The sequence below is a fragment of the Papio anubis genome, chromosome 17 (genome assembly GCF_008728515.1).
Source record: "Papio anubis isolate 15944 chromosome 17, Panubis1.0, whole genome shotgun sequence".
Taxonomy (NCBI): domain Eukaryota; kingdom Metazoa; phylum Chordata; class Mammalia; order Primates; family Cercopithecidae; genus Papio; species Papio anubis.
Genome location: NC_044992.1, coordinates 55,972,219 through 56,484,175, shown reverse-complemented (window position 1 = coordinate 56,484,175; position 511,957 = coordinate 55,972,219). Strand labels below are relative to the sequence as shown.

Genomic DNA, 511,957 nt, shown 5'->3' with positions numbered 1-511,957 from the left:
GTATTTCCAAGGAGGAAACTTCATGCACAGGGATCTTTCTTAGTGGATTTAATGGCTAAAAGGTCTGTCTGAACCCAGGACGCTGGCTTCAGCCTTGCTATGCAGCTGCGGTAACCCCAGTGTCTAAGCCTGAGGCATCCCAGGAGCACCCACTCCACTTTTCTCGGCCGCGGAACTCATTAGTTAGAGCGCCCTCTTGTGTCCTCAGGTGGTAATCGGTCATTAAAGGACTTAAAACGGTCCTTAGCCAACACACAGAACTTTCCCTTTTCTGACCCCAAGAGGTCAGCCACCCATTTCATGAGCATATACTGGTGGCCCCATCAGCGTTCTCTGATTGGCTAACTGAACTCACTCCCCAACCTAGACTCAAGAGAGGCCAAGTGACGCTAAGATCAACATTCACTCACTAAAGCAATGACTCTCGGGCGATTTTGTGTCCCGTTGGTTTTGGAATGGTGTCTGGAGACAAATTTTGGTTGTCACAGCTGGGTGGGTATGCTCCTGGCATCTGGTGGGTAAAAACCAAGGATGGTCCTAAACATCCTACGGGCACAGAACCGTCTCCCATGACCAAGCATGATCAAGTCCCAAATGCCAATAATGGCCAGGTTGAGAAACTTTGCATAGAAGCATCCAGCTATTTGTCTGTTTGCTCAACAAGCTTGTGCTCATCGTGCTCTGTGTTCCTGACACTGTGCTGAGTGTTGGGGGTGGGACGATTACAAGAGTTACATGGCAGCTGTCCTCCTGGAAGGTACAACCCAGTAGAGATGCAGACGAACAGAGAGTCAATTACAAAGCAGTGTGACAAGCGTCATGCTGGAAAATTAAAAGCTCAAACAAGGGCACATGGGAGGGGCTTCCAACACAGACTTTGGGGAATCCAGGAAGGTCTAAGAGAAAGGTGAGTCTCACCAAAGCCTTGACCACAGGCAGAGGGTACCAGGTAGAAAAGGTGGGGTGAAGAGCATTGAGGACAAAAGGAGAAAGTGCAGGAAGGCCCTGAAGCAAGGGAGTGGGGGGTGCCCTAGAGGGATGGCAGCAGGGCAGTCTGTCAGACCGAAGTGGCCTCCAGCCCTAGAAGCCAATTAGTCTTCCTCAAAACGCTGCCACTGTCCCCTAAGAATTGCTGCCATGCTCCCAATGGCCTGACTCAGTCTTAGAGAGTCTTATGGAGAAGGTCTCTGAAAGGTACACAGCAAGAACTCTCCCCAGTACAGCTGTTTTTAAGACTCTCCACCAGCGTCATTAGCGTGTTGGGAAGAAACCCTCTGCCACAGAGGCTAGCTTCAGCCTTTGTCTAACACCGCAGGGGCAAATGGAAAGATAAACGGGAAGGAGATGTCTCCCCAGCAGGTTATTTGCGAACAGTCTCCCCTGCAGAGGATCTCAATCTGGGGTCCACAGAGTGGACATGTTAGAGTAGAGAGCTAGGCAAACATGAGCAGGACAGGAGAGAGCCCCCACCAGAACGTCAGGCGACCATCAGGTGATGGTCTCTGTAAAACTGTCTCTGTAAAATAATAATTGGTTGCAGCTAGTTCCAAGCAAGGACAGTCTCTCAATAGATACAAAACACCCGGATCTGGTGATCAGCCGCTTCCCGATAAGATGTCAGGAGCTAGGCAAGCAGGCTGGAGCATGCGCACCAAGAGGCAAAATGGCGGAATTTAACCAGTATATGACCTCGCTCCGGGAACGCACGACTGGTAAGGGGAAAATGCCTCAGGTGAGCATGCGCTCAACTTCAGTACTCAGACTGTGCTTGCGACCCCTCCCAAGTGCTGGCGGGTCACCATATACGCGGACAGCCTGCTCCAAGGGAAGAATCAGGGGAGATGAGACGTAAATCCCAGAACCATGCCAAATATATAAAACCCCAAGTTAAGGGTCAGGCAGGGCACTCAGATCTCTTAAGTTGCCTGCCTGACCCAAGCGTACTGTACTTCCTTTTGTTCCTGCTCTAAAACCTTTTAATAAACTCTCACTGCTGCTCTAAAACTTGCCTTAGTCTCTCCCTGTGCCTTAAAAAATCACTTAAAACCACCTCTTCCCCTCAGCTGAGTTCTGTCTTTGAGAAGGCAAGCACTGAGTTAGCTACAGACCCGTTGGATTTACCGCTGGTAACAGAAGTTGGGGTAAGGTGTGGGGCCTGACAATTCTCTAAGCGTGGGTGCAAAAGGTTATGAGGGTGTGCAGTTTTCTATGGGAGAGAATCCATAGCTTTTATCCATGTCTTTGTTTGTTTTGAGATAGAGTCTTGCTCTGTCACGCAGGCTGGAGTGCTCTGGTGTGAACATGACTCACTGCAGCCTTGACCTCCGGGGCTCAAGCAATCCTCCTGTCTCAGCTTCCCAAAGCTGAGACCACAGGCACCCACAACCATGCCCAGCTAATTTTTAATTTTTTTGTAGAGATGAGGGTGTTGCTATGTTGCCCAGGCTGATCACAAACTCCTGGGCTCAAGTGATAGAACTCCTGCCTCAGCCTCCCAAAGTTCTGGGATCATAGGTGTGAGCCACCACGCCTGGCCTTTTATCAGTTTCTTAAAGGGAGATAGGGTCCAAAAAAGGGTTAGGAACTTCTAAATAATTAAAAACTCACATATGCTTCATATTATTTGATGTCAGTTAAAACCCCAAAATAGTGATCAATACATTTCTTACCAAAGGATCTACTTTAAAGACAGTTTTACATCCAATATCCTCAGCAAGACTTGGCTTGCCTTCAGAAAATTGCTCAGAATAAGGAAACAAATGGTGATTTCAACATTTGAAGGGGGTAGCCCTCATCTCTCAAAAGTAATAAGCTATTAGAATGTTTTGGAATACCAGACCAGATGCAGTGACTCATGCCTGTAATCCCAGCACTTAGGGAGGCAGAGGCAGAAGGATTGCTTGAGCCCAGGAGTTTAAGTCCTGCCTGGACAATATAGCGAGACCCCATTCTCCACAAAAAGAAAAAAAAAAGAAAAAAAAAGAAAAAAAAAAGAATGTTTTGGAATATCAAGGAACTAGCAGTAAATCTATTGAAAAACTTCATAGTCCAAAGTGTTTCTAAAGCCTAAATTGTCCCTTCATCTATATTTCATAATTCAATAAGAAGTGAACTCTTACTTCAAAATGAACTTTGACGATAGAAAAGAAACGTTATTTCCACATTCAGAAACGATGATGATGCTGGAAAGCAAATACACTTTTTTGTTTGTTTGTTTGTTTGTTTTTGAGTTTCACTCTTGTTGCCCAGGCTGGAGTGCAATGGCACCATCTTGGCTCACTGCAACCTCTGCCTCCTGGGTTCAAGCAATTCTCCTGCCTCAGCCTCCCAAGTAGCTAGGATTACAGGCATGTGCCACTACACCTGGCTAATTTTGTATTTTTTTAGTGGTGATGGAGTTTCACCATATTGGTCAGGCTGGTCAAACTCCTAACCTCAAGTGATCCACCCACACTGGCCTCCCAAAGTGTTGGGATTATAGGCATGAGCCACCACGCCTGGCCGCAAATACAATTCTTAAAGAAAAATAAAAACTAAATTGGAATAGGGGATTGGCCACCAGTCAACTACATGACCTTGGATGTGTCACACATCCTAGGGTTCCTCTCCTGCAAAAGAAAATGTATTCATCATCTCCCAGGGATGCAATAACAAATTACCACAAACCAGGTGGCTAAAAACAACGGAAATCTATTCTTGCACAGTTCTGGAATCCAGAAGTCCAAAATCAAGGTGTCAGCAAAGCCATGATCCTCCAAAGCTCTAGGAAAGACTCCTTCTCTGCCTCTCCTGGCCTCTGATGGTTCCTGGCATTCCTTGGGATTTTCTGGGTTGCAGCTGCACTGGGATTTTCTGGGTTACAGTGACTCCAGTCACTGCCTCTGTCATCACAGGGCATTCTTTCACATGCGTGTCTGTGCCTTCACATGGCCTTCTGAGAAGGACACTAGAGCTGGGTGTGGTGGCTCACACCTGTAATCCTAGCACTTTGGGAGGCTGAGGCACGTGGATCACCTGCGGTCAGGAGTTCGAGACGAGTCTGGCCAACATGGTGAAATCCCGTCTCTACTAAAAATACAAAAATTTAGTCCAGCGTGTTAGCACCCACCTGTAATCCCAGCTACTCAGGAGGCTGAGGCAGGAGAATCGCTTGAACCCAGGAAGTGGAGGTTGCAGTGAGCCAAGATTGCACCACTGTGCTCCAGCCTGGGGGATAGAGCAAGACTCTGTCTCAAAAAAAAAAAAAAAGGAACACTAGTTATCGAATTTAGGGCCCACCCGAATCCAATACAACCCCATCTTCACTAACGTTATTTACAAAGACCCTGTCTCCAAATAAACTCACATTCTGAAGTTCCAAGCAGACATGATTTTGGGATTTTGGGGTGACGCTATTCAACCCAGTACAGAAAGGATTGGACTAGATGAGCTCAGGTCCTTGTAGCTCTGACTTTCCAGGTTTCTAAGATGCTCATGTAAATCGGAAGGCAGAAAGATGGTGATTTGCCTTCAGATAACATCATCTTCTCAGCATCATCTTTTGAGCCTTCTCAGGCCAATATTCTCTCACTGTGTCTGTTCTCTTGTGCTTTGTGTCTCTGTATCTCTGAAATATTATTGTTTTCTTTTCTATTTTATTTATTTATTATATAGAAATGAGGTCTCACTATGTTGCCCAGGCTGGTATCAAGCTCCTGAGCTCAAGCAATCCTACTGCCTCGGCCTCCCAAAGTTCTGGGATTACAGGCATGAGCCACCATGCCCGGCCTTTTTTAAAACTTTTTTGGAGACAGAGTCTTGCTCTGTCTCCCAGGCTGGAGTGCAGTGGTGCGATCTCGGTTCACTGCAACCCCGCCTCCCAGGTTCAAGTGGTTTTCGTGCCTCAGCCTCCCAAGTAGCTGGGATTACAGGCGTGTGCTACCATGCCGGCTAATTTTTGTATTTTTGGTAGAGATGGGGTTTCGCCATGTTGGCCAGGTTGGTCTTGAACTCCTGACCTCAGGTGATCCTCTGGCCTCAGCCTCGCAAAGTGCTGAGATTACAGGCGTGAGCCACCAGGGCACCCGGCCTATTGTTTTCTTTCTCTGATCTTCTTCAAAGTTCTCCCTCCCTCTCCTCTCTCATTCTTTCTCTGCATCCTCCTTTCCCTTCCTTTTTCTCCATTTCAGCTTTTCTCTGTGTCTCCCTCCCATTCATTGGCCAGAATACGTAACTGAAGTTTATAAACGGCTCTTTTAAAATTTAGTTGTATTTATTTTAGAGACGAGGTCTCCCTTTGCTGCCCAGGCTGGAGTGCAGTAGCTGTTCATTGGTGTGTGTGTGATCGTAGCACACCACAGCCTCAAACTCCTGGGCTCAAATGATCCTCCTGAGTAGCTGGGACTACACGTGCGTGTCATAGCACCTGGCCTGAAGTTTATATATTTCTTGTATATCCTGAAGAATTTTATATTCTCAGGGTTGTTCTTGTTGTGTTTTGTTTTTTTTTGTTTGTTTTTGAAAGCCAATGCCTGGAATATTTTTTACTTTTCTCTTTTTAGGGGAAAAAAGGCTCCAAAAGCCTTCAAAGTTGTTTTCTACATATATTTGACCCTTGGTGGATTATTTTTCCAAGGATTTATTGGACTCATTAGGAAAAAGTCCCCAGTTGCTGCCTTACTTCCTCCCAATCCTGGGATGTGCTCGTTTTCCTGGAACCTCTTGGCACAGGAGGGTCTGGCGTGATGCCGGGCACTGTTCCATCAGTTTCTGGTACACCAACACACCCTCCTCAGGGACTGGGTTGTTTGGGCCAGAATTTGTAGCATGAGGAAATCTCCCACTCTCCTCCCAAGACTTCTACAGAGTCTGGGACTGGATTCTAGGAAAGGAAAAAGAGTGGATTTCAGTGCCTTCCAATGACAGACCCTAAAGCAGAACCTAACACTGTCTCTGGAAGCCCATCACACCACCAGCCATTGATTAAAAGTGTGTATCCCTGGGCCAAGACAAGCTCAGTTTGCAGATGGTGTCTCTGGCAGGGTTAGTTTAAGATGAAATAGATAGCAAATTTTAAAGTTCTTTTCGGCTGGGCACAGTAGCTCACACCTGTAATCCAGCACTTTGGGAGGCTGAGGCGGGCAGTTCATTTGGAGTCAGGAGTTTGAGACCAGCCTGACCAACATGGCGAAACCCCGTCTCTACTAAAAATACCAAAAAAAAAAAAAAAAAAAAAAAAAGAATTAGCTGGGGTGTGGTAGCGCACGCCTGTAATCTCAGCTACTTGGGAGGCTGAGGCAGGAGAATCGCTTGAACCCAGGAGGTGGAGGTTGCAGTGAGTTGAGATGGCACCACTGCATTCCAGCCTGGGCAATGGAGTGAGACTCTGTCTCAAAAAGATAAAAATAAAAAATAGGCCGGGCACGGTGGCTCATGCCTGTAATCTTAGCACTTTGATAGGCTAAGGCGGGCGGATCATGAGGTCAGGAGTTTGAGACCAGCCTGACCAACATGGTAAAACCCTGTCTCTACTAAAAATACAAAAATTAGCCAGGCGTGGTGGTGCGCACCCGTAATCCCAGCTACTCAGGAGGCTGAGGCAGGAGAAATGCTTCAACCCAGGAGGCGGAGGTTGCAGTGAGCCAAGATCGCGCCACTGCACTCCAGCCTTGGTGACAGAGCGAGACTCTGTCTCAAAAAAAATAAAAATAAAAATAAAAAAATAAAAAGTTCTTTTCATCAGGAAGCTCTTGACTACAGTCATTTCAATAGACCCTTTGGCATGTGCAGATTAAACATTTGAGGTTTTGATTATTTAGAGAATGACTACAATGATTTAGATTTGAGGCAGGCTGTCCTTCCATTGGGCCCTTGTGGCAGGGTCATTTGCAGAATTAATTTGTTGTTAATCTCCCTGGGCTCCTTCCTGTCCCTGCTGCCACACACACCTCTAGAAATCCCAATTTGTGTGCTTCTCACCCCAAGAGAGGTTGTAGAGCAGAAAGGGGCAGAGGTGGGGCAGCAGATAATAAACTGTCCCCAAAACTAGAAAGAGAAAGCTGCAGGGATCCACTCTCTGCCTCCAGGTGATGGAGAGTCTCTCAGGGAAATGGCTGATGCCCAGAGCACCCAGGAAGGCTAGACTACAGGCCCTGGGGTACCCAGGTAAGCTGGACCCCAGGCCCTGGGTCTTACAGCCTTGGCAGAGATCCCATGCACCTCATGTGGCCGGGAGCCAGTGGACCACCTGCCTTCTGTGGACCTTGGAAGCCTGGACTTCAAGGAGCCTGAGCAGTGACCATAACCAGAGTCCCTTCCCCTTCCTCTGTTTTCTAGGAACCACAGGAGCCTTCCAGATTCCTGAGCCACCCTAGAGGGAAGAAGGGATTTTCCAGTTGAGACAAACATTAACTTTCCCAACAGTCTGACAGAATGGGAGCTCAGAGGCAGATTCTCTTTCATTTAATGACAATGAAGTAATGTGATGTTTGTTGCAAAACCAAGTTTGGGGTTGATAAGTCATGCCCTCTATATAAAACTTTCAATCATGTTCTTTGAGGCTGGCAAGCAGGAATGGATAGCATAGCTGATGAGTGAGCCTAACCAGCCACTCAGTGGCCTCCTCTTATTGAGTATATTTGCAATAATTTTTTTTTTTTTTTGACAGAATCTCGCTCTGTCGCCCAGGCTGGAGTGCAGCAGTTCAATCTCAGCTTACTGCAACCTCCGCCTCTCAGGTTCAAGCGATTCTCCTGCCTCAGCCTCCCAAGTAGCTGGGATTACAGGCGTGCACCACCATACCCAGCTAATTTTTGTATTTTTGGTAGAGACAGGGTTTCACCATGTTGGCCAGGCTGGTCTCAAACTCCTGACCTCATGATCCACCTGCTTCAGCCTCCCAAAGTGCTGGGATTACGGACATGAGCCATCAGACCTGGCCCGTTTGCAAGAAATTCTTAAGTGCTTACTAAGGGTCTCGATCCTATGCTATGTACAGGGGATACATCAGAGAACCAGACAGACGTGGTCCCTGGAGCTTGCAAGGCTTTACTCAGAGAAGTCAGGTTTTCCGGTCATGCCTCTCGAGGGGAAAGTTGCTAGATTGTGAGACGTTTGTAGGAGTCTTCCCTTTCCGGTGTTACAGATCTACTCAGGAAGTGGATGCGACATCTAGAAGACCCCGTAGTCATCGCAAAAGGTCCTCAAGGGCATGAGGGCATATTCTTTACCAACTTACAGTGCTAAAAGGACACTTTTGTCCTTTTGCGAGGGTCTTTGCAATCTTTTTTTGTTTGTTTTTTGAGATGGAGTCTCACTCTGTCACCCAGGCTAGAGTGCAGGGGCACAATCTTGGCTCACTGCAACCTCCACCTCCTGGGTTCAAGTGATTCTCCTGCCTCGGCCTCCTGAGTAGCTGAGATTACAGGTGCACACCACCATGCCCAGCTAATTTTTGTATTTTTAGTAGAGATGGGGTTTTATCATGTTAGCCAGGCTGGTCTTGAACTCCTGACCTCGTGATCCGCCCGCCTCGCCCTCCCAAAGTGCTGGGATTATAGGCATGAGCCACCACGCCCAGCCTCGCAGCACCATCTCAAGGTTATGTGACTGTGAAGACCTCAGTCGCCGAGTATACACAAGTAGACATGTGCATAAATACACATGTCCATGCACTCAGACACATGCACACACGCATGTGCACAGCACACTGGAGAACAAGGATGCCCCCATCCTGCCCTCGCAGCAGATCTTGTGCCAAGACTAACACAGGTGCTTCTCTCTGTTTTGTGGAGGTGTTGGCATATGGTCTGTGATAGCTGAATCAAAAAGTGAAAATTAAGACAGCATGACTCCACATAGTTGAACACGCCGCCTTTGCTTATCAGAGTTTATTCAACAAACAGCAAGCGTCTGGTTTGTGCTAAGCTCCACAATTCCATGGCTGTGGAAGATGCCAGGCAAGCAGATACCCCAAAGAACTGATACAGACTAAAAGCTCTTCTGCAAAGCCTACCATAGGCCTACCCAGGCCCTTCCCACAGTGCTTTGCACACAGCAAGATCATGGCAGCCCCCGACCAGTCCCTTTTTTCAAGATGGAACCAACTGATCCATGTGGTTGAAACAGACTAATCCAGGCCATTCAGGCAAAAGCCTGGGGTTTGATTGGAGCAGAACCCAGCCTGGGATTACAGGCATGCACCATCATGCCCAGCAAATTTTTGTATTTTTAGTAGAGACAGGGTTTCGCCATGTTGGCCAGGCTGGTCTTGAACTCCTGACTTCAAGTGATCCTCCTGCATCAGTCTCCCAAAGTGCTGGGATCACAGACATGAGCCACTGCACCTGGCCTGTTTGCAAGAAATTCTTAAGTGCCTATGAAGGGTCTAGATCCTAGGCTAAATACAGGGGATACATCAGAGAACCAGACAGACATGGTCCCTGGAGTGTGTGAGGCTTTGCCCAGAGAAGTCAGGTTTTCCAGTCATGCCTGGCAAGGGGAAAGTTGCTCAGTTGGTAGCTGAGGCCACTTGGTATGTTGCAGATTCAAGCCCCTGGGCCCTCTCACTGCCAAGGATTGTCAAAATGGAAAACCAATGCCAGGTGGAGAAAAAATATTTCATGTGTGTGCCACATCTGTGACACAGAGAGGCAGAACTTGGCAGAGTGAGGTGGGGTGGAGGGGTTGGTGGGGAGTGACAGTTGAAGATGACCATGGTGACCTCTACTTGTAACAAGTGTACCAGACAGAAAAACATGCCCTAGAAAATCTTCAAATTGAAAAAATAATAAAAGATGAGGGGTCTAAAAGAAAAATTGCATTCACGTTTATTAAAATATATTAGTTAATATTCATAGGATGTCCTGAGGCTCTGTAAAAGAACTAGGTTTTTGGAAAGGCATCAGCAGAAGTCAGTAACTGTCCCTGCTGTGTAGTGGAGGACAACGTCCTAGTGGCCAGAAAAGGTGAATTTGCTGGATGTGCAGGCAGAGTTTAATGATAAACTCTGGTAAAGGCTTTATGCAACTTGGCCAGGCATGGTGGCTCACACCTGTAATCCCAGCACTTTGGGAGGCCGAGGTGGGCAGATCACTTGAGGTCAGGAGTTTGAGACCAGCTTGGCCAACATGGCAAAACCCAGTCTCTATGAAAAATACAAAAATTAGCCGGGCATGATGGTGCATGCCTGTAATCCCAGCTACTCAGGAGGCTGAGCGGGGAGAATCACTTGAACCCGGGAAGCAGAGTTTGCAGTGAGCCGAGATGACAACTACTGCACTCCAGCCTGGGTGACAGAGTGAGACTCTATCTCAGAAACACAAAAAAGACTTTAGGTAACTTGAAGAAACAGAGCTGGCTTTCCCTCTCGTCTCTGTGCTCTTCCTCTCTGCCTTAGAGATAGCCGGGCCTGGGGAGTCCCACGCAGAGAGTCGGCAAAGGAAAGAGAAGAAGGTTTGTAGTAGAAACTCAATAAACATTTGTTGATATATTCATCAAATCCAAACCATGAGTTCCCTGTGGTTTAATGTTTATCAAAGATTTGAGATATTGGTGGATAATAATAGAAGATATTCCTAGACAGGTTTATTCTAGATTCTTTAGTTTTCATCTTCATTTTCAGCTGGATCATCACAATATAATTCACCTGAACCACAAGAACTATGATGTGTTTTGTTTGTTTGTTTGTTTGTTTGTTTGAGATAGGGTCTCGTTCCGTCGCTCAGGCTGGAGTTCGGTGGTGTAATCTTGGCTCATTGCAATGTCCGCCTCCTGGGTTCAAGCGATTCTCATGCCTCAGCTTTCCAGGTAGCTGGGATCACAGGCTCATGCTACCAGGCCTGGCTAGGTGTCCTCCTCCTGGGTTCAAGCGATTCTCCTGCCTCAGCCTCTCGAGTGGCTGGTACTACAGGTGCCCGCCACTACACCTGGCTATTTTTTTTTTTTTTTTGTATTTTTAGTAGAGACAGGGTTTCACTGTGTTAGCCAGGATGGTCTCGATCTCCCAACCTTGTGATCCGCCCATCTCGGCCTCCCAAAGTGCTGGGATTACAGGCGTGAGCCACCGCACCCGGCCAGCCCTGGCTAATTTTTGTAATTTTAGCAGAGACGGGGTTTCACCATGTTGGCCAGGCTGGTCTTGAATTCCTGGCCTCAAATGATCCGCCTTCCTTGGCCTCCTAAAGTGCTGAGATTACAGGCATGAGCCACCATGCCCAGCCTATAATGTGATTTAATATTACACTCTTAGTCTTTGCAGATGAAACGACTATATTCTTCAACCGTGACTTTGGGTTTTTTTGGTAAACATTGTCCAATGTGGGGCCAAAGGGATATTACACAGGATTCTCCAGGACCAGGTTCCTTCTGGACGTGAGTCTCTGTGGAGTACTCAGTCTTCCTTAGCTCAGACAAGGAACGTTATGGAGTCCCACGTGCTTCCCGTTTAACCTCAGCTGCCAGACGACTCAGAGCCAAATTCTGCCCCCCTTAGAGTAATTAACTACGATCTAGTGCCTGTTAGGCTGACTCCCTCTTCCTTTAGATGATATCTCTTCCATTTGGACTCCTAACTGTTCCATTCTATATTGCTTCTCATCTTGTCCACTGCTTCAGATCCCTTGGGGAAAATACCTAACACAAATTAAAAAATAAAATAAAATTAGAGCTTAGAAAATTAACTGATAGAAACAAGTCCGGCTTTTAGATTATATTCATTTAGAAGAATAAGAATATTCCCACAGTCTATATGACCCTGGGCAAATCTTCGTCTTGCCCAAAGACCTAGGGCTCCTTTCTTCATCAATTAAATGAGGGGATTGGATTCTGTTATCTTGAAGGTCCTATTAAGCTTCATTCATTCAGCAAATAGTTCTTGTGCACCTACTATGTGCAGACACTGTTCTAGGTGCTCAGAATGTATCAGTGAAGACAACAGACAGACAAAGATCCCTTCCCTCGTGGAACTTAGATTCTAAAAGGGGGAGACAGAAATAAACAATAAACACGGGAGGTAGATTATATGGTATGTGAGAAGGTGGAGAAGGCTGGAGGAAACAAAGAATCAGGCAAGTTAAGGGAGGGTGTGAGGGGATGGGGGAGGCAGCAGTGTTTAATAAGGAGGTCTGGGTGAGCCTCATCAAGAAAGTGAAGTTTCACTTTGGGAGGCCAAGGTGGGCGGATCGCTTAAGCTCAGGAGTTCGAAACCAGCCTCGGCAACATGGCGAAACCCCGTCTCTACAAAAAATACAAAAATTAGCTGGGCGTGGTGATGCATGCCTGTAGTCCCAGCTACTGTGGAGACTTGGGAGGATCAATTGAGCCCAGGAGGTCGAGGCTACAGTGAGCCATGATCACGCCACTGCATGCCAGCCTGGGCGACAGAGCAAGACCCTGTCTCAAAAACAAAAAAAAAAAAAAAAAAAGAGAGAGAGAGAGAAAGGTTTGAGCTAAGAACTCGCCGGAGACAAGGAAATTAGTCAAGCAGGAGGATATCTGGGGGAATGGCATGCAAGACAGAGGAGAAAGCTAGGGTCGAGGCCCTTTGGGAAAGAAGCAAGGCCAAGGGGCTGGAGTAGAGGGAGGAAGAGGGAAGTAGTGGAAAATGAGACTAGCTTTACTGCTGATTATGATATAAGAATAGTGGCCAGTTTCCTTTCCAACGTGGGCCCAGCAGAATGGCTCCTGCAAAGAAGGGTGATGAGAAGAAGAAGGGCCATTCTGCCATCAATGAGATGGTGACCCGAGAATACCCCATCACATTCACAAGTGCATTCATGGAGTGGGCTTCAAGAAGCATGCTCCTCAGGCACTCAAAGAGCTCCGGAAACTTGCCACGAAAGAGATGGGAACTCCAGATGCGCACTTTGATACCAGGCTCAACAAAGCTGTCTGGGCCAAAGGAATAAGGAATGTCTCATACTGCATCCACGTTCGGTTGTCCAGAAAATGTAATGAAGATAAAGATTTACCAAACAAGCTCTATACTTCGGTTGCCTATGTACCTGTTACCACTTTTAAAAAATCTACAGTCGGTGTGAATGAGAACTAACTGCTAATCATCGAAAATCCCAAATAAAGTTATCAAATTTTTTTTTTTTTTTTTTTTTTTTTTTAGAGATGGAATCTTGCTCTGACACCCAGGCTGGACCACAGTGGCGTGATTTCGGCTCACTGCAACCTCCACCTCCCGGGTTCAAGCAATTCTCCTACCTCAGCCTCCCTGGTAGCTGGGACTACAGGCATGCACCAGCACACCCGGCTAATTTTTGTATTTTTAGTACAGATGGGGTTTCGCCATGTTGTCCAGGCTGGCCTCAAACTCCTGACCTCAAGTGATCTCTCTGCCTCAGCCTCCCAAAGCACTGGGATTACAAAGCATGAACCATTGTGGGGGCCAACATTGTTTAAATATAGATGGATGGATGGATGGATGGATGGATGGATGGATGGATGGATGGATGGATGGATGGATGGATGGATAGACAGATAGATAGATAGATAGATAGATAGATAGATAGATAGATAGATAGATAGATAGATAGATAGATAGATAGATAGAGTAGCCAGGCATGATGGCTCATACCTTAATCCTAGCACTTTGGGAGGGCAAGATGGGAGGATCCCTTGAGCCCAGGAGTTCGAGACCAGCCAGGGGAAGATACAGAGACCCTGTCTCCAAAATATATATATATATATTTTTTTTTTTTTGAGACGGAGTCTCGCGCTGTGTCACCCAGGCTGGAGTGCAGTGGCGCGATCTCGGCTCACTGCAAGCTCCGCCTCCCAGGTTCACGCCATTCTCCTGCCTCAGCCTCCGAGTAGCTGGGACTACAGGCGCCCGCCACCACGCCTGGCTAGTTTTTTGTATTTTTAGTAGAGACAGGGTTTCACCATGTTAGCCAGGATGGTCTCGATCTCCTGACCTCGTGATCCACCTGCCTCGGCCTCCCAAAATGCTGGATTACAGGCTTGAGCCACCGTGCCCGGCCCAAAATATTTTTTTAAATTAGTAGTGGTGCATGCTTGTGGTCCCAGCTACTCAGGAGGCTGAAGCAGGAGGATCACCTGAGCCTCAGGGGTCAAAGCTGCAGTGAGCCGTGATGGCTCCACTGCACTCCAGCCTGGGCAACAGAGTGAGACTTTGTCTCAAGAATAGAAGCCACTAATTGTAAATAGATTATAATTCTTCATAGGCTTGTTCTAAACCCCTGCTACTCAAAGCGTGGTCTTCAAATCAGCAGCATCACAATCACTTGGCCATTGTTAGAAATGCAGAACCTTGGCCAGGACAATGGCTCATGCCTGTAATCCCAGCACTTTGAGAGGCTGAGGTGGGAGGATCGCTTGAACCCAGGAGTTTGAGGCTGCAGTCAGCCGTGATCATGCCACAGCACTTCAGCCTGGGCAGCAGAGTGAGACCCTGTCTCCAAAAAAAAAAAAAAAGGTAGAATCTTGAGACCCATTACAGGTCTACCAAACTATAATCCTAATTAGCAAGATCCCCAGGTTATGGAAAAGACACCACATGCCTTTATAAACATGGGCACTGCCAACATCATATGCTTTACCAGATAACAGCGTTAGTTGATTGAAACAAGTTTGCTTGCCTTAAATTGACTGCCCTTTCACAAGGGTTTCTGAGGACCAGGACCTACCGAGTGCGCCACCTGGTGGCAGCATAGATAAAATTTACATCTCTAGGAACAAGATCACGTGTAGAATTCAAATAGCATAAAGTAATTGTAGTTTTAACACAATTGGCTTGGACTTTTCAAAAATGTCCGTGTCAGAAAAGATCAAAATGGTCTGGAAAACAGCTCTAGATTAAAAGATACCAAAGGGTCTGAACCACTAAATGCAATCTGCGATCCTGGATTGGACCTTAACAACAACAAAAAGCTATTCAAGGGCAGGCGGGGTGGCTCACGTCTGTAATCCCCGCACTTCCGGCGGCCGAGGTGGGTGGATCACCTGAGGTCAGGAGTTCGAGACCAGCCTGGCCAACATGGTGACACCCCATCTCTACTAAAAATACAAAAATTAGCCGGGCATGGTGGCAGGTGCCTGTAATCTCAGCTACTTGGGAGTCTGAGGCAGGAGAAGCTCTTGAACCTGGAAGGCAGAGGTTATCGTGAGCCGAGATCTTACCACTGCAATCCAGCCTGGGTGACACAGCGAGACTCTGTCTCAAAAAAAAAAAAAAAAAAAAAAAAAAAAAAAAAAAAGGCCAGGTGTGGTGGCTCACACCGGTCACACCTGTAATCCCAGCACTTTGGGAGGCCAAGGTGGGTGGATCACCTGAGGTCAGGAGTTTGAGACCAGTCTGACCAACATGATGAAACCCCGTCTCTACTAAAAATATAAAAATTAGCCAGGCGTGGTGACAGGTGCCTATAATCCCAGCTACTCAGGAGGCTGAGGCAGGAGAATTGCTTGAACCCGGGAGGCAGAGGTTGCAGTGAGCCAAGATCACACTGTTGCATTCTAGCCTGGGTGACAGAGCAAGACTCCATCTCAAGAAAAAGCTAGTCAAGTACATAATTGGGCCAATTGGGAAAATTGAATATGGAATATATATATCACAATATAGTATTAATGTTAAATTTCTTTCTTTTTTTTTTTTTTTTTTGAAACAGTGTTTTGCTCTGTCACCCAGGCTGGAGTGCAGTGGCATGCTCATGGCTCACTGCAGCCTCAACCTTCTGGGCTCAAGCAATCTTTCCACCTCAGCCTCCGCGTAGCCGGGACCACAGGTGTGCATCACCATGTCTGGCTGATTTTTTGTGATTTTTGTAGAGACTAAATTTTGTCATATTGCCCAGGCTGGTCTCAAACTCCTGCGTTCAAGTGATCCACCTGCCTCAGCCTCCCAAAGTGCTGGGATTACAGGCATGAGCCACTGTGCTCAGCCTAACGTTAAATTTCTCAAGTATGACAATATACTGTGGTTATATAGAATGTCCTCATTCTTAGGGGATACATGCTGAAGTAATATTAGAAATAAAATATCAATGATGCCTGCAACTAACTTTCAAAATGTTTAGCAAACGTTGAAATAATTTTTCTTTTTTTTTTTTTAATTGAGACAGAGTCTCTGTCGCACAGGCTGCGGTGCAGTGGTGTGTTCTCGGTTCACTGCAATCTCCGCCTCCTGGGTTCAAGCAATTCTCCTGCCTCAGCCTCCCGAGTAGCTGGGATTACAGGTGTACACCACCACACCTGGCTAAATTTGTACTTTTAGTAAAGATGGGGTTTCACTGTGTTGGTCAGGCTGATCTTGAACTCCTGACCTCAAGTGATCCACATGCCTCGGCCTCCCAAAGTGCTGGGATTATAGGCGTGAGCCATCGTGGCTGGCCAGAATAATTTTTTTGAGACAGGATCTCACTCTGTTGCCCAGGCTGGAGCACAGTGGTGAGATCTTGGCTCACTGCAATTTCAACTTCCCAGGCTCAGGTGATCCTCCCACCTCAGCCTCCTGAGTAGCTGGGACCACAGGCACATACCACCACGCCCGGCTAATTTTTGTATTTTTTATAGAGATAAGGTTTCGCCCAGGCTGCCCAGGCTGGTCTCGAACTTCTGGCCTCAAGTGATCTGCCTACCTCGGGCTCCCAAAGTGTTGGAATTATAACCATGAGCCACCACACCCGGCCAAAAATTAAAATAATTTTTAAAAAATGTGTGTGTGTGTGTATACAAACACAGAGGGGGAGAGATAAAGCAAATGAGCAAAATGCTAGCAACAAATGAATCCAGGTGAAGAATATACAAGTGTTCATTGTCCTATTTCTTGTAATTTTTCTGAAAGCTTGAAATTTTCAAAATTAAAAAAAGGAGGCGGGCACAGTGGCTCACGCCTGTCATCCCAACACTTTGGGAGGCTGAGGTGGGTGGATTACCTAAGGTCAGGAGTTGGAGACCAGCCTGGCCAACATGGTGAAACCCCCATCTCTACTAAAAATACAAAAATTAGCAGAGTGTGGTGGTGGGCACCTGTAATCCCAGCTACTCGAGAGGCTGAGGCGTGAGAATCACTTGAATCCAGGAGGTGGAGGTTGCAGTGAGCCGAGATCACGCCACTGCACTCCAGCCTGGGTGACAGAGAGAGACTCAGTCTCAAAAAAAAAAAAAAAAAAAAAAAAAAAGGAGTATCACTTTTGGATACACTTTAAGTTGCAAGGAACTACTTAAGAAGGAGCCCTGGGATGTGCGGATCAGGCAGCAACAGCTGAAGCAAACTTGAATCCCAACTCAACGCTTATCTCTGTTTCTCTGGCTTACTGTTCTTGAGAGGTTAAAGATCAAACCTGTGAGTAGATAGAAAACTGAAGAGATGACGTCCTACCTCTCTGGGCTGTGGAAGGAATGGAGGTGGGAAATCAGACACCTGTTTAAAAAAAGAAAGGGCCAGGTGTGGTGGCATTTGCCTGCAATCCCAGATGCTTAGGAGGCTGAGGGAGGACAATCACTGAGCTCAGGAGTTCAAGACCCTGTCTCAAAAAAAAGATAATTTTTTTTCTTTTTTCTTTTTTTTTTTTTTTGAGAAGGAGTCTCACACTGTCACACGGGCTGGAGTACAGTGGCGTGATTTTTGTCTCACTGCAACCGGGTTCAAATGATTCCCCTGCCTCAGCCTCCCGAGTAGCTAGGATTACAGGCATGAGCCACCACACCTGGCTAATTTTTGTATTTTTAGTAGAGACCATGTTGGCCAGGCTGGTCTCGAACTCCCGACTTCAGGTCATTCGCCTGCCTTGGCCGCCCAAAGTGCTGGGATTACAGGCGTGAGCCACCATGCCAGGCAAAAGATAATTTTTTTTAAGAAAAAAAAAAAAGATGGCTTACACCTGTAATCCCAGCACTTTGGAAGGCCGAGGTGGGTGGGTTGCTTGAGCTCAGCAGTTTGAGACTAGCCTGGGCAACATGGCAAAACTTTGTCTCTACAAACAATACAAAAATTAGCTGGGCATGGTGGTGCGCACCTGTGGTCCCAGCTACTTGGGAGGCTGAGGTAGGAGGATCACTTGAGCCTGGGAGGTGGAGGTTGCAGTGAGCTGAGATCATGTCACTGCACTCCAACCTGGGTGACAGAGTGAGACCCTGTCTCAAAAAAAAAAACCTGTCATCATGAAATGTCAAGATCTATCAGCGAATGGAGCTCATTGCAAGTTAGGACTTTCTCAGTCACTTAACATGCATTACTGAGCACACTAAGGAAGGACGAAGGTTGGTGGGTTGAAAGGGAAAGTCTGAGTAGAAGAGTTGAGGGCACTCGGCTGGAGGTAGACTGAGTCAGACAGAAGCATTTCCACTCTGCTCGCTGCTGCACAGTTGTGTGTTGACCTCCTTACTCTAAGGGTGGGGGGGCGATGGTCTTTGTCAAGGAAGGGCAGGAAAAGTCCAGGCTCACAGCCCCCTTGGCCTCCTACCCCTTGGCCTCCTGACCAGGGCAGGCTCAGCCCCTCACAAAGTCTCCAGGGCCAGCAGCCTGGTCTGACGGGCCCATGTGTACAAGCCCAGGAGAATTTCTCACTCTTTAAGTTGCTGGTGAGGGTGACTCCAGGGAAGGGACCCTGTCTGGCTGAAAGCTTCCCAGCAGAGCCTGAAGAACCCCTTCAGCTCCTTCCCATCTGGTCATCAGACCTCTCACCCAGACAGTTGCCATCTCTGGCTCTTCATACTGGCAGTACCCAGTGAGAAAATAACAGAGCTTGGCCGGGCTTAATGGCTCACGTCTGTAATCTCAGCACTTTGGGAGGCCAAGACAGGTGGATCACTTGAGGCCAGGAGTTCAAGACCAGCCTGGCCAACATGGTGAAACCCTGTCTCTACCAAAATTACAGAAATTAGTTGAGCATGGTGGTGCACACCTCTAATTCCAGCGACTCAGAAGGCTGAGGCACAAGAATAGCTTGAACCCAGGAGGCGGAGATTGGAGCAAGCTAAGACTGCACCACTACACTCCAGCCTGGGCAACAGAGCGAGACTCTGTCTCAAAAAAAAGACAGAAAATAACAGAGCTTTAGGAATAAGATGAAGACGTAACTTCGGGCCTTAGCATCACCCTGGAATCCTGAGATCCCGCCTTAGTGCAAATGGTTTAGGGGACCCTTTGACCTTCTCTCTGCCCTTCCTATTCCAGTCAATCAGCTTCTTTTCTCTCTGTTAACCATTAACTCAACATTGCTCTGCCTGACCCCCAGCTCCACCTATTACTTCTTTCTGAGCTGATAACCAAGTCAGAAAATAAAATATCATCTTATATTTATATCATTCTTTACAATTGACTGAGCTCTTTCAGATAATGTTCTCAATAAGCCTCATTCTATCATGTGAAGAAGGTATGATCCCACTTTAGAGCAGGGAAAATAAAGTTCAGAGAGGTCAAGCAACTTGCCCATGATCACACAGCTGCTTGACAGAGGTTTCACAACTAGCCCACTTCCCCCTATTATCCAACCACTTAGAGCAGAGGTTTACAAATTTCAGCTGCATATTAGAATCACCTGGAGATCGTTAAAAAGCTGATGCCTGGGTCCCACCCCCAAAGATTCTCTTTAATTGGTCTGGGGTGAATTTGGACACTGGGAGGTTTTTAAAGCTGCCCAGGTGATTCTAATGTTTAGCCAGGGCCAAGAACCACTACTAAGTGTGGTCCCTCCAAGACTGTCCAGACCTTTCATGGGAAACTGTTTAATACCAAGGCTCTTCAGGAATCAAAGGAACATTGAATAGTGAGTTTCCGTGTGCGTGTGTGTGTGTGTGTGTATGTGTGTGTTTGTGTCCTTTCTTTCTTTTCTTTTCTTTTTTTTTTTAGATGGAGTTTCACTATTGTTGCCCAGGCTGGAGTGCAACAGCATGGTCTCAGCTCACTGCAATCTCCACCTCCCGGATTCAAGCTGTTCGCCTGCCTCAGCCTCCTGACTAGCTGGGATTACAGGCGCCCACCACCACGCCCGGCTAATTTTTTGTATTTATAGTAGTGACAGGGGTTTCACCATGTTGGCCAGGCTGGTCTCGAACTCCTGACCTCATGTGATCCACCCGCCTTGGCCTCCCAAAATGATGGGATTACAGGGGTGAGCCACTGTGCCCAGCCTCAGTCTTTTTTCTATTTATTTATCCACCCTGGCTATGTGTGTTCCACGAGGGCAGGGGCTCTGTGTGGTTTGCCTTTTTATCCACAGTACCTGGCATGTAGTAGGTCCTCATTGAATATTGATTGAATAAATTATTTCCTTTTACAGAAACAGGATTGTTTTGTACAGGGATATTTTTTCTCCACTTGCTATTCTCATTTAACAGCAGATATTTACCTACTGTCTATACAGGTCTGTCTTATTGTTTTGTGTGTTTTGCCTCATTATTTTTAACTGCCTGGTATCCCACTGTATGGAAGGACCCTCAGTTACTTAACCAGTTGCCTGTTAGTAGGTGTTTGTTTGTTGTCTAACAGTAGGGAAAGTCCTTGCAAATAGCATTATGCACATGTGTAAGCATTCTCTGGGATCGATTTCCAGAATGGTAGCTGTGGGTCAGAAGACGAGCATATTGAACAATTGAATGAACATTGTCCTCCTTTGGACTTGGTCATGGCACTCTTCCCTCCTGGAAACTTCTCTTTCCCAGCTACACTGTAGATCCTGGAGCACAGGGGAGGGAATAATGGCCTTTTCCATTCTAAGGCAGGAATGAGCTGTCTAGGCAAACTTCAAGAAACTCTGCCAGGGGTGCCCTTGCTTGCCACAGATGGATGGAGGAGGAAAGGGTGAAAACATGAAATATGACAGCTAAGAACATTGAGCTTTGGGCAACATTCTGCGCGGTGGGCGGCCAGTCCCCTGCCCACACTGTAGGTGTAAGTATCTCGGGTGAGATGCTGTCAGCTGAGTGGACCTGCCCGTTAGCTGAGTGTCTGGGGAGGATGAAATGCACAGGCTTCATCCTTCACACATAGAGAGAGCAAAGCTTTTCTAGGAAAATGAAGTGATGGGTGTTTACAGCGTTGGCAAAATTGCCAACCATGCATTGCAATTCTCAGTGTCTGCAAAAAGAAAATAATGAGCCTGTGTGTTCATAGGCTGATTAAACAGTAATTAGGCTTCAAAAGCTTGCTAAATGCCCCTCTTTAAAAACCACCCAGCCAGGCAATTTTTCTTTCACATTTAATAGCAACTATTCTCGTATTCTTTCTTGTCAAAAGTGGCCATAATTGTGGGGGTTTGATGAGACAAGCACCCTCGGAGGCGCCGGTGGGAGAGGGAAGTGGTGCAATCTTTCTGCAGAGTAATTGATGATCTGTCCTGCGAGCCTTAAAAACCTGCTTGCCCTTTGGCTCAGTAACTCCACTTGTAGGAATCTGTTCTAAGGCAATAAATAGACCCAGAGACAAAGAATTATATACAAAGATATTTATCACAACTTTGTTTATAGTACAAAAATATTTGAATCACCAGACCCTTAATGATGGATGATGTTGTACTAAAAGTAAGTACAGGGATGGATGAGTTTTAGAATCAGCTGGAATTTCATTAAACACATGTATACACAGACGTATACACACACACACACACACACTCTGAGATAGCAGCTGGGTGGCCTAGGTGCAGTGTGAGCATCTCTATTTTTAATAAGCTCACCCAGGTAATTATTATTATTATTATTTTTTAAGACAGGGTCTCGTTCTGTTGCCCAGGCTGGAGAGCGGTGGAGTGATCTTAGCTGACTGCAACCTCTGCCTCCTGGGTTCAAATGATTCTCATGCCTCAGCCTCCCAAGTAGCTGGGATTACAGGCATGCACCACCACACCTTGTTAATTTTTGTATATTTTAGTACAGACTGGGTTTTGCCATGCTGCCCAGGCTGGTCTTGAACTCCTGGCTTCAAGTGATCCTCCCGGCTCGGCCTCCCAAAGTGCTGGGATTACAGGCACGTAACACAGCACCTGGCCAGTTCTTGTGTTAACACCAGGTGGAAAATCATTTGCCTGATCCCTCCAGGATTATGCGTTTTTCTTCTTTGAGTGTATTTTTTTTAACATCCCACAATGGGCATGAATTGCTTTTTTTTTTTTTCTTTTTCTTTTTTAGAGACAGGGTCTCCCTCTGTCACCCAGGCTGGAGTGCAGTGGCATAGCATTCGAGCCTGGGAGCTCATAGCTCACTGCAGCCTCAAACTCTTGAGCTCAAGTGATCCTCCTGCCTCAGCCTCCTGAGTAGCTGGGACTATAGACATGCACCACCACACCTGGCTAATTTAATTTTTTTATATATATACAGAGATGAGGTCTCACTATGTTACCCAGGCTAGTCTCAAATTCCTGGCCTCAAGTGATGGTCTGGCCTCAGACTCCCAAAGTGCTGGGATTATAGGTATAAGCCAATGCACCTGTCATGAATTTTATTTATCTATATATTAAGAAAATACACTGAAATACAATAGGAAGTTGAGCTGGCAAATACCTGTTGCATATCAGGCCGCTGTGCTTGGTGTTGAAGATTCTGAAATAAAGAAGACAGTCTGCCCTTTAAGAAGTTCACAGTCAGCCTGGCATGGTGGCTCATGCCCATAATCCCAGTACTTTGGGAGGTTGAGGTGGGCTAATTGCCTGAGGTGAGGAGTTCAAGACCAGCCTGGCCAATATGGCGAAACCCCATCTCTATTAAAAATAGAAGAAATTAGCTGGGCATGGTGGCGGGCGCCTGTAATCCCAGCTACTTGGGAGGCTGAGGCAAGGAGAATTGCTTGAACCCAGGTGTTGGAGGTTGCACTGAGCTGAGATTGTGCCTTTGCACTACAGCCTGGGCAACAGAGCGAGACTCTGTCTCAAAAAAAAAAAAAAAAAAAAAAGAAGTTCATGGTCTACAATAGAAGACAGCCACATAAAAATAAATATTATTCAATATACACAGAGAGACAAGCTGTACTAAAAGTAAGTGCTAGGTACAGAGATGATGCAATCATGGGGGAGGTGATTAGCTCTGGTTAGAAGGCTTGGGAAAATGCAGGCCAGGCACGGTGGCTCACGCCTGTAATCCCAGCACTTTGGGAGGCCAAGGCAGGAGTATCACTTGAGGCCAGGAGTTCAAGACCAGCCTGGCCAACATGGTGAAACCCCGTCACTACTATAATTACAAAAAAAAAAAAAAAAAGTAACCAGGTGTGGTGGAGTGTACTTGCAGTCCCAGCTACTTGGCGGGGCTGAAGAATGAGAATCACTTCAACCTGGGAGGCGGAGGTTGCAGTGAGCCGAGATTGCACGACTACACTCAAGCCTGGGCAACAGAGCAAGACTCTATCTCAAAAACAAAAGGTTTGGGAAAATGCTTCTGAGCAGGGGACATTCCAGCTAGTACATGCCTGAAAGCACATAGAGGAGGCAGGGAGGAAACAGAATGCCAGGCGGAGGGAGACCCCCATGGAGGCATGAACACCCCCTCTTGCTGGAGGAATTATGAGCAGTGAGCTGTGGCCAGAACAGAAGCTTGACCAGGGCACAAGAGGAAGTGAAACCAGAGAAGCAGCACAGGGGCCTGTGAACCAACTGGGCTAAGGGCTCGCAACTTGAGCCAGAAGCCCAGTGGTTCCCACACTGTGTGCCGAGGAACACCAGTCCTCCTTCAGACTGACAGATGCTCTGTGCGAAAGGGTTCCATGGCAAAGTGCCCTTGGCAAACTCTGGGTTAAAGGGTTTTGGTTTTGTTATTTAATTGCAGATGCATCAAAGCCTCTGCTATACTAATATGAGAGGAATTCTCCAAGAAGGGGCAGCACAGGGAGCTAGTCCCAAATGGATTTAACCACAGGCCTCCCATGCCCACCACCACACACTTTGTTGTTTAGGGAAAATTTATGGCCAGGTACAGTGGCTCATGCCTGTAATCCCAGCACTTTGGGAGGCTCAGGCAGGAGGATCACTTGAGCCCGAGAGTTTGAGACCAGCCTCAGCAACAAGCAAAACTCCATCTCTACAAAAGATAAAAATAAATTAGTCAGGTGTGGTGGTGCACTCCTGTAGTCCCAGTTACTCGGGAGGCTGAGGTGGGAGGATTGTTTGAGTCCAGGGGGTTGAGGCTGCAGTGAGCTGTGATCATGACACTGGACTCCAGCGTGGGCGACAGAGACCCTGTCTCCAAAAAAAAGAAAAAGAAAACTTATTAACATCTTATACAGTGATGTCCCCAGGGCACAAGTTTCAGAAACTCAGCTGTTGGGCAATGGGAAGCCAGTGAAGGAAACTAGTAAAGTGAGAAGAACACAGACTTTGGAGTCCCACGGTCCTGAGTTCAAATGCGTTTCACTGTTTACCAGCTCAGTGACCTCGACCAACCTTGGGCAAGTTGCCTCATCAGTCAAGTGGGACCCGCAGAAGCTACCCTGTAGGCTTTTGGAAATTAAATGAAAGAACCAAGCAATATGGTAGACACTCAATATGTTCTTGGTACATAACTGACAGTCACCTTTACAGTCTTTTCGCCCTCATGATCAGAAAGATCTCATGGCAGCTGGCTTGGGGGGTCGCTCTGCCCAGGTAAGGCCTGGACACAGCGAGACTAGAGAACCGGCTATGCAACCGCCCCAGGAGGGAGGCAAAGGGGAATATCCCACAGCTGTGAGAGGCATGAAATCCACAGGACTGGGAGGCTGGATGGAGTCAAGAGTGAGATCAATATTGAGGACACCTGTGGGGCTAGGGCCAGTGGGTCAGGGAGTTGGAGGGGCTTTTAACCAGCACGGGAAGTCCAGACTGAGCACCATTTCAGGGACAGAAACAAATTGTTGCATGTAGCCTCCTCTCTCTAACTCAGATCTTTCTGGCACGACTTAAGACTAGCTCTAAAAGCTACTCCTTGATTTGTTTACTTTTTTTTTAGAATTGTTGACACAATGATTACTTCCAATGTTAAATCGCATTTTATGTTGCTTTCTTTGCCAGACTCAAAGGGTTTTTATTATGTCCTTTCTCCAGACTATAATAACAAAAGAAGGAAGAATCAATTTTAGGTGGGAAAATTAGTCACTCAGCCCTCAGCATGAAAATTACCATGGATGCGGGAGTCTAGGTGCTATCTTAGAAGAAATATTCTATAGTTCCTCAGCAATGGGGCAGGGGTGGGGATGGTAGCGGTGCCCATTTCTTTTTTCTTTTTCTTTTTCTTTTTGAGACAGAGTCTCACTCTGTTGCCCGGGCTGGAATGCAGTGGTGCAATCTCGGCTCACTGTAACCTCCACCTCCTGGGTTCAAGTGATTCTCGTGCCTCAGTCTCCCAAATAACTGGGATTACAGGCACCTGCCACCATGCCTGGCTAATTTTTGTATTTTTAGTAGAGACGGGGTTTCACCATGTTGGCCAGGCTGGTCTTGAACTCCTAACCTCTAGTGATCCACCCACCTCAGCCTCCCATAGTGCTGGGATTACAGGTGTGAGCCACCACACCGGGCCTGTACTGTTACCCTTTGAATGGATGTGGTAGCACTTAGATGGTTTTCTACCGAGAGACAACAGCACACCCGCCTTTGTGAACAGCCCCCTTTGTGTGTTCAGGAATCCTAGTCACAAAGAACAGGTGGTAGCAAGAGAACTGTGCCAGGCATTTTGCTCAAGGTAAACCTGATCCTCACAACATCCCAGGAAGATAGGCAAAGACAGAACCATTTTGTAAGTGAGGCTTATGATGCCCAGAGAGGTTGAGTCACTTGTCCAAGGTCACACAGCTAAATGTGGCAGATCTGAGACTCCAACTCAGGTCTTACTGATTCCAAGTGCAAACTCCACTAGCCTATTTCCATGCTATCTCTGGAGAACATGGAAACTCTGGAGAACAAGTCAACTGCTTAACACAGCACCTGGCACGCAGTAAAGGTTAGCCACTCCTGTTATCATTCTTGTTATTCCAAAAACTCAGAGCCGGGCGGCTGTCAGGGGATTGAATCTAAGGGTCCCACAGCCCCAAAGGCAAGGATAGACCATGTTTGTGCAGCATTCCCTTTAAGCTTAACAGCATTTGCAGCAGGAGGGAAGCCTCCTCTTCTACCCCATGTGGGAGTTTCACAGCCAGGGAAACCAAAGGCCTAGGATCACTCAGTGAGGAAGGCAGAACGGGACTTGAACCCAAATCTCCTGATTCCCACATCAACACATTGATTCCTTGGCTGGGCTGCCCGCCCATTCCCGTGAAGCCTGCTTTGTGTTAAGGCAGAGGTACAGAAAGCCTCTTTAACCTAGCTCTGACCAGGCGCAGTGGCTCACGTCTGTAATTCCTACACTTTGGGAGGCTGAGGTGGGTGGATCACTTGAGGTCAGGAGTTCGAGATCAGCATGGCAAACATGGTGAAACCCCATCTCTACCAAAAAATACAAAAAAATTAGCCAGGCATGGTGGCATGAGCCCGTAGTCCCAATTACTTGGGAGGCTGAGGCACAAGAATCACTTGAACCTGGGAGGTAGAGGTTGCAGTGAGCCGAGATTGTGCCACTGTACACCAGCCTGGGTGACAGAGTGAGACCCTGTCTCAAAAAAAAAAAAAAAAAAAAAAAAACCACTAGCTCTGAAAGCAGTATGGGGGAAGGTCATTTGACTATTGATGATTGCAGATAATTACTGTAGATAATTACTCAATGACTGTATTAGCTTCCTAGTGCTACTGCAACAAATTAGCACAGAATAGGTGGCTTAAAGAAATACACATTTTTTTCTCTCAGTTCTAGAGACCAGCAGTCCAAAATCAGTATCACTGCGCTGAAGTCAAGGTGTAGTCAGGGACGTGCCCCCTCCAGAGGCTCTAGTGGAGAGTGGATTCCTTATCTCTTCCAACTTCTGGTGGCTGCTGGCATCCTTCACTCCAAGCATCAAGGCCAGCATCTTCAAACCATTCTCTGTTCTGTCTTCTTAAAAGAACACCTGTGATTGCATTGCGAGCCTACCTGGATAATCTAGCATACTCTCCCCAATGCAAGATTCTCTCTCTTTTTTTTTTTTTTTTTTTTTTTTTAAGACAGAGTTTTTGCTCTTGTTGCCCAGGCTGGAGTGCAATGATACGATCGCAGCTCACTGCAACCTCCGCCTCCCAGGTTCAAGCGATTCTCCTGTCTCAGCCTCCCGAGTAGCTGGGATTACAGGTGCATGCCACCACGCCCGGCTAATTTTTTTTGTATTTTTAGTAGAGATGGGATTTCATCATATTGGTCGGGCTGGTCTCGAACTCCTGACCTCAGGTGATTCGCCCACTTTGGCCTCCCAAAGTGCCCAATGCAAGATTCTTAATCACATCTGCAAAGATTCCTTCCTTCCTTCCTTCCTCCCTTCCTTCCTTCCTTCCTTCTTTCCTTCCTTCCTTCCTTCCTTCCTTCCTTCCTTCCTTCCTTCTTCCCTCCCTCCTTCCCTTCCTTCCTTTCCTCCTCCTCCTTCCTCTTCCTCTTCTCTCTTTCTCTCACACTCTCTTTTTCTTTATTCTTTCTTTTCTTTCTTGACAGGGTCTTACCATGTTGGCCTGGCTAATCTTTTTTTTTTTTGTAGAAGCAGGAACTCACTATGTTGCCTAGGCTGGTGTCAAACTCCTGGCCTCAAGCAATCCACCTGCCTCAGCCTCCCAAAGTACTGGGATTACAGATGTGAGCCACTGCTCCAAGCTCCTTTTTCCATATAAAGTAACAGCGAGTACGGTAGTTCATGCCTGTAATCCCAGCACTTTGGGAGGCCAAAGCAGGTAGATTACTTGAGCGCAGAAGTTCGAGACCAGCCTAGGCAACATGGCAAACCCCTGTCTCTACAAAAATACAAAAAGTTAGCCAGGGGTGATGGTGCATACCTGTAGTCCCAGCTACTTGGGAGACTGAGGTGGGAGGATCACTTGAGCCTTGGAGGTGGAGGCTGCAGTGAGCTGAAATCGCACCATTGCACTCCAACCTGAATGACAGAGTGAGACCCTGTCTCAAAAAAGAAAAAAAAAAAAAAGCCAGTCCAGTTTCCAGGGATTAAGATGTGAATATCTTTCTGGGGAACCATATTTTAGCATACCACAAGTGCTAAATAGATTCACTTATCTACTAACTAACCTTCAAGGCCCTGGGGGAATGAAATCTGGATGGAGAATGCCAGTTAAATGGAGAGAAGAGGAAGACAGGTCTGGGGCCTGGGGTGAGCTCTCATCTACCAGGCTTAGGTAGGCCCTCTGGGTTTTGGGGATGCTAAATAAGCACTCAGGGTACTCACTGGATGCTCTCGGGGAGAAACTGGCAAACAATAGACCACGGGTTGGCTGCCTGTTTTTATAAATAAAGTTTTACTGGAAGACAGTCATGCCCATTTGCTTATATATTGTCTATGATTGCTTCTGAGCAGAGTTAAATAGGCTGAGTTGAGAAGTTGCAATATAAACCATATGGCCCTGGCCAGGCGCGGTGACTCACGCCTATAATCCCAGCACTTTGGGAGGCCAAAGCAGGCAGATCACCTGAGGTTGGGAGTTCCAGACCACCCTGGAAAACATGGTGAAACCCTGTGGTGGTGAGCACCTGTAGTCCCAGCTACTCGCAAGGCTGAGGCAGGAGAATTGCTTGAACCCGGGAAGCGGAGGTTGCAGTGAGCCAAGATTGCGCCGCTGCACTCCAGCCCGGGCAACAGAGTGAGACTCCATCTCAAAAAAAGAAAAAAGAAAGGAACCATATGGCCCACAAGCCTAAAACCCCCACTATCTGTTCCTTTAAGTAAAAGTTTGCCTATCTCTACACTACAGAAATATGGGAACAGAAAGATAATGCTCTGTTTATTTCCCCCCTCCCCCACCAGGGACTATGTCCAAGTTCGTTTTTTTAGTCTTTTTTCCTTCATGTTTCATTTTGAATATTTGTAAAGGTTATGTCTTCAAGTTTGCTGGCATTTTCTTCTGTGATATCTAATCTGGAATTAGCCCATCCAGTGCATTTTCCCACCACAAGCATTATATTTTTCATTTCTAGAAGTTCAGTTTGGATCTTTTAAAAAATATTTTCAGCCGGGCATGATGGCTCACGCCTGTAATCCCAGCACTTTGGAAGGCCGAGATGGGCGGATCATGAGGTCAGGAGATCGAGACCATCCTGGCTAACACGGTAAAACCCCGTCTCTACTAAAAATACAAAAAAAAAATTAGGTGGACATGGTGGCGGGTGCTTGTAGTCCCAGTTACTTGGGAGGCTGAGGCAGGAGAATGGCGTGAACCCGGGAGACAGAGCTTGCAGCGAGCTGAGACCACACCACTGCCCTCTAGCCTGGGTGACAGAGTGAGACCCCATCTCAAAATAAATAAATAAATAATATTTTCCATATCTCAATTAAACATGCTCAATCCTTCTTCTACCTTCTTGAATATAGGATATGTAATAGCTGTTATAATAACTGTTTTGTTTTGTCTACTAATTCTATCATCTGTTTTGTTTTTTTAAGAGACAGGGTCTCACTCCATCACCCAAGCTGGAGTACAGTGGCACCAGCATCGCTCACTGCAACCTCGAACTTTTTAGCTGAAGCCATCCTCTCACCTCAGCTTCACAAGTAGCTGGAACTACAGGTACATACCACAATGTCCAGCTAATTTTTAAATTTTTAGTAGAGGCAATGTCTCATCATTGCCCAGGCTGGTCTCAAACTCCTGCCTCAAGCCGTCCTCCCACCTCAGCCTCCCAAAGTGTTGGGATTACAGGCATGGACCACTGTACCCAGCCTCATCTGTGTACCTTTAAAGGTTATTTCTATTGATTGATGTTTCTCCTCATTATGAGTCATGTTTTGTCTTCTTTGCATGACTGATCATTTTCTATTGAATGTCGAACTGTGTCTGTACCAGCTATCAATCTATTCTCTCTCAGCTTCAAATCTACCCTTCCTTGCCTGCCCTGTGATAACTGAGCTGGACCCTGTAAGAATTTCTCCCTTGCCGTGAGCACGATGCTAAACTTTGTCAGGAGAGGGAGCTGGAGGAGCACTGTAGGTAAAAAGTTGCTTGCTTCTGTTTATTGTTTTCGTGTAATTTTATGGGTTTCTTGCTTTTAGTTCATGGCTGCCAGGGGAGTATGAGGAACATCCAGTGGTACTCACCCTCACCAAATTTTAGAAGTATCCCCACTGACAGCTTGCCATCAGGTTTCAGCAGTCCCCATGGGCAGACTCTCAGTGAGTCCCACAGGTCCCATGGCAGTTCACTTTCCAGCTTTAGCCCATCTGCACCCTGGTGGGGAGATTTCTTGCTTGCCAGTCTTAGCCATGGATCTATGCCCCCCAGCCTCCACCTGCTTGCACCCCAGATGGGAGTTTCTGTTTGTCCAGCAACTGTGGACCAGCTGTGGCCTGGAACAACACAGTAAACTTCATTACCCAGTGGGCTGTAATTTCACTTTGCCCCATGAAGTCTGAATTCCAGCTGTGGGTCTTCTCCCTTAGCCGTAGGATATTCTTTATTTGTTTGTTTGTTTGTTTTTGAGATGGAGTCTTGCTCTGTTGCCCAGCTTGGAGTGCAGTGGCGCAATCTTGGTTCACTGCAACCTCTGTTGCCTCCCAGGTCAAGTGATTCTCCTGCCTCAGCTTCCCAGGTAGCTAGGATTACAGGTATGTACCACCATGCCTGCCTAATTTTTGTATTTTTAGTAGAGACGGAGTTTCACCATGTTGGCTAGGCTGATATTGAACTCTTGACCTCAGGTGATCGATCCTCCCACCTTGGCCTCCCAAAGTGCTGGGATTATAGGTGTGAGCCACCACACCCGGTCTATTTCTCTTCTCTCACGGATTGTTGTCCTTGAGATCCGTTGCCTGACATCCAATGTCTTGAAAACCATTGTTTTATATTTTGTCCAGCTTTTTTTTTTTTTTTTTTTTGATTCACTGAAATCTTTTGTCCAATTTTTTACTTGTTTCAGGCTGGTCCCTGTTATTCCATCTTCACCAGAGGTGGAAGTCAAGTCTAATTTTAGAATATTCATTTACTCAACATGTACACACAAAAAATTGTGGAACACCAGCCATGGGGATGCAGCAATGAAGAAAATAAACAGAAATCTCTGCCCTCCTGGAGCTCCCATTCTTATGACAACAGATTAAGAAAATGTCTAATGCTGTGTGTGCTCACCGCTCATGTCCTGGCCTGGACCAGCAGGCTGGGAATCCACAACCATATCCCCTTCCCCATCATCGCTACTGATCTGTCCTCTTTCCTTCCCTCCTTAACCCCCTCCACCATGCCCACCACTCTGGAGGTGCCCCCTCCTCCTCTTTTCCAAGGTAATTCATGGAATTATTCAAACCGCCTTGTCTGTGCAATGCCTCTGGAAAGCTACATGATAAATGTCTTCCAAGCCTGGAAAGTGTGATTTATATTTTTAATTATATCTGTCTGGCATCACAGGAGGAGTTTTCCTCTTCCCCATCTCCACAGCATCACAGTTGGCTCTTTAGTGAATAGATCGAGATCAAACTTTGCTCCTTGCAAGGTCACAGATAAGCAGCCCTCATCAGCACCTTGCATCTGACAACTACAAGCCAAGGTCTTATTTATAGGCCCTGTTACATACTCGCCCCACACTCCCAGCTCATCTTTTATTGTTCTATTTTAAATTGGGAAGACAGCCAACCCCACATCCATCTCTTTCTGCCTTATCACCCTGCAGCACAGGTTGGATAATGGATACATATATATATTTTTTTAAATAACAGCTTGATTGAGATATAATTCATATGCCATAAAATTCATGCCCAGGAGTTCAAGACCAGCCAAGACAACACAGCAAGAACCCATCTCTACTAAAATAAAAAATACAAAAATTAGCCAGGCATAGCAGGGTGCACCTGCAGTCCCAGCTATTCAGGAGGCTAACGTGTGAGGATTGCTTGAGCCCAGGAGGTCAAGGCTACAGTGAGCCATGATCACACCACCGCACTCCAGCCTGGGTGATAGAGCAAGACTCTGTCTTTCTCTAACTCTCATAGTCCTAGGAAACTATGTATCAGTCTTCTGCCTCTGTGGATTTGCCTCCACTGGACCTTCCATATAAATGCAATCATAATATGTGACCCTTCGTGACTGGCTTCTTCCACTTAGCATAATGTTTTTGAGGTTCAAACATGTTGCGGCATCCATCAGAACTTTGTTCCCTTTTATTGCCAAATATTTCGTTGTATGGATACACCACATTTTATCCATTCATCAGTTGGTGGACATTTGGGTTATATTACCTTTTTTGCTATAATGAATACTGCTGCTAAAAACATTCATCAATTAGCCAGGCGTGGTGGCGCATGCCTATAGGCCCGGCTACTCAGGAGGCTGAGGCAGAAGAATTGCTTGAACCCGGGAGGCAGAGGTTGCAGCGAGCCAAGATCACACCACTGCACTCCAGCCTGGGCAACAAAGTGAGACTCTGTACAAAAAAACAAAAACAAAAACAAAAATTCATGTACACATTTCTGCGTGGTGGGCATAAATATTTAGCCTCAATTTCCAACAGCACTTTGGCCGAGGGTGGGCCTGGGACACAGAAAATGAAGGCGGCCACAAAACCCAGCCTGTCTTCTGACTGACACTGATCGAGCCCTCAAGGAAAAGGAAGACAGGAGAGCTGGCTTCCTCCTAGAAAACTCAGCCTAGGCCGGGCGCACTGGCTCATGCCTGTAATCCCAACACTTTGGGAGGCTGAGGCAGGCAGATCACTTGCGGTCAGGAGTTCGAGACCAGCCTGGCCAACATGACAAAACCCTGTCTCTACTAAAAAGAAGATACAAAAATTAGCCAGGCATGGTGATGGATGCCTGTAATCCCATCTACACAGGAGGCAGAGGCACAAGAATTACTTGAACTCTGGAGGAGGAAGTTGTAGGGAGCCAAGATTGCACCACTGCACTCCAGCCTGGGTAACAGAGCAAGACTCCGTTTCAAAAAAGAAAAGAAAAGAAAATTCAGCCTAATAAACAAGAGTTGAGGACTTGCTGTGTGCCTGGTTCTGAGATGGGAGCTGGAGGCTGTAGCCTCCCTTCCTCCTCCCTCTTCCTCCTTCCTTCTTTCCAGCATTCCTGTATTAGCATCTACTCTCTGTCAGACTCTCTGGGGGTACCCCCAAGGGTCTTAACCTAATTAAAAACGCAGGCAGTTGAATTCAGAATTGTAAGTGCCCCGGTAACTGACGTCGGGCCAGGACAGGAACTAGGGTCGCCCATGAGAGGGACACCCAACCCAGTTCTCGGGAATCAGGGAACGTCCCTCAGAGGTGGTGACCTTTGTTCTTCCTACATTATATTATATAAATTTCCAAACATACAGAAAGCCTTACATGCTCACCACCCAGGCTTAAGAGTTATTAGCATCTTGCTAGATTTATTTCTAACTTCCTTCTGAAGGATTTTAAAGTAAACTTCAGACATTGCAGCAGTTCACTCCCAAATACCTCAGTGTTCCTTTTTTTTTTTTGATACAGAGTCTTACTCTGTCATCAGGCTGGAGTGCAGTGGCACAATCTTGGCTCACTGCAACCTCTGCCTCCGGAGTTCAAGGAATTCTCCTGCCTCAGCCTCCCAAGAACCTAGGATTACAGGAGTGCACCACCACGCCTGGCTAATTTTTGTATTTTTAGTAGAGACAGGGCTTCACCATGTTGGCCAGGATGGTCTCAGTCTCCTGATTTTGTGATCTGCCCGCCTCAGCCTCCCAAAGTGCTAGGATTATAGGCGTGAGCCACCACACCCGGCCTCCTTTTAAAAACAAAGATAGCTGGGCATGGTGGCTCATGCCTGTAATCCCAGCACTTTGGGAGGTGAAGGCAGGCAGATCACCTGAGGTCAGGAGTTTGAGGCCAGCCTGGCCCACATGGTGAAACCCAGTCTCTATTAAAAATACAAAAATTAGCCAGACATGGTGGCACACGCCTGTAATCCCAGCTACTCAGGAGGCTGAGGCAGGAGAATCGCTTGAACGCGGGAGGCGGAGGTTGGAACAAGCCGAGATCTCACCATTGCACTTTAGCCTGGGGGATAAGAGCGAGACTCCGTCTCAAAAAAAAAAAAACAAAAAACAAAGATAATTTCCTACGTAGGATACCTTTATCACACCAAACGTAGGTCATCATATTTCTTTGATAATCCAACGCCCAGTTCATATTCAAATTTCCCCAGTTATTTCAAAGATGTTATGTGTAGTTCCTTTGTTTGAAAAAGGATCTAATTACGGTGGAGGTGACCTCTAACCTGCAGCAAGAAGGCAGGGTGAGAAGGCTTTGTAGGCGAAGCAGCTCCTGGGCCAAGGCTCAGGGGGACAGTCAGGGCTAGGGGAAATCGACGAACTCAGAGCTTGAGGAAGATGGGCCCAGTCCGGAGGCCCTACTTGCCCTGCTGTGTTCCCGCTGGAGGAGAGAGAGGGAGCCCTCCTGGGCACAACTGTGACATGCCCAGAGAGTGGGGCTCTGATGAAAGGGCCTGCTGGTTCTTGCTATGATCCCCAAGGCCTGACTCAGGACACACCTCGGGCTTGAAGGCCTTCTTCGAACCTTCTTTCAGTCAGGGGAGCAGTCAGTCCAACAACCCACGGCTCCGGAAAGTTCCCCCTGAAGATTGGTTCCTTCCTGCTCACCCTGTGTTCCCTATGGGGACAGGCCCTGCCTTGGACTCCCAGGACAGTGTCTTTCTACTGTCTCTCAAGACAGGCAGGGTACTTGTATTAATCCATTTTCACACTGCTGATAAACACATACCCAAGGCCGGTCGTGGTGGCTCATGCCTGTAATCCCAGCATCTTGGGAGGTTGAGGCAGGCGGATCACCTGCAGTCAGGAGTTTGAGACCAGCCTGGCCAACATGGTGCAACCCCGTCTCTACTAAAAATGCAAAAATTAGCCAGGCGTGGTGGCGGGCGCCTGTAATCCCAGCTACTTGGGATGCTGAGGCAGGAAAATTGCTTGAACCAGGGAGACAGAGGCTGCAGTGAGGTAAAATAGCACCGCTGCACTCCAGCCCGGGCAATAGAGTGAGACTCTGTCTCAAAATAAATAAACAAATAAATAAAAATAAAAAACATACCAGACGTACCCGAGACTAGGAAATTTACAAAAGAAAGAGACTTAATGGACTCGCAGTTCCACGTGGCTGGGGAGGCCTCACAATCATAGCAGAAAGGGAAAGGCACGTCTCACGTGGCAGCAGACAAGGGAAGAGAGTTTGTTGAAGGAAACTGTCCTTTATAAAACCATCAGATCTCATGAGACTTATTCACTATCACATGAATAGCATGGGAAAGACCCGTTCAATTACCATGATTCAATTACCTCCCACTGGGTCACTCCCAACACGTGGGAACTGTGGGAGCTACAATTCAAGATGAGATCTGGGTGGGGACACAGCCACACCGTATCAGGACCCTTCCTCCAGCCACGCTAGGACATGTGGCAGATCCTGACTCTAACAGCCCAAGACGGTGCTGTCTCTCCCCCAGGGCCCCATCGTCCAGCCCTCTCAACTCCAGGATGGGCTGCCATGGTCCTCTGGGTGCCTTTGCCTGGTTCTAGTCATGGTGTTGAATGTCAGAGAAGGAAATAGCTGCAGTCTCTGTTTAAAGCCCTGTCCTTTGAGAACAGCAGGTACTCTCGATGTGGGCTGTAGATGACCTTTTGAAAGTCAGACCCTGCTTCCCAGGAGCCTTTCATCGTGTTTCTGAGATATTGCTCTTCTCTCTTTGATGGAACTTCAGACAGAAGCCACTCTGCAGCCTGAGCCTGGCTGGGCTTTGAGTCCACTTAACAACCTAGGAGCCCTGTCGGATGTGCCAGAGGAGTATTTATAATCTGGGAGCAGAGATAGAGGAGTTAGGCAGGGGCAGCTGGCCCTCTACGACCTCCTGGCACGGCACCATGAAGCCCAGGGGTCTGGTCCCTGACAATTTGCTCCATGCAGCAAGGGGCAGGGTTGGGAGCGGTCTTTCTTATTCATCAGCCAGTCAATAAAGCATCTTTCCAGGTGGGGCTTTAGTTCAGGCCTTACGTTTCCCAAAACTTCTTTTGTTTGTTTGTTTTGAGATGGAGTTTCGCTCTTGTTGCCCAGGCTGGAGTGCAATGGCGCAATCTCGGCTCACTGCAACCTCCACCTCACGGGTCCAAGTGATTCTCCTCCTCAGCCTCCCAAGGAGCTGGAACTACAAGTGTGCACCACCACGCCTGGCTAATTTTTGGTATTTTTAGTAGAGACTGGGTTTCACCATATTGGCCAGGATAGTTGAACTCCTGACCTCCAGTGATTCTCCCACCTTGGCCTCCCAAAGTGCTGAAATTACTGGTGTGAGCCACGGCCCTCAGCCTCTGGAACTTTTTTTTTTTTTTTTTTGAGACAAGTCTTGCTCTGTCGCCCAGGCTAGAGTGCAGTGCCACAATCTTGGCTCACTGCAAGCTCTGCCTCCCGGGTTCACGCCATTCTCCTGCCTCAGCCTCCCGAGTAGCTGGGACTACAGGCGCCCGCCACCGTGCCTGGCTAATTTTTATGTATTTTTAATACAGACGGTTTCACCGTGTTAGCCAGGATGGTCTCGATCTCCTGACCTTGTGATCCACCCGCCTCAGCCTCCCAAAGTGCTGGGATTACAGGGAAACTTCTTTATCAGCTTACTTCATTAATCAAGCTGTCAGGAGTTGGGTAAATAATTCAGGAGGCTGATTTCATTCAGTCATTCATTTATTCACTCATTCAATATGCATTTTTGAGCACACACTGTTTTCCAGGTACAATTCTAGGGGCTGGGCATACAATGGTGAAAAAGACAAAGTTCCCACCCTTGCAGGGCTGTAGTCTGGCAAATCCACCTGCGTTTAATTGGTTTCAGTGAGAAACTGAATGGCCAGACCACTGAGGGCTCAAGTCAGCTAACCCACCACAGATAGGATCAGCAGGAATGGTGTGGGCAGCAGACCTAACGACAGACTGATATAATTTGAATATATATCCTGGCCAAATCTCACGTTGAATTGTAAACCCCGGTGTTGGAGGTGGGGCCTGGTGGGAGATGTTTGGGTCATGGGGGGCGGATCCCTCATGGCTTGGTGCTGTCCTTGTGATAGTGAGTTCTCAAGAGATCTAGTTAGGTTTGTGGCACCCTTCACAACCACCACTCTCTCTCTTGCTCCTGCTCTGGCCACATGACATGCCTGCTCCCACTTCACCTTCAGCCAGGAATAAAAGCTCCCTGAGGCCTCCCCAGAAGCCAAGCAGGTGCTGGCACCACGCTTGGACAGCCTGCAAAACCATGACCCAATTAAACCTCTTTTGTAAATTACCCAGTCTCAGGTATTTATTTATAGCAATGCAAGAATGGCCTAATACACCAGCTTTGGTCCCTGGACTACTAGAAGCATCTGAGTACCACAGTGGTGCCCACTTTGGAAAACCCTATTCTATGTCATCACGTACTGGTCATAAACCTTGAGACATTGCCCTAGTCATTACAACCAGCCTTGGCTGTCCCTAAATCCCCCTCAGGCACCCACTACTCATCCTTCCCTAGACAGGTCACTTCTATAAATGACACAGATCATCCATGACATGGGGATTCCACCTGAATTTACTTAGGGGAACGGCTCAAACCCTGTATTTTAACTACACCAAGAGATTCTTCTTCAAGATTCCTTTAAGGCTTTGTCTTAGTCTGTTCCTGCTGCTATAACAAAATACCTTAGTCTGGGTGATTTATAAATAGTAGAAATTTATTCCTCACAGTTCTGGAGGCTGGAAAGTACAACATCAAGGGACTGGCAGATCCAGTGTCTGGTGAGGGCTCCGTCTCTGCTTTCGAGACGGTGCCTTGTTGCTACACCCTCCAGAAGAGACGAATGCTGTGTCCTCACATGGTGGAAAGGGAGAAAGGGATGAAAAGGACAGACTCCCGTAAGCCCATTTATAAGAACCCTAATCCCATTCATGAGGGCAGGGCTCTCTGACCTAGTCATCTCCTAAAAGCCCTACCTCATGCATTGGGAATGAAATTTCAACACACATTTAGAAGAGACACACACATTCAAACCATAGTAGGGTTGTTCCTTTTAAACATTATTTAAAGGCACCCACATGTACGTAATAATTATAAGGGGGGCTGGGCACAGTGGCTCAGGTCTGTAATCCCAGTACTTTGGGAGGCCGAGGTGAGCAGATCACTTGAGGTCAGGAGTTCGAGACCAGCCTGGCTAATATGGTGAAACCCCATCTCTATTAAAAATACAAAAATTAGTTGGGTGTGGTGGCACGTGTGCCTGTAGTCCCAGCTACTTGGGAGACTGAGGCAGGAGAATTGCTTGAAACCGGGAGGTGGAGGTTGCTGTGAGCAGAGATCACACCACTGCACTCCAGCTTGGGCAAGAGAGCGAGACTCTGTCTCAAAAATAATAATAAGGGCTTTGGGCTTTACCTATATTAAATAATTATGACTAAATGTAAATATAAATGTAATTAAATTATTACATTAAATAATCTTCACAACAAGCTTGAGAGGTGGGTATGAAGAGTACCATGTTCTTTTCACAGATGAAGAAGCTGTGGCTCAGCAGGGTTGGGGGCAGAGCCAGGAGGAAATCTGCCACCTGCCTCCAGAGACCTACTTCGATGACATGTGTCACTCTTGAAACATTGCCACACTCTGGAGGAAGTTTTCCAGACTCCTCCGGAAGAGACTGGCAATTCCGGAAATGTCATCATCTCGGAAGTCCCAGGTCCCCAAACCCACTGAGTCTTTGTCAATTACAGATCCCCAGGGCCCCCCACCCCCGACCACCTGCGTCAGGATTTCTGGGCAGACACAACAAAATTATGTCAAAGCGCCCCAAACACTTCAGAGCCAAGTGGCCCCACAGCTGGTTTAGGGTCCTTTAGGCCTCTGGTCCTTTAAGGCCAGAACAGTTGGCGCCGGGGGAATTCGATGTGGGTGGAGGATGCGGGTGTGGGTTCCTCTCGGACCACCCTCTTTCAGGTGGGCTTCCAGCGGGCAGGGGCCAGGTTTTCTCTGCACTGGTGGGTGGGCTTGCTCCTCTCTGTACATTGGACACAGTGGAGACAAATTTCAAGAAAGGCTCAGGCTGAACAGAGGATAGCCCTAAGGGTGGGCTAGATTCATGGAGAATGTATCACGGACTAGTCAGTCATATAAAATAGTTGAGCCTTATTTTTGTTCACCTGAGGTCAATTCCATGAGGCCCTTGGGATACCCACTGGGTCCATGAAAGCCCCGAGATAAAAGACCCAGCATAACATTTTTGCTACTTATGGAGCTATACCATTGCTCGTTTAATCCTTCCTTGGATTTTTTTTTTTTTTGTCTAAGAGTAGTTGCTTAGTTTGACCACGAGGTAGCGCTAACGGGCTTGGTAGCCAATGGGTGGGGGTGTGGTAAACCTTGTGGACTTAAAAGGAAAATCTCAACATTGCCCCCTTATTAATTAATCAAACCTTGGATTTTTTTCCCCCATTCTGCACTTTCCAAATTTTCTGTAATGAGTTTGCATTGTTTTTACAGAAGCAGAATAAGGGCAGGGGTGGGGGACGATAGGGAATCACTACGCAATGATAAACTGTTATTTTGACATATTAACTTTAGACACTGTCTTTATGTGGCTGTAGTTATAGGATATGTGTATTTGTTTTATTGGAGTGCAGTGGCATGATCACAGCTCACTGCAGCCTCGATCTCCTGTGCTCAAGTGATCCTCCCATCTTAGCCTCCCAAGCAGCTGGGACTACCGGTGAGTGCCACCATGCCCAGGTAATTTTTTTGTTTTTCATTTTTTGTTTGTTTGTTTTGAGACAGTCTTGCTCTGTCACCCAGGCAGGAGTTGCAGTGATGTAATCTTGGCTCACTGCAACTTCTGCCTCTCAGGTTCAAGCGATTCTCATACCTCAGCCTCCCGAGTAGCTGGGACTACAGCTGCATGCCACCATGCCCGGTTAATTTTTGCATTTTTAGTAGAGACAGGGTTTCGCCATGTTGGCCAAGCTGGTCTCGAACTCCTGACCTCAAGTGATCCACCTATCTCGGCCTCCCAAAGTGCTGGGATTACAGGCGTGAGTCACCGCGCCCAGCCTGTTTTTATTGTTTTGTAGAGGTCTCCCTTTGTTGCCCAGGTTGGTCTCCAACTCTTGGGCTCAAGCAATCCTCCAGCCTCAGCCTCCCAAAGTGCTAGGATTATAGGTGTGAGCCATCAGGACTGGCCTGTTTTATCATTTTTAAACTTGACGTTATAATAATTTTTTATGTTACTACAGGTTCTTCACGAACATTTGTTACTGCACATTTTATAGTGACCATATATTGAGGGCTCACTTGCAACCATGCAAACACTTTGCTGTCTCAGGTGCATTTTTGTGTAGTCCTCACAATGGTAAGGCCTAACCTGTGAGGTAGGTATTACCATCACCCATATTTTATCTGTAAAATGATGCTTCGAGAAGGCAGGTCACTTAATAGTAAATAAATGGTGGAGTAAGTCTTTCTAACGTCACTGCCTTTCTCTAACCACAGTGCTATTTCACTGGATATGACCGTGACTTAATTTACCTAGTGTGCCCATTTAATTTGGCCACATTTCATTATCAATAGCACTGCAGAAAACATCTCTATGTAGAAAGTTTATTCTGCATTCAGGAAATATTTATAGAAGTGGACTTGATAGCCTAAACATTTTGAAGACTCTTGATAAATACTCAATGCCAAATATGAAGGAAAAAAATCAGGAAAACTTAACTCTGGCTGGCTATTTTATGATATTAAGGAATTATTGTTACTTTTTCTAGGCATGCTAATGTTATTGTGGTCATGTATTTTTAAAGATACATAACGAAGTACTTACAAATGAAATAATATATTTGGAATTTGTTTGAAAACACAATTGAGAGAGGAGTAGGGGGTTGATGAAAAAAGATTAGGCATGTGTTGCTCATTGGGTTATGGGTACATAGGCGTTGATTCTGCTGCTATCCTCTCTGCTTTTGTATCTGTTTGAAATTTTCTTTCTCTTTCTCTTTTTTATTGTTTTATTTTTTTATTTTTGAGACAGAGTCTCGTTCTTTCACCGAGGCTGGAATGTAGTGACAGGATCTCTGCTCACGGCAATTTGCACATCCTGGGTTCAAGCGATTCTCGTGCCTCAGCCTCCCAAGTAGTTGGGATTACAGATGCATGCTACCATGCCCAGCTAATTTTTGTATTTTTAAGTAGAGACAGGATTTCGCCATGTTGGCCAGGCTGGTCTTGAACTCCTGACCTCAGGTGATCCACCACCTCGGCCTCCCAAAGTGCTAGGACTACAGGTGTGAGTGCCCAGCCTTTTTGTTTTGTTTTGTTTTGAGACAGAATCTTGCTCTGTTGCCCAGGCTAGCGTGCAGTGAAGTGATCTCAGTTACTGCAACCTCCACCTCCCAGATTCAAGCAATTCTCCTGTCTTGCCCTCCCGTGTTTGAAATTTTCTATGATTAAAAAGTTTAAAATATACAGATGAGGAAACTACTGAAAGAAAAAAAAGCTTAAAATATAGCTATAAAACAAAAGATCCGAGAGTCTACAGGACAAGCCAGCCCCATGATTCCTCTTCTGCCTAATTAGTGAGAAACACAGAAGAAAGGGGTAGCTTTCTAGAATAGTTTTGTTCAACCTCCTCTCCCATCAAACAAAAGTTAAGGTTTCCCTAAAACCAAAACACATCACTCTATTTTGTTTTTCAAAAACTTGTATTTATTTTATTTTATTTTATTTATTTCGAGACGAGTTTCACTCTTGTTGCCCAAGCTGGAGTACAGTGGTACAATCTTGGCTCACTGCAACCTCTGCCTCCTGGGTTAAAGTGATTCTCCTACCTCAGCCTCCCGAGTAGCTGGGATTACAGGCACCCGCCACCACACCCAACTAATTTTTGTATTTTCAATAGAGATGGGGTTTCACCATGTTGGCCAGGCTGGCCTCGAACTTCTGACCTCACATGATCCGCCCGCCTCAGTCTCCCAAAGTGGTGGGATTACAGGTGTGAGCCACTGTGCCCAGCCAAAAACTTGCATTTATTTTAAAATAGGATTATAAAGTTGGACAGAAATTTTAAAGGTCTGGTCCTTATTCTTTTAAACCTCTGTGTTTTTTTTTTTTTTTTTTTTTTTAATGGAGTCTTGCTCTGTCATCTAGGCTGGAGTGCAGTGGCACAACTTCGGCTCACTGCAGCCTCCACCTCCCTGGGTTCAAATGATCTTCTCACCTTAGTCTCCCAAGAAGCTGGGACTACAGGCATGCTACCAAGTCCAGCTGCTATTATTATTATTATTATTATTATTATTATTATTTTACTTTTTTTGTAGAGATGGAGTTTTACCATGTTGCCCAGGCTGGTCTTGAACTCCTGAGCTCAAGCAATCCACCTGCTTGCCCTCCCAAACTGCTGGGATTACAAGCATGAGCCATTGCGCCCAGCCATAATCAATAATCTTATGACAATTTTACACACACACTTCCCAACTGTAGTTTGATGCAGCCCTTGTTACATTTCTAGAAACGTCTAGTGTTCCCCTTTACAGTGAGGAAACTCACCAACCATTATTGGACAAAGTCCCTTGGGGGAGGTCACAGCATCAAAAGGAAAGAGAGTTACACCTCTTGTCAGTTTGTAAACACACAGACACACAGACACACACACACACACACACACACGTGCGTGCACATCCTTGGTTTTACTCACATCCCTATCCTTCCCCCTACTCTGTCTGGGCAGGCACTTCCTGTCCACCCTCCCACATTGTTTTCCCAGGACACTCATGCCTCACCTGGCCAACTCTGCCAGAATCAGCAGCCAGGCTTGGGCCTGTCACATAGCACTCATGTAGCTGGTTCCCAGTGGGCTAGACTCAAAACCACACCCCTCTTAATAGATCTTGGCTTTTCAGTCTTCAGGAGTCCTTAAGAGAAAGCAAAATTTAGCATACCCTTTTTTTGTCCTTTAGCATCACTCTTTTTTGTCCAGACTCAGCCACAGAATCAGGAATTTCCTCATGGAACTGCTCTGCTCCCTAGATGGGACTTGTCAGTTTGAAGCTTCTGGGGCCCAGGAAGAAGTGATGTCTGTCACACCTTGCGGAAGGAGAACAGAAACTCAGGGCCAGGCAGGTGGCTCACACATGTAATCCCAGCACTTTGGGGTCTGAGGTAGGAGGATCGCTTGAGCCCAGAAGTTGGAGACTAGCCTGGGCAACATAGTGAGACCCTATCTCTACAAAAAATGCAAAAATTAACTAGGTGTGGTGGTGCATGCCCGTAGTCCCAGCAACTCAGGAGGCTAAGGTGGGAGGATCACTTGAGCCCAGGAGGTGGAGGCTGCAGTGAGCCGTGATGGCACCACTGCACTCCAGCCTGGGTGGCAAAGCCAGACCCTGTCTCAAAAAAAAAAAAAAGAACAGAAACTCTGGTTCATCCCAGCAGCTGTTAGCCTAAAAATATCTCAACTCAGCACGCAGTAACTTTTTTCTCTCTCTCTTTCTGGCAGATGAGGCTGGAGCCAGACAGGACCTTTCCAAACGCTAGCTGGATAGAGTATGTTGTGTCTAGAAAAGCTGGGAGAAGGACAGAGAAGAACTGAGAAGTGTTTCCTTGAGTTCAACAGGCCCAGAGAGGGTCTTTCACGGGCCCCTAGTGGATTTCACTCTTTCAGCAACCAAGTGTTTCTAGAGAGCCTCTAAAGGGCCTGGTCTTGGGAAAGGAGGGAGGGGACAAGGTCCAGTTTCTGCATTCCTGGAGTCCACAGTTCAGGAGCAGAGATGCTAATAATTATGTGTATGGCTCTTTTGATGTGTCACATGGGACATATGCAAGGGGCCTCAGGAGAGGACCGGAGGGACCTAGGCCATTCTTGATTTACAACCCCGGGCCAAAGGAAATGTGTTTTCAGGACAACAAGGCTTTGATTCCATCTTTAGAGGAAGGAGAACTGAAGCTTCTGAGTCCAATAAAGGTGAAGAGGTCTGAGAAGGAGATCGGTATTGATACAAAAGATTGGGATTGAATATGGATTGATCTCCAGAAAGAGAGAAAAGGCAAAGTTTCAAGTGGTTCCCTGGTTCAACAGAGTATATAGCAGGTGCATGGATTCTATAGCCAAGTTCTTGAAAGGGTCACTGAGACACAATCCCTGCTGCACAGGAATCCTGAGTGATGCCAGCTAGGCTCCAGCCGTCACATCCTTCTGAGCTGCCGCTGCCGTGAGCAGGTCTCCATGAATTGCTGCCTGTGGTGGGGATTCTTCCCTGGTCACCGCCCATAGGCGGGATCGTGCAGATGAGGGCCAAATCTTCTTTATCAGGCATTGTAAATTTTGACACTCAACTTTTCTCTGTTGCCTAAACACCATTTTTTGTTTGTTTGTTTTGAGACGGAAGGAATCTCGCTCTTTCACCTAGGCTGGAGTACAGTGGCGCGATCTTGACTCACTACAACCTCTGTCTCCCGGGCTCAGGCAATCCTCCTGCCTCAGCCTCCCGAGTAGCTGGGACTACTGGCATGTGCCACCATGCCCAGCTAATTTTTTTGTGGTTTTGGTAGAGACAGGGTCTCACCATGTTGCCCAGGCTGGTCTTGAACTCCTGAGCTCAAGTGATCTGCCCACCTCAGCCTCCCAAAGTGCTGGGATTAGAGGCACAAGCCACCGTGCCCAGCCCCTAAACACCATTTTAAGAGCAATCATGGAAATTGAGAAGGGAAAAAGAAACACTAGTGATCCTGTCACTCCCTGTATCAACGTTTTATTTATGCATTTTTATTTTTATTTATTTAGATTGGTTGATTGACAGGATCTTACTCTGTTTGTCACCCAAGCTGGAGTGCAGTGGCACAATCATGGCACATTGCAGCCTTGACTTTCCAGGGTCAAATGATCCCCCTGCCTTAGCCTCCCGAGTAGCTAGAATTACAGGCACATGCCACCATGCCTGGCTAATTTTGTTATTTTTTTATTTTGTAGAAATGAGGTCTTACTATGTTGCCCAGGCTGGTCTCACACTCCTGGGTTCAAGCAATCCTCCTGCCTTGGCCTCCCAAAGTGCTGGAATTACAGGCATGAGCTGCTGTGCCTGGACTGTATCAATGTTTTACATTTTCTATTTTCAGCCCTGTGTAAAAGATAAAGAGAAAAGTTCACAGGGACATTGTCTGGTGATCCTAGTGGACATCTCATGGCCTACCCTGGCCAACATTCCACCCTTGCATTTTCCAGCACCAGTGGACGGATTGACGTCCTTTCTTAAGTCCGATCTGCTGGACCACCACAAATGTGTGACCTGAGTGCTTAGACTTGACATCTCTCCATCCCACCATGGCCTGGAGAGAACAGAAGAGCTCATTCTAAGTGAATCAGGCTTGGATAGACTGAGAGGTGGCCAATGGATGTTTTGATCTCTAATTTTTTTTTTTTTTCCTAGATGGAGTGCAGTGGTGTGATCTCGGCTCACTGCAACCTCCGCCTCCGGGGTTCAAGTGATTCTCCTGCCTCAGCCTCTCCAGTAGCTGGGATTGCAGGTATGCGCCAACACACCTGGCTAATTTTTGTATTTTTAGCAGAGACAAGGTTTCACCATGTTGGCCAGGCTAGTCTCGAACTCCTGACCTCAGGTAATCCACCTGCCTGGGCTTCCCAAAGTGCTGGGATTACAGGCGGGAGCCACTGCTCCCGGTCTCAATGGATGTTTTGAAAAGGATTGTATAAGGGCCAAGTAAGACAGAGACCCAGACGTGACCTCTGGATTTGGCAGAGTGGAGATCATCAGTGGTCTGACAAGAGCAGTTTTAGGGAGCAGAAGAGGCAGAAGCCACTTTGGAGCAGGTGAAAGAGGATGATAGGAGAGGAAGAGAACTGTTTGGAAAAGTTTTGCTGTAAAGGACAGCTGGGAATGGAGCAGCAGCGAGAGGGGTGATAGGCAAGAGGAAGGGAATTTTTCAGAAGGGAGATAGGAGAACATGTTTGGATGCTGATGGGAATAATCTGGTAGACAGGAAGAAACTGATTTTGCAGGAGAAAGGGGGAAATGGTTGCAATAGTAAAGTCTCAGGAAGCTAGAGAGGTTACGCCTTCTGTGGAAAGAGCGGTCACAGAGGTCTGAGAGTGGCAGAGTGAACTCACCCAGGTAATATAGGCTTGCCAGCCAGGGCCCAGTGCCCATTTGAGATTTGTGATGATTGTTTTGAAGTGGAATCATTGAGTAACAGCAGAGGCATGAGGTGAGAGAGGATGGTGGCTGTGGGGTTGGATTTGGGACAGAGTTTGGACATGCCCAGCCCAGGACTTGCTCATGGATTGATATGACCGGGAGAGGATGAAATCAAGGACAAGGATGAAACTGAGACAACTCATTGTTCTTGACTTGAGTAAGTGGATGGGTGGGTGCCATTGATGAAGAGAGGGTGGGCAGAGCCTAAGAGCTCTGTTTGATGCATGTTAACAGGAGATGATTTGAGATGATTATTAGCATCCAACAGGCGAGACCCAGCAGGCAGTTGGACAAGTCTGGGGTGTAAGGGGAAGGTTGCTGTTTTCTCTTCTGCTCTGCAATGTATGAAAACATCCCATGGGCTGGGCCAGGGTATGCGACATTCACCATCATAATGTGCACACAAGCAGAGGAAGCGCTTCTGAATTTCCCACTAGACTGCGAGCTCCTTGTGAGAAGGGCCTGGATTTTGTTCACTAACACCTTGTAGGGCACCCCAGAACCCAGCAGGCATTCAATCAGTATTTTCTGCTGGATAGATGAATAATGTTATAGTCCTCCCAGCCTCTGGAAACCAGGTGGCTTTCTAAAGTCTGGGACAGGTACCTTCTTAGTTTAATGAGGTCTTACTAATTATAATGGTGACAATGATGCTTTGGGGATGACTTATAGTCAGGAAGGGCCAACTGGTCTTCTGAATAATGATTTAAGTAGGTCGCACCGTGATGGCTCAGAGTGACACGGCAGGCCAGGTGAGTGTAGGAGGGTGGAGTGGGTGATTGGATATACAAAGAAGGCAGTTCCAATTCTGCCAGTAAGCTGGGTTTGTTTTGTGACCTTAGGCCAGAGACTTGGCTTCTCCAGGCCTCAGTTTCCTTTTTTTTTTTTTTGAGATGGAGTCTCGCTCTGTTGCCCAGTACACAGTGGCATGATCTCAGCTCACTGCAACCACTGCCTCCTAGGTTCAAACGATTCTTCTGTCTCAGCCTCCCGAGTAGCTGGGATTACAGGTGCCCACCACTATGCCCGGCTAATTTTTGTATTTTGAGTAGAGATGGGTTTCACCATGTCGGCCAGGCTGGTCTCGAACTCCTGACCTTGTGATATGCCCGCCTCGGCCTCCCAAAGTGCTGAGATTGCAGGCATGAACCGCCACATCTGGCCCCTCAGTTGCCTTTTTACTTATTTATTGTTTTAATGGGAATGATAGGGATCTATCCCCTGCCCCCAGATGGCCGTAGACACACTAGTAAAAGTGATCATCATCATGTTTCTTTCTTTTTTTTTTTTTTTTTTGAGATGGAGTCTTACTCTGTCACCCGGGCTGGAGTGCAGTGGCACTATCTTGGCTCACTGCAACCTCTGCCTCCCAGGTTCAGGTGATCCTGCCTCAGCCTCCTGAGTAGCTGGGATTAAACGTGCCTGGCACCACGCTAGGCTAATTTTTGTATTTTTAGTAGAGGCAGGGTTTCACCATGTTGCCCAGGCTGGTCTTGAACTCCTCAGGCGATCCACCCGCCCTGGCCTTCCAAAATGCTGGGATTACAGGCACGAGCCACCGGGCCCAGCCGATCCTGGTGTTTCTGTGGCAAATAAGGGAACCTAATAAACCCAAGGCTGAGTATTCATTCTCAGAAGCTGGCTTCTCATCTCTGCTCTAGGAAATGTAGCCCAGGCCCTGGACACTGTGAAAGAGGCCAGTCATGTTCTAGCAAAAAGACAACTCCAGGACTTGGCCTTGAGTAAGGGTAGATGGCAGACGGTCCGCATTTGTTCCTCTTGTCACCTGTGTGTCACAGGGCCCTGTTGGGAACGTTTGTAGTGTCCTCTAGCTGAACTGAGCAGGTGTAACCCAAAAGGCAGAGGGCCTGTACTGCTCTCCTCCTGCCAAATCGCACAGCCCCATGATCGAAACACCAGGAGAGTTTCAGGAGGAAGTGGGTGCCTGGGGTTTGTGAGCGCCTCAGAAAGAAGGGAGAAGGAACTAGCATGCGGCGGAGGACAGAGATGCCACAGATGCTGGAGTTCCTGCAAGAATAAAGTATGACCCTGCTAGGAGACATAACACCACAGAGAGATGGAGACTAGTAGAATGTGTGGCATGGAATAGCCCAACCTCTGCGATGTTATAGAAGAGGAAGCTGAGACTCAACAAGGGTCACCCATGTGTTCACCAGATCTTTTGTTTTCTTTTTTTTCTTTTTGGAGACAGAGTCTCACTCTGTCGCTCAGGCTGGAGTGCAATGGCGCAATCTCGGCTCACTGCAACCTCCACCTCCCGGATTCAAGCAATTCTCCTGCCTCAGCCTCCCAAGTAGCTGGGATTACAGGCACGCGCCACCACACCTGGCTAATTTTTTGTGTTTTAGTGGAGATGGAGTTTCACTGTGCTGCCCAGGCTGGTCTCAAACTCCTGAGCTCAGGCAATCTGCCCACCTTGGCCTCCCAAAATGCTAGGATTACAGGTGTGAGCCACCACGCCCATCCCACCAGATATTTTTCAAGAGTCAATTAGATGCCAGAAGCTCAGCCAGCTTATGATTAAATATTGCAGTACAACACATCACTCCAAAACTCGGGCTGAACACAACTGCCATTTTATTATGTCACATTTCTGTGGGTTGACTGAGCTCAGCTGTGTGTTTTGCTGTCTGTGGTGATAGCTAAGGTGTCTAGGGCATGACATGGCTGGAACCTCCAAGATGGTCCATGCACAGAGATGCCAACCAGTGCTAACTCTTGGCTATGAGGTTCAGTGAGGCTTTCACCTGGAGTGCCTCAGTTCTCTTCTATGTGGTTTCTCCATGTGCCCTGTGCTTCTTAAAGCATGGTGCCTGGATTCCTAAGGTCAAGAAGTGAAAGCTTCAGTTCTCTTAAAGCCTGAGCTTAGAAATCCCAGAATGTCACAGCTACTGCATTCTACTGCACAAAGCCAGTCATGGGGTGTTTTATTTATTGTTGCATAACAATCCCAAAATGTGGTTTAAAATGACGATAAACATTTATCTCTCACAGTTTCTGTGGGTCAGGAATTATGTAGCAGTTTTTCTGGGCAGTTCAGTTTGGGAGTGTCCATGAGATTGCAGGGAAAATGTTGGCCAAGGTTGTACTCATCTGAAGGCTTGACTGAGGCTGGAGGATCCATTTCCAAGGTGGCTTACTCATATAATTGACAAACTGGTGCTTGTCGTTAGTGGGTAGTCTCAGTTTTTCTGCACATCCAGCCTCTCCACAGGCTGCCTGAGTATCTTCACAACGTGATGACTACTTTTCCCCAAGCAAGTAATCCAGGAAACTAAGGCAGCAGCCCAAATGCCCTTTATAAGCTAGCCTGAGAAATCATTCATTCTCATTTCCACCATGCTCTATCTATCATGACTCCTGACTCATGGTGGAAGGAGAGATTATGAAAGAGCAGGAATGACCAGGAAGTGAGAATTGTGGGGGCCATTCTGGAAGTTGGCTACCTCACAAGGCCAGCCCAAGATTCCAAGGGATGGAGAAAAAATCTATAGCTGTGGATGGGAGAACAGTCACGACTAAGTGGCCATCTTTAACCAATCAGAGCCCAACTGTCAGGACGTAGCAGAGGACCAGTCAGAAGGGGCTCATTGCCCACAGAGCTCCCAGTCTAGAGGACCACACAGAAAACTAGCAGCAGAGAATGGATGTGTCTATAATCTTCATTATATAGATGAGAAACCTGAGTCTAAGAAAAGGTAAATCGTATGTCCAAAGTCTTACGGTAAGTGTCAGAGCTGGGATTCATACTCAGACCCTTGGACTTCAAGCCAAGCCATTTTCTGTCTTATGTTATATTGCTGCTTATTATGTGACCACATTGCATTTTAAATATAGAATATAAAATCATATATGTGTAGCGTAAAACAGCTACGAAAAACAAATTAAACAAACAAAAGAACAGGAGGAAACATAAAATGTTGACAGTTGTTATTAGGTTGTAAGAAAATGAGTTTTTAGCTGGGCACAGTGGCTTACGCCTGTAATCCCAACACTTTGGGAGTCTGAGGTGGGAGGATCACTTGAGGTCAGGAGTTCGAGACCAGCCTGGCCAACATGGTGAAACCCCTTTTCTACTAAAAATACAAAAATTAGTCGTGCATGGTGGTGCGCGTCTGTGTGATCCCAGCTACTCGGGAGGCTGAGGTGGGAGAATTGCTTGAGCCTGGGAGGCAGAAGTTGCAGTGAGCCGAGATCGTGCCACTGCACTCCAGCCTGGGTGACAGAGCCAGACTCTGTCTCAAAAAAAAAAAAAAAAAAAAGAGTCTTTTCTTACTTCTTCTATGTTTCTTTATTTTAAAAATATACTAAATGAGCTTCTATCATGTTCATAACAGAAAAAGCCAAACCATTTTCTTGCTGTGGTGGATCCCACAGGCTCAGCAGGGGAGGGCTGCGGGGACGGCACGGAGGTTAAAGGCGGGGTGTCCTCCACCTGTGGATTTTGGTTCCTCCTCTGCTGTGGGGTATCCATTGCAAGGCAAGTTTCTGGTTCTTCTGAAAGGCCCGTGGCTATTAATTAACTTACTTCTGCAAACAAAACTGCCTCTTCAGGCGAGGTGTTGGAGGAAGAATCTCAGAAAAGAAGGGTTATGCTTCTGACACTCCAGGAGTGGGTGGAATAAAGAAAACTAGAGGCTGATGTTTTCCCTCCTGGGTGGGATAGACCTATAATGCTGTTTTCTCGTTCAAGATCAAGGTGACTGCCTCTCAAATATGAGTTTATGTACTGGGACAACCAGAGAGAATATTTCAAATGGATGCTGTCTTGGAAATACCAGGATACGTAGTCATTGTAGATAGAAGCTGCTTGGTTGTTCGGAACATTTAGAAGTCTTTTTGGTTTCCTGCAACCATATGATATCTTCTTTCACTTCTATATTTGATTTTTGAGGCTTTAGCACCTCACCCCATTGTCTTCCTGCATGCCTTACATTCCATGGTCAGTAATTTTCTCTATAGTAAAATACATCAGCTTCCATTAGTTGGGCAACTATTATGTAAAGATGCTATACTAAGCAATTTACATACACAATCTTTACAAAAACGTACGATGTGGACATTGGCAATTTCTAGACGAGGGGCTCAGGGAAGTTCAATAACTTCTCCAAGGTCACACAACTCGGAAACAATAGAGGTGGACACTGAACCCAGGTCGAAATCTGAGCCCAGGTTGAAATGACCTCAAAGCCACTAGCCTAATGCTGCCTCCCTAAAAGAATACTGTAACATTAAAAGACATTTGATATCTTATATCCCTCCATCTTAACTTAAGATATCTTTTTTGGCTCCAAATTTATCCCTCTTTTTGAAAATAGTCTGTACCACACACCTCTTAAACACCCTCTGAGATCCTTCCAGCCACTGCTGTGGCAGTCAGACCTGTGAATGTCCCCAGCAGCTCTGGCAGGTGTAAACTGACAGTATCTTGCCTCAGGCCTGCAGCTGCCATCTCTCAGCCCCAGCCCAAGGCATCTCTTTTGACACTGCAGCTTAGAAAGCACTGGAACCCATTCAGTGCCAAGCCACTGCATTCTGGAAACTCGGCTCTGGCAGGTGTGCAGAGCCTTTTACCTTTGGAGAAGGGGCCAGTGGGTAAATGCCCTCCCCTTTACTCCAGGGGCGGGTCCTGAGACACTTCTTACAGTCCTCAGACAGTCCCTCCAAATCAAGCAGCCAGGAATGTGGCCACCCCAGTGACACACACTCAAGTGCTTCTGCCTCCCTCCCTATGTCAGTTCCTGGAGCCTCAGTTATGCTCCCTGGGCTCACACCCCCCAATAGTGTATTCACATGTAAGCTTTTGTCTCAAGCTCTGCTTTCTGGGCAACTCTCACAGATCCAAACATTTTCCTTGCCTAAACTCTCACCCAAATATCTTCGTTTTCTAAATCAGAACATGGGTGCTAAGTAACCATATGGAAATGATGAAAGCTAGCAATTCCACCATTTCCACTCACAATTCTGTTGAACAACCCAGGAAGGAGCCGGCATCTCCCGCTTATTCCTAGGTACTCTATATCTGGGTATATAAATCACCTTTTCAAGGTTATGAACCAAAAAACACCCAACCTTCCTCTGTGTTTGGGTGGATGTATATGTCGTTAAATGGCCAGTTGAGCCCTTCCACTTCTGCTATTTTAGGTGTGGTGTGTTCTGGTGGGGCTGAGAGGTGTCCCAGCTGCAGGGCTGGGGCTGTCATCCATTGGCTGTGCTGCTGACCCTCTGTCCCTGGAGTTAGAATCGTGTTCGGGGGTGATTCCAGGCAAGCTCAAGATTGGATTTCCCATGCTGGAATGGAGGCAGGAGGACAGTAGTCACGAGCAGGGGACCTTGTGGTTGGAAGGCAACAAAGATGGTGGGCAATGTCAAGGTCATCAAGAGAGCAAGGGAGTATGTGCTGAAAGGCATATTCCTTCTCTGTGGAGAGTGTTGGGAAGGCCCTGAGAGATAACGCGCGGAATCAGGGCAGAAAAGGAGGAAAATGTCAGTCTTTCTCTTTAGAAATTCCACCCTGGCACTGCTCCACATCAGTTAGAAGCTGCCATTCCCCAGCGGGCCTTGGAATGACAGAGCTTTGCGCCATTTATATTTAATAACCTCAGGCCTCACATGCTAACTAGCAAAGTAAATAATGAGCATCACCACTGTCTGCTGCCCCATTATGGCAGGGAATTATTCTTGTGAGTGCATCTACCACTTGAGGTATCTCTAAAGCCCCTGATGACGTCCCTCAAGGAGCCCTTTCCACAAATGCTTGTATCTCAAAGGTGGTGGGAGTCCTGATTATAAACAAGTTTTCATTTCAGAAGGAAAACCAGTCATGAATGAGCCTCTCCCCCTGCCCCCGATCTTGCAGAGCCTTCCCAGTGCTGGTTCAGAGTGGAAAGAAAGTGCTGGAGCCTTGCCCAGTCCTCAGATTGATTATTTCCCATAAAGGAACCAGGGGAAGAGAAAACCCAGGAGTTGAGCATCTTTAGAAACTCCAATTCTGTGGCCACACCTGACCCTATCATCACTTGGAATGGTTCACCAACGAACAAAGTCGGTTTCCTCTCACCTTTCCTGCCACCACATATTTCCTCCCATCTATCCCCTCTCCTTTGGATTTCCTATCCAGCATGGAACCCATGACCTATCTTTTCAACCACCCTGTTGTCAGTGTCCTCAACACTGTCCTGTCTGTCCATCCCTAACCCTGGGATTCTCCATACCTGGCTTCTGTGGCTAAGCCCCAGAGAGTCATCCACCCAACTCTGCAGACCTGGTGCCACCACAAATGCATGGGTTTCCCAGAATCCTCCCTCTCCATCGGGCACCTCCCACTTTCATTCCTCTTGGTGGCTTTTCCAGACCCTCACGGTACCCCTCAAAGCCCTTCGTCATCCCCTCCCCACCCATTCTGAGAGATGACTTTGCTTCCTACCTCGACCCAGGGCCATTCTCTTGTCCCCTTGGTCCTCCTTGAACCCTATCATGACAGTCTTCCACTGCACAGTCTCTTCATTCTTCTTTTTTTTTTTCTTTTTTTTTGAGATGGAGTCTCACTCTGTTGCCCAGGCTGGAGTGCAGTGGTGTGATCTCAGCTCACTGCAATCTCCACCTCCCAGTTTCAAGGGATTCTCCTGCTTCAGCCTCCCGAGTAGCTGGGATTACAGGCGTGCACCACCACATCTGGCTAATGTTTGTATTTTTAGTAGAGACAGGGTTTCACCATGTTGGCCATGCTGGTCTCGAACTCCTGACCTCAAGTAATCCACCCGCCTTGGCCTCCCAAAGTGTTGGGATTAAAGGCATGAGCCACTGCACCTGGCCAATTCTTCTTTTTCCTTAACTCTTCTCCTCAGCCCAGCTCTAGGGAGCCTCTACATTTCCAGCCACATCTATGCTGCATGTGTCAATGACCCTACTCTTCTAATTTTGAAATCCCAAAGCATACTTTCAGGCCTCTTCTAATTTGACCCTTCTGTGGCATCTGTTGCTGTTGCTGTAGCATCTGTTGCTCTCTCTTTCAATGTCTTCTCCCTTGGGTTTGGTGACTCTTACTTGGGTTTTTGTAAACTTTCTGGCTTCTCTTCATAATGACCTTCATCTGGCCACCCCTAAAAACATTATTGGGTTCCCCAGGGGTTCTAAGTGCCTATTCTGTGTCCCCACGGCTCCTGGGCTTCCCTCTAAGGAAGCCTATAATGGTCTATCAACATGTCAGTTTCTCTACTAGATCTAGCATCTACAAGTGCCTTGATCTCTATCCCCAGTACTGAGCCCACCACTTGGTACTGAGTGCACAGTGATTGCTCATTAATGGTGTGGCTTGTGGCATAATGATCCCTAATCTTTGCTAGATGTACATATGGATCAACGTTTTGGTTTTCTGTACTTCTTAACCATTTCTATCTCTAAGAGTGCAATGTCAAAAACAGAATTAAAAATCTTAGGCTGGGCATAGTGGCTCATGCCTAATCCCAGCACTTTGGGATACTGAGGCAGGAGGATCATTTGAGCCCAGGGGTTCATGACCAGCTTGGAACAAGACAGCAAGACCTCATCTCTAGAAAAAGTAGAAAAAAATTAGCCGGGTATAGTGGCACATGCCTGTAGTCCCAGCTACTCAGGAGGTTGAGGTGGGAAGATCACTGGAACCCAGGAGGTCAAGGCTGCAGTGAGCCATGAGTGTGCCACTGCACTCTAGCCTGGGCAACAGAGAAAGACCCTGTTTCAAAACAACAACAACAAAAATCTTAGAGCATTTTTTGGTTTGTTTAGAGATTGGTGAGAAAAATAGGGATTCTCCTGAAATGCAATAATTGGGAATCTTTCAAGTATATCAGAACCTATGTGGGCTTAACCTGATAGTTGAAACCTGGGTTTCAAGAGAGCCTGGCATGAGGGTTGAGGGGGTGGGGGTAGAGAAAGAGGGCAGAGTATTAGCTTGGGCTCGCATTCCTGTGACTTAAGATCCTACTCTAGGTGAAAAAATTTAGATCACTTTGTACATGCTATACATATAGAGTAGTTATTTGGGGGACAAAGTAAGGAATCTTGCTTGATATCTGAATTTAGCATCACAATCCCTAACCTTTTTCAGAGGTCACTACATTGAGTCACAGACGCCACGCTCTAAAATCACTCTTTTAAGCATGATTTGGGCCAGGCACAGTGGCTCACACCTGTAATCTCAGCACTTTGGGAGGTTGAGGCAGGAATATCACTTGAGCCCAGGAGTTTGAGACCAGTCTGGGCAACATGGCGAAACTCCATCTCAAACAGAACAAAACAAAGCAAAACAAAATGTGATTTATAAGTTCAAAGTTCATATGTATTCATACATATTTTTCATTTGATTTTATTTTCCTGTCAGTCCAAGCGGGCAGAATATGTTATTGTTCCCATTTTATAGATGAGTGATCTAAGACTCAAAGAGATTTAATTATTCAACCTGTTCAAGGTCAAACAGATGGTAAGTTAGAGCAATGGGACTTAAACTCCTAGTCAGTGCTCCTATATTATACTTCCTTTTGATGAAGATGAGTGATATTTGTTTCTTTTGCCTTTTGAAGTTATCCATCCTGTTTCTGGTAGCAAGACAGGGTGTCTTGGCAGGCACTGGAGAAGCCTGGTGGTTAGGGTCATGAATGCTGGCTATTTCTTCAACTAGCCCTGCTATCTTGGACACATCACTAATCTGTGAACTTCAGTTTCTGCATCTATAAAATGGGGAAAATAATGGTCATATCTACCCTAAAGAGTTACTGTAAGGTTTCAGTGAATTACTATGTGCAAGGGACTTGGCATAGTACCTGGCACATAGTAACCTCTTAAGTTAGAAAACAGGCCGGACGCAGCGGCTCATGCCTGTAATCCCAGCACTTTGGGAGGCCGAGGCGGGCAGATCACCTGAGGTCAAGAGTTCGAGACCAGCCAGGCCAACATGGTGAAACCTTGTCTCTACTGAAAATACAAAAACAAAATTAGCTGGGTGTGGTAGCACGTGCCTGTAGTCCCAGCTACTCGGGGAGGCTGAGGCAGGAGAATTACTTGAACTCAGGAGGCGGAGGTTACAAGTGAGCCAAGATCACGCCACTGCACTCCGGCCTGGGCGACATGACAGAGGCTGACTCCATCTTAAAAAAAAAAAAAAAAAAGGTAGGAAATGTTATTGTGTGATAACATGTTCACTTATTTTTCAATGCATCCAAATTCCTCACATTTCAAAAAGAAGGGATCCTTCTAAGTGTTCATGCTGGATCTTACTGGCTTCTAGCTTGAGATCTGGTTGGAATGTATTAATTAATTTAACACTTATGTGGAGCTTGGTAGGGAAAGGAGGTTGGTGGGCACTCTGAGAGGCACATTGCCAGCTTCCAAGGACCTTTGCAGGGGGCAGCTCCAGGGCTCCTACCCTTTCTCTCTCTCTCCCTGAGTTAGGGGGCTGAAGATGTGGCCAAGGAGAGTTTCAGGCTGTGTCTCCATTGATAATTGCCTTTGTTGCACATTTCCAGATAACCACAACTGGAAACCTCTCCTGTTGGGACATGAATTCCTCTTCCTTTGGGAACAGCAATAGAAACAAGTGGTGATCCCAGGCAGTAATGCCTGCAGCCCAGAGACTGCACTCTGATAAGGCTGATCAATCCTTGTGCAGAGTCGCCCCTGGCAACACAACACCCATCAGTAATCACAGCACAAACAGAGTTATTGTGTGGAGGCCATTCCAAGAGCCCGAGATCTGTGTGGCAGACGGCTGACCTGCAAGATCTAGTGGGCGGGGGCTGACCTCCAAGTCTGAGGACAATGACTTCTGGGTCAGGCGGGTGTCTAGACCTGCAAGATCTGACCTCCAAGTCTGAGGGCAGTGACTTCTGGGTCAGACAGGTGTCTGGGATAGTAGGGAGAGGAATGTTGCCAGAATGGTGAGCAGGGCTTGATGGCATTGGAATGAGGCACCAGAGTAGCAGGGCATTCTTCTGGGATTATGACTGGGCCTGGTGGTGAGCAGGAGTGTGTCTGCCATTAAGATATTTATGCACTGTCTCACGGGTCAGAGAACTAGCCTGGCTTCCCCTTGCTTGAGGCATCAAATCTTTTTCCTGCTTGAGGATTTCCAGCTTTCAGCTGTTGTTTATCTGGGGCCAGTGCCCTTCTACACTCAGTTCTTGGCATGACTTATTCTGTTCTGAGTGTCTTAGTAGGTCACCTCCACCCTTACTAGCAAGTCTCCCAACCATATTACTAATTCTGAGGATGAAAGGAGTTTGGCTTTCATTTTGCCAGTTGAATTTGAATTTCATGACTATGATAGACTCAAAATATGCACCTGAGTGTGGTCCTTGTACCACCTGCATTAGAATCACCTGGAGGGAGGGGTGTTGCAGGCCATCCCAGACTTAGTGAATTACAGGCTGTGGGGTGGGACTTAGAGATCTTCATGTTTAAACCCTCCAGGATGATCTGACGTTGAAGTTTGGGACCCACTAAGGCAGGAGACACACCGACAGGAAATGTGGATATGCAGAGGGAACTCTCCCTATATGCCAGTGCTTCTGCCAGCCAACCCAGGTTCACAGAAGATAAATGCACAATGGGCATTGCCATCCCAGGAAGCTCATTCTAAGTGAGAATTTACCTCTCTGAGCCTCAGCTGTTGCCTCTGTAAAAATGAGTAGTTAATACCAGGTAAGTTCTAAGCTCTAAGAACTCGTGGCCGGGCGCGGTGGCTCACGCCTGTAATCCCAGTACTTTGGGAGGCCGGGGCGGTGTATCACGAGGTCAAGAGATCGAGACCGTCCTGGCCAACATGGTGAAAGCCCGTCTCTACTAAAAATACAAAAAGTAGGCAGGCGTGGTGGCGTGCGCCTGTAGTCCCAGCTACTCGGCAGGCTGAGGCAGGAGAATCGCTTATAACCCGGGAGGCGGAGGTTGCAGTGGCGAGACAACGAACAAACAAAAAAACTAGTAACAGAGTTAGTTCAGGATAGGATGTGGTAGTGCGGTAGTTAGGTGGGGGAAGTACATAATGTTGAAAACTGGGAATTTGCCTTTTTAAATCAACTTCTGCAGTTGGACGGGGATAGATGTGTCTGATGGCCCTCTAAAATGCAAATCGAGTGAATCTGCCCAGGGGGATACCCCTGGTTCTCCGAGCCTCAGTCACCCCACCTCACCCCCTCAGCCCTAGTCTCAAGGGCACTTGTTGCTGCTGGACTGCACGAAGAGGAAATTAAGAAGTGTAAAGAGCTGGGGAGAGCCGTGCAGCCCCGTGTGGGGAGAGTGAAGCTCTTGTCCCTCTCACCTGGGGCTCTTCCAGGTAACCCTCCCCACCTCCTCTCCCTAGCTCCAAGGGCGGTGGCCCCTTTAACAGACCTGACAAATCGCTCGCCCATTTCCGCGGCCTCACCTCAGAGCGCGGTAGAACTGGATTGGTTGGGCCTGGCGTGCCGTTTGCTCCGCCCCCGCGCCCTCTGGTTGGCGGCGGCGGCCGCGAGCGCGGGGCGGGTCCGCCAGCGGGGCGGGGCGGCGTGCGCCCGGGGGCGGGCGGGCTGCAGGGCGGCAGGACCGCGGCCGGTGCCCCAGCCGAAGCCGGAGTCGCGGCGGCCGGGAGCACGGGCGCCGGCGCAGTACAATGAGGCAGCCAGCGGATCTGGGGTGAGCAGTCTCGGGGCCAGGCGGGGGCGGTGGAGGGAGCGCCCCGTGGAGAAGGCCCGGGCTGGGCGCGGATCGACACCGCGGGCTTCAGAGTACCGGCCGGGTCCGGTGGCCCTTGGCGTGGCGGGGCTCGGCCCCCCACCCCGCTGTCACGGTCCGGGTATTGACGGGGACGCCCACCCGCGACGCTCCTGGGCGATCCCTTCCTTCGGGGCCCCGCCGGATGGCTCGGGCTCGACTCCGGCCGGAGGAGCTGCCGGCCCGGTTCCCTCAGCTTGCGGTCCCCGGCGCCGGGCAGGGAGGCACTGTCACGCGCAAACTAGAGGAAAACGGCTTGCAATTTTATGAATGGGGCCCCGGATTCCTGCCGCCCCCCTCACCTGCGACGCGAAATGCTTGGAAGTCGAGAACCGCAGTTACTTTTACTCGAATCTGTCAAAGGTTGTCTGCACCCCGGTTGTTTTTCTCCAACTCCTGGAGAACGCGGGTGGCGGTGGGGTGGTTTGAGTGCTTTAGCAGGGAGGCGTCGGCGTGCCGAAATCCGGGGGATCGGAAGGTTAACAAGTGACATTGGGCTGAGGCCTAGCGCCAGGTGCCCTGCAGGGAGGCGGTGTGGCGGTGGACGCCGTAGCCGCTGGCTGCTGAGCACGGAAACCATACGGTGGGACCGGGGAAGGCGGGGAACGGCTAGCCACATTGCACCACACGCTGCCCAGAGCGCACGGCTGCCATGGGAGTTGGTGCAGGGGAGTCTTCCCCTTTTGAAAACGATTTTTGGAAAACTTAGCCCCACAGTGGGTTGATAGTTACTTAAACCATCGGTTGTTATGGTTACTGGGCATCAAATGTAAGGGCAAAGTCTGTTTCCACCCTCGCTCTGTCTCCAGAGCTATGAAGTACTTTGTCACTGTGTTTTACAGACACTGCCCAGGGAGCACAGCCTTTTTTAGAGCTGAGGGAAAATTGTGGGCTCCTTGAGGGCAGGGCTCGTGCCGTATTTACGTTTGAAGTGCCAGCGTCTTCACACCATCACCACTCTGCACATGCATTAAAAGGAATGAGTCTTTTACATGTTTTGAGGATTCTCAGAGGATTCAGAGGAGTCATTTCAGGAGCCAGGTATAAGCTGGAGAGGAAACAACGAGTGACTTTTATATGGAAAACAATAAGGAAAAATGGAGGGCAGGTTATCCTTGAACTCTGGAGTATGGGGAGTTTGAGGAGTCTAGGTTTGTGAGTTTTAGAGCTGGGTCACACAGAGACGCTTGTCTCATATTGGAAGAATGAAACTGCCATTTCTGTTAGCTTTTACCCAGACCATAAACAGTATTCTTTCAGAGACTCCCCAAACATGGTAGTTGGTCTAAAGTTATGGAAAACAAGCCTCCTGAGGTGATGTGGATAGAGTGGGATTTTGCCATAACATTTCTTCCTTTTTTTTCTGGGCCCCTTTGGGAGTGTGAAGGCTTGGAGGGAGAGGATGTGGAGGGCTCTGGGTGAACTGAACTTGCTTGCGTGTTTATCTCCAGTAAAAGGCACTGTGCCTGAGAGGAAGGAGATTAACAAATTGATTCACATCAGAAGATGGTGGTAATTGAGTCTACTGACAAGCAACCCAGGGGCTGGGATAGACGAGGAGGGAGGAAAAATTCAGGAGTTTGGTTTGGGCTGAGTGTTGGAGGTTTGAAGAGCGAGTTATGTCATTGTGTGAGAAGATTAGACACAGCATATACCAAACATAATGTTCATTACTGAGATTATGTTAGAGTGCTTCTGGAGAAGAAGCAGGAAAGATTAGACTTTTAGATAGAATAAATATGTAGCATGTTTTGGACAAAAAGCAGTTGCCTGGAGTCAGAAGAGAAATTATTTATTAATAATTTTGCTGTATGCCAGAAACTGCTAGCATTATAGATATGATGGAGGGTGTTTTTGTTTTTTGTTTTTTTTTAAAGGAGGAAGAGTTTGTTTCTGTATGCCATATTAGTTGCCTTTCCTTCAAGTCAAAAGCTCCTGTTTTCTGGAAGGTTTTCTGAATCCCTTGAGGAAAGAGAGGGGAGAACTGCACAGTTTATTACTTAATATGAGAACAGAGCAATGGGGAAATTCTCCTCACTGTAGATTACTTTCAGTATCAAACTGAATCTTCAAAGACCAGTTTTCTGTGTCAGGTTCAATATAAAATTATATTAATCCTCACGTCTGTTGACTGGTATCTTTTGATGGAAAATTCCTGTTCTTTCTTTTTTTCCATTTATCAATTCATTCATTCAGAGTTAGGAAGTTCGTTAAACACACACTGTCTCTTGTCCTCTAGGTGTTTCGAGTTCATTTTCTTTGCCTGAATATCCCTCAGGGTCTGCTTTCTTCTGTCTGATCCTTATCTCCTGAAGGTCTCCTTGGGAATCACTGAGGTCACAGGGAATGATTATTCTTTGATTCTGTCCCAAGGCAGAAGACTAGTATAGAAAAGAGAGCATTGTTGAGTTCCTACTCAGCCGGGTACTGTTTTCTGCCCCTTGTGTATATATCCTCTCCAGTCCTAGAGCAGCCCTCTAAGGGAGGTGTGATAGCCTCATTTTACAGAAGAGGAAACCGAGGCTCAGAGCAAATCAGTAACTTGCCTAAGGTGACAAGCTGGTTAGGTGGTGGAGCAAGAATGTCAGTCTAGGACATTGATTCAAAAAACATGCTTTTTTGGGCCAGGCACAGTGGCTCACATCTTGTAATCCCAGTACTTCGGGAGGCCAAGGCAAGAGGATTACTTGAGGCCAGGAGTTTGAGACCACCCTAGATGACAGAGTGAGACCCTGTGTCCAAGCAAACAAAACATGCTTTTTCCATTGTACCACGTTGTTTTTCCCTGGAGAGAAATTACATTTTATTAGAGATGTCTCTTGCAGTGCCCTCTTCAGTGGACATGTTCAGAGTGGTCAGGTTCAGAGAGAGTCAGAGAATTGCTGCACTAATGAGCTCCTGTGCTCCTGCTGGAGCCAGAGTTAGATGCCAGTGTCTGTCTCTCTGCCCACTGCAGTGTTGAGTAATTCAGGAGGCTGTTGGGAAATCTTTTACTGCCATGGAAAGGTGACTGGACTGACTGGGTCTGTATCCTTGTGCTCTGCTTACCAGCTCTGTGACCTTAAGGGTAAATTACTTTCTCTTTCTGTGTACCTCAGTTTCTTTGTCTGTAAAGTGGGAAAATATTCCCATTTCAACAATGCCAAGACAGTGTAATTTATGTAATCTTAACATTCCTGGGGAAAAAAAAGCATCTTGTAACGTATGGGGTCTTAGACTTGTAGTCGGCAGTGGCTTCCTTTTTTGGCACATAAAATAACAGTGTGTCTCATGGTCAATGTTCTCAGATGAACTAGGGGAGTATATTATGTATAGGTAGTTGTAAGAATTAAATGAGATCACTCATGTCCCTGGTTCTAGTGAGCACCCAATAACAGGTCATGCTGTCCACTGACAGGATGAAGGTTCACTGGGAAAAGCTGGGAAGCGTCTGGTAAGATTTGCCACTCAGTGCCCAGAATAATCCATGATTTGTGGATGGGGGAACATTTTCCAATTTGCCTAGAGCACTATCCTTTGGCTGACTCTTGTCCCTGTGAGAAGCATTAACTTTAGGAGCTAACGAGCCATGGACAGACAGCTCCCTTTGTCTTCCTATTCATTAAGGTCTTTGTCAACTTTAAATCCCAAGTTTAAAGTAAATATTGTTATAAGAAGACTGGAAGTCCATGCTGTTGTGAATATTCTTACATGTGAGTTTTAAAGCAACTCATAGGTTATACAAGATTTTGTGTTGCTCCTTTCCAAACTCCTTATAATGCTTAATTACACTGTGTGAAATGTCCATGAAGCACCATTAATGAGAGGGATGCTAGGAGGTCATAAAAGTTCAGAAGCCCTTGACTGGCATTGGTGGGGTGGAGAGAACACTGGACTTGGAGTTGGGAGGCTACAGTCCTGACAGTTTCACCTGTCATCCCCACTTCATCATCAGAGACATATTTCCCAGTGTTTGCGTGGATTACCCAAAATTGCAGTGCGTAGTGAGGCAGGTTACCAACTGCACGTCACTTCACTAATTTGGACTTTTAAAAGTCTCTCTTCCAGGACAGGACGCAGTGGCTCACGCTTGTAATCCCAGCACTTTGGGAGGCCGAGGCAGGCGGATCACCTGAGGTCAGGAGTTCAAGACCAGCCTGGCCAACATGGTAAAAACCTGTCTCTATTAAAAATACAAAAATTAGCTGGGTGTGGTGGCATATGCCTGTAGTCCCAGCTACTTGGGAAGCTGAAGCAGGAGAATCGCTTGAACCCAGGAGGTGGAGTTGCAGTGAGCCGAGATCGCACCACTGCACTCCAGCCTGGGTGACAGAGCGAGACTCTGTCTCAAAAAAAAAAAAAAAAGTCTCTCTTCAAAAAAGAAGAGTTGATTTCTTAGTGCCATCCCCCACTGCCAGCAGTCTCATAGATTATATGAGTTTATGAATCTAAGACTCTGAGAAATTAAATGATTGAAAGAAGATGATTGTATTCAGGACTTTTGAAGTCTCAGGTGTTTGTGATAGTGCTTTGAAAAACTAAAACAATAGGCAGGTGATAACAATATGAGTAACTATCATTTACGGGGAATTGTGTGCTAGGCACTGTTCTTACCTTGAAACCTTACACCACTCTATGAATAGTAGGTACTATTATGAATCTTATTTTAAGATGAGAAAACTGAGGCTCAGAAAGGTTAAATAACTTGTCCAAGATTACACAGCAAGGTCAAGGACTGGTAGCTGGGCCTAGGACGCTGACTTATGTTGCTCCCCAGTGGATGCCTGAAACCATTGATAGTACTGAACCCTATATACACCATGTTTTTTTCCTGTGCGTATATACCTATAATAAAGTTTAATTTATAAATTAGACCCAGTAAGAGATTAACAATAATAACTAATAAAATAGAACAGTTGGGCCGGGTGTGGTGGCTCACACCTGTAATCCCAGTACTTTGGGAGGTCAAGGTGGGTGGATTGCCTGAGCTCAGGAGTTCCAGACCAGCATGGGCAACACGGTGAAACCCCATCTCTACCAGCATACAAAAAATTAGCCAGGCAGGGCGGCGTGCACCTGTAGTTCCAGCTACTCAGGAGGCTGAGGCAGGAGAATCACTTGAACCTGGGAGGCGGAGGTTGCAGTGAGCCAAGATTGCGCCATTGCACTCCAGCCTGGGCGACAGAGCGGGACTCCATCTCAAAAAAAAAAAAAAAGGAAAGAACAGTTATAACAACCACATATTGTTCACAATTTTGGAGATAGAAGATTCGTCCTTAACATACATCTTAGCAACCTCAGTACAAGATTTTTTTCCTTTCCTAAGTTTTGAAGTTTGACCTTTTCACTTAAAGGAAGCACTTTATAGCTTCACTTTGGCATACCCAAATTGCCAGCATCATTAATCTTGTGCTTTGGGGCTATTAAGTAAAATAAGGGTTACTTGAACACAAGAGCTGTAATATCGTGACAGTGGATCTGATAACTGAGACAGCTAAAGGTGACTAACGAGTAGGTAGCACCTACAGTGTGGATCTGCTGGACAAAGGGAGGATTCGCATCCTGGGCAGGATGGGATTGGACAGTGAGAAATTTCATCACAGCTATTCCTGCACCCAGGATGGCATGCAGTTTAAAACTTATGAATTGTTGATTTCTGCAATTTTCCATTTGATATTTTCAGAACTTGGTTGGCTATGGGTGACTGAAACTGCAGATAAGTGGGGGAATACTTGTATTAGGAGAACTTTGTTAAATTTAAAGAATTAACTCTTACGGGAGTTGCAGAAGACTTAAGTCCTTGAAAGGAAAGGCTTTTCTTTGGTGAACAAAAGCCATATGCCAGGTCACTGTGAGCATAAATGGGACTATTGAGAGAAGAATCTAAACTTTCTGTGTGGAAGCTGGGAGAATGGGAAATGTGGGTGGGCTTTGAAACAACCAGGTAACCTTTGTCTGCTGGATTTGCCTGGAATATTGGTTCTAAGGGCTTTTCCGTAAGAAGATTATTGCGACAAACGCATTAAGTGCCTCCCCAGCTTATTCTAACAGTTGAAAGCGGCACTGGGCAAGAGGAGCTGGCTTCAATCATAAGCTTATTTAGGATTTGAGATTAAAACCCACCCGTTGGATTGCTCCTGCAGATAACCTTTCGGAATCCCAATATGCATTTTATAAGTTTCATTTCTCTTGCTCTTCAAAGCTGACATAAGCTGGCTTGTTTTCTTATTCAATTTTCAGTCCTTTCTTGGACCTAATGCTGTCTTTCAGGCTGTATCCTTATAGATGGTTATATTTATTATTTTAGGCTCGAAATAGAGAATTCAAAAATCTTTTTACTGAAAGGATTGACTGAACAATGATCATCATTCATCAAATATTTGAGCATCTACCAGGGCCAGTCATTGTGCATGGCATTGGAAATCTGATGGGGAGCAAAACAGATGTGGTTCCCTCCTGCACAAAGCGCATTATCTAGTCTAGACAACAAACAAGTCAGTAGACATATGCATCATATATATTGGATTGTAATATGTGTAAAATCTCCTTCCTCTGAAGGAAAAGAACAGGGCACCAAGAAAGAAAGAAAGAAAAAGAAGAAACCAGCAACTGGGGGTTTTGGGCAGAGCATTTCAAGAGAGGGAGCAACGTGGATGTCTGGCAGCTGTGAAGAGGGGCAGAGAGGGGAATACGGGAAGGGCAGGCTCAGAAGGTGCCAGGCTGCAGAGGACATGTCACAGGGCAGCATAGTGTAGCAGGGAGAGCAGGAGCTCGGGAACCAGACACTGCTCAAGGGGCCTCGGGAAGTTTCTTAACCTCTTTTGCCTCAGTTTCCCACCTCCAAGAAGCTATGAGGGTTGAATGAGCCTTGAAAGCCATACCTGGCATGTACAGAAAGGACTGTCGGTGGGGTTTGCTGACTCTCAGGGCCGTGGGGAACTTGACTTGGAGTGGATGAGCTCCTCTTCTTAGTCAGCATTTCCCATGATTCTATGTGTAGTGTAACCATAGGGCAGAAGGTAAAACTAAGACAGCTGAGGAGGTGTATCCATGGAGGCATTCTAAGGTAGCTTGTGTTGGGCTTTCTGTGGTGTGCTAAGCATTTGGTACCCATACCTGGAAGACTTGGCCCTACCTGTAGGCATCTCTGCAGTGGGTGCAGTGGTCAGTGTGGAGCAAGGTGGACCAGAAGCAGCTGTTCCTCTGCTCCTGCCTGCAGTTGTCTGCTTTAGTGTTTGGATGCGGGCAGGAGATCTTTAGCCTTTTTTCCTGATGAGAGGAGACAGATACTACTGGCCTTACAGCCAGGTGGTCAAACATGACAACTCGGAGTTGCTGTGTGCAAAACCTGCCTGAACTCCATCTCCAATGAGATTTGATGATGTTTCCCCATTCTAAGGAACAACCACACTTCAGGACCATACAAGGAGAGGACTTCATATAACAGGTCACTGGCTTGGGATAGTCAGTAAAGTGCTATGAACCCGGCCATGTTAAAGTTATAATTATCTTGTAAAGTATATGTGAGGCCTCATCAGATTTGTATATAATTGACTAAGTTTTTCAAAAAATCTTGGCCGGGCGCAGTGGCTCACGCCTGTAATCCCAGCACTTTAGGAGGCGGAGACGGGCGGATCACGAGGTCAGGAGATTGAGACCATCCTGGCTAACATGGTGAAACCCCGTCTCTACTAAAAATACAAAAAAAAAATTAGCTGGGCATGGTGGCAGGCGCCTGTAGTCCCAGCTACTGGGGAGGCTGAGGCAGGAGAATGGCCTGAACCCGGGAGACGGAGCTTGCAGTGAGCAGGGATGGCGCCACTGCACTCCAGCCTGAGCGACAGAGCAAGACTCCGTCTCAAAAAAAAAAGAAAAATCTTTTACTCTGGAACATTTTTAAAAAAAATACACAAAAGTAAAGAATAATATAATGGATCTCAGGCATCTGTTACTCAATTTTGATAATTATCAACTTTTGCTAATCTTGTTCCAAGATAGTTCCACAATGAAGCATTGTTGGTGGATTTTCTGTCACAGTATAAATGTGTCTTTGGACTATAAAATCATTTGCTAGATATTCTAGAGAAAAAAAATGCCTGTATACTGCATAATCATAGGACTGGTGTTAGGTAGTTGAAATTCAGAATCTGAAATGAACATTTAGTGGAAACCTCTTATAGACTTGTCTATGAGAAGTAGGCATATAAAATTAAGAGTGCTTTCAAGATGACCAGTTAGTCTATGTATTTACTAAATGGCGACTGTATTGGGCAGTGTGCAAGGTACATTAAAAAAAAGAAAAAAAGGCCAGGTGCTGTGGCTTATGCCTGTAATCCCAGCACTTTGGTAGACTGAAGTGGAGGATCACTTGAGGCCAGGAGTTTGAGACCAGCCTAGGCAACATAGTGAGACCCTGCCTCTACAAAAAAAAAAAAAAAAGAAAAAACAAAAGCCGGACACAGTGGCACACACCTATAGTCCTAGCTACTTGGCAGGCTGAGCTGGGAGGAGGATCGCTTGAGCCCGGGAATTCAAGGCTGTTGTGAGCCATGATGGCACCACTGCACCACAGCCTTGGTGACAGAGTGAGACTCTCTCTAGAAATCAAACAAACAAAAAAGGGCAGTCTTTGTCCACAGTGGCTTATAAAATTATGAGCCCATGATGAAGTCACAGATTATTTTCAAACATTCTTAGCAAATGAATTTTACACAAAGCCCAAACTGTGAAACTGATTAAGAAGCAGTATTTTAGTGGCGTATGTTACTTTAAGTTCAATTTATAGTATTCACTTGTAGCATGAAACAGGACACAAGTTAATATGTTGAAGGTTTCTATATGTTGAATTTCGTTTTTATTTTTTAAAGGGGAAATTCAAATCAAACATGCAAACAACCCTGTAGCAGTGCCTCTGTGCACCATGGTACGTACAACAGACCATTAAACATTTGAAAGGTGGTTAGTGCAACTGAGAGCTGGAAGCTTTCATTTTAATTAAGCTGAAACCGAAACTTTAATTTTAATTTAAATAGTTCTGTGTGCCCATATTGGACGGTATAGCTCCAGGGTTTATTAAACCACCATTCTCGGTCATGGGATAGAACCCAGCACAAACTAATCTGGGCTACAAATCAAAGGGCACAAGTCGCATGTAGGTTCCAAACTCAGTACATTTTACAGAAAAGGAGTTTGATTATGTAGTAGAAGGAAGAACTGCCTGGTGGGACTCGTGATCTTCCTTCAAGAGCAAGGCTCAAAGACCTGGGGAGTTTTGATTTGATGCTATGATGTCTCCTGGGGCTCAGAATATTATGAAATGAGGAGTGAATCTCTGAGTGAAAAGAACTCAAGCTGCTTGTTGCATTGCGGAATGTCTCTAAGAGGTAGAGAGGCGTCTGTTAAGTGGCTTGTATGAAGGTTTCAGAATGTAACTTGTATGAAGTTTCAGCTTTGGGAGTTGTGTTTGCTGCCAGGAGGGTTTAGAGGCCGCCTCTAGGCAACACCCAGGGGCTCAAAGAAGACAGATGCAGAGAGCATGAGCTGCTGGTCACCTCTCTATCCCCAGAGCATAGTAGATGCTTGATAAATGTGTTAAAAATGGATGACAGTTTCTGGAATAGATTTAGGAGTAAATAAGAGATGGGCTTGAACTTTTTCTAGAAATTCTGAAAAATAGGTGCTGAGGGAAGTGCAGTGCCAGTGAACTGCAGAGTTTGCTCAGCCTGTGCTTTCTGCCAGAGGTAACTGACATTTCTCCTCACTGCAAATGCAAGCTCGACCTTGCTCCACTCACCCTTATCCAGTCCTGCACCAAGTACTGCTGATTTTTATCTCATAAATGTCTCTTGGATGGTTCTTTTCTCTCAGGCTTCTCTGCCACTGTTCTAGTCTGGTCTAAACAACCATCTTTTTGCTTGGAATACTCTGGCAGCCCCTCACTGACCTGCCCTTATCTACTTCTACTCCTTTCTAATCTTGTCACCACCCGACAGTCAGAGTGGTCTTTTAAAAATTCCTAACTTGGCTGGGCATGGTGGCTCACACCTGTAATCTCAACACTTGGGGAAGCTGAGGTGGGAGGATTGCCTGAGCCCAGGAGCTCAACACCAGCCTGGGCAACATAGTGAGACCCTGTCTACAAAACAAAAAGAAAAGAAAAATTAACTGGGTGTGGTGGCCTGTGCCTGTAGTCCCAATTACTCAGGAGGCTAAGCTGGGAGGATTGTTCGAACCCAGGAGGTTGAGGCCGCTGTGATCTGTGATCACACCATTGCATCCAGCCTGGTTGACAGAGACCCTGTCTCAAATAAATAACAAATAGTTCTAACATGATCCTGTCACATCCTTGCTCAAATTCTCTGAAGGTTTCTTTGTTGCTTGTGGGATAAAATCTACATTCTGAACATGTTTAGGTGCTGTGTGATCTAGCCCCTCCTGCCTTCTCCAGCCTGGGCCTCTCTCTCTCTCCCGGTTTATTGTATTCCAGGCACGCTGGCCACTTTTCTCTTCCCAGTTGGAAGGGAGCTAGACTTTTTAGGAGCTGAACCCTCTGCAGGAAACAGCTCTACTCCCCACCTCACCCCCACCCCCATTTTCTCTCTTCCTTTGTGGCACTCATCACAGTTTGTTACTACATACTCTGTGGTAGATACCTGCTTTTCCCCTTCTTCCGGGAAGGCAGGGACCTTGTTGGTTTTGCTCCGCATTATCTACCCAGTACCTAGCTTCGTATCTGACCCACTAGACATGCTGCTTAAATATTTTCGGGGTGAATGAATGAAAGAGTGCAAACCACATTAGAAAACAAGGGAAACTCAACCTGAGGAATTCTTTTGAAAACTGGGTTATATGGCTAAGCACAGTGGGTCATGCCTGTAATCTCAGCACTTTGGGAGGCTAGGATGGGAGGATCACTTGAGCCCAGGATTCAAGACCAGCCTGGGCAACATAGGGAGACCTCCCCATCTTTAAATTATTTACAAAAAAATTTAAAAATTAGGCATGGTGGAGTGCAGCTGTAGTCCTACTCAGGGTGCTGAGGTGGGAGGATTGCTTGAGTCTGGGAGGTCCAGGCTGCAGTGAGCCATCATTGTACCACTGCACTCCAGCCTGGGTGACACCTCAGAAACAGACGAAAACACCTTGGGCTTATTGGAGAGGTTAAGTAGTTTTTAGAGAATAACCCAGGAAGGGAAATGCGGGGGAAAGAGTCCACAGGGATCTATCATAAAAACGGTACCGAGGGTTTAGAGCATCCTACAAAAACATGTTCTGAGAAAGCATATTCCATGCCCTTGTCCCAGACTTGAAAGGCATTTGCCCATCATGTTGCAAGGATGGGATTTGAGGCTGACCCTCTTGTCTGGATGGGTTTTCTGCTCCCAGCCTCAGGAGGCACTGACATGAGGCTCCATTTTGAGACCTTAAGGTTGGAGTCTTCCATATACAGCCCACAGCTAGGGGTGCAGCAGTCTTCCTGTCTTCCTGGAGGGTAGGGGTTCTGCCCTGCTCGTATTTGCACCTTTCTCCTCCCTCTGACCTCCTTCACTGCCATCGGCAAGCTAGAGTACTTTGCCTGTGGAGGGTATTTGCCAAGTGTTTCTGAGTAGGCCCCAGTACTACCTGGTGGACACTAAAAAGGGCTCTAGGCAGTAATAAGAGGGAATTCTGGTTGTGCCTTGCGCAGGGGAGGCTTCCTGCTGCTGCTAGATTCCCTGTTGGAAAGAAGCTGGACAGCTGTGTTTAGACCTGACCCTGCAGATGGGGAGACTTCCCTCTTCTCTCTCTTCCTGAGGGCTGCTTCCAGATGAGTGGGGGAGCCTGCCAGTGCCCATCAGGTGCACCTGACATGTCATAAGGAAAAAGGAGAAACCTAGGTCTTCCCCGGGAACTTTGAAGTTATGAATAGGAAATTGAAGGACTTGATGCCGAGATAATGTTCTTTTGGAAGGAAGGGACTGGTTCCCCAGACCAGCACCACCGGTAACCAGAGAGATGTTTTGTGAAGACTAAAGCGATGTGTTTTCTGGGAGACTGCAAGTTAAGAAGGCTTTAAGCTTTATATTAATTAGAAATTTGTATTAATGTATAGTAATTAGAGAAAAGTCTACAGGAAAATCACAGAATCGGATAATGAGGAGACCTATGTGACTTAGTAGCATTCTAGGTACCAAAGTGGTGCCTTGGAGCTCTCGAGTGGAAACTAGCACCAAAGCTGATTGGGAACACCATTAAGGAGGGGGCTCCGGTATCTGTAAGCTCATGCCTGAACGTGAGCAGCTCATGCCCCCATGTGCTGGAAACCTTAACAGCACAGGCAGGCAAATACGATCTGATGGTTGTTAGGATTGGAGTTAGCAAAGTACTATGGGGTACACCTAGCCCCAAAAGAAAATCCTGTAAGTGATTTACTCTGTGTGCCCTGATCATGGAAACCTGGTGGAAAGCATTTCCTTTTATGATGGAAAGGGGAAAGCTGGGCCTGGTGGCTCACGTCTGTAATCCCAACACTTTGGGAGGCTGAGGCAGGTGGATCCCTTGAGTTCAGGAGTTCAAGACCAGCCTGGGAAACATGGTGAAACCCTGTCTCTACAAAATAAAAAACAAAAACAAAAATTAGTGGGGCATGGTGACGTGCACCTGTGGTCCCTGCTACTTAGGAGGCTGAGGCGGGAGGATCGCTTGAGCCTGGGAGGCAGAGGTTGCAGTGAGCCGAGATGGTGCCACTGCATTCTATCTAGCCCAGGCAACAGAGCGAGACCCTGCCAAAAAAAAAAAAAAAAAAAAAAATAGTGAGAGGGGAGCAAGTTATGTTGTTGTAGGATGCTGCTTGCCAGACCGAAACGACAGTGTTATTTTCCATAGACAGATTTTAAAGTAGGCCTCCGGCAAGTGTAGTAGACCGTGCAGATGTTTGTATAAGGTGGAAGTCTATTACAAGTGGACTATGCGGTAAACTCTAACCCTACCTTGCTGATAATTTTACATCTGAGAGCAGGTAGAGGGAAGTGTGTGTATTGGACTTAATGATGACAAATGAGGAAAAGCCATCCAGAGGGCAAGGGACCTTGTGACTGAGGCAGGGAAGTAAGCACAGAGCTCTTGTTCAGGCAGGCCGGCTGGCACCTGCTCACTAAAGTTGCTCACTAACGGCTGAGCATTTCCTACCTTCTATTAATGTTTCCTTAAATGCTTCCACTTAACCTGGAGCAGGAGCCATCTTGGTATCCTCAGTGCCTGGATGGGTGTTAGAAGTGACTGCTTGACGGTTAGTCCCTGATAGTGGCTGATCTGATGTGGCCATCCCAGTTTCCCATCCCCCTCACCTACAGTTAGGAGCAGAAACTGCTGTAGGAAGCCTGGCAGGAGCTGCCCTCAGGGATTGAGCCTCTTTGCCCGGCTAAGTTCAGGGGCAAGATTGAAATGGAAAATAAGTCAGTAGCTGAAAACCCGTGGGAAAGGAATTGCTTTTGTTTTAATTTCCCAGGGTAGGCTAATGTCTGTGGGGATACAGTGAGTGGTATTCGATCCTGATGGGGTAGGTTAATAGTGAAGCAGGAACATTAATTTTTTTTTTAAGGCTAAAACTCCCAGCAGAAATGGCTATTGATCATGCTCTGAGCCAGAAACCAAACTCATTTGGTCAGCCTAGCTTTCGTCTTAAGGCTGGCCGTGATGGAGAGTGGTATTCAGAGGAGGCCTAATAGCCTGAAGTGAATTTTATTTCAGGAGGCCCTAAAATCTTAGGGAAGGGAAAAAACACATCCTGAGTTTAGTTTTCGAGTTAGGTGATAGAGTTCTTTTGGCAGCAAATGTAGCAAGTGCAGGGCCCAGAATTTTCTGGGGTGGATGGTTAAGAGGTCCTTCCAGAAGTCTGTATGATTTTTTTTGTGCCAAAGTGTTAATCTCAAAAAATAAAATTGAAAACAAATTATATATATATATATATATATATATTTGTTGACCCACAGCTCCGAAGAAGCCTTCCAGAAATTTCTAATTTCACTATTTCTAAAACCTAGCTTATTATGGTCTGTAAGAATTTTAGCCATTTTGTGAGCTCTGCCACAGAACTGAACCATTAGCCTCCGTTTTCCCTCTCAGAACTGCCTTCCAGCTCCTCCTGAGCTCCTTCCCACAGTGCTCCAGTGAAGTGTCCTAGCCTCTCACCCTACACACTGCTGAGTAAGCACAGAGCAGGCTGTACTGTCGATTGGTTAATGTTGAGTGAGATGGGTGCTTTATTCAAGCTAAGGAAAAAAGGAATTTTTTTAAAGGATGTTTTTCTGTTTTAGGAGCTGGTTTATACCAGTGCTTAAGTCGGTATTTAAAGTTGGAATGAGAGATTTTGGTTTCCTGTTCTTACAGCAGTAAACAGTAGGTAAGGGGGCAGGTGCCTGGGGTCAGCCCTTTAGATTTTTTCTTTTTTCTTTTTTCTTTTTTTTATTCGAGACAGAGTCTTGTTCTGTTGCCCAGTCTCAAGTGCAGTGGCGCGACGTCATCTGACTGCAACCTCTACCTCCCAGGTTCAAGTGATCCTCCTTCCTCAGCCTCCCAAGTAGCTGGGATTACAGGCATGCGCCACCATGCCCGGTTAATTTTTGTATTTTTAGTAGAGATGGGGTTTCACCATGTTGGCCAGGCTCATCTCGAACTCCTGATCTCTAGCAGTCCACCCTCTTTGGCCTCCTAAAGTGCTGGGATTACAGGGTTCGGCCCCGCCCGGCCAACCCTTTAGTTCTTATTTCTGTCTGTCAATGTGGGTACACAGGGGCATCTTTTCAAGTGTGATGCTATTGCTAAGAGAGGGAGGGTCCCTGACAGACAAGCAGGAAGCCTAGAATTTGGCGTGGCAACCCTCATCTAACCACTGGGATGAGTTCAAGCCAAATTCTTTGAGGCCTGATAAAGGGCTTATAAAATAGACTATACCTGCATTTAGTTAATATGGACTGGTTATCCAGTGATCCCTTCAGCATTCAGCAGATGACACTGCTTAGAAGGCAGTGGCTATGCTTGGGGACTGTCAGTGGGCAGTTCCAGACACTGGTGAGAGTCAGCCTCCTGTGAATCTTTAAAATGAGGTCGTTACCCATCTTGTGTTTCCTTTTAGGGAAGGTCTTTAAAGAATCTTAAAGCAAGTATTTTAACTCTTTAAGTAGCATTAACCATGGGAAATTCTTATAAAATAGATTATTTTCTCCCAAATTAATAGCTTATAAATTAGTGTACCAATTTTTCTTTTCTCTCTTTCTCTGTTGTTCTTTATTTCTAATTCTTTCTCTCACTAACATAAAGCACTTAGGTATGTTTTGCAATTATAATTTGTTTTTCTTTTTCTTTCTTTTTTTTTTTTTTTGAGATAGTGCCCAGGCTAGAGTGCAGTGGCGTGATCTCGGCTCACTACAAGCTCCGCCTCCCGGGTTCCTGCCATTCTCCTGCCTCAGCCTCCCCAGTAGCTGAGACTACAGGCGCCGCCACCACGTCCGGCTAATTTTTTGTATTTTTAGTAGAGACGGGGTTTCACTGTGTTAGCCAGGATGGTCTCGATCTCCTGACCTTGTGATCCATCCGCCTTGGCCTCCCAAAGTGCTGGGATTACAGGCGTGAGCCACCGTGCCCGGCCAATTTGTTTTTCAATAGATTGGTTATTTATTGTCTAGAAAGTAACCAGCTGTTTTCCCACTACAGTCTTGGTTCCAGGAGTAAAATTGCTGGCAAAGCTTTGGGAGGCACCAGAAGGCTGTCCTCTTCCTGGAGTGAGACTTCACGTGCTATCTTTGTCTTGCCCAAATGCCCTAGGACCATGCACTCACCATCCAAAGGGGTGTAGATTAAAACCCTACTCCTCCTATTCAAAACAGTGTAATGAATTCTGTACGTCTGGGTTTTTTAATCTTGGGGAGGGGGAAGAGAAATATCTGTGTCTCCTTGAAAATCGAGTGCAGAACTCTTGTGGATATTTGCGTATGTATATTTGTGTGGTGGGGAGGGATCTTTGATGTTCATCAGGCTTTCAAAAAGCCCTCAACTGAGAAAGGTTAAGGAGGAACTTCAGGTCTAAATCTCTCATACCTCTCATCTAAAAAGCTCTAAAGCCAACTTTTTAGAACGGAGAGACCAGTTCACAGTAGAAGAACCTGGAGCACAGACAACACTGGTGAGCGAACTGCAGGCTCCCTGCGCGGGGGTCCATGTGCAAGTCTGGCCGCCTCCTCACTGCTCAAATCAGATCATCCCTGGGGCCCCGAGATTCTCTTTCCTCACTGCTGCCTCTCCCTCAAATCCTAGGGAACCTTTGGTAATTCAGTACATGTCCTCCTAGCCAGGTACCCTGTGCCAGGATATTTTATCCTTCAGTTCTCTTAGCCAATTTGTTCTGACCAGTACCCTACTGAGTTTTCACAGGGAGTCTCTTTTTTGCCTTTTTTATTCCTCTTCTTCCTCCTCAGCCTTCTTCTTTCTTTCTTTCTTTCTTTCTTTTCTTTTCCTTTTTTTTTTTTTTTTTTTTTTTTTGAGACAGAGTCTCGCTCTGTCGCCCAGGCTAGAGTACAATGGCCTGATCTCAGCTCACTGCAACCTCCACCTCCTCGGTTTAAGCAGTTCTCCTGCCTCAGCCTCCCGAGTAGCTGGCGCCTGCCACCACGTCCAGCTGATTTTTGTAATTTTAGTAGAGATGGGGTTTCATCATATTGGTCAGGCTGGTCTCGAACTCCTGACCTCAGGTGATCTCCCCGCCTCGGCCTCCCAAAGTGCTGGGCTTACAGAATTACAGGCATGAGCCACCACGCCCGGCTGCCGCCTTCTTTCTTTTTCTGTATTCTGAATAGTCTGTTCCCTGTCATCAGCTTTTCTGTTAGGTCTCATGATTCTTATCTGCAGCAAGAAAAGGGGGTCCCTGAGGTAGACAGAGCACCAGGAGGCTGGTCCTCCCAGTACTGTGACTCTGGAAGGTGGATCCTGCCCTTCCCTGGAAGGCCTTAGGGCCTCAGCTCGCCCATTTTAGCCCAGAAGTCCAGCCTTCTCCTCGTGCAACCTCCAGCTGGCCGAAAACACACATCTGCTGTTGGCAGTTACTGACTCCTTCCTTTCCTCACGAACCTCATGCGTGTCTTGTGATGGTGGGCTCTGCTCATGAAAGTATGATTGTTTTATATACCTTTTTTTAAAGACAGAAGTTACTGCTTTCAGAAAGCATTCTTCCAGGGGGCGGCCCAATATTTAAGACAATGCTGGTAGGCCGGACGTGGTGGCTCATACCTGTAATCCCAGCACTTTGGGAGCCGAGGTGGGCAGATCACGAGGTCAGGAGTTCGATACCTGACTGGCCAATATGGTGAAACCCCATCTCTACTAAAAAATGCAAAAATTAGCCAGCTGTGGTGGCGCACACCTGTAATCCCAGCTATTCAGGAGGCTGAGGCAGGAGAATTGCTGGAGCCTGGGAGGCAGATGTTGCAGTGAGCCAAGATCATGCCTCTGCACTCCAGCCTAGGAGACAGAGCAAGACTCCGTCAAAAAAAAAAAACAGGACAACGCTGGTGACAAATATGCATGATTGCAGCAGATCCCTGTTAGCAGAAATTTAAATTAGAGTCAAGAATGGTCATCTTCTGCCTTTGGCCATTTAAGCTTCTTCCTTTCTCTGAATTTCAGCCTCTAGTGCTCAGGAGGAGGTCAGGGATCTGGCTCTTAAAGGGTGTTGGAGGAAGGCCTCCTTTCCGTATTGCTTCTGAGAACTCCTTAGACCATTGGCAGCACACATCTTCACATGAAGGTGGGCTTTTGATCTGGGAGACTCTGCTTAAGAAACCGGATCTCTTTATTGATAGAGCTGTCTCATGAGCAAGTAATGCAAGCTGTTGGTAATTACAGAAAACCTACTGTGGAATTTCATCTAAAATTAATGAAGAGTCAGCACTGTGGATTTTAAATACAGAGGCGGTGATGGCTTTAGCTCTCAGCTGTCTGCGGGCTTTCCTTTGCTGTCTGTTGTGCCTGGGGGCTCCCTTCCCTCTTGTCCGGTTGGTTTGTCTTCCTATGACACGGACCCATTTTAATGGAGCACCACCAAAATATGCAGTATATTCCAAAGTCAAAGGTTTAGGATCAGAAAAGTGAAAAAGGTTCATTGTATTAAAAAGAAAACAATAAAATATGTGGAGAACAAAAACTGGGCAGTGAAATCTAGCTAGATGACCATAATATAATATGTCTGCTTTTCTTGACTTTATTATTATTATCTTTAAAGGAGCATTGTTCAATCCTCGATTTTGTATCTATGGCAGCGGGCGAAGGTCTCTAGATGAGCATGCACATACACGATGATAAATGGTTAAGGAATTTTGAGGCTAAAATCTTTACTGCTTAGATGTCATGTACTTTATAGGCATAGCTTTTCTTGATTTAATAGGAAGGATCTCTGCTCTATATGTGCTTTTATGTGACTTGAAAAGGAACTAACTATTTCATTTAAGTAGATTTCAATTAGGATAATGGGTTTGAGACATTTTGCAATGATACATTTTCTAGACTCGTAAGATGAAATTGTCAAATTATAGCAAATAGAGTTGGATATTATTTTGCAGTTTTCTCAGCAGATTGTAATTTCTCCTTCCATACATGTAGTCATTATAAAAATAATAGTGTAAGGGTACCTTTTATAAAACTGATTATTTTCCAAATAGACTGGTACCTTTTGGTTTAGAAAAAAATGATGGAAGAAGATTGTAGTTTAGGACAGCAAGCAGAAAGCAGTCATTTTTCAGCCTTTCATTTTATTTTACCTTTGGCCACATTTTTTAAGAAAGGCCCAAAATTGCCATATGTCTGAAAGAATATTGGTAATGGGGTAGAGTTGTAATGAAAGTGAGATTTTTAGAGTAACAAGGTCACTTTCTTCTGTGGCTTGTAGAAACAGATATGTGATCACAACAGGTCCAGCAGGCGGGGTTGTGGGGAGTAGAGAGTTCATGTAATTTAGATCATGCTTAAATTTCCATATTTGAAAAAGCACTCAGAGAACAGGATTTTGTCAAAAGAAAAAAATAATTTTTTTAAACGGGAGGGGGAAATGTGCGTGTTATTCTTACAAGATGTTGAAAAATATTTAAATAGCTGCGATACAGTTTGTTGAGGGGGCAGGGGACAGTGGGAACAGTGACTAAAGGGTTACGTTTTAATGCAGAAATGCCCAGTTGAAGAAAAAAGCTTGCCTGGGAGGAAAGTTTCTGTGGAGATGTGCCCTGCATTTTGAGTGATGTACTGAAGCATCAAAGACTCAGCATTAATTTTGATCTTTCTTGGGAAACTGGAGAAAATAATGCATTTCTGAGAAAAAATAGTAGCTTATAAAATGTCAAAGCCTGCTCTGGACAATGTCAACATCCATGAGTGCGAGGCAAATTCAAGAATCCAAACCCTAAGTGAAGACCTTACTGACTTGCTGTCTAGATGTCAGGGGCTGTTTGAGCCATGAGGCCCAGCAGGTTGTTAGGCATTCCAGGGATATGAGAGGTCCACACCCACACGATTATGTGTTAGTTCTCAGGCTTCCTAGGATTTTTCTTGGGAAAAGGTTTTTGACCCCAAGTAGCTCCCAGCTTGACAGAATTCTTTAGAGGCAGCTCAGAAAAACTTTGGTTTCCCAAAATAATCCAAAGGCTAAAGTTCTGCCACCCTTTAAAAGAGTAGTGTTTTGGCTGGGTGCAGTGGCTCATGCTTGTAATTGCAGCATTTTGGGAAGCTGAGGTGGGCAGATCACGAGGTTCAGGAGTTCGAGACCAGCCTGGCCAACATATTGAGACCCCATCTCTATTAAAATACAAAAATTAGCCGAGCATGGTGGCACACGCCTGTAGTCCCAGCTACTTGGGAGGCTGAGGCAGGAGAATCGCTTGAACCTGGGAGATGGAGGTTGTGGTGAGCCAAGATCCCACCATTGCACTCCAGCCTGGGCAACAGAGTGAGATTCCATCTCAAAAAAAAAAAAAGAGTGGTGTTTTCTTTTGGGACATAGTCGCCATTAGGACTCTGAACACTATGAACTCTCTCCGCAGAAATCCACACATGTACACACAGACCGAAACTTGCATGCATGCATATGTTAAGAACCCTTCATTTAAAGTAAGATGCAAAGTTTTGAAGAGAAAGTTTGCTGCTGTTACAGACACCATTTTCCCTTGAGTGTTAAAGCGTTCGTCTGGGAATGTCCTTTGTTGGTTGTTCCTCAGTAAGATTAGCAGAATGGGAACCTGCCAGCCAGGCCTCATTTTGAAACTTGTACAGCCTAACAGTAGTGCTTCCAAAAGATGCACCTTCCCACTCACATCAGAAACTGAGGCCCAGTGTTTTCCCCAAGGGTCTTTTTGAAGAAAACGTTTTTGTCTAATAGCAGTTTTATTATTTTTATTGTTGAAAAAGCAGTACCAACTCTGTATTCATTTCCCTGGTTATTCATATGCTTTTTTCCCCTGAGAGTCAAAAGACTGGTTTAACCTTTGACCTTGTGGGTTTTTATAGCTTGAAATTAATTTTTTAGAGAAATTGCTTTATATTTAAAAAAATTTTTGGCCAGGCGTGGTGACTCACGCCTATAATCCAGCACTTTGGGAGGCTGAGGCAGGCAGATCACAAGGTCAGGAGTTCGAGACCAGCCTGGCCAATATGGTGAAATCCCGTCTCTACTAAAAATACAAAAATTAGCCGGGCGTGGTGGCATGTGCCTGTAGTCCCAGCTACTCAGGAGGCTGAGGCAGAAGAATCGCTTGAACCCGGAGGGCAGAGGTTGCAGTGAGCTGAGATCGTGCCACTGCACTCCAGCCTGGGTGACAGAGCAAGACTCTGTCTCAAAAAAAAAAAAAAAAAAAAAAATTTGGAGATGGGATCTTGCTGTGTTGCCCAGGCTAGTCTCAAACTCCTGGCCTCAAGTGATCCTCCCACCTTGGCTTCCCAACGTGTTGGGATTATAGGTATGAGCCAACGCACCTGGCCAAATTGTTTTTTACATTAGTTATGATGGAGGCATTGCATGCTTGTATTATGTGTCACACAATTTGAGAATACATGTTTTGAGAATACATGTTTTTAACAAAGTACCTTATGAAAACTGCATATGTTTGATGTGTCCTGCTTTTAAGTCCTTTGCTGTACTTTCCCACAGGCTAGAAGGAGGATGATTCTGGTTCAGAGGCAGGCCCTGGCACCACAGGTCTGAAACTGCAGTCCTCTTGGTGGCAACAGCCCTTTGATTTCTACTTCCAAACCCCTGGTAGATTGCATCCTGCAGAGGAGCCTTTATTTGTATGACCAAGATATGAGAAGTTACCACCACCCAGAAGTAGTATTCCTCCCTTTTCTGGAAGGATCCTTTTCTTTGATACAGCAACTGGATTGGATTTTCCCTTTCCTAAAATAAATGTATATTCCCAGCAGAAACAACGTCATACAAAGTGGTTCTATGGAAGAGAGAGTTACCATGTTACAGTCCTCAGTTAGAAAGGCTTTTGTTCCTGGAAAGGATACCATTGAGTAGTGACATCTGAGTTTTAAGTTAGATTTCACTTTCTCATAGCAACAGTGATGTAATGTTACATTATGGAAGCTAAAATCTGATGCTCAACTTGTAAAATATACTCAACTATAAATATTCCTCTCCTGAACTATATAGAATTTTCTAAAAAGGACACAAACAGGTTACTTAGGTATTATGTGCAGTGTTCATTCATTCATTCATTAAACTAATAAATATTTCAGTGCAAGCATTGGGACATAGCAGTGAATAAACCTAACTTTCTGCCACGTACAGCATATTTTCTTATGGGGCAACAAGTAACAGGTAGGCAATGTCAGGCAGTACTATTCTCAAAAACAAAGAGAGGGCCAGGTTCAGTGGCTTACACCTGTAATCCCAGCTCTTTGGGAGGCTGAGGCAGGAAGATTGCATGAGCTGAGGAGTTTGAGACCAGTTTGGGCAACAGTGAGACCCTGTCTCTATTTTAAAAATTTAAAAACTAACTGGGTGTAGTGGTGTGTGCCTGTAGTCCTAGTTACTCAGAAGGCTGAGTAGGAGGATCGCTTGAGCCCAGGAGTTTGAGGCTGCAGCGAGCTATGATTGCACCAGTGCACTCCAGCCTGGGTGATAGAGTGAGATCCTGCTTTTAAAAAATAATAATAATTTTAAAAAGATAATAAGGGGATGGGGAGGCCCCACTTTTAGGATGAGGTAGTCAGGAAGGTCTTTCTGAGGATGTGACACTTGAGCTGAGACCTGCTGTTATTTTTACTACAGTAAATTTTAGGAGTAACAATTATCTTTGGGATCTTGGAATTCAGTGAGGCCTCTTTGCAGAGATTTTGATAGATTTGTCTGAAGGACCTCTTGAGGAGTTAGGACTTTGGTGTCAGTGTCCCTTGGAGAGAGAGACCCAACCATATCTGTTTTTTCCTTATTGTCAGTTTTCCTGCGGCAAGAACTGGAGGAGAGATGAAGTTACCGCTTGGCCTCTTGGCCGCAGTTCAAAGCAGAACTGAGCATCTTCCTGCTCGCTGGGCAGCTTCTGAGCTCAGTGCTGAACCTGGCTGCCAGACATTAGACAGTAGTTCCCAACTGTTCCAGATGCACGAACCGACCCCTCAGCAGTCACTCCATGAGCTCTGACAACCCCGAATGCTTTCCCTGGAGTGGTCACTGCATCTGGAGGCCAGCTGGCTTCAGCTTGGCCCTGAATCCCAGACACGGGAGCCTGGGCATAGGGTGAAGGATTGCAGCTGTAGGCCTGAGGCGATTTTTCTTCTGAATGTCATTTTAAACACTGAATCACGAAATCCTAAGTCTTTTAAGCAGCAGTATAATACTGCCAATGATGCTGCTGCTGTTCAAACATTTTTTTGCATGTGACCTGCTCAGCCCTGCAGTTATTCCTATTACTCCAGAGTCCCAGAGTACATTAATAATCGGTATTTGGATAGGGCTGCAGTTGACAGATCCATTGCCATACATCTTCCTTTAATCCCCACAATACCCTATTGTTACTCTTGCCTTGCTTTTCCCTTCACCGACCAGGCAACTGACTCTAAACCGATCAAGGAAGGAGAGGGACTACCCATCCAATGAGACACCTGTGCCAGGAATTTTGTAGAATTCCTTTCATTCCCCATGCAAATGCTAGGAGGTAGACTTTATTTTTCTCATTTTAAGCTCAGAAAGATTGTGTAATTTGCCTGAGGTCACACAGCTGGTGAGGGGCAGAACTGGAGTTTGCAGTGGGTCAGTCTGAGTTGGAAGTGGATACTCTTTCTACTGCACCAGGCACCTATCTGACCTGCCTGAGGACAGCCCCGCTTGCTCCCTCCTCTTCATAACTCCACCTCCACCCTCTTCCTCTTCAGTGTCTCCTCAGTTACCTTGCCCGGTGTCTGAGCCAGGACAGGGTGTCGTGGGCTGGCCCGTGGGTGGGCAGTGACAAGTGCTGTTATCTTAGGTTCCTGGAGAATGAATAGGCTTTTAAACATTTATTAACAAAGAGCTTTACACACACACACACACACACCCCTATACACCTGTACATACTTACATACATCTGTATATATAAAAATCATAGAGGAAAGTTAAGCTTCATATGACCCTACCATAGCAGGCATTCATTTACATTTTTAAACATTGTATAGTCAGTGTACTTACTCGTTTGCATTTTCCCCCTCATTTATCATGATTTCATTTACACATTTCTAGGCAGTGCACATACTTATCATCTGTAAGGACTTGTAATATTTCCTGTTAGCACACATAGAGTCCTTATTTAACAATTCAAGTTGTTAACCTTTTGTGGCCTGGTAAGTTCCTTACCAGATAGCATCTCATCCTCTCCTCTCTCCTCTCCTCTCCTCTCCCCTCCCCTCCCCTCCCCTCCCCTCTCCTCCCCTCTCCTCCCCTCCTCTCTTTTTTTTTTTTGAGACAGAGTCTTACTCTGTTGCCCAGGCTGGAGTGCACTGGCATGATCTTGGCTCACTGCAACCTCTGCCTCCCAAGTTCAAGCAATTCTCCTGCCTCAGCCTCCCGAGTAGCTGGGATTACAGGCACCTGCCACCATGCCCGGCTAATTTTTGTATTTTTAGTGGAGACGGGGTTTCGCCATGTTGGCTAGCGTGGTCTTGAACTCCTGACCTCAGGTGATCTGCCTGCCTCTGCCTCCCAAAGTGCTGGGATTACAGGTGTGAGCCACCATACCTGGCCAGCATTATTTCCTTAGGAAAATAAGTTGCTTTTGAAAAATGTTTTGTAAGTTAGGGTTAGTTTATTCATCATTGTTTTAGTGGATTTGGTGGATTTGGTTTGGAAACATGCAGTAGTATTTGATAGAAAAAAACATTTGTATTTTCCAGGTTTCAGTTTACATTTTGATCTAAATTCTGCGAATAGTTATAACCAGACTTACAAAGCTTTTTGGGGTATGATTATATGTCTAGGTAAAACTCTTTTAAGAAGATGAAGCAGAGAGGATTGAATTGACAAACACAGTTCTTTAAAAATTAAGGTTATTTTGAGACTAAGAACATAATTGCTTAATTGCAGGTAATAACAGAAAAAACCTGGAAGTAAACATCCCATAATCTGACCTCCAAGGCAGAAGACTGGCACCAAGGAAATGGCAGCTTCGTTCCTTTCCTGTCTTGGGCATTGGTAAAAGGAGTTGCCTAGATCTGTTTGATTTCCATTTCAGCCCTTATTAGTAGTTATGCCTTAGGCAAATTATTCAATTTCTCTGACTCAGTTTCTTTATTCAGAAAATGGAGGCATAATTCTTGCCTCATAGGGCCATGAAGATTAAATGAGGGGTGAGGGGTGTCTTGAAGTGTTTGGGACATAAATCTTCAATAAAATCTAATTCTTTTTTTTTTTCTTTACAGTTAACTCAAACCTTTTAGTGAATTGGTGCACTTTTTAGGTGATGCTTTTTAGGTGATGCAAAGACCCTGCTTTGCTCATTTTAAGAAACAGTTATTTTTCTTTCTCCATTTTGAAGTTTCTTGTTTGCTGCCTAGTTGATATGATTTGGCTCTGTCCCCACCCAAATCTCATCTTGAATTGTAGTTCCCATAATCGCCACACGTCATGGGAGGGACCTGGTGGGAGGTAATTGAATCATGGGGTGGTTACCCTCATGCTGTTCTTGTGATCGTGAGTTCTCACAAGAGCTGATGGTTTCATAAGGGGCTTCCCCCTTTGCTTGGCACTCATTCTCTCTCCTGCTGCCCTGTGAAGAGGTGCCTCCTGCCGTGATTGTAAGTTTCCTGAGGCCTCCCCAGCCATGTGAAACTGTGAGTCAGTTAAACCTCTTCTCTTTATAAATTACCAAGTCTTGTGTATTCCTTCATAGCAGCATGAGAACGGACTAATACACTGGTTTAAATTAGAATGCCAAAATTTAAAGAATTTTTATCTTGAATAGTAGATGGAATTAACTTTCTCTTGAAAGATATATTTTAAAAAGTTGAACTTACACAGATAGTTTTGAAATGGTCTTCTTTTATTTTATTTTTATTTATTTATTTATTTATTTATTTATTTATTTATTTATTTTGAGACAGTCTCGCACTGTCACCCAGGCTGGAGTGCAGTGGCACAATCATGGCTCACTGCACCCTCCGCGTCCAGGGTCAAGCGATTCTTCTGCCTCAGCCTCCTGAGTAGCTGGGATTACAGGCACCTGCCACCATTCCCAGCTAATTTTTGTGTTTTTCGAAGAGACAGAGTTTCACCATGTTGACCAGGCTGGTCTTGAACTCCTGACGTCGTGATTCTCCCACCTCGGCCTCCCAAAGTGTTAGGATTACAGGCATGAACCACCGCGCCTGGCCGAAATTGTTTTATTATAGATGTTGCTTATGCAGTTTTATTAGAAATTCATGACTTCTAACAATGATGAAAATACTTCATCGTTCAACAAGTTCTTTTTCTGCTGGTTGTAGGTTATTTGTAAGGAACTGTTAGTCTCCTATCTGGGTGGACATGTAATAGTTTCAGTTACTGAACTAGAACTTTAAACACCTTTCTGATACTCACACTGGGAGGTCACCAAGTATCTCAGAATAAAATGTCCCAAACTGAACCTACCATGTTCTCTGAAACCCAGCCCTTCTCAAATTCCCAGACTTGGTGAATGGGAGCCTGTCCTCGCAGTCTTGTAGCCCAAAGCCTAGGGTTTAAGAACACCTTCCCTACTCCCATATGCAGCCTATCAAGTTCCATGCATTTCATCTCCTAATCTCAAATCCCTTCATCCATCTCCACAGCTACACCCCTAGTCCTTGCTACCATTGTCTCTCACTTAAAATGTTGTTAGAGTCTAACTGACCTTCCTGAACCCCTTCTTGCCTCTTTCCAGTTTATTTTCCACACTACAGCCAGAATAAGCGTTTCAAAATACACATCTGGTCACCTTCATACCTGTCTCCAGCCCACATACAATAAGCCTTCACTTGTTCCTCCTTGCCCTTAGGATAAAGACTAGATCTTCAATGTGGCCTTCAAGGCCCTGCATGACCCAGCCCTTGCCCCACTCCTGTCTCATACTGTGTGTGTCATATTCACTCCCCAGAAGCTGCTTCAGATTCCCCCACGAGGCTCTGCGCCTGCCTCAGGCCCTTGCTCTTACCTTTCTCTTTTCTGGAATGCCCACGCTGCCATTACTTAGCCAGCTCGACTCATCCTGGAGATGTCAGCCCAATGCCCACTTGCTCAAGGGTCCCTTCTGTGATTAATACTGAAAACAGATCAGATTTCCCTGCTGGCTGTGATCTCTTGATGCCCTTCACATCACTTCCTAGTTCTTGCATTGATTATATGATTTTCTTGCTCCTCACCCCTCTCTAAGCTCCCTGAGGTTAATCTGAGTACTGCACTACTTTGCAAATTATAAGACAGGAAACAAGTCCGGAATATTCAATCATTGCCTCCACTCTCAGAGCTCAAATTCCATGTGTCCAACTATCAAGATTTGGCTTACGTTAAAATGTTTGTGCAAACAGAGCTTTAACAGTGAATAAATTGTCAAATTAAGAGAGCCATAGATCTGTAGCTAACTCCAAATGTTTGTGTGCATAATAAATTGAGGGAAAAATAAGAGTTTATCTTTAGGTGTTATTTTAAAATTAATTCCTGTATTGTAGTGTAATTGTTCTTCGGTATCTATAGATTAGTTCTAGGATCCCCCATGGATACCAAAATCAGAGAATGCTCAAGTCTTTTGCATAAAATGGTGTTGTATTTGCATATAACCTATGCACATCCTCCCATATACTTTATTTATTTTTTTTTTTTTTGAGACGGAGTCTTGCTCTGTCACCCAGGCTGGAGTGCAGTGGCCGGATCTCAGCTCACTGCAAGCTCCTCCTCTCGGGTTCACGCCATTCTCCTGCCTCAGCCTCCTAAGTAGCTGGGACTACAGGCACCCGCCACTTCGCCCGGCTAGTTTTTTGTATTTTTTAGTAGAGACGGGGTTTCACCGTATTAGCCAGGATGGTCTCGATCTCCTGACCTCATGATCCGCCCGTCTCGGCCTCCCAAAGTGCTGGGATTACAGGCTTGAGCCACCGCGCCCGGCCCATATACTTTATTTTTAAGTTAATTAATTTTTTGAGACAGGGTCTTGCTCTGTCGCTCAGCCTGGAGTGCAGTGTCAACCTGGGCTCAGGTGATCCTTCCCACTCAGCCTCCAAGTAGCTGGGACTACAGGCGTGAGCCACCACACCCAGCTAATTTTTAAAACTTTTTGTAGAGACGGGGTCTCACCGTGTTGCTCAGGCTGGTCTCAAACTCCTGGAGTTTAAGCAATCCTCCTGCCTCAGCCTCCCAAAGTGCTGGGATTACACTGGGCCCAGCCCTCATATATACTTTAAATAATCTCTAGATTACCTGTAATATCTAATAGGACGTAAATACTGTGTAAATAGCTGTTATACTGTGTATTGTTTTTAAAATTTGTATTTTTTTTAGTTGTTTTTTTTTTTCCCTGAATATTTTTGATCTGTAGTTAGTTGAATCTGTGGATGTGGAACCTGTGGGTATGGAGGGCCAGCTGCACCTTGAGCCGTTTAGATTGCTATTTCAAGGAGGAGTTTGCATAGGGAAAAATCTGTGTAGCGGCTGCCTGAGGTGGCCAGTGTAAAGGGGAAGACAGAGTCATCAACAAAGTCCCCAGGTAACAGTAATGTGGATGAACATTTGCTACAGATGGAATTTCATAGGAAAGCTCATCTGATACAGCTTGTTTGTGTCTCGGTAAAGTCCTAGGCTAATGTAACCAACTTCCCTAAAGATGGAAATATGTTCCCATAGCACTCAAAAAGGGATGTGCAGAATTTGGGAGTTGTTACGATTTTATTACTTATAGTAGAACATTTACTTACATATAGCAATGAATTAGAGGAGCAGAATAGAATAGGTCGTACTCAGGGATGATCTAGGCCTGCTGGGTTTCTTTTTGCTATAAACTGTGGTTTACTATCTTGTAAGAAAGTCTTCACACTATGGAACATGTGTATCCCTAATGTTTTTTACCCCAAACAGGTTTCTTACCCCAAACAAGTTTTGAGGGGCCTATCACAGTAGACAAAAGTGCTTTATAGCCTGGTCTGTGAATTACTGTGATTTTTTAAAAGCACCTCTCAGTGCTTGCCTGAGTTGTCTTTAGACTCAAGGTCCCCCAGAATTGAGTTCCCCCCGGGTAGACAGGGCGAAGGTCTTTGTCTTTCCAGTGATGTGCTCAGTAAGTACTGAGTGGACGGAACACTTTCTTGGAGCACAGAGCACCTGCAGAAAGCTTCTGTTGGCTCCAGATTGGTTTGGCAATGGAAATATCCACATGAGGCAGTGCTGCCCAGTGGTTAAGAGGATGGCCTTGGAGCCTGAGTCCTAGCTTTGCTAGTTAGTAGCTTTGTTACCTTGGTGAGTTGCCTAAACCGCTTTCTTTTTGTGTATTAAATGTGGAAATGATGATAGTACCTACCTGGCAGAATTGTGAGGCTTAGGTGGGATAGTGTTAGGATGTTGGTAAAGTGCTTAGCTCGAGGGCTGGCAGTCAGAAACGTTGATGGTTGTTCTCATTGGTTCAGGGTCCCTCTGATACATCTTCACAGATCAGGACTGCGTTTGACTTGGATCTCTATGGCCCTTTTTTCCAAGAAGAATTCCTGCCGCTTTACTGAACTGGGTCATGCGCTGCCCAGTACCTAAAGGTGTTCTTTACCACAGGAATTAAAATGGCAATCATAATGTTTTTGGAGAAAAAAGAATACCTGTATTTTCTGAAGAAATAAATAACCATTATATCTTTGTATTTAAATCAAGTAACTGCCAAATCAATAGAATCTTTTGAGAACAAGTAGTAATATTTCTTGGTGTAATTTACTCCATCATAAAGATCCATGGGGAGAGAGCAGTGTGGTTAATTATGATGTTCCTGTGCTGCCACTGCCTAAATTGACAGTGTATGAAGTGCCGTCCCATTCATTCTTTCTCCCAACAAGCTGAGGGATGGAGTTTTACCATCATGGTCCTCGTTCAACAGATCCAGATCCAGACCCAGTGAGGCTGCTCCTGAGCTGGTGTTTTTTCCCATTAGCCTCAGCTGTCAGCTGCACCGTGGAGGATGATTTCGGATGTTGAGTTATCTGAGTGGTATTTAATGGGCTCCTAATTGCACATGGATGGCCACAAAGTTCTGCTCCTGTTTTGGCGTTTTGCTTTGGCAGACAGTGCTCTCTGAGACTCCCATAAGCTGGAAGAAAAAAACCCAACAACAAACTCAACACTAATCATCTGGAAAGGGCAGGATACTGCTCTTAGGCAGTTATTAGACCTGTGAACAGAAAAACATCAAGATCACAATTTTACAGCGTTTGTTTCTTTGAAATGTGAAATGGAACCCCAATGTAGCCATCAGGTTTATGGCACCTCCAGAATTAGATTACACAATTTGGTTCCATGCTGTGTACTTGTATTTCTGGTTATGAAATGCTCCTTGTGCTTATTTTCCCCAATCTGCCGAGAAACACTTTTTCTTGTTCCTTTATGCATTCATGTTTCTTTTTGATTCCACTTGCCTTTCTTCCTTACCCCTCATTTCTGCCTTGTGCTCTGCTTTTGGCCTTTAGACAGCAATGGAACAGACCTTCAGGAATGGGCATCCATGGAGGCCCTGGCGGGGGCCGGCTCTCTACCTAGGATCTGAGTTGGGGGGTTAGCACCAGGTCCCAGGAGGTAAGGCCACAACTCAAGGGCAAACAGTGCAGGCACATGCAGTGAAGATCGGGAGCAGGACACAGTCTGATTGTGCCCTGTGTCTGTGGAAGCAGCTGCCCATTTCTGATTCCTCATTTAAATATCTGAAGTAGTTGATTGACCTTGATAGAGACTTGCCCTTCTTTGATGTAGTTACATAGCAATAGCCTGTTAGAAAGCACTTGCCTCTAACATGGTGCCTTGTAAGGTAGGTGTAGACTATATTAACTAGTTATTGGTGCCAGGGAATAACTGATACTATATCTCCACCTGAGTTCCTCGTGATTCCATTGTCTCTTTCTGCATATGCACTTGTTTTTTGGTTGTTGTTGTTGTTTTGAGATGGAGTCTCACTCTGTCACCCAGGCTGGAGTGCAGTGGTGCAATCTCTGCTCACTGCAACCTCCACCCTCCGAGTTCAAGCGATTCTCCTGCCTCAGCCTCCCAAGTAGCTGGGATTACAGGCACCTGCCACCGCGCCCGGCTAATTTTTGTATTTTTAGTAGAGATGGGATTTTACCATCTTGGCCAGGCTGGTCTTGAACTCCTGACCTCGTGATCCCCCTGCCTCGGCCTCCCAAAGTGCTAGGATTACAGGCGTGAGCCACCGCGCCCAGCCGCATGTGTGTTTTTAAAGTAAGTGTGGGCCGGGCGCGGTGGCTCAAGCCTGTAATCCCAGCACTTTGGGAGGCCGAGGCGGGTGGATCACGAGGTCAGGAGATCGAGACCATCCTGGCTAACATGGTGAAACCCCGTCTCTACTAAAAATATAAAAAACTAGCCGGGCATGGTGGCGGGCGCCTGTAGTCCCAGCTACTCGGAGGCTGAGGCAGGAGAATGGCGTGAACCCGGGAGGCGGAGCTTGCAGTGAGCCGAGATCGCGCCACTGCACTCCAGCCTGGGTGACACAGCGCGAGACTCCGTCTCAAAAAAAAAAAAAAATAAAGTAAGTGTCATGCATTTCTAATGGTCCAAGTTGTTTTACACCAGTGAATCTCAGTTCCAGGATGGGCCCTAGGGCAGGGTGTCTGTGTGTGTTTGGGGGTGGGGGAGCTGTGGGTGTGGTTGTGCACATATAGGTTTATGATGACTGGGGAATTTAAAAAATGTCTTCCAATCCATCAGTTGTGAAACTCCTCAATCATGATAAGCCTGGAGATGGATGGGGTGGGCTGGGTCATTTGTGTGTTGAAGATGTTTCTAGGATTTTCTGGTACACTAACCCTTCCCTTAATCCCAAATGCCTCTGCCCTTTTAGAACTGTGATTAAGAAGGTAATGATTAGGGATGATCACTTGTCTCACCAGCAGTCTGCTAGGTGGAGCTGACCTGGGCTCCTGTCATCTGCAAAGGAACCCATGGGAGCCAGGGGCCATTTTCAGCGTTTGAAAAGGCTTAATAGAAACTATGCATTTACCCAGGATGAGAATACAAAAGCCACCCAAACCATCAAGTGTCCTTGCTTTTGTTTGGAATTGCAATTCTGTATGGAAGGTTTCATGCTGACTTAATATTCTGATTGGCTGTGGGTGACATAATAGGAGTTTCTGACACAGGATTGGTCTAACTGTAGACACTGTTACTAGAGCTGGTACCAGGTCTCACTTTCCACTACCTTTAGAATGAGGTTGACCTTGAATGTGAGTGCCTTTGACTATCGAAATTAAGCCACTGATTGTTTCTTGCTTGTCAGCTATGCTTATTATCACACCTGCGGCAGTGACTTGATTTTTATGATGTCATTATGAACCCCTTATAAATATGGATTGTTGATTAAAATTTGGATCAGTAATGAAATGGAAAAATAATACACAGAATTAATCAGTTTACTGGTAAACAGTGTAAGAATGTTCAAAAACATGTGGCCAACATGGGGAGGGGACAGAAAAAAAGGAGGTTGATGAAACTACAGATCTTATCCACAGCTCTCATTTAAAAACGATCCTTTTAATCAGCTTTTCACTGAAATCTAACAACAATAACTCTTTCACCACGAAACACCAACTATTAATACTTAGTCTTTATAAGCCTCCTAGGATCCTGTTGTGTTCATTTACCTAGGTGATGTACATCATCCTAAATTCTGCCTTTTCATTTTATATTACGATGTATATGTACAATACATATTTTTACATTGTCATTGTGTTTGTCATTCTTTTTTTTTTTTTTTTGAGACAGAGTCTGGCTCTGCCGCCCAGGCTGGAGTGCAGTGGCCGGATCTCAGCTCACTGCAAGCTCCGCCCCCCGGGTTCCCGCCATTCTCCTGCCTCAGCCTCCCCAGTAGTTGGGACTACAGGCGCCCGCCACCACGCCCGGCTAGTTTTTTGTATTTTTTAGTAGAGACGGGGTTTCACCGTGTCAGCCAGGATGGTCTCGATCTCCTGACCTCGTGATCCGCCCGTCTCGGCCTCCCAAAGTGCTGGGATTACAGGCTTGAGCCACCGCGCCCGGCCGTGTTTGTTATTCTTAATGGTCACAGCTGCCTGAACTAAACCTAAAGTCAGACAGTCAGGACAGTCTGGTGCTGGTGATTAGAGAAGGCTGGAAACAAGCTGTCTATTTGATCCCAGATAACGTGCTGGTGAGTCCACAGGCCAAGTCGGCACAGATAAAAAGTTGTGCACACACCTGCTGTGGATGCCGATAATAGTAACTTACATATGTTAAGTGTTATGTCTTAATTCTCCCAGCAGCCCCTATGAGATAGGCACTATTGTCTGCATTATATGTGAGGAAAAAGAGGCCTTTGTCGTAACTTGTCCAGGGTGACACACTGATAAGAGGCGGAACTGGAATCCAAAGCTGGGTCTGTTTAATTTCAGAGTTTGAGTTCTTAACCAGGTTTTCTATGCAATTGTGTTGCACCCCAGGACCTATTCAGTTCTCACCTCCCTTCAGAGATCTAACCACCTTCCACCTTAATAATGACAAATACATCTATTAATATGCATTAAAGTGACAGAAGCTTAATACTGAAACAAGATAGAGTGGATGCTGCCGGCGAACAGGAGCCCCAGAGACGGTCCTGTCCACATGGGGCTTTGTTAGTTTTCCTAGGGCAGAGTGGTGTGAAGGGCCAGCCTGCATTCAGTCTCTTCTTTGGTTCTGTCCTTTAGTCATCCTCAAAGTTTTTCAGACTTGAATGGGCACATCAGTGACCACACAGGGTCGCCTGAAGCACATATACGGTACTTGGTGGGAGACTCAAGATTCTCAGTGAGGCTGAGAGGTGGTGCTTGGAGTGATGTTTGTACAGAGTGAGAACTAATGAAGCACTGGGATAGAGAGCCCCATGGAGTTCAGCCCCTCACAGCCAGAGCAGGAGCAGCCTCGGAGTCACCTTCTGTACTGCTTGGCAGTAGGTGGGGGAAGGATAGGGGCTGCTGAGGAGGACGGGTTGATGCCTGTCCTCTGTTGCCCGAGCACAGGCAGGTGTGGCTGATCTGCAGCTCATTCTCGTAGGTTGGAAACTCTCCACCTAATGGCCAGCAAACGTAAGGGATGTTTCTACAGCTGGGCTAAGCAAGACAAGTCTGGAAAGTCTAGAAGTATTTGTTAATGGGAGATGAGCTGTTTCAATACTATTTGAAAAATATTTTGACTTAATTGCCTTAGGCACATTAGTCGGCTGACATGCACTCTGGTTTCCTTTGCTTGACTTTAACAGTTGCCAAGAATTTCTCTTGTTACAAAAGAGAAAAGTAGGACTCTAAGTATGTTCTGTTCCATGGAAATTGAGTCAGACTCATAGAATTTAGAGCCTTCTGGGAAATTCCTTGAAGACAATGGAGGAAGGTTCCCTCAGTTTACAGCAGAACCCCAGGCTCAGGGAGGTGAAGTGGGGAGCTCCGTCACTGTCATTTGAGGGCCATTTGAGGGCTGTGGTCCTCTGTGGAGCTCCTCCCTCTGCTGCCTTATGGCCTCACATGGTCTGTATTTTCAATGACTGATTAACTACTAACTGAACAATTGTCTGAATCCCAATCATCTTATCACTGTGCAATCCTTTCTTGACAGAGGTAGAGTTGAGTGGGAAATGTTCCCCCTCAGGGCCTATAGGCAAGTGGTTCTCCTCAGGGAACCATGGGGTGGCCAGCCCAGCCGGCCAGCTCAGGACCATGCCTGTGCCAGGATCTGGTATCTCTTAACCTTGCCAGTTTTGAACATGGCTCTGGGTTTCTTGCCTCTGTTCCTTTTCTTCTGCTCTCTCTTCCACTTAGAATGTACTCTCTACTTTGTCTTGGCAGGGCACCTCACGCGGGGCCCCTGGGAAACCTTCCACCATGCCTTCTCTTATTTCTCCCATCAATTCCTATTTTCCTCAGTCCCATTCTTTCCCCTGCACACACGTGTGCACACATACATGCACATATACACGTGCACACATGCATGCACACATCTTAAACCTGGTTTTTAAAAAATTATCTTCTTTGGGCCTCAGATGCCTTACCTATAAATAAAATTCTGATGTAAGATTACACTTGGCAAATTTACTGCCCTATATCAAGGTTAAGTCTGCTGATGCCTGTGTGAAAAGTAGTGTTTTTGGCTGGGGGAAATGGCTAATTTTTTTGAGTTCGCAAAGAGTTTTCTCAATTTTTGAAGAATTAATCTGAAATACCTTCCTCACATGGAGAAGCTGAATGGCCAGTGATCAACCTAGATGGAAGCTAGGTTGTCTAATTTACTAATATGATTTGAAAGGAATAAATTCAATGCTTTACAGTTTATTATAGCTAGAAAATACAGAGAAATGATTGTCCATATCAGTCAGTTTTTCCAAAGTTAAAATTTAGATCCTTGTATGGGAAACAGAGCAATATGTGTGTTATATACACTTTGGTCAGTGTTTTCTAAAAATATTTCAAAGACAAATGTTTTTATGCTGATGGAATGGGAAGGCTTCCTCAGGAAGCTATAAAACCCAGAATCCATAAAGAAAAAGATAGAGAGCTTCAACATCTCAAAATGTAAAACTTCGCATACTAAAAAAACCGAAAAACCCATACTATTAAAAGGCAAGTCAGTGATGGAAGGAAATATCTGGAACACACACAATGGACAAAGTATTAACTATCCTTGATAAAGAAGTGAATAACAAAAGTCCTTGGGCAAGAAATATGAATGACCAGTTAACAGGAGAAGCAAATGAAGGAAAAGTATGAAGTGACTATCAAAGCATTGAGATATCTTTTCCCTGCCCATTGAATGGGCAGAAATTTAAAATAATATTCATTCTTGACCAGGGTTCAAGACTGGTCATTCATTCTTGACTACAGGTGCCCACCACCATGCCCAGCCAACTTTTTGTACTTTTAGTAGAGACAGGGTTTCACCATGTTAGCCAGGATAGTCTCGATCTCCTGACCTCCTGATCGTCCGCCTCAGCCTTCCAAAGTACTGAGATTACAGATGTTAGTCACCGCGCCCGGCCCATTATTATGTTTTATAAACCTCCACAGGCCTTGTATGGTTGTGCTGAACGCATAACCTGGTTTTCAATGAGTTATTGTGAATTGAATTTGATTTTGTTATTTGAACCGTCTAGCAATCTATAAAGCAAAATTCTACTTGTATTGGTGCTTTCAAACCCTTTTCCTCTGGGATGTGGCACCCTTCCCAGAGTGGGCTTTCTTCATGGCAGGTAAAAGGTCTATGCGGTGGTGGAAGAGAGTGGACATGCTAGTTTCTTAGTCTAAACCCTGTGCTGTGTTGGTGGTGGTGCAGGACCCTGCTGGGTTGGAAGAGATGGTGAGTAGGGGCCTGGGAACCTAACAACTAATTGCAAAGGATTTCGAAGTTTCTTGCCGGTACTGAAGATAGAGTCTTGTCTTTTTCTTTTCTTTAAATGAAACTAAGGCTAGAGCTAGTTCATTATCTACAATATAATATTGATTTTTGTTTGTGAGGTGGAGTATTAACAGATTAAAATGGCTGCTGGCAATTCTCAGCTGCTTCATTGAATTTAAATGAATCAAGGGATAGCTATTAAGATGTACTTGAGATTTGTAGGCTAAATCAGACCTTCCTGCCCTGGTTGGTTTTGACCAGATTCACTGTTTGCTCTGTGGCATCAAGGCAGAAAAATACAGAATCTTGTAGCCTTTTCCCTCCTTTTTACAAAACCAACTCCTATTAAAAAACACACAGGTAAGAGGTATGAAGACATCCTCTGCAATAGAATGCAGCTTGCCTTTTTTCCTCTGCCAGGAGCTTTTGGATTGAAACTGTTGACTGACATAGCCCAAGCTAGCAGATGGTACTCATACATCAGATGTCCAAATGCAAGCTTGTTCAGAGGCAGCAAATGCCTAACAGGCTGAATTTTACAAAGACAAAGAATGTTAATAATGACCTTGAAGGATTAGGGATGGTCTCGAGAAAGGAAGCACACTCCACACCAGGCTTGCCCCTTCAGATGCTGTGTTACCTGCCTTGGCCTCCCAGCCAACATGGTGAAACCCCATCTCTACTAAAAATAGAAAACATTAGCCAGGTGTTGTGGCAGGTGCTTGTAATCCCGGCTACTCTGGAGGCTAAGGCAGGAGAATCGCTTCAACCTGGGAACTGGAGGTTGCAGTGAGCCGAGATCGCGCCATTGCCCTCCAGCCTGGGCAATAAGAGTGAAACTCCATCTAAAAACAAAAAAAAGATGCTGTGTTACCATGCTCACTGTATCTGGAGGCTAATTCCATTTTCAATGAAATTTGCTTTCTTCCCTCCTTGTCTTACCCTGTCTCTCATTCCTTCCTCCAGTACTTCCTCTAATCTAGTATATGAATTAGAAGTAAATAATATTAATGGCCACACTACTATTTGGCCTAGTGTGTTTGCTATGAACAAACAGGTGTTGTTGATAATTGAGTGGCCTGGGAGGAACCATCTTCTCTTTTTATGGCTCTGATTCTAGGACCCAAGGATTGAATTGTTTCAAGGACAGATAGAGCTAGGAAGGGCAGTTATTAGTAGAAAATGAGACCAAAGAAAAAAAGTAAAAAAAAAAGCCAGATTTGGTGAGATTATTATTATCTTGGAAGTAATAAATGCTAATATTGTATCTTGAAATGGCTCTTCATTTTTTATTATACAGTCTGATTTATTGTCGATTGGTTTTTCACGGCCTAATTAATGATGATGACCTTTTTGGGTGACTAGAAAGCAAATCAACTTCATTGCTGTTTTGTATGCTCGCTCTGACTCCACTGATACAGAGCACAGTTGGCTCCCGTTTGAGGCCTTTGTTTTGTATGAGTTAAGTTAGAAGGCAGCTACTCATTTGTAAACTAGGTAGAACAGAATCCTACATAAATTCTGGAGAGAGAAGCCCTTATTAGAGGCTTTCTCAGTCTTAGTGGGAGAGATGACCTTCTTCATAGGGATAGCAACCTTAAGGGAGGATTCTGGCAGAGTCCTTAGGAAGAACCCATCAGCAGAAGAGTTTGAGACATCCTGCTTTCTGGAAACATACCTGATCAAGGCTAAGGTTTAGAGAGCATTTGGCTCTAAATAGCCTCCCCCCCACCAGCTTCCTCCTCCCCACCAAATGTATGGGAGCATAAATACATTTACATCTATTATCTTAGAACTTAACCACACTGTAGTGTAAACTCTAAAGAACAATGTGAGGTTTTTGGATAGAATTGTTTTAGTTGGCATAAGTAGTTCGGAGTATTATTTCTTTGTAGTTTTGAAGAGTGAAATCTTTTAAAATTTTATATTATTTATTTTTTTAAAAATAGTGATGGGTCTCCTGTGTTGACCAGGCTGGTCTCGAACTCCTAGCCTTAAGCAGTCCTCCCATCTTGACCTCAATTTTTGCCTTTTTTTTTTTTTTTTTTTGAGTTGGAGTCTTGCTCTGTTGCCAGACTGGAGTGCAGTGGCGCGATCTCAGCTCACTGCAACCTGTGACTCCCAGGTTCAAGCGATTCTCCTGCCTCAGCCTCCCGAGTAGCTGGGATTACAGGCCCCCACCACCACGCCCAGCTAATTTTTGTATTTTTAGTAGAGATGGGTTTCCCCATGTTGGCCAGGATGGTCTCAATCTCTTGACCTCGTGATCTGCCCACCTCAGCCTCCCAAAGTGCTAGGATTACAGGCGTGAGCCACTGCGCCCAGCCAGTTTTTGCTTTTTTGAATGTAACTAACCTGCACATATACTGGCCTTCAAATTTTATTTTTAATTATGGTAAAATGCATATAGCAAAATTTTACCATTTTAACCATTTATAAGTTCAGTAGTGTTAAGTATATTCACATTGCTGTACAACCAATCTCCAGAACTTTTTCATCTTACAAAACTGAAATTCTGTATCCATTAAAAAATATCTCCCCATTTCCTCCTCTGCCAGCCCATGGTAATCTTCATTCCAGTTTCTGTTTCTATGAATTTGGCTACTTTAGATACCTCTTGTAAGTGGAATCATACAGTATTTGTCTTTATGTGACTAGTCAGCTTATTTCACTTAGCCTAATGTCCTCAAGGTTCATCCATGTAGTAGCATGTGACAGGATTTCCTTCCTTTTAAGGCTGAATAATACTCCCTTGTGTTTGTCCATTCATCTGTCAGTGGACACTTGGGTGGCTTCTACCTCTTGGCTATTGTCCAAAATGCCGCTGTGAACATGGGTGTGCAAATATCTTTTTGAGACCCTGCTTTCAATTCTTTTGGATATATAACAAACAACTTAACACCTTTAAATATACCCAGAAGTGGGATTGGAGGATTATATGGTAGTTCTATTTTTAACTTTTTGAGAAACTTCCATACTAGTTGTGCCATTTTACAGTCTTGTCAATAGTGCACAAATGCTCTAATCTCTGTACAACCTTGCCAACACTTCTTTTCTTCTTCTTTTTTAATTGTAGCCATCCTATTGGATGTGGGGTGATATCTCATTGTGGTTTTAATTGCATTTTCCTAATAACTAGTGATGTGGAGCATCTGTGCATGTGCTTGTTGGCCATTTGTATGTCTTTTTGGAGAATTGTCTCTTCAAGTCCTTTGCCCATTTATAAAAAAATGTAATTTAATTTTAAGTTCCAGGATACGTGTGCAGGACGTACCTATGTTAACAAACATAGATAAATGTGTGCCATGCTGGTTTGCCGCACCTGTCAACCTAGGTGTTAACCCCTACATGCATTAGCTATTTATCCTGATACTCTCTCCCTCTTCCTGCCCCCGTCTCCTGCCCCCTGACAGGCCCCAATATGTGTTATTCCTTTCTCTGTGTCCATGTGTTCTCATTGTTCAGGTCCTACTTATAAGTAAGAGCATGCGGTGTTTTGTTTTCTGTTCCTGTGTTTGCTGAGGATAATGGCTTCCAGCTCCATCCATGTCCCTGCAAAGGACATGATCTCATTTCCTTTTATGGCTGCATAGTATTCCGTGGTGTACATGTACCGCATTTTTTTTAGTCCAGTCTATCATTGATGGGCATTTGGGTTGATTCTATGTCTTTGCTATTGTGAATAATGCTGCAGTGAACATTTGTGTGCATGTATCTTTATAAGAGAATGATTTATATTCCTTTGGGTATATACCTAGTAATGGCATTGCTGGGTCAACTGGTATTTCTGGTTCTAGGTCTTTGAGAAATTGCCACACTGTCTTCCACAATGGTTGAACTAATTTATATTCCCACCAACAGTGTATAAGTGTTCCTAGTTCTCCACAGTCTCACCAGCATCTGTTTTCTCTCGACTTTTTAATAACTGCCATCTGACTGGTGTGAGATGTATCTCATTGTGGTTTTGATTTGCATTTCTCTAATGATCAATGGTGTTTAGCTTTTTTCATCTGTTTCATAGTTTTTTTGGCTGTATAAATGTCCTTTGAGAAGTGTCTCTTCATGTCCTTTGCCCATTTTTTAATGGTTTTTTTTTTTTCTTGTACATTTGTCTAAGTTCCTTGTAGATTCTGGATATTAGACCTTTGTCAGATGGATAGATTACAAAAATTTTCTCCCATTCTGTAGGTTGCCTATTCACTCTGATGATAGTTTCTTTTGCTGTGCAGAAGCTCTTTAGTTTAATTAGATTCCATTTGTCAGTTTTTGCTTTTGTTGCAATTGCTTTTGATGTTTTCATCATGAAATCTTTGTCTGTGCCTATGTCATGAATGGTATTGCCTAGATTTTCTTCTAGGGTTTTTATAGTTTTGGGGTTTTCCGTTTAAGTCTTTAATCCGTCTTGAGTTAGTTTTTGTATAAGGTGTCAAGTTGTTATTCGAGTTCTTTATATTTTTTGTATATTAACCCCTTATCAGATAAATGATTTGCAGATATTTTCTTCCCCTCCATAGGCCACCCGCATTCCTTGGCTCATGCTCCTTCCTCTCATTACTCTGATGTCTGCTTCTGTTTCACATCGCCTTCTCTGAGTTTCTGCCTTCCTTTTATCTTTTAAGGGCACTTGTGATTACTTTGGGCCCACCCAGGCAATCCAGGATAATCTTTCCATCTCAATCATATCTGCAAAATCTCTGTTGCCATGGGAAGTATCAGATTCACAGGTTTTAGGGACTAGGATGTGGACATCTCTGAGTGGGTGAGGGGAGGAGCATTACCTGCATACCACGTCCCTTATCTCCCCTGCCTGCCTTCACGGGAACTAGACTTATCTCTTTAGTGACTGAAGTCAATTTAGACTGTTCCTCATGTTTTCTTTTCCTTTCCAACCTTCCATCTGGTCCTGTTGTTTCGTTCTTTTCCTTCTCTTTCCATCTGCCTTTTCTTGCCAGCTCCACATCCACTCCTCTAGGTTAGGCATTTCTTACCTCCTGCTTAGGCTGCCAGAATAGCCTTAAAACTGGTCTGCTTGCCTGTGATTCTCCCTATAGATATTTTATGTTATGTTATGTTATGTTATGTTATGCTATGTTAGAGACAGAGTCTCACTGTTGCCCAGGCTGGAGTGCAGTGGCCCAATCTCAGTTTAACGCAACCTCCTTCTCCTGGTTTCAAGCGATTCTTGTGCCTCAGCCTCCTGAGTAGCTTGAATTACAGGCATGCGCCACCATGCCAAGCTAATTTTTGTATTTTTAGTAGAGATGAGGTTTTGCCATGTTGGCCAGGCTGGTCTCAAACTCCTGACCTCAAGGGATCCACCCACCTCAGCCTCCCAAAGTGCTGGGATTACAGACGTGAGCCACCATGCCTGGCCTCCCTGTAGATATTTTAAACTCATCTTGATGCATACTTGTAAAAACAAGTCTATGCCTGATAATTCCATTATCCGAAGTCCTTATTTTTCTGTCATGTTCCATTTCTGCTGGTCCTTATTCTTGTTTCCTCATCTGCTTGGTTACCTTTGGTTATGTTCTTACCATTCCTTGTATTTGAGAAAATATTTCTAGGAATAACTTGAGGCTTCAGATGAAAGTGTTTTGCTTTTGTGGGGAGATAATTTCTTCTGCCAGGTCCCTGGAGGTATTTCTGGTTCAAGATCACCTTGAAAGAAGCTCATGGTTGAGATTCCCTGGTTCTTTCAGAGGAGGCAAACCTAGGCCTCCAGTCTAAGTGAGGCCTGGTTTGCTCTGGTTCAGCTGTTACCAGGTAGTTGTAGTCCTTTGGAGTCCTGGCTCCTTGAGGAAGAGTCTCCAGTTGGTGTTCCACGCTGGCCAGCCCTGGATGTTGACTTCTGCTCAGGAGGCTGTTAAAGTGAAAGGCCGCCAGGTGTGGTGGCTCACACCTGTAATCCCAGCACTTTGGGAGGCCAAGATGGGTGGATCACAAGGTCAGGAGTTCAAGACCAGCCTGGCCAATACGGTGAAACCCCATTTCTACTAAAAATACAAAAATTAGCCAGGTGTGGTGGTGGGCACCTGTAGTCCCAGCTACTTGGGAGCCCGAGGCAGGAGAATCACTTGAACCCAGAAGGCGGAGGTTGCAATGAGCCGAGATTGTGCCACTGCACTCTAGCCTGGGTGACAGAGCCAGACTCTGTCTTTAAAAAAAAAAAAAAAAAAAGTGAAAGTGTCCTTTGCCAGGCTGGGCCGTGCTTGAGGGCAAGGTGGCTTCTCTAGAGCTCATCCCTTGGGGTTCCTGTTTTCTTTAGTTTCTGCACTGTTATTCCTTGCTCAGTTCTTGAAGCTTCAAAGCCTCACAGACATCTTTTTTTTTTCCTTGAGACAGAGTCTACTCTGTCACTCAAGCTGGGGTGCAGTGCCACAATCTCAGCTCACTGAAACCTCTGCTTCATAGGTTCAAGCAATTCTTGTGCCTCAGCCTCCCTAGTAGCTGGAATTACAGGTGTGAGCCACCGTGCCCAGCCGTTCAGAAATTTTTTTTTCAACGTATTCATTGTTAGTTGCGTTCAGCAGAATTGTGGGCCTGATAATGGAGCCTGCCTTCCCAGACACCAGACTCCAGACCTGTTTTTCCATGTTGCCTCCGCCACTCTCATCCAGTCTGGGACGGGACGGGATGTGATTAATTTTGCGTACCACTTTGATCATGTCAGACTTCTGCTTAAACACCTCTCCAGCAGGAAATGATACCTATGGGAGCCCGTCGACAACATGAGCTACAGCCCCCCTTCCCATCACAAGGCATGGGGGGTCAGTGTTAAAACCCGAGGGCTTTGTAGTCTGCTAGAACTATGGGAAAAAGAGACTGTTGAGAAGGAAGCTTTCTTTTTTGGCCTTTCAGTTCCTGAGGGCTGGAGAGAAGCTTGTCTCTTTTTTTGAGCCTGAGTATAATTGAGTTTCAGGAGTAGAGGGCAGGAGGCTAGCCATTTTATATGGTACCAGATTGTCAGATGGATAATGAGACCTTTCATTTCTCAATGCGACCAGTCACATGCTGCTGGTTGAGAACTGAGGTCTTAGCTTGTAAGCGAGCTGTCCATGATGGAGCACAGAGGGCAGGTACAAAGGCTGGGACAAAGCAGGAATAAAGAGCGTGTGTGACATGTTTGAGAAGGCACCCTGCCACAGCAGAAGGGCATCGGGCTTCAGTGTCAGGAAGCCCAAGTTGTCAGTGCTGTGCCTTTGGACAAACCATGTAGTCTTCCTGGGCTCAGTCAGGTCCTTCCTCTTGGCCTCGGCTGTCCTGCATGGCTGTGGCTGTGGGAGGGTCGGCTCAGTTGGCCTTAGCAGCCAGCCATTGGGAGGACAGAGAGAAAAGGAAGCTTGGAGTGGTCCCCAGAAGGAGGCAGAGGCAGTGACCACTTGATAGGTTGTGTAGAGTCCAAACCATGGCCTCTGGTTCTAGTACACTCAGTTACCCAGCAGTATGGGGCCTGGAAGCAGTCTTCGTTTATCTAGCCTAATCCCTTCATTTTGCAGATGAGCAAACAGAAGCCTGGACATTTTCTCGTCTTTAAAGAGCAGTAGTAATGCTCCGGCCTTGTGTGGCTTATTTTAGTAAAAATCTAGAGAAGTGGAGCCAGGCTTTGGTCAGTGTGGGTTTAGGGGCATTTACTATGAACCTCTGAGGCCACTATCTGAGTGAGCCCTGGAGGATAATAACAACAGTGAGCCAGAGCCTGCCCCCATCTGGCCACCTGACACCCAGCGTGGGTGTCACCTTTGGGCCCACCTTTGGCTCTGTCGGCCCAGTCTGATCAGAGGTCGCTTTACCTGGCCAGTCAGGGGGCCCAAATGTGTGGAGGATTAGGCAAGCAGGGCCCTGATGACCTCCACACAAAAAATAACTCTGCTTCCTGAGCTGGTGCCAGCTTTTTGTTCCCTGGGACCTGGCCTGACTGCTGAGACCGCAGGCTTCTGAACGCACTGCTGTTTTCACCCTTTGGCGCTAGACTGGGCCTGACTTTGCCCTTGGATTCCCAGGCCTTCTTACCCTCAACTGCAGACGGGCCTCTCCACTCTTGCCTTGATTCCTGAAGGACCAACTCACTCTGTTCAACCTCAGAATCATGCACTTTGTACTTGGGCTCGTGCCCGCAGTTACCTTCATTTACAGCCACCGCTGCGGGTGAAGCAGCCTCAGAACAGCAGAGCCTTACATACCATCCTTTTATGTTATGAAAGCAACTTAAATGAGTTTGTTTTTCAGCCCACCGAGAATTATCAAATACCAAACTTTCTTTTTAAATTATCTCTATAATTTTCTTTTTAAATTGCCCTTATAAAACTAGGTGATAGTTAAATGAAAAACATATGTTGCTTCTGGTATTTTTCTTCTTACTAAGCCTACAAACTCCTTAGCTTAAGATAACAGGGAAGGATTGTCCTGCACCCGAGACTGTGTTTTTCTGGCTGCTGCCAGTTCCTGGATTTAAATTGCTTTGTTGGTGGATAGAGTTCATTCCCTTTTCCTGGATTCAGGATAGGAAAGCCTGAGGGTCACAAATGAGCCTGGACAAAACTATGTATGGAAGTTTCTATGAGTAACTTCTCTCAAATATTTGATACTGAAAAATGTGTAGTTTCAGCTTGAGTCTATGTTGCACCTGGACCCTCGAATATAATTCTTGTCATCCTTGGAATATTTCCTCCTGCTAGTGATCCAGGATCACTGTTTCCCAAACCCTCCTATTCCCCTACCCGTTTTATGATTTCTCTTGTTGGTAGTATCTGTTGCCAGCATTTTGAACCTGAATATTTAGCAGAAGGCTTAAATTAGGAGCTCTTCAAATTAAAGAAATAAGCAAGCCACATAATGTTGATTGCGGTAGATTACCTGTAAGTGTGTTGTGTTGGGTTGGATACAGTCACCTGTAAACATAAACATGTAGGGTTTTAAATTTGGAAAGGACTGTAGATCTAGCTCCATTTTACAGACGAAGATACTGGGACATCGAGAGGCCCTGGCTTGTTCAACGTCCCACAGAGTCAGCTGTAGAAAGACAAGTACTGGAGATCCTATGTCCTGGGTCTAAGCTGGGTGCTCTTTCCACTGCCCCACGATGCCCCTCTTGTCTCAGTGGCCTCCCACTGCTGCCCACATCCACACTGTGTCCTGGAAACAGGATAAAGCCAGGTGGCTGCACACACCATGCCCTTTGCCATCTTCATGCCCTTGTCCCTTCCCTCTGCCTAATCATGCTCATCCCACTACAACTCACCCATCAGTTCCAAAGACCTGTTGGGTGTCTCACCTCCCACACAGGTGTCATCCTCCTCAGAACTCCTGAAGTGTGCTCTGTGTTTTGGCTCTTTTTACGTGGTCTCAGTCCAGGTGTGGTCTTAATTTTTACGTAATTAGGGCTCGCGCCCAGTAAATGGGCCATAAACGAATAAAGAGAGTTGGAATGTACCATGTCACAAGGTCGGCATGGCATCTCATTTTGCTGCCCAGCTTTTCAGGTGTCTGATTTTGTTCCAGCTAAGCTCCAAAAGGGCGGAAAGCATAGCTTCCATGTCTCTCACCAGGGTCCTTGGTAGAGTTCTTGGTTGGTGGTGGGTTATAGCAGTGATACTTCATTTTCCTGACATGGGAATCTTGCATTCAGTTTAAAATATGTTTGCTTTATCCTGAAGCCTCAGAATGTGGCCATGTCTTCATGGCTGCCTAAATACTCTGGTCTTATGGTACCTACCATTTGAGGAGGCCAACAGGTCATGGCAATTAGTTTACAGATTTCCACATTTGGATACTTTGCTACTTATTTGCCATAGCAGGAAGTTGGGAGATGCAAGCCAAATAATTGTTAGGATTGCTGTGAAAATTGCAGTGAAAGCAATACCCCTCCTGGGTTAGCTTGTTACTGCTAGAAGACTCCTAGTGAAATTTTTCTTCCAAGATCCTCAAACTCAACAGGATGCTACATTTTATCCTATTGGACTTCTGAAGCAATGCTGGTAACATCATATTGTTCAGGTATTTCAAGGCTTAAGATAGAGAATTGTTGGTAGGAATTAACCAGTTAAAAGGGAGGAAACGATTACTCAGGTATTGTGAAGTAAGACAGATTGTATGGCATTTATAACATTGGTTGTGTCGTTTGCTCGTAAAAGAGTGCCTAACTGGAATGTAGTGAAAATTAAACCATTAAACCCATTGAAGTGAAAACCAGTGGACATCTGCCAAGTAAAAGCATAATCACCACTTAAACAGCTTCATCTGGGCTCCTATCTGCACATGACAGTGTCTCCTGTGGAGAAACTGCTCTCTGACTTCTGGCTTTCTCACTGTTTTCACAGAGCCTGAGCCCATGTGAAGCCGGCAATGACAAGTCTGAATGGTCGCCATGCCGAGAAAACCACTGACATGCCAAAACCATCAGCCCCTAAAGTGCACGTGCAGAGGTCCGTGTCCCGAGATACCATCGCCATTCACTTCTCGGCATCCGGCGAGGAGGAGGAGGAAGAGGAGGAGGAGTTCAGGGAGTGGTTTGAGGAGGGGCTGGATGACCAAAGCATTGTAACAGGGCTGGAAGCCAAGGAAGACCTCTATCTTGAACCCCAGGTTGACCATGACCCCGCCGGCCCTGCTGCCTCGCCTATTCTGGCAGATGGACTGTCCGTGTCCCAGGCCCCTGCCATTTTGCCCGTCTCCAAGAACACTGTAAAGCTGTTGGAGTCCCCTCTTCCAGCAGCACAAGTATTAAGTACAGTGCCATTGGCTCTGTCCCCAGGGTCGTCTTTGTTGGGGCCCTTAGCTAGCTCTCCCAGTGTGTCATCCCTTTCTGAGCAGAAAACCAGTTCCTCCTCCCCACTGTCCTCTCCTTCTAAGTCTCCCATCCTCTCATCCAGTGCCTCAACCTCCACCCTTTCCAGTGCAAAACCCTTCATGAGCCTTGTGAAGTCCCTGTCGACCGAGGTGGAGCCAAAAGAATCCCCACACCCCCCAAGGCACAGGCACTTGATGAAGACATTAGTCAAGTCTCTGTCCACGGACACTTCCCGGCAGGAGTCGGATACAGTGTCCTATAAGCCACCTGATTCCAAACTAAACTTACACCTGTTCAAGCAGTTCACACAGCCCCGAAACACAGGTGGAGATTCCAAAACTGCACCTTCTTCCCCCCTGACTTCTCCCTCTGATACTCGTTCCTTTTTTAAAGTGCCCGAAATGGAGGCTAAAATTGAAGATACTAAACGACGCCTTTCAGAAGTCATCTATGAGCCTTTTCAGCTCCTTAGTAAAATTATAGGGGAAGAAAGTGGCAGCCATAGGCCCAAAGCCTTATCTTCAAGTGCTTCAGAACTCTCCAATCTGTCCAGCTTGAACGGGCACTTGGAAAGCAATAACAACTACAGCATCAAGGAGGAGGAGTGTGATTCTGAGGGGGATGGCTACGGAAGTGATTCCAGCATCCCCAAAAGTGACCGCCCAAAGTCCACTGATGAGCCTGCAAGAGAGATGGAACTGAAAAGTTCCCAGGGGAGCAGTCTGAAGGATTTAGGCCTGAAGACAAGTTCTCTAGTTCTGGAGAAATGTTCTTTGTCTGCCTTAGTGAGCAAAGAAGATGAAGAGTTTTGTGAACTGTACACCGAGGACTTCGATTTGGAAATGGAGGGGGAGAGTAAAGTCGATAAGCCCCCAGATGTTCCTCTCAAGCCGGAGGTGCTCGCGGAAGATGGTGTGGTCCTTGACAGTGAGGACGAGGCGGACTCGGCCGTGCAGCACCCGGAATTGCCAGTGAAGACGTTGGGCTTCTTTATAATGTGTGTCTATGTGTACCTCATCCTCCCCCTCCCCGACTATGTGAGTGGACTCTTTCTGGGAATTGGCCTTGGATTCATGACTGCGGTTTGCGTGATTTGGTTTTTTACACCACCAAGTGCTCATAAATATCACAAGTTACATAAAAATCTGCGACACTGGAACACAAGATCTCTGGATATCAAAGAACCTGAAATACTGAAGGTAAGCCCCTCCCCGGGAGCTGGCTAGTACACACACTTCTCACATACAGCCGTATTTTAGATCTGACTTGTTTTTTGGTTAGCTGTTAAAGATTTTTGCACAAGCCATGCTTTTTAAGACCTGGGGGCCACTTCAGTCTCCAGGCACCCAACCAACTGATCTGGTAAACCTCATTCTAACCGAAGCTTTGCAGATTCACAGAGTAGTTGCTGAAAGATCTCTATGACTCTGGAGAGTAGTGTTTACATCAGTTCCTGTTCTGGTCTGTTTCTAAACTTGCTTGGAATGTGCTACTTGCCGAGCATTTGTAATGGCTGAATCTGTTAGGGTTCACTATTCTTGAGACCTTGAAGAAGGGTTAAATACTCTCTGAATTGCAAGAGGAGGGAAGGAAGAAGAGAAGGCAAATTAATGTCAGCTGTCGGCCCTTGCTAGTGCTCCTTCCTCTGCACAGTGGGGAATGGGATGGAGAAAGAGATGTCACCTTTCACTGCATATCAGATGTCAGGCTTTTGGGCCTCCTAAGGGGTACCTGGGACAATTCAATGGAAAGCAGGGACAATTCAATGGAAAGCAGGAAGAAAGTATTAAAACATTCATCTAGCTGTCTAATCTATCGATTGAGACGGAGTCTCACTATGTTGCCCAGGCTGGTCTCAAACTTCTGGGCTCAAGTGATCCTCCTGCTTCAGCCCTCCAAAGTGCTGGGATTACAGGTATGAGCCACTGCGTCCAGCCTAGAACTTCTATTTATTATTATTATTATTATTTTGCATATTAAAATTTCTGGTTGTGTGTATACACACTATAAAAGTACACAATTAGAGCTTATATAGTTTGTAAGTTATATGCAGCCACACATTTATGTACAGTATCCAAGGGGGCATTGGTTTCAGGACCCCCCAAGGATACAAAACTCTATGAATGTATAAGTCCCTTATATAAAATGGCATAGTATTTGTATTAATATATAACCTATGTTCATTCTCCTGTATACTTTTAAATCATCTCTGGATTACTTATAATACCTAATATAATGTGAATGGTTATTATACTGTATTTTTAAATTTGTATCTTTTTTACTGTTGGATTATTATTATTATTTTTTTTTATTTCATTTTCAATGCAAGGTTGATTGAATCCATGGATACAGAGGGCTGACTCTATATGTTTTTAGAGATAAGGTAGAGAGCCAGAAAAGTTTAGAGATCACTGCTTTATAACAGTTATCTAATTCAACTTCACAACCATCTAGGGGTTTGATGCTTCCAATTTTACACATGAGGAGATTCAGGCTCTGAGAGAGGTGGTCATTGTCCAAGGTTTCTTGGTACTTAATAAGTAATACAGGCCAGGCACGGCGGCTCACGCCTGTAATTCCAGCACTTTTGGAGGCTGAGGCAGGCGGATCACTTGAGGTCAAGAGTTCAAGACCAGCCTGGCCATCATGGTGAAGCCATGTCTCTACTAAAAATACAAAAATTAGCTGGGCTTGGTGGCATGCACCTGTAATCCCAACTACTTGGGAGGCTGAGGCAGGAGAATTGCTTGAGCCTGGGGCTGAGGCTGCAGTGAGCTGAGATTTCGCCACTGCGCTCCAGCCTGGGTGACAGAGTGAGACTCTGTCTCAAAAATAATAATAATAACAACAATAATAAAAGTAATAGAGGTAGGATTTGGAGATTTTGTATGTGCTCTTCCTGCTTTTCCCATGACACCTCTGTGGAAAGTTCATGCCTAGACCTGCCTGGAGAATCCCTTGTATTATAGGAGATGTATGAAAAGGAGAACTTGGTTTCCCCGGAGCAATTTTGAACCTTAATTATTGGTTTTAATCTTTAGCTTTTCAAGTTCAAAGCTTGTTTGGCTTCTTGGTTAGATTAAAGGTATTATTCTCCCGTCTATTTAAGTGAGAATGCTCTAAAAATGGCAGCATGATCTCTCTTTATTGGAAAAAAAAAAAAAGCCAAGGGTTGGGGAGAACTCTTTTAGGATCCAAAATAATATTTGTTTTTAAATTTCATTGACTTTTTTCCTTGTTCAAAGGAAATACATGGTTAATGTTTTAAAAACACAGGAAACCCAAAGAAAAAAATATATATTTTTGATCACAGTAGTGGAAGGGAATTACAGTTAATGATTTGGTATATATCCTAGTTTTTTGGGTTTTTAAAATTTCTGCATATATGAAGATATACATCACATACGTGCATACTCACCCACTCTTTTTGTTTTGATTTAATAGGATCATATATTTTGCAGTCTGACCTTTTTTCTTTCTTTCACCTGGCAATATGTTATGACACTTTCTTCTTTGAGAGAAGCTGATGTTGAGTCTTGTGGATGTGACACCCTTAAGCTTAGCATTAATAAATGAAGTGTAGCAAAAATGACTCATGCGTGGTTACTAAGCTTTTTTTGATAGGGTGGTGCTGTGACTACCTGAAGTACATGCTCTCCGAGTAAGTTAGTGCTAACTTTAGCAAGGAAAAATTGCACTTATACTAAATTCCAGTACCTAATGACTGAGTGTGGCATTCAGTTTAAACTGATTTGAGCACTGACTTGTCTTAGGAAGACTTTAATTTTATTTTTTATTTTATTTTTTTTTTTGAGACAGAGTCTCGCTTAGTTGCCCAGGCTGGAGTGCAGTGGCGCGATCTCGGCTCACTCAAGCTCCGCCTCCCGGGTTCACGCCATTCTCCTGCCTCAGCCTCCCGAGTAGCTGGGACTACAGGCGCCCGCCGCCTCGCCCGGCTAATTTTTTGCATTTTTAGTAGAGACGGGGTTTCACCGTGTTAGCCAGGATGGTCTCGATCTCCTGATCTCGTGATCCACCCGCCTCGGCCTCCCAAAGTGCTGGGATTACAGGCGTGAGCCACCGCGCCCGGCCGGGAGACTTTAATTTTAATCCAGTCAATCTTTAGTGTTTTTTTTCCTACCCTCCTCTCACATGTAAATTCTTTAGTGTCAGTCCAATCACTGCAATATGTCAAGAGTTTACTAACTACACAGGGTGCTGATGGAATGGGATTTTAATGTTATGGCACAGCCTGGTTGCTTTGATCCAATCACTGGAAGAATAAAGGCAACACTATGATACTGAGTACTGCAGTGGGCTAAGTGTTGGGTATATTATCTTATTCAATCCTCATCACAGCCCTATTCAGTTAGCGTATGTATATGTACTCATGCAGATGGAGGCCCACGGAAGTTAAGTTATTGCCCAAGGTCACACAGCTAGTGAGTGGTGGAGCCATGTAGGACAGTGTTTTCTTTTAAGGAAGGTGTTTTGCCCACAGTGGCTGGGGTGAATGTATTTGCATTTTCCTTGTAGAGAACAAGTACTTTAATGCTTTCATAGACTGACACCCCTAATCCAAGCAAATTGTCGTAGACTGAGCATTTATTCTTCCTGATTGCTGTTTGATCAACTCTGATCACTTTGGTAATTCTTTTTTCATTCTTAGCCTTAACTTGTTTAGAATGGTTTCATTACTAAAGAGGAAAAGTATATTTTAGCCTGAAGTCTTGTTGGATATGCAGTGCTGTTTTTAGAAACTGGGCTGAATGCATTCTCTATTTAGAAAAGGGACACTACTCTGAATTAGAAGGGTATGCTGTCTGTTACAAGCTAATTTCAAATGCAAATGTTCTTCGGACTTAGTTAATTTTACTGAATGGGAGAATATGCTCTTGGGAACCATTTTTAAACTATGGCACTTTAAAATATTTATCAGCATTGACATTAACCTTAGGACCCAAGTTTATTGTTACCTGTCTTCCCTAGTATGCCATAAGCTTCATGAATGCATAGGCCGTGTCTATCTTGTTCATCTTGTATCCTCAGCACCTGCCATGTATTAGGTATGTGATAGGTAATTGTTGGCTGAATGAATGGGTAGATGAATGAAGGAGTGAGACTTTGTCAGAAAATGTAAGCAGTGAGTTGGTTTTGACCCTGTCATCTCCTGGTGACATTGTTTTTTAAAATAAATTCCTGGCTGGGCACGGTGGCCCACACCTGTAATCCCAGAGCTTTGGGAGGCTGAGGCAGAAGGATCACCTGAAACCAGGAGTTTGAGACCAGCCTAGGCAACATAGCAAGATCCCATCTCTACAAAAAATTTAAAATAATTAGTCAGGTATGGTGGTGCATGCATGTGGTCCCAGCTACTCAGGAGGCTGAGGTGGGAAGATCACTTGAGTCCAGGAGTTTGAAGCTGCAGTGAGCCATGATATCACCACTGCACTCCAGCCTGGGTGACAGAATGAGATTCTGTCTCTAAAAAAATAAAATAAATCCTTGATACTTGCTTTAAAAAAAAAATTAGGGTTTGATAGGAATGTGATCTTTTAAGAAAATGAAAATAATGACTAAAAAATAAAGCTTTTGACTGGGCATGGTGGCTCATCCCTATAATCCCAGCACTTTGGAAGGCCAAGGCAGGCGGATTGCTTGAAGCCAGGAGTTCAAGACCAGCCTGGGCAACATAGTGGGACTACCATCTCTATAAAAATTTTGTTTAAAAAGCAAAGTGTAGTGGTGCAGCCTGCAGTCCCAGCCACTTGAGAGGCTGAGGCAGGACAATCGCTTGAGCTCAGGGGGTCAAGGCTGCATTGAGCTGTGATCACGCCACTATACCCCAGCCTGGGCAATGGAGTGTGACCCTGTCTCAAAAAAAAAAAAAAAAGCCAGTAAAGCTTTTCCTAGGCCTTTTTTCTGAAAATGGACAAGCCAAGACAGTCCATCTTTAACAGGATTTGAAGCTTGACATTTGTTAGTTAGAAATCGACTGGTGACAAGTCTGCTCTCCTGTCACCAGTGCTCATGCAGTGCTGCCCACCTGAATGCAAAGGGAGTAGTAGAAAGGCAAATACTGGCCAGGCACGGTGGCTCACACCTGTAATCCCAGCACTTTGGGAGGCCGAAGCGGGCAGATCATGAGGTCAGGAGATCGAGACCATCCTGGCTAACACAGTGAAACCCTGTCTCCACTAAAAATACAAAAAAATTAGCTGGGCATGGTGGCGGATGCCTGTAGTCCCAGCTACTCGCTGAGACAGGAGAATGGCTTGAACTCAGGAGACAGAGCTTGCAGTGAGCTGCGATCGCGCCACTGCCCTCCAGCCTGGGCTATAGAGTGAGATTCCGTCTCAAAAAAAAAAAAAGGCAAATACTAAGTGGAGGATTGGAGAAATGGGCAGTGATGAGTTCTAGATTTCCACTCTGCCTCCAGGTTGATGGCTTTAAAGTGATGCAGGAGATAGGCCTTGGTTTCTTTATAAAACAGGCCTGTGAACCTGTTTCTAGGACAAGCCAAAAGAGCCACTTCTTGAAAATAGTTTGATTTCAGGGGATAAGTGAGCTGGTTTGAATTATTTTGTGTACATCTGATCCAATTTAGTTGGTATTTACAGAGGATGATGCAGTTCTTGAGGGAAGGTATAGAAGCCTTTTTAAAAAGCTCACTAAGGCCGGGTGCAGTGGCTCACTCCTGTAATCCCAGCACTTTGGGAGGCCGAGGCGGGCGGATCACGAGGTCAGGAGATCGAGACCATCCTGGCTAACATGGTGAAACCCCATCTCTACTAAAAATACAAAAAATTAGCCGGGCGTGGTGGCGGGCACCTGTAGTCCCAGCTACTTGGGAGGCTGAGGCAGGAGAGTGGCGTGATCCCAGGAGGCGGAACTTGCAGTGAGCCGAGATCATGCCACTGCACTCCAGCCTAGGCAACACAGCGAGGCTCCATCTCAAAAACGAAAACAAAAAACAGAAACAACAACAACAACAAAAAAAGCTCACCAATATGGGAGACTATAGTACCTTCCTGCGATCAAGATCTCTAAGACAGGCCCAGCCCAGGACTGAGATCCCACATACTTTATGCCCTAAGTGGACTCCATGTATGAGCCGTGAACCAGTCAGGCCAGGAACTGGGTGCTCAGGGACTGTTTTAGGAGACCATGTGGTTTTGAACCTCTGAGCCATGTAAGTTCTCACTGATGGGTCCAGGAACTGCTTGCAGCCAGACTGGACTAAGAGTCTTGCTCCTTTACTGGTTCCATGAACAGTTCAAGGAGCATTGCAGTTTTTCTTTTGTGTAACTTCACATGATAAGGAAAGACTGGAGAAAAGGAAAGCTTTTGTGTACTTTTTCAGTGCAATTTTTTATTCTATCCTCACTGCAGACATATGTATTTATATATGATGCTGCAGGAGTGATGCATTTATGGGATGATAAACCAAAAAGACCAATTTGCAGCCAAGTAGTAGCTAATCTCAAAGACTGTTGTGTTGTTGTCTAGGCCTTATGGTACTCCACCGTCTCCCCCTCTGAACCCAGCTGATCAGCAGCTGTACTGTCTGGAATATAAGTAAAAAAGAGGCTGGGTGTAGTGGCTCACACCTGTAATCTCAGCACTTTAGGAGGCCGAGGTGGGTGGATCACCTGAGGTCAGGAGTTCAAGACCAGCCTGGCCAACATGGTGGAACCCTCCCATCTGTACTAAAAATACAAAATTAGCCAAGCGTGGTGGCAGGCGCCTGTAATCCTAGCTACTTGGGAGGCTGAGGCAGGAGAATTGCTTGAACCTGGAAGGTGGAGGTTGCAGTGAGCTGAGATCACACCACTGCACTCTTATTGCCTGGGCAACAAGAGCGAAACTCCATCTGAAAAAAAAAAAAAAGTAAGACCTCTATGTGGCCAAAGAGCTGTCACAAAGTCCACAGAAGAACTCTTAGGACCTCCTCCAAAGCTGCTCTTAATATATTGGAGTTCATAGCTGATGAGATCATGAGAAGCAGCAACTAGGAGAAAGGTTGCCACAGGCATTCAACAGGAAGTGGCATGTGAATGTGTGAAACCAAAGGCCAATACCAAAATGTGAGAAGAAGCTCACAGGACTTAGAGCATGGTAGGCTGGGCAGGTTAACTCAAGGTAGAGAGCCTCATGTGTGCCACAGACCAAGAGCATCCCTGTAGTGACACCCCCTGTGTGGTAGCCTTCTGGAATTCTTATGTTGGGTGACTGGCTAGATGCCCTAAGCTGGGGACCTTGGGAAAGGGTGGGTTTGGGCATGGGGAAAATGAGGCATTTAGAGTCAGCATACTGCACTTGGCATGTTTGCTTAGCCAAATCAGATGGTCCCTTGCCCAGGAGTATTTTTAATTCAGAGCCATTCCTGCTGCACACTAACTTTCTACATGTTTATAACGAAAAGCTTCCTGAAGATTTCATAAAGGTCTTGGATTTATGTTTGAGTATATGGCTCAGATGCAATTTTGAATTATATTCTTGAGCAAATTCTTTATCTCAGATTTTTAAACCAGCAGCAGCATACTGGTTTCCAGAGTGATAATCCGTCTCTTTTTTAAAGATAGGGCCTGCAAGTTTGACTAAAATTATATTTAGGCCATTGCAGAGACTAATAGAAATGAATTTTGGAGAACATTTTTTTCTTTAGGTTGTGTCACATGTAGATAATTAATAAGAGGGATAGGTTTTAAAAATAATTAGGTTCCCTGAATGTAGGCTTTGGTTTTGATATATAAAAGAATAATTTTGGGGGGAGGACATGATCAATTTTGCGAAGAAATTCCAATTTGTAAAGTTAATCTCAATTTCATGAAATTCTTTCACGAAATTAGAGTAAGCAAGTCTTTAGGAGAAAACGGCCAGTACATGCAGCCTGCAGCCCAAAGAGGCTTGGATTGCTTTTTGTTGGTCTCTCATAACCCTCGGTAGAATAAGGACAAGAAATGTGAGTGCATTTCTTTCTACATTGTACTTTACTGAAAATATCCTGCCCCTATAATGAGTTACCTGAGTTTTTATGTATGGTTTTTATAAATATGGCTATTTCCCCAGTGCCCCTTGTTGTAGAATAGTTTTCAGGTGAGACGTTTGTTTGTATGTTTGTTTTGCCTCGCTCTGTCGCTCAGGCTAGAGTGCAGTGGCACGATCTTGGCTCACTGCAGCCTCTGCCTCCCGGGTTCAAGCGGTTCTCCTGCCTCAGCCTCCAGAGTAGCTGGGATTACATGTGCACACCACCATGCCTGGCTAGTCAGACGAGATGTTTTGATGCAGGCAGCCCTCACTTACTAGAAGGTACTCCTTGTGTTGAAGTTGGAGAGGCAGCTGTGTGGAACATGCTTCCTGAATCCCATAGGAACAATATGGTTAAGGATGTCAGGTAGTCCCAAAATGACTTTTTTGAACTTTCATTTTTAAACTTTTTATTGTAGAAAATATTAGATACAGACAAAAATAGAGGCAATAGTAAAATGAACTCCCCATGTGCCTGACACCCAATTTCAACTATTGTCAACATTTTGCCAGTTTTTCACTCAATTCATTAACTTCCGTAAGCATAGCTAAATTGTAATTCTGGTTACTCATATATAAGTACAGTTTCTAGCATCCTGAAAATGCCTCCGAACTCTGTAAGAAAAGTACCAAAAACATCGAAGACTCTTATTGTAATTATTGTTCAATAATCAACTGTTAAGAAGAGGTTTGCTGTACTCCAAAGATGAGTTTGCCAGCAAGATGATTCTAGGGCATGAGCATGTTTTTGTGTGGGTGCCCAGGCCATAGTTGTTGACTCACTGTTCTCATTCCGTCGCTTCTTTCAGTGGCATTCAAATGGGTTGCAGAAGACATTAATCAAGAAGAAAATAGTAAAGTTTCTATCTGTATGAGTCTTTGCTCTTTCTAGCTAAGAAAGTAAATAAGCCTTGCTGATATTTAACATACAGATGACCACATATTGACTTTTGGCCAAAAACCTTGGAAATTATTAGTAAGACTCTGAAATATGGATTTACACTCAGGATCATCAACAGTGATCCTCACCTTGAGTGTATGTGTTGTGCCTTAAGGTGTCAGCTGAAGGTAGTACATAGCTGTCATACTGGAAAAACTAAAAATTATCAGAAGGATAATTATCTCATCTTTTGCTCTTTATTTCTATTCTGTATACTTTTTATAAAAGCTGTATATATTGGAACATGTGTATAACGTATAAGTAAAGGTATATGTTTGTACATACCCAAAAAGTTGTTTGATAGAATGTGTGATCTGAAAAGTGGCAGAGGCTACTAATTTATTTGCTTGCTGATCTATTTATCTTACAATTTTAACCCTTGTTATTATGATTTAACGTTTATCATGTATTAACATAACTCAGACCTTGGTCATTTCAGTGGTTCATCTGAGATCATTTTACCTTTCTAATTTGAGTCCACCTTATCTCCTGTGCTGTTACTGTCTGCCAGTGCATTATAATTTCACAAATGTTCTGTGGCCACCTCAGTTTGGGAGATTCTGCACTGGAGGATAGGACAGCAGGATAAAGTGGCTTTAGCCCCGACTCCAGTGCTTCTAGTGTCACTGCTGGGAAGGTGACCTTGAGGCAGGCAGTTGGAGGATGTGGACTGTATTGATGGCACTTCCCTCCCCTACTGGGCTTCCTTCCTTCCTTCCTTCCTTTCCTTCCTTTCCTTCCTTTCCTTTCTTTCTTTTCTTTCTTTCTTTCTTTTCTCTTTCTTTTCTCTTTCTTTCTTTCTTTCTTTTTTTTTTTTGATGTTCTTTATAGTGTCTTTGAGCAGCATTTATTTTCAATGCTGGCTTTCTGCTTAAGGCTATCATTTATAGTATGAATTCTGGATGTCTGTGGGTCTGCTTGTCTTTCATGGGTAAAATCAAATTTGTATCTCAAGACTTATAAGGTTTATTAGACTGTGCTGCCCCTGCCATATTCTCAAACTCCATGATCTATGATACTGTGTTTATAATACTGATGATGCCAGTTCTCAACCATTAATACATCAAAAAAGGTTTAGGCCTCGTAAAGACAAAATCCTGCTTATGTTTTAGTTTTGGAGACAGAGAGTAATTACCTTTTTATGTGCTTCAGAGATGATTTTCAACAGGAGTGTCCTCAGGCCCTGGCTCTGTTCTTGTGTATAGGATTTGCTCCTTCCCTGATATACTTGATGAAGGAATGATACAGGGATCTGAATGACAGGTGGCCTGAAATGCCAGCACAGCCACATGTCAGCAGGGGTGAAAACATGCTGCATTGTTACTGCTGTCAGCCAGGCATGCGGCGCCTGAATTCTCATCACTTCCTCGGGCTATAGGGCTGGCACTTTTCTCTGGTGAGCTCAGCATCAAGCTGAGCAGTAGAGCATTGGCCTTGAACTTCTGATTGGCCCTGTAACTGAAACCACGGTAGTAGTTCTTCCAGACTTTATTATTTGCAAAAGGTTAATTGTAGCTTTTAATCTTCTAAAATATTAAATGGGCCCCTTTATAGATTGTGGTTTTGTACTTGCAGCCATACATGGCTTCTAAATCCAGCAGAGAATTGAGAGAAACCCCTGACCTTTTACAAATGCCATCACAGGACCAGTCTGTGGGCCAGACAGCTGCAGCCTGGCTGACTGGGTCATTGTCCCCAGCGGGGTGCACTGTGTCCATTTTAACAGCTCCAGCTTCAGAAAGAAACAAAGCTTGTCTGAGTCGCTTTGGTGTGGGTTGAGAGCATCTCTTAGTGTTTTTGGTTGAGCTGTTGAAAGGAAATGTTGCTAACTATATGCTGTATCTCTCTATACCCATTCCCATGTCTCATAACAAGGTGGGATAAATACTTTACTTGGGAAGAAATTCAGGGTTAAGAATTTTAGAACAGCTGAGCAGTGGAGAGCTGGGCACTATGTGGAGAACAGGGTGAAGACCTTGGAGTTGCTGTGCTGCTCTCAAGATTTGACAATTGCTGAAATCTGGAAATTTTATTTGCAGCTTAATCCAGGGGCTTGGTCAGATCCTGGGTGGGGGAAAATGGCTGATTAATGGTATCAAAAGGTGATTAGGTTTGCACTGGGAAATTGCTTTCTGCAAGAGCTACCTGGTTTCAGGTCCATAGGTGAGTGAGGGGGCAGAATTAGGGAGGCTGGGAGGAAAGTTGTGCCTCAGCCTCTTGTCCTAAACCTCCCTAAGGCCAGTCTGCAACCTGGTTTCTGACAATGGGGTCAAGTAGCAACTCCTGTGATCCTCTCAAGATTTCCTATCAAAGCCTGTAATGTTCTGGAAAGAGCCTTAGACAGGGGGCAGGAAACATGGGCTCCAGTCACAATACCCCTCTCTGCTCTAGATAAGACTTAGCTCATCCCATTTCTGTCCAGAAAATCTTTGGTTTCTGGGGTTATTTTCTTGTTCTGTGCTATTTTGTGCATTTTTACCTCGGTTTTTCTTTTTGAGAAGAATGACCAAGTCTTCTAAGTAACCTCTACAGCTCTTTGCACTTATTAGGGTGTCAGTTTCTTCCTTTGCTTGTTCGTCTCACGCAGCTAGCATGGTACTTACAGGCTCTGAGGGGCTCGCCAGTCTTCCTGCTTGCTCCTGCTTTCCATAGATTTCATTTAATCCTCACAGCCGTCCCTGAATTAGGCTTCCCTCATGTATTCAGTCAACAAACATTTGTTACAGTTGTGGTTGGCAGACATGATGATCCCTGCTCTTGTGGAGTTTGTAACTCAGTTTAGTAAACCAGGCAGTTAACAGATACAATGATGGGAGAGTACCAGAGAACTGAGCCTAGGTGAGGAGGGAGGCTTCCTAGGAGAAGTGTCGTCTTTGCCATGACCTGAGGGGTGACTAGGCACAAGCCAGACTGCTGCACGTGGGGCCGTGCTGTGGAGCTGAGATAGCATCCCACACCTTAGAGTCAGGAACACTTGGTTTGAGTCCCAGATTTGCCACTCTCTAGACGTTGGAAGGCAAATCACATCCCCTCTCTCACCACTTTTCTTACTTGTAAAATCGTAGGCAATTGACAGAAATAACAGGAGATAATGCACCTGGGGTACCTGGGCCATAAGATGAGCTTAAATGTCAGCCATTGTTATGAATAGTAATATTAGTGTTTAAAAAAACCATATGCTTACGATTTCTTTATAAACTGTAAATAAATTGTACCTTAATAAACTCTCAGTAGGGAAAAAATCATTATGGCTTGAGCAGAGGGTGAGGTGTAGGGGCCAGGGAGGCATGAAACTGGGCAGTAAGCCACCTGGACCCTTTTACAGGTGAGCAAAGCAAGTGTCTGAGGGATAAGCATCACCTACCCTGGCAGGAGGTAAGTGGTGCAGGCGTGCTTGGAACCCAGGTCTGTCAGATTCTTAGTACTTCTGCTAAGGTGGGTGAGTTGGTTTCAGTGCATGTGTTTTGACCCGCAGTCTTTTGTGCAATTGGATATGATCAGTGTAGGGTCTCATTTAGGCTAACAAATGATTGTTCACAATAAACATGTAAGTCAAATCCTGATTTGTGTGCTATGTTTATTTGTTTTTTAGTAGCTATGGACTTTAGCGTCTGATGAATCTTTAACACAAAGGCAGGAACATGGTAGTTCAGGAAGGAGGAAATTTGAAGATAAAAGGGAAGGAGAAACCACAGCAGCTGGTGATTCTGAAAAGAACAGGGTAGGGAGAAGAAGGGCCAAGCCAAGTCCAAGCAGAGTAAAGGAATCTGGGCCCCCTCCAGGCTTTCCCAAGAGAAGGAAAGCATCTCCTAGATTCTCTTTCTATGCCTACGTACTTCTTGCCTCTCACCTCTGCCTCCTGTAGTACAGCAGGTAAGGTTTTGTGCTTTTGAACTGTGTAGGTAGGACTTGAAACTCCCTTCTCTCTCACACATTCCTCTGAATCAGGTTGTTCTGGGATTCCTGAATTTGGCAAGTGGTAGAGGATGACCTTTATCTGTCAGAGCTGTCAGCAAAGAAGGTAATTGCATGCTCGTCTCAGAACTGTGCCCATGTGTGAGCACGCAGGCTGCAGCCAGCAAGAACTCCATAGTGGCTGTTCTTCAGCTGGGGTGGTAGCTCAGGCTTCTGGGTTGAATGCCTGGCTTTGTGGCTAAAAACCAAATCCCTGAAGCACTGCGGAAATGGTTGCTCTTGTTATCCAGGGACAGGAATTTTCCTAGGAATAATAATTAAGCGGCAGTTGGTTAGACTGGGGCAGAGTAGTGGCTCAGCACCTGAAACTGTCTGACCTGTGAACAGATGAGCTGATGTATTTGTATCTCAGCACACACGCCTGTATGTCTTGTTCTGTTTTCTAAATCTAAAAGTCAAAGGAGTAAGCTAAAAAAATTGATACATTTGTTTATAAATTGAGTATCTTAATTTTCATATAGAACTATGAGTTTTTCAAAAGCCTTTACGTAGAATACTCTTATTAATATTTCTGAGTTCTTAATACTGCAGGTTAGCTTTTAAAAGAGATTTTGAATTTCTACAATAGATGATTTCATTAGGTGATTACTTAGATTATCTTCTCTCATTTAATTATGCAAAGCATCTAATAAAATGGCAGAAAACTGCCATGTACTAAATGACTGTCTCTTATCACTAAGACTGCGTGTGTTGAAAACATGCACAAGAAGAGAAAGGAAGGCTTTGCCCATTTCTATTCATAGTCGAGCCAAAGGTCTAGGGCTAAAAAGCTTGAACCCAAGAACTGGCCCTGTACTGTCTCTGATACACTAGTCCTAAGCCCTGTGTAGCTGTTAATCCCTTGAAAAGTGTAGCTAGTTGGAACTGAGATGTGTTCTAAGCGTAAAGTACACACTGGATTCTGAAGACTTAGTATGAGACAGAATGTAAAATACCAGTAATAATTTTTAATATTGATTACATGTTGAAATCATAATTTTGATATGAATTTAAATAAAATACATTGTTTAAATTAATTTTACCTGTTTTTTCTTTTTTAATGTGGCTCCTGGACCATTTAAAATTACACATTTTTGGCAAGGCACGGTGGCTTATGCCTGTAATCCCAGCTATTCAGGAGGCTGAGGAAGGAGAATCACTTGAACCCAGGAGGTGCAGGTTGCAGTGAGCTGAGATCATGCCACTGCACTCCAGCCTGGGCAACAGAGCGAGACTCCATCTCAAAAAAATAAAATAAAAATAAAATTACATATTTTCATGACTCACATTTATGGCTCACATTATATTAATATTTCCATTGTACAGCACCTCCCTGGACAATTCTGCATTTTCTGACTTAGGAAAGACAAAATGAAAGCAGTTGGAGAGAAACAACCTTTTATCCCTAAGTTTGTCTTATTCATAAATCAGATAATTTATCTGTACAATCCCAGTAGTTTCAAATAGGAAAAATCCCCACAGCTTATATTACTCTATTTCTCAGGGACTATCCTTTTCTTGGAGAACAGTTACATATAATATAATACTTGTCTTTTTTTTCTCCTTTAGCCCTTTTAATCTGGTGGTGAGTGGTTGATAGACATAATGCAGAGATTTTTGTCCAAAATTCCAGTATCATGTTAATCCTTTTTTTCTCTTTTGGTGCCAGTATCATGTTAATTCTACTGGCTTTTTTTACATGTATCTGTAATTTTATGTACCTGGAAATAACGAAAAATATTTTATATGGAGATTTGCTGCAGTAATGTCTATCTTATATCAAATTGTGATTATCACAATTCAAAAACAGTCATTAAATAAATGTTGAGCATCTCAGCTTAGGTATTAGGATGGACGAAAGTATCACACATAATCTGTATTCTCAAGTAGCCTCTACTCTAGACAGGAGACGCATCCTCAGAGTGAAATGATTCAGGAAGAGCAATTGCATGCAGGGACTGTATGGCCAAATGGCTCATAAATGACACTGATAGCAAATGGCTGTTTTAATCTAACAGAGTTCTCATCAGCTCCGACTTCCCCCGCTTCATGGATTCTTCTTGGTTTTAATAGCTCTGCAAGCACAACCTCTGAAGTATCTTAGAAAAATGATTATATCTGCTTCAAGTTCTTTATTAATCTAGTTACCTTTAGAACTTTAGCCCTAGTAAACCTGTTATATATGTAAGACAGTATTTTCTGCAACCAAATTGGATAAGAAGAAAGCTGTGTATTCTGTGTCAGGAGATCTTTAGTGAAAATGGTTGTGCTTAAAAAGACAAATATATTTATAGAAAACCCCACTCAACAGCAGAATGCATTTTTTTTGACTGCACTTGGAACCAAGATAGACCATATAACAAGCTTGAAAGAATTGAAATTACACAGAGCCGATTCTCTTTTATGAAACTACACTAAAAAACAGTAAGAAAGATATCTGAAAATTTCTCAAATATTTGGAAATTAAGCAAAATACTTCTAAACAGCCTGTGGGCCCAAAGATAAAGTCATAAGGGAAAATAGAAAATATTTTTAACTGAAGGAAACTGAAAATACAACCTATCAGAAATTACAGGTAATGCAGTGCCTAGAGGGAAATTAATAGTATTAAGTTAAAGGATGGGTGTGGTAGTTCGTGCATGTAATCCCAGCACTTTGGGAGGCCAAGCTGGGAGAATTGCTTGAGACCAAGAGTTCAAGACCAGCCTGGGCAACATAGCAAGACTCCATTTCTACAAAGAATGTTTTTAAAAAATTAGCTTGGTGTAGTGGCACATACCTGTAACCCTTGCTGCTTGGGAGGCTGAGGTGGAAGGATTAATTGAGCCCAGGAGTTCGAGGTTACAGTAAGTTATGATTGTGCCACTGCACTCCAGCCAGGATGACAGAGAAAGACCCTGTCTCAAATACATAGATGATAGATAGATACATACATACATATATACATACATACGTACATACATACGAAAAGAAAGATTTGAGAGAAGGACAAATTACCAGTGTCAGGACTGAAAGAGGGCATCACTATAGACACTACAGATATTCACAGGATTATAGGGAAATATTGCAAACAGCATTATGCCCAGAAATTGGACAACATAGATAAAATAGATAAACTCTTTGAAAGATACAAACCAAAGCTCACTCAAGAAGAAACAGATAACCTAAATAGTCCAATAGCAAGTAAAGAAATTGAATTCATAGTTTGGAACCTTTCTACAAGGAAAACTCTAGGCTCAGACGGTTTCATGGGCAAATGTTATCAAACCTTTAAGGAAGAAATATTCATTCTACACAAACTTCCAGAAAATAGAGAAGAGGGAACACTTCCCAAATGCACTTACCTGCATTTTCTGAGGCTCATTAATACCAAAAAACACTGCAAGAAAACTATAGCCTATTTTCCCTCATGAACTTAGAGGGACAAATGAACAAAATATCAGCAAAGTGTTATGCTGGTAAACTGGCTCTCCAGAAAAAAGAAAAAAAAAAAAATCTTGATTTATACTATTCCCTGATTCCTGTGATATAGAAACTCCCACCATCGCCAGTTGCAAGCTACCAACGTAAAGTCACTGAACATGGAGTTGGGAAGAGATGTGTAGAATATGTTCCTGTGAGCTGATACAGCCCAATTTCAGCACCTCATGACTCATACATCCTTAATCCTGAGAATGCAAGACTGGTTCAACATTTGAAAGTCAATGAATGTAATTTGCCATAAGAACAGACTAAAGAAAAAGACAAACTGTGAGCCAAAGAAAGTACTTAGTTCTACATTTAGCAAAAATACACCCACCCAAACGGATGCTCTGACAATACAGTCCACTTCAGGGCCCACTGTGATCTGTAATTGTCATCTTTTTCTCTTCATTGTTCTGATTGTTGCTGTTTCCTCACAAACACCTCTTCCCATGGCCACTGCTTGCTCACTCAATATTGTTGAATAGATGCTGCTCCTGTCCAGTGATTCACTGGGAGGAGGGAGAGATCCTCCCAGCTCAGGCCAAAACATCTACTGAGGTCTATGCATCCATATAATTGGCTCACAAGTTTCACACTCTTTTCCCCCATGACAAAGAGAGACGTTTGTCCATTTTTCCTTGCACTTCACACTTAGGTACTCTTTTTGTGACAACTTTTCTCTATTATGTTTACTCCAGTGGGGTCCCAGGATAGGTAAATGAAGACCTAATTTTCTACTCTTTTGGAGGCACCTTTGGATCAAGAATCCCGTCCTTTTAAAAAATCTTTGTCCCAATTCCTAACCTGTTACTTTGCACATAGATTCAATGCGTGTTTTAATAAAAGGATGAATGAATAGAATTCTAAGGAGTCCTCATTTTCACAGGCTTTCAGTTCAAGACTTTAGTGTGAGACTCAAATACTTAGCATGGAAATGGCTATTGCTTGAAAAGAATGACAGTCCCAACTCCCATGTAGTGATCTTTAGCATCTCTCTGCTCATTACAAAGACATGTAGTTTTTAAAAGTTTGGGAGAGTAGGAACTTATCAATTAAAAATCCCCAGAGAACTTCTTTTGTGAGATCTGGGCTACTGATAACCTGAAAAAGTATTTGAGGCAGGAGAAGTGTTCAGTGATGAATGATGATGACAGCTGTGAGATTAGCTTTAACACAGTGTATAGTGTATTAGGCTTTTGTATATGTATTTTTTGTCTATACATTTGAATGTTTGCTCTTTTAAAAAATCAACATATGTAACAAAATGACTTATGTCAATGGCAGGGGACCCTGGGCACAAAATTTTACCATATAAGTTACTATGTATCGGCGGAAGTGGTGGCTCAAGCCACCAATCCCAGCACTTTGGGAGGCGAGGCAGGCTGGGATCTGAGGTCAGAGATCGAGACCATCCTGGCTAACATGGTGAAACCCGTCTCTACTAAAAATACAAAAAAAAAATTAGCCGGGCGAGGTGGCAGGCCTGTACTCCAGCTACTCGGGGAGGCTGAGGCAGGAGAATGGCGTGAACCCGGGAGGCGGAGCTTGCAGTGAGCTGAGATCCGGCCACTGCACTCCAGCCTGGGCGACAGAGCCAGACTCCGTCTCAAAAAAAAAAAAAAAAAAGTTACTATGTATCTTTGAATTTTGATATATTATTGATTATATTTACGATTTATTTAATGCCTAATTCTCAAATCATCTGCTTTACTGTATGGTTTCAATGAGGTACATGTTGTAGTGCGATATAAGTAGAGAGGTAGTTGTTCTCTGAGTCCTGTGGTAACATGAATTAATACCTGAAATTTCAAAGATTGCAGCTGGGCTGGGAAGGGCATGTGTTTGACTAATTAAGAAGGCCAGACGGCGGGGGGAATTAATCACCCCCAAAGGAGGTCAGGCAGAGAAGATTGTTCATGTGACATGAACAAATCTTTTAAGTTTCCTGATGTGCTTATAGGCTTTAAAAAAAGAAAGAACCTTTTATTTAGGATAATAAACATTGCCATTTTTCCTCCAAATCCAGATTTTTGGTTATCAAGAACCTCCTCAGTCCCAGTTATCCTCCCAGCTAAGCACTTCTCTTTGCAACCTGTAGTCATTGGTGAGCTGATATCTGCGTCATGGTCAAGTTTGGTTTCAGTGTCCCAGATACCACAGTGTTCATCATTTCACACTAAATCAGATTTGTGTTTATTCTGAGTTTACTAATGGAAGTTTTTCTTCATCAGGGATGGATGAATGAGATTTACAACTATGATCCGGAAACCTACCATGCGACTTTGACACATTCAGTCTTTGTTCGACTTGAGGGTGGAACCTTAAGACTTTCAAAGCCCAATAAAAATATATCCAGGAGGGCCAGCTACAATGAAACCAAGCCAGAGGTCACCTACATCAGCCAGAAAATCTATGACCTCTCAGACAGCAAGGTGAGCCTGAGCAATTTTGGAAGGATAGCTTAGATGAATGAAAAGCATATGGCATCTCAGATGCTTAACTGCATTTTTTTATTCCCTAAAAAGGTTAGTTGTCATTGAAGTATCAGTATTCCTTAGGACAGTACCTCTCACACTTTAATGTTTATGCACGTCACCTGGGCATCTTGTTAAATGCAGATTCTGATTCAGTAGCTCTGGGTAGGGCCAAGGGCCTGCATTGTTATGAGTTCCCAGATGATACTCAGGCTGCTGGTCCACAGACTAGAACTTGAGGAACAAGAGTGTTGTGCATTCAGAATTCTGACTGTAAAAGCTAATTATTTCAGTCAAACAAAAAGCCGTGTGGCTCTGTGTGGTGATTGTAGGGTACTTAACTATTGAAGACTTTGTACATGTGAAAATGATAGATATGCAAAATAGCTACATTTTGATTAAGTATTATATACTTCTATTTTTGTGAGAAATGTAAATTATTTCTTCCACAAAGCTATCGTTTCTCTGTTCTTACAGTTCATCTGAATGATCTTTAGATTTCTCCAAAGGGAGAGAAGTACTTAAAATAGTTTTTATATAAGTTTATTCTTAACTTGAGTTTGATACTCAAGGTTGACTTGAGCTGCCCATCTAGATTTTAACTATCTTTTTTTTTCTTCTAACTTAAGTTTGGCCCAAGGTCATTACATTTAGTTGACCGCCAAACGTAGTTGATGATAAGCAGCTAAACATTATTATTGAGCTACTGCCACCTGAAAATTACGGATATTTATAACTCTCGCAAAATTATTAAACATCTATTTTCTGGAATGATTTTGAAGGATAACAAGACACCTCTAAAAATTCCAGTTTCTGTAGTCATGTTACGAACAAGTGTTAAAAGTTATTTCATATTCATCATCTTAGTCAAAAAGTCTATAAGGTTTGCACTTGTGCTATGCATAATATTAATGCATAGTGTAGCCAATCTTTAGTATATAAATCATCATTTTTCTTTCTCTGTAGATTTATCTTGTACCTAAAACTTTGGCTCGAAAGCGAATCTGGAATAAAAAGTACCCCATTTGTATCGAGCTTGGTCAACAAGATGACTTTATGTCTAAAGCTCAGACTGATAAGGAGACTTCAGAAGAGAAGCCGCCGGCTGAGGGAAGCGAGGACCCTAAGAAGCCACCCCGCCCTCAGGAGGGAACAAGATCTACCCAGCGAGATCAGATACTCTATCTCTTTGGGAGAACTGGCCGAGAAAAAGAGGAATGGTTTAGGAGATTTATTCTGGCATCTAAGCTAAAGTCGGAAATCAAGAAGCCATCGGGTGTCTCTGGAAGTAAACCAGGTAATGATGTTTGTGCTAAATGCTTATGCATTTTTAAAGGGCCACTAGGGAGAATAGAGAAAGAATGCCAAGTAGGAAGGCAGGAAGGAAGCCCATCCTGACTTGATGGTTGTCTGCCACCTAATGTGCATTCTCATGACTCATTTACCGTCTAGGCTGATCACTGCAACCCTCTGTCCCAAATCATTTAACCAACAGTGGATCCATTTGCAGATGCTGTTTATTAGCCTTTGCTGGTTATGTTTTCTTTGTATATGATGTGACTCCCCTGAGAGAAGCAGCAACAGAAGAACCCTAGTTCTGAGATGGCAGGTGAGTCAGGGAGATCCTTCAGGCTGGTGCTTTCGAAGGCCTGACCCTCAATATGTCCTCCAAGCGTGAGCTTGCCATAGAATGCAGAATCCTTGCACTTGCTGAGCATTCGGGTCAGATCATGGTCATTCGGATTGATAACCATGCAGCACCTCTTTGCTCAGCTTTGACTGGGCTTGGAGCTGCAAGAGACACAAAACCAGTAAAAAGCAGCAGCTCCCCTGTCCTTCAGGTGTTGTGCCTATTATGCAAAACTGGCATGTATGAGTCAGGTGTTCACAAATTGCCGTGCTATAATGAGCATGGTGTAACCAATAATTGGGACAAGACCAGTGTGGGTGTTATTAGGGAAAGCTTTCTTACATGGATCTGGAACAAAGACTAGGATGGAGCCACTCTGGGGCTTTCTCTAACAAGGCGTTTGTGTTGATCCGGGAGTTATGCCGGTCACATGAGTGTCACACATTTGCTTCAGAGTGCTTTGGTTCCTTCCCCTGGAACTTAATCTGAGCCTTTGCCCTAACTCCCTTGCTAACCTTCCATTCTGTCAGCTTCAACACCAGATTCCATCCCAATCCCAGCACTGAGATCCAAGAAGTCCCTTTTAAGAATCACGATGAATGGGGAGATTACTAGATATATTTATTTCCTAGGGCTGCTGGGACAAAATACCACAAGCTGGGTGATTTACAACAGAAATGTATTCTCTCCCAGTACTGGAGGCTGGAAGTCTGAAATCAAGGTGTTAGCAGGGCCATGCTCCTTGTGAGAGACTGCATAGAATCCTTCCTTGCGTGTTTGCAGCTTCTGGTAGTGACCATCAATCCTTGGCCCGCAGCTGCATCACTCCACACTGGCCTATCATCACATGGCATTGTCTCTCAGTGGCTCTGTGTCTTCTTGGAAGGACACCAGTTATATGGGATTAAGAGCCCACCCTGTTTAATGAATGGCATCTACAATGACTCTATTTCCAAATAAGGTCACATTCTGAGATGCTGGGGTTAGGACTTTAACATATTTTTTGGAGAACACAATTCAACCCATAACACTGAGTAAAAGAAAATTCAAGTGGGTAAGAACTCCTCAGCACCAGGCACTGCCTAGCTGTCCTGGTAGGTCTAGACCTGTGCTGCTGCTTACGGTAGCCTCCCGCCCCATGTGGCTTTTGAACACTTGCAGTGTGGCCAGTCCAGATGGAGATGTGCTCTAAGTGTAAGATGCACATTGGATTTCAAAGTCTTAGTCCAATAAAAGAGCGTAAAATATCTCATTAATAACTTCTTATATTGGTTACATGTTGAAATAATATTTTAGATATATTAAGTTAAAATATATTCAAAAATGTATTCAAATTAATTTTGTTATTTCTTTTTACCTTTTTTTTTTTTTTTTTTTTTCCCTGAGATGGAGCCTAGCTTTGTCGCCCAGGCTGGAGTGCAGTGGCACGATCTTGGCTCACTGCAACCTCCGCCTCCCAGGTTCAAGCAATTCTCCTGCCTCAGCCTCCTGAGTAGCTGGGATTACAGGCACCCGCCACCACGCCCAGCTAATTTTTGTATTTTTGGTAGAGACGGGGTTTCACTGTTGGTCAGGCTGATCTCAAACTCCCAACCTGAAGTGATCTGCCCGCCTCAGCCTCCCAAAGTGCTGGGATTACAGGCGTGAGCCACCAGGCCCAGCCTCTTTTTACCTTTTTAAATGTGACTACTAGAAAATTTAAAATTGTTTATGTGGCTCAGATTATATTCCTACTGGAAATATAAAGGTCTACTGGTCTAGGTACTGCAGCTCAGAATCAGGTAACCCACAGGAGTTTATGGGGCCACCAGGAAACACCACTTTAGGTACTCAGGCCCCCCAGAGCACCTTCAAAAGAGGCACGTTATTCATGGACTTAAATAAAGCATTTGATTATTTTTAATGAGTTCACATTTTTGGAAATCCTGCCAAAAGTTCCACTCACCACACAACAAACATAATGGTAAGAGTCAGAGATGTGGGAAAACCTTCAGTGCACTCACTTGTACTAAAATCAAGCAAGGCTTACACACCACTAATGTCTTTTTGTACATCTGTAAGTCTGGGTTGCCTTTGAAAGCTATGAATTGAGATTTTTATGGTAAGTTTAACCCACCAAAAGTGGGATTAAACTAGTTAGCAAGGTAAATTGGTGAGGACTGTGCTGTTCTTCAAACCCATCTCTGAATCAGTGACTGCATAGGTGGTCAGCCATGAAGGTATGACTGGTCTGATTCTCTAAGGCCAGGTACATCTGTCAGTACTAAGAAGTTAGAAGTCTTCCTGCTCGACGACCTGCCCCTGTCCTCTCCCTCGGGGATGCTGTCACCAAAATCCTAGATTTCTCTAGCAACACGGATTGTGCTTCTCAGACTTGAATGTTTGAGGGGATCTTAAGATGCAGGTTCTGACTCGAGGTCATGGGTGGGGCTGAGAGTCTGCATCTCCAGCCAGCAGTGCCCAGGCTGCAGGTCAGGAAAGGCCTCCAGGAGAAACAAGAATCTGGAGACAGCAGGAAAGCCACATGGTCACTTGGCAGAATTCCAGTATGGTCTCTGCCCAGGAAGGTCTTTGACTTTATCAGGGGCTGTTGTCCATGAGACCCACAGTACAGTGACGACTTCTGTGCTTTGTCCCACTCAAGGGAAGGGTGAGGTGATGTGAAGAGGCTGTTCTGTGGGCAGTGAGCACCAGCCCAGCCTCGTAGGGGTCTCCTTTCTTCCTCCATACATGGAGTGTGGCTCAGTCACAATGGGACCAGTTTGGTTTGAAGTGTCGGGTTCATGCTGCCCTGTTTATTTCATCTTTTTTCTCTTTTTTACTATTAACTAAACTCTAAACTTTATTTGGATTTCACTGGTTTTTCTACTAATGTCCTTTTTCTTTTCCAGGATCCAATCCAGGATATTAAATGTAATATAAGTTTACATTTATTTTTTAATGTTTTTGGTGTAACTTTTAGCCTAGCATTTAAAAAAATAATGCTAAACATGAAAATGGTATAAGGATAATAGAAGTTACAAAAAATATATTTTTATAGTTATTCAGTGTAAAATACTAAATACTGAAGTGCTGGAAATTATCAGGCTAAAATTTAAATTAAGAAATGGCTTGTATGACCCTTTGTGAGGCTCTGGGGAATTATGGTTCCGATGGTTGGAGCCTCTCAAGAAGAAAATGGTTTGATTTGAGTTTTTGATTTTTTTTTTTTTTTTTTGAGACAGAGTCTTGCTCTGTTGCCAAAGCTAGAGTGCAGTGGTATGATCTTAACTCACTGCAACCTCCACCTCCCAGGTTCAAGCGATTCTCCTGCATCAGCCTCCCCAGTAACTGGGACTACAGGTACGGGCCAGCATGCCAGGCTAATGTTTTGTATTTTTAGTAGAGATGGGGTTTCACCATGTTGGCCAGGCTGGTCTCAAACTCCTGACCTCAAGTGATTCACCTGTCTTGGCCTCCCAACGTGCTGAGATTATAGGCTTGAGCCACTGTACCCAGCCTGGTTTGATTTTAACCACTCTACATTTCACCTGGCCATCAGAGTAAATCTAAATGAAATTGTTAGCATCAGGCACATCCCATGCTTAAAACCTCTCTGGTGCAACAAGGTCAATGTTAAATCCAAGGCTGGCTTTTGAGGCACTTTGCAGTCTGTTCCTGGCTAATCTCTCCATCCTTATTTCCTGTCCCCTGCCCGCTGTACTATGCTTAGAACTTCATTGAATCTCTCACTGGCCTCTAAATGTACTGTGCCCTGCCACTGCTTTTTGCATATGCTGTTTCCTCTACCTGGAATGCTCTTCCCCACCTGGGCCAGGAAAATGGCAACTATTCCCTCAAGATACAGCGTAGATGTCACTGCTATGAAAGTCAGCTAGGGTAAGCACCACTGCACTCTCTTGGGCAGAGGTAGTCACCCCCTTCTTTTTCCTAGAGAGTCCCTTAGTCATGTTGCAATTATGACACTTGTTACAGAAGATTGTGATTTATCTGCTTAGGTGCGTGAGTTCAAGGGCAGGGATTATGTCTTCTTTTTAGCATGGTTTGCTTGAAAGTGCTTGATGCATAATTTGTCAAATGAGAGGTGACATCTTTGGAAATTGCTGTGAGCTTGTGGATAAACAATTAATTAGGTCTCTGCCCACTTTCCATTTACCCCTGATAGCACTGACAAGTTCACCGCTCCTTGGGATGTGTTGGTCCTATATTTGATCTTTTCCTAAAAGATCATCAGGAGAAAAGAGAATAGTACCTACCAACTGTATTTCTTTACTCTCATTACTCTAATTATCTTGGAGACGAATAAAAATTGTTCTTAAAAATTACCTTAGAGAAAAAGGTACTTTTCAGGGTGGGAAATAACCTTATAAACGTTGTTTTTTTTGTTTGTTTGTTTGTTTTTTGAGACAGAATCTCGCTCTGTTGCCCAGGCTGGAGTGCAGTGGTATGATCTCGGCTCACTACAAGCTCTGCCTTCTGGGTTCACGCCATTCTTCTGCCTCAGCCTCCCGAGCAGCTGAGACTACAGGTGCCCGCCACCACGGCCGGCTAATTGTTTTGTATTTTTAGTAGAGACGGGGTTTCACCATGTTAGCCAGGATGGTCTTGATCTCCTGACCTTGCGATCCACCCACCTTGGACTCCCCAAGTGCTGGGATTACAGGCATTACAGGAGTGAGCCACTGCTACGGCCCCTTATAAATATTTTTAAACAGTCATTTGATAGCATTGTAGCTGTTTTCTTAGGAGTCCGCTTACTTTGCAGTGGTTTTCTTCATTGTGTGAATAGCCCCCTCTTCTTGGCTTCAGGGCTTTTGCCTGCACACAGCAGACACAACAGTCCCTCCGGGCACCTGACCCACAGCCGCAGCAGCAGCAAAGGCAGTGTGGAGGAGATCATGTCGCAGCCAAAGCAGAAGGAGTTGGTGGGCAGCGTGCGGCAGAAGATGCTTCTCGACTACAGCGTGTACATGGGCAGGTGTGTCCCCCAGGAAAGCCGAAGCCCCCAGAGGAGCCCCCTGCAGAGTGCAGAGAGCAGCCCCACAGCTGGAAAGAAGGTAAAGCTGGCTGCTGGGCCGGGCCTTTTTCACTTTTGGACTTAGACACATTTCTTCATGCCCCGAAGCCCTGTTCTGGGCACCGGGATAACAGTGGTACACAAGACAGAGAAGGACCCTGCCTTTGGGGAACTTGTAATCTACTCAGGAAGACAGCAAGAAACAAGCACCCGGTGGCGGGAAGAATGAAAATAAAGTCAGACAAGGGAGGAGGGAAAGTGGCTGGAACTGCTATTTTATTTATTTATGTATTTATTTTTAATTTTAAAAAGTTTATACTGTTTTTCTCTGCTATTTTGGATGGGTAGTCAGGAAGGGCTTCTTTGAGAAGGTGACTTTTGGGCACAGACCTGTTGGTCATGGGGGAGTGAGCTGCGGTGATGGGTGTGGGAGGAGCATTCCCGGTGGGAAAAGCAGTAACCCAAGGGCCCGTGGCAGGCATGTGCTTGGAATATTCGAGGAACAGCAAGGAGGCCTGGTCTGACAGTGAACAAGGGAAAGGGGGAGGTAGGGAGGCTGGAGGATCAACAGGGACCTTGGCTTTGTTCTGAGGTGGGGGAGGGATGGGAGGCCATGGGAGGGTTTTGAGCAGGGTATGGTGTTGACTGACCTACATATAAAAAGATAAGTGACTCTTGGTGGAGAACTGGCTGTAGAGGGAAAGAAGGAGTGGGAGGTGACTGTCATAGTGAAGCCTGGACCAACGTGAGGGTGGTGACAGTAGGTGGTGAGGAGAGGCTGGGCTGGGGTGTGCGTGGCAGGAGACACTGGCTGGATTTGCTGTCGGGAGAGAATGTGGAGGCCAAGATTTGCACTTTGACCTAAGCAACTGGATGATCACTAGGGGTTGTTACAGAATCACTGGTGATTCAGGTCTCATTCCTCCATAACCATTGCATTTTCAAATTCTCAGTCTCCTCGGCTATGCCCGGTGCTTTTGAAGATTTACCATGAACATTCTTTACAAAGTGTAATGGGACATGGACTTAGGATCATCTGTGGTAAGATAACTCCTGTAAGCTACCAGATGCCAGGCCCTGTTAGACACTTTAATAGAATTACTCTGCTCTCATGAACAGTCCTGCAAACTAGACAAGATTGTTTCCATTTTGTAAGTGAAGAAATGGAGGCTTGATGAAGTTAGGTAGCTTAGTCACACAGTTGCTGAGTGATGGAGTGTGCAAAACCTGACCAGAGACCCCAGGGCCCCTTGGCTCACGGAGACTCTTTTGCTGGGTTATTCTGAAAGCCTGCTTGGCCTGAGGCCTCCTGCCTCTACTTTGCACACTATTCAGAGGCACAGTCTCTGCCTGGGGGACATAGCCTCTCTTTCACATCCAGGTGTTTGACCTCCTTTTTTTTTTTTTTTTTTTGAGACAAGCTTTCGCTGTGTCACCCAGGCTGGAGTGCAGTGTCGTGAACACGGCTCACTGCAGTCTCGACCTCCTGGGCTCAAGTGATCTTCTCATCCTCCTGGGCTCACCCTCCCAAGTAGCTGGAACTACAAATGTGTGCCACCAGGTCCAGCTAATTTGTGTATTTTTGTAGAGTTGGGGTTTCACCATATTGCCCAGTCTGGTCTTGAACTCCTGAGCTCAAGAGATCCACCTGCCTTGGCCTCCCAAAGTGCTGAGATTACAGGTGTGAGCCACCACCTTTGGCTGTGTTTGACCTCTTACAATGACCATGTGTATTTCTGTTCTTAATGAGAAGCAAGCCATTGCTCTTTATCCGTTGATCCTCTTCAGTGTGGAAGAGGTCACTCACCTGATCTGTTTGAATTTGTCAGGGCAATAAAAGACCATATGCTTCAAGCCTCCTGAGTAGCCAAGACTACAGTCACACGCTACCACGCCTGGCTAATTTTGTATTTTTAGTAGAGACGGAGTTTCACAATGTTGGCCAGGCTGGTCTTGAACTCGTGACCTCTGGTGATCCACTCTCATCGGCCTCCCAAAGTGGTGGGATTACAGCGTGAGCCGCTGCGCCTGGCCTCTGCTGAAGTTTTTGGTTTTTTTAGATGAAGTCTCACTCTGTCTCCCAGACTGGAGTGCAGTGGCGTGATCTCGGCTCACTGCAAGCTTCGCCTCATGGGTTCACGCCATTCTCCTGCCTCAGCCTCAGGAGTAGCTGGGACCGCAGGCACCCGCCACCATGCCCGGCTAATTTTTTTTTTTTTAGTAGAGATGGAGTTTCACCGTGTTAGCCAGGATGATCTCGATCTCCTGACCTCGTGATCCGCCACCTCGGCCTCCCAAAGTGCTGGGATTACAGGCTTGAGCCGCTGCGCCTGGCCGAACATTTTTTAAAACCACATTGCACTTCCTGGCCCCCTGTGGCAGATTAGGAAGGAATAATTTCATCTTTTCTTGATACTTTAAAGACTCAATACAACAAACAGAAACTTAGGCCTGTCGTCATACAGGGAGTATAGAGGTCAAAAGGCCTGTCACCCCCAGTCTGAGACTCTGTGATACTTTCTCCCAGTTGTCAGTTGGCTGGTGTTGCTGTGTTAGCTTTTCCTTGAGCCCTTGTCCCCATCTTCTACCCCCAACCCTAATGTTAATTTAATGACTGATAGCTGCCATGGGCTAGGAAACTGAGAGCCAGAATTGTGTGAATTCTGGCTCTCAGTTTGAGAGAGCCAGAGAGAGAAATGTCTTCGAAAGGGCCTTTGAAGAAAGAAAGTACATGAGCTCTAGTGCTAGCCCCCCACAACCCCTTAGCCTTCCTGGAGCGTGTGTGAGCTGTATCCTGACTCTCCGGGATGGTCTGGCAGTGGAGACGGTCTTGACTTTTGTTCCAGTTACCTATTGGTGCAGAACAAGCAACCCCCAAAGTGGTGGCTTCAAGCAATAACAACTATTTATTTTCCTCCTGAATTTGTGATTCAGACAAGGCCTAGCGGACGGCTTCTGTCTGCTGCATGCAGACTCACCTGGGGAGGCGGGGCTGGAGGATCTGCTTCTGGGATGGCTCACCCCCATGGAGGGTATGTAGATGCTGGTTGTTGACTGGAGCTCATCTGGGGCTGAGTGCTAGGGGGGCCTCAGTTTTCCATTTAGCCTGGCCTTCTTCAGCACAGAAACTGGGTTCCCAGGGCAAGCACCCCAAGAAGGAGCTGGGCTGAAACTGTGTTACCTACTGTCATAAGTAAGGTGCCACTTCCATCACGCTCCATTAGTCAAGGCACCCACAGAGCCCTCCCAGGTTCAAGGAGAGGGGCATAGATTTTACTTCTTGCCATGGGAGTAGCAGATTCCCAGAAGAGCCTGTGGGATGGGAAATGTCATTGCACCATTTTGGGAAAGTGGGGTCTGCTCCAGTGTTCTTATACTACATTTATTCCTTCCTTTACAAGTCAGTGGAGATTATTCTTTGCCAGTTTCTTTATTTTGTGATTTGAGCTAATGAAGGCCCTCTTCCCAATCCCTGTTGGTTTTCTTTTCTGTGCATGTGAAACATTAACATGGTTCCAAAAATCAGAGCTGTACAACGGCATATTCAGAAAAAACTTACTTCCCGGCCTTATTCCTTCTGTCTCTCCAGGCCATTCCGACTCACCCCCTGTAATGAACCAGCCTCCTTAGTCTCTGGCTTATACTTTCTGTATTTCTTATTTCCCCTTCTGTCTTATTAAGAGGCTGGCATGCTATGGATATTCTTTTGTATGTTGTTTTTTTCACTTACCAATACATTCTGGAAATCACTCCCCATCGGCTCATAGGCACCCCCCCACCCCCTTTCTTTTTAAACAGCTGCAAAGTGCTTCACTGTGAGGATGTTCCATAGTTTATTCAGTCTCTCTCCTTTATGGGCATATAAGTTTACAATATTTTGCAATTATAAACAATGCGGCAGAATACCTTGGTGACTGTATTTTTGTGCTGTTTGGGGTATGTCTTCAGTGTGAAACCTTAGAAGTAGGATTGCTAGGTCAGATGGCGAGTGCACACATAGTTTTGTCAGATATTTCCAAATTCCATTCTATAAGGGTGGCAGCAATGTTTATTCCCAGCAGGAAGGTATGGCAGTGCCCATTTCCCCACAGTCTTGCCAAATGCGGACCATTTGGAAGTCATTAGCACTCATCTCCCTTGCCAAAGCCAAGTTATTTTTTAGGGTCCATATCGCCTCTGATATCATGAGTCCAGGAAGGACTCAGAGGGGTGAGGGATACACAGGGGCCTTTGGCATCTCTTCAAGTTGTACCATCACATCTTCAATGTCAGCCACCCACCACCCCCGAGACTCTTGCCTGAGTGGCCTATTCCCTTCTCTTTCAGAGGTGGGGCTTAGAATGCAGCTCTAGCCTTTGCCGCAACCTCTTTCTAACCCCCACCCTCACCCTACTTCTGCCTCTTATAGGTCATGGCTAAAGCATCTCTTACCCTGAGGACTCTAGGACCTGATGGCCACTTGTACATACTTGGTCTCCTTTTTCTCGTGTTGCTCAATGCTAAACGAGTTCGACCACTGTTCAGGAAGTGAATGGAGCATTGTGAGATCACTGGTACTCAGGATCCAAACCAATGTTAAACATACGCAGTGATAAAATTAGTAAATATAGACTAGATTTGTATTAAACGATGCTAAACATTATTGGCAATTACTCCTTTTTTTTGAGACAGGATTTCACTCTGTCACCCAGGCTGGAGTGAGTGCAGTGGCACAATCACAGCTCACTGCAGTCTTGACTTCCCACGCTCAAGCGATCTTCCCACTTCAGCGCCCCAAGTACCTGGGACTGCAGGTGCACCCCACTACCCTTGGCTAATTTTTGTATTTTTTGTAGAGATGAGGTTTCGCCATGTTGCTCAGGCTAGTCTCGAACTCCTGAGCTCAAACCTGCTTCAGCCTCCTAAAGTGCTAGGATTACAGACATGAGCCATTGCACCCAGCCTTTTGGCAGTTATTCTTACCTATGATAATTAAAAATGTTTAGGGGATTCTTCATATTGAAATAACAGCTTTGGAGCTATTAAGCTCAAAATTTGAATTAGAAAATATCACTATTTTGGGGGCCAAGGGCCTAGTTTTCTAAATGTTTAGTGCCTGGTTTGGGAGGGATTTAATTCAGGAAACAAGGAAACTCTCTTTTTAAAAACATCTACAAGTACAATAGTACTACTTCCAGCATGGGTACATCAGGAAGAGAGACCCCACAGGCCGGCTGCAGATTTGCTCAGGGGTGTGAGTCCAAGGAAGCTGCTGGTTCTGTGTGCCCTGTATTGCCTGCCTGGGAGAGAGGCCATGGTGCCTGTCCTCCAGTAGTGAGGCTCTGGTGTTCAGGTTGCATAAGGCACTTCCACTCTCCATTTCAACAGACGGCTTTAAAAAATGTTAGAGATAATATTAACATATGCCACCCGGTATGGAGAGTCCTGTCCTCATTACTACTAGTTGTGCTCATCATCTCATGTCTATAAACTGGATTACTCATGTTATCAGAAGATGAAAATGTTACAAAGCAAATAGGAGTCGATAGAAACCAGGAAGTCTGTAACTGGCAGAATAGTTTTGCAGGACTTCCCTTGCTGCCCCCACAAAGTAGGCTTTTTAAACACCTAGAAGTGGAATAGGAAAATGTTTATGGTGCACTAAGTAAAAAAATGAAGCTATATATCCAATTTAAAAATAAACTTTAAAAAGAATACAGACAAGAGTGCTAAAACAAATCAGTGGAAAGCAAGAATAGTCTCTTCAACAAATGGTGCGGGAACAACTGGATATCTACGGGCAAGAGAATGGAGTTGGCCCTCTACCTCACACCATACACAAAAATTAACTCAAAATGGATCATAGACCTCAATATAAGAGCTGAAACTATAAAACGCTCAAAACAGAAGTGAATCTTTGTGACTTTCAGTTCGGTAAACCTTCTTAGCTAAGATACTAAAAGCATAAGCAACCAAAGAAAAGATAGATAAATTGGACTTCATCAAAATTAAAAACTTTTGTGCTGCCAACAATACCATCAAGAAAGTGAAAAGATAACCCACAGGATGGGAGAAAATGTTTACAAGTCATTTATCTGATAAGGGTCTGGTACCTAGAAATATAAAGGACTGGTACCTAGAAATATAAAGGACTCTTATAACTAAATAACAAAGAGATAAATAACCAGATTAAGAAATGGGGCTGGGTGCAGTGGCTCACGCCTGTAATCTGAGCACTTTGGGAGGCCAAGGCAGGAGGATCACTTGAGCTTAGGAGTTCAAGACCAGTCTGGGCAACATCTTGAGACTGCATCTCTACAAAAAAGAAGAAAAAAAATCAGCCAGACATAATGGCATGTGCCTGCAATCTCAGCTACTCAGAAGGCTGAATCAGGAGAATTGCTTGAGTCAGGGAGGTCAGAGTGGCAGTGATTAGTGATTGCACCACTGCACTCCAACCTGAGCAACAGAGCAAGACCCTGTCCCAACAAAAAAGGGCAAAGGATCGGAATAGACATTTCTCCAAAGAAAATACACTAACGGCCAAATAAGCAGGCACATGAAAAGATGCTCAGTATCATTAGTCATCAAGGAAATGTGAATCAAAACCACAGTCAGATGTCACTTCACACCCACCCAGATGGCCACAATGAAAAAGACAGATGATGACCAGGCATGGTGGTGGCTCACACTTGTAATCCCAACACTTTGGGAGGCTGAGGCAAATGGACCACTTGAGGTCAGGAGTTCGAGACTAGCCTGAGCAAGGTGACAAAACTTCATCTCTACCAAATAAATAAATAAATAAATAATAAAATTTTTGAAAAGATAGATGATAACAAGTATTAGTGAGGATGTAGAGAAATTGGAGTCCTCGGCTGTGGGCGGTGGCTCACACCTATAATCCTAGCACTTTGGGAGACCGAGGTGGGTGGATTGCCTGAGCTCAGGAGTTCGAGACCAGCCTGGGCAACATGGCAAAATCCCATCTCTACTAATAATACAAAAAATTAGCCAGGCATGGTGGCGCATGCCTGTAATCCCAACTACTGGGGAGGCTGAGGCACAAGAATCACTTGAACCTGGGAGGCAGAGGTTGCAGAGAGCTGCAATCACGCCACTTCACTCCAGCCTGGGTGACAGAGTGAGACTCTACCTCAAAAAAAAAAAAAAAAAAAAAGAGGAAAGGAAAGGAAGGGAAGGAAGGAACTGGAGTCCTCATACGTTGCTGTCAGGAATGTAAAATGGTCCGGCCACTGTGGGAAATAGTTTGGTATTTCCTCAAAAAGTTAAAGAGAGTCACCGTATGAGCCAGCAGTTCCGCTCCTAAATATATATCCAGGAGAAATGAAAATACATGTTTACACAAACACTTGTACACAAATATTTATAGTAGCATTATTCACAATAGCCAAAAATGAAAAATGGTGGGGGCACAGTGGCTCACGCCTGTAATCCCAGCACTTTGGAAGGCTGCGTTGGGTGGATCCCTTGAGGCCAGGAGTTTGAGACCAGGAGGATGGCCAATATGGCAAAACCCCATCTCTCAGGCATAGTAGTGCATGCCTGTAGTCCCAGCTACTCAGGAGATTGAGGCACAAGAATGGCTTGAACTCAGGAGGCATAGATTGCAGTGAGCCAAGATCACGCCACTGCACTCCAGCCTGGATGACACAGCGAGACTCTGTTTAAAAAAACAAAACAAAAGTGGTAAACAACCCACATTTCCATTAACTGGTGAGTGGATAAAGTATGGTATAGCATAGACGATAATATTATTATGCAATAAAAATAAGTTTGTTATGCAATAAAAAGGAGGCACTGCTACAACATGGATACACCTTGCAAATGTTAGTGAAGGGAGTCAGTCACAAAAGAACACATTGTATGACTTCATTTACAGGAAATGTCTAGAATAGGCAAATTCATATAGACAAACTAGTTGTTTCCTAGACTGGTGGGCAGGGGGATGGGGAGGAGTTGGGGAGGAATAGGGAGTGACTGCTAATGGGTGCAGGGTTTCTTTGGGGGGTGATGAAAATGTTCTAAAATTGACTGTGGTGATAGCTATACAACTCTCAATATACGGAAAACTGCTGAATTGTACTCTATTTTTAAAAATTATTTTTGTGTTAAAATACATAAAGTTTGCCATCTTAATCATTTAAAAATGTATAGTTCAGTAGAATTAAATACATTCATAATGTTATGCATTGACCACCACCATTCTCTTCAACTTGTATAACTGAAACTCTATACTCATTAAACAGTAACTCCCCATGTTCCCCTCCTCCCAGCCCCTAGCAACCACCATTCCCTCCCTGTCTCTCGGATTTTGACTATCCTAAGTACCTCATATAAGTAGAATTATACAGTATTTGTCTTTTTGTGACTGACTTATTTCACTTAGCCTAATGCCCTCAAGATTCACCCATGTGGTAGCATAAGTCAGAATCGCCTTCCCTTTTGAGACTGAATCATGCTCCATGTGTGTACCCCATTTTGCTTATCCATTCCTCCGTCGGTGGGTGCTTGGCTTGCTTGCACATTTTAGCTATTGTGAATGATGCTGCTCTGAACATCAGTGTACACATATCTCGTCTTGAGACCCTGCATTCAGTTTGTTGGGGTATATAGCCAGAAGTGAAATTAGTGCATCTTAAGGGTAATTCTGTTTAAATTGTTTAAGGAACCATAATACTGTTTTCCACAGAAGCTATGGAAGGGTGCTCTTTAGATGGATGAATTGTATAATCTGTGAATTACATCTAAGTAAAACTGAAAAAAGAAAAAGAAAAAACCAGCCAGGCGCGGTGGCTCACGCCTGTAATCCCAGCACTTTGGGAGGTCAAGGCTGGCGGATCACATGAGGTTGGGAGTTTGAGACCAGCCTGACCACCATGGAGAAACCTGTCTCTACTAAAAATACGAAAAATTAGCCGGGTGTGGTGGTGAATGCCTGTAATACCAGCTACTTGGGAGGCTGAGGGAGGAGAATCCTTGAACCCGGGAGGTGGAGCTTGCAGTGAGCCAAAATTGCGCCACTGCACTCCAGCCTGGGCGACAGAGCAAGACTCCTTCTCAAAAAAAAAAAGAATACAAAACCATGTAGCTAGATCTAATTTTGCTTTTTTTTTTTTTTTTTTTTGAGACAGAGTCTTGCTCTGTCGCCAGGGTGGAGTGCAGTGGCACGGTCTTGGCTCACTGCAACCTCTACCTCCCGGGCTCAAGCGATTCTCCTGTCTCAGCCTACTGAGTAGCTGGGACTATAGGCATGCACCACCATGCCCAGCTAATTTTTGTATTTTTGGTAGAGACAAGATTTCACCATGTTGGCCAGGATGGTCTCAATCTCTTGCCTCCATGGTTTGCCCGCCTCGGCCTCCCAAAGTGCTGGGATTACAGGCATGAGCCACCATGCCCGGCCTAATTTTGCTTTTTAAAAGTTCTATATTCTTAAATGTTTATATACACTGAAAAGAAACTGAAAGAAAATATAGTAAAAATGTTTTAAATAATGTTTAAAATGTTTTAAATCTGAGTAGCGGGATTATGGATGTTTTCTACAGTACATATGCATTTTTTTTTAATCAAAGGAAACAAACAAACACAGGGGTAGGGTCCTCCGCTGTGTCATCTCCTGGACCACACTGTCCCTTATGCAACCCCCCCGGCAGTACACTGGGTGTGGCCAAAGAGGACTGGGGGCACTACACACTCTTTGTAACAGAAAAGCTGGGCTGGCCTCCTGGCCATTTTTAATAGGAAATGTTACACCACAGACTTCAGTAAATCTGTCCTACTTTAGTTTGAGAGGTTAGTTTTAAATAACATATATCCCAAGAGCTACGCAGTTTCGATGGGCTTGCTTCAGCTTCAAACCATTGAATTTTCTCTACACTTATTTGGAAGCCATTTTTGGAAAGTTACCATTTCATATACAGTTGAGATGGTGAAATGAATATCCTCCACACATTTCATCCTATAGCCAAATGGTGATATTAGGAAATGTATGCACATTGATTCTTTAAGCTCTTAAATTTTTATGACATTCGTTGAGACTTCCTAGCAGGCTGTTGAATCCAGGTTTCCCTCATGAAGCTTCTTTGATGCATTATCGATGTTCTGCTCTGGAATTTTTCTTTGTTCCCAGTGTGTCTGTGGAGAGAAGCTTGCATTGGAAAAAGGAACTGTTGAAAAAAAAACCTGCGTGTCGGTTATTTCAGAAATTTGTTTACCACATCATATGCCATTGGCTTGGACATACATTGTGAAATAGCCTTTGTTTCTTGCTATTTTGTGCTAAAACTGTTTCCCTGTGAGTAACTAGGGTTGTAAAGAAAGGCTAATAAAGGGTAGATGCTCCCTCTAGGGAAGGGAAAAGGTAACTTATTCTCTTGTGTAACCTACACATCTAAAGTAAGACATATGGTGTCTTACGTGGGCAGCAACTTAGTACTGTCTGAGGGGCCAGGTGGGCATTGCCCTTGGATGAGTGTTTATGCAGAAGTCTGTATAAATAATCGGATGGGATTCAAAGACAGTAACCTCAGAAAAGCTGAACGAGTTACCCTGGGGGCTGGGAAGGGACTGTTCAGTCAGAGAGAAAAGGGATTCAAAAAAACATGTACAAGTTGTGGCATGGCCAAGCATTCACCGCTGCAGACTCTTGCCCTTCCATCCAGGACGTAGTGATGGAAAATGTCTTGGTTAAAGACAGAAAACGTCACAGTACTAGAAAAGCCCAGATAGAATCCGTGTCCATTAAGAAGAGTGAGGCAGATCCATGTCTTCTGAAATGGGCTGACCAGCATGCCTTCTTTTTTAAACCTTTTTTTTTTTTTAAATGAGACTCACCAACGTTCATAAGGGAGACCTTTGAAAACTCAAATTTGAAGGACTCCTGTAGAATATAAAGTCCTGCAGTGACATGTGATTGAAAAATGTAAGCGAACCCTAGGCCCCCCAGAAAGAGAGGGCACAGGCTGTGGAAGTGTGTCCGGAGCTGTTTCCTGCCAGTGGGTTTGTGGTCTCGCTGACTTGAAGAATGAAGCCATGGACCTTAGTGGTAAGTGTTGCAGCTCTTAAAGGTGGCACAGACCCAAAGAGTGAGCAGTAGCAAGGTTTATTGTGAAGAATAAAAGGACAAAGCTTCCACAGCGTGGAAGGGGGCACAAGCGGGTTGCCATGGCTGCTGGCTGGGGTGGCCAGCTTTTATTCCCTTTTTGTCCCCACCTATGTTCCGTTTTTGTCCTATCAGAATGCCCTTTTTTCAATCCTCCCTGCGATTGGCTACTTTTAGGATCCTGCTGATTGGTGCGTTTTACACCAGAGTGCTGATTGGTGCATTTTACAGAGCACTGATTGGTGCGTTTTTACAGAGCGCTCATTGATGCATTTTACAATCCTCTTGCTAGCTACAGAGTGCTGATTGGTGCGTTTTTACAACCCTCTTGTAAGAAAATTCCTCCAAGTCCCCACTGGACCCAGGAAGTCCAGCTGGCCTCACCTCTTAGCAAGACTAGCAGAGAGCTGGGATGAGCAGTGTGCTGGCTCAGGCACAGCTCAGTGACTGGTGAGCACCAAGCTTCAAATGATTGCGTGGAGCTGTGTGCTGTAGGCCTTGGGAGTACTCACAATCAGATCTGCAGATTCAAATCCACGCACACCAAGCAACAACATGTGCACCATACCACTGACCCAGGCACACAGCTGCCCAGAATGGATAGCACTGGCATGAATACACAAGCACAAAGCGTGGAGGTGATGAGAGTGTCTAGTGTGTGTTATAGCTGCAGCCAGCCCGTGAGGGCAGAACAGATGCACTTATAGACGCCATAGAGGGAGGGGAAAGGGGGAATAATTCACAGATTCTGCATTTCTAAATCTTAATATTTGCTTTCCAAAGCTCATTGTTTCTGCAAGGCTACAGTCTAATTGGAGACCTCAGCACAGGAAAATGTCAGCTATATCAGGGGGCCAGCTACCCTTCCCCCACCCCCACCGCCACACACAGGACAGAGCAGATAGAGGACGGGAGAACAGGACTCTGTGTCAGGCGCTGCACTCATTTCTAAAATGGAAGTAAAGTTCCTGTCTTTCCAGGGTATTGTGAGACATGAGTGGACCTGAGACAGGAGTGTGCCCATAGGGCTGGCATGTGGTCAGTGGACAGCTGCTACATGACTGAGTTCTCAGCCCGTGCCTGCACCAACCGCATAAACCTTACAACACGGTCTGTGGGTGCTGCTCTTTACCCCTTCTTTATTTCCATCCCTGACCCCCTCCAGGCCAGAGTGCGTAGTCTAATGATTAGCCAAGGAAATCAGAGACTCAGATTCGCTCTCTCCCCCACCTCACACATGGGCCACAGCAGATGCTTCAGATGGATCGTATCAAATGGAAGTAAGGATCGGGGTATTTCACTGGGCCTAGATTGGTGAGAACAGCTGTAGATGTTTCATGGAAGCCCTGAGAGCAGCTCTCTCTAATCCAGATCTGTGATTCTTTGTCTTGCCTGTTGATTACATTACGAAGGGAGTGTCTGAAACTCCTGATGCTCACTGAAATCAGTGACTCTGGGGGTAGGATCCAGGCATCAGTATTTTTAAGCATCCCGGGAGTATTTTGACCTCACAGGGTTCAGGCTGAACTTGAGTCCTGACCGTTGGGAAACTGTGGTGTCTGCCTGGATGAGCACCAGCTTGACAATTACACATCCAAGCCTTAGCTTGAAGAAAGATGGGCAGGCATTTTATCAGATGTATCACTGATGCATAATGTTGATACCAAGCTGATTTGGAGGCAGAGCAGTTTGGCTAAGCTAATTGTATGAAATATTAACTGGTGTACAGGAAGACTGGTAGAAAAAGAAAACAGACAAAGAGAAGGTTTTAGCCGTGATGGCAGCTTTCATTTCTCCCCTTTTCTAGTCACCAATATAATGTGCGACTTGTAATTTATAGGGAAGGAGAATGACTCCTGTGATCTCCTGTTTCTATAAGGAGGGACCTTCAGTGACTTTATAAAAATAAGCACCTGTCTTATTCTGCAGTTGCTTTCTAGCTAATTTTGGTCCCTTTTCTTTTGCCAGTTGCCAGAGGCTCCACCCTCTGAGGAGGAAGAACAGGAAGCCTGGGTGAATGCCTTGCTTGGAAGAATATTTTGGGACTTCTTAGGAGAGAAATACTGGTCTGATCTGGTGTCTAAGAAGATCCAAATGAAACTCAGCAAAATAAAGGTATCACTTTCCACACAAGAGGCTCCTAATCCTCTATACTTCTTCATTTCTGGAAGTTTTGTGCCCTTATGTCCTAAGTGAAAAATAACTTGGTTCAAGCATATAACATATGAGGGTAGTAAGTTCTCAAACAGCACATCTGACCTTGACCACAGACTGACCTTATGATTAACTGGGGGCTTAGTGAACATTAATGTTTACTCATTTTCTTGTGGTGCCCTCATTGTTATCCACTCTAGGTGATAATCCAGAATTTGGTTTGGGAAAATGTGAGCTCTTGTAACCAATTTGTCTTATATAATTGTTATTTTTATGTTGGAAAAGAACTTAAATTGTACATCCAGAGCCCACCCAGCCCCACAGCAGTCTAGGCCACATGGTATATCCTCTGAGGAAAATACAGATTACTTAAGGCCTCTTAGTATACTCACTGAAGAAAACATGAGACTACTTAAGGCCTCTTAGTAAACTGAGGAAAATACCAGACTACTTAAGCCCTCTTTCCCAGGCTGTGCTCCCTCTCAAGCTGGGAAAGTTAGCACTGCACTTTAAGTGTGTCTGTGTTTGACCTTTACTTTTTGGCCAGATGGTACTTTATTTTGGGCTCTCTTTGCTGAAGAAACACTCTGGTGCTAATCCAGGCCCAGTTGGAAGTGAGTTTGAACTGTGTAAGTATGGCTGTCATTAAATGACTCATTTGCCAACCAGGAGACCTTATTGAGGATCTTGAGGTTCTTTTAAATTAAGTTTTTGACCCAATGAAGACCCAGCCAAGGAAGAGTCACTTTGGATCCCAAATCCTCACCAAACACTGTCAGTAGCTTAAGTCAGTAGCTCTGAAGTTGTATGGATCAGAGATATTTTTGAGAAGCAGAAACCTATGAGATCCTTTCACTAGAAAAACACGTTGACACAAAATTTTGCCCATTATCTCAGAAAGTTCAAGGACGCTAGACTAAGAAACAGTGAACTATGATAAACTAGATTAGAAGGAAAATATGGGCATAGAGGAGCTTCAGGTTGATTTCTGTCGTTCTTTTGAGTAAAGAACAGAGCTTTTCCTGCCTCGTCAAACTCTGGCTGCTGTCTGTGGGCCAGTGTCCCTTCTTCCCCAGCTCCTGAGAAAGAGGAAGGAGGGGCTGCCCTCTGAGCCAGAAGGGTGGATTTCAAGGCAGATTTTGGGGGAGGGCTCTGTTGACAAGTGTCAGCCTGTTTGTGTTCCTGAGGTAGTTTGAGGGTTGAACGTGCTTCTGCTAGCCAGTTCCATAGCAGGAGACAACAGGTAGCAGTAACCCTCTGTGTTGGGAGATGCAGTGTCAGTAGCCAATCTAGAGCTCACTCAGCCTCTCCGTGTTTTTGGAAATGATGGAGGGCTTGAGTTCCAGGTGAAGGCATATGGGTAGGGCTGGCCCTGCTCTTTTCCCAGAGTCTATCTCGAGCCCTTCCCTAAGCAAGAGGGGCCCTTCCCTGAGCAGGAGGGCTGCAGTTCCTGGCAGTGTGCAAAAAGAAAGGAGGACATACTTGAACTCCAGATGGGATGCTGCTCCCCTGCTACAAGCATTCCAAAACCAACCTGAGCCAGGAGTGCTGGTGCACACCTATAGTCCCAGAAACTTGGGTTGCTGAGGCGAGAGGATGACTTGAACCCAGGAGTTCTGAGCTATGATCGCACCACCAAACTCCAGCCTGGGTGACAGAGCAAGACTCCCATCTGTGAAAACAACAGCAGCAACAACAAAACCAAACTGGTTTGAGAGGTCCCACCCTTCTCTCTTGAGCTGGAAGTCCACAGAGCCTCTGCCCTGTTTGTGAAGGTGCCCCCCTCATCCTGGAGAAAGTTGAGGGAAAGACTGTTTTCATTTTCTCCTGTTGATTATCATGGAGGCGTTTGTAGTTCACAGACTTAAACTTCCTTTTGTTTTTTGAGGTCAGAAGTACTAAAAGGTTAGAGTGGAGAAGTGTGGCCTAGATGCAGCAGTGCCAGAGGCTAGAGGTGGGCAGTGAGTTCCATCCATGCCCTCCACCCCCTCCTGATCTGCTTCACTGTGAAGTGCCTGCAGACCAGAGGAGCCCCTGGTAACAGAAGAAACAGGAAAGCAGAAGGATATTACCAAATTCTGAAGCTGTCACCACCCCTACCAAAAGAACTGATTGCCACCAAATATCCAAGTACCCCTGGGAGGAACTAAGCCTTAAGCCTAGTAGTGAGTGGGTATTGGTTAATAGCCAGTCAAGAGCCAAAATGGGGATAGGGAAGTGGTGTCTAGAGGAGCGTGAGCTTTCCCCTGTGACACAGATCTCCCCGATCCCCTGGTTCCCTGGAAGGCCTGACATGGAGAACTCTTTGCTGGCCTTGCCCTCACTCCTGTGGCTCAGTGTCAGACTGACATTCCCATAGAAACACCGTTGGATGTCCAGGCATGGTAGCTCATGCCTGTAATCCAGCACTTCAGGAGGCCAAAGTGGAGGAAATCTTGAGCCCAGTAGTTTGAGACTAGACTAGGCAACATAGCGAGACCCTATCTCTACAAAAAATAAAAAAATTATCCAGGCGTGATAGTGGCATGTGCCTATAGTCCCAGCTACTCAGAAGGCTGAGGTGGGAGGATTGCTTCACCCCAAGAGGTTGTGGCTACAGTGAGCCATGATTGCACCACTGCACTCCAGCCCAAGTGACAGAGCAAAATCCTGTTTCAAAAAAAAAGAAAAGAAACACTGTTGGAGGTAACAGTATTCCCTGGCTCTCCCTTGGAAGTCTCTCTAACTTGGCATGCTCCCTGAAGCACGGCATTTGAATGACAACAGTGGACAAAAAGGACAGGGCAAGTGTGCAAGACTTTGGTTACATTCTTGGCCAAGTAGCATTTTGTAGGTTGATAGGCCAACACCACTTACAACATTAATGCTTTGGAAAAAGGTTTTCCAAATATAGCAAACACCAATTCAAAACTACGCCTTTGAACACTGTCTCTACTCACATTTTGTTCATCATAGACATTATAACCTCTTTAACGTAACCCTTTCCCCCAACAAAAAATCACAGATGACATTCTATCAGAGATTACATTCTATCAGAGATTACATTCTATCAGAGATGACATTCTATCAGAGATGACATTCTATCAGAGATTACATTCTATCAGAGATTACATTCTATCAGAGATTACATTCTATCAGAGATTACATTCTCTGATTGGTGAATCCTGAAAGTTTATGTTTCTCTGCAGAGAAACAGCTGAAGAGGTCCAGCCAAGTTAGGTATTAAATCCATGCCTGACGAGATGCTACCTCATTTTATGTGGAATATTTAGTTTACATTTAATTTTTAAAAACCTCTTAATTTTATTCTAAATTTTATAAAACTATTGTAACATTCAACTGGAAAAATACTTATGAAAATAACTAAGAGAATTCTGGGAGAAAAAAAAAGGAGAGGGACTTGCCAGATTTAAAAGTATATTGTAAAGCTGAAGTGTATTAGAAAGCTAAAGTAGTCAAGCAGTTTGATACTGGTGGAAATTCGGTACAGACTCCAGTGCAGTGGGAATTTAGTACTTCAAGGTGGCGGAACAGATTAGTAGGGCAAGTGTTCGTTGCTGAATAAATAGGTTGAGATTGCTGACCAACCATTTGGGGGAAAAATTAAGCTAGATCCCTAATTTACATCTTACACTAAAATTATGAATAGAATAAATATTTTTAAGAAATACATATACATCCACAAATGCAAGCAGAGAAAATATAGATGAATTAATTCTATAAGCTTGAGATGAAGTAGGAATTTTTAAGCATGATGCCAGTATTCTTACGTTATTTCCTGTAGAATAAATTCCTACGGATAGATTTGGGCGTATTAGTCAGGGTCCCAGCAGGAAGCAGATGGCACACTCAGATAAGTAACTCTGGGGCGAGTTTGCTGAAGGAAATATTTATAAAGGTGTGGGCAGATGGAGAAAAACCCATAGGGAGAGTGCTACACTCCAGAGCTAGCAGAAGTGGGAGCTGTTACTCTCCCTGGAGTGGCAAAGACAAGGAGCAGTTTCCAGAACTTGGGTAGGGCAGCTGTGTGGAGAGGCTGCCTGTGTTACAGGACTGTGGCCTTCGGTAGATCGGGGGGACAAATGCCCAACAACACTCTTCTCCGTGTGCCTCCCCATCCACTGCCCGTTGGTGTATCCCATGGCCATGCCCAACCAGAAGCTGGAGGGTAAGGGAGACCGTTGGCACAGTTCACACCGACCAACCACTGGGGGTAGTGTGTAGATCTGGCAGGGCAAACAGAAAATGTCCAGCATGAGGTCAAAGGACGTGCTATTTTTCTTTTTTTTTTTTTTTTGAGACAGAGTCTCGCTCTGTCACCCAGGCTGGAGTACAGTGGCACGATCTCAGCTCACTGCAACCTCCGCCTCTCGGGTTCAAGCAATTCTCCTGCCTTGGCCTCCTGAGTAGCTGGGACTGCAGGTGCGTGCCACCACACCCGGCTAATTTTTTGTATTTTTAGTAGAGATGGGGTTTCACCGTGTTAGCCAGGATGGTCTCAATCTCTTGACCTCATGATCCGCCTGCCTCGGCTTCCCAAAGTGCTGGGATTACAGGCATGAGCCACCACGCTCGGCCAGGATGTGCTGTTTTTCAAGGATTTTCATACAGGTGTAAGTTTGCCTATCGGAAATGTAGCAATTTCTTTTCTTTTTTTTTTTGGACACAGTCTCGCTCTGTTGTCCAGGCTAGAGTGCAGTGGTGCAACCTCCGCCCCCAGGTTCAAGTGATCCTCCCACCTGAGCCTCTCTGACTAGCTGGGACTACAAGTGCATGTCACCACGCCTGGCTGATTTTTGTATTTTTTGGTAGAGACAGGGTTTCACCATGTTGGCCAGGCTGGTCTTGAATTCCTGACCTCAACTGATCTGCCCACCTTGGCCTCTCAAAGTGCTGGGATTACAGACATGAGCCACTGTACCTGGCCTTGTGGTAGCAGTTTCTTACTCCCCACCGAGAATCTGAGAGAGGTCTGTTTTCCCTTACGTCAGCAAATGTAGGGTATTGTTAATGAGCATGACTGGCTTCTTCTCCATAGGTGGTCTCTGCTCAAATGCCACTCCTCAGGGAAGCTGTCCCTGACCTCCTCAGCCAAAACAGCCACCCCCATGTTCCCTCTGCCCATTACCTGCTTGATGTTCTTTGCAGCACTGATCACTCTCTGGAAGTATACTGTCTACATATTTACCTGTTTCTGCCTTTCTATTGTAAACCCGTGAGAGCCAGGCCCTGGCCTGACTTCTTCATGGCTCTGTCTGGACTATGAAGCCTAGTACATGATGTGTGCACATTATGTTTTTGTCACATAAATGGTATGTCCCAAAACCTTGGCCACCATCCTCTCCGGAAGCATGTTGACTTCTAACAGCATGTTTTATAGGTTGCTTATGGGTCTCACTCATTGTTTGCTTGTTTCCTCTAGCTCCCCTACTTTATGAATGAACTCACTCTGACGGAACTTGACATGGGCGTGGCTGTGCCAAAAATCCTCCAGGCCTTCAAGCCTTACGTTGATCACCAAGGTAACTCCGAACTGAGCATTCTATGAGTGTTAAAATATATCCTTTGCTGCAGATTCAGTACCATGATGGCTTTGTGTTTGGAGGGTGTTGAGGACTTTTTAAATCATCTGTTTCATGTTGAGTGTCTTTTTGTTCTTACCAATCATGGCCTTAAAACTGATTTGGGGCCGGGCATGATGGCTCATGCCTGTAATCCCAGCATTTTGGGAGGCCAAGGCAGGATGATCACCTGAGGTCAGGAATTCGAGGCCAGCCTGGCCAACATGGTGAAACACCATTTCTACTAAAAAAGAACAAAAATTAGCCGGGCGTGGTGGCAGGTGCCTGTAATCCCAGCTACCCAGGAGGCTGAGGCCGGAGAATCGCTTGAACCCAGGAGATGGAGGTTGCAGTGAGCCGAGATCGTGCCACTGGACTCCAGCCTGGGTGACTAAAGTGAGACTCTCTCAAAAAAAAAAAAAAAAAAAAAAAGATTTGGAATAGATCCAAGCTCCCGTCCTAAGTCTTCTAGTCTCTTGGTTATTATAGGGTCTCCTCCAGCCCAATGATGCCCACATGCCAGCTGATGGGGCCTGTGCTTTTGTGGGGGTTGCAGCCCTTGCCAGGGCATGAGGCAGTGGCTGGATTTCACTTCCGCTCACCTCTCATGGTCCTCACAGGCGCAGCTGCCCCAGCCCCAGCCCCTTGCCAGGAGCTGCCTCTCCTCACTTGTGTTCACATCCTTACCTCCCCTGACTTGTAGGTTCCAGATTTTTTGAGTTTCTTGTCTTCTGTCTTTACGTTCTTTGTTACTTCTAGTAGGTGCTCAGTACATGTTTGAGAAATGAAGACATACAGTATATTCAAAGGCAATATTTTGAGAGTAGGGCTCCCTGCTGGAGGAAAGGTCTCAGATTTGAGTTTTTAAACATGTCACTAACACATTATTTATGTCTGCTTTTGTGAGTGGGGGGTTAAAGAGCTGATCAGATTGTAGACAGTTTGCGTAAAATGATGATGATGATGATGTGAAGATTTGTATCTCTTATGTCACATAAACCATAAATATGGTTTTAAAAGGATCTTGACAGGGAAAATTTAGTACACAGGAGTTTGGTAAAAAAGGAATGAGCCAGGTAGGCCAGAATAGCCCATTAGCATGCAGAGAGAATTCTCACTGACGTTTTTACTGTAGCCTCCCTTGGCAAGTAAGCCTCTTTCCACTTCAACCATATTTACATTTTTCCTAAAATGGCTTAGGAACAAGGTAGGAGAAAAAATAATTATAGCTTTTCAAGAGAGTGATAGTTGTTTTGAAGTAAATGTTTTATAAAATTTGTAGAGTATGGAAGCTACTTTTCTCTCTGGCTGTATCAGATGGTTCTTGAATTGTGTTTAGTGAAATCAGTTTTTCTGCTGTTGTATTTGATGTAAATATGAAGAGATTTTTCTAGCACTATAGTTAGCAGCTCTAGCGTATCTCTCCAGCAGTATTTCAGCTGACAACCCATCCAGGTTTTTAGCATTATGTCAATTTCAGAAAGATAGACCAGGGTAGTATTTGCACATCCAGAGAAGTCCATCTAATTCTTGCATGTTGAGCTCACCTGTAACGCCTCAATTATGTCTACACCTTGATGAATCTGGGTGTGTCTAGGTTTGGGTTCACTGAAAGTAAAAGTAGAAAACATTTCAATTCTTGGCAAATGGCTTAACTAGAGTGTTTTTAACCCCATGCAAAATTGTAAAAGATGCATTGGCTGAGCGCGATGGCTCATGCCTGCAATCCTAGCACTTTGAAAGACCGAGGCAGGTGGATCACTTGAGGCCAGGAGTTCGAGACCAGCCTGGACAACATGGTGAAACCCCGTCTCTACTAAAAATACAAAAGTCAGCCGGGCATGGTGGTACATGCCTGTAATCCCAGCAACTTAGGAGGCTGAGGCACAAGAATAGCTTGAACCCAGGAGGCAGAGGTTGCAATGAGCCGAGATTGTGCCACTGCACTCCAGCCTGGGTAACAGAGCAAGACTCTGTCTTTAAAAAAAGAAAGAAAGAAAATAACAGAGCTTTAGAAATAAGATGAAGATGTAACCTTGGGCCCTAGTGTCATCCTGGTCTGTAATCCCAGCTACTCGGGAGTCTGAGGCCTGGGCACCAGAGCGAGACTGTCTCAAAAAAAAAAATCATGTATGTGTTCACTGCATAGCTAGCTAGCATCTTCACTCCATCAGTGTACAACTGCTACGTTTCTTCCTCTAACTCAGGTGGCCTCTCTATTCCGTTTTGCTCTTTGCCTCTTTAGAAATGTATAACAAGCTGGTGGATGATCAGCTAACACAAACCTCATGAGAGGCTTAAAGAAAGTGAATAATAAGTGTGCATGCTCTTTTTTCTAATGTGTTAGCAGCCTCTTATCTCAGGACTATCCTTTGCTGAATTTATAGAAATTTCCAAGGAGAGGGGAGCAGGGCCACAACCAGGCCCCTGTGGCTTTGAACTCTGCAGCCCCTCAGGGCAGCTTGGTCAGGCTTTGAGTAAAATTCACCAAACACCTAAGTGTCCAGCTTCTTAACTGTTCTTCTAGAGCAGGAGCTATGGTGAGACATTTCACTATATAGGTCAAAGCTTTGCCAGTTTTTAATCCATTTGAGGCTATTTAACTCCTTTCAGGGTATGTTTTTAGAGATTTGCCTGCTTGTGTAACAAGGGGGAAAATGGTATTAAAGAAACAATAAAGACATAAAGCCAGTAGGGTTTTCAAAGTCCACAAATGATACGTGTATGATGATAAAACAGAAATGACCATGAAAGAAATAAGCATTTTGGCCGGGCGTTGTGGCTCACGCCTGTAATCCCAGCACTTTGGGAGGCCGAGGCGGGCGGATCACGAGGTCAGGAGATCAAGACCATCCTGATTAACACAGTGAAACCCCGTCTCTACTAAAAATACAAAAAATTAGCCGGGCATGGTGGCAGGCGCCTGTAGTCCCAGCTCCTCGGGAGGCTGAGGCAGGAGAATGGCCTGAACCCAGGAGGTGGAGCTTGCAGTGAGCCGAGTTCACGCCACTGCACTCCAGCCTGGGCGATAGAGCAAGACTCTGTCTCAAAAAAAAAAAAAAAAAAAAAAAGAAAAAGAAATAAGCATTTTGGATTCCAGTGCTCTAAGGGGGAATCTTTCCTTTTAGTGAAATTTGAATCTGGGTGACAAGCAAACTGACTCTGAAAAGCAGAGCTCACCTTCCAGGGAAATGCGACCCAGGTGAAGGACGCCTTCACAGCTCTAAGGAGCACCACCTCCTATGGGATCCCCTCACGTTCTTTTTAAAAATATTTCCTGACTTGTGCTTGTTTGTTGGAGGCACATGCTCAGAAGGGATATTTTGGACCCAGCTGGTTGGATTATCCCGTCCTAGGGATGCTCTTCTTGAGGCAAGAGGTAGCACTGGTTTTGAGCACCAGCTCTGGACCCCTGACTGCCTGGTCCACAGCGCCATGGCCTCAAGCAAGCCCCTGAACCTCTTCACTTCCTCATCTGTCAAATAGGGATTCTTTTTTTTTTTTTTTTGAGATGGAGTTTCACTCTTGTCGTCCAGGCTGGAGTGCCATGGCACGATCTCAACTCACTGCAACCTCCATCTCCTGGGTTCAAGCGATTCTTCTGTCTCAGCCTCCCAAGTAGTGGGGATTACAGGCACCTACCACCATTACTGGCTAATTTTTATATTTTTTAGTAGAGAGGGGGTTTCTCCAGGTTGGCCAGGCTGGTCTTGAACTCCTGACCTCAGCTGATCCACCCACCTCAGCCTCTCAAAGTGCTGAGATTACAGGCATGAGCCACTGCGTCCGGTTCAAATAGGGATTCTTAAAGCACCTACTCCATAAGCTTGTCGTGAGGATTAAATGAGTCAATACAAAAAAGGCACTAGAACAGCATCTGGAGCAAGGAGGAGCTCTATGAATGCCAACTAAGAATTGTTATTATCATGGCTGCCTGGATGCTGCTGTTAGGGCGTTTAGCATGGAGGTGGCCATAGTGTCCAGTTGACCATCCTACAGATCAAAGCTGGCAGATCCTACTAGGATAAACAGGAAAAACAAAACAAAACAAAACACACAAAAAAACAGCATTCTTAGCTTTCATGGCCTTGCTGCTGTGAGAAGTAAAGTCTGTGGTTCTTCTGAATGAAATAGCACATGATGGCCATGTTGGCTTGTCCCTGTTCCAACACACACAACCTGTCTCAAGTGAAGTGAATGAGGTTAAATGACCACCTTTCCCAGAGCAGCCTCACTTCCCACCAAAGGCAGATGGCTGGATGATAGACAAGCTCTGTCCCTTAGAAACTGACTGTGCTCCTCCTACCTCAGCTCTGACGCCTCCTCACTCCACACACACCCTGGAACTAGCCCCTCTACCTGCGGGATATATATGGATTTCCTTTCTTTCCTTTAGGCCACACAGCAAAGTCCAGAAACCTGTGTATGTTACCCTTCCCCTACCAGACTGGCCTCCTCTACCCAGCCTTCATCCCTACCCTGGGCTGCCGCCTCCAGGGCCTGCCACTCAGCCAAACTCTTTCCAGTTATTTTATTAACTCCATTAGGGTAATGTTTGTTCATTCATTCAACAAATACTCATTGTGGGAAAATTGGAAATATTCAGGAAAGGTCAAAAGGAAAATATTACCCGTCATCCCGCCATTCAGAGAGAACCAGGGTTACCTTTTTAGTACATGTTTGGTGTATGCTCTCCAAATCTTTTTTCTTATGGCTAAACATTTAGAAAACATGGCTCTTTTTCAAAACCCTTGAAGAATTGGGCAGACTTGAAAGGGCAGTCAGCTTTGCCTTACTCCCCCCTGCCATGTTTGTATGAGCCAAAGCCCAGAGAGGGGTGACTTGCCCAGTTCAGCAGCAGCCTCACACTTCCAGCCTGTTCCATGGAGTCTAGGCCCGGTCAAAGGCTGCCCATGAGCACTGGCTGTACAGCCAGGTCACCTGTGTTTTGGGTCCTGCTCATACACCATTCAGCGGTACAACTGTGGGGAAGCCACTAACCACTCTATACCTCAGTTTCCCCATCTTTCAAGTGCTGGTGGCAGTGCTGCCCGCCTCGTTTGGGAGTGGTAGAGATGCAGTGTTACATGTAAAGCACTCGGAGCACGTGGCACATAGTAAGCATCAGCATTAGCTGCTGCCCTCCGGCCACTTTGTTAGTATTAATAAAATCATCCTGAAGAGGCTGGGTGGGGGCTGCTTCTGTCAGTAGGTTTTTATCTTCTGTGCCTGAGACCAGCGGTTTCAGAACAGGTGTCCACAGGTGTGTCAGCAGGGTCAGAATGAGCCAAGGATGCAGACCATAACCCCTCAGGCTTAGATGAATTCATTTCGTCTTCGGGATGTTTGCAGCATGAATCTAAAACTGAAAATAGCCACTGAGTGTCCACATAGACAGAGGACCCTATTGGGTTTTGCCTTGTTTCAGGATACCCAAATAACAGCCCAAATTTAGACTGAATACATAGATTCTATGGAAATATTACCATGTCCCACAGAAATAGAAACCTTGTCTGTCTCCAGAGTTGCCCTTAGTCATCTGGACTGATGTTGCAGACCTTAACCTCTGTGCCTGGTGCCTTCACGTCCAGTGTTCCAGACTGGATCCTACTGGGATCCACTACCTACGTGCCTGGTGCCTTCACATCCAGTGTTGGGACTGATGCTACTTTGCCACCTGAGTAATAACAGAAAACTGGAGCCAGAGCCAGTCATGACTTGCCCACTCCTCCTGCCACACCTGCTTCAAGAGCGACATTAGAGGGCAGCTACAGCCACTGGGGCTGCCTGGGCCTGAGCACCAAGGCAGGGCCATACTCTAGTGCACGAGGCTGATAGGAGTGGCTCCGACCAGATCGTGCTGCGGGACGAAAAACACTTAGTGTGGAAAGGGCTTAGTGTGGGAAGGGGAAATCATACCTCTTGTGGAACATGGGTTGGGTGGGGGACAGGGGACCCTGATTTGCAGCTTGTCAACCTTGAAGGGGTGGAGCTCTATTTCAGAGGACAGTTACAGGTAGATAAAGCTAAAAATGATGTCTGTCATCAAAGACACATCCACACACAAGGAACTGCTAATTTTCTGTAGTATCTGAATGAGCGATATGGCACTGGTCTCTTTGCCAGGAGCACAACAGTAACTGGTGTGTTTTTCCCAGAGCTGAATAACTCCAACATCTGTTCTTGATAATATGTTATCAAATGTTCCATTTTAAGAAGTTTTGTTCTTTGGATGCCAAATATTGACTTTCATAGTGAAATCAGCTATTAATAGTTACAGGTAGAAGGAAATGGAGGAGAAAATAATGTGAGGACCAAGCTCAGGTGTGCAGGGTTTTGGTTCCCTTAACTACTCCCAAGCAGCAGGTGCCCTGTCAAGCCTACTCCAGTGAGACAGATGCCTAAATAGTAATAAAACAGTGAACCGCTGTGTGAGATTATTAGATTCACCTGGCCATAGGAGGCCTGAGGCCATGGGGTCTGTTAACTAGAAAACCAGGCCGAAGGCAGAAGAGCATCTTGTAGTTGTGGCCACTCCTTGTCTGTGGGGACAAATGCAAAGGCATTTTATGATATCATCTGGCATCATGGTCTGAGCTGCACCAGCTGGCCTAGGCCACTTTGATTTTCCTTCAGACATACACTTCCTGAGGGCAGGGGTTCATCTCAGTGCTTTTGGCTGATATCGTACATTAAGAATGCATACACGCTTTTTGGTGGAATAAGCTGTAATTTTTGCCACAGTGTCTCTGCATAGTGGTGGTGGTGGTAATTGATCCTGCCCCCATGAAACTGAAGAGTGGAAAAACAGCATCTGAGCCCCTTCCAGGTCCTTGTACACATACTAAGTCTTATTTCATTGTCACTCGTGTTGTTGCATGAAGTGCCAGGGTTTTTGTTTTGTTTTGTTTTTCTTCTTATGAGACAGAGGCTAGAGTGCAGTACAGCGATTGTGGCTCACTGCACCTCCACCTCCCAGGCTCAAGCCATTCTCGTGCCTCAGCGTCCCTAGCAGCTGGGACTACAGGTGCGCACCACCATGCCTAGCTAATTTGTGTAGTTTTAGTAGAGACAAGGTTTCACCATGATGGCCAGGCTGGTCTTGAACTCCTGGCCTCAAGTGATCCGCCTGCCTCAGCCTCCCAAAGTGCTGGGATTACAGGCGCAAGCCACTGTACCCAGCCTGAAGTGCCAGTTTTATAGGGGCCCGTTAATAATTGGGTGCCACTGGTTACCACTGGATAACCTCTCAACATGATGTGGAAGAGACCTTTCGTATGCGTGCCTCCCGCCCCCTTTCCCAGAGAACCTCTCAGGACTGCCTGCCTTACTCCTGTTTAAAGGCATCAAAAATTGTCCCGCTCCTCAATTTCTGGTTTTGTTCTTGAGCACCAGCCAGGGCACATGGTTATAGAAAGTATTTTCAGTGAAATGCCTATAGCTAAGTCTTACCATTTGTCAAGAGTACAAAAGAAAGGGCCGTGTAACTGCATTCCTCTAGATTAAGTAGCATTTAGCTGGGTTACAGGGGAAGATGCTGCTCATGGGGTCGAGTGTGTCCCCGTGTGCTCATTGTTGCCACGTTAGTCCCCAGGGGGAGACGACCTTTCTAGTAACTGTTAATTTCATCTTGCAGTCTTGCAAGGCAGGGGCCTCCTGACTCACCCGCCACATAACCAGCTGGTCTTTGCTCCAAGTTTTGGGAGTTGCCCGCGTCTCCAGGTTTTCAGGTCAAGTTCTGCCTGCTGAGTCATTGTTACAAAAGCAAATTTTTCTTACACTTAATGCTAAAGTAGTCTTCTTACCCTCATCGGAATGCAAGCACCTCATATTGGAGTCATTTGTTGGAATATTTATTTACCATTCATGTCTGCTTTTAAAAGTTCTTAAACCATTCCCAGGCCAGGTGCGGTGGCTCACACCTCCCAAAGTAATCCCAGCACTTTGGGAGGCCAAGGCAGGCGGATCACTTGAGCTCAGGAGTTTGAAATCATCCTGGGCAACGTGGCAAAACCCCATCTCTACCAAAAATGAAATATATATATATATATTAGCTGGGCATGGTGGCGCATCCCTGTGGTCCCAGCTACTCGGGAGGCTGTGGTGGGAGGATCACTTGAGCCTGGGAGGCGGAGGTTGCAGTGAGCCAAGATCTTACCAGGTGGCACTCACCCAGCCTGGGTGGAGAGTGAGACCCCATCTCGGGGAAGAAAAAAGTTCTTAAAGCATTCTTGACTCCTTCATATTTTTATGAGTGCCAGGGCTGAGCAGGGCCCTGTGGGTGGGTCTCATGAGGCATATTCAGTGTTTAAAACAGACCACTCCCCCAGGCAGAGGCTCAGTCAGATGCCCAAGTCTCATCCTCAAATATCAGGCTCCGTGGCTTCCCAGTACAGTCTCTTCCCTGGCAACAGCAGCAAGGGAGACTGGAGCAAGAAGTAAGGGTGGGCTGGTGAAGGCAGAAAAAGGGAGGCTGCCTGGTCAGACTGTGCCAGGTGCCAGGGTGTACACAGCCCTCCCTGGAAGAGGCAGTATAGGTCTCCTTGGTGCAGACGAGGGGACTGATGCCACAGAAGTGAAGAAACTTCCAGTGAAACGTAAGCCCCAATCTATGTGACTGGGCTCCTTGCTCTTCCCTGGGCCTTCCTCCAGCCCCCCAGCTCCTGGCAGGGACACTGGACCACACATCATTGGGTGGAATGTCCCCGTGACTGGGGCGTGAGCCAGCAGTTTACCAAGCCTAAATCCATATCTCTTCATTTAAAAAACAGACTAGCAAAACTTTCCATTTTGTAAGAAGTATAATTCTGGTGCCTTTAATATGTCAGTTTGCAAAGGCAATGCATACTATTAATATTTATTGGAAACTTGACTAGAATTTTCAAAAGAAACTATTATGTTTGGATGTATATAGTAACTAGGTAGTTTGAATCTATTAATTCTCAAAGCTGGAAATACTATACAACAATAAATATCTTCTTGTTTTTTTACATTGAGTTTAAATCTATTAATATTAGCCTTTTGCTGTAATCCCCTTTCTCCTGAAGTGCTTAAAAACTAAATTCCTTTATTAAAGCAGATATACCCTTTATTTCCAGTAATAGTACCTTTGAAGAGCAAGCTAATTAATTCTTTTTAACTGCTTAATGTAAACAAGAAATACAGCAGTTTTGTGAGTGTTGCTACAAAGAAGATAATCACAGTTGATCTCCATATCACTTAATTAAACCAGGTCATTCATGGAAAATAATTACCTTCAATTATGGTAAAAAGAATTTGTTGAACACAGAATGGAAATCATCCTGCCTTTAGTGAGGAATGACGCTGTTAGTGCTGGTTGGGGCTAAGCAGTGCTTTTATCTGAGGTGGTGGCTGTGTAGGGGATGGGCTGTTTACTGTAATAGCTTGAAAACAACACTGTATGTGAACAGTGGTTTTAGATTAATTTCCTTTTAGATGTTGTCATTTGTCATGTGAGGATCTATAAAAGTTTATTAACATTTAAACACCCACTTAAAGGATCACATTTTGATAGAAAGTCCGTGAGGTCTTCTGGAGCCCTGAGTCTGAAAAATCACAGAAAAATACTTGACAAATCATAGAATCCTCAAGTAGAAGAGGGTCATGAGATAAACCCTGTTTGCATTTTAAACCGTTGGTCAGCGGCCATCCCAGTAAAATTCCATGAAGCTACAAACCTTTTAGATATGATCTCATTGGCGTAATATCTTTCCTAAGGAGCTGATTTTTAGCTTAAGGTACAAAGTAATTACCCAGTTGTATCTGGATAATCCTGGGAATTGAAAGTTAATTCTTTGGTTCCCATTTGTCACTCTTCCTGTTAAATCTGAGCCAATTTCTATGTCCCACTCCCAATACTGGAGAATTTTAAGAAAGAGTGGTTCTTATATGTGTCTTTAAAGAACAACCCAGCTTACAGTGAAGTCTTAGCACTTCCCTTCTGCCTCATAACTGGCTGGGCATCAGCATGCCTTGTCCTGGCTTTGCCCTAGGTCAAGCCATTTTCTTCTGCTGGGCATATATCTTCTTACTAAATACAAGGAGATTTTAGAAGCCAGAGCATGGGACCCTTCCAGTGCTGACTTGTGCACTGAATTCCCCAGGACTGTGTTAATGGGTCCTGAGATGCTGGCTGTTTACCAGGGGCTCGATCTATTCCATGACCTTTTCTCATGTGTGTCGATGACATAGTGCACGCTCAGTCCTCTTCTTACCTAGATTAGTAGACAGACGATACATGGACTTTCAATATGGTGCCTACTTAGATATTTTTAAATGTAAGTTTTTATACTGTCATTTATAGTCATGTGTTTTTTTGGGGGAAAAAAACCTTCTGTTTTTTCACCATTTCTCCAGGACTCTGGATTGATTTGGAAATGTCCTACAATGGGTCCTTTCTGATGACTCTCGAGACCAAAATGAATTTGACCAAACTAGGTAAAGAGCCTCTTGTTGAAGCCCTGAAGGTTGGAGAAATTGGCAAAGAAGGGTAAGGGGCTATATATGAATTTACTAAATCAATCCTGGGACACCAGCCTCTCCCTCCAGCCTTTGAGAAGCAGGTTTGATGTGTAGGGGCCCCTGGATGTTGAGTGAGCTTCTGTGTAAGTGCTCCTGGACCACAGCGTTACAGGGAATGGTTTCCTAGTCTCATCCCCAGCGGCCTGTGACTTCCCAACCCAGCTCAGCTGTGACAGTGCCTTTGACCTCAGTGCTGGTGGTGGTACACATGGAATTGGTTACCCAGAAAGCATCACTGACTCAGACAAGCAGGGCAGACTCATCCGAGCAATAAAATGATCCTCGAATGGAATCATTAAGATCCTTCCGGTCATAAACAGCAATATGTGGAGCAGGCTGAATCTACCTGCTTTAATCACAAAGTCAGAATTACTTATAATTAGATGATTGATTTTGTAGCACAGAGGGTGCTCCTAAAGTGTTTTGAGAAGCATTTTCCCTAAATAATACAAAGTTGACTTGCCTAGTAAATCCCTTTCTTTGTAGATAGCATATCTACTGCCTAGGGTTTGTCTGATTTAGTAAATATTCCAAAATTGTGAGGTAATTCATGAAGCTCAATTTTTTTTTCCTTCTTAAATGCGTAGACTAGATAAGCTGGAACTTTTACATCCTACTCTCCTTAAAAATGACTGCTCTGACTATAAATTTAAATTATATTGTTGTTTTTACCATATTAAAAATGTTGACTAGAGGCTGCTTCTCACATCTTTAGCCCTTTGCATAGAATCAACAGTATGATGACACGAAAATGTCACAAGGAGCTACCTCCTCGGGGTCTAAATATAAGATACTGGCTCTTAGACTTTTGCTTGGTTCTGGTACTGACCTAATGCTTATATTCATGCTTGTGGTAATAGCAGATTAGAGAGCTGGGTTATACATTTGAGAATATTCTTTTACTTAGATTATTCTGATTTATGCAAGTTACTTAATGAAATGTTTCTATTTTTAATAATTGGAGAATTTTACCAGCTATATGCAGTCTAACCTGTGTCTGTGCTATTTTCCTTTCATTTTTCTATTTGTTAAAATATGTTTGGATTCGGCAATCTGTGGATTTATATTTTCTGGTGAGTGTGGTATTTATCAACTCTCCACATAGCATTTCATACCCTGTAACTTCTGAGTCTTGTTTGATCCCATGTGAAACCATGAGGAAACCTGTCTTTTCATCACGTTCTTGGACATAAAGGCACAGTTCGTGAGCCTGAGAGAACCCAGACCAGGAGTAGTTAAGAGGCTTTCCTGACAGGGAAAGTCTTACAGACTTCCCCAATTTGAATTGCTGGAGTCCTGATCTAGTCAGACTCAATTCCTGGTCCTGCTGTCCCCACCCCACCCCCACGCATAGCCGAGCACAGTAAACCCAGCTCATGACTGTGGACAGAGTTGCAGTACCGGCTGCCTAGAACATGAAGCACCTGAGGCAGAAGCAGTCTTGAAAATGAGTTCTAATAAAAAGGGAGTGTGGCGGAGCAGCCTCGGGCAGATGTGTTTGTGCAAGGAGCCCTTTCTAGAAACAGCCCCATGTAGGCACAGAGGTGCAGGGACTCCATTGCAAAGGGGGTCTTGGGCACGAGGGGTGGCAACCAGGCCGGTCCCTGATGTGCGTGCCACATAGGCGTCCACATTCACTGCTATTCCTGCAGCCCTCATGGCCTAGTTTCAAGTTCATAAACTCTGGCCGATCAGAGGATGGACGTGTTTCTGGAAAGCTGTGCTTCTCTAGACTGAGTGAAAAAAAAATCCTCTGCTTTAGGAATGTGATGGTATTATATTTCACTTATATTTCTAAAGTACTTTTTTTTTTTCTTTGAGAGTCTGTTATAAAATGTTTTGCTTCTTCCTGTGAGGGTGTTAAATTATATGTTGATGTGTAATTGGCTGTCATTTGGTTTTAAAAGTAAGGAGGAGTACAATCCAAAAGCACTTCATTTGGGAGAAAAGGGTGGAAAAATGGACCCTTACCCCTTTTTTTCAGAAAGAATCCCTTCGGGAACCTGAGAGCACTGGGTGCTTCTTTCTGAAAATGCTTCCACATACACCATTTGGCTCACAGTTTCTAGGAGCATTGTGAACCTCTGAAAGCCCATCCGTGGTTAAGAACCTAATCCCAGAAGTGATTCCAGAATTCACTTCACTTCCTCAGTCGTGAGGTTTATGGAATCACCATGGGGCTTAGTAGCAGAGAAGGGACAGGAGTCAGCATATGTAGTAGGTGTTTGAAGCGCGTGATCTTTGGAACTGACATCTTCCTTAATATTAAACCTCCAAAGTGCAGAACGTCTGAAGAATTGGCCAGCAGCAGCCCTTTCCTCCAGGCCCTCCCTTCAGCCTGTGGCCGCCTGTCCAGGGCCTCACTCCACATCAGGGTCTGCTTCCTGGTGTCCTGCCTGGCAGGGCCTCGGCTTCGTCTCACTGCTTTTTTCAGTCCCTGTTCAAGTGTGCAAATGATTGTGCTCTTGCGGAGTCTCTGAGGAGATGCTGCTCAACCTGTGAGATGTCCTCCTTACTGGTAGGAAGTTTGTTCACCTTTAGTTAGCACCCTGAGGGTGAGACTGAGATTGAAACCTGTGTAGCTTTGCCCTAGCAAAGTCTCTTCCCTTTGAAATGTATGTCTGCTGTATTTTCATGGGCATTTTTCCTTTAGTCTTTTCATTTCCCAAATAGTCCTTTTGTCGCACACTGCAGGTAACATAACTTTTGGGCAGTACGGCATTCAGATGGCATTGAGATAGTGAGCTGAGCAGCATCTACTTTAGGAACTGCCCTGCAGAGGGCCAGAATGAGTTAGTAAAGGGAGCGCTCTGCCTCTTGGGTGGCCTTTAAATGAAAAGTGGCATGGGAATGAAGTGTTTCCTATAAGGCACTTGGCCTCTTACTGCTCCACCACTGCAGTCTGGGCCCTTTGTACAAGTCCCCAAGTCAGAAGTTGGCCCCATCTGACCCCTTTTGGGTCACTAGTCCACATCTACCCCAAACCACCCTTCTGCCCCCAGGCCCCTGGTGTTCTAGGCACTGAGTGCTTGCAGTTTACACTGTGACTGTCTAGTTTGTGGGTGTGTATGCACATGTGTGCCTGTGGCAGGTGTATGGAACTGATTTTCTCAAAAGAAAATTAGTACATTCTTGAGTGTGGTCCCCCTCAAAGCAAACATCTCACAGGCCTTCTTAATTTAATTATGCATCCTTCATTGAAAGCATTTTGGGGGCTGCTTTTTACAATTGCCTCCAGAGTCCGTGACATTCTTTTAGCTAACCTGAGTAACAGCAAATTGTCCTGCTTTGTAGATGGTTTGGACCTTTGAGAAATTGCTAGAAGTCCTCAGAGGTGATGGTGGTTATGAGACCAAGAAATAAAATATTTGGTCTAAGAGTATCAGTGATAAAATAATTCACTTTTTCTTATATATCTGACGTTTCCAAAAGATTTTTGGCAGAAGGAACATAACTGGAATAAGCCTTTTAAGGTGTCTCTTTGAAAGGATATCACACTCATCTGGAATTCTGAGGTGTGTTTAAAACAAGTAGGCTGATTACATTCCAGCACATCTTCTACAAGGAAGTGTGGTATATCTCTCTCTGAAGTTCATGCTGAGATCATAAAATGCATGTTCAGTTATAAAAGTGAATATCAGGCAAACACTGGGCTACACTTACAATACCTAAGTATTGGATGCCACATAATACCGCCCCCAGTGTGGAGAGCAGAGGTACCACTCGGTCAAAATCAGATTTCACATCATCTGATCTGCTTGAAGTGTACAGCGTTACCTAAAGTGTTCACTTCAAGCCACAAAATTTGTCCTGTTCTGTGACCTGCAGAGGATTAGCTTGGTAACCTGAGAGTTTGCCACAGCGCTCAGCCTCTGGCATCTTCTGCCCAGGGTTGGAGCTGCCAGATGATATGCCCCGGTGGGGACACAAGGAGCGGTGGCTCAGCAGATCTCACTGGGGTCCCAGAGCTTGCAGGCAGCCTTTTGTGCTTTGTGCGTGAGGAGCAGGCTCCTTGTGCTGTGGGGACAGATTCCACGCCTGGCAGCACGAGATCAGAGAGCCTCAGGCACTGCCATCCTGCTGATGGAGAACTCCGATGCTCTTCTGAGAGGGGTGTGTGATCTTTGGGGATTTACATCTCTGGCTTTCCCCACCCAAGACCCAGTTTAGGCTTTCATGGGAATCACATTTTGCTATATACATTTTAAATATAAGATTCCTGTGAGGGCTGCCTAACCACAGCACACTCTGATATGACTCTGCAACCAGCGGATACACATAAGCATTTCCTGGACCAGCCAGGCCTTTGGTGGAAGGAGGAAGAGCCAGTTAGGTGCTGTCCCGTGGTCAGGGACAAGAGGCTTTTGTTTCTGCAGAGGGAGTTTCCCTTTAATGTGGAAGTTCAGCCTGTTGGCTGGAGCGCTGGCTCTAATGTTTCAGAGTGCTGTTGACGAGGAGCTGTGTGTCCTGCCAGGGAGGACACAGTCCGGGTCCTCTTACAGCCGGCTCCTGTTTCCAGGGTGGAGGTTTCAGTCCTGCCCTCCCAGTGCATAGTGCTGGGGCCATTGCTGGGCCTTCAGTTCCACACTGGCATGTGTGCTGTGCCCTTGGGTGCCTTTGGCTCCTGTTGGTTAGGAGATAACTGTCCCAGTGGGCCTCTGGTGGCCCAAGGACAGCGTCAGGAAAACCAAAGGACTGCAGCTGCAGGGAGATAGGCCCTGAGCCCCACTGCCTTCCCTTGTCCATGTAATTGTGTCGTCAAAAATCCAATGAGCAGCCTCTGCTTGGTGACCATTTGGCTGTGTAATAGTGTTCAGAGACTACTCTGTCCCTAGTTCATTTTGTCCCATTTAAGTCTCTGGACTCAGACACAGCCCTGCCAGTACTTTCTGAAGCAGAGCCACAGTCCAGGGAGGAACCTGCTTTCTGTAGGCCCAAGGCTCAGCCCAGAAGCCCCCAGGTCCCCTCTGAGAGGAACTGGACCCCTCACCTCTGCGGGTAATCCAGCAACCCCACACCTCTGGAACTGAGCATCCGCCCTGGAGAGTTGAGTGAGGGACACAGCTCTCCCATGAGGCTTTCCCTTACTTCAGTCAAAGGAATGGTCTTTAGTTGTGTAATTTTCCAGAAAATTTCCTGGGTTCTCATGTCAGTTGCTTCCTAGAGCCTCCTGAGACTTGTGTGTGTGTGTGTGGTTGTTGGCTTTTTCTGTGACTTTCAGGAGATAGGGCAGGTGTGGAGTGAAATATGTAATTTCACTGGAAAGGACGCATGAGTCAAAACTAACTTGGAGGGGAACTAAGCCAGAAAGCATCAGAGTTGCTGAACTAAGCCAGAGCCAAGGGACTTGCCTCAACATCCCATCATCAGTGAGAAGTGGCCATGTCACCAGTATAAGCTGTCACCTCACCCTTGCAACCATCTGCTCTTTCTGTTCATCCTCCCACGTGGCTCCCGCTGCACTGCTGATTGAAATCACTGCATTTTATGTGTGCATCACACTCCCACCACCTGTCCTCTGACGCATGCTCAAAAGCAACCTCTTCTGGGCCCAAGTCCTCTGTGGTCCTGTCAGAGGCCTTGGCATTGAAGAGTGTCCTGAGCATCTGCGCTGATCCAAGGATTCTTGGATTGGACCTCTTCTGTTTTGGGTGGGTTGGAGAGAATGACGAGGTATAGTAAGTTACATCCCAACCCTGTTGTGGTTGAGTGTGTGTGCATGGGTGTGTGTATTCTCTTTCTAAGCAGAGCTTGGGTGAGGGCAGGCAGTGGTGGTGACTCTCTCTCTGTCCAGTTGCAGGCCCCGGGCATTCTGTCTGGCAGACAGCGATGAGGAATCCTCCAGCGCTGGCTCCTCCGAGGAAGACGATGCCCCAGAGCCCAGCGGGGGAGACAAACAGCTCCTCCCAGGGACTGAAGGGTGAGTGGATCAGTGCTTCTGTGCCTCTGAGTCTCCAGGGATCAGGACAGCAAGTTAGGAGTGAGCCTTGTTTCCCTTCCTTCCTCTGTGATCTTCCTTCCGCTTTCATGTTGAGTAGATGGTTTTGTAATATCCCGGGTCAGTGGTCTGTTTAAATTCCAGGCACCCACGTGAAAAGCTTTCCTTACTAAAATGGCTTTCTGGTGCTGTTTGATTAAATAATAGAGAAGTTGAGGGGCGTGCTGATGATGAAAAGCATCGCCCTGAGCCTTTAGAAGGAGGGAAGCACACGCCCCCTCCCCCTGGAGCCAGCGGAGAGCCTCCCTCCCCTCAGCTTCAGCTGGAGTGCATTTGCTTCTGTTGAGCTGCAAGTTCCTGCAAAGCAGAAACGTTCAGATGATTTTCTTTGGCGAATTTTGAAAGCGCTGATAACTAAGCTGATCTTTTGGATCATGAACTTCATTTGGAGGGGGACACTCTGCCTGTTATTTGGGCTGTGAAATGATCAAAGTGCTTAAACAGCCTATCCACAAGGATCTTTTAATTACGTAAAGTGACTTGAAGAAACTAAGATTATAAGGAACCAAATAATTCAGAAACTTTTATAAGGAAAAACCAACCTATTCACTTTTGAAATCCTACAGGGGATGAGAATTCAGATGTTTGAGGAGTTGGTGCCAACGTTTGTGTGTATTATTTAGTCGAGCTGCTTGACCTACTTAAGAATGATTGCTTTTCCCTGAACACATACTATTCCTCATATTCTGGAACTGTGGGGGATTTTAAAAAGCAAATATCCTTTCTTCTGAGGGCAGTCTCATGGTACATGTAACCTGATACCACAGCTTATTTTCTTGGCCTGTGAGCACGTCAGCTTGGTGTAGCATTTTGTTTTCTTGAGATGGCGTCTCACTTTGTCACCCAGGCCTGGAGTGCAGTGGCACGATCATAGCTTACTGCAGCCTCAACCTTCTTGGCTCAAGTGATCCTCCCACTTTAGCCTCCCGAGGAACTGGGACTACAGGTGCACACCAGCACTCCTGGCTAATTTTCTGGTTTTTTTTTTGTAGAGATGGGGGTCTCACTGTGTTGCCCAGGTTGCATTTTTCTTTAAGAAGTTCCAAGCCCTTTGAAAAGTAATTGTCACTCAGGGTAGCCATGTGATACCACCTAAAGACAGTCTGTTAATTACCGATTTGTTTCCTATTGATGCAGCATGATTTGTTACTTGCTGCATGGAGATTATGAGATTGATATGTCATTGGATTTCTGTCTGGTATTGGAGTAGTGTAAAAGAGGACAGGTGAGAAACCTCTGCATGAGGACTTTGTCCAGCTCTCCATTGTCAACATTTGGGCTGTTTCAGACATTTACACCTTCTCTAAAGTAGTAGTTCTCAACTGGGGGTGATTTGGCCCCCCCAGAGGACATTTGCCGATGTCTGGCGACATTTTTTATTGTCATAACTAGGGGAAGTGCTACTGGCATCTGCTAGGTAGAGACCAGGGATGCTGCTGAACACCCTGCAACGCACAGGATGCCCCCAACCCCAACACAGAATCACCCTATCCAAAACATCAAGTAAGGGGAACAAAGAGCCACAGGATTTTGTCTGTGAAAGAGTGAAGTTCATGCTAACCGCCCTTTGTGTTCCACATTTGAAGGTACGTTGGAGGTCATCGAACAAGTAAGATTATGAGGTTTGTTGATAAAATTACCAAGTCAAAATATTTCCAAAAAGCAACAGAAACAGAGTTTATTAAAAAGAAGATCGAAGAAGTCTCCAACACACCCCTGCTGCTCACTGTTGAAGTACAAGAATGTAGAGGAACCTTGGCGGTCAACATTCCACCACCCCCGACTGACCGAGTATGGTGCGTAGAGGGCCCTCAGGGACAACAAGTGATTCCTCTTATTGCATGGCCACAAAAGTCCCAGACTGCTTAACCTTGAGGTTATGGAAAGTACCACATCTCCCGGGCAGAAGCACTTCCAAACATTTTTCATGGGACCTTAATATTAGTTGCAAATCTGATGGTACTTTCTTCTGTGAGTGGTGAATTCACGTTCAAGAATTCATCTTCACATGGTAGGAAAAGTTAATACATGAAGTTTATGAGATAAGCTGTTTCTATTCTTGGTCTTCCTCCTCTGGAAAGCCAACTGTTCTGCCAGTAATAACAGCTGTCATTTGTAGATAGCGCCTTTATTCTCTGCCTGGCCCTGGTTGTAATTGCATTACCTGATTAGTCCTCATAGCATCCTGTTGAGGTCGATGCCATTATTATCCCTACTTTAAAGATGGGGATCACACGTCCAACAGAGTCTGGGAAGTTAGGGAGACTTCCTGAGTTAGGCCTCGATGCTGAGGAGTCAGGAGCATGTGCCTCTGGTGTCTGAGGACTTGATTATCAGCACCAGCTGCATGTTAAAATCACCTGGGGAAGTGCTAAAAATATAGATATGCCTGGCCCATTCCCCGGGATTTCAGGGGTGGGGGGTGATGAAGCCAGGGTTGAGAGTCACTGAAATAAATTACTGATGAGTTCAGCATCACTGTCTGTAAGTCTCAATTTAAAATTGACATGCTAAATCCTAAAAAATGGGCATAAGTGTAAACAGTGATTGCATTAAGAGATCTCATTGTACCATAAACTACACTTATAACAAAAATATAGCTCTGTTCTATCATTGAATGAAACCAACGTGCTAGTACATATCATTGGTATTCAGAAGGATTTCTAGGAATGATCAGACGAGGGTTTTTGAATTGACTAACCATTTAACGATAATGCTGGTATTTCCCAATAAAACTTTAAAATGCCTTTTCATACTTTTTTTTTAAAGTAATATTTTCATTGTAAAAAAAAAAAAGAGAGAGAGAGATTGGGAAAAGGTGACAAATAAATAAATAAATAAATGTCCATAATCTCACCATCCAGAAATAACCGCTGTTAATATATTGTATGGTCTTTCAAACCTTAAAAAAAAAAATGTAATAGTAAAAGTTGATACATTTCTTCTCCTCCCTGCCAGTTCTTTAGATTTATCAGTTTTAAATGCCTCTGCTCAGGGGGAGATAAAATGAAAGGGCTCTAGGATAGCGCTACCCAAGGCATGCTCAAATGCTGACCTATGTGTTATTGATCTATAAAGGTAAGTATAGATATTGAGAGTGTTTAGAAATATATTTATGGCAACCTGACATTTTTACTGTATTTCCAAAAGCACTGGTCCATGACAGATGTAAGGTTTTAGTTGATAGCACACATGGTCTTGTCTGGATACTTTGCCAACAGTTCTGATTGCCAGTCTGCTCCCTCAGGAAGTCATAAAGAGCATATTGTTGGGGTGTAGGGTGAAAAAATAGGTTTAGAACCTTACCGATCGACATATGCACAGGAGAATGTGGGGGAGTTGACCCCACTTCTGTCCGTGGTCCTCTCTTGGGGGTGACATTCAGAGAGAGGCAGTGTATCTTTCACTCTCTGCTTTATCTGCTTGAATGTATGTTTTGTTTTTGTAATGTACATATACTACTTTTGTAAAAATTGAAAGAAAAAAGGTTATTGCCATTTTAGAAAAAAACAAAAACCAGTGCCCAGGTCATGGGTTTTTCCAGTGTGCTTCCTGGCTTTCCATTTGTCAGAACTGTTCTAAATCCACCACAGCCCTAACACCATCTAGGGAACACAGGGGGTTCACAATTCATATTTTGTGTGTGGAATATTTTTAGAGGGCATTTTCAGAAGAAAATAACATTTTAAGTAGTGATAAAGCCCCATGTAAATGAGGAATGTGTGCTGTCAGTGCCTCATTCCTTGCTTTGCTTCTAAATGTGGTTATTACTTATCTTCAAAAAGGTATGGTTTCCGAAAGCCACCACATGTGGAGCTGAAAGCTCGGCCAAAACTTGGAGAGAGAGAAGTGACTTTAGTTCATGTGACAGACTGGATAGAGAAGAAACTGGAACAAGAGTTTCAGGTAAACCTCTGGTGTTATCTAGTATTTCACACCAAGTATAGAAGCTCTGGGTAGAACCGAGGTTCTGAACTTCAGCTGGGTCAGGATCCTCTCTTGAAAATCTGATGATGACCTTCATCCCGGAAGAGTATTACATTTGATCAAATATGGGAATAAAGTTTTAGGTACAGTGTCAAAGCCCTGAAACTTACCCACAGAACATTACTAAGTCATCTTCAGAGGAAACCCAAAAGATGTGAGTCAGAGCAAAATGATGATGTCTTTTCCCAGCAAGCCTGCTGGGACTCTCAAGCTTTGTTTTCTCTTATGCAAGGCCTGGCCTTGCCCAACTCTTAGCACCCCACCTGTGGGCAGGGAGGCTGCCCCCCTGTTCTTGTGTGCTATTCACCTTGCTCAGTTTGATCAGTTCAACAAACTTTCCTGGAAACCCTTCTGTGTGCCAGGTACCACCTGCCCTGGGAGTCCAAAGATGAATCAGGCCTCTCCCTCCCCTGGGTAGCTTCTAGTGTAGTCTGGGAGTTTAAGCCAGAGCTTACTCTCTCAGCTTGTTTTTCTGCATTTGGCCACCAAAGGTAATATCACTTTTTGCTGGATTACAAATCTTGCTTACTTTGTTCCGAAATTACCTTTTAAGTATACCTCTTTATAAGCATATAGCGTTTAGCCATTATTCTAAACTTTATTTAAAAAAAAAAAACCAGGAGATTAAAACATAACTGATAAACCAATTTCTGAAAAAGCTTAATGTCATCACCAAATAGAAAAGCACTTTGAACTGAAGTAGGGAAAAGAACATCGCCTTATATTTTTCCCCTTTTTCTTTTTTTTTTTGAGACAGAAAGTCCGCCTGTCGCCTAGGCTGGAGTGCAGCGGCCGATCTCACTCACTGCAAGCCTCGGGCCCCGGCTCCACGCCGCCCCATTCTCCTGCCTCAGCCTCCCCGAGAAGGCTGGGACTACAGGCGCCCGGCCACCACCCTCGCTAGTTTTTGTATTTTTAGTAGATAATGGGTTTCACCATATTAGCCAGGCTGGTCTCGATTTCCTGATCTTTGTGATCCTGCCTCGCCTCGGCCTCCCAAAGTGCTGGGATTACAGGCTTGAGCCACCGCTACCGCTTTTCTTTTCTTTTGACACAGAGTCTGCCAGTCACCCAGGCTGGAGTGCAGTGGCGCCATCTCAGCTCACTGCAAACTCTGCCCCACTGGATTCACACCATTCTCCTGCCTCAGCCTCCCGAGTAGGCCGGTCACAGGCGTCCGCACCACACCCAGCTAATTTTTGTATTTTTAGTAAAGATGGGGTTTCACTGTGTTAGCCAGGATGGTGGTCTCCATCTCCTAACCTGTGATCTGCCCACCTCAGCCTCCCAAAGTGCTGGGATTACAGGCATGAGCCACCACGCCCGGCCTAATTTTTTTGTATTTTTAGTTGAGACAGGGTTTCACCATGTTGGCCAGGCTGGTCTTGAACTCTGGACCTCAGGTGATCCGCCTGCCTTGGCCTCCCAAAGTACTGGGATTGCAGGCGTGAGCCATTGCGCCTGGCCATTAGCTTACATTTTATTGCTAGGATTTATTAATAAAAGGATAATCCACATGGAATATGTGTTCTAGACATAGTAGCTGGGAACTGCTGTGAACAGCTTAAGCCAATTCTTTTAAATTGTTGGATATATATCAGTGCATATGGGCAGTCTTATTAAATGTACACCAAATCAAAGGCCACGTCTGCCTCCAAGCTGATATATTAGATGATTCTCGTATCCACGCACTGGTATGATTCCTCAACTCTTTCTAAAGTATGTATGGTGGAAGAATTAGTTTGGAATGCGTAGAAAGTTTTTATATGTATTTTAAAAAATTTGTCTAAGGCCTAAAATTATCAGAACAAAGGAGGGTGACAGCCTGGCAAGGCATTCTTCCACATAGCTGTTCTTTAATATCTTCCTACAGAAAGTTTTTGTTATGCCAAACATGGATGATGTTTATATCACTATAATGCACTCAGCCATGGACCCTCGCTCCACTTCCTGCCTCCTGAAAGACCCACCTGTGGAGGCTGCTGATCAGCCATGATGGGTGATGTCAGATGTTCCCCGTATTGTGACATCCAGCTGGACGTGTGGGGTTCTTGGCCGCCATCTGTACTGTAGCACTGGCCTCTGTGCCACAGCTACTCTTTCTTAAAGGACTGCTTCTGCCCTCTGCCTGCCAGTGCCCATTCCACTGTGAGGTGTCACTCCCCGCATCCAGTGACAATTGTCTGGATTGCCTGCTGCAAAGCTTTGATTTGGCAAAGGAGACCATGGAAGAATCATGGTGGATCCAGAAGTTACAGGTGACCCACACTATGGCTTTTAAGTCTACCCAGTTTTGTGGCAGCAAATGAGCACAGTAAGAGCAAAGCTGAACAACTTGCCTCCTCTACTCCTCCAAAGCTTTTCTTCAGGCAGCCGGTGCACAGTGGGACTTTTTCACTTCTACACTTTGTATGCAGCCTTCCACACTTCCAGAGAATGTCAGTGTGCAACGTGTCTGGAGGGTGGGGAGAGGAATTCTGTGAGCCTTTTCATTTCGGTGACACAAGAGATGGGCAGAGCAACTTACTTTTTTTCACATTAAATTGTGCATTTGGGAAGCAAGTAGCCATAGAATATACACACACAATAACACGCTATCAGCTTGGGTAAGGACAGTGGAACTTATGTGAACATCTGGCAAAGCCATGAGATCAAACCATCCCAAGCCTTTTACCAATGAGGTACAACCACCTGGCTGCTAGCTAATCTTGAATGTTTTCCTGAGACAGGAGCGTATGTGAAAACATCAAACACTGCACAGAATGACAGGATGGTTCCTCTCATACAGATAGGTAGGGCCAGAAAGCCAGAACCACTTTTCCATCTGGTGTTTCCTGTGTCCTCCAGGTTTTTATATGGGAATCGAAAGTTTGTTAATCTGATGGGGAGAGTTCCACAGGCAGATTTCCCTTCCTGAAGGCCAAAACGGAGAACTGCTCTCTTAAATTATTTCAAGAGTCAAGACCAAAAGTTTGCTCAGCATCACACTACATCTCAAAATTAATGTTGCCAACTTAATTTTGTGCATTTGTGTCAGAATGCTTAGTTTACAAGGTTGGGGCTCTCTTATTGTATAATTTGCTTCAAGAAGTAAACCTAACACCATTTTTTATTGTTTAAAGTTGCATTCAACGTCAAAATTACCTAGGGTAACTTTTGATAACTTACATCTGTGGACAAAGCTAATACTGGTTTTTTAAACAGCACCTTGCCTGAACATGACTTTAAAGAAATTAATATATTGAAAACATGTTTGAATCCTTGATTATTTTAATTGCACCATTAAAACATTTGACTTAAATTGTTTGACCATTCCAGTTGGTGTACTGTTGATTTTTCATTGTGTAGGCCAATCTGCCTGTCACAGTCTGCGTGTCCTGGTCACTGGTCTTTATAATTGTTGTGCAATAACTAAAGGCTAAGGACTAGATGCACTATCGTGTAAAGAGATTACACATGACTGTACCATGTTGCACTTAATCAAATAGTATGTGGGGATTTAAAATCGCTTGCATTGTTTCACAAAATAAATATCTCATGTCAAATACTAGATAAGCATCTAAGTCATTTCTACTGAATCCTGTTCAGATAGGGGCACAAGTGAGTACCAAGCACCGGGGCCCTCACCTGGCAATGGCAGCTTTCACTTAACTGGTTTGGATCACTGCCCAGTCCTAAGGCTGCAAAGCCATCCTCACCACATCCCTTCAAATTATGTGCCATTATCTTCAGCCCACATTTAAAGAATCCAGTGAAAGTTCATAACTGAGGGGGTAGGGCAGTGGTGCTTCTGGGCTGCAGTTTATACCCTTCATCGTCTAGTTATCTTCATTCGGGACACGTTCATTCATCGAATGCCCATGTAGTGAGCGCATACGTGCATCCTTGCCCACCACTGCTGCCTCGTACTCAGAACTGATGCACATTTCACTGGAGCCCTTGTGTAAGATCTTTTACCAGCCATAGAATCTGGACTGTAACTAGGTGTCTATGTTGTCCCCAACTATATATAAAATCTAATTCATCTTCACAACCGCCCTATAATTTTTAACTGTTTAGGAGTGACAGATTAACCTACCCGAAGCTTTAGTCCCATGCTTGTCACACATACTCCTGCATGGTGGGTGGTTGTAAACAGGTCGATTACCCTTTTAGTCAGGAGTTAACTCATGCAGTTCCACACTGAATCCGTTTGTCAAGTACACAGCAGCCCTGCAGACGCCATTCCAAGCTGCCTTCAACTAAATCTGCGCGTCTGATGGCAGACACGACAGCTTGGGACTTATGTCGAACTCATGGCAAAGGCACAACGCGCGCGATGCACTCGGGGAGGGCTGGGGAACGCATGGGAGCACAGAGGGGCACTCACTACGCAGCAGTCCGCGTATCCCCGTCAGCCACCGTCCCCCTCACACGCCATTCCAGCCTTGGTATTACGGGTTGAGGCCTGTCGTGGCAAAATCCCTGGAAAATTGCCCAGCCTAGCAGCCGGACAGTCAGGTTACTAATTGTCGCTCGCGGTTAAAAGGGCCGCCCGCGGGGGGCCCAGCGGCCCCAGTTATGCGCAAGCACATGCTCTAGCGCTGCAGATTGACCCCCGGCGCCACGAGGAGGCTCGGCGGGGGCTCAAAGACAGCGCGCCGCGAACAACACACACCGACACCAGGGTTGGGTTCAAACCACTTTATTGAGAGGAATGGGGTGGCAAAACAGCAAGGACGGTAAGACCCGACGTCCTCGGCTGGGAACTACAAGAAAAGGAGAGTGATGGATGAGCCGGTGTGCGCTCGCCCGCCCGCCGGCCCCCTCCCTGTTTCGCTCGGGCCGGCTCAGACTCCAGTTCGCATCACCCGCGTCAGCAGTCTAACACGTGCTTTAATTGGAATGTCATCACAGCAGGCCGGCCTCCCCCGCCTCCCTGCTCCCGGGCCCCAAGGCCTGGTGCCCACCCAGCCACACGGCCCGCCTGGCAAACCACCTCACCTCCCGGAATCTGTAGGCGGTGAAAGGCTGAAGAACGGCGATGGCTTTCTCTTAAAGGAGCCGACCAGAGCTGGTGGGCGGGCTTTACTGCCACTAACCAATAGCAAGTTCAACTTGCGAGCACGTGCAGTAAAGTTGTCTGGTGATTGGTAGTCCTTGCTGAATCCTCCAGAGGATAGATGGATCACATACCAACCATAGAGATGGGAGCCGCTCAGTCTCAAATCCTTTGCGTTTCAGCGTCTCGATCGCCACTTGCTAATGAGCGCATTTCTCTGCAAGAGCAGGGGACAAGTGATGCCTAACTTGAATGACATGTTCTGTGCCAGGAGCTAGGATAGGAGTTGACAATGTAAAGTTGAAAACTGTCCCCGAGTGCAAAGTAACCTGTTGTGGTAGAAAGAGCTTGTATTGAAAGTGGACCGAAATGCACCACATCCTGACTTTGTGATGCGTTCGCTCTGTGACCTTGCTCAATTAACCTTTCTGAGCTTCAATTTCTGGAAATTAGGAATACCCGGCTACCCTCCCCCCGCCCCCGCACACACACCGCGGGGGGGGAAAAAAGTTGTAAGGATTAGGTGAATTAATTCCAATTGCCTGGCACGTTCTCAGTGGTAAACAAAGGTTTTCAAAGGGCAGGGTGATGTGGAAAACTTTCTGGGACTGCAAAACGTTAATAAATACTAAAATAGAGCTATGAACAGCCTACTGTAGAAGCCCAAAGGACAGAAAGGACAGAAACTTTGGGAAAGTTTCGCAGAGTTGATTGAGCCCATTCACTGGAAATACGGGTGGCTGAATGAGAGTTTGCTTAACTGGGTGGGGACACAGTACACCAGCAGTCACAGTCGCTGGTTATCTTTATTGCCTCCCTGTTTTCCTTGGAAATTCTTTTCCTTTTTTTCCTCTTGATACGGAACATTTATTGTTTTGTGTGTGTGTGTGTGATAGTGAAACCATTTCACCTTATGAGTTTGTAGTTGAATGGGCTCTTATTTTCCTTATTTTCTATATAGACTTTAAATTCAAACAATTCCTCTTTGGCGGGGAGTTGACTCACGCCTGTAATGCCAGCACTCTGGGAGACCAAGGCGGATGGATCACCTGGGGTCAGGAGTTCAAGAACAGCCTGGCCAACATGGCAAAACCCCGTCTCCACTAAAAATACAAAAATTAGCCGGACGAGGTGGTGGGCGACTGTAATCCCAGCTACTCGGGAGGCTGAGGCAGGAGAATCGCTTGAACCTGGGAGGCGGAGGTTGCAGTGAGCTGAGATCGCGCCATTGCACTCTAACCTGAGCAACAGAGCAAGACTCCGTCTCAAAAAAAATCCTCTTTAATCCAAAGCAATAATGACTTTGACAAGTGTTTAGTACCCTCTAGATTATTTATTTTTGTTGCTGTTTTAACTTTTGTTATTCAACATTTATTACATTATGGTACAGTTTCTGCGTTGGGCAGTGTATGAAAGTTTTCTTTGTGATCTAAAATATCAGTTTTTATAAGTGTTCCACAGATTGTTGAAATGAAGATGTTTTCACTATCAGGTACAAATATGGTATAAAATATTTATTTATTAATTCAACCTTAGTTGTGTTGTAATTACTTGGTCCACAGCTCTATTTTGTGTATTATGTACTTGCTTGGAAGTTGGCTGTTGGCTTTGATTGTGATGTGTTAAGATTATGCCTCAAATACCAAATGCCAGTGAGGATGTGGAGCAACAGAAGCTTTGCTCCATTACTTTTTTTGTTTTGTCTTGTTTTGTTTTTTGAGACAGTCTCACTCTGTCGCCCAGGCTGGAGTGCAGTGGCACAATCTTGGCTCACTGCAACTTCCGCCTCCCAACTTCAAGCGATTCTCCTGCCTCAGCCTCCCGAGTAGCTGGAATTACAGGTGTGCACAATCACGTCCAGCTAATTTTTGTATTTTTAGTAGAAACAGCGTTTCACTATATTAGCCAGGCTGGTCTCGAACTCCTGACCTCATAATTCTCCCACCTCAGCTTCCCAAAGTGCTGGGATTACAGGCATAAGCCACCGCGCCCGGCCTGCTTTCTTTTCTTTTCTTTTCTTTTCTTTTCTTTTCTTTTCTTTTCTTTTTTCTTTTTTTGAGACAGTCTGGCTCTGTCGCCCAGGCTGGAGTGTAGTGGCAGTATCTCAGCTCACTGCAACCTCTGCCACCTGGGTTCAAGCGATTCTCCTGCCTTGGCCTCCCTAGTAGCTGGGACTACAGGCACGGACCACCACGCCTGACTAATTTTTGTATTTTTAGTAGAGACGGCGTTTCACCATGTTGGCCAGGCTGGTCTTGAACTCCTGATCTCAAGTGATCCACCCGCCTCGGCCTCCCAAAGTGGGGATTACAGGCGTGAGCCACCGTGCCCAGACTGCTTTTTTGTTTTCTTGATAGTGTCTTTCAAAGAGGAGACGTTTTTAATTTTGATGAAAATCTAATTTATCAATTTTTTTATAGGTAGTGCTTCTGGTTTCATATCTAAGAAATCTTGGCCTAATATAGATTTTTCTTTTATATGGTTGCTTCTAGAAGTTTAATTTAATTTAATTTAATTTAATTTAATTTAATTTAATTTAATTTTTGAGACAAAGTCTCGCTCTGTCACCAGACTGGAGTGCAGTGGCGCGATCTCAGCTCACTACAACCTCCAACTCCTGGGTTCAAGTGATTCTCCTGCCTCAGCCTCCCAAGTAGCCGGGATTACAGGTGCATGCCACCATGCCCGGCTAATTTTTGTATTTTTGGTAGAGACAGGGTTTCACCATGTTAGCCAGGATGGTCTCAATCTCTCGACCTCATGTTACGCCCACCTCGGCCTCCCAAAGTGCTGGGATTACAGGCGTGTGCCACTGCGCCCACTCTTCTAGAAGTTTTATAGTGTTTGCTCTCACATTCAGGTCTATTATCTTTTTCAAGTTAATTTTTGTGTCCAGTGTGAGACAAGAGTTAGGTTCATTTGTTTGTGTATGGATATTCACTTGTTCCAGCACCATTTGTTGAAGAGAATATCCTTTCACTTAAATTACCTTGTCATGTTTGTCAAAAAAAAAAAAATTTCCCATATATGAGTTGGTTTGTTTCTAAAGAGTATCTTCTTTTGCACTGTTATCTATCTATCCTTATGCCAATACTATACCCTTAATTACTGTTGCTTTATAGTACGTCTTAAAATCAGATATACAAGATCTCTAACTTTGTCCTTTCTCAAAATTATTTTGGCTATTTTAGGTTGTTTGTATTTCCAGAAACAGTTTAGAATCCGCTTGTCAATTTCTACAAAAGACCTGTTGGAATTTTGCCTGAAATTGTATTGAATCTGTAGGTCAATTTGGGAATAATTGACGTCTTAGTAACACTCAGTCTTTCATCCCATGAATACAGTCTATTTCTGCACTGCATTTATTTTAAGTCTTATTCATTTCCCTCAGCAATGTCATAGTTTTCATTGTACAATCTTGCATATATTTTGTGAAATTTATCCCTCAGGATTTCATTTATAATGCTATTATGAATGACACTATTTTTATTCTTTTTTTTTAGTCAAGCTTCTGAGATGAGATATACTATTTTTAAATTTCAATTTCTAAGAGTTCATTGCTGGTATATAGAAATGCAATTTATATTAATTTAAATCTAATTTTACTAAAATTATTTTAATAAAATTTTGTTATTTTGTAAATTTTTGTAAATTGATTCCATCTTCTAATAGGGTGGGTACAACCAAGGGTGAACTTGAGAACTGGCTTCTATTTTTTGCCCCACCTCATCACAAGCTTTTTCTCAGGTGCCCTGGAAGCAGTTGAGGCAGAAAAGGCCCATGGATTATTTAGAAGAATTATGTTTAATTTCCAAATAGCAACCGGGCGTGGTGGCTCATGCCTGTCATCCCAGCACTTTGGGAGGCTGAGGTGGGTGGACCACAAGGTCAGGAGTTCGAGACGAGCCTGGCCAATATGGTGAAACCCCATCTCTACTAGAAATACAAAAAATTAGCAGAGCATGGTGACAGACACCTGTAATCCCAGCTACTCGGGAGGCTGAGACAGAAGAATCGCTTGAACCCAGGAAGCAGAGGTTGCAGTGAGCCCAGATCGTGCCACTGCACTCCAGCCTGGGTGACAAAGCGAGACTCTGTCTCAAACAAACAAACAAACAAAAATAGCCTGGGCTTGGTGGCTCACGCCTGTAATCTCAGCACTTTTGAGAGGCCTAGGCAAGTGAATCAGGAGGTTAGGAGTTCAAGACCTGCCTGGCCAAGATAGTGAAACCCATCTCTACTAAAAATACAAACATTAGCTGAGTGTGGTGGCGGGTGCCTGTAATTCCACTACTCAGGAGGCTGAAGCAGAGAATTGCTTGAACCCGGGAGGTAGAGGTTGCAGTGAGCTGAGATCACACCACTGCACTCCAGCCTGGTCAACAGAGCGAGACTCGGTCTCAAAAAATAAACAGAAATTGAAAATAGAATTTTGTAGTTCTAATGTTTTACTAGTATCAGTAGATATTAGAATTTTCTAGTTTCTAATGTTTTACTAATATTAATAGAATGTTTTACTAATATCTAGTTTAATTCTGTTGTGGTCAGAGAATATGCTCTGTACAATTTCAGTCCTTTTAATTATTTTGTGTATTAACTTCTTTATTACTGCATAACATTAATTACCCTGGAGCCTGGTGTGGTTTAAAACAACAGGCATTTATTATCTCACGGCTTCTGTGAGTCAGAAATTGGGGAGCACCTTAGTGCTGTGATTCTGGCTTAGGGTCTCTTATGAGGCTGTAATGAGGATGTCACCCAGGTCTGTAGGCTTGTCTGGAGCATTCCAGCTTCATTCAGATGCTGTTGGTAAGAGGCCCCCATCCCTCACCCTGCGGGCCTCGCCTTCACACCACTTGTGACATGGCAGTTGGCCGGTGTCCCTCAGGGTAAGTGCTCCTGCAAGATGGGGAGGATGGGGGAACACGATCTGTGATGTCTTTTATAATCCATCTTGGAAGGGGCATCATCACTTCCCACATTCTGTTGGTCACTTAGACCAACTCTGGTACCATGTGGGCAAGGACTACACCAGGGCATGACTACCAGGAGTTAGGGATTTGGGGGAGCCATCTCAGAGGCTGGCTATCATATTGAGACTTATTTTATTGCCCAGCATATGGTCTATCTTGACTTGAAAAGAAATTTTCATTTCAAATATATTTATTTATTTAAGACAGAGTCTTACTCCATTGCCCAGGCTGGAGTGCAATGAAGCAATCTCAGCTCACTGCAACCTCTGCCTCCTGGGTTCAAGCAATTCTCAAGCCTCAGCCTCCTAAGTAGCTGAGATTATTACAGGCATGCACCACCACTCCCAGCTAATTTTTTTTTTTTTTTATTTTCAGTAAAGACAGGATTTTACCATGTTGGCCAAGCTGGTCTTGAACTCCTGACCTCAAGTGATCCACCCACCTCGGACTCCCCAAGTGCTGGGATTACAGGCGTGAGCCACTGCACCTGGCCTATATTTTTAAAGATTTATTTATTTATTTTTATTTTATTTTTGAGACAGGGTCTCACTCTGTCACCCAGGCTGGAGTGGAGTGCAGTGGTGCAATCATGGCTCACTGCAGCCTCGACCTCCTGGACTCGAGAGATCCCTGGGCCTCAGCCTCCTGAGTAGCTGGGACTACAGGCGTGCACTACCATGCCTGGCTAAGTTTTTAAATTTTATTTTAGAGATAGAGTCTCATTATGCTGGTCACGCTGGTCTTGAACTCCCAGTCTCAGGCAATCCTTCCACCTCTGCCTTCCAAAGTGCTGGGATTACAGGTGGGAGCCACTGCGCCACCCTCTTTTGCTTTTCTTTTCTTTTTTTTTTTAATTGGGCAACACTTCATTCCATAAAATAGAATAAGTGTTTCCAGAATGTGTATTATTTTGTTGTTGGGTATAATGTTTTGTAAGTGTAAAGGAGATCAAGGTAGTTAATAGTGTTATTCGAATCTCAATGGAGCGTGGCGATTTTGCCATCCAGGGGACATTTGGCAATATCTGGAGACACTTTTGATTTTCACAACTAGGAGGGATGCCACTGACACCTATTAGGTGGTGTTATGGGTTGTGTCCTCCAAAAGGAAATGCTGAAGCTGGCCAGGCATGGTGGCTCATGCTTGTAATCTCAGCACTTTGGGAAGCCAAGGCAGGAGAATTGCTTGAAGCTAGGATTTCAAGACCAGCCTGAGCAACAAGCAAGACCCCGATCTCTACAAAAAAATTTAAAAAGTTAGCCAGCCACAGTGATTTGCGCCTCTAGTCCCAGCTACTCAGGAGGCTGAGGCAGGAGGATGGCTTGAACCCAGGAGATGGAGGCTGCAGTGAGCCATGATCGTGCCACTGCACTCAAGCCTGGGTGACAGAGTGAAACTGTGTGTCAAAAAAAAAAAAAAAAAAAAAGTTGTAACCCTAACCCCCATCACCTGTGAAAGTGACCTTATTTGGAAACAGGGTCTTCATAGATATAATCAAGGTGAGTTCATAGGATGGGCCCTAATCCAATTTGATTGGTGTTCTTATAAGAAGCGGGAAATTTGGACACAGAGACACCTGAGGAGAAAACAGTCATTTGAGGACAGAGGTAGAGATTGGAGTTAGTCTGCACAAGCCAAGGATACCTGGGGCTCCCAGAACCTGGAAGACGCATAGAAGGACCGTTCTCCAGAGGATTCGGAGACAGCGTGGCCCTGCCAACACTTTTATCTCAGACTTCTAGCCCAAAAACTGTGAAAGAATAAATTTCTGTTGTTTTGATCCACCCAGTTTGCAGTACTTTGATATGGCAGCCCTAGGTAACTCATACAGATAAAGACCAGGGATACTGCTAAACATTCATATATGCGTTTGTTTGTTTGTTTGTTTCTTTATTTTTGTAGAGACGAGGTTTCACCATGTTGCCTAGGCTGGTCTCAAACTCCTGGACTCAAGCGATTCCCTCTCCTTGGCCTCGCAAAGTGCTAGGATTACAGGCGTGAGGCACCACAACTGGCCTGTTGCTAAACATTCCACAATGCACAAGACAGCCCCCCACAACAAAGACTGAGCTGGGACAAGTACAAATAAAATTAAAAACTTGTCAGGCACGGTGGCTCATGCCTGTAATCCCAGCACTTTGGGAGGCTGAGGTAGGCGGATCCCCTGAGGTCAGGAGTTCAAGAACAGCCTGGTCAACATGGTGAAACCCCGTCTCTACTAAAAATACAAAAATTAGCTGGGCATGGTGGCGCACCTATAGTCCCAGCTACTCAGGAGGCTGAGGCAGAAAAATCACTTGAACCCAGGAGGCAGAGGTCGCAGTGAGCCGAGATCGCGCCACTGCACACCAGCCTGGGCGACAGAGTGAGACTCCATCTCAAATAAATAAATAAATAAATAAATAAAACTTAAATTATTTGGCCAAAAATGTCAGTAACACAGAGGCTGAAAATCTTGTCTTATAATTTAGTGTTTGCCTACTTATCCTATCAGTAAATGAGTGTTGAAATCTAATCTAATTGTGGGTTTATTTTTTTCACCCAGCAGTTGCTTCAATTTTTGCTTCATGTATTTTCAAACTGTTTTTAGGTGTTTACACGCTTAGGATCGCTATGTTTTGTTCATGAATAGACTCTTTTATCATTGTGAAATGCCGCTTTTTATCTCTGGTAACATTCTTTGTATTAAAGTCAGTTTGGCCAATGTCAGTATAACCTTTCCAACTTTCTTATCATTTCACAAGGTCTATCTTATTTTTCTCCATCTTTTCACTTTTAGCCGACCTATGCCTTTGTATCTGAAGCTTAATTTTTGTAGTCATCATATCATGGTCTTGATTTTTTTCAGCTTGGTCATTTTCAGCCTTTTACTTGGCCTGTATAGACCATTTACATTTTTATAATAGCTTTATTGAAGAATAATTTACGTACCGTACAATGAACTCATTCAGGTTAAAAATTCAGACTGGGCACCGTGGCTCATGGCTGTAATCCCAGCACTTTGAGAGGCCAAGGTGGGAGGATCGCTTGAGCCCAGGAGTTGGAAACCAACTGGGGCAACATAGCGAGACTCATCTCTACAAATAATAATAGAAAAAATTAGCCAGGCACGGTGGCGGGGCACCTGTAGTCCCAGCTACTCGGAAGGCTGAAGCAGGAGAATTGCTTGAGCCCAGGAGGGTGAGGCTGTAATGAGCCATGATCATTGTGTTCATAGAGAGCACCACTGCACTGTAGCCTGGGCAACAAAGTGAAACTTCGTCTCAAAGAAAATAAAGAAAGTACAAATTCAATGGCTTTGGTGTATTAACGGAGTTATGCAGCCATCACTGCAATCGACTTCAAAATATTTTCATTAACCCAAAAAGAAATCCACACTTCTTTATCATCACTCTCCAGTCCTCCCCATCTGCTTCCCCTACCCTAAGCAACCACTCGTCTACTTTCTGTCTTTCTAGATTTGGACATTTATATACACAGAATGGTACAACATGTGGTCTTTTGTGACTGGCTTCTTTCACTAAGCATAATGTCCTCAAGGTTCATCCCTATTAGAGCATGTATCAATACTCCATCGATTTTCAGTTGTCAAATATTCCACTAAATAGATAATGCCATATTTTGTTGTTCCATTTCGGTTGATGGACACTTGGGTTGGTTCCACTTTTTGACTATTATGAACCATGCTGCCATGAACATTTGTGCACAGGTTTTTGTATGGGTGTGTATTTTCATTTCTTTTGGGGAAGTATTTGCTTTTTAATTGGGAAGGTTCCCTCATTTTTTTTTTGTAATTTACTATGCTGACTATGTTTTGTTTCATTTTGTTTCATCTTCTGTAGTAATTTGTAATCAAGCCACCTTTTAAAATTTTCTAAGTTCTCTCTAGTGCTGTTAGTAAATAATATGTAAAATTACGTAATTTTACATATATATGTAAATTATATATCTAATTTCAGAATGCTTTTTATTTTAATAAAAAACATAAAGTAACTAACCAGCTCAAACAACTTGAAAACCCAGAGGAACCACAGCCAGGTGCAGTGACTCACACCTGTAATCCCAGCATTTTGGGAGACTGAAGTGGGCAGATCACTTGAGGTCAGGAGTTTGAGACCAGCCTGACCAACATGGTGGAATCCCATCTCTACTAAACACACAAATTAGCTGGGCATGGTGGCATACACCTGTAGTCCCAGCTACTTGGGAGGTTAAGGCACGAGAATCACTTGAACCCAGGAGGCAGAGGTTGCAGCGAGATGAGATTGTGTCATTCCACTCCAGCCATGGTGACAGAGCAAGACTCCATCTAAGAAAACAAACAAACAAAAAAACCAAGGAGCCAGACTCCAGGCAACACTTGCACCGTGGCCCCACTCAGCCACCGTGCTAACAGCATCATCCTAAGGGAAGACCCAGCAGCTCCTGGGCTCCCTGCTCCCTCACATGCATTCCCCCTGAAGGTTTTTCATGTCATGGGCTTACCCTGAACCGATTACTGTGGAAAGGGCCTTCATGAAGTTACTCAGCGCTTTCCTTTCTCCAGGCCTTTTGTCCCCCTAGAATGTCCTCTCCAGTCGGATCTGACAGATGGCACATTCCAGACATCACTTCTTCCATGAAGCCCTCCCTGCTCTATCCATTCACCACCTTCCTTCCTGATCTCTCTCAATGACCGAAGTTCTGTTTCTCTTTTTTTTTTTTTTTTTAGACGGAGTCTCGCTTTGCCGCCCAGGCTGGAGTGCAGTGGCCGGATCTCAGCTCCCTGCAAGCTCCGCCTCCCGGGTTCACGCCATTCTCCTGCCTCAGCCTCCCCAGTAGCTGGGACTACAGGCGCCCGCCACCTCGCCCGGCTAGTTTTTTGTATTTTTTAGTAGAGACGGGGTTTCACCGTGTCAGCCAGGATGGTCTCGATCTCCTGACCTCGTGATCCGCCCGTCTCGGCCTCCCAAAGTGCTGGGATTACAGGCTTGAGCCACCGCGCCCGGCCGAAGTTCTGTTTCTCTAAGTTTATTCCTTCCCTCTTGTGCTTTTCACAGTTAATCTTTATTATTATTATTATTTTTTAGATGAAGTTTTGCTCTTGTCGCCCAGGCTAGAGTGCAATGGCGCAATCTTGGCTCACTGCAACCTCCGCCTCCTGGGTTTCAAGTGATTCTCCTGCCTCAGTCTCCCAAGTAGCTGGGACTAAAGGCGTCTGCCACCATGCCTGGATAATTTTTGTATTTTTAACAGAGACAGGGTTTCACCATGTTGGCCAGGCTGATCTCAGACTCCTGACCTCAGGTGATCTGCCTGCGTTGGTCTACCAAAGTGCTGGGATCACAAGCGTGTGCCACTATGCCCGGCCTTCATGGTCAGTCTTGTACCTTGGTTATTTCTGTGCATGTCCTGTATCAACCTGCAAATTCTCTAATATTCCTTTACGGCGCTAATCCTTAGTACTTGGAAGCCTTCAGTGATTTTTGTTGAATGAATGAATGGTAGTTATCCATGCAGAGGTCAAAGATGAAGTCATCTGCAAAATGAAGCTGACTACATTATGGCTAAAGTCCCTTTCTGCTCTAAAATTTGATATATAAAATATGTTAAATGAGTCCTCCTAGTGAGAAAGGAAAGAGAGAATAGATAAGGTCTGCATATTAAGCCTCAGGCAACGTACTAGCTGGCCACAGGGCTTCATGCCTGTAATCCCAGCACTTTTTTTTTTCTTTTTGAGACACAGTCTCACTCTGTCACCCAGGCTGGAGTGCAGTGACAGGATCTTGGCTCACTCCAATCTCTGCCTCCGGGGTTCAAGTGATTCTCCTGCCTCAGCCTCCCAAGTAGCTGGGACTACAGGCACTGCCACCACGACTAGCTAATTTTTGTATTTTTAGTAGAGACAAGGTTTCACCATATTGTCCAGGCTGGTCTCAAACTCCTGACCTCGTGATCCACCCACGTTGGCCTCCCAAAGTGTTGGAATTACAGGCGTGAGCCACCGCACCGGGCCAAATCCCAGCACCCTGGGAGGCTGAGGCAGGCTGATTGCTTGAGCTCATGAGTTTGAGACCAGCCTGGGCAACAAAGTGAGACCCACTCCCCCGGCCTGTGCAAAAAATACAAAAATTAGCTGGGTGTGGTGGTGCGTGTCTGTGGTCCCAGCTACTTTGGAGGCTGAGATGAGAGGATGGTATGCCCCTGGGGGTTTTAGCCTGGGAGGTAGAGGTGGCAGTGAGCCTAGATCACGCCACTGCACTCTAGCCTGGGCAATAGACCCAGACCCTGACTCAAACCCTGTCCCCACCCCCGGCCCTCCCCCCGCCAAAAAAAACAAAACACAGAATCTGGAAGGAGGGAAAAAAAAGCAGAGACACAGGAGGAAAGCCAGAAGATGGTAATATCCAAGGAGGAAAAGTTCCAGAGGAAAGAACCCTTAATATACCTGAATTGAAAAGAAGCCCAGTGAGGGGGGTGGGGGGGGGGAACAAACCCAGGAATTAGGTCCAATGGGATTTTAAAAGAGGAAGAATGTTTACAAGGTGCTTGAGAGAAGTTTCCAGAGAGTTCTGTGGAATTAAGCCAGACCTCAGGGGATTAGGACGGCCTGGCCAGTGAGGAAGTGGAGGTACTGTGAGAGATGGCCATTTCCATCTTGGTGCTGCCTCGGCCCTTTGAGAATATTAATGTACTGTAAACTGGGGACACTGGAAAGTTTCTGTGGCCGCGTATAGACTTGGCACAAGTGGGTGTGAAATATAACACCCAGAGACAAGTGAACAAATAACCAGTCAGGATTAGCCTAAGCTACCCCACAGGGTAGAACCTGGGAGTGCAGTGGTGAGTGACGGGTGCCAGGTAGCGGGGGAGGGGCCTTGTCTCTTAAAATTAAATAACGTCCACTACATCAGGCAAAGGTCATGGTCTTAGAGTAAAGATAAGACAAGATAATACCATAAAGCACGTAGTTGCATATTTCCAAACAGCAAACAGCCAATAAAAAAAAAAAAAAGAAATAATCACTTTTTACTCCTTATGGTATAATGTGGAAAAAAAAAAATCAGTTTTGCAACCTAAGAAAGTGTGTAGTGAGTGAGATTCTGTGGTAAAGGGAAGTTCTTAGAATGAGTGTCACAATCTTTTCAAATCCAGTCATCCTAGAACAGGAAGAGCCAAAGTCCTATTTACCTAAAAACCAAAGTGCTCACAGTGAGAACAACTTTTAAAATGTCCCTTAAACTTGAGGGAAGGACGGAGATAAGAATTTAGCTTGCTATCAGAGACTCTTGATTCATTGTTGTTTGTTTGTTTTTGTTTGTTTGTTTGTTCATTTTGAGACAGGGTCTTGCTCTGCTGCCCAGGCTGGAGTGCAGTGGTGTGATCACAGCTCACTGCAGCCTCCACGTCTCAGACTCAAGTGATCCTCTCACCTCAGCTTCCAGAGTAGCTGGGACTACAGGTGTGCACCACCGCACAAGGTGTCACTATGTTGCCCAGACTGGTTTCAAACTCTTAGGCTCAAGATATCTGCCACCTCAGCCTTCCAAAGTGCTGGGATTATAGGTGTAAGTCACAGCGCCTGGCCCCTTTATTGTTGTATTAGTATTTATCCCATAACTACTCCACACACGTTGTAAGTTCAGTTCTAGAAGCAACAGCAGCGATATCACTTAAAAAAAAAAAAAAAAATCTGACTTGATTTATTCTGATAAAGATACCGTTCCTTTGAAATGTTACTGGAGTTTTCAACCATGACCTTTCTTTCTGGTTTTACTAGATTTTTCTTTCAAGTCTCCTCCTTCAAAGGTATCTATCCTCTCACTAGCTATCTGCAAATCAACCTCACAAGCATTTTAAAATGAGATTTTAAAGGGTTTTAAACACAAATGAGACAGGCACAAACTCCTTTTTGGGTCATAATTTATTCCACTAGAGGGCGACATTTGCTAAACTAAAAGGGATTCATGGCTGCCGGGATCAAGGCTGGACATCAAGATTGAACTGGAGCCCTGAATCTTGACTGCCTTCAGTGCACAGTGGAAACTGTAAAACGCACAGGTATCTGAGCTCTGCCCCTGGACACTGTGAATCAGTCAGGGAAAGGGGTACAAGAAATTATTGGAAATAGGTTTTTTATTTCTTTTTTTTTTTTTTTTGAGATGCAGTCTCACTCTGTCGCCCAGGCTGCAGTGCAGTGGTGCAGTCTCGGCTCACCTCTGCCTCCCGGGTTCAAGCGATTTTTCTGCCTCAGCCTCCCGAGCAGCTGGGACTACAGGCACACACCGCCACGCCTGGCTAATTTTTGTATTTTTAGTTGAGATGGGGTTTCACCATGTTGCTCAGGCTGGTCTTGATCTCCTGACCTCGTGATCCACCCACCTTGTCCTCCCAAAGTGCTGAGATTACAGGTGTGAGCCACCACGCCCAGCTTTTTATTTCTATTTTTTGGAGACAGGGTCTTGCTCTGTCGCCCAGGCTGGAGTGCCATGGCACGATCAAAGCTCACTGCAGCCTTGACCTCCCGGGCTCAAGCCATCCTCCCGCCTCAGCTTCCCAAGTCACTGGAACTACAGGTGTGAACCACCATGCCTGACTAATTTTTTGTTTTTTTTTTTCTTTACAGAAACAGTGTCTCACTATGTTCCCCAGGCTGGTCTTGCTCTCAAGCAATCCTCCTGCCTCGGCCTTCCAAAGTGCTGGGATTACAGGCATGAACCACCATGCCCTTGGCCCCAAATCTACTATTTTGTTTGTTTGTGTGTGGGGCTTGTTTGTTTTGTTTTGGTTTTTGTTTGCTCTCCAAGTTTGGGAACCAGTGGTTTAAAGAGAAGTGAAGTGAAAATAAGATTTTCTCCCACCTCCCCATAGTCAGGTCCTGCTGCAGTTCTTTGTTTTTGTTTTTTTTTTTGAGACGGAGTCTCGCTGTCGCCTAGGCTGAGTGCAGTGGCTTGGATCTCAGCTCACTGCAAGCTCCACCTCCCGGGTTCACGCCATTCTCCGGCCTCAGCCTCCCGAGTAGCTGGGACTACAGGCGCTGCCACCTCGCCCGGCTATTTTTTGTATTTCTTAGTAGAGACGGGGTTTCACCGTGTTAGCCAGGATGGTCTCGATCTCCTGACCTCGTGATCCGCCCATCTCGGCCTCCCAAAGTGCTGGGATTACAGGCTTGAGCCACCGCGCCCGGCCTGCAGTTCTTTGTTGAATCTGATGTATATATGTTTTTTACACTGATGGAAAAGGGGGCTTATCTTTACACTAAGACCATGACCTTTGCTTTATTCAGTGGATGTTATTTAATGTGACTTGCAAAAAGGTCATTTACTGCCCATTTTCAGGTCTTTTATATGGGCAGGTCTACTTCAAAGGCACCCTACAAAATATTCCATTTCCGTTTGTGTTTATCAGTGCTGCCAGCTTTTACTTTATCATAAGCAAAAAGCTGCCTAAAGAAGTACTTGACTGTGGAGCAAGATTATGGGCAATGCCACCATAAATAAAACCAGTGCTTATCAGTCTGGATTGCCAATCAAGTGGAGAAGTGCATGAAGTATGTGGACGATGCATAAGAAATTCAGAGAATGGGGCTGGGTGCGGTGGCTCACGCCTGTAATCCCAGCACTTTAGGAGGCAGGGGCAGGCAGATCATGAGGTCAGGAGTTCGAGACCAGGCTGGCCAACATGGTGAAACCCTGTCTCTACTAAAAATACAAAAATTAGCCGGGCGTGGTGGTGGGCGCCTGTAATCCAGCTACTTGGGAGTCTCAGGCAGGAGAATCGCTTGAAATCGAAAGGGCAGAGGTTGCAGTGAGCCAAGATCATGCCACTGCACTCCAGCCTGGGCAAAAGAGTGAAATTCCATCTCAAAAAAAAAAAGAAAAAAGGAAAAAAAAAGAAAAAAGAAATTCAGAGAACATGTAACAGTGCAATTAAGCCCTGGGGATTTAGTCCAACTGAGTGTAAGATAAATAATACCTACCTGGCCAGGCTTCTTGGAACAGATTTTTTTTTTTCTTTCTAAGATCTTTAAAACTGATTTATGAGTGAAATTGAGGTCAGCATTCCTCTTTGTGTTTCATCTGCTGATGTTACAGGGTCACAGTGACATTTTGAATTGTAAAAGGGCTGCCAGAGTTCCAGTACAGCGAATTTTTCCCTCGTAGACTTACTCTGAGAAAAAGCACCGGCGGGGGGATGTGAAAGTGACATTTTTCAGTCACGCTTCTCTTTTAAGTATACAGGGTCTAACAGATGCTGTTGTCAGCTGGCAAACTGGACAGGTAATCATTAAAGAGGTCCTCCCAAGCCAGGTGTCATGGGGCACACCTGTAGTCCCAGCTACTGGGGAGGATCTCCTGGGGAGGAGTTTGAGAGCAGCCTGGGCAACATAGTGAGACCTCATCTCTAAAAAGAAAAGATAAAAGGTCAAGAAATAGAGAGCTCCTCCCAGTTTCAGGGCTGTAGGCCTCTCTGGACACCCAGCTACACTGCTCAGGAGTGCTGGGTCTCTCAATACATCTCTCTGCCAATCCCAAACCTCTGTTTGAACTTAGACATGCAGGTAACACTTTTCAAAATGTTTCTACTGTTTTCACAGTTGCCAAGATTCTTCCCACTCTTACAGAGATGCGTTGGAGTCTCCAGCATGCGGTGAGGATTAGTCCCTTCATTGTAATCCAGGCCTAGGGGGTTAGGAATGGGGAGCTCTATTTGCAGGATTTGGACTTATTATCATTTTGGTCTGTTTTAGTTGGATAAGACTGACCACAATGCACACAGACTGGACATTTGGCCAGTCCCCCACTACTACTGTGTTGTTTGGTCTAGAATTGCTTATTCTTTTCCTTTAAATTCGAAAAATCTTAGGCTCTCATATGAGCAAGTCAGGAGAAATTAGAGAATGTCATAGCCCTGTTTTCTTTTTCCCCTAGGATAAGTTAGATAACTTTCCTTGGGCTCCAAATCTCAGTTTACTCTCTTTCCTTGCAAAAGACGTGTCCTCCCTCCCCATGTCCCTCTCAGTGGAGGCCAGTGCCAGTGACCAAAAAGCTGCCGAGCTCTTTAACTCTAATTAGTAGTCCACACCCTCACACAGACCTTGCAGGAGGCCTCAACCCACCCACTCCCTCCAACGAGTTGTGACGCAGGCCATCTCAAACTTCACATCCACACGTGTCACATCAACGCACGTGACACAAGTGGCCGAATTGGTTTCCTCCTCATAATTTTTGGTGAGTGACTTGGCCGTGGTTCATTCCAAACGGAACTGATGGCTGTTGGATGTGACTTGAGGGGAATTCCTGAGGGCAAGGAAAAGGAAGAAAGAGGCCCTGGAGGAGACGAGGCACAGCTGGAGAACCCTAGGTCTGTGAACACTGCGACTGCCCCGCGGGGCAGCTGCGCCGTGTTTGCTGGAAGCCTCCGGTAGCTGCTGAAACCTTCGCTCCAGAGGTCGCCTCAGTAAACCTCGCCGATGAGTCCACCACGGCGGAAAGACGAAAAGGGGGCTTCTAGGCACCCGGGACCGCCCGTGTCCCGCCCTTTTCCCCGATGAAGTCTGACGCGGCAGGTCCCTTGGCAGGGTTAATGGGACCACCTGGTGGGGCAACGCCGGTCTTTCCCAGCCACAGACAAGCTTCGCGCCTCGATCACCCAGCGCCCCCAGACGCTGGATGCCGAGGCCTGTTCCTTCATAGCCGCCGCCGCCTCCTCAGGAGCGAAGCCAGCCAGATGCCAGCACCGCCTTCGGCCCCGCCCCGAGCCAGCCCCTCCCACATCCCCTCCCGGGACACGCCCTCGGCCCGCCCTCATCCCCGCCCCCATCTCCGCCCCGATCAGGCCCCTGGGTTGGCCCCGCCCCGTCCCCGCCCCCAACCCCGCCCCGACCGGAAGAAGCCGAGGCACCCGGCGCTTATAGGGCCGGGAATGGGGGTGCCGCCGTCGCCTAGTCAGCTCTGCGTCCGCTGAGGCTAGGTCGCCGCCTCGCTGTCGTCGCGGCGCCCCCGCCCCGTCCTCTGTCCGTACCGCCCCCGGAGTCAGGGCCGAGTCCTCGCCATGCCGGCCCGGCGGCTGCTGCTGCTGCTGACGCTGCTGCTGCCCGGCCTCGGGGTGAGTGACCGGGGAGTGTGGGGTGGAGGACAGCTCGCTACGGCCGAGTCGGGGCCGGGGCAGCGTCGCGCCGGCCGTCAGGGCTGGAGTCCGAGCTGGGAGCGCGGCGGCGGCCAGAGGCCCCGTGCGCCCCGCGGAGGGAGGCTCGGGCCGGGCGTAGGAGGCGGCGCCGGGCCGGGAGAGCTTCCCTGACTGGAGTCGCGGCCCCACCGAGGTGTCGGCCGCCCGAAGAGCCTCCCAAGCCAGCGCGGCTGTCACGGGCAGCGGCTCCCCGGACCCCGCAGGCTCGGGCGCAACTTCGTGGCGCCCTGGACGGCACCTGGGGGTCCCAGAGGGCCCCGGCCTGGGGAGGCCGCCCACCTGCGGGACCCTCCTCCTCGCGGGTGGGCGCCGGCGCTGCCTGGCGGGAGCCGCGGGAGGAGCCGAAAGGGCGCTGGGATCCAGGGGAAGGGTCTGTCCTGCGCTTCGAATCTGTGTTTGAACTTTTTAAAAATTCGAAAACTTTGGGGAACGAATGCAACAGGGAGTAAGGACTCTCACCCGAGAGCTGGCTTCTGCCACTTGCCCTGCCGGTTTCTTGGTACTGGGAGGCTCCAGGCTTCCTTCTGTGCACCGAGACTTCCTTGAGCAAGTGGAGCTGTGGGAAGTGCACTCTTGGAAGATCCCGCATGGGTTCGAGGTGAGGCCGCTTCAGAAGCTCAAATGAAAGACTGTCTCCTCGTGGGAGAGCACCTGGGGTCATCAGAAATGTCTTTTCATCTTTTTCTGGAGGAGACGAATGATAGGGCCTGGTTTACATTCATTTAACTATTTATGACCTTCACTCAGCTGTGGATTTGGAGACATTTTGTGGGAGACTTGGCTTTTTTTTTTTCTGGTTGGAAGAACCTAAATTAGCGCGTTTTTCACAAAATGTATTGTTCAGGATGTGAGCGTGGCAAATGTGTCCGTGTTCTGTTTAATGACCTCTTTAAACGTACTGTGTACTCTTTAATAGGGATATCATGTACCAAGTGTTCCAGTAGAACACTGACATGTGTGTGCCTGCGTGCCAGCCACCGCGTGAACTCTTTGGAGGTTTTGCATTTTAGGTAAATAACTGTCTGTACTCTTGGAGTAACAAGAATTTGGAAACAGACGAAGTAAATAAATAAGGTCACCTTTTTCAAATTGGGGTTTTTGTTTTTGCTTTTTTTAAATAAAGGAAAATTTGTAGACACTTTCTTTATAATAGAACTTGTGGAAGTTAAGTTTTTCTTTAAAATAAAAACCCCACTTCTACAACTAAGGTCAGGTTTTGAACTTGAGCATCTCACTTTGGATTGGTAACTACTGCCTGGCATCTGTTCACAAATGAGGGTGTAAGTAGAATGACCAAATGTTAGACATGGAATTCGATCATTTCATATCGTCAAGGGATAAGTGTATATGGTTTCCTTTGCCACATCTTTCCTTTTGCTACTTTTTCACTGGATTCTAGTGTTTGGTTATTGAATAACTTAGGCTAAGGAGCCAAAAATAATGATTTAGCTTTAGTTGGAACTATAGTTTCAGTTCGTGTAAATATTTCCAATTTGTATTTAGAAATCCAAACTTCTCAGAGTTCATGATAAAATATTCTAGACCCTTATGAAAAGGTTATAGTTTAGTATAACTACTATTTAGGTGAAAGTTCAGGCCGGGTGCGTTGGCTCACGCCTGTAATTCCAGCACTTTGGAAGGCTGAGGTGGGTGGATCACTTGAGGTCAGGAGTTCGAGACCAGCCTGGCCAGCATGGTGAAACCTTGTCTCTACTAAAAATACAAAATAAATAAATAAATAAGTAAAATGAAAATTAGCCAGGCTAATGCGTGGGTAGCAGAGGCCAGTAATCCCAACTACTGGGGAGGCTAAGGTAGGAGAAGCACCCACACCCGGGAGATGGAGGTTGCAGAGATCGAGCCACTGTGCTCCAGCCTGGGAGACAGAGCAAGACTGTCTCAAAAAAAAAAAAAAAAAAAAGGTCAGAATTTCACTCCTAGAATTTTCTCCCGAGAGTTTTCATCCCCAAACATAGTAAGAATTATTATTTTAAAATTGTGAATGAAACTCATAGCAAAGTTTACAGTTAAACCAGGCAACAGTGATGTGCAGAATGCAGTGGGTATAAAATCAGACAAACCTGAGTTCTAACTGGTCACTTGCTAGCTGTGCCCTAGGCATATTCTTTTACTGCTACGTCTTCTTTTTCTTTCTTTTTTGATAATAGAGTTTCTTCGCTCTTGTTGCCCAGGCTGGAGTGCAATGGTGTGGTCTCGGCTCACTGCAACCTCTGCCTCCTGGGTTCAAGTGATTCTCCTGCCTCAGCCTCCCAAGTAGCTGAGATTACAGGTGCCTGCCACTGCACCCAGCTAATTTTTGTATTTTTAGTAGAGACGCGGTTTCACCCTGTTGGCCAGGCTGGTCTCGAACTCCTGACCTCAAGTGATACACCCACCTTGGCCTTCCAAAGTGCTGGGATTACAGGCGTGAGCCACCGTGCCCGGCCGTGATTTTACTTCTTAGAGACTCCTTCCTGATAGGTGAAATTGGGACAGCTAACATGTAAAGAAGGCACCACCTTCACACGTGCTTAATAGATAATAAATGTAAATTCTCTTTACCCTCCAAAGATGCTTTTTACTGTACGTCATCATTTTTCGAATGTTATACTATGCCTCTGCAAGAAATAGTTTTTGATGTTTCTTTTTGATTGATGGAGTAACTGTTGCATTGGAGGCAATACTGTGATTTTCTTTCAGTGTGTGTCTATTTGAGCCAGACATTGACTCATTATGAGTTGAGACTTTAGGCTACCAGATCCAAAACGCAATCACATTGGCATTATTAAGCACTTGAGGCTGTCTTTTGTTAATCCAGAATGTGCTTATTTAGTCAGTCAGTTTCTCCTTTCTTCCTAGACCTATATCTGCTCCTAGAGTTGGTTAGTGTTACATCATCACTGTCAGCAGTCCTCATTTTATGGTGTTTAGGTGCCACATCTCTCAGTTATCAAAGAGATCAGTACAATGTGAGGCAAAGTACCTTTTTATAAAAAGCTATAATATATCAAATTTCTTTCATTTAGCCAATATTTTGGTTTTAGAGGGAGGTTTTTAAAAAGTCACCGAGAACTGAGGATCATATGTGTACAGAAACACTGTAATCTGATAGATGAGTCTTAACTAGCAATGTCTTTGCTTATCATTTATTCTGACAGTGATCACCTGCATTCATTATCCTAATAGGCGATATCAAGTGTTTATATTGAGGCCACAAGTAGAATGTTTCACTGAGTTTGTTATCAGGGCTGCTGATCATGAAATTAAACTGTAGTTGTGCACATGTGTATTGTTTCATTAACTTGCCTGCCTACTCAGCCTTCTGCAGTAATGTAGCTTCTCAGAGCACGGGAGAAAAATGTATCTGAGAGCTATTCGAGAGAGAGTTCAACAATAGACCATGTTTCCGAGCATAAATCCAGTGAACCACATAAAAATTTCTTCGTGTCTGGATGGAATAGTGTCACTTGCATGGGTCTGAGGGTTTCATTATTTGCCTGCCCCAGATTTGGACTCCATTTTTCAGGTGAAAGAATCCTTGGATAACTGTTTCATTTTCATAGGAAACCTCTTTGGTTTCGGGATCCAAAGTAATATGTAGGTTTTATCATCAAATGTTCTCCCTAAAGAGATGACATAGGGGAGAAAAGCCTAATGTACCATCTTAATGGATTCAGTTTTTATTATGCACAAACTCTGGGCTTGTAACCTAGGAATATGATTAGAGTGTGATGCTGGCTTAAAAAATAGGACTGGTGAATCACAGTTTGTGAATAATAAACATACTGGTTGGAAATATTTCCCAGAAGCAGGTTTTTTTTTTTTTCTGTCTATCTTTACCTATATCCCATGTTTGGTTTCAAACTTCCCTGCCTTAGAGCAACACAGCTGGTTTTAGACAGTCTCTATATCACTATCTTATGATCTTTGCTCATGTACAAACATACAGCAAATACAACAGTATACAAATATGATGTGATCTATTTTTGTTCACTTTTTCCCCACAGAACGTCTTCTCTAACCCGATAGGAAATGTTCTGAGTACACCATCACATTTATGATTTTAGTAGCACCTCAGTAAACCATCATCCATGTGGAAAACATTGAGCTTCTCAGCTGGGCATGGTGGCTTGCACCTGTAATCCCGGCACTTTAGGAGGCCAAGGCTGGCGAATCATTTGAGGTCAGGCGTTGGAGACCAGCCTGGCCAACATGGCAAAACTCCATCTCTACTAAAAATACAAAAATTATCTGGGCACGGTGGCATGCACCTGTAATCCCAGCTACTCAGGAGGCCGAGGCAGGAGAATTGCTTGAACCTGGGAGGTAGAGGTTGCAGTGAGCTGAGATCGCACCATTGCACTGCAGCCTGGGCAACAGAGCAAGACTCTGTCTCAAAAAGAAAAAAAAAAACCTTGAGCTTCTGTGCTCAGCCATGGGTTGGGGACTGGGGTTGTAACTGATCAGGGTTGATGCAGTAATAAGCCGAGCTTTGCCTGCCAGTCATCTTGCTGTGGCCATAGGGATCATAAGGAAAGGGGTATTTTCATTTTTTCAATTATTTTGAGTTTGGTGCTTTCTGTATGATAACAGGGGAAGTTTTTTTTTTTTTTTTTTAGGCATTGTCTCAAAGTAATCATATTCATTGTAGAAAACTTAGAAAGGATAGATAAGCCTAAATTAAAAAATAAAAAACAAGCCTTCTATTATCTTATTTTCCAAATATTACGTCTATGTAGATTTTTAACAATTTTATTGAGATATAATTCACCTATCATCACAATTCACTCATTTAAAGTGTACAATTCAGTGGGTTTTAGTATATTCCCAGAATTCTGCAGTCATCACCACAGTCCATTTTAGAACATTTTCATCATCCCAGAAATAAATTTCATACCTATTAGCTGTTACACACCATTTCCCTGCAAACCTCCTAGTCCTTGGCAACCACAAATCTACTTTCTGTCTATAAATTTGCCTATTCTGGACATCTTTATATAAGATATAAATGGAATCATACATTATGTGGTCTTTTGTAACTGGCCTCTTTAACTTACCATCATGTTCTCAAGGTTCATCCATGTTGTATAGTAGCATGTGTCAGTACTTTGTTCCTTTTTATTGCTGAATAATATTCCATTATATGAATATACCACATTTTATTTATCCATTGTATTAGTCCATTTTCATGCTGCTGATAAAGACATACCCGAGACTGGGCAATTGACAAAAGAAATAGGTTTAATGGACTTACAGTCCCACGTGGCTGGGGAGGCCTCACAATCATGAAAGAAGGTAAGGAGGAGCAAGTCACATCTTACTGACATTGATGGCAGCAGGCAAAGAGAGAGCTTGTGCAGGGAGCCTCCCATTTTTATTTTTTTATTTTTTTAATTTTTAGTTTTTGAGACGGAGCCTCGCTCTGTCGCCCGGGCTGGAGTACAGTGGCCGGATCTCAGCTCACTGCAAGCTCCGCCTCCCGGGTTTACGCCATTCTCCTGCCTCAGCCTCCCAAGTAGCTGGGACTACAGGCGCCCGTCACCTCGCCCGGCTAGTTTTTTGTATTTTTTTAGTAGAGACGGGGTTTCACTGTGTTAACTAGGATGGTCTCGATCTCCTGACCTCGTGATCCGCCCGTCTCGGCCTCCCAAAGTGCTGGGATTACAGGCTTGAGCCACCGCGCCCGGCCGAGCCTCCCATTTTTAATACCATCAGATCTCGCGAGACTTATTCACTATCACAAGAACAGCACGGGAAAGACCCACCCCCATGATTCAGTTATCTCCCACTGGCTGCCTCCAACAGCACATGGGAATAATGGGAGCTACAAAATGAGATTTGGGTGGGGAAACAGAGCCAAACCATATCATCCATCCATTGAGGGACATTTAGATTGTTTCTGCTTTGGGACCATTAATAATTCTGCCATGAACATTCATGTACAAATTTTTGAGTGGGCATTTATTTTCACTCTTCATGGGCATGTATCTAGGAATGAGATTGCTGGGTCATATGGTAACTTTTTGTTTAACCTTTCAAGGAACTGCCTGTTTTCCAAGGCAGCTGCACTGTTTCATATTCCCACCTGCAATGTAGGAGGGTTACAACATCTCTTATTCCCTAACCGATGCTCGTTATTACCTGTCTTTTTAATTTTAGCCATCCTGGTGGATGTGAAGTGGTAACTCATTATAACTTTGATTTGCATTTCTCTAATGACTAACCTACTAATATCTTGACATATGTTCTTTCAGATGCTTTTTCTGTGCACATATTTACAGGTAATACTTTTCTTCCCCACACTGGACATATAGATCTATGTCAATACACTTAATTCTGCAACATTATTCTTAATTGACTGCATAGTGTTTCTCTGAATGGAATGGATGTACCATAAGTTGACCACTCAATCATTTAGATATTGTGGCTGTTTTTATTTTATTTTAAATTTTTTTTTCACTACACAGATGTTTTCATTTTCATTATAAAAATTGTAACAATGTAATGAACTTTCTCATTGCTAAACGCTTGAATGAGTTTTAACTACTTAGTTATTTCCTTGAATTCAAGGAAATTCCTAGAATTGAAATTTGCTGATTGTATGTAGTATTTTATAGCCCTCTCCCCCAGCCCCTAAGCAATATTGAATGTTTTAAAAACCACAAAACTAACCTTAAATTGTTTTATGACAGGCAGTTTAAAATATGCCATTTTCTTTTATCAGTGGCCACTTTCTTTTAGGAGTGTGGACTTTAAGTTGGATAAAAACAGAATGTTTACATTTTGTTTATATTTTAAAGATGTAAATAAACCAGGGCAGTTCTCTGGATGACACCTTTTGTACCTAAAAGCTGTTGAGAAAATGTTTTATTTGGATTTGTTAAATAACTCACTTGTGGGGTCCTTTGGTTTGCAGTGGTTTCAGATCAGCTTTCTAGCAGATGTGGCTCCCGTGAGCACCCTGAACTACCTGGGGATAATTCTCTGGTTTTGCCCGCCTCCTGCAGATAAGATTTTTTGTATGGTCAGTTGTGAGGCCATTTAAAATTTTTCCTCAAGACTGTTCGTAAATCAGTTATTGATTTCCTCAAGACTGTTCGTAAATCAGTTATTGATACATTGATTGTCCCTTTTGGAGGCGGCAGTTCTTAAAACATGTGGCTGTTCTTCTAGGAATATTAAAGTGCCACTTGATAATAAAGTAATAACTTGCTGAGATTATCTACCTGGAAAAAAAAATAAAAAAATAAAATGTAATATCTGGTGGTTTATTTTTTGTTTTGTTTTGCTTTTCCTACAAATGTACCTGAATTTATTCTTCCAAAACAATATGTCCCTTTCAAAATAATCACCCTTTGGCATGAGTTTGCAGGTTATGGAAATCAGTCTTTAAAAAAGAATTTCCAGTTAAATTTAATAACTTGTCTAACCCATTTAATAATTCAACTTTAAAACAAAAAGGAACCTTTAAAAACAAATATTTACTCTTAAGCCAGTTATCCTTATACAAGTTAAAACATTCTCCAGTTCCTTCCAGTCTTTGCTTAATAGGACTTTTACATGATTCACACTGCACTTTTGATCAAAATAGTTATTAACCAGTTTGATCACACGATTTATTGAGGACACTTGGATTTGATTTTCAACTATTTATTAAAATGAAATCCATCCTAAAGTGAGCAGGATTTTTACCATTTAGGGGATTCAAAAGTATATTCTTTGAAGGGAATTTCCAAAGAATTCCAGAAATATTTTGAGCCCTAGAAGCATGTATAAATAGATGTGTAGCCTCCCAAGAAAACTGGAATCAGAGTGCATTAGACTGCTTGATGGGCTCTCGGCAATGTAGTCCAATGAGTCTCAATTTTTTCCCCCTCCAGCTGCACATAAGAAATATGATGCACATCCCTCAGTAACAGTATGAGCACATCAGAACCTAGGAGGGTGGTGTTTGGGGCACCCTCTCTCAGGCATTACCCTCCTCTCCCAAGCTGAAAAAAATTACTACCCTCCTCTGTGTCTTCCAGAACAGACAGATGGGAAAAGCCAACCAGCAAGGGCTGGTGACCTGTCCAAGGTCATGTGTGAGTGGCAGAACCAAACCTTAAACTAGATCCTCCTACCTCCCTTTGAAGAGCGGCCCCTGCAGTGCTTATGTTCTGGTGTGTATGTTGGGACAAACCAGTCTGGCTGCCCTCAGTCATACCCTGAGGAGCTGACCAAGCTACGTGGCCATGAGAGAAGGATCTAGAGAAGGTCTAGGCCAGTAGGCTTTCTTGTAAGCTTCAGGAAAATACCCAGATAATGCTCTTTTTCCTCCGTCAAGAATCATGGCCTTCTGTTGCAGTTGTGCGAAGATGCCGTTTTGAGATGGGCTGCCTTCACCTGAGAGTCTCCGTAAGGAAAATTGACCATTTTCAACTGTAGAGTCAAATCCAGCAATCATGGAAAGAGTAGGGATTAAAAGCCTGCTAGATCGGGCATGGTGGCTCGCGCCTGTAATCCCAGCACTTTTGGAAGCTGAGGCAGGCAGATCACAAGGTCAGGAGTTCAAGACCAGCCTGGCCAACATGGTGAAACCCCATCTCTACAAAAATACAAAAATTAGCCGGGCATTGTGGCGGGCACCTGTAATCCCAGCTACTTGTGAGGCTGAGGCAGAAGAATTGCTTGAACCTGGGAGGTGGAGGTTGCAGTGAGCCAAGATCCTGCCGTTGCACTCCAGCCTGGGCGACACAGCAAGACTCCATCTCAAAAAAAAAAAAAAAAAAAAAAAAAGCCTGCTAAGCCTAATTCACAGTTTAAGCTCATTTCTTTGCTTGGAGTCTAATAATATCCAAGCAGGTGCATGTTTTCAGTAACATCTCGCCTAGTCATATGTCTGAAAGAACAAAACTGAAAGTTCTTTCCTTAGAGGGTTTTAACCAAAGCCTCTCTTGTCTGGCTCAGTCACAGCCTTCACTAAGAAATCCTGAAACTTTTGCATTACCATGCTGGTTCTGGGTGTTTGCCTTTGCAGAGGCCCCACCTGCCAAGCAGTTCTGGCACCAGGGAGCAGGTCTGTGATAACAGGAGAGAGACAGTGGCCGTGACTGTGGCTCTTAAACCACAATGGAGGGATTCAAGTTAGCTTAGGTAGCTCTCAGAAGAGACTCATGAGGGAAGGAAGGAGCAAGGGGGCCAGGAAGGTGACCCTGGGAGTGTGTCTCACTTCCCTTGCTGGTTCATCCTAGAAGGCAGGGACCCTGGCTTGCTGATGGTTGTATCCTCTGTGGCATTTAACATGGCATGCTGGTTATAACCACTGTAGTGGGCACTCAGCAGATATTTATTGAATTCCTTTTTGAGACTGATTAAGACCAATAAAACAAGGGACTGTATTATCATCAATCAAGTGGGTATGGATGGGGGTGGGAGGTGTTGCTTCAGCTGTATTTTATATTCTTGAATGGGATTGCACCAGTTGTGTGTCTTTCTACAGAATTAGAGGAGCTTTCAGGATATTTGCTTGGGTGGACATGACCCATGGTGTGTAGTGTTCTTTTGGTGGGCTCTTCTTATCAGTAGTGAGATTAATTTTTCCATTGCCAAACCCCATGAGGTAAATGGTTTGTGATTATTCCATGTCAGTTTCATTTTTCACTCAGCATGATGTTTCACTGTTAAAAAAATGAACCTTGGCCCAGAGTTGTCCTCTCATGTATTAAACATGACTTCCTTTGTTAGTAGACTAATTTATAATTATAATTCAAAACCATCCCATTCTCCAGTGGATCATTTCCCCCCTCTATGTCAGATCAGGGAATAATTGTTTGTCTGGACTGCAGGAGTGTCTGTCATGGAAACCGAATTTTTCTGTACATTCTCTGAACAAACAGTGCTGTCACCCCTAGAACCTGACATCGTCATTGATCTCCAGTTGAGTCAGAGGAGTTTTTTGACCAAGGTAAATCAGATCTCTCTTCTCTTAAAGCAAATGGCCCATGACTCCTGAGAGGCCACTAGGAGTGAGAATCATCTGTACCGGGAGCCACAGTTGTGGCTAGGAATGTGTTACTTGAGGCAGTGCTTCCCAGCCATGACTCCGTCACCTGGGGAGCTTTTTAAAAACCCTGTGCTGAGGCCCCGTCCTAGGTGAATGAAATTGGAATCTCTGGGAGTTGGGGCCAGCATCTTTTCTTTTTTTAAAAAAAAAAAAGTTTAAGGCCAGGTGCAGTGGCTCACACCTGTAATCCCAGCACTTTGGGAGGCCAAGACAGGAGGATCACTTGAAGTCAGGAGTTTGAGACCAGACTGGGCAACAATGAGAGACCCCATCTCTACCAAACAAACCAACAAAAAATGTTTTAAGGCCCAAGTGATTCCGATGTGCAGCCAGGATGAGGCCTTCAAGTAATTTTTGTAGCTTAATCCTGGAAGGAACAAATGCATCCCGAAATTCCCAGTCATGTCACAGAGCACGGGACCAGACTAGAGACAGCATTCGGCTCATTTACAGAGAGGTTAGGATTGATAGAGTCCACTAGTTAGTGTTAGAACTAGAAGAAAAGTGCCGGCACGGTGGCTCATGCATGTAATCCATGCACTTTGGGAGGCTGAGGCAGGCAATCATCTGAGGTCAGGAGTTAGAGATCAGCCTGTCCAACATGGTGAAACCCCGTCTCTACTAAAAAAAATACAAAAATTAGCCAGGCATGGTGGTGTGTGCCCATAGTCCCAACTACTTGGGAAGCTGAGGCAGGAGAATCACTTGAACCCAGGAGGCAGAGGTTGCAGTGAGCCAAGATCCCACCACTGCACTCTAGCCTGGGCAACAAGAGTGAAACTCTGTTTCAAAAAAAAAAAAAAAAAAGCCTAGAAAAAAAGGAACCTAATATTACATTTTCTTTACTGTACTATATCATTCAACTTTTAAAGAGCAGGTAATTTAAGACTAATGGATTTTTTTCTTTGCGTACAAACGGTTGAAATTGCTTTTATCAGCTTTAACTAATGGGCCTTATATTAAAACATATTTAGTTACTGAATTGTAAGATGTTTAAATGTTTATTTAAAGTTACCCGACTTATGCTTGTTTATTTATATATTTGTTTTTTTTTTTTTTTTTTTTTTTGAGACGGAGTCTCGCGCTGTGTCACCCAGGCTGGAGTGCAGTGGCGCGATCTCGGCTCACTGCAAGCTCCGCCTCCCAGGTTCACGCCATTCTCCTGCCTCAGCCTCCGAGTAGCTGGGACTACAGGTGCCCGCCACCACGCCCGGCTAGTTTTTTGTATTTTTAGTAGAGACGGGGTTTCACCATGTTAGCCAGGATGGTCTCGATCTCCTGACCTCGTGATCCACCCGCCTCGGCCTCCCAAAGTGCTGGGATTACAGGCTTGAGCCACCGCGCCCGGCCTTATTTATATATTTGTTTATTGCCTTTTCCATATATTACAAGGCTTAAGAAATCAAAACAATACTGTTTTCCAGGTTCCTTCACAGTACCCTGATGGGTAAAATCATCTTCATGGTTTTAAAAGAACCTTCTGTAACAAAAGTGAAGTAGCCAGTGGGAGTGAGGAGAAGGGATTTGTAGAAGGAGTGAGTTAGTTAAAGCACAAAAAGAAGCTTATGAGCAAACAGGAAGTTTCCTATCAGGGTGGGAACGTATGTTTTGGAAGCAAATGGTGGGAGGGTGCAGGCTGTGACACTCCCTTCCCCTTTTCGTGTGAGAACTGGCTATTAGCCTCATTGCCTGAGTCAGGCAGAGTTCCCTGGAAGGGTTTTTATAGCACGTGCCGAGTTGACAAGCCCAACTGTAGAACACAGGAGAGGACCAGTCAGTTGTCTCAGCCCATGGACCCATCTCAGTTGTTTCTCAGAGGATCCTTATTAGCTGGTTTAGAAACAGGACGACACTTGCTTCCAAGCATCACATTGAGTGGGCTGGACCAAATCCAGAGCTCTGCTGGAACCAGGTTGACAAATGTCAGTAGAATTGGGAGCCCGCTCTTTGAATACAACCTCGGAATGGGGCTTGGCACCTGGCCTGAAAGCACTATGTGGACTCCAGCACCAGGGTTGTTTCCTAATTTAACTTAATGCTTAAAGGAAATCCCAAGTGGCAGACCAGTTCTGCACTCCTTGAGCAGATAGGCAGAGTTTATCATTTTACTGTTTTTAAATGTAATCACAGGGTCAGTATCTTGTTTCTATATGTGTTTCTGCTCCATGTGATGACATTGTATGTATTCTTTCAATAAGGGAAAGTCCGGAGGTTCTGTACTAGCTAGCTGTGCAACTTTGGGCAAATGAGTTATTTCCCCCTCTGCTTCCTCATCTGTAAAACAAAGCAATGGAACCAGAAAATCTCTTTGGTGGGCCTGTTTCCAAATGTCTTCCCAAATTAGGATCACCATTTAGGTGAAAGCGACTAGTCCCCCAGCTGCCTCTTTTTCTGGTGCAGCCTCATACTCTCACCTGGGGAGGTAGAAGATTGGAGGGCTGCTTTGTTCTGAGCCTCCCAGCTTCCTAGCTCTTGAATGTAGTGAATTTCACCTGTTCATCTGTTCGTTTATTTATCAACTTTTTGAGTACATATTTTTTTTTTTTTTTTTTGAGACGGAGTCTGGCTCTGTCACCCAGGCTGGAGTGCAGTGGCCGGATCTCAGCTCACTGCAAGCTCCGCCTCCCGGGTTTACGCCATTCTCCTGCCTCAGCCTCCTGAGTAGCTGGGACTACAGGCGCCCGCCACCTCGCCCGGCTAGTTTTTTGTATTCTTTAGTAGAGACGATGTTTCACCATGTTAGCCAGGATGGTCTCGATCTCCTGACCTCGTGATCCGCCCGTCTCGGCCTCCCAAAGTGCTGGGATTACAGGCTTGAGCCACCGCGCCCGGCCTTGAGTACATATTTTATGCCAAGCACTGTTCGAGATGCTTGGGACACATGAACAAAACAAAGACCCTTGCCCTAAAGGAACTTCTACCTAGTTGGTTGGGATAGACAATAGCATGGTAAATGCATTATATAGAATGTGGCAAGGTGATAAAGTTCTGCAGGCGTTGTAGGGGAAAAACAGAGCAGAGCACGGGAAATGGAGGCCTCCTAAGTTGCCACACGCTGTGGTGTGGTTTCATTGGCTATTGCTCACCTGTCTTGTATAGGGCCTAGGGCCTTCCCTGACCACTGTACTCTCCTAGACTAGATCCCTTCCTGCACTCCAAATAGCACCACCTCACTTAGTGTTGGAGTAATGTACAGGTTGGTACTCTCATTTGTTTCTTGTCTAATCTTCTGGAGGACTGGTGTTGATAGTCCTTAGGTATGTCTGAAAATCCTGAGCAAATATGAGGGACTGAGTGTGAACATTGTTGACTTTACTTTCTTTTTCTTTTTTCTTTTGTTTTCTTTTTTTTTTTTTTTTTGAGATAGAGTCTTGCTATGTCGCCCACACTGGAGTGCAGTGGCATGATTTTGGCTCACTGCAACCTCCGCCTCCCGGGTTCAAGCGATTTTCGTGCTTCAGCCTCCCGAGTAGCTGGGATTACAGCCATTTGCCAACACGCCCAGCTAATTTTTGTATTTTTAGTAGAGATAGGGTTCGCCATGTTGCCCAGGCGGGTCTCAAACTCCTGGCGTCGAGTGATCTGTCTCCTTTGGCCTCCCAAAGTGCTGGGATTACAGGCGTGAGCCACTGCGCCTGGCCACATTGTTGTTGTTGTTAATTTTTATTTTTTATTTATTTTTTTTGAGATGGAGTCTCGCTCTGTTGCCCATGCTGGAGTGTGGTGGTGCGATCTCGGCTCACTGCAAGCTCCGCCTCCCGGGTTCACACCATTCTCCTGCCTCAGCCTGGTGAGTAGCTGGGACTACAGGCACCCGCCACCTCGCCTGGCTAATTTTTTTTGTATTTTTAGTAGAGACGGGATTTCACCATGTTAGCCAGGATGGTCTTGAATTCCTGACCTTGTGATCTACCCTCCTCAGCCTCCCAAAGTGCTGGGATTACAGGTGTGAGCCACCGTGCCTGGCCACATTGTTGATTTTTAAGGATGACATGATAAGACATTAAGTCCTTTCAGAGAAATCTCAGAAAGCCCCGACAACTCAGAGGGGTCAGAACCAGCCATTCTTTGATTTTTGTGATGGCTGTGCTCCCAGATACACAAATGGGTATGTGTGTGTATATATATTTTTTTACATTAAATAAGATTACATTGTTTTTGCCATTGTAGAAGTATTTGTAACATCTCCAGGTAAATTCAAATGCTGTAAGAAAGTTGTAAGAACAAATTTGGGGAATCTGTGACCTTTAAAGGTACTGCCTCATTATGAGCAATCCAGTGACCTTATTCTAGAATTCTGTTAGGGTTCGTTTTCCGCTTGCCATGAGCTGGTTTTGCAAAGAAGAAAACGGTTTCCTTTATATGTGGAGATTAAGAACAAGTTTATCTGTAGTTTTGGTGCTTAGCTAACTGGGAACCAAGCCACAGTTGCTTGTAAAACTGACCCTAAGTTATCTTGATCTTGATGGTTCAGTGCTTGGAAATCTCTGGGGCTTTCGGTGCCTGGTAAAAGTTCAATCACTTATCTGATTTGTGGTTGGGAGAAGAAAAGGCATTGCCCTTTCAGTTTAGGAGATGGTTGGTTTTAGAGTCTACAGTAGGTATATGTGCCTAGGAGTCAGCCACCTGGTCCCACGTAATATTAGTTGATTTTCATGGTATTTCTTCTCCCTATCCTGAACCTTAAAATGACTCAGATTATTACTAATTTCTAATGTTGCAATATTTTGAGGTAAGTGGAGACACTTAGATGTTGCAAGACCAGGATTGGAAATGACTATGTTCAAAGGCATCAAGACTTCTAAACTCTCAAATTTTTATGTGGATTTTGGGCATGTTTTGATTGGTTGGGGCTAGAAGAAGCTGCAGCAAAGCCTGAGGAGAGATGAGGGTCTGGTAAGTCATGGATCGTCATGCTTCAGAGCTGCAGCCACCATCCACACCTCAGGCTTCTTACTTTCTAAAATTGGAAACTCATGCCTAGAGAAATCTAATGACTTGCCCAGAGCTCAAACCAGAACATGCATCTGTGTGCCCACCTCATCTTCTGTCAGCTTCATTCACCCCAAAAGCATCTGTATGTTCCAGACTCATGAGGATACCTGAGGAACTTTTTTTTTTTTTTTTAAACCAAAGAGTTTTGAGAGGATAAAATAACAGGTTTTGGAGCTATATGGACACAGGTTAGGGCAAGGAGTAAGAAGACAGCCGAGCAGAGTAGAGTGGGCCCAGACTCTTGGAACTGCTGTGTGCAGGACCTGGGGATATGCCAAGTCAGCTTTCGGGAAGCTCGGCCATGGAACTTGCCGTCTTTTTTCCTGCATTACACGGCTCTCCTGCTAGACGGCAAACCCCTTGAAGGCAGGAGTTTTATAGACCTTGTGGTGGCATTGCCTTGTGTGTAACAGGACCCTTCTTTCTGTATATATGCAGGATAAGAGTCCAGCCTAGCGGCGGGGTTGGAGTAAGTGAACTAGCACATAGGAGTTGAAATAGAAGAGTCAGCCAACAGGAAGAAGTATGAGGCAGGGAGTGCCTGGAAGAGATTGGCAAATCCTGAAGTCCTTGCCAGCCTACTTGAGTAATGTGAGACCATGAGCCAATTATTTACCTTGTCCTGTAAGTTTAGTACCCCCGAGATTTCTGCCTCTTATAATGAAAAGAGTCCTGGCACTGACTGCAGGTACTGTGGAGATGGGGAGCCTGGAAGATTAAAAAGACAGGAAGGTACAGGTTTAACTCAGCCCTTCAGAGGGAGCTTTCTGATTCCATGCGTGATGGCTAGCCAGAGAAATGGCTCCGCCTCAAATAAGGAGTCTCAGGAAGCAAGAAAACCTGCATCGGGGTTTGTCCCGATGGCCACATTTCATCACAGAAACAGCCATATTTACTATACTCTCCTACGAAGTTCTGATGTGTTCTGCTAATATTCAGCTGTAAACCAACTAGGCAACATCAGTCTAATGTTAGTATAAATGAAAACACTGGAGGAGACTCACTGAGAGTGTGAACAGATTGTGGTTGGTGTATTACACATCTCACCTTAGGGGGAACGGGTTTTTTCCTTCCAGGTTGGCTTTACAACGACGTGAACAGCAACCTTCCTGTTCTTTCCTTCAGCTGCACAGATAACAAATAAGACGTGAAAAAAGATTCTGACCCTTGAGGCCCACTCCGTATGAGTGCATGCTGGGACTTCTCCCCTAACCCCACTGTGTCCCATATCCCCTCTACTTTCTCTGTCCAGCTACACTGGTCCACTGGGTCCTCAAACACAACAAATTCTCTGCAGTCTCAGAATTTTGCATAGGCTATTCCCTTTGCCCAGGAAATTCTTCTTTCCTTCTTCCGTTCCTATAGATCTTAACTCAAACATCACTTCTTCAGGAAAATCTCCTTTAACACTGTGCTTCCCCCACCATCACAAGACCAGATCCTCTTCTTCTGTTATGCTGTTGCAGTTTCCAGTATGTCCCTTTCATGGCACTTACTACAATTCGTCATTTAATGTTTGTGTCATTATCGATTCCTGGGGTCTCCTATTGGACTGTAAGCTCCATGAAGGCAGGAATCAGATCTCTTTTGTTGTGATTAGATCCTAGTGTCTCATACAGTTCTTAATGAATAATAATAACTGACACTTACATGATGCTGACTGTATATTAGGCCCATTCTAAGAGCTTTACTTACGTTGACTCAACTCTCCTTGCAATAGTTTTTCTTTTTTCTTTTTAAGCATTTACCTTCTTATTAAAAGCTCGTGGAATTATTCTAGGGACACAGAGGACTTTGTGGCATAGATTTAGGTAAAGGTCGCCGGGCGCGGTGGTTCATGGCTGTAATCCCAGCACTTTGGGAGGCCGAGACAGGCGGATCACGAGGTCAGGAGTTCAAGACCAGCCTGGCCAAGATGGTGAAACCCCATCTGTACTAAAAATAAAAAAATTACCCGGGTGGGGTGGTGGGCGCCTGTAATCCCAGCTACTCGGGAGGCTGAGGCAGAGAATTGCTTGAACCCAGGAGGCAGAGGTTGCAGTGGGCCAAGATCGCACCACTGCACTCCAGCCTGGATGACAGAATGAGACTCTGTCTCAAAAAAAAAAAAAAAAAAAACCAGTTAGCTCAGCATGGTGGCTCGTGCCTATAATCCCAGCTACTCCAGAGGCTGAGGCAGGAGAATTGCTGGAACCTGGGAGGCAGAGGTTGCAGTGAGCCGGGGTCACGCCACTGCATTCCAGCCTGGGCGACAGAGCAAGACTCTGTCTCAATAAAAAAAAAAAAAAAAAAAAGCAAAAGATTTACATAAAGGGCAAAATGCTCTGGAAAAATAAAGTGTTAGATACCAGGGAGATTTGGCTGTAGCTGGAAATGTTTAACTCTGCAACTACTTAGAGCCACTAATTATGTATACTTGTTTTATTTCATAATTTGTAATGTTCCAGGATAGCAAAAGTAATTCGAATGACGGTTGAATTTAATAAAATGTTTTTAACCTCATCCTAAAATATCCACTGATCCATCTCATTCAATGGCAATATGCAGTGGTTAAGGGAACATGAAAACAAACATCCACACAACTGCACAGTTTTCGTGAAAGTCTATCTCATTATTGGCGGGGGTAGCACATTTAACAGCTTAAACATATAGGTCACTGCATGATGCTGCACTGGTAGCTACATAGCCAGGGAACCAACTAACCAATAACTGTTTAAATATTTAAAATACAACTTTAGTTTAGATCATCCTTTGGATCACCTTCTTGGGAGAAAAGCCTGCTAGTCACAGTGGAAATATATTAAGGCCAGATCTTCTGATATCCATTCCCAGAGGTTTCTTTCAGCTAGATTAAGCCTCCACCTCCAGAGCACACCCAAGTTTGTGCTCTCCAGCACTCATGATCTCTTGTCTACCAGAGCAGACAGTGTGAGCTTCACACCAGGCCTCAGAGTCTGCGTGTAGCCCAATCCAATTAGACTAGAGTTGGTGACTTTTGCATTTACCGGTTTATTATCAAGGATACAGATGAAGAGACTCATAGGGCAAGGCGTGCAGGAAGGGGCATGGACAACTCATGCCCTTGGGGTATGCCCCACCCATCAGGAACCTCCATGTGTTCAGCTATCCAGAAGCTTTTCCCAACAACTTTTTAAAGTTAGTTAGCATTATCCCTATTTTATGGGTGAGAAACTCAAGGCCCAGAGAGGTAAGTGATTGCCTTAGGTGGTCTGGCTCCAGAATCTACCCTTTTAACAACCACATTATGCTGCTCAGGAACTACACTGAGCTTAACAAGTATCTATTGAATCGTTTAGTAGCAGCATCATAGGTGAGTTTCCAAATGATTGAAATACAATCCCATAACTTAAAATGTAGTAATGTTTACTGACAGTCTTCTCAGCAGTTACACTCTACTTCCTTCTTCTTCTTCTTTTTTTTTTTTTTTTTTTTTTGAGACAGAGTCTCGCTCTGTCACCCAAACTGGAGTCCAGTGGTGCGATCTCAACCCACGACACCGTCCATCTCCCGGGTTCAAGTAATTCTCCTGCCTCACCCTCTCAAGGAGCTGGGATTACAAGGATGTGCCACCGTGCCCAGCTAATTTTTGAGTATTTAGTAGAGATAGGGTTTCACCATGTTGGCCAGGCTGGTCTTGAACTCCTGACCTCAAGTGATCTGCCCACTTTGGCCTCCCAAAGTGCTGGGATTATATATAGGCGTGAGCTACTGTGCCTGGGCACTGCTTCCTTCTTGAACATCACAAACCAAACATATTTTAACTCTTCGTTAATTATTCCTGATTGTCTCCTAGCACCAGTTGTTACATTATTGCTGTCTGCCCATGAGGGTAAGAGATGAGAAGCAGTGGAGGTTTGAGACAGAGTGGATAGTCAGGTTTTTGAGTTTTGTTTACTTCCTGATGATTTCTGTGGCTGCCACAAATTTTTTCTGTATTAAATAATCTCCCTTAATATTTGTATAACTCTTTTGAAATTCTCAATATTTATTTTGCTTTCTTAGTGTTTAGAGGGATGTTGTTATTCCTCAGTTTTTAAAAGAAAAAACAAATGTGGAAACTTCGCCACCTTGTCCCACAGTCCAGATGCCCATGTCCACTTCTGGGACCTAGAGAAGTTGTCAATAAGATTGGATGACGTGGCCCGGCACGGTGGCTCATGCCTGTAATCCCAGCACTTTGGGAGGCTGAGGTGGACAGATCACCTGAGGTCAGCAGTTTGAGACCAGCCTGGCTAACATGGTGAAACCCTGTTTCTACTAAAAATACAAAAAAATTAGCTGGACATGGTGGCGCGTGCCTATAATCCCGGCTGCTTGGGAGGCTGAGGCAGGAGAATCGCTTGAACCCGGGAAGTGGAAGTTGCTGTGAGCCGAGATCGCGCCATTGTACTCCAGCTTGGGCAACAAGAATGTCTCAAAAAAAAAAAAAAAGATTGGATGACTTCCAGTCTAGGCAGAACGCTGACCAGGGTGATGACTTCAGAAAGAGAGATTCCTGGGAAAACTGAGAATGACAGCAGAGAATGTCCTTTATAGGACCATTGTACATTCCATAATGTATACATGTATAGGACATTGATAGGACCATTAGCCATTCCACAATGTATACATATATCAGAACATCATGTTGTATACCATAAGTATATATAAATTTTATATGTCAATGTAAAAAATAAAAACAAACTTTTAAAAAATATTTTGTAGTATGGTCCCTTGCCCATTCCTGCCTGGGACAGCCATTTTTCCCTTTTCACGAGGGAGTTCTTCCTTTAATGTCTGGAAAGTCCTCCTCTTTGAGCCCATAGGTTTGCTGTCTCCTCGTTGGTAATTTTTTCCTGCTTCTGTTTCCTGCCGACCACTTGATAAGCAGCAGAAAGCAGCGTTGTTCGCTCTTAGCCGGTTCCTCATGCTTTGCGCCTGTTTCTGCGTCCTGTTTTCAAGCCTCAACTTGGAAGGTTTGGTTGTGCCAACACAGTCTTCCCAGCAGTTTCTTGTGCTTTCCAATCTCTATTTAAACGTGTGAGGATGCATAAAGATCGCCTGTCAGAGAAGCCTAGAAAATAGAAAACCTATGCTGAAATTACAGAAATCTGATATAATATTGACAAGAAAAAGTCAATTATCAGAATATGCTTTCTTTTGTGTGAGCATCTTATTTCTACCAAGTGAAGCAGTCATAGCTTACTGTGTGAGGCCCATCAGTTTATGGTTGGTCATTAAAATGGGCCTTACAGTTCAAAGGAGTTGTGCTGTGCTGATCAGTAATGCGCGTTTCTTTGGCACTGACATTAAAAGAATGTTGGCTTCATCACAGGAGTTGGCAGTGGCCACATTATCATCGTCTTCATCAAAGGACATTTTTTAAAACCATTAGAACTAGGCTGTTCAGGAGATCTATTATATAACATAGTGACTATAGTTAATAACAACATATTATATACTTGAAAATTGCTAAGAGAGTAGATTTTAAATGTTCTCACCACAAAAACATGATAAGTATGTGAGGTAATGGATATGTTAATTAGCTTGATGTAGCCATTCCACAACGTATACATATATCAGAACATCATGTTGTACACCATAAGTATATATAATTATATGTCAATGTGAAAAATAAAAATTAACAAACTTTTTTTAAAAGACTGGTTTGGGTAAATGTGTATTGTAGGAATTTTTTTTATGGTGATTAAGACTGTGACCTTTGACTTTTTTGTGTGTTATTCCCACCCACTTAGATGTACAGTGGGATCTCGGGAATTTTCATGCTGAACATTTTTTAAGGACCCCTCCCTGTATAATTTGCAGTGCCAGCTGGTATATTGGGTTTCTATAGAGACTCTAAAAATTACATTTTGGTCTCATCCAAAAAATCCAACCCTCATATCAAAGTGGAGTGCCGATCTTCATCTACCCTAGCAGGATTCAAAGGGGGAGCTTCAGGCCTGAAGTAATTTAGGCGTTGGCTCTCAGTGAACCATGATTTAAAGCAGTGAAATTACAGTGTGGCATAGTGGGCAAAAGGACTAGACGGGGAGGCGGAGGCCTTGGTTCCAGTCCAGTGTCTACGGTTAACTGTCTGTGGTGCCCTGGGCAAGTCACTTCACCTCTCTGAGCCTTGATTTCCTTTCCTGTGAAATGAGAGGGTTGGGTAAGGTAATCTCTTCGGTCCTTTTCATCTCAAAAATTACACATCCCAGAAGCAGTAAACAGTCCCTACTGGTTGATCTGCGTTGTGTGGAGCCGCATGGACTTAAAGGATTATCCAGCTAATTGGAGAGAGGAAGGTGGTATGGTGGCCTGGGCCAGTAGAGAAGTGTGTGATCCTCAAATCAACTTCAAACAGTGGGAATCCTGGCTGGCAGAAGTCAGTCAAGCCAGATATCTCAACTCGGGGCGTATTTCATAGTACTTCTAGCCTAAAGTTTGGCAACATCTGGCCAGTGTGGGTAGCAATTATGTCATAAATACAGTTGTTTGTAGGTAATTTTAATTTAACTAGAGTATTTTTCCACTTTCTACTTGACTATCCTATCTACTCCTCTACTGTCCCCTGCAAGAAATTCCTAAATGTGAAGAGCAAAATTGATAGTTTCAGATTAGTTGCTATTACCAGGACTGAAAAACTTGGTATGTAATTAAATTCTTTTTTTTTTTCCCCCTTGGAGTTTCTCCATGAGGACTTCTTTTTTTTTTATTTTTTTTTTGTTTTTGAGATGGAGTTTCCCTCTTGTCACCCAGGCTGGAATGCAATGACGCAATCTCGATTCACTGCAACCTCTGCCTCCCGGGTTCAAGCAATTATTCGGCCTCAGCCTCCCAAATAATTGAGATTACAGGTGCCTGCTACAACGCCCAGCTAATTTTTTGTATTTTAGTAGACACGGGGTTTCACCATGTTGACCAGGCTGGTCCTGATCTCAGGTGATCCACCCGTGTCTGCCTCCCAAAGTGCTGGGATTACAGGCGTGAGCCACTGTGCCCGGCCGGGACTTCTTAATAATAGGTTTAACTACACATGAGTAGACATACTCAAATGGATAAAATTTGACGTTTTGTAAGGCTGATGGTGCACATACAAATTTATAATCTGTTGGGCCTGTATTAGTTTAGTTTGTTTAGGATGTTTCTCCACTAAAGTAAATTAGCCCAATATGTTTCTTGGTTGTTGCTGTTTCCCTTTAGCAAAGACAACAAAATAGAGTAGCGACACCTGCATTCTAAAGCTCAGCCACTAAATGATCATGTAACCTGGGGTTTCAGTTTTCATGTCTGTAAAATGTGGGATTTGGCTTAGCTCCCCAGGGATCCTCAGGGACCTTAGGGATTTGATACCACCCTGAGAAAAAGGGCTTGTTTTCCTGACCATGGCAGGGAAAATGATTTCATGTAGCACCTTTCATGCCCAGATATATTTCTTCTTCCAATGATGGCAATATAAGTGGATGGCAGAGCGACCATGAACATAAATAGAACTGCAAATGGTTGAACTCAGACACTCAGCCCAGGGCCCCAAAACCAGTGTGGGGGGAACTATATTCATCTATTGTGAAATTAGCATACCTTTGCATTCAGGACTACCGTGGATTTATGAGGTAATTTTTTTTTTTTTTTATCAGATCTATTAAAGGAGGATAGTAGCCTAAACTGAAGAAGAGTCCTAACTGTCTTGGGTGGTGGTTAATTACACCATATGCCAGACTTGCCACAAACACTGAAAGTTTAACTCTCTCAGCTGCTTAGTTTGGAAACCACACAGTGCCGTTCAGTTAGGCCTTGGCCTTTACTGCATCCCAGCTAGACACTTGACTCCCATCCAAAGCAAATGTCATGGTTGCCTTTATTGACTTAATATCAGGAAACATAACAGCCGATACACTGGTTAGAAGGAACTGTATGGTTGATGGATTATTGCTGACCTACACGCAGGTAAACGAAGTATAACAGAATTTGGAATGACTTAGTAGTGGACTGAAATCTTTAAAACAGTAAGACTTTTGTTTGTGTCTATGGCTGATGTTTTAATTCTGTTCTGAATGTCCTTCCATAGACAGGAGACTAAAAGTAGTGAAATTTCTGTTACTCACTGTTCAGGTGGCTGTATAGAAATCTTCATATTTGGGTATAAGTACTTTGCTGCTGTATGTGTAAATGAGATGAGGGTCAGGGAACAGGGTTTGATTTGAATAAAAATCTTTTGTGTAGGCTGGCCGCTCAAGTCTATAATCCCAGCACTTTGGGAGGTGAGGCGGGAAGATTGCTTGAGCCCAGGAGTTCAACACCAGCCTGGGCAACATACAAAAAAATGAAATAAAACGCCAGGTATGGTGGTGCATGCCTGTAGTCCCAGCTACTTAGGAGGCTGAGGAGGGAGAATGGCTTGAGCCCAGGAGGTCAAGGCTGCAGTGAGCTGTGCTTTGTGCTGCTGCATTCCAGCCTGGGTGACAGAGCAAGACCCTGTCTCAAACAAACAAAACAAAACAATTTTTTTTTAATCTGTCGTAATTAGGTCTTTACTTAACATAATTTCAAAGAGAGTCAGTCCTTTGTGAGCTGAGAGTTGAGCCCCTCCTGATCATTGTGAGACTTTTACTCTGAGGGCTTGCTTTAATCACTGAGAGAGCTTTGTGTTATGGGCCTTTGCACCTACTGGGCACTGATTTCAGCGTTCTACTGCTTTGGTGAATTTTCTTTTTGTCTTTTTGGCCATGATAGGACAGTCTCCTACCATGTGATAAAATAGTATTAGAAAGCGGTACTCTGCTGACTGCCTTTATAAAGCAGAGAATCACAAATGGCCAGGCTTTGAGTTTATAGTCTGAGATAGATAATATTGCTGCAAGTAGAAGAATTGTAGACACAGATGTCCTTGTTTTGAATATCCTTTAGTTCCTTTTCAAGGGTCTGTGTTGTAGAATACCATTTTGAGGTACTTCTTCCTGCTATATTGGTGTTACTGCACAGGTTGAGTGAGAGAGAGAGAGAGAGAGCTTGTGTGTGTGTGTAAGAAACCCTGTAGGACTGCTGTCCTGTTATGGCATGCCAGAAAGTGTCTCATTGGTATTTCTTAAAGTCAGCTGATCCATCTTGTGGCTTTCAGCCGGTTATAGCCAGCAGAATAATCCAGTCTATTTGTCATTACTCATTATTAGCCCCTACTTTCTTATCCATCTAGACAGCACCCCTCACCACATCCACATGTGTGTACAGGCAACCTTATCTTGCCTTTTTTGATAGGTACTTTGGCATAGGCACATTCCCCTGTGTAGCATGCCCTTCCCACCTCCAAGCATGATTGCCAAGGTTAATAATTATAAGCTCTAATTCCTTAGCACATTCTAATCCACTTGAAATCATTATTCTACATTTAGCGACATGTACTTTTAATTGTTCTCAAGATTTCATATGTCCTAACTGGGCAGTAAAACAAAATTTCTTTGAAATCTTTGTTATATAATCCTTCTCTCACTTGCATACCCGTTTCAAGTCTTACCTTTAATACTGTAGTGTGTATTCATTAGCCAACTAAAAGGAACACTTACGCCAATTTATTGTTTTACCTCTGTGCCAACCATCCAGTAGATTTGAGTCCTGGCAAGGAACCCTGCACTGCAAAAGGCAGCCTGGCTGTTGTTGGCAGGTTGCAGGTTCCAAGAACTGAGGAACACATGGTATTGTATGATATTCTATTGTCCTTGCTCAAATTATGTAAGTATTTTTAGTTTGGAGGAATGGTTTTCTTTCTTTCTTCCTTTTTTTTTTTGAGATGGAGTTTTGCTCTTGCCGCCCAGGCTGGACTAGAGTGCAGTGGCGCAATCTCAGCTCACTGCAACCTTCACCTCCCGAGTTCAAGCGATTCTCCTGCCTCAGCCTCCCAAGTAGCTGGGATTACAGGCACCTGCCACCATGCCCAACTAATTTTTGTATTTTTAGTAGAGACAGGGTTTCATCACATTGGCCAGACTGGTCTTGAACTCCTGACCTCAGGTGATACGCCCACCTCAGCCTCCCAAAGTACTGGGATTACAGGTGTGAGCCACTGTGCCCGGCAGCTTTCTTAACCTTAAATAAGTACAACTAATGTTGGGATTATGCAATATCACAGTAATCCAATGAACAGAGAGGACTATTAGCAAAACAAACAAAAACACCACACAGAAAAAAACCAGCCTCTGTTCTAGAGATTGGTGTGATATTCCTAAAAAAGTTTTTTTTTGTTATTAGCCAGATTATTGTATAAACTCTGTGGTCTGTTGGAGTGGAGGTGGGATGGGGAGAAGATTTATAGAAAAGATTTTTAAGTCTTTTTTTTTTTTAATTATCAGGTAAGTCAGCCAGATAACTATTTATTTTATTTTATTTTAAGCTTATGCCTGTAATCTCAGCAACTCAGAAGGCTGAGGTGGGAGGATTGCATGAGGTCAGGAGTTCAGGACTAGCCTGGTCAACGTAGTGAGGCTCTCATCTCTACAAAACATTTAAAAATTGGCCAGGCTGGTGTCACACACCTGTAATTCCAGCTACTTGGAAGACTGAGGGGAGAGGATTGCTTGAGTCTAGGAGGTCAAGGCTGCAGTGAGCTCTGATCGCTCAGCTGTGCTCCTACCTGGGTGACAAAGCAAGATCTTGTCTCAGAAAAAAGAAGAAAAAAGAGACAGGGATGTACAGTTGGGTTGGACTTGATCCATTTACATGCCATCTGAGAAGTGTGTGATTCTCTAGTTCACAATCGTAAGTTTTCTGTGTCTGTGTGTGTGTGTTTGTGTGTACACGCCTTTTTTCTTTTTTTTTTTGCAGGGGTAAGATGTTCCAGTTTTGTAAATGAAACAGAGATTTTAAACCTCGTTAAGTGTAGATCACTGGAAAACTGTGGGTATGGAACATGTGTGCATGACACTGTATCCTCCCACTGACTTAGAGGTGAAAAGTCTATGCCATTTTAATGATCTTATTTCTGACTCCTTTTTTTTTTTTGAGACAGAGTCTCTCTCTGTCACCCAGGCTGGAGTGCAGTGGCGTGATCTTGGCTCACTGCAACCTCTGCCTCCTGGATTCAAGCGATTCTCCTGACTCGGTCTCCTGAGTGGCTGGGATTACAGATGTGCACCACCACGCCTAGCTAATTTTTTATTTTTAGTAGAGATAGGGTTTCACTATGTTGGCCAGGCTGGTCTTGAACTCCTGACCTCAGGTGATCCACCTGCCTGGGCCTCCCAAAGTGCTGGGATTACAGGCATGAGCCACCACGCCTAGCCCTGACCCTTGTTATCAGGTTGTCAGTTAACCTGGGAATCAGTTCTTGAAATGTATGTCTGAAATTGACAAGCTGCGTTTCTTTGGCAAAAGCAGCATTTCTGAAACCCCTGATAAGGAACATTCGGCTTTCATATGTTCTGAACCTCAGAGGAGCTTGCAGGGTCTTCCGTGCTGTACTTATCATTGCAGGGGGCGACAGTGCAGTGGTAAGTGGAAACAAGCCAAAACTTCGGTGATAAGGCTGCTGAAATCAAGCCCTGGTGTTTTTTGTTTGTTTGTTTGTTTGTTTGTTTTGAGACAGGGTCTGGCTCTGTTGCTCAGGTTAGAGTGCAGTAGCACTGTCTTGGCTTACTGCAACCTTTGCCTCCTAGGCTCAAGCAGTCTTCCCTCCTTGGCCTCCTGAGTAGCTGGAACTGCATACACAAACCACCACACCTAGCAAATTAATTTTTTTTTTTTTTTGGTCAAGATGGGGTCTCCCTATATTGCACAGACTGGCCTGAAACTCCTGGGCTCAAGCAATCCTCCTGCCTGGGCCTCCCAAAGTATTGGAATTACAGGTATGAGCCACCATGTCCAGGAAGCTGTGGGGTTTTTGCTGGTTGTTCTCCAGCCACTGATGAGCTTGCCTCCCTGCCTGACCAGTCAGTCCCAAATGCTGGTTTAGAAACTGGCGGGTTTTTTGTTAGAGGCCATTTCATTTGTTTTTGTGCTGTTTGAACACCTATGTGCCCCGTGTCCATAATTCTCTTTACTGAAGACTTTTTCTAAATGAAGTTATTTCAGAAGGCATTTAAGAAAATATTTTTTTCTTACCTGAAATATATGTAAGTAGTTAATTAATGCAAGAGCATTAACAGCTGAATTCACAATACTAGGGAATGATTAAATTGTTGGTGATGTGCCTTTCAATCATCTCTGCATAAGCAGTTGATAGCCACTTCTACATCTTGTAGTAAATGCAGAGTGAGTGGTGGATTTTATGAATGGGGAAGCTGCTGGATTTTGTGTAACATTGCTTTTTTTTTTGGAGATGAGTCTAACTCTGTCACCCAGCCTGGAGTGCAGTGGCGTGATCTTGTCTCACTGCAGCCTCCTGGGTTCAAGCGATTCTCCTGCCTCAGCCTCCCGAGTAGCTGGGATTACAGGCATCCGCCACCACGCCCAGCTAATTTTTGTATTTTTAGTAGAGACAGGGTTTCACCATGTTGGCCAGGCTGGTCTCAAACTCCTGACCTCAAGTGATCCGCCCAGCTCGGCCTCTCCAAGTGCTGGGATTACAGGCGTGAGTCACCACGTCCAGCCATAACATTGCTTTATAATCAGAACATTGAACATCAGGATCTAGTGCTGGTCTTGTGTTGGCTTTCATGGGAGGGAGACTCTTGTTACACTCTTAGCTGAGTACGGCTGCAGTGAGGACCCTTATACCACTGAAGCCTGCTAAGTGACACATGCTTGACAGAGTCTGATGTCTGTGAGGACCAATTAGCTAATGGATGTTTAGTTTTAGGATAGACTAGATGCCTGCCATTACCCTTCCCACCCTCCACAGTTACTATTGGTTACTTTCTACAAGTCACCATCAAAGCCAGGAGTATATATTCCACTTTTTTTTTTTTAACCTCCCAACTACTAGTTTTAAAACTGAATCAAATTCCAAATAGTTGTTAACTTGACACAGATCTGCAGACTCGACATTTTCTTTCCATTTTCAGGCTTTCTGGAAACCAGTGCGTGTGCCATAGGGTATGTTGCTTGTAGAGAAAAGTGAGCACTGAGGACTGAAATGGCTGGGCAAAAACAAGGCGCAAGTTCATCTTTGTGAAGCAGCGTTTTTCATTGTTTAGGTACACATAGTTCTTAGCTGTGCTCAGTATCACACAAGGCATCTGGAAACATGTTTAATTCATGTTAGCTATAGCAACTACATTTGAACTCAGGCATGTTTATGCTTTTAAAAATGCCAGAGGGCAAAAAGCCAGAAAATTTGTAATTTTTAGTTGCCTTATGAGAGAATAACACTGTTCCAAGTGGCTCCCAGGAGTTTTGATTTGGTACCATTGAGAGCCTTAAGAAGAGAGCAACCTGCCAGTTGTAATAGTTTGTGACATTTCTGTAGACATTGTGATTGACGGAATTCTCAGTTACCAAATTCAGCTTCTTTCTAAACCTTGTATTTTTGAGATTTTTCCAAGACTAAATTAGTCATGTGATTAGTGTTGTTGTTTTTGTTTTTGAGACAGAGTCTTGCTCTGTCACCCAGACTGGAGTGCAATGGCGTGATCTTAGCTCACTGCAACCTCCGCCTCCCAGGTTCAGGCAATTCTCCTGCCTCAGCCTCCCAAGTAGCTGGGATTACAGGCATCTGCCACCAGGCCTGGCTAATGTTTTAGTATTTTTTTTAGTACAGACAGGGTTTCACCATGTTGACCAGGCTGGTCTCAAACTCCTGACCTCAGGTGATCTGCCCGCCTTGGCCTCCCAAAGTGCTGAGATTACAGGCATGAACTACCACTCCTGGCCGTGATTAGTGTTTTATTTTGATCCGTGAACCAACCGCAGACAGTTGCTCTTCCAGTGGCTTCCAAGATGCTCAGACAAGGCAGGTGGCTTTTGTTTCCACTAGTGCTCCCACTAGTAGCAAAGGAGCACTGATATCTTTTAGTAAATATTAACCCTTTTAAATATTAATACTGTGATAAGTATTAATATACTTGGGGCATTTAGTTCATTATGGTTGTACTGTTGGCTTTAATAACAGCAAACTCTTCTTATTCTTGGATGCATACAATCTTATTGGGAGACCCTTGTGTTTCTAAACTCTGATCCCTTGTTTGGTGGAGATTAATGATCAAAGGTGGTTGAGTTGCCTACTGTCCTGAGGTGGAAAGTGCTTCACATGGAACTAAGGCGCTTGCCGAAGCTGCTTTAAATTCAAGCTTCTCTGCTACCTGCTAGCTTGTCCATCTTCTTTCTACTTTGTGAAAAATTCACTACAGATTAGCAAATCATATTATTGGAAGTTTAAAAAATGAGAGAAGAAATATTGCTATAATTTTGCAGTGTTGTTTTCCCTTTCTCTCTCTCTCTCTTTTTTTTTTTTTTTGGAGACAGAGCCTCACTGTATCCCCCAGGCTGGAGTACAGTGGCGTGATCTAGGCTCACTGCAACCTCCACCTCCTGGGTTCAAGTGATTCTTCTGCCTCAGCCTCTCGGGTAACTAGGATTATTGGCACCCGCCACCACGCCTGGCTAATTTTTGTATTTTTAGTAGAGACAAAGTTTCACCATGTTGGCCAGGCTAGTCTCGAACCTCTGACCTCAAGTGATCTGCCTGCCTTGGCCTCCCACAGTGCTGGGATTACAGGCCTGGCCCTTTTTTTCCCTTTTTCTATCTGCATATTTCGTCATTGGGTGTGTGGTGGGGACTCTTTGGGTTGCAAGTGACAGAAACCTAATTCCAACAGGCTTGAGCAAAGAGGGGAATTTATTGTAAGGACTGGAGTGTCTCTGAGCACAAGGGCAAGAACTTAGCAAGGCCTGAGGAGCTGTGGAAACCAGGGTGGACTCTCCCAGTCTTTTCAACCATGTTTCTTCTCAGGCTGCTTTCTGTTTATGTGTCTTTCTCATTCAGCTTTTTCCATGTGGCAGAAAACACATTCACAGAGCTCTCTCAAGTCTTATTCCCACTTTATTCTTATTTATTTATTTATTTATTTATTTATTTATTCTTTGAGACGGGATCTCACTCTGTCACCCAGGTTAGAGTGCAGTGGCGCAGCCTAGGCTCAGTGTAATCTCCCTGCAAACTCCACCTCCCAGGTTCAAGCAATTCTCCTACCTCAGCCTTCTGAATAGCTGGGACTACAGGCACATGCCGCCACGCCTGGCTAATTTTTATGTGTTTAGTAGAGATGGGTTTTCACCATGCTGGCCAGGCTAGTCTCGAACTCCTGGTCTCAGGTGATCTGCCTGCCTTGACCTCCCAAAATGTTGGGATTACAGGGGTGAGACACCATGCCCAGCCTTATTTCCATTTTAGCCACCCAGAGTTTAACTCATTTTTTGTGTGGCCCCAACAAGACCTGTTGTACAGAGTGGTTATTCCTGTGGGAACTTTGAGGGGTGGACGAGGGCTCAGCAGGGATTTCTACTTCTTGGCCGGAGGAGGGCTCAGCAGGGATTTCTACTTCTTGGCCCCAGGTATGCATAATTTGCCCTCTCACTTATTCATCCTCCAGACTGGCACACCTAACATAATCCAGCCATCCCACACCAAGCTGCACACCCATTCCCCCTCCTCAGTGGCAGACAGCCCCAATTCACTTAGCCAGTTTACTCATGAACACCCGGTGACCTTGTCATAGGGCCACAGTTCTCCAGGCCCAGGTACCTTTGGTTCAGGTGGCTTGTCACCATCTGGACCCTCTGGGCTGAAATAATTCTAACCACTCCCAAACAGTGACCTTTGCATCCCCGGCTAGGGCAGATACCACCCTTGAGGCTTCCGTTTTCCTAGCCGATTCATACTCTGAGATTAATTTCCTAGTTCCAAAGGTAGAATTAAAAGCACTCTTCTTCCTCAGACTTGAGACTTTGCACAAAGTAGACTTGGTAGTTGGCAACACAGCTTGCTGGCTGTCCTGTCTCCCATTCCAGGGAGTGGGCCCTGGCCCTGGGCAAAGCGAAGAGGTAGCTTGTGCAAAGTTCTGGCAGCCGTTTCACTCCCTCCGCTGGTGGGTCTCCACCATGGAAAAGGGATACGGGACCCCGGAGTATTTGTCCTGCCACCTCAGGCTGCCCCGGAGAGAGCCTGTGGGGCCGTCCCTTTGAAGGATTAATTAGGCATCCTGGCTCTTACTGAGAGTAGCCGGGCCTTCTGGGAACAGGCTCCCATGCACAAATAACCCCAATCCTTTTACATTTAATGCTCCATACTTCTGTGTTTCAAAAATAGCATTTGTGCCAGAATTCAAACTGTTGCAGTATAGGCAAGTTGCATTGGCCTGTGTTTTTTTCAATTGAAGACCCTGGGGGAAAAGCTAATTTGCAGGATAGTATAGTGACAAAGGGAGAGAAAAGCTCATTACAAGGGTGGGGTTGCTGAAGGGACCCCTACCTCAAAAGGGAAATCTTATCCAGGAAACTTTACCAGCTGTCACCTGCAAATGTGTCCATGTGTGTACATGTGTGCACACACCTGCTCCCATGGAAACCCTGTGGAATGAGGCTATAATTCCTAGCAAAGCCAGAGGACAGGCAGGCCAAAAAAAAACTGTCCAGTATAATTGTAACCACAGTGGATATCAAATCTTGGATTCTATATTTACTTGATAATGTATATCAGCATTTTTCTATATTGTAGATTTTTCCAAGTGTTATTTTAGTGATAATTATTTCACTGAGCATATGTCTTCATTTATCTTAGCCGTTTAGATATTATTGGAAATTTGGTTCTTTCCAGTTTTTGTGTTTATAAATGGGATGTCATAAGTATCATTGTGCGCAGAACTTTTTCAGTCTCTGGAGTTATTTCTTTAGAGTATAGAAGTGGAATTACAGAATCAAAAACTATGAGCACTTTTATATTTTCCAGAAAGATGATCCTAGTAATTTTCAGTGCTACTAGCGATGGATGAGAAATTTCACAGCCTTTGGCTATTTCCTTTCAAATGTTTTTTGTTTTGTTTTAAGTTTGCTGAGAAAAAAGTTACATTTTAATTTAAATTTTATTTTTATTCTAAGTGAGGACCACTTTGGGGTTATGCTTTTTATTTGTTTACTTTTATAACATGTCTTTATTGGAATCTTGGTGTTTTATTTTATAAATTCTTTGTATAATGAAAGCTGTTTTTCCTATTTTGCTTTAAGCATTTTCCCCTAATTCTTTGCTTTTTAAAATTTCATAGTGTGTGTATGCATGGGTGTTGGCATTCTTTTTTATTATAACGTCTTATGAGATGATCAGGTTTTAGAGAATAGAATAGACCCAAGAGAAGGAAGTCAGAAAGCTGAGCATACTTTGCCCCTTTATTTCAGCGGAGGCTGCCCATGGATTATTTCAGAATTCCTGTCCTTGTCATGTGAGGTCATGAGCCTGCCTGTCTGCAGGCAGGATCACTGCTTAGAATGAGGTGACCTGGGTTCTAGTCCTGAGTGAGTGGGAATTTAGGCTCTCCACCTTCCATTTCTTCATCTGTAAAATGGAGGGTTTTAGCAGGATAACCTTGGGGGTGGGGGTTCTGTGATTGTACATGCCCAAGGTGAAGAATCATATCAACATAAAGATTCTTCTACATCTCCTTGCAGATTTTTGGAAGTACCAGCACGGTGACACTTCCTGAAACCTTGTTGTTTGTGTCAACGCTGGATGGAAGTTTACATGCTGTCAGCAAGAGGACAGGCTCAATCAAATGGACTTTAAAAGAAGGTAATTTGGATTTGGTCCTTGGGCGCCATGGACATTTGCTTAGCTGGTTCCACAGAAACATATTCGGAGAAAGAGAAAACATTACTCATTATCTAATAAAATAAATAAGAAATAAAGAAGAATGGGATCAAGAGAGGAAAAGGTGTTCTGCCCAAAGGATGTTCATAGCTTTGCTATGGTTATCCACTAAGTGCATCAGTTAAAGAAGCACGTTTTGTCTTCTTTTCTTTTTTGCTTCTGTTTAGACTTCATGTTAAAATGGCTCTAGGCTTTTCTATTAATAGCTCTGGCTGGTTGGTCTTTATGAAGACATGCTGCACTAAATTTGTTCTCATGATTAGAATCTTGTAATCATAATTACAAGAAGGTATCTTCTCAACACCTCAAATTACTCATTTGTTTTTATAGAGGCTGAAATAATAGAGGGCTGTAAGATTTGACATTCATCCAAGTTAACCATTTTATTGGGTTGTTATGGTGAAGGGAATAAAGACTGAGCTTGTTTCTTACTTAACATACCATGCGTCCATGTTATGATCTGATCTTACTGATGGTAACTAGCAGAGTCAAGCCCTATAGCTGGGAAATTGTATTTGATTTCCAAAGTAATTTTTCCAGATAAAGCCATGCAAATCCCAGGATTTGGGACTTTCAGAGTCACCTATATTATTTAATCTGTCTAGTAATAAATCTCATTTGGCCTGAGGTTCAGGTTTGAACAGCATCATTCTCTTTCGTCACTACTCTGTGACTCATTACTTTCATGAGCACAGCCAATGTTTTTCCTTCCTTAATAAAGTGTTCCAAAACAGTATGCTAGATGGAAAAATATTGGCATATGTCAGAAGGTCACACATTGTCTTGTGAATTCAGCAACAAACCTCGTTACCGTCCATAGATGATGGCAGCTGGGTTACCACAGGCCATCCTGCCCCACCTGCATGGGCCCTGCTTGGATCAGCAGGGACTTAAAGCAGCCCAAAGACGAGCTCTCTCAGGAGCGTGTGACCACGGGAGGACTGTAGAGTGTTTTATGACAGCTTCCAAGAACGTTATCTGTACTGTATCTCCATCACATTTAAGCCTTTTAATGTTTTTTAAATGAAACAGAGTCCTTGAAACTTCAGGATTTCCTATTTTGTCCAAAGATGAAAATCAGCAAATCACACAAGAATTGAGAGAAACACTTTGGCTATGGAATGTTAGGGCATGTTTTTCAGTGTTATTGTTCCCAGGCAGAGCATCTTCACCCTGAGCCACTTCATTCTGCTTTGTTTTGCCCTGCACATAATGCTTGAAGTTGTTTTTTTCCAAGTCTTCGTTTCTGCAAGTAACGTCATCTATATCCAACAAAACTGTGTCCTGTTGCTTAGTCAAACATAAGAGTTAACCTGTTTTCTCCTCTAACTTAGAGCTGAAAGAATTTGACTCTTTTTTTTTTTTTTTTTGAGTTGGAGTCTTGTGCTGTTGCCCAGCCTGGAGTGCAGTGGCACGATCTCGGCTCACTGCAAGTTCCGCCTCCCGGGTTCACGCCGTTCTCCTGCCTCAGCCTCCGGAGTAGCGGGGACTACAGGCGCCCGCCACCAGGCCCGGCTAATTTTTTTGTATTTTTAGTAGAGAAGGGGTTTCACCGCGTTAGCCAGCATGGTCTCGATCTCCTGACCTTGTGATCCGCCCGCCTCAGCCTCCCAAAGTGCTGGGATTACAGGCGTGAGCCACCGCGCCCGCCTGAATTTGACTCTTTTTAACTCAATTGAATGTGTATTTAGAGAACCTGGAATGTGAGAGATACTGTATTGCAGCAGTCCCCAACCTTTTTCACACCAAGGACCAGTTTCGTGGAAGACAGTTTTTCCATGGACTGGGGGAGCGGGGGCAGGGAATGTTTGGGGATGACTCAAGTGCATTACATTTATTGCGCACTTTATTTCTGTTGTTATTACTGCATTGTAATGTAGAACGAAATAATTATACAACTCACCATAATGTAGAATCAGTAGGAGCCCTGAGCTTGTTTTCCTGCAACTAGACGGTCCCATCTGGGCATGATGGGAAACAGTGACAGATCATCAGGCATTAGATTCTCATAAGAAACATGCCACACAGATTGCTTGCATGCGTAGTACACAATAGGGTTCACACTCCTATGAAAATCTAACGCCACCAATGATCTGACAGGGAGGTGGAGCTTAGGCAGTAATGCCAGTGATGAGGAGCAGCCGTAAATACAGATGAAGCTTTGCTTGCTCACCCACTGCTCACCTCTTGCTGTGTGGCCCGGTTCCTAACAGGTCACGGACCCGTCCGCAGACCAGTATGGGTCCACGGCCCGGGGGTTGGGGACCCCTGTTTTATAGGACATCAAAATGAAAAAGACAGACCTTGTCCTCAAGAACCCCATGGTCCAAACCCTTGGTGAAAATACAAGAACACAGGACTACAACACAGCCGAGTCCTGTAACCACTCATGAGAGGGACCAGTAATGTGCTGTGAGCCCACATCCATTTGGAGGACAGGAGGCTCTATGAAGTGGGGTGTCGGAGGTAAGCCCTGGTGGATGAATTGAGTTCAGTCGGGAGTGAGGCCTGGAGAAGAGCAAAGGAGGCAGCAGGTCTAGGGTGCAGAAGCTGGCCCCGTTTAGCAGGAGCTTAGCAACGTCTCCAGGTAGAGGGAGGGAGGGTTACAAGGGGACCTTGAGCCTTACGGGAGCACTTAGGCATTTGTATCTGACTGAACAGGAAATTGGGAGCTGTTAATGTGATTGAACAGGTGAGTGACTCAACAGGTGCTCGCTTTGCGATGAATCCAGCAGCTGTGTGTGGGATGACTAGAGACAGGAAGCAGACCTGGAAAGCGGGGAGGGATGGGAAGGGTGAGAGGCAAGCCAGAAATAGAATCAGTAGAATCCAGTGACTGATTAGGGAGGAGGAGTTACAAGACACTTAAAGGAAGAATTAGAGAAATCCAATTAAAGTCTAATAATTTATTTTCTTTTTTTTTTTTGAGACAGAGTTTCCCTCTGTTGCCCAGGCTGGAGTGCAGTGGTGTGATCTTGGCTCACTGTAAGCTTTGCCTCTCAGGTTGAGTGATTCTCGTGCCTCCACCTCCTGACTAGCTGGGATTACAGGCATGCGCCACTATGCTTGGCTAATTTTTGTATTTTCAGTAGAGACAGAGTTTCACCATGTTGGTCAGGGTGGACTCAAACTCCTGGCCTCAAGTGATCTGCCTCCCAAAGTGCTGGGATTACAGATGTGAGCCACCGTGCCCAGCCTAATAATTTCCAGTAGTATTCATGATGATCTAAGTCTGTTTTTCTAAGAATAAACTGGCTTGTTTTAGTTCAGCCCTGGATACCAGCGGCCTTAACTTATATTTCTATACAAAGATTAAAGATAGTAATGTGTAGATACCCTGAGTTTTCAGTTTAATTTTAATCTTGTGGTTATAACTAAAGATTTCAACATCTTTCTAAATTGTTAAATATAGATAAATGATAAAGGTATCCAGATGCTACTCTTAAGTCCTGAGGATACAGCAAGTGAGCAAAACACGCAAAAACCTTTTATCATAGAGCTTTCATTCTAGTGGGAAAACAGGAAATCAGTTACTTAGTAGTGATGAGAGATTTGGAGAAAAAATGAAGTGGGGACATGGAATGGGCAGTACCAGGTTGGGGTGGGAGTCTGCAGTTTTAAACAGGGAGGGCACCACTGAGGAGGTGTCATTTGAACAAGAGCTCAAGGAGGCAAGGGAGTCTTGTAGACAGCAGGCATAGTGGGTCAAAGGCAGAGTGTCCTTAAAAAAAAGGGTAGGAGTATCCCTGGCGTGGTAGAGGAGGAGCACAGAGTTGATGTAGCAGAAGGAGATCAACTCAGAGAGAGATGGGCCAGCCATACAGGGCAGGAGGGACCCAGCACTTCCTTTACTTAATATTTACTATAAAGATGCTTACTAAAACAAAATGTATAGTCAGTAAACTACATATACACAGTTTCAAAAAGAAATAAACATATTACCGAACAGGTAATCTAAAACAAATAATAGGAAAGTAATTTTTAATCACATAGATGTAACATGTAATTGCTCAGGCACACACTGACACTCCCCCCATGAGCAAATGCTGTGCCTGTTGATGCAGATGGAGACAAGGGCAGGACAGTTTACCACCATAGCCATGGCAACTGGATTTCCAAGATGGTGAACTGTTCTTGGTAGTGTTTCAAACAAAGGAAGTATAGCCTTACCTGCCTTACACAGTAGTTACATTCGGAGAAAATTCAGTATATTATGAAAAAGTACATTTGTGCTTATGTGTAAAACAGACTGTAGGCTCAGATAATTAGTAAAGGGTTTTGACCCGTGAGAATGTCTGGCAGGACATTAGAGTGGCGTGCAGATGCAGGGCAATCCTTGGTTGTGCAGGACCACTAGCATCCCTGGTCCCCCACACTTAGTGCCTGTAAAGTCCCCTAGTCTCTGTGACCACCAGAAAATACCTTTGTCGATTTCCCAAGCGTTCCCTAGGGACCTGTGCCCTCCCTATGGATACCACTGGTGTAGGGCCTAGCGGCTGGTATGAGGACATTGGCTTTTTCTCAGTCATTGGAGGAACCTGAGGCAAGGAGTGACATGCCCTGTTGTTCTGGACTGAATATTTTTGTCATCCTTCCACTGCCATTCATAAGCTGAAGCCCTAGCCCTCGGTGTGATGGTACTTGGAGATGGGGCCTTTGGGAGATAATCATGAAGGTGGGGCCCTTAGGATGGATGAGTGTCCTTATGAGAAGGGAGAGACCAGAGCTTGTTCATTCTCTCTCCACCATGTGAGGACATGGTGAGAATGTGGCTGTCTGCAAGCCAAGAAGAGAGCCCTCGCCACAAACCAATCTCAGGCTTCCAGCTTCCAGAACCATAAGAAATAAATGTCTGTTTTTCAAGCCCCCTAGTCTATGATATTTTGTTACAGTAGTCTGAGCCGAGTAAGGCACATGGCCTCCACTTTACAAGATCAACAAGTACTGTGTTGAAACTGAACAGATGGGGCCAGGAAGAAGCTGGGAGACCAGGCAGGGGTGCATTGCACTAGTCCACACAAGAGAGGATACTAGCCTGGGTCTGAGTCTCAAGGAGGGATTCAGAGTTGAATGGAATAAACTTGCTGATGCAAACACGTACCTTTAACTTACTACGCTGGGGTTCTTCAGGATAGAGGCCTGCGACTTCATTCGGCTGTTTACTTTTTTCAGGAGCCAACAAACTGGACATTTTTTTTTTTTTTCTTTCTGTGTTGGTTTGGCAGGTGCTTTTGTTCCTCAGTCAAATGTGTTGTGGTTCCCAGAAATGGAGATTTCTTACACCATAGTGGCAAATTATACCTAACAGAGAAAATGCGTTTTATTTTCTGGAACTCATTTGGGTTGTGACGTTTTGCTTTAGGGGCCATCCTTCTAAGCAGTGATTTTGTAACTGTAGTGTGTCTTTCTCTAAAACCTCACCAGTGAATATAGTTGAATACATTTCATCTGTGTACTTTTAGACCAAATGCAAACTGAGAATGTTGCCATCACGTTTTGTTTTAGATTAGCTTGCTTTGGCCTGATGGAGTTGAGAGGACTTTCTTTAGTATTTCCAGGGCTGGTGTAGGGCTTCTTGAGCTCACCTTGAAATACTAGTTAATGCTGATTTTTAACACTCAAATCCCCATCAAATTACAGGTTATTCTTTAGTAACCATGCTCCGTTATCTTCTGTCTCCTTTCCAATAATAGTAGGCATGAAGGGCTGGGTCAAATTAGAACCATTCTTTAATAATCATAAAAATCTGCTAAATATGCAGTATGACTCCTCTCCTAGCCAGCTGGGCCCAGACTCCTGAGATGTCCCTTGAGTGGACATTTAGATAAATGATAAAGCTATCCAGATACTACTCTAGGTTCTGAGTATACAGCAGGTGAACAAAACAGGACATAATACTGGAGATTTCTTTGGAGGGAAGAGTCAGAACAAAGTTATTTGAAATTTGAAGACAATTTGATTCTCACATGAGTGTCTCTTTCTAAACCTGTGCCTCTTGCCACAGTTCCTCCCTGTGCCGACAGAATCACGACCAAGCAGTCTAGAAACTAGATAAAATAGAATGATGCTGTGCTACTTCCCCCTTGATGCCCAGTGGTCACCAAGCCCTGTCATGTAAACTGGGAAGGACCCTGCAAACCTGACTCCTCCTATCTGGCCCCATTGCTGGTGCCTTAGCCAGGCTCTTGGCATTCATTTCCTAGGTGAATGCAACAGCTTCCTGACCACCATCCATGCCCCTTCCCCACCTTAGCCCTCTCGTTCACTCATCATACTGCCCTCAGATGTACCCTCCAAAAAGACCAATTGGACCTAGCTGTACCCTGCCTGCTGAAATGCTCTTGGTGTTGTCTATAGTGGTGGCATTGCGCCTGTGCCAGTGTGTGTGGTGTGTTACCTGTGAATGATGAGGAAAGGACAAATAGGGAGCATGAGCATCATCCATGATGGGTTGACCATTTCAACAGCTGGCCCTTCACCCCTGCTAGTTTGAGAAGTGCTGCTCCACAGGGTCAAGTCTAAGCTCCTTAGTGCATGTGTGAGGCCGTTCATGGTCTCTCACCGCCCCCTGCCCCAACTCCCTGGGCTCCCTCCCTTGCCCAGCAAGTGCCCTTCTTGCAGCCATGTAACTCCTTACCAGGCCTTGGAGACCTCTGGCCTTTGCTCATGCTCCCTTTCCCCCAGCAGCCTGCAATGTTAGACAAGCTCCTGTTCATCTGTGAAGACCCCTTCCCAGATTGCCTCCCTGGCTTCTCAAGCAGGGTGAGCCACTTTTTTGTCTGGGTTCTGGAGGTGCTTTTCTGCACCCTCTGTTGTGGCACTTCTGGCTTGTGTTGTAAATTTTTGTTCTCTTTTGCTTCCTAGTGGATTTCTACCTCCTTGCTGGGGCTTTGGGCAGCCAGGATGCTCAGTAAATGTCCGAGGCACTTGATGCTATCTTGGGTCCCAGAACTCTTCTGCCTGGACGTCTTTTGGGAGTCCTGAGAAACAGATGGGACTTGACTGCCTTCTCAGGATGAATCATTTGTTGCTTGTATCATAGTCATGACAGTTTCCGGTTGTGGTTTCTAATCTTGAGTTTTGCATGGCTTTTGGTGGTTGGTTTTTCTGTCCTGCGCTTTAGGCAGTGTGTGTGTGACTCTGGAAGAGTTGGAGATCCGTCCTCAGAAGTGCAATGGAAACATAAGAAAGGGAAATTGTGGAAAGTGATGATGTTTTGTTAACAGATCTAATCTGTTTTCTCTCAAGGACTTTTCTAGGCTTACAATATGCATCATCTACCTTTCTACCTCACTGCTTAAATATAAGAAAAGTGTTTGTTTCCTCTCCATTCTTGTGAAGGATTGAAAATTAAGTTTTATGAGAGGGACTGTGAGAGAAACCTGTTTTTGCTTTTGAGCATCTTGATAATGTGTTGGTTCTTTCTTTTTTTGTATTTTACTTTTAAACATAGAAAGTTTAAAACATACCCAAATGTAGAAGTATTATATAAAGAACCCCCATGTACTCATCACTCAGCTTCAACAGGGACTGGCTTGTAACTAGCCTTGTTCTCCTGCAGCCCCACTCACTTTCCTCCCTTATTTTTGGGACTTGCTTCAAAGTAATGCATTTCTCATTTCAGATGGCTCCTCTTAGCGGCTGCTACACACGTAGTAGTGTGGATCTCAGCTCTGATGAGTCATCTTTGCAGCATTGGTTGGTGTGTGTTGGAATATAGTTGTGATTGTTGAAGTACATGGATAAAGTGCCTTATTTTGTCTGTAACTTAGTTACCTGTCCCTTTGTTCACTTTTGAGCATCTGGTTCGATGGCACCCCATCACTCAGGAATGAATTCTGTGAAGTTATGACATCCTGAGAGGCACTTGGACACGGGCTGTACTGTTGAATTGTCTTCAGTGCCTTCATGATTGATTATAACGTTCAGTGTGTTTTTTGGCCTGAGTTACTTCTGCCAAGGTGGAGATGAATGAGAACGCAGTAGAATTCAGCTGCCTTTAGTATGGGCAGTTTTCTGAATTACTTGGTCATTTCTACGTGATCATCTTTGTCAAATGTGACATTTAATGACTTATGGAGGTTACCTCCAAAGAAAACTTGTTACATCCTTTTCCAGTTCTGCTGAGATGAGAATTTGGGTAGCTTTTGATTAGATGTCGTAAAAAAAAAATACTTTCCTCATGACAGCTGAACTGTAAAGAATGTCTGAGACTTTCTGTCTTACAATTTGGACCTAACAGCTTTAATGGGAGTTTATGGCTTAGGTTAATGAAGTGCTTTTTCTCTGGAGGGAAGGAATGAGCTGCCATTGGGGAGAAATACTCCCTAATTGGGCCACTCGAATGTATGAAACATATTTGGGAGACTGAAGGTTTGAGTTAAGGAAGGGTGAATGACTTTGTTTCTGCCAGTAATTTTTTTTTTTTTTAAATAAGGAAACAGTGTTAGAACCTGAAACACATTCTTGAGAAAATAGCTGTTGTTTACCTCATTCAGACTACGCCTTTCTAGTTTCACTGTTACCTGTCAGCCAGGGTTGAAATCTCCATGTCACCTTTAACTCATTCCTTTCTCCCACTGCATTTATCTAGACAGGGCTCCGTTTTGCTGACACTCTTATCCCTCCCGTCTGTTTCTGACTCCCCTCTTCACTCGTCCCTCCTCCCCGACTCGTGTCTGTCTGTTGTAGCACCTTTGTGATTCCTTCTCCCCTTTTTCCTTCATTTTGTGCCTTGATGCCCGCCTATCTAACTAGCCTTCAGAGGCTTGTATAGGTTGAGTATCCCTTACCTGAAATGCTTGGGACCTGAAGTGTTTCTGATTTTGGATTTTTTCAGGTTTGGAATATTTGCATTATAATTACCAGTTGAACATCTCAAATCTGAAAATCTGAAATCCAAAATGTTCCAATGAGCATTTCCTTTGTGCATCACGTTGGCGCTCAGGCTTCAGATTTTGGAACATTTCAGATTTTGGATTTTCGGATTTGGGATGCTCACCCTGTGTCACTTTTCTCTTTTTTCTTTTTCTTTTTTTTTTTTTTTTTTTGAGACTGAGTCTCACTCTGTCACCCAGGCAGGAGTGCAGTGGTGCAATCTCGGCTCACTGCAAGCTCTGCCTCCCGGGTTCACGCCATTCTCCTGCCTCAGCCTCCTGAGTAGCTGGGATTACAGGCGCCTGCCACCACGCCCAGCTAATTTTTTGTATTTTTAGTAGAGACGAGGTTTCACCGTGTTAGCCAGGATGGTTTCGATCTCCTGACCTCATGATCCGCCTGCCTCAGCCTCCCAAAGTTCTGGGATTACGGGCGTGAGCCACGCGCCCGGCCCACATTCTTCTTTTTCTCAGAGGCTTCCAGTTGGACTATTCCACATCACAAAGTTTTCAAGGCTTTCTTCCCCATGGTGTCACTGCCTACAGTCCAGCCTCATTTGTGTTGTTCCTCAGGAGGGACATGTCACATTTGCTGAGCCTGCATCCTCTGTCCCGTGAACACAGTGACAGTTTTTCACTCATGTTTTCTTGTCATCCCTGTGCTCGGGGCCAGCTGCCTTTATGAGAGTTTTCTGCTCGAGTATTCTGGTCCCCACCTAGGAAAGCCTGTGGTGCATGCCCCATGTTCTAGCAGTTCGTTATGTATGGTTCTTGTATATTAGCTTTGTAACTCAAACCGTAAGCTCCCTTCTTTATCCTGCATGGCACTTAACAGAGAACCGAGCTGAAGCAGATGTCTGACAATTGTTTCTGAGATGTGTTTGGCTCATCTCAACAGAAAGTTACTAGTAGCAGGATTGTCAGTCCTCTTCCTCCTGGGGTGGGGGGTAATGGGGGTGTGTGCGTGTAGAGGATTACACAGACTACAAAGCAGTTGAGACTTCATCTCTGCTCTTTGGGTCCTTAAATACCTTTCAAAGGGCCAACCCAGAACACTTAAAATCACTGCTACGGGTACACTTAGAAGGGACTGGTTTGGGGACTTCCTAACTGTGTGGTGATATCTTAGCTGTACAGGAGAGAGAGCTGATTTCCAATGCGGCGTTATGGGGGTCAGAAAGGTGGTCAGATGGGGTCAGAAAGAACAAGGTGGAAGAGGGCGATAAAGCCAGAGGTCATCTAGATTCTACCGGAAAAGCAAAAGCAGTATGTTCCAGAAATATCCGTGCTCATCTGGGAGAGAGAAGAGAAGGATCTTACAAGGCTCCTTGAGCTCCAGTCAAGTGAGCAACCTGTTCTTGTGGCTTCTGTAATCAAAGGGATCTTATTTCTTCCTACATGGAAGGAAGTGTGCCCAGAGCTACCTCCAGAGAGAGGCCATCAATCTTGAAGTCTGGTTTGAAACAATTATTTAAATTTTGGTTGATTTCATCAAAGATATTTTTCTGTTCAGCTGACTTACCACCCCATGTTTTCCCCATTCCCTCACGAATTCTGCCAACCCTGCGTTTAGGGAAGCCTGGGATGGTCCTGATGGGGTCCTTCATGCTCTTAACATGGGTTTCCCTTCAGTCTCTGTGCCCCGTGCAACTGGAAGAGCAGGCTTTCCAGAATTATGCCACAGGTGAGAGCAGGAGGAACAGGCCATTCTCTCCAACCTATTGCAGATGTTTGCCTTAAATAGCTTCTGTTTTTAACTTCTTTTTTTCTTTTAACTTTTCATTTTATAAAAACTTTATACATACCCCAAATTAAGGAGAGTAGTATCATGAAACCATGTACCCAGCGCCCAGCTTCAGTAATGATCAGCACGTGGTAATCCCCGTCCCTCTCCCTTAAATACTTTTCAAAAGGGCCAACCCAGGACATTTGCAATCACTGCTAGAGGTGCACTTAAAAGGGACTGGTTTGGGGACTTTCTAACTGAGTTTCTAGATTGTGCGACTGGGTGGAAGTGGAACCCACCAGCCAATCTGGGGAATGTGAACCGAGGAGCAGGTCCTGGGGATATGGCCTTGGGTTGAGACAGCCATAGCAGTTGCAAGTGGGACTGGGTCAGGAGTCCAAGGGAGAACATCGTCAGATGCCATGTGGAGGATTTGCAAGTGTTGGTTTTGGTCACGGGGACTTGACAGTAGTAGTTCTGATCTTATTCTGAGAGTAGGGGCCAGAGGGCAGTGAGTGGAGGAAGGTAAGAAGGCAGGAAAGTGGAACAGAGGATTCGGAGCAGTGTAGTTTCCCTGCATGGCTCAGTCACCCAACTTGGGTTATAGAGGCAAATTCCCTGTCTCTATCTACAAAGTCAGCTTCCTGGGGGAGGAACCTAGGAATCAACATTCTAAAAATTCCATAGGAATCTCTAATACATTGCTGGTAGAAATATAAAACAGTACTACCACTTTTGCAAACTGTTTGTCAGTTTCTTGCCAAATGTAAACAATATGATACAGCCAGTCCTCCTCCTTAAGTGTTTTAAGAAATGAAAATTGGGCGGGGCACGGTGGCTCACACCTGTAATCCCAGCACTCTGGGAGGCCAGGGCGGGTGAATCATGAGGTCACGAATTCAAGACGAGCCTGACCAATAGGTGAAACCCCGTCTCTACTAAAAATACAAAAATTAGCTGGGTGTGGTGGTGCACGCTGTAGTCCCAGCTACTCAGGAGGCTGAAGCAGGAGAATCACTTGAACCCAGGAGGTGGAGGTTGCGGTGAGCTGAGATTGTGCCACTGCACTCCAGCCTAGGCGACAGAGCTAGACTCCGTCTCAAAAGAAAAAAAAAAAAGAAAGAAAGAAAAAGAAAAGAAATGAAAATAGGTCCAAATAAAGACTCATACACAAATGTTCACAGCAGCTTTATTCACACCAGCCAAAAAAATAGAAGCAACTCAAATGTCCCTCAGCAGGTAAATAGGTAAACAGATTGTGGTAAATTCTTACAGTAGAATACTATTCAGCAATAAAAAAGAGCGAACTATGATACACACAACAATATGGATGGATATCTAAGATATTATGTGAAATAAAGAGGCCAGGCACAAATGAGTATCTATGACGTGGTCATTTGTGAAATTTTAGAACAAACAAAATGAACTGGTGCTTATCTGGAGCAGGATTCGGGAGTGTTGAATCCAAAGGGACATGAAAAAATGTTTTAGGGTGATGGGAATGTTCTGTATCTTGATGGTAAAGATAGTTACATGGGTGTGTGTGTTTTTCAAGATTCATTGAACTGTAAACTTAAAATGGATGCATTTTGGAGGAAAAGGAGAGTGTACAGAAGAGTGGGCAGAGCCAAGGGGTTTTTGTATTTACAGGCAAAGGAGGAGTTGAAGATCCTTGGAGACAGGATCTAGTATGAGTGTGAAATACCTATGAGTGAGAAGACAAAAGCATTGTCCCTTTATAGAGATGTGAAAGGAAGGGTGGAGCTGAGCAAATGTAGAATGCAAAGGGTAGAAAGTTTCAGCGAGCTCACTCAGTTTCCCTTAATTTCCCCTATAACACAGAAGGCAGAATCATTTGTGGAGAGACAGGGACCTTGAGGCAAGGATTAGTTTGAAATACCAGCTACAGGGGTGAGAACAGAAGTCAGCCAGGATCTCCTAGTGGCAGGGGCCTAGCTGGCCACACCATGGAGATACGGTGTATGATGGTATCTCCACAAATGATCGCAGTATTTTCTACAGCCTGCTCAGAAGTGCTCAGAAGCCTGGGTGGAGGAACAGGGACTGCTATGCAGATCCTGGGTTCAGGGTGAGTAGAGCTTATCTGCTGGATTATTAAAAGTGATCAACAATGGATTTCCAGGCTGGGCAAGAGTGGAAGTAGGAAAGAAACTGCTCTAGTTTGAATATTTGACCCTCCAAACCTCATGTTGAAATTTGATTCCCAGTGATGGAGGTGGAGCCTAATGGGAAGTGTTTGGGTCTTGGGGGTGGATCCCTCGTGAATGGCTTGGCGCTGTCCTCACTGTAGTGAGTGAGTCCTCACCCTGTTAGTTCCTGTGAGAGCTGCTTGTTAAAAAGAGCCTGGCACCTTCTCCCCTCTCTCTTGCTGCTTCTCTTGCCCTGCGATCTCTGTGCATGCCAGCTCCCCTTTGCCTTCTGCCACTAGTGGAAGCAGCCAGAAGCCTTCATCAGAGGCAGATGCTAGTGCCATGCTTCTTGCACAGCCTGCAGAACCGTGAGCCAAATAAACCTCTTTTCTTTATAAATTACCCAGCCTCAGGTATTCCTTTATAGGAACACAAACAGACTAAGACAGGAAATGACACCTAATTGCTCCATTCAACAAATACATTGGTTACCACCTGTGTGTCAGGTATTGTTTTGGATCCCTGGGAAGATGCAGATAACAAAAAAATAAATCCCAACCCTCAGTGGCCAGAGTCAGGCATTAAGTAAGCAATAAAATATACAGAACTACAGAGGTGGTGACATGGAGAAAAATTAAGCAGGGAAGAAGGGTAGGAAATCCTGGGCAGTAGGAGGTGATCATAGGAGACCTCTCCGAGATGCCAACAGTTGATCAAAGACCTAAGCAGAGGAACAGCCAGTGCAAAGGTCCCGAGGCAGGGGCAGGCCTGGCAGTGCTTGTTGAATACTTGCAGGCCGGCATGGCTGGAATGGAGTGTGTGGGAAATAGTGGGAGATTATTAGAGGGTGACAGGTTGAAAGGGAGGGACTGCTTGGGATTTATGAGCTGCTGTGTAAACACTGACCTTCACTGAGTGAGATGGGGAACCACCAAAGGATTTTGAGTGACAGAGAAGCTTAATCTGATTTATGCCTTTCAAAGGATCACTCTTCTCAGTGTCAAGGCATTGACTTACAGTCTTGACAAACATTTAATCCACATAGAGATGCCCCATGAGGATGATTTTATCTCTATTTTTTTTTCCTTACTGATGAGGAAATTGAGGCTCTGCGAGCTTAAGTAACTTTGCCAAGGTCACTCAGCTAGTGATTGGCAGAGCCAGGATTTACACCTTCGTTTGTCTGATTCCAAAGACCACACAGATAAGGAGAGGAGGGAAGACAAAGGGTTCCAATGGTGTTGAAGGGAATGGAAACAGGACACAGAACTATGATTGGCATCGAAATAGACCACAGAGTTTGGCAACCGATAGCATGTGTTAGGGAGAAATAGATGTCAACAGTGTCATCTGAATCATGGCTGTCTTCTAGGAGAATGATGGTACTGTCAATAAAATACGGTAGTCAGGAGTAGAAGCCAGCCTGGGTCAAAAGACAGAGGGTGTGACTTGGGCAAGCAGAGGCTGAGGTGTTGGTGGGAAGTAGTGGATGTGTCCAGTTGATCCAGAGAGAGGACCCGGGAGAGAGGACCCAGGAGAGGGGAGCCTAGAACCCCACTGTGGTTAGGGTGGAAGTTAAAGAGAGGCATGTGCTCTCTGAGTGAGAAGAAAGGCTGAAGGGAGAAGCTGGCAGTGTTCCTCCCTGTGTGGAGGAGGGAGTGGGGACAAAAATTCACTGCTTTTGGGGACAGAAATGTTTAAAACTTTACCCTTATGAACTTGGACAAAGGAAAGATGTGGACGTCTGTTTTGTCATTTGAGCTTAAAGAGGTGATTTAGATTAGCACAATAGCCTAGCAATGAGCATCTCCTGACCTCACCCAGGATGTCAGTTCCTGCAGGTGTAAAGCTTGTGCCATTCCAGGCCTCAGCTGGACACACAATGGGGGCCGGGGAATGGAGTTGAGGCCAGTGACTGCTCCCAGGGGATCAGTGAGCAGGTTTGTTTCTTTCCAGTGTTAATCCTGGGAGACCAAACCTTTATTTCAGCTACATTTTCCCATATCTGTACCTTTACCAGATAACCTTACCTTTACCTTACATAACAGCCACTTTTTATACTTGTGAAGTGACTCCCCCCAACTTTTTTTTTTTTTAAAGTAAAACAACTTGGTGACATTGGCTTTTATTCTTATCAGGCCCCATATAGATAGTGGCTTATTTTACAGCAGTATTTGTTTACATCCCTACAGGCAGGACAGTGTTTCTTTTCACATGGCTGAAAACTTTTTTTTTTAAAGCAAGAATCTTGCCTGATACCAGTTCTCATTATTAAATCAAAACCACTTTTTCATGTTGTTCTTTCATTGCACATTTTCAGATAATGCTCTTTGTTTTTATTTTTGCTGACTTTCCAAAGATTTTTCTCTTTAACCTTTTTTAATATGAAAAACTTTAAGCATATGTACAGAGAGTAGTAAAATAACACTCCAGGGTTCCCATTTCTCATCTTTAACTGTTATCAACAGCCTGCCACTTTTTGTTTTATCTGTCCTCCCCACCCCCATGTAATTATTTTCTGTAGTATTTTAAAGCAAATCTTGAATTCAGATGATTCTTAAAGAAAAACATTTACAGAATTAGGTCATTGTTACATTTCAGAAGCCAAGCAGCAGTGTGTCTGTCTCTGTCAGAACTGTCGTAATAATTGCGTCTTTACCTGGCCTGCAGCTTTGAAGAGGCTTATTCCAGGTACTTATTTTACTGAGTGGATGGGAAATACTAAGACAACCATAAGGTCCTCCTACTGGAGTTTATCTTCTCCTAAGCCTAGAAAAAAAAGATCACAGTTCTTAAACACCAATGTAGTTGTCCCAGGAATCTTCCCCTGTCTCCTGCCAACGTCCTGAATCTTAACTGGAACCTTCCTGGTACAGAGCACATCTTGGGACCTGAGGCCTCAGTGTCAGGTGACCAGTGGCTGAGCTATAGAAAACCTGGAAAATCTGCATCTGAAGACAGGTCTGTGAGACTGAGCAAACACTGTACAGCAAAGATCAGGTTATGAACAGGAATTTAAATCATATTGGTCTCCATGTCTTGTTTCTGGTGAATTGCTGGAATTTGGCTGCGTCCTCTTAATCTGCGTTTATCTGTGATACCTTTAAGTGGCTGAAACAAACAAAAAAGATGCCATTTACTGCCATGTTTTCTTCGGAATATGATATTCTTGCTCTTGACTTGCGTGGCTTCAGGCCCGTGTTAAGGTAACTGGGTTATTGCACCTTGACTAGCTCGTTTGAGTAGGATGAGTGTGGTGTGCCTTTATTTCCTGTCTCTTGCATCAGTCTGTTTGTGAGAGTGTACCGAGAGGTGATTAATGGGAAGATAAACATATGCTTACTGACTGAAAGTTCTTCCTGTTTCCTAAAGTGTTTTTGGTGTAGTGAATTGTTTTGTTTGCTGCCCACAGACCACATATGGTGTGTGTACCTGTTATTGTGAACACCATATGCCTTTGTATAGGAGCTGGGCTTTTAAGCAAAGTCAACATGCGATAAGGCTTAAAAGATTTTCCTTCATCCAATAATTGGATGGATTGGACAGCTGTCTGTCACCATAAGCAGAGCCTCCAGAGTCTGGAATTCTGCATACAAAATCATATAAGAATACTTGCTGTTCTTGCCCCCAGAGCTTAAGTTGTGAATAGCAAGGCTGTGGGGTTTTGGTTGCTGGAAATACCTCATCGCTGTGAATCTCCTGCCTGCGGACGTATAGATCTCTCACTACACAGTGCTGCTGTGCCAGTGTTCATGCTCTCTCACTGCCACCACCATCTGCCCCTGGAATCAGGAGCTTCCTCTTGCTTTGTGCCAAGGAAAATCTAGGGAGGGAAGAATTCTGCCATTAATTGCTGCAAATGTAAAATTGACTTAGAGAAAAAAACACGTTCTCAATTTAAAAAGTAATGCCTGCTCTTGCAGAAATTTTAAGCTATAGAAAAGGTTGGGGGGAGTTGCATTCCCAAAAAGGGTAATTTACAATTAGCATTTTTGATCTTTCCATCTAGTTAGGTACATTGAAGCCTTTCCCCATAGTTGCATTAATACTGTATGTACAATGTTATCTCTTCTCCTGAACATACTAGCGTAGGTTTGTTTATGTCTTAAAACTTTATTAGCCCTCTTAGAAGCCTTAATTTTTTGCCCAGGGGACATTCTGTAATTTAACCATATTATTGGGTAGGTCATTTGTAATGCTGCTACATACACATCTTTGTACAAAAAGCCATTTTCTATACTTTATATTATCTTTAAATTAGATTTTATAGAAATGCAATGGGTGGGCCAAAGGGAATGAACACTTGGAGGCTCTAGGATTGCCGCTCCAAAGAGGTGTATCCATTTGCTATCCAATCGATGTCAGTTCTTAAACCAGTTTTACTTTTCCTAATGGGAATATGTAGAGCTACTTCAGGCATCGGACAAGGTAATGATTTAGGTTTTAGAAGTCCTTGAGGTGTCAGATAGTGATGCTCTGACCCCTTGTCCACTGTGGGTGGTGGCTGGTTCTTCCTTCTGCATCCATCCCCCAAGTTATATGCAGGTTTCTTGAAAGCAGTTATGTTCTGGTCTCAGTTCTCTATCCAGCCTCGGTGACTATCCAGAGCTTACATTTGCATCACTGTGGATATGTTTTCTAAAAGATATGCATGATGATGCAAACGTGCATATAACCTTCACGTACACTAGACCACGTAGGTTAACATGGGGGAGAAAGTTATTACCGGTACAGCTTGACCTGGTCCTGGGAAGCCTCTGGGAATCTTGACATTTTGGGATGTTTCTGATGATGCCTTTGTTGTTCTTTTGCACAGATCCAGTCCTGCAGGTCCCAACGCATGTGGAAGAGTAAGTTTTCCAATTTGCTCAGTACTTCCCTTAAATTCAGTCTTCATTCAATCAGTGTTTATGAGGCCAATTGCTGGGAGTGCATATATGTGTAAGTTTGAGGAATAGCAGTGAGTGACATATAAAGTCTTACAGGTGCTATGATGAAAGCCTGTATTGAGGAGGAGGTCGTCAGTTTCCTGGGGGAGAAGGGTAGTGGTTTTAAAAAGGCTTATTTGAGATGAAACTCAAGTTGAGCTTTGAGCTTAAACTTCCAAAGTCCTCAGGGGGACTGGACCTCTTCCTCTTTGCTGTGTCATATCATGGAGAAAAAAGGTGAATGTGACCTGCTACTGCAGAGCGTGTGTTGGAGTAAAAGCTGGATAGCGCCTGTAAGAGCCTTAAATGATGGCGCAACCTAAGTAAAGGAACAATTCAGCCAAGAGTTTCTGAGGGACTGTAGTTACAGTTCAGTCTTTAGCAGATTAACTTGACAAAAGACCACTTCACATCTGCTTCGAGGGAAGCTACTGACGGAGAGACCTTGATCTGTCCCCTTGGCGGGTTCTCTCTGATGTCAAGCCATTAGTGTCTGCTTTTATTGCCTCCAGTTAAACAAAAAATATCTCTTGAAAACTAAAAGCAGATTTGTTCTACCTGTTTATGTACCATGCTATGCTATTAAATATTAATGGCTGAAGTTCTATATACAATTGATGTAGAAATTGAAAAGTGGACTTGCTGGGTCCTTTTCACATATTTTGCCTTCATCCAGAGTGCTTTGACCAAATGATGATTTGTCTTCTGTGGTTTTGTATGATTTCTCCTTTCAGGCCGCTTTTCTCCAGTCGAGGATAGTGTTTACCACCATAGGGGTATTTTATTTATCTGTGGTTGAATTGAGAGAGAATAGTGGATGGAATTGTCTTATATACTCACTTATACACCCACACACAACCACCCCCCACTCTCTATTACTCCATCATGGGTTCGCGTGGCTTTGATATGTTGTTCCATGCCCTGGACTGTAATTTATCTTTGATATTTATTATTTAATCTCTAGGCCTGCCTTTCTCCCAGATCCTAATGATGGCAGCCTGTATACGCTTGGAAGCAAGAATAATGAAGGCCTGACGGTGAGTATATTTAGCTTCTTTTTGTACTCCAGGGGTTCTAGACCAGCAGTCCTTAAGTGTGTCTGCACAGTGTCTTACTGTGTCTCCCGCCCAGAGCTTTTAAAAACAACCCCTGGGGATTCTGATTCAGGTGATCTAGAGGGGAGCCTGGGCATCAGTCTTTTCAGAGAGCTTCCTAAATGAGCTTTTAAATGTGGTGCCAGAGTTCAGAAACACGGATGCAGACCAGCAGGTTCTCATGGCCCAGCCCATACACTGGAGGATATAGTGTTAGGAACAGGGTTTGCTCTAACTGGTGACCCTCACCTTAGGAGGGAGGGATATAGGGAAATGCTGTCTCCACCTGCCCCACCTTCCAATTGCTCCTTAGGGGAGTCATGTGTTATTCCATCCTCATCTCCATTTGAGAATCTAAACCAGTGGTTTTCAGCCTTAGTTATACATTGTAATAACCTGGAATTCGAAAAAACAGCATTGGGACCTAGAACATAGAGCCCAATCCTAGAAGGTCCTGATTTAATTGATCTAAGTCATCAGGACTTTTTTTTTTTTTTTTTTTTTTTGAGACAGTCTCTCACTCTGTCGCCCAGGGTGGAGTGCAGTGGCACGATCTGGGCTCACTGGAAGCGCCGCCTCCCGGATTCACACCATTCTCCTGCCTCAGCCTCCCGAGTAGCTGGGACTACAGGCACCCGCCATCACACCCGGCTAATTTTTGTATTTTTAGTAGAGACAGGGTTTCACTGTGTTAGCCAGGATGGTCTCGATCTCCTGACCTCGTGATCCGCCCACCTCGGCCTCCCAAAGTGCTGGGATTACAGGCGTGAGCCACCACCACCCAGCTTACAGTGTTTTTGCAATAAATGGTGTAGGTCAATTGGGATATCCATATAGGAATGAAAGTCTTGACTCCTACCCCCCACAACACATATAAAATCAGTTCCAGATAGATCACACATCTAAATGTGAAATGCAAAATAATAAAGCTTTAAGAAAAAAAGTAATGGAACCATCTTCATGATCTCAGAGTGAGTAGAGATTTCTTAAATAGGATATTAAAGAACACTATAAATTTAGCAAAAAAATCAATATATTGACTATATTAAAATTAAGAACTTTTCCTTCTTAAGGGGTCACAAAGTATTTGTAGTATGCACATCCAACAAAAGTTCATATTCAGAATACATGAAGAAATCCTATGGTACATTAAAAAAGACAGCCCAGTGGAAGAATGACAGAAGAGAATATCCAAATGGTCATAAACATATGAAAAGATGTTCCATTTTATTAGTCATTAGTAAATGCAAATTAAAGTCACAGTGCCATACTGATACTCACCAGAATGGCCAAAACAAGGGAAGTAGAAAAAGAAAATGTGGTGATGATATGGAGCAACCAGGACTCTCACCTACTGCTGGTGGAAGTGCAGTGTGGCACAAGTGGTTTGGCAAACTGTTTGGCAGTAAGTCCTAAAGTCCTTAGGACCCAGAAATGCCTTCCTAGGTTACAGACCCAATAGAAATGCACGTTTGTGGTTGGGCGCGGTGGCTCACACCTGTAATCCCAGCATTTTGGGAGGCCAAGGCGGGCGGATCACGTGGCCAGGGATTGAGACCACGGTGAAACCCCGTCTCTACTAAAAATACAAAAAATTAGCCGGACGAGGTGGCAGACGCCTGTAGTCCCAGCTACTCGGAAGGCTGAGGCAGGAGAATGGCGTGAACCCAGGAGGTGGAGCTTGCAGTGAGTTGAGATCGTGCCACTGCCCTCCAGCCTGGGCAACAGAGCGAGACTCTGTCTCAAAAAACAAAAGAGAAATGCACGTTTGTTCACCAATGGACACGTGCCCAAATGTACAGCAGCACCATTTATAATAAGCAGAGTGGCCAAATAACATCCACGGTGGAGTGGAAAAATCAACTCTAGAAGAGGCATGCCCAGTGATGAGGACCAACAACAGTCTGACAACACACACCACAGATGACTCGCAAGCGCCATGTTGAACAAAACAAGACAGACCAAAAAGGCCACACACTGCCGTTCACTTATATAAAGCCAAAAACAGGAAAAACGAGTCTCTGCTGTTTTGAAGTTAGGATAATAGTTACCCTGGAGAGTTATGGCTAGGAAGGGGGGCAAGAGGGTGGGGGGGGCTTCTGTTTCTTCACCTGGATGCTGGTTCTGTGGGTATGTTCACTTTGTGAACATTGACTGAGCTGTGTGATGATGAGTGCTTTTCTGTTTGCATAATATGCATCAGTAGGAAGTTTTGAAAGCTTCCAATTAATTCTCATGTGCAACCGAGGATGAGAACCACTTGTCTAGGCTGTAAGTGGATTGTGGGCTTTAACTTGGGTATTTTAAAATTATTTTGTGAATGCCTGTGACCAAAACAGAGGGGAGGAGGGCAAGCTTGTGTAGAGCTGGGTGTATTTCACCTTCAACACTGCTCTCCATCGGTTTCTCTCCACAGCTCTGTAGTCCTCATTTCTTAAGCAATTTGTTTTCCAGAAACTGGGCTGAGTGAGTTGTATAAGTTATCTCATTTGAATCTCTCAGCAGCCCTGTGGGTGATATCCCCATTTTAGAGGTGTGGAAACTGAGCCTGGAGAAGTGAAGGAATATGTCCAGGGCCGAGTCTTCTCGTGTTGGAGTTGGTTCTTAAAGAGGATGCCCTTCATCGCTCCCTTGTGCTCCTTCCTGGGTTGTGGTTTAGCAGCTCCACAAACAGTGTTTCCCAAGCTTGGGCCTTGAAGCAGAGACCACAGGACTCCAGGAGACTGGACGATCTGCAGTGCCTTTCTGATTCTCAGAAACATGTGGCAAAACCCAGTCATTGCAGCCTCTCTGAAGCATTTTTCCTCCTCTGAGGCTTGGTTTGAATGTTGGGATGATGGGAAAATCCAAGTTATTTAGTATGCAAAGCTCTGCTTATTAAAGCTAGAGAGAAATCTTTTCTTTCTTGGAGAAAAAGGTGACCATGCAGTAGAGGCATTTCTATAAAAGCAGGTATCTATAGAACAATTTCAGGAACACAGAATGTTCTAAAAATAAAGTATACTGAAACGAGCACTAACCAAAAGAGCTCGTCAGATGACAGCTGTAGACTCAGAAGAATCAGTTTTATGATGAAATGCAGTTGAAACATTTGGATTCCTTCGAGTTTCTTTTCCTGGCACCTATCTTAACTTCCTCTTTAAAACCAAAAGTCTCCATTTTTCTTGTTTTTCAATAGTGAATTTTTTACTGAAGAAAACATCAGAACTCTTTTCCACCTCAGACTCTTGTGTTGCCCCTGTAATGGCAACTTCTCCTTTCCCTCGAAGCTTGAGCTTGGCACCAAGGTTGCATCCCTTCAGCATCAATGTCGTGGCTCCCTCCCCTGGGGGCTCTACAAAGGACTGTCATTCTACTCAGTCTAGCCAGCTGTAGCTCTGTATTCCAAGCCAGGACAATTCTTTCTCCCACTCTTAGAATTTCAAAGAATATATAACTTTCCATATTTGTGTAAATATTTTCAGAAAAGGTTTGTGTCACCCCTGGGAAGCACCCTGGACAGGAGACCTTGAGGGGCATCGGCACATGGTGTCAAGTGAAGGAGTGGATGTTTATGGAGCTCAGGGACCTAGGAGCTTGTCAAAATAGATGTGGAAAATTAGCTGGGTGTAGTGGCAACATGCCTGTAATCCCAGCTACTTGGGAGGCTGAGGTGGGAGAATCACTTGAACTCAGGAGGCAGAGGTTGCTGTGAGCCAAGATGGCACCACTGCACTCCAGCCTGGTCAACAGAGTGAGACCCTGTCTCAAAAAAATAAAAATGAAAACAAAGTAGATGTGGAAGCATAGGGTGCCCCCTTCTCCTTGGTATTCAGTTAGGAAAACTCCCATCTGCAAAGTGCTTCTCTCTTTTTAGCAGAATTAGGTAATAGAAACAGACTGCCTGGTAAAATTATAATAATTGCACAAGACTTGGTTAACTTTTTTCCCTTTTTTTTTTTTTTTTGAAGAAACTTCCTTTTACCATCCCAGAATTGGTGCAGGCATCCCCGTGCCGAAGTTCAGATGGAATCCTCTACATGGGTAAGAGTTCCTGTCTCCAACCCTGAAACTTGTGTCTCTTTGATGTAAGTCCCAGAATCTGGGAAAGTGGCATGTGGAGAGAGAGGGCGCAGGCACCGCCTTGCCAACCCTTTCTTTCCTGGGTTGTGCTTCAGGTGCTGTTCTCCCCAGGATCAGCTGACCAATTAAGAAAAGGTTCCCCCAACTTGGGAGAAGAATTGACATCATTAATATGGTTACTCATTTAACAAGCTTTTAGTTGCTGTGTTGACTTAGTCCTGAGATTCCAAGATTGCAACATACCCAGTGGCAAATGGATGAAATTTAAAGTGAATACAATCGTCTAAGCCAAGAAAGGAAAGCCAGGCTCTGCCTGTTAATTATAGGGCTTTCTTAGTATTTCCTGCTATCGGAATATTTGATAAAACAGCACTTAATAGCTTGCCTAGATAAACTGCCTTCATACCTATGGGGTCACAGCTTTCAAAGCATCAGATCACCTGCTTTTCTTTTACCGTGTTGCTGCCAAAATGTCAATAAAAAAGCATTTGCAACACAAAGGAGAGCTGTATTTATCTTGAAATCATAGTAGTAATAATAGCCCGTATTTATACAGCAGCTTTCTTTTTGAGGAACTGAAAGTGCTTATTGCCTATTCATGCCTCCAGAAGCTTTATGTGTATTTCTGGGTCTCAAGTGCAGGCCAGACTTTTAAGGTTTTGCTCAGGACACTGGGACGCTTGCTTCCTTCCACACCTTCAGAATGAGGGACTCCCAGCCTAGGAATATGGAGGAAACAATCAGCACAGATTTTTCTCTCTGTGGGCCATGCCCTGGGAACATCTGACAATCTTCTGACCATCCATGTCACTGTGTCCTATCTGGTCTTTCAGCTTTTGCCAGCGATTCACTTATAGTCTGCTTAGGGTATTGTCTTCTCATCATCTTTGTGCTGTGCCCTCTTAAGCGAGTTCATTAAACATATTTAAGAGCATGGTAGTTGCCCAGTCTATCCATTAAAGTAATAGCTGAGTTATGTAAACTCTAGTGGTCCTTGAAGTAACCAGTTATGTCATGCCAGATGGAAAAGGTTCGTGGTCTTAGCTCTGTTCCCCTCTACCTTCAGATCACATTCATACTATGATTTTGTCATTGAGAACAGAGTTGTGATCCACGGGTAAGTTGCACACATGTGGAGCAGGCATGTATGCAACATCTGTTAGAACTTTAGAAGTATAGCTTTAGCAAATTCTAGGCCGGGCACAGTGGCTTACAACTGTAATCCCAGTACTTTGAGAGGCTGAGGCAGGAGGTTTGCTTGAGGCCAGGAGTTTGAAACCAGCCTGGTCAACATAGTGAGACCCTGTCTTTACAGAAGAAACATTTTTTTAAAATTAGCCAGGTATAGCCCAGGAGCCTGGTGGCTCACACCTGTCATCCCAGCACTTTGGGAGGCTGAAGTGGGCAGATCACAAGGTCAGGAGATCGAGACCATCCTGGCCAACATGGTGAGACCCAGTCTCTACTAAAAATACAAAAACTAAGCCTCATGTGGTGGCGGGCGCATGTAGTCCCAGCTACTTGGGAGACTGAGGCAGAAGAATCGCTTGAACCCTGGAGGCAGAGTTACAGTGAGCCAAGATCGTGCCACTGCACTCCAACCTGGGTGACAGAGCAAGACTCCATCTCAAAAAAATAAAAAATAAATAAAAATTAGCCAGGTGGCCGGGCGTGGTGGCTCACACCTGTAATCCCAGCCCGAGTCAGGAGAATCATGAAGTCAGGAGATCGAAACCATCCTGGCTAACACGTTGAAACCCTGTCTCTACTAAAAATACAGAAAATTAGCTGGGTGTGGTAGCACGTGCCTGTAGTCCCAGCTACTTGAGAGGTTGAGGCAGGAGAATCATTTGAACCTGGGAGACAGAGGTTGCAGTGAGCCGAGATCGCGCCACTGCACTCCAGCCTGGGCGACAGAGTGAGACTCCATCTCAGAAAAAAAAAAAAAAGAGCCAGGCATAGTGGCACATGCCTGTAGTCTCAACTATGAGGAGGCTGAGGCAAAAGGATCACTTGAGTCCAGGAGTTCGAGGCTGCAGTGAGCCATGACCACACCTCTGTACCCTGTACTTGGGTGACAGAGCAAGATCCTGGTCTCAAAAAAAAAAAAAAAAATTCAAAGCCTCTGTGACCTTCCTCAGCATCTCAATATTCTGCTTCTAAGAGTCTCCAAAATAGGAGACTTTTCCAATAAGTTAGGAAGATACGAATGACCACCAGAGATCATGCTTTACAAAACAGAAATATACACATCACAGTGACTGTGTTGACCTTCACATTGGAGGCCGGTGCTACTGACTCTCCATTGCTAGGATGCTGTTGGGTGTATACCATTGATACATATGCTTTGGATTTTCTTAATAGTGTTGTTTACCGTGCTGTCTGCCTGTCATAATCAGCTGACCAAGATTAGGGGTATGGTCCGAGGCCAGGGAATAACTTACTGGCTGGGACCAGGGGCCGAGACAACTTTGACCTCCTTAGCATCAGATTGCAACCAACTCCACTGACCAGTCCCAGGTACTAGTTAATTATAGTCATAAACAGTAACTGTAGATCCTTCTCAGTGGGGGCTAGTTAGTAGGGATGTTGAGAAATGTGAATGATGGTTATTAGGGAGATAAACCCCTGGGCACATTTCTGTATTTCTGTAGATCCCAGTCCATGGGAAAAGGGTTACCCTTCACAGGCAAGACTTTTCATATTTAAAGCCACTCATCAAAGCAATAAAATCTAACTTGAAAGTTTGGGGAACTTTTTGAAACTATAATTATGTTATTAGGTTTGGAGGAATTTGTATACCATGATTAGGTTATTAAATTATTATAAGACCTATGGGCCTAGAAGTTTTATTGTCTCTGCATTACCATTTACATCATCACCTTAGAAATGACATCCTAAGAATTTCAGGTCTATGTCTCTCAATACAGAGCATCTTGGCTGCTAGTTTGGCAGTAATACTTTTTTCCATATGGTGTAAACGATGATGTGTTTTTGTGTCCTTTCAGGTAAAAAGCAGGACATCTGGTATGTTATTGACCTCCTGACTGGGGAGAAGCAGCAGACCTTGTCATCAGCCTTTGCAGATAGTCTCTGCCCATCAACCTCTCTTCTGTATCTTGGGCGAACAGGTAAGAAATGAACCTTTGTCTTCTACAACCTGCCTGTTTCCAGAAGGGATCAGAAGAAGCTCCCCAGCCTCTTTCCCTAGAAGGTGGCCAGAGCTTCCTTTTTCCAAACACAGGTCTGATCATGTCATTTTCCTTTATAAGACCCTTCAGTGTCCCCCACTGCTCAAGGGATACAGTCCAAACTGCACCACTGCCCAGAACAACCCCTGTGATGTGACTGCCACCTCTCTCGCCTCATTTCACTCATTTCAAAGTTTCCTAGCCGGGCGCGGTGGCTCACGCCTGTGATCCCAGTATTTTGGGAGGCTGAGGCAGGTGGATCACCTGAGGTCAAGAGTTCGAGACCAGCCTGGCCAACATGGCAAAATGCTGTCTCTACTAAAAAAAATACAAAATTAGCCGGGTGTGGTGGCGGGTGCCTGTAATCCCAGCTACTCAGGAGGCTGAGGCAGGAGAATCACCTGAACCTGGGAGGCGGAGGTTGCAGTGAGCCAAGATCAAGCCACTGCACTCCAGTCTGGGCAACAAGAGTAAGACTCCGTCCCCCCACCCCCCCCCAAAAAAAAGTTTCCCAATTAGGATGAACTGCCTGCAGCTCCCAGAATGGCAGTGCCATTTTTAAAGGCTTGTAGTGGTGTGGCCCTCTCCACCAGGTATGCCTGTTTTTGCCTATCTGGCAAATATCCTCTTTTCTTGCACAACTCTGCTCAAAAGTCACCTTCTCTGTGAAGCCTCTTCTCCAGCCTCTCGGCCTCCACCCTGCTCAGGAACACCTGGCTGTCCCGTTCTAGGGGCACACGTAGCAGTTAACAAGCCTGTTGTGACAGCCATCTCACCCCTTGTCATTGTCCCTTTACAGGCATGGCTTGCACCCTCTTTACCGTACCATTTTCTGTTTCCTCCTTTTTCAGCCTCTTTCTTCTTAACTCTTGGCACTGCATATTTATAAATTCTATGTGCCTACTTCCTGCCTCCCTCACTAGAATATCAGTTCCCTGAGGGTACGACTTTGTTTTGCTCACCTGCTGTCTCTCTACACCAGGCATATTGCCTGATGTGTAACAGGGGCTCAATGTTTGAGTGTATGAATGGGTGAGCCCCATTACTGCAGAGACCTGCCTTACTCATTATCATATGTGCAGCACCTCACACATGTCAGGGATGCCATGAAACTTGTTGAACGATACTTAAAGCTAAAAGGAGAAACAAAAAACATTTAGAAGGAAAAAATTATACCAAAAACCTAGGATGAATTCATTACAATTGAGCACTACATTTAGGTCTAAACTTTCAGACAGCCAAGGATTTGAAAAAAAGAGAACCTTCCTGAAAGTGTTGGGGGAAGCACTGCATTTCTAAAACTCAGTGAGACTAATCTTGGACCCTGCAGAAGCTGGCTGGGCTCTCCTGGGAATGGGTGGAAGGTCTTAGACTGTAAAAATCAGGTATTCCAGCTTCTAACTGTAGTGACTGCTTAGGATTTATGTGTTTACCTTTTCCATCAAGTAAATTCTTACAGTGGCCCCAGCTTCATCCAGATATAAAACTTGTGTCATTCTCAGGTGAAACTGTGGTGTTCAAAGGAGCTGGGATATGCATGAGGTGGAATGTGTGTGCATAGGTGTGTAAATCCATTGCCTCCATTGTCTATTGCTGCATGGCAAACCACCCCAACTTAGTGCCTTAAAACAAGCATTTTATTGTTAATGATTCTGTAGGGAATTCAGGAAGGACTCAGCAAGGACCCATCATCTTTACTCCACATGCTTGGTTGGCCTCACTCATGTATCTGAGATTTCGGTTCACTTCCATGTGACCTTTCTCCATATAGATAGCCTGGACTCTTGACATGGCAGCCGGGCTCCCTCTTGAGTAAAAATGGGTATTACAGTGCCTCCTAAGGTCTGGGCTCAAAAGTTCTAGAACCTTCCTTCCACTGCAGTCTGTTCGTTAAAGCAAGTCTCAAGGCCAACTGAGAATCAAGGGTAGAGATACAGACTCGGCCTCTTGATGGCAAGAGTAACATGCATATTACAGGAATGGGAAGAATTGGTGGTAGTGACCTTTAGAGATGTTCTACCGCAGTCCTCCCTCAGGCTGTAGTAGTTTACAACCCTCCCACTCCCTCCAAAGACCCCCAAAATCCAATCCCAGCATCAGTCCCAAAATCTCATGTCTCGTGATCTGCATCAGGTCTGGAGGTGGATGATGTTCTTCAGGTGTAGCTCCTCTTGATTGGAGACCTGTGAATTAAAGAGACAGGGTCTTTCTCCCCTTCCCATCCCCCACCCAACATACAGTGGTGAGATGGAGACAAGATAGCTGCAATAAACATGTTCACTCAAAAAAGGGCAGGAAAGAGAAACACATATCACACATTGGACCTTAGTAATTCTGAAATCTAGCCAGGCGCATGTTTTCAGGTTCCCCTCCTCCAGGGGTAGGGAATATTCCTTCATTAGGGCCCAGTTTTGCCCTCTGGGATTAGTTCCCTAATATAGTGCTCTCAGTGGCTCTTGGTTCTGCCCTCTGAGAAGTCCTTTCTTTTCCGTAACAAATGGCCAGTTTTGTATCTTTCTCAGTCTGTTCCTTGTCCATTGAAATGGGATCTAGAAACCCTTTTTTTCAATTTGACTGTCTCTGATCCTTTTAGTTTATGCTAATACCACTCCTTTAAAAACTATGTGAGCTTCCCATGTGTCAAATTATAGTCTATTCCATTAGATAAAAACCATACCCACAAGTCTCTAGACTTTGGAATGTGAGTTTAGAACTCCTTTGATGCAGAGGGTGTATGAGGAGCCACCTTAAACTCTTTTGGAAGTCTCAAAGAAGGATCTTACAGCTTAACCTTTGATTTTATTGATCTTTACCCTGAACCCATTTTTTGTTGCTGGCAGTACCCTGGATTTGATCTTTTCCCTAAAGTTATTTTTTATAATGAGAATCTTTTCCAGCAGTATTCAGTCCTGGACCCTTTATATTTCCTCTGTATTCTGCTGAATAATTTCTTCCTCAGCTCATTTGTCTCACAGTATATCATAGACAACTAAGAGAAACCAACATTCTCTGCTTTCTGTCTGGAAATCTCCTTAGTTGGATCCCTGAGTTGATTAGATATTTTTTCTGTCTTCCAAGTTACTGCAAGTAATAGTCATACTCATCATGGCACCCTCCACAAGCTGGGTCACCCCTTTTCCACTTTGAATAGCAGTGCCCCCTCTGCACTAGCAAGTCTCCACCAACCTTTTTGTCAGCCTCCCAGCCTCCACCTACCAGCTGGTCCCAAAGTCAATGCAACATGCTTTAGGTGTTTGTTATGGTGCCATCCTGCTTCAAGGTGCCAGTTTTTAACTATCAGCAATCCATTGCTATGTAATAAGGCTCCCCAAACCTTAATGGCTAACAATAACAACCATTCTATTGCTCACGATTCTGTGAGCCATGAGTCCAAGGGCATAGCAGGGGTGGCTCGTCTCTGCTTCCACATGCTGTCGGCCAGGCTCACTCGTGTGTCTGGGACTTCAGTTCTCCTCACATTGCCTTTCTGTATCAAAATGGATAGTCTGGACTTTTTGGCCTACAGTTTAGGGAGGAATTGTTTGTAATTAGATAAGGACCATACCTCAGTATGTACTGTGGCCCCTCTGTGGTAATGGGCTGGCTGGTCTGTGTTCTTTAGAATACACCATCACCATGTACGACACCAAAACGCGAGAGCTCCGGTGGAATGCCACCTACTTTGACTACGCAGCCTCGCTGCCCGAGGACGACATGGACTACAGTAAGTGCTCTCTGCTGGATTTCACAAGCTTGAGCCAGTACTTTTGACCTATGTGGAAACAGTTGCTCCAGAAAGTAGGATTTTCTTTTAAGATACTGTTTGTCACCAGGTTCTTTCTTTCCATGGACTTTTCATGGGCTTATCGTAAATACTTCCCACAGTCAATGTGCAGGGACCTTGGTGAAGTCTGAAGGCAAACCGAAGTAAAATGGTGACAAGCTTAGCCAGAGAGGAAGGAGGACACCCCTTGTTGAGTCTTTCTATGTCACAGAAGGAATTTACTGCAAGCCCATGGAAAGTAGAAGTAAAATCAGCATAGGATATTAGCAACCCTGTCAAGAAGGCCTCTCTGCAAATGTGACTCATCCCTAGTTATTTCTGCAGTTAACATTCACCTCGCTCAAATGAAAACTAAAAACCAATTCTGTCACCTTAACATTGGTGTCAAAGTTGGACTCTGCCTTTCCTGGTCAAGGACCTAGAATATTTTCGTTTTTCTCTGAGGACTCCTTTGTGAATCTCATGGGACAGTGTCAGTGGTTCAGGTATGTCTTTCAGGGTGTTTTTTTGTTTTTGGGGGGGTTTTCTTGAGGCAAGGTCTCCCTCTGTTGCCCAGGATGTGTGCAGGGGTGCAGTCATGGCTCACTGTAGCCTCAAACTCCTAGGCTCAAGCGATCTTCCCACCTCAGCCTCCTAAGTAGCTGGGACCACAGGCACGCACCACCACTCCCCTACCTCCGCTGGCTATTTTTTTTTTTTTTTTTTTTTTTTTTGTAGAGATGTGGGTCTAACTATGTTGCCCAGGCTTGTCTTGAACTCCTGGGCTCAAGTGATCTTCCCACCTCAGCCTCCCAAAGTCTTGGGCTTACAGACATGAGCCACCACAGCTGTCCCTGACTTTCAGTTTGATCGATGGGTTTCAAGTGACTGCTATGAAATGCCAGATTAATAGGCATCTCCATTGGCTCCTTTCTCCTCAATGTTTACTGTCACTTATTGAATAGAATGGTAAAGCACATCACCAAATAAATTGCCTTTGGGAGAGTGATCCTATCCTGTGTTTGTAAGCCAGCCAGCTCCCAGTGTCTTGATATTATAGAGACTAAGTGAGTTCATTGGAAACAAGTGAAATTGCTCAGAGGAGATCTGAGAATATTCCAGAAGTCTTGTTTCCTCTAACTGAGTGACTACAGCCTGCCACAAGAGTAGAGGATGTGGTTTCAAGATGGGGTGAGACTCAGCATGCTTTGTTTATTTGATCTGTACAGAGATGTCCCACTTTGTGTCCAATGGTGATGGGCTGGTGGTGACCGTGGACAGTGAATCTGGGGATGTCCTGTGGATCCAAAACTACGCCTCCCCTGTGGTGGCCTTTTATGTCTGGCAGCGGGAGGGTCTGAGGAAGGTGATGCACATCAATGTCGCCGTGGAGACCCTGCGCTATCTGACCTTCATGTCTGGGGAGGTGGGGCGCATCACCAAGTGGAAGTACCCGTTCCCCAAGGAGACAGAGGCCAAGAGCAAGCTGACGTGAGTTGGGAGCTCGGGGAAGGAGAGGGCGGCCGTGGCCTTTGTGTTCTGGTGCTGTTGCAATGTAGCAGGCCCTGCATGGGAGGCCAAAGACAGGACAGTCTCTGAAGCCATGAGGAATATCCAGAGCCACGTCTGCTTCGTTCGGAAACCTCAGAATAGAAGAACTGAGGGGCACCCATTAAAGCTTCAGAATTCTTAAATATTACATAAAAATCATGAGTGGGAGGTGCCGGGCACCATGGCATACACCTGTAATTCCAGCTACTTGGGAGGCTGAGGTGGGAGGATTGTTTGAGCACAGGAGTTTGAGGCCTACCTGGGCAACGGGGCAAGACCCTCCCCCTGCCGCCACACACACACAAATACAGGTGGGGATAGGAAAGAGACTGCCAGTGTAAGTATACTTTGGATCTATCTTAGGTGGTAGGGATGCAAGAGATTTTTTTTTTTAACTTTCTATATTTTCTAAATTTTTAGGTTATATTCATTTTAAAAATCAGAAAAAAATAGTTAACAGTGTGTGTCCAAGACTCAGCAGGCTTCTGTTCTCCATCCCCCTGTTATTAGCCTATCACTGAGTCACTTAAACTCACCTCAGAAAAGCCTCAGTTTCTTCATAGAGTTGTGTGGAAGATCAAATACGATAATGTGCCAGAGAGTATTTAGATTGTAAAACACCATTCAAATGTAAGATATTCGTTGAGAGAGGTTTAGATAATGTAGTGGATGACCGATCAGGTGGGCTCTTGACGGTAAGCAGAAGGGCCAGGGGGTGTAGCTCTCCTCATTTTCCATCTCCCTGATGTCCCACATGGGGACAGACTATACAGCTGAGGAACCAGAAGTCTCACCGAGTCTGGAATTTCTTATGCATCCCTTTTGCTCTCAGCATCCAGAGTAGAGCACCATTTCTCAGGAGTTCTGTAGGACCTCCAGGATCCTTAGAAAGCACGGGGCAGAATGGGGGTAGTTTTGGTGGTCGCTGGAGTGAAAGTGTGTTGTACAGGGTCGTCTGAGGGGCCTCGGTGGTGGTGGTGAGTATTCAGTCTCCTGGATGGCCATTGGACGTAGTCCTTTCTGCAGGCATCATGGGCATCGTCTAGTCCAGCCCTGCAATTTTGCTGAGGCTTGCCATTAAGTGGCTTGTCCATGTTTCTGCAGTGAGTGACAGCTGGGACTAAAGTCCTGTGGCCCTGTTCCCAGGGCAGTGCCCCACCTTCACACCCCTACTGCTTTCCTCCATGTCTGGGGGGTTAATGTGGTCATCCCTGTGGGTGGTATTTGGGGTTATGATTCCTCCTTTCTGTGGGATCTGGAAATTAAATGACTCTGGAATGCATGTATCTGTTTTTCTCCTAGGCCCACTCTGTATGTTGGGAAATACTCTACCAGCCTCTATGCCTCTCCCTCAATGGTACACGAGGGAGTTGCTGTCGTGGTAAGTCCACTATGGAGGGCTCACAGCTGCCTAACTGCTGCTGTTCCATTTTAGCAAAGAATGACTTTGCTATGCACAAGCATACTGCGGGTTAAGAATGCAAAATACAAATCTTAAATTCTCAAAAACAGTTTCCGCACATGCCACATTCTACTTTGAAAGAAAGATACATGACAGAAACAGCTTCTTAAAGCTGAGGAATCCCTGATTATTTCCTTTTGCTTTTGTGGTCAAATCTAAACTCCCCAGGCTGGTGTTCATGGCTCTCCTTAATCCAGCCCCACGATGCCATTCTGCCAACCTGTTAGTTTCTCTGTGTGAGTTACATGACCCAAGCAAGTGCACTTTCTCCCTGACTTCTACAAGCTTCCTGTTCATCTTTCCCCAGGGCATTTGTTCAGGCTGCTCCTCACCTCACGTTTCAAGTGCCCTTTCTTCTTCCTTTTCCCTACTCAAACCCTTTGCCTGCTGTTGCAATCTCTCCAAGCCTCCTTGGGCCTCACCAGCGTGCCTCGAACATTCTGTCTCTGAAAGTGCGAGGCATCATAATCCTAGCTGTTTGTCTTGATCCCTACAATGCTTGGACTGTGTGGTTGGCTCTCTTGTCTTCCCAGTGAGTTGGGCGACTGCTCCTGTGAGCAGACAGCGCCTGCCTCTGTCGTAGTTCCAGCAGCACCTGAGCCAGCACCGGGTGTGTGGGTGGACTTTATTCCACCCCGTTGGTTGCATCAGTTGTGACTAACAGATATCCATTCGTTCTCCTTCACTTATGTCTGCTTCTTGTAACAGCGTCTTGGAGTTCTACACACACACTTCTTGTTCCCTAGTACCCAGACATAAGAATCTGAAAAGTCATCCATAAAGACATCAGTGCAGCTTGTCACATCCTGAGAGAGGAGCTTCTTTGCCCAGAGTTGGGCCTTTGTGTCCTTGTCCTTTGGGCTCTGTCCTGGACTGGCCCTGCACTAGAAATCGCTCACCTTTCAGGACAGTGGCTGGGATGGTGTGCCACGGGACGTGCTCTCCCTTCAGGGCTCCTGACCCTCACTGCACCCTCTCCACAGCCCCGCGGCAGCACACTTCCTTTGCTGGAAGGGCCCCAGACTGATGGCGTCACCATTGGGGACAAGGGGGAGTGTGTGATCACGCCCAGCACAGAGCTCAAGTTTGACCCCGGACTCAAAAGCAAGAACAAGCTCAACTACTTGAGGAATTACTGGCTTCTGATAGGTAAGAGCGGGTCTCCCACAGTAGCCAGAGGTGACAGCATGCTGCCTCCTGGTGGTCAACCACCGGCCCTGGTAGTTACACTGTACTCAGCTGGGAAGGCCTTGTGCTCAGAGCCTTTCCCGGCTGGCCCCTGAGACCTTGGGACATTTTTACCCCCAAGGAAAATCAACAAGTTAACTGTGTTTCTGAGTCAGTTTTTGAAAACTGTTTAATGTTCCAAAACTCAGGTACTAAATCATGTAAACCTTGTGTGATTATCCGACATTAAGCCCTTCAGAATGCATTTCCTCATTCCTCACAGCCACCCTGTGTGAGGTAGGTACCCTTGTCATTTCCATTTTATAGTTAAGAAAACTGAGACTGTTTCTATGGAAGAATTAACTTGGGGTCCGTGTGGGCATGAGGGTGAGGGGTTTGAGAGGCAAGGGCTGAAGACCCAGGAGGGATGAATTCCCAGGATGGGTTGAGAGCAGCAGAGTCGGGCTGGTCATGGTTCTAGGGCAGTATTGTCCCAGGTGTGTGGGAAGGTCCCTTTTTTCCTCTCTCTCTTGTTTTTGCTGCCATCAGTAATGGCCAGGGGTTGAACTAGAGGCCCTGTCCCAAGAGAGGTAAGAAGTTGACATGACACCCAAAGGCAGCAAGTGTGACAAACGAAGGCAGAGATGAGAAGAGCTGTGTTCCTGGCGAGTGTGCCAAGTCATTAGAGCAGGAGGGAGTTTTCTTGAAATGCGCCTGCCCTTCCTGTGCCCCACCCCCCACTGTTCTGCCACCTTCTAGCCCCAGTAGGGGCAGAGCAGGGCAGGAGGTCAGTCGGGTGCTGGAGCACCGAGAGGCCGATGCAGTTTCTTCTCTCTGTGCTCTTCCTCTCGTGCTTGCTGCTGACAGGTACTAGGGGAGAAAGAGGTCAGGGCTGGGGCTCTGGAAAAGAGATGTGGGGCAGCCAGGAGCATGTGGGGACCAGGAAACAGTAGAATCTGCCAGGCAGTGAGGTGTAGGTGGGGATGTGTGTAACCAGGTGTTACGGGGGGAACCAGATATCCTTGAGCCTTGATCCCTTTCTTTATAGATTGTCAAGGTCCATTTCTTTTTTTATCCTGATTCCTTGTAGCCATTTTTATTTTATTTTTACCAAATAACAGGTAAAGGAGATGACAAAATAATAATATGTTTTTACTAACAGAAGTAATTGGAGGAGCATGTATGAATAGGCCCATGGTGAGAAAAAAATAGCTAATGAGCAGAGGCCATTGCAATTACAAGGCTGCTCAGCATTACGGGCCAGTTAAGGGGCTCACAGACTGCCCACCAGTGATTAAGAAGATGTGTATATATGAGAATAAGGAAATGTGTATATATGAGAATACAGAAAATATGGGGGCAGAGAGTCTTCATGGTTAACTTGTAAAATGAGATCCCTTTAAAATGGAAAGGTTGTCCAAGTAAGAAAACTGCGAAAACAGCAAAGTATAAGGAATCTATTAAGTATAAGGATCCCACAATTCAAAAGCCTCTTTGGAGGAGCTCCAAAGCTCATCATCTTAAAATATGGCACTGAGACTATGGCAGTGTCTCCTGTTGACGAGGACCCTTCTGTGTCCAAATGTGTCCTTTCATTTTCTCTTTGTGGAAAACATTAAAGATATTCCAGGTTGTCATTAATCTTGAAAATACAAGGATCCAATTAGCTTGAGAGGCATGGTCTATGGTTTGCCCCAGAGCCATGGCCCTGACCTTGGGTGCTTTCGGCATCAGAGCTTAGTTAACTAGGCATATATAAGCCCGAGAGAGCCTGATTCAGTAGGTCTGGGGCAGGGCCTAGCTATATGCTTTTTGCTCTAGAGTCTGGACCTAAGAGATAATGATAGATGAATACGTCAAGAAGACCAGGTAGTATTTGTACAAAATGTTTAGCGGTCTCATGAGTAAAGTTGTACAGTGGTTGATCCAGCATGTGCAGTGTGATATTAGTGAAGGTCCAGCTCCGGGAGAAGCCTGTTTACAAGAAGGTTGACAGGAGGACTAGGGGGATTCAGGCTAATGCCTTCCATAGCAGTCTCTTGGCAGGTGTCCTACCAGACAGATAGGACTCTGAGCACTGAGTGGGTATTGTGGGAAGGGCAGAACACTGCTGCACAGCGTGGCATGTGGAAGAACACCTCACTTTTCTTAGACCATAGGTCTCTTGTTAGTGAGCCTCAGAGTTACCCGCACACACTCACATTCAGATTCCTGGGCCCTACCAGCAAGTCTGATTCAGAGGTCTGAGATGGGCAGACCACACATGGAGAAATCCTGCTCCCAAGCAAAGCATGTCTCAGAGCTCCTTGGTACACAAGAGAAAGTAGTGGTGGCTCAAAACAAAAGTAGGTTTCCCTTAAAGAACGATATTATGTTGTAGATAGAGAACTGACCTAAAGATGGGGAATCAAAGAGGAATTTTCCAGATCAAGAAATGTACATTGCTTAGACTAGTTCCTGTTTGTTGTCATCCTGGCATGTATGTCATGAAATCTTTGATAGGTTTAGGGGAACAATGGAAAGATCATAAGGTGAAAGAGATGTGAGTCAGAGTGAGATCTGCTCACAGCGAGAGAACAGAGAGGAAAGTCAGCCAGGCTGCCGGCAGCCTAATCTGAAAAAGTGACCTGGCTCTTTGGGGCAGTATGTAGACTCATTTTTAGAGATGAATGGATTATCAAGCCCTATCAAATCCCAGTTCCTTATTCTAGTCAGCTTTGTATCTCTTACAGTAATTGCACACAATAGATGCTCAATAAATGCGTAATGAATGCTCACTCAGTAGCCATGCAATAGTTGTGTAGTGAACAACGAATGAATGTGGAGCGAGCTATGGCCCCATCCATCTAGCAGGTGTGTCCTACTGCTCTCTTGCAAGTAATGTACCACTTTCCCGGATGGAAGCTCACATTTACATAATAGTAGGAGTAGAACTCCACCTGAGCAATTTAAATACCAAGATGGGAATTCAGCAGCCATAGAAGAGTGACGTTATAGGGGAAAGCATTGAAAGGAGAACTCCTTGAACTTTTAATGAAGCCTCATAATACTTCACCTGTGGATTGGACCCATGCAGCCCCATGAGCCTTGTGTCTGGTGCATCCCAAATGTCCTGATCCCTGTCATGACAAGGACACTTCTTTGCTCCTCACTAGGAGACACGGAATACTGTATTCTGCCATCAAGTAGTAAAGGTCCTGCTTTGATGGAATTTTCTGGTAACTGCCACTCATTTTCTCTAACTCGCAGTCTTGCTGAGAGTTTGCACTGTGGGCCCCTCAGTGGGTAGCACCTGTTGCCTAAGTTTAGCGTTGAGTGCCACCACAGCTCGGGAAACTGTTCTCACTCAAGGTTTTGTTTCCTCTCATAGGCCACCATGAAACCCCACTGTCTGCGTCTACCAAGATGCTGGAGAGATTTCCCAACAATCTGCCCAAACATCGGGAAAATGTGATTCCTGCTGATTCAGAGAAAAAGAGCTTTGAGGAAGTGAGTCGGGGTTGTTGGTGTTAGGTGTTGGGAGGGTGAGGCATTAGACTTTGACTTTGCCTTCTGAGCATGCAGCCTTGTCTGGAAGGGAAGAGTAATGCGCCAGAATCCAAAGCAAACAACATAAATAGTTAAGGGCTAGTGGAGAGGAATAGGAAGCAACTCGTGAAGGAAGGTGCAGGAAAGGTAGCAGGACCAAGCTGGGCCTGGACCTGGATGAATGGGTAGGATTTGGCCGAGTGGAGGGAGCAAGGGGGCACAGGAGGGATGGTACAGCAAGGGCAAAGGCCTGGAGTGGGAAGAATGCTGGTGTGTCCAGCTCCCAGGCCAGACCCGAGGCTACTAAGCAGGGAGTAGTAGGAAATGGGCTCACACGGGTAAAAAGGAACCATGTTACAGGGCCTGGAACAAGCCCTGTGGAGGAGGAGCAAGCCCTGTTGAAGGCTGGGTTGGGTGGCTCACATCTGTAATCCCAGTGCTTTGGGAGGCCAAGGCAGGAGGATCGCTTGAGCACAGGAGTTTGAGAGCAGCCTGGGCAACATAGCAAGACCCTACTGCTTAAAAAAAAAAAAATGTTGAAGAAGTGATGAGACCTGAAGTTTTATGAAGCAGACAGAGAGTGGCCTGAGACTATTTGCGCAGTGTTCCAGGGGCTCTCTTAGCACACCTTGGCCTAAAGCCAGAGGAGAGGGAGTAGAAAGGACTGCAGACCTGGAGCTGAAAGCATCAGTTGAGGAATTCAGCAGCCCCATAGAAGTCAACCTCGTTCTCCTTCCTCTCTCTCATCTGCTGGCGCCCCCTGTTAGCTTTACCCAGTCAGAAACGACAGGGGGTTGGGGAGGCCATTGCTTTGGTCCATATAGGTCAGTGTTCTGGGGCACAGAGCCGGTGGAGGAGGTGGAAGGGTGGCTGTGCAGGAGGGAACTCAACATGGCCAGGGAAGGGGAAGAGGGGACGTCTGATGCTTAGCGAGCTATTCAGGCTTGGCGGCTTCGGCAGCCCTGCCATGGAGGGCCCAGGACCAGAGACACACCTGGGCTACATGAGCAGGGTCAGAAGAAGAAGAGAATGGCTGACTAATGCAGAGACCAAAAGCACAACAAATTCGGTTGAGAGATTTAGATTTTATCCAGAGACAAAGGAAATTGTGGACTTTCAAGATTCCAGGGCCCAGTATCTGTTTACCATCATCTATGGAGGTAGCCCAGTTGGAGAAATATGTTGATTCCTAAAACAGCAATCTCAAACAGCATTGTCCTATAATCTTATTAAAGTCCTGCATATTCATTATTGAACACTTAGAAAATAAACACATACAGAAGAAAATAAGACAGTGTCCTTAATTTTACACCCAGAGGTAGCCACAGGTCAGATCTTTACATTTAACCATCTAGTCTTGGATAACAGTCTTTGAAAAAGTAAGTATTAAAATACTCTGAGGTGCATCTGTATGGTGATGAGACATACAGATGTCCCTGGCCACATGCCCAGATGCCTTCTATACACTCTGCAGGCCACAAACCCCCCAAAATGTGGGAGGCACTGTGGGAGAGACGCGAACAAGAGGGGTACACCTGGAAGGGGAGAGAAGAACATTCTAGGCAGCCATCTGGGGGGAGGGGTGAAATGGTGTGAGTGTGTGGGAAATTTAGCATGTGGGAAATTCAGCACGTGCCATGGAGGCTGTGTTAGTTTTGTTGGGCAGATGATAACTGCATACCTGGAATACTAGATATTTGAGAATGAATCAATGCATTTTTCTAAATGCATGTTCCATGAAGTCTTGGAGATTCTGAGGAACTCTAGGGAAGCTCCATTTTTATCTGATTTAATTTTGGGCTTCTAAATTTTCTTTAACAAACGCTTCTGATGCTTCTTAAAAACTTTGAAGAAATAGTGGACTACTGGAATAAATTATATTTTTGGGATTACACTGACGGTTTACAGGCAACACAAAACTGCTTTATTACTTTCTAGCCATGCATCTCCGTATACGTGCGAATTTCCTTTTAATGAGAAATGGTATTATTAAATCAAATACCAATTTTTCACCAGACTTTGCTACAGATGACTTCAGAGTTTTCCCGGATACTGAACCTACCATCAAAGGAGGAAGTGTTTGCCTTTTTGAGGATTTTCAAAAAAAAAAATATGTAGGGTCTGAAGACACCTGCCAAAAGTATTGCTCCAAAAACTATTTTTGAATAATGATAACCTCACTGCAAAGATGCATGGTCTCTCAAAGCAATTGCTTTGAAGGAGGCAACAATTATCTGCCTACATGATCTTTGGTGAGCTTAAAACAAATACAACACCCTGCAGTACAGTCATATCCTTGTAAACAGTGATTGCCTCTCTTGATTGCTGGCCTCATCTGTATCTGGCTACAAATTTTGCAGTGATGTCGCAACTCTCTCCCATGCAAGGTTATCAACCTGGTTGACCAGACTTCAGAAAACGCACCTACCACCGTGTCTCGGGATGTGGAGGAGAAGCCCGCTCATGCCCCCGCCCGGCCCGAGGCCCCCGTGGACTCCATGCTCAAGGACGTGGCCACCATCATACTGAGCACCTTCCTGCTGATTGGCTGGGTGGCCTTCATCATCACCTACCCCCTGGTAAAGCTCAGCACTTCCCCTTTGCCCTCCACCTGTTTCTGGGGCTTCTCTGCCTGTCACCTCACGTCAGTGAGATCGAGACAAAAACAACCAGCACATTTCGTTCCCCATTAAAAAGTCAGTGTTTATCTTCAAAAACATAATTAAAGAGACACTAGCCTCCCAGAAAAGGACAATTCGGTACCTAAATCTTAGTGTTTTTCAAGTACGAGCTGATGTATAAGCCTTGCTCAAAGATGATTTTGAGTAGTTATCTGTATTTTTAAAGAATAAGGATAATAGATGAAGACCTTTCCTCTCTTAAAAACTGCCATTAGAACGTCTGCTGGGGAGAAGAACCAATCAAAGAAAAAAGAAGCTGCCCGTGAGATCAGCTTGTGTGAAAAAGGCAGCATGGCCATTCTGTTACTTCCTAGTTGGAAACGAGCAGGCTCCGTAGCAGAGCAGGCTGTGGCTGGGATGAAATATCTGAGGGGAGTGGTCCTTCAGCAGGTTGCTCAGAGCATCGAGATGCTGTTACCTGAGAGCTCAGGAAGCTAATGACCCGCCCAGGAATGGGAATGACAGACCCTTTACGGCACTCCCCATTGGCACGTCTGCACCTGATGGTTTCACTTTTTACCTCACTCAGTCCTATGAGGTCATTATTATTGACCTCATAGGTCAATAATGATTTTCTTTTGTCCACAAAGGAAGCAAGTAAATCCTGAGGAGCTAAGTAACTTTCCTTACGGGTACCCAGCTAGTCGGCAGCATTTCCAGGACTCCATCCCGTGGTGGAGGGAAGGAGAGATGACTCCTTGGTGGGTTGGTGGCTCACAGAAGTCCCTTCAGTCCACCTCCTGGACATGGGTAGGGATAATCACAGATCACTACTACTTCAGATAATTACAGAATGAATCCTCAGGTATTTGAGAGGCATGTGGCCACGGGGAAGGCAGTGGGATGAAAGGGGGAAGCAGGACCTTAGCCAGGCTCCCCATGTGTCAGCCCCACTGCCACCTCCTGGCAGTGTGTGTGCAGGGGAGCACAGCTTCCTCACCTGCCCCTCTGGACTACTGAGCATCTGTGCGCTAGCCTCTAGCCAACACACAGACATGGTAGATGGCAAACCTGGGGCTTGCCCCCACCCACCACTGGCTCAGCCATGCTACCTGTGCTTCCTGTTTGGTTTCACCTTTGCAACAACTCTCAGACTTTCATAAAAATCACAGAATTTTAGAACCGAATGAAACTGGCACAGCCCTCAGCCTAGGACACAGTCCTTCCCCTGGTGGCCATCCAGCCCCTCCTAGGGTTGGGGAGTGGGCTGTATGAGTCGGCAGAAAGACCTCCAGTCGTCAAAGCAATTCTGCCTCCAGGTGCCTTCTCACTGGTCTCTTTGTGCCCTGTGGGGTCACATAAAGTACACATGCTCCCTCCACCACTGGGACCTGTCCCTTCCCAGCTGTTTGTTTCCCTGTGGGAACAGCTGCCCTTGTCTGGATATGGGTTTCTCTTCCCAGAGCATGCATCAGCAGCAGCAGCTCCAGCACCAGCAGTTCCAGAAGGAACTGGAGAAGATTCAGCTCCTGCAGCAGCAGCAGCAGCAGCTGCCCTTCCACCCACCTGGAGACACGGCTCAGGACGGCGAGCTTCTGGACACATCTGGCCCATACTCAGAGAGCTCGGGCACCAGCAGCCCCAACACATCCCCCAGGGCCTCCAACCACTCGCTCTGCTCCGGCAGCTCTGCCTCCAAGGCTGGCAGCAGCCCCTCCCTGGAGCAAGACGACGGAGGTAAAGCCAATTGCCATCTTGATGCTATTTTGTGTTTTGTTCGAGCACCTCCTGAGAAGTCCAAGGAGTCTCCGTAAGATTGTAAAGTGCCATTCTCAGGGATGCATTGTGTTCTCCTCTAACTGGCACTCTGGGGGTCTCTGCGGGAAGGCTTCTGCCCCATCCCTTGGCATCTCCCCCTCAGAGGGCCTTCTGGGGACCACCCTGGCCATCCCCCTGTCTCTCCACAAGGGCTGGGTGTCGCGGCTGACCAGAGGTGAGCTGCCCACTGGGCTGGAGAGAATTCCCAGGGCCAGCCGGTGGCCAAGTGTGAAAGTGTCACAGTTGATCTGCTTTCCTCTGTGGAAGTTGGCTCAAGCCAGTTGTCAGAGCCCCAATTCTGAGGGAATTGGCACAGAGCTGGTGCAGGGACCTCAGAGCCCTCTGTCCCGGGCCGTCTCCTCATTTTTACGTGTCCACCACCGCCTCCTGAGTGTTTCAGTGCGGATCTTTACAGTGGACTTTCGGGTTGTTGTTAACCATTAAACCATTCTAACTATATCACAATAAATACGTATAAGTATATGAAACGCTATGGAGAATGCCTGCCTTCCAGAAGGTTTTAAGATATGCAATCACACAGTAAGGTAAAGGCAGAAACAGAATGCAGGGGCAGGGGGAAGAGGCAGCCCTGGGTGTACATGGGCAGCGAGCCCGGCAGGCTCTTCCTGAGCAGCAGTCTGGGGTGCAGTGCCTCTTAAATCGCATCTCTTAATCTGAGGTCAGGAAGCTTGCCACCACGTTAACCTCAAGGTTCTTTAGGTGATAATCTGTTTGAAACAATCTCTCTTTTTCCTGTTTTGTCCCAGATGAGGAAACCAGCATGGTGATAGTTGGGAAAATTTCCTTCTGTCCCAAGGACGTCCTGGGCCATGGAGCTGAGGGCACAATTGTGTACCGGTGAGTGGATTAGCCAGCCCCCTGCCCTCACCGCCTGGTGTCTAAGTTGTTGCCTGTCAGGTTGCGAGCCTGGTGCCAGGCTCAGAGCACAACAGGGTCAAAGCAGTGACCTAGGCACTTGGAGTCCCGCCTCCAGGGAGCTTGCACACTGAGAGAAGCAATGATTCCGGGGCCACCAGGCAGTCAGTCGGGACCCTCTAGGCTGGGAGGCAGTAGTTGAATGCTGTGGACCCAGGTTCTCACCTCATTTACACAGCCTGACTCGTGCTTACCAGACACGACTCCTGCTCCTCATCCCGCAGGGGCATGTTTGACAACCGTGATGTGGCCGTGAAGAGGATCCTCCCCGAGTGTTTTAGCTTCGCAGACCGTGAGGTCCAGCTGTTGCGAGAATCAGATGAGCACCCGAACGTGATCCGCTACTTCTGCACGGAGAAGGACCGGCAATTCCAGTACATTGCCATCGAGCTGTGTGCAGCCACCCTGCAAGAGGTGGATTGATTTTTTTTTATTATTTTGTTAACTTTATTAAAGTCATAGCACTTTGGGAGGCCGAGGTGAGCAGATCACTTGAGTTCAGGAGTTTGAGACCAGCCTGGACAACATGGTGAAACCCCATCTCTACAAAGAAACCAAAAATTAGCCAGGCCTAGTGCTGTGCTCCTATAGCCCCAGCTACTTGGAAGGCTGAGGTGGGAAGATTGCTTGAGCCTAGGAGATCGAGGCTGCAGTAAGCAGTGATTGTGCCACTGTACTCCAGCCTGGACAACAGAGTGAGAACCCATCAGAAAAAAGAAAAAAAAAAAAAAAAAAAAGTTACAGTGAATTGTATTCATTTTAAATGTACAGCTTGATGAATTTTGACAAATGTCTATACCCATTTAACCACATACACAGTCAAAATATGGAGCATTTTCATCCCTCTAGTTGTAACAGGGTGGTCCCCCCGCATGCCTGGGCAGTCTGCTTGCAGTTGGCATGTCTCTCCCTCTTTGCCTCCAGGAAACCTGGACAGTTGTTCTTCCCATCTTCAGTCACGGCTGGTGTGGGCTTGAAGGATGCCGGCTGGTAACTCCAGGCTTTAAGATCATCCAGCAAACTCCTTTTGTTCAGTTTCCAGGCTCACCTTGAAACTCTATCAGTATCATTTGGATTCCTTTGTAGGTTTACCTATATGAGGCAATGAACTTGAGTTTCTTGCCTTCTTATCTTTCTTATTGTAAATTAGTAGATTGGAGCTTTGCTCCTTGTTGGAAAATATAGATTTAGACAGAATGTTGTCAGTAAAACTTCCCGTTTCTTTCTTAAAATGGTATCAAAGAAAACGAGCTGAGGGGCCAAGTCCTGAGGACTGTGTGCCGTGACCTCGTTGTCATGTCTTTTGCAGTATGTGGAGCAGAAGGACTTTGCGCATCTCGGCCTGGAGCCCATCACCTTGCTGCAGCAGACCACCTCGGGCCTGGCCCACCTTCACTCCCTCAACATCGGTGAGAGGCCGCGCTTTACCAGGCCAACAGCCCGGGTAGGGGTAATCAGTGACCCAGGTGGGGCTAACCAGTAGCTTGGGTGGGCCTTGCTTCTGTTCAATCTCTTGGCTACATCACCAGTAGCAAAGACGAGTGGTGTAAGAATTTGAGGAGGAATCCTACATAGTTGAATACCAGAGCCAGGTGGCGGCAGGCATCCTGGGAGTCTAACGAGGACATACTCCCCATTGGAGGAGGAGGCCTGGGGTTGCTCCTGGTAAGCATTGGACTAATCTGGAGTTCTCTATTAGTTCACAGAGACCTAAAGCCCCACAACATTCTCATATCCATGCCCAATGCACATGGCAAGATCAAGGCCATGATCTCTGACTTTGGCCTGTGCAAGAAGCTGGCAGCGGGCAGGCACAGCTTCAGCCGCCGATCTGGGGTGCCTGGCACAGAAGGCTGGATCGCTCCAGAGATGCTGAGCGAAGACTGTAAGGAGAACCCTGTGAGTAATAGGCTATGGCCCTTTGAAAACTACAGAACCAGCCCATTGTATCTTCAGGAGTAGAACCTTTAAACTCCAGGTTTGGGGGCTGATGCCCGTGTAGCTGGAGAATGGCATTCCTTTCACCAAGAGCTTCTGTGTGAACTTTCTATGTCATCTCATGTTCAGATGATTAAAGGGGCAAATGTGGGCAATTATCTATTTTTTTCCCCTATTCTTCCAATTACTTGTTTTTTTGTTTGTTTGTTTTGTTGGTTGGTTGGTTTTTTGTTTGTTTTTGTTTGTTTTTGTTTTGAGACAGAGTCTTACTCTGTCACCCAGGCTGGAGTGTAGTGGCGTGATCTCAGCTCACTGCAACCTCCACCTCCCAGGTTCGAGCGATTCTCCTGCCTCAGCCTCCTGAGTAGCTGGGATTACTGGTACCTGCCACCACACCCAGCTAAATCAATCACTTTTTAACCCCTTTTTAATTTTGGTAAACTGGGAAGTCAGGACTTGCACAGCGTGAGCAAACTTCAAGTTTTCATTATTTTTAAATTTTTTTGTTTTCTCAACTTATTTTGATAATTTTTAGACATAGAGAAAATTGAAAGAAAAAAATTTTTTACAGGTGGAATCTCGCTATTTTCCCCAGGCTGGTCTTAAACTCCTGGGCTCAGGTTTAGCCTCCCAAAGTGCTGGGATTACAGACATGAGCCACAGCGTCTGGCTGAAAGAATGTTAACATGAATACCTGTATACCTCCACCTAGATTCAACGTTTGTTAAAACTTTTGCCACATTTGCTTTATCTTTGCCTATTACTGAACCATTTGAATATAAGTAGCAGGCATCCTGACCCTTCACCCCTGAAGACCTCAGCACGTGTCTCCTAAGGAATACATTGTGTTTCCAACCACAATACCATGATCCCACCTCAACAATTAATACTGTTTCTATCCATCATCTCATATTCAATCCATATTCAAATTTCCCCAATTAGTCCCCAAATGTCTTTTATAGAGCTGCGTATTTAGCTACCTACTGGGTTCGACACCTACTGGGTTTTGTATACCAGGATGGAATCAAGTGTCTTGCATTACATTTGATTCTGTCTCTTGGAATTTACACATCTTTCCACCTATATTTTGTTCCATGTTGAAGTTCCATTTTGAAGAGTCCAGGCAGTGGGTTATAAAATGCCCCATTCTGATTTGTTTACTTGTTTCCTCATGTCAACGTTGAACATTTCTCTGTATTCCTCGTATTTCCTGGAAACCAGAAGTTAGGTGTAGAGGCTTGATTAGGTTCAAGTTAAATGTTTTTGGCATGAATAGATCACAGGTCTCTGCATCAGAAAGCATGTGATGGCAGATTGTATCTGTAAGATTGTATCTGTAAGATTGTTATCACCTCCTCTTAGTGATGCTACAGCTGATCTCTCTATCATAAGGGTTCATTTCCTCCTCTGTTGTTAGTATTTGGGGTGATCCTTCAGCACAATGTGATATCCTGTTTACTGACAGTCACTCACACAGTGGTTTAGCATGTGTTGATCACCCTTGCCTGAAGTACTCAGTTCAGTAGAAATTCTTCTACGTTATTAGCTGACATTTTTCTGTAAAGCAGAGCTTTCTTTTCACTTTCTTCTCTCTCTCTCTCTTTTTTTTTTTCTTGATCACTATGGGTTCAAGGATTTTGAAACTAATGTTATAATCCATTTTCATCCTTTTTTTTGTTATTTACTTCTTTTGATACACAAATTGTTCCAAATTTGGTCAACCTGGAACCCCTTCAAGCTGGCTTCTGCATCCATTTGCTAGGAGTGCACTCACATTTGAGCACCTTATTCTAGCACAGGTCGCTGAGGCTCACCTTGGACACTGCCCGATGGAGACCTGGATGGGTCAGCCATCTTGAGTGGATTAGATATGGTCCTCTCTTACCCAGCTCACTGGGGACCAGCAGCTGGTCAGTTCATCAAAGAAGTCAGTTACAGTGAAGAATCATAAAAACACATACACACGCCGTAACACTTAATTTTAACTTAAAGCAAGTAATATAAGCCCTTAAGTCATAGAAATCTTGTACTGTAGGCTAAGGTCTTTTCAGATTTGGGTCTGACTGACTGGAGTCCTCATTTTCCACCTTGCATTAAGCACATTCCTGTACCACTTCTGCATGGAGGCTTGGACACTTCAAACACTTCCTAAGCGATTTGAGAGCAGAAGCCTGGTTTTTAACGCTTCATGACCCAGTCCCTTACAGTTGAGTCCACCACACCGAATGCCGCAACAGCTCTTGTAACCATTCCCTTTCCTTTGTGGAGTCTTTCTAAAGATTCAGCTTACCTCAAAATTCGTGGCATTCATGTTTGACAGCTTATGGAATATTCAAATTACAAGGACAAGTGGCAATAATAAGTTTGGGAAAGAACATAATTGGGGCCACGGAGGTTGGAAAGATGCCTCTTCACCTTAGTGTTGACTATGCTGGGACAGCAGGTGGCACAGAGTGTAGGGGGCATGGGAGACCCGGAGAGCTCTGGGAATCAGGGGCGAGCTCCAGCTGTGGTGGCCATGTTCCTCCTGTCCTGAATCCAGCGCCTTCCTAAGGGAAAATCTGGTGAGGTGGAATAAAGCATGGTAGGTTTGGAGATTGGAAGACCTGAATGCCATCCTGGTTTGTCACATCCAGCAGTGACCCTGAGCTTGTCATGCAACCTTTCTATCCACATTCTTATCTGGGGATGAAAGTATTTGCTCTGCTCACCTCACAATGTTGTTGTGAGGCTGAGAGTGCTGTGTTGTTCAAGATGTGTCTCCTCCAGCATGGAAGGCGATGAACCCCTGGTTCCTCTCACTAGACCCTCACTTCACCTGGTGGAGAATCTCAGAGGCGGGGCCTAGTAACAGGGACCTGAGCTGTGCTCAGGAACCACCCTGGTGTTACACCCCAGGTAGCATGAGCTAAAAACCACAAACGTACATTTCCCTCAAAGGAAGCTCATCTGTAGACACAGAATGGTTTCATGGCATAAGTGAGAGGCTCTCTCGGATTAACATCAAAAATGACCTCCTTGGTAACTTGTCAGATAGTTTGTTTCTGGGGCTGTTTTTGAATCATAAGCTGTTTTATTCACTTATTAGCAATTTTGCTACCTACTGTGTGCAGGCACCATTCTGGGCCCTGGGGGTACAGCAGGAAAGCAATGACGCAGAGACCCTGCCTGTGAGCACTTTCATGTTGGGGGTAAGGAATATGTAACAGCCAGGAGAGCTTTTGATGGGCCAAGCACTGTCGCAAGCAACCATTTTTGCATACTAATGCATCTCTCTTGACAACAACCCCATGAGGAGCATGCTGTCAGTGTCCGCATCTCACATGAGAGGGAACCAGGGGCTTCTAGGTGGCTCCAAGCCCAGCTTCTCCACTGTGACCTCTGACACCCGTGCAGTGCTGCAGGTTACCCCTCACTGCTCTGCGCAGTTCATGTATATCAGCTGATTCTCCCAGAACACCTTCCAGGTGGCGGAAGCAGCAGCAGTGCTCCTCCCTCCCTGGCTGTGAGTGAGGATGAAAACTCTGCTTCCACACCTCTCACGCCTTATGTCTCTTTTCAGACCTACACGGTGGACATCTTTTCTGCAGGCTGCGTCTTTTACTACGTGATCTCTGAGGGCAGCCACCCTTTTGGCAAGTCCCTGCAGCGGCAGGCCAACATCCTCCTGGGTGCCTGCAGCCTCGAGTGCTTGCACCCAGAGAAGCATGGTGAGCAGTCCAGGGGTCAGGGTTGGGAGCAGCTCCTCAGCTGCCTCAGGTGGCCCTGCGGAGCTGGGCTGGTGCCACCTCTGCACTTACAGAGGCCTTGGCGCCCCAGCTGCTCACCCCAGAGGCCTCAGGAACCTACAGACTTGTGCCAAATCTGGTAGAGGGTTGACAGGGTTATCCCTGGGGCACCACCTTCTAAAGCTGAGATGCTCCAAGATTCCTCCAGGTCACCAACTACTTGTGTGACCTAGACAAAGCCCCCTTTGGAGACCTTCTTTTTCTACCTGGTGACATGAGGGTTAAATAATCTGTGGTCCCTTCCTGCACTGGCATTTGGGAAGACAAATTGTCTTCTCTCTTGTGAGGGCCAGTGGTCAGCAGGTGCGGTCCATGCTGGGCTGGGGACAGACAAGCTTTATCCTCACCCTGCTGGTCTCCTGGTGTGGGTGTAACAAGTCTTTCTTTCAGACTTCAGGTTTTCCTGGCTGGTAATTGGCCCATGACACTCCAATGCTGCCTTTTGAAAAAATTAAAACTAAATTATTGTTTTGTTTATGGTTGATTTTCCTTATTGTAGAAAACACAGATTAGCATAAAGGCCCATGTAGTCCCATTATACAGGGATAAATGATAGCTGTTAATACCTTTGCATATATGTTATTCTAGTCATTTATACTAGACGTGTATGCATATTTTATAAAGATAAGGTTAAATCCTGCATCCTGTTTTGCAACATGCACGTTTTTCAACGTCACCTTGAATGTCTGTCCACATCAATCCATATTTAGCCACAGCCGCATTTTAACAGCTCATCGCCCAGCGTAGAGAGGCACAGTAACATATCCACTCGGGCCTCTGATGTTGGATGTTCACAGTCACTTCCTTCACAAACCATGCAGTGAGGACTCACCTCATTGGCTGAGGTTTTGTGTCTGTTCCTAATTATTTGATTGGAATAAATTCCTCTAAATAGAATCATAAATGAGAGGGTATGCAGCTTTTTAAAGTTTTGGTATTTCCCTGTGACTTTGGACTGGTAATCGTGAGTTGCTGATTTTCCTCCTTTATAGAAGACGTCATTGCACGTGAATTGATAGAGAAGATGATTGCGATGGATCCTCAGAAACGCCCCTCAGCGAAGCACGTGCTGAAACACCCGTTCTTCTGGAGCCTAGAGAAGCAGCTCCAGTTCTTCCAGGTAGAGACGTTTGTTCTCTTTATCCAGAGTCTTCATTTAATGTTTTTCAGATTTTGAAAATATAGAAAAGGACAAAGAATAAAACAAATTGCCTATTACCCTAAAACTGAGAGATAATCATGGCTGATGTTTTAATGTTTTCTTCATATATAAAAGTATACTTGGGATCTAACCATATATACAGTTTCAGAACCTGCTTTTTTTTTTCAATTGTATCTTTCATGTTAAAGTTCTAAAATTCCAATGACCATAGTATTCTTTCATATGGATGTGCCATAATTGTTAAGCTTTAGATTATGGAATTTCCAAACATATAATACATAAATGTTTAAACGCTATAACGAGCACTCCTTTATTCATCCCTCAGGTTCAACAAGTATTAACCTTCACCCTCTCCCCTCCCCAGGTTATTTCAAAGCAAATCTCAGGCATCATGTAATTTCATTCAAGTGTCTTAAGTTTATTTATTTATTTATTTATTTTTTGAGACAGCGTCTCACTCCGTTACCCAGGCTGGAGTACAGTGGTGCAATCTTGGGTCACTGCAACCTCTGCCTCCCAGGTTCAAGTGATTCTCCTGCCTCAGCTACCTGAGTAGCTGGGATTACAGATATGCACCACCAGGCCTGGCTAACATTTTTTGTATTTTTAGTAGATATGGGGTTTCACCATCTTGGCCAGTCTGGTCTCGAACTCCGGACCTCAGGTGATCTGCCCACTTCAGCCTCCCAAAGTGCTGGGATTACAGGCATGAACCACCACGCCCAGCCCAAGTGTCATAAATTTAAATGCTTTCTTATATTGTATTTGGTTCTATCATCTTTTACACAGTCTTTGCCCAGATCTCATTTTGCTTAAAATAGGTTCTGCAAAGTTAGAACTCCTTTGGCAATTTGACTATTTAAAAGCTTTGTGACAATGTCAGGTGACTTTTGAAGAGGTGATGTGTTTTTCAGAGTCTTCCATGTATGAATTGAACATAACTCACCGATCACCGCCTGCCCAGTGCGTGGCTCTGAAGAGCAGGCTTGTGGGGCAGTACTTTTCCCCTTGGGTGCAGGCAGAGTACATTTTAGTGAGCACCATACTCAGAAGTGACCGTCATGCTCTCCGGGGGTCGGACCGGGGCCTTGGCCAGAGGGAAGCCCCCAGAATGTAAGCTCCTCGAGGGCAGGAGTGCTTGACTGCTGCATTCACTACTATGTCCCTGCCTCCTGGCCCAAGGTGGGGGCTCAGAAACCATTCAGATGGATCGGGCTGGGGAGAGTTCAATGCTGTGTTCCATGTTATAGCCTAAGGATTGGTCACTGTGTCCATGGACATGATGTGAAAATTCTCAAGTCCATGTGTCTTCCAGGGACTCGTGAAAACCGGCCAGGTCATTTCGATCACAAAATACAGAACACGAATAAAACCCATGCAAAGGGACCTTCACCCACCATGGGACAGGATTTAAATGCTTAGTATCTCCAGGTATATGTCTGTCAAACACACCTGGCTTCCACCCAGGTCATTTAGCTGTAACAGCTTTGCAGCTCAGACACGTGTGTTCCCAGTGCACCCAAGCTGACGATCTGACCTCTCCACAGCTTTTCTCTGACAATTGTAAAGTAGGAATTCAGCCAGTCTGGCTTCATCTTCATCATAGAAAAGGCTGCTCTGAGAAAACGGTCTCCTAAGGCTACTTAACATTGATGTAGGCAGGGCTCACCACTCCCTGTGTCCTCAGCTGTCGACCTGTCTTACTGATGGGACTTCAAGAGGCCTGTACTTGGGTGCTTCCTGACCCTCTCCTTATTTCCAAAGCCAAATGCAGAGCAAGGTTTGAATCCCAACAGAAGCCCCTGGAGCCCATACTCTTGCCACCAAGTTTCCTCTTTGAGAAGAAGGCCCGGCTTCACTGGTCTTTTCTACTGTTGGAGGGAGGAGTGGCGACCCTCCACCAGTTATGGGCTTGAGCATACCATGTTTCAGTGAGTAGACAAAGCACAGGATGCACATCAAATCTGAGCTTTCCTTTTCTTTTTGGTTTTGGTTTGTTGGATATAGATTGCACTTGTGGCTTCATACACATGGCACGTGTGTGCACATGTGAAATTCAGGGTATGCGTTCATGGTCTATATACAGGTGTACTCTGTGAAGCTTCTCTGTCATGGAGAAGCTCTCTGTGGACCCGTCCTTCATGAGGAACAGACAGGGCACCTCACAGGGAAAGACACAGATGAGGGAGGCAGAGGGCAGGGTGCCTGCTGCCCAGCTCTGGGGCAGGCTGCAGTCTGGGCCTAGGGGCCGTCATCCCTTCATGGCTCATGTGCCAGTGACCGTCTGTTACTCAGAATCCCAATCGCACAGCTCTCAGTATCTCCGGCACTGTCCATCATCTGCTGCCCTTGTTTCTCTCACAGGACGTGAGCGACAGAATAGAAAAGGAATCCCTGGATGGCCCGATTGTGAAGCAGTTAGAGAGAGGCGGGAGAGCCGTGGTGAAGATGGACTGGCGGGAGAACATCACCGTTCCCCTCCAGACAGGTGAGCACACTGCGGCGTGTGAGAGGGCATGTTGCAAAAGCCGCTGCCGCCTTTCCAAGAAGTAAACGTGGAAATGGACGCTCCAGGCTGTTCAGGCCCCAGATCCCACCTGTCGGGTTTGAGACTTTCTTGGGTGTGTCCTCTGTGGTTTGGTTACACTGATGTGTGTTTCGTTTTTGTTCCCTAGAGTGACAGGTGAGTGATGGTGTCATGCTCTAGGTGGTCATTTCCGATCTGGGTGCGATCACCAGGTGGGGTTCAGGGGGACACCGCCCTTGGGTTGGATGGGAGGATCTGCTCCTGTGACTGGGTGTGGAGTGACCTCACCTTTCAGTACAACTCCGTAATCCCCAGAACCCGGGAATTGTTTTTAGAATGTATTAGTTTTAAATTTGATTACCCATTGCGTGCCTCAATGTTTTTCTAGACCTGCGTAAATTCAGGACCTATAAAGGTGGTTCTGTCAGAGATCTCCTCCGAGCCATGAGAAATAAGGTAAGCGGTGTGTAAATACTGGGGAGGAAGTTTATCCAGTAGACGGTTGGGGATGCTACTCACGCTGACACGGACACCTTCCTCCTTTCATCCATTCTTGATAAATCTTCTATCCGTGCTGGCATTCTCATCTCTCAGGAGCTAGGCAGCTTCAGCTGGACTTGACAAACTGCAGGCTATTGCTTCTTTTATGCTGGTTTTCCCTTCAGGGACGCAGGTGCAGATGAAGCTCTGGGAAGCAGTGCTCTGCGGCCCGTGTCCCTCATGGTCTCTGGTTACTGACTTTTGTGGGGCCTTCTCCCTGTCTGATGCAGCCACTGTATGTGAACATGTATAAACATGCCTCGAATGCGGGGACCCCGCTGGGACAGACACTCCAGTCTCAGGCGACTTTACTCCTCCTGAGGTGACCAGGAGTGTCTCCAGGTCCTGACTGTCACAGAAGGCTTGAGCCCCCGCTGGACCGGCTGGGCCTTGCTCGCTTCGAGGCCTCCTCCTGAGTGAGGGAAGCAAGGGAGATGATGGGGCTGGATTATTGGATACATAAGCCTTTTTTCCTTTTCTTTACCAAAAACCAACCCACACTCATATTCTTTCTCTTCCTTGCATGATGAAAGGGTGTTTTGCCAACACTTCCCAAGCTTTCTAACCCCTTTCTAACCTCCCAAGCTTTCCAACTCTCTTTGCAGAAGCACCACTACCGGGAACTGCCTGCGGAGGTGCGGGAGACGCTGGGGTCCCTCCCTGACGACTTCGTGTGCTACTTCACGTCTCGCTTCCCCCACCTCCTCGCACACACCTACCGGGCCATGGAGCTGTGCAGCCACGAGAGACTCTTCCAGCCCTACTACTTCCACAGGCCCCCAGAGCCCCAGCCCCCAGTGACTCCAGACGCCCTCTGAGCAAGGGCGGCCCCTCTGTTCTGGTGGCCCCAGGTGTAACTGAGGGCCTGGTCACCACAATTAGGGCCTGCCACCTCCCGGCTTTGCAGGGAGACCAGGCTTCCCAAACCAAGTGCCTTGAGCCGCCTGCTCTGCAGCCCACAGAGGACAGTGCTGACCCCAGGAAGTGGGAGAAGTGGCCCCTCGTGACCTACAGGGAGCTGGGAAGATGCTGGCCCTAAAAGCCTTACAGTCAGGATGTCTGCAAAGGAGAGCCTCAAAGACAGCGCGAGTAGCACCCCCAACCGTCTACTGGATAAACTTGCTTCAGACTTTTTTTTAAATTCCTGCTTAATGTCAAGTCTGTGGGCCTTTCAGGAAGGGGGAGGAGGGAATCCTGCATTTTGCTTGCGTGCTGGGGCAGCTAGGCTGAGACGCACCAAGTGCAGCCTTCGCTGGAGACCGGACTTGAGTGGTGGGGGATGCTGACAAGGAGGATGGAGTTCAGAGGGTGTCGTCCTGCGGTATGAGATGCCTCATTGATCACAGATGTGCCCAGAGTAGCCCAGGTCACTGTTAACTAGTGTTTCTACAGAGGCAGCAGGAGCTGTGAGCATGAGGCATGGCATTAGGGACCGGTCAGCTATGCATGCCAGCAGGTGGGGTCGTGTCTGCAGGTCTCAGAAATGAAGAGGCTGCTGTGTTCTGGAGGCAGTCGTGGCTCAGTGCCAGTGGCCAGAACAGTGGCCTTTGGTGGATGTGCCCTGGGCCATCTGGAGGTGGTGCTCAGGAGTGCTTAGGGCAAGAGGTAAAGATTCCCTGGCCTTCAAGGAGAGCAGCTAAGACCCAGACAGGGGCTAGCCTTCAGGACCAGAGGGAGGCTGCCGAATGGGACCCTCCTGGTCATCAGGAGAAAGCCCTGGGCCAGCAAGTAGTCAGTCAGCCTCCTTCGTCCCCAAGGCTGGTGGAACAAGAGGCTCGTGGTGAGTCAGGGCCAGGGTGGGGCCAAGGCCAGGGTCACTGTGTGCTTCATGGGCCAGCTGTTTTGTTTTTCTTGGCAAATTTTAATAACTATATTTTAATTATACTGTAGAATGCTGTGTCAGCATGAGTAAGCTAAACTTGAAGCTTACTTGTGAAGAAGAAATAGATAGAATACATCTTCTATATTTTTGTGGTACCAAAAATCACCATCCCCTCAAGAAAGAGTGTTCATGTATAGAACATTCTCTAATGCTGAAGAGTAAAACATTATAGCAACACTATGTAAATGTATTGAACAGTCTCTAGATTATGTTTGTGCCATACTGTTTTTTTCTAAACTTAACATAATTTTTAGCTTTAGTTTCCATCAAAACTTTTGTCTTTTCTCTCCCAAGAGCCTTAGAGGTTAAAATGCAATCAGCCTACCGTGTAAGGAGATGTTGTCCGTGTACTTTCTCCAGCCAGTTGGGGGATCATTGCGGCTCAGGCCTGGTGAACTCAGAGACTCCATTCAGTATTAAGAATGGGATTGTTGAATTTTACTCACTCACAGAGAAATCACTGTTTCTTCATGTTGTAAGATGTTTTCTGTTTGTGTATTTGTATCATGATTACTCATCTAAAGCTCTTACTCTGCCTTTATAGAATTCAGTTCCCCTCCTTTCATCATAGCTAAAGTGACTTTTGTGCCTACTATTAACATGATCCTACATCCTTAAATCTCATTGATTACCTCACTTAGGCCTTGGAACCTTGGCCCTTGGTCGGTGTCCTTGGCGTCTTCTAAGCAAGGCTGTGCACTTTTCAGAAACGTGGCCAGACTGCGTTTCCTGCTGCTCGTTGCTGTGTGCCAAGTGGTCTGAGACTGCTCCCCACACGGCTGCAAGGCACTTTACCTGTGGGCTTTGGCAGTAACCCAAGAGAGGATCAGAAGGTGGAGAAGCTGCCACGAGTGGTTTAGCAGGACTGCCACAGGGACTGCCCCCCACCTTGTTCTCAGCACAGATTTTCTCTTTGGGAGTACCCAGGTGATTTCTAGCGGCCCAATTTTGTGTCATCTCCCTGCTTTAGCCCTACTTGCCTAGAGACAACTGTTTCAAATGCCTTTTCTGCTTATACTAGTTTCTAACCACCCAGATTTCTCAAAATCATTTATTCAGTGTATTTTATTTGAGCACTTACTGTATTGAGCTAGGCAGGATATAGGGTGCTGGAGATACAGCGATGAACAAGACAGGCAAAACTGCTTTCCTGAAACTTGTGATGAGAGACAACAATAAAAAAGTGTTGCTGCCACAAAGAAACCGAAGTGTGTGGGGAAGGGCACGTGTTTGCGGTTTCATCTCTTCTGTCCCAGAATCACAGGGATCTGGTCCAATCACCTCTGGTCTCTCCTCTTAGTCACCTTTAGGAGCCCAGGTTCCCGTCCATCCTCTGGGGGGTTTGTTTGAAGAGATGTCGTGTGGGTACTTGTCATGAAAACACCTTGGGCATCATCTGGTGTATCCAGTTCTAGTCTCGAGAATTCTGGTTTCCCACTGTGCTCAGCGAGTGGAAAGTTCTTTTCAGGCCAGAACAGCTCTGCACCATCGCGTATCGTGTTGCATCTTAGCTGTTTGATCTGTAGTTCAGGTTATGGGACTTCTCCAATCCCGGAAGGCTGTTGAACTTTTTAGAAATACTGTACGCTATCTTCATCTTTAAGATGGAACTTGGTCACATCTGTTAGGAATCCAAAGGACACTATGACTTATTTAAATCTTGTCTTGAACCTTGTATTGAACCTCTGTTGGGCACATGTGCCAGAATTTCTCTTGTTGTTTCTCGAGTCTTTTTAATTTCAGTTTTTTTGTTTGTTTGAGACAGATTCTTGCTCTGTCGCCCAGGCTGGAGTTCAGTGGCACGATCTCTGCTCACTGCAACCTCCGCCTCCTGGGTTCAAGTGATTCTCCTGCCTCAGCCTCCCGAGTAGCTGTGATTACCAGTGCGTGCCACCATGCCCAGCTAATTTTTTGTATTTTTTTTAGTAGAGACAGGGTTTCACCGTGTTACCCAGGATAGTCTCGATCTCCTAACCTTGTGATCCGCCTGCCTCGGCCTCCCAAAGTGCTGGGATTACAGGCACGAGCCACCGTGCCCGGCCTAATTTCAGTTTTTGAAGTGTCCACAAGTCATGAGGCACCAAAGCATTTTCACTTGGGGAGCATTGGTATTCCCTAATTAGCCGCGAAGCAATCTAGCAGCTGAAGTGTGAAATCCTGGGTGCGCGGGTGTTCTGCCTCCCGCTGTGTTCTCGGTGCAGTGTTGGTCAGAGGCCCTTCCAAGGAGACATCACTCTGATCAGTTACAGATAGATGTTCTGGAAGATCTGCAGGTGAGAGATCCAGCAGTTTCTTCCCACCAACTCTAGAAGAAAGGGCCTTATCAGAGTTGGCCCTGAGCCTTTGGTAAGGTTTTGTGTGCATGTGATTCAGTTATCTTTGGCAATTCTTTCTCGCTGCAGTGAGAGAGATTAATTGGTTGCTGATCAAACCGCTCATGCAGATGGGGGGACCTTTGGATTGTACAACTTTCTCATCTTGGCTGCTTTCTTTTCAGGCAGTTGGACTTTGGCCAGGTTTGGCTTTCCCAGAGCCGTTTCTTTCTCTATCCTTTCCTTGGATCCTCGTAGTGTGCCCATTGGATCCTCGGCCTTGTGATCCTCTGGGAAGCGGGGCCAGTTCCACTTTTGCAGCCTTCTGTGTTGGAAGAGAAGTCCAGCGTCCTGGAAGGAGCCTCTTTAAGTTCCCTGTTTCGCTTTCTCTCTCTGCTCTTTTAGTGTCTGAGATTGCCTTTCTTTGAATTTCCCAGCGTTTCTTTTCCTTGTTCCTTCCCTCACCATCCTGAAGTCATTTTGTTTGACTGTGTCCTGGCTTTGGCTTCTCCTGGCAGGAAGTCATCAGGCATCCTCTCTAGGTGAGCCGAAATTCCACCCTCCCAGGTTGGACATCATCTTTTAAACCCAATGGTCTACTCCCCTCCTCTACTTTGTTATCTTTATGAAACAGTGATTTCCCATGAGTAACCCTGGTTCTTTTTGTACCAGCGCTTAAATCCTTTCTGTAGACATTGGAAAACCACAAAGAACGTGACTGCAATGAGCCTCCCACTGGAGCAGCCTTAACCAACACTTTGGCCAAAGCCCCCACCTCCCCTGTGTACTGTGTATGTGTTTGGTGGATACAGTATACCTTTTCAGTGTCCCTAAAGCTGTGACGGGGAGTCCCCACTTACCTAGAAAGCATTACCAGTCACCTACTCTGCATTCTCAGATGCAAACCTTGTGTAGTGTTCTTTTTGCAATGACCTATTTATTTAACCTATTTATATTTATTTAATTTTTACTCTGAAATGTATCCAGTTACAATTGTACTTGCTTAAAGCACATCAGATTTGTTTACCCCTGACCATTTTAAAACTGGAAAAGTGATACTGTATCCTTCCATGGGACGGATGCTTTACAGTAGTGTCATTAAAGGGTGATTAATTTGGTCGGGGTAAAATGTTAATTTTTAGGTGATTTTTAAGAATTCTGTGCCATTGCGTCTTCTGTGTGGATGGTTAATTGTTTAATTGGTATGTGTTAATTGTGTGATACAGTCTTCTTTGTGGAACGCAAAATCCTCTTTTTAGCTTTATATTTTATAAACTGCCAGATTGTACAAGTTTTATGTGTATTTTTAAAGCTTGAAGACACATGAGGGTCATTATCTAAGTTAAACAGCCTATTTTTGTACCTCCTGTACAGTTTTATAATTCTGCTGATTGATGGCGGCATCTTATGTTGAGCCAACCACAATAAAGGTAGTTTTAGATTTTGGAGTCAGTCTCATTTTCTTAAAGATTCAAATACCATTCTCAGGCAGGCTGTGCTCACTGTCCTCTTGGGTGGCCGGGGCTGGACTATGAGTCCTTTGCAGCTGGCTCGGCTGGTGGGGGATGGGTGTCCTCATGTCCACAGCAGGGTCCAGGGACTGGGACACCCTCCATGGTGGCTGTGTATCAGAAAAGCTTCTTTGAAACCTTGCAGGAAGTTCCCAAAAGTATTGATTTGGGCTGAATTCCAGGAAGGTGGCCAGCTGGGACAGACACGCCACGTGGTAAGAATTGGGCTTCAGAGCAGAGTTTGGGGCATGGGTACAGTAGGTAGGATACTGGACCAGGAAACCCAGGAGGGGAGAAATGCCATTGAGGCCAACAAGGGCGGGGAGTGCCCCAAAGAGCAGGTTAGCAGCATGTGGAATGAGCTCAGCTGACGTCTGCTTGGACTTTGCGATCCTCCCAACATACCTGCTCCTTCCCCTGCGCCCTCTCTATGGACAGGTGAGGCTCTACTTGCTCTTGCAGTGCCAGGCTGGGGGCAGCTTACAAAGGAGGATCCCAAGGGCCCACCCACCCCAGGACAGCTTATCAGAGGCTGCATCCAGCCTGGCTCCTGCTCTCCACAAGCTCCACCTGCCACTACCCCATCCTGCTCCCTTCATGCCTCACAGGGCACCAGGAGCAACCCTGAGACCTCTGGACACACACCTCCTCTGAGATGCAGTCTCGGACACAGCCAACTCCAAGGGCGAATGAAGGGCGGCGAGGTGTCATTGTGTCACTGGTAGAGGGTTGTGACTGCAAGTTGCCCAGGTTCTTGGCGTTTTGAACAGATAATTGGACAAAATGCCCAGAGAAGCACAGAAAGAATGAAGCAACAAAAAAACGAAAGGGATTTATTGAAAGCAAAAGTACACTCCACAGTGTGGGAGCGGACCTGAGCAGCGGCTCCAGGGCCCGGATACAGAATCTTCTTGGGTCCAAATACCCCCTTAGAAGTTTCCCATTGGCCACTTCATGCTCACCTCAGGTAAATGAAGTGGTAACCTGCAATCAGTGGGTTGCAGACAGCAGCCAACCAGAGGCTTAAGTGAAGTTACTAAGGTCACACCCCTGTGCAAACAGCTGATTGGTTGCCAAAAGCAACCAATTAGGGATGAATTTACAAAGTTATACTTCTGTGCAAATGAAGACTTAGTCTGCAATCAGTTGATTGGTTGTGGACAGAAAAGATCAAAGGGAGTAGCCTCTGGTCCTTTTGTTACTTAGGCTTGGAAAGTTAGGGTTTTCCTTTCAATTTAGTTCTAGGAAGTTAGTGTGCAACACCCTTAGGTTTCCTGCCTCCAGACCCTATTCTCCTGCCTCAGTTGGCTGCTTTGTCTCACTTCATGCAGCAGCAGAGACAGCTCTTGGATTCTCACCAGGGCTGGGACTGAGTCTTGAAATGGTCCAGGCCTAGGAGGAGGGCAGGCCCGACCTGGGTGTACTTCTGGGGCCTGGGGACAATTGTCAAAGATGGGGCATGGAGGTGGGGTCTGCAGCTTTGTATGCCAAGTCCGTACTGGACTGCAAAAATGTTCTTTTCCAGATGTTTGATCCATTTCATAAAATATAGCTGGATAGGTGTGCACACATCTGTATTCCGTCAGTGTCCTTATTCATACTACCTGGGTATCTGTTCCAGTAGTCACTTCCATGCGTCACTCCCAGATCCTCGTGACAGCTACCTCACCTGTCTGCCTTTCCACAGCGGGCCAGGAACCTGTGCTGGAGCGTCCTGTGCCTTGGGGAAATCCCCGATGACCTTATTCCTCTCTCCGCAGACCAGTGTTTCCTTCGCGATTGAAAACATTTAAGACCTTTCACTTTAGCAAGAGACTGACCAGACCCTGTGCCAAGGCCAAAAATCAAATCATGAGCCCACCTATCTCCAGGCCAGTTGCTGTGGGCCAAGGGTCAGGGCTGATGAGAACATGGCAGCCCTGGGAGACCTACCCTTGAAGGCTGAGGGAGCTGAAAGGCTGAAGAAAGAGGTTGACAAATCCAGTTTTCTCAGAAACATTTAATAGGGACATAGAGATAGAAGCCATGTCTCAGGCAGCCATCAGATGAGGGGTGGATCCCTGCACTGCTACCCTCTAGACTCGGGGCTTACATACCACTGGGGATTTGCCTAAGGACCAGGATTTAGGGTAAGTGTGCGTTTGCAATAACATCAACCTTTTTTGACCTAAGGGTAAGTACGTGAAAGTAGAAATCTTAGAAGTACTCCCAGAACTAGGGTTAATCGAGGTCAACATGTGGGATCAGCATCCAAGCTAGAGTAGCTTTAGCCCCCACAGTGGGGGTTGAGGGGCAGGACTGGCCAGACAGTAATTGAGTAGACTTGGCCTCTGAGAGGTTTGGCTGGTCAGTCCCGTAAGTGGCGACTGTTGTGTTCTTCCCTTTCCTCTCATCCCTATGCCTCTTGAAACTGCTTTTTCTCTTCCCAGCCCAGCTCCCCTACTGGTTAAAGTCACAGAGGTGGTCTTGGAGTTGCTTCCAGGTGACACAGAGCTGGAAAGAGTAATCACCACCAGGACTACGGCCCAGTGAAGTTTCTAGAGGATAAGCAGAAGCTGGAATGCTGAGCCAAGATGCGGAGGATGACAGGGAGGCCTGCTTCCATGTTAAAGAGAAAGTGATTGGGTGAGGGCGGGCTGGGGGAGCCTGTCACTGACCAACAGTGGCCAGGAGAGGCCTGGCACTCCAGTCCCATGTCCCTGCTGGACCTGATGCTTCCTAACGATGGGGCTGGAGACCGAGACGGGGCCATGAGAGGTGATGTGACAGTGGAGGAGAAGACGGTGACAGGGTCAGGGGTTGGAGGGATGTATGTTGATGGAAGAAAAGGCCATGGAACTGGAAAGGGCCAGGAAGCGGACTCTTTCCAAGACTCTGGGCTTAAGCAATCCTCCTGCTTCAGCCTCCTGAGCAGCTGGGACTATAGGTGAGTGCCACCATGCCCGGCTAATTAAAAAAATTTTTTTGTAGAGATGGGGGTCTCACTTACGTTGCCCAGGCTGGTCCTAAGCTCTGGAGCACAAGCGATCCTCCCATCTTGGCCTCCCAAAGTGCTGGAATTAGAGGCCTAAGCCACCTTGCCTGGCCAACATTTTCAAATACAGTATAAAAGAATTTAAAAAGATTACCACCCACAAACCCACAACAAAGGAATTACTGGCAGATACATAGTAACAAAAAGGAATTCAGGAGAAGGTAGTGGGATACTAAGACCCATGATGGTAAGTATAGAAGTTTGTTTATTTTAGAGAGGATCTCACTGTGTCATCCAGGCTAGAGTACAGTGACCCAATCATAGCTCACTGCAGCCTCGAACTCCTGGGCTCAAGTGATCCTCCTGCCTCAGCCTCCCAAGTAGTTGGGATTACAGACGTATGCAACCCACCTGGCTAATTTTTTCACTTTTATTGTTTGTGGAGATAGGGTCTAAAACTCCTGGGCTCAAGTGATCCTCCCACCTTGTCTCCTGAAAGTCTGAGATTGGAGGCGTGAGCCCCCGCGCCTAGTAAAATTATTTAAAATTAAGTATTTTCATTAATTTCTCTTTGAAACCTTCCCTCTCCCAAATTTGAGTCTAAAATTCCCAAATATGTAGGGAGAGGGGTGCTGAGGTTTGGCAGATGTCTGCAAAGGCTCTTGACCTGCTTGGTGGGAGGTTATAGATAATGGTCAACTGTAGACATGGTGAAACAATGAGCTTAAGTAGGCGGGTTCAGTGGGGGGTGACTGACTGCAGAACAGACAGAACCTTTCAAATTACTGGGGCCAGGTGAGGAATGGAACAACAAAATTCAACCCACTATGTGAAAGAGGAAAAACCTGGTAAACAAGAAAAGTACAAATGTAGGCTAAAGGAAAACTTCAAATGACAGAAGTCAATGGCATAAACTTACCTGTCAAAGTGCAGCAATTCTCAGGCTGGACTCTTTTTAAATTTAAACTTCTAAAAGTGTTTAAATGAGTAATTTATGCTTGGGATTCAAAAGTCCAAAATGGGGCCGGGCGTGGTGGCTCACGCCTGTAATCCCAGCACTTTGGGAGGCTGAGGCTGGGGGATCATGAAGTCAGGAGATCGAGACCATCCTGGCCAACACGGTGAAACCACATCTCTACTAAAAATACAAAAAATTAGCTGGGCGTGATGGCGGGCGCCTGCAGTCCCAGCTACTCGGGAGGCTGAGGCAGGAGAATGGTGTGAACCCATGAGGCGGAGCTTGCAGCGAGGTGAGATCGCGACACTGCACTCCAGCCTGGGCGACAGAGCAAGACTCCATCTCAAAAAAAAAAAAAAAGGTCCAAAATGATAAAAAGGTGAAATGCCTCCCTCTCCCCTCCCTGACCGCTTCTGGTAAATCCACCACTAAAGTAGACTGTCTCCTTTGGATTCTAGAGTATCCTTACAGTCGTTGTTTAAGCAAACATGACTTCATATTCTTTCCTCCCATTTTTTATGCACATACTATGCACACCAGTCTGAATCTTGCTTTTTTTTTTCTCTTTAGCAATATACCATTTTAAAAGTTAAGGTATAAAGCTGGGTACGGTGGCACACACCTGTAGTCCCAGGTACTTGAGAGGATGAGGCAGGAGTGTCACTTGAGCCCAGAAGTTCAAGGCCAGCATGGGCAACATAGTGAAACCCTGTCTCTTAAAAATAAATGAAAGGTTAGGAGGCTGAGCTGGGAGGATTACTTGAGCCCAGGAGTTCAAGACCAGTCTGGACAACATGAAAAAAACCCCACCTCTACCGATAATAATAATAATAATAATACAGAAATTAGCCAGGCATGGTACGCACACCTGCAGTCCCAGCTCCTCAGGACGCTGCAGTGGGAGGGTCACTTGAGCCTAGGTGAGCTGAGATTGCACCACTGCACTACAGCCTGGGCAACAAAGACAGACCCTGTCTCCAAAAAAAAGGAAAGAAAAATTAAGATATAATTTTTTTTTTTTTTTGAGACGGAGTCTCGCTCTGTCGCCCAGGCTGGAGTGCAGTGGCGCGATCTCGGCTCACTGCAAGCTCCGCCTGCCGGGCTTACGCCATTCTCCTGCCTCAGCCTCCCGAGTAGCTGGGACCACAGGCGCCCGCCACCTCGCCCGGCTAGTTTTTTGTATTTTTTAGTAGAGACGGGGTTTCACCGTGTTCGCCAGGATGGTCTCGATCTCCTGACCTCGTGATCCACCCGTCTCGGCCTCCCAAAGTGCTGGGATTACAGGCTTGAGCCACCGCGCCCGGCCAAGATATAATTTACATATAGTAAAATGCATAGATCTTAAATGTGCAACTTGGTGATTTTTACATACATTATAAGAACCAGTATAACCACCTCCCAGATCTAGACATTGAGCATTTCCACCTCCCCAGAAGGTCCTCTTTTGCCCCGTTCAGTCCAAACACACTCTCCATTCCCCAGGGGGTAACCACCCCTCTGGCTTCCATCACCATAGATTAGATCCATCTCTTACTCTTCATAGAAATGGAAGCAGGCAATATGTTCTCTTTGTGTCTGACTTCTTTGACTCAATATTGTTTGAGATCATCCATGTCGTTGGGTATATTAGTTATTTGTTCTTTGTTGTGTAGCATTTCATTGTATGAATACGCCATACTTTACCTGTTGGTGGACATTTGAATTATCGGTTTTAGCTATTATGAATAAGATTTTAGCTATTATGAATAAGGTAACTATGAACATTCTTGTACATACTTCTTTTTTTTTGAGACAGAGTCTTGCTCTGTCGCCCAGACTGGAGTACGGTGGCTCCATCTCAGCTCACTGCAACCCCCGCCTCCTAGGATTCAAGCGATTCTCCTGCCTAAACCTCCTAAGTAGCTTGGATTACAGGTGCATGCCACCACGCCTGGCTAATTTTTTGTATTTTTAGTAGAGACGGGATTTCACCATGTTGGTCAGTCTGGTCTCAAACGCCTGGCCTGGTGATCTTCCTGCCTTGCCTCCCAAAGTGCTGGTATTACAGGTGTGAGCCACCATGCCCGGCCGTATATATCTTTTTATTGTATACCTTAACAATATTCTTGAAGATCCTTCCATATCAGCACATAGGTGCTAAAATTTTTTCATTGTCTGGTATCCCTTTGTATGAATATATAATAATTTACTCATCCATCCTTTAGTGATAGAGGTTTAGGTTGTTTTCAGTCTTTGGATATTACAAATGATGGGCCAATAGGCTGGGTCCAGTGGATCATGCCTGTAATCCTAGCACTTTGGGAGGCTGAGGCAGGTGGATCGTTTGAGCCCAGGAGTTTGAGACCAGCCAGGGCAACATGGCAAAACCTTGTCTCTACAAAAAATAAAAAAATTAGCCAGGTTTGGTGGCAGGTGCCTATAGTCCCAACTACTCTGGAGGCTGAGGTGGGAGGATCACCTGAGTTCGGGAGGTCAAGGCTGTGGTGAGCCGTGATCATGCCACTGCACTCCAGCCTGGGTGACAGAGTGAGACCCTGTCTCAAAAAAAAAAAAAAAAAAAAGAAAGAAAGAAAGAAAGAAACAACGAAAACACACACACACAAAACACAGAAAGAGAGATGGGAAAACTCAACGCTGTAAAGATGTCATACATGACTTCAATAAAAATCTAAATAGGTTTCTTGTAGAACTGCATAAAGAACAATAACCAATGACTAGGAGAGCTCTGGAAAAGAATAATATTAGGGCATTATCCTTCCAAATGCTATAATATTATAATTAAGGCAGTGTGGACCGGACACAATGGTTCACACCTGTAATCCCAGCACTTTGGGAGGCCAAGGCGGATGGATTGCTTGAGCCCAGGAGTTCAAGACCAGCCTGGGCAACATAGGGAGACCTCGTCTCTACAAAAAAAATACAAAAATTAACCGGTGTGGTGGTTAAGGTGAAAGGATTACATGAGGCTGGGGAGGCCCAGGCTGCTGTGAACCATGATGGTACTACTGCATTCCAGCCTGGGCAACAGAGTGAGACCCTGTCTCAAAAAATATTTTAAAAAATAAATACATAGAAAAAGATATGTCAAGCAAATGTTAACAAAATGCTGGTTTAGCAATACCAATCAGATTCGATAGAACTCAGACAAGATCAGGCATGTTCAGAGTGCTATGGCTGTAGACAGAATTCAAAAAGAAAAGGATTGAATGGGACAGAAAAAGATATTTCAGTTTTATTTAAAAAAAAAACTGAATAGAACATACCAGGCATGAACCCTTACACATCTAACAACATAGCTTCAAAATATATAAGGCGGAAACTGAACTACAAGGAAAAATTTTCAACGATGGATATTTTAACCATCTTTGTCCCTTATCAAATAGACCCCCAAAAATTTAAGATGTGGAAGATTTGTACAGCACAATTAGCAAGACTGATGAAATAAATGGTAAAATCTTTTCATAATCAGTAAGTGGGGTCCAGAAAAACAACTGTATGACTTGCGGAGCTGCCTTATTTTGAGGTTAATGAGAGGCCTTGGAGAGCCTGCACAGCTGGGGTTCCCCATCAGCCCAGGCCCGCTAGGTTTGGTGCCACCTGGTGGCAGTTGTCTCCTCCAGCCTAAAATCACTTACCTTTACAAGGTGGAATACGTTTTTATTTATATTTATTTGTATTTATATATTTTTTGAGACAAGGTCTTGCTCTGTTGCCCCCCTAGGCTGGAGTGCAGTGATGGGATCACAGCTTCCTACAGCCTCAACCTCCTGGGTTCAAGGTGATCCTCCCACCTCCGCCTCCTGAGCATCTGGGACTACAGGCATGTGCCACCATGCCCAGCTAATTTTGAATTCTTTTTCAGAGATGAGGTCTCATTCTGTTGACCAGGCTGGTCTTAAACTTCTGTGCTCAAGCAGTCTACCTGTGTCAGCCTCCCAAAGTGCTGGAATTACAGGCAGGAACCATTGCACCTGACCAGAATCTGGTGGGTTTTTTTTTTTTTTAATCTTCTTTGTGCCTAGTTCAGATTGTCTTTCATGAATATGAATTGCTTTAAGAATAAAAAAGTACATTTTTCTAAGCCCCTACCCTTCTTGTCTACAACATGAAGAAAGCAGTTTGGATGATCCCTAAGATTCCTCTAGCTACACAGGCCTACAAGTTGGCACCAAAAGAGCCTCCCAGCTCTTGACATTGGCTGCACCGACTCTCCTGGTTTAGAGCTGCATCTGCTCCAGGGCCCTCAAGCTTGTGGCCTGGGCTGAATCACCCTCTGCTCTGGGCCTGTCATCGCTTCCCAGGCCTTTCCCATCTCAGGAAAATTTCCTCCTGTGTTATCCTCTCCCTCTCTCAGGCCCAGGTCTCTAATTCATTCCTTACTTTTTTTTTTTTGAGACAGAGTCTCCCTCTGTCGCCCAGGCTGGAGTGCAGTGGCATGATCTCTGCTCACTTCAACCTCCACCTCCTGGGTTCAAGTGATTCCCCTGCCTCATCCTCCCTCGTAGCTGGGATTCCAAGCACCCGCCACAACCCCTGGCTAATTATTGTATTTTTAGTAGAGACAGGGTTTCACTACGTTGGCCAGGCTGGTCTTGAACTCCTAACAGGTGATCTGCCCACCTCGGCCTCCCAAAGTGCTGGGATTACAGGCCTTAGCCACTGCACCTGAGCATCCCCTACTATTGTAGAACAAATTACTCATCTCTTTGCTCATCATTTTCCTCCCGAAGATTTGGACTCACCAGTTGACTCATTTAGGGCAATTTCCCAAAGTTTATGCCTCCAAATATTAGTTCCAAGAGCTATTTAATTATTTAAAAGGGCTCAATCACCAAATCTAGGAAATGCTGGATTTAAAAAAGTTTCATATTTACTGCAAGACTTTTCAGAGGCCTTTAACATGACAACAACATATTCTCCAAGAGGAGATATAACACTTCTATCTCCAATTATTGCCTTTGATTTTTAAAAAATCAACAAAGGAAGGATGTTTGTTATGTCAAAGATAATGCTATATTCTCACCAAATCTTTTTGCATTTTCGTTTTTCTGGGTACTCAGGAAGACAACACTCCCAGCCACCACTGCAGTTAGGTTGGGGCCGTGTGACTAATTCTGGCCAATGGGAGTGGAAGCGACATGCGTTGCTTCTGAGCCACAGTCTTGAGGAGCAGAACACGCTCCCCGAGCACCTTCTCCCTTGGACGCAGTGATGGGCGATTGTGGAGGCCTCCCAGCTACTCGGGAGGATGAGGAGCGAGAATCGCTTAAACCCGGGCAGCAGAGGTTACACTGAGCCAAGATCACGCCACTGCGCACCAGTCTGGGCTACCGAACCAGACTCTGTCTCAAAAAAAAAAAAAAAAAAAAAAAAAGAAAGAAAAGAAAAGAAAAAGAAAAAAAAAGTGTGTGGCACCTCCTGCTCCTCTTGCACCTGCTTTCGCGGTGTGATGCATCTGCTCCCCCTTTGCCTTCTGCCATGATCGGGAGCTTCCCGAGGCCTTCCCAGAAGCAGATGCTGCTATGCCTCCTGTACAGCCTGCAGAACTGTGAGCCAAAGAAACGTCTTTCTTTATAAATTACCCAGTCTGAGGTATTCCTTTACAGCAATGCAAGAACGGCCCACCTCCTTCCTCCGGGGCTGCAGAGGGAAGAAACTGAGGGATAAAGAAGGATGATGGTGAAAAGAAAAACATTTTAAAACCACAGTTACTGCTTAGAACACTTGCTCCTCCCCTCCCACGGGTGAACCATGCCGGACTCTCGACGTGGCAGAGTAGGAAAATATTTATTTATTTATTAGATGGAGTTCTGCTCTGTGGCCCAGGCTGGAGTGCAACGGGGCGATCTCGGCTCACTGCATCCTCTGCCTCCTGGGTTCAAGTGATTCTTCTGCCTCAGCCTCCCGAGTAACTGGGACTACAGGCCTGTGCCACCATGCCCGGCTAATTTTTGCATTTTTAGTAGAGACAGGGTTTCACCATATTGGCCAGGCTGATCTCGAACTCCAGACCTTGTGATCTGCCTGCCTCGGCCTCTCAAAGTGCTGGGATTACAGGCGTGAGCCACTGCGCCCGGCCCAAATTGATTAAAAACAAAAACAACAACAAAAAACAAAAAAACAAAAAAAACCTCATCTCTCTCTTGGATTTTGCCTCTGCTCGCTGCTCTGGCATCTTTCCTAAGGAAACCGTTTATTTTCCCACCTGAGTTCCTAGTAAAGCATCTCAGTTTTATTCTCGCGTTTGGAGAAAAGCTTAGAGCAAGAAAAATGGCAGCTGGCAGGTGCCTTCACGTCCAGGGTTTCCAGAGAGAAGACATCTCTCCTCCCCAGAGACCCTCCCACGCTCTCCCTCCCTCAAATTAGTGCATCTACATAGACCGCCCTCCTTATAAACAGTCTCTCAGGGGATCCTAGCCCATTGCAAATCTACATGTGATTGATTGCAGAATCCCAAGGAAAGCGCAGATTGCTGTGCGTCGTGTCTTTTAGGGGAGCTGCTCACTTTGGCCACTAGGTGGCGCGCGGTGCAGCCCCCTGCTCCTCCAGAGCCTGAGCGTTCAGCGTGTCTGCCGCCTCGGCCCCACTCCGCAGGGGGCGCTGATGAGATGAGGCTGAGGTCCGGGAAGACGGCAAGGACTTGGTTTTGTAAACAACTCCATTCCTCACTCGCTGATGAGTTTTCTAAGTGATGCATATTCACAACTTTGTCCCATCCAAGGACCCAAGAATTAACACATTACATAATATGGACAGCCCCTCCTGTCCAACGGGCATGATTTTGGGGTCTGATATTCTGTGGATCTGTGCAATAGTCAACACACGTGCTGGGGTGTCCTTGGACACAGCCTACAAGGACACAGATAGGTGCACGCCCAGGCACCAACTCACAATAACCACAAACTTTGTTGAGTGCTTCCGTGTACCAGGCCATCAGCCAGTGTTTTACAAATCATCACACTTTCCTCCCAGAAGCCCTCGGAGGGGGGGATCTGAAGGAGGCGAGAGGGTCTCTCCAGTATGAAAGCTCAGATGTTGAGTCCCAGCTGCCCGGATTTGAATCTCGGCGCAGCCTCTTGCTGGGTGTGTGCCAGCTACTGCCCGCCAGCTACTCTACCATGTCTCAGTTTCTTCATCTGCAAGAGGGATAAAAACAGTATCGACTCATAGGCTTGTTATGAGGATGAAATGTGATGAACAGCGTGTGGCATATGTAGTAAGCATGTCACAAACGTTGGCTATTATTATTACCCCATTTTGCAGATAAGCAAACTGAAGATCAGAGAGGTTACACAACTTGCTCAAGGTCACACAGCCTTATCATTCCACTCTGCCAGACTGAGCTCATCGTCTCTGTTAGTCAGTCTATAGTCTGGTGATACCTCTAGTTTGTACTTGTGGTTTTGATGAGCTGGTTGCTATGTAAATTGAAAACACTTTCTTATTCTGCTAAAACAGTGTGGTCCTCATTTCTAAGAAGTTCCCAGGTGATGCCGGTGCCAGCAGCAGCAGCATCACCTGGGAACTTCTTAGAAATGCAAAAAAAATCTCAGGCCTCCCTCCAGACCTACTACTCAGGTACTCTAGGGATGGGGCCCGGTGGGCTGTTGCAGCAAGCCCCCCAGTGATCCTGACACACGTTCAAGTTTGAAAACCCTTGCTATAAAATATGTGTCTCATAAAACTAAGCTGCTAGCTTACATTCAATAAACATTTACCTAGCATGATCTTGGCAGTTCAAAGAGGAATGTGCCAGAAACCAAGCAAAGAAGAAAAAGAAATAAATGGAAATGGAAAGCGATCTACTCAGAAGCCACAAAGTTGAGGGAGGAGGTTTACAGAGTGGAGTTTGGCCCAAATGATGCCTGAGTAAGTATGTAAAGGGGTCTCAACTCTGGCTACACAGCAGAACAGCAGGACTGTGTGTGCAGCTCTCAAAGTGGGTACACAGGGTAATCTGCAAGTTCTGGATGGATCTAGCACCTGGATTGTTAAAAGTTGCATAGACCACCAGCGTTCATACTTTCTGCTTGTTTGTACAAAGTCACTCTTCTAGAGTAATTGTAATATTGCTAGGCAAGGTGGCAGGTCTGATAAGATTTGAGGAAGTGATGGCTCGTAGTCGCTAATAAGAGGCTTTTGTGGAGTGGCATGTCACAGCCAGGGAAGGCTCAGCTCTGTGGTCTTCGCCTGCCTCACTTGGGGGACCAGAAGGCAGCTGGCCCTGGAACTGCCTCATTCACAGAAGGCCCCAGTGAGTACAGAAACTGCACATTAAAGGGAGGAGTAAGGAAGATAAGATGGCGAATCCTCAAAAATTAAACAAGATTACCTTTTTAAAAATTTATTTATTTTTGTAGAAATGGGGTCTCACTTTGTCACCCAGGCTGGTCTTGAAGTCCTAGGCTCAAGCAGTTCTCCCATCTCAGCCTCCCAAAGTGCTAGATTTACAGGTGTGAGCCACCCACCCCAGCCAGAATTACCACTAAAAAAAAGAAAAAAGGTTAAGATGGTAAATTTTGTTGTGTATATTTTACCATTGTGATCCAGCATTTCCACTTCTGGGTACACACCCTAGAGAATTGAAAGCAGAGTGTTGAGCAGGTATTTGTACAACCCTGTTGATAGCAGCACTATTCACAATAGCCAAAGGTGGAAGCAACACAGGTGTCCATCAGTCTACGAATGGATGAACAGAATGCGGCACACATGCCCAATAGGATATTACTCAGCCTTCAAAAGGAAGGCAGTTCTGGCCAAGCATGGTGGTTCATGCCTGTAATCCTAGCACTTTGGGAGGCCTAGGCGGGCGGATCCTTTGAGGTCAGGAGTTCGAGACCAGCCTGGCCAACATAATAAAATATGATAAAACCTCGTCTCCACTAAAAATACAAAAAGTAGCCAGGCAGCGTGTGCCTGTAATCCCAGCGACTCAAGAGGCTGAGGCAAGGCCGGGCACAGTGACTCATGACTGTAATTCTAGCACTCTGGGAGGCCGAGGTGGGCGAATTGCCTGAGCTCAAGAGTTTGAGACCAGCCTAGGCAACATGGTGAAACCCCGTCCCTGCTAAAATACAAAAGAAATTAGCTGGGCGTGGTGGTGTGCACCTGTAGTCCCAGCTACTCAGGAGGCTGAGGCAGGAGAATTGCTTGAACTCAGGAGGCAGAGGTTGCAGTGAGCCGAGATCATAACACTGCACTGCAGCACTCCAACACTCCAGCCTGGGTGACAGAGCGAGGCTCTGTCTCTACAGAAACAAAAAAACAAACAAACAAACAAAAAATGCTCAGGCAGGAGAATAGCTTGAACCTGGGAGGCAGAGGTTACAGTGAGCCAAGATCACACCACTGCACTCCAGCCTGGGCAACAGAGCAAAACTCTATCTCGAAAACAAAAGAAAGAAAAGAAATAGAGAGCGCTCCAGAGATGGATGGTGGTGATGGTTGCAGAACAATGTGAATGTACTTAGCACCCCTAACTGTACACTTAAAAATAATTAAAATGGGCCTAGCACGCTGGCTCATTCCCATCATTTGGGAGGCTGAGGTGGGAGGATCACTTGAGTTCAAGAGTTTGAGACCAGGCTGGGCAACATAAGAAAGACTCTGTCTCTACAAAAACTACAGAAATTAGCCAAGCCTGGTGGCTGCACACTTGTAGTCCCAGTCACTTGGGAGATTGAGGAGGGAGGGTCACTTGAGCTCAGGGGTCGGAGGCTGCCATGAACTGTGATTGTGCCACTGCATTCCAGCCTGGGGAACAAAAGCAAGACACTGTCTTAAAAACAACAACAACAAAATATTGGCTGGGCGTGGTGGCTCTTGCCCGTAATCCCAGAACTTTGGGAGGCCGAGGCAGGCAGATCACTTGAGGTCAGGAGTTCAACACCAGCCTGGCCAACATGGTGAAACCCCGTCTCTACTAAAAATACAAAAATTAGCCGGTCATGGTGGCGGGTGCCTGTGGTCCCAGCTACTCCGCGGGCTGAGGCACAAGAACCACGTGAACTCAGGAGGCGGAGGTTGCAGTGAGTCGAGATCACACCACTGTATTCCAGCCTGGGTGACTGAGACTCAGTCAAAAAAAAAAAAATTAAAACGGTAAATTCTGTTGTGTACGTTTTACCACAATTAAAAACAAAAAGGCAGTGTGGAAGTGGAGCTAAATGAGGCTAGTTTAGGGCGGGAACCTGGGCACAGGAAGCACGTCACTTCTGGTCGGGGGGAGGGAGAAAACTGAATAACAAGTTGTGAACTGGGCAGCTGTGACACGTGCATCTTGTCACCTTGTCACCAATTTCCTGCCCGGGATCCCAGAGCCACCCTTGTTGGAGCCCACAGGGGTAAGGTCGAGCTTCTCACTTTCCCTCCAGTGAAGCTTGGTGGCATGGGAAGAATTTTGGCACTGTCGAGGTCTGAGTTTTAGTGCGTTCCCCTCTCTGGGCATCAGTTTCTCCCTGGTAAGTACAGGGGCTGGAGAATCCCCAGCGCTCCTGTGGCTCGACATGCCGTCCTCCGTGAAGCTCCTGCCCTGCCGGGTCTCCGAGCTCACGCACTTGCCCTGGCGCTCCTTTCCTGATTTGTCTCCGCTCTCTCCTTCCTCTGCTCTGCCATATTGTTGGCCGATGTAGAAATGTGGGGCTGCCTCCTTATTTAGGGGCCCTCGTGGGCTATGATCTGAACCATCTGAGCTGAAGCAGAGGGGAAGGGACAGTCCCTGTTCTCCACGGCAGGCGCAGTGGGTTCATAATGAATCTCAGTTGCTCACATCCTACCTGCCTCGGTTTGAGGGGGTCTTTCCTAACCCATGGCTCACATTCCCATGAAGCCTCTTCTTTCTAGGCATGTAGAAAGGTCCTTTTTCCCTTTTATTATTTTTTGTAAAATTTACTAGGTAACACATAAAAAGCATATGTAACATACATATCATCATACTGCTCAGTAATATACCAAACACCCCCGAAGCTGCCACTCACTCAGCACAAGGATAGAATATCACCAGACTGCAAACACCACTTATCTGCCTTTTTTTTTTTAATTTTTTATTTTTTGAGACAGAGTTTTCATTCTTGTTGCCCAGGCTGCAGTGCAATGGCGCAATCTTAGCTCACCGCAACCTTCACCTGCTGGGTTCAAGCGATTCTCCTGTCTCGGCCTCCCAAGTAGCTGGGACTATAGGGGCGCATGCCACCATGCCCAGCTAATTTTTGTATTTTTAGTAGCGACAAGGTATCACCATGTTGGCCAGGATAGTCTCGATCTCTTGACCTCGTGATCCACCCGCCTCGGCCTCCCAAAATGCTGGGATTACAGGTGTCGAACACTGCGCCAGGCCACCACTTGTCCACTTTTATGCTACTTGCCTCCCACCCACAGCTATCCACCCTCTGGAATTTTGTGTTTATTGTTCTCTTGATTATTTTTAGGTGCTTTATTACATATGCATATCTATGTATTTATTTACTGAGATGGGGTCACACTATATTGTCCAGGCTGGAGTGCAGTGGCTATTCACAGGCATGATCATAGCACACTACCGCATCGAACTCCTGGGATCCAGTGATCTTCCCACCTCGGCCTCCTGATTAGTTGGGACTATAGTCTTGAACTGCTGTGCCCGGCTACCCTATTTATTTTAATTTGATGAAATAGTTATATAGCATTACTGTGTGCTAGGCACTGTTCTAAATGCTTTAAAATATTTACTTATTTTATTTGTTTAATCTGCACAAAAACCCTATGAGGAAGGTACTATTATTGATTCCATTCTGCAGATGAGAAAATTGAGGCACAGAAAGATTAAGTGATCTGCTCAAGGTCACACAGATAGTAAGAAGTAAGGCCAGGCACGTGTGGCTCACGCCTGTAATCCCAGCACTTTGGGAGGCCAAGGCGGGAGTATCACAAAGTCAAGAGATAGAGATAGAGACCATCCTAGCCAACACGGTGAAACCCCATCTCTACTAAAAATACAAAAATTAGCTGGATGTGGTGGCATGCGCCTCTAGTTTCAGCCATTCGGGAGGCTGAGGCAGGAGAATAACTTGAATCCAGGAGGTGGAAGTTGCAGTAAGCCAAGATCACGCCACTGCACTTCAGCCTGGGCGATAGGATGAAACCCCGTCTCAAAAAAATAAAAATAAAAATAAAAATAAAGAAGTAAACACAAGGACATGTCTGGTTCTTAGTGTGACAGTGTTTCTAGGGCATACATCTAAGAATGGAATTGTGAGTTACAGGGTATAAGAATGTTGAGTTTATAAGATAATGCCTAATTATCTCCGAGAGCACCAGTATACGCTCTCGTCAGCAATTAGAAGGGTGCCTATTAACCTGTGGCCTCTCCAACAATTGGTCTTGTCAGATTTTTTAACTTTTGCCAATCTAATGCATATAAAATAATATCTATCCCATTGTAATTTTAATTTTAATTTCCCTGGCTACTCTTGAGCTGAAGAATCTTTTCACTTCTTTAGACATGCCTCCTTTTCTTTGAAATGTTTCTTTGTGTCTTTTTTTTTTTTTTTTTTTTTTTTTTTGAGACAGAGTCTTGCTCTGTCACCCAGGCTGAAGTCCAGTGGCGCCATCACGGCTCACTGCAAGCTCCATCTCCTGGGTTCACACCATTCTCCTGCCTCAGACTCCCGAGTAGCAGGGACTACAGGCACCCGCCACCACGCCAGGCTAATTTTTTTGTATTTTTAGTAGTGACGGGGTTTCACAGTGTTAGCCAGGATAGTCTCAATCTCCTGACCTCATGCTTCACCCACCTCGGCCTCCCAAAGTGCTGGGGTCACAGGCGTGAGCTACCATGCCTGGCCTATTTATTTGTGTCCTAGTCAAAGTTACCAATTGTTGATTTTATTATTGACAATTTTGAGGTCTTGCCCCAAGGATATGGATATACTCTCCTATATTTTCTTATGAAGATTTTCTTTCACATATAAATCCTTAATCTAAATGGAATTGATTTCTATATTTGGTGTGAGATAGGGTTACATTTCGTCCCTTTTTTCTCCATATGGTTAATCAATTGATCCAGCATCATTTAATAGACCCTTCTTTTACCCAGTGATATTCTATGTTATCTTTGCATCAAAGTTTCAAACAAGCATAGGTGTATTTCTGGGCTCTTTATTCTGTTTCATCAGTTAATTTGCCTATACCTACACTAACACAATATTTTACAGAAAGTCCTAATATCTAGCAGAGCAAATCCCTCTCCTTATTCATTTCCTTTAGGAGTGTCTTGGTTCTTTTGTTCTTCCATATAAACCTTAAAATCAGCATTCAGTTTCCATGAGCAACCTTATTGGGGTTAATTGGAATTGCACTGACCCTGTAGATCAGTTACAGAATAATTCACATCTTTATAATATTGAATTCCTACCCATGAACATGTGTTATCTCTCTGTCTATTTAGATTGTCTTTCATATTTTTCAATAAAGTATTGTAATTTTCTTACTATAGGTCTTGTAGTTCTAGGTTTTGTTAGTTTTGTTGCTCTACTTTTTTGACTGTTGTAAATGATGTATTTTTTAAATTATGTTTTTGTATGTTACTGATATACACAAGAACAACCAATTTTTGAATATTGATCTTTTAGCTAGTTGCCTTGCTAAAATCTCTAATTACTTTGAATCATTTGCCTGATGATTCTTTTGGATTTTCTACCTAGGGAGTCATACCGTATACAAATATTGATGGTTTTGGTTGCCTTCCCTTCCTTCCTTTCTTCCTTTTCTCCTTCCTTTCCTTTTACTGCAATGTATAAGACCTTTGGTACAATATTAAATAGAGGCAGAAATCATAGGCATCTTTGTCTCTTCCTGATTTTAAAGGAAATTCTCCTAAGATTTACTCATTAAAAACAATATGTAAGTTTGTGTAAGTTTTCTTTATCAGGTTAAGAACATTTCCTTCTAATTTGCTAAGAGCTTGTATCATAAAATGGTGTTGAATGTTGTCAATTTTTTAAATCTGTTGATATTATCATATTTTTTCTTTTTAAATCTGTTAATGTAAGTTTTAGTTTGGGCTCCTTTTGCTCTAAAGCAAAATCCTTTGTTCCAAAGCACAGGCTGGAGCAAGGACTTAGATTCAGATAGGTTATTTGAGAGGTGATTCCAGGAAGCAGGAAGTGAAGGAGCAGGGAAAACAGATAGGAAGGAAGGAAAAGCCCATTTAAAGGAGGGTGACTGATGTTGCAGCTGTAGGCGACGGAAGCTTATCCTGCTGAGACCTCTGATAAAACTACAGGATGTCTCCAAGAGTTGCCCACTGGCAAGAAGGAGGCTGGAAAGTATATCCACTGGCTCCTGTTCCCCCATGGGGTGAGGATCACATTCTAGGGACCTTAACTCTCCCACACTCCTGGGAATCACTAGCTGGCAAGTAAATTGTTCCTAAAGCATCGAAGAAGACCCTGAGGCAAAAAGCAAAAAGAAGCTTGGTATAAGTTTGGGAGTAGGTGGAGGGGCACTGGCAGCTTAAAGGGAATCTAGGCTTGCACAAAATTATCCACTGTAGGGACAGCTGAAATCAGCAGAGGGCAGAAGTGGTATGACACAGAGCACCAAAGTCTACTATTACCAACATAATAAATAATGTTTATAGACATTTCGTCTGTTTTTAAACCATCTTTGCATACCTGAGACAAACCCAACTAGAACATGATGTCTTTTTTTTTTACACTGCCAGATTTGATTTACCAGTATTTTTCTTGTAACCGTTGCATTTATAGTCATGAGTGAAACGGGCCTCTAATGTTACTTTCTCTTCTTGCACTTGTCTTGTTTAGATATTAAGGTTACACTGGCCTCATGGAAAGGGTTAATGTTTTCATTTTTTCCATTCTCAGAAAGAGTTTTTATAAAATTAGAATTACTAATCAGGCACAGTGCTGTGTGCCTATAGTCACAGTTACTGGAGAGACTAAGGCAGGAAGATCTCTCGAGCCCAAGAGTTTGAGACTAGCCTGGGCAATATAGCAAAACTCCATTTCTAAAAAACTAAATAAATAATAATAATTTTTTTAAAAGAGTTACCCTTACTTGAACTTCTGCAAAAACCATCTAGACCTGGTATTTTCTTCATGGGAAGATCTTTAAATTGCTGATTCAAGTTTTTTTGTTTTATTTTATTTTTTTCTTGGAGACACGATCTCACTTTGTTACCTAGGCTAGAATACAGTGGCGTAATCTCAGTTTACTGCAGCCTCAACCTCCCAGGCTCAAGCTATCGTCCTAACTCCACCTCCCAAGTAGTTGTGACTACAGATGTGTGCCACCACGCCAGGCTAATTTTTGTGTTTTTTGTAGAGATGGGTTTTGTCGTGTTGCCCAGGATGGTCTCAAACTCTTGGGCTCAAGGCGTCTTCCCACCTCAGCCTTCCAAAATGCTGGGATTACCCGTGAGCCACCACACCCTGCCCTGATTCAATTTCTTTAATAGTTGTTAGAAGTGGCCGGGCGCGGTGGCTCAAGCCTGTAATCCCAGCACTTTGGGAGGCCGAGACGGGCGGATCACGAGGTCAGGAGATCTAGACCATCCTGGCTAACACGGTGAAACCCCGTCTCTACTAAAAATACAAAAAACTAGCCGGGCGAGGTGGCGGGCGCCTGTAGTCCCAGCTACTCGGGAGGCTGAGGCAGGAGAATGGCATAAACCTGGGAGACAGAGCTTGCAGTGAGCTGAGATCCGGCCACTGTACTCCAGCCTGGGTGACAGAGCGAGACTCCGTCTCAAAAAAAAAATAGTTGTTAGAAGCATTTAGGCTTTTTATTTCTTCTTAAATAAGTTTGGTAAGTTATATTTTTCTGAGACTTGATCTACTTTGATTCCTATGTTGTAGCCTAACGTCTTTATAGTCTTCTTTATTTTTCATTGTGGTAAAATACACATAACATAAAATGTACCAAATAACCATTTTTAAGTGTACACATCAGCAATTAATGTTAAGTACGTTCTCACTGTTTTGCAGTCCATCTTCAGAACTTTTTCCATCTGGCAAAACCAAAACTAAACCCATTTAAAGGATTCTCATTTCCTCTCTTCCACAGCCCCTGGCCACTACTGTTTCACTTTCTGTTTCCATACATTTGTATAGTTTTTTTTCTTCTCATGTTTATGTTTCCATTTACATTTCTAATTATGTTTACATGTGCCTTCTTTTTCTTTATATATCGATTTCACTGGAGACTTGCCTATCCTATTGAGTTTTGTAGGGAAAGGTTTTTTAAAAAACATTTTTTATTTTAATAGAGAGATAATATCTCACTATGTTGCCCAGGCTGGTCTCAAGCCCCTGAGCTCAGGTGATCCACCTGCCTTGGCCTCCCAGAGTGCTGGGATTATAGGCATGAGTCACCACGCCTGGCCATCAGACTTTTCTTTCTTTCCTTCCTTTCTTCCTCTCTCTCTCTCTCTCTCTCTCTCTCTCTCTCTCGCTTTCTCTCTTGCTCTCTTTCTTTCTTTCTTGATGTGATCTTACCATGTTGCCCAGGCCTGTCTCAAATTCCTGGGCGGGGGCAATCCTCCTGCCTTGGCCTCCCAAAGTGCTGGGATTACAGGCATGAGTCACTGCATCTGGCCCAGAGTTATTTTGTAATACAAGCATTCAAGGCTCTAGATTTCCCTCCAAGCACAACTTTTGCAGCCTCGCAGAAATTTTAACATGGTATTTTCATTATCATTCAATTTTAGGAATTTATAAATGTGTCATTATGATTTCTTCTTTGACTAATGCATTATTTAGAGTATGTTTTTAAACTGTCAAATATATAAGGGTTTTAAAACTCATCTTCCTGAAGAATTTGTATTCTCTACTTTATAGATGCAGTTCATTACTGCATATAACACTGATTTTTTTTTTCACTGTATCCAGAAGAGACATATGTTAAAATTTCCTGTTGTGATTGTGGTTTTACCTCTTTATAGTTCTTTCTAGCTAGGTGCTTAGAAATTTAGAACTATTGTAGCCTGGTGAATTGACCCTTTTTTTTTTTTTTTTTTTTTGAGACGGAGTCTGTTTCTGTTGCCCAGGCTGGAGTGCAGTGGCCGGATCTCAGCTCACTGCAAGCTCCACCTCCTGGGCTTTACTTCATTCCCTCCTGCCTCAGCCTCCCGAGTAGCTGGGACTACAGGGCGCACACCTCGGCCTGCCTAGTTTTTGTATTTTTAGAGATTTGGCTCTCACCTCTGTCAGCCATAGGATGGTCTCTGATCTCCTGACCTCGTGATCCACCCTTGCCCCGGCCTCCCAAAGTACAGATTACAGGCTCTGAGTTTCACCACCAAAGCACTGACCTTTGTCAGTACCACCTCTATCCCTAATATATGTTTTTGTCTTTAAATTCATCTTTGTCTGATATAAACATAGCTTCCCAAGCTTTCTTTTGATGTTTGCCTAGTATATCCTTTTCATCCTTTGACTTTCAACCAATTCCATATCCTTATGCATGAGGTATGTCTCTTGTAAACAACAAACAACATAGAGCTGAGCTTTGTGTTTTAGCGTTATTTTTTTCTTTTTTGAGATAGGAACTCACCTTATCACCCAGGTTGGAGTGCAGTGGCACGATCTTGGCTCACTGCAACCTCCACCTCCTGGGTTCAAGCAATCCTCCCACCTCAGCCTCCCAAGTAGCAGAGACTACAGACACACATCACCACACCTGGCTAATTTTTGTATTTGTGTTTGTATTTTTTTATTTCTTGAGACAGAGTGAGACTCTGTTGCCCAGGCTGGAGTGCAGTGGTGCGATCTCAACTCACTGCAATCTCCGCCTCCCATGTTCAGGCAATTCTTATGCCTCAGCCTCCTGAGTAGCTGAGACCACAGGCACATACCACCATGTCCAACAAATTTTTATATTTTTAGTGGAGAGTGGTTTCACCATGTTGGCCACACTGGCCTCGAACACTTGACCTCAGGTAATCCACTCGCCCCAGCCTCCCGAAGTACTGGGATTATCGGCACAAGCCGCCACACTCAGCTTTCTTCTTAATTTTTTTTAAGGGTTGTTTGGATTGTTTTTATACATTTTTAAGCCTCTCCAGTGGTTTAGAATTTATATACTTTATCTGTACTGGTTTTCCTTGAAATTTTACATGCTCTTTTAATATTTGACAAAAATTATAGAGTCACTATTCAGTATACATGAAGGGATCGATTTCAGAACCCTCCCAACAGATGCCAAAATTTGAGGATGCTCAAGTCCCTAATATAAAACTGCATAGAGTTTGCATATAACCTACACACATCCTCCTGTATACTTTAAACTATCTCTAGATTATTTAGAACACCTAAAACAGTGTTACACATCACTTCATTCATGTGGATTCAACAGTACTTGGTGTGCAGCAAACCCAAGTTTTGCTTTTTGTAAAATGTTGTGTAAACTTTTTAATGCTTTTTTTTTTTGGCAGAGCCTTGCTCTGTCACCCAGGCTGGAGTGCAATGGTGTGATCTCGGCTCACCACAACCTCTGCCTCCCTGGTTCAAGTGATTCACCTGCCTCAAGTAGCTGGAACTACAGGCATGTGCCACCACACCTGGCTAATTTTTATATTTTTAGTAGAGATGGGGTTTCACCATGCTGGCCAGGCTGGTCTTGAACTCCTGACCTCAGGTGATCTGCCCGCCTCAGCCTCCCAAAGTGCTGGAATTACAGCCGTGAGCCACTGCGCCCGGCCAATATTTTTTATTTTGGGCTGGTTAAATTCATAGATGTGAAACCCATGGATACGGAGGGTGATGGTATATATCTATATATACATGGTGTTGTGACATATGCATACATTGTGAAATGGCTAAGTCGAGCTAATTAACATATGAATTCTTTCACATAGTTACCACTGTGTGGTGAGAACACTTAAAAATCTACTCTCTTAACAATTTTTGGCCAGGCGCGGTGGCTCACGCCCGTAATCCCAGCACTTTGGGAGGCTGAGGTGGGTGGATCACCCGAGGTCAGGAGTTCGAGACCAGCCTGGCCAAAATGGTGACGCCCCATCTCTACTAAAAATACAAAAAAAAAAAAAATTAGCCATATGCGGTGGTGCACGCCTGTAATCCCAGCTACTTGGGAGGCAGAGGCTGGAGAATCGCTTGAACCTGGGAGGCAGAGGTTGCAGTGAGCCGAGATTGTGCCATTGCACTCTAGCCTGGGCAATAGAGCAAGAGTCCGTCTCAAAAAAAATAAATAAATAAAGAGTAAAAGAAAAAAAGAAAAGGAAAGGAAACAATTTTCAACTTCACAATACAATGTTATTATAGTCACCATGTTGTATAATGGATCTCTTAAACTTTTTCCTCCAGTCTAACTGAAATTTTTAACTATTTGACCAATATCTCTCACAATCCCTCCCCTTCTCTCACTCCCTAGTAGCTGTCATTCTACTTTCTGATTCTAGGAGTTTGATTTTTTAATTCAACCTGTAAGTAAGATCATAAAGTATTTGTCTTTCTTTTTTTTCTTTTTTAATTTTTATACTTCTTTTTCTTTTGATACAGAATTTTGCTCTGTCGCCCAAGCTGGAGTGCAGTGGCACAATCTCAGCTCACAGCAACCTCCGCCTCTTGGGTTCAAGCGATTCTCCTGCCTCTGCTTCCTGATCAGCTGGGATTACAGACATGCACCACTAGGCCCTGCTAATTTTTACATATTTAGTAGAGATGGGGTTTCACCATGTTGTCCAGCCTGATTTCGAACTCCTAACCTCAAGTGATCCACCCGCCTTGGCCTGCCAAAGTGCTAGGATTACAGGCATGAGCCACCTTGCCCAGTCAAAAATTTTTAAAATAATAGACACAGGGTCTCACTATGTTGCCCAGGCTGGTTTTGAACTCCTGGGCTCAATCAATCCTCCTGCCTCAACCTCCCAAAGTGCTGGGATTACAAGTGTGAGCCACTATACCCGGCCAGTATTTGTCTTTCTATGCCTGTCTTATTTCACTTACCATACTGTCCTCCAGGTTTGTTCATGTTGTCAAAAATGACAGGATTTCCTTCTTTTTAAGGCTGAATAGTATTCCACTGTGTATATGTATCAGATTTTCTTTATCCCTTCATCCACTGTTGGGCACTTAGTTTGATTCTATATCTTGTCTATTGTGAATAATGCTGCAGTGAACATGGGAGTGCAGATATCTCTTTGACATGCTGGTTTCATTTCATTTGGATATATGGCCAGTAGTGGGATTGCTAGATCCTCTGTAGTTGTACTTTCAATTTTTTGAGGAGCCTCCATTCTATTTTCCATAATAGCTGCACTAATTCACATTCTTCCTAACTGCATGTAAGCATTCCTTTTTCTCTACATTCTCATGAACACGTTTCTCTTTTTAAAAAGTATATATTTTTTCAAGACAGGGTCTCCCTATGTTGCCCAGGCTGGTCTCAAACTCCTGGGTTCAAGGGATCCTCCTGCCTCAGCCTCCCAAAGTATTAGGATTACAAACAGGAGCCATCATGCCCAGCTGTCATCAACACTTATCTCTTGTCTTTTTGAAAATAGCCATTCTAACAGGTGTGAAGTGATATCTCATTGTGGGTTTAATTTGCATTTCCTTGATAATTAGTGATGGTGGGCACTTCTTAATATACCTCTTGGCCATTTGTATGTCTTCTTTTTTTGAGACGGAGTCTCGCTCTGTCACCCAGGCTGAAGTGCAGTGGCGCGATCGGTTCACCGCAACCTCCGCCTCCCAGGTTCAAGCGATTCTCCTGCCTCCATCTCCCGAGTAGCTGGGACTACAGGTGCCCGAAACTACACCCGGCTAACTTTTTGTATTTTTAGTAGAGACGAGGTTTCACCGTGTTAGCCAGGATGATCTCCATCTCCTGACTTCGTGATCCGCCTGCCTTGGACTCTCAACGTGATCTGCCTGCCTTGGACTCTCAAAGTGCTGGGATTATGGGTGCAAGCCACTGTGCCCGGCCCATTTGTATGTCTTCTTTTGAGAAATGTCTACTCAGGTCCTTTGCCCATTTTTGTTTATTTTTTTCACTTTTCTCTTTATTCTGACAACATTATATGGCATTATATAAAGTCCAAGAGACATTGGGCTGGTCTGTGCCCATTTTAAAATTGTGGGGTTTTTTTCTTGCTATTGAGTTGAGTTTCTTATATATTTTGGATATTAGCCCCTTATTGCATGTATGATTTGCATATATTTTCTCCCATTCCTTATATAACTTAAAATGTGTCCTCCTCCTAAACATTCCAAGTTAGAATCTTAGAATGCTTTAACTCCAATCCTTCCTTATACATTCTTACCCAGTATTTTAGTTTTGAACTTCTAAAAACTTCTCAAAATAAACATTATAATTATTAATATTACCATTATTGTAAACAATATTTGTTTGGAGTTGTGTACTCATTTGCCATTTTATTTTCTTGCCCTTCTTTGCATAGCAAACTGTTCTGTAATCATTTTTTCTTCTTGTTGAAGCACATTTTTAAATGTTCATTTAGGTATTTGGGGGGATAAATAATCCTTTTGTTTATCTGTTTTTGTTAACTTTGGTTCTTGAAAGATGGTTTTGCTGGGTACACAATTCTACATTAATAGTTTTTTTTTTTTTTTTTTAATTTCAAACAAGAGAGGCAAGTCATTGGATTAGGACCCAGTCACAGTTTAATCCTTCCAAAGCTCTGTGGGAGAGCTTTGTGGCTCTCTGGGCATCGTGGCGGGCACCTGTAGTCCTAGCTACTCGGGAGACTGAGTCAGGAGAATCGCTTGAACCTGGGAGGCGGAGGTTGTGGTGAGCCAAGATCGTGCCACTGCACTTTCTAAACTGAGACTGTAATTTCCCCTCCCCTCAAAAATTCTCTCATGTTTTCCAGAACTATCTTAACTCCTCCCGTTTTATAGCCCCCTTCCTTGAGAAACTTAGGGATCCAGAGAGCAAAACAGGAGACATTTCATGGTGAAAACAATTTTCCAGGAAGGACCCCCAGTTTCTTCTCTCTTCTACATCATGGTTAGTTTCCTCTTATTCCTGTGTTACAGGACCAACAGGTGTGTATGGCCACTGCTGTGCAGCAACAGGCCAATTACACTGACACAGCAGGGTTTGCTGCAGAGAAAAAGGTTAATGATCCCAGGGTGCCAGGTGAGGAGATTGGGAAGACCATCAAATCCATCTCCCCAAAGAGTTCTGGGCTGGGATTTTAGAGGAGATTGTGGAGGGCAAGAGGCCGGTAAACTGGGGTCAATGACTGGTCAAGGTAAGGGGATAAAATCATCGGAATATGGAAACTGCATTCTTTTGTGAGTCAGCTCCTCGTGGGGTCCTTCAGGCCAGCTGGCATCAGTTGGGTCCCTCAGACTGGCTGGCACCAGTGGGGTCCTTCGGACCAGCTGGCATGAGTGCTTTCACTGGTATGCAGGCACTGAAAGAATATCTCAAAGAGAAAAGTTAACATTTTATAATGTTCAAGCTGTTACCTTTAGAGCAGTTAAGGGAACTCTAATCCTGTGACAGAGTCTGCATAATTCTGGGGCAATAGGCACTGAGCAACTATGAGGAAGCAGGTCAGAGAGCATGCTGACGTAATGATTAATGTTGAGTGTGCTGCAAGCTCTTTTCCTGTTCTGTCCTGGACATTTTGTAGGGCAAGCCTCACAGTAACTCTCTGTACACAAGGACCCATGTCCAGTCCTGACTCCCATGGTCAGATTTGAAGGGTCAGAACTTTCCACTGTGTTCAGCCTGGAAAGCTCTTTCACTTCTGCAACACGAGTCCTGAGTGAACACAGAGTCATCGCCTGGCACCTAACCCAGCCCACCACCCATCAGAGTCCACCCCTTACCCCCACAACCAGCACTTTCCCCGTAACAACTCTAGATCACCTTCCATCTTGGGTTAAGGGCACCTCCTACACTGAGTTGACTTTCCTTCCTTTCAACTTCTTCAGTTGTGGGGCATGAGCACGCACACTTGCTGGCTCACGTGCGTCTAGTGTTAGGACTAGAAAGGGAAGGGTGTGTTCCTACCGGCTCTGGTTCAGAAAGTCCCAGGAAAATCTCTGCTCAGAGGCGGGCAGATCACGAGGTCAGGAGTTCAAGACCAGCCTGGCCAGCACAGTGAAACCCTGTCTCTACTAAAAATACAAAAATTAGCTGGGCGTGGTGGTGGGCACCTGTAATACCAGTTATTCAGGAGGCTGAGGCAGGAGAATCCCTTGAACTCAGGAGGCAGAGCTTGCAGTGAGCCAAGATCACGCCACTGCACTCCAGCCTGGGCAACAGAGCGAGACTCTGTCTCAAAAAAAGAAAACCTCTGCTCAGGCCTAACTCAAAGTGCCCATCCTCGAGGAGTAAGGTACCATGATTGGCCTTATTTACATTATAAGGTCAGCCTTATGGCCTTGGGGAGCAGAGACTTTAGCAGTAGCAGGAGGAAGAAGCTGGGCAAACAAAAACAATAAATGCTTAGGACCTAAAAATAAAAACAGCCTTTGCCCAAGCTTGTTTAGGACAAACTCTCTCATTCATTCACTAATCCATGCATGCATGCATCCATCTACCAATTCAACAGTGATGAAGCACCTACTATGTGCCAGGCAGTGTCCTACACTGGGTGGATGTAGCAGTACATGAGATTCAGCTTCTGCCCTCATGGCTGATGGGCCAGTGAGGAGGCAGGGAGGTTGATGTGTTAACGGTTAGAAAGCAGTAAATATTTCTAACAAATAGATGGTCACATGCCCCGTGTGTCCCAGCCAAGCAAGGCCTGCCCAGGAAGGATGGGAGACATCACAGGAGGAGATGGGGGCTGGAAACTGGGACCTGTGCTTTCGGGGAGGATGTTGGACTGCAGAGGCCTTGCTTGAAGAGAGAATCAGGCTTGCCCTGCTGTGTGTGCCAGCGGGATTCCCAAGCACTGTCCCTTCCAGAAGCTGTTTGGAGCACTTCAGGTGTGGATCACCCCACCTTCCCCCAGTCCCTCACAGCGAGGAAGGCCCCAGAACCTTCCTCTGGCCTTCTGCTGTGTTGCTTTTCCCTCTTGAGGGTCTCCTGGGAACCTGGCTCCTAACAATCCTCTTCTTGCGCCTGCTAGGGCGGGTTTCAACAGTCACCATGGCAGGCTATCATTCATAGTGACTTCATTTTTTCTAGGTATGTGACCTTGAACAAGTCACCTAACCTTGCCGTGCCTCAGTTTTCCCATCTGTAAGATGGGGACAGTAACAGTACCTGCCTCACAGAGTTAGGGGATTAATTGGTTAATATTTATAGAATACTTGTGACAGTGCACGACTGAATGTTTACTATTATTATTATTATTGCTGGTAAGTAGTAAGTAAATGTTTACTATTATGATTATTGCTGTTGTTATTGTTATTATTATTATTCTGACTCAGTGGAGGACACAGAGTCTCCACTACAGCAATGTCCCCATCCCCACCCTTTTGTCCCAGTCCCTGGAACCACCTCCTCAGCCCCTGGTTTGGGTTTCAGGAGTGTTTCCTGCTCTCAGGACTTTGCTGGCCTCACATGAAATCAGATTCCTCCAGGCTGGGGGTGAAGCTCCACCCTGTTCTCCTTTTCTTTGCTGGCCCCAGGCCCCGCCCCTTCCTCCCTGCATCATTCCCAAGTCCAGCGACCGCGTCTGCGTCCAGGGACGTCCCTGGGTCCAGGCTAACAATGGCAGTGCTTGATGGTTGTGCACAGTAGTAACTGCCTTTGACCTCAGCGGTGAGGGAAGGCCAGGACCTCACCCTGCCCTCCCACCCCGGACTGGAGCTTGGCTGAAGCCCTGATGATTCTGGGGCACCCCTTTGGAAAGGCCCCATCGGGGGTTCCCCTGAGAAAGCAAGAAGACTTGTTCTTTCCCTGCCTGGTTGCAAAAGAGATCTTAGGCAGAACTGGGGGATGAGACTGTGTGGCGATCCCCCAGGAAGGTCCTCTCTTCCATTGAAATCCCTCCCTTATACCTGCTCACTGCTTCTGGGGATTCCTCCCTAGGATTAAACTGAAACACCTCAGGCCCCAATCCTCCCAGCCCAAGGCTCCCTCCTGGAGAGAGGGAAAGGGGAGGACATCAGGTAGGCCAGGAAATGGAGGCCATGGTTTGGGGGTGTGGCTGCCCCCAGACTGGACCTCATTCTCCGTCTGTGCCTGGGCTGCTGCAGACTACTATGGGATGCATTTCCTGAGGCTCTGGGCCTCAAGTTGGCCCTGAATCAGCTGAGTCAAGATCAAGTCTAGGTTGAAAACTGAGTGGGGGCCAGGCGTGGTGGCTCATGCCTGGAATCCTAGCACTTTGGGAGGTCGAGGCAGGCGGATCACCTGAGGTCAGGAGTTCAAGACCAACCTGGCCAACATGATGAAACCCGATCTCTACTAAAAATACAAAATTAGCTGGGCGTGGTGATGCGCTCCTGTAATGTCAGCTACTCTAGAGGCTGAGGCAGGAGAATTGCTTGAATCTGGGAGGCGCAGTTTGCAGTAAACCAAAAATCGTGCCACGGCACTACAGCCTGGGGGACAAGAGTGAGACTCCATCTCAAAAAAAAAAAGAAAGAAAAAAAAAGAAGAGAGAAAACTGAGTGGGATATTAAGGTTTATGCAGACTTGCGCCAGGCATTTAGCAGGAGAAGCTCAAATTCCCGTCCAGGCTTCCTTAGAAAAGCCCAAGTCACTGTCCCCTTTTGCTATGGTGACTGCATTTCCTGGACAGGTCCTGCCTTTGGATGGTTGCCTCATAGGCGTGACTCCAACAATGCATCCCATGGGATTTGGGGTTCCCCAGATCTGGGGCTTGTAGGCCTGACTCCCCTGTGCACACATCTCACACACACACACATGCGTGCACCCATTGCCTGCCCTGCCCCTTGCACAGGGAGCCAGCAGGGAGGACTGGGTTATGCCCTGCTTATCAGCGGCTTCCCAGCTTCCTCTGCCTGGATTCTTGGAGTCCTGGGGTCCTAGAACCAGCTGGTGCACGTGGCTTCCCAAAGATCTCTCAGATAATGAGAGGAAATGCAGTCATCAGTTTGCAGGAGGCTGGGGATTCTGGGCCGTGGTCAGACCTGCGCTCTGACCTGCGCCCTCCGTCTCCCTCCAGGCAGCCCTTCGCTGGTCCCTGCAAGCCCGTGGACACTGCTGGAGATGTCCTCTTTTGGTTTCGGGACCCTGACCGTGGCCCTCTTTGCCCTGGTCTGCTGTTCAGGTAAGCCGAGTTTCTGGGGTTCCTGATTTGGCACATGCCAGCCGAGAGGGTGGGGGTGCCCCGTTCCCTGTGGCTTCAGGTGGAAGAGAAGGCCCAAAAGTTACTAAAGTTGTTGGGTTTTTTTGTTTTGTTTTGTTTTAAGACAGGGTCTCGCTCTATCACCCAGGCTGGAGTACAGTAGCATGATCATGGCCCACTGCACCTCCCTGGGCTCATGTGATCCTTCCACGTCAGCCTCCTGAGTAGCAGGGATCACAGGTGATAGCCACCATGCCCAGCTAATTTTTGTATTTTTTGTAGAGACAGTGGGGGCTGGTCTCGAACTCCTGGACTCAAGTGATCCACCCGCCTTGGTCTCCCAAAGTGCTGGGATTACAGGCATGAGCCACCATGCCCAGCCTGCTGAGACTTTTTAAATTTTTTTATTTTTATTATAGACAGGTTCCTGCTCTGTTGCCCAGGCTGGAGTGCAGGGAGTGATCATAGCTTACTGCAGCCTCCAACTCCTGGGCTCAACAATCCTCCTGCCCTAGCCTTTGTACTGCTGGCCCCCTTCCCCTTGATCACTGCCCCTGAGTATCTGCAGGGCGTGGCATGCCCCTGCATGCCTTTGCCCAGGAGTCACTGTCTGGGTGAGGCCTTCATGGAGCACAATATCTAAAGTGGCCTCACCCTTAAAATGGCCTCACCCCCACTTTCTCGCGTTTTCCTTTCTCGGCGCCTTCCTGCCATGTGACCGGCTGGGTGCTCTGCCTGTCACTGTTTACTGGAGCTCCGCCAGGGCAGTGTTTGGTCTACTTTCATCACTGCTGTATCCCCAGAGCCTGCTGCTTTGGACATAGCAGGTGTTCAGAAAGTGTTCGTGGAAGAAAGGAGAGGAGGGAGGGCCACAGAGGGCCCTTTGTGGGAGGGCTTCGTGGGGGAGGGGACATTCGAGCTGACCTTAAAGAGTGAGTGGGATCCCGCTGCATGGAGATGGAGCACAGCCTGAGGAAGACTACTCTGGAGCTGATGGGCAGATGGGCTGGAGGAAGGAGAGCCAGAGGCAGGGAGTCAGCTGGGGGGCTGGAGGAAGGAGAGCAAGAGGCGGGGTATCAGCTGGGGGGCTGGAGGAAGGACAGCCAGAGGCGGGGAGTCAGCTGGGGGGCCGGAGGAAGGACAGCCAGAGGCGGGGAGTCAGCTGGGGGGTGGCCTGCTGGTCTAGCCGGGGCCATGACACCTGACAAGGGGAAAGTAGCAGCAGGGCCCCCAGTGACCTTTCCTCTTCAGCCCCTGACCCAGGAGCCAGACTGCCTCAATGGACAGCTCCACTGGAGGGCGGGGGGCGGCGGGTGACACCACTGCCCAGTGTTTCTGGTCTTGCAGGATCTGATGAGAAGACATTCGAGGTACATATGAGGTTAGAGAAGCTGATAGTAAAGCCCAAGGAGTCCTTCGAGGTCAACTGCAGCACCACCTGTAACCAGCCTGAAGTGGGTGGTCTGGAGACTTCTCTAAATAAGATTCTGCTGCTCGAACAGACTCAGTGGAAGCATTACTTGATCTCAAACATCTCCCATGACACGGTCCTCTGGTGCCACTTCACCTGCTCTGGGAAGCAGAAGTCAATGAGTTCCAACGTCAGCGTGTACCGTGAGTGGCTGTGCGGCGGGGCCCTGCTCTCCCCTGGGGCAGAGCCTATGTCTACTGAATGCACACAGAGCCCCTCTGTGCCGGCTCCTGGACACTGTCATCGTGGGCCCTGCCTCCCTAAGCTCCTGGGGTAACAAGGGGCAGGACCAGGCCTGCTGGCATCTCAGACACAGACAACCCACGTTTTGAGTCTTGCTTAGGGGAGGACAATCTAACCAAGGGTTAGCCATGTCCAGAAGTCATTCCCAACATAGCTGAGTCACCAGCGCACCCCATGTCCTATACCAAGTAGTGGGGTCACCACCCGGGGAGCTGGGCCCGTCCACCTCATGACAAGAAGGTTGAGGTGTTGCCCAGGGCTTTTATCTTCCCCTCAGGGCCCATGGCAAATGTGTGGCCATCACACTCCACCTGCACATGAGCCATGGAAACCTTCCAGATGGGCCAGGACAGGACATCTTGGTGCTAAGGGTATCACCTGGGTCCATTCCATCACCAGCTTCAGTGGATCAATGAACAGAAAAACGTCTTAAATCCAACATATTTTCCCGGGGTGGGAGGTGGGGTGAGTGGAGGTGAAGTATTCTAGTTCAAAAGAGAATCCAGGGCACCCTCTCAGGTGGTTGCACACGTGAGGAATCGTGCTGGCCATGGCCCTGACCCTGGAGAACCTGGGCAGGTCTGGCTCTGGCCCCCGCCTCCTAAGTGAGGAACTTCACAGCTCAGTTCCCCGAGTGCCCAGTTCCAGTGAGCACACCCACCTAAGTCTCTCTCAATGTGATCACCCGACTGTTTAATTTTTGAAATTTGTATTTCATTTCTGAAGGAGAGGAGACAGACCCAAACTTTTATATCTTTCCAGTTGGCCGTACAATTTCTGAACCTTGTCCTTGTAGATGCCTGGTCACCGGAAATCAACATGTCTGTAAAACTACCATGCAATCCAGCCTCCATCCTCAACCGCCGCCCTCTTCCTCTCTGCACTGGAGCTGGCCAGGCCACCTCCTCCCCGACCATGGAACACCATGGTGACAGGAGATGGCCCTGGCCAGGGGGAGGCTGCTGGGGCTGTACCCCCATCCTGACCAGACCTCCCTCCTTTGTCCCCTGCAGAGCCTCCAAGGCAGGTCTTCCTCACACTGCAGCCCACTTGGGTGGCCGTGGGCAAGTCCTTCACCATCGAGTGCAGGGTGCCCGCCGTGGAGCCCCTGGACAGCCTCACCCTCAGCCTGCTCCGTGGCAGTGAGACTCTGCACAGTCAGACCTTCGGGAAGGCAGCCCCTGCCCTGCAGGAGGCCACAGCCACATTCAGCAGCATGGCTCACAGAGAGGACGGCCACCACAACTTCTCCTGCCTGGCTGTGCTGGACTTGATGTCTCGCGGTGGCGAAGTCTTCTGCACACACTCAGCCCCGAAGATGCTGGAGATCTATGGTGAGGGGGGTCCACGGATGGAGTTGGGAGTGAGAAGCCACTTTCAGCCCCTTGGGGGAAGAAAAATCTCAAGCCCCACTTGGGAAGCAAACACCCAGGAGCCCACCCTTCACCCTGAGGCTTCCCTTTTACTCTCCCTCTTCCCTGAAGTTCTTTCCACGTCCCCAGCTTGAACCTCAACTGGTCCAGAGGTTGGGAGAGGTCAACTAGTTCCTCGGCCACCATCAAGTCCCATGACCTTGACTGCTCTCCCTGGCCTTGGCTCCCCTCCACAATGAGAAGCTTGGCCTGATCGCCTCCCCTGAGGTACCCGGAGCTCTGCTGCTCAGTGACTCTGGACGGCCGGCACATTCCCTGTCCTCAGGGAGCTTGGCATGAAGTTCATTCAGCTCTGCCCAAGAAGGGGTTTGGCTGGGACCATGCCACCCTCCAGGCCATGGTGTCCAGCAGCTACACACTGGTCCCAGGGCTGCTGACAAGGGACATCTGCCCTCACAGCCTCACAGGAATTCAGCTGGTAGCCTGAGCCTGGGCCACCTTTTTTCCAGATAATTTTAATTTAGACACCATTCACCACACATCTACAGCCTGGGGTGACTGCAGGATGGATGAGTGGGCGGCGGGGGCTGGAGGGGCTGGGTCGGGGGTAGACTTCCACTTCTTTTTGGTCCCTGGTAACTGGGATCACAGGATGTCTAAGACCCTTGCCCCCTTCCTGCCCAGAGCCCGTGCCGGACAGCCAGATGGTCATCATCGTCACAGTGGTGTCAGTGTTGCTGTTCCTGTTCGTGACATCTGTCCTGCTCTGCTTCATCTTCAGCCAGCACTGGCGCCAGCGGCGGATGGGCACCTACGGGGTGCGAGCGGCTTGGAGGAGGCTACCCCAGGCCTTCCGGCCATAGCACGCATAAGTGGCATGGCCGCCGCCATGGTGGTCACTGGAACTCAGTGTGACTCCTCAGGGTTGAGGTCCAGTGCTGGCCGAAGGACTGTGACAGGCAGCAGGGACTCGGGACATTGCCTTTTCTAGCCTGAATACAAACACCTGGACTTAGTGCTGTGCCCACAGTGTCTCCTCCTGGGATAAGAACGGCCACGGAGGGGAGCCACCATGGGGGACCCCTCTCCCCAGATGCCTCCCTTCCCACCCTCTCCTTCACAGGGGCCTCCCAGCCCAGGCGCCAGGCCCCCATCTGGCCTGAGTAGCTCACTCCTACTGAGGGAGGGTGGGGGAACACACCCTGGCCCAGGGGGCAGAGGACACAGTGTTCCCACCTGGCCCCAGGAGACCTCAGGCCACTCCTGGTCACAGCAGGACAAAGCTCTGACCTCTCCTTTCGGCCAACAGAGCTGCTTCCTGGGACGACGAGTGGGGGTCCCAGGGAACTGACTCTGCTCGGGGGCGCTGCCCAGCAAGGCCTCTCCCCCACCACTCTGGGCCCCTGCAGCCACCTCAAAGCGGCCTTCAAAGCTGTGGAAAGCAGAAGGAAGCCCCCACTCCCCTCTTGCTCCATTATTAGGCTGGAAGGAAACCTCATCATCCCAGAGAGAGGGGTGAGGGAGAGAGGGTGGAGGCTCTGTTCCCAGGCCTCCCCCTGCTCCAGGCAGGAAGCAGTGGGGCAGAGGCGGGCTGACGTGGCTTCAAGGGCCTGGGTGGTGCTCTAAGGAGAACTTACACCACAGCATAGATCCGACCTGTCCAGGGACTCATTGGGGTGGGGCAGGGACTGATTTCCCCAGGAGAAGAGGGCCTGGCTGAGGTTGAGGGAGTGAGAAGGACCGCCAGCCATGGGCACAGAGGAGCCGACAAGAGAGGTGCGGGAGGGGGCTCCGGGGCTGTATCCAGAGCACAAAGCTGGTGCAGGTCCCAGGGCCAGCGTCTGTCCTCATAGGAGGCTCTCGGCATCACAGTAGTCTGGGGAAGCAAGAACCTCATCTTGACTCCCTCCTGCCTCAGTGGACTCCAAAGAGGAAAAGGGAGGGGGACAGGCCAGTTGCCTGCAGCAGTGATGGTAGGAAACCCCCAAACCCCACCAGAGTGCACAGGGCGCTCCTGGCCTCCTCATTCACTCCCAGGCCTGGGCCCTGCTGCCGACCACCCCAGCCCTACCTGAAGCCGGGGGTACATTGGTGCCCACAGTCTCTGTGGCACTGGGGGGTGGGGGTGGAGGCACAGCTCTCCTGAGATGGGGGAGAGAAAAAGACCCCTATCAGAGGCCCAGAGGTGGCCTCTGGGGTTTCACCCACAAGTTATCTCCACCAACCACCCATCCCTGCACAGCTCTTCCAGCCCAGCCCCAGAGCAGAACCCTGGCAGCACCCAGCCTCACTTACGCCTCCCTTTCCCTGGAGGCAGGAGGACAGTGCTGAATCCTGGGTACATCCCGCAAGTGGGGCTGACAGGCGGGAGCGGGGAAGAAGGGGGCCCGCCAGGGCAGCCGGGTACCCGGGGAGGGCATCAAATAGGGCAAGTAGTGATGGTGAAGCACCAAAGGCCCTATCTCCTGCACGTCCATCTCCTCCTCTTCCTCCTCAGGCTCTTCCTGTGGAACCTCCAGGTAGATCTGGGGATTGTGCAAAACAGGGAGGGGAAATGAGAATCCACGATCAGGCTCTCCCCATCCCTACTCCTCCGTTCCCCTAAGTTATTTCCTCCAGATAGGCTTTGTAAGAATGGCTTGTGTAGGCCAGGCGCGGTGGCTTGCACCTGTAATCCCAGCACTTTGGGAGGCCAAGGTGGGCAGATAACAAGGTCAGGAGATTAAGACCATACTGGCTAACACGATGAAACCCCGTCTCTACTAAAAACACAAAAAAGTAGCCGGGTGTGGTGGCGGGCGCCTGTGGTCCCAGCTACTCGGGAGGCTGAAGAAGGAGAATCACTTGAACCCAGGAGGTGGAAGTTGCAGTGAGCCAAGTTCGTGCCACTGCACTCAGCCTAGGTGACAGAGTGAGACTCCATCTCAAAAAAAACAAAAAAAAAAAAAAAGAAAAGGATGGCTTGTGTTTATTGAGCATTTACTACATACGGACAAGGCATTGTGGAAACATTTACTCCTGTAGCTCAAGGAGGTTGAGCAACTTGGCCACCCAGCTGATTCCAGGTGTGAACCCAGAGCTGGGTCCAAGAGTCCACTGAGCTGTCCCCAGCCTCACCCCCAGCCCCTGGACCCACCTATGTGCCATCACTGGGGACCCAGGGGTGAAGGGTGGCAGTAGCTCCTTAGGGTCTCCCTCTATCTGGATTCCTTGAACCCCTCTCTGACTCCTCCGGGTTGACCAGCATTCTCTCTCCACCCAGTCCCTGCTTCTCCTGACCTCAGGATGCCCACTATTGGCTAAGGCTCAGCCTTAGAGCTATACGCACATGCATGCACATACACGCTTGCACACACACCCACTTGCACATGCACACACGATTGCACACACACGGACACACTCGCACACACATATGCATGCACACAGACACCCGCTTGCACACACATGCGCACATACACACATTTGCACACACACACTGCCGCACATGGTTTCCCCCATTCTGTCTCCTGACTCTGCCCCTGCCAGCCTGGATGAGGGACACAACCTTTGCCTCCTCCAAGGGTCAAAATCCTACCTGGCTTTCAAGGGCTGGTTCTAAGGTCCCCTGCACCTCCAAGGAGCCTGTCCCCATCCCCCAACCCTGTGTGCACTTGTGCTTTGTACCTCTCCATGTGCCATCACAGCCAACCTGGCCTTGTATCCCTAACCATTCATTTATTCATTCACTTGTTCAACAAATATCAGCTGAGCCCCTACACAGTGTCAGGCACCAGGCCAGACGCTCATGATGCATGGGGCAGGGTTACCAGGGTGCCTGCCTTCCTGGAGCCTGAAGTCCAGTGAGGAAGGCACTGCAGGGAAACATCCTTGAAAAGAAGACCTGGGTGGTCTGGACTTTGGGGGTGTCTCTTCCCCCCACCACCCACCTTTCATGGAGGCTGAAACAGGGCCTGATACATAACAGATGCCAAATAGCCCCAGCCAGAGAGACAGGCTGGCTTCCTGCTCCTCTCTCCCAGTTATTCCTGCACCACCCCCCCTCCCGCCAACAGGAATCCCAGGTGGATCCACATCCCTGAACCCACAGGTGAGCGACCCCACCCACACACACCTGAGGGCAGAGCGAGGCCGGCCTGGGCTGCAGCGCTCCAGCCACCAGGCGACTTAGCAGCAGCTGGTGCATCTGCGCGTTCTGCAGCATCATTAGTTCCAGCAGGTCTAGGAAGCGGGGTTCAGCAAGCCCACGCCGGGACTCCGGGTCCCCCTCCCCCTGACACCCCTGTCCTCAGGGGAGGGGGAAGAATGGGTGGGCAGATTGTGCTGCGGGGACTCCCAGACGATGTGCGAGGCAGAAGGGGGTGAGTGGTGGTGATGGTGGTAATGGGGTGGGGCGACCCGGGAGTCTCACCTTCCTTCACGCGGCCTGGCTGCGGGGGCGCAGGTGGTACGGCCCACCAGAGGGGCTGCAGGACAGTGACCCAGGGCTGGGGGTGTGCGCGGAGTCAGTCACGTGGGGTGGGGGGAATTGATGGGGACACGTCGCGAGCCCCAACCCCTCCCGGCCAGTGGACTCCCTAACCCCGCAGAGGCCGGGTTCTCCCCTCCCTGCCCCGCGGCCTCCCTGCTCCCTGCCACGCCTCTTCCTCTCGGTTTGGGGTTGTCTCTCCTCACCTCCCCACACCCGCTCCCCCGCTCCAGGGTCTAGCCCCTCCAAGGACCCCACCCACTCTGCCGTCCCCCAAGTTAAGGCAGGATCTGCTCCCGGGCTCAGCCCTCACCGTCGGAACTGCGCTCTGCGGTGGGGAGCGACCCCAGCTCCCGCCCGCCCCAGAGGCCATGGCTGGCGCGGGTTGCCTTGGCGACGCCGAGGACGCCAAGGTCTCCTCCCACGCATGCGCGGAGCCCGCCCGTGCTCCTGGGTCCTCCCTCTCCCTGCTCCCTCCTCTCTCCTCCTCCGCGGACTTGGGGTCCCCAGGAGCCCTCCCCTGCCACCAGGAGGCCGGTCTCCTCCCCGGCATGTCCACCTCCCGCCGCGCTGCTCCGGGCTCCCCTCCCCGCCCCTTGCTTGTCCCTAGAACTGCGCCTGGGTTAGTGCGGGCAAGAGGGGTGTGTTTGTTGAGTGAATAAGCGAGTGGTTAGGGAGGCTTGGTTTCGGGGTCCCAGAGCCCGATTGACTCATCTGAAAAGTTCAGGAGAAACAGAGACTTTTGTAGGAGCAGGCTGGGGGCCAGGGCAGGCGAGTGAGGAAGGCAGAGGGTCTGTTCCCTGTCACTCTAACAGAGAGAGGGGCTTCGTGATGACTTCAGCACCTGCGTCCCCAGTACTGCCTCCCATACTGGAAAAGTTACCAAAGCACGCATTCTTCTGACAGGAAGTTAGCAAGGTCTTCCTTGCTTAAGAACAGGTGAAGGGGGAGATCTATTTCTGCAGCTGTGACCATCCTAAGATAGGCCCCCGGCAGCAGTCAAGGAAAATCCAGACAGGAAGCTGGGCTTAGCACCCTGAGTATCCCTTCCCCCACTCTCCATGTCAGCTCCCCTTCCTGCCAGTCCTGGAGTAAGAACCAGAAAGACCATTCCCGCCTCTTCCTTTGCTCCATAGTCACTGTCTCTAGGGCAGTGGGCCTGTGAGCATTGCTTTACTGTCCCCATGGGTCTTATGGCTTCAGTAGCCATCAACAAGCTGAAATCCAGGCACTGGGGTCACAGCCCCCCAGTGAGTAGAACACAGAGGTGCCTCTCTCCATCTCCACTCTCATTCCAGGTAGAAAGAGAACCAACCATTTTGCTCATCGTCAGCAAACCTTGACCAAGGAAGTGTCTGCATGTGCAATGTGCCATCTGAACCCTGGAGGCATAAGCAGTATGGTCATTGGTCCCAGCATTGTTGGGAAGTGAAAATGTATCCATGAAAAGAGAGCAGAAAGGTAAGACTACGCCCCAGGGATAATGAAAAAGAGAGGACTTGACCACTGAGGGATGGAGTTCCAAGGAAGGCAGTCCTTGATGGGGCCAAGCAGAATGGGAAGACGGGTGCCATCAGGCTGGGGACAGAACCCAAGCCAAGACCCAGGTGTATGAACGGACAGGACCTGAGATGACGCCGTGGGTCAAACTGTCTGACTGTGGAAGAGGAGCTGGGCAGAGAGCAGAGGTCCAGGGACAGGTCAGACTTGAATGCCAAGGTTTGGAATTTAGGCTTGGCCCTGTGGGTAATGGAGAGATATTGGTGGGTTTCAAGCAAGAGGGAGATACTGAGTGATGTGGCCAGTCCTGTTTCAGGAAGATTCTTCTTGTCTACCTTTGTTTATGTCAACCACATTTAGAAATAACAAATGTCTAATAGGGGGTCAGGTGCAGTGGCTTGTGCCTATAGTCCCAGCTACTCAGGAGGCTGAGGCAGAAGGATCGCTCGAGCCCAGGGATTCAAGGATGCTGTGAGCTATGATCACGTCTCTGCACTCCAGCCTGGGCAACAGGGTGAGACCCAGTTTCTAAAACAAAAAAAACAAACAAATGTGTCATGGGGATGCATCCTCCCAATAGAATATTGTTCAACCATGGATAATGTGGGAATAGAATATTTCTGTTGATGTGGAAAGTTGTCCAAGAGAGTTGAGTCAAAAATATCAGTAAGCATAGTAAGATCTTATTTTTGTTTTAAAAATCATATGCATAAGGCCGGGCACGGTGGCTCACGCCTGTAATCCCAGCAGTTTGGGAGGCCAAGGCAGGCAGATCACTTGAGGTCAGGAGTTTGAGACCAGCCTGGCCAACATGTTGAAACCCTGTCTCTACTAAAAGTACAAATATTAGCCAGGCGTGGTGGCAGGTGCCTGCAATCCCAGATACCCAGGAGGCTGAGGCACGAGAATCGCTTGAACCTGGGAGGTGGAGGTTGCAGTGAGCTGAGATCATGCCACTGCACTTTGGCCTGGGCTACAGAGACTCCATCTAAAAAAAAAAAAATTCATATGCATATACGTGTATATGTATATATGCGTGTGTGTGTGAACACACACACACACACACACACACAGATCCAACTATGGAGCAGCTGTCAGAGCTGGCCTGTACCCCTAGCCTCCCCCAGAGTCTTCTGCAGAGGGTTCCTGCACTCACCTACAGCCCCTCCACCTGAGGACATGTGGCCACAGGTGAGACAGGCCAGACGGTGGCCCAGGAGCAGCCCACAAGCAATAATGGATGCGAGTTGATAGCTAAACTCGCAGCCTCCTGGCCTCAGTGCGGCAACTTTTAGGTGGTGTCTCCCACACAGCCTCTCAGTGATGCCCGTGGTCTTGTGCCTGGGTGGCCCACAGTGACCCGCTCAGAAACGCACACTTTACTGCCTTTTCTCCTCTCCCTGTCCCTTCTCCACTCTCTCGTAGTGCTCACTGGGATCTCCTTCCAAAGAAACTACTGCTCCCCAAGCCTTGTGTCAGGGTCTGCTTTTGGGGGATCCCAGCAAAGACATCAGCCTCCTACTCACTCCACATCTGCCCCCAGGCTACTGAAAACTCCTGGAAAAGGGACTTAAGTAGCTCTATGATACATTTGCTTTCAGAGATGTGAAATACTAAAATAGACATTGAAGAAAATGAGTTTGGGTGTACAATGGTCAATAGGTTCAACTGAGGCAAGGCTGGAGGCAGGGACCTAGCAAAGAAGCTGTCACCCTTGTCCCTCTAAGGAAGCCTGCAGCAGACTAGAGGTGGCCGTAGAAAACAGTCAGGAGGAGGTAATCATTCTAGTGCCTCAGAAGTAAAAGTGCATGTTGACCACTTGTATTTTGAAAAACAAGGCTGAGATCAAAACTCTCTGGTTTGTGGTATTGAGTTCGATTTCTTTGTCAAAAGAAACGGAAGCATTTGCCATGAAGAAAGGAAAGCCACACACTTATCTGCCTGATCTATTTTGCTCATAGAAGGTCTCCCATCAGCGCAGCAGAATAGGAGGTGACTTACTTTCCTGCTATTTGCCTTGCCTACTATTATTTTCTTTGAGACGCTGAACACTCCACCTATTTCCTTTTTATTTTCTTCTCAATAGGAACTCTTGTTGGCCTCTTTGGATTTTTTTTTTTCAGTGACCCAAGACAATATGTACTATAAGTCCTCCCCATTGCCTTGGTAAATCTATTTCTGGGAATAAGCTAAACATAGGAAAAGATTTATACTCAAACACATTCATCATAGTGTTATTTTTAAAGGTTAAAAATTGAACATTTGGCAGGACATGGTGGCTCACGCCTGTAATTCCAGCACTTTGGGAGGCCAAGGCAGGTGGGTCATTTGAGGTCAGGAGTTCAAGACCAGCCTAGCCAACATTATGAAACCCCATCTCTACTAAAAATACAAAAATTAGCCAGGCATGGTGGCAGGCACTTGTAATCACAGCTACTAGGGAGGTTAAGGCAGGAGAATTGCTTGAACCCGGGCGGTGAAGGTTGCACTGAGCTGAGATGACGCCATTGCACCGGGTGACATAGTGAGACTCTGTCTCAAAAAAAAAAAAAAAAAAAGAAAAGAAAAGAAAAAGAAAAAGAAAAAATTGAACATTACCCAATGTCTAATAATAGGGGGATGGTTAAGTGAATTAAGACAGTTCACTCAAAATAAAATTGTGCCATTATTAGAAACCACAGAATTGTGAAAATAAGCTACCTCCACTTTCCCTCAGATGGAAATGGAGAGAAAAGAACCCTTTCTAAGAATTCAAGTGGAAATTTCAAAGCTATTTTTGGTACAGTTGAGGAAGCATTGTTCAGAGAGTGACCCCAGCAAATCATCCCTTTCCTCGGGTGCAGTTCCTAAAGAGACACAAATTGGAAGGAACTGCAATAAGAAAATTGAAGGAAAGGAGCTAAGTATTGCTCTGCAGAATTATATTATTGAGTAGATATGCGGGAGAGAGGGAATCTCGAAAATTCAACAGTGGAGAAACCTCAATTTTCTGCCTAGCAGGTCTGGCTGCACTGTTTCTGCAAATTATGCTTATTCTGGTGAGATACGCAGGTGTGCTTTTGTCCAGCAGACACCTGCAGGTACTCTGAGGACTTATAAGTGAGCACATTGCACAGGTGGGATGCCCTGTGTTGGGGACCTGGCTTCGACGTCCCACTCCATTGGAACTGCACTGAGGGGTGGAGTTCCAGAGCCTCCCCTCCCGGCCCCCTGGAGTCAGGGTGCCACCACCCATGGGGGAGCAACCTGATGCAGCTCCCGGGAAATCACCCCAACCCAACCACTCAGGGAGGAAGCTGAGTGAGCAGGCCGGGGGTGGGGGTAGGGGTGGAGTGGGGTGTGACCAGGCCAATTCCTGTGGGTCAGGTTCTGAGATGTGGTTCTGTTTCGCAGAATTATTTTGTTTGTGGGTAACTGAAAATTTAAACTAGGTTAAGGGAAAAGGGTGGGCTTTTTTGGCTCATGTGACAGGACAGTAATGGAGTTGGTCTATAGTTTAACTGTTTCAGAGACTCAGTGTCTTCAGGGCCCTGTCTCCTCCTTCCTTCCCTCCCTCCCTCACTCCCTCCCTCCTTCCTTCCCTCCTTCCCTCCCTCCCTCATTCCTTCTTTCCTTTCTTCCCTCCCTCCCTCCTTCCCTCCTCCCACCTTCCTTCCCTCCTCCCTTCTTTCCTTCCCTCCCTTCCTCTCCCTCCCTCCCCTTTTCTTTCCCTCCCTCCTTCCTTCCCTCTTTCCCTTCCCTTCTTCCTTCCTTCCCTCCTTCCCTCCCTCCCTCCTTCCCTCCTTCCTTCCTCCCTCATTCCCTCTCTCTTTCCTTCTTTCCTTCCTTTCCTCCCTCCTTCCTTCCTTCCTTCTCTCCCTCCTTCCTTCTTTCCTTCCTTCCCTACCTCCCTTCCCCTTCCTTCCTTCCTTCTTTCCTCCTTCCTTCCCCTCCTACATCTCTGCTTCTCTGTTTGATGTTCCTGTTCCCTCCTCCTACAGACAAGCTTCCTTCACAGGTGGGAGACACACTACGGCTCCTTCAGACACATTTAGAAACTCCCAAGACCAGAGAGAGTGTCTTTCCTTTAATCTCAGTACACGTAACTCCCAGGGAAGGACTGTGATTGGTTCAGCTTGAGTCGTGTCCTCAGGTTTTGGATGAGCCACTATGGCCCAAAGGATTGGCCAGAGGTGGGTAACATGCCCCTCCCTGTGTTAGGGGAGGGGGTCATCCTTTAAGCAGCAACTCCGCAGAATCACATATTTGGATGGAGTAGGGGAGGAAGCCGCTCCCCAAAGGAAGGAGCCAAGAGAGGGAAACATTCGTTCCCCTTAGGTTGTGAAGAAAAAGCCGTATTTAACATACAGCTTTTCTTGTTCAATCATTCCCATCCCTAGTCCAAAGACACTTTGTGCAAATTAGAAAAATTAGCCCCTTCCCCTAGGCGTTTTGCTGCCATCTTTCAGAACCTTATCATCTTAAGTTATGCTAATCTACAGTGCCTTCAAATGTGCTTGGTGCCCAGAATTGTGTAGTACGCAACCCACGCAACGGAATGTAGCAGCCCTGCCTGCTCATATGTGGTAATCCCCTTCAATTACTCTAATTGCTCTTTAAAAAAGGTCTTGCCCTGTAGTTTTGGGCAGTGGCGAGGCAGAAACCAAGGAGTAGAGCCATAAATGGGAATGACAGCAGCTCCCACCCCCTCTTCTCCCATGCCCACAGACAGGGAGCAGTGACCCGGTGATCATCGGGGTGGTGACCAGCAGTCCCAGATGGTGACCAGCAGCAAAGTGACCCGAAGCCACAGCAGGGCTGGGTGTAATGAGAGGACCCCCGAGGAGCAGCTTCAGGGAGACAGCATGGGAAAGAAATGGGAAAAAATGTTTGCTTTTCCTCTGAACGCTAGAAGAAGCAGACCCTGGCGAAGAAGGGGGGGGCTGGGCAGGCACTTGGATTACATCAGCAATGAAACTCCAGTGAGTGGGGGTGAGTGTGGGTGTGGCTGTAGTTGTGATTATATGGGCTCGTGCTGTGGTGTATGTACACACAGATGGGCACTCAGGAAGAGTCTTGTGTCTGTGCAATGCGGCGTTTGTGTTGCTGGTGGCACAAGTGTGCCTCTGGGTGCATATAGAAGCCACGTGTGTGCACAAGCCCGCTGTGCAGGTGCAAGTGTGTTTGTGCATGTCTCTCCAGTGAGCAGAGCTGGAGAAAGAACCGAATGCAGGTGCCCCTCCACTTACCATGGGCTCTGTCCCAATAAACCCATCGTGAAGCCGAAAAAATCCTAAATGGGCCAGGCGCAGAGGCTCATGCCTGTAATCCCAGCACTTTGGGAGGCCAAGGTGGGCAGATCACCTGAGGTCAGAAGTTTGAGACCACCCTGGCCAACATGGAGAAACTCCATCTCTACTAAAAATACAAAATTAGACGGGTGTGGTGGTGGGCACCTGTAATCCCAGCTACTTGGGAGGCTGAGGCAGGAGAATCACTTGAACCTGGGAGGCAGTAGTTGCAGTGAGCCAAGATCACACCATGGCACTCCAGCCTGGGCAAAAAGAGTGAAAAAAAAAAAAAAAAAAAAAAAAGGAAGAAAGAAAGAAGGAAAGAAGGAAAGAAAGAAAGAGAGAGAGAAAGAAATAAAAAATCCTAAATGGAACCATCACAAGTCAGAATTCTCTGCATAGAGAACACCAGTGCCACACCTAGGTTTAGAAAACAGCCCTGGGGGTGTGAGGCGACTCCGTGGGGACCACAGGCCACAGCCAGAGCAGGGCTGGGCAGAGATGCACATTGGGCCTGGCAGGAACTTCCTGAACCACGGGCAGGCCTGGCCCCCAGGAGGGGCTCAGCAAGGACTGAGGCTGTGTCCACAGGGTCTGGGCAGAGCTGCTGTGGGGACAGGGGAGGGCAGCCCCTCCCCAGGCCTCCCTATGCTTCCGTCAAAGGCTGCTCTGACCTGGGCTCAGCTCACTCGGGGCCCAGGGAAGCCGCTGGACCTCTGAGCTGCTGGGAAAGATGGTGGCACAGGATTGCCAAGGCTGACGGATTTGGTAGAATGAGGGTTGGGCGACAGGATTCCCCAGGGGTTTCTCCAGCTGGCAGCCAGGGGGCACTTCACAGCGGCTCCACCAGGGGTCACCAGAGCCCCAGAGTGGAGGGATGAGGTGGGGTCCATCAACCTGGCCCCCAGCACAGCCCTCCCTCAGCCAGGGACAGATGTCCAGCCAGGGGGGTGGGCGTGGGGGTGGAGAAGGGACCTGGAGACGTCTGTGTGGTCCAGCTAAACAGCTAGGGGCGGGGGTGTTCATGCACTTGTGTGTGTCCGGTGTGTGATGTGAGGGTATGGCTGTGGGTGTACAGATGGGCATATGCTTGTCGCACATCTGGTGACCATGCTAGTGGTACTTCTTCACGTGAATGGGAGCATGTCACATGCGTGAAATCCATAAACACAGGGGCATGACTGTGGGTGTGTGTGGAGGGGAGTGGGTGTGGGTGTGTGTGGCTGTAGGAGTGGGTGTGGGAGTGGGTGTGGCTGTGGCTGTAGTTGTGGGTGCGTGTATGTGTGCTTGTGCTGTCGTGTGTGTACACCCAGGCAGCCACTCAGTAAGAGTCTTGTGTCTGTGCGATATGGCATTTGAGTTGCTCGGGACACAAGTGTGCCTGTGGGCACAACTAGAAGCCATGTGTGTATGCACAAGACTGCTGCGTGGGTGCAAGTGTGTTTGTGCGTGTGAGCTGGAGGCGTGTGTGTGAACGGGTATAACAGCAGAGGAAGCATCTGCGTGAACGTATGAAGGGTGATTTGCACATGACTGAGCCTGTGGGAGCACAGCTTTTGTGTGGGTGTGTCTGTGAGTGTGCACTCGAGTGACTGAGTGTGAGCCAGTGTGTACCTCAGGAGTGCTTCTGGGAATAAGTGTGGAGATTCGAGTGTGAGGTGAGCCTGTGTAAACTGTCCAGGTTGGGAGAGGAACCACTTATGTAGGCTCATACATGTGTCCCAGTGAGTGAGTGTGTGTGTGTCCGTGTGAATAGGTGCGTGTGCCCGGGAGTCTGTCACTCCTAGAGCAGTGAGGCTGGAGCCCAAGCGGTGAGGCCGGAGCCAAGCAGGCTGAGTCCAGAGCACACCCGGCGAGGGAAGTGTGACCGAGGCTCCCACCTGAAGATTGGCCCAGTCCTCAGGTTTCACTCATGACCCTGTGACATCAGCGGCAGCAGCTGTCCTCGCCGGCCCGGCCCCCCAGCCAAGTCCCCCAGAGTTCCAGCCCCAGCCTGAGGTGGGCACGGCGCTCTGGGCTTGTCAGCAACCGCTCTGCTCCCGTCCAATAGTGAGTACTGCGCCCCCACACCCGCTCCGGGCTGGGTACCCCAAGAGGCAGGCCACCCCCAGGGGGAGACCTCTCTGGCCCGAACCCCAGCGTGGCTCTGAGGAAGTCACCACTTTGTTCTGGGTACTGCTGACCGCCTGCCCACACGGGGCTCTGCGGCCTGAGCCCCGCTCTGTCCCACAGCCCCTGCCGAAACTTCTGGTGCCTGGGCCCTCTCTCTGGCCCCAGACTTGCCTCTCTCTGTCCCGTCATCTGTTCCTTCTGCCCCTGGCTGGCAAACTGTCACTGCCCTCAGCAAGGTTCCTTGTTCTGGTCACAAACAGCCCACGAGCTAAGGCTTGGCTCTGGAGGGGCATGGGTGACCCAAGGGACACAGAACGGGGCTGCAGTTTCTTCAGGAGAGGAGAGCAAGGAGCTGAAACAGTGACTTTGCTTGGCCTGTTTGCATGGCTCAGAGGCAGGGCTGTAGGGGGAGGAGTGCGGCAGGAGGCTGGGGTGGGGGGTGCCGGCGGCTCCTTTGCTCTGCTGAGAACAGGAATCTGCGAGATGCCAGCAGAGTACATATCCCAGGCTCTGCCCACGTCCCTGCCCCTCCCCCAGCCCACCCGGCGCGGCTGGGCTCTTTTCCTAGAGAAGTCGAGAGCGCTGAGACCTGCCGGGAAGGCGAGGGGGACATGGGGACCGGATCCATAAAGCCCAGCTTGAGGGGAAGAATATGTGACCACAGCAAAAAGGGGACTCTGGGGGGCCAGAAGGGGTCTGGGGGGCTCTTAGGAGGAGACACAGGGCTGGAGAGTGGGGTCCGGGGATTGGGGCTGGCACAGAACACAGCCCCGTCCCTTCCTCCCTGCTGGGGTGGGCTGTGGCTGGTGGAGAAGGCAGAGTGGCCTGAGTGGAGTTGGGGGGACATAGTTTGGAGGCAGGGAGGGCTTATTCTACCAGGACCCTCCAGATTCTTCCGGGCCATCCCCAAGTCCCCTCCCTGTGGCCAGTGGCCTCACTCTGTGTGGTGGTGGTATGGACAGCTATGGTCACTGTGCTAGCATTTGGAGCCACATCACCTGTGTGGGACCATGTAAATAGACCCAAGGACCTTGGAACTTGTGTCAGGCAGGGCGACCAAGAAAAGGTGAGCAGGGTAAGGGCCTGCCCAGCCCCCTGGCCACACGTGCCCTGCCCGCAGGCTCCTCAGCAGCCTTCCCCCTCTCCATTCCTGGTATCTCTCAAGGAATTGTGCTGGGATTTTAGGGGGCTTGGGGAAGGCAACGGAGGGTCCTTCGTAGGTGGCTCCCATCCCAGCCTGGCCCTGCTCGTCATTTCTGGTTGGAAACCTGCATGGGGTGCGAGCTCAGCCTCAGGGAGCTTCTCCTCAGCTCAAGACTGGCCTGAGTGTTGGTCGAGACCTGCTCTGCTGGCTTTTGTCACCAGGGTCTCTGCTATGACCCCAGGCCAGGTCCAGGGAAGCCCCGAGTTTGGTGCTGAAGGCACGGAACTCTTTGTCAGGTGTTGGGGTGGGTGTGACAAGGCGTCTGCCTTTTGGGGACAACTCTGGCCATCAGAAAGGAGGACAGATCTGATGATGGTGGGGGTGGGGACAGTGCATCTTCAGGGCAGGGGCGGGGTTCTGAGAAGGCTCCTGGAGGAGGCATAACCAGAGGGGCAGGAAGGATTGGAACCTGCAGGGAAGGGTAGAAAGGCTCTCGCCAAACGGAAAATCTGGCCCTGAGGCCCCAGAGAGCAGCTTGGGAGAAGGGAGGGGACGCTGGAAGAGGGTGTCAAGGACCATGGAACAGGTTATACAAACGGTCAGGCCCTTGACTCCTGTCACTTCCCTGGGGCGCACAGCTCGCGAGAGTGGCCAGGGCTGTGCCCACAGAGGCCAAGGCCCCCGCTCCCTGGGGAGGAAGCTGACTGGTGCAAGGCAGGGTGGGGGCAGAGGGCAGTGGGTCTCATGGGCAGCCCTACGGCTGGGGCAGGTGTGGGGCTTCCAGCAGTTCTGGTGACTTCGGCAGGGGTCCCTAGCCCTGCTGTGGCAGGAACAGGCCAGGTCCCCCGTGGCTCCATTGGAAGGTGCTCGTTGGGGCTGGGGGATCCCAGGTTCCCTGCAGCACCCCTGCCCCCGTCTTTCATGCGTGCTGGCCCCCATTCTGCCTCATCAGCAACAGCTATTTTTATTCCCTGCAGTTTTCAGTCAACAGCCCTTGTTGGGGGGATGGGCTGCTGGAGAAGAGAGGGGGGCTCAAGGAGCCTAGGGACAGTAGGAGTGGTGGGGAAGACACAGTGCCCTGGCAGGGCCCTCTGCCAAGAGCCCTTGCATAAAAGGAAAGAGTGAAACTCTAATAGTTGCTGGCCCCTATCCTGTTTTTGAACTGGACTGTGAAACCAGGCACCCCCACCTAGCCCATAGGTGCTTGAAGGTCACAGTCCACCTCCTGATTAAGAGCCCGAGTTCCTTTCAATCCCAGTTTACTGTATAAATACCATCTGGTGAGTTACTTATCTCCCCTGTCCCTCAGTGTCCTCATCTGTCAAATGGGGGTGATAACAGGGTCAGGGTGAGAATTTAATATGCTCGTGGACATGTGAGGTGCCTGGAACAGTGCTTGGCATGTAACCGGCTCTACATATGTGTTCACCAGTATTATTGTGGCTATTGCCAGTCTGTGACCCTGACATAAAATGTCTCGTCCCAGGGAAAAGAGAAGGAGGGAAGGAGTTACAAGAAGGATGGCTTTGTTCAGTTCTGGGCACCCTTCAGAGCTGGGGGTCAGGGGTGGACGTTTTTTTCCCTATCTGGTCTCCCTTGGGTGACGGGCCTTTTTTTTTTTTTTTTTTTAAATGGAGTCTCACTCTGTCACCCAGGCTGGAGTGCAGTGGTGCAACCTCGGTTCACTGGAACCTCCACCTCCCAGACTCAAGTGACTGTCCTGTCTCAGCCTCCCAAGTAGCTGGGATTACAGGCGTCTGCCACCACGCCCGGTTACTTTTTTTTTTTTTTTTTTTTTTGTATTTTTAGTAGAGATGAGGTTTCACCATGTTGACCAGGCTGGTCTCTAACTCCCGACCTCCAGTGATCCACCTGCCTTGGCCTCCCAAAGTGCTGGGATTACAGGCTTGAGCCACTGCGCCCAGCTGGGTGAGGGTCCTTCTATAAAGTGGACTGCAGAGCCCCTTCCATGAGGGCCTGTGGTTTGCAGATGTGGCCATGATGGCCATGATGCCAGAGCAACAGAGCAGGGTCCTTCCAGCCCACCTTTCAGTAAGCTCTGCCGTCAATGCTTAGCTTTTTTTGAGGTTGGCAAGTTCGCAATCAGTCTAGCTTTGGAGAAGGCTCTCCAAAGAGTAGCTGGGGAGGAAACATCCTGGGAGTACTTTCTGGGGTGGAGGACTTTCCCAGAGCGAGCGGCAGGGCGCAGCTCCTGAAGGGGTCGTGCTTGCAGTCGTGGGAGCAGGGGAGCCGGGTGTCAGCCTTTCCTTCCTCCAGGTTTCAGGCTGTTGCTGAAAAGCTTCTTCTCTAGTGCTGGTGACTGTGCCCCCAGCTCCCCTGTCTCAAGTCGGGAGGACTCAAAGGCCACCCTCCCCAGATGGCTGGGGACGGATGGAGGGAATGGGGAGCCAGGTTGCCTGGAGTTCTCCAGGCCCAGGATTCGGTGTGAGCAGGCCTCTTGGTGGCCTCTCCGTGGACCCACTGCTTCGAGGAGCAGGCAGGGGAAGGGAGGTAGCTCTATGCTCAGGGACGATGTGTCCAAGGGCAGGGGAAGTGGGCTTAGATGTGTGTGTAGAGGATGTGCACATACCAGTTTGGGAGGCCGTCATGCTCAGGGGCTCCTTAAAAAGATCTGATGCCAGGCATGATGGTACACACCTGTAGTCCCAGCTACCTGAGAGGCTGAGGCAGGAGGATCAACTGACCTCAGGAGTTTGAGCCCATCCTGGGCAATATAGTGAGACCCTATCTCTAGAAAATATTTTAAAAGAAAGATCCAAGCCAACAGAGGGCAGGAAGCCCTGAGCCTGAGTGGAACAAATTAGCCTCCCCACCCTTTTGAGCAGCTGGGAAATGACTCACAGAGGCAATGAGTGTGTGTGTGTGTGTGTGTGTGTGTGTGTGTGTGTGTGTGTGTACACTGGCAAGGGCATGTGCCTGCATCCAAGTAGGCCATATGGGGGTCAGGGGATGTATGAGGGTCAATTGGTGCAAATTGACCCGTGTTTCTCTTCCCCCACTGACCCCTCCCACACACAGCTCCCAGCACAAAGCCTCAGGAATCCTGAGCATGACCCTACCAGGACCTACCAGATGCCAACCCCAGCCCACGCCTCTCAGGGGCTTGGCCCAAGGATCTGGCCTGCCCTTTGAAGGGGATAGATGGTTGAGGGTCAGGCTGGCCCAGGGAGCAAACTGAGTGGGACCTCAACCTGGGTGGGCCCCGTGCTGAGGGAGGGCAGCTATGCCTAGCCCAGTTCCCCAAAGGGCTGGAAGGAGGCCGAGTCTGTAGTAGCAGGCGCAGGGGCTTGGCATGAGAGAGAGCTGCATTTGAGTCCTGACTCCACTGCTGGTTAGCTAGGATGACGAAAGCGAAGTCCCTAGGACAGTGCCTGGCACGTGATAAGCTCCAAATGAACATGTCCGTGATAACTTTTCATCTAGAAATATTTCTTAAGCCTCCACCTCGTGGACCTGTGCATGTCAGCACAACAGGTGACTGCATGGAGATTTGGGGGCCAGAGAAACCAGCCCCTCCCACACTAAGGAAAATCTTTCCCAAGCTGACTGAAACTCAGAATTCCACATCTTACAAATTCTTTTAACTTAAGGCTCAGACTTGGGAGGAGAAACCCACTCTGGAACCTTGTGTTTAGGGAGAAAAGCTTCTGGGGCCGACAGATGAACCAGGAGAAGTTAGTGGGAAGCGATCACAGTGCCTGAAACCCAAACAGCATGTTTGTGGGCTTTTATTTCATCAGACCTGAACCTGTTAGAAGCACTCTGGGTAGAGGAAAAGGGTCAGGTTTGGGAGAGGAGGAAGAAAGTTGGGGAAAAACAAACCAGTTGGCTGGGTGCGGTAGCGCATGCCTGTAAACCCAGCACTTTGAGAGGCTGAGGTAGGTGAATCACTTGAGTCCAGGAGTTCAAGACCAGCCTGGCCAACGAAAATTAGCCAGGCATGGTGGTGGGCACCTGTAATCCCAGCTACTTGGGAGGCTGAGACAGACAGAATTGCTTGAACCCGGGGGGCAGAGGTTGCAATGAGCTGAGATCGTGCCACTGCACTCCAGCCTGGGTGACAAAGTGAGACTTTGTCTCAAAAAAAAAAAAAAAAAAAAAAGCAAAAACAAAACTAACCAGTGTTCTTGGAGAGCCTTTGGAAATTGTCAGGGAATGGGGCTGATCATGAAAGGAGGGCCTGCCCATACATCCTGAATAGGAAACCAACCGTGGCATACAGTAGGTGTGAAATAAACATGGCCACCACTGTTACTCTTACCCTTTGGGTAGAACAAGTTATCAGGCTGGTTGAATCAGGAGCTTAAAACAGAAAGGCTTGTTCTGACCTAGTGAGCCCCCATGGAAAATGCAATCAGCTTTGCCCATCTCTCACCCAGGAGCCCACCCCAACATCACCCCAATTGGTTTCCGGAACTCTCTGGGTCCCTGAGTGTCTGGAGGTTTCCGCCCGAGGCTACTGGCTCCAGGCCTCCCTCCAAAGTCTCTCAGAGCAGATTTCCTCTGCAGAGTGTCAGGCCAGGAGGGGAGGGCCACCTGGGGTGACTTCCTCTAGGCCCCTGCCTGCCAAGGCACAGGCCACTCTTCCTCCTCTCCAGGACCTAAGTGCTGGCAGAGAAACAATACAGCTACCCCCTTCCCATCCCCACCCCCAACCTGCCCCAGCTGAGAAAAAGTTGTGACTTGAGACTTACAACCTGGGGGACACAGGGATGGATTTTTCACTCCTGGAGCTGGGCCATAGCAGGAACATAGGAATTTGGGAAGTGGGCCACCCGGATGCCCGGTGCTGTCTTTGGCCAGGACAAAGAAGTCTGGTCTGTTTTAGACTCCCAGGAAGTTCCAAGTCTGAGTCCCCACTGCAGGTGAAGCTTGGGGGTGAGGGGTCGCCACTGGCCGCAGATGGTACTTGATCATTTTGCTCCCAATCCGTAGAGAAACAAAACAGCTAGATCCTTGTGGGTAGCTAGCAGCTTTGCCAGAGATGAAGAGCATGCTTGGTTGGCAAGAGGGGAGATGGCTGGTGCCTGAGCAAGGCCAGCAAGCAACCTGCCACCTCTGCATCTGGAAGGATGTACTCTGGAGTTAACAGGGAAGGCAGTGAGGGGCAGATCACATTCATTCTCAATCTTCCAAGAGAGTACCTGTATTAGTCTGTTTTCACGCTGCTGATAAAGACAGTGCCCAGACTGGGCACTTTACAAAAGAAAGAGGTTTATTGGGCTTACAGCTCCTCATGCCTGGGGAAGCCTCATAATCATGGCAGAAGGCAGGGAGGAGCAAGTCGCATCTTACATGGATGGCAGCAGGTGAAGGGAGAGAGAGAGACCTTGTGCAGGGAAACTTTCCATTTTTAAAACCATCAAATTTTCATGAGACTTATTCAGTATCATGAGAACAGCACAGGAAAGATCCACCCCCGTGATTCAATTATCTCTCACTGCGTCCCTCCTAACATGTGGGAATTATGGGAGCTACAACATGAGATTTGGGTAGGGATACAGAGTCCAACCATATTAGTACCTTACAGTGGCTTTTATATTCCAGGCTGGCAGGGGCATGGCTGAGACCACTTTGGGGATTTCAGGCTGATGCACTTCAGCTGGGTGGATTTCTGGATGTTTGAAGAACCCTCACCAAAAGCGTAGTTGTCCCACGAGGGAAGGTTCTAGAAGGATATAATGGGGATAGGGAGGGAGATCTGTCCTGAGCTTTGCCTGGCCAATAATTTGGGACAGGATCAGAGACACTCAGCTGTGAGGGATGGCCTTGAACTGAAGAAAAATCAAGATCCAGCTGACCTTCAGAGGACTGGAGGTGAAGAGGTACAATGAGCAAAGGGAACTTAAGTAGAGGAAGATGTAAAATCCTGCATCTGGATTTATATTAACCTTGTATCCTGCAACCCTGCTGTTATCATGATTAGTTCTACAAATTTTCGTGTTGATTCTGATTTTGTACTTAGACAATCACATCATTTGTGAACAAAGATAGTTTTATTTCTTCCTTCCCAGTCAGAATACCTTTTATTTCATTTTCTTGTCCTATTGCATTAGCTGGGACTTTCAGTCTGATGCTGGAAAGTTGTGGTGAGAGGGGACAGCCTTACCTTGATCGTGATCTAAGTGGGAAAGCTGTGAGTTTCTCACCATTGAGAGCAATGTTAGGCCAGGCACGATGGCTCATGCCTGTAATCCCAGCACTTTGGGAGGCCAAGGTGGGTGGATCACCTGAGGTCAGGAGGTCGAGACTAGCCTGACCAACATGGTGAAACCCAGTCTCTACTAAAAAAAATACAAAATTACCCAGGCATGGTGGTGCACACCTGTAATCCCAGATACTTAAGAGGCTGAGGCAGGAGAATTGCTTGAACCCAGGAGGCGGAGGTTGCAGCCGAGATTACTCCATTGCACTCCACCCTGGGCAACAAGAATGAAGCTCTGTCAAAAAACAAACAAACAAACAAAAAACAAAGCAATTTTAGTTGTAGGTTTCCTGGTAAACACTCTGTTAACTTCAGGAAGTTTCCCTCTACTTCTAGTTTGCTGAGACTTCATCATGAATGGGAGCTGCATTTTGTCAAATGCTTTTGCTGCATCTATTGATATGATTATGTGATCTTTCTTCTTTAGCCTGTTGATGTGATGGATTATGTTAACTGATTTTTTTTTTTTTTTTTTTTTTTGCAACAAGGTCTCACTCTGTCACTCAGGCTGGAGTGCAGTGGTGTGATCACGGCTCACTGCAGCCTTGACCTCCAGAGCTCAGGTGATCCTCCCACCTCAGCTTCCTGGTTAGCTGCAACTGTAGGTGGCCACCACCACACACACCCAGCTAACTTTTTGTACTTTTTGTAGAGATGAGGTTTCACCATGTTGTCCAGGTTGTTCTCGAACTGTGCTCAAGCAATCTGCCCACCTTGGTCTCCCAAAGTGCTGGATTACAGGCATAAACCACCGCGTCCCGTCTGATTTTCAAATGTTGAACCTGCCTCGCATACCTGAGATAAATTCCACTTGATCGTGGTGTATAATTCTTTTCATACATTGTTGGATTCAAGATACTACTATTTTGTGAGGTGCACGTGGGTTTAAAAGAGAAAAATCCGTTGCACAGTGCATAAGAAGGGGAAGACCTAATTGGACCCCAGCTCATGAGGAAAAGACCTAGGAGTGACTGCAAACCCCAGCTTTGTTTGGGCTGTGGAAGAAGTGATGCCATCGCAGAATGAATAAAGGGTCTCCAGGCCAGGGAGAAAAGGCCTCTGTGATCAGACTATATCTGGAATTGGGTGTTCCGATCTGGCTGCACCACAGAGAGAGACAATGCAGGGCTGGACCCACTCCAGAGAAGAGCTGCCTCGCCCTCCAGCGTCCTCAGCCTCGGCTCCCTGCCCGAAGACAGCTGGCCCGAGCCTGGCTCTCAGACTCCCAACCCCTCCCCCCGCATCCCTGTCAGCTCACCACTTCCAGGCCCCCAGGATGGCCTGAATTTGCCCACCACTTCCGCCCAAACTTCCATTTCAACGGAGGTTCCATGGGACTTTTCGCTTGTGAAACAGACTCCAGCCCTGGCTCCTGAGGAGCTGGGTTTGAGTCTTGGCTCAGCTTCTCATTTATCACTCGCTAAAATTATCTTATTTGCTTCCCTATTTACCGCCTGCCCCCTCCCTCTGGAATGCAAGCTCAGTGAGGACAGGGACTTTGCCACTGCCGCGGTCTGCCCTGGCACCCAGACCACAGCCCAGCACGCTGTAGCAGGTGTTCAGAAAATGTTTGTTGAATGAATAAATATGTGAGCTCTGGGTGGGTTCTGGTCCTCTCTGGGCCTTAGTTTCTCCATCTGCAAAATGAGGGAGTCGGACTTGTTGCTCTCAAGTCCTTGTGACTCCAACATTCTTTTTTTTCTTTTTTTGAAACAGGGTCTCACTCTGTCATCCAGGCTGGCATGCAGTGACACAGTCATAGCTCACTGCGGCTCAAGTGATCCTCCCGCTCCATCTCCCAAGTAGCTGAGACCACAGGCGCACACTACCAACCCCGGCTGATTTGTTTCATTTTTTAGTAGAGACAGGGTCTCGCTATGTTGCCGAGGCTGGTCTTGAACTCCTGAACTCAAGCAGTCCTCCTCCCTCGCCTTCCCAAAGAGCTGGGATTACAGACGTGAGCCACCATGGCCCACAGACTCCAACATTCTTAAATTCACTGGGAGGAGGTTGCCTGGAGCTCCCCCAGACCCTCAGCTGCCACATCTCAGGGGATAACTCGGGGGTGGAGGCGAGTGGAAGGACAGCAGGAGCTGTCATCTTGGCCCCATTACTTCTGCCTGTGGCCTAGGGAGACACATGGAGATGGCCAGCCCATCGCCTGACTTATCTCCTGGGGCTTTGTTGGTGCTTTGTCCCTACTAGGAAGTCACCGTTTGTACATCCCAGACATCCTTCCATTCCTCCACTGCTGCCCGTTGAAACAACACAACTCATGCTCTCTATTCTAGACACACGGAAAGTGTGGACCAGAGGACCACACATGCTGCCAATGATGGCGCCACCCCAGCCCACCTACCCTGTGAGGGGCTCCCTGAGGCTGCAGGTTAAAGTCCAGACCCTCAGGCCTGCAGCAAGCCCTGGCCCAGCTGCCATCTTCCCTGCCCCCAAGCCCCTTAACAGCTTCTGTGCTACACATGAGGGAGTTCCCTGCGTCCTGCCTGTCTTTGCTCTGGTTATTCTCGCCCCTTGCGATGTCCTTCCCCTCCACTTCCCTGTGTTCCTGACTCACTCATCCTTCGAGGCCCAACCGAAAAGCCACATCTTTCCTTCCCCTACTTGGAAGTAATCCACTCAAACTCGCAAAACACAGTCAACTCCCCTCTTGAGGGCAGGCCTCGCCATCTCCTTGTGTCTCAGCCGCCATGTGCCACGTCTACCTCCCCCAGGACTGTCAGCTGTGGCAGCTTTCTGTCCTACTCATGCCCAGCTCAGCTTCCAGCCCACAAACAGAATGAATAAATGGGTAGATGAATGACTGAATCAACGAAACATATCAGAATCCATTGTATCCCTGGAAAGGTCTGTATCCAAGGCCCCATTTGCTCATTCATTCAACAGACACTTATTAAGTGCCTACTGTGTGCACAGTGTTGGGACTGGGCAGACACAGTCACTGTTCTCTTGGCGTTTCAGCCTAGTGAGGGTGACAGACAAATACATGAGGCAAATAAGCAAGTGATTACAAATTATGATATATGATGTCAAGAAAAATGCAGGGGTCTGTCACGGGGAGTGAAGGAGAAGGAAGGCCCCTTGGAAGAGGGGACGTTTGAGCTTAGCACAGAGGGATGAGAAGGAAAATCCATGTGAAAGGGGAGAGGGAAGAGGGACCTAGGGGGAGCAGGAGCTGGGTGGAGGCCAAGAGCAGGAGCCAGCGCAGTGGTCAAGGAGCTGGAAGGAGGCCAGTGAGACTGGAGGGGCAGATCAGGAGACAAAGGTGAGAGGTTCGATCACCAGGCCAAGGAGGCCACTATGGTAAGGTTAGGTTTACTCTAAGTGTAACAAGAAATTACTGGAGAATTTTATTTTATTATGTATATTTTATTTTATTTTATTTTTTTGAGACAGAGTCTCACTCTGTCGCCGAGGCTGGAATGCAGTGGCATGATCTCAGCTCATTGCAACCTCCCTCTCCCAGGCTCAAACGATTCTCCTGCCTTAGCCTCCTGAGTACCTGGGATTACAGTTGCCCACCACCACGTCTGGCTAATTTTTGCATTTTAAGTAGACATGCGGTTTCACCATGTTGGTCAGGCTCATCTTGAACTCCTGACCTCAGGTGATCCACCTGCCTCGGCCTCCCAAAGTGCTGGGATTACAGGTGTGAACCACTGCGCCCAGCCTGGAGAATTTTAAAAGGAGAAACAGCATGACTAGTTTTTGTTTTTAAAAGATTCATGGCTATTGTAGGGGCCTGATTCGGAGGGCGTGTGTGCAAAAGCAGATAGCAGGAAACAGGCTATTGTAAGAGACTATTGTGGTATGGACCCAGGGAGATGGAAAAATGTCAAGTATAGGTGTATGTTGGAGATGATATTAATAGAACTTTGGACAGGCTGGTGTGGAAGGTGAAGGAAAAGGAGAATTCAGGGAGACACCCTAATTTTTGATTTGAGCAGCCAATAGCAGTGATGCCATTTCCTGGGTGGAACAGTGGAAAATGCAAATGTCTGATTGCAGTTGGGAGGGTGTGAGCCATCCCAGTGGAGCCGTCCAGGGGCAGTTGAATATACCAGCCTGGACTTCAAGAGAGACGTCTATCACATTCCCATGACATGACTGTTATTTTATTCATGAACTTATTATTTTATAACTGATTTATTATTTTATTGTATTTATTGATTTTTAGAGACAGGGTCTTGCTCTGTTGCCCAGGCTGGAGTGCAGTAGCGCAATCACAGCTCACTGCAGACTCCACTTCCTTGGGTTCAAGTGATCCTCCTGCCTCAGCCTCCTGAATAGCTGGGACTATAGGCACACACCATCACACCCAGTTAATTATTTTATTTTTCGTGGAGACAGGGTCTCACTTTGTGGCCCAGACTGGTCTCCAATTCCTAGGCTCAAACGATCCTCCCACCTTGGCCTCCCAAAGCACTGGGATTATAGGCGTGAGACACTGTGCCTGGCCCCACGACATTATTTATAGTCATAGGAATGATGCCACCCCGAACCAGCTTGAACCCTGAAAAACCTTAGAGACTGGGGAGAGAAATCAGGACAAGCAGAGGAAAGTGATACAGAGCAGCCAGGGATGTGGAAGGTAAACAGTGAGCAGCTTCCATGGAGGCTGCGAGAATCAAGTGCTTCCAGAAAGGGGCTGTGGCCAACTGGGCTGTATGGAGCTGAGGACAGAAGCGTGTTCACTGAACTTGGCAGCAGGGAGGGTGTTAGTGACTTGACAAAAGTAGTTTCAGTTGAGGGAAAGGGAAGCCAGGTTGGAATGGATTGGAGAGAGAATGAAAGGTAAGGAAGTCAAGACAGCTGGTGTAGACACTTTCTAAGAAGTTTTACTCTGAAGAGGAACAGGAAAATAGGGCAATAGATGCAGGGAGGTGTGGGGCCAGAAGGGGAGTTTTGTCACTACTGCCATTGTTTTTAAAGTGGGGAAACTAGAGTCTGTTCACAGATGGGGAGAAGTGGATGGGCCGTAGAGAGAGGACACCTGGAAAGATCTCTGAGAAGCAAGAGGGGCTGGGGTCCTGAGCCCCAGGAAAGTCTGATTCTTGCTTATTATTATTATTCTAACAAGATGGAGGAAGACGGGGTGGGATGGGGAGACGGTTCTGTGGATTTGACAGTGTGTGGTGGTTCTTCCTTCCCCAGGGAAGACCATCAGCTGGGAGGCACATGGGGAGGAATGTGGAGGTCTGAGGAAAGAGGAGAAGGCATGAAATAGTTCTTTTCAAAAAGTGGAAAAGTGAGCCTACCAGAAAAATCCACACTACAGGGCTGGCAGGATTGAGGACAAACCCAGAGTATGTGACCATGAATTTAAGATGAGCTCAACCTGGTCATACCATTTCCCCAGCCACATTTCTCCAGCTCAGGGCTGACTTTGGAAAAACAGAGCTGGGGACATGCAGTTTAGGGGTTCCCCAGGACAGTGTGATAGAAGGAGAGAGATCACACCCTGGGAGTTGTGGAGGAGGGACCAGAATGGTGATCTTCTAAGTGAGGCTACATGAGGAGGGACGTGAAGTCAGAAGCAGTCTGATGGAGAGGGAGAAAGTGCAGGGTCAAAGAATTGAAGATGCCCAAAGATTATAGCAACTGGGCCCCTGAGCCAGGAGCTGAGGTGGCAGGGACAAGGGGAGAGCTTGAAGTGGTGATTTCAGAGGAGATATGGTTTCTGGTTATGATTTAGGTTCAGGGTATGTTTAAAGGAGAAAAGAGCTAAGGTGGAGTGCCTCTGTAATTCACTCACTTATTCATTTGATAAACTTTTATTGAGCTGGTGACACAAACAAGGGGAGAGTTCCACCCGGCCAGGGTACCCAGGGAGGCCTTCCTGGAGGAGATGGTTTTTGTGTGGGTTGAGTCTAGAAAGATGAATGGAAGCTCTCCAGGGAGACAAAGAAGATGGGTGCTCTGGGAGGAGAGCAAACCACAAGCAAAGGCATGGGGGTTAGGGCAGGAGGGTGGGAAATAGCTTGGCCCATTTGTGAAAATGGAGGTAGCATGGCCAGAGGATGGGGGAAGGGTAGGTGATGAGGTAGGGATCTGATCATGGAGGGCCTTGGGAGCCCTGGGTAGGGCTTAGGACTTACTCTTAAGCAGTGGAAAGCCATTAAATATTTAAGCAGGGGTGAAATTTGTGATTTTACAAATATTTATGGTAGTCTAGGGGAGAACCCGGTGGGAGGGGTTTTTTCAGTTGGTTTTTGAGACAGGGTCTCACTCTGTCACCCAGGCTAGAGGACCAGTGGCGCCATCGTGGCTCACTGCAGCCTTGAACTCCTGAGCTTAAGGGATCCTCCTGCCTCTGTAGCTGGGACTACAGGAGCATGTCACTACTCAGGGAGGTTATTTGAACAGAGCAGGTGAGGGGTGGAGGGTGGAAAGGGCAGTGACACTGGAGAGAGAGCCTCAGTAGGGTGTGGAACTGGCCAGATCTACCACTAAGATGCTTCGGGCAACCACCAACCAAAGCCAGCTTTAACAAGTGGAACCAGTGAGGACATTCTTTCCCTCACATTACAAAACAGCCAGACCTCAGGGGTAATGGAGGCATAGGAGAAGAGGAAATTAGGAGGAAGTGAACATTTTGAAGGGCGCTGTGCAAAAAAAAAAAAAAAACAGGCTGCAGAACAGGCATCAGAGAAGAAGCATCTTCCAGGGGCAGGGAAGGGGCAGGTCCCAGAGCAGAGCAGGGGAGAGTGGCCAGATGCGCAGGTGATGTCCTGCTCCCAAGAAGAAAGGTGGTGAGCAGTGTGGGAAGCTCAGGAGGGCCGGTGGGGAAGAAAACACTGGATCTGTCCCCTGGGGAGCTCTGGTGACTCAGGTGAGAGTCATTTCCTCGAGTGCTGGGGTTGGGAGCCAGACTATGTGTCTGTGGGCTTTTGTGGCCCTACTTGGGCTCCTGTAATGAAGAGAGTGAGCAGTATCAGGACAGGAGGATCGTCGCAGCAGGGACTGTGGACTGGGTGGGTGCACAGCAGCCCAGGGGTCTCTTCAAAGCCATCTGGCTGGTTGGTACCTTCTGCGTAGTGACAAGCAGCATGTAGGGGTGTATGTGGGGTGGGTGATGGGGAGGAAGGTGGCAAGGTATACGACAGAGCTGTGAGATGCAACTGGGAAGGTCTGCATGAGGGGTGGCTCCAGGCCGGGTGTGCGTGCGTGTGCCTGTGTGTGCAAGTGTGTGTGCACGTACACGCCCATGCTCACGATGGGGGCCAATGAGCAGCTGAGGGCAGGGTTGGCAGGAATAAGCAGAGTCATCCCCGTGGAAACACGACTCCCTGGGTGCTGTAGGGAGCAGCTGGGAAGCCAGGCATGGGGGCGTGGCCAGCTCTGCCCAATGACTCTGGCCTCTCCCTGGCCGCCCTCCCCACCTGTTGATCAAGCCTGAGAAGTGCCTGTGCTGACCAGGACGGGGGCGCTGCTGCAGGGGTCAAGGTCCACTGGGAGAGGGCCACCCTCAGGTGTGGCTTTGGGAGTCTCTAGGGGTGTGTCCAGGTCTCTGTGGTGCAGGGGTGGCTCCAGGTCTGTCCATGTGGGTCTCGCGGTGGCTGTGTGCGGCTGGGCTGCAGGGGTCTCTCTGCAACTGCCTGCTGATGTGATCATTCCCCCAGGGCCATTTGCAATAAGTGATCCTCCTTCCCTTCTACAGGGAACAGGCTCTGGAGGGCTGGGCAGAAGGGGAGAGGGGCCAGGTGGGGCCCAGTCCACACAATGCTCACAGGCATCAAAGGCTCCTGGTGGGTGCCCCTTCCCCCCATCCAGTATGTGCATCCACCAGCCAAAAGCAGTCCCCAGGAGCTCTAGCCCTGCCCCCACCATTGGAGTTGTCTATCTCCTTGTCCCTGTGACCTTCCCTGTATCTCCTTCTCTTCCATGTTAGCATCCGCAGCGCTCCAGACTCAATGTTCCTCTCCCAGTTCCCCCTGCCTGCCCAGTAGGCTAGGTCCCCCAGGGTGGTGGGAGGGAACTGCTGGGAGACCTCTACCGGGCCCAAGGCCCTTCCTTCTTCCCTCTCCCAGCCCAACACCAAGTACTCCAAAGGTCAGGAAAGAGGAATCCACACCCACCCCCATCTTCCTTTACCCTTCCCTCCAGGCCAGGGATGGCAAATACAGGCAGAGGCACCACATTCTTCCTCCTTGTGCCCCTGGCAGACATCACTAATCAATCACAGCAACCTTTTTGCACAGAGCCTGGCTGCCACCTTCATGGTCTCCACCTACATCTCCAGGTGGCCAATATCAGGATCCACGTTGGCCCTCAGGATGAAGTTCCTGTGCCAGTCCCACTCTGGGCTAATTCCCCAACCAGGCCCCTCATCTTGGCCCATCCAGAGGTCAACTGAGCACAGTCAGCTGTGATTCTCTCTCTGTCCCATTAGGCTGAAGCCACACAGTTCCTGGAGCTTGAGCCCAGGAGGCAGTCGAAGACACGAGGGTGTTGGTCCCAAGTCCCAAGGCCACAAAGAATCTGGTTGGTTTGCCGTCGGTCCTGGGGGCGGCCCCTGCCACTGCTGGGGAAAGCGTGGTGTGGGGCCAGGGGTGATGCTCTGTGCCCAGCACCCGTGCAGCAGCAGCACCTGGGCCTTGCAGGTACATCTCCCAGTCCCGACAGAGCCTGCACGCCCACCTCCCCGGCTCAGCCACTGGGCAAGCAGGAGGTGAGGAGTGGACGGCCGGCCCAGGGAGGGGCGGCCGCCCAGCACTCCGGGGCTGCGCACTGCAGCTCCCCTGGCCACCCACCACCCTCCTGGTCTCTGAGCCCAGGATGCGAGGATGGCCAGACCATCTCTGTGCACCCTGGTGCCTCTGGGCCCTGATTGCTTGCGCCCCTTCACCCGGGAGTCCCTGGCAGCCATAGAACAGCGGGCGGTGGAGCAGGAAGCCCGGCTGCAGCGGAACAAGCAGATGGAGATCGAGGAGCCCGAACGGAAGCCACGAAGTGACTTGGAGGCTGGCAAGAACCTACCTATGATCTATGGGGACCCCCCACCGGAGGTCATCGGCATCCCCCTGGAGGACCTGGATCCCTACTACAGTGACAAGAAGGTCTGGGCTGGGAGGGCCCCCCCTCTGTCTGTCTGCTGTCCATCTGTCTGTCCCCGGGCCTCACAGCCTCTCTCCCCACCTTAGACCTTCATCGTACTCAACAAGGGCAAGGCCATCTTCCGCTTCTCCGCCACACCCGCTCTCTACCTGCTGAGCCCCTTCAGCCTGGTCAGGCGCGGGGCCATCAAGGTGCTCATCCACGCATATCCTGCCTGAGACGGGAGAGGCGGAAGGGGTTTGGGATGGGCAAGATGGGGTGCTCTGGCCCAGGAGACCCTCTGTCACCTCCCATCCTAGCTGCTTCCTCACTTTCCTTGACCCTGCCCCACGCTGTTCAGCATGTTCATCATGATCACCATCTTGACCAACTGCGTCTTCATGACCATGAGTGACCCGCCTCCCTGGTCCAAGAATGTGGAGTAAGTCTCCCTGCTCCCTGAGCTCCCCAGCCCTGGGACACAGCCCGTTTCAGGTGTCTACACCTCTGTGTGACGCTGCTCTTGTCTTTCAGGGAGACACACTGTCACTGTGACCCTCATCCACACCTTGAGCCCCCGGGGTGGCCACACTATCACTCGCTAGTGTCCTTAGCCACCTGAGTGGCATATTTTATTTCTGTGTCCCTCCCTTCTAGGGGTCTGTCGTTGCCACACTCACCCCTGCCCGGGTGACATGTCTGCCCTGGCCGGCCCTCTCCCCCGCAGGTACACCTTCACGGGGATCTACACCTTTGAGTCTCTCATCAAGATACTGGCCCGAGGCTTCTGTGTCGACGACTTCACATTCCTCCGGGACCCCTGGAACTGGCTGGACTTCAGCGTCATCATGATGGCGTGAGCAGGGGCCCCAGGACATCCTGAGGCTGGAGTGGGTGAGGGGACGGGGCCAGGCCTCAAAGAGGGCAGCTGCCTTGGGCTGAGGGCTACAGGGGACATTGGTCAGTTGTGCAGATAGGGAGCTGCACAATTCTAGAAACTGCCATTCTCAGGGTCTGGCTCAGAGCTTTCCTGATGGACTCCTGATAATCACATGAGGCAGCCCTGACCCACAGGCCCATGGGCCCTTACCCGCTGGGCGAGCCAGGCTGTCTTTGCCATCCCCACTCCCCCAGAGCTCCTGCACTGTCCTTCCCAACTCTTGGGCTCCCAGAGGAGATTTGGGGTGTCTTCCCTGCCCCTCAGACCCTGTGGTACACCCAATTTCTTGGGAATCCTCATTCCAGGCCTGGAGAAGCCCTGATTTTTGTCCTACCACCCACCCCAGCCTCTGACAGTCCCCACACCCTTCCACCCCCTACCCAGGTACCTGACAGAGTTTGTGGACTTGGGCAACATCTCAGCCTTGAGGACCTTCCGGGTGCTGCGGGCTCTCAAAACCATCACGGTCATCCCAGGTACTGGGGAGGTGCAGGGACCCTCTGCCTGAGCCGAGAGACCCCCGTACCATGTGCAGGCCTGGAACCTGACTCAGTGTCACAACACTCCCAGGCTGGTGTTTTTGTAGAACTCACAGCAAAGCCAGGATACAGAGGGGCCCATGTGACCAGAGGGCAGAAGGAGTTCTACTTGGAAGGATAGGCATTTGAGAGGCAGCATGGCAAGGTTGTTAAGAGCACAGACTCAGCTGGGTACGGTGGCTCATGCCTGTAATCCCAGTACTTTGGGAGGCTGAGGCGGGTGGATCAACTAAGGTCAGGAGTTTGAGACCAGCCTGGCCAACAAAGCAAAACCCTGTCTCTACTAAAAATACAAAAATTAGCCTGGCATGGTGGTGTGCACCTGTAGTCCCATCTACTCAGGAGGCTGAGGCAGGAGGATCACTTGAACCTAGGGGACAGAGGTGGCAGTGAGCCAAAATCATGCCACTGCACTACAGCCTGGGCAACAGAGTGAGATTCCATCTCAAAAAAAAAAGAAGAAAGAAATTAGCTAGGCCTGGTTATGCTCTCCTATAGTCCCAGCTACTTGGGAGGCTGAGGCGGGAGGATAGTTTGAGCCCAGGAGATTGAGGCTGCCATGAGCTGTAGTCTTGCCACTGCACTCCAGCCTGGGAAAAAGAACAAGACTCTGTCTCAAAAAAAAAAAAAAAAAAAAAAAAAGCACAGATTCTGGAGCCTGACTGCCTGGTTTCAATTCTCACCTCTACTACTTCCTAACTTTAACTTTGGGCAAGTGCCTCACCCTGTCCATGTCTCAGTTTCCTTATCTGTAGAATATGGAGACTAATAGTACCACTCTTTAGATTGTTGTAAGGATTAAATGCCTTAATATCCGTAAGGCCCTCACAGCCCCTGACCCGTGGTTTGTGATATATATGCGTGTGCTCAATAAAATAAGCAGACCAAGCAGAGCAGAGAGAGACACAAAAGGACTCCACGAGGAAAAGTCAGAGCCCTGAGGGCTCAATTAGGAACACAGCAGGCACCTGCTGAGCAATAAGGCCAGGGCAATTCCAAAGTAATGCATCAGGAAGCATGTAATCAATAGAATCCGATCATTCAGACCCGCACAAGAGCATGTGGAGAAACTGGAGATTCTCTCCCAGTAAAGGAGAAAAAGAAAAAGGATAGAGATCAGGCTCTCAGAAGAGGGGAAACTGTTAAATCCTAATGTGAGAAAGTACCTGAGGCCAGGTGTGGTGGGCCACGCCTGTAATCCCAGCACTTTGGGAGGCCGAGACGGGTGAATCACTTGAGGTCAGGACTTCGAGACCAGCCTGGCCAACATGGTGAAACCCCGTCTCTACTAAAAATACAAAAATAAGCTGGGCATCGTGGCACGTGCCTGTAATCCCAGTTACCTGGGAGGTTGAGGCAGGAGAATTGCTTGAACCAAAGAGGCGGAGGTTGCAGTGACCCGAGATCACACCACTGCACTCCAGCCTGGGCAACAGAGCAAGACTCTATATCAAAAAAAGGAAGGAAGGAAGGAAGGAAGAAGGAAGGAAGGAAGGAAGGAAGGAAGGAAGGAAGGAAGGAAGGAAGGAAGGAAGGAAGGAAGGAAGGGAAGGAAGGGAAGGAAGGAAAAAAGAAAAAGAAAAGAAAGAAAGCACCTGAGCTCTCTTCTAGTCTAAGGCCCTCTGACTGCAGCCGAGGAAGGTGTCAGACCCAGGAGAGGAAGCATTTCCAAAATTCCACACTGTACATTGGCCACTGAGCAAGACGGCGTTGCCTTTCCTCTGTGCCAGCTGCCGGCATCCTCGGGGCGCAGGAGAGCTTTTATAAGGAGACTGCCAAGCATTTGTTTTCCATATCAGGATAAGAAAAGGAAATGAAGTCATATTAACGCAAGAGGCACTATGATTAGGCCCAAGGAAGAAGTTATGGCTCTTCCATAGGTGATGGGAATCTGCGCTGGGATTCTTTCAGCATTGTTTATGCCTTTGTCTGTCTAAAGAATATAATGATGTTTCAAGGTCAGTCTAGAGGTTCTGCTGTTCCTCGGATATTACTAGGCATTTTAAGGAAAAGGGTTCTATGGTCAAATATGTTAAGGATACGTGAGATTAAAGTTTTTGTTTAATAGGCCGGGCGAGGTGGCTCATGCCTGTAATCCCAGCACTTTGGGAGGCTGAGGCAGGCTGATTACTTGAGGCTAGGACTTCGAGACCAGCCTGTCCAACATAGTGAAACCTCATCCTTACTAAAAATACAAAAAATCCAAAAAACGAACTGGGTGTGGTGGCACACACCTGTAATCCCAGCTACTTGGGAGGCTGAGGCAGGAGAATCACTTGAACCCAGGAGGCAGAGATTGCAGTGAGCCAAGATCGTGCCACTGCATTCCAGCCTGGGTAACAGAACGAGACTCTGTCTCTAAATAAATAAATAAACACAAATAAAGGTTTTGTTTATTTCTGCAGGACTTTTCAGAACCTTTGATAGGATCATCTACATAATGACTCTCCAAGAGCAGAATCTAGAGCGCAGCTTTTCCCAAACATTATCAACCCCCTGCTTTTTAAGGGCACAGCATGGGAGATTAGTGTTCTGTTGAACACACTTTGAGAGCGTTAACCTAGTGACATGTATTAAGCTCCACTCTATGCCTTTGTTTGCTCTATAGGTCAGGCAACAGCCCATTAGGTCTTTATAGTTCCTTCTCCTAGTGGCTGAGCATCTGTGGCCATTTGAAGGCTCCAGATTGAGGATGTGATCAGAGAAGGGTGGGGTTAATTTCAGAAGGCTTCGGGGAAGTAGTGGTGCTCAGTAAGTCAAGCCTTGAAGATGGAGTGGGAAAAAGCTTGGTGGTGGAGGCTGGGGGGCTCTGTTATCACCCTGCACTGCCCCCTGCCATTATCCTTGCCCTCTCTGCGGTCAGGGCTAAAGACGATTGTGGGGGCCCTGATCCAGTCGGTGAAAAAGCTGTCAGATGTGATGATCCTCACTGTCTTCTGCCTGAGCGTCTTTGCGCTGGTGGGACTGCAGCTCTTCATGGGAAACCTGAGGCAGAAGTGTGTGCGCTGGCCCCCGCCGTTCAACGACACCAACACCACGTGGTACAGTAATGACACGTGGTACGGCAATGACACATGGTATGGCAATGAGATGTGGTATGGCAATGACTCATGGTATGCCAATGACACGTGGAACAGCCATGCAAGCTGGGCCACCAACGATACCTTTGACTGGGACGCCTACATCAATGATGAAGGTAAGAATGGAAGGTGGACAGGCAAAGGGGATCCTGTCCCAGTCCCTAGGGTACCCTCTGTTCCCACATTTTCTTTTTTTTTTTTTTGAGACAGAGTCTCACTCCGTCACCCAGGCTGGAGTGCAATGGCGCCATCTCAGCTCACTGCAACCTCCACCTCCTGGCTTCAAGCGATTCTCCTGCCTCAGCCTCCCAAGTAGCTAGGATTACAGGCATGTGCCACCAGCCCAGCTAATTTTTTAATTTTTAGTAAAGATAGGGTTATATCATGTTGGCTAGGCTGGTCTCGAACTCCTGACCTCGTGTGATCCTCCCACCTCAGCCTCCCAAAATGCTGGGATTACAGACGTGAGCCACTGCACCCCACCTTGCCTTCACTTCTTACGAGACAAATAGGCTGGCGAGGACCTGAGCTTAAATCCAGCACTTCGCAGCCTGTGTCACCTCTGACTAGTCACTTGATCTCCCTAGCCCTCTGAATCCTCACCTATAAAATCAAGATAACAATCCCTTCCTCAAAGGGTTAGTGCAACAACAAATGGCAAACTGTTTTAAAAACCCTAAAGTGCCAGGCATGGTGGCTCATGCCTGTAATCCCAGCACTTTGGGAGGGCGAGGCAGGCAGATCACCTGAGGTCAGGAGTTCCAGATCAGCCTGACCAACGTGGTGAAACTCCATCTCTACCAAAAATACAAAAATTAGCTGGGCATAGTGCCTGTAATCCCAGCTACTCGGGAGGCTGAGGCAGGAGAATAGCTTGGAACCTGGCAGACGGAGGTTGCAGTGAACCGAGATCACGCCATTGCACTCCAGCCTGGGCAACAAGAGTGAAACTCGGTCTCAAAAAAAAAAAAAAAAGAAAGAAAAGAAAAAGAAAAATCCTGAAACTCTCACTATACAAAGCAAGTCTATAGTTCCTACTCCCTAACCTGTGCACCCCCTGTCCTCCTTCATCACACCACATGCTCACACCCTGGCAGGGTCACCGTCACCCACCCACACACCCACATCCTATTCACATATGCATCTTCACAGGCACACATGCCAGAAACACACACTTTCTCACACAGCCACTGTTAGTCTACATAGTGCCTTCTTGCAAATTAGGAAAAGATATCCCTTCTCACCCTGGCACCTGGATTCCAGCCCCCACACACCCTTCACTCAGGTGCCCTGCAAAGGTACACAGTAGCCCCATGCACACACGTACACGTTCCCTGTCTGTGCTGCTGCTGCGTCCTAACTTTTCGCCCACACTGGGCACTGGGCTGACAGTGCTTGCAGCTGAGCTCCCTGCCAAGTCCCTACCCAGAGACCTTGGAACTTGGAGCTGTCCTTAAAGGATGGGGAAGAGGCAGCCAGGGAACATCCATTTGGTTTATGTGGTACACGCAGACCTGTCCACAGGTGTGCAATGGGCTCAGGTGCTCACACTGTGTCCATGTGGGTGACTTGCCTCCTCTGTGGCCTCTGACTCCCAAAGGGAACTTCTACTTCCTGGAGGGCTCCATCGATGCCCTACTCTGTGGGAACAGCAGTGATGCTGGGTGAGTGATGCTAAGGGATGCAGAAAATGCGCTCCAGGGGTCTTGGAAGGTGGGAGCTGATTGAGACAAGGACCTGGGGTGGATGGGAGTGCAGGGAAACCTATGGGTATGGATGGAATTCTTTTCTGTTTGGGGGACACAGGCAGAACTGACAGATTTTCTTTCCCTTGGGGCCCCCATCTGTCCCCAGCTGGAGTGCTCCTCCCACCCTAAACCTAGCCCCCTGTCCTATCCCTAGGCACTGCCCCGAGGGTTATGAGTGCATCAAGACCGGGCGGAACCCCAACTATGGCTACACCAGCTACGACACCTTCAGCTGGGCCTTCCTGGCTCTCTTCCGCCTCATGACACAGGACTATTGGGAGAACCTCTTCCAGCTGGTACAACTGCCCCAACCCTGCCTCCCAACCCTACAGCCACTCCCCCACCATCCCTGCAGCCTCTTCAGGGCCTGATGGGGCCTACCGCAGGATGGCCAACCCCTCAACTGGGCCATCTCCTCATGGACTCCCACAGTGCCCTTATAGGAGCTTGCGCTCTCTGAAACTGGACACCTGCCCCGAGCCAAGCCATGGCTTTAATTCTTTCCACACCTTGGTTTTCAGAGACGGGGTCTGGGCCTAGCACAGGCACAAACCCAGGAACCCTTAGGCCTCACAAGAATCAGTAGGGCAGCTTAGAAATTCAGTGCTGCCTGCCAGGCGCGGGGGCTCACGCCTGAATCCCAGCATTTGGGGAGGCAGAGGTGGATCACAAGGTCAGGAGTTCGAGACCAGCCTGGCCAACATAGTGAAACCCCCGTCTCTACTAAAAATACAAAAATGAGCTGAGTATGGTGGCACGCACCTATGGTCCCAGCTCCTCAGGAGGCTGAGCAGGGAGAATTGCTTGAACCCAGGAGGTGGAGGTGGCAGTGAGCTGAGACCATGCCACTGCACTCCAGCCTGGGTGACAGAGTGAAACTCTGTCTCAAAAAAAAGAAAGAAAGAAATTCAGTGCTGCCCATATTTTATTTGGCTTCTGCTGTTTGCGGGGAAGGTAGGCTAAGTCTGGAAGGACAGTGCCTTCTGATGCCTGATAATGTTTCTAACATTGATGGTGTTGATAACAATAACAAAAATAATAACAGCTACTGGCCGGGTGCAGTGGCTCATGCCTGTAATCCTAGCACACTGGGAGGCTGAGGCAGGCAGATCACTTGAGGTCAGAAGTTTGAGACCAGCCTGGCCAACATGGCAAAACTCATCTCTACAAAAAATGCAAAATTAGCCAGGTTTGGTGGCAAACACTTGTAATTCCAGCTATGCGGGAGACTGAGGAAGGAGAATCACTTCAACCTGGGAGGTGGAGGTTGCAGTGAGCCGAGATCGCACCACTGCACTCCAGCCTGGGCAACAGAGCGAGACTATGTCTAAAAAAAGAAAATTGATTAAACAATAATAATAATAGCTATTATTTGTTGAGTTCTTACTAGGTGCCAGGCACTGTGGCAAAGCTAGAATTTAAGCTGACCCCAAACCCATGTTCACCAATTTTCTGTCCTGGCTGTCTGATATCAGGATGCCTGGCTTTTGTCCTCCTCCAAGCCAGAAGACCAAAAACCCTTGAGTCCCAAGTAGATATTTCGAAGTTCCCCAGAACATGGCTCAGCATGCCAATGACAGCCATCAATTCCCCAGGCTCTGTGAGGGAGGGGCTCTGCTTACCCATCTGGGCAATGGATGTATGGAAAGGGGCAGTGGGTCAAAGGAGGTGGATGTCATAGGACCCCTCCACTCCCTCTCCCTCTGCTCCCAGACCCTTCGAGCAGCTGGCAAGACCTACATGATCTTCTTCGTGGTCATCATCTTCCTGGGCTCTTTCTACCTCATCAATCTGATCCTGGCCGTGGTAGCCATGGCATATGCCGAGCAGAATGAGGCCACCCTGGCCGAGGATAAGGAGAAAGAGGAGGAGTTTCAGCAGATGCTCGAGAAGTTCAAAAAGCACCAGGAGGAGCTGGAGAAGGTCTGGACTCAGGGAAGGGAGATCGAGGACCCAGGGCTCTACCTTCCCTCAGCCGGGGCTGCCACTGGCTTCTCCCTGGGGGGCTGAGGGTGAGGGAGGGCACGGGGGTAGGGGTTTTGAGGCAGAAGAAGCAGAAGGCCCTGGGCTGGGAGTTTTGCTGGTGGCAGGGAGGTGGGGGGATCCAAGCAGTAGAAAAAGCATTTCTCTGCTCTGTGCCTCAGTTTCCCTGTCTATAACAAGGAATCTGGAGTAGCTAAACTTGAAATATTCTTCCAGCTCAAATATTTCTGGTTTTGTGTTGCTTTCTGGGTAGTGGAAGAGTCCATACTGAGGGAGGGGTAGGTCCCGAGGAAGCCCCAGGGAGTGGCTGACCATTTTCTCATTCTGTCAACAAGTGGAGGGTTAGTAGGAGCATCAGAGTCAAGGGTCTTCAGGGCAGAGGGTCCTCAGTCACTTTGGTTCCTACCCTGTCACCCCCACCACCACGGAGGTTGGTCCCTCCCCCACCTGCACTAAGTTTGACATAGGCCAGGAAGAGGGGCTGCCACCCTGAAGGACTCTGGAAGAAGCTCTGAGGGTCAATTAGTCCATCCCTCTGGCTCAGAGCTGGACTTCCTGCCCGTCACTCTTGCTGGTCTACAGGCCAAGGCCACCCAAGCTCTGGAAGGTAGGGAGGCAGATGGGGACCCAGCCCATGGCAAAGACTGCAATGGCAGCCTGGACGCATCGCCAGGGCAGAAGGGAGCCCCAAGGCAGAGCGGCAGCGGAGACAGCGGCATCTCTGATGCCATGGAAGGTGAGTGCCTTGTGCCCCCCTGCCCACTTAGGTAGGGTGGAGCCTGGCTGGACTGGATTCAGGAGGACAGGGATGCCATGGAAAGTGAGTGCCCTGTGCCCCCTCTACCCATTCAGGCCCCTGAGGTCAGGGTGGGGCCTGCCTGGACCAGCTTCAGGACAGTAACTTAATATTGGCATAGAAGAAACGGCTGTGATAAATATAGTCCTGTCTTAACCTGGCCCAGTTCTAGCTGCAAGGCCAGGCTGCTGTGGGAACTGGGGACTTCCGGGAGGGCCTTGGGGGCTGCCCAATGGGAAGCACAGGCTAATAATACTAACCAGAAGGCCCAATGTTCCGGAAATTGGACATCCTGCTCCTCAAGTGTTCTCTGGGTAAAAGTTAAAGGCCGAAAGTCAAATTCTGCCCAAGAAGAGTGATAGACTCCCCAGTCCCTGTGTCACTTGCCGAATCTCGGAAGAATAAGGATGTTGTGATGAGAGAGGGTGAATAGACACAACACAACAGATGGATGGATAGATGGACGGACAGACAGACGGATGGATGGATGGATGGATGGATGGATGGATGGATGGATGGATGGTTGGATGGATGGATGGATGGATGGATGGATGGATGGATGGATGGACGGATGGATGGGTGGGTGGATGGATGGATGAGAGGGAGGGAAGTGAGGAGGCAGGAGGGAAGGAGGAAGCACAGGAAAGAGGGACAATAGAATAAAGGAATTCTGACGCAGAGAGATCTGGTTCCCTCCTCAGGTCGGCTTGCCTTGCGCCAGGGAGTTGGGGGCCTGCAAGATTTTGCAGATCTCTAGAGGTCACCATGTCACCTGACCTTGTATGACAGGTATCCAGGTGCCCATATGCCCTGCCAGAGGGTGCCCAGGGAATGCTGGGGGAGGAGGCCTCTCCACCCTGCCGTTCCCGGGACCACTGTGAGAAGTTTTGGGCCTTAGATATTGTTTGGGCACCTGCAGAAGCACAGGGTAGGGGTGGAGGTGCAGACTGGGGAGGCTTTGAGAGAGACTCAGTGTGCTAATTGCTGGGTGTGGGGGGGAGATTCAGCCACCCTCCCCGGTATGAATCCAGGGTCTCCATGGGGCTGCCACCCACTCCAGTCCCTTTTCTTCTGTCTTTGAAATGGGAGGCACTGATTATATTTACCTGGAGGCACTGATTATATTTACCTGCCGTGATGAGTAAGTGAGATCATGCCTGGGCCAAGGACACTCCGCATGTGTCCCCACCGTGCCCCAGATTTCCACACAGCCAGACAGCCTGCCAACGCCAGGAGGAGGAGGAGCAGCTTCGTCCCACGGTCCTTACAAAGCACTCATGGCTTTGGGGTGGCAAGAACAGGGGATGTTTCTTGAAGGCCACTCTGGTGGGAAAGGATGGACCAGCTGGGGACACTTTGGAGGGGCCGGTATTACCGACAGTGCATCCCCAAGGGATCTGTCTGCACAGAGTGGCACCAGCCAGCAGCTCGTGGGGCTGGAACCCAAGCCCCTGCAGTGGCCTCCCACCTGCCCCTGAGAACTCAGATCCAGACAGATTAGGGCATCTCACAGGCCAGGCTCACAGCCCTGGGCCTCTGGCAGCGGGTGGGCGTCCTGTCCCCCTCCCTGAGGGGTGGGACTTTGTGGGGTGAGCCAAGAGGGCGGGGCTTGAGGCAGGGCATTGAAAGGCGGGGCTTGGGGAAAGGTTTGCTGAGCAGGTGGGCTTGTGAGTTACTGTACTATGGGGCGGGGCTTCGGGAGGAGGTGGGGCTTCCTCAGGAGTGGCTAATGTGGGCGGGGTTTAGAGGGGCCAGACAAGAGGATGCGCTGTGTGAGGCGGAGGAACTTTGAGTCGGGGGTGGGGCTTTGAGGAGGCGGGGATATGGGGGCGGAGCCGTGGGCGGAGTTTAGAGAGGTGTGTCCGGAGGGTGATGCAGTGAGTGATGGTGGAGCTTGAAGTAGGGGGCTGGGCTCTGAGGACGCGGGGGTTCCAGGGGTGGGGCTGTAGGCGGGGGTTAGAGGGCGGGGTCTGGAGGGTGCTCACTGAGGAGCTTGGAGCTCAGAGGGAGGGGCTTTGGGGTGAAGCCATGTGGGGCGGAGGTTACAGGGAGGTGACAGTAGGGGTGACACAAGAGGCGGTGGAACTTGGAATAGGCCTTGCTAGAGGGTTGAGATGTGGAGCGCTAAGGGGCGGGGCTTGGTAGGTGGAACCGGGGCACGCGAGGGGAGAATCCTCACTAGGTACCTGCTACCACCCCTCTCCCAGAACTGGAAGAGGCCCACCAGAAGTGCCCACCATGGTGGTACAAGTGCGCCCACAAAGTGCTCATATGGGACTGCTGCGCCCCGTGGATGAAGTTCAAGAACATCATCCACCTGATCGTCATGGACCCGTTCGTGGACCTGGGCATCACCATCTGCATCGTGCTCAACACCCTCTTCATGGCCATGGAACATTACCCCATGACGGAGCACTTTGACCACGTGCTCACTGTGGGCAACCTGGTAGGGAGGGGCGGGGGAGAGGAATCATTCATAGGCAGGATGGGAGGGGGTGGGGCCCAGTGGAGCTTTCTGGCTGTGTGGAAATATGGGGCATGGTGGAGGACACATACGAACAGCTGGGATGATTTTCCCAGCATATGGGGGGCATTAGTTGATGTGGGGGGGTACTTGGGGTGATCTGTGGCACACAGAACTGGGGTTTCAGGACATTTGGGGGCAGGGAGATGGGGGCGAGGCGCTGGGCTTCTTAAGGTTGGATTATTGGGGATCTGGGATCCAGACCATGCCCTGGAAGCAGGGGTAAGGAAATGGGAGTGTGGAGATAGGGTTGAAGGGGCTAGCTGACAAGTCTGTCCACTTCCGGAAGTTGTCATGGGCCTGAAAGGAGGCAAGGGATCTGGCAATGGGACCAGTGGGCTCCAGGGCCTACTCCCCCAGCCCTCACCTATTTCTCCAGCGTGGGGCCAGGCTTCTCCTCTCTCCAGCCCTTTCCTGCTCCACTATTGTTGACACCGCTGATCCACCCGCTTATCCAAGCCCATTAGGAGCATTATCACCTCATTGCCAGCCCCAGAGGAGCCTGACAAAGGGAAAAGCCGCCTCCTCCTCTAGCCCTGCCCCACCCTTCCCAATTCTCTTTGCAATTTTTCTGGGACGGCAAATGGGCGAGATGCTCCCCAACCCTGAAGGTTAAGGGAAGCCAGGGAGAGTAAGATTTGGGGTCTGGGACAGAACCGGGGCTGGGTGGGTGGCACAAGCATCAAACCCTGGGCTCCCCAGCCTTCAAGGCAGGCACCTCTGTCCCATAGAGGTGCCGAGGCAGCTGTGGCCAGGCCAGGCTGGAGGGGCAAGGGCATGCTCTGGACTCATGGCACAGCTGCTGGGATGTGCGTGATGGATCGGGTCCGCCTGCGTGCCCAGCCCCTGCCCACACTATGCTGCTGTCTTGGCACCTGCTGTGGCCAGGAACAGCCTCTGGGAGGGGCTCAGCATGTGCCTGGGCAGGCTGTGGACCCAGGGCAGCTGGTGCCCGGCAGGAGGGGAGCCGTGCCCAGGGAGCTTTCAGGGACTGTGCAATCCTCAGACCCCATATCCAGGGTTAGCAGGGGCAGCTCTGGTCGTCGTCTCATTGATTTTGCTCCTTTTGGTCCCTGCCCTAGACCTTTGAGTCTGCCAAGATTTTCAGGATCCTGGGACTGGTCCCTGTGGATAGGCTGTAGGCATAGAGGCAGGATGCTGAACTGAGCACCTGAGGCTTGAGATGTGGCTCGTTCCCATGTGGGTGCTGTGATGCCAGCTAGCTGCCCAGCTAGCTGAGCCTCAACTGCTCATGCATGGAATGTGTGTGAGAATCCCTCCCAATGTTGTAGAGATCAGGATGCCAATGAGGTCACAAAGTGAACCACAGAGCGCCCTGCAAATGTTGAATATTATGACAAGGTTGGGACTCCAAGTAGTGAATTGCCTTGCCCACTGTCACGAGGCCAGAAATGGATGGGAACGGGTTTCAGAGTTGTACCCACCTCAGCCCTATGGCTTGATCTTTGCCTCCATCACTCACTTATACACACATGGGCCATGCGTGCCACTCCTGCTCCTCTCAGGGCTCTGGACCCCTTCCCCTCAGCCCCCGCAGCCTCTGCCAGAAGGTGGGAGTTGGGTGGGAGACTCCCAGGGCCCTGGGCTCCCCGAGGCTCTGTGACAGGGCCTCATCCCACTCCCTAGGTCTTCACAGGCATCTTCACAGCAGAGATGGTTCTGAAGCTGATCGCAATGGACCCCTATGAGTATTTCCAGCAGGGCTGGAATATCTTCGACAGCATCATCGTCACCCTCAGCCTGGTAGAGCTAGGCCTGGCCAACGTACAGGGACTGTCTGTGCTCCGCTCCTTCCGTCTGGTACTCGAAAGCCCTGGGGCCAGGGGCTGGGATGGGGCTGGGCTGAGGAGACTAAGGAGGGTGGGCACAGGGATGGGAGAAGAAGCCCCAGGAAGCCAGAGGGCTGAAAACGAGGTCCCCTCTGCCTTGTGCACACCTGTTACCTATCAGAAGCTTTCTTACCTGTAAAACAGGGAAAAGAAGAGCCCTGTCTTCTTTCGTAGGGCTGCTGGGGGGACCAAAGTGACCTCTGTCACATTGCCAGCCCCAGAGGAGCCTGACAAAGGGAAAAGCCACCTCCTCCTCCAGTCCTGCCCCACCCTTCCCAATTCCCTTTGCAATTTTCCCGGGACGACAAATGGGCAAGATGCTCCCCAACACTGTGTTTGATTCCTTAATGACCTTAAGCAGCAGTGGAGCAGAAACTCCAGCCCCATACTACAGACCTGAAAGTGGAGGTGTAGGATTGGAACCTCTGAATTTGTCTTTCCACCACCCCATAAGGAGCACTATTATTCTTTTTAAAACTGTATCGGTTGGACATGGTGGCTCACGCCTAATCCCAACACTTTGGGAAGCCAAGGCGGGTGGATCACCTGAGGTCAGGAGTTCAAGACCAGCCTGGCCAACATGGTGAAACTCCATCTCTACTAAAAACACAAAAATTAGCTGGGCATGGTGGCGAGTGCCTGTAATTCCAGCCACTTAGGAGGCTGAGGCAGGAGAATTGCTTGAACCCGGGAGGCAGAGGTTGCAGTGAGCCGAGATCATGCCACAGCACTCCAGCCTAGGTGACAGATTGAGACTCTGTCTCAAAAAAAAAAAAAACCTTTATCAAGTGACCTTTTCATGCATGCACAAAAGTGTAGAGAAAGTATAATGAACCTCCATGTACCTATGTACCCAGCTTCAACAACTGTCAGCATTCTATAATTCCTGTTGCATCTGTTCCCCAATTTTTATTGTGAAAGCAAATCCCAACATATAATTTCACTTGTAAATACTTTGGTCTGTGTTTTTTTTAAGACAAGGCCTCTCTGTCACCCAGGCTGGAGTGCAGTGGCACAATCACTGCTCACTGCAGCCTTGACCTCCCCAGGCTCAGGTGATTCTCCCACCTCAGCCTCCTGCATAGCTGGGACCACCACATGGTGGCTCAGACCACCACGCCTAGCTAATTTTTTGTATTTTTTGTAGGACAGAGTTTCGCCATGTTGCCCAGGCTGGTCTCCAACTCCTAGGCTCAAGTGATGCACCTTCTTCGGCCTCCCAAAGTGCTGGGATTACAGGTGTGAGCCACTGCTCCCGGCCATAGTCTGTATCTTTAACAGATAAGGACTTGTTTTTTTCTTTTCTTTTCTTTTCTTTTTTTTTTTGAAATGGATTCTCGCTCTGTAGCCCAGGCTGGAGTGCAGTGGCACAATCTTCTCTCACTGCAACCTCTGCCTCCCAGGCTGAAGCGATTCTCCTGCCTCAGCCTCCTGAGTAACTGGGATTACAGGCACCCACCACCACACCCAGCTAATTTTTTGTATTTTTAGTAGAAACAGGATTTCACCATGTTGGTCAAGCTGGTTTCCAACTCCTGAGCTCAAGTGATCCGCCCGCCTCGGCTTCCCAAAGTGCTGGGATTACAGGCGTGAGCCACCGAGCCCCGCCCGAACTTGTTTTCTTTTTAACGCATGAAGGGCCTGAGGTGGTAAAATGAGTGTTCCCATTTAACAGAAGGGCAAACTGAGGACTCAGATCGTGCAGGGGGCTGGAGATTCAAGCTACTCGACACTGTTCTTTCTCCTAAGGCTGGGGCTGCCTTGGGTGGTGGTCCCTGGGCTTCATTCACCCTTGCCCTCCCCTGCCCGGCAGCTGCGGGTCTTCAAGCTGGCCAAGTCATGGCCGACGCTGAACATGCTCATCAAGATCATTGGCAACTCTGTGGGGGCGCTGGGCAACCTGACGCTGGTGCTGGCCATCATCGTGTTCATCTTCGCTGTGGTGGGCATGCAGCTGTTTGGCAAGAGCTACAAGGATTGCGTGTGCAAGATCGCCTTGGACTGCAGCCTGCCTCGCTGGCACATGTATGATTTCTTCCACTCCTTCCTCATCGTCTTCCGCATCCTGTGCGGGGAGTGGATCGAGACCATGTGGGACTGCATGGAGGTGGCTGGCCAAGCCATGTGCCTCACCGTCTTCCTCATGGTCATGGTCATCGGCAACCTCGTGGTGAGTGAGGCTGGCTGGGTGGCCCCTGCCCTCGCCCGGGAAGCATACAAGATGTGCCTGATGTTTCACTGTTTTCTATCTCCCCAACACATCCTCTCCAAAATGGCAATTTTATGTGGTTTAACCCAGTAGTTCTCAAATTTTAACCTGTGTAAGAATCACCTAGGAGTTACTTAAAACATAGATCCCTGGCCCCACCCACAGAGTGTCTGATTCAGCGGCTCTGGGCCTAGGCCTGGGGATCTGTATTTCTGACAAGCTCTGAGGTGATGCTGATCAGTGGATGCTGATGCTGGTTCTGGGACCATGCTGTGAGTAGCACTGTTGGAACCTAGTGTTTTGAGTAAAGCAACATGATAATGAGTCAGACAGATCCACATTCCAGTCCCAGCTCCTTTGCCATCATCTGTGTGACCTTGAGCTAATTGCTGCTTTCTAGTCAGGCTGGGTTCTCTGTCAGATAGAAGAAAAACAACAGGGACTTCATAGGGTCACTGCAAAGATGATGCCATAGTGTGTACAAAGGCACAGTGTTGTGGGGGAACCTGGGCCTCCTGGCCTCCTCCCACCCTCTTGACCTCCTCTGCTCCAGGGCCTACGGTCCAGGCTCCAAAAAAGAGAATCAGGCTGGATGTGGTGGCTCATGTCCATAGCCCCAGCACTTTAGAAGGCCGAGGCCAGGAGTTCAAGACCAGCCTGGGCAACATAGCAAGACACCTCATCTCTGCAAAAAATGGAAAAATGAAAAAAATTAGCTAGGCATGGTGGCACACACCAAACCCAGCTACTTGGGAGGCTGAGGCAGGAAGATGGTTTGAGCCCTGGACTTCAAAACTGTAGTGAGCTATGATCCCACCACTGTACTCCAGCCTGAGAGGCAGAGCAAGACCCCATCTCTAGAAAACATAAAAGAAACAGGTGAAGATATTGGGAAAATGCAGATGGCATAAACTGCGTCTCTTCTGCCGCTTGCTGTGGCTCAGGACTTGGCATGCGGGGCTGGTGCAGAGGAAGGGGCCGGGAGGTGACAGCCAGGGTGTAGGGCCATGGTCCAGCTGGCCAGCATTTCTGTGGCTAGGGACCCTGCAGGTGACCCTGACTCCTCCCATTCTTGGGGTGGTAGTGGAGGTCACTCCTGCCAGAGCCCTACAATACTGTGCCCAGCTGCCCCCTGCAGTGGCTGGTGCTTCCCTGGGCAACAGGGACTGGGAAGACGCCTGTCCCCATGTTCCCCAAAGACCTATGGAATCCCTGAGCTGCAGGGACAGCACTTCTCGGATATTGCTGATCTCCGGCTGGGGGCAGCACTGAGAGGGGGAAGGGGGTGTCACCTTGGCTGCAGAATAAGACCATGCTGCAGCTACAGAAGAGAACCCAGGCCTCCTGTCCCTGAAAGGAGGGTCTTAGGGAGTGGGGAGAGAGAGGGAAGGTGCCTGGGCCCAACTTCGGGGCAAGATTGGGGATGGGGACAGCAGATCCTGAGCAGGAGTTTGTGGATGTAAGTCTAAGGACTTGGGGGTGACCGAGTCTTCAGGGGGTTGCTGTTTCTATGTGCGGAAACTCAAAAACGTTTTAAGCCCCCACTTTGCCACTCACTGACTGGGAAACCTTGAGCCCGTTATTTAACCCTTTGGGCCTTAGTTTTCCTATCTGGAAAATGGGGATGATAATGGGGATGACTCTTTCACTGGGTGGTTGCAAGGATTACGTGATGCATGCGCTTACAAGTGCTTACCAAAGTGCCTGGCCACGTGGTTGGGGGTGCAGGTGTTACATGCATGGAGCAGGGCAGTGCTGGTTTAGGTTCCTGCCACCAGGATGATGCTCCTGTATTGGCAGTAGGGGCCTACTGTGTGTCAGTCCCTGCCAAAGGGATTTACCGGCATTGTGCCTAATTCTCTCAGCCACCCCATGAGACAGGAAATGTTATTTCCACGCCCTCGAGGAGGCACTGCCCAGAACCTCACAACTAGTGAGAAACAGAGCTGGTACTGGAACTGGGTCCGTATAACTCCAGTAACAATAACGTCAACAATAACAGTATCGTAATAATGATAACGTCAGCACCAGCTGAAGCATGGTGACAGCTGACATTTATTTAGCATTTACCTAGCATTCTGGGTGCTTCACGTGTATTCATTTCACCTCATCCTCACACCCACCTGTGAGGGCTGCGCTGGTTCATCTGTTTTATAGATGAGGAAACAGGCTCAGGGAGGTGAATCTGTTCCGTGTGTGGGACAGGAGGCCGCAGTCTGGCTGCAGAGTCTGGAACCAGTGTAGACCCTGCCTCTGTGTACCTGTCACCCCCATCACACAGACATGCACACACACACACACACACACACACACACACACACCACTGACATCCTTTCCCAACCCAGCTTTGTAGCCCTCTCAGTTTGCTCAGAGGGAGTGGAGCGGCCCAGGGAGGTGGCACTGTCAGCTCCTTGGGCACTGTCCCCTCCCACCACCTCCCTAGGCTTCAGAGAAGCAGGTGTCTGCCAGAGGCCACCAGGGCACCCTGCCAGAGAGTGTGAGGACCCGCACCCCCTGTGCCCATGGCACTTGGTCACTTCCTGTGGGTAACTGTGAAGAAGAAGAGGAAGTGACTAGGTCACCAGTAACCCAAAGCACAGAACCCCCAGGGAAATTGATGTCGGCCCCCTCCCCTCCTCCCTTCCCCCCTGCCTGAGGCGGCTATTTCTGTCTTGGGCAGGAGCCGTGTGCAAACCCTGCTGATCCAGAGAGCAGCTAATTCCCATCTCAGATGTGTTTCTGGCAACTGGATCCCTCCCCCCGAGAGAGGGAGAAGAAAGACTGCGTTTTGGTGGGGGGCAAAGGCAGAAAAGTCTCTAGGGGACATGGCAGGGAGGAACGGAGCCGTGGAAATTCCCCCAGCACGTTCTCTCAAAGAGGGTTTTCAGATATTTTTTAAAGAGAGTATATTAATATGATTAACAGAATATAATCAACGGAATGTAGTGAAGACAATGACGAGAAGACCTTGGAGGAAGCTGGTGAGAGCCTGGAGTGAGACCCGCCGAGGAGTCGGCCAAGGGTGGCGGATCCGCAAGTGCAGGCTCCCCAACTCCCCGCGCCCTCTCACTCCCCCAGGCCTCCCAAGGAAGAACCTGGCTATGCTTCTGGCTGACAGGAGCCAGGACCCTCACCCCAGACAGGATTCCCCTTCCTCCCACTGCCCAGGGCCAGGCAGACTGGTAGAAGGAAGGGTGACCACATTAAAGACCTTCATGGCTGCCATTCACCTTGTAGTCTAAGTGAATGATGCCTTCTAAAGTTATACAATGACTAGAAGCTTGGTTCTAGTCCTGGCTATGCTCTGTGTCCTAGGGCAAGCCATGCCACCTCTCTGGGACTCAGTTTACTCATCTATAAAATGCTGAGCTGGCCTCAGAGTTCACCACACTCTTCCCTACACCTTGTATAGCTTGCTTGCTTTTCTTTTCTTTTTTTTTTTCTTTTTTCCCCGAGGCAGGGTCTCGCTCTGTCACCCAGGCTGGAGTGCAGTGGTGCAATCTGGGCTCACTGCAACCTCTGCCTCCCAGGTTCAAGTGATTCTCCTGTCTCAGCCTCCCAAGTAGCTGGGATTATAGGTGTGTGCCACCACACCCAGCTAATTTTTGTATTTTTAGTACATGGTTTCACCATGTTGGCCAGGCTGGAGCACCTTGTATAGCTTTCTATTATTTCAAACATAATAACAGCCAACATGTGTTGAGTGCCTACTGTGTGCTCTACCTGTATTGATGGGTTTTCTTGCTTGTTTTTTTTGTTTTGTTTTTTGTTTTGTTTTGTTTTGTTTTGAGACGGAGTCTCACTCTGTCGCCCAGGCTGGAGTGCAATGGCGTGATCTCGGCTCACTGCAACCTCCGCCTCCTGGGTTCAAGCGATTCTCCTACCTCACTCAGCCTCCCAAGTAGCTAGGACTACAGGCGCATGCCACCACACCCAGCTAATTGTTTGTATTTTTAGTAGAGACGGGGTTTCACCATGTTAGCCAGGATGGTCTCGATCCCCTGACCTCATGATCCGCCCGCCCCAGCCTCCCAAAGTGCTGGGATTATAGGCGTGAGCCACCGTGCCGGGGCTTGTATTGATCTTTTAATCCTCACAACAATGGAAGGAACACTGGCATAATCTCCTTTTTACAGATGAGGAAACTGAGGCACAGCACAGTGAAGCAATTTGCCTCAGAGCACACACCTAATAAACTGGGGTTCAGAGCCCTGCAATATGGTTCCAAAAGCTGTGCACTCCAGTCTCTGCTGCCACCCAAACCTACAGTATTGCATGTGTCTGATCCGCTCTCTGTCTCTGCTGGGCTGTGAGCTCCCTGAGGCCATTCATGCAGTGACAGGGGCTCAGGAAATGTCCATCCATTGGAAAATAAAGTGGGTGGGGGTGCTGGGGGGGAAGAGCAGTAGTCTCCTAAGTCTCTTTCCTTAGGGATGTGGGACAAGAACCACAATAGATGGAGTCGGAAACCCCAAGAGGAGAAAAGAGGGTAAATAGTAGGTCACATGTCCCTTCCAGAGTAGCAGGGGCCAGGTTTCTGCACACCAGGAGCGCGGGGTCTATAGTCCCACTTAACAGAGGAGGAGAAGAAGGCACAAAAGATAAAGGTTCCCAGTAAGTCCTGGAAGCTCGGCGACTTGAGCCCAGTTCTTTGTTCTGCATCCTCCAGAAGTGGAGGTAAAGGACAGTCATGGGCCAGGCATGGTGGTGACGCCTCTAATCCCAGCACATTGGGAGGCTGAGGCAGGCGGATCCCCTGAGGTCAGGAATTTGAGACCAGCCTGGGCAACATGTTGAAACCCCATCTCTACAAAAAATACAAAGATTAGCCAGGCATGGTGGCACTTGAACTTGGGAGGCGGAGGTTGCAGTGAGCCGAGGTAACGCCACAGCACTCCAGCCTGGAGTCTGGAGGCAACAGAGGGAGACTCCTCCATCTCAAAAAAAAAAAAAAAGAACAGTCATGGAGAGAGTCCCTGTGCCCCAGCAGGCCTCCCTAAACCCTGCCTCTGCCCTGGGCAGCAGAGTCCTCTCAGAAGCCCAAGACTCAGTTTCCCCAACTGCAGAAGGGATGATAAGCATCACCTCCACGGGCAGTTGTGAGCACCTCTTAGGTGGCATTTTAAATGCCCAACATGTGGTCGTTTGGATCTGTAGACCGAGGACCCCTGTGCTGGCTGAAGGTGGCACCCTCTGGGTCCCGGGGACTGATGTGAGGCTCCCCTTGACTCCATGCCCCAGGTCCTGAACCTGTTCCTGGCTCTGCTGCTGAGCTCCTTCAGCGCCGACAGTCTGGCAGCCTCGGATGAGGACGGTGAGATGAACAACCTGCAGATTGCCATCGGGCGCATCAAGTTGGGCATCAGCTTTGCCAAGGCCTTCCTCCTGGGGCTGCTGCATGGCAAGATCCTGAGCCCCAAGGACATCATGCTCAGCCTCGGGGAGACTGTCGGGGCCGGGGAGGCTGGAGAGGCCGGGGAGACTGCCCCCGTGGATGAGAAGAAGGAGCCGCCCGAGGAGGACCTGAAGAAGGACAGTCACATCCTGAACCACATGAGCCTGGCTGATGACCCACCATCCAGCATCGAGCTGGACCACCTTAACTTCATCAACAACCCCTACCTGACCATACAGGTGCCCATCGCCTCTGAGGAGTCTGACCTGGAGATGCCCACCGAGGAGGAAACAGACACTTTCTCGGAGCCTGAGGATAGCAAGGTGAGCCAGGGCCGGGGCTCAGACAGACCCAGCTTCAAATTCTCCTGTGACCTGGAGCAAGTCCTAAGTCCTCTCTGAGCCTCCGTTTCTCCAGCTGTAAAATGGGGGTGGTGCCCTATGGCATTGTTGTGAGCATTATGTGAGACGCTGTATGTAAAGCATGCAGTCAGTGCCCTGTGAGTGGCGGCTGTCACTATGGTTATTGATGTGGTTTGATGATCAGCCCTGTCTGTCCGGAAACCCTGATTCTCTCGGTTCATGCCTGGACCAGAACAACACCTGGGTCCCTCTCACCAGCAGGTGGTGCCCTTGGACATGCTGCTCTTACCTGGGCACTGCAGCTCCAGGACCAGGACCTGAGAGGCCTCTCTTACATGTTATCCTCTGGGCTTGAGGCCCCTTGCCCAGTCCTCACGCTTACCCTCTATTTCTGTTTAGACCCCACCTGGGTCTGCTCCCAACTTCCCAGTGTGGGCCAAAGTGCCAGATCCAGGCAGCGGACTCAGGAGAGGAGCCAGGGCCAACAAGAGTTGGGGACAAGGAGGGCAGAAGCCTCGGGCAGGAACCCTGACCCCTCAACCACGCTGGGGGCATGCTGCTGTTCTCAGATGCCCCTCCCCACCCCCCACACTGCAAGGGCGAGGAAGGGAAAGGAACGCAGTGGTGGCCACCCCCAGCAGCTGGGGCTGAGGATGGGACCCTACCTGGGTCTTGAGCCCCCTTCCCCACTGTCCAGCTCTGGCAGGGAAAGGACTCGTACAGGCGCTAGGACGGGCACCCCTGCCCACCCCTGCACCATCAGCCTGAGCCTAATGAACTTTGCCCTGAAAGTTTTTGACTCCTTATTCCCCCCAAATATGTGGCACGCTGGCTTACCAGGGGCCGAGTGCCTATGAGCTATAAATACCCAGGCAACTGTGGCACAGACCTCGGTATGAGGCACTCAGGTGGCAGGGGAGCTGGAGAGCACCAAAGTCCCAGGCTCCCCAGGGCCAGGGCCTGGGGACTTGTTCAAGGAGGGCGAGCACAGCTCCAAGGGGGATTTAGGGAGTTGGGTGCACATTCGGGGCAAGCAACTCAGTGAATGCCCTGGCTGACCTAACACTCTGTGCCTCAGTCTCCCTTTTTGTCAACTGAAAACAAGGACCCCCCCGCCACCACCATGGCGGTTTTCTGGTCACCACTCTGGATACAGAGCTGCCCCCCAAGTTGCCCTCTTCTTCCTTCTCTTCGGAGGCCCCACCCTCAGCCTTGAAGGGGTCCCCTGCGGGGTGGAGGCTGGGGCAGGGAAGCTGGCCTGGCCCAGCAGGAGGAGGTGGGAGGAGGCCTGGCCCGGCTGGAGCACCCGCCTCCCCCACTCCCGCTCCCAACACTGATCAAGTTCCCTTGGCATGGGATGGAGGCTTTGGCTGGGGAACATTTTCCACCCTTTCTGGATTCCTCAGCCAAACAGACCCTGGGGGTGGGAAAGCTCAGACGCTAGGGGCACCACACGCCCATGCTCTGAGGGCTGTGACAGCCTGGCTCCATCCTGACCCCTTTTCATACCCCTGCCCCCTCAGAGCTACCTTCAGGCCCCCCACGCCTCCCAGACCCCCCACTCGGGCCAGGGTCCCCGCCTCCTCCCTCATCTGAGTCCTTCACATGCGTCCTCATGCCCTCACCATTCCTTTCCAGGCATCAGCCCCGCTCCACTCCTTATGTAAGTGCCATCGGGCATGACCAGGGCCACCTATGTCCCCATGGTTCCTCGACCATCCAGGGCTGGATGAATGAATGAATGAATGAATAAGTTTGCTCCTCCCTCTCTTCTTCCCTTCCCTTCTTGTCTTCCATCCTGCCCCATCTGGTGGGAGAATGAGGGGGTCTCTCAGGGACCCAGATGTCACGTGACCCTGTGACCTCTGCAGAAGCCGCCGCAGCCCCTCTATGATGGGAACTCCTCCGTCTGCAGCACAGCTGACTACAAGCCCCCTGAGGAGGACCCTGAGGAGCAGGCAGAGGAGAACCCCGAGGGGGAGCAGCCTGAGGAGTGCTTCACCGAGGGTGAGGGCACCCCCCACCTCGTCTGGGTGTCTCCCCCAGGCCTGCAGCCCTTGCAAGGGGCAGGCTACACCAGGGCCAAAAGCACATGAACCTGGGGCTGCCTGGTCATCCCCGTGCCTCACGTGTCTAGGGGTGGTGGCAGTACGTGCCCAGAGCTGTGGCGCAAGATCTGTGCAGAGCCCTTGGTGCAGACCTAGCTTGGAGCGAACGTGCAAGAGTGCGGGTGTCAGCTCCTGAGATCCTCCCCTCCATCTTCAGGGAGCAAGGCCTTCAGGACACAGCACTGGAGAAATGTCGTTGTCCATAGAGCTTGCTGGGCTGTGCAGGGTGGAGACTGCCTGGGCGAGGTGGGGAGTGGGGCAGCTGAGAGCGCCAGCACCGGGGCTGGGGGCCAGGAGGCCTTTCCTCTGCAAGCCGTTGTCACATGCTGGATCCGGCTGTGGAGGGAGGCCCTGAGCCCCCCATGTCAGCCAGATGGAGCTGGGTGAGGGAGGAGGTGGGGGCCCCGCGTCTGGGAGCTGGAGAGAGGCATCCTGGGACGCCGTGGGAGGGTGCTGACTGTGCACCCCAAGGCAACCTCAGGCCCATGATGTGGTGCCTGTCCCCGTCCCCCATCAGCCTGTGTGCAGCGCTGGCCCTGCCTCTACGTGGACATCTCTCAGGGCCGCGGGAAGAAGTGGTGGACTCTGCGCAGGGCCTGCTTCAAGATCGTCGAGCACAATTGGTTCGAGACCTTCATTGTCTTCATGATCCTGCTCAGCAGCGGGGCTCTGGTAGGCACCACCTGGGAGCACGGGGCAGAGGCAGGGGCCAGGCCCGCAGCAGGTCCTCCAGGAGCTCCCGATCTCCACACACAGAAAGGACCATACCCTGGTCAGTCCCAAACCCTGAGAATCCTAAAGGAACTCGCTGTGCTTCCAGGATAGGTTACAGGATGTGCTGACTTTCTTAACACGGCAGAGGTCCTCCGTTGTTACTTGGGCGCTGACTTTTGTGCAATCTCTGCTGACGAGGAGGCGGGAGAACCCTGGGAACGAGGGGCGCAGGACCGAAGATGTGTCACTGTGGACCTGCCCAGCAGATGATTGCAATTTGCTGTTGTTGGGCTTGGGGAAGGAGGGCTGAGGGATTCTCCCCACTAGGAAATGCGCTTATCCCCACGATGGGTGGTGGGAGTCTAGGAGATGCGGACAGTCTGTCCCCTGGGCTGGGCCCCCACGGCAGACCCCTGGGAACCAGCAGCATCGAGCAGGGCAGGGGACCTGGCTGCCGCCCCAGCCTGCTGGACCCCAGCCACCCTCGTGGTGCTGGTGCCCCCAGGCCTTCGAGGACATCTACATCGAGCAGCGGCGAGTCATCCGCACCATCCTCGAATATGCTGACAAGGTCTTCACCTACATCTTCATCATGGAGATGCTGCTCAAATGGGTGGCCTACGGCTTTAAGGTGTACTTCACCAACGCCTGGTGCTGGCTCGACTTCCTCATCGTGGATGTGAGTCCCCCCACGCCGGCCCCGTAGCTACATCCAGAGGCTGTCAATGTGGCGGGGACCTCAGGAAGCCCAGGCCCTGAAGGGCAGGACCTGCCCGAGGCCACCCCCAGAGTCAGACCCTCCATCAGCACTGCCCTTCTCAGACACAGCTGCCCAGGGAGGGGTTAGGGACTGGGAGGCCTTCCCTTCTTCTAGGGGAAGGAGGCCTTGTGGGAGGACAGCAGGCAGGAGGACTACTTACTATCCCTGCCAATAGGAGTGGAGGAGTTTCTTACTTCATACATTTTATGTATTTATTTTTAAGATGAGGTCTTGCTATGTTGCCCAGGCCAGTCTTGAACTCCTGGGCTCAAGCAGTCCTCCCACCTTGGCCTCCCAAAGTGCTGGGATTACAGGCGTGAGCTGCCACACCCAACCAGGAATGGAGGATTTTCTTAGCCTCTTAGATGCGCTCACAGGCCTCTCGAAGGAGTCAGGTACCATCCCTCCTATTCAGTCATCCCCAGTTAGTTGATGACATCACTGAAGTGTCGCCAGGCTCCTACAGGTACTGGGACAGGTGCCAGAGCTGCTCTTCCCACCAGACAGAACCACCCACTAGGGAGGGGATCTGAGGGAGACAGCCAGGAGCTGAGTCCAGGAAGACCCCTGTGGCCTGGGCTTGAGGGGAGGCTGGGGCCTTGCACACAGTGACCCCCCACCCCTCCCCTGCAGGTCTCCATCATCAGCTTGGTGGCCAACTGGCTGGGCTACTCGGAGCTGGGACCCATCAAATCCCTGCGGACACTGCGGGCCCTGCGTCCCCTGAGGGCACTGTCCCGATTCGAGGGCATGAGGGTGGGTGCTGAAGGGGCCTCTGGGGTGGGCTGGGGATGGGGGACCGGCCACCTTCAGTGCAGGGTGGAGAGTGCCTGTCTATACTCCAACCACCGCCAGAGGGAGGTAGAGAGCTTGGACCAACGGTCCTGCCTGAGGCCAGGTCTGGCCCCCACTTCGCCTAGCTGTCCTCCCCGCAGCCCATCTTCTGCCTGCCCCATTCCCGCCCTCAGCCCCTGATCCAACCCGCCCTTAGCTTACCTCTGCCACTAGCTGGGGGGAGCAGAGACTGCAGAAGCACCCAGGAGGGCCCCACGGCCAGGGAAGAGGAGGAAGGAAGGCAGGTTTATGTGGTGTTTATGGGTGGTTTATGAATGGGTTTATGGGTGGCCCTCCCCAGCCTCAGACTGAGCCATCCAGGGCTTTGAAACAAGGTGCCTGCACCCTGGCTCTGAGCCTCCCCCTCACCCCCCACTGATGAGCTTGGCGTCACGGTTGGGGCCATGCCCTTGAGCTTGGGGTCAGTTTGGGGAAGATCCACTCAGGCCCTGGAGAGCGGAAGTGACAGGTAAACACAGGGCTTGGGCAAGAAAAATGGGACTTCTCCAGGAAGAGAGGTCTGCCGGGAGCAAGACCTGCTCCAGCGGGACAAATTTCTGCAAATCCGGAAGCCATGGCGAGCCCACCCAAGCGTCCCCTTCCTGTCCCTGCAAGAGGCCAGCCGTATGCTGGGCCCTCTGACCCCCAGAGCCAGAGAGCCCTCCCGTTGAGGGGAAACAAGCTGCCTGTGGCCACGCAGCTGGTCGGTGCCCCAACCAGGAATAGAGCTCCCCTGGGCACACCGGGCTTGTGCCACCCACTCTGGAGGTCATGAAATAGCTCCTCCGTAAAAAGAGAGGGGTCTCAGATCCAGCCCAGTCTGCAGTGGTCGGGTGGGCTGCGTGACTAGGCTGGTGGGGACGGGGCTTCTGTCCCAGAGTTCCTGCTGCTTCAAAGGCCCTGGTGCCCTCTTTTCTGTGCCTGTGTCTGGGGCTCTGGAGCTGAAAACCCATGAGCAGGGGCTGGGTCACGTGAGCTGAGTTTCCTATGGGGGCTGAGCAAAGAGTGTTTGTCTCCTGCCTGGTGACCCATGACCAGGCTGCTTCCAGAGAAACCCAGCACCCCTACTCCGGGCTGATGGCTCCAGCCAAGCAGAGAACCCTCTTGACCACCAGGCATGCAGCTCCCTCCCCCTCCCCCTCACCACCCCCAACCTGCACACACACACAGCCCAGCAGGTCAGCCCTCCTCTAGGAAGCCCTCCCTAATTGACAATGCCCAGCTCTGCCTGGTCCCCTGGGTGGCATGGAGATTGGGAGCCCTCTCTCAGAGGCTGGGAGAGGCACTGGCAATGGACCCCCTGGCCTCCAGGTGGTGGTGAACGCCCTCCTGGGCGCCATCCCCTCCATCATGAACGTGCTGCTCGTCTGCCTCATCTTCTGGCTGATCTTCAGCATCATGGGTGTCAACCTGTTTGCTGGCAAGTTCTACTACTGCATCAACACCACCACCTCTGAGAGGTTCGACATCTCCGAGGTCAACAACAAGTCTGAGTGCGAGAGCCTCATGCACACGGGCCAGGTCCGCTGGCTCAACGTCAAGGTCAACTACGACAACGTGGGCCTGGGCTATCTCTCCCTCCTGCAGGTGGTGAGTGTGACCCACCACCCCTGCCGGGAACCTGGATGGAGGTGCCCCCCACCCGGGTCCCTCTCATTGTACCCAACTCCAATGTCATTCCTTGTTAGGGGACCGCCCACCCTGCTTCCAATGCTGGGGGGCCCCCAGGCAGTGTCTAGACCCCTCTGGTCTTTATTTGATGCTTGCCCAGTGGGGCTCTGGCAGGTGGCCTCTGGCAGGGGAGGACCAGGTTGGGCGGGGGAGGGAAACTCATGGATGATGAAAGCAGGGAGCAGCCCCCCGGCTCACTCCCCAACCACACTCTCTCAGGCCACCTTCAAGGGTTGGATGGACATCATGTATGCAGCCGTGGACTCCCGGGAGGTAAGTCGGGGTCGCTGAGATGTGGCTGGTGAGTGAGCCAGGGAAGAGGACTCAGACAGGAGGGAGACACGGCAGCACATTCTGTCCCCGAGACCCGGCAGTCCTGGGGGTGGATGGGTCCTGCCCTCAGGGCTGTGGGGGGCAGGGAGAAGCCAGCGTGCACACCCACGCCGTCCCACCCTGTGGCTTCCACAGAAGGAGGAGCAGCCGCAGTACGAGGTGAACCTCTACATGTACCTCTACTTTGTCATCTTCATCATCTTCGGCTCCTTCTTCACCCTCAACCTCTTCATTGGTGTCATCATTGACAACTTCAACCAGCAGAAGAAGAAGATGAGTATCAGCCCAGCCCCCCGGGCCCTCCCCGTGCAGGACCTTCCTCCTCCCTCCCTTGTCCACTCTCTACTGTGCAAACCCACAAATGCTGCCTGAGCACCTACCAGGTTGCTGGTTCAGGAAGGTAGCTTGTGTCCCAGTCCCACCAGGCCGTCTTGAACAAGTGACTTGGCCTCCGTGAACCTTGGCTTCCTTATCTGTAAAATGAGACTGCTGGGCCAGGTGCAGTGGCTCACGCTTGTAATCCCAGCCCTTTGGGAGGCCGAGGTGGGCAGATCACAAGGTTAGGAGTTCAAGACCAGCCTGGCTAACGTGGTGAAACCCCGTCTCTACTAAAAATACAAAAAAAAAAAAAAAAAAAGAAGAAGAAGAAATTAGCTGGGCATGGTGGCAGGCACCTGTAATCCCATCTACTCAGGAGGTTGAGGCAGGAGAATCACTGAAACCCAGGAGGTGGAGTTGCAGTGAGCCGAGATTGCACCACTGGCACTCCAGTCTGGACGATAGAGCTAGACTCCATCTCAAAAAAAAAAAGAAAGAAAAAAAGAGGCTGCTACAACCTGCCCTGTAGGTTACTGTAGGGCTCAGCAAGATACTGATGAAAAGTAGCCAGAAACAGACTGCAAGACAGCATTGATCCCCACTCCCCTTCCCTCCCTTCTCCTCGGTCCCCCATTCTCCCCTTGTCCCTCCATCTCTGACCCTCTGCCTTCCTCCAGGCCGATCTACAGGGGCGGGGGCTGCCTTATAGGTGGTGCCTGAGGTGGGGGGTCCTGGAGGCAGGAAGGGGGACCCCACCCCAATCTGACAAGCCATATCCCACTATACTTTGGAGGGAAAGACATCTTTATGACGGAGGAACAGAAGAAATACTATAACGCCATGAAGAAGCTTGGCTCCAAGAAGCCTCAGAAACCAATTCCCCGGCCCCAGGTACCTCCCCTCTGGGCCCCCTGTCCTGTGTGTGGTGCCAGGCTCCTTACTAGGGGACTGATGGGGATAAAAGTTTTCCTGCCCTCCACCCACCAGGCTGTGTCCCTGGGTGAGGTTAGGCCCACCCCGGGGGCAGGGGACGTGGTCTACCTGCAGGGAGAGATGCCTCTTTGTAGTGCCACAGAGACACCATATGCACAGAGGCTGTCCGTGAAACTCCAGTGGCTGCTTTACCCTCACCTGACCCTGTGAAGCTCCTCAGTGCCCATCTGCCTCCCACCTGGGACCCCAGTGGCCCCTGGGGCAAGGGCTCCCACAAGGGGAAGGAGGAGGATGTCCAGACACCCTCCCCAGGAGCAATGACTTTGGGAGAAAGGGGAGGAGCATCTGGAGGACCTTCAAGGGGGTCCCCAGGGGAGGAGGAGGGACCATTAACCCCGTAAAATGACCTGGTCCCAGACCTATCATGATCGGATAGGTCACCCTTCCTCCCCTGGCTGACTCTACCACAACTCCCAATACCTCCTCTCTCTCTGTCTCTCTCTCTCTCTCTCTCTCTCTCTCTCTCTCTCTCTCTCTGTCTCTGTCATCTCTGTCATGCTGTGGTGCCATCCTGTGTCTCCTGCCTGTCCATGTCCTGTCTGGGCCTGGCCACCCCGACTCCCCCACGTCCACTCCCACCCATGCTGCAGAACAAGATCCAGGGCATGGTGTATGACCTCGTGACGAAGCAGGCCTTCGACATCACCATCATGATCCTCATCTGCCTCAACATGGTCACCATGATGGTGGAGACAGACGACCAGAGCCAGCTCAAGGTGGACATCCTGTACAACATCAACATGATCTTCATCATCATCTTCACAGGGGAGTGCGTGCTCAAGATGCTCGCCCTGCGCCAGTACTACTTCACCGTCGGCTGGAACATCTTCGACTTCGTGGTCGTCATCCTGTCCATTGTGGGTGAGTGGGGCAGGCTGGGCCGGCAGGGCAGCACTGAGCTGAGGCACTCGGGAAGATCTATCCTCATGCGCACACACCTGCCCCTGCACCCTCACACGCTCACCCAGACACACGCCTGTGCGTGCCTGCCATTCACTCTCAGTGCTCAAAGGTACACGGGTGTGTGCACAGGCAGATCATCACCCATGCATGCATGGATGCACCTCCGGACACAGGACTGACCAGAAGACGTACATTCCGGTGCCTACGTACTGAGCGAAAGTGTAAAAGATGGTTCCATGTCTGTGTGCACTGAGAAGTGCACGGTCATGCGAGTATTTATGATAGAAACTAGCTGCCATTTATTATCAACTGTGCTGTGCGCTTGATAGGCATTATCTCACCTGTGGTTCATAACAATGTCTTGATCAGGAACTGTTGTTCCCATTTTACAGGTAAGGAAATTGAGGCACAAAAAAGTGAAGTGGCATACCCAGAGTCACACAGCTGTTCTCTCTCCCTCTCTCTCTCTCTCTCTCTGTCTCTGTCTCTTTCACACACACACACAGACACACACACACACACACCAGTGGCATTTGCAAACAGACTTGGGAATGGACCTTACCCTCCCCCACTTCAGGGTATCCCACCTCCAGTTCCATCAAGACAAAGCTGCAGCTCCTGGCCCCAAGACCCGTGGGAGAGCCCAGCCTCACCTGTCAGTCATCTGGGCTGTGTTCTGAGACTTGAGCAGAGTACACCAGGATGGGCCCCCTGAGCCCCGCATGCTCCCCACACTCTGTGCGGGTTCCCCTCCCCATTGGCAGCGTCCTCACTAGCTCCTCCCCGCAGGCCTTGCACTCTCCGACCTGATCCAGAAGTACTTCGTGTCACCCACACTGTTCCGTGTGATCCGCCTGGCGCGGATCGGGCGTGTCCTGCGACTGATCCGTGGGGCCAAGGGCATCCGGACGCTGCTGTTCGCCCTCATGATGTCGCTGCCTGCCCTCTTCAACATCGGCCTCCTCCTCTTCCTGGTCATGTTCATCTACTCCATCTTTGGCATGTCCAACTTTGCCTATGTCAAGAAGGAGTCGGGCATCGATGATATGTTCAACTTCGAGACCTTCGGCAACAGTATCATCTGCCTGTTTGAGATCACCACGTCGGCTGGCTGGGATGGGCTCCTCAACCCCATCCTCAACAGCGGGCCCCCAGACTGTGACCCCAACCTGGAGAACCCGGGCACCAGTGTCAAGGGTGACTGCGGCAACCCCTCCATCGGCATCTGCTTCTTCTGCAGCTACATCATCATCTCCTTCCTCATCGTGGTCAACATGTACATTGCCATCATCCTGGAGAACTTCAACGTGGCCACAGAGGAGAGCAGCGAGCCCCTTGGTGAGGATGACTTTGAGATGTTCTACGAGACATGGGAGAAGTTCGACCCGGATGCCACCCAGTTCATTGCCTACAGCCGCCTCTCGGACTTCGTGGACACCCTGCAGGAACCGCTGAGGATTGCCAAGCCCAACAAGATCAAGCTCATCACGCTGGACCTGCCCATGGTGCCGGGGGACAAGATCCACTGCCTGGACATCCTCTTTGCCCTGACCAAAGAGGTCCTAGGTGACTCTGGGGAAATGGACGCCCTCAAGCAGACCATGGAGGAGAAGTTCATGGCAGCCAACCCCTCCAAGGTGTCCTACGAGCCCATCACCACCACCCTCAAGAGGAAGCACGAGGAGGTGTGCGCCATCAAGATCCAGAGGGCCTACCGCCGGCACCTGCTACAGCGCTCCGTGAAGCAGGCATCCTACATGTACCGCCACAGCCACGACGGCAGCGGGGACAACGCCCCTGAGAAGGAGGGGCTGCTTGCCAACACCATGAGCAAGATGTATGGCCACGAGAACGGGAACAGCAGCTCGCAGAGCCCAGAGGAGAAGGGCGAGGCAGGGGATGCCATACCCACTATGGGGCTGATGCCCATCAGCCCCTCAGACACTGCCCAGCCTCCCACCTCTCCCCCGGGGCATATAGTGCGCCCAGGCGTCAAGGAGTCTCTTGTCTAGCAGGCAGCATCGAGGTGGCCCTCTGAGTCTCGGCACAGTCCCCAGAGCTCCCCCGTGGTGCCTGCACACAGAGTGAGGGAGGAGGGCTTTGGTTCTGGGACTGCGTCTGGCTCCCTGATGGGGGACAGGATTTGGCCACACTGGGGCTGACACCCAGGCCCAAGCGCCTGCATCTCCAGACCCGAGCGCCTGTGTCTCTAGACCATGGGAAATGGGCATTGCACTCAGGGGCTCCATGCTGGGCCTGAGGCCCCTGCCTCCATGATTTAACCTTCAAGTTGCTCTGACCTCCTCCTGGGCCCTGTCGCCCCTCCTTTTGGCCTGGGGGAGATCAGAACGTTGGAATCGCTCGCTGCCCCTCACTTGGGGAGGAGCTGGCCTGCGGTGGAGCCATCAGTTGCTGCCCCATCACCAGAGTCTTAAGGGTCACTGGCCTCTCCCCAGGAAGTGGCTCAGACCCCTCAGCCCCAGCCCAGACAAAGATGTCTTAACCTCAGGGAGTGCAGACACCTAACCCCAGGGCACTGCCAGCCCGCCCGCTCTGACTCTGGGGCGCAACTTCGCCCACCAGGCCAGCTCAGGAATTCCCTGGACAAGGGAAATGTGACTGGTTCAGAAATAGCTCCTCAAGCCTCAAAACCTGATTGGCCACTGGATCCTGCTGCTTTGGGCTGGGATGGTGACTCCTGAAACCTTTTCCCAGGCCATATCCAGGTCCATAGCTCCCCTGGCTGGCCCCTAGGGGAAGAACAGAAGGAAGGATGCCACTTGGGAATTGTCCTTTTCTAGGAAGCACGGGTGAGACAGGCTGGGTCCTGCCAGCTGGATCGCTGCACATGGCCTGAGCATCCAGACCTGAGCGGGGGTCGGGGACCTGCTGCTCAGTAAGAAGATTCTTGCCCCTTCCCTCTCTCCCTGCCTCACTCCTCCGTGAGCACCACCAGGGCTCCAGGAGCCTCATCCAGCCTCAGAGATCTCCCTTCTCATCTCGCCAGGCCTGTCTCATTCTCTCTCCTCATTTTTCCCACCTCTCTCCTCAAAGTGATCCTAAGAATGTACAGTTTAGCTCAGGTTAGATATTTTGACCCTGGGGCGTGCAGCAGGAAAGGCCCGACTGGCTCAGGCTCAACCTTCCAACCTCCTGTGGCCTGAAAAAGCACTTCTTCTGCACTGTGGTTCTGGGCATGGCAGGGCCAGGCCTCTGCTGGCTCCTGGAGAACGGAGGCTGTGTCCAGAGGAGGAGGGGTGAGAGACCTGCTCAGGCGTCACTGGATTTATTCACTGTGTATGTACCTGTGGCTGTGTGTCTGCTTGTATGCTTGTAGGCCTGTGTGTATAGCTGTGTGTGTGTTCAAGTGCGTGACTGTACATGTGTGTGTGAACCACTGTGTACTGGTGCCTGCATTATGCACGTGTGTCTGGGTGTCTTTGTATATATGTGTGTCAGTGTGCCCTGGAGTGTTTCAAGGTCCATGGAGTATGGCTGGTGTGTCGTAATGTGCAGGCCTGTCCCTGGGAGTGTTCCCGTGTCTGGGAGAGTGGACCTGTGGATGACTGTGAATGCGTATGGTAAGGTGTGTACTCAGGGCATTCTGTTAGCCTAAGTGCCTCTTCTTTTTCTTCTTGTTTCTCATGAAAAGTTTGATTAAAATTCAGGAAGCAGCAAAACCTTCAAAACAAGACATGTATGTGTGCTTGTGTGTGTGTGCACACGTGTGTGTGTGTGTGTGTGTGCACATCTACATGCCATGCCTACGGGCCAGAGTTGTCTTTATTGTCCACCATGCTCTCTCACCTGCTCCCGGTCCTGCCTGAACAGCCCTCTCTCTCACTCCCGGTGAGCTCCTCTCCTTCCCTTCCTGTTTCTCATCGTCACACCCATGGCCTCAGCCCTGCTCCATGCCTCCCGCCTATGTCTCTCCTATGGAAGGAGGCCTCCACTCCTTCCATCTCTTCCTTCAGAAGTTTCGTCTAATGGGGACGGCCTCCCCTGCCCGGCACCCTGCCCCTCTGCCTTGCCCTCCTGGACCCTGGGCTGGCACAACCCCTGGAGCCTCAGAAATCTCTTTGATTGGATATTCTCCTCGGACTGTGTGCAGGTTGCAGAGGAAGAGTAGATGAGCCGGGTCCGGCCTCTCCCTGCCTGTGGCCCGTCCCCTACACACAGACGCCCATTCCTGCCCGGTCCAGTGGGGAACAGGTCCCACACCAGGCCAGCAGGTGGGCTCCTTTGTACAGTTCTTACAATAAACCCTCCCTGGTGCCTCTGGTGTGTGGTTTCTCCCTTCTGCGTGTCAGTGTGTGGATGTGGGTGGGGGCTGAGAGTAGTGAGAAGCAGAAAGGGTCCGCGGGGATTGGAGCCAAACGTGGAAGACACGGAGCTTCTCAGGGGGCCAGGCAGGATAAGGAGGCCCCAGCTTTCTGCTCTGGCCCAGTCCAGCTCTCTCCTGCCTCCTTACAAAAGCCGCTTAGCTGGAATCCAAAAGACCAGATAGGATCAGGGGTCAAGACCCGGCTCCCACAACAGGCAGCACCACACTCCCTCTCTTCCGGGTGATCCACATTGGGACTCTGTGTCCCCAGCTCCTCCTCTCTGGAGGCCCCGTCACTTCTTTGCCCCTCTGAGAGGCCTCAAGGTGCCTGTGGGGCACACAGCACAGCCTCTCCCTCTCCCCAGAGGCACTGACCCCAGGACTGACTTCTGACCCCAGATAGCCCAGGGTCACATGGACCTGTGACTAAGAATATTCTTATGCAGCACGTTTAGCCCACAGCCCCCAGAGAGTGAAATATAATCTGGTATGTAATTTTCTTTTTCTTTCTTTCTTTTTTTTTTGAGATAGGGTCTCACTCTGTCACCCAAACTGGAGTGCAGTGGTGCAATCATGGCTCACTGCAGCTTTGAACTCCAGGGCTCAAGCAATCCTCCCACCTCAGCCTCCTGACTGAGCCTGGGACTACAGGCACATGCCACCACATCTGGATGTTTTTTTACAGACATGGGGTCTTGCTATGTTGCCCAGGCTTGTCTCAACCTCCTAGCCTCAAGTGATCCTCCTGCCTCGGTCTCCCAAGGTGCTGGGATTACAGGCATGAGCCACTGCACCCAGCCTGTAATTTTATTTTCTGTAACAACTTCTGACTCCCAGGGCTGTATTCTTCCAGATAAGTAAGCACTTAATTCTTTTCAGGATTTCTGTACCCTCTCTTCCTGGGTCCTGAGGTAATATAGCACTGGTGTAGGGGATGAGGAGGGGCCCTCAGGCTGCCCGACTGTGTCCTTCCATTGTCTCTACGGCACTTTCCACCTTGCAGAGTCTCTACGGGGTTGTCTAAGTGCCCTCAGGGTGCTGTCTTCCCTCCCTGGAGTGGGAGCTTCTTCTCACTTGTTTTTTTAAATTTTTTTATGTCAATAGTTTTGGGGGAACAGGTAGTTTTTTTGGTTATCTGGATAATTAGTGGTGATTTCTGAGATTTTAGTGCACCTGTCATCTGAGCAGTGTACACTATACCCAATATGTAGTCTTTTATCTCACACCCCTCCCTCAGTGTTCCCCACTGAGTTCCCAAAGTCCATTATATCATTCTTGTGCCTTTGCATCTTCATAGCTTAGCTCCCACTTACAAGTGAGAACATACAATATCTGGTTTTCCATTCCTGAGTTACTTTACTTAGAATAATGGCCTACAGCTCCATCCAGGTTGTTGCAAAAAGATGTTATTTCGCTCCTTTTTACGGCTAAGTCATACTCCATAAAGAGGTGTATATATACCACATTTTCTTTATCCACTCACAAGCTGATGGGCACTCAGGTTGGTTCCACATCTTCGCAATTGTTAATTGTGCACTAAAAGCATGCGTGTGCGTGTATCTTTTAGAAAATCAAAATCGTGTCAAGTATCTTCTCCAACCACAGTGGAATAAAACTAGAAATCCACTCAAAATTATACAAATATATGGAAATTCATCTGTTCTTGAATGATTTGGGGGTTACCAATGAAATCAAGACGGAAATTTAAAAATTCTTTGAAATGAATGATAATAATGACACAACTTCTCAAAACCTCTGTGATACGGCAAAAGCGGTGGTAAGAGGAAAGTTCATAGCATTAAATGCCTACATCAAAAACTCTGAAAGGGCACAAATAGACAACATAAGGTCATGCCTCAAGGTACCAGAGAAACAAGAACAAATTAAACCCAAACCCAGCAGAAGAGAAGAAATGACAAAAATCAGAGCAGAACCAAATGAAATTGAAACAAACAACACAAAAGATCAATTAAAACAAAAAGTTGGGTCGGGCGCAGTGGCTCATGCCTGTAATCCCAGCACTTTTGAGAGGCCAAGGCGGGCAGATCATGAGGTCAGGAGTTCAAGACCATCCTGGCCAACATGGTGCAATCCTGTCTCTACTAAAAATACAAAAATTAGCTGGGTGCAGTGGCGCACGCCTGTAGTCCCAGCTACTTGGGAGGCTGAGGCAGAAGAATTACTTGAACCCGGGAGGCGGAGGTTACAGTGAGCTGAGATCATGCCACTGCACTCCAGTCTGGGCAACAGAGCAAGACTCCGTCTCAAAAAAAAAAAAAACCAAAACTGGTTCTTTGGAAAGATAAAATTGATAGACCATTAGCAAGATTAACCAAGAAAAGAGAGAAGATCCAAATAAGCTCTATTAGAAATGAAACTGGAGATATTCTTTTCACTTTAAGTTCTTCCAGACCTCACCTGGAGCCCTCTCTGGCATCAGGGACAGAAAGATTTGCAGAGCGCAGGGTGCTCAAGCCCACACATCCCTTGAGCCTTGAATGGTGGAAGAAAAAAGGCCTCATGTTGGGTGAGAAACAGAGACAACATGGGACAACAGTGCACAGCTACCCGCCTTGCCAGGCATCCATGCCACTCCTCGCCCTCCTCAGGGCATGCTGTCAGCCACATTCACCGAGTACCTCAGATGCAGGATGGCCTTCAATGTGCACAGTTGCCTTTCGAAGAATGCACTGTTGGGGCCGGGTGCAGTGGCTCACGCTTATAATCCCAGCACTTTGGGAGGCTGAGGCAGGTGGATTGCTTGAGCTCAGGAGTTCGAGACCAGCCTGGGCAACATGATAAAACCTGTCTGTACAAAAAATACAAAGATTAGCCAGGTGTGGTGGCATGATCTGTAGTCCCAGCTACTCGGGAGGCTGAGGTGGGTGGATCACTTGAGCCCAGGAGGCGGAGGATGCCATGAATGGAGATTGCACCACTGCACTCCGGCCTGGGCAACAGAGCAAGATCTTGTCTCAGAAAAACCCCAGAAAACAACAGCAAAAAAAAAGCACTATTGGGCTTATTTCTATTTTACGAAAATGAGGAACCTTGGCTACTGAGAGGTTAAGAATGGGTGTTGCCTCATGGGTGCTGTTGGCATGTGGGGCAGGGACCTCTGCTTTGCCAGCCAATGCCCCTCCCACCCCTGGGCACCCACCGGTCATTGAGACCAGCACGATTGTCCTGAGGCATGTGCAGATGCTCCCTCCGCGGGGGCAGGCAGAGCCACTCCTAGTTGAGAACCACTGGTAACCTGAGGAGGTTTCCTGACTGCCACACTGCTGGATCAGGACTCAAACCCACGTCCTTCTTAGCAGGTCTCTTCCCAGTCACAGCAGCCCAGCAGACCCAGGACACCTGGGTTGGAGAAGGAGGCAGGGGTCTGAGCTCTTCTTTCTCTGAGGTTCTTCCCCCTCCCAGCATCCTAGGGTGGCTGGGGATCGCTGCCTTCTTGCTTCCCCACCCCCTGAGCCCCTTGTCCCTTCCCCCGACCCCGGCCCCCATTCCTTATTTTGATGTTGCCTTCCTGGAAAGGGAGGTGTCGTCAGATGTCAGAATGTGAAGCCCAGGGCAGCCGAGGGCAGAGGCGGGGGTAGGCTTGCGAGGCCTCCTGTTCTGGGAAGAAAAGGGTATCATGAGCCCAAGATGGGGCTCAGGACTGTTGTCACCAGTGAGGGAACAGCACGGCTCAAAATGTGACAAATAACCCTGCAGGTGGTGGGGCCCCCGCTGCCTCCGCCCCTCCTGAAAACAGATCCCTGCCCGGCATGAATGGGAATGAAGCCCAAAGGCCACATCTGCATCCCCGTCCACGGGATGCGTGTGCGTCTGCCCTCCCTGGAGCCGGAGCTGCTTCTCACTTGTTTTTTAAAATTTTTTATTTCAATCGTTTTTGGGGTACAGGTAGTTTTTTTGGTTACCTGGATAAGTTATTTAGTGGTGATTTCTGAGATTTTAGTGCACCTGTCACCTGAGGATGGATGCCAACTGCCCCCCACCAACCTCTGTGCCCCCTACAGTCCCCTGGGCCCTAGGACCAGTTCCTGAGTAGGCCCCACACCACAGGACCCAGGCAACACACTTGTGTGAGCATACACATACACACCCCACAAACACATGTGCCCCAAGCCTTTCCCAGTTATACCCGACTTTGGGGAGACACTAGCCCCAAAGTTAACGAAGGACTCTGTCATCTGTCATCAGGGGCTCAGAAGTGTATTTCCTAAACCAAGAGACTCCCAGATTTTGCCTCACTCCCCCGGGTCAGTCTCTCTCCAACCACTCTCACTGGCATGGGGGCCCATGGTCCCCAAGCTGACCTCAGGTGATGTTTATATTTCTGAGCTGTTTGTTCCATGAAGTGAACATCTGACACCTTTTCAGAGAAATGTTTTTTCATTTGGAACATCTGGAAACAAGCAAGAACATCTGGGACTGCCCGGAACGGGCTGTTCCTCGGATGAAACCTTAACCCTCCTGCCCCTGATTTCCGTGGCTCAGGTCCTGGCCTGCACCCCTCGAGAGTGGCCCCCACCTTATCAGGTCCGAGGCCTAGGCCAAGATCTAAAGAGGGACCACCCAGACCCTCTGCCTTCCAACCACGGCATGGGAGGTGGGTCTGCTTCTCGCTAAATCCAGACTTGCCCCAGCACAAACTGCAAAATGGAGGGTCATGAGGAGAGTGAGATGTGGACAGAGGGCACCAACAATTTAGCATCTCTTCTTCTCCTGGGGGTCGAGGATGAGAGACAAAAAAGAAGCTGCCAGGAAACATGAAAATCAAAGAGGGCTCAGCTGCAGGGCTGAGGTCTGCAAGCATGCTGTGTCCAGTTGTGCAGGTTGTGCCCTGCACAAGGGCATCTCTGAAGGGGCTGCATTGGACCCAGGGGCAGGGACCCAAAGGTGAGCTTCTATCAGTTCCTGAGCACTGTAGCTCCATCCACACCCTGCAGACAGGCAGGATACAGCTGGAGGACGTGAGGGCTCCCCAACACCAGTTCCCGTTCCCTGCCCAAGACCCCCTGGACCTGTGACAATAATTCAACGAACTCAGAGTCCCACAGTTAAGAACTCCCTGAAGAAGCCCCCAATGGCTGCTTGGTGGATTTTCGCAAAGCTGTCTCCACCTACATCCACCCTCTTTGGCAGCCCCTACAGACTCTTTTGCAGCATGAGGAAGGGAGGCCTCTTGCCAAGGCCTGGACTGAATCTTCTCCCAGTGGCTGCCACAGTTAGCCTGCTCTTGCTCCAGAACCTCTGTAGCTCCCATCCTCCACAGGGTCAACTTCCAACATGGCTGCCTGCACTCCAGCCAAGAGGCTCTGCTCTGGGCCCCTCCAGGTGCCTGACCTGGGTCTGTGGCTGCCCTGTCCTTCCTCAGTGCTCCTCTTTCCGCTGGGTGAGGGATAGATCAGGGCAGAGGAGCTAAGCTCAGGTTCATTCATAGGACAGGTGCCTATTTCGCTCAGGGCCCGGGAATAAAGACTTGCCGGGCTCAGCCCTTCGGGGAGCTGGCGGACAGCAGAGGGGAGGCTGGCTGGCCCAGAGAATGACCACTGGTGGGGCAAGCACAGACAGAGGGGAGCACAGGCTGCCCCCAGAAGACTGAGAGGCCCCCAGAGGCATCCGCAGAGAACCCCAGCTGTGCTGTCCAAGTTGGGCGACCGCCAAACCTTAGCGGCCCAGCTGACAAGAGCCCGCCCTCCCCCAGGGTCCCCGGAGAGTTGGTGCCTCCCCCGGGTCCCAATTTGCATGGCAGGAAGGGGCCTGGTGAGGAAGAGGTGGGGAGGGGACAGGCTACAGCCGGTGCAGTTACACGTTTTCCTCCAAGGAGCCTCGGACGTTGTCACGGGTTTGGGGTCGGGGACGGAGCAGTGACCATGGCCGGGCTGGCGTTGTCTCCTGTGTCCAGCCACTGGCTGGTGGCGTTGCTGCTGCTGCTCTCAGGTACAACACCCAGGACGAGGCCTGTGGGGTTTGGTCTCGTCTCCAGCTGTCTGGGCCCTGCGGTTCAGCCTCCTGCTTGCTCCACCCTCCTCCTCTGTCTCTCTCCTTTCACCGCCTATCTCCCTCTCATGGCCCTGGAGCCTGGGTCTGTGGGTGTCAGCTGCACGTGGTGATGGGCTCAGGAGTCTGTGGCCCCAGTCCCTCTCCTGCCTGGAGGGCGTCAGGCTGAGCTGGGCATGAGGAGCAAACCAGAGTTAGCAGCCAGGACGGTGGAAGCACTAGGCTCAGGAGGAAGACAGGGTGAGGGCACTGCCTGGGGATCTGGAGGGGAGAGACTGTCCCAACCCAACCCTGGAAGATGCGAGATCCAAATGTGGTCCCCTTCTCTGGGAGATGAAAGTGCCTCCGGGCTGTGACTTTCTTCCTGTCTCTCTTTAAAAAAAAAAAAAAATAGAGACAGGGTGTCCCTATGTTGCCCAGGCTGGTCTCAAACTCCTAGCCTCAAGTGATCCTCCTGTCTTGGCCTCTCAAAATGCTGAGATTTCCCTGTCCTTCCTGTCTCATTCAGATGCCTGCTCAAAGCCACCCTGAGGGTCAAAGGCAGAAAGGGGGCTGGGGGTGGGGCTTCCAGTACCCCCACCCCATGCCTGTCTCCCAAGTCCACGGGGCAGGAAGGACCGAGGGGTCTTGAAGCTGCTGTCATGGAAGGAGGAAGTAGCTCCGGGAACATAGAGGGTGCGCAGGGGTGGGGCAGCCCAGGCCAGAGGAGGCCCTGACCTGGCCCCGCCCACTTCCTCCCACCCAGCAGCTGAGCCAGTGCCAGCAGCCAAACCAGAGGACCTGTACCCGAATTCCAAAGGTCAGTAGCCTCACCTGCCGCTTCTGAGGGCAAGTTGTGTCCGACTATGTCCTGTGTCCAACTATGGTCCCTGTCCTGGAGGTGGCCCCGCTTCCCACCCTTGCCTGATCTCCCCATCCAGGATTCCCATCCCCAGGCCTCCTTAGGATCTCCTCTGAGCCCCACCCCCAGCCCACTGTCATCTTCATCAGACACATGCTCTCCAGCCTTGGCCACTGAAGGGCTGGGCTAAACTCTGGGTCACAACAGAGGAGCCTGCAGATTCCTCTAGGACTCAGGCCCGGGGCCTGTCTAGCTGGGGATCTGGCTGAGCCTCGGGTGAGCCCTCCAGAGCAGGGTCACTATGTGAGGGGCTCAGGGATTCCCAGGGAGTGCTCGCTAAGAGCAAGGCAGTCGAAGCTGGAAAGAGGGTTCTGGAACAAGAAGTGGTCCCAGTCCCTGCAGGAGGGAAGAGGAGGATGATGGAGGGAAGTCAGCCAGGGAGGGGGTTGACTGAGGAAGGTCTCAGTTGACAGGCTAGGAATTTGGCCTTTATCCCCAGAGGAATGGGGGAGACTGAGGATTTCAGGCCAGTGCAGAGCAGCACAGTGAAGGGAGGGGCCAGGCCTGTGGGCCTCCAGGTCCTGGGGGTGTGGCCTGGGTCAGGCTGTTGTAATGGGCATGGGAAGGAATGGCAAGGTCCCAGAGCTCTTCTAAAGGAAAATCGAAGGGAAGGTGGGGCAGTCGGGAAGGGCCGGAGTCTGAGAGCTTGGCCGCGGCTTCTCACGTGGCCCTGCTTCCTAACTCCAACCTCGGCCTCCTGCCTGTCCCACACCCTGAAAAGCAAAGACTAAGCCCAGGGAGTCTGTGCCAGCCAGGGCGGGGGCCTGCTGCTGGAGCTGGCAGTCAGGAAGATGCCAAGCGGAATGCTGAGCCTGGCCTTGGCACCCACAGGTAGTGCTTGTTCTCGGATCTGGCAGAGCCCACGTTTCATAGCCAGGAAACGGGGCTTCACGGTGAAAATGCACTGCTACGTGACCAACAGCACCTTCAGCATCGTGAGCTGGCTCCGGAAGCGGGAGACGGACAAGGAGCCCCAACAGGTGAACCTGGAACAGGGCCACATGCATCAGACCCAAAACAGCTCTGTCACCACCCTCATCATCCAAGACATCCGGTTTGAGGACAACGGCATCTACTTCTGTCAGCAGGAGTGCAGCAAGACCTTGGAGGTCTACCGGGGCTGCGGCACGGAGCTGCGAGTCATGGGTGTGTGCCAGGTGGCTGGGACGCTCCTGTAGCTGTCCACCCCCACCCCAGCCTGGCCTGCCTCTTGTGGAGATGGCCATAGCCCTAGAGCACTCAGGAGAGCCACTGGGACCTGAAGGAGCTGCCCTTGCAGGCCTAAAAGGTGGACTGTGGTCCAGACTCACAACCCCACCCCTGGTCCCCGCAGGGTTCAGCACTTTGGCACAGCTGAAGCAGAGGAACACACTGAAGGATGGCATCATCATGATCCAAACGCTGCTGATCATCCTCTTCATCATCGTGCCCATCTTCCTGCTGCTGGACAAGGTGATCGGGGGCGGGGGAAGCCTTGGGGGACCGCAGAGGAGGCCACTGCATAGGCCAGGCATAGGCAGGGTCTCCATCTCCCCAGCTCTCGTTGTGGCCATCTTGGCCCAGTCTGTCCCCAGAGCCGGCCCACTGGCTCACCTATTCAATCATTCCTTCCTTCCTTCCTTCCTTCATTCAGCTGTTCTTGCAGAATGCACCTCACTCCTGACCCCTTACCCTTCTCCCTGGCCCTCCCCAGCCTGGCCCAGCAGGGGATAGGGCTGGGGGAAGCTAACACTCTGATCACCATCCCTCTCTGCCCCCAGGATGACAGCAAGGCCGGCATGGAGGAAGATCACACCTACGAGGTAAGGAGCAGGGCAGGCCCAGCAGCTCTGAGTCCTCGGGGTCAGTGGCCACTATCTGCTGGTGTGGTTGGGGTGTGGCCCTGGCCTGAGCTCCACTTAATGTCTCCAGGGCCTGGACATTGACCAGACGGCCACCTACGAGGACATAGTGACGCTGCGGACAGGGGAAGTGAAGTGGTCTGTGGGTGAGCACCCAGGTCAGGAGTGAGAGCCAGGACCTCCCCACGGCCTGGGTGCAGGCTCCCCAGCCTCAGTGACTGCTTCGGAGCTGCCTGGCTCATGGCCCAACCCCTTTCCTGGACCCCCAGCCGGCCTCTGAAGCTGGCCCACCAGAGCTGCCGCTCATCTCCAGCCCCTGGTCCCCAGCTCTTGCCAAAGGGCCTGGAGTAGAAGGACAACAGGGCAGCAACTTGGAGGGAGTTCTCTGGGGATGGATGGGACCCAGCCTTCTGGGGGTGCTGTGAGGGGATCCATCCCCACGCACGGGATTGGGGAGGCAGAGACTGGTCCAGAACCCGCAAATGGACTCGGAGGCAAAGGCCTCCCAGCAGAGCCTGGGAAGGGCCGTGGACCCAGCGGGGCCCCAGAAGAGCCACGGGAACATCATTCCTCTCCCGCAACTGCTCCCACCCCAGGGAGGCCCTGGCCTCCAGTGCCTTCCCCCGTGGAATAAACAGTGTGTCCTGAGAAACCACACACAGGCTTGCGGCGTCTTATGGGTCTGGGGTGGATAGGAACATTTATGTGGGTACTTCTGTTGTTTGAATGTGGCACCTGTGAGCCCTCGAGGGTGTGGGAAAGGTGACTGCCACCCCTTCTCTCTGAAGACCCAGTTGGAGCCTGTGGTCACAACCCCCCTTTCTTCCCCCTGGAACAGGGCTGCATGCCAGGCCCTAGCTGGACCCAGAGCAGCTGGCCAGTGACTGGGCCTGTCCTTCCCCTCAGCAGGGACGCCCTCATCCCACACTCCATTCAGCCAAAAAGCAACAATTGAGTCCCGCTCTGCCTTCACCTACAGGAAGCCCTCCCAAAGCACCCGGGTCTCCGTCCAAGCCCTGTTCAGACCAGCCTAGCAGCAGCGACTTAGCTACTGCCTTGTACTACTCACACTGGCCTTGGTTCTCCAGTCAAACTGGAAGCTCCCTGAGGGTAGAGGTTTCCCTGCCTCTACAATAACCCCACCCCCACCTCCCAGGAAGCCTAGGAAAGCTTGATGCAAAGCCATCAAGAGTGAGATCCTGAAGAGTAGAGCTTTGTATAGTGGAGCTTTGGGGTTCTTTGCCAGGAGACCCCTTCAGACTTTCACAGCATCGGAGGTCTGCTATGGCCCCAGGGTCCTCAACAATGGTCCCTAGGGCCCTCCAGCCCACCAGCTGTGGGAGGTACTGGGAACAGCTCCCAGCTGGGAGGCCAAGTGCAATCAAAGTGTGAGTGTGCAAAGCCTCCCTCCCAAGTCAGGCTGTGCTCCACTTCCTGTTGACCCTGGAGGGAATCCTTCGAGGCCTCTCTGCTATTCCTGCTCTGAATTCCGGCAAGGGAGCCCCTATGCTGTGGCAGCTGCCAGTTTAACTGGGGAATCAAGACCAGCACATGGGAACTAGTGAGAAAAGTGCCTATTTTCACCAAATTCCCTCTGGAATTCCAGGTGGGGCAGGTGGGTAAGGCCCCCACACCTGCGGTTTCAGGTAAATCTCTCCACCACCCTGCACCAGGCTGGGCCAAGCCAGGCGGCCCCTGCGTTTTCCTAGTCTCTGGGCTGCTGAAGGGAACCGGGTTGTTTTGGCATCAGCCTCTACTGAGCCGGAGCCCTTCCTTTCCTGCTGCTTTGCATAGTGGCACTAATTCCGTCCTCCTACCTCCACCAGGGACCTAGGCAGCCGGGTAGATGGTGGGAGGAGGCTTCACTTCTCCCCCAAGCAGGGTCTCCACCTGCTTGAGGCTGCCCTGGGTAGGGGAGGCTTTGGCTTTACCTAAAGACTTTTTAACACCTTTGAACAACTCAGTTTCCCTTAGACTTTGAAGTTCTTGTTTTATGTATGTATGTATTTATTTATTTATTGCTGACTTACTTATTTATTTATTTGTAGACGGAGTCTCACTCTGTTGCCTAGGCTGGAGTGCAGTGGTGCCATCTCGGCTCACTGCAACCTCCGTCTCCTGAGTTCAAGCAATTCTCTTGTCTCAGCCTCCCAAGTAGCTGGGATTACAGGTGTACACCACCACGCTCGGCTAATTTTTATATTTTTAGTAGAGACGGGATTTCACCATGTTGGCCAGGCTGGTCTAAAACTCCTGACCTCAAGTGATCCATCCGCCTCGGCCGCCCAAAGTGCTGGGATTACAGGCGTGAGCCACTGCACCCGGTCCGAAGTTCTTGTTAACAGAGAATCATTTGAGCATAGACATTGGCCCCTCCACCAGACACCCGCAAAGGGCTTGACTTCATGGGTTATAATGTAGGAGCCCTCCCTGGTCTGTTTTTCTGTTTTAAGGGCTTACACTCTGGGGGACATCATGTCTGTCTTGTGGACCCCCAGAACTGACATAGGCAATGAAAACATAGCTGGGCACTGATGGTGGAGACAAGAAACATTTCAGGTTGCTTTATCCGCTAAATGGGAATCCTAAAGCCCATCCGAGAGAAAGAATTTGGACCAGACGTTTTGTAAAAAATTATCACAATAAAATTGAGGGCTTACAGGCACAGTGGCTCATGCTTGTAATCCCAGCACTTGGGGGGCCGAGGCGGGTGGATCACCTGAAGTCAGGAGCTCACCTGAAGTCAGGAGTTCGAGACCAGCCTGGCCAACATGGTGAAACCCCGTCTCTACTAAAAGTACAAAAATTAGGCGGGCGTGGTGGTGAGCTTCTGTAATCCCAGCTATTTGGGAGGCTGAGGCAGGAGAATCACTCGAACTTGGGAGGCAGAGGTTGCAGTGAGCCGAGATTGTGCCATTGCACTCCAGCCTGGGTGACAAAAGCAAAACTCCATCTCAAGGAAAAAAAAAAAAAAAATTGAGTTTGTTTCCTTTGGGTGTACAGAATTTTAGCAAATGTACAGATTTGTATCACAACCACCACAATCAGAACACAGAATATGAACCAAAAGCTTTTATTGGGCCCAACACATACGTATGGAGCCCCTCTTAAATGCAAGAAAACTGGATTGAACACCTCCATCTTCGTTTACACTCTGCCTGATGTACCTGCAAGAGGATCGCACTATCTGATTTTTACAAACAAGGAAATCAAGGCCCAGGGAAATTACCATAACTGGCCAAAATCACACATAGACCTTCTGGCTCCAAGTCCAGCTGTCTCCCCACTACATCACGGCCGCCTCTCTTGAAGGTCGTTGCAGCAATAAGACCCTGAACCAAAGGAGGAGGAAAAGGAGGGAATCCGGTCACAACTTTGGCTATCTTCAAATGTTTGTGTATTGAAGGGGGATTTGATTTTCCTGCGATTCACAAGGTTCGAGGCCCCAAAGGCCCCACTCCTTCTTGCCAGAGCCTAGTAGGAGACCTCTGAGCACCCTCAAGAAGAAGCCACTGTGCCATCCCTCCAGGACCCCAGCTCTGCAGCTGCCCCCTCTGCCTGCCCCCTCCCCAGAACACAGCTCCGAGGCCCCTGGTGGGCACATGCCCCACTGCCTACTGGGGGAATCCAGCCAGCTCCCCGGGGACCCTGGTTGAAGCACAGGCTGGTTCCTCCTCCATTCTAGCTTGACTTCCTGCCCTCTTGCTGCAGGTGCTGCTAGGGTTGGCGTGATCTGACCCGAGGTTTTGGGTGTTTTTCCAGCAGAATCAGAGGCAAGAGAAAAACAAAACAAAACGCAAAAAACTGTGGCTATTTGGGTGCTGTTTGGGTGACAAGAACAGTGAGTGTTCATCCCTTAGTAGGTGTCTGGCCTGGCTGAGGCTTCTCTGAGGGGCCTCTAAAGCCATCTCAGGGCGGGGTGCGGTGGCTCACGCCTGTAATCCTAGCACCGTGGGAGGCCGAGGCAGGTGGATCACATGATGTCAGGAGTTCAAGACCAGCCTAGCCAACGTAGTGAAACCCTGTCTCTACTAAAAACACAAAAATTAGGCCCAGTGTGGTGGCTCACGCCTGTAATCCCAGCATTTTGGGAGGCTGAGGCAGGCAGATCACCAGAAGTTGGGAGTTCAAGACCAGCCTGACCAACATAAAGAAACCCCATCTGTACTAAAAACACAAAATTAGCCAGGCATGGTGACGAATACCTGTAATCCTAGCTACTTGGGAGGCTGAGGCAGGAGAATCTCTTGAACCTGCCAGATATTGCGGTGAGCCGAGATCACGCCATTGCACTCCAGCCTGGGCAACAAGAGAGAAACTCCATCTCAAAAAAAAAAAGCAAACAAACAAAAAACAAAAATCAACCAGGCGTGGTAGTGCATGCCTGTAATCCCAGCTACTGGGGAGGCTGAAGCAGGAGAATCACTTGAACCTAGGAAGGGGAGGTTGCAGTGAGCCGAGATCCAAGATCATGACACTACATTCCAGACTAGGCAACAGAGTGAGACTCTGTCTCAACAACAACAACAACAACAAAAAGCCATCTCAGAACATGGTATTTGGGATCCCTGTCTGCTCTCTTTGGTTCACCTCAAGAAGTGGGTTCAGAGCCCACATCTGCAACATTCCTGGGTGTGTCTCAGGTCCACAAGCTGCTCCTGGTATGTCATCTTCCGGTCCTGCCATTGACTCGGCTGCAAACAACCACAAACCCTCCACTTGGGACACCCGCCTCTCCCACCCAAAAGCGTTTACTTGGAAACAGGTGACTACGGAAGAGAAAAATAATGAGCATTATCTCCTGACTTAAATCAGAGTGTACTTTGTTAAAACACACTTAGACTGATCCTAATATAATTTTCAATTTTTTAAAAAAGGCATTCCACCTCCGGACCTAATACCACTTTCCCCAGGTGGCAAGAGGGGAAGACAGAAGTTCATGTAAGTTGTGAGTCCGTATAGAACATTCCTGGGAACTTGGACGCTCTGCTTTTCACCTTTTGCATTTGATTTTGTTCATGTATGTATTGTCATACAATAAAGTTCCTGTCCGTGTTATTTTCTTTATTATTATTATTATTATGTTCTTTTTTTTTTTTTTTTTTTTTGCGACAGAGTTTCATTCTTGTTGCACAGGCTGGAGTGCAATGGCACGATCTTGGCTCACTGCAACCTCCACCTCCTGGGTTCAAGCAATTTTCCTGCCTCAGCCTCTCAAGTAGCTGGGATTACAGGCATGCTCCACCATGCCTGACTAGTTTTGTATTTTTAGTAGAGACGGGGTTTTGCCATGTTAGTCAGGCTGGCCTCGAACTCCTGACCTCAGGTGATCCACCCGCCTTGGCCTCCGAAAGTGCTGGGATTACAGGCATGAACCACTGCGCCCGGCCAGGTATATATGTATGTTGGTAATATAATGGTAAAATAGAAATTTCAAATTGGAAACATTCCCATGAGGTAAATAGAAATGGCGAAACCCCATCGCTATTACAAATACAAAACTAGTCAGGCATGGTGGAACATACCTGTAATCCCAGCTACTTGGGAGGCTGAGGCAGGAAAATCACTTGAACCCAGGAAGTGGAGGTTGCAATGAACCGAGATTGTGCCATTGCACTCCAGCCTGGGCAATAAGAGTAAAATTTCTTCAAAGAAAAAATATATATATATAACAATTTTATATATATATTACATAATGTATTTTTTTACCTTTATATATATACATTACATAATGGTAAAATATTATCTCTGTCCCAAGTAGATTGTTAGCACCAGAAGAGAAAGAATCATGTCTTTTATTTTATTTTATTTTTTTATTTTTTATTTATTTTTTTTTGAGACGGAGTCTTGCTCTGTCACCCAGGCTGGAGTACAGTGGCCGGATCTCAGCTCACTGCAAGCTCTGTCTCCCAGGTTTATGCCATTCTCCTGCCTCAGCCTCCCGAGTAGCTGGGACTACAGGCGCCCGCCACCTCACCCGGCTAGTTTTTTTGTATTTTTAATAGAGACGGGGTTTCACCGTGTTAGCCAGGATGGTCTCGATCTCCTGACCTTGTGATCCGCCCGTCTCAGCCTCCCAAAGTGCTGGGATTACAGGCTTGAGCCACCGCGCCCGGCCATCATGTCTTTTATTTATCTAGATATGCCCATCTGCCTGGTACAATCTCTGGCACATGTTATAGGCAACAGCTACTTGTGGAATTGGTAAATGCACGAATAGAATGAGTGAATGAATGAATGGACAAAAGACAGAAATCCAGCCTCAGGCCGGGCGCGGTGACTCACGCCTATAATCCCAGCACTTTGGGAGGCCGAGGCGGGTGGATCATGAGATCAAGAGATCGAGACCATCCTGGCTAACACAGTGAAACCCCATCTCTGCTAAAAATACAAAAAATTAGCTGGACATGGTGGCAGGCACCTGTACTACTACTTGGGAGGCTGAGGCAGGAGAATGACATGAACCCATGGGGGCAGAGCTTGTAGTGAGCCGAGATCGTGCCATTGCACTCCAGCCTGGGTGACACAGAGCACCTGGCCTCAAAACAAAGAAAGAAATCGAAATACAGCCTCAAAGAGCTTACAGTCTGGTAAGAGGAACAAAATGTCTGCAAATAGCCACAGGACAGGTCAAAGGAAGGAGAGGCTATTTCTAGCTGAGGACACCCCATCAGGAAAGCACCCCAGACTTCCTACAACTACTAGACACATCTCGATGTTTTCACTTCTCTATCAATGGATTGTCTCCCTGGAGAATCATCCCCAAAGTGAAATTACTTAGCACGTCCGGTTAGGTAGATCGTTATGTACTTCTTGGTTGTTCAGAGATCATCAACCAGTGCAAACAATACCCCATCAACACACAACAGTGCCTGCCCTCTCCTCCCCAAGCCTTCCGAGGCCCTTTCTCCGTGCCTGAACCCTCCCTCTGTGCCTGAACCCCCCGGCCAGTGCCTGAACCCCCCGGCCATATCATGTGGCAAGCTTCTAAGGGTCCAACGAGATACAGGAAGTGAAACATGATGTACACTGAAACGTGCAATACAAATATGCAGCATGATGTGCCTCGGTTCACTAAACCGAGCTACGCTGGGTGGTTGTTTTCTACCACTTTCCTTAATGCCTATGGACACCTCATTCTGCTGCTGAATTCCTTGTGTTCAATTCCCCCCATCTTCATGGAACATCCTCTGTGCAGGGACTTGACCCCTGTCCTGCTAGCTTTGCACTGAGTCAAGTTCTGTCCATGCCTAGTAGTGCCACCATCTTTACTAGATGAGGTTTCTAAAGATCTTGCCATGGAAGGAAAGCCCAGGGGCCTTGGATAGGCATCACTTAGGAACTGGGAGAGCTCCAGGTAAGCCACCTGATCTCTTTGAGCCTCAGTATCCTCACTCACATCCCTATGGCTCAGTAGAGTCCCAAGCACATGGTGGACACGCAGAAGTATTGATCATCTTCCTCACCTCCCCTAGGAGAGCCCTTGGGAATCCCCACATAATATTCCCTGAAGACCTTAATCCAATGAGCTGAGTAATTGACTCGGTACCAAACTCAGAGAAAGGACATTAGAAGCCAAAAGGAGGTAGAGTATGTCCCAGTACGATAACCAGCCTCTGATCTCAAGGAAGAAAGAACAGAGCTGCAGGTGGGAAGTGTGCGCCGCAAATCACCAAAGTGGGAGTGGAAGGAGCGCCCACCAGTCCCTCGGAGGCGATTCCTAAGACCCGGTGAGTATGGCTTCAAAAATGTGATTGTCCTCAACCCCCACAGTCTTGAACCAAACAGGAGAGGTCTCAAAGCCTGAAAGACACCACTTTAGGATCAACAGCAGATCTGCGACATTCCACAGTAGGCAAACAGAACCCTAGAGTTAGTCAAGGTTGGACATAGGAAGGGCTTCCAAACACACAGAGAAATTCATTAATCCTAAATTATAAAGGGAGGTTCTTTAAAAGAACCAAGATGATTCTGAGATCTATCCTGAGATTTTTTTTTTTTGATACGGAGTCTCGCTCTGTCGCCCAGGCTGGAGTGCAGTGGCTCAATCTCGGCTCACAGCAACCTCTGCCTCCTGGGTTCAAGCAATTCTTATGCCTAAGCCTCCCCAGTAGCTAGAATCACAGGGGCATGCCACCAGGCATGGCTAATTTTTCTATTTTCAGTACAGACGGGGTTTCACCATGTTGACCACGCTGGTCTCAAACTCCTGACCTCAGGTGATCCACCTGTCTCGGCCTCCCAAACTCTTGGGATTACAGGCGTGAGCCACCACGCCCAGCCTATCCTGAGCCTTTAGAGGCTGAAACCAGAGATGCGAAGCCCAGTCTCTCCCCACTGGCCATGCGGAGGCTCTTGTTGGGTAGTCTCTCAGCCTGCAGGAGCCAGGGATCTGGCCCCAAGTGATGCCCCAACAGTGGGCCATTTCCCAGTACTGTCAGGAAAATCCCAAGTCTAATTCAAAGTTGATTTTTTACTAGCAATGAATGATGGACAAGGTTTCCATTGCTCAAGGTCCTCAGAAGATCTAGACTAGAAAAAAGGATCACTGACTTCTACCCACACCTGTGGGCCTCAGTTCTTCCCTCTGGTCCATGGCTGCCATGGTAACCCTTTGTAAAGGTGTTTCCCCAGGGGTCCCTAGAGTCCTCTGAGTCACGGTAACTCTGAGGTCAACAGAAGTGGAGAGGTGAGAGGAGACACTCCCGTGCCCTGGCTGCTCCCACGTGTTCCTGGCTGTAACCTGTCTGGGGAGCCTCGCCACCCCCGTGTCCATCTACAGAGCTCTGGATTAGTCCCCAGTTCAGGCTCCTGCTATCTTCATTCCTAAGGGAGGCTGGAGACTTCTTCCATGGCCTAAAGTCCACATCTAAGTCCCCAGCACTAGCAAAAGGACCCTATCATGGGGTGCTCCCTGCCTCAATTGACATTGGAGGAACATGGGAGAAGCTAAAATAACTAAATAACTGAGTAGCATCATACTACCTGCTCTAGAGAAAAAAAAAATTTTTCTTTTTTTCTGAGATGGAGTTCTGCTCTGTTGCCCAGGCTGGAGTGCAGTGGCCGATCTCAGCTCACTGCAAGCTCCACCTCCTGGGTTCAGGCCATTCTCCTGCCTCAGCCTCCTGAGTAACTGGGACTACAGGTGCCCGCCACCACACCCAGCTAATTTTTTTGTATTTTTAGTAGAGACGGGGTTTCACCATATTAGCCAGGATGGTCTTGAACTCCTGACCTCGTGATACACCCGCCTCGGCCCCCCAAAGTGCTGGGATTACAGGCCTGAGCCACCGCGTCCAGCCTGATAGGGCATCTTTCGGCGTGATGTGTTCGGAGTTCCAAAGCTAGGGAAGACACTCAAACCTTCAAGAGCTCTTCTAACTTTGAGATTCTCTGATGGTTTCAGGGCTGGGGGAGGAAGCGCTTGTGGTCCGTGTCTGTCCCCGGAATTTCTGCTTCTTGGCTTGTATCTCTGCTGCAGGTTCAAGGAGCTGGGGCAATACCCTGAGTCTGGGTTCTTTGTCCCCAGAGACCTGGGGGAGCGCCCCCCCCCCACCCCCCACCCGCCCCCCACCCGCCAAGGCTCAGGGAAAGGGGAGAGCAAAGTGGGGAGTTGGTTCCCTCTAGTGGTCACTGTTAACACTGCATCCAGCTGCCTCAGGCGGGCCCAGGAGGAGTCAGCAAAAGTGGAATTCGGGACTGAATCGTTCCCAGAACCCCCACAATCTATTGCCTGTGCTTGGCCCCTTTTCGCAGCACACACATTCTCTCTGCTGGGTGGAGGGGAAACATGTGGGGAGGAGGAAAGGGATAGGATAGAGAGTGGGATGGGGTCGGTAGGGGTCTCAAGGACTGGCTATCATGACATCCTTCCCCGCGTTCAGGTTGGCCACCATGGCGTGCTGCCAGAGGACACCCACCTGCTCCTTAAGGAAAGGACAGGTTGGGTGGTATCGCTGGCTGACACTCTGTGCACAACCCTCACAATGCTGGTGACGGTGGAAAGGGAAACATGACAAGCCAGGGGGCATGATCCCAGCATGTGTGGGAGGAGCTTCTAAATTATCCATTAGCACAGGCACGTCAGTAGCCCCATGCATAAATGTACAGAGAAACAGGTGGGGGCAAGCAGCGAGAGATAAGGGGCCAGGGTATAAAAAGGGCCCACAAGAGACCAGCTCCAGGATCCCAAGGCCCAACTCCCCGAACCACTCAGGGTCCTGTGACAGCCCACTCCAGCTGCAATGGCTGCAGGTAAGCCTCTAAAAACCTTCCTTTCCGCATGATGTGTCCCGAGGGGAGAGGTGGCACCCTGTAGATGGGACAGGGGCACTAACCCTCAGGTTTGGGGCTTCTGAATGTGAGTATCGCCATCTAAGCCCAGATATTTGGTCAATCTCAGAATGCTCCTGCTCCCTGGAGGGATGGACAGAGAAAAACAAACAACTCCTGGGGCAGGGAGAGCACTGGCCTCTTGCTCTCTGGGTCTGGGCTTGTTGCCTCTCGGGTTTCTCCCCTTGTGGCTCCCCGGACATCCCTGCTCCTGGCTTTTGCCCTGCTCTGCCTGCCCTGGCTTCAAGAGGGCAGTGCCTTCCCAACCATTCCCTTATCCAGGCTTTTTGACAACGCTATGCTCAGCGCCCATCGCCTGCACCAGCTGGCCTTTGACACCTACCAGGAGTTTGTAAGCTCTTGGGGAATGGGAGCACATCACAGGTGGCAGGAAGGGGTGACTTCCCTCGCTGGAAAGTAAGGGGAGGAGACTAAGGAGCTCAGGTTGTTTTCAGTTTTAAAAAGGTGGGGGCAGATGAGCATACGCTGAGTGAGGTTCCCAGTGCACAATGGGAGCTGGTCTCCAGCTGAGAGATCTTGGTGGGTGGTCCTCCTAGGGAAGAAGCCTATATCCCAAAGGAACAGAAGTATTCATTCTGCAGAACCCCAGACCTCCCTCTGCTTCTCAGAGTCTATTCCCACACCCTCCAACAGGGAGGAAACGAGCAGAAACTGCGGAGTGGATGCCTTCTCCCCAAGACGGGATGGGGAGGCTCTGTGATCAGAGGCCTTGGCAGCACAGCTACCGCGTGGTCCTTCCCTGCACCTAGAACTGCTCCTCGCGATCTCCTGCTGCTCATCCAGTCGCGGGCTGGAGCCCGTGCAGTTCCTCAGGAGTGTGTTTGCCAACAGCCTAGTGTATGGCACTGACAGCGACGTCTATGACCTCCTAAAGGACCTAGAGGAAGGCATCCAAACACTGATGGGGGTGAGGGTGCTGCCAGGGGTCCCTAATCCTGGAACCCCACTGGCTTCAAGGGCTGGGGGAGAGAAACACTGCTGCCCTCTTTTTAGCAGTCAGGCCCCGACCTGGGGCGAACTCACCTTTTAGTCTTCATATTTCCTGGTGAATCCTCCAGGTCTTTCTCTACACCCTGAAGGGGAGGGAGGAAAATGAATGAATGAGAGAGGGAGGGAACAGTGATCAAGCGCTCTCAGCCTCTCCTTCTCTTCCTTCACTTTGCAGAGGCTGGAAGACGGCAGCTCCCGGACTGGGCAGATCTTCAAGCAGACCTACAGCAAGTTTGACACAAACTCACACAACAATGATGCACTGCTCAAGAACTACGGGCTGCTCTATTGCTTCAGGAAGGACATGGACAAGGTCGAGACATTCCTGCGCATCGTGCAGTGCCGCTCTGTGGAGGGCAGCTGTGGCTTCTAGATGCCTGGGTGGCATCCTGTGACCCCTCCCGATTGCCACTCCTGGCCGTGGAAGGTGCCACTCCAGTGCCCACCAGATGTGTCCTAATAAAATTAAGTTGCATCATTTTGTCTGACTAGGTGTCCTTCTATAATGTCATGGGGAGGAGGGTGGTGATATGGAGCAAGCAGCAGATTGGGAAGATGACCTGTAGGGCCTGCGGGGTCTATTGGGAACCAGGCTGGAGTGCAGTGACACCATCTTGGCTCACTGCAACCTCCGCCTGCTGGGTTCAGGCAATTCTCCTGCCTCAGTCTCCCGAGTTGTTGGAATTCCAGACATGCATGACCAGGCTCAGCTAATGTTTGTATTTTTGGAAGAGACAGAGTTTCACCATGTTGGCCAGGCTTGTCTCCAACTCCTGACCTCCGGTGATCCACCCACCTCGGCCTCCCAAATTGCTGGGATCACAGGCATGAGCCAGGGTGCCCTTCCTTGTCCTGTTATTTTAAAATAATTATACCAGCAGGAGGACGTCCAACACAGCATGGGCAACCTGGCCATGCCCAGCCCAGTAGACATTTGACTTCTTTGCTTGGCACTGTCCTCTCATGTGCTGGGTCCACTCACTAGATGCTTGTTGAATTCCTGGCCTAGAGCTGGTGCCAGCTGCCTCTGTCTCTGTCACCTCTGGCTTATTCCTCCCTCCATATCTTACCTATTTACTCATGGGAATGTTTCGACCAAATTTCTATTTTACTGTTACATATTTACTTGTTTGCTATTATCTCTGCTGCCAGTAGAGATTGTTAGCTCCAGAAGAGAAAGGATCATGTGTTTTGTTTATCTAGATATGCCCATCTGCCTCGGCCCCTCAAATGTTATAGACAACAACTACTTCTGTGAATCAGTGAATGAAACGAAATAGAAGAATGAGTGAAAGAATCTAAATAGATCTAAAGGCAGAAAATTCAGCCCTTGTGGCTGGGCACAGTGACTCACGCCTATAATCCCAGCATAGAAGGCCGCGCTGGCGGATCACAAGGTCAGGAGTTCAAGACCATCCAGGCTCACACGGTGAAACCCATCTCTAAAAATAACATATTAACTGGGCAGGCGCTGGCTTTGACAGCCTATAGTCCCAAATTCTACCGTGGAGGCGAAAAGTGGAGAATGGCGAACCGGGTGGGTAGAGCTGGCAGTGAGCTGAGATCGTGCCACTGCACCCCAGCCTGGGCACAGAGCAAGACTCCATCTCAAAAACAAAAGAAAAGAAAAAGAAAAGAAATCCAAAGCCTCAAAGAGCTTTACAGTCTGGTAAGAGGAACAAAATGTCTGCAACAGCCACAGGACAGGTCAAAGGAAGGAGAGGTCATTTCTAGCTGAGGACACCCCATCAGAAAGCACCTAGACTTCCTACAATCATTGTGGGATACATCTCTCGATGTTTTCACTTCTATCAATGGATTGTCTCCCTGAGAATCATCCCCAAAGTGAAATTACTTAGTACCCTGTTGTGGGTAGATCGCTATGTACTCTTGGTTGTTCAGATCATCAACCAATGCAACAATACCCCATCAACACACACAGTGCCTGTGCCCCCTCCCTCCTCCCCAAGCCTGAGGCCCTTTCTCCCGCCTCGAACCCCCTCTCTGTGCTCTGAACCCCCTGACCCCCCGTACCTGAACCCCCGGCCATATCATGTGGCAAGCTTAAGGGTCCAACGAGATACAGGAAGTGAAACATGATGTACACTGAAACGTGCACAACATGCAGCATGATGTGCCTCGGTTCACTAAACCCAGCCACGCTTGGTGTTGTTTCTACCACTTTCCCACGCCTATAGTGGCTATTCCCATTCTGCTGCTGGGACTCCTCATGTTCACCCCCCATCTTCACGTGTGGAATATCCTCTGTGCAGGGACTTGACCCCGTCCCGCTAGCTTTCACACTGAGGCAATTCTGTCCATGCCTAGTAGTGCCACCCATCTCATCAGGATGAGGTTTCTAAAGATCTCTGCATGGAAGGAAAGCCTGGGGCCTTGGATAGGCCTTGGATAGTGGGAGAGCTCCAGGCAAGCCACCTGATCTCTTTGAGCCTCAGTATCCTCACTCACATCCCTATGGCTCAGTAGAGTGCCAAGCACATGGTGGACATGCAGAAGTATTGATCATCTCTCCTCACCTCCCAGGAGGAGCCCTTAAATCCCCACATAATATTCCCCCTGGAAGACCTTAATCCAATGTGAGCTGAGTAATTGACTCCAGTACCGTAACTCAGAAAAGGACATTAGGAAGCCAAAGGAGGCAGAGTATGTCCCAGCACGGGCCAACCAGCCTCTGATCTCAAGGGAAGAAAGAACAGAGCTGCAGGTGGGAAGTGCCGCAAATCACCAAAGTGGGAGTGGAAGGAGCGCCCACCAGTCCCTCGGAGGCGATCCCTAAGACCCGGTGAGTATGGCTTCGAAAAATGTGATTGTCCTCAACCCCACAGTCTTGAACCTAACAGGAGATCTCAAAGCCTGAAAGACACCACCTTAGGATCAACAGAAAGCAGATTCATGACATCTACAGCAGGCAACAGAACCCTAGAGTTAGTCAAGGTTGGACATAGGAAGGGCTTCCAAACACACAGAGAAATTCATTAATCCTAAATTATAAAGGGAGGTTCTTTAAAGGAACCAAGATGATTGTGAGAATATCCTGAGCTTTTTGTCTTGTTTTGTTTTGTTTTTGATACAGAGTCTCACTCTGTCACCAAGGCTGGCGGTGCTGATCTCAGCTCACTGCAACTCATGCTGCAAGTCTGCTAATTCTCACCCTAGCCTCCTGAGTAGCTGGGATTGCAGGCTCGCCACCACGTCTGCCAATTTTTGTTTATTTAGTAGAAACCGGGATTTCACCATCTTGGCCAGGATGGTCTTGAACTCCTGACCTTCATGATCCACTCCACCTCTGCCTCCCAAAGTGAGGGGATTACAGGTGTGAGCTTACAGTGTCTGGCCTATCCTGAGCCTGAGGCTGAGCAGAGATGTAAGCCCAGCTCTCCCCACTGGCCATGCGGGAGGCTCTTGTTCTGCAGTCTCAGCCTGCAGGAGCCAGGATCTGGCCCCAAGTGATGCCCCCAACAGCGGGCCACTTCCCTGTGAACTGTCAGAAAATCCCAAGTCTAATTCAAAGCCATTGATTTTTTACTAGCAATGAATGATGGACGGGTCTCCATTGCTACGTCCTGGAAGTCTAGACTACAGAAAGGATCATCACTTCCGCCCACACCTGTGGGCCTCAGTTCTTCCCTCTGGGTTCATAGGCCAAGCATGGTAACCCTTTGTAGCTGTTTCCCAGGGTTCCCTGAGTCCTCTGAGTCACCATAACTCCTGGGGTCAATAGTGGGAGAGGTGACAGAAGACACTGGGTACTCCTGAGCCAAGTTCCCCACGTGTTCCTGGTGCAACTCCGCCTAGGGAGCCTCACCACCCTGTGCCTATTCAGTGGAGCTGCAGTGGTCCCTAGTTAGGCCCCTGCTAGGGCTGACTCCTAAGGGACTGGAGACTTCTCCATGGCCTAAATCCACATCTAAGTCCCTTTCAACACTGGCTAAAAGACCCTGTCATGGGTGCCGGGCCTGTCCCAATTCACATTGGAGGGGCGACAGGGCAGGCAGAAGCTATGGAGCTCAGGGACCCTCCTCCATTCCCACTCGGCTCCTCCTCTTGCTGGGTGCTGGAAGGAGCATGGGGAAAGTGGCAGGCCTCCACCCTCCCCTTGTCCCCAGCTGTGAGCCGGTGCATCATTGATGACACCTCTGGATCTCCCAGCCCTGCCTGGAGAATGCCCATTGTGCCCAGGCCCTCCCAGCAGATGATGAGTCTGGGCTGCTGGTCAGGTAATGCTCGGGAATGACGGCAGAAAAAGGGAGGTCTGTCTTCTGCCTGAAAGACGGAGATTTGCAGGGGCCCCCAGCATTCACATCCTAGCCACAGGGCTGGGTTTTCAATGCTGGTTGCCACACCACAGCCAACCACTTCTAGAAGCGTTTCTTGTTTCCCTTGCTTGTGTTTCTCTACAGCGTCAAGTGCTAGATGCTCTTTAAACTCAAAGCGGGGATGATTTCAGTTCGTGAGGATGTTCTTCCTGTTTCACCTGGGGGCATCTGATGCTTGTGACCTCCCAGATGGCATTGGAATAGCCCCCAACTCTGGGCACCAGGAGACAGGAGGCTCGGGTCCTGGCCTCTCTGCCTTCGCCTGTCCTTGCCAGGGAGGTTTCTACAAGGGCACCCTGCCACTGGGCCATTCTCACCTGGGAATAGAGAGAAAGAACAAGCTGCCTTTATGGAAAGACAAAGAGGCAAAGAGCCCCCTTTGTGTTGGGGGAAGGGATCCCTGCACTCAGAGTGGGATTTAGAAGCTGAAATTACTGGGCTGGGAGCTGTGGCTCATGCCAGTGATCTCAGCATTACTGGGAGGCCAGGAAGCTACGGATCACCTAAAATCCCCAAGAGTCTCGCACCAGCCTGGCCAACATACTGAAACCCCATCTTTACTAAAAGTACAAAGTGCCTGGCATAGTGGTGGGCGCCTGTAATCCCAGCTACTAGGGAGGCTGAGGAGGGAGAATCACTTGAACCCAGGAGGTGAAGGTTGCAATGAGGCAAGATCATGCCATTGCACTCCAGACTGGGCAACAGAATGAGACTCCATCTCAAAGAAAATAAAATAAATAAAACTGAAATAAAGAAACTAAAATAACTAAATAACTGAGTAGCACCACACTATCTGCTCTGGAGAAAGGACTTTTTTTTTTTTTTTTTTTTTATCCAGGGCATCTTTCCGCGTGACCTGTTCTGAGTTCCAAAGCTGGGGAAGAGATTCAAACCTTCAAGAGTTCTTACAACTTTCAGGTACTCTGATGATTTCAGGGCATAGACGAAGCGCTTGTGGTCCGTGTCTGTCCCCGGGATTTCTGTTTCTTGGTTTGTATCTCTGCTGCAGGTCCAAGGAGCTGGGGCAATACCTCGAGTCTGGGTTCTTCCTCCCCAGGGACCTGGGGGAGCCCCCAAAACTCAGGGAAAGGGGAGAGCAAAGTGTGGGGTTGGTTCCCTCTAGTGGTCAGTGTTAGCACTACATCCAGCTGCCTCAGACGGGCCCGGAAGGAATCAGCAAAAGTGCAATTGAAGACTGAATGGTGCCCAGAACCCCCACAATCTATTGCCTGCGCTTGGGCCCTTTTCCCAACACACACATTCTCTCTGCTGTGTGGAGGGGAAACATGGGGGTCGGAGGAAAGGGATAGGATAGAGAGTGGGATGGGGTCTGTAGGGGTCTCAAGGACTGGCTATCCTGACATCCTTCCCCACGTTCAGATTGGCCACCATGGCGTGCTGCCAGAGGACACCCACATGACCCTTAAAGAGAGGACAAGTTGGGTGGTATCGCTGGCTGACCCTCTGCACCACCCTCACAATGTTGGTGACGGTGGGAAGGGAAAGACGACAAGCCAGGGGGCATGATCCCAGCATGTGTGGGAGGAGTTTCTAAATTAGCCACTAGCACAGGCACGTCAGTGGCCCCATGCGTAAACGTACAGAGAAATAGGTGGGGTCAAGCAGCAAGAGATAAGGGGCCAGGGTATAAAAAGGGCCCACAAGAGACCAGCTCCAGGATCCCAAGGCCCAACTCCCCGAACCACTCAGGGTCCTGTGGACAGCCCACCTAGCTGCAATGGCTGCAGGTAAGCGCCCCTAAAATCCATTTCTGCACAATGTGTCCCGAAGGAAGAGGCTGAGCCCTGTAGATGGGACGGGGGCACTAACCCTCAGGTTTGGGGCTTCTGAATGTGAGTATCGCCATCTAAGCCCAAATATTTGGCCAATCTCACAATGTTCCTGGTCCCTGGAGGGATAGAGAGAGAAAAACAAACAGCTCCTGGGGCAGGGAGAGCACTGGCCTCTTGCTCTCTGGCTCCCTCCGTTGCCCTCCGGTTTCTCCCCAGGCTCCCGGACATCCCTGCTCCTGGTTTTTGCCCTCCTCTGCCTGCCTTGGCTTCAAGAGGCTGGTAGGGTCCCAAGCGTACCCTTATCCAGGCTTTTTGACCACGCTATGATCCAAGCCCATCGCCTGCACCAACTGGCCTTTGACACCTACCAGGAGTTTGTAAGCTCTTGGGGAATGGGTGCATGTCAGGGGTGGCAAGAAGGGGTGACTTTCCCCCCTGGGAAGTCATGGGAGGAGACTAAGGAGCTCACGGTTGTTTTCTGAAGCGAAAATGCCGACAGATGAGCATACACTGAGCGAGGTTCTCAGAGAAGTAACAATGGGAGCTGGTCTCCAGCATAGAGACCAGCAGTCCCTCTTGGTGGGGGGGTCCTTCTCCTAGGAAAAAACCTACATCCCAAAGGAAAAGAAGCATTCGCTCATGGAGAACCCCGAGGCCTCCTTCTGCTTCTCAGAGTCTATTCCCACACCCTCCAACATGGAGGAAACGCAGCAGAAATCCGTGAGTGGATGCCTTCTCCCCAAGGTGGGGATAGGGGAGGCCTGTGGTCAGAGCCCCCGGGCAGCACAGCCACTGCGTGTCCTTCCCCTGCAGAACCTAGAGCTGCTCCGCATCTCCCTGCTGCTCATCCAGTCGTGGCTGGAGCCCGTGCAGTTACTTGGGAGTATATTTGCTAACAACCTGGTGTATGGCACCTCGGAGAGCGACGTCTATGACCTCCTAAAGAACCTAGAGGAAGGCATCCAAACGTTGATGCGGGTGAGGGTGGCGCCAGGGTTCCCCAATCCTGGAACCTCACTGGCTTCGAGGGCTGGGGGAGAGAAACACTGCTGCCCTCTTTTTAGCAGTCAGGCCCTGACCCAAGTGAACTCACCTTAGTCTTCATTTCCCCTGGTGAATCCTCCAGGTCTTTCTCTACACCCTGAAGGGGAGGGAGGAAAATGAATGAATGAGAGAGGGAGGGAGGGAACAGTGACCAAGCGCTCAGCCTCTCCTTCTCTTCCTTCACTTTGCAGAGGCTGCAAGATGGCAGCCCCCGGACTGGGCAGATCTTCAAGCAGACCTACAGCACGTTTGACACAGACTCACAGAACGATGACTCACTGCTCAAGAACTATGGGCTGCTCCACTGCTTCAGGAAGGACATGGACATGGTCGAGACATTCCTGCACATGGTGCAGTGCCGCGCTGTGGAGGGCAGCTGTGGCTTCTAGGTGCCCGCATGGCATCCTGTGACCCCTCCCCAGTGCCTGTCCTGGCCCCGGAAGGTGCCACTCCAGTGCCCACCAACCTTGTCCTAATAAAATTAAGTTGTATCATTTTGTCTGACTAGGTGTCCTTCTATAATATTATGGGGTGGAAGGTGGTGGTGTGAAGCAAGGGGCAGCTTGGGAAGACGACCTGTAGGGCCTGCAGGGTCTATTGGGAACCAGGCCACTGAAATATAAGAGATTTGGTTGTTCCTGTGCCATAAGAAAGCTGACACATCACTGCAGTCTGTTACTCACTAAGGCCATTCCACCGGGTCAGTGGTCCCAGCTCACTGGTCATAGCTCAATGGTCATCCCAGAGATGACCTGAAGGCATTTCTTCCTGCCCCATCATTACCATCAACACCAAACCTGGCCCCCCAGGAATGAGAAGAAATGAAAACAAGATGGGCTATTAAGTGCAGAGGCAAAAGCTTCCCAACAGGTGAGGAAACAATGTCATAGAATTACTTGTGTGCAGAACAACTTTAAGATCAATATTCCTTAAGCCCAACTACTCTTGGGAAATGAGAACAATGCAAAAATGAGTTTCAGACATACAGAACCAGAGCATTTGGAATCAGAATTAGGGTGAGGGAAGTGGAAGAGAGATTTTATTTGGGGTTGCAAATGCAGTGCCAAAAGGTGCCAGGAAGATAACAATGTAAGCAATGAGGGCTGGATGGAATAGGATAAATCCCAGATGACACTCGCTTTCCTTTGGTGGATGCAACACAGAGGGGTGAGAACCAGCACAATCTGCAGCACTCAAGCCCCTGCTGAGGTAGGACCCACCCAGACTGTCACCATCAGGACTGCAGGGACAGGGCTTCCAGACCTTCTGATTCTTTGAGACAGCTAGGACATTCAGACCTTTACGTGAAATCTAACATTTAAACACTGGCAACACATATTGAACATATATTAAGGGCAAAAATTAACCCAAACACACATGGTCTCCAAGCTGTTTGTGAGCAAGTTTATTCTAAGAGATGCTGATTGGGGAACTTGGTGTAAGGGAAAGAATCAGAAAAATTTGGTTTTTACATAATTTAGTGCTCCTGAATAAATTACTTGACCAAGCTGAGATAATAATATATTGCTTTACTAGGATTATGAGAGGATTAAACACAGTGACATTTTTGATATATTATAGTACTCAAGAAATTGTAGTTATTTCTGCATTGAATTTTTGGATGTTTTGTGTTTTCTGATGGAGTGTCTAAATATCTGTTGTGAAATTATATTGTTTTCCTTGACAATTAGGAAATAATAAACATTTCAGATGTTTAGTGTTGAGAAGCACTAAAGAGCGGTGGTTAGTTCTTTAGAGTTAAGAGTTTACTCTGCCAAGCACTTTGGCTAAGTGACTGGTGACCTATAAATCGATACTAAAATGCTCACAGGAACTCTAGTATCCAAAAATGATTTCATGAAGTCAGGAATTATTCTGCAATGCAAAAAATCAACCCCCTAATTAATCTTCTTTAGAAGTTCTGATTCTTATGTACTATAATGAATTTTCTTGATAATGAGACCCATTTGTGTTCATTTTTGGCTATTTTACAGTTAATAACTCAGTCCTTGGGGAGTGGCTGAAAGCTGAAATAATAAGAACTCTGGAGCTGCTTCATTTCTCAGTTCAGAAGTCATTCCTACATCTTACGTAGTTCTTCTACTATCTGGCTTTAAAATTATGGCATTTTGGAGTTAGAAGGGCCTCATAAGTCAGTCTAGTTTCTTCTACTTTGGGAATCTTATCCTCCGGCATCCATTATAGTCAGTATTCCAATTACGAGTGTGTAGCACTAGGACCAAGGGAATCACTTTTTCACAGGGCTCTGCCCCATTGAAACCACCTCATTTGCAGCAACCATTTCCTAATAAAGCTTTTGAACTAACACCCCAGCATCCCCGCCCGGCCCTGAAATTATTTAAAACTCTCACCCGCCCTGGTGTTCGAGAGAGCTTACACACGACCACATCTCTTTGGTTTGCCTGTGTTGCTATCCATCCCTCGTGCTGGCTCAAGCCGAAATGACAGGTCTAATGTGTTCTGTCCGTGCCTGCCCTGGGGCACTCAAGAGGGGTCTCAAAGTAAGGGTCCCTACAAAACTTGAACTTGAGGGAGCTGACCGAGAGGGCCCACCCAGCCCCTCCTGCATAGGAGGAATGCAATCGTCCACTGTTGGAACAGAAAGGATGATTACACTTGCACATTTTACAATGATAAAGACCCAAAGAATTCACTCACTTAAACTTCTTTCTTGACACCCAGTTATTCTACTTTCAATTTACTTAACTTTGAAGCCAGCAACTGAGTATCTTAGGGGTGTTTTCTGGAACGATGTGATAAGTAAGCCCTCAGTCCCTGATCTCGAAGAGAGCACTAGCCTCAAACTGGCTCAGCAGAGAGCTGGGCGTTCTCCTGGCGGTGGATTCTAATGTGCAAACAAGGCTGAGAACCACCATAGGACCGCAGAGAGCCATGGAGCCCCTGTCCACAGGCTGGCCTGGGATGAGGAAAAGAGAACAGGAGATTTATACCCCAATGGCTAGTGCCCACCTGCCTGAACCCCAAACCCAGCCTATCCCCATGCTCTCAAGAAACCCAGCCATTGAAAAGAACACTTGTCTGACATGAGGGCACTGGAGCAGCCCAAACTCATAGAGGACAAAAAGGATGGCAGCTGCTAGAGGGTTGGTGGGGAGGAGAGAATAGAGTCTGGAATGGTTAGGGCAATGGGAGAATTGTGCAAGACGGTGCTGGGTCCTTGAAGACATGGTATGAATGGCTGCATGACAAATGTGACACCATGTGATGAACTGCACACCATAAAGGTTGGTAGATGAAGGAAATGCTTATGATATTCTGCAACTGTATGTTAAAAGCTCATTTTGGTTTTAGTTCCTTTGTAAATCCGAGGGTTGGAGCGCAACTGAGCTCACCGTAACCTCCACCTCCTGGTTCAAATGGCCCTTCAGCCTTCAGCTCCTGAGGCTGACCATGGGTGCTTGGGCAGACCACCCACAGGAAGCATTTCAGGCCTTTGCAAGACAGGATTGAGCAGGCTAACTGAACCTAATCAGGATCCAGCACCTGTTTGGCCCAAAGTGCTAGGGACAGCATTATCACCCACGAATCCTTTTTAGCCTGGCATTTTATGATGAAAACCTCCCAAAGATAACACCTGAAGTGAGACTCCAAGGCTGAGGAGTCTGGCAGGGCGCGAGCCGAGCCCATCCCCTAACTGGAAAATGCTCTCTCTTGACTCTGCCTACTTTGTTCCACCCCTAACCTAAAAATGACCACTTCTCAAATTCTTCCATGAGTGTTGTTGAAACACACTGCAGGCTCGGTCCCTATACACAGTTGAGAGCAGAACTGACCCTTTCCCTTTCTCTGAATGCCCAGTTTCAGCCAAGACAAGCTGACACTTTGCCTGGCTGCTTCTTAATTCAGAAGGCCCTGGAGGCTGAGGCACACATGAGCACTGCTGGGATTAGGGGTTACCAACTCTTGTCCTGCTTCGTGAGACTTTCCAAATGGCCAACACTGTGTCCCCACGCTCCTTCCAAGAACTCAGCTCAATGCAAACTCAGCTTATAGGACTAGTCACCCTACTAGTAGTCCTAAATCTTAGGGGACCAAATTCGGGGGAGAGTAGGGGAGGGAGCAAGAAAAAGACTAGAAAAATCGGAAAGCTGTGCACGGTGTCTAAGGACTTTGATGGCCCTAGTTACCATGGATTTCGACCTACTTGAGTTCATCAGGATTACAAATGATGCCACTATCACCACCATTTACCAGTATGACAATTAAAACCAACAAATGTGAACACGTCTCTAGTACCTTGCTACTTCACTACAAGTATTATGTCATTTCTTTCTGACTATAATTCTCTAAGCTAAACATTATTATTAACCCTATGGTAAGAAGTCCTTAATAAAGATATAACCTGCGCTTCACCTAGAGAAAGACACCAAATGTAAGCCACCCTGACCATCCTGAGAGGGATAAATGGCCAAAGTAACGGTGGTTCACGCTTCGTAATCTCAGCACTTTGGGAGGCAATGAGTATGGAGGGGGCCGTGAAGTTTGAGATTAGTCTGGTCATGGTGTCACCCCATCTCAGCCAAAAATATGTACCCATTGTGCGGTGACCCGCACCCGAAGCTACCGAGGCACGACCGCCGCCTGGGAGGCAGAGCGCACTGAGCTGATCAAGTGCCACTGCACTGCAGCTGGGTGGCTGAGCACATTCTGTCCCAAAATAACAAAAACACTGAAACTTTGAGCGCATTAAAGGCCACTCCTGGAGATATCTGGCGACGTACCAGCGTGAGCCACTCTGTTTTACTGTTCAGGAAGAAGGCGATCAAAATCATTTAGGGTGGACCTCCTCCTATGCATGCCCATGCAGCCACCCTTGTGAAGCTCTATACTTGAAGAGTATGTGAGACCCTTCCCTGCTTTTAAGAATCAATGAAGCCGGGCATGTGGCTCAAACGAAACCCAGCACCTGAGAGGTGCCCACCCTGAGGCCGAGTCGAGATCAGCCTACAGCCATGATGAAGCCCTGTCTCTACTAATAACACAAAATTAGCTGGACATGGTGGCACACACCTGTAATCCCAGCCACCCGAGGATGCTAAAACAACAGCCAGGAGGTGGAAGCTGCAGTGAGCCGGTGGACTCACCACTGAACTCCAGCCTGGGAGGTAGAGGAGAGACCTCACACCCAAAAAAGAAAGAAAGAAAAGAACAGTGAGAAGGGGCCACCGACCCCTGGTGGTGTGGATCCTTCCAGGAAGGAAAGCAAACAGAGTTTCAAGTCTACAAGGCCCCAAGTAAAATCCCAGCCTACTCTGAAGACCAAGTGGCCAGCTCTTTCCAAACTACTGAGCTCTAAGAACTGGAACCTGGAAACTCCAAGCAAGAGTATTTAGCACCGTGCCTGGGGGTACATATCATCCCTCCCTCAGAGATCCAGCATGGGAACCTGGATCTGGCAGACCCACTCTGGCCTGATGGTACTGTGTGGGACGATCTGTCAACACTGACACACCCTGGTGTGGCAGGACAGCAAAGGCAGCAGCCGAAGCTAAGCCCAGGCTCCTCCCCGCTGGAACTAGGGAAAGTCCAAGTGGCCCTTCTTCCCTTTTGGCCTTTGTTTCATTTGTTTTGTTTTAAAGTTTGTTTGCTTTTGTTTTTATTTTCTTCAAGATGGAGGTCTCCCCCGTCGCCCAGCTGGAGTGCAACGCCGCCATCCTGCCCACTCACTGCAACCTCCTCACCTCCCTGCAAGCAGTTCAGCTTAATTTCTGCTCAGCCTCCCAGTAGCTGGGATTACAGGTGTGGCACCACCACCACTCACTCTTTCCCTCCTTTAGATTTCCACGCTTCAAGGCATCTGAGGTCAGCGTGAGGCAGCCTGTGACATACAGCATAACCGCCTCCTGATGCAGCCAGGGATCCCAGACACCGGAAACAGCTGTGGATCCCCTGGATGGTGCAGCCTATACCCTGTCTCTGAAACCTGCTTCCAATCCTGCTTACTTCCTCAAATGCCTCACCTGAGGGAAGTTATGATTTAATTTAGACTCACCCTGGGATGAGAGAGCAGTAGCCCCACCCAGTGGAAAGTCATCCAGGTTGGAAAAGGTCATGTCTTGGGGATGATGCTATTTTGCAGAGTCATATTTCTATGTCCCTCCAGGAAGCCTTCCTTGATCCGGTTATGCTCTGAATAATCTGTTTCCCAGCCATGTGGAGTTCATGCACAATGTAACTTCCTACTTGTTTGTTCAGCTTCCTGAATAAACTTGTGTGTTTCAGGGCTGAATGTTTGTTCACCACCTAACCCCACGGCCTTGTGGCTGTGGTGAAACCGGGGGTTATTTTTACTGACTGTAACACCAGACTCAGGAGGAGGTCTTGGGGCACAAAATGTTTTCCCCGCCGCCTGATGCCATGCTTCTCAGCCAGTGATCTGCACCTGGTGCTGCCACCTCCATTCCCAAAAATTCAAAGCCAGGCATTTTTGTTTCCTTTGTTTTGTTTTTGGGACAGGGTCTGGCTCTGTTGCCCAGGCTGGAGTGCAGTGCATGATCTCAACTCGCTGCAACCCTCTACCTCCCACGCTCAAGTGATCCTCCCACCTCAGACTCTCAAGTAGCTGGGACTACAGGAACGTGCCTCTATACGTGGCTAAGTTTTGTACTTTTTGTAGAAATGAGGTTTCGCCAAGTTGCCCCGGCTATTCGCAAACCCCAGGGCTCAAGTGATTCGCCCGCCTCAGACTACCAAAGAGCTGGGGTTACAGGTTTGAGCCACCGCCCCTGGCCTGAGTTTCAGTTTTGAAAGCAGGTCAAATAGGCTGCTGCCCTGAGCTAATGCACACCCTAACCTGGGCTGGTTGTTTATGCTATCGACACGGTGTTTTTTCCTTAGAAATTGTACTTAAAGTTATAAAATGCAGCCGGGAGCGGTGGCTCACACCTGTAATCCCAGCACTTTAGGAAACCAAGGTGGGTGGATCACGAGGTCAGGACTTCAAGACCAGCCTGGCCAAGATGGTGAAACCCTGTCTCTACTAAAAACACAAAAAATCAGCTGGACATGGTGGTGGGCGTCTGTAATCCCAGCTACTTGGGAGGCTGAGGCAGAGAATGGCTTGAACCAGGGAGGTGGAGGTTGAAACGAGCCGAAATCGCGCCACTGCACAACAGCCTGGGTAACAGAGCAAGACTCCATCTTAAAAAAAAAAAAAAAGTTATAAAATGTAACCATTTGACATAATAAGAACTTTCAGAAGGTAATGGAAATGCATTTGAATATCATAAAATCACTTTTATTTTTACCATAGCAACATTTCAGTGAACATTTCTTGACTGATTTGGGAGAAAAGATCTGGTTTTATGATTCCTCATGCCTTCTCCGAGGGTGAATATACTCTTTCCTAGCTGACAGGTTATAGCTGAATCATAAAATCATATGAATACTTGCACAAGAGGATTCTCAAAGCTTCAGGGAAATTGGTCGCGCACAGATGAAACAAGTACTCATTGATGAAAAAGGGTAACAAACATTGGAACTGTAACTCCAGACGCCATGTTCTAAAAAAAGAAAACTGGCAAAATGAGAACTCACAGTTGATCTCTGTCAAAAGGAATTCAGAGGATAACAGAGCAAGGAACTCTGAGGCCAATTCCCATGGCAAAGAACCCTACCTCACTTCACAGACAGAACACTGGGGCTAGATAGGATGTGCTTGTCCGGCCCTCCAAAGGGGACTTCTTACCATCTGTATACTCCCCCAAGACCCACAACAGATGGTTACTGAGGTTGAAGCTTGCCACTGATCTCTTAGTGATGTCTCTGGGAGCTGGCACTCCAGAAGCCTGCAGGTCAGGAGCAAGTGGAAAAGTGGAGATGGGAAATGAGAGCCCTGACTCCTCCTAAGCTCCCATGCCTTGATAATTTCACTCTTCAAAGTCCCATTGGACTACAAATTTATTCCCAGCGAAATCAGTTCATGGAAACATGAGTTGCATTTCTTTTTTTTTTTTTTTTTTTGAGACGGAGTCTCTGTCAGCCTCTGTAGGCTGGAGTGCAGGGCCGGGATCTCAGCTCACTGCAAGCTCCGCCTCCCCAGCTCCCCGCCATTCTCCTGCCTCAGCCTCCCTGAAAGAAGCACTCATAGGCTCTCGCCACCTCGGCCTGCTAGTTTTTTTTGTATTTTTAGTAGAGACGGGTTTCCACTGCGTCAGCCAGGGATGGTCTCGGGATTCTCCTGACCTCGTGGATCCGCCTGCCTCGGGCCTCCCAGTGCTGGATTACAGGTTGAGCCACACGCCATGAGTGCCCACTTAAAGATGTGGCCCTGAATTAGTGCTGATGTTTAAGAGAGTGCTGGGCAGGCAAGAATGAGGAAAGACAGATTCTTTTTTTTTTCCTTTGATCTAAGAGTGGACTGAGGATAAACCAAGTAAGGCACAAGAGGCCTTCTCATAAATCAAACATTGAGACTGAGATTCCTAATGACTAGAGTGAGCTCAAAAGAGAAAGGTGGCTGGGCACGTGGCTCACACCTGCAAATCCCAGCACTTTGGGAGGCCGAGGTGCTGGATCACTCTGAGGCTCAGGGAGTTTGAGACCAGCCTGGCTTTGGTGAAACCCCCACCCTACTAAAAAATACAAAAATCAGACAGGTGTGGTGGTGTGCACCTGTAATCCCAGCCCTGGGAGGCTGGGAGGCAGGAGAATCGCCTGACTGGAGGTTTATAGGCTTGCGAGCCAAGATCTACCTGTTGCACCCGCCCAGGGCTTACAAAACAAGACTCCATCCTAAAAAGAGAGAGAAAGAGAGACAGAAAGGTGAGTTTGACCTACTGACAAACAGGACATGGACACAATTGTTCTGTTTTTACAGACAGAAGAACACAAAGGGTAACGTGCAGCCTGCCATTCTGTTTCTTCCTTTCTCCTCTATCCCTTCTTCCCTCCCTGGGAAACCACAGTAGCAGAAGTCTCATTCAATCAAATAGCTGTCAATTATATGAGTTGTACTTTTCTCTTCCTCAACAGCAAACTGGCTTTCCTCCTCTTTGTCCTCCTCTTCTCTGTCTATAGAGCAATTTCCTCCTGTCCACTTTGCAGGGCCGATAGCTCAAATACAGTGCTATGGTGATGACACCCACTCCAAGGGCAACGGTAATAATGACAGCAGAGCTGATTCCTTCATCCAATCCTGTCCAAGCACAGAAGACAGAGTTAGGAAGGTCTGAAAGTTGAGGATCACCCACCCCAGCCCACCAGGCCCACTTCTGAGTCTCATTCTTCCCAACCTAGCAGAATCTTTCTTATTTTCATCCTTGGATAAGAATTTCAAACCCCTGAGGGGTTTCCATCCTCGGCCTTGCAGCAGGGCAGCAAAGGTTACCTTAAACAATGACAGCAATGTCACCACAGTCAACCACTTCTAGAACCGTTTGCTTGTTTGCTTGCTTGTGTTTCTACAGCATCGAGTGCTAGATGCTCTTAAACTCAGGGGTGGAAGATGTCAGTGCAGGTGAGGATGTTCTTTCCTGCTCTCATCTCTGGGGGCATCTGATGCTTGTGACCTCCAGATGACAGTGAAACAACCCCAACCCTGGGATCCAGGAGACAGGAGGCTCAGTCCTGACCTTCTCTGCCTTCACCTTGTCCTGCTGTGAGGTTTCCACAAGGCACCCCATGCCACTGGGCCATTCTCACCTGGGTATAGAGAAAGAACAATCTGTCCCTTATGGAAAGACAAAATGAGGCAAAGATCCGCTTGTGTTGGGGGCAGGATCCCTGCACTCAGAGGGATTTAGAAGCTGAAATTACTGGGTTGGGAGCGGTGGCTCATGCCAGTAATCTCAGTATTTTGGGAGGCCAGGGAGGGTGGATCACCTAAAGTCAAGAGTTTGAGACCAGCCTGGCCTACATGGTGAAACCCTGTCTCTACTAATAAAGTACAAAACTTAGCCTGGCATAGTGGCGGGCGCCTGTGATCCCAGCTACTAGGGAGGCTGAGGTGAGAGAATTACTTGAACCCAGGAGGTGGAGGTTGCAGTGAGGCAAGATCATGCCACTGCACTGCAGCCTGGATGACAGAATGAGACTCCATTGAAAGAAAGAAAGAAAGAAAGAAAGAAAGAAAGAAAGAAAGAAAGAAAGAAAGAAAGAAGGGAAGGAAGGAAGGAAGGAAGGAAGGAAGGGAAGGGAAGGGAAGGGCGAAGAAGGAAGAAGGGCAGAGGGCAGAAAGAAAGGAAGGGAGGAAAGAAAAGAAAGAAACTAAAATAACTATGTAACTGAGTAGCACCACACTACCTGCTCTGGAAAAAGGACTTTTTTTTTTTTTTGAGAGGGAGTCTCCTTCTGTCCCCAAAGCTGGAGTGCAGTGGCCCGATCTTGCCTACCGTAACTCCAGCCTGGGTTCAAGTGATTCTACCACCTCACCCTCCCGAGTAACTGGGATTAAAGGCTTGTGCCACCATGCCCAGCTACTTTTGTATTTTTAGTAGAGAGGGAGTATTGCCATGTTGGCTAGTCTGTCCTTGAACTTCTGACCTCAAGTGATCCACACACCTCAGCCTCCCAAAGTGCTGGGATTACAGGCATGAGCCACCGTGCCCGGCCTGGAGAAAGGACTTTGAATGACACTATGTGGGAAGAGCAAGGTTGTGGAGATCTGCTGCCCTGGCTGAGGTACCTCATGCAATCAGTCTCTCTCAGCCTCAGTCTCCTGATCTGTGAAACGGGATGATAATAATACCTACTACACAAGACAAGTGGCAGGTCAGACGTGAGAATGCATAGGCAGGCCCTTGGCAACTGGATAAGCTCTATACAGCTCTGGAAAGGAGGGGGAGAAAAAAGAGGAAGGGCTTCCACGGCTGCATAGGGCATCTTTCTGCCTGATGTGTTCTGAGTTCCAAAACCGGGAAAGACACTTAAACCTTCAAGAGCTCTTCTAACTTTGAGATTCTCTGATGATTTCAGGGCTAGGGGAGGAAGCGATTGTGGTCCGTGTCTGTCCCCGGGATTTCTGTTTCTTGGCTTGTATCTCTGCTGCAGGTCCAAGGAGCTGGGGCAATACCTTGAGTCTGGGTTCTTCCTCCCCAGGGACCTGGGGGAGCCCCCACCCCCACCCCCACCCCAAGGCTCAGGGAAAGGGGAGAGCAAAGTGTGGGGTTGGTTCCCTCTAGTGGTCAGTATTAGCACTGCATCCAGCTGCCTCAGGCGGGCCCGGGAGGAATCAGCAAAAGTGGAATTCAAGACTGAATCGTGCCCAGAACCCCCACAATTTATTGGATATGTTTGGCACCTTTTCCCAAAATGTACATTCTCTCTGCTAGGGTGGAGGGGAAACATGTGGGGAGGAGGAAAGGGATAGGATAGAGAGTGGGATGGGGTCTGTAGGGGTCTCGAGGACTGGCTATCCTGACATCCTTCCCCACGTTCAGGTTTTCCACCATGGCGTGCTGCCAGAGGGCACCCACCTGACCCTTAAAGAGAGGACAGGTTGAGTGTATCTCTGGCTGACACTCTGGGCACAACCCTCACAATGCTGGTGACGATGGGAAGAGAAAGATGACAAGCCAGGGGGCATGATCCCAGCATGTGTGGGAGGAACTTCTAAATTATCCATTAGCACAGGCACGTCAGTGACGTACAGAGAAACAAGTGGGGTCAAGCAGCGAGAGATAAGGGGCCAGGGTATAAAAAGGGCCCACAAGAGACCAGCTCCAGGATCCCAAGGCCCAACTCCCCGAACCACTCAGGGTCCTGTGGACAGCTCACCTAGCTGCAATGGCTGCAGGTAAGCGCCCCTAAAATCCCTTTCGACACGATGTGTCCCGAGGGGAGAGGTGGCGCCATGTAGATGGAACGGGGGCACTAACCCTCAGGTTTGGGGCTTCTGAATGTGAGTATCGCCATCTAAGCCCAGATTTTTGGCCAATCTCAGAATGTTCCTGATTCCTGGAGGGATGGGGAGAGAGAAAAAAAAAAATTCCAGGGGCAGGGAGAGTGCTAGCCTCTTGCTCTTCGGCTCCCTCCGTTGCCCTCCGGTCTCTCCCCAGGCTCCCGGACCTCCCAGATCCTGGCTTTTGCCCTGCTCTGCCTGCCATGGCTTCAACAGGCCGGTGCCGTCCAATCCGTTCCCTTATCCAGGTTTTTTGACAACGCTATGCTCCACGCCCATCGCCTGCACCAGCTGGCCTTTGACACCTACCAGAAGTTTGTAAGCTCCTGGGGAATGGGGGCGCGACATGGGTGGCAAGAAGGGGTGACTTACCCCCGCTGGGAAGTAATGGGAGGAGACTAAGAGCTCAGGATTCTTTTCTGAAGCGAAAACGCAGGCAGATGACCATATGCTGAGTGAGGTTCCCAGAAAAGTAACAATGGGAGCTGGTCTCCAGCATAGAAACCGGCGATCCTTCTTGGTTGGTGGGGTGGGGGGGTTCCTTCTCCCAGGAAGAAGCCTATATCCCAAAGGAACAGAAGTATTCATTCCTGCAGAACCCCCAGACCTCCCTCTGTTCCTCAGAGTCTATTCCCACACCCTCCAACATGGAGGAAAAGCAGCAGAAATCCGTGAGTGGATGCCTTCTCCCCAAGGCAGGGATGCAGGAGACCTGTGGTCAGAGGCCCTGGGCAGCACAGCCACTGCCGGTCCTTCCCCTGCAGAACCTAGAGCTGCTCCGCATCTCCCTGCTGCTCATCCAGTCCTGGCTGGAGCCCGTGCAGTTCCTCAGGAGTGTGTTTGCCAACAGGCTGGTGTGTGGCACCGCGGACAGCGACCTCTATGACCTCCTAAAAAGCCTAGAGGAAGGCATCCAAACGCTGATGGGGGTGACAGTGGTTCCAGGGGTCCCCAACCCTGGAAAGCCACTGGCTTCGAGGGCTGGGAGAGAGAAACACTGCTGCCCTCTTTTTAGCAGTCAGGCCCTGACCCAAGAGAACTCACCTTAGTCTTCATTTCCCTGGTGAATCCTCCAGGCCTTTCTCTACACCCTGAAGGGAAGGGAGGAAAATGAATGAATGAGACAGGGAGGGAACAGTGACCAAGCACTTGACCTCTCCTTCTTTTCCTTCATTTTGCAGAGGCTGGAAGATGGCAGCCCCCGGACTGGGCAGGTCTTCAAGCGACCTACATCAAGTTTGACACAAACTGACACAACAATGATGCACTGCTTGAGAACTACAGGCTGCTCCACTGCTTCAGGAGGAACATGGACAAGGTCGAGACATTCCTGCGCATGGCGCAGTGCCGCTCTGTGGAGGGCAGCTGTGGCTTCTAGGTGCCCGTGTGGCATCCTGCAACTCTTCCCAGTGCCTCTCCTGGCCCCAGAAGGTGCCACTTCAGTGCCCACCAGCCTTGACCTAATAAAATTAAGTTGTATCATTTTGTCTGACTAGGTGTCCTTCTATAATATTATGGAGTGGAAGGTGGTGGTGTGAAGCAAGGGGCAGCTTGGGAAGATGACCTGTAGGGCCTGCAGGGTCTATTGGGAACCAGGCCACTGAAATATAAGAGATTTGGTTGTTTCTGCACCAGAAGAAAGCTGACACATCACTGCTGTCTATTACTCACTAAGGCCACTCCACCAGGTCAGTGGTCCCAGCTTGCTGGTCATAGCTCATTGGTCATCCCAGAGATAACTTGAAGTCATTTCTTCCTCCTCCACCATCACCAGCAACACCAAACCTGGCCCTCCAGGAGCAGGAAGAAATGAAAACAAGACGGGCTATTAAGTGCACAGGCAAAAACTCCCCAACAGGTGAGGAAACAATGTCATAGAACTACTTCTGGGCAGAAGAATTCTAAGATGAATTTTCCTTAAGCCCAACTACTTTGGGAAATGAAAACAATGCAAAAATGAGTTTCAGACATACAGAACCAGAGTATTTGGAATCTGAATTTGGGCAAGGGAAGTGGAAGAGAGATTTTATTTGGGGTTGCAAATGCAGTGACAACAGGTGTCAGGTAGATAACAACGTAAGCAATGAGGGCTGGATGGGAGGGGATAAATCCCCGATGACACTCGCTTTCCTTTGGGGAATGCAACACAGACGGGTGGGAACCAGCACAATCTACAGAACTCAAGCCCCTGCTGAGGTAGGACCCACCCAGCCTGTCACCATCAGGACTGCAGGGACTGGGCTTCCAGACCTTCTGATTCTTTGAGACAGCCAGGACATCCAGGCTTTTATGTGAAATCTAACATTTAAACACTGGCAACACATACTGAAAATATATTAAGGGCAAAAATTAACCCAAACACATATGGTCTCCAAGCTGTTTGTGAGCAAGTTTGTTCTAAGTGATGTTGATTGGGGTAACTTGGTGTAAGGGAAAGAATCAGAAAGATTTGGGTTGTACGTAATTTGTTGCTCCTGAATAAATTACTTGACCAAGCTGAGATAATAATATTGCTTTACAAGGATTATTTGAGGATTAAATGCAACGATATTTTTGACATATTATAGTACTCAAATTGTAGTTATTTCTGCATTGAATTTTTGGATGTTTTGTGTTTTCTGATGGCATGTCTAAACACCTGTAGTGAAATTATATTGTTTTTCTAATGACAATAAGGAAATATAAACATATCAGATGTTTATTATTTCCAAATAAGCACTAAAGAGTGGTGATTAGGTCTTTAGGGTTAAGATTTTACTCTCCCAAGCACTTTGGCTAAGTGACTGGTGACCTATAAATCGATACTAAAATGCTCACAGGAACTCTAGTATCCAAAAATGATTTCATGAAGTCAGGAATTATTCTGCACGCAAATAATCAACTCTAATTAATCTCTTTTAGAAGTTCTGATCATGTACTATAATAAATTTTCTGATAACAAGACCACTGAAATTTATTTTGGCTATTTTTACAGTTAATAACTCAGTCTTTGGAAGTGGTTGAAAGCTGAAATAATCAGAACTTGAGCTACTGCCCAGAAGTCATTCCTGCATCTACTGCCTTCTACTAGATCTGGCTTTCAAAACTCATGGTATTTTGGAGTTAGAAGGGTCATGCTTCAGTCTAGTTTCTTCTACTTTGGGAATCTTATCCTCCGGCATCCACTAAAGTCAATATTCCAAATACAAGTGTGTAGCACTAGAACCAAAGGGAACCACTTTCACAAGGCTCCTCATTCTATTAAACCACTCTCACTGCAGAAAACTATTTCTTGTACGGAGCTGGAATCAATATTCCTGCAATGTCCTTCATTCGGCCTTAAAATTATTTAGAAATCTCACGGTCTTTAGAAGTCAATGGAATGAGCACAATTATCATTATCTCTTGGCTTCATGGTTTTTAGTTAAAGGTGGAGCCATCTTAGTGGGGTACTGTCGTTGACTGCACGTGACAGGGGAATGACAATGTCCAGCGCCTGCATGGGTGACTAAGAGGGTTCTAAAGTGGGGTGGTTGTAACATATAACTGAACTGCAGGGGGAGCAACACTCCAGAGACTGTCCGCCCAGCTCCCCTCGGGTGTAGGTGAATCCACTCAACCACTGCTGGTTGAGAATTAGAAAGATACTCCATGACTTTGCACATTTTACAATATAAAAATACCTTAAAGACCATCTGCTTTTAAACTCTTTTGATTTACCCACTGTTATTCCATACTTTTCAGCTCATCAACTTGCGGACAGCAATTTCCACTGCAAATTTGAGATGCCTAAGGTGTTTTGTAAACTATGCATACGTAAGCCCTCACTCTCCGAGATTCTGACATAATTAGCCTGGAATCTGGTACAGGCAAGAGTAGTTTGAAAACTTTCCCAGGTGATTCTAATGTGTAAACAAGGTTGAGAACCACTGTGTTAGGGACCGCAGAGATGAGACCACGTGTCCACAGCTGTTGTATTTGTGGAACAGGGAAAAAGAAGAAAAAGATGAGAGGCCTGGGCCAGTTGTGGTTCCACCTGCCCTAATTCCAACCAGTCATCTAAAATGTGTTTCTGAGCCAGTCACAAAAAGACAAATACTGTCTGATATCAGTCATATGAGGTACTCAGAGCAGTCAAATTCATAGAGACAAAAAGTAGGATGCGGACGCCAGAGGCTATGGGAGGAAGGGAATAGGAGCTAACACCGAGCAAAGGGTTTAGACTGTGCAAGATGAAAAGGGTTCTCAAAAGATGGATGGTGTGTGTATATCGTAATGACAATGTGGAATGTACTTGACGTGACTGAACTATATATACGCGAAATGGTTAAGATGGAAATTTTATATCTTCTCACAACCAAAAAATGTTAATAGTCTATTTTGTTTTTATATTGGGAGGGCTGCCAGCGTGGTGGTGCAATCTCAGCTCACTGCAACCTCCACCTCCTGGGTTCAAATGATCTCGCCTCAGCCTCCTGAGTAGCATTATAAGCGCACCACCCAGACAGGACTACGTTTTGTATTTTTAGTAAAGACAGGGTTTCACCATGTTGGCCAGGCTAGTCTCAAACTCCTGGCCTCAAGGTATTCACTCGCCTCGGCCTCCCAAAGTGCTAGGATTATAGGCATGAGCCACCGCTACTCTGACCCCTTAATGGTATTTTTCTACGAAACCCTCCTGAAGATAAGATTAGCAAGACTGGAAAAGGAAGAAATTAGTAGGCAGAGCCTGCCAAGCTCCTGACTCTGGGATAATGTTTTCCTGACTCTGTCATTTTTCTGAATTTACCCTAACCTAAAAATGACCACTTCTGAATTTCTTCCGTGAGCATTGTCGAAATATACATGGTGGGTTTTTTCCCTTTATACATACAGAGCGTGAACTGTCCGCTCCTTCTTCTGAATTATCAGGTCTGGGCTTCTAGGCCAAGATAAGCTGATACTTTGCCTGGCTGCTTCTTTAATTCAGAAGGCCCTGGATGCTGAGGCACAAAATGAGCACCGCTGGGATTAGGGTTACCAACTTGTCCTGGTTTTCAGGAGACTTTCTCACTGTCAACACTAAAAGTCCCACGTTCCTTGAAGAATCCCTCAGCTCAATGCAAACTCAGCTAATAGGACTGGTCACCCTACTAGTAGTTCTAAATCTTAGGGGACCAAACTGGGGAAAGTGCAGGGCTAAGAAAAAAGACTAGAAAATCAAAGCTGTGTGCACAGTGTCTATGACTTTAAGGGCCCTCAAAGTTTTCACATGGATTTATCTCGAGTCACTGTGATTATAATGATGTGCTTAATTCCCACCAGAATTATCAGTGTATTAATAAAAACCAACAAATGTGAACACATGTCTCCATGTTACTTTTTGCCGCGTGGCCACGGGCCATTTCTTTCTAAATTCATAACTCTAAGGTAAATACTATTATTAATCCTATGGTAAGAAGTCCCACTAAAGATATAACTTATGCTTTCTCGGTCTAGAGAGAAAGACACCAGAATGCCACCCTGACCATCCTTGAGAGGATAAATGGCCAGGCACCGTGGTTCACACCTGTAATCTCAGCACTTTGGGAGGCTGAGCCGGGAGGAGGTCAGAAGTTCGAGACCAGCCTGGCCAACATGGTGGCACCCCATCTCTACTAAATATATAAAAATTAGCCAGGTGTGTGTGCACACCTATTCTAGCTAATATACAAGAATTCCAGCCCAGGAGGCAGAGTTGCACTGAGCCGATCAGGCCACTGCACTCCAGCTGGGTGGCTGAGCAAGATTCTGTCTCAAAAATAATAATAAAGACGATAAACTTTTGGAGCATTAAAGGCCACTCTTCCTCTGGAGATAATCAAGGTAGCTGTAACTTAAGCCTAAGCTGATTGTTATAATGTTCAGAAACAATATGATCAAAACCATTTAGGGGTTAGCGCCTCCTCCTATAGACAATGAAGGCAGCTACCCTCAGAAGCTCTATTATACTGGAAGAGAGATGTGAGACCCTTCCTGCTTTAAGAATCAGTGAAGCCGGGTGCTGGTGGCTCAGCCTGAAACCCAGCATCTTTGGGAGGTGGGTATCACCTGAGGGTCAGGAGTTTATACCAAACAAGGCCACAACACCATGAAACCCTATCTCTACCAGTGGCAAAAATTAGAAGGCCAGGCGCGGATGGCGCACACCTGTGGTAATCCCAGCTACCCAGGCTGAGGTAGAAAATCGTTTGGCCGGGTGGAATTTGCAGTGAGCCGATTCACCGCACCCAGCCCAGACAGAGGTGTGAGACTCGGTCTCCAAAAAAAAAAAAAAGAGAGAGAGAGTCAAAGAGAAGGGGCGCCTGACCCCTGGCAGTGGGGAATATCCTTCAAAGAAACCGAACCCTGGAAAACCCAAGCAGTGACACCCACAGCTGGACTAGGCCCGAAGAAGGACCTCCCTCCTCAGGATCCACAAGCTGGGTCCCGGATCGCAGACCACTTGGTTTGATGGTACTGTGTGGGACCATCTGTCAACACTGACACCCTGTGGCAGTGACAAGCAAAGGCAGCAGCCGGCTAAGCCTCCAGGCTCTCCCTGCTGGAAACTGTAGGGAAAGTCCAAGTGGCCCCCTTCTTCCTCCCTTTTTGGTTTTGTTTGGTTTTGTTTTGTATTTGTTTGTTTGTTTTTGCTTTAATTTTCTTCAAGACGTGGCAGTCCTACTGGGTTGCCCAGGCCGGGCGCACGCCTCATCTCGCTCACTAAGCAACCTGCCCCGCCATTCTCCTGGCTCCCAGCCTCCCAGTAGCTGGGATTACAGGTGCACACCACCACGCCTGGCTCATTTTTCCCTTCCTTTTTGGACTGCTCTGCTTCAAGGCACTGAGGCCATGAGGCAGCATTTGCAGATACAGGATAACTACAGCCCTGATGCAGCTGATCCTGGCTGCCCCTTAGCCAGGGATCCCCAGATGGGGCGGCTCTATACTCCTGTCTCTGAAACCTGCTTCTTAACTTACTTCCCCAAATGCTCACCCCAAAAGTGCACATCAGCTAGACTCACCGGATGAGAGAGCAGTAGCTCCACCTAGTGGAAACATCCAGGTTGAAAAGGTCATGTTCGGGGATGATGCTCTTTTGCAAAGTCAAGATATTTCATGTCCCTCCAGGAAGCCTTCCTTGATCCGAGTTATGCTTTCTCATAACAATCTGTCTTCCCAGTCATAGGAGTTCATGCACAAATGTAATCTCCTACTTGTTTGTCTAAATAGCTTTCCTAATACATTTGTGGAAGCCAGGGACAATGTTTTGTTCACCGCTGTATCCCCACAGCCTTGCATGTGATGAAACCAAAGGGTTATTTTTACTCTTAATCTATAACACCAGACTCAGAGGAGGTCTGGGAAGAATGGGAAAATGTTTTCCCTCTGCTGTCTGATGCCACCGTTTTTTCTGGCTAGTATCTGCTATTTGGAAAGCTATGCACCTCTCTCTATCTGGAAATCTGAACTCTAGTTTTCGTTTTTGTTTCCTTTGATTTGTTTTTCGGACAGGGTCTGGCTCTGTAGCCCAGGCTGGAGTGCAGTGCATGATCTCAACTCGCTGCGACCCTCCACCTCCCGCACTCAAGTGATCCTCCCACCTCAGACTCTCAAGTAGCTGGGAATACAGGAACGTGCCACTAGATGTGGGTTAAGAAATGGGGTTTCGCCATGTTGCCCCAGCTATTTGCAAACTCCGGGGCTCAAGTGATTCGCCCACCTCAGTCTCCCAAAGTGCTGGGATTGCAGATGTGAGCCACCGCCGCCGGCCTGATTTTCACTTTTGAAACAGGTAAAATAGGCTGCTGCCCTGAGCTAATGCACACCCTAACCTGGGCTGGTTGTTTATGCTATCAACACCGTGTTATTCCCTTAGAAATTGTACTTAAAGTTATAAAATGCAGCCGGGAGCGGTGGCTCATACCTGTAATCCCAGCACTTTAGGAGGCCAAGGTGGGTGGATCACAAGGTCAGGACTTCAAGACCAGCCTGGCCAAGATGGTGAAACCCTGTCTCCACTAAAAACACAAAAAGTTAGCTGGGCATGGTGGTAGGCACTTGTAATCGCAGTTACTTGCGAGGCTGAGGCAGAGAATTGCTTGACCTGAGGTTGAAGGTTGACACGAACCGAAATCACGCCACTGCACTCCAGCATGGGCAACACAGTGCGACTCCATGTAAAAAAAAAAAAAAAAGAAAAGTTATAAAATGCAACTATTTGACATAATAAGAGCTTTCAGCAATGACACAGAAGGGAAGGCAAATGCATCTGAATATCATAAAATCACTTTTATTTTTACCACAGCAACATTTCAGTGAACATTTCTTGACTGACTTGGGAGAAAAGATCTGGTTTTATGATTCCTCATGCCTTCTCCAAGGGTGAATATACTCTTTCCCAAGGACAGGGAAGGAAGCTGAATCATAATATCATATGAACATTTTCACAAGAGGATTCCTCTTGAAGCTTCAGGGAAATTGTTTGCAGACAGATGAAAATATGCAGACAGATGAAAAGGGAGAGTAAACATTGGAACTCGAACCTAGACACCCATATGGGTAAAAAAAAGAAAACTGGCAAATGCGAACTCACAGTTGATCTCTCTGTCAAAAGGAATTCAGAGATGTTTGGAGTGCTTAACCTATGAGGCCAATTCCATGGAAGAACCCTACCTTCTACTTCACAGACAGAACACTGGGCTAGATAGGATGCTTGTCTGGCCCAAAGTGGAATTTCTTACCATCTGTATACTCCCCCAAGACCCACAACTAGATGGTTACTGAGTTGAAGCTTGCCACTGATCCTTAGTGATGTCTCTGGGAGCTGGCACTCCAGAAGCCCAGGTCAGGGGAGCAAGGAAAAGGAGATGGGAACAGAGCTCTGACTCCTAGCCCCATGTTTGATACTTACTCCCTTCAAAATCCTGTCCCTGGACTACAAATTGAGTTCCCAGTTAGAAATCAGAAACCCATGGAACATGAGTTGCATTTCTAAGATGTGCCTGAATTTAGTATGATGTTTAAGAGAAAAGGGCAGTGGCAAGAATGAGGAAAGGACAGATTCTTTTTTTTTTTTTTCTTTTGGATCTAAGAGTGGACTGATGATGCAACTGGCAAGGCACAAGAGGCCTCCTTACAAATCAAACATTGAGACTGAGATTCCTAATGACTAGAGTGAGAGCTCGCAAGAGAAAGGTACAAGCACGGTGGCTCACACCTGCAATCCTGTAGCACTTCAAGGAGGCCGAGGTAGGCGGATCACTGGGAGGTCGGGAGTTTGACCAGCCTGTACAACATGGCAGGAACCCCATCTCTACTAAAATACAAAAAATCAGACAGGTGTGGTGTGCACCTGTAATCCCAGCTCCTGGGAGGGCTGAGGTAGAGAATCGCCTGAACCCAGGCAGGCTGAAGTTGCAGTGAGCCAGACCTGATCACGCACTCCAGCCTAGGTGTAACAAGAGCCAGACCCATCCCTAAAAAAGAAAAAAAAAAAAGTGAGAGAGAGAGAGAGAAAGGTGAGTTTGTGGACCTACTGGACAAACAGGACATGGGACATGGGGGCCTGAAACACTGTTTTACAGACAGAAGAACACAAAGGGAAATGCAGCCTGCCATTCTGTTTCTTCCTTTCTCCTCTATCCCTTCTTCCCTCCCTGGGAAACCAACATAGTAGCATAAAGCCCCATTCAATCAAATAGCTGTCAATTATAAGGGAGCTGTACCTTTTCTCTTCCTCAACAGCAACCTGCTTTCCTCCTTTTGTCCCTCTTTCTGCCTATAGAGCAATTTCCTCCTGTCCACTTTGCAGGGCCGATAGCTCAAATACAGCGCTATGGTGATGACACCCACTCCAAGGGCAACGGTAATAATGACAAAGAGGGCAGAGCTGATTCCTTCATCTAGTCCTGTCCAAGCATTGAGAAGACAGATAGGAAGGGGTCTGAAAGGTGAGGATCACCCAACTCAGCCCACCAGGCCTACTCTGAGTCTCATTCTTCCAACCTAGTAGAATCTTTCTTATTTTCATCCTTGGATAAGAATTCCAAACCCCTAAGGAGTTTCCCATCTCCTGGGCCTGGCAGCAGGGCAGCAAAGTTTACCTTTGAACAATGACAGCAATGTCTTTGCTGACAGAGCCCAGCTGGTTAGTGGCTGTGCAGCAGTAGGTTCCGGTGTGGTTCTGGGTTGCCTTCTGTGGCACTTCAAGGTCAAAGACCACCCCATTCCAGGTACACACCAAGGCTGGAGCTGGGTTTCCCTTTGGGACGCAGGCAAGCGTGTGTTCCATCCCTTCCAGCCAGGTCTGTTTGCCAGGGCAACTGGATTCCTCTAGCTGTGGCTTGTCTGCAAAACCAGAGTTTCCCAAAGAGCTGAGTTCAGTGCACCACACTCCCTCACTACCTTCACACCCTGCTCCCTCTCCTCACCCAAATGTGGTCCCCTCCATCCAACAGCTTTCCTTACCAAGGGAGCACTAGCAGCTCCCTACTTTGAGGCAACTCTTCTTTCCCATCTTCCCCATGGGCATGGAGTCCCAGATGAAACCTAGGGTGTTTTTGTTTGTTTGTTTGTTTTGAGACGGAGTCTGGCTCTCTCGCCAAGCTGGAGTGTGTGCAGTGGTGTGATCTCGGCTCACTGTAACCTCCACCTCCTGGGTTCAAGCGATTCTCCTGCCTCAGTCTCCCGAGTAGCTGGGACTACAAGCAGTGCCCCCACGCCCAGCTAATTTTTGTATTTTTAGTAGAGACGGGGTTTCACCATGTTGGCCAGGATGGTCTCTAACTCTTGACCTCGTGATCCACCAGCCTTGGCCTTCCAAAGTGTTGGGATTACAGGTGTGAGCCACCACGCCCAGCCAAAACCTAGGGTGTTTCTATAAAAAAAATTCAGACTAAATGATAACCCTGCTGTGTCCGTGGTGGCCCTGTGCCCCTGCTTCCCATCTTTGCTTCTCAGTGGGTAAGGAGCTAGGTAGTGGTGAACTCAAGAGATGAGGATTTTTCTACTTTTCTCTTTTTTTTTTTTTTTTTTGAGACGAAGTCTCGCTTTGTCACCCAGGCTACAGTGCAGTAGCGTGATCTCAGCTTACTACAACCTCCGCCTCCCAGGTTTCAAGCGATTCTCCTGCCTCAGCCTCCTGAGTAGTGGAATTACAGGTGCCCACGACCACACCCGGCTAATATTTGTATTTTTCATAGAGATGGGGTTTCACCATGTTGGTCAGGCTGGTCTGGAACTCCTGACCTCTAGCCATCCACCCACCTTGGCCTCCCAAAGTGCTGGGATTACAGGCGTGAGCCACTGCGCCCCGCCTATTTTCTCTACTCTTCAAAATAGAAATTTGTAGATGGAATTTTTGGATATTTCCCTTTTCAGCATAAACTCCCACTATCACTTCCTTTGTTCTCCTCAGCCATTGCCCTCAACTAACGTTGCCTGATCACTTTAACCCCTTTCCTTTATGTTCCCAATTTCCCCTCATCTGGTTCCCCACTCACTCTCCCGGGAGCAAGGCAAGCTTGGAGCGCTTTCCTTATATTCTCTCCTTTGATTTTTTTTTTTAATGAGAAAAACGTGGCAACTCTAATAATGAAGCACTGCTGGCCAAGAAGCTCTCTAGAAATGGGAAAATAATAATCCTTATTTTGACAAGAAAGATCAGGCCCCTACTCACATAGGACATGGAGCTGGATCACAGTGGTTTTCATCAACCACTGACCCTGCACCTCCAAAGAGGCCTCGCAGGAGAAATTTCGGCCATCATCTTCCTCCCTGGCAGTAAGTAGAAGCCAGGCAGGCTCCCCAGGGGCAGGGAGGTCTGGGGCTCCCTGAAGCCGAAGAGTAGGGCTGGGTGATGTTAATACATGCCCTGAGCAGGTCACATTAATGTCGGTCCCTGCCAATGGGTATGATTCTTTCAGCTCCAGGATTGGTGGAGGGAAGCCTGTAAGGAAAGGAAAAGGAGAACCAGATACATTTCTTAAAACTAGCAGACACTTCTGCACTCTTGCTGCTGGCAAAAGCCCTTGGGAAGGCAGACAACAGGGGAAAGACTTTGGATACCATTGCTTCTTCTGTAAAAGCTGAAGGAAAGAATGAGGTGGTTTGGGGATCCGAGAGCTTCTCTTATGCACGCACACATTTAGTTATGCTTCGCTGCAAGGACTGCAAGATGTCTTTTCATCTTACAGCTTTCCTCCTCACCTCAAATAAATGTTCCTAAAGTAGTTCGGGGCATCCACAATCACTCTGTAAGCAGGATAGCCTAAGGAAACTGGGGATGAAGTCTGGAAAGAACTACTGTAGCAATACATGTCCCCAATCTGCCTGCATTTACCAGAGAAAGATGAAGACTCATGTTCACTTGAGAGAGTACCCAGCAAAGGGCAGCAGGGATATCTACAGCCAAATCACTAACCCATTACTGTGTGTTTTCAGTTGCAGAGAACCCATATGAAAAAGGAAGAGCCAGGTCACTTACTGTAGCTATGCACTAGCTTTCTTGTTTTCTGTTCCATTGGACCCAGAGATGCAAGGCAAGACAGTTCCTGATCACCAGCCTCCATGGCCCGAAAGGTAGCATTGGCCCATGCTGTGTCCCCCTCCCAGGAAAGGAAGGAGCTCAGCTCTTGGTCTTCCAGGAACATGTGGAATATAACTTCTTTGGCTGGAAACACCCTAGCCACCTCGCAGCTCACAGTCTCTGCCATCCCAACCTCCAAAAGGGAAGAGACCCAGATATGGGGAGTCTGAGAGAATTCTGCCAAAAAAATGAGGACAAGAAGAGAAAGGAGAAAAGTCATGAGAAATCATACGTCATGCAGGACCCTTCAAGGTGGGAAGGAAGTGGGGTTAAAATATCTCTCTTCCCCAGGGTGAGCTTAAAGCCCAAGCAAAGGTGGAGCTCAGTTACTCTCACACCCTCACCCTAAACCCCATGAGAACTTAGTCCCAAAGGCCAAGGCAAGATGAGCCCCAGGATTCCTCCTGCACTTGAGTTCTGACTCACCAAAGATCCGGAGTATTTTGATGGGTGAGCTGCCTTGAAAGAGGCTCCCACCTTGCAAACTCAAATCCAATTCTGCACGGCAGGAAAAATTGCACCTGTCATTCTCCCTTTGGGCTCTGACACTGATGATGACCTCAGCTCTTTGGGAGGCCACAGCCAAGCTCATAAAGTTCTTTCTATGCAGTTCTTGGTTACCCTGGAGAAGGGCAAGGGTGAGGCTCTCCAAGGGTGCTACACTGGGCACATGACACTTCACTGTGAAGGCTTCATCCACGGCCACCCAGGCAGGCTGCAGCTCCAGGATCACTTGCTCTGGTGGCTCTTTAAGACAAAAAAGCAGGGCTTGATGAGCATGCCATCCTCCTCTCCAGAAAGAAACGGCATAGGACAGGAAGATGAAGTGATACAAATCACAGAAGGTGACTGTCACCTTAAACCATCTGATCAGCAATGTCAGAATGTCAGCTTTCTGCCATCCCTGCCCTAGATGGGGCGAGTTAGTCTTCTGGCTCTTGTTCTTCCCATCAAAAGTGGCTAAGACCATAGCCAAGAAGAGTGACTGCTGAGGGAGGGGCCCTTGCTTTGACTGTTGCTGCCATTCTGGAAAGCACTGATCTTTTACCAGAGGGGCTTCAGAGGCAAGAGCATCTTCCGGGGGCTCCTTAGCATCACACAAAATCTATATTCTAGCAGGCCAGGTGCGGTGGCTCACACCTGTAATCCCAGCACTTTGGGAGGCCAAGACGAGCGGATCACTTGAGATCAGGAGTTCCAGACCAGCCTGGCCAAGATGGTGAAACCCTGTCTCTACTAAAAGTACAAAAATTAGCCAGGCATGGTGGCAGGTGCCTGTAATCCCAGCTACTCAGGAGGCTGAGGCAGAGAATTGCTTGAATCCGGGAGGCAGAGGTTGCAGTGAGCCAAGGTTGCACTACTGCACTCCAGCCAGGGCAACAGAGCAAGATTCCATCTCAAAACAAACAAACCAAACTATAGTTAACCAAGTTCTGACCCCACAGAGACCATACTTGCTTTCATGGCCATATCTTTGCCCATGTTATTTGCCTACCTGAAAGGTCTTCCTTACCTGTCCCCTTCAATTCAAACCCTAACCATCCTGGGGGAGGGCAGTCAGGAGCCTCCTCCACCATGGAGCCTTCTCAGGCTGCCCCAGTTCACAAAGACCCTTCTCTCTCCAATCTCTGTTTATTCCAATAGCTTGTAGCAAACAATTCAGCATTAATTTTATACTTTTTTTTTTAAGAGATGGGATCCCACTCTGTTGCCCAGGCTGAAGTGCAGTGGTGTGATCATAGATCACTGCAGGCTTGAACTTTTAGGTTCCGAGGATCCTTCCACCTTAGCCTCCCAAGTAGCTGGGTCTACAGGTGCATACCACTATGCCTGGTTAACTTTGAAAACTTTTTTTGTAGAGACAGAGGTCTCACTATGTTTCCCAAGCTGGTCTCAAACACCTGGCCTCAAGTGACCCTCTTGCCTTGGCCTCCCAAAGTGCTGGGATTAAAGCACGAGCCACTGTGCCCAGCCTAATCTTATACTTTTTGGTAATTTAACCATAAACATTATTAGCATATGCTTCCTGTATTGAAGATATTTTCAAGCACAGATGTCTGGATGCTCTCTATGGTCTGCTCCTAATTTAAAACTCAGAAGAAAGCCTACATCAAAGGGAAGTAGAAGTGGGCCAGGCTCACTTCTACTTGCTGAACTTGAGGTGGCTCACGCCTGTAATCCCAGGACTTTGGGAGGCTGAGGCAGATAGATCACTTGAGGTCAGGAGTTCAGGACCAGCCCGTCTCTACTAAAAAAATACAAAAATTAGCCAGGCATGGTGGTGGGTACCTGTAGTCCCAGCTACTGGGGAGGCTGAGGCAGGAGAATTGCTTGAATCCACGAGGTGGAGGCTGCAGTAAGCTGGGATCACACCACTGCACTCCAGCCTGAGCGATAGAGCAAGATTCCGTCTCAGAAATAATAATAATAATAAAGGTGATTGGATCTAGAATCCTTACAGTATGACAGAAATCTTTATTAAGGGCCTTAATTATCTCCCCTAATTAGAAACATTTGTCCCATCCTTCCCTAAATAAGACATGTTCATGTTTCCCCATTCCTCCTTTCCATCCCCCTGCCCCCAGCCCTTAGCCCTACTCACGATACACAGTGATGCCAAGGCTTGTGTCCTTTTGAATCCCTGCACAAGAGAAGAAGCACTGCAGGATGGAATTCTCTGTTACATCCTCCAGAAGAAACTCTTTCCACTGAGGCCCTTTGCCCACCTGAGTTTTCTTTAAGAAGGTCTCAATTCCACTGGGTCCTGGGTCTGGGCAAGTAGTGCTGCAGTTGACCACTAGGGACTGTCCAAACTCCACCAGGGCCTGATTTGGCCGAACAGAAACCTCAAACGACTCTTCTGCCACCCCTGAAATATGAACTACATATGCCAATGACTCTGGTGAGGACCACGAGACCCAAACAAAATACAGAAACTATTCTATCTAGTTCTAGGTTAGAGAACAGGAAATCTGCCCTGAACAAAAAGGTTCAGAGGACCAGACAGGACAAAAGACCTGTAATTGGCTGGGCACGGTGGCTCGCACCTGTAATCCCAGCAGTTTGGGAGGCCAAGGTGGGTGGATCACCTGAGGTCAGAAGTTCGAGACCAGCCTGACCAACATGGAGAAACGCCATCTCTATTAAAAACACAAAATTAGCCAGGCGTGGTGATGTGTGCCTGTAATTCCAGCTACTTGGGAAGCTGAGGCAGGAGAATTGCTTGAACCCGGGAGGCAGACGTTGCAGTGAGCTGAGATTGTGCCATTGCACTCCAGCCTGGGCAACAAGAGCGAAACTCCACCTCAAAAACAAAAACAAACAAACAAACCTGTAATTAACAAGTTAGCTCTGATTCCTCCACTATTCCCTCCACCTATCTTCTTTCTCGAAACTTGAATTCTCTATTAATATCACCATGGAAATTATGGAGTTGCTAAAAAAATTATGCCCAGGAAACCAACATCTTCCTAAACTTTCAGAATTCTTGAAAGCATCCCAGGATAGGCTGCTGCGGACCCTCACAGGATTCGAACTTCATTACTTATCCCTCAAAGCAGTGTCTCCCTCAAATTATGGCTAAGGATTCCCTTCGTCAGAATCATCCTGAATGCTTGTAAACTGCAGATTCCAACTCCATCTCAGAGTGCATGGTTTCAAACCTGTGAAGGTGGGAACTGAAAATATGCTAGGGAATAACAAGCCTGCCGGGGACCCTTATGCACACCAAATTCTCAGACCCATTGGTCTGCAGGTGACTCCCGGGTCACTCATTTCCCATGCCTTTTCTTTATGCCTCTTCTCAGAGTGAGACCATTCCGTTTTGATTTGGTGCTGAGAGAATAGATGTTTTGGATGCCTACAAATTTTGTCTGTTCTAGAAATCTTCTCTGATGCAGTGGGAGATGTCAGATACATTTTTATTTTATTTTATTTTATTTTTGAGACAGAGTTTCACTCTTTTTGCCCAGGCTGGAGTGCAATGGCGCAATCTCAGCTCACTGCAACCTCCGCCTCCCATGTTCAAGCGATTCTCCTGCCTCAGCCTCCCAAGTAGCTGGGATTACAGGCACGTGCCACCATGCCCAGCTAATTTTGTATTTTTAGTAGAGACGGGGTTTCACCATGTTGGCCAGGCTGGTCTCCTGACCTCAGGTGATCCGCCAGCCTCAGCCTCCCAAAGTGCTGGGATTACAGGCAGGAGCCACTGTGCCCGGCCAAGCCACCGCGCCTGGCCTCAGATGGATTTTAGATGCCTGATGTAAGTAAAGGGCACAGAGACTTCAGGAAGTCCTGAAGGCTTCTCTACAGGTCCCTTTTAGCTAGTCCATGTCTACCATCTACTTCACCTCCCAATACCAGTCCCCTCTGGGAATACACAGCTCTTGTAGCAGTGTTACCTGCTAAGGCCCTTGTTCCTTTCCTGTCATCAGGAGAACTCACTTTTTGTACCTGAGCTATGGGTCCTGTCCTACCAAGGGCCTATTATAGTTCATCATGACACAAACGGTGGCAACAAAGAAGTAAAAACATTCTCAAGAGGAGAAATACAGGGCAGTCCTGGGGCAGTAGGGAACCAAGCAGAGAAGGCATTTTTCCTAGGGAGAGTCCTCTCTGATAGTCTATTAACTTGGGTTATCCCAGTTACAAGCCAGAGACCCTAAGGATTCTGTACCCTAGTGATCCAAGAGATAGGAATATTTCCCCCGGGTCCAGATGAACGAACACTGAAGTGTCACCCCACTTAGGACTCCCCACCTCCTTCCTCACTGACCAGCTACCTGTGTCCTGGCACATACTGGTTTAAAATGCTTTCCCAAATAGCCTCACCTGGGCAAAGGATCAAGGCCAGCAGGGCCCAGACACCAAACAGAAGCATTTTCATCCTGATGAGAATGGCCAAAGGCTGGAGAGAAAAAGACAGCAATGCTGGAGAAAGTGACCAAAAATACATATATAAGGAAAATTATTTCTTTGATATTAAGAGTCAGTCCCTTTCCTGAAATCTCACTAGTCTAGAAAAATTACAGCAAAAACATCAGCAGTGAAGGTGTACTAAAAGAATGTCTTGGGCTTGGCGTGGTGGCCCAACACTTTGGGAGGCTGAGGCGGGAAGATCATGAGGTCAGGAGATCGAGATCATCCTGGCTAACACGGTGAAACCCTGTCTCTACTAAAAATACAAAAAATTAGCCCAGTATGTTGGTGGGAGCCTGTAGTCCCAGCTACTCGGGAGGCTGAGGCAGGAGAATGGCATGAACCCAGGAGGCGGAGCTTGCAGTGAGCTGAGGTTGTGTCACTGTACTCCAGCCTGGGCGACAGAGTGAGACTCCATCTCAAAAAAAAAAAAAAGAATGTCCTATATTATATCTATTTATTTCAGTTTGGCTTATGTGCATAGCAAAAACACGGGGGAAAATATGAAAAAAGATGAGGCAATATTATTGAGACTCCTGTGTAAGTTGTATTCTACTTATCTTTTTACTAGTTTGCCTCCATATATTAGACTGAGTCAATAGAAGGGTGCTGGCATGAAAACATGAAAAACTGAGTTTAGGCTGGGCACAATGGCTTACACCTATAATCCCAACACTTTGAGAGTCCGAGGCGGGTGGATCACCTGAGGTCAGGAGTTCCAGACCAGCCTGGCCAACATGGAGAAATCCGTCTCTACTAAAAAAATACAAAATTAGTCGGGCGTGGTGGCAAGTGCCTATAATCCCAGCTACTCAGGAGGCTGAGGCAGGAGAATCACTTGAACCCAGGAGGCAGAGGTTGCGGTGAGCCGAGATCATGCCACTGCACTCCAGCCTGGGTGACAGAGCAAGCCTCCTTCTCAAAAAAATAAAACAAAAACTAATTCAAGCTAATTTCTTCTAAGAAAGGCTTCTTGACTAGCCTTATCACACTTCACAGTCCCTTATTTGTTATACATGATCTCTATCTCACTTTATGCCAAACAAGATTTCTGAAGTTGCAAAGTGAACTAATGTTCACTTTGGTGAATTATTTCAGTGATGTAATCATCACTATACTAGAAATTCCTTGAGGATAAGAGGCTGTAATGTACTTATCTTGTATCTCCAGCACCTAGCACAGAGCCTATGATATTGTGGACTACAATGAAGGACTACCCTCCAATATTTTTTTTTTTTTTTTTTTGAGATGGAGTCTCGCTCTGTCGCCCAGGCTGGAGTGCAGTGGCTGGATCTCAGCTCACTGCAAGCTACGCCTCCCGGGTTTACGCCATTCTCCTGCCTCAGCCTCCCGAGTAGCTGGGACTACAGGCACCTGCCACCTCGCCCGGCTAGTTTTTTGTATTTTTTTTAGTAGAGACAGGGTTTCACCGTGTTAGCCAGGATGGTCTCGATCTCCTGACCTTGTGATCCGCCCGTCTCGGCCTCCCAAAGTGCTGGGATTACAGGCTTGAGCCACCGCGCCCGGCCCCTCCAATTTTGTATTGAATTTTCATACAGTGGGTTTGGAACAGGTCTAACTCCACTTCTATGCTGGTCTGAGAGTTTTTTCTGCTTTTTTTTTTTTTTTAAATACAGGGATAACAGGTGTATGAAAATTTGTACTCCCAAGTGAAGGTTACCCTTCAAAATAACCACTTTGGAATGCTATCATCTTATTCCAGTGATGACACAATTATTCAAAACCTTTTTTGAAATTATTTATTTATATATTGAGACAGGGTCTTGCTTTGTTGCCCAGGCTGAAGTGCAGTGGTGTGATCACAGCTCACTGCAGCCTCAAATTCCTGGGCTCAAGCAATCCTCCCACCTCAGTCTCTTGAGTACCAGGGACTACAGGCACATACCACCACACCCAGACGATGTTTTTATTAACTGTTTTTGTAGAGACAGGGGTCTCACTATGTTGCCCAGGCTAATCCTGAACTCCTGGCCTCCAGTGATCCTCACACCTAAGCCTCCCAAGGTGCTGGGATTACAGGCATAAGCCACCACGCCCAGCCTGAAAGTAATTTAGAACTGGCTTTTAAGCCATATAAGAAAAATCAAGCTGGGAGCAGTGACTCATGCCTATGATCCCAGGATTCTAGGACACCAAGGTGGGAGGATTGCTTGAGCCCACGGGTTTGAGACCAACCTAGGCAACATAGCAAGACCCCGTCTCTACAAAAAAAATTAAAAATTAGCCAGGTGTGATTATGCTCACCTGTAGTCCTAGCTACCTGGGATGCTGAGGTGGGAGGATCACTTGAGCCAGTTTGAGGCTTCTGTGAGCCGTGACCATACCACTGTACTCCAGTCTGGGCAACAGAGCAAGACCTTGCCATAAATAAATAAATAAATAAATAAATAAATAAATAAATAAAGCAAGCTCTCCTCTTTGTTACTGAACCAAACCAGGTCTATCTGTCCACGTGCAATGTAAAGCCAAACACTGAAGCACCAGATTTTTGTAGAGATAAAAGTCTATTTCAAGGTGGCTGAGCGAGAAGACAGGCTCAAATGTCTCTTCAATCTGGAGCCTGGAACAAATTTTAAGTGTGAGGGAGGACACAGGTATAGGTGGAAGTACTGGAAGGACAGATTTTGATCTGAAGGACTTCAAACAGTACCATTTATGGTAAGATATGGTAAAGGGTCTTATACCCAGACATTCCTGGGCTTGGACCCGTTGCTTTTGTTTCAAAAGTGTTCCCGTGCTCAAGTTCCAGCCACATCCCAATCTTTTGGTTCTGCCGAAGGGCAAGACTTTAGTTCCAGGGTTATCTGAGGTCAAAGTCTCCCTTTCTGCACATGCTCTGACTGTATGACTTGCAACTTCTTGGCTCTGGGCCTGTAAAATAACTTGATATCCCACTATCAGCGGGGTAGAACCAGTTAGAACTGATCCAGCAATTACACTCTCCAATGTATAGATCTTGTGATGTTTAAGTCTATAACATGAATCCAGATTATTTGTGCTTTGATGGGGCCACAGTGTCACAAATAATTCCCCTTAGAGATTAATCCAAGAACTCCTTCTGTTTTACTCATCTCTCTGTAGCTTGCTGATGTTACCTTCTTTTTTTCTTTGAGATGGAGTCTCGCTCTGTCGCTCAGGCTGGAATGCAGTGGCACGATTTCCGCTCACTGCAAGCTCCGCCTCCTGGGTTCACGCCATTCTCCTGCCTCAGTCTCCTGAGTAGCTGAGACTACAGGCACCCGCCAGCACGCCCGGCTAATTTGTTTGTATTTTTAGTAGAGACAGGGTTTCACCGTGTTCGCCAAGGTGGTTTCGATCTCCTGACTTCGTGATCTGTCCATCTGCCTTGGCTTCCCAAAGTGCTCAGATTACAGGCATGAGCCACCGCACCTGGCCTTTTTTGTTTGTTTGTTTGTTTGTTTGTTTTTCTGAAATGGGGTCTCACTCAGTCACCCAGGCTGGAGTGCAGTGGTGTGATCATAGCTCACTGCAGCCTCAGACTCCTGGGTTCAAGCAATCCTCCCATCTAGGCATTCCAAAGTGCTGGGATTACAGGTGTGAGCCACTGCACCTGACCTGATGTTACCTTCTTCTGCATAGCCTAGCACTGCTGTCAATTTTTTTTTTTTTTTTTGAGACAGAGTCTCGCTCTGTTGCTCAGACTGGAGTGCAGTGGTGCAATCTCGGCTCACTGCAACCTCCACCTCCCTGGTTCAAGCGATTCTCCTGCCCCAGCCTCCTGAGGAGCTGGGACTACAGGCATGTGCCACCTGGCCTGGCTAATTTTTTGTATTTTTAGAGAGATGGGGTTTCCCTGTGTTAGCCAGGATTGTCTCGATTTCCTGACCTCATGATCTGCCCGCCTCAGCCTCCCAAAGTGCTGGGATGACGGGCGTGAGCCACTGCGCCTGGCCTCACTGCTGTCTATTTATGTCATAGACTATGCTCTGCTCTTAGAGTCTTAGTAAAAAAAACAAAAAACAAAAAAAAAAAAAAAACTTCCTATTGCTCATTACTATAAGCCAAGCTAATCGATTTTTCTTTGTAGTTGCTACTAGTACTATCTCTATGCCCACGAAGAGTCTTAAGAAAACCGTCCTGGGCAAGTTTTTGTTTCCATACCCACAGACAGACATGTACTTTGTTCTTTGTTGTTTCATGCCCTGCCCTCACTGCACTATCCCCACAGCTCCAATCTTGCATCCTTGTTTTCATGTAGCAGGTTCTGAAACACAAGATTCTGTATTTATCTTGCTAAGGAGAAAGAAAGCAGTAACCCCAAGGAGAAATTATTTTTAATTTCTTTTAGAATTCCTTTTGCTTATTCTGTGGATTATATCCCAAATTAGAGGTTTAAACTGAGGCCGGGCGCAGTAACTCACACCTGTAATCCCAGCACTTCAGGAGGCAGAGGTGGGTGGATCACCCGAAGTCAGGAGTTCAAGACCAGCCTGGACAACATGGTGAAACCCTGTTTCTACTAAAAATACAAAAATTAGCTGGACATGGTGGTGGGCATCTGTAATCCCAACTATTCGGGAGGCTGAAGCAGGAGAATTGTTTGAACCTGGGAGGTAGAGGTAGAAGTGAGCCAAGATTGCGCCATTGCACTCTATCTCAAAAAAAAAAAAAAAAAAAAAAAAAGGGTTAAACTGTCTGAAAGTTTTGTCCTGCACTCCAGCCACTGGGAGGTCTGTTGCAGGAGAGGGGTAGGCAGTGAGGGGAGGGTGGGGACGCAAGCTGTTGGATTGCTCTGGCTGCAGGATGTGAACTAAACTTTGCCTCCAAGTTTGGGATTCTCGCCTTCCATTCATAGTCAATGGTTTCTTGCTGTCTTTCCTTCCTTCCTTCTTTCTTCCTTTCCTTCCCTCCTTCCCTCCCTGCCTCCTTCCTTTCCCTCCCTCCTTCTCTCCCTGTCTCCTTCCTTTCCCTCCCTCCCTCCTTCCTTCCTTCCCTTCCTCCTTCTTTCTTTTTCTTTCTTGCCTTCCATTCATATTCAAGGGTTTCTTGCTGATTTGTCTTTTCTTTCTTTCTTTCTTTCTTTTTTTTTTTTTTTTTTGAGACGGAGTTTCGCTCTTGTTGACCAGACTGGAGTGAAATGGCCCGATCTCCGCTCACTGCAACTTCCACTTCCTGGGTTCCAGCGATTCTCCTACCTCAGCCTCCCAAGTAGTTGGGATTACAGGCGCGCACTACCTCGCCCGGCTAATTTTTGTATTTTTGGTAGAGATGGGGTTTCACCATGTTGGCCAGCTTGGTCGGGAACTCCTGACCTCAAGTGATCTGCCCACCTTGGCCTCCCAAAGTGCTGGCATTACAGGTGTGAGCTACCCTGCCCAGCCGCTGTTTCTTATAAATGTAAGTCACACTGGGCCTTTGCACTCTCTCCTCCATCTGCCTAGAATTCTTTTCCTCCTCCCTAAACACTCCTCTATCCAGTTCAGTATCTCTGCCATGCGGCCTGAGTTGACCACGGGCTTCCCAGCCCTCCCTGCCCACGCCCCCCACCGCAGTGCCCCCTGCACGCCTACCACTTTCCCTTCCGCAGCACCATCGCCTTCTAACACCCGACCGATGAGGCCTGAAATCAGCGGCTCTATCTCCCCTGGACTGTAAGTACTAGGAAGGCAGGGCCCTTGGTTTTACTTGCTTATGGATCCCAAGCACCTGGAACGTTATAGGCGTTCAACGACCATAAAGGAACAAGTGAATGCACGAACGCACTAGATAGACGGGTACCAATCCTTGTGTGAGGGCCGCTGCCCCCCGCGTGGATACTGGGCACCAGGCCAGATCTTGCTGGGAAGGGGTCTCGGGTCCAGCGGGGAGAGGGGCAAGGACACCTCGTGGTCACCAAGGCTCTTCCTGGCGGACGATCCCTAACACACGTGAGAACCCGTTCAAAAAGCACTTCCACCCGGCTCCTCTGGGCTTCCGGCGACAGCCAAGGAAAACATGACCGAAATCCTCACCGAGTCGCGGCCGATCGCTCGCACGCCCCTCACCCTCGCTGGGCAGCTCCTCACGGCTTCGGCCTCCGCTCCTAGGCCTCCGCTCCTTGGCCTCGCCCGCTCCGCTATCAGGCGCCAGTCAAGCTCTCAGACCGTTTGGTCTGCACCGCCAGGCGGGGGCGCGCGAGGGTGCGGCCGGAGAGCGGATTTTCCTGATCTGCCTAGGAACTCCTGACGTCCATGCGAAAGCTCAGCAGGGTTGGCTGAGATGAGATGGACGGGCAGGTAGCTACAACGACGGGAGGGGAGCGTGGGGAAGATGAGGGTGGGGAAGCCTGAATCCTGTAGGGCAGAAAGCGCGTGTTTGACGCCGCATAACTACTTCTGAATAACGCAATATGGAAACAAAAGGAAAGGGATCGTTGCGGCAAAGCGCTGTTGTATGAGGAAAACAAGAGGTTGTCCTCCCCTGTGGCTGTTGTTTTCGTGGTGCGGCCTGGACACGTGAGCCGGCCCGCGCCTCAGAGAGTAGCGCGCGAAGCCACGTTCCCGCCTTGGACATCCTGGCTCGCTTGGCAGAGCTTGGGGCCTCTGCTGGCTGCGCCCTGGCGGGCTGGGAGATGTGTTTGGCAGAGTTTTGACAATGGATAATTTGCAAAAAGGCTTGTTTTTTGTTTTGAGACGAAGTCTCGCTCTGTCGCCAGGCTGGCGTGCAGTGGCGCGATCTCAGCCCACGGCAACCTCCGCCTCCCGGGTTCAAGCGATTACTCCTGCCTCAGCCTCCTGAGTAGACTACAGGCGCCCGCCACTACGCCCGGCTAATTTTGTATTTTTAGTAGAGACGGAGTTTTACCATGTTGGCCAGGCTGGTCTCGAACTCCTGACTTCAGGTGATCCGCCCTTACAAAGTACTGGGATTACCGCATGAGCCACCGCGCCCAGCCTTTTTTTTTTTTTTTCTTTTCTTTTCTTTTTTGCTCACCCTTCCGCGTTTCCATACCTTCCCTCCACTGCCTCACTTACAAATAACACACTTGAGCCCCCAGCGTCCCTTTCTTGCTTGCCGCCCGATGTGCCTGCGCCCCCCTCTCACCCGCGCCGGGAGCTGTGGGTCCAGTGGCAAAAATGGGGTAAGGGAGGAAATAGCCCTCCGTTGCATCTCTGCCAGGGACCCCCTTCCTCAGCTTCAATGCCAAACGTCTTCCTGGAGGGAAGCCTCTGGAGGTCAGTTCTCAAGCGTTCACCCTGACACCGCATTGAGCTGTTCCCATCTGGTTTCCTGTTGGACCTCTGGCTCTCCCTCAATCCTTGGCCTGACTGCGAGCCATGGGCCGAGTTTCTTGGTGCAGTGAAATGTGAGGATTTGGGTTATTATTATTATTATTATTATTATTATTTCAGGAGAACAATTATGTGCCTCGACCATCGAATATAGGCACACCCCAGGGAGCCGCTGTTACCCACATTTTATGGATCGGGTAACAGACTTGGAGAGGCCTCACTCTTGGGGACATGGGGGTGGCAGGCAGGGGAATTATTAATATTACTGGCAATTTTAGCATCCAGTGTGCCTTCCGAGAACTATTTCTTGCCCTGCAAGAATCTTTCATCAACCCGCATCTTTCTTTTTATACTCTGAGCAAGTGGCTTATTGGGCTAAGGCAGGGCTGTCTAGGGTAACGTTATCACTGCCTTGTTCCCTCCTTCCGTACTGATAATTTGAGGGAGAAAGTCAGATAGAATCAGAAGCTTTGGAGCCAGAAAAGCCTGCCTATGAATCCCTTTTTAATACCTTACCAGCTTTCTGACTACTGGAAAATTACATAACTTGTAGTAATGTCCTCCTAATCTTTTTTTTGTTTTTGTTTTTGAGATGGAGTGTCCCTGTGTCACCCAGGCTGGAGTACAGTATCCCCATCAGCTCACTGCTACCTCCACCTTCTGGGTTCAAGTGATTCTCCTGCCTCAGCCTCCCCAGTAGCTGGGATTACAGGTGCCCGCCAGGACACCTGGCTAATTATTGTATTTTTAGTAGAGACAGGGTTTCACCATGTTGGCCAGGCTGGTCTTGAACTCCTGGCCTCAGGGGATCCATCCACCCACCTCGGCCTACCAAAGTACTGGGATTACAGGCATGATCCCCGCACCCCCGCACATGATCCCCATGCCTAATCCAATCCCATCTATTTTTATTAGAAATAGCTGTACTGTGTGAAAGCCATTTTTAAAAGTTCTGGTAATTTTAGGCCAGGCGTGGTGGCTCACACCTGTGATCCCAGCACTTTGAGAGTCTGAGGTGGGTGGATCACCTGAGGTCAGGAGTTTGAGACCAGCCTGCTCAACTTGGCAAAACCCTGTCTCTACTGAAAATACAAAAATTAGCCGGGCGTGGTGGCTGGTTCCTGTAATCCAAGCTACTTGGGAAGCTGAGGCAGGAGAATTGCTTGAACCTGGGAGGCGGAGGTTGCAGTGAGCTGAGATGGCGCCATTTCACTCCAGCCTGGGCAACAGAGCAAGACTCTTGTCTCCGGAAAAAAAAAAAAAAAAGTTCTGGTAATTTTATACATTTGTCACATCTAAATTTTAGCAAATGGGCTAAATTTTAGCAAAAGGAAATGTCTCCAGCTGACCCATTTCCTTATGTGAAGGCTGTTTTCCTAGAGAAGTGGAGAAGTCATTCCTTCAAATGGATAATTGCTCTGCCCCAGGCAGTCATGGCTATGGGGCTGTTATAGAAGCTGGTTGAACCTGACAAAAGCGGGAGGAATTCTAGCTAGAGAGAAGCTGCATCTCTCTCTCTCTCTCTCTCTTTTTTTTTTTTTTTTTTTTTTTGGAGACAGAATCTTGCTCTGTTGCTCGGGCTGGAATGCAGTAGCGTGATCTCAGCTCACTACAACACTCACCTCCTGGGTTCAAGCAATTCTCCCACCTCAGCCTCCTGAGTAGCTGGGACTACAAGTGCCCACCACCATACCCAGCTAATTTTTGTATTTTTTGTAGAGACAGGGTTTCACCATGTTGGCCAGGCTGGTCTTGAACTCCTGACCTCAAGTGATCCGCCCACCTCAGCCTCCCAAAGTGCTGGGATTACAGGTGTGAGCCACGGCACCCAGCCTGCATCCCTTTTTGACTGCATTACTTGGTTCCTGGGTACCCCAAATCTGCTGCCTCCTGATCCCTCAAGACTTTATCTGTTACCTGCTGTTTATTCCTGGGACTGTCAGCATCTGACTCAGGGCCACTTGTTCGTGTCAGAGTCCAAATGGTAAGTTAGGGGCAGTGCAGCTCTAACCAGAGTTAGAACAGATAGATGAAGGGTTAAAAGCCGGAGATAGTATGAAATGAATCAATCTTGGCCACCCCATCTATCAAGGTGAGGATAAAGTCTGGGCTAAGGGCATAAACAAAGAATCCAGGTGGAAGGTCACAAATTAATAAGTCCAAGAGAGTGAGAGCATAAAGCTCAAGAATTTGGTAACCGGATAAAGTCTGGGCTAAGGGAATAAATAAAGAATCCAGGTGGAAAGTCACAAATTAATAAATCCAAGAGAGTGAGAGCATAAAGCTCGAGAATTTGGTAGCCAAAGTTAACTGTTAAGGTTAAGCTGGTTTTGACCTGTCCTGATGGGTCAACTGCCAATTAGAACCGACTTGGAACACAGTTTCTGGAGTGGGGAGTGTAGTTAACTTTTATCAGAGTTATTTCCTGAGCAGGCATTGTTTCTGCACAGTCCTTGTCCTCTTGGAGTTCACACTGGAGGGGTATGTGGATGGAGACAGAGTTCCAAACAAAAGCCACAGCACAGAATGATAAATATTCTTGCAGAAACCTAGACTGAGTGTTAGGGAAAACACAAAGGAGAGCAAGAAATTAATGATGGCAGTTGGAGGGTGGGGATTCCTGTCATGGAAAATTCCAGAGGCAGTGACATTTGAATTGGCCTTGAAGGATAAACAGAGATGCTTGCATGGCAGATAACTGGAAAAGAGCAATTATTCATTTAATAAATACGTATTTGTGTTTAATTTTATACCAGGTATGATTCCAGGTAGTTGGGACGCAGCAGCAAATAAGACAAAGCCCTTGCCCTGAGGAACGTCCATCCCAGTGACATCCTGGGTGAAGGAACCACAGTGTGCATGACTTGGCATTCAGGGCAGAGTGAGTGCAGTGTGGCTTCATGGTGGAATACATGAGCTGCTTCTGTGAATGTATACATCTCAAAAGAAGAACAAGAATTAGAATCAAAAGAAAATCAATGGGATAATAAGCATTGTTATTTTATTAATAAAACAATTTGGGGCAGTTGGGAGAAAGAAGGCCGGTGAGGCAAGGTGAGGACAGATACTAATTAGGCCATGCTAAGAGGTTTAGCATAGACTCCTGTAAGCCATCGGCTTTTCAACATGTTAATGTTCTGGAACCCTTTTTTCAAAGGAAATTCTGCATGGTCACTCCATATATAAAACAACAAAAGTAGAGCTGCTTGGTGGAGGGGCAGGGGTGGGCATGGGCAGGGGAAAAACTCCTCACTCTACACTCCCACCTCACTCTCAGCTCTCCATGACAGCTCCTGTGTTTCCGAAAAACCCGAAGGCCCACAGTTTTGTTTTTTGTTTGTTTGTTTGTTTTTTGAGACGGAGTCTAGCCCTGTCGCCCAGGCTGGAGTGCAGTGGGGTGATCTCAGCTCACTTCAACCTCCGCCTCCTGGGTTCAAACGATTCTCCTGCCTCAGCCTTCTGAGTAGCTGGGATTACAGGTGCCAGCCACCACACCCGGCTAATTGTTGTATTTTTAGTAGAGATGGGATTTTGCCATGTTGGCCAGGCTGGTCTTGAACTCCTGACCTCAGGTGATCCACCTGCCTCAGCCTGCCAAAGTGCTGGGATTACAGATGTGAGCCACTGTGCCCAGAAAACCCACTGCTGAAGGTATTGGAGTGCACACAGATGTGGGTAAATGGAGAGATGTGATCAGATTTGCTGTCTTGGGATAAAACTGGCAGAGGGCATGCAGTCAGCAGAGAAGCCACTCAGGTGGGTTAGGGAAGAGTTGTTAAGGACCTGACTTCAGGTGAGTGGACTGGATCCAAGAGAGATCTGGGAGGTAAAATTGATGACTAAGAGTGGGGGTAGTGGCTGGGCAAGGTGGCTAACCCCTATAATCCCAGCACTTTGGGAGGCTCAGGTGGGCAGATCAAGAAGTCAGGAGTTTGAAACCAGCCTGGTCAGGGTGCTGAAACTCTGACTCTACTAAAAATGCAAAAATTAGCCAGGCATGGTGTTGCACACCTGTAATCCCAGCTACTCAGGAGGCTGAGGCAGGAGAATCATTTGAACCCGGGAGGCAGAGGTTGCAGTGAGCCGAGATCGCTCCACTGCACTTCATGCACTTCAGCCTGGGCAACAGAGCGATATTCTGTCTCAAAAAAAAAAAAGCATAGGGGTAGCAGGGGAGTGAATCGTGATTCCAAGTGATAGCAGAATTAAAATCCTTAAGGAGTGAAACCCCATCTCTACAAAACACACAAAACTTATCTGGACATGGTGGCGTGTACCTGTAGTCCCAGCTAGTCAGGAGGTTGAGGTTGTAGTGAGCCATGATCCTGTCACTGCACTCCAGCCTGGGCAACAGAGCAAGACTCTGTCTCAAAAAATAATAATAAAATAAAATCCTTAAGGCCTTCTCTACTCTCTTTGCTTTTGGCTGTTGGTGCCCTGGGCATCTGGTTGTGTCACTTCCATCTTCCTTGGCTTTCACTTCCCTGCAAGACCAGTTTGAATGTCTCAGCAAGTCAGGGCTGGCCCTTTGCCATGTCCTCATACCCTTACCCAAGATAAGTACGGGGAGGAGAGGCAGACTGAGAGGACAGTGAGGCATTGATTTTGAACAGATGGGTTAAGTGACTAATGGAACATCCACCAGGGAGTTGGAAATACAGATCTCAAGCTCGGGAGAGAGGTGGGATTGGAGTTGGAGATTTAGGGTCATCAGAAAATAGACAGTAAATGAACGATTGGGAGTAGATGAATATGTCTAGGTAGGTCAAGTATAGAGAAAGTATCTAAATATAGAAACCCCAAGACAAGGATATTTAGGGGCCAGAAGAAGAGTGAGAATAAGTCAGAGATCCTAATGGAGGCCCTTCCCTTACTATTCCTCTATGGTAGTGGTCTGGTTTTTTGTTAAATTTAAATTTTCTTTTTTTTTTTGAGACAGAGTCTCACTCTGTCACCCAGGCTGGAGTGCAATGGCACGATCTTGGCTCACTGCAACCTCTGCCTCCTGGGTTCAAGCGATTCTCCTGCCTCAGCCTCCCGAGTAGCTGGGACTACAGGCATGTGCCACCATGCCCGGCTAATTTTTTGTATTTTTAGTAGAGACAGGGTTTCACTGTGTTAGCCAGAATGGTCTCGATCTCCTGATCTTGTGATCTGCCCACCTTGGCCTCCCAAAGTGCTGGGATTACAGGCATGAGCCATTGCACCCGGCCAAAAATTTTTTATAGAGACAGGGTCTCCTTATGTTGCCCAGGCTGGTCTCAAATTCCTGGTCTCAAGCGATCCTCCTGCCGCAGCCTCCCTGAGTGCTGGGATTACAGGTGTGAGCCACCATGCCCAGACTTTTTCTCATTCAACTAGTAGCTCTGGGTCCAAATTCAAAAGCCAGGAGGTCACCTCCATAAGAGTCTAAGAAGTGACCAAGAAGAGACCTGTGAGACCACAATGCCAACCAGGTCTCTGAGTGTGTTATAACCCTCTTCCTGGCATAGGAAGAGAACAAGAGAACAAATGGTAGAATCATGCCCCCACCCTTGGCTCCGGAGATTCCAGGTTTGTCACCTGGGCTGGTTGTAGCTCTGAAGCTCACTACTTCTTTTTTTTTTTTTTTTTTCATTTTTTACACTTTATTTTTTAGAACAATTTTAGATTTCCAGGAAAAATTTGAGCAGATAGTACGAAGAGTTCTATATTCCCAGTTTCCCTATTATTAACACCTTCCATTAGTGTGGTACATTGGTTACAATTAATGAACCAGTATTGATGTATTGTTGTTAGCTAAAGTCTATGTACATTAAGGCTTACTGTTTGTGTTATACAGTTCTACTGGTTTTCACAAATGCTTAATGTCATGTATTCACTGTTACTGTATCATACAGAATAGGTTCACTGCCCTAAAAATGCCCTGTACTTCACCTAATCACCCCCATTCTGTAATCCCTGGCAACCACTAATCTTCCTACCATGTCTATAATTTTGCCTTTTATAGCATCCTTTTTTTATGGCTGCATGACATTGTCTCATGTGGATTATCCAGCCAATCTTCTATTGTAGGACACTGATGGTATTACACAACTTAAAGAAAACACTAGAAATGTAACACCAAACCTTGGATTCACACAGCAGCAAATTACACTATGCTGACCTGGCACAGGACTCACTTGCCCATGTGCTCCCATTTAGCTGTGTATCGCAACATTTCATGATCTCTGGGCAAAGGAGCTGTTCAGATGTCACACACAACCTTGTAAACCAGAAGAAAACATCTGGCATTCACTCTGATAGAAGAACCAAAGCAAAGTGGTAAACACCATCTGTCAAATTTGTCTTCCAACAGAGCCTTTCCAAATTTCCGGGGTTTTCCTTGCCAGTTCCTTGTCACAGCAGCACTAGAAGCAAATGAAACCATTGTGGTTTCTCATGATGTTTTGAGCTAGGCAGCGGGGCTCCTGGGGCAGCCTCCCGAGTAGCTGGGACTACAGGCACGCTCCACCACACCCAGCTAATTTTTGTAATTTTAGTAGAGACAGGGTTTCACCGCGTTGATCAGGTTGGTCTCAAACTCCTGACCTCAGGTGATCCATCTTGGGATTACAGGCATGAGCCACTGTGCCCAGCCCAAAGCCCACTTTTTATATGCTGATATCTGCACTGCTGGAGTGCAGTGGCGCAATCTCTGCTCACTGCAAGTCTCTACTCTTCAGGCATTTTACCGCTAGACTGTGCTGACTGTGACAGTATGTGTGTTGAGAACTGTGACCACAATGTGCTCACAGAAGAGGAGCTCTCTCTTACATTCAGTGATCTGGCAACACTTATTCTGATTCTCCTCATCCTGTACAGCTTCATGCCTTTGACTCTTACTTTGTCTTCTTTGCTTAACTCACCTGTTACCTCCTCCAAGAAGTCTTCATTAATCCCTTTCTCTCATTAAAGGCCTCCTTGTTTCCCCATGGTACCTTGTGAATACATTTATCTTAGCAGTTGTCATGCGGGGAAATGATCTATTATGCATTTATCTTGTTTACCAGCATATGTCAGGGACTAGCACATAGAAGGTGCTCAATAAATGCTTCTCAAATGCTGAGTACAGCACCTGCTACATTTCTTGGCATCCAGTCCTTCTGCTACCCTGACTGTCCCTTCCTCTCCCTACTCCGCATCCAAGTGTGAGATGGACACTTAGCTGCCGGGGTGCTCCAGCTGGGACAGGCTGTGATACAGCTCCAGCAGTGCTGCCATCTTGGTAAACATTTCCCACCATGACCAGACTATCCACATTGCTTCTCATGCAATTCCAACCCCCTGAGGGACATCCATACTGAGGAATGTTCCTTTGCTGGCTTGCTCTAGGGCAAGCATTGGGCCACCTTGCTCCAAGGGCCTTTCCCCAAGCTACTTGGTGGGTACACTTTCATGCAGCTGGGCAGGGAGCCACAGTTCCTAGAGTCTGTGCTGGGAATTGTCCCATTGGCTCTAGTTGTATTAAATACTTTATTATTAAATAGTTTGTTAAGTACTTTTTAGTTTCATTTAGTCTCTTCAAGCATCTGTAGATTGTAACAGGGCCTTGAAGTTATAGGAAAGTCCCTCCTCTAAACTGTAAGCCTGGGACCATACAAGGGCTCAATAAAAGTTGTTGAATTAAGTCTATGAAAAGTGGGCACTGAGCAGAATAAGTATCAAGGGAGGAAAAGAAAAAGACATTCCAAGCTGAGGGAACAAAGGCAGGGGACTGTTGCCTCCACTTCAGAGTATTCCAGGAAACTTCTGATTAATTAGGGCCTATCAATCAACTTCTTTTTCTCTGAGTTTCTATGGCACTTGCATTTCAGTTTTTTGTTTTTGTGTTTTCCAGACACAAGGTCTCATTCTGTAGCCCTAGCTGGAGTGCAGTGGCATGATCAGAGCTCACTGCAGCCTCGAATTCCTGGGCTCAAGTGATCCTCCTGCCTTAGCCTCCCAAGTAGCTGGGACCACAGGCACCTACCATCACGCTCTGCAAATTTTTTCATTTTCTTGTAGAGACAGGGTCTCACCATGTTGCCCGGGCTGGTCTTGAACTCCTCAAGCAATCCTCCCACCTCAGCCTCCCAAAGTGCTGGATGAGTCACCTGCCTCACTTTTCAGTTTTAACAGTTTCTTTGCAAGTAATAACAGACCAGACACACAGCTACCAAAAATCCGTGGTAAGTAATGGTTAGTCCCTAGACTGTGGATTTTAGAGCCAGATCAGAAACAGGTTTGAATCCTAGCACCATCACAGTGAGGGTGGGCAAGCGATTGGATCTCCCTGCTTTGATTTTTTTTTTTTTTTTTTTTTTTTTGAGACGGAGTCTCGCTGTGTCTCCCAGGCTGGAGTGCAGTGGCGTGATCTCAGCTCACTGCAAGCTCCGCCTCCCAGGTTCACGCCATTCTCCCGCCTCAGCCTCCCAAGTAGCTGAGACTACAGGCGCCCGCCACCACGCCCGGCTAGTTTTTTGTATTTTTAGTAGAGACGGGGTTTCACCATGTTAGCCAGGATAGTCTTGATCTCCTGACCTCGTGATCCACCCGCCTCGGCCTCCCAAAGTGCTGGGATTACAGGCTTGAGCCACCGCGCCCGGCCCCTGCTTTGATTTTTAAAACAAGAGGTAGAGCCAGGCATAGAGACTGGTGTCTGTAGTCCCAGGTCCTCAGGAGGTTGAGGTTGGAGGATTGCTTGAGCCCAGGAGTTTGAGGCCCCATTAGTCAAGCTATGATCATGCCACTGCACTCTAGCCTGGGCAACAGAGTGAGACCCTATCTCTTTAAAAAAAAAAAGTGGTAAAAATAGTGGCTACCTCATATATTGTGCCTACCTCATATGTGTTGTGAGGATTAAATGAGCTAATTCACATAGAAAATGCTCAGTAAATGTTACCTATTCTCTGCCTACTGTGTAGGAAATCTTCCTTTTATCTCTACCATGCCTCAGATATCTCTATTTGCTCCCTAACACCTTAAGGATATTTTATCGTAACACAATTAACTCACTGTTTATATTAACTGATATATCTGATATTAACTGATATTATATTATTGTTTATCATTCTCTCCCACTACACTCAAAGACTGTTTGTTCATACATATTTGTTAAGTTACAACAGGGATCAAGAGAGACACAGTATATACCCCAAATAATTGAAAACAGGTACTCAAATACAAATATATATTCATAGCAGCACTACTTGGAATAGCCAAGAAGTAGAAGTAGCCCTACTGCTCATCAACAGATAAATGGATAGGGCCAGGCATGGTGGTTCATGCCTATAATCCTAGCACTCTGGGAGGCCAAGGCAGGAGGATCACTTGAGCTAAGGAGTTTGAGACCAGCCTGGGCAACATAGCGAGATGCTGTCACAAATAAATAAATAAAAAGATAAACGGACGAACACATTGTGTTATATACATACAGTGGAATATTATTCAGCCATAAGAAGAAATGAAGTACTGATACATGCTACAAAATGGATGAGCCTCAAAAACATTATGCTAAGTGAAGGAAGCCATGCCCAACACCCACTTATTATGATTCCATTTATATGAAGTATCCAGAATAGATAAATGTACAGAGACAGAACCCAGATTGGTGGGTGCCAGAGGTTGGAAAGAGGAAGAAATAAGGAGCAACTTCTAATGAGAATGGAGTTTTCTTTTGGGGTCATGAAAGTGTTTTGGAACTAGGTAGAGGAGGTGTTGCAAAACATTGTGAATGTAAAATATACCACTGAATTGTGTAATTTCAAACAGTTAATTTTATTACATAAATCTTACCTCAATTTAAAAAAATAGCCAGGTGTGGTGTATATCTACTCAGTTATTCAGGAACTATCTCTTGAGCCCAGGAGTTTGAGGCCAGCCTGGGCAACCTAGCAAAACCCTGTCTTAAAAAAATAAAAATTTTAAAATAAAAAGATAAATTGAGGCCAGGTGTGGTGGCTCACACCTGTAATCCCAGTGCTTTGGGAGGCCGAAGCAGGCAGATCATGAGGTCAGGAGATCAAGACCATCCTGGCTAACATGGTGAAACCCCGTCTCTACCAAAAATACAAAAAAATTAGCCGGGCGCAGTGGTGGGCGCCTGTAGTCCCAGCTACTCGGGAGGCTGAGGCAAGAGAATGGCGTGAACCCGGGAGGTGGAGCTTACAGTGAGCCAAGATCGCGCCACTGCACTCCAGCCTGGGCAACAGAGCAAGACTCTGTCTCAAAAAAAAAAAAGATAAACTGAGAGAGAAAAAGATCCTGCCTTCGTAGAGTTTATATTTTAGTGGGTGAGCCACATCAGACAGTAAATCAGCACACACTTACGTAAGTAATGACGTACTATGATAATCACTTGGTGGGAAGTAGGGTGTGAGAGAACAGAGAGGCTGTGAGATGGGAAGGGGACTGGTAGTTTGAAAAACTGCAAGGAGACCATCTGGGCCAATGCTTGGAGAGCCAAAGGCAGTGATTTAAAATGAACCCAAGGAGGTAAGCAGGGGCCAGGTCCTGCAGAGCCTTAAATGTCACAGGAGGGAGTGTGACATTCAATCTAAGAGCAATGGGGAGCTGGGGAGGGTTTTAAACAAGGGATTAACAGGAAATGAGTTATATTTAACCGTTTCATCTGCTTTATTATTATTGAGACAGTGTCTCACTCTGTCACCCAGGCTGGAGAGCAGTGGCATAATCTCAGTTCACTGCAACCTCTGCCTCTTGGGTTCAAGCGATTCTCATGCCTCAGCCTCCTGAGTAGCTGGGATTACAGGTGTGTGCCACCATGCCCAGCTAATTTTTGTATTTTTAGTAGAGACAGAGTTTCACCATCTTGGCCAGACTGGTCTCAAACTCCTGACCTCAAGTGATCCACCCACCTTGCCCCCTCAAAGTGCTGGGATTACAGGTGTAAGCCACTCCGCCCAGCTGATCTGCTTTTAAATGCACTTATTAGCTTGCCCCTTTTCTAGGCTAGAAAAAGCTTGTTTTCTGATACAACCCACTCTGTAAAATGGGTCACACCAGAACTACGTGGGAAGCTTATTTTTCAAATACAATACTGAGAGCCACTGGATTGGAGGGGTGGCTGGTGGAGATATTTTGGAGTAGCTTCCCAGAGGACTCTGATTCTCCACTGCCCCTATCACTTTGAGAATTACTGTTGTTCTAGAAACTTAAAAAGGATTGAAATGTATATTAGTTGCCTTATCATGAACTCTTAACCCACTTTACAGGGATGGGAGGGGCCATGATTCAGTGACTTTAACAATTCCAGTGACCAGTCCCCAGACTGACAGGTTATCAACTCTTGGGGCAATAGAGTGGTATCTCTGAGAAGTCCAGGAGGTAAGAAAGCAGCAGCAGTGGGGTTTATCGCCAGAGACAGGAGGAGAACTGATTTCTAAAAAGCGTTGGAAAACTATAAAAAATATCTGGGGTGCTATGATGCAAGAAAGGAAGCATTACTTGGTGGGGGCTGAAAAAATAAAGCAATTATAGTAAAGAAAAAAAAAAAGTCTAGATCCTGGCTTCTTGACAGTATGGTCTGAGAAGCAACAGCATCGCTGGCAGCTTGTTAGAAATGTAGAGTCCTGGGCCCTGCCACAATCTGCATTTTTAATAAGAGCCTCGGGTGTTTTTTATGTGCTCATTAGGGTTTAAGCAGCACTGGGCCGTATCACGGTGAGGAGACCCAGACCATCAGAGGGTAGGCTCCCTGGGACAGCTGAAGCATTTTTGAATACTTTGATACAGCACAGTGTATCTGAAAAGATACTGCATTTTTGAAAATTAAGTGCTATAAATACTAGAGAAAGACCTCTTTTTAAACTGCGGGGAGGTTTCTCATAAGCCAAATTTCTTTTGACTAGAAGCATTTGCTGGGGAGTAAAGTACCAGGCTTCCTTATAGTGAGGCAGAGCCACGTTAAAAATGTGCTGTAAGAACTCAGCCTTGGCCAAGTCGACCGTTCACCAGCTGGGTCAAGTCTGGAGCCTCCTAGGTCCCTTGGCAGTTCCGAGCTACCAGGATGAGCTTTTACAGGAAGTTGAGTTGGCTGCTGTTCTGCCCCAGAGAGCAGCTGAGTCTTTTTTCTTTTTTTGAGGAGTTTCACTCTTGCCGCCCAGGTTGGAGTGGAGTGGAGAGATCTCGGCTCATTGCAACCTCTGTCTCCCGGGTTCAAGCGATTCTCCTGCCTCAGCCTCCCGAGTAGCTGGGATTACAGGCGCCAGCCACCACTCTTGGCTAATTTTTGTATTTTTAGTAGAGACGGGGTTTTCACCATGTTGGCCAGGCTGGTCTCGAACTTCTGACCTCAGGTGGTCCACCCGCCTCAACCTCCTAAAGTGCTGGGATTACAGGCGTGAGCCACCGCTACCGACTCTGAGTTGGGTCTTTAATGTGGAAGATGCAGAAAGGAGACTTGACAAAACTATTTTCGGTGAGGCTGCTACACCGGGAAAGAGTAGTAGCAACTGCTCATTCCCTGTGAAGCCTCAACGTGACCTTAGACCTCTGACCCCGCGCCTCACTCGGCGCTTCCGCGCGCAGCTTCCGCTCCCGCCCCTCCGATGAAGGGCGGGGCCAAAGGTGGGGGGTGGGACTCTGAGGTCGGCGGTTAGGGGCGGTGCCTGCTGGGGGCGGGTCTCGCGAGGGGCGGGATTCAAGGAGGGACTCGAGCATTGGGCACCAGGTAGAGGCGGGGCCTAGTGCTGGGCTGGGTTGGGCGGGGCAGGGAGTTCGTAGCCGCCTCTGGGTAACTCGACTCGGGCGGCCAAACCTCCGGAGGCCGGAGGCGGCAGGCGGGCCCGCAGCAGATCCTGGATCCGGAATCTCCCGCGCAGGAGCGGAATCTGTCCCGAACCGGGTCTGTGAGGAACTCGCGAACTTGGATTAGGAAATCCCGGAGCCCGGATCGACAAATCCCGGAACCCGGAATTAAGATCGCCAAGTCCCGGATCGCGGAGTACAGAGCGCGGAGTGGACTCGACGCGTAGCCCGGAGTCCGGATCGCGGTACCGCGGGACGGGACGGAGTGATGTCGGGCCGAGGCGCGGGCGGGTTCCCGCTGCCCCCGCTAAGCCCTGGCGGCGGCGCCGTGGCCGCGGCCCTGGGAGCGCCTCCTCCCCCCGCCGGACCCGGCATGCTGCCCGGACCGGCGCTCCGGGGACCGGGTCCGGCTGGAGGCGTGGGGGGCCCCGGGGCCGCCGCCTTCCGCCCCATGGGCCCCGCGGGCCCCGCGGCGCAGTACCAGGTGAGTAGGGAGGACGCGAGCGGACGGGGGCGTGCGGCGCCGCGAGGGCGCCCGGGCCGGGGGCTGAGGGGGCCTCGAGTGAGGGCCTTGGGGAATGCATGAGGAACTCCGGGAGACGGTGGAGGGCGGGCCAGGACCCTCGGGCTGCGGCGGGTGGCGGTGGAGGAGTGGGGAAGGGGGAGCGAGTCCTGCAGCGGAGGGCTGGAACCAGCTGGGAGGCCTGGGGGCTTCCGCGGCACAGAGATTCCGAGTGACTGGGAGATGGAGGAGTTTGGGGAACCAGTGAATTGTGGGCGGGTGGGTTGAGAAGTCTAGGGTAGGAGGGCTAGAAAGTGATGAGAAAGTTTGGGAAAGGGCCCTCGCTGAGAAACCGGGGTTACCCTGCATCGGCCTTGGTCCCACTCCAAGTCTGCCCTGTTTTTTCTGGTTGGGAACTGGCCGAGCTCTAGCGTGTCTGAGATGGCTCCCGGCTGCTAATGAGGACGAAGGAGCCTGGCTTCCCACGGGCACGGGACGCTGAGGCTAGGGCCAGGGGATTCATTCCAGCTTGTGCACGGGCGGACTTTACTCCAGAGGCAGGGCCAGGCGCCTTCGCTGGGGAGGACTCCAGCTTAGACCAGAGACGGTGGTGGCCAGGCTTGAGGGGAGGCCCAGCCTAGTCACAGGCCGGCTCTCTTCTGGGCTTTCTGCCTCCTGTCATCGTGTCGGGTAGTTGATTAGTCTGGACGTGCAGAGTGGAACCCTGCTGGTCTGGGTTCCGAGGAGTCTGCGAGAGTTGCTTCAAAGAGTGCTGTCCTGACCCCTTTGGGGTTTTGAGAGCTGCTCGGGTTTCAGCTTCAAAAGCCCTTGGAAGGCAGCGACTTCTGCTCAGTGTGTGAGAACCTCAGCCTGACCCTGCTGGTCCCCTAGTCTGCTGTTCAGGTTGCACCAGCAGGCTTGGAAACTGTGCCCATCTGCCTTCTCATCCTCTCTGCATTTTTATTTGGCCTTCAGGTTCTAACTCCGCCACATCCGAAGCCATATGCCCCAGCATTTGACACTGGCTTCTCCCAGGGTCTGCTGTGGGCTTCCTCTGTTTTCGACTCATGTCTCCAGGCGGAGGTCCTTAGGGATCCTCGTGGAGTATACACAGCCTACCTGCCCCACTGGGCCTCACATCTAAGGAGATGGCTTAACTAGGGACAGTGACTGGATTTTTTTTCCTTCTTACTCCTCATTCTTCCTCCTTTCTCAAGAGAAAACAGAGTCTGGATATGGGCAGAGACAGACCTGGTCCCAGGGACTCCAGCTGGGGCTCATCTTTCCCACCCTACTCTCCCCCTTGGGGATTCATGGGCCCAGGGTGTTGCTGAGGGCTCCCTGCATCAGTCATTGTAGCCCTTGGGCCTGCCCACTGAGACCTGGCCTGGGCACCATCTGTGGGCCTTTGGCCTTGGAAGGACCTGGAACAGACAAGCCGCTCCAGTTTCCTTGGCATGCAAAAAGTCATAGGAAATGTGCCCTTGAGACAGCCCCTAAGAGAATGGATTCCACATGTTTGGTGGGGGGTGGCCTTGGGCTTGTGGCAAGGCCAAGCTGGCTGGCTGGTTAGGCCTGGGCTGCTAGCTGTGGGGAAGTAGGAGATGGCCCTGAGTCTGGTTTCCCATCCCACTAGCTTTCCTCCTCCTGGCAGGAGAGGTAGATGGTACAGAGAACCCAGCCAGCTAACTTTGGCTGAGTTTGAAGAGGATCCTACTTGCTCTCTTTCCAAGTCCAGTTGTATGACTTCCAGGAGAAGGGACTTGAGATCTGGGAAATAGAGGGGTTCCTGTCTGTTAGGGCTCATGAGATGTGCTGGAAAAGCGAGAATTTGAGGCCCAAGCTGAACAAATAGTTGAAAGAAGGGAAGTGATGACCTCCCTTCCTCCAGAGGGTGGTTCTGGCTGTGGATCACAGTTAACAGAGGAACCTAAAACAAAAACAACAACAACAAAAAACCCTCCAGGGCAGGATGTGGTGGCTCACACCTATAATCCTAGCACTTTGGGAGGCCCAGACAGAAGGATTACTTGAGATCAGGAGTTCAAGACCAGCCTAGGCAACATAGTGAGACCATCATTTCTCAAAAAAAAAAAACCAAAAAAATTTAGCCAAACTTGGTGGTGTGCGCCTATGGTCCCAGCTAGTCGGGATGCTGTGGCAGGAGGATTGCCTGAGTCCAGGAGTTCAAGGCTGCATTGAGCTATGATCCTGCCACTGCACTCCAGCCTGGGCAACAAAATAACAAAAACCTCAGATTTCTGGGTTCACTCCAGAGAGTTCAAAAAGTTCAAAATCTTTTTTTTTTTTTTTTTTTTGAGACGGAGTCACACTCTGTCGCCCAGGCTGGAGTGCAGTGGCATGATATCAGCTCACTGCAACCTCCGCCTCCCAGGTTCAAGCAATTCTCTGCCTCAGCCTCCTGAGTAGCTGGGATTACAGGTGCCCGCCACCATGCCCGGCTAATTTTTTTTGTGTTTTCAGTAGACACGGGGTTTCACCATCTTAGCCAGGATGGTCTTGAACTCCTGAGCTTGTGATCCACCTGCCTCGGCCTCCCAAAGTGCTGGGATTATAGGTGTGAGCCACCGCGCCCTGCCTCAAAATCCTTTTTACTCATGGGAGAGTGGTGGTATGTTCCCCAACTGAGGCGCTTAGGCCCAGGTTCCAGAGCATCAGGGCCACATTTGGGGCAGGGCAAAGCATGCTCACTGGAGCCCTGGATTCCTCATCTGGGGTTCAGGGGATTGATCCAGGCCTACCTGATCCTGTTGCAAGCAGGGAGTTAGGGAGGCTCAGAGTTCTGGACTGTTTTTTGTTTGTTTTTCCTAACTCCTGAGTTGTTTTTGTTTTTTGTTTTTTGAAGGGGGAGGAGTTGCTAGCACCTATAAGCCCAGGTATGGAGCTTAGCAAAGCTCAGCTAGAATTTGAACTGTTAGCAGCCTTCCCCTGGGGTCCTGAGTGAGCTGGGGGCTCTGGGCCCGGGAAGCCTGGAGCAGATGTCTAGGTGGAGCCTATTCCAGGCCCTGCCTGTGCGGCCTTATCTTAGGACTTCCTGTTACCAGAGCACCTGCCCAGGAGGGATGGGTGGTGCTGCAGGTTCTGTGAACGCTGCAGCGGGAAGCTTCCTGGGGACCATAGGGCCCTCGCTCACACTCTGCAGGACCCAGTGCTTCAGTTCTTCCCTTTGTCTCAGGCACTAGGAAAAACTAAAGTCTGGGATGTCTGGGCCCGGGCTTACAGCTGTAGTCACACTCAGTTTTTTTCTATAATCTCAGGCCAGAGAAAGAACAATCCTTAAGGCAGAGAAAGAGGTTGTCTTTTGCCTTTCAACAGCTCTGATTAATCTCTTCCTGATGGAGAGAGACTTTGGCAGGACTCCCAAAGCCCCAGAGCCCCCCACTTTGAGGTTTTTATTCTCCCAAACACCTCCCTCCCACCCTGCTCCTCCTCTCCCCATCCTCACGTCTGTGGGTCATGTTTCTTTCCATCTCTGCATCTGGTCAAGAATCTGACCCTCTGTTTTGGGAACATGGGTTTAGTGCAGGATGAAGAGGTTGGGGAAGAATCTCATCTCCATGATGCTGGAGTGGGGGAGGGTCCTTTGATTTGGTACAAGTCTCCACCCTGCCGGGCTTGGTTGGCTGGTTGTGCTCGTTGCATAATCTGGGCCCTGGGGCCAGCCCTGTGAAGCTGCCAGGGACAGTGTGTGCGAGGCAGAGCTGCCAAACAGGCCTTGCAGGCAGCAGCCATGGGGAGGGGGGTGGGGGTGGAGGTGACTCCCAGATGGGCTCCACAGAAATGTTGGGGAGCAAGGCTTCAAGTGGGAAATCCTTCTGCAGGCATCTAAAGAAGCTATTTCTATCTTCCACTTTCCTGCTGCTCAGCCTAGGCCTCTGATCCTTGCCACCCAGGATAATCTTTGCCTCCTTCTTCAGCTTGGGATTGCCAGGGCTACACGGAGCCAGAGCCAGTCCTGGCTGCCAGGTGGTGCCTGGACCACGGGCAGAGTCCAGGTGCCAGCTGCTGTCTTTCCCACAGGCCACCCAGGAGCCATGGCTTCCCTTCTGGGGTCTTTTGGCATAGGGGCAGTAGTTGGGCAGTAAGGAGGCGAGAGGAGGGTCCAGTTCTGGGCTGTGGGTAGGGGCTATATGGTACCAGACTACAGGGTACAGGGTCCCGGTACCCTGTCCGAGGCCACCCTCACCAGCTGGTACGCGTTTCAAATCATCCTGTTGTAGCCCTGCTCACCTGGGGTGCTGCTGCCTACCAGACCCCTTTCTCCCTCGGCCACAGAGGATGGGGATTGGGGCTCTGCACCATTGGCCTGCTCATGATATAGTATACCCCTCTGCCTGGCAGTGACACTGCCCCCATGCCTCTCAGCCATGCTTCTCCCTCATGATGGGGGAAAGAGGAGGGCAAGGCTTGGCGGGACTGTCTGAGAGAATAGGGACTGGCTGGGGCTCCTGCAGGCCCTTCCCTCTGCAGGCAGGACCCTCCTCCCAGCCCAGGCTCTGGCAGACCTCATTCGCTGGCATGGCTGCCAGGGCGGTTGCGGGGGGCGGGGCAGGTATGGTTTACACTCTTCGCTCAGGCGCCCGCTGCCCTTTGTTCCTGGGGCTCCAGCAGCGCTCTGGCGTGCTGCTCAGGCCCAACCTGGCTGACGAGAGGGATGGAGGGCATAGGCTATGGGCCCCGGAGGGCCCTGCCCCTGACCTATGCACCCCCGTTGGCTCACTTCCCCCAGCGACCTGGCATGTCACCAGGGAACCGGATGCCCATGGCCGGCTTGCAGGTGGGACCCCCTGCTGGCTCCCCATTTGGTGCAGCAGCTCCGCTTCGACCTGGCATGCCACCCACCATGATGGATCCATTCCGAAAACGCCTGCTTGTGCCCCAGGCGCAGCCTCCCATGCCTGCCCAGCGCCGGGCTGGTAAGTGCAGTGGCCGGCTTATTCTCAGCTCACTGCCTAAGCTCCGCTCTCCCGGGTTCACGCCATTCTCCGGCCTCAGCCTCCTGAGTAGCTGGGACTACAGACGCCCGCCACCTCGCCCGGCTAGTTTTTTGTATTTCTTAATAGAGACGGGGTTTCACCATGTTAGCCAGGATGGTCTCGATCTCCTGACCTCGTGATCCGCCCGTCTCGGCCTCCCAAAGTGCTGGGATTACAGGCTTGAGCCACCGCGCCCGGCCTCCTTCTAAAGAGCTTTGGTGTCTGAGGAAGATTCCAGGCTCTCCTGGGGGAGAGGGTCCTGGAGACTGGAGGGGCGTTGCGGGGGTGAGTGTCCTTTTTTTGGACCATTGATCTCTTAAGTGGGTTTCTGAACTCCCCAGGTTAAAGAGGAGGAAGATGGCAGATAAAGTTCTACCTCAGCGAGTAAGTGTTAAGAGGACGCCTGGGAGGCCTGCCCAGTGGCCACCTCGGGGTGGGCATCCGTCTCCCTCAACCCTGGGCTGCAGGAGGAAGGGAGGAAAGAGCCAGGCTTTGGCTGAAGCAAGCTGATGAGCTTCTGCTACCTTCCTCCAGATCCGGGAGCTTGTCCCAGAGTCTCAGGCATACATGGATCTCTTGGCTTTTGAGCGGAAGCTGGACCAGACCATTGCTCGCAAGCGGATGGAGATCCAGGAGGCCATTAAAAAGCCTCTGACAGTATGTGTGACCTTGACCACCTCTAGCCTTCCCAGGTTTCCTTGCCCTCCACCCCCTTGTTTTCCAGGGGCCAAGCAAGTTGGGCTAGAGCTGGGTTTTTCACATGCAGGATGCAGCCCACTAGTAGAGTACGAACTCAGTTGAATGTGTTAGGGCCAGTATGTTTTAAATTAATATATGACAGTAGAAAATCTAAAAATACTTCACAGTAGTACTTACCATAGTAGTTAAGGTATTCTTTCATGATATTTTTGTTTCCGATAAATAGATATGCAGACCTTGGGTCATAACTGAAAAATGTAAATATTATGGGTCGTGGTCAAAAGTTTGAAAACCACTAGAGGATAAAGGTAGTTCCTTTCTCCTTCCTCTTCCCCATCCATAGAGAATATTTTCTTTTTTCTTTTTTTTTTTTTGAGATGGAGTCTCGCTCTTTCACTCAGGCTGGAGTGCAGTGGTGCAATCTCGGCTCACTGCAACCTTCACATCCCAGGTTCGAGCAATTCTCCTTGCCTCAGCCTCCCGAGTAACTAGCATTACAGATGCCCATCACCATGCCTGGCTAATTTTTGTATTTTTAGTATCACCATGGTGCCCAGGCTGGTCTCGAACTCCTGACTGCCTCGGCCTCCCAAAGTGCTAAGATGACAGAGCCACTGCACCCAGCCGAGAAATTTTCCTTAATAATAATCTAGAACCGTCCTGAGTGGGGAAGGCTTTCCAGGAGACTAGGATATTTTGGGGCCGTGATGGGTGTTTGGGTATCATGTAAGATGTGAGCCAGAGGCCTCCGCTTTGCCATTGCACCAGTTCCACTGTGCTGGCGTTGTTGGTGATGCATCTCTTTCCCCATAAAATGGTGAGTTCCAGCCGGGTATGGCGGCTCACGCCTGTAATCTCAGCACTTTAGGGGGCCGAAGTGGGTAGATCACCTGAGGTCAGGAGTTCGAGACCAGCCTTGCCTTGCCAACATGTTGAAACACCATCTTTACTAAAAACACAAAAAAATTAGCTGGGCATGGTGGCATGCACCTGTAGTCCCAGCTACTCAGGAGGCTGAGACAAGAGAATTGCTTGAACCCAGGAGTCAGAGGTTGCAAGTGAGCTGAGATCACGCCACTGCACTCCAGCCTGGGTGACAGAGTGAGACCATGTCCTAAAAAAAAAAAAGGCTGGGACTGGGACTTACTACTTACTTCTGATTCCCAGTGCCTGACTGGCCCATGGTGCTCAGTATTGATTGTTGAATGTTCATATCAGAAGATGGCGTAGCAGTGTCCCAACGTCTTGGTCCACTTCCAGTTGATTGTCTTTCTCTCTTTAGCAAAAGCGAAAGCTTCGGATCTACATTTCCAATACGTTCAGTCCCAGCAAGGCGGAAGGCGATAGTGCAGGAACTGCAGGGACCCCTGGGGGAACCCCAGCAGGGGACAAGGTGGCTTCCTGGGAACTCCGAGTGGAAGGAAAACTGCTGGATGATGTGAGTTGGGGAGGGAGGTATCTGGAGGGAAGGAGGCCAGTGTGGGTTTAAGACTGGGACCAAAGAGTTTGAGACTAGCCTGAGCAGCAGAGCCAGACCTCGTCTCTACAAAAAATTTAAAAATTAGCTGGGTGTGGTGCATGCGTCTATAGTCCCAGCTACTGGTAAGGCTGACGCAGGAGGATGGTTTGAGCCCAGGAGGTCGAGCTTCAGTGAATTATGATCACACCACTGCACTTTAGCCTGGGTGACACAGTGAGATTGCGTCTCAAAAAAAAAAAAAAAGACTGGGCCAGACACTTGGGCGCTCCCAGAGAAGTCCTGCCATAGAGAGGGGGCACTGCTCCAAGCCCATTGGAGGTTGATTTGCGTGGTTATTACAATGTTCCTGCAGATGGCAGTCGAGGGTCTCCAGGAAGTCCCTCGTGGGCTGCAAGAGGGCGCCATTTCCCTGCCTCCAGTCTGCCCAGAGTCCTGCTTCCATTCTTCAGGGCCCCAGGAATCTTCAGTACCCTGAGCTCCAGGGCTGAAATGGGGCTTCTTGTTCTTGGGATTTAGCATAGCTTGAGATTTGAGAGCTCAGCAGCACCATCTCACACCCCTTTCCATTTCCAGCCTAGCAAACAGAAGAGGAAGTTTTCTTCATTCTTTAAGAGCCTCGTCATTGAGCTGGACAAGGAGCTGTATGGGCCTGACAATCACCTGGTGGAGGTGAGAGTGGGCCTGGGGCAGAGGCAGGCTGACATGCAGGTTTGGCAGGGAAATGGCCTCAGGGCCCTTGGGAGGCCCTGTGTTCATGCCCACCCCCTTGGTGATAAGCCATGTTCCCCTCCCTGCCAGTGGCACCGGATGCCCACCACCCAGGAGACAGATGGCTTCCAGGTAAAACGGCCTGGAGACCTCAACGTCAAGTGCACCCTCCTGCTCATGCTGGATCATCAGGTGACAGAGGCCCTGGGGTCATTTCTGGGGCCACAAGGACCCCTCAGGAGGGGAGTTGGTTCCTATAAACCTTCCTGTCCCTGCCCTATTTTCCCGCTTTGTTTTACTGCAAGAACCCATCCTGACTCCCCTCCATCCAACTCCAGCCTCCTCAGTACAAATTGGACCCCCGATTGGCAAGGCTGCTGGGAGTGCACACACAGACGAGGGCCGCCATCATGCAGGCCCTGTGGCTTTACATCAAGCACAACCAGCTGCAGGATGGGCACGAACGGGAATACATCAACTGCAACCGTTATTTCCGCCAGGTTAGCCAGATGCCAGTCCCCCTGTTCTCTCAGCCCTTGCCTTGCCTGCTGGGCTACTTCTTGGCCACAGCCTCCAGACTGCTGCCCTCACTGGTCCTGGAATGGTCCACTCCCCTGTGCCCACAAGGCAACGCTGAGCCTTTGGTATTTCCTCCAGATCTTCAGTTGTGGCCGACTCCGTTTCTCCGAGATTCCCATGAAGCTGGCGGGGTTGCTGCAGCATCCGGACCCCATTGTCATCAACCATGTCATTAGGTAAATGCAAGGAGGGGGACAGGAAGGCTCTTTTAACAGCAGATTCACCCTTGGCTTGAACTGAAGCCAAAGAGAGCATCAGGTTTCTTGCTCCCTGAGTATGTGCAGAGAATGGGCCCTAGCTTTGGCCCAGGTGGGCAGGATGAAGACAGCTATGTGCCTTCCCTCCCCATGTGCTGCCTGCAGTGTGGACCCTAACGACCAGAAGAAGACAGCCTGTTATGACATTGATGTGGAGGTGGACGACCCACTGAAGGCCCAGATGAGCAATTTTCTGGCCTCTACCACCAATCAGCAGGAGATCGCTTCCCTTGATGTCAAGGTGGGCCCTCTGGCTCCACAGCTTCCTCTGGGGCCCAGGATTGGAGTGGGCTGGATCTGTCCAGCATTTCCATACATGTAGCACCTAGGGGATGGGATGGGAACTCTGGCTCAGTCATTTGCATTTAAGCTTTGGGGGCAGAGTCTGACACATGGACCCTCTCCAGATTCATGAGACCATTGAGTCCATCAACCAGCTGAAGACCCAGAGAGATTTCATGCTCAGTTTTAGCACCGACCCCCAGGACTTCATCCAGGAATGGCTCCGTTCCCAGCGCCGAGACCTCAAGGTGTAGTCCTCTTTCCCGAGGGGATTCCTTTGTAAAGCTCTGGGTGATTTTTACCCACAGCAGTTCCCAGGGTGGGTTGGCCCAGGGCTGGGGATTATGCTATGGCTTTCCTTCTGGCTCTTTGCAGATCATCACTGATGTGATTGGAAATCCTGAGGAGGAGAGACGAGCTGCTTTCTACCACCAGCCCTGGGCCCAGGAAGCAGTAGGCAGGCACATCTTTGCCAAGGTGAGGCTCTGCCTTGTTTTCCCTCCTTTGGCCCTGAGTAGTAAAGGCCTGAGCTACTTGGTCTCTCCCTTCTCCAGGTGCAGCAGCGAAGGCAGGAACTGGAACAGGTGCTGGGAATTCGCCTGACCTAACTGCTCAGGGATCTCTTTCTTTCCAGCCCTGGAGCCTGGAGGGAGACCACCCTCTGGGTCCTTGCTGGGGCCGCAGACACGTAGGCTGGGGTGAGGAGTGTCTGCTGTCACTCTCTACTCCCCAGCTTTAGTTTTATACATGTAGTGATAGGATTCCTTGTTGCTTGGTCCCCAAAGCCTTATACTTTTTGCATTGGCTTTAATTGGGTTCAGCAGAAGCCTCCTGTGCCCCCCCTGCAGGCAGGCCCAAGTAGGACTGCTGGAGGCTGTGCTTTGACATTTTAACAGACATTTCCGAACCAAAGGCTGCTGGGTTTGCATGTTTACAGACTCCCCTCTTGGGTGAGGGTCAGAGCTGGCTGTGGGGAGCTGGGCTAGGAAGAGGAGATGCAGCTCAGACTTCCTAGCCTTTCTAAACCAAAGTTCTTTGCCATTCCTACAAGCCCAGCCTTGCTGCTGGTTTTATTCTTTCCTTTGGGTATTTGCACTATTTTGGGAGCAAGTTTTCTATGTGGGAGCCACTTTTTTTGTACAGGGGTAAGTTGGGGGTTTTCAGGGAGCCCTGTTAGGTGCCTCCTTGTTTCTTTCCTCAATCTATGCAAGCGGCTCTGGCCGCCATCATCTCCTGGGATGCCAGAGGGCTGCCTCTCTAGCGGCTTGGGCCGGGGAGGGGACACTCCAGTTCTCTAGCATGGCCTGAGGTATGGGTGGGCGCATGTGGAGGCCAGGGTAAGGTGAATGGGGAGGCTGGGAGGACTGGTGTCGCCCTTTGGAGCTTGGTGAGGAGGGTGGGCCTAGGGCTTGGCGAGTGCCACTTCTGGCACTGGGATCCAAATAAATCCTTTCATCTATTGGTGGTGTCTGGACCTGATCCTTGAACAGCACAGCCCTCATTAACAGACTGGAGTCCTAGAGGACTTGGCCCACAGAGCTTTATTGGAGGGATCCACACAAAGGCTGTCCACTCACTTCCATAATTTCTTGATGGACATGTTTTTCTCACTGTCCTTCTGCATGACCTAGGGGTGGGGGAGAAAATGAATGTTAAGTTACGAACGCAAGCATGCCCTAGCCCACTGCCCCAGAGCCACCATCAGCAAAGGCACAAAGATGGAGGCCTATACCTTGGCTACTGCCATCTCAAAGTCCTCCTGAGTGACATGGACTCGCCGTTCTCGCAGGGCATACATGCCGGCTTCTGTGCACACGCCCTGAACAGGAAAAGGAAGTTGAGGCCCCACTGCTGTTCCCCTCATCTGTGGCCCTTGAGCCTAGAGCTTCCTGCCTCTGCCCTGTTTTTGGTGGGTACTCCAATTACCTTCACTTCAGCCCCTGATGCTCCTGGCATGAGCTCAGCAATTTTTCTCAGGTTGATCCCGCGGGTCAGGTTCATCTTCCGAGAATGAATCTTCAAAATGTCCAGCCGGGCCTGGAGATGGCAAGGAAAGGCCTGAGCCCCACACCCCATCCCTACCCCCACTGCCAGAGCCACTTTGCACAGTGCCCATCACAAACCTCCTCGTTGGGGGGTGGGAATTCAATTTTTCTGTCAATACGCCCTGGGCGAAGCAGCGCCGAGTCCAGGATATCAATCCTATTAGTAGCCATGATAACCTGAGCAGAGAAAGCGGGTGAGGATCAGCTAAGCTCTTCCTCAACCTGCATGGCACCCAGGCCTTCCCTGGGCCCATCCCAAGGCTGCTACCACCTTACCTTGATGTTCTTGGTGGCCTCAAAGCCATCCAGCTGGTTGAGCAACTCCAGCATTGTGCGCTGCACTTCACTGTCCCCCCCAGAACCCCCCTCCAGCCGCGAGGAGCCGATGGAGTCGATTTCGTCCATGAAGATGATAGATGGAGCATGTTCCCGTGCCATGACAAACAACTCCCTCACCATTCTTGCCCCTGTGTGGAGGCCGAGCTGGTGTTAGGGAGCTTATTAGCTCCCTAACCCCCTACCTCTTGCTTCTCACGTTACTGGCCATGGTTACCTTCCCCTATGAATTTCTGTACCAATTCAGAGCCAGAGACACGAATAAAGGTACAGTCCGTATGATGAGCCACAGCTCGGGCCAACAGCGTCTTCCCAGTGCCTGGAGGTCCATACAGCAGCACTCCCTACAGGGGAACAGCAGCACTCAGGACAGAAAGCTATACCCCCATCTCATTCAGTGAACATTTACCGAGTGCTGAGTGCTGGATCCCTTGCTAGATGTTAGGGATACCAAAAAAAAAAAAAAAAAAAAGAACATCAAGGAGCTGTTCTGGAGCTTATATCCAAAACCCACCTCACTGCCCTAGAACACTTCCCCCGCCACTCTTCAGGGGGAGGGCCAGCCCAAGAAGGATGCAGCCTATCCTGGTGCCTCCCCGACCCCTGCAGTAGGGCTGGCTGGGGCAGGAGTAGTAAAGTACAACTTGGCCCTCCTGGAGAAGCCCTGCTCCTCACCTTGGGCTGAGCAATGCCCAGTGCTTCGAAGAGCTCAGGATGCTTAACAGGCAGCTCGATCACTTCTTTGATCTCCTTGATCTGTTTGTCCAGTCCACCAATCATCTCATAAGTCGAATCTGGTACTTTCTCTACCATCATCAGTGACACTAATGGGTCTACCTTGTTGGGCAGGATCTTGTGCAGAGTGTAGCTGTCATTCCTTAGAGCCACCCGGCAATTGGGTGTCACCTGGGTGACGGGGGTGAGTTTCAGAAGTGGTACAATAAGAAATAAGAGCTGACCCCACCACCACCTCACCTGCTACACTCACGTCATTGATGTCAATGTTTTTGTCCACGTCTACAACAAATTTGCCTTCAGGATGTACCTAAAGAAAGAAGAGCTCATGATCTTCCTTGACAGCCACCAAATCACTAACCCTACCCAGGAAGACCTTCGAGAATCCCACAATACCTTGACAGAACACAGAACCCTGTCTCCCAAGGCTACACACAAAGGGGTGGGAATCCAGTGCAGACTGAGCTGGTTGGTCCCTGGGGTCATGCTGCTTTTACCTTGACCAACACTTTCTTCTTATCCATGGCCCGGACTACTTCCCCCACATAGGAGCCCTGTTCCTGCAGCAGCTGTAGCTCCTCCCGCAATAGGCGAACTAGATGGCAAGCAGACACAGTGGTCACCTAGCTACTCCCCTGGAGTCTCCAGGACCCAATTCTACATGCATGAGCTAAGCATCATTCTTAAGTTATTAAAGGAAGACCAAAGATAAAAATTCATGTATTTAAGGAGGCTACAATGGGGCTCGGGAAAAAGAGATGCATGTGAAACTACTAGATGACAGGGAGAAAACAGTAAGCACTGCTGTGAAGACACTGTGCAGGGAGGTTAGGAGAGACCTCAGACAAACTGCCCACATGCGGCTTCCCATCTTTCCCCACTCACCTTTAGCATTTAGTTCATTCCTCTGTGCCTGCAGCCTCCGGAGGTTTTGGCTCTTATCATTCACAATCAGCTGTGGCAGACAAGAGACAAATTCCATTACTCAAGGGCAGGAGACAGGAGGAGGTAGGATCTTGGCCAAGACCTCACAGGTCAGAATGAGCTGAGGGAAGGGCACAGGGCACCTGTGTGTTGTTTCAGATTCTCCAGTATGATTCTAATGACCCTGCCCTGTCCTCCAAGAGTCCCTCTGGAGCTTACGGCAGCCATCAAAGAAGGCTGCTTGTCCAATTCTGGTCTAGGAATAACAGAATCTAATGGAGAAAAGTTACAGCTGGCTCATGTAACACCAAATTTCTCACAGGAAGGCAACATCACCTAGTGGAAAGAGTGTTAGGTGAGAAGTCTGAGTTCTAGCCCAGCTGCTGTCAATCAAAAGCAAGGTAAAGCTCAGGCAATCTATTTTAAAAAATCTAGATCTGTTACCAAATGGCACATGGGTATAGCATCAGCTGCCCTGCTCCTTTTCAGGACTACTGAAGTGAACGAATAAGAACACATGAAAAAGCATTCAAAAATGGTTAACTAAACATAATACCTGCAAATACACTTGGAATTCAGAATTGTTCTTTGTGGCTTTCCCCCATCCAATTTATATTACAGATGACACTTGAACAACGCAGGGGATTAGGACGAAATTGAAAATCCATGGACTTGTCCAAAGTTAAAATACTAACAGCCTACTGTAACATAACACTGTTAACACTAACAGCCTACTGTTTATGTTGTTGGTAATGCTTACTACTGGAAGCCCTACCTACTACTGAGAGTCACACCTTACTGCTGGAAGCCTTACTGGTAAACATAAACATTTCATTAACAACATAAACGGTCCTTTCTCTATGGTTTAGCGCTTTAGGCTAGCGTTCTAGGTTGCCCAATTTCTTTCATTCAGTCTCTATGGAATTAGCATTATCCAGATGCCTCAATGATGCCTTTCCTCACATTCTCACTTCACCCTCACCCAACCTCTTGGTGATAAATTTCATCTCCTGAGCTTGTTTCCCTTTCATAAGAATCCTTTTCATTCGGGCTTCTTCCAAAAGGGTTGACCTTTGGCTAGAGGTACCTTTTCTGTTAAGATTTGACTCTTGAAAATGTTTAACAAACTGTGAACACTATGACCCTCAAAGGGGTGGGACTGGAGGAGAACAAGAGATTGCTTACTTCTGATACACACACCCTACTAGCTAAGAAACAAACAAGAAAGGAGAAGCAGCAACTTCTTCCACTGCACTCCCAGTGGAATTAGATGTTGTGGAAGTCCGTTTCCATCCCGCATCATCCCGCTTCCTAGCTCTCTCTGAAGTCCGTCCTCACCTGGAGTTCTTCAATCTTGGACAGATAATATTGGCGGAGTCCGCTGCCTGCCTTCCCCTCCTCCAGTTCCATCTGAAGACACAGAGTGAGTCTTAAACGACAGGTTAAACATCCGAGGGGATAAAGCCACTTGCAGGGCACTTTGAATAAGGTTTGACACCAGGTAGCTTTGCGTAGTAAAAAAAAGTTTGGACTTCGGAGGCTCAGCATCTGGGTTCTAATCCCTCCCTCCCTTGGAACCCTCCATTTTCCCACGACTAAAATAAAAAAATGGGAACGCCGCCTACCTTGTACGACTTTTAGGAGGACCGAGAGGCGATATGATATACACGGGGGCGCTTTGCACTGCGTGAAGCGCTCTACAAGCCCGAGGTGTCGTTACTGCCGACGGAGCAAGCGGAACGGAGCCGAAGGACTGGCGTCCCGTCTCCTGCGACCCGTGGGCCGGCCGTTCCCGCGCCCATCGCTCCCCTCACTCACTCCGCTTCTACCGCGTATTCCTCTCCCAGCCTTGCCCTGACTCACCGAGGGCGGCGCTGACACAGCAGATCCAGTCGCAGGCAGCGTCCAGCCTGGACTACTCCAGCCACCTCCGACCCACCCGACCCTCCTGCCCCGGCCCGCTCTCCACTTAGATCACGCTCGCTCCGCACCCAGCCCCGTAACCTGCCGGGCCGCCACTGCAGCCGCCATACCTGCTCTGGCCCGTCAAGCGCCATCTTCTCTCTTCAGCAGAGACTGCCGGCATCCGAGTCGCCTTTGCGCGCAGGCGCGGAAGCGGAGGCTTGTGACCTGAAGACCAGGCAGAGAAGAGTTCCGGGTCAATGGGCGGGGTGCGCGGCCAGACCACACTAACTAAGGGGACCATGATGGGAGGGGCGGCTACGAGAGTTCAGGGGCTTTGGAGGGGGAAGAGGAAGGAGCAGAACTCCTCAATGTTGCCTCATTGAAACTCTGTTTGTAGTTCTTGTAATATGCCTTCCTAGTCTCAACTTTCAACTTACAAAATCCGAGGACAGAGTACCGAGAACAATCTATGGCCACACTCAAAATGGCGGAAAACCGCGCGCCAGGGACGCAGGGGACGCAAGCGGAAGCGGAAGTACGTTTGCTGCATACATGTGCAGTTCCGAGTGTGGAGAAAGCGGCCGTGGGTCTAGGTAGAGTGTGCGGAGAGGGGAGTGGAGTGGAATTGCTGCGGGAAGTGGGAAACTGAAAGGGGAATCTGGTGATCCGGAAAGAGACGTCCTCAACTTCTACTTTTTCCCCAGATTGAGCGATACTCCCCCATTCCACCATGGGCAAGAAGGGCAAAGTTGGCAAGAGCCGACGGGACAAGTTTTATCACTTGGCGAAGGAGACGGGTGAGTCCAGATTCGCTCAGTCTGCGTGCGAGCGAGCGAGCGATCTCTGCCCGGTTCGCCTGCTCTTTCTGACCATTGTGTACCTCTCCTGCAGAAGGGGTAGTGGGTTGCGAGGCTGGAGAAATCCTGCTGGTGATGGTGAAGCCCTCTGCGCACTTGGTTGTTTTGTCCAGGTTACCGTTCCCGATCTGCTTTCAAGCTGATCCAGCTCAATCGCCGCTTTCAGTTCCTGCAGAAAGCCCGAGCCTTGCTGGACCTGTGTGCTGCGCCAGGGGGATGGTTCGTAACACTTGCCACAGGTTGCTCCTGGTGGCCTCTTTCTGTGTTCTGAGCTGCGATGGTTTCCAGTTTCATTGCGGGAGAGGAATCCCGAATCCCGGTCCCCTTGGAGGCCGTTTCCTTTCTTGACTGCAGGGAAAGGACTTGGAATACGTGCCTATGATATGTTCTGGCCAGTGCACGTAACACCAGGGATGAGAGGTCAGTTGCCAAGAGGGGGACAAGGATGGCTGTAGGTTTTTAAATTCCTATTCCTTTTATAGGCTGCAGGTAGCTGCCAAGTTTATGCCTGTATCCAGCCTTATTGTGGGTGAGTAACGGACAGCTCTCCTTGATATTTTAAGGGGTCGGTGTATAAAGTACTTTGTCCTGTATTTCTCTCCTCCCTGCTTGAGGCAATACTTTAGAATACTCTGACCTGATTTATTCCAGGAGTGGACCTGGTTCCAATCAAGCCTCTCCCCAATGTGGTGACTCTCCAGGAGGACATCACAACAGAACGTTGTAGGCAGGTAATAGGAGTCTCTCTCTTCCTTCCCCCTTTATACGGAAACATCCACATCCCTGAAATCCTCTAAAGGCAATTTTTTTTCTATTTACCATGCTTTGAGCACATTCTTGCCTGACATTTGTACAAGACCCATGGTATTCGTAGTGCCCACTCCAACCTTTATTTAGAGTCAGGGATAAAGGTGTTTGGAATTGGGAGAAGGGCAGAGATCTTTAGTGAAGTTTTTTCCTGTGAACTCACTGTCAGACTGTAAGCTCCATGAAGGTAGAGACATACTGTTTTTGTTTACTATTGTTATCTCCTGTGCCTGGTAGAGCATTTGGCCCATAATGGGCACTCAACAAATAACGGGATGGACAAATGGTTGAACCAGGGCCATTCCTGTGTTTGTGTTTCCATAGTTCCTTTTCTTTTTAGGCCCTGAGGAAGGAGCTGAAGACCTGGAAGGTTGATGTTGTGCTCAATGATGGGGCCCCCAATGTGGGGGCTAGCTGGGTCCATGATGCCTACTCACAAGGTACACGGAGTGTGGTGTTTGGAGATCAGGCGATGGTGGAGTTGGGTGCATGCCCTCCTGGGCTGCAGTGCCTCAACTAATTGTCTCTATCCTACAGCCCATTTGACACTGATGGCTCTGCGTTTGGCTTGTGACTTTTTGGCCCGGGGTGGCTGCTTCATCACAAAGGTTTTCCGTTCTCGTGACTATCAGCCTCTGCTATGGATCTTTCAGCAGCTGTTCCGCCGTGTCCAGGCCACCAAGCCCCAAGCCTCTCGCCACGAATCTGCAGAGATCTTTGTAGTCTGCCAAGGTGGGCATCATTTCCTTTCTCTTGATCCAGCCTCCCAACTCCCAAAGCACACTTTTTAATATATCCTGTCATTTTTAGGATTCCTGGCCCCTGACAAGGTTGACAGTAAATTTTTCGACCCCAAATTTGCCTTCAAGGAGGTTGAACTTCAGGCTAAGACTGTTACTGAATTGGTGACTAAGAAGAAGCCAAAGGTGTGTTTTGGAGAATGGGGCCACCCTTGGGTCCTGGAACTCTGGAGAGGTTGGGCCTGGTGGGTCCTACAGATACCCAGAAGGGACTGCCCAACCTTCTCTCTTTTTCTCCCTAAGGCTGAAGGCTATGCTGAGGGCGACCTCACTCTTTATCACCGTACCTCAGTCACTGACTTCCTCCGAGCTGCCAACCCTGTCGACTTCCTGTCTAAGGCCAGCGAAGTGAGTCTCCAGCCTTGAGGGACATGAGGTAGCCCCGGAAACATGGCCTGAGAATCTCCCGACACCTTTCCTTCCTCCCAAACAGATCATGGTAGATGATGAAGAGTTGGCACAGCATCCAGCTACCACTGAAGATATACGGGTGTGCTGTCAGGACATCAGAGTGTTGGGGCGCAAGGAGCTCAGGTATGCAGCAGGGTGGGCATGGGGGCCAGGAGCTCTGGAGGCGGGAAAGGCCATGATGTTAGATCTCTGGGAAGAGGATATTGCTGTGCTAAAGGTTTGGGGTAGGGGCCTGAGCCTTTTGGTTTATGTAGCTGAAACCTGAAAAGGTGGATAGTGAGCCTAAAACAGAAGGGGGCGGGGACAAAGAGGGAGATGGCAAGATCAGTAATAGTATCTCTGGGGCAGGTTGCTACTAAACTGGAGAACAAAACTTCGGCGATATGTGGCCAAGAAGCTGAAAGAACAAGCAAAGGCACTGGACATCAGGTGAGGAGGGAACGCAGCCAGGCAGGTGTGGATGGGGTGTCCAGGGAAAGAGTCCAGGAAAATAACCCAACTCCTGGGACTGTTTTGCCAGCCTCAGCTCTGGAGAGGAAGATGAAGGTGATGAGGAGGACTCAACAGCTGGGATCACAAAGCAGCCCTCTAAGGAGGAGGAGGAGGAGGAACAACTGAACCAGACCCTGGCAGAAATGAAGGCCCAGGAGGTGGCGGAATTGAAGAGGTGAGAGGAGCTGGGGTGGAGCTTGGAGTCCACCAATGCAGGGATCCTCTGTGTGAAGATGGGAGAAGAAAATGCAAGGCATGGATAGAAACTCTTTGGAGCTGGGCCAGTTTTACTCCCTGAATCCACACCCTCAGGAAGAAAAAGAAGCTGCTGCGTGAGCAGAGAAAGCAGCGGGAGCGTGTGGAGCTGAAGATGGATCTGCCTGGGGTTTCCATTGCAGACGAGGGGGAGACTGGCATGTTCTCCTTGCGCACCATCCGGGGTCACCAGGTGAGGTGGCATTGGGGGTGCAGGCTTAGGAGACATAAGAATCTGTTTGGGTGTTTGGAGGTTGGGGGTGTTGCATGTCTTTTTAAGTTGCTGAATGATAGGCTGTGGTTGCTGTCTTCACCACAGGGTGCCTTGGTGAGTCTAAAGTCACAAAGAAACATAAACCTAAAAGGATGAAGTTAGGTAGATAGATGACTGTGATAGATTATTCTTGAAGAACTAGAACATCAGAAAAGAACTTATAATGGATGCTGCCAGGTTACTTGAGTTACAAGCACAGAGGAAGAGAGGGTCTCCCTTAGAGGGGAACAGCATTCTTCAGTTCATTGAGACCAAGTGAGCACTCACATTAGGCTGCTTCCACTCAATACTGAAGAACATGTTTTTCCTGACAAAATCAGGGTCACAAACAAAATGAACTTCTGTGGTTTATATGTGGAAGTGTCATAATCAAGTCATCTTTGTTGTACAGGAGGCAGGAGAGCATGGTGGCCCTAGAGCAGACACAGGCTCAGGTTTCCTTCCCAGCTCTACTACCTGGAGCTGTGTGAAGTGACTGAGCTGACTACCACTTATGCTTGCTGCCTCCCACTTATCCTTGCTGCCTCAGTTTCCTCATCTGTAAAACAATAATAGAACCTACCTACTAGAGTTTTTGTGAGGAACAAAAAAAGATAGGTGTAATCCCTCATATGTGATAAACACTCAAGAAATAGTAGTTGGGGTTTTTCCTTTGAGACAAGATCTTGTTTTGTCACCCAGGCTGGAGTGCAGTGGTGCCATCATGACTCACTGCAGCCTCAAACTCCTGGCATCAAGCAATCCTCCTGCCTCAGCCTCCCACAGTGCTGGGATTACAGGTGTGAGCCATCATACCCAGCCTAGTATCTCTGCATGAGGAAAATAAAAGGTTCTGACAATTGGTTTAAGTGGGACAGTTCTGTTGGATGTATGTTGGCTGGGCCCCTTTTATTCAGTGGAGACAGACTGCGTAGATGGTATTCTCAGGAGGTGATTGAGATGCCATCTGAGGATAATTTTTAAAGGAAAACCAGTGTTGTAGAGTATGTTAAGATTTGGTGCTATATGGGCTGTAGGGTACCTTCCCATAAGACCCATTTGTGATACCACTGAGACAAGACAGCTCAGTGGGATGGATCAGTAACATAGCCTAGAACGGGATGTTGTAAACAGGCCATTCACTACCCTGGATCTGAGCTTTCCCGTCTGTGAAAGGATAATGGATTTGCCAGTGTTCTTCCTAGTGTTGCTGAGCATAGACTGAGGTGAGAGACACAGAAAAAAAAACAGTATATTTCCTTTTAAATAGTTCACCTTTGTTTCTGTTACACTTCAGTTATTAGAGGAAGTAACACAAGGGGATATGAGTGCAGCAGACACATTTCTGTCCGATCTGCCGAGGGATGACATCTATGTGTCAGATGTTGAGGACGACGGTGATGACACATCTGCAGATAGTGACCTGGATCCAGAGGAGCTGGCAGGAGTCAGGGGACATCAGGATCTAAGGGACCAAAAGCGGTAAGGGGCACGTGTGCGCGCCAGAGGGAATGCTGCCACTCTGAGGCAGCGTTGGGGTGGGTACTGCCAGAGCCTAAGTAGGGGAGCAAGGGCACCAGCCATTCTGGGTCTCTGAGCCCCCTACTTTCCTTTGGGTCTACAGTGTGCGATTTACTGAAGTAGAAGATGATAAAGAGGAGGAGGAGGAGGAGGAGAATCCACTGCTGGTACCACTGGAGGAAAAGGCAATACTGCAGGAAGAACAAGCCAACTTGTGGTTCTCAAAGGTAAGGAGAGGCAGGGGGCAAGACTGCCAGATGAGTCTTCCCTTGGGAGAAGGGCAGCTGATGTTCTCCCATCACAGGGCAGCTTTGTTGGGATTGAGGATGATGCAGATGAGGCCCTTGAGATCAGTCAGGCCCAGCTATTGTTTGAGAGCCGGCGCAAGGGACAGCAGCAGCAGCCACAGCAGCTGCCACAGACACTGCCTTCCTGTTTGAAGACTGAGATAATGTCTCCCCTGTGTCGAGATGAAGCCCCTAAGGGAACAGAGGCTTCTTTGGGGACAGAAGCTGCCACTGGTCCTGAAGGGGAAGAAGAGGATGGCATCTCAGACAGTGATAGCAGTAGTAGCAGTGAGGATGAAGAGAGGTGAGTGGTTGCAGCTGAGAGAAGGGATGGAAAGGAAGCAGTGGCTTGAACCATTTCTCTAAATTGGGGGTTCTCAATCTTGGCTGCAGATGGGGAGGGTTAAAAATACTGTACTGACGATCCTGATTTAACTGGACTGGGGTACAGCCTGCGTGGCAGGATTTTTGCAAATTCCGTGGAAGTGCGATCTTAGTACAGAGTGGTGGAATCACTGAGTCCTCCCCTCTTCACAGCCGGGAACTCCTCCGTGGTAAGAAGCAAAGTCGTGGGCCTAAGTCAGATGATAACGGGTTTGAGATAGTGCCTATCGAGGACCCAGGTGAGAGCTCTGTATACAGTGGAATGAGAAAAAACCACTGGACGTGTCAGTATTGGGAATTGAGCTTTGACCTTTCTCCTTCCCTCTCTAGCAAAACATCGGATACTGGACCCTGAAGGCCTTGCTCTAGGTGCTGTTATTGCCTCTTCCAAAAAGGCCAAGAGAGATCTCATAGATAATTCCTTCAACCGGTAAAGGGGCCAGAAACTCATCAAGAGTGACCAGGGTCTGGTGGGTAAATGGGTTTTTTCTTTTTTTTGAGATGGAGTCTCGCTCTGTCACCCAGGCTGCAGTGCAACGGCGCAATCTTTACTCACTGCAGCCTCTGCCTTCCAGGTTCAAGTGATTCTCCTGCCTCAGCCTCCTGAGTAGTTGGGATTACAGGCGCCCACCACCATGCCCAGCTAATTTTTGTATTTTTAGTAGAGACAGGGTTTCGCCATGTTGGCCAGGCTGGTCTCAAACTCCTGACCTCAGGTGATCTGCCCGCCTCAGCCTCCCAAAGTGCAGGGATTAGAGGCGTGAGCCACTGCGCCCGGTCCAGTAATTTCTTTAGAAAGCCTGGAATGTTGGATATTGGACAGATGTTCCTTTCCACTCAGGTACACATTTAATGAGGATGAGGGGGAGCTTCCAGAGTGGTTTGTGCAAGAGGAAAAGCAGCACCGAATACGACAGTTGCCTATTGGTAAGAAGGAGGTGGAGCATTACCGGAAACGCTGGCGGGAAATCAATGCCCGTCCCATCAAGAAGGTGGCTGAGGCTAAGGCTAGAAAGAAAAGGAGGGTAAGTGATGGGGCCTCCAGAGATTGGGGGGGGTCGGGGATGGGGAAGAGGTCACCTGACAGGTTCCTTCTGCAGATGCTGAAGAGGCTGGAGCAGACCAGGAAGAAGGCAGAAGCCGTGGTGAACACAGTGGACATCTCAGAACGAGAGAAAGTGGCACAGCTGAGAAGGTAATGGGAGGACACCACAAAGGTACACAGGGCTAAAAGTGCAGCAGAAAGCAAGCCTCTAACCTGTTCTCTTCCCCCTGTAGTCTCTACAAGAAGGCTGGGTTTGGCAAGGAGAAACACCATGTCACCTATGTTGTAGCCAAAAAAGGTGTGGGCCGCAAAGTGCGCCGGCCAGCTGGAGTCAGAGGTCATTTCAAGGTGGTGGACTCAAGGATGAAGAAGGACCAAAGAGCACAGCAACGTAAGGAACAAAAGAAAAAACACAAACGGAAGTAAGCAGAGCTGCCAGGCTCACCAGGAGAGCACGGGGACTAGGAGGAAGGGTGTGGCGTGGCTCAGCCCAGCCCCTGCTCACATCACAGCTGTCTGAAGAACAGTGAGGCGGGGTGCCTAGAACTCCCGTGGTGGTCTTCAGCAGAGAGGACGATGTCCTCCTGCTTGCCTGAAGGAAGGTCTCCCATGAAAGCACTGCTGAACTGTGTTGACAGACCCACGACCCTTTTTTTAAACTGTTAAGGGGAAGTTCAGTGTTGGAGCGACACTCGATGTAGTCTACACCTGGACATGTGGGCCCCTTAAGCCTTCCCCCATTCTATTCCTGAATAAAACCAGGATAATGGAAGAGTTGTCTTTTCTGACAGTTTTAATAAGCACTTCCCTACATCTGAGTACGCACACTGTGGGCGGCACTATTCTAAGATGTACCAACTCATAGTGAGACAGAAATGACAAACGATCCACAGGTCCCAGTAGTAAAACATTTACTAGAGAGCAAGCAGAAAGGAATGCACATCTTAAAGAAACCTTCACAAAGTCACAAAAGTCAAAGTTTGTATATTTCTTTTCCTTTTATAAACAACATAGAACAAAAATCATCAAAATCATTTCAGCAAAAGACTTTTCTATCATTGGGGCAAGTTAAAAAAAATACAATGAAATAGAAGAAGAAGACACTTTAAAAGCTCTTGTTGGGTTTTTTGTTTAATTTTAAATTTAGCAACACCATCTCAGACCTGGAGCAATCCTAGAACAGTTACCAGGATCACCTTTTCCCTTCAATCCTTGTGGCTTCTGGGAATCTTCAGAGCCTGGGTCTGGAAGGTGTTTCCTACATGTCTCAGGGCTGGACGCAAACATGGCTGGGGACCTGAGCATCAACTCCCATTTAGAATCAGACATCTCCCTTCCCTGCAAATGTCTACAACTACCAAATTGCTCCCCAACAGTTAGTTCAATGGATTGAGTTTGCAGAAGCCAACTCCTAAAAAGGGGACTGCCTGGCCATACAACTAAGAAAAAGAAGTCGATTTACAGATGTTTATAAGGTGACACCTTAGTAAAAAATATAAGCTACGTATAATATAAACCTAGAGTGAGTTTTGTGCCCTAGAAGGCCCTTTATCCCAAGATAACCTCAACTTACCCTCATGACAACTCACCTAGAGGCAAAGGAAGCTTCCCAGCTCTACTTCCAAGGACCAAAGCAGCTTCCCAAGAAAACATCCGAAAATTCCTTCTGATGAAGGGGTAATGTCTCCAAGCTCCAGCTCTCCACTAAGGGCAGGGGGTCCTTACACTTTGGACCCCAACCCAGCCCTGAGACACCTAGTTACTGAAATCTTTCTAAAAATTAAGGACAACTGATTTCACGCTTCAGCACATCCCCTCTAACTGTCCCATCGACTTTTCTTGCGTTTAGGCGGCTCTGGGACAGCAAAGCCATCAGCTGTCTTATCTGTCTTGCTGTCCACCTTGTCCATCTTGCTGCTGTCCACTTTGGGTTCCATCTTGGGCTCCATCTTGCTCTCACGATTACAAGCTTCTTTCCTGCTTTCCCCATTCCGACCGTCATTTGCACCCCGGTTCTCCCCATGCCGGCCTGCGCTTCCTCCATGTCTGTTCTCTCCATGCCGATGGCCATCAGTGTGACGGCTGCTGCTTTCTGGGTGGCGGTATCCATCTCCATGGCGACCACCATCTCCATGACGTGGGCTATCGCTATGCCGATTGCCAGTCTCTCCGTGACTGTGACGGCTGCTGCCCCGGTTCTCATATCTCTCTCTTTTCCCGTTGCCGCCCCCAGTCCCTTCTCGGCTGTTATTCCCTGAAGCTGTGTTGTTGACTCCCTGGGCTCCAGCAGATGGGTAGGTCACAGGGGCACCACTGATGTTGCCAGTATTGCCAAAGCCTGGAATGCCCTTGGTGGCACTGGCAACAGGGCTGTCAGGACTGTTATGGCCCTGTTGTGCTGAGTTAGTTGGAACAGAATTCAAGCTCCCTGCGCTAGTCCACCCACTTGCCCCAGCAGCAGAGCTTCCAGCCTTCTGATTACTTAAACTGGCTGCAACAAAGTGACTCTTGTACTGTGACTGAAAGAGAAAGAGACATCAGGAGTAGGTAAAATAGCAAATTCAAGAAACTTGAATATACAACTTGGCAAATGATGAGGTTTACAGAAACACTATGCTATCTTGGCACTGTGACTTTAGTGTCCTGCTGGCCCCACAGTATGGTCCCTTTTTTTCTTGTGCTATAAAGGAAAACTTGTGGATCTCTGTGGAGAGATGGACCCCCAGTGTTCTGAAATGTACTTTTATAGCCTGATTGGCTAGAATAAAGCATCTGTGTATTTAGCACATTTATCTGTTATTTACCATTCAAAACCAAAAAGTTCTGAAAACTTAAAAAAAATTTTTACACTGAAATTTAAGTTTGACAGCAAAACCTGCCTTAAACTCATTCTGTTGATTCACCTTAGTGTGACTATCAGTACATTTTGCTTCAGAAGTGAGTTGGAGGTGGGCGCCTGGGAGGTGGGCAATACTGCAGGCTGTTGGGAAGGGAGGGAACACACACCCTGCTGCAGGACAACAATCCCAGGCCCTGAGTGTGACTCAAGTAGACCAGCACAAGGGGTTCTCTAGATCAATTTGCATGTCCAAGTAAGCTACTGTTAGGTTTATATTCAAAATCCAAGCAGCGTGAAGACCCTAAATCTAGCATCAAGCCTGTAAGCCCAGCTACAACCAGGAAAACTAAGCCCCTCTTGTCATTGCCCAAGAGTTACTGCTGAAAGTGCTTTTAATGAAATGCTTATTTCAGACCTGGAAAGCTGCTTTCATTGCCGTTAGTCGATCTCCCATAGCTCCTGTGGAAGGCTTGTAGGCCTCATAATTGCTCATTACATTGTTATTTCCTCGGTCCTAAAAAAAATAAACACAACTATGAGGATGAAAAAATAAGCAGGAAAGCTCACTGCCATAGACCAGCCCTCATTATAATGAAAACCCTTGAAGCGGGAGCTGCGAAGGAACTGGATACTTTTAGAAGGCTACTTCTGCTTTGTGAGAAAAGACAGTGACAATCATTTAAAAATGCTTATGCCTTCAACCCAGAAATTCTACTTCTTGGAATTAACCCTATTAAACAGAAATGCAATCAGATTATGCCCAAAGTTGATCATGTATTATTTACATACACACATCCAATTAAGTAAGTAAAAATTATGTTAAAGATGAAAAGGCTCTGAATAGCATATTGTGTGACTGCTAAGGCCCTGAATCAAGACCATGAAGGGTCTGAATTTCAGCTTAAATGCTTGTCAGTGTAACTTTAGGTGTCTCAATGTTGTTATCTGTACTAACTTCCATTTGGTTGTGAGGATTAACTGAGCTAAAATATCAGATTGCTTGGAATGGTCCTGGCACATATAAAGTGCTCAATAAATATTAGCTATTATTATGCATAATCATTATTATAATAATGTGGGAACAGAGTATGTAATTATCAAAGATGCCAAGCTTAACTCTAATGCTCCAGAAAAGTATACTGGCAGCTTTCTTCCCTGGCTTAGGAATCAAACTGACAAAAAACAGGTAGTTAAGAAAGGCCACCAAAAGGGTACTTTTGTTACCTGGCTTGTGAGAAAAACTAGCTCCCAACTTGGAAATTCCTGATCCATTCCGGAGTTTAATGACAAGATATGGCTAGACTTTATAGTGACCCTATGGCAACATTTCCCTAACAGCAGGCTTTAGGCCAGTGTTGAAGGGCTGTAAAAGCAGACTGCTGGGCCCCAACTCCAGAGTTTCTATTCACAAGGTCGGGGGTGGGGGATGAGTTTGCATGTGCTGTTGGTCCAGGGACCACAGTGTGACATCACTGCTAATCTAGAATAATTTCCTGAGCAAGCCTAGTCAACCAAGTACACAAAGATGCTTCTTCAATAGAAAGTTACCATAAGAATGAGCACTGAATTGACTCAAATCAGATTAAATACAAATTCCCTTCTAGACAGGGTTTTAAACTCACTGAGGCTTTCCTGGGCAGATGAGAATATTCCTAATGACATTCAGGACATGAGACCAACCCTAAAGACACTACTGTAGTCTAGACTCACCATGTTCTCAGAGCCCAGGCCAGGCCGCTCCCTATAGCCTAGGCCTCCTCCACCAATGTTCAGCTTTTTTCCTTTCCCTCCTTTGAATCGAGATTTCCGAAACCAGGCATTCTGCATTGAACAAAATTCAAGGTTAACTCAAGGAAGGGAGAAAAGACCAGAGGAAGAGGATGAGGACAAAGAGGAAATTAAGTGGGAAGGGGGAACTCTTTGCTTAACTTTCAGCCAGCACATTTACGCTAAGGGAGGAACTGTTCACAGGGACCACAGATTAGTTTCTCCTTGGTAGCATAATCCACCAAATTTGAAAAGCGGCTGAGTTCCTTATCTAAGGCTTCCTATAGTGCTCCCTCCCTCAGGCTCTCCTGGAAGGGAAGTTGTTCAGAAAAGCTTCAAACACAAAGAGTCACTTTGGCTACTTCTAACTTCCTTGAGGAAAATGAGATTATTTTTTATTTCTCAAACCATATACTATTGGACATAAACATGTGGAGCTTAAAGAAATGGTGTGTTCAGAAGCAAAGGAAAAACGCTATGTGAAGTGAGGCTTATCAGAACTGACTATAGGGGCAGACTCCCAGAAAGGATGGTAGCCACACAACTGAAGATTTACCCACCGAGCCTAAAAGTTTTCATTGAATTTGACCACTGCCACGATACTACTCATCATATTTACTCATATTCTCTTAAGAATACAGGGTGGTGGCTCACACCTGTGAATCCCAGCACTTTGGGAGCCAAGGCGGGCGGATCACTGGAGGCCAGGAGTCAAGACCAGCCTGACCAACATGGTGAAACCCCGTCCCTACTAAAAATACAAAAATTAGCCAGGCATGGTGGCACATGCCTCTAATCCCAGCTGCTCGGGAAGCTGAGGCAGGAGAACTGTTTGAACCGGAGAGGCAGAGGTTGCAGTGAGCTGAGACTGCGCCACTGCACTCCAGTCTGGGTGATAGAGTGTGACTCCATCTCAGAAAAAAGCGGGGAGAAAAAAAAAAAAAAAAAAAAGCAAATATCTCTGGGAAGGTTAAAGCTTTATCTGACAATCAAATATTACCAGCAAAATAAAGTGCTTGAGAGGTAGGGCAGCAGGCTTGGGCAAAGTTCTGAGCACAGAAAGTCTGAGGTACAAAAAGAAATGGAAGAAAATGCCAAAGACAAAATCTGTCCTGTTTAAAAGGTCATTTAGGACTGGCTCTCTGTGCTCAGGAGCAGGGGAGGAAACATTATTCTCTTCTCTCTTGCAGTTCAGGTCCTTTACTCCTAGGACCAGAAACTCGGGCACTGCCACACTGCAGCTGAGTTGTACCAGTTATGTGAGCTGGCCTAGGCATTTGACAAACTCTTAACAGTTTCTGCTCTCAAAGTGTTCCAAACCCATTTGTAATTTGGGGACAGCATGGATTCAGATGACTCTAGGTTTGATTTGTTAGAATGCCTCACTTAGCTTTAGACTGGGAGCACACCTGGAAGATGGCAATCAGTGTGGTCAAAGGTCTAAGATCTCAGACTGCTAGGAATAGTTAAGAGGCACTATATAAGCCGGGCATGGTGGCTCACACATGTAATCCTAACACTTTGGGAGGCCCAGGCCAAGGCGGGAGGATCACCAGATGTCAGGAGTTCCAGACCAGCCTGACCAACATGGCAAAACCCCATCTCTATTAAAAATACAAAAATTGGCCAGGCATGGTGGTGGGCGCCTGTAATCCCAACTATTTGGGAGGCTAAGGCAGAAGAATCGCTTGAACCCGGGAGGCGGAGGTTGCAGTGAGCTGAGATTGCGCCATCGCACTCCAGCCTGGGCGACAGAGCGAGATTCTGTCTCAAAAAAAAAAAAGGGGGGGGGGGCGGGCACTATACTATACACATATTGTTTCAAAGACATCACACATTTTTAGCCCCCCAGAAGAAAAGTTTTATGGGAGAAGAGCAGTAAGAACAGTAACCATCTTTGAGATTAAATTTACTCGTAAGTGTGCTATGGGGTGAAATTACAGGGACAGATTTTAGTACAAAGGAATAGCTTTTCAAAACAGATGTTGTTGAAAGAAGGAGAAGACCAGATAAGACTAGATGAATTTCAGTATCTCACAATTCCTATCTGTACCTCATAAGCCCCACATCCTCCCTGCCACCCAACTTTCTTGTCAAGTTTTTATGTTATCTGCTCCAGGACTGCTAAAATGTCTTGGTCTTACAACTAGGAGCAACTGAAAGTGTGCCCAGTCCCTCACCTGCATTGCCAGATCTAGGAGTTCCTTAGAAACGTGTTGATTGGCTCCTTCTAAGTTCCGGACCAGGTCACCAGCAAAATTGCTGTCCTTGGGAGTGAGCAGGGTATAGGCCACACCTTTCTCACCCGCTCTTCCCGTGCGGCCAATCCTATGCGTGTGAGTATCAATGTCTCGTGCCACATCATAGTTAATGACAGTCTTAATTGAAGGAATGTCCAGACCACGGGCTGAAATAAAAAGCAACCACATTCTTTTATTCTTCATCTGTAGTCAAAAGATCAAAGTAACCAGAAATGCTAGTGCTCTAAGAAGCCACATTTCCTTTATCTAGGCGAAGTGCATGGGTTTGGTGAGCTGAGATACAGGCATGTTAAGTCACCACCATAGATTCCATGATGTTAGGCCTTCTAGTGTAAGGAACTTTTGTTTTTTATTTTTTTGAGATGGAGTCTCACTCTGTTGCCAGAGTGGAGTGCGGTGCCATGATCTCAGTTCACCGCAACCTCTGACTCCCTGGTTCAAGCGATTCTCCTGCCTCAGCTTCCCAAGCAGCTGGGATTATAGGCACATGCCACCACACCCAGCTAATTTTTGTATTTTTAGTAGAGACGGGGTTTCACCATGTTGGCCAGGATGGTCTCGGTCTCCTGAACTCAGGTGATCTGCCTGCCTCCGCCTCCCAAAGTGCTGGGATTACAGGTGTGAGCCACTGCGTCCGACCAGGACTTTTATCTTTTGCGTCAAGAATCTGCCATGCCCTCTTCTCTTGCACTGGGAATATATTTTTAAAATGTGTCATGAAGCTGAGAAGTTCTCTCCTTTCTGGGAATATCAGTGTTTAAGGGTAGTTATTAAAACTTGACAGAACAAAGCAGAAATAATATTCCAAAAACTGTTCTCATCCTGAGTGAAGTTGCCCAACTAAGCTGTGTATAGTAGATCAATGTAAGATATCTACTATATTCTGACATACAATAAGGGCATTCATTGCCTTTTTTCCCCCAGTGACTTCTAGCTGCAGGGATTCTTTTTTTTTTTTTTTCTTGAGACGGATTCTTGCTCTGTCGCTCAGGCTGGAGTATAGTGGCCGGATCTCAGCTCACTGCAAGCTCCACCTCCCGGGTTTAGGCCATTCTCCTGCCTCAGCCTCCTGAGTAGCTGGGACTACAGGCACCTGTCACCTCACCCGGCTACTTTTTTCTATTTTTTAGTAGAGACGAGGTTTCACCGTGTTAGCCAGGATGGTCTCGATCTCCTGACCTCGTGATCCACCCGTCTCGGCCTCCCAAAATGCTGGCATTACAGGCTTGAGCCACCGCGCCCAGCCGCTGCAGGGATTCTTTGATCAGAGAGAGACACTAAGTGAAAAGTGGTGTCTAGAGCTCCAGACTGTGATCCCTGTGCTGAACTGCTGCTTCCTTGGGGGTTTGGGAGGGGATGGCCAGTCAGGCCAATAGTCTTTCCATCAGCCTGCTCAGATATTACACGTCTTATACAGTAAGACAGAGTACCCTTATAGCCTAGGAACTTAATGTTGTTGAAAAATTCATACTCTACCTGCAACATCTGTGGCCACCAGGACTGGGATGTCCTTTTTCTTAAAGTCTGAAATGACCTTGTTTCTCTCACTCTGATCCATATCCCCATGGAGCAGCCCAAGATTATGACCCTCCTGTTTAAGGTTATTCGCTAGCTCTTCAGCATTGGCTTTTTTAGTAACAAAGAGGAGGACACTCCCTGAAGAGGTAAACTCTACCAGACGCCGGGTAAGCCAGTTCCATTTACTAGGTCCAGAATGGAGAATCTCCACAATCTGTGTCACATCTTCATTTGCCTGAGAAGGAAGAAATGAAACAGATGATTGTGACATTGGAGTCACAGGCCACCTAAACAAGGACTAGCATTGTATTTTCCACCTGCATTGAGAAGACCTTCAACAATCCAGTTCTCCTTGGGCCTTCCTTCAGCAAGTCAAGTGCAGCTCAAAACTCACCTCTCCTTTTCAATCACCTTGCTCTCCGCCTGGTGTACATACCTAATTTGTATGCCCCACTACTTTCTAGAGCTTTCCTTAACAATAGCCATGGCAAGCAACTGAAGGATTCTTAAGCAGCCATAACTGAATTCCAAGTCCCAATTCAGAGAAATTTTCCACATAGTGCATATGTACAGGTAAGAAATGAAACCTGATTTTTGCCAGGCCTTTCAGGTCACCCTTTGCCTCCTGTGTAGGCCCCTCCCACAATAATTAAAACGTCAGTTCCAACCTAACACACTGTAGTATGCTTCCAGGCAGATCTTTTTGTCTCTTTGAAGCCTTTTTAAAACAATTATAAAGTTTTGAGACATTCAGTAAAACAAACAGAAAAGCAAAATGAACAAAATCAACTCGTACCCATCACCTAGCTTCAATGATTCTCAATATTTTGCCAGTCCCCTTTCATGTATCCCCACAACTTGCAAAATACCAAATCTCAAGCATGTTGCATCTATAAACATAACATCTTTTTTTATCTCAATAGTGAGAAATTAATTCTGTGTTCCATAATATGAGAAATAAACACATTAAGGTCCCATCCAGCCCTGTTTAGGGTTACCTCTCCAATATCTCCCTGCACCACTCGAATAGGGTCGATCAGGATGTCTCTGGCCAACTTTTCAATCTTTTTCCGAAAAGTTGCACTAAATAAGAGAGCTACAAGATAAGATAAATTCTGTTAGAGAAACAGTATGATATCTTTATGAATACCCATTAAGCTTCTTTGGCATTCAAGATTATTCAGTTTTTTTACATAAGCTCACCTGAGCTTTAAATTTAGTTTAAAAATTGATTCACTAGAGAAAGATTTGCTCTTATTCTATTTTTATTACATTTTTAGTTAAGACAAGTTGTCAGCATGGTTCAGAAAGACTCTTGATTTCAAATCAGCAGATCTGTACTGTTCATTGCTTCTACCCGCTGATAAAACTGTATAATTTTGGGCAGCTTATTTAATTTCTGAGGCTTGCTTTTATCATCTATAAAAAGGAACAAGTTATATCTAGTGCTAAGATCCTGTCCAGCTCAGATAAACTCATTACCTCCCTCGTTACGGTTCTCACCAGTACACACATGATCATTTTTACTTCCATAACTCTGAGTGCTTATAAAATAAATAAGTGTCCTTTTTAGTACAAATTTGGTTTAACGAAGGTGCTTCATACATACTCTGCCTGTCAGGACGAACATGACTTGCTATGGATCGAACTTGGTACTCTGGAAGAAGCAGAACAATAAAATTAATATTATAACCTGAAATACAGTTTGGGAAGCCTGGAAAAAGCCATTTTAGTAAAAGTATTCACAAGAAGTTGTAAGAATTAAGAAAATTAGAAACCCCAGGCTGGGCGCAGTGGCTCATGCCTATAATCCTAGCACTCTGGGAGGCCGAAGCAGGCGGATCACCGGATCACTTAAGGTCAGGAGTTTGCAACCTGGTCAACGCAGCTCTCTCTACTAAAAATACCGGAAAAAACAAAAAAAACAAAAACTAGCCAGGTGTGGAGTAGGTGCCTATAATCCCAGCTACTCAGGAGGCTGAGGCAGGAGAATCGCTTGAAACTGGAAGGAGGAGGTTGTAGTGAGATCGCACCACTGCACTCCAGCCTGGGCAACAAGAGTGAAACTCTGTCTCAAAAAAAAAACGAAGCTCCTAGACATATCGTTCAGTATAAAAGTGAAAAATTTTCCCTCCATCCAACTGGGCTAGGTCTAGCAGTGTTCCAATCAGTAAAGACAGCTATGAGGATAGGAAAGCAAAGGGCCTCGAATCATCTGACATTCACCTACCCAAGTACACAGACCTTAACCTCTATGATCAAAGGCATATGAATAAAAATAAAGACAGAGAAAATATTTCCCTTATATACAAAGGCACTTTGAAATTTCCTCAACCCAATAAAACCTAACATACTTTTCCAGAGAAAACTCGTAAAAATGTTCATCTTAGCTATATTTCTAGTCTAACCCCATCCAGGAGTATTTTTAGCTTCTCTCATGCTGAAAAACTATTCTAGAAAGACATGGGGAAAAAACTAATATCACGAGGATGGGGAAAGAAGAAACTGGTATTCAAGGCATACCAAATCCCATGTCAAACATTCGATCTGCTTCATCAAACACAAGGTAAGAGACTCTTTGAAGATTGGTAGCTTTCTTTTTCACATGATCAATCAGTCGACCCTATGAGATCCACAAAATGAACAGTAAGTATAAAGGCATTCACAGGGACTTTCTAAGCATTTGCACTCCTGGCAAAAAAGTGCTAATTCTCTAGTCTCAGACTGTAATAGATAATGGTCCAACAGCCATGTATCTTATGCACTACTTAGCTCAAAAGAACGGAAATTTTGAAAACTCAGTTGGCTTCTTCATTTACACTGTGATTTAAATTCTGTGGGAAAGTGGCCAGAAGCATGTTTTGAGGCATTCTAAAGTAACCTGATTTAAAGCATAATGACAGGCTTCAATGTTTACACTCTTCTAGGCTGTTCTGACCATATGTATCTTTCTGATTCTTGATGAACTTGGCAATCATTTTGTAGGAGAAAACAAGAAAAACTATTTGACACAGAGGGGAATTTGTAGCTACTAGCCTATATGTCACAGAGACTCTTACTGGACTGCTAATGTAGCCACCAATCAAAATTAAAACCACAGGCTGCCATTCATCAATATATTTTCAACCCTGCTTTTACCACATTTTAGGGGAAATTCTCTGCAAAACTAATCATGTTTTCCACACCGAGGAAGGCTGAGAAGCCATTTAAACACAAAGCATACTTACTGGGGTACACACAACAATCTCTGCCCCCTCCTGAAGGGCCTTGGCCTGCTCCCACATACTCCCTCCTCCATATACGGCCACTGATCGAAGATTATATGCTTTTCCAAACCGCTTACATTCTGCATGGATCTACAAAGTTGTGAATAATATATTAACAAACTGTGACACTAACAAATACCTCTGTCACAACTCAAACGAAGTTCTGAAAAACAGAATGTGATGTCATAAAAAATCAAAACCTGGAACAATTTTATTCATAAAGGTATAAATGAAAAGAATATCATTAAGGCACCTCAAAAGATTATATAAAATCTTCCTTTATTCATTTTACCCCCTTCTCTTTCTGATCCTGTCACTGCTTTTCTACCAAGACAAAATGAATTCATCCTACAAAAAAACTGTCAGCTTATAATACAAACAATTCCCATATCACAATAGACTTTTCCTCTTAAAAACAATAGTTGTGGCTGAGCGCAGTGGCTCACACCTATAATCCCAGCACTGTGGGAGGCCGAGGCAGGCAGATCTCTTGAGGTCAGGAGTTTGAGACCAGCCTGGTCAACATGGTGAAACCCCGTCTCTACTAAAAATATAAAAAATTAGCCAGATGTGGTGGCGTGTGCCCGTGATCCCGACCTCTCGGCTGAGGCAGGAGAATTGCTTGAACCTGGGAGGTGGAGGTTGCAGTGAGCTGAGTTCATGCCACTGCATTCCAGCCTGGGCAAAAGAATGAGACTCTGTCTCAAAAAAGCAAATAAATAAAAATAAATAAAAACAGTTTTTAGGGGAAAGTATGTATTTGGTTATATAGGAAATATTTAACACATAATACTTTCCAAAGTTTCCTGGTAGCAAAACACTGTGAATATACTTAATGCCACCAAACTGTACATTACAAATGTACAGTTAAGACGCCGGGCGCGGTGGCTCACGCCTGTAATCCCAGCACTTTGGGAGGCCGAGGCGGGTGGATCAGGAGGTCAGGAGATTGAGACTATTCTGGCTAACATGGTTATACCCCGTCTCTACTAATAGCCGGGCATGGTGGTGGGTACCTGTAGTCCCAGCTACTCGGGAGGCTGAGACAGGAGAATGGCATGAACCCGGGAAGCGGAGCTTGCAGTGAGCCGAGATCGCGTCACTGTACTCCAGCCTGGGCGACAGAGCGAGACTCCGTCTCAAAAAAATAAAAATAAATAAATAAATAAATAAATGGTTCGCCGGATGCAGTGGCTCATGCCTGTAATCCCAGCACTTTGGGAGGCCGAGGTGGGTGGATCACGAGGTCAGGAGATCGGGACTGTTCTGGCTAACAACACGGTTAAACCCCGTCTCTACTAAAAAATAGAAAAAATTAGCTGGGCATTGTGGTGGGCACTTGTAGTCCTATCTACCTGGGAGACTGAGGCAGGAGAATGGCGGGAACCCAGGAGGTGGAGCTTGCAGTGAGCGGAGATCACGCCACTGCACTCCAACCTGGGTAACAGAGCAAGACTCTGTCTCAAAGAGATAGTCAATTTTGTGTGTATCTTACTGCAATTAAAAAAAAAAGGTTTCCTGGTCGTTCTACCTCACTTGACTGGCTGGTCCCTTGCTAGTCCACATATGGAAGGAGGCATTCTATAGAAAGTACATACCTGCTGGCAAAGCTCCCTGGTAGGACACACAATCACTGCAATTGGTCCATCACCTGGTTCCAACTCCTTCTGGTCCATTATATGAATCAACATGGGCCATATGAAGGCTGCAGTTTTCCCACTACCTGTTTTGGCAATACCAATCATGTCTCTACCACTCAATGCCACAGGCACACCCTGGAGAAAAAGTAAAATATAACCACTCTAAAATTTCAATTCTAAAGGTGTACTGAAGCAAATCCTGGGGAAGGATAAATGACTACTAATGACATTTTTATATGCAATGGAACGAAACATTTCCGGTGCTATGCATACTGGTTGTGAAATAGAAATATCAATATCCAACATTCTCATTAACTTCTTAATTTATAGGAAATGACATCATTCTCATTATGTGGATATCAGCCACCACTTACAGAACTGAAACAACTCCATTTTGTTTAAAATATAGAAATGAAAAATCAAGGCTGGGCAGTGGCTCACGTCTGTAATCCCAGCACTTCGGGAGGCCGAGGTGGGCAGGCTGCTTGAGCTCAGGAGCTCGAGACCAGCCTGGGCAACATGGTGAAACCCCATCTCTACTAAAATACAAAAAATTAGCCAGGTGTGGTGGCATACGCCTGTAATCTCACCTACTCGGGAGGCTGAAGCAGGAAAATTGCTTGAACCTGGGAGGCAGAGGTTGCAGTGAGCCAAGATTGCACCACTGCACTCCAGCCTGGACAACAGAGTGAGACTCCGTCTTCAAAAAAAAAAAAAAAAAACCAGAAAGATCGCAATTTATAATGAAGGGTTGCTAAAATTTTTAAAAATTTTCTCCCCTCGAGGAGGTACAGACTATCTCATTCATATACAGAAAATGAGAATTTTCTTCATAAGAATAAATAAGTCCCATATGTAAATGGGAAAAAGAAGCTAAAACTTTCAGTAATGAATGAGAATTTTCAAGTGATGGACAAAGAAATTCTAGTCATTGACAGCACTAAACTTGTCCATATACAAACCCTTTATGGTTACATTTAGGCCTAATAAATTATTTTCTTCATATCATATTTTCAAGATAGGTATCAGATACAAAAGAATATTTGCCAGCCATTTAGTGACTTCTTAGAGTAATAAATACCTCTATCCTTATCAATAAGGTTCTACACTAAACACTGTTTTACTACTGTGATTTGTTTTTAAACTAATATAGTCACAAAAGATTACCCTACTTTATTTTTCTTTCATTATGTTTTACGTACCTGACACTGTATTGGAGTGGGCTGTGTGTATTCAGATTTCCGAATCTGGTGCATAAGTTGTTCGTCAAACCCAAAATGAGCAAAGCTACTTCCTGGTCTAGGAGGTGCAGCACCAGACACCTAGAGATAGAGACAACTCCCCAGAATGACTTGTACTTCAACATTAACAGCATTTGAAGTTCAACAATACTTACCTGGATCTAGCATTTTAGCTGGAGTATGAAGTGAAAATACAAGTCTGTAAGCCAAAATCATACAATGAAAAGGCAAAACCTCAAATGGTAACAAATATAAACCCCATATTAAAAACTCCATGACAAATATTCCCAAGATAATTGTCATACAATTTTAAATGATTAAAAATTTATTAAATCAAAATTAATTTTCTCATAACAAACAAAATGGAAAAAAAACTGTTCAATGAATTGGGAAGTCATTACTGTTCTTTCTTTTGCCATTTTGCATAAGCATTAACCAGAGGGTAGAAAAAAATTAACGTATCTTACTTTTGAAATGAAAATTCCAAGTTGGCTCCAAATAAGACAACTCTACATATGCTGGCTACAAAGACATAATCTACTGCCTCCATTTTCAGTTGTGCCTGATGAATTAACGTCTCCCTTAGTGACTGATGGTCTAGCCACTGTCAAGCCCTGTTCCAACTGTACCCAGGTGAAGAATGGGGCTTATAATCTCCATTGTGTCCCCCAAAGTGGTAACCTTTCAACGCTCCTCTGGTGATGCTGACATTTCCAGTCAGGATTTCACTTAAAAATTTTTAAGTGAAAAAAATGTTAAAGGTTTTACTTAAAAATTTTCTTGGGTCATTGGGGAGGTGAGTACCTCTTGGAAAACAGACAAGTGTACACACACCAAATACACACCCATCCTGGAAAACAGGAGTTTAAACATCGTGTAGCAACTGATAAGGTGCACACAGGCAAGAAAGTTGTCTATATTAAGAGTAGATAGCATAGCATATTCTTTCTGTGTGTTTCATTTACCATCTATCAGCACCTTAAACCAATGTAGCCAATGTGCAGCTCAAAACTTTTGGTAGGCAGTTTAAACCATTCTGAAATCAGTGCATGCGTATTTTAAAAGGTATTAATTTATTCTAATTTTTAAAATAAAGCATACTATATGTAATTTGACAGACAAGTTTATATTAATTTCAAAATATTCTAAAATATCATATGTTAACATCTATTAATTTTGTTTCCTCTTCCTTTAGATGGGGACTCCCACCCTTCATCACTAGCCCATCCAGCACAGAACATACAAAATTCACTGAAATATGAAAGAAGAAAATGATCTTATCCTAAAACAGCATCTAGAAGACTAAAACAATCAAATTAAGAAATGTGAACAGAAGGGACATAATAATTATTCTGGCAAAGACAGTTCAGAGATCACTAGAAAAGAAATTCAAGGTTATTAGTTTAGATAACCAATAATAATACTAAATCTGGACTAATTAACATTGATATAAGAATACTGAGCTTAATGATTGTCTTACCCGAAGATTGAGCTTATGTCGGAGATCTATTAACTGCTGTGGAGTGAGGTTGGTTATCTCTTCATGCTCATTGTAAAAGTTTTTTTCAAATGGTGGATAGTCAATCTGCAGGTCCAATTATTCAAAGTTAGTCTAGAATTCAAGAGTCAATTCTGTAAGTTTGACTTTAATGCAAAATAATCTTTTCCAAATAATACACAAGTAAAGCCATTCCAGCTAGAGAAGCAAAAAAATTTATTCTCAACCTAGATCCTAAAAAGTACAGATAATTTGTTTTCTGGTCCTATTTTCAATATAAACACCAACCTACTTCTTTTTTTGGTTGACACACAGTCTCGCTCTGTCACCCAGCCAGTAGTGCAGTGGTGCAATCCTGGCTCACTGCAGCCTCCGCCTCCCAGGTTCAAACAATTCTTATGCCACCTCAGCCTCCCAAGTAGCTGAGATTACAGGCATGAGCCACTGCTGGCCTAACACCAACCTACTTCCTAAAGAGACTCTTAAGGAAACCTCGAATTTGAACAAGCTTGAAGGAGACTAAGGAATCTCTATAATGCCAAAGACCTCAGAGGACAGAGAAGATATTTCACCATATAACATTTAAATATGTTTTGAATTAAGCTGTTTAACCTAGCTCTAAGCATTTAAAAACATTCCTAATATTTCTTTTGGAGATAGTTCTGCTTTTAGAGGGAGTTCTATTCTGTTTAAAAACATGGAGTTGTTTGTAACTTTTAAAAAATGTATGGCCAAGCATTTCCAATTCCAGAGAGAGTAGTAGTCACTTCTATTATTCTTTTCATAGCTTACTGTACTAGGTATACAAAACATAAGCACACCACCACCTATCAATTTGGCTAAATTATTTTTTATAAAAAAAATTTTTTTTTCAGTGACAGGGTCTTGCTATGTTGCCCAGGCTAGACTCCTGGGCTCCAGTGATTCTCCTGCCTCAGCCTCTCCAGTAGCTGGGACTCCAAGCATGCGCCACCATGCCTGGCTCTTAAACTTCTTTTTTAAGAAAAATATAAGCATTCTATAGGCAGTTAAAAAAAAAATCATAATTCTGGATACATAAAAAAAATTGGCAAGAAGAGTGACACTGTCTTGTATTTTCACAAATCTCTTTATTAATGTCTAACTTAAATAGCTCATACAATATTCAAATTGTTGCAATAGCTTGGTTTTATTTAAGCCTATAAGAAAATCTGGCCTCCAGGCCAGGAGCAGTGGCTCATACCCATTATCCCAGCACTTTGGGAAACTGAGGCAGATGGGTCACTTGAGGTCAGGAGTTCGAGACCAGCCTGGCCAACATGGTGAAAGCCCATCTCTACCAAAAATACAAAAATTAGCCGGGCATAGTGGCACACGCCTGTAGTCCCAGCTACTCGGGAGGCTGAGGCAGGAGAATTCCTTGAACCTGGGAGGAGGAGGAAGTTGCAGTGAGCCAAGGTCGCGTCACCGCACTCCAGCCTGGGTGACAGAGCAGGACTCCATCTCAAAGAAAGAAAAGAAAAAATACGTAGTTGGAAAAGGGAGGAGAGTATTTTAGTAGCCTTTTCAGATACTTTTTTTTTTTTTTTTTTTTTTGAGATAGAGTCTCCTCTGTCGCTCAGGCTGGAGTGCACTGGCACGACCTCAGCTCACTGCAACCTCCTCCTCCAAGATTTAAGTGATTCCCCTGCCTCAGCCTCCCGAGTAGCTGGGATTACTGATGCCTGCCACCAATCCCAAAGATGGGGTTTCACCATGTTGGCCAGGCTGGTCTCGAACTCCTGCCCTCAAGTGATCTGCCCGCCTTGGCCTCCCAAAGTGCTGGAATTATTATAGGCATGAGCCACTGCATCCAGCCCTTTTCAGATACTTTTTATTTTACACTAAAACTTGACAAGTGGTCATTTCCTAAAAGTTATTTTCATTGTGTAATCAGAAACCATATTACTGAAGTTTTTACACTCTGTAACATTATAATCCATTTGTCTATCATGTATTTTGAGTTGAGCTTTCATCCATGCTTGACTTTGTAATGTCATATGTAGATCATTTGGAAAATATTGGTTCACCGAGGTTACATACAGATCATCCAAATGTTAACACATTTCATTATATTAAAAATCAGTTATTAATATCACCATCAATTTTGTCACAACTTTAAGTACTGAAAAGCTATCAAGCCTACTGTGGTAGATATAAGTTTTCCAAATTCTAAGTTTTGCTTGAAAGCCTGACTTTTTTTTTTTTTTTTTTGAGATGGAGTTTTGCTTTTATTGCCCAGGATGGAGTGCAATGGCATGATCTCAGCTCACTGCAACCTCTGCCTCCTGGATTCAAGTGACTCTCCTGCCTCAGCCTCCCGAGTAGCTGGGATTACAGGCATGTGCCACCATACCCAGCTAATTTTGTATTTTTAGTAGAGACAGGGTTTCTCCATGGTGGTCAGGCTGATCTTGAACTGCTGAACTCAGATGATCCACCCACCTCGGCCTCCCAAGTGCTGGGATTACAGGCGTGAACCACCGCACCCAGCCTGAATTTTGTTATTAAAAAACAAAATTTAGATGGAGTTTCACCAAGTTGCCCAGCTTCTCTCAAATTCCTGAGCTCAAGCGATCTACCCACCTCAGCCTCCCAAAGTGTTGAAATTTAGGCGTGAGCTTCTGGCCGAAAGCGTGAATGTCTATCATTGGTAATAAACACTTTCAATTGTTTTCCTTGAAGTGTCATTGATTTTGTCCAGTGAAAGTGGTGTTCTATGAAAAAAAGTGGCTAGTTCACCTTACAACTCAAACACATTAAGTGCTTTTCCTTGAAATGGCTATCATATTTTGGTACGCAACAGAAATGCTTTATGCGTACTTCCCATTTTATCACACAGAATAAAAAGACATGTAGATCTAGGATCATGATTTTAATAATTTTTACTGTTTCATAAGGGCATTCTTGAGTGAAACTGGTCTTTTTTTTTTTTTAACTGCAATGGTCTGAGAACGGAGAACATGCCTACTAGAACAGTTTGGTGCCACTGGCTTGATTCATGCTAAGGCATCAGCAGTTTTACTTATCACTGCTTTTACACCAACAATGCAAATGTTGATGCAGTAACAAAGGAAAATAATCTTGGTGTAATGAAAAGTGTTTGGACTCTGTAGGCTCCCTGAAAGGGGTTCTTGGTCCACACTGAGAACCACTGCTCTAGATCTAGAATCATTAGTATATGTGAGATCTTGGCTGATATTTAACCTGGATGAAATACTGATATTTTTTCAAGTGGGTATACTGATGTCCTCATTCCTTAAGGATCCTGTAATTACTGGTTCCACTTTGAAGAAATAGCCTCTCATCTGCCCCAGATCTGGGACCAACAGTAAAAATTTATAGCAATTAAAAAAACAAATGTGGCCGGGCACAGTGGCTCACATCTGTAATCCCAGCACTTTGGGAGGCCAAGGTGGGTGGATCACTTGAGGTCAGGAGTTTGAGACCAGCCTGGTCAACACGGTAAAACCCCATCTCTACTAAAAATTAACCCAGGAAGCGGAGACTGCCGTGAGCCAAGACTGAGCCACTGCACTCCAGCCTGGGTAACACTGCGAGACTCCGTCTGGAAAAAAATAAACAAAAAACTAAATGCATGCCAGGTGCAGCAGCATGCACCTATAGTCCCAGCTACTCAGGAGGCTGAAGTGAAAGGATTGCTTGAGTTCAGGAGTTTGGGGCCAGTCTGGGCAATATAGCAACAACAACAACAACAACAACAAAGAGTAAACACAGGCCCCAAGCATTCCCAGTTTGAAAGAAAGATGCCACGGCCAGGTGTGGTGGCTCACGCCTATAATCCCAGCACTTTGGGAGGCCGAGGCAGGGGAATCACCTGAGGTCAGGAGTTCAAGACCAGCCTGGCCAACATGGTGAAACCCCGTCTCTACCAAAAATATTTTTAAAAAATTAGCCAGGCATGGTAGTGGGCACCTGTAATCCCAATTACTCGGGAGGCTGAGGCAGGCAGAATTGCTTGAACCCAGGAGGCAGCATTGCAGTGAGCTGAGATTGTGCCACTGTACTCCAGCCTGGGGGACAGGGAAGGGAACGGAATGGAACAGAATGGAGGGAGGGAGGGAGGGAAGAAGGGAAGAAGGGAAGGAAGGAAGGAAGGGAGGAAGGGAAGGAAGGAAGGAAGGAAAGAAGGAAGGAAGGAAGTTAGGAGGAAAGGGAAGGGAAGAGAAGGGAGGAAGGAAAGAAAGGAAAGAAAGGAAGGAAAGGAAGGAAAGGGGAGAAAGAAAGAAAAAAAGAAGGAGAAAGAAAAAGAGAGAAAGAGAGAGAAAGATGGTAAGTATTGGTTCTGGAAAACAAGTATAATTACTTGAAAAAAAATGTTTTAATTCTAAAGTCAAATGTAAGTGATTTGGCTATACTTTTGAACAAGATAGGCTATAAAGCCTCATGGAATTTGTGGCTCAACCAGTAGAGATGACAAGATGCATACGCTCATGATGTAAGAGTATTCCAGTATTGGGAAAATCTAAATGTTAAAGCTGAAGTAAAGTATCAGCTTGAAACAAGAGTAAAATTCAGCAAGAAATACCATACCTCTGAATGATCAATGGGGGGAAGAGGATCAATTATTTTTTTGGTAGGTGCAATTGGATTTCCGTCACTATCATATTCTAGATTGTCTTCCTCTTCCTCCTGAACCATACCAGCAGTTGGGTTTTCTGCCATGTATCGAAAATAAGCTTCCTGCAGGAAAGCACAAGAACATAATCACACCCAAGTACAATTGAGAATGTTTCTGCTCCTGTAATTAGCGCACACAGTGTACCAGATGACTGCACAGTTAAAATACCTACCAAGTAAGGCAAGGCCCTTACTAGCAATGATTCCTTTAATAATAGCAATATTTAGAAGAACAACCAAAAGAAATGAATTAAACAGTTAGTACTACTAAATGTTGCAACTTGTTTAATAGAAGACTTATAAATCTGTCTGTTCCACAGCCTTCCTGGAGTGGGGTGTCTACCAACCCTGCCCAGAGCCATAGAACACATGCTGTGGCTTTAACAATCCAAGTTTGGAAGTTAACACTAATTAGAAAGGTCACAAACCTGGAAAGGGCTACCACTCACTCTGATTCTCATCACTCCGCAACTGAACAATGGGGAAAAAAAGACTAATGGACAGTCATTAACGTTCCAGCTTGAAATACAAGAACCACAAACAGGACTCTTAAGAGGTAGAGGTTAGATGTTACCAGAGGCCATCCATAGGTCCCACACTACACTACTACTTGATTTATCAGAATAAACATTAATTTTGGATTTAAAAAGAAGCAAGCTGAATAAAGCTCGTATCTGCTTTGGATGTCATAGTTGATCAAAAATTCCATCTTCAATATGGGGGAAAGCCATGTGAATCTATGTATTACCAATTGGTCACACAGGTACAAGAGGAGCAAATCAAATGACATTCCTTGCTGAATGTCAGGAATGGCCATTTTGAGTGAAGGCAAGCTCTAGCTTGTCCTCAGTATAGACTTTGTGGATAAAAATAAAAGATAGAAATACTGCATAGGAACTCACTTGGTCATCTTCCTCTTCAATGTCATCTCGAATACCCCTGGAAAAACAAGCGGAGAAACAAACTTCCCTGCAAATGTTCCACATACCCAGCTCCATTCTTACAGCAGATTAGTGTTGAATTCCACACAGCACAGGAACTCTCAACACTAACAATAACAAAGCAGCAATGAGCACACTGTAAACTATCCACCCATTATATATATGTGTAGTTTCACTCTATAATCTGCAGTTTGCATTTATTTTAAATGGGATGATACGATACCCCTAGAAACAGCAGTTACCAACAAGAATATCAGACGTAAAAACCTTCTGAAGACAGATAGCAAATGGTCCTAGTTTTGTGAATCCATACAACAAACAATGCGGTTGTGAAAAGCATTTCAGACTAAAAAGAAAAAAAAATATTGGATTTGGCATATACTAGAAAGAAAGTCCCAACCTTCTTATTGTCCCCAAAATTTCTAGCTCTAGAGTAAATGGTTTTCAGACAAAAGCAGTTACCTTAGGGATGGGGACAAAGAGAAAACTACATTAACTCCTTTATGAGTTTGGGAATAAAACTCTTATTAAACAGCTCACACGGAGAAGGGGATCATCACCACTTACTGTATCTCTCAGGAGCTATAGAGAAAATACGGTTGCTCCGTTCCCACAACCATCTATTTCTAATCAGACTTTCTACCTAACCTAGAGCACTTGCTATTCCTAAGGCAACCAGCAAGCAACACCACCAGTGTAGGGCAGGTAGAAGGGGATACAACATGCAGTGAATACCAAAACCACAGCTAAATTTCCATACGGAACAGAAACCCTGGTAAGGGACTGAAGCACGGACGGCCAAGCACAGGGAGAAAAAAGTCCAACCATGCCTGGCAGAAAAAGCCTTAGGAGTTTATTCAATCAAGGCAAAGAGTAGACTTCTCTTTCCCAGAAAATAAAGTACTTCAAGTTCTGACTACGGCTGCTACAGCACAACGTCACTCCCTAAATAAAATTAGGTATTATCACAGCCCTCCTTATACACAGGTTTTTATACTGTGTAATATTATTTTTCCATCTGTGCTGGTTGAAAAAAATCCCCATGAGTGGACTCATGCAGTCAAACCTGTGTTGTTCAAAGGTTCAACTGTACATAGTTTTCATGATACAGTTGCCATTACTTCTCATAATCAACCATATAGGCATTAACCTATTTTATATTAATTATGAGACAAACTCAGAACAATGAGCCCAAATTTTAGTAATTATGCTCCCCTAAACGCTACTATAATTCATTCCTTGTGCTTACTAAACAACTATTTATAGTCAAAGACCAAATACTATTCTACCAAACTGAATGCTTTTCAATTATTCCAAATGCAAAGACTGTTACCATCTCTATTCTTAAAAAAGTATTCAAGATACAGGAATAACTTCAAGTAAAGTACACAAGTGTACTTCAGTATTTTTTGTCTATAAACTTTGGGGGAATAGGCTTTGCAATACTTTAGCGGTTTTCATGTAACCTTTGTGAAGGAGAAGAAAACAACTTACTTTACGTTTTTTCTTTCTTTGTCCTTTTCTTCAAGCCTCTTCATGTCTCTAGCTGCCTGATCCTAATAAAACAAAAGGCTGTATAGAATGACATCAACTAAAAACACTGAAAGAAACAATTTTTAGATTGGAACAAGTGCCATAATAACTTCAGCTATGTGTTTGACAAGTGCATTTTGATGCCATCAAATTGCATTTCGACAGTTATTTTTCAAAGAGAAATAACTAAATGCTCTATAAACTTGGCTGTATATGGACTGCACAATTTTTATCTGTAATAATGTGCCACACATGGAAAAATGAACAAAAATGCTTGCTTCACAAATACATAACCTTTAGTTGCTTTAAGCTAATGATAAAATTACAGATGTAAAGTGCTTTCAATTCAGGCAGATAAGCCTTCCTCAAAGTGTAGCTTAAGACCACAAACATCTGACTCTGGAAAGGTGGCTCTCAATCTGGGACAATTTTGCCCCTCAGCAACATCTGGCAATGTCTGGAGACATTTTTAATTTTGGGGGTGGTACAGCTGATGGTACTGGTTTGTAGAGGCCAAGGATGGCTACTAAACAACAATACACAGGACAGCCCCACAACAAATAATTATCCAGCGCCAAATGACAATAGTCTCAAGGCTGAAAATTTTGCTCTACACCTACTAAATCAGAATCCTTGGGGCTGGAGTGAGTGAGTTACATGTGGGTAGTTTTTACATTTTTCATAGGCAATTCTTTTTTTTTTTTGAGACAGAGTTTCGCTCTCGTTGCCCAGGCTGAAGTGCAATGGCACCATCTTGGCTCACAGCAACCTCCTCCTCCCAGGTTCAAGCGATTCTCCTGCCTCAGCCTCCTGAGTAGCTGGGATTACAGGCATGCACCACCACGCCCGGCTAATTTTGTATCTTTGGTAGAGATGGGGTTTCTCCATGTTGGTCAGGATGGTCTCGAACTCCTGACCTCAGGTGATCCACCTGCTTTGCCTCCCAAAGTGCTGGGATTACAGGCGTGAGCCACCGTGTCCGGCCTAGGCAATTTTTATATACCGCAAATTGATGATCACTGATCAAAATTAATCGTTTGTATTATACATTTGAAAATCACAGTCAGAATTATTAAATGATTTTTCTCACATTCTACACAACTTTTCCTCACTATAAAAGCACCATGAGTTTTTCTGGCAATCTCAGATTTTTTTAAATGCCACTATACATACTGTGGCATGATCAGGTGTTCTATCAAACCAAATGTTCCTGATGAAGATAAATTGTTTTAAAGAGAAGCACTGCATACAAACAACCTACTTTTCAGAGGACTGAACTAGCTATAAGATATATTTAAGACTATAAACTGAAGATGACATAAGCAATGCAACATAAGAAACAGGTCACCAACAGTGGAAGAACATATTGTTTAAGCCTACATAAATCCTTTTTCAGAACACTGGCTAAAAATAAATTTTCATCTAGTTCAAGCACTAGAAAAGTTAATACTTTCTATAAAATTTGACATCTGGGCTGGGTGCGGTGGCTCACGCCCGTAATCCCACCAACTTGGGAGGCCAAGGCGGGCAGATCACCTGAGGTCGGGAGTTCAAGAGCAGCCTGACCAACATGGAGAAACCCCGTCTCTACCAAAAATACAAAATTAGCCGGGTATGGTGGTACATGCCTGTAATCCCAGCTACTCAGGAAGCTGAAGCAGGAGAATCGCTTGAACCCAGGAGGCGGAAGGTGTGGTGAGCTGAGATTGTGCCATTGCACTCTAGCCTGGGCAACAAGGGCGAAACTCTATCCCCCAAAAAACCAAAAACAAACAAACAAACAAAAACGCCAAGCAAAATAATTTAGCCCATTCTTGGATACTCTCACTCAGAAAGGGCTATGCCAGTTTGTACTACCATAAATCTACATTTAAAACTGGAAAATCAAGAGCTAATTTTTTTTTTAATTCATCACTAGGGATCCCTCAAGAAATAATCAGCCCAGATTCTCTGGGAAACGTAGCCCATTAGGAAATCTTCGTATCTCAGAAGATGAAGAAGAAAACAACGCATACAACACATCTCAAAGATGACAATTCATTTACTGCCTTTACTCCTAGGGTAAATCACTTAACAGTTTTTTGTTGGTTTTGTTTTGAGATTGAGTCTCACTCTGTCGCCCAAGCTGGAGTGCAGTGGTGTGATCTCGGCTCACTGCAACCTCCGCCTCCTGGGTTCAAGCGATCCTCCTGTCTCGCGCTCCCGAGTAGCTGGGACTACAGGCGCATGCCACCACACTCGGCTAATTTTTTTTATTTTTAGTAGAGATGGGGTTTCACCTTGTTAGCCAGGATGGTCTCGATCTACTGACCTCAATTCACTTAACATATTAACTAAATACCTACTATGCTGCAAGACACATATACGCCCTGAATAGTCTGGGTGTTTGGTAAGTATCCTGTATAGTTTGGTAAGTGGCAGAAATATACAACACTGTAAGAACTCAGATACAGAATGATACTGCATAAGGAATATGGTGTTTGGAGGTGAACTTTGGCTCTGCCACCTATTAGGTGTATATTCTTCAGTAAGTAACTTAAGTTGTTGTAAATCAGATGGGAAATTCAAAGACCAAACTGGAAATAAATAAGTAGCCATATTCTTCTACAGAAATGTACTCTAATTTTTCTTATATTACCCTGAGTCTTTTGTTTTCTGATATCTGATAGAGAACTAAGTTCGGAAACATAATTCTCCACCCTAAGAAAAATTACAATACAGAGGCTGGGCACGGACCCACACCTACAATTCCAGCACTCTGAGAGGCCAAGGTTGAAGGATTGCCTGAGGCTTGGAGTTTGAGACCAGCCCAGGAAAAAACATTTTCTAAAAATTAGCCGAGTGTGGTGGCATGCACCTGTAGTTCCAGCTACTTAGGAGGCTGAAGTGGGAGGATCGCTTGAGCCTAGGAATTTGAGGTTACGGTGAACTGTGATGGTGCACTCTGGCTTGGGCAAGAGATGCTGTCTCAAAAGAAAAGAAAAATTACAGTGCAAGAGAAATGACAAATGGTTCTATAAACAGTCGCCTCAACGTTAAGAAGAAAACAGGGATTGATGTAACTATGGTGAGCAAGGAAAAGCATGACTTGTCTAATGTAGGCAGCCATTTGCTCAGCAATAGCCTCTTTCTGCCACACAAAAACACAGGCTTAGTATACTGCCAGATCATCCATTGTTCAACAGCCTGAACTATTAGACAAAATCCCGATACTAAAAATGTTGGCTCACATTTTAAAAAAGCAATGTCTAGGCCAAACAAAAACACAATAATCTTGGATTATTTCTTTCCCTGCTTCCTTGGAGGAGAGGTGTATTCTGGCTGAGGACAAGTAACTAAGGAATCTGAAAGGATTTTATTTCATAACCAATTAAGTGACAATTTTTCTTTTCTTTTCTTTTTTTTTTTTTTTGAGATGGAGTCTCACTCTGTTGCCAGGCTGGAGTGCAATGGCGCCATCTCAGCTCACTATAACCTCTGCCTCCCAGGTTCAAGTGATTCTCCTGCCTCAGCCTCCCGAGTAGCAGGGATTACAGGTGTGTACCACCATGCCTAGCTAATTTTTTTTGTATTTTTAGTAGAGATGGGGTTTCACCATGTTGGCCAGGCTGGTCTCAAAATCCTGATCCACTCACCTTGGCCTCCCAAAGTGCTGGGATTACAAACGTGAGCCACCATGCCCGGCCAATTTTTTTTTCTTTCCTTTTTTTACAGACAGGGTCTCACTATGCTGCCCAACCTCAAGCGATTTTCCCACCTTGGCCCCGCAAAATGCCGGGGGTTACAGGTGTGAGCTATGGCACATAGTCTAAAGTGATAGTTTTTGGTTTCATTTTGTTCTTGAGAAAGGGTCTCACCTTGTCATCCAGGCTGAGTAGTGGCAAGATCATGGCTCACTACAACCTCAGCCTCCCAAACAGCTGGGACTACAGCAGCATGCCACCAAACCTGGCTGAATTTTATTTTTTGTAGAGACAGGCACTTGCTATGCTGCCTAGGCTGGTTTTGAACTCCTGAACTCAAGGGACTCCCGAAATGCTGGGGTTATAGGTATAAGCCACCATGTCCAGTCATCTAAAGTGACAGTTTTTAAGTAAGGAGAATACTATGAAAAGAAACATATTTTGGTCTAATTAACCTGCAGCTGCATACTACCTAATAAGACAGCAGAAAGACTAAAGCAGGGAGAAAATTTACAAGGATGTAAAGTAGGATGGCTACAGTGGCAACAGAAAGGAAAGAACAGATGCAAGAGCTATTATAAAGATTGACAGATTTTGGCAAATGAGAAGAGGAAAGGCAGCATGATGTATGGGAAAGAGCTAGACCTTCAGGACTACTAAGCAAGAGAAATTAGATTTGAGTTCCAGGTCTGCCACATTAAGTACCAATATGATTTGGGGCAAATGATTTGAATTAACTTAGGGCTCAGTTTTATTATCAGTTAAAAATTTTTATTTATATATACATTTTTCTGCCTATTTCCCACGATTATTTTGAGGATTAAATTAAATAATAAGCATTCCTGATAATCTGCTAAAAAAATGAAGAGGCAGTGGTGAAGGAAGAAATTAAAGCCAGTTTTAAGCTAAGGTGACTATGTGACCATTAATGTCATTCATAGAAATAAGAGAATGACTTGTTGAGGAGGAAAAGATGATGAATAGAGTTTAAGGTACCAGTGGGACACATGTAAAAAAGTCCAATACAATTCTGGAAAAGCAGGACCAAAATCAAAGCGAAAGATGGGACTCAAAACGTAAATTATGCACAGAAAAGTTTTAAAAGTAAATGAGGTCACCAAAGAATATATAAAGAACGAAGATAGTAATCTTATATATAGTAATCAATATAGAGAGCTGTAAAGTGACCTCTGTATGTGAAAAATTGGAGGAGGATGGCAAGAAGGATCACAAATAACAGTCAGATGGATATTTAATGATTTGTTTTTTTGGGTGCAACAATAACATGGTGGTTGCAATTTTTAAGAGTGTTCTCAGAGAAATACTGATGGATAAAATTATATGTCTGAGATTTTTAAATAATCCAAAACAGAATTGGATTTGGCACAGTGGCTTATGCCTATGGTCCAAGCTCTTTGGGAGGCTGAGGCTAGAGGATCACTTGAGGTTAGAAGTTCAAAACCAATCTGGGTAACAAAGCAAGACCTTACCTCTATAAAAACTTTAAAAATTAGCTGGGTATGTTGGTGCACACCTGTAAACTCAGCAATTCAGGAGGCTGAGGCAGGAGGACCATTTGAGGTCAGGAGTGTGAGGCTGCAGTAAGCCATGATCATACCACTACACTCTAGCCAGCCCACATCAGAGCAAGACTTTGTCTCAAAAAAGAAAAAAGAAAAAAGAAAGAAAAGAAAAGAAAAGAATCAGTGGTGGGAGAGATTAGATAACACAAAAGCGGCCAAAAGTTGTTAACTAATAAAGTTCGTTGAAGGTACATGAAGGTTCATTTATTATTCTATCTTTGTATGTGTTTAAATTTTTCCACAATAAAAAGTAAATAATAATAAAACAAAAACAAACCAAAAGAAAAAAGTCAGAAAGATGAAAAAGGAAAGTAACACAAAATCACAAAAGCCTAGTGAGAAGGGTTTCAAGGAGGTGGTCATGAGGTTAAATTTCTACAGGGAGGTCATGGATGTTGATAAATAACATTTAAAACTACAGAATACAGAATTTACAATTTTGGCAAGTTCCTTAAGTTTAATTACTTTACATAAATATGTACTTAACAAATGCTAGATTGAATGAGATGTTAATTCCATTCAAAAATATGCTAAGATTATTAAAATAAAACACATACACACATATACGTCTAGAGCTACCATGTTCATGGGTTAAGTTCAAATTTCTAGCCACCAACCATCGCAAAAGTACAGGGCAAGTGGAAGTAGATATATGCAACTATCGACTACTGGAGCAAAATTCTCAAAAACTACAACAAAAAAAAGGACCAGAAAACAAATTTTGAGTAAGATTTGAAGTACTAAGTTAGCTTGATCTATTTCTAACTGCTAAATATTTTAATGAAACATGCTGATACTTGCCTCCACTTCAGCCATGAATGCCTCCAAGGGATCATCATCACTGTCAGAATCTACTGGCTTGGAATGGAATTGCTGGCGAGTTGGTGAGTTTTCAGCAGGAATGTAAGGTAAATCAACATTGCTAGAGTCTTCTTCCTCATCTTCAAAATAGCTGAGAATCAGAATGCAAACTGGTAAAGTGAATGTTTACTTTGGGGTCAGTAAATCTTTCATTTAACAAAATTTTTATTATAGTATATCTTACTATTAGGAGATTTAATGTAGATCAAATTAAAGACCTCCAAGGCTTTGGCTAATGACCTAATTAAGTACTACTTAATACATGCAAAATTTCAATATTACAAAAAAGTAATCACAAGAGATTCTCCATTTCAATAGTATATGGTCAAATCATACTCCCAGTTCTGTTAAAACAGAAGAGTTTTCAGTACAAACTTACTGATCATTGTTAGATAAATATAACAAATATTAAAGAGCTGTGCTATGGGAAAACAGAAAACTTTTTTTTTTTTTTTTTTGAGATGGAGTTTTGCTTGTCACCCATGCTGGAGTGCAATGGCATAATCTCGGCTCCCTGCACCCTCCACCTTCTGGTTTCAAGTGATTCTCCTGCCTAGCCCTCCCTAGTAGCTGGGATCACAGGCACCTGCCACCATGCCTGGCTAATTTTTGTATTTTTACTAGAGACAGGGGTTTCACCATGTTGGCCAGGCTGGTCTTGAACCCCTTACATGATCTGCCCGCCTCAGCCTCCAAAGTGCTGAGATTACAGGCGAGAGCCACCACGCACAGCCAAAAGGAAACTTAATGAAACATTAGAAATTGTTTATTCTTTATAACCCTTAATAAAAACTTGAGATATTCTTTTAAAGACCAAAAACCTCAGAAATTCTGGGCTATTTTCTGGGGACCAAGAGAAAACTTCCAGAATTGAAAATAAATGCTCAGGCCAGGTGTGGTGG

At 47.2% G+C, this 511,957-nt stretch overlaps 14 protein-coding genes, 2 long non-coding RNA genes and 2 other non-coding genes across 44 annotated transcripts in view; 10 read left to right on the top strand and 8 right to left on the bottom strand.

Moving 5' to 3' along the window:
* The first annotated feature begins 49,921 nt into the window (after positions 1 to 49,921).
* Positions 49,922 to 175,182, top strand: TEX2 (testis expressed 2). Of its 9 annotated transcripts, none has more exons than XM_031657687.1 (12): positions 49,922 to 49,939; positions 105,307 to 106,975; positions 125,397 to 125,597; positions 126,606 to 126,936; positions 132,079 to 132,326; positions 145,359 to 145,505; positions 150,967 to 151,066; positions 161,483 to 161,615; positions 167,442 to 167,567; positions 169,232 to 169,441; positions 171,431 to 171,551; positions 173,506 to 175,182. In XM_031657687.1, the coding sequence occupies exons 2-12, from the start codon at positions 105,332 to 105,334 to the stop codon at positions 173,626 to 173,628; spliced, it is 3,384 nt and encodes a 1,127-aa protein (XP_031513547.1). In that variant the 5' UTR covers positions 49,922 to 49,939; positions 105,307 to 105,331; the 3' UTR covers positions 173,629 to 175,182. The 9 variants fall into 9 exon arrangements, 7 of the variants coding, with proteins under 7 accessions (XP_031513547.1, XP_031513545.1, XP_031513548.1 ...); XM_031657685.1 differs by lacking the exon at positions 49,922 to 49,939 and adding an exon at positions 58,442 to 58,522; XR_004179481.1 differs by lacking the exon at positions 49,922 to 49,939 and adding an exon at positions 58,704 to 58,860 and having other exon boundaries at positions 161,483 to 161,563.
* Positions 175,183 to 176,138: 956 nt separating this feature from the next.
* On the bottom strand, positions 176,139 to 176,271 carry LOC116271152. Its single transcript, XR_004179589.1, has one exon. It is a non-coding gene; the product is annotated as a small nucleolar RNA SNORA76 (small nucleolar RNA).
* A 29-nt stretch (positions 176,272 to 176,300) lies between these two features.
* On the bottom strand, positions 176,301 to 176,679 carry LOC103878915. The gene is made up of 2 exons (XR_639278.4): positions 176,616 to 176,679; positions 176,301 to 176,380 (listed from the first exon to the last, which is right to left on the bottom strand). It is a non-coding gene; the product is annotated as an uncharacterized LOC103878915 (long non-coding RNA).
* On the bottom strand, positions 176,460 to 176,529 carry LOC116271137. The gene has a single exon (XR_004179576.1). It is a non-coding gene; the product is annotated as a small nucleolar RNA SNORD104 (small nucleolar RNA).
* Positions 176,680 to 193,174: 16,495 nt separating the features above from the next.
* Positions 193,175 to 285,109, top strand: ERN1 (endoplasmic reticulum to nucleus signaling 1). 3 transcript variants are annotated; one of them, XM_003913289.5, is made up of 22 exons: positions 193,541 to 193,733; positions 226,441 to 226,561; positions 244,208 to 244,241; positions 245,284 to 245,356; positions 249,364 to 249,436; positions 252,484 to 252,606; positions 256,289 to 256,390; positions 257,659 to 257,920; positions 259,283 to 259,361; positions 260,426 to 260,591; positions 263,980 to 264,098; positions 266,525 to 266,716; positions 268,222 to 268,495; positions 269,344 to 269,434; positions 269,737 to 269,926; positions 270,822 to 270,921; positions 271,212 to 271,411; positions 275,013 to 275,160; positions 276,231 to 276,358; positions 278,765 to 278,888; positions 279,316 to 279,383; positions 280,073 to 285,109. In XM_003913289.5, exons 1-22 carry the CDS (start codon positions 193,680 to 193,682, stop codon positions 280,283 to 280,285), a joined length of 2,934 nt encoding a protein of 977 aa, XP_003913338.1. In that variant the 5' UTR covers positions 193,541 to 193,679; the 3' UTR covers positions 280,286 to 285,109. The 3 variants fall into 3 exon arrangements, with proteins under 3 accessions (XP_017806362.1, XP_003913338.1, XP_021785013.1); XM_021929321.2 differs by lacking the exon at positions 193,541 to 193,733 and adding an exon at positions 221,351 to 221,978; XM_017950873.3 differs by lacking the exon at positions 256,289 to 256,390 and having other exon boundaries at positions 193,175 to 193,733.
* Positions 285,110 to 299,323: 14,214 nt separating this feature from the next.
* Positions 299,324 to 319,412, top strand: ICAM2 (intercellular adhesion molecule 2). 3 transcript variants are annotated; one of them, XM_009191002.3, is made up of 5 exons: positions 299,324 to 299,447; positions 315,188 to 315,292; positions 316,658 to 316,924; positions 318,038 to 318,358; positions 319,082 to 319,412. In XM_009191002.3, the coding sequence occupies exons 2-5, from the start codon at positions 315,232 to 315,234 to the stop codon at positions 319,258 to 319,260; spliced, it is 828 nt and encodes a 275-aa protein (XP_009189266.1). In that variant the 5' UTR covers positions 299,324 to 299,447; positions 315,188 to 315,231; the 3' UTR covers positions 319,261 to 319,412. The 3 variants fall into 3 exon arrangements, with proteins under 3 accessions (XP_009189266.1, XP_003913334.2, XP_021784105.1); XM_003913285.2 differs by having other exon boundaries at positions 299,338 to 299,564; XM_021928413.1 differs by lacking the exon at positions 299,324 to 299,447 and adding an exon at positions 313,016 to 313,034.
* On the bottom strand, positions 317,697 to 323,247 carry PRR29 (proline rich 29). Of its 3 annotated transcripts, XM_003913286.4 has the most exons (6): positions 323,176 to 323,243; positions 322,806 to 322,881; positions 322,509 to 322,615; positions 320,693 to 320,922; positions 320,469 to 320,539; positions 317,697 to 320,273 (listed from the first exon to the last, which is right to left on the bottom strand). In XM_003913286.4, the coding sequence occupies exons 1-6, from the start codon at positions 323,233 to 323,235 to the stop codon at positions 320,245 to 320,247; spliced, it is 573 nt and encodes a 190-aa protein (XP_003913335.3). In that variant the 5' UTR covers positions 323,236 to 323,243; the 3' UTR covers positions 317,697 to 320,244. The 3 variants fall into 3 exon arrangements, with proteins under 3 accessions (XP_003913335.3, XP_017806361.2, XP_031513541.1); XM_017950872.3 differs by lacking the exon at positions 320,469 to 320,539 and having other exon boundaries at positions 319,532 to 320,273; positions 320,695 to 320,922; positions 323,176 to 323,247; XM_031657681.1 differs by lacking the exon at positions 317,697 to 320,273 and having other exon boundaries at positions 320,292 to 320,539; positions 323,176 to 323,247.
* Positions 322,611 to 382,507, top strand: SCN4A (sodium voltage-gated channel alpha subunit 4). 3 transcript variants are annotated; one of them, XM_031657679.1, is made up of 27 exons: positions 322,611 to 322,755; positions 324,161 to 324,323; positions 331,389 to 331,681; positions 347,522 to 348,188; positions 348,273 to 348,391; positions 348,518 to 348,607; positions 348,893 to 349,021; positions 349,490 to 349,581; positions 352,508 to 352,840; positions 354,325 to 354,388; positions 354,627 to 354,768; positions 356,186 to 356,395; positions 357,038 to 357,191; positions 359,459 to 359,697; positions 361,423 to 361,596; positions 363,439 to 363,795; positions 369,076 to 369,552; positions 371,463 to 371,598; positions 372,217 to 372,371; positions 372,919 to 373,092; positions 373,807 to 373,929; positions 375,319 to 375,597; positions 375,898 to 375,951; positions 376,147 to 376,284; positions 377,116 to 377,220; positions 377,913 to 378,183; positions 379,015 to 382,507. In XM_031657679.1, exons 4-27 carry the CDS (start codon positions 347,916 to 347,918, stop codon positions 380,235 to 380,237), a joined length of 5,511 nt encoding a protein of 1,836 aa, XP_031513539.1. In that variant the 5' UTR covers positions 322,611 to 322,755; positions 324,161 to 324,323; positions 331,389 to 331,681; positions 347,522 to 347,915; the 3' UTR covers positions 380,238 to 382,507. The 3 variants fall into 3 exon arrangements, with proteins under 3 accessions (XP_031513539.1, XP_031513538.1, XP_031513540.1); XM_031657678.1 differs by lacking the exon at positions 322,611 to 322,755 and adding an exon at positions 323,474 to 323,801; XM_031657680.1 differs by lacking the exons at positions 322,611 to 322,755; positions 331,389 to 331,681 and adding an exon at positions 323,474 to 323,801.
* Positions 382,508 to 388,328: 5,821 nt separating this feature from the next.
* On the top strand, positions 388,329 to 391,957 carry CD79B (CD79b molecule). Of its 4 annotated transcripts, none has more exons than XM_009191001.3 (6): positions 388,332 to 388,498; positions 389,307 to 389,357; positions 390,291 to 390,605; positions 390,793 to 390,911; positions 391,220 to 391,261; positions 391,371 to 391,957. In XM_009191001.3, the coding sequence occupies exons 1-6, from the start codon at positions 388,432 to 388,434 to the stop codon at positions 391,467 to 391,469; spliced, it is 693 nt and encodes a 230-aa protein (XP_009189265.2). In that variant the 5' UTR covers positions 388,332 to 388,431; the 3' UTR covers positions 391,470 to 391,957. The 4 variants fall into 4 exon arrangements, with proteins under 4 accessions (XP_021784104.1, XP_021784103.1, XP_009189265.2 ...); XM_003913280.4 differs by having other exon boundaries at positions 389,304 to 389,357; XM_021928412.1 differs by lacking the exon at positions 390,291 to 390,605 and having other exon boundaries at positions 388,329 to 388,498.
* A 9,527-nt stretch (positions 391,958 to 401,484) lies between these two features.
* GH1 (growth hormone 1) lies at positions 401,485 to 403,132 on the top strand. Its single transcript, NM_001290304.1, is given in 11 exon segments — positions 401,485 to 401,554; positions 401,823 to 401,825; positions 401,827 to 401,984; positions 402,191 to 402,227; positions 402,230 to 402,238; positions 402,241 to 402,294; positions 402,297 to 402,304; positions 402,390 to 402,420; positions 402,423 to 402,442; positions 402,444 to 402,560; positions 402,819 to 403,132. Coding segments are annotated over 11 exon segments (645 nt in total). The 5' UTR covers positions 401,485 to 401,544; the 3' UTR covers positions 403,017 to 403,132.
* A 5,441-nt stretch (positions 403,133 to 408,573) lies between these two features.
* Positions 408,574 to 410,315, top strand: LOC100999056 (chorionic somatomammotropin hormone-like). The gene is made up of 5 exons (XM_031657677.1): positions 408,574 to 408,728; positions 408,990 to 409,150; positions 409,374 to 409,493; positions 409,587 to 409,751; positions 410,009 to 410,315. The coding sequence occupies exons 1-5, from the start codon at positions 408,719 to 408,721 to the stop codon at positions 410,204 to 410,206; spliced, it is 654 nt and encodes a 217-aa protein (XP_031513537.1). The 5' UTR covers positions 408,574 to 408,718; the 3' UTR covers positions 410,207 to 410,315.
* An 8,645-nt stretch (positions 410,316 to 418,960) lies between these two features.
* On the bottom strand, positions 418,961 to 422,242 carry LOC103878913. The gene is made up of 3 exons (XR_639273.4): positions 422,071 to 422,242; positions 419,188 to 419,501; positions 418,961 to 418,995 (listed from the first exon to the last, which is right to left on the bottom strand). It is a non-coding gene; the product is annotated as an uncharacterized LOC103878913 (long non-coding RNA).
* On the top strand, positions 421,447 to 423,161 carry LOC110741552 (somatotropin-like). The gene is made up of 4 exons (XM_021928410.2): positions 421,447 to 421,593; positions 421,856 to 422,016; positions 422,250 to 422,369; positions 422,463 to 423,161. Exons 1-4 carry the CDS (start codon positions 421,584 to 421,586, stop codon positions 422,745 to 422,747), a joined length of 576 nt encoding a protein of 191 aa, XP_021784102.1. The 5' UTR covers positions 421,447 to 421,583; the 3' UTR covers positions 422,748 to 423,161.
* An 8,051-nt stretch (positions 423,162 to 431,212) lies between these two features.
* Positions 431,213 to 445,412, bottom strand: LOC101002439 (intercellular adhesion molecule 5). Its single transcript, XM_031656972.1, has 9 exons — positions 445,177 to 445,412; positions 439,097 to 439,172; positions 436,869 to 437,135; positions 434,693 to 435,013; positions 434,165 to 434,443; positions 433,358 to 433,627; positions 431,787 to 432,027; positions 431,406 to 431,590; positions 431,213 to 431,253 (listed from the first exon to the last, which is right to left on the bottom strand). The coding sequence occupies exons 2-9, from the start codon at positions 439,149 to 439,151 to the stop codon at positions 431,213 to 431,215; spliced, it is 1,659 nt and encodes a 552-aa protein (XP_031512832.1). The 5' UTR covers positions 439,152 to 439,172; positions 445,177 to 445,412.
* Positions 445,413 to 458,831: 13,419 nt separating this feature from the next.
* SMARCD2 (SWI/SNF related, matrix associated, actin dependent regulator of chromatin, subfamily d, member 2) lies at positions 458,832 to 470,170 on the top strand. Its single transcript, XM_031657676.1, has 13 exons — positions 458,832 to 459,688; positions 464,457 to 464,640; positions 465,044 to 465,087; positions 465,238 to 465,360; positions 466,685 to 466,840; positions 467,456 to 467,551; positions 467,681 to 467,782; positions 467,929 to 468,090; positions 468,248 to 468,345; positions 468,532 to 468,667; positions 468,834 to 468,956; positions 469,084 to 469,185; positions 469,263 to 470,170. The coding sequence occupies exons 1-13, from the start codon at positions 459,473 to 459,475 to the stop codon at positions 469,314 to 469,316; spliced, it is 1,596 nt and encodes a 531-aa protein (XP_031513536.1). The 5' UTR covers positions 458,832 to 459,472; the 3' UTR covers positions 469,317 to 470,170.
* Positions 470,171 to 470,230: 60 nt separating this feature from the next.
* PSMC5 (proteasome 26S subunit, ATPase 5) lies at positions 470,231 to 475,133 on the bottom strand. Of its 4 annotated transcripts, none has more exons than XM_021928407.2 (13): positions 475,091 to 475,133; positions 474,782 to 474,878; positions 474,087 to 474,158; positions 472,710 to 472,779; positions 472,322 to 472,419; positions 472,078 to 472,134; positions 471,765 to 471,995; positions 471,307 to 471,433; positions 471,030 to 471,220; positions 470,832 to 470,930; positions 470,635 to 470,745; positions 470,441 to 470,527; positions 470,231 to 470,335 (listed from the first exon to the last, which is right to left on the bottom strand). In XM_021928407.2, the coding sequence occupies exons 2-13, from the start codon at positions 474,803 to 474,805 to the stop codon at positions 470,282 to 470,284; spliced, it is 1,221 nt and encodes a 406-aa protein (XP_021784099.1). In that variant the 5' UTR covers positions 474,806 to 474,878; positions 475,091 to 475,133; the 3' UTR covers positions 470,231 to 470,281. The 4 variants fall into 4 exon arrangements, with proteins under 4 accessions (XP_021784099.1, XP_021784100.1, XP_021784101.1 ...); XM_021928408.1 differs by lacking the exon at positions 475,091 to 475,133 and adding an exon at positions 474,374 to 474,467 and having other exon boundaries at positions 474,782 to 474,829; XM_021928409.1 differs by lacking the exon at positions 475,091 to 475,133 and adding an exon at positions 474,374 to 474,445 and having other exon boundaries at positions 474,782 to 474,829.
* Positions 474,625 to 482,537, top strand: FTSJ3 (FtsJ RNA 2'-O-methyltransferase 3). 3 transcript variants are annotated; one of them, XM_003913273.4, is made up of 21 exons: positions 474,625 to 475,246; positions 475,358 to 475,450; positions 475,624 to 475,729; positions 475,993 to 476,039; positions 476,162 to 476,241; positions 476,658 to 476,757; positions 476,855 to 477,049; positions 477,128 to 477,243; positions 477,361 to 477,465; positions 477,551 to 477,651; positions 477,877 to 477,957; positions 478,049 to 478,195; positions 478,333 to 478,468; positions 479,826 to 480,010; positions 480,153 to 480,276; positions 480,354 to 480,640; positions 480,874 to 480,959; positions 481,051 to 481,150; positions 481,562 to 481,745; positions 481,821 to 481,915; positions 481,999 to 482,537. In XM_003913273.4, exons 2-21 carry the CDS (start codon positions 475,384 to 475,386, stop codon positions 482,189 to 482,191), a joined length of 2,535 nt encoding a protein of 844 aa, XP_003913322.1. In that variant the 5' UTR covers positions 474,625 to 475,246; positions 475,358 to 475,383; the 3' UTR covers positions 482,192 to 482,537. The 3 variants fall into 3 exon arrangements, with proteins under 3 accessions (XP_003913322.1, XP_021784095.1, XP_021784097.1); XM_021928403.2 differs by having other exon boundaries at positions 475,088 to 475,188; XM_021928405.2 differs by lacking the exons at positions 481,821 to 481,915; positions 481,999 to 482,537 and having other exon boundaries at positions 475,159 to 475,246; positions 481,051 to 481,190; positions 481,562 to 481,677.
* A 122-nt stretch (positions 482,538 to 482,659) lies between these two features.
* Positions 482,660 to 511,957, bottom strand: part of DDX42 (DEAD-box helicase 42) — a 47,198-nt gene continuing 17,900 nt past the window's right edge. For 2 of the 3 annotated variants that reach the window (XM_031657675.1, XM_003913274.3), the window contains 16 exons: positions 510,996 to 511,146; positions 504,890 to 504,951; positions 503,357 to 503,393; positions 502,368 to 502,517; positions 497,778 to 497,882; positions 496,259 to 496,378; positions 495,015 to 495,191; positions 493,378 to 493,506; positions 492,674 to 492,773; positions 491,760 to 491,807; positions 491,149 to 491,246; positions 490,109 to 490,385; positions 488,552 to 488,778; positions 486,315 to 486,425; positions 485,020 to 485,118; positions 482,660 to 484,284 (listed from right to left, as the gene is read on the bottom strand). In XM_031657675.1, the coding sequence (XP_031513535.1) occupies positions 483,583 to 484,284; positions 485,020 to 485,118; positions 486,315 to 486,425; positions 488,552 to 488,778; positions 490,109 to 490,385; positions 491,149 to 491,246; positions 491,760 to 491,807; positions 492,674 to 492,773; positions 493,378 to 493,506; positions 495,015 to 495,191; positions 496,259 to 496,378; positions 497,778 to 497,882; positions 502,368 to 502,517; positions 503,357 to 503,393; positions 504,890 to 504,951; positions 510,996 to 511,146 (2,593 nt within the window). In that variant the 3' untranslated portion in view covers positions 482,660 to 483,582. Of the gene's footprint in view, positions 484,285 to 485,019; positions 485,119 to 486,314; positions 486,426 to 488,551; positions 488,779 to 490,108; positions 490,386 to 491,148; positions 491,247 to 491,759; positions 491,808 to 492,673; positions 492,774 to 493,377; positions 493,507 to 495,014; positions 495,192 to 496,258; positions 496,379 to 497,777; positions 497,883 to 502,367; positions 502,518 to 503,356; positions 503,394 to 504,889; positions 504,952 to 510,995; positions 511,147 to 511,957 lie in introns of those variants that run through there. The other variant, XM_017950865.1, reaches the window with a different exon arrangement.

What these genes read in the sequence shown, in the direction of transcription:
- TEX2 (XM_031657687.1), top strand. Translation starts at nt 105,332, where the DNA reads ATGACAAGTCTGAATGGTCGCCATGCCGAGAAAACCACTGACATGCCA. An exon ending in ATGACCTCTCAGACAGCAAG is followed by an intron (nt 125,598 to 126,605) that starts GTGAGCCTGAGC and finishes CTTTCTCTGTAG; the next exon opens with ATTTATCTTGTACCTAAAAC. An exon ending in AACTGGAACAAGAGTTTCAG is followed by an intron (nt 171,552 to 173,505) that starts GTAAACCTCTGG and finishes ATCTTCCTACAG; the next exon opens with AAAGTTTTTGTTATGCCAAA.
- ERN1 (XM_003913289.5), top strand. Translation starts at nt 193,680, where the DNA reads ATGCCGGCCCGGCGGCTGCTGCTGCTGCTGACGCTGCTGCTGCCCGGC. An exon ending in TGCTGCTGCCCGGCCTCGGG is followed by an intron (nt 193,734 to 226,440) that starts GTGAGTGACCGG and finishes ATCTCCTTGCAG; the next exon opens with ATTTTTGGAAGTACCAGCAC. An exon ending in AGATGGAATCCTCTACATGG is followed by an intron (nt 249,437 to 252,483) that starts GTAAGAGTTCCT and finishes GTGTCCTTTCAG; the next exon opens with GTAAAAAGCAGGACATCTGG.
- ICAM2 (XM_009191002.3), top strand. Translation starts at nt 315,232, where the DNA reads ATGTCCTCTTTTGGTTTCGGGACCCTGACCGTGGCCCTCTTTGCCCTG. An exon ending in TGCCCTGGTCTGCTGTTCAG is followed by an intron (nt 315,293 to 316,657) that starts GTAAGCCGAGTT and finishes CTGGTCTTGCAG; the next exon opens with GATCTGATGAGAAGACATTC. An exon ending in TTCCAACGTCAGCGTGTACC is followed by an intron (nt 316,925 to 318,037) that starts GTGAGTGGCTGT and finishes TGTCCCCTGCAG; the next exon opens with AGCCTCCAAGGCAGGTCTTC.
- PRR29 (XM_017950872.3), bottom strand. Translation starts at nt 323,235, where the DNA reads ATGGCCTCTGGGGCGGGCGGGAGCTGGGGTCGCTCCCCACCGCAGAGC. An exon ending in CGCAGAGCGCAGTTCCGACG is followed by an intron (nt 322,882 to 323,175) that starts GTGAGGGCTGAG and finishes GCACACCCCCAG; the next exon opens with CCCTGGGTCACTGTCCTGCA. An exon ending in CTGCCTCCAGGGAAAGGGAG is followed by an intron (nt 320,274 to 320,694) that starts GCGTAAGTGAGG and finishes TTGCTTCCCCAG; the next exon opens with ACTACTGTGATGCCGAGAGC.
- SCN4A (XM_031657679.1), top strand. Translation starts at nt 347,916, where the DNA reads ATGGCCAGACCATCTCTGTGCACCCTGGTGCCTCTGGGCCCTGATTGC. An exon ending in AACCATCACGGTCATCCCAG is followed by an intron (nt 349,582 to 352,507) that starts GTACTGGGGAGG and finishes CTCTGCGGTCAG; the next exon opens with GGCTAAAGACGATTGTGGGG. An exon ending in CCCGATTCGAGGGCATGAGG is followed by an intron (nt 373,930 to 375,318) that starts GTGGGTGCTGAA and finishes CCTGGCCTCCAG; the next exon opens with GTGGTGGTGAACGCCCTCCT.
- CD79B (XM_003913280.4), top strand. Translation starts at nt 388,432, where the DNA reads ATGGCCGGGCTGGCGTTGTCTCCTGTGTCCAGCCACTGGCTGGTGGCG. An exon ending in CACGGAGCTGCGAGTCATGG is followed by an intron (nt 390,606 to 390,792) that starts GTGTGTGCCAGG and finishes TGGTCCCCGCAG; the next exon opens with GGTTCAGCACTTTGGCACAG. An exon ending in TCTTCCTGCTGCTGGACAAG is followed by an intron (nt 390,912 to 391,219) that starts GTGATCGGGGGC and finishes CTCTGCCCCCAG; the next exon opens with GATGACAGCAAGGCCGGCAT.
- LOC100999056 (XM_031657677.1), top strand. An exon ending in AGGAAACGCAGCAGAAATCC is followed by an intron (nt 409,494 to 409,586) that starts GTGAGTGGATGC and finishes CTTCCCCTGCAG; the next exon opens with AACCTAGAGCTGCTCCGCAT. An exon ending in GCATCCAAACGTTGATGCGG is followed by an intron (nt 409,752 to 410,008) that starts GTGAGGGTGGCG and finishes TTCACTTTGCAG; the next exon opens with AGGCTGCAAGATGGCAGCCC.
- LOC110741552 (XM_021928410.2), top strand. An exon ending in TTGACACCTACCAGAAGTTT is followed by an intron (nt 422,017 to 422,249) that starts GTAAGCTCCTGG and finishes TCCTTCTCCCAG; the next exon opens with GAAGAAGCCTATATCCCAAA. An exon ending in AGGAAAAGCAGCAGAAATCC is followed by an intron (nt 422,370 to 422,462) that starts GTGAGTGGATGC and finishes CTTCCCCTGCAG; the next exon opens with AACCTAGAGCTGCTCCGCAT.
- LOC101002439 (XM_031656972.1), bottom strand. Translation starts at nt 439,151, where the DNA reads ATGAAAATGCTTCTGTTTGGTGTCTGGGCCCTGCTGGCCTTGATCCTT. An exon ending in GACATTGCTGTCATTGTTCA is followed by an intron (nt 431,591 to 431,786) that starts AAGGTAAACTTT and finishes CAATGCTTGGAC; the next exon opens with AGGACTAGATGAAGGAATCA. An exon ending in GCTGTTGAGGAAGAGAAAAG is followed by an intron (nt 431,254 to 431,405) that starts GTACAGCTCCCT and finishes TCTGTAAAACAG; the next exon opens with TGTTTCAGGCCCCCATGTCC.
- SMARCD2 (XM_031657676.1), top strand. Translation starts at nt 459,473, where the DNA reads ATGTCGGGCCGAGGCGCGGGCGGGTTCCCGCTGCCCCCGCTAAGCCCT. An exon ending in GCCCCGCGGCGCAGTACCAG is followed by an intron (nt 459,689 to 464,456) that starts GTGAGTAGGGAG and finishes CACTTCCCCCAG; the next exon opens with CGACCTGGCATGTCACCAGG. An exon ending in TCGCTTCCCTTGATGTCAAG is followed by an intron (nt 468,668 to 468,833) that starts GTGGGCCCTCTG and finishes GACCCTCTCCAG; the next exon opens with ATTCATGAGACCATTGAGTC.
- PSMC5 (XM_021928406.2), bottom strand. Translation starts at nt 474,296, where the DNA reads ATGCTGAGCCTCCGAAGTCCAAACTTTTTTTTACTACGCAAAGCTACC. An exon ending in GAATGAACTAAATGCTAAAG is followed by an intron (nt 472,420 to 472,709) that starts GTGAGTGGGGAA and finishes CTTGCCATCTAG; the next exon opens with TTCGCCTATTGCGGGAGGAG. An exon ending in CATCAGGGGCTGAAGTGAAG is followed by an intron (nt 470,528 to 470,634) that starts GTAATTGGAGTA and finishes TTTCCTGTTCAG; the next exon opens with GGCGTGTGCACAGAAGCCGG.
- FTSJ3 (XM_003913273.4), top strand. Translation starts at nt 475,384, where the DNA reads ATGGGCAAGAAGGGCAAAGTTGGCAAGAGCCGACGGGACAAGTTTTAT. An exon ending in TGTGCTGCGCCAGGGGGATG is followed by an intron (nt 475,730 to 475,992) that starts GTTCGTAACACT and finishes TTCCTTTTATAG; the next exon opens with GCTGCAGGTAGCTGCCAAGT. An exon ending in TCCTGTCTAAGGCCAGCGAA is followed by an intron (nt 477,466 to 477,550) that starts GTGAGTCTCCAG and finishes CCTCCCAAACAG; the next exon opens with ATCATGGTAGATGATGAAGA.